Source organism: Melozone crissalis, unplaced genomic scaffold (assembly GCF_028551555.1).
Source record: "Melozone crissalis strain CALT ecotype California unplaced genomic scaffold, PUWL_Pcris_2 ptg000002l_1, whole genome shotgun sequence".
NCBI lineage: Eukaryota > Metazoa > Chordata > Aves > Passeriformes > Passerellidae > Melozone > Melozone crissalis.
Genome location: NW_026535780.1, coordinates 23913805 through 24470603, shown reverse-complemented (window position 1 = coordinate 24470603; position 556799 = coordinate 23913805). Strand labels below are relative to the sequence as shown.

The following is a 556799-nucleotide window of genomic DNA, read 5'->3' as shown; positions in this document are numbered from 1 at the left end:
TCACAGTTACCTTTTATGCTGTTTTTGCAGGAAAGAAATGGGTGGAAAACACAGGAAGCAAAAAAGTCACTAGTTGAGTCACTAGATTTTGAATTTGAATTTTAGAAAGGTTGTAATAAAACAGATAAGACACTCTAAAGGAAAATAATTATATTACATTGCACAAAGGTTTGTTGGTTTTTTTTGAGAAACACAATTGCAGGAGACCTTCCCAAAAATAAGTCATAGTGGGTAGGACATGTCAAATCAGGAGATAAGAGAAAGAAGGAAGGAGTTATGGTTTAGTGTGGACTTCCTTACAAATAATAAAGGTTTGTTATGCAAAATGTGAAGGACAAAGAAATAAACTTGCTTTAAGGAATAAGGACATGACCCCTGAAATAAGCATACATTGTACATATTATCCAAGAGGCAGGTGTCTGAATTCAGAGCAGAAATCTCAATTTCAGCAGAACATGATGACTTATGGTGTTAGAGAGGTTTAGCAGAATTGCATTTGTACCTTTGCAGTGAAACAATCATGCATCTGAAGGTGTGCCAACAGAACTGAAGACATAGATTTATCTGCTTCTCCAGGTTTGTGAAACTGAGGAAAAATTGGTAAAATACATTGGTTTAATCTGTTGTCTTTCCTGTGGTTAGTTAAGAACCACCTTGAACAGTCACAGTTGGAGGAAGAAGTTTTGGTGCACCAAAGGAAAAAGAGGAACAATATACAGGATGGTGAGGAATGTCATAAACTGACAGCATATTTCTGCAGTGGCATGGCAAGGAACAGAGATGTTCAGTTTTGCTTTCTCTCATCTACTCTGTTAGCCAGCAGTTTTAGTTCTGACTGTGTTCCTTCAATAGATGCTGAGTTTGAGAGTTGGAGAAAATACAACTAATATTTTGCAGTGGGTTTTGTTTTTTTTTTTTTTTTTTTTTGACAATGCATGAGTAAATATAACGGTTTCCAAAGATAGCTAATCCCTGTGCTTTTGTGGTTAATGAGACGGAGTGGAGATCTATTTTGAATTAGGTGAAGTGTCTGAAAGAAGTGAGGGGTCTGTAGGGCCAAAGCTGAAGGAAAAGCCGCATTTCAGACCCAGCAAAGAGACAGAGAAAGAAAAACAGAAATTACCACAAGGTAAATCTGCCTCAGACTTAGGAATTTGGAGTCTGGAAAAATCTCACCTGAGAACTTAGTTTCTTTGACTGAGGTTGTGCACCAGGAAGTAACTGACAAGTATGATGAGTTTGTTTTTTTATTCCCATAGTACTGTGAGATTTAGAACTTCAATGCCTGAGTTAAACTGTCTCACACATATTTAGAAAGTGGACATTTCATTGGACCCTTATGAGCCAATGAATAGTGAAAAGAGCAAAGAGCACTTTGAGAGAGAGTATGAGGGTTTCTTAGTTGCTTCTTTGCTGGATTCCTGGTCATTCCTTTTTCTTTTTTGGTTGTACTGTCTGTGGTTCACCATTTGTGTTGATCAAAGAGGAGGAGGCACTTGGCCTTATGAGAATCAGAGAAAGTCATTACTTATTGTTTCTCTAAAAAGCAGAATGGTCTTCAGCACACACACACCTTTGGCTGCCTTCCTTTGTGTCACATGTGTGGGACCCAAGGCTGGGTGCTAATGGGCTTCAACACTGCTGATGTATTTGGGGAAAGACTGGCACTAGGGTCTTGGATGTAGCCTAGTATTTAGGAGAGCATATTTATAGTTTAGGTCATGTGGAACTAGAGGATTGAATTCCTTTCTTAATGTTTGTTAGCCTTGTTTGGTTATAGAAAACCATGGTGAATGCTTGCTAGTTTTGGAAAGCTTTTACAACTGAAGAAGCCTTGGGAGCTTAGGTTTTGAAACCTCACCACTTGTTTGTGTCTGAAAATCCATCTCATGAAAGTAGCCAGCAGACTCTTCTGAAAACTTGTGAGGTTTTGACAAGGGCACCTGACTCGTCTCACAATTACAAAGACTTTACAGGTGCCATTACATTTAGACTGTCTGGTTTTATTGAATAGGTTAAATTCCCACTGCAGAGAAGAGTGTGAAAGTAAATCCCAGGTAAACAGGCATTATGGATTTTTTAAGAGGAGTTGCAAAGAAATGCTTACTGAGTGTTCAGTCCTTCTGATTTGCTGAATATGGCAAAAGATAACAATTCTTTCCTTTCTGCAAAGCCAGAGTGCACCTCAAACTCACCACTTCTCCAAAACCTAGTGCTTTATCCATCATTACTGAAAGCTTTGGTACTGGTTTTGTTAATTTTCTCACATTGCAAATGTTCATGATCCGCTCGTTCTTCCTTGGAGGAAAGTTGTCAAAAATAAGTAATGCTATTAATCGCACATCTTCATTAGCTGAGCTGTCTTTCTGCTGCTCATTATCAGCCTCTAGCTTCCTTCACAAAATGTCTCTGTTTGTTCAAAAGCCTATTTGTCTGCTGCCCCTGCATTTTGAGATACATTTCAGCTTCACCAACTTTAATTTGAAGGTTAATGCCAGTAAGAGTCCTGGAGTTAAGAAAATGCTGAAGACTGTGTGGTGGTAGAAGAGCTTTACAGCACTAGGGTATTGTAAGAAGAATGTGAAAATGGACACAAATGGAAGATAAGAGTAAGGTGTGATAATTAAAGGAGAAGTTAAAAATAAATAGTATTTTATGCAGGCAGGTAGCAATTAAAGGTTCCCGGAGGAAGTGGGTGAAAGTATGTGTCTCAGAGGACTTTAAACTGATGGTTTCTGCATTATAATGACTTTTAGATGTCCTCAAGGTTTGCTGGATGTTCCAAACTTCAGTCCTCTGTTTCTTGCAAACATATCCCTGAATTTGCTAAATTATTTTCATTTGGTAAATCATGGATGTGGATTCTGTTTCCTTCAGAGTTGTTTAAATGGAATCAGTTTATCATTAGGCTACTGAGAAACCTCTTATGATTGTATTTCTGTGATAGTTACACTATACACTCCATTTTTAGATTTCTAGGATTATTTGCTTTACTAGACACAACAAATGCATTAGCATATGGTTCAGCTTCAGATTTGTGAGCTTGGGAAGACATTCTGCAATGGCTCTCAAATTGTTGAGCTACTGTGCAACATTTTAGGATCCGTAAATGTTTCCTAATGGGAAACTTCTCTGCAGGGTTGTGATTTAAGCCCAGCTGGTATTTGATCACTGCATAGCTACTCAATCAGCTTGGAAGGGAGATGGTGTGAAAACTTGTGGGTTTGAGATAACGACAGTTTAATAGGTAAAGCAAAAGCTGCACTTGTGAGCAAAGCAAAACTAATCCATCCCTCACTTTGGAGGGGCAGGCAGATGTTTCTGGAGATGTTCCATCTCCAGAAAAGCAGATCTCCACCATCCACTAAGGGTGACTTGGGAAGGCAAATGCTATATATGCTGAATGTCCCTCCCCTTCCTTCTTCTCTCTCCAGCTTTATATGCTGAGCATGACACCATATGGCTGGGGGTGTTCTTGTGGTCAGCTGGGGTCACCTGTCATGGCTTTGTCCCCTTCCAGCTTCTTGTGCACCCCCAGCCTCTTCACTGGGGGGGCACTGCTTGATGCAGAAAAGCCCTTGACATAGTGCAAGTGCTGCTCTGCAATAATGAGAACTTTCCTTTGTTACCAGCAGTGCGTTCAGCACAGATGCAAAACACAGAGCAATACCAGGTACTATGACAGAGTTGAACTCTTCCAGCCCAAACCACTACAACAGAGCAGAGTCAAACATTGATTATGGGGCAAAGATTTGTTTGAATCTCTGCAAAGAGAAGGATAAAATAGTAAAATGCTTTGTGGGTAAGTAAATACTCCAAAGTCAATTAGGAGCCAGAAGCCCTGTTGGAGCAGCAGTAGATATTCAGTGATTCCTAAAAATGTAAGGCCAGTTGTCTTCTCTGAGTATTTTAAGTATTATTTCTGCTCCACCAGTGGTATTTCAGGCTATTTTTTCAAGGGAGAGCTGAGCTGTGAAATATTTACCAAATATACACTAATGTAACTGATGTGAGATTATCTTTTTGGTCCAAATGGTTTAAATAAAAGAGCTGCTTAGACAGAATCTTGTTATATAACAATATGTTATTTAATGTGTTCAAAACCACCTGTGGGATAAATTCAGTTTTCCTAGGCACAGCATTGCAAGATGTTATGTTCCTGGTTTGTGGGCAGTTCTGCAATTTTGAGCTGGGCATGAAATTACAGATAGGAAGGTTTGGGCATTGAAGACTAGGATCCACAAAGTCTAAATCACCCAGGAGGAAATCAGAGGAGAGGAAACAGAGTTCAAGCCTGTTCTTGTTCAGAAGCAGATGTAAATACTCTTGAGCTGTGCTACTCTTCATGCATTTATGTATGAAAGTTGTATCAGCTCTTTCCTGTGCAACACACACAAAAAGGGAACTGGATATCCCAGTGCACACTACAATCTGCTGTGATGTGGCTGATCTGCCTTCAGATCTCCCTCTGCCCAATTTGGCAGAAGGATTTGAGCAGAAACAGTTTACGACTGCCACTAGCCCAAAAGCATACTCAGAGATGACTCTAGGTCTGTCATGTCAAAACTCCTTTCATAGAAAATACTAAGTAATTATTGGCCAGGGAGAAATTAGAAGACAGTGACTATTTTAGGTTGGCAGTTTAGGCACTGAAGTGATGCTGAAAAGTCTCTTTGCCAATAAATACTGTAAAGTCTGTTGATGCTGTTCTACATCAAATCATTAAATATCCATTGGATAGGCATAGGAACTTAACTGCTGTATACCACATGATCAGATGAACCTCTGACTTTGCTACCCCCTCTCCTCATTTCACAAAGGTCACTTTATTTATGCAAAGTGAAGCTGCTTTTCCAAATTAGTTTTGACATGTTTTGTTGCTGTGTCAGGTCATAAATCCCATTAGGTCTCTGTTCCATTGCAGAAAGGTGAGATGTAAGACAAGATACTTTGGGATGAGCAGATAGAAAACTAAATGTATGGTAATTCTCTCTTACCCATCATAAGGGAAGGAACAAAGGTGACATGCTGATGGGAAGGTGAGATTTTCCATATCTTGTGTCCATTGTCTAAATGGCTTTTTGGTATCCTATGTGTGCACCCTCTCACAGCCCGCAGAGACAATGTTCTCTCTTGGTAAATCATCACCACTAAACTGGAAGGGGTGAGGGGATGAAGATGCAAGTGCTCAGCAGATTTAGGGACACATTTGAGCTGTGCCATGTCACTGCTGAGTTTGCAAATCCAGGGTTATGGGAGAAGTGGGAAAATGCCATAGAAACGAGTGCCTCTGAGATGGTACAGAGTAGGTCTTTAGCTCATTTTTCAGCTGTCTTACCTCCCCACCTCTTTTTACAGGTGTATATTCTGAACCACACAAGCCACCTCCTGCCAAGGTCACACCAGCCTTGTGTGAAACCCTCCACAGAGGATCCTCACTTTCCCCTGGCCCTCAGGAAGGGCTCCCCTGGGGCAGGGATGTTTGAGGGTCAGCACAGCCAGGCTGGCAGTGGTTGTGGGGGCAGCAGTGTGGGGTGTGGCGAGCACAGGCTGAGCCTGCTGGGTGGGCACAGCAGGGCCATGGGGCAGGTGGAGCATCAGGTACTGAAATGGGATTATGGATGTTGACACACACATCCCAGCTTCCCCCTCAGGCTGGAGCGCTGTCTGTGTTGCATCATTGCAGTAGCAGCAGAGAGCCATGTTTGGATCCTGAGGGTGGTGTGTCCCAAATCCTTTGAGAAACAGCCTGGGAGCAGTGTGGACCCCCCCCCCATCTCCACTGAGAAGGATGCAACACCTGGGTCAACACAGCACTGCACTCTGCCTTTCCTCCGCACAGGCTGGACCCATGGGCTCCCCAGACATGGCTGCAGGAAGCTCAGGTCACCCCTGGGTTCTCTGGCTGCTTCTGTGGAGAGCTCAGGTCACCCTTGGTTTTCTCAAATGTGGCTGCAAAGAGCTTAGTTTGTTTTTGGGCATCACAAGATGATAAAATAGCCACATTTTTAAAGCAGCTCAGCTAGCTGCAAACCTGCAGGTGCACAGGGCAGGCTGGAGGGTGTGCTTTGAGAACACCCAAACCCCTTGAAAGCCTGGCTCGCTTTGTGCAGGCAGAGCCCAGAGCAGGAGGGGCCCAAGGGCAGCCCTGCTCCCATCCGTGTCACTGGGCCGCACAGGAGGGGGAGGAGGAGCTTCCGGGGGCAGAGGGGGCAGTTCCATCGGTGTCCGTTTAACGGGCATGGTGTGCGGTGCGTTCAGGCCCGTTTGGAGAGAGCTGCTGCTCTGGGAGGACGGGGCAGTGAACTACTCTGAGGCAAGAGCAAGTTTCTGAGCTGAGGCCTCGCTCTCACCTACTGGCATGCTACCCCAAACCCGGGCTCAGCAGAGACTTTTGATCAAAGGGGGAAAAGTTGTGAATGATGACGTCTCTGTGGTGGCTGACGTGTATGTGGAAGATGGAGTGGTGCGGCAGGTGGGCCCGAACATAAACCCGGAGCCCTCGACTGGACTTGTTGTGCTGGATGCGACCAACAAGCTGGTGATCCCTGGGGGCATCGATACTCACACACACATGGAGTTCCCTTTCATGGGTAGCAGGTCAAAAGATGACTTCCACACTGGAACCAAGGTGGGTGCACATGTGCATGTCTGTGTGTGCATCTGGGCTTTCTCAGAGAGGGCTGCCTGCTGGTCCTCCAGGATTATTTCTGAGAGAGAGAAGAGAATGTGAATCAAGCATGGCCAGTTGATCCTGTCCCTTTGGCTGGGACATTGTCATAAAGTAGGTGGGGTACTCAGAGGTCCACCCCAGCCAGAATGTTATTTGGGCTCCTCCAGAAACTATTGTGATTGCAGGGGTCAAGTGGGGCAGGCATTTACCCTGGCTGTCAGCATGCAGGCTACAACCAGCTTTGGTGCATCAAGCTTCATACTTCTCTGAGCAAAGGTTAACTAAAGCAACAGTTTAATTCCCCTGTGCTGTTTAAGCATTTCTCTGGTAAACTGATCTTTCTCCTCTGTTAGCATGAGGGAATGCAGGCTTTTCTTCTGCCATTCACTTTGGTGCTTACTGTGTGTCTCAATGAAAGTCCACTTCAAATACACTTTATGAAAGTACATTATTTCTCCCAGTCTTACACTTGGAGTGGGTTTTTTTTCAGCTTTTTAGCTGATCTTATTATATACCCTGAATATGAAGAGTGTATCAGTTACTCATAATAGCAGTATTACGTATCATCTCCATACAGTTTCCATAACCAAAACTTTCAAGGCACTTTTCTAAGAGCTTTGTTGTGCAGACTGAAAGCCTTTGTTCACAGAAAGGATCACATTGCCCCGCTTGATTTGTCTGCTAGCCATCACCTTCACAGAGATTGTTATACCCAGCTCCTCTCACAGGAGAACTGGGATTTACTAAAAAGCAGAAAATAAGTTTTTAAGGTTTTCTCAGTAACTCTGAGGTACTTAAAGGGCAGGGAAGCTTCAAGACAGAGGCTGCATACACAAAATGGGATGGCCAGATAGTTGCTTCAGTGCCTGCAAGAAAATTCTAGATCGACCTTAGCAGTCAGATGTCAAAAAGTTAGACATTGTGGCTATCCTTAACCCAGGTCAAAGTGTGGAAAGTGTTCAGACCTATTTACTGGAGGTCATCCTCTGACAAATATTTTGGCAAGAAATTCAATGAGACAGAGTTGTATTCCAGGTATTGCAAAATATGCTACAATGATTAGCTAAGATTTACCCATTCAGTTGAATAAGTAAAGGCATCTCTCTTTACAGACAGAGGGGGAAAAAGATGTAGGGAATAAAAGGAGATTCAAGTGGAGTTGTGGAACCCATGACTTTTTTTTTTTTTTCTTGAAGTCTATAAATTTTATTTAAATCCTGTTTAACAAATAAGTCAATCAATCTTGTTAAAAAATATTTGACAGTTTGAACAACTTTTCTGGGAGAAAATGTTTTGCTCAATTCATTAGGGATTACAAATACTTGTGTCACTTTCCAAATTTCTCTTTTTGCAAAATATACTAACATATTTACAATTATTCTTCTGAATTCTAAATGAGCAGAAGGAAGAAAGAGACGAATTGTCATAGAAAAAGGAAGAGTAATACAGTATGTGGGACCTGGACTGGGTGGATAGATGGGCTGAGTCTGACAATACAAGGTTTAACAAGTCCAAGTGCAGTGTCCTGCACTTTGGCCACAACAACTCCCTGCAGCGTTACAGGCTGGGGACAGGGTGGCTGCACAGTGCCCAGGGGACCTGGGGGTGCTGGCTGACACCAGACTGAACATGAGTCAGTGTGTGCAGGTGGCCAAGAAGGCCAAGGGCATCCTGGCCTGTATCAGCAGCAGTGTGGCCAGCAGGACCAGGGAGGTCATTCTTCCTCTGTACTGGGCACTGGTGAGGCCACACCTTGAGTGCTGTGTCCAGTTCTGGGCCCCTCAATTCAGAGAGAGCTTTGAGTGCTCAAATACCTCCAGAGAAGGGCAGCAAGGCTGGTCTGGAACACAAGCCCTGTGAGGAGCAGCTGAGGGAGCTGGAGCTGGTCAGCCTGGAGGAGGCTCAGGGGAGGCCTCGCCCTGAGAGGAGGGTGCAGCCAGGGGGGCTTGGTGTCCCAGAAAACTGGTGACAGGACAAGAGGACACAATCTGAGCCAGGGGAAGTTTGGGCTGGACATTAGGAATAAATTCTTCACAGGAGGAGTGATTGGGCATTGGAAAGGGCTGCCTGGGGAAGTGGTGGAGTCACCATCCCTGGAGGTGTTCAAAGAAAGACTGGATGTGGCACTTAGTGCCATGGTTTAGTTGATAAGGCGGTGTTAGGCCATAGGTTGGACTTGATCTCAAAGGTCTTTTTGAATATGGCTAATTTTGTGATTCTCTGATCCTGTGAATTTGGGCTGTGCACATTTTGATCTGAATTGATTGTTGCTCTTTTGCAAAGGGACATTGTTCAGAGCAATAGAGAGGATTTCTTTTGCTAATCTGGAAGAAAGCAACAATTTCAACAAAGGAACTTTTGTATTAGATCAATTTCTTTTAGTCAAGAATCTGGCATCTGTGTAACTTTTTTTCCCTTCAAAGGCAAGAAAAGTAATAATTCAGTTTTCCATTAATAAGAATGGAAATTATTGGTTAAAAAGCAATTTTTGATCACCATTCATCTGTTAAGTTGTAGTTTATTTTATTACTTTACAACATTTATGTAGAGAATGTAAATTCCTCATTCTATTTAAAACCCTCTATACAGTTTTACTAAATGATATTCTGTTTCTAATAAAAATACGTTTTTAAACACTGTAAAATATTTTAGTATTAGTCAAGAGTTTGGGGACTTTCATATTGAATTTTCAAACTCAATGGCGTTTTTTTGTTGCTGTGTATTTGCCCCTTAGTACTTGCCTGTCACTGAAGCTTGTTTTTTCCACTACACAGACTCTGAGGCAGCACATCTCAAGATGACTGTGCTCTTCTAGTGCTCTTCTTCCTCAGTGATTCCACACACTTGAGGAAACTCGCTGATGCATAAACACTACAGACACATCTCCACTTCTTTCATAAGTTTTTGTACACGAAGAGAAGCTTCTCCTTCAGTGTGAGAATTTCACTTGGATTCTCCTGAACATGCTTTTGAGAACATTTTTCTCAAAGCAAAGGAAATTAATCTCCAAAATCATTTTTCGAGTCTGGACTTTACTCAGGGGAACTCCTCAGTGGCTTTTGGGTTTTCAGTCCAGATTAATTGATGTAAGGGAGTTGGACAGGGTGGAAGGAAATCTGCATTATTTCTGATTGCTAAATATTAACTTTCTTCTTTTCAGGCAGCTATAGCAGGAGGAACCACTATGATCATCGACTTTGCCATCCCTCAGAAAGGTTGTTCTCTTATTGAAGCCTTTGATACATGGAAAAGCTGGGCAGACCCAAAAGTCTGCTGTGATTATTCATTGCATGTGGCAGTTACATGGTGGAGCAACAAGGTAGACACAAGAGCTTTATTTTAAATTCCATAAATTTGTACTATGCCTGTTTGGAATCAGTCTTCATGTGCTAAATACTGCTTGCTGGTTAGTGATTTTGTGATTAAAAACATTTGAAATAATCCACACCCTTCTGAGAGTATAGGTATTTGAAAGAAGTCTGCAGATAGGCTGTATCTCTGGATAATACTGCACAAAGTTAAAGGAAGGGATTGTGCAAGACAAAGACCAGGCAGGTCAGAGGGGGAAAGAGGTGTTCACAATAATTTTGTCTTTTGTTGCTTGAACACTTGATATTTTATGCTTCTGATGAGTTTTAGCGGTTTTGGTTGGTTTGTTGTTTTTTTTTTTTAAGTGCATACATAAAAAATATGGTACTTGACTTCATTTGTAGGGGAAGATTTATTTTCCTGGGTGGCTGCAGTAAAACCCATGTAAAGTAAAGCAGGACTGTAGCCAATAGTACATTGAATGTGAAATAATCTAAAAAACCTTTTTTGAATTTACATATGGGAGAATCATCTTAGCTGAGTGAATGTTTGCTGATACCCTGAAAGCTTCACTGATAAATTAATTTTTCAGGTGCTTGATATTTATCAGAATGAGACCCATGTTTTACAAGATGACTTTGGATTCTTGGAGAACTATGCATCAGTACACAAATATACTAAGTAAATTCCTATTTTATATATGAGTACTTTTTCTAATTTTTAAATTCTAGAATATATGCACCAAAGCATTCACTCTGCAAACAACACATCTTTGGTATTCTGTGTACTGAGTGCTAAAATAGCCTCACCACAACTTCTAACTTAAGGCAAAGGCATAAAATAAATTCTTCAATGAAATATGAGTAATGTGCATTTGAAACAGGCTCAGCAGACAATCGTGGAATTGTACGGACAAATCCAATAAAAATAGGGAGATGTAAATCAATGAAATGTTCTAGTTTATATTAAGAATGTAGCTGTTTTTAAAGGCCAAGATTAAAAGAAATAGGTTGGGCATTTTGTAGATGCAAAAGGCCTGGGTGAAAAAGACTGATATGCCATACCCATCTGATCAGCTCTCATCTCATCAGAATTTGAACTATTAATTAAAAGCATGCATTCTTTACAATGCCTTCTGTTAGTTGTAGTAAACAGTGAAGAGGATAAATGACATGCCTCTATATTTGTGCCATTTTGTCAGGTACTTATTTGATAACTGCCACTCAAAATGTGCTCCCATCCCTCCTCTGGATAACTAAAATATTTCCTTGAATTTTTTGTATATCTTACCCTTCTTGGGCAGACTCAACCAGATTATTAGAGAGAAGATGAAAAATAATATTTTACTTTTTGAAAGGAATTAATCCTATGGAAATTTTAATAGCATTACAGATGCATATCAATTACTGTAACCATCATTTTACTGGGAGGGGAGAACCAAAGTTATATAATATATGTTTCTAGCTAACCAGTTGTGCAAGAAGTCTTGAGACTAAAATATGTGTCTTACTTTCTTTGTGATGATTGCATTGCATTGTGATGCAATGTTTTGCTGGGCTTCATAGGCTTTAGCAGAAGCAGGGGAATCCTATCAGGAGTGAATAAAAAAAAAAAAAAAAGAAAGGCAGGCCTTCATGTAGCATTTTGGAGCTATTTTGTTTGACAACAAAATGTTTCAAAAGGCTCTGTGTGTTGTTTAGAGTCAGGACAAAGCTCTGTAGGATGAAATCTTTTCTATCACTGTGTTGTTTGCTAGAAGCTGCAGCCCACTGCGGTCCAATTTTGAAAATCGGTTTTGCATAAATGTCCATGTTGTGAGAGTTGGACGCATTGACTGTAATATTAGAATGGGTGTTTCCAACACCAGGAGGTTTATTTGAAATAAAATTCTGCCTCATTACCTTTTGTAAAAAGCATTCCCTCCTGCAATTAGTTTGTGCTTCCAATATTTGCACTGCAGTGCTACCCTTTTATATACTTTAAGAATCAATTTGATACAAGAAGAATAGTCTAAACCAGTCTTTAAGTATGCAACTTGGGCTACTTGTACTGAACATATGTTTGATGAGTGAGTAAAGGATCACCTTCCATACTTACAATTTCTTTATACGAAATTATTAATATGTAAAATACAATTGCTGTATTTTTCAGGTGAAGCAAGAAATGGAAAGTCTTGTTCAAAACAAAGGTGTCAACTCCTTCAAGATGTTTATGGCCTATAAAGATGTATACATGGTCAATGATGAGGAGCTGTATGAAGCCTTTTCCTGCTGTAAGGAAATTGGGGCAGTTGCTCAAGTCCATGCGGAGAATGGGGAGCTAATTGCACAGGTGCACATTTGACATTTTTTCCATCCAGGCACTAGGCCTAGGTCTGTCCAGGATCGTCAGCTCATGCAACAGAAGCAGATCCAGAAGTATGGAGAAAGCTCCACTGGCTGGGCACAGAAGTCTCAACATCCCTCTGTGCATAATTCATAAATGCTTCACTTCATACCTGCTTCTGCCACCCTAGAGCTGAGTGGAGGCACTGAGAGCTCTGGGGCCCTGAGCTGTAACTCCACTGGTAATACTCGACATCAGTGGGAGCTTGAGTGGCTCTATAGAATAGTTTCTATTCCAGTCAACAGCGTTTTGACTCTGCCGCAAGTCCTGTAACAGAAATTAATTAGTTGCTAAATAAACTCAAATCAGCAAATGTTAAATTTAGTCCCAACATAGGGACAAAACCTTTTTGCCTTTTAAAACCTCTTTGCCTCTTGGAGTTTTCAGATGCTCTGGATATATATGCATCTTTGTATTTAGTAAGAATTTTTCCTTTTTTTTCCTCCCCAGTGAAAGTTAGTAGCATCATTGGACATCATTGGCCATGATATTTCAGTGTACATATTGAGAGAGGGGTAAGATTTTCAAGAGCTGTGATTTAATCCTGCAAGCCAGTGAAATGTCTTCTCTGAATTTACTTAAGTATTCTAAGACCTGAATTTATTGAGAGATATGTTAGATTTCAGATAAAACTACAGTAACTTATTTTGGAAAAAAATCACAACTCCTTAGTTGTTTTTTTCCCTTAGCTGCAATGGCTGCTTCAGAATCCATTTGACTGGCAGCATGCTCATGACACCATAGATACACTTTAACTGACTCTTACATGCTTGTGTGGGGTCTGCAGGGTGCAAAGAAGATGCTGGCAATGGGCATAACTGGCCCTGAGGGTCACGAACTGTGTCGTCCTGAAGAAGTGGAAGCTGAAGCTACACAAAGAGCCGTTACCATAGCAAATGCTCTCAACTGCCCCCTTTATGTCGTCCATGTCATGAGTAAATCTGCAGCTAAGGTGATAAGTAATGCACGAAGAGAAGGTAAAAGTTGTAATTCTTTTATGCTTGGACAGTGGCATTGGGGGAAGGGTCATGGAAAACCAAACACAGCATTAGTGTCTTACTTTTCATGGGTGTTATAAGCCTCAGATCATGGGTGAATTTCTTGGAGCAGGATGTCTAAATTGTGTGTGTGTGTTTCTGTCTGTCTGTCTGTCTGTCTGTGTATTGTTGGGCTCAAGGGGAGCAGTGTGTAAGAACAGCACCCACAATTCTCCCCAGAGCAAATTTTTTTCTCTTCATATTGTACCTCCAAGGTCAAAGTGATGGCCAGAACAGCATTATTGCAAAAATGATGTGACCAGTTCAAGACAATACTCTACTGTTCTTATCTCTTGAGTGCAAGGCTTTACCAAATATCTTGATGAGAAATTCTATAACAGAGACCACGCCATATTTTTACAGACAGTGCCATGATGACTCCTATTCGCTGGGCATTTAAAAGTCATGGTGAAGATGACAGTGTCTGAAAGCCTTGATTCTCACCAGTGCAGAGCTGCTCAGGTTTGCACTGCAGTGTTCACAAATAACTCTGGTCAGCCAAGGGGGCCTGGCTTTGCTGACCATCTGTTGGGTAGGCTAGAAGCAGCCTGAAGGCTGTAGGTATTCAGGATGCTTCATCTCCTCATCTCTAAATTCATCCAGAGCAGCATGTGGAACAACAGCACTGTGAGGAGACATTATCAAGGTGGAAGGAGCAGGACAGGAGCCCAAGATTTGGCAGACTTAAAATTATCTGTCCTCATTATCTTTTTGAATAATTTTTACTATGATTTTACATCTTTTGCATTTACAGCTTGTTTTCACCTGACTTGATATGAATTTCATATAGACCTCAGTTTTGCTATTTCTTGTCTTTAGATAATGCCTACGCAGGAGGTATAGATTATTAATATTAAAACATAGAGTATGAGATCATGATAAATCAAAGCAGTGTGATAGAGTATGTTTATGCACAATATGTATGTCCATGACTTCTATAAGATTTAGCAGTAATTCAAGTTTGTGAAAGAATTTACCAGAATATATTTTATTGGCACATTTTCTACTGTGCTATACTGGATTCCTCCACTAGATGCCAGTGCTGCCAGGAATGTGGATTATATCCATGGGTTGGTTGTACATTCACAGGGTGTACATTCACAGGGTGCACATTAACTACAAGTTATGACAACAGTTGAAATACCCAGATTAAAGATGAAAAACATAGAAGAGCTAAGATAGTGTTTTATAATACTGTTCAAGTAAAGAATTTTATGCTGACACTAAATACTGTAAAACATTGATGAGGCGTGTGTTGTAAGAATAGTCTACAGTGCCAGTTTGATTACTGAGGATAGATGTATGCTTTCCCAATATTGCTAAGAAAAAATTGGGACAATTGATGCAGATTGGGGAGCAAATTGTATTTTATGGCCTCCTGGGCTGCTGCAGTCAGATTCACCAATGCTTTCTTTTGTGCACAGCAAGATATAACATATCTTCATAATTCATATCATCTGCGTAGAAGTATACTGTTTGGAAAAAAGAAATCTAAGATTGATTAAGAAATGTCAAAAGATAACTAGGGTACCACAAAGGTAGTTACAGGAATTGCAGTTTTTAATGAGATTGATCTGTATGAATTTTGGTAATTGAAAATTCACTGCTGTTGGTTTCAGTAGAAGTTATTTTTCATTTTTCAGTAAAGAATGGTAATAAAAAGCAAGGAATTCCAGACAAAAAAAAATATTCTCAAAGTATTGTATGAATGACATAAATAAAACTCAAATAGTTTGAAGAAAGACATTCAGTTTGGACAGGTTAAAAACCACTCTAAATGTGAAATTTGTGTAAACTCTTAAATACTGGAAGCCTCTCATACATTTGAAATATTCACTCTAAAACAATTTATGCATCTTTTCAAGATCATTTCTCCATGTCTTGATGCTAGCTTCCTGCTGTTCACAATTGTGAAATTATTAATGTTTCTTTTCAAGCACTTAGCATGAAATACAAAGTGTGTGTACATATTCATCCCTGCCCATGTCAGAGGAAGATTGATATCCCTTCCAATTCCATCACTGACCTCAGAAGGGGAAAAACAGATCTTCAGTGAGTGAAATCTATTTTCTGGTTGACAGTGTGATACCAGAATTGAATTGCAATTGCATTGCTTCTGAAATTCTATGAGACAGTGATTTTCCTAGTCAAAAATGTAACTCAGAGCCCAACTCTTCCTTGTCACTCATTTAGCTGCACAAGGTGAGAGCTAACATTAGAGGCTGAAGGCCTGATAGAGCTTGCTCTAGACACTAAGCATAATTCTGTTGTCTTCAGTGAGCTAAGGCTCAGACCTTGAAGGTTATAATCAGTCATACACTCTGTAGAGGACCAGCAGTTCTTTTTCTAGATTAAGCAAATTTAAGAGAATGAGGTGAGCAAAAGTCTTTCCTTCTCTCTTCCATGCCAGAGTTCACCATCTATGTCTCCTCTGATCTCCAGCAACACCACTCAAGGAAGAACTTCAGATTATAGCAGCATGTTTTTCATGTACATCTGTGATAGCTGCTGAATATTCAGCAGGGAATCCAAAATTCCACACTGTGGCCATGTTGGAGAGGGACAAGCTAACTCATGCCCCTATCCTGTTATTTCTGTGGGGTCCTACCAGCCTGTTTGCCAAAAGCAAGGCTCAGCAGCTCTCCACTGAGAGGATCAAAGACAGCACCTCTGTGAGAACAGCAGTGTGTGACGGGTGTGACAGCACCTCTGTCCTTGCTTGTCTCAGTGGGCTGTTTCTTCATCCCTGTGCAAAATATGGCCTTGAATCTGGACAGAGTCGGTAGAGGAACTGTATTCTTCTACATAAGGGCAGTTTGATACATTTGTGTGCATGACACTCTTATTCCCTTAAGTGGGAAGACAAAAGGGATTCTCTTCCTGCTATTGTGTAAAATCTTCCCTCCAGTGAAAATAAAAGGCTGTAGAGCTCTCATGTCAGGCAGTGCAGCTCCTTCTCCTTATTAGGATTACCTGATGGGACCTTGTCAAGCACTCCTGCCACCAGAAATGCTTGTGGAGAGAGCAAGGCTAATAAAATGGGATTTAGGGGTACATGATTTATACTGTCTCCTCCTAAGAGATGCTTTCAATCTAAGCTAAATCTCAGCTAAAGGTGGAGACTATAGAATCATAGAGTGGTTTGGGTTGGAAGGGACCTTAAGGATCATGCAGTGTGATGATTAAAGGTCAGGTCCCTTTTCTCATTTAATGTGATGCTACAGCCAGTAATGGAACTCTCTAGTGGAAACCTGGAGAGCACAATCTTACTGAAAAAGTAATTTTTAATAAAAATTTCTCCTTTTTAAAAAGGTGCATAGAAAAACATGTCCTTGGCCAGGTTCTAAGACAGTTATTTAGGCTTACAAGATTGCTTCCTACCAACAGTCACGGGTTATGTCTCTTCTTGGTGAGGGGAAAGGCATGTCCATTGCTGAGGGAATACAAACTCTCAAGCTGATTTTGAGCGCAGGAATGCAACTAAAAATGTCAATTTTTAGCTGTTTCATGCGGGACAGCTCAGGCCCACGCTGTGTATAGGCTAATGGATGCAATGCTATCTGTGATTCAGTAAACCCTGCCTTGCAGTTCTGCTCCTTTCAGAGCTCGTGAGTATCTTTGCCCCATATGACCTTATCCTAAGTGCTTCTAAACTTCTACTAGAATAAGAACATATGGACCAGTTTTTCAAATCCGTCAATGTTAGTTGGTGTTTATCAGTATTTCAACTCTTTTTGAGTTCTGGTAGGTGGTACAAAAATAGCAATTGAATGCTCTTCTTTTTGATAAAGCAATCTATTAAAAATAGCCTTGGCTAGCCAGTTAGGGCATGTGATAAAAAGTCACCAAATACACCAGCTGCTCAGAGGTGTCAGGAAGACCAAGCAGCAGAACACTTAGTGGTTCCTTTTTTAATTGAATGCTGGAAAATATAACAGTTTGAAAGACATGATTTATTACTGCATTACTTCACTTCTATGCCTATAGGCAGAAGTCAATCAAGCTAGAAGAACCTTAATGCAGAATTCCCTTGTTGCCAGTTCAGCTGAAAGAGCCTTAGTGCAGAATTTCCTTTTTACTAGGCTTAAAGCAGAATCTTGATATTATTGTATCCTTCAGGCTGGCTTGTCATGGCCCAAGTGAAATGCAGGAAGTTGCACATTCAGCAGAACTGTCCAGAGGTAGTCTGTTGAAACTGCAGTGTTCAGACTCAAAATCACTTGAGGGAATAACTTCTGTTCCTCCCCACTCATGGGAACAAAGGGAGCTGGTCAGTTCAAACTCTGACTGCAGAAATACTGTCATCAGCTATGGTACATGAGCTAGAATCAGTTCAGCATATCCAACTGGGAGCTTGGAAACTTCTTTTCATTTTCATGTTGTGAAACTATGATGAGAAAATTATTTTTCTATTATTCTCTGAAGTATTTATTAAGCAAAAAAATTATTCTTTTCCTGCAATTTTAATTCTAATAATTTGTAGCTATGTCCTAATGATTTATAGCTCAGGTTTACTTTGGATGAAAGCTTCTTTAGCTTGTTTAAATGCAGAAGAAGAGACACAAACCACACGTCCCCTCCCTCCCCTCTCTGGTGGCTTTGAAAATGAAAAATCTGCCAAAAGACTAATAGGTAAATGTGACAGATTGGTTACATATACCAGACCTTCTCTATATACATCTACTTTGGTGGCAGCCTACCCTCAAATACAGTGTTTGGACTTGGCCAGGGAAGACCAAGGGTTCCTGCAAGAGTCAGGGAAGACCTTGAACTAAGGTGAACCAGGTTTCATCCTAATTTCGTCCATTCTCCTGGGTTTATCCATGTCTCTTCTTAGGTTTCCTCATTCAGCTCTGAATTAAGAAAACACTGATCTGCTCACATCTCCTCATCAGTGAGTGATCATATCACTTCCATGCATGGCCTCATAGTCAGTGCTTTTGAGCTCCAAAAATAAGATGTAAAAAAACCAGTAAATATCTGCCTAAGTCATGTTTTCAAGTCTAAAAATGGTAGTCTCCCTCTGAGCCCAATATGTAGGTAAGTGGGACTGAGAACTTAGAATGCTCCAAGCCAAAGCATCAACATGAGACAAGCACATTGAGCATGTCAGAGTGCACTGACACCAAGGTGGTTGTAGCAAATTAGTAATGCTAGCAGGGAGGCTTTAGGCTGTGGACAAAGTTGTACTAGGTTGTACTTGGAATAAATGTACAGTTCAGTTGTACCAAAGCAGACTTTGAACCATGTAGAGATAAAGTTGTTTGAGGCCTTTTAGCAAATCTAGCAGAAAAGATTTCAGGAATGGCACTAGTGCAATGAGAAGTGTATTTTGAAAACAATTGAGCTCCTCAGTATCTACCTATGCCAGTGCAGGAGTTACAATCCAGTAGCTCACACAAGTAGCAGTCTAATGTACAGAGAGAGATCTGCAAAGCTTTGCTTTTTCTTTCCCCACAGTACCATGCCTGCATGACTTACACCCAGAAGTCAGAGAAAGGTCACAGGGTGGTAGCACCAAGCAATCACCAGCTGTGGCCTTGCTGGGGCAATGCAGTGGTGGTTCCAATAGAAACTGTGTCTGGAGTGAAACCTGGCATTCAATGCAAAATATCCACTGTCTGTAGGGTTGAGAGGAGGGGACCCAGCAGAGGCTGCATTTTACCAGCCCCAAGTGGCCTCTGAGTGGGTGTGGGAGGTCCCAGCTCATCCTGGTTCTTTAGTGACCATTGCAAATGCAGGCATTTCCACCTGTCTGCTGCAGAACTGCAGTGTCTGGACCACTCGCTCAGGGAGTGAAACATCTTGTTCTGATGAGTTTCAAATCCATGTTTCCCAGGAGAAAAAAGTAGTTAAAATATGCTAGCTGTGTCCAAAGGCCGACAGCCAGTCTGGGTTGGTGTCCTCTTCTGAGGAAAATAGGATACTGTGCAGCAAAGGATAAAAGATTAAAACTTGGGAGATAATTTTAAAAATTAAGTTATTTATAGTTTTTGATTTGGGAAATCTTTCTGTACTTTCTGGTTTATGTCTCCTGCCATATTGTTCTTCCTGACAATTAAAAGTGCCACCTTGCAAGGTCTGTATGCTGTATATATTAACTGACACTGTTGTGTAGTCAGTAATTTCAGAGCACTAAACAGGTACTACCAAGTATATGAATCTTAAACATAATTAATGCAACTGAGGACTGCTTTCTTTTTGAAATCTCAATCACATTCCTAGTAAACAATGTGTAAAACCCATTATAGTATATATATCAACAATTTAATTAAAAAACTTGCCCAAGCAATGTTCTTAGGAGAAAATATATTGGGAAATCACTAGCAGAAAATTCAGAACAAAGATGTTGTGTTATAGCTTAGTTTATTATGTCCTTCCATATGTAGGTGTTTAATTTGAAGCACTCATTTAAATTTAAATTCATTGCCGCCCAAAAAATCCTTAGCAGAGAAAATACAAGTTATGCATTTCTATGTTGTTTGATAATGATACCTTTGCTTTATATTTTTCAGGAAAGGTGGTTTATGGGGAGCCTATTGCTGCCAGTCTTGGCACTGATGGCACCAACTACTGGAATAAAGACTGGGCTCATGCTGCAGCATATGTGATGGGACCCCCACTGAGGCCAGATCCATCTACTCCTGGTTTCCTCATGAACTTACTGGCCAAGTAAGCAGATGAACAAACAGTGACCACTGATACCCAAATGCACAGCAAATTTTGTCAGGAGTACATAATAGCAGGCTGATGCTCTGGAGATTTTCTAAGCACAGAATGTTACATTATCAGAAAGGAGAAATGGAGGGCGAAACCACAGATTGAAAAAAATTTCTCTTTTCATATTTTATTTCTCTGAACTCTTACAGTTTTCTGTCCACATACAATTTTATTCAATAAACCTTGCCTTGCTCATACCACAGCAAAAATTGTAATATGACCAGGAAGACAGGCTGTAAGTCAGTGGGAAATGTGTAAAAGGTGAGGTCACAGCTAGATTTCTGGGGTTTGTTGTCTGATGTCTTTTTCACTTGAAATTCAAATGCTGCATAAAACTAAGCCTGCTAACTTCTGAGGGTACATACAAGATATTCACTTCATAACATCTACTTAAGAAGGATGTAGAAAAAGAAGTATCTTTAGGATATCTGCACTTAACAAGATGTGTGGTTTGCTGGTATCTCATTACCAGTAAAGGTTAACTGCACAAAAGGGTTGAATTTGACAGAACAGCCTGTAAAGGTATGCCTGAACACAGAATAACTGTTGTGCAGATCCATAGTAATTTCAGAGGTCATATGGAGTGACGCAGACTAAAATTGCCCAAAGTGAGGATGAAACCAAGCTGCTTGTTCTGGGCAAAGTGGACAATTCCTCCATTTGTGGGATGTCTTTGACATATCCAGAGTAAAAGAGTCAGTGTTGGTGCTTGTTTTCTTCTGAGGGGTTTCTGAAGAGGAAACTGCTTCATAGGGTAACTGGCTGTTACTGTGGAGCCAGTCTTGGAGGATGGGACTGAGGGCAGGCTGGCAGGGCATATCAGTTTTTGTCTTGAAGGATGGATATTTTGGTCCACCCAGCCTTACAACAGGTTTTCCTCTGTGGTACTGTCTGGTACATGCACTGATTCATAATGAACTTTGTTTTCTGCAGTGGTGACCTGTCTGTGACAGGGACTGACAATTGCACCTTTGACATATGCCAGAAAGCTCTGGGCAAAGATGACTTCACAAAAATCCCTAATGGAGTGAATGGTGTGGAGGATAGGATGTCAGTCATATGGGAAAAGGGCGTGGTAAGTAAATCAAAATGTCCAAACATAGAGGTAATTGATTTCTCCCACAAAACATGATCTCTCAGCAGGTATTAACTCTTCAGTTTTATCAAGTGTGTTTATCATAGGACAACTCATTCAACTGAAAACTATAATAGTTCTTATTAGCTCTCACTTTATGCTCATGGAAGATGGAAGAAGATTCTTAGTGTCTAAAGTATTTCACTGAAGAATCATTTTGATTGTTTAGCATTAAGGGATTGCTATTGTTTCAGTGGTATTGCAAGTTCATTTCCTTGAAGCATTTTTTTCAGCTTGTGAAATGAAAATAAAAGAGGTACCTACAGCTTCAACTCTATCAGCTGTGTATTTTTTCCTTTTTTGATCTCTCTCCAACTTAGCTGTTGGAGGAGTTTGCACAGTGGTGTGCCTGTCAACTTGTAATTTATGTTTTAATAAATGTTTCTCAAATGTGATAAGATGAAATGAGCAGCTTCAAGTCCCACTGACTTCAGATTCTCTTGCCAACACAAGAATGGTCAGTGCTTCTCAGGCAATGTCTGATGAGGGGGGAGGTAAGGAAATCTCTCAAGGAATCTGCTTCATACTAGGTGTTATGATTGCTCTGGCTAATGCAAAACTGTGACGTTCTGGAAGTTCTAGTTCTATTGAAGTTCTCTTGCAGTAGTGATGTCACCTTGACAAGGCACTGTGAAGCATATTCACTTGTTACGGTATAATTACCTACCTCACACACTTGGTAAGAATGTGGTTCATGATATCTCTTGCTTATCTGTATTTGGGATTCAGCTTCAGTTGATATGTTCAAAACACACACTTGTGCCTATACTTCCCTGTGGCACAGCTCTAGTGAGATTTCTTATGGTGTAAACAGAAGTTTAGCTTGTGGCTCATATGAAACTGAGACATGAATGTGCTCATCAGTGCTACTTTTGAACAGTGCATCCTGTTGGGCAAGTTCATTTTTTAAAAGTTTTTCAATTGATAATATCCTCCCTTTTTTCATTTGTAAAATATTACACAGTTGTGTGAGTTTGTTTGAACAGCTTCTCTCTCCTCCCACACACTATTACTTAGAAAAGCAGTGTTCACCATTTTCATTATACTTTTCTTCTCAGATGACTGCTCACAGACCACCATAAACATGTTTTTATGGTAGTCTGATTCCCAGACTCACCTGTGCACAATATTACTGCCAGGGTAGTTGGCTTTCCAAACAAAAAACAGTCATGGCAGCTGGATTAAATTAGTGACACAGCAGTGGACAGTCTCAAGACATGTATATCCATTGTTATTTGCTATTTTGCTGAAATGTCACGTCAGCAATCTGGTTTTTATACTACTTGATTGCAGCATTTGCTGATCGCTGTATTTGCAAATCAGTTTTCCTGTATTACACATTGTACCTTGCCTTGCCTTATCACCTTCTAGGCTCCCCTTGATACTGTGTCACCTTTTTCAAAACCAAGATACTCCAGAGATGCTACATTTCCTGAGGAAATTGCTGAGTAGAACTACAGATTTAAAACCACCTAAAACATTTAATTTCAGCTGACTTGAGGCTGGATCCACAGAATGTTTCGTTCAAAGTTGTCTTTTTTTTTCTCTTTGCTGTGGGATAAAGTAAGATAAAGTTACTGTATGTAGTGAAACATACAGTATGCATTATGGGCATCTGAGACAAATAGTTTTTACTTCTAAACACTTTTACTTCTAAATTCTTCGGTATGACCTTTAAAAAAATGATGGATGTCACTCATCCTACTTTTTCAACAGAAAAAGTTTTTCAACAGAAAAACAAGAACATTTTTTCATTCCGTATTTAAAAAAGTAACCAGTTTGCTTTTGTGTACTGTTTTGCAGCACAGTGGAAAAATGGATGAAAACAGATTTGTAGCTGTTACCAGCACAAATGCAGCAAAAATCTTTAACCTTTACCCAAAGAAGGGCAGAATTGCTGTGGGCTCTGATGCTGACATTGTAGTTTGGGATCCTGAAGCTACAAGGTATGCATGGGAAGTCGTTCTCCCCCCTCCCCCCCACCCCCAACCCTTCCAGCCTTTCTGCAGGAAAAAAGCAACACAAAAGCCTATGTACAACAAGAAGCCTTTAGTTGAGGTTATGGTAGTTTTAAATAGCACCTCGTGTGAATTAATTAAAGGGGTTTTTCTCCAACAGTAGTGTAGGTAAGGAGAGATCTTTGATCTTTAGATGGATTAAAAGGCATTCTCTCTGATTGCTGACCAAGTACAAAAATTAAAAAGTCTGTACATTATGCAACCAGAGCTTGGTATCCTAAGAGTAAAAATAACTCCTTTGGGATTTTAGAGCAACTCTTTTTAGTGCAGGAGTATGTTTGAATTCCTCTACTGCAAAGGGCAGGGAGAAGAGGTTGCTGCACCATGACCCGTTACAAACTTGTGTTTTGAACTTAGAGCCACTTAAAGTATGATCAAAGGTAGATTGAACTTACTTCTGAAGCTCAATCTTTTCATGCTTACACTTTTATTTAAGGAGTTTTCTGATTATGTGCACAGTAATTCTGCTAGAATAGAGCTTGTGGCACTGGCAGATGCACAAACAGTATCCTGGTGTGTCTTGGTTTGGAAAGACAGGAGTCTAATAAGGAAGGCAGGAGCCTCCCCTGAAATGGAGAATGTAAACCCCCCTTGCCCCTCCGAATTGCTATAAATTTTAAATTAAGGGGCTCTCAGGCAAAAAATATGGGACTAGGAAATAACAGTTCTTTAATAGGGAAGAAAAATAAAAGGATAAAACAAACAATGCAGTACACTAAAACAGCTCTGAGTCAGAACTCAACCTGTCACCCTGTTGGTCAGGTTGTTGGTAACAGTCCAATTGGAAATGTGGCTGCAGTCCTCCCAGAGTGTCAGGGGTGGCTCTGTTGGAGCAAGGGGGTCCTGTAGAGAAGGATGTATTCTTCCTCCAAAGATCCAGCAGAAGAAGAGGCAGCTGCTGTTCCTCTGGGGAATCCAGTGGAGAAGCCATGCCAGTATGTTAGAACTCTGGGTTATATCTGGGTAGCATTGCCTGGCTCCTCCCTCTGGGCGGAGCATCTCACAGTGGAATATAGTTCTTATCAGCCATGCACTGATGTACTGATAACTGATAACATCAGCAGATGTCCCCTCCCGAGGGAGGAGTGATTGTGAGCACTCAGAGAGAGAGATAAAGCAAACTGCCTACTTTACAAAAGACAACTGCCATACAGATGGTAATAGAATATGTCTTGCCTTGCAATCTGGAACATGGTGTCTCACCCTGCAGGACTTGATCCCATGGTATACCATGGAAAGGGCATAAAGTGAGCTCACACAGCATAGTGTGCATTACAGCTGATTCCTGTCCTCAGGTGTATACAATCAGCCAACTCCATAGTCAGGCCTCTGTAAATATTTCGGGAATAATATCTTGAGTCTTGCTCTGGCTCTTGTGCCCGTCCTGGTCTTGTTTGAGCTGCCTGGAAATGGTCTGAGGGCTGTCTGTCAGAGCCAGATCTCCTGGGGAGTTGTATCTCATCTGAGCTGCCTAAATGCTCTGTGAGTGCATCTGCACTGTCCCAGTGCTGTGCAGGGTAACTCAAGTCTGCAGGAACTCTAACAGCCAAGCCCTACCTCTGATCACCCATGCACACAGCAGCAGCAGCAGGTCAGGAAGTGTTCTGGGCTGGTGGTTTTCTTCATGGGCTCAGCTCTAGTGAGCAGTGTGACCACACAACTGTGCTTTCAGCCTTTGATTTTTGAGAAGGAAAAAGTTGAATACTCTTTTCATGGTGTAGGAAAGTTCTGAATTGTAAGTGGACATTGTCTGATTTTGGTAGCCAAAAAGGTAACATGCTGCACACCCTCTGCCCAGTCCTAGATTTACCTTAAACAAGCAAAAGTCTTTGACCAATCTTCTGGGTTTTTGATCTTTGATATGTAATGCTCACTCATTTCAGTATATTAATGAGTAGCAAAAACATGTGTTTTAAGCTACAACATTTGAGCATATGGAGGTTGCTATTCAGAAGTCCCATAAAAAAATTGACAGTACCAGCAAAAGAAGTTTCAAGAGTGTCAACAACCCAAATAAATATAGAGGCTTGCCCAGTGCTGGGTCAGGGAGATTTTCATGTGCATTATGCCTTCTGGCATGTTGAGTAGGCATATTTTGAGATACCAGCACTGAGCTATTTCAGGAGAGTGGAGCTATGAACTCTGATTTAAAAAACCCCTGAAGGATTGTTTTCTGAACTCTCTTCTGCTCTGCCTGGGGACAAATGAATCTAGAGGGATAACAGAGTTCTGACAATGTTCTCAAGGTGCTTTGTCAGCTCCTGTAATTATTTGATTTTTTTTCCTCTCAAACATTTCTTCTGCTCCCCTTCACTCTCTCCTGAGTGCCCTAATTGCCTTTTCACCCTCTTTAGCTGTGAAGGTGCAGTTTTTCTTTAAGCATTTTTTTAAACATTTGAACTGTATTTTCTTATTGAGCAAGCTTATTTAAAGTTCAGCCAATATTTTTCTTTGGGATCTGGTATTGTTTCCATTGTTTATCCATTTGGGTTTGCTGGGAACAGTCTCTCTGCTGGTACAATTTTGTGAACTATATGAGACAGTATAAATAAATCTCACTGGAACTTGTCTATTAATTTCACTACAAATCCTGAAGAGGGCATAAACAGCCCAGCAGAAAAAAGGGATCGAGCTATTGGAATTCAGCCATTTAAGATGTTACACAAGGCACAGCCTCCTGTGCTTTGTTGATTCTGGGGAGTGATTTTTGGTTTCACAATAGGCTTGTTCCTCTTTCTTGCTAAGTTCTTCCTCTTTTGTGCATGATTTTTTTTCTTATTCGCAACCATGAGTCTTGCAATTTTCCCCATTCTGGTTGGAGGTTGTTTTGCTGTAGTCTTAGAATTCTGATTGATACCAGTCTAATGAGTTAGACAATTGCTGAGGTATTGCTGTGAGGAATTGATCTTATCACTGTCTGTCAGAGGAAGTCTATACAGAAGATTCTAGAGTCATTTAGAAAGGTAGTGCAGCTCTTTCATACAAAAACTTGTACCCCACAAAATCAGCGGCATTTCCCCACCCACGTCATTGCCCAATAACGTCGGGTGCTATCTGAGCACTCAGGATTTTCTCTCTCTAGGTTACAGAACCCCAGTGAATTCAACGTGACGGCTCTGCAAACTGGGAGCAATTGCAGTTTAACGTTCTACTTCCAGCACTGCTGCTCTAGCTGAGGCTTTCAAGTGTCAGCTTCATTGACTGGCCTATTTCTGTAGCATTTTCTGGTAATTTCTGCAGAAAATACTATATCAACAATTATATCATTTGCTACTCTGTTTAAAAGCATCTGAATATTGGTTTTAGCAGGTCTGCATGACAGCAAGCATTATTGGGAAGAAACATTTAATGTACAAATTCGTTAGGAACTGGATTACAAAAGATGGGTTGTGAGTCATGCCCCAAAGTAGGTGTTTTTGTTAGCTTCCTTATACTTATTCCATTCATTAAAGGCCACAAAAATACAAAAGGGATCTGTTGGTTTATTGCAAGCCATGTGCTACCAAATATCATATTGCAGACCTCAACACCCTTAGCATCCCAAGTACAGTCTGTACATACAGGATTGTTCTGTGAAGACTCCTTGGGAAAATGCATGTAGGCAGCAAATGTGTACTCACTGTACCATCTTATTTTAATCTGTGCTTTGATAAAGACTATTCACTGACTTCTTTTGTGGCTGCACACAAATAATATAAAAGCCTCAAGTCTGAGACAAAAGCAACTGTAATGACTTTTTTTAGGAGGAGAAAGCAGGGCAGGTAAGGGAAAGGGAATTTCACCTGTCAGCAAGTCAGTGTCCTCTATAGCTAATGCCTTTAGCTATTTGAAAGCAACAGTATAAAATCTCTAGGGTTTGTTTCAGAAATGCTCAGCAAGGAATCTAAACACTGCAGTGCCCAATTCAGGCAGTGAAAAGAGCTGAGCATCCCTTGTAAAATAGGGGCAGAAGGTCCTAAAAATCTTGTAAAGAGACATCCAGCTCCCAGCAGATATTAGGGCTCAATTAATTCACTGTAGCCTGTCAGAGCCTTGCAAGTAAACTCTGGATCAGGTCCCAAAGGCAAGATCAAACACCCATAAGGATAAAAAACCTGTCTCAAATAGAGTTTAACTTTCTAAGTCCAGCCACTTCATTATAACAACATGCAAATTGGGAAGCCACACTCCCCAGGGTTTTTCCCTCATTAAATATAGCTGAGAAGTTAGATACTTCTGATTGCAAAGGCAGAGCTGGCTGTGCAGGTAGCACCATCCTCTTTGGGCTTTGCTGGAGTGGCCCATTTGGCAGGCCCAGGGTGTGCCCCACACGGGCTGGGGGAGCTGGGCTGGAGCCCTGAGCAGGGCAGTGGTGGCTGCAGCCCCAGTGCAGCTGCCAGAGTGGGGCCCTGGCCAGCAGGAGATGTGGGAAGCCTTTAGTGGGGATGGGAGGAGGAAAGGGACACGTCACTCTGTAATCTGCCTGCCTGACATGACAGAGGAAGATGTTTGTTTCTAGTTTGTTTCTAGTATTTTTGCATTTTAAGGGAAACAGTGACTGGATGTGAATCAGCAAAATGTCGGAGTTCCCCTGTCTTCTGGCATGTTCCCTCAATGCCTTTGCTTCCATGCAGATATGTTCATGGCTAAATCTTTTGCATTTGTTAGAGCCAAAATCTGTAGCCTATGTCTGTCTCATTTGTAGTCAAGTCTTCAGCCTCAGAGGCTTAAGTGGGGACTTCACAATGTTTAAGCACTCTGCCAAGTAACTGCCTGTAATTTTTAGTAACATAAGAGAGGAAGAAACCAGGATGTTAGCAGATTAGAATAAATAATGCTGTATCTATCTTACTCTTTTGATGAATGAGCATAATTTTGAATACTGAATATACAGATGACTGCATCTAACCACAATGAGACAGAAGGAAATAATGTGGTGTACAAATATCTATGCATAGGAAAAGTATGTTCTGGCATTTTCAATAGCCCCATGTTCTGCACAAGTGAAAGCAGTGTGCATGCATGAATGTACACTAATTCACCAGAATCCTGCCAAAGACATCTTATCTCAAATTAAGAAAATGGGGAGAAGAAAACAATAGGCACAAATTAAAATATAGGAAATTCCATTTCAACATGATAAATAATATTGCTTTTTTATGATGGTGATCAAACACTGGCACAGGTTGCCCATAGAGATTGTGGATGTCCCTCTTTGGAGGCACTTAAAACCCAATTTAACATGGCCCTGAGAAGCCTACTTTGACTGACCCTAATCAGAACAGAGGGCTTGAAATAGATGATAGCCAGAGATGTTTTCCAGCCTCAGTGACACGGGTTCTGTGGCCTGTAACAAGATGAGCCTCTCTGAGAGTGCTTGATGTTTGTTTCCCTGGTAACTTGCTGTTTCCAAAATGTCACTTGGTATCTTCAGAGAAGCGAATCTCGGAAATGTTACCCAAAAAATTAAATAATTCTTTATTTTCCCTTTACATAATTCTGACTTTTTCCCCTTGTAAACACTTCAAGATCTTCTCTAGTCATTGTATAGACTAATTTGTGCTCTTCTCTTTTTGTATGCTTTTCTGCAAGCTATTTTTTCATTACTGCTTCTCTTCTGCCCACAGTTTTTCACAAACGTTCACTTCCATTCTGTATCAGCTTGGAACAATTGGTAGGACCAGACTGGATAATATTGTTTACAAATGAGCTACTTACCATAATAAAAAAAAAATATTTTGTTGTCATTGTCTAATCCCCTTAAAATGATGAATTTTAGGAGATATGATTGCATGAAATAAATATTCCATTTCTTCACATAAGTCACTTTGATCTGAAGCTCCCAGACATTAACTTTCTCCCTCTTCTTGCATCTCTTTTTATCTACAAATCTTCTCAATTCATATGACTACTCAAAAGTAATGTTTATTGAAGATATTTTTCAAGAGGCTAGGAACTTTACAAATAGTTGCCTGCCTATTTTTGCATATGCAGTTATTGCAATTCCTTAATATAAAGTAGGCCATAAGGTTTTTAATCCACATTATAGGCTTATAGCTAGAATTTTTACACACAGATTTGAATGGTTTCTTATATTTCCTCTATTTTCTTTTTCCTGTTCTTTGCTTTTCTTTTTAATAAAACTCTTAATTCTCATTATAAATGAGTGGTGACTCAGAAAACACAGAAAGGTGAAAGATTTGTTTTTTCTAGATTTTAGTAAAGCAGGTTAAGAATATGTAGAGTTCAAAGGCATCTGAAGGTGAAGAGGCAACTCACAAAGGCTGATAGTGTCCTCAGCAAAGTGGCATTTCTCACCTACCCCCAGCTCTGAAGAGCTCAGAGATACTGCACTATAAGCATTGAGAGAATTTACTTACAGCTCAAATACTCACTCCTGCATAAACTGGTTTTCTTTGGCAGCTGTCAACAAGGCAGCTGTTTTCAATCACAGGCTTTATTATTACATTTTAAATTAGGTAATTAATTGATTATAAAATAGGTGTCCTCCCTTTATTGAAATGTTGAACAGCTATTCTTGCCTGAGGGCTGTCATCTACAACATTCCTTCACATTCCTGTCTCTGAACTTTTTAAAGAAATCTGAGTGAGGTATGTAGCCATTTCTATTGAATATAATTAAATTCTTCATTTGCTTGCTATGTGACCTTGAAAATTCAAAGGACAATCCTTATGACAGTCAAAGTTTAGGTTCTAGAGCTGATGTAGCTTCATGTCCTATGCATTAGGAAAGGTGTAAGATCACTGTAATATCCAATGGTTCTCCTTCATCCATGTCCCCCTCCTGCCCAGCTGTAACTCACTGTTTGCTGTTTCCATCTCTGACTGAAGCATAGGCATATTTGTTGAGATGAAAACTGGTCCCTCTAACTCCTTAACAAAGTTTTAGGTCATAACCTGAGCTGACTGCCTGTATAGTCTTGAATTTCATCCTGTGTGTCGCTGCATTAGTCTCAGCTGCTGCTCTTTTTCAAGTTTCAAGCTGCAGTCTGTATTTAATTAGTTGCAATACTCTAGGAGTGGCTGTAAAGTCCTTTCCCACGTACAGCATGCATAAATACAGTACTGCTTGTCACTGCATCTTCATACAGAGCAAATCTGTCAGTTGTTCTTAGACTAAATTATTCTTTGACTCTAAATTAGTTTGACAGATGTATGATGGTGAAAAAAAGACAATTTCAGAAGCATGTCTTCCTCTTTGGTACTAGGGGAATGGCAGTGTATATGTTAATAAATTCAAATTGCTTTGCAAGCCAGGTGTATCAAAAGCGGCTGAAGTGAACTGCATGGAAACACTGATATAAGTAAGAGCAGTATAGGACCTGATGTCTTTAGAGTATCCTCTTTGTAGAGGAGAATGTTCTTTGAAATGTTGAAGTAATTGTTCTGATTTCAGCCTCCATTTGAGAAAGGGTTGCTTGAAAAAAGAGCCACTGCAATTTATAACCAGAATTAGGTAATTTTACAAGTCTTCTTTTAAAAATACAATACAGAGTTTTGAAAGGAATCTGTTTTCATGCTGAGTGACCCCAGCATCACCTGGGATGCTGGAGACAGCTGTTAAGTTGTACTCTACCGTGGTGGCAGCCTTGGTTTCTTGGATTATTAGTGGGTTACAACTGTTTTTGCCATTAGCTGAGAATAAACATCAGAACTTTGCTAAGCTGCCTGCTGCTGAAATGGGTGATACATCTGTAAACAGTCTGTTGCATCAGGTTGCTGAATTGTAAGCTTCAGACCCACACATACCATCTAGTTCTATTTGGTTGCTTGCTTGCTATCTGAAACTTTTACTGACATTGATAATGTCAGAGGGTTAAATCATAGGCAAATTTTGGTCATTTCCATCAAGGAAAATGCACTTCACCTTCAGAAAGGGCAGCATGATCAACAGCTTGTTTCAACATAAAAGCTGTAAATGAATTCTATTGAGGTTTGTTGCTGAAGCAAGCTCTGGAAATGTGTTTTGTCCTATTGCAAAGTTTAGCTGTACAAATGGATATTACTTTAAAATGTGCCAACTTCCATTCATTTTGTACCTTTAAATGAAGGACGTACTTACCTTTGAGGCATGGTAACCTCTAGTGGTCCTGTTCTAGCACATTTAAACAGCTCACATGTTGATGAAGAATCTTGCTTATTTTTCTGTGTTTCCTCAAATTACCCTCTTCATTTTTATTTTCATGTCCTGGTGCTATTGTGTAAGTAGATAGGATATATACACAGAGAATGCTGAAGATTATTATATTACATTTGTTCTTACTTACTCTTCTAGCAATTGCACCCATAAGGGCAATGCAATAAGCCTGAAGAATATGTTCAGAAACTCCTAATAGGGCTATTATAACAACCATGGATAAATTTGTTTGATAGGACCAGTGAAAACAAGAGAGGTTTGATTTTTCCCAAAGTCAACCTACAAGGTGATGCTGATATTGGTAAGCAGGCATGCATAAGTTTTCTGTTCAAGGTGTGTTGTATAAGGCAAAGTTTTTACTCCTATGGCTAGACTGGTCATAGACAGTATTTACATATGCATACATATAGCCTTTGAAATGTCAGTTACCACCAAGATTTAAATGTAGCCCTTAGCAGAACCAATTACTCTTAGTTCAACAGAATGATATGAAAGAAAACTAAGTGTCCCTCCATGAATACTTTTTTCCACTTTATATGTAATAATTTTGAATATTTAGTATGATTGTTTTTGAAAATGGCTATACTTCAAGTAATATACAGATTTTTGCATTTCTCATTTTGGTAAGGATATTGACAAAAGTTAAAAAAAATTCTTCTCCAAATGGATCAATATTTTAATGTATTAATATTTCATATTCCTTTTGACTTTGATAATTCCTTTGCAGAAAGATGCAGTCTCTGGAACAATATGTATGCACGTATATGCATCATAATATATGCATGATACATTTTTGATTGCATGAGCACCCATCCTGGAAGAAGCCTGATTAGTAGCCAAAGGAGGCATGAAGCCTCCTTCTTTTCAGAAAATATAAATGATGATAAAAATATAAACTCTCTAAATAATATATATAATCTGTAGCTTGGATACAGGAAGCTAATAATATAGTTAACTGAAACTCAGAGTCTGTTGTTGCAGTATATAGTAAGTAGCTTAGTAGGGAAAATGGACAATAAAGGAGGTATAAACAGCCTGGAACTTCCAGACAGTAATGTCATCTCTAGCATTGGCTCTGCCTTTAAAGTAGCCAGCTGGGATTGGAAAAATGGTCTAGAAAAATGGAAATAATATAGAATGAAGTCTGTATATACAAAACCCAATAATACAATCAGTCAAATGAATACTGCTGAAGTCTGAAGTTCTAATTTACTTAATACCCTTGGAGGAAAGATAAATAGAAGTGTGATGTCTTTATTATTTAGCAGCCTTAAGATATTTGGGCTGTCAGTCATTGAATCAATCGAGCTCACACCAAGCATTACCAAAAATCATTACCATCTACTGACTTTCCAATGAAATGGTCTTTGTGCTATTTGTGAGACTCAATCTCTGAAACATTGCAGCCATGCTTTTCAAACTTGAAATTGCAAGTCATTCCAGCTAAAAGGTCAGAGCTTTTTCTGATCGAATTGTGCATAGATATTTGCTTGACAAGGCAAAATAAAATCATGTTATCCAAAGAAAATATTATAACCTGGGTTTTTTCCACTAATCTCTTTTGTAGTGGAAAATTTTGCATTTAAAGGCTGCTGAGTTCTGTCCTTTTGACTCCCTCTTCATTCTTTTGAAATGCAATTACTGTTCAATGAAATGTTATTGTGCTATCCTATTTTTACAGCTGCTCTCTGATGTACTGTACAGGGCTGTAGTTAAATAATGTTGCTAAATTTTCTTCCTATATCAATTTATCAACATTTTATAATGAAGTCAAATGCATGAATCATAGTAATTTTTGTGTGTTGTTTTGCAAACACAGGACAATATCTGCAAAGACACATCACCAGGCAAATGACTGCAATATATTTGAAGGAATGGTCTGCCATGGAGTTCCAGTTGTGACAGTTTCTAGAGGCAAAGTGGTTTATGAAGGTGGAGTTTTCAATGTCACAGCAGGAGAAGGCAAATATGTCTCCCGTCCACCATTCCCTCCATATGTCTACCAACGAGTCAGACAGCGGGAACAGGTTAATTAAACTAATAAATCTCTGAAATGCCTTGTACAACATGAGGATAACTAGCTCTTGAGAAAAGAAGTTTGGGGATTCAATGGTAATTTTCCTTACTAATCAAAATATGCCAAGGTGGGAGGAAAGGAAACAAAGGACCCAAATTTTATTGCTCTTTATGTTACAGAAAAATATTGTAGACTAGTTCCTGCTCTTACAGTAGTCTGTCCAGCTCGTGAACTAAGCCTCAGTACTTTTAATAATAAACATGTCCTACTTGCAATCAAAGTGGACAAAGCTTTGCTTCTGGGTAATCTGCTACATTTCATCACTGATTTCACTGAAAATCAGAGAGCCCAAATTTCATATGGAGGAAGAAATATTGCACCAAGGAAGAAATAAAAAATTTTCTAATTATTTCATGGATCAGATATTTTGATATAAACCCTGCAGACCACTGAACATTTTGCTGTGTTCCAGCAAGAATGTGTTAAAACAGAACATCTGCAAAGGGCACTGCTGGGCCAAGCAAGTAGCTCTGTTTAGGCTTTTGTTTTCTTCTGTTTTTTAAAGAGAAATATTTCAAATACATAAAGATTGGATTTTCAGTGCCTATTTACTGTGCAAGCATCCATGGTGCTTTTGCATCCTTAATGTACTGTGAATAGTAAAGCACACTGAGCAAGTACATTTTAAAATCACCACCTGAATCAGTGGGATTCATTGCAGGATCTAAAAGCTGAGTCCATGTGAAATAAGGCCCAGTGAAATGCCTCCAAAATAATTTTGTATATTTCCTTTTTTCTGTTGTTTTGATGGACTGAGAAGGGCATGTGAACGTGGCTGAAGGATGCTTTCCTCCAAAGAACACAATTTCACAGCATGTAGTGAGCTGCCTGCATGTTCATACATACAATACAATATCAAAAGCAAACTAAACTGAAATTTATAAGAAATTTGATAATTACACAATTCTGAAAGACTTCCATGAATATAGTGGTTACCATTTCCCATCAAAGCTAGAGAGAATTTTCCCTTAACCCAAATATCAATTGCAGCATGTCTTCAGAAGTGATTTTTCAACCAGTTCAGCCTCCTGCAGGCAGCAACTGGAATAGTGAGTGATAGATATCTACACAAGGCAGAATTTGCTTTGTTTCATTGATATTTATTTACCTCTCTTACCTGATATATTAAAAACATCACTGGAAAATGTAAATACTCTAACAAATAGAAGAATCCATAAAATGATGTGGCACATGTTGTTTCTTAAAAATGGATTTAGAATTGGATTGCTGCAGTGTTGAGCAGATTTAGCCATCGTCTCCTGATGAAAGCTGAGAACTGAACAGTTTAATCCCAGTGCAAGAGATCTTTCCCAGAGAGAAGTTAGATGAAAGTATTGGGATGCATTTCATAGAAAGACAGATTATCATAGGACTTCTATTTCAATTTTGTCCGATTAGTAATTGCAAGAGAAGACAAAATAGTGAAAGATTTAAAATATTTTATTGCAGGTATGTCAGCCTGTTCCTGTCAAGAGGGCACCATATACAGGCACGGTCGCAGGAACACCTGTCACACAAAAATAACAGGCTCATTCCTCAGTTTTGGCTGTTACAGGTAACCATCTCTTTTTCTTAGTAAAGACTACTTATTGCTTCTCTGAAACTTCAAGAAAACAAAAGGGTAGCAGTCTGTTTATCTGGTGAAAGGCTTGTCTGAAATAAGCCCTCTCAGAAGCTGAGTTGTCTTGGAATCTGTAAATTCGACAAGAAGGCCTGGCATCCCAGGCATGGAGAACCTCATTTTGATTGGAGCCTTATTTAAAAAGTTCAGCTGAAAGAAACGGATAAGTTTAGCTGCTAGACTGAGACATGGGTATGAAGGCCCATACAAAACCTGGGTTCAGTTAGCAACAAGAGTACAAAATGAAGCATGACTGTTTGACTTGCAAATTTACAAACAGCTTGATGTGAAAAATTAAATTTGTTATTGTCCCTGTGTTGCAGACAATAACCCCCCAACAAATGTGCTGTTTGGGTTAAGCTGACAGATTTGTTTTGCAAAAACAAAAGCTGTCTTCACAGAAAGAGAAGGCTCCAGGGAGACCTTAGAGCAGCCTTTCAGTACCTAAAGAAAGCCTATAAGAGAGATGGAGTGGGATTTTTTTTACAAGGACATGGAGTAGTTGGACAAGGTAGAATGGCATTACACTGAAAGAGAGAGTAGATTTAGATTAGATATTAGGAAGAAATTCTTTACTGTGAAGTTGGTAAGGAACTGGAACTGGTTATCCAGAAAATTTGTGGATGCCCCATCTGTGGAAGTGTTCAAGGCCAAGCTGGATGGGGATCTGAGCAGCCTGATTTAATGGAAGGCATCCCTGCCCATGGCAGAGGGGCTGGAACTAGATGATCTTTAAGCTTCCTTCCAACCTACACCCTTCTATGATTCCACAAATAAAGGTGCTGCAGGCAGTGCCAGCAGTGTTTGAACTAGCATGAGCTCCTCACTGCTAACAGGAGTAACACCCAGCATCTCCCCTTCCCTCCTCTGCAGTGTTCACAGTGTGTAACTTGGTATTGACAGTCCTTGTATATGCCCTGGTGCTTGGCAGACCTTTCTGTGAGCAGAAATCAATTAGCTTTGTTTTCTGGGTTAGTTTTCTGTTGCCTTGGTGAATTGAAGTGTCTCTTAGAAAAGCCAAGCAAAGACCTGTGCAGTGCAGCATATGAGTGGGGTGAGGCACTGGGAACAAGGACTAGTGACAGCACCACACTCTCCAGCTGTTCATCAGGCAGAGGAAATGCTTCAGGAAAAGGTGAAAACCAGGCAAGTCCTTCAGGAGGCACAGTCGGGCCATGCTGCTGCTCTGTGCCAGCTGCGGCTGAAATGGTGCCTGCTACAGCAGGGGAGTGGATTCCTATGGGCAGGGGGAACAGTGAGTGACAGGAAGCATGCCAAAATCCAAGCTGAAGTTTTGGGTGCATATGTGTTTCAGCAATGAGATGAGCTAGTTTGAGAAATGATTTCCCAATAGGTGAACAGAAAGCCCCAGTTTGTACTTCAGATAAAACGAGTCTGTTCTTAGTGCTAATTAATATGGGACAGGAACAGACCTGCTATGGTAGGAGGGTGAAATTAACTTTTCCATATTTCATGATATCATTCTTTAAAGCTACCTTACAGCGAACCCCATCCAGGGCATCAGTAGCAGCAACAGAGTGCAGTATCCTATTTGTTTTTCTCTGTCCTAGGGGAAAAGCTTTTCTAATAGAGAGGACTAAAGGCTAAAGCTTCAGCAGAGTGAGGGAGCAATAATCATTCTTTCTGGCTCCTAGCACTCCTTCTCCATTATTACCTCTGAGTGACAAATTGCAAAGAAGAGATTTTCCTTTGAAAGATGATATTGTATTGTCTTTTACTCCTCTGTAGATAAAAGCAAATGAAAATGACCTTGATGCCCTCACCAGCAGTTCCTTCTGGGTCCAGCAATCCATCCACAATCAACTTCTCAAGAGCCAACATGAAACAATAGTAACCAATAAGCATTATACTTGGTTTCCTTTATAAAATTGTCATTGAAATTTATCTTTGAAAATACTTTTGCTGTAAGAATTGGAAAATTCTTTTTAGAAAACGGAGTAATAATTTTAAAACCTTACAATTATAATGTGGCAACAGTGCTGTGCATTCTTAAAATCTTGTAAGTTTTGGGATGGTATTTCTTAATGTTTATCTTTAGAAGGTATCAGCTACCCAATAAAGTAAAAACAATGAACAGTGGTTTTTAAGAACATTTTTTAAACTCCTGCTCCGTTGGATCCCAGGAGATGAATCCTAATCCATTAATTTTATATGTTAGGAAGATCTCTGTTGTGCTTGGCAATGCAGAGAATTTTTGAGCAAATGATGGATTTTATTTTTTTAATTTTCCCTATCTGGAAGGGGTCAGTACAGAAAAATGCTGATTCAGAACACTCAGTGTTTTGGAGCTGCTGCCCCATCTCTATGTTACTATCTTTAAAGAACTTTATATACTTTGTCCTTGCCAACTGCACAAGCTTTTTTTTGGTGGATTCAGCTATTTCTTTTGTTGAGAAACAAGGGAAAACGCAAACCTATGCCAACCATACTTGTGAACTCACCCACAGTAATAGTTGGTGTTCTGGCTTTATGGAGAGACACACACCCATCACCTGAAGGTTTATGAAGTGAGATCACCAGAGCAAAACCATAATGCATTAACATCAAAAAACCCTATTAACTGAAAATTAGGTTTTTCCCAATGTAACTAATACTTCGCGTTTTTTTGTAGGATAGGTTTCCTAATTTTAAAAAATTTCTTTTGTTCAATTTATCTAATTCCCATTTTCAGAGGTTGTAGTACTTTCAGAAGCACTATTCTGCTACCATGTCTAGACAAACTTTGATTTGGAGAAATTGAATGTTGTTTAAAGTTGCACTTTCTTATGTAATAGCTCTTTTTAAGCAGCTGCCACTGGGAAAAATTTGAGAGTGTCATGGTCTAATCTCAGCTGGCAGCTAAGTACCACACAGACATTTGCTTAATTCCCCCCCTGCCGTGTAGGCGGGGAAGAGAATCAGAAGGGTAAAAGTTAGAAAACTCTTAGGTTGGGATAATGACGGTTTAAATGGTAAGGAAAAAGCCATGCCTACGAGCAAAGCAAAACACGAAATTCACTCTCCATTGTCAGGCAGGAGCTCAGGCATCCCCAGGAAAGCACTCTGAATGTTCCCCCTGCTTCTTCCCTCAGTTTTACCTGCTGAGCATGAGCATATGGCCTGGAGTATTCCTGGGGTCAGCTGAGGTCAGCTCTCCTGGCTGTGTCCCATCCCATCTCCCTGTGCATGCCAACCCATTGCTGATGGAATGGTGAGAAACAGAAAAGGCCTTGATGCTGTGTGAGCATTGCTCATTGATAATGAAAATATCCTTGAATTACCAATTCTGTTTCCAGCACAAATCCAAAACATAACCCCACACTAGCCACTGTGAAGAAAATTAACTCTACCCCAGCCAAAAACACCACAGAGAGAAATGAGGCCAACACAAAATCACCTGCACAGTGAGTTGGCTGTCCTATGTGTATAAACAACGTAACCTGTACTGTGCAACCCACAGGCCAGACAGGCACAGGAAGTGCTGCTTATTTTAAGACACATTAAACACATTAAGTACACATTAAACATATGATAATTAATATTATTTTTGACTGTGGAAAGCAGACTTGCAGTTTCTGCTATATTCATAGGCATACAGTGATGTATGAGCTTTTATAAAAAATAAACTCCTATTAAGGCAGTAGTTCTTGTGTCTCTAAACAGAAAAAGAGGGTTTTCCTTGTAGGATGATTGAGGATAGTCATGGATATGGTTGAGAAATTCCTGTTTCTCAGGTTTATCTTTGGGGTGGCAGAGCAGCAGAACCAACAATCCAGCACTATTATAAGGAAACAGAGTTCACTGCTCAGTACAGACTTCTGTACTGTCACACTCTGCATCTCAGTTTGTTGTCCAGTCTCCCTTTACAATCAACAGAGAAAGAGATACTTCTGCAACTGTTTTTTTGTCTCTGCATCAAGATCTCACATAAGTTAGATAAACCTGTCTGGAGCTGTTCTTTGGGATGAGGGGGGGCAGTTTTCTTGCAATGCTGGTTTGTCTCCATTGATTATCTCCAAAGTCTGTGTAACTATGGTGCAGACTTCTACTCTGCAGCTGCCTTCCACTCAGCCCGTCTTTGCCTCTCAGAACTGGAACTTCCTTGTATGAAAGATCCCTGTCTTTTCTTATGTTTTGGCTCATCAACAGTGCAGGTCAACCACAAACCCCTTCTTCCTAATTAATCTTTTGCTACATTGGAAGAAGAGCAGAAATTTGATAACAGTAATCTCCAAACTATGAACATGTATTTTCTACGGAAAAATGTATAATTCCCTATGTTTGTACTTACTGGTCTGTATCATGGACTATTTTTCCTATAGGGTTATACTATTTTTTGTTGAAGAAATACCTACTTTTTAATTCCAGTGAGTCTTAACTATTGTGCAGATGAAAGAAATTACTTGCATATTGTGAACTGAGATTTACCCCAAATAATCTGCTGTATTTTTGCATCCTTGGGAACAACAAGGTATTGAGGCTGTCAGGTTTGTTATATTTATGAATATATGTTTTGCCATGACATGTGCTGGCCCTAGTACCTGAATCCTGCCCCAAGCCACAAGGTTCCAAGCAATAGCCCTTGAGAAGCTGTGTGACATCAAAAGAATTTCAGCTGTGCTGTTCAGGCACTCCTACTAAAGTTGAAACTGTCAGATTGTAAATCTCTGTCATCCTTGTTCTTTTTCCCCTTACAAGGGCTAAGCTATGATGGTGGGATCTTCATAGGGATGTAATTTTGGGACTGCCCAGGTCTCCATTCTGAAACACCAGCAAGGAGTGATAGCAGAGCCAAAACAGTAGCATGGGATATTTTTAGTGGGCATATAGTTTGGAATTCAATGGAATTACAGTTATGTCAGCACAGGTCCTGAACTGGAGCACTGGAAGAAGCACTGACTGGACTCTCAGTTGTATCTCAGTCTCTAGACCCTGACAAGACTTCTGAATTCATTCTACAATCCATCCTTGAGCTATCACTTCCTCATTACATTCTCAAGTCGCTGCTCTGTCTGTTCTATAATGTCATGCTAAGACAACAGATGCCACACACCAGGTTGGAAAGGTGGTTTAGAGATGACTTCTGCAGCCCACAGTTGTCCTGAACCTTTCATGGGAAAGCAAGACAAAAATTGCTTTCCCAGATGTTTGAATCCTATCTTATTTAGCCATAATCCTCAGGCTTCTCCACCACCTACTGAGAAAAAGGTTTGCTTGCTTTGACTCTTCCTTCAGTCTGTTGGTCACTCTGATTGCTTTGAGAGGGGATACTGCTGCATTAAACGCATTTTTCTCTGGAGCAGTGTCTGTGCAGAGGAGCCAAGGAACTGTTTTGTCAAGGCCAAAACACAGAACATCCTTTTGTTGCTTAGCACTCCTTGGAATGCTACTAGTTTCCATCTCTTTATTGTATGGAAAGGTTTGTCATCACAGGTCCCCAGCCAGGTAATAATTAGCATTGAGTCCATGTTTCCAGAAAGCTGATCAAATATTCTATTCTATTCTATTCTATTCTATTCTATTCTATTCTATTCTATTCTATTCTATTTATTAAGAAACTCATCCCCTTACAAACAGTCCAATACAGCTTTTACCTAATTGGTCAATCAATCCAAACACCATCCAATTAAGAAATCACCCTTTGGTAAACAAATCTTCATAACACATTTCACATGTGCACAACAACAGGTGCAGCAAGTGGAGATAAGAATTGTTTATCATTTTTTTTTCTGACCTTCTCACAGTCTTCCCCAGGAAAATACCTGGGGAAGTCATGCCTGCTACTCTCTATGGAGAGAGCTGCAGCTACAAAGCTAAAGATTCAAACACTTTGTTAAAGTAAGGAAAATATTCTGTTAACCATATTTTCATCTCTCTCCCCACCCAGACAGAAATTTGGGCTCTTTAGTATTCTATTGTCCCCAGTGATATGGATTCCAGAGGCAGGAGCAGAAAAGCAGTTTGGGAGATCAGATCCCTGATTGCACAAAGTGTTTTCATCACCATCATTTGCCAGAGCAAGCCTCATATGGACGGTCAGTGCTTATTGCTGGCACTGAGCTCGCCACCCGTGACACCCACGGCTGCGGTGCAAGCACCCACACCTGCAGCACTTCTCTCTTAGCTGGAGCATCACTGCAGAGCAGCAGTCCCCGGCCCTGTGGCTGCGCTGGGCCACTGGAGGGCAGGGCAGGTACGAGGCATCAGCCGAGAAAGGAGGAGGAAGGCACTGCCATGCACAGCAGCACACATGAAACGTGCTCACGGCTGGAAATCCGTGCCCCTAGAGCCGACAGAAACATCCCTGTTTCCAGGCTTTGTTTTATCAGCAGCAGAGAGTGATCCTTTGATCCTTACTCTCCACTTTTGTGAGGTAAAACAGAATTAGAGGAAAAGCTTTGATTATCCATTTATTTTTTAACTGCATCTCTGGGCTATTTAAACTGGGATGAAAGCAGCGAGTCAATGTGATAATATTGACAGAGCAGAGATCACGGTGACAGCAGTTGTAACCCAGCACCCTCTGCACACCCAGCTGCTCACATGAAATGCTGCAATGAAACCAGCACAGTGGAAAAGAAGCCTTTAGCTTGGCTTGGCTTTACCAGCCAGGTTTGGGGTCTGGGGTGCTGATAAGGATAGGTCCATAAATGCAGCTGCTGAAAGGAAATGTCCTTGTTTGTCAGGAGGGTCAGGAGCACTAGCATGTCTCTCTGAATTACCTTCACAAGACAATCAGGTCAGCCTTTCATTAATTTTACAAACCAGATTTGATCCAATTGGAGGATTTTCTTACAGTAAATCAAACAGCTCCTCCACCAGTGAAGGATGTTTAAAAAGGAAGTTGAGTTCTGCTGTGAGCTGAGAGAAGGACAGGGATGACTGAGTCAAAAGTCAAATCCAGATTTCTCAGACTCTTGTTCTTAGTGCTGAATGTGTTCCTGACAAGTCCTAGAGAATCATTTAGAGACACAACCCAGTAATATGATATTAATAGACATAAAAAATTTATATTACACCAACAAATGAATAAAACCCCTTCCTTTCAACTACACCTATAGTTCCCTTGTGCTCAGCAGAAAGAGAAGCATTGTATGCTCTTATGTATGAGAAAGAATGATCTGTTGGAGGTGAAGAAAACATACTAAAAGAGGAAAGAAGACTATGAAGGCAAGAAGAGGAACAGAAATAATTGTGGGTGGAACACTGTTGTTATATTGTAATTCATCGACTTTGTTTTTTAAGAAATAGGAACAACTGAATCCTGTGGTTGAGGGTTATGGTTAGCAGAGAAGCCAAGGAAATAGCTGAACAACTTGCAGAGGAGACAGCTGAAGATAAACAAACCCTAGACTTCCCCTGCTCATATGACATAAAGAAATGGAAAAAACTAAAAAGAAAATAAGGTCTAGAGAGAAAGAGAAGTGTGTCTCTGTGTAATTTCAGGGGAGTGACAGACCTGCCTTTTCATCTGTACAGCTAAAGAAAGACACTGGGCAACTGAAGGAATAGGTCTAGTACTGTAGGTCAGGGTAAGAACTGTCCTGTTGCTGAGATAAAACTCCATACCTTTGAGGCATAGAAGGTAGATTTGATTTATTAAAAAATTATTTTAAAAAAAGGTGCAGAATGTGCCATTTTCCCTGATAAACCAGGTTTAGGGAGATGGGGGGAGAGCAAACTTATCTCTTTTTTACCTGCCATTTGGGTCATGTTCAGCATACAGGTATGCGTGTGTATGATCACAAACAAAGTGTGCATTAGTCCACTCAAATATGTGACTCTGTTCTGAGTGTAATTGTAACAATATTTGTCAGGTGGCACCCTTGATGCTGGCACAGCATATTCACAAATTAAAACAAGATTTTGCTGTGCATATCTAGTATTTTTCCTGAAACGTGCTGTGTTAAAATCAATGCTCACAACATGGCAGAGTCTGTTGGGCAGCTCTAGAGATATCTGCTCCAGCTTTGCTGCTCTGAGGTGCTCAGAGCTATGTCTAGTGGCTTTTAAGTATCCCCAAGGCTGAGGATTCCATAATCTCTCTGGGCCTCCCATTCCAGTGTTTGACCACCGTCACAGTAAAAAAGTTTTCTTGTGTTTCAGTGTTATACCAGTCAGCTTCCTGGCCTTTATGTTTGGAAGCAGCTACCAGGGGAAAATTTTTTATCACCTTCCCACAGATTGAGATGAGTCTGATAAATCTGTAGTTTCTCAGATTTTCCTTCTTGCCCTGCTTGAAAATGGGAGTGACATGTCCTTCCTTCCAGTTGTCAGTAATGCCTCCTGATCACCAAGATGTTTTACAAAAAATCAAGATACCTTTCAGTGACATCATCCAGCACCCTCAATAGCCATGGATACCTCTCCTCGTGTCTCATAGTGTTTGAGTGCTCCTGTGTGTTTGAGTCCTCTCTAACTACAAGGGGTAAGTCTTCCTTGCTCCTGCCTTTCCTTCAGGTCTGAAAGGTCTATGGCTAAAGACCAGTCTTACCTGCAAAGAGCAAGACAAAGAAATACCTTGGGCTTTCCCATGTCTTCTGTCACTGGTAAGTGAGGTCAAGCATCTAGGTAAAATATTTAACAGAACTGAACATGTTTTACAGAATTACAGTTAGTTGCCCAAGAAGGATTGGTTTTTATCAGTTTGAAGGGCAAACTAAGCAATGTTTAATTGTCCTGACAGGTAGTGGGGTGAGCATCCACATTCAACATTGGCTGAATTTCCTTAAGTAAATGAAAAATGCAGAAATGGCACTGTCCTGAGAGTGTACTATGGAACTCAAAATCCTAACAGATTTAGGCATCTCTCCCAAAGATTCACCAGCATCTGAGTAATTTTGATGAACCATTCCCATGGGCTGCAAAGCTTTTATGTGCTCCTCATAAACAACAGAGTGAAAAGGTATTCTGAGTGGCAGCACCATCAAACAGGACAGGTAAGAAACTCCAAACCAAAGTTTTCCTCCTGATGATAAGTGCATGGTGTTCTGTGATAGTGCTGTCAATCAGATTTGCCCCCATATTGGGGCTTCTCACCAGCTTGTCCTTTGGGATTGAAAGGAGCACATCCAACTCCTGCCTGCAATTGCCTGCAATTGGTCAGAACTCAGCCAAAAATATTTAGCCCTTATTGACCTGCAACTCTTCCCCTTTCATCTGCAACAATAACAAGAGTGTGATCCTCTTATCAATAGTACCTGGATAGCTATTCTGTTTTGGGTCCAAATTTAGAGCAACCTTCTAAATGCTTCTCTCACCAGAATGCTTCTCGCTACTGGTGCTTGACAGTAGCACCTAAAATACAAGCTGACATTCTGCTACTATTCAGGGCTGTCCCACTTTAGCAAAAAGGACATAGTCAGGCCTCTCAGAGACATTCAGCACAACCCTCAACAATGCATGGCTTTAGTCCAGCACTGTTTCCAGAGACAAATTGTTGTTACACCAGCAACCTGAACCACCTGCGTGCATGAGACTTTGGAAGGTGCAAAGAAAAGCAGTCTTTGTGTTTTTCAGTGGCTTAAGTGCAAAATAACTTCTGACACTTGCTACTGGAGAGTTTTAAGTCTTAATTCATTCAGACAACAGAGACATTGATCAATGGCTGTCCTGAAACCATGCATGTATTATAGAGGAAGAGAGCAGAATTTCCTATTAATGAGACTAAAAAAGGAAGTTGGCTGTGGGTGCAAATCAGAAATACACTGCCTGTTGGGTACATTTTTTAGCTCTACATTAAATCTCTAAAGCTACATAAGTCATTCCTACGTCTTTAGGTGTTTTGCATTTGCTTCTGTATCATATGAAGGTCACATCAGCAATGTTGGTTGAATAGGTGAAGCACTTCAGTATTGGCTCCGTTTAATTGCATTGAAGTAATTGGTGCTTATGCAACATGATTAAGCCCATTATTGTCCCTTCTGAAAATTTTCTCAGTCTGCAAGATCTGAAACATTGTTCACCTCTACTTACATGCCTCATCCTTTAATGATACCTTGTTTGCCCCCACAGAACCTGGTTCCTCTCCATCCTAGCTCTTGTGACCATTCTCACTTCTACCTGTGACCATTCTCACTTCTACCTTTGGTGTCATGGTTTAGGTCTGGCACAGAGCCAGTGCCCCCATGAGAATACCCTCTTCCTGGTGTCTGCTGTGAGATGTGACCAGGAATAAGCAAAGCAGGCTCCAGCTTAGAAATAAAGTAAACCTTATTAACTAAACTACAAGAAAAGAAGAAAAAACTATAAGGGAAAAGAAAAAAAAAATGAAAACCTTACAAAAGCACCTTCTTTCCCCCCCACCAAAATTTCCCAATGCAATACATTCCCCCAAATCACCAACTCTCAGTCCGGCACCACCCTTTAGAAGACTCAATCCTCAGTTCATGAAGAGGAGAGGAGTCCTTCTTGCACCATAGGCTTCCCCTGGAAACACGCTGAAACCTCGTGTGCTTCCATGTCACTCGGCACCGCCCGGAAAGTTCTTTTGCCATCGTGACATCTTCCTTCCATGCCCAGTGCTCTCACCACTGTGCATGGACCAGAGCTGCTTTCAGGGTTGTCTTTCAAGGATGCCTTGTCTCACTCCAAAACAGGCACAGTCTCTCCTTCGGGACATCTGTCCCCCCCATTGTTTTCACCCCCTGGGGCCGAGGGGTACCCACAATGAACCCTCCTGGTTCTGAGGCACTGCCTCCCCCTAAATGCAGTCTCTGTGTCACAGGAATAAAAATGGTTCAGTCTGTGGCCACACAAGAAAAGTCCAGCCAAAAGGCCACTCCATCATCTCTCCCCCCCTCAGCCAGTCTTCTCCACTTCCCTCGGGCCAGGTCCTTGTTATCTCATCTCTTATCTCTCTTCTTATCCAGCTCCAGGAGGATCAGCATTTTGCAAGCTCCCAGTCATGTAAGAAAAGGGTTAAAAATTTCAGTCTCTGAAATTTTTAACCAGAGCTCTGTCCCAGAGCTCTGGCACTCCCACACTGCTCTGGCCAGGCACCTTCTTGCCGCACTCCCCCCTTCTCCTCCTTGGCCGGCCGCTATCACATTCCATCGTCGGCTCTCCCTCTCTCTCTCCTGGGGGGGGGGGGGTGGTGGCTGCCCGATATCTCTTGGTGCTCCTCCACCCTTCCATCCTCAAGGGCCTCCTCACCCCCCATCTCTGTCCAGGCCCAGGCCTACCGCAGGGCTGCCCCTCCCCTGCCCAGCAGCAGCAGCTGGACGGGGGAGGGAGATCCCACCTCTTTGCCTCGAAGTCCCAAGAGAGCCTCTGAGGGCTGCAGGTCTGGTTTTTAACCCCTGTGTGTTCTCAGAGGTGTGTCCAAACCCCACTGGCCACATCAGGTGCCAATATCAAAATCTGAGCACCCATTGGTTTGACCACAGCAACCCAGAATTCCCAATTCTTCCTGGTCAAATCAGCACATTTGGTAATCACCTCTCATGATTACCAAAGGCATTAAACAATCTGCACTAATGATACAGTCTGTAGATATGTGGAACTGGGGACTAAGACCAAGTAAGGAATCCTGGGTGGGAGACTAGATAGGAGACTAGAAACTAGGGATGGCAAAGATCCAGGCTGAAGGGCCTGAGGCTTGAGAAATGGATAAAAATGTCTAGAAACATCTAAGTCCCAGTTCTTGGCCATTCCAGAAGGCAATGGATGCAATGGATGCACAGCCTCTGCTGTGTCTTCTATCTTCAGTGTCTGGCAAACCTGGAGAAGACAAACCTGCTGCTGTCACTACATCCTCTGTTAGCTCAGTCCAAAGAGGTTTCTGGTGTAGATCTAAAAGGTCCAAACTATTTTATTGCTTTAGACAGAATTACAGATCATCCATGATTTTCTCAAATACCAGATAATGCAAACCCCAAGCTGAAAAACAACTGTTAATGCAGTCCAGAGCAATCTGTGGTGAACTGCACACTATCCACAATGGCATCTTGTCCAAAATACTGCTACACAGCCTTTGAGTGTGAAATTTTTACATTTTACAATTGACATTCTGTAGGAAAAATTATGCAAAACACAGGTGGAGCTAAAGCATCTCAGCCATATCCAAAGATTCTCTTGGTCTCTTTCACATTATCCTGTCATTCTGCTACACTCCTTTCTTTCTTCCTCACTGCCTCTCTTGCCTTGAGTATTGGAAACCAAAAGTTGACCTGAAAAGACAGAAATATGATCTGTAGGATAGTATTACTGAGTTAAGATCACCCAGACATTGATACCCCGTATATTCAGTATTGAAGGCTGTTAAAAAAATGAACTTAAACAAACTATATGTCTGCAGCTTTCTATCTGGATATGCCATAGGTATATGCATGTGTGCTAGTTATTTCCATTAGTGTGTCTGTGTGTGTGTGCATGTGTATATATATATATATATATATATATATATATATATATATATATATATACACACACACACATACAGGATAAATGTTTTTACAGGCAAAAGTTCTGTTTCCTAATAGTATATGCATTCATACTGTGTTTTGAAATAGAAATATACCACATTCCATATTGCTAAGCAATATCAGAATATCTTTCTCTACATTTAGGGCTACTCTTACTTCCTGGCACTTGCTATCTAGATTCAGGAATACTCTAAGTGCTTTTCATATGTTCATGAAAACAAAGTTTCTTCTCTGGAGGACTCTGAATCTGAGAAGTATTTTCTTGCCAGCACATAGTCATTTGACCATACCAATGTCATGTCTGAGGCATGTGTGCTGAAGTACAGAACAAAACTATTAGATGATCTAATCTTACCATTAGGCAACATGTGTCTGGCTCCTGAGCATTGGGGAAAGTCTATTAGCACATAATTGAAGTTAACAAGTGTTCAAGTATTTCCTGGATCTGACTACCACCCAGTTGGAAGGTTTATTTTTTTTCCCCAGAGCTCATGGCTTACCGTTCTTGCAAACATGTTCTTCTCAGTTTTCTCTTGTAGTTTTTTTCTTTTTTTGAGTAATTTTGCATGTAAATAATGTATCCGTTTCATCTCAGTATCAGGATAAAAGGAAGTTGACACGAGTATTTTAAGTTGGGTCAGGAGGCCAGAGAATAACCCAAAAATTACTAAGAAGAAGATGATGACTCCAAGCTGAATCCATGTTGTGGAGAGAGCAAGCTCGGGATGAGGGATGCAGTTTTGCTTAACCAAAGGGATCTTGAAAGAATCAGTCTTGGCAATATGCTCTTTCATAGAAATGATATAGCTTTTCTCATTCTTCTGCACAAGAAAAGTGGAAAAAAGGTGTTGATTATAAGACAGTTTCCCTCCTTTCTTAATATTTTTTGCACTGTACATTCAGATTTACAAAGGACTCTAAATCATCTAGACCATCCAGTGTCTGTATACAGACAAACAAAACAATATATATAATGTATGCTCATAATATAATATATGCTCAAAACAATATATATATTGGCTATTTATAAATGTTTTGGACTCTATTTTCACAATTTCTCTTGGTGGACAATGTCCAGCACTTTGGACTGTTAAAAATCTTCAGAGCCTTCTCAGTGGCTCTGACAGGGAAATATTTAGCTAATGAGGATATAATAGTTTATTATTTTTCCACTCCTATGACTCTGCTCAGATGCCCTGTTGGAGGGTCCTTTGTTGAGAGTAAAACTGCAGAGCAGAGTGTCTGTCCCTTTGGTTTTGTCTCAGCACATGATCAGCAATGCTTCCACACCATGGTGGCTCCACACCAGCCAGAAATCAAACTCCAAATAAGCCTCTCCCCTTCCAGTGAGAGAGGGACAAAGGCAGAGACTATGGGTGGAGATAGCAAGTTACTGAAAGCAGCAAGCAATGGAATAAGACATGCACAGTAACAGCAGCAATATTATTAATGAAAGTACATAAAAAGAGAAGGTGGTTTACCTACAAAAGGTATTCACCATCTCAACTTATTTCCACCTGGCCCTGGGACAAAGCCAGGATGGTGGCTCTTCCTATGCCCGGCACCACGTGGCTGTCCCCAGACAAAGACAAGGTGGCAGTCACTCACCACAGCACTCTCTCTGTGCCTGAGCCTGAGACAGCAGAAAACAATGACACACAAACCCCTGAAAGTATGAAAGTATGATTGTCCTCGCCACACTGCGCCACCGCCTCGGACACTGGACTCTGTGCAGCAGTTTCCAGTACTGGTGCTACTGACTGCTCCTCCCAGCTCCAGTCAGCTCCTCCCAGTTCCTTTCAGCTCCTCTCAGCTCCTTTCAGCTCCTTTCAGCTCAGCTCAGACTTGGCTGGGCTCAGGCTCACTTCTGCTGCTCTGTTCCCCACAGCAGCCGCCCACACCAGGGCTGCTTTCAGCACCGTGTGCCTGAGTCAAATCTTGGATGAACAGGAGGGCAATGGGCAGCAGAGGGGCAGGGCTGATCCTGACAACCTTCCCAATGGAGAGAGGGAGGCAAAAACATTGCATGATCAGGGATGCTCACCTTTTCTTCCCCCTGAAACCACACCTGCAGTGATGTTGTAGGTGGCCTAGAACAGCAACCCAGCCATGCCCATATGGCACTAAGCTCTGTCCCCTCTCTGCAGCCGCACACTCGCCCAGGCAGTGCTCTGACCAAAGGCTGTCACACAAATGAGGCTGCCTGACCTCCTCTTGCAGCTGCCTCTGCTTATCTGATGTCTTTCACTGCTTGTGGACTGAAATGCTCAATAAGAAGGGTAAATTAGACACGCTGCTGGGACCATACTCTCAGACAACTTTCTGTTCTGTGAATTAGAACACTGTAGAGTCACTAAATAACCCAGCCTCTTTTCTGATCGTGTCAAAGGAATAATAAGGTCTTCTAATCACCCTACAGAGGCCAAGCACTTCTGTTAGATGTTCATTGGACAAATGAAGTTCACAAAGCATATTACCCATCTTCAGCCTGTTAGCCCTTCCTTGACATTTTCCTGTTCCAAACTATCTCAGGCCATTTTATCCCTAAACTGAACTGATTTATAGGCAAGAAAAATCTTCATTAGGACCTCAGTATGAAACAGGAGTACTAGTGCATGAAAAACTTTACTGTTCATGCTAATTAATAAACATCTCAAGTGTCTGAGTCTGTCCTGCTCACCCAACTTCCTGGACTCCCTGGGATCAGCAGCCCTGAGGCATGATATAGCAAATCTGTTGAGATTAAATTTTACATTTTAATGTAATTAGCTTTCCTTGGGGAACTAGAAACAATCTGATGATGGCATTAGTTTTCTGTTCTGAAGGAGTCAAGCAGCTTTCCACATGAGTGAATGATGCACACAGAGAGAGAAAATTCGTAGTGCAGGAGCCATGAATCAGCCAGACATGGTGCTCAGGACTTCTGTCCATGGCTAGTGGGACTAAGATACTTTGCCCTGACTCGGGTCACACCCAAGGCAGGTCATGATAAGAGGCTGCCTTCAAGGTACAAAGGATAGAAACACAGGCAAAACCACACACAACAGTACGCAGCAAATAATGAGTACACAGCAAAGTGCACAACAACAGGTTGATTAAGGTTGTGATCAATTGGCTCCTTATTATCTTCAGGAATGGACATACCACACCCTATCTCAGAAACTTGTTCTATTGTTTGATCAACTGAAGAGTAAACAAAAAAATGTATTTCTTTCACTTAGTCCTAATTTTCTCTTCTCCCTGAACGGTGCACCACTGAAAGGTCACAGAATCATAGAACAATTAATGTTGGAAAAGACCTCCAAGATCATTGAGTCAAATCTTTGACCAAACAACATGATTAAAACTTGGTGCTATTAGTACCATTCTCTAATCAGTTGTCCTTGGTTTGAGCATGAGGTTGGTCTTGATGGCCTCCAGACTTATCTTCCAACCTAGCTAATCCATGGTTCTCTATGCTGCTGCTCCTGCTAGAGGAACCTGGAGATTTTGGCAACAAGTCATTATTTTTGGTGTATGCGCCCATCCATACAAGCAATGATGCATCCTCACAACACTCAGTTAAAGTGTCACAGTGACTTTTGACTATAAAAAGTAGTGCTTCACAAATTTCAGTTCTGTGGGTTTCCAATTGCAAGCCTCTGGTTTTCTTCATATACATAAATGGAGGAATGAAAATCCGTCTTCTTAAATTTACCATTCTCTAGAAATATGACAATGCTCTGGAAAGAACTGTCTGGTTCCATCCAACCAATGTATGTTGAGGCAATGACCCTTTTTGAAATTAATTATATTCCAGGAAAGAATTGATGGCTCATTGCTATATGTTTGCTCTTGCAGCTGCTGAAGATGAAGAGAAATTTTTCAGCAATAAACTAAGAAATATATGGTACTGAAAAGTACTTACATTCTGAGAGAGTCTGAGTTGAATGTCTAGATCCGGTACTTCTTGGAGATATTTGTTCACAGAAATAATTAACAAATAAAACAAAGAGTCTACTGCAGCAAACAGAAGCCAGATGCAAAGATGAATAATTATAGGGAGAAAATAACGCAGCATTTTTTTCCTGTCCTTTCTTGTGAAGAAGAAGGATGGGATCATCACATAATCTTTCCTCTCTTTAGTGTTAAGTGGCAGAAGACCGGGTCTTTGCTGTTGCTTTTGCTGCTCATCAAATGCAATGAACTGTTTTGTGATATAAGCATTCTTAAATTTGGTACTATGAGAACCCACAAATTTTTTGATAAAGAGTCCAGTTCCAAAAGAAACTAGAAAAATCCCAAATACAGGCAATATTTTCTGACCTATATAGGGCAGTATAGTCAACATAAAAGAAATCTGGTTAGCAATTCTCTGGATTTCTTGCTCTGTGCTATTTAGCTCTTGTTTTAATGCATCATCTAAAATTGAATAAGATGGTGTCAATTCATGCTTTAGGATCACTATATGTTTAAGTTCCTCAGCAGGAAGGTTGGCCATCTCATAAATCCATTTTATTGCCTCAATATAATATTTTATCAAGGCAAATTGCTCCTGCTTTAAATGACAGGTTATACTGTCTGCCAGAACCTTTAGATTGTGAAAAATATTTTGAATGTTGCTGGCCACAACAACACCTGTGCCAGCAGCAATAAGAGCATCCCTGCCATTTTTCAGTCCACAAGAAAGGAGGAACAGAACACTGAAACAGCGCAGGTGCTTGAAACAAAAGAGCATGATAGAAAACAAAACCCAGATGAATCCAGAAATCAGTAAGGGCCCCAAGGAATGGTGTGCCAAGGAGAAGTGCATACTAAGGAAGAGCAGAAAGCTGGAGAGGAAGCCAACTGCAGAGCAAACTGCAAAAAGCTGCATCTGATACTTCCATCCAGGCTTCCTTTCAGATATAAAAATTTCCCATGCATTCTGAGCTATTGAGATGAATTTTTGCATTTTCTTCTGATTGTTGCTGACACTGCAATGGCTCAAACTAAAAGGAAAGGAAAAGAGAAACACTGTTATTTACAGGGTCACACTAATGACAATGATGTGCTTTTAACTGACTGTCTGATACTTCTTCACACTGCAAAATCTGCAGGTCTGACTGACATGAGGGTGAACCACTGCACATGAGACCAAAATCTTTGTCTCCAATGTCACAGATATAAATATTGAGGAGGTGACTCTAAAAGGATTTCTATCTTTTACCCTTTTATATTTTGCACACTTTGATTTCTCATTAGCTGTGTAGAGACAATGGTTCACATGCACATGTGTGTGTGGGTGTGAGTGCATGTGTAAGAAAGAGACCAGCCTCCTGTAGCACCCACTGCTCCCCACAGATGCTAGCTTTGCCTTGTAAGCACCAAGAAGGGAAAGAGAGGAGCACAGAAACTTCCTGTTGGTAGTCCCATGAAGGGGGGCATGGCTCAATCTGCGGGGAGCAGCCGGAGCAGCTGCCAGGGAGGAAGGAGATGGCAAAGCAGCATGAGCACGCTGCCCAGGGATGGAGAATGAAGCACAGCTTCTTCTGGTGGAGGTAGGTTAGTACAGAGCAAAGTGTCCCTCAGAGGCACCATTCCTTCTTTGGGTCTCCCCTGGGGTAGCACCCCTGTCCATATCCAGCAAGCTGTCCATGAGCCAGCAGGGTGCCTCATGGCCAAGAAGGCCAATCCTGGGGAGCATTAAGAAGAACATTCACAGCAGGTTGAGGGGGGTGATCCTGCCCCTCTGCTCTGCCCTGGTGAAGCACATCTGGAGTGCTGTGTCCAGTTCTGGGCTCCTCAGTACAAGAGAGACTCGGAGCTCCTGAAACAGGCTCAGTGAAGGGCTTTGAAGATGATGAGGGAACTGGAGCCTCTCTCTTGGCAGGACAGGCTGAGGGAGCTGAGCCTGTTCAGCCTTCAGAAGAGATCACTGAGAGGGTAATCTCATCAATGTATACAAGGAGCTCAAGGGAATGTCTCAAGGCTCTTCTCAGTGATGCCAAGCAACAGGACAAGAGCCAATGGGCAGAAACTGATGCACGGGAAGTTCACCAGAACTTGAGGAAAAACTTCTTTACCTTGTAAGGTCCCCAAAACCCTTGCTCAACATGGCTCTTAGAAGGGCTTACAGTTGTTCATGTAAACTCTGAGTTAGATGCACAGGACAAGTATGGACAAGATATTCTCAAGAGGTCAAAACAACTAAAAAATTTTGCTGGCAACTTTAGAAAATCAGAGAACTTTGGCAAAATATTTAGTGCAACCTTCAATCAATATAGAACACTTCTCAAAGCATTAACTTAGGAAACTCTGTTTGATGTTAAGTTACACAAAAATTCTGAGAAGAATTAGAAACAGAAAGACAGAAAATACATAGATACATAGATACATAGAAGAGGAGCCACAAAACTCCCACTCCTGGATTCCAGTGGCGTGCAGCTGATAGAAATTCCAAGAGGCTGTGGAGTCAAGACATGCTTGCCTCATGTTCCCCTTTAAACACCCCTTGGCCCTTCCCCCAGGGGGACTCCCAGTCATTTGGCCACTCAGGAGGTGGGAAGGGGCTCCAGGGGTGGGGGGTGCAGCTTTGCCTCCGGTGTGCCAGGGACTGGAGCCCCTGCCAGGCTGTGATACAGGCTCTGGGGTGGGGCTGTAGGGCAGGGCACTGCCTCACCAGGGCAAGGCTCCACCTGCCCCTTCCCCCACACACATGCACCCCAAAACATCTGGAGACATCAATTATTCCAGCCTCTCATAACTGTGAGGGTGACCAGGCACTGGGAAAGGCTCCCAGAGAGGTTGTGGGATCTCCATCACTGGAGATACTCAAGAACCAGCAGGATTCAATCCTGTGCCACATGCTCTGGGATGACCCTGCCTGAGCAGAGGGTTGGAGCAGATGACTCACTGTGCTCCCTTCCAGCCTTACCATTTTGTGTTTAACCCTTATTAAGCCTAATAACTTGTGCTTGTCACCATCTGTCCTGCTTACCAGTAAGCCCGTTGTGTAAATTACAGAGTATTTCTGTGATTCAATTCTGTTTGATGGGAGATGTTATAATATAATATTTATAGTGCAATTTGTCCAAAGATGCAAGGTCAATTCATATGCATATTAGAATTTTAACATTCTAGATTAAATGAGATATTAATTAAATGAAATAAACAGTGGTAAATTTATCTTAAATAGGGAACAGTTGTCTTTGTAAAATGCATCCTGAAGATATTACTTTGTCTTTTGCTTAGCTTGAGCACAGCAGGTAGCCAGGAACTAAACTATATTTTTGCACACATACTGTATTTTATTAGCATTAGCCTTTATGAACCCTGCTAACATTCACTGCACCATTTCTCCCTCCTTCTCATTGTAATTAGTTATTAGTTGTGTCATTATCTCCTTTGTGTGCAGCAGGAGCTGAATATTATGGGAGCAAGCATCCATTACCAGCTGGGACCTTCTTGTACTGATGTGCTGCTTTTCCTTGGCCTTACTTGGGCTTGATCCTTTATAGTGCTGAGGACTATTCTGAAAAATGCTGAGTGTTTTTTGTGTTTAACCACTTCAGCACAGGCGAACAGTGGGCAGCAGGCCCTTGGGGGTTTAATTCCTAGCACTATCACAGGGCCTAGGAAGGCTGAGAAAATTGCTCCCCTCCAGGGCCTAAGTGAACTCAGCTGTGAATGAAGTACAAGAACAATTAACAGCTCCTTCACAGAAGCAAAATTAGTCAATGCCCTAGAAGTAAGTAGAAGTCACCACGTTTGGGAAGGTGCTGCAAGTGAAATGGGAGGAGAGTTTGCACACTCCAGCTCTGCCATGAGCAGAGCCACCCTTCTGCTTATGTGGATGGTCTGCTTTGTCCTTTTTCTACTGAAAGATGTTTTTAGGAAACAATCAAAAAGGAGAGGTTTATGGTCCTGAAATCAAGCAGAACCAGACCTAACAGCCAGCAAACCTTGTCAGCAAATCCTGCACCTCTGTGATCAGATCATTACACAGTATGTGCTGCCACAACTTCTTTGTAGATCTAAGAAAAATTGCCTTGCACAGTGAGTACATCTGGCATTCTGTTCTTGATTTAAGAAACCTTAACAAAATAAAAAGCAAGAAGGCTAGCATTTATCTAATACTGTCCAAAACATCTGTATAAGAAAATAACACATTTTCAGTTTTCTTTAGCAGCACCAATTTCACAGCTGTTCTCAGCCACAGTTTTTACATGGTTTTGAACATTTGTATGTATGGGTATGGTGAATTTGGGTTAATGCTTATAAGCTTTCAGTAAACAGCTGCAATATGTGACTGGGATTTTGGCATGACTGCATCCTTAGATTTAATAAAATACTTTAATAAAGTACTTCTGGACTGGGAGGCTGGAGACTTGCAAAATATGGACAGAACTCAAAAAGAATCAAAAAGTCTCCTTTTCTGAACAGATTCAGTCCTGTTACATGAGATTCCTGCAGTATTCAGAACATACATGATAGGTTTGTCCTTAACCTGCGTGAGCCCAGAACTTTAAGGCAGGAAAGTCATTGTAAATACACAGTGAGTTTTGGAGCCTGTGGCATGGATGCTCAGGTGTCTCTCCATGGCCATTGAAGGTCACAAAAGGAGCATCCTCATCCCCTCAAGAGCCCATCTCTAAGCTTAAACCTTTCCAGGGTAAGAGTCAGGCTCACAGTGTGCTTTTCTCTGGCTTGTCTGACACCTCAGTTTTCCCCACATAAGGCATCAGCAACAGGTATAGATATTCAGCACTGAGTACAGGAGAACCACTCAAAGGATGAAAACTCCAAACCTGAAAAAAAATATTTGGAGGCTGAACATTCTTCTATCACTAGGCACTTTTACAGCTGTGAAAGCTTGGGAAAGGAAAATAATACTCTGGCTTAGAGGTAGAAATAAATTCTTGGCATCACTAAAGAGGCTAATTCAGAAGTTCAAGAAATAGTAAACTTTGAGAGCTTTCTGGAATGATTCTTCTTAAAAACATAAATCACAAAATTTTCTGAAGCTGTTTGGTGCAGTTAGGAATTATAACAGGAGGCTGACAAGAACAAAACCTTTGTTTCAATTGCAGTCTGAAGCAAAGTACTTTTTCTCCTGTCCTGTAACATGAAATAAGGTGGGGGCTGCTGCCACTATTTATGTAGCATAAGGAAAGAATGATTCTTGGAAAGCTGTTTCTTGCTCTGAACTGCCAATTTCTTTCCACCATAGTTTCTAGCGATGAAAAACTCCCCCTCCCACAGAGGGGAGCTGGAAATTCTTGTGCTCTAGTTCTGCTCCTGTAACTGAATTTTAGTTGAGTCCAAGGGGAACCTCTCTATGCTTTAGTTTGCCTCTCTAGGAAATATTTACTCAACTCTGAAAGCATGATATTCTTCTACCATATGGCATGCTGGCAGGAGTAATTATAAAAACAAATTCTTCAAAGGACCTTCTCTGGCAAGGAGGTTGGGCCACAGTTCTTAAGACTTGTAATGTACTGAATTTAATGCAACATATTTAAAAGGCATTTTTCTAGTTTCATTTTAAGATAAACAAGAAAAATTTAAAAGCATTTTAAGTTCCTGTTTGGTTTTTTTCAGATATGGCTACAGATTTGAGGAAGCAGAAGATAAGTACAAAGCATCAAGAGTCCCTTGGAAATGTCCTTCCAGTTCAGCCATGCCCCCTGTGCTAGAGCTATGTAATTTTTTAATAGCATGTGTTTGTGTTATGTATGATTTCTTCCCTGCCTTCCGTGGATACTCCTCCATATTCATCCTCCAGGCAGTTGTGGCTGCCTCTGCTACCAGCTTTGTCCTGTCCTATCCCTTGCTCACCCTGCAGCTGATGATGGCCCTGCTACAGATAGAATGGAATAGAACAGGGCACTTGAGTTGGAAGGGGCCAACAACAACTATCTAGTCCAACTGCTATAGATTGAAACTCTAAATATTTTCAGAGAGTGTTTGTGAAATCTTTTCTACATAGGTTGCTTGCTTAGAGATGAGCAGCAGGTCTACATGTCTAGTATGTGAATTAGTCACTCATGCAAACACCTTGCCAATTTTTAATATAAAGGAAGAAGCAGGTATCTCCTAAAAGTATATAGTGAATAAAAGATTGGGATTTACTAAATAATTAGGGGTTTTGACAGAGACACAGCTGACTTGGCAAAGTATGACAAAAGGAGTCAGATCTCTAAGTCTACTTTCTATTTTGATCCAGACCTAAGTCAGGCAAAGCCTGGGGATTACAACTGCCATGGATTTAGGACTGAACAATACCACCCAGTTTTTGTACCTTCACACCAAGTCTGATATAACTTTCTCTGCCCAGCACTGTTGTTTGGGCTGATCTCAGGAGCAGTGTGGAAGTTTGGCAGGCCCTTTGCCCAGAACAGTGTGCAGGATCCGTATACATAAAAACAAAATCTTATTAAGAGAAACATTAGATCCCATTGAAACTCAGCTTCACAGTGATCTTTGCCTTGCTTCAGCTACACAGTGATCTTTGACTCATAAATCCTATTGGGATTTTATACAGGAATTAAAGAATAGAAAGCACACAATAAGATTTTAAAAACAAATATTTCCTTTTTTGGCAGTTTCAGGAGCCTTCGTTTCTATCCTGAATCAGTTACATTGAAATGCAAGAAAATTACTTCCCTTTTTTGGATGCCAACAAAAATCCAGTGCTGAACTATGGCATAGTAAAAGCAAAAATACAGGAGGGAGTCCCACACATTGACTGGTCAATCTAGGGCATTCAACAGAGAAATAACAGCCCAATCAAAAATCCAGTAACCTTATTGCTTCCCCAGGGCTTCATTGACACCCTCAGAATTTCTCAAGTTCATATTATTTGCTTTTAACTGCATGAGGAAAGAAAGTAAATGGAACTAAACACATTAAACAGAAGGGATGACTAAAATATCTAATCATGTATGTGCACATAGGAACTTGAAAGACTAAAAAACACAGCAGCGCAAATATAACAATTTATGCACAAGGAAAAACAAACAAACAAGCAAAAATAGGAACAGAGTGAGGTCTCTTTTTCTTCATGTATTGAAAATAGCTTGGGATAATTCCGAGTACTGCACGAGTGTTCAAGTTCTCTAGGATACCACAAATTGATTAAATGTCATATATATGAGATGTCTATAGCTGGAGGTTGGACTTGATGATCTTCAAAAAGGGTTCTAAGCCAAGTCTTCTGTGATTCTGAGATGCCCACATCTGAGCTGTCTGTATGGCAATGAAGAGAAGAGGGCAGTCACCCAGAACCTTTACTTCAGGTTTTAGAGGTCCACCCTCACAGAAGATGGATTGCATTCTATAAGAACTTTAGCTCAACTGTGAAAAGTGTCTGAGTTACTCAGACAGAGCTATCCAAAGCCTGGCAAGATGAACCTTTCCCTGTGTTCCCTAATTGCCAGCACAGGCTGCATTTCACTGAGCTGGGCACTCAGAGAAGGACACATAAAAGGTGTTTTGGGCACCCACAGAAGATGGACAGCTATGGAAGGGACATAGAACAAGAAATCAAATTTTCTCACAACCCTACGGCCTGTGTTAGGAAGCTGTGATGCAATAAACCCTCAGACATATTCTGCCCTTAAAACACAGGAAGGAATGTAGGCCTAGTTTGGGAAACCCAAATGGCAATTTGCCTATTGCCAAAAACAACTCTACAAAACACAGAAAGTTCTAGTGTGAGGGAAGGAAGGGAACATATGAGATTACACAGTCCCTCTCCTACACAGAATGCTCTACACATACTTTTGGGAGAGTTTGGGAGTAAATAGTTTCACAAACTTTAGGAATAGACTCTCCAATCAGTAAGGTGACAACAGTTAACTTAAAGCAAGTCCTTTTACCTTAGAACAGCTAGCTCAGTCCATGATCACTGTCCAAAGTTCCTTATTAACCTTAAAGTGTTACTTACAGGCGCTGCTGTAAAGCACTTGGAGGTTCTTCCTAGTGCTGTGTGTTCTCTTGACTTTGGTGGGGAACCGAGACAGACAGTAGTAAAAAATCTCACATGAGTAATTTTTTTCCTATACCCTCCCCCAATGAGTCAGACACACTACAATTTTGAAATTGTTCTGGTTTTGACAAAGATTCATGAGGAAGTAACTTATGCACAAGACCAGAATAGCATATAATTTGCAAGTTCCACTTTCTACCTTTATTTTCTGGCAGGGTAATAGATATCAGCAAATGAGTTCAGGGCCCAAATTTCAACGATTTAATATTATGTTGAGTAATGCCTTAGGTCTAGAACATTTTAGCTATTTTGGTACTTCCTTTGAAACTTGCAGAAATTCAGTACCCAAATAAATTTAAAGCTCTAATAATTTTCACCCCAAAAATGTTCCTACTGAGATCTGTGCAAATACTTTTGTAGACAGTCTGTCAGAATATGGTCCTTAGAATAATACAATCTTAAATATACAATGAAGACACAAGTTATATAAAATAAAGATAATTTATATACAGGAGGGTAGAACTGTTATGCAGAGGAACTTCAATTTTTATTTTAAATCTGCTATTGCCTTTTGCAGACGCAGTTTTCATATGCATTTGTGTGTACAGAGGAGAAAGATAATTCTGGACACCCAGACTCCCCACTTGAAATGTGTCACACACATCCTACCAATTATTGGATTGATCTATTGAACCAGTCAGTTGTTTTATTTAGTTGTCATCAGGACCATCTGATAAAGAAGACCACAGATTTAAAGCAAACCAAAGGCTTATACACAGCTTCACAAGGGCAACAGCAATGAAAAGAGTAAGAGGATTGTTACATACCTACGATACCTTTTCAATAACATCCTTCATACACTGCCTTTTCCAGACATTTTCAGAACTAACTTGCAATTATGGTTTTACTGTTTATGTTTAACCTTTCAGATTAATTTTTCTCAAAAATATCGTAGGTGGTTTGGTCCATTGCAGAGATGTTACCTGCTACACGAAAGGAATTCTAAATTGGAAACTGACTCTCGTTTAGACTCTGATTTCAAAGATCCAGAGCTGTACACTAGTCTCAGTTCTGTCCTTGGATTCTTTGCAGAATCCAATCAGTAGCTACTGTAGTGCTGGCATGCATATTATCTATTTGCCCTTGGTTGAAATGTCCCTGCATGTAATTTTCCAGACAGCTGGTTTTGCAGCAGACACTGATAGTACACTGAAGTAGCAGGTTGAGCCCAGGTTTCCCCTCCACAGAGCAGCCATATCCCTGCTCTTCCAAAAGCAGCCATTGAACAAGTTCAGAAAGCTGGCAGACAGAATGGTGAACATAGCACAGTGTTCATAGCATCTTAATTATGCATAATGCGGGGCTATAATTAGATACAGTGGACCATCTATAACTGGAGAAAGTCTCTGATTATTATAGGTTGAATAGATGAAATGATCTTTTAGCAGAACATATTGTTCATACTATGAAATTAGGGAATATTCTGTTAAGGGATGCAGGTAGGTGCATATTAAATCAGACCAAGTCTCCATTGAACCCAGCATCTCAGCCTTAATAGCAGCATATAGCAGATGTTTACAGAACCCCACATGGGCAATATGGACCATTTGGACATGGTCAAGGTGACCCTGCATGGGAGCGGGGAGGGAGGGGTGGAGGTGACCTCCAGAGGTCCCTTCCAACATCAACTATTCTTTGATTCCATGATCACTGACATTCCTCTTCTCGTTTTTCTATCCTCTGAGGCCAATCCAAATGGCAGCACAACCATCTGGGGTATCAGGCACCCCTCTTAGGTTATTGTCATCTGCAAAGCTTCTGAGGGTGCACCCCTTCCAGGTCAGGAATGAAGATGTTATTATTACTGCATTGGCCCCAATATCTACCCATGGCACACACCACTAGTGAACTTTGTGTGACTGAACTATGTATGCCTGGCTCCTGGGCTCATCCAGTTTCCAATCCAACTCACTGTCCATTATCTACCCAATACTTTCTCAGCTTGTCTATGAGAATATTATGGGAGACACCGTGGAAAGCCTTTTGGAGGGCGAGGTAAACAGCATCCACTGCTGCCCCTCTCCCACTTAGTCACCTCGCTGCAGTCTGTCACACTGAGTAAGCATGAATTCCCCTTTGTAAATGCATGCTGAATACTCACTGCAGATGATTCACGAGATTAGTTGCTTTGCATCCTTCCCAGGGATCAAAATGAGGCTGACCAGTTCCTTGGATCATCCTCCTTCCATTCTTGAAGATGGGAGTAACATCTGCTTTCTTCCACTCTCCAGGAATGTCTCCCAAGCCCCATGATGCTTCATAGCCAGTCAAAAGTGGCCTCACAGTGACATCTGCCAGCACCCTCAGCACTCATGTGTGCCTCCCATCAGGTCCTGTGGTTGCACACCTGCTTAAATGTGCCCCAACATGGTTCTCCTACACCAAGGTTAAGTCTTGCTCCATCCTTGCCCTTGTCTCAAAGGCCTGGGGCTCCTAAAGGCTGGTCCTCCTAGTAAAGGCACAGTTGAAGAAAGGCATTTTTGCATTCCCTTGGGCTATATATGAGAAAGAAAGTAGTTTATGGTCACGTGGATGGACTATTTTCACCCCTTGCATTTTCAAGAAAAATGGAGTTGTATGGGCAGGCTTTACCCATACCCACCAATTTGGATCAAGTGCTGGCAATGACTGGCAGCATTTCTAGTGTCTTCTAGAGAATCAAATATTTTGTAAAGTACATACAGACAATGTAGAAATCAACCCCACAGTCGAAAAGCTACCTAAGGCCACAGCTCCCCTCAGAGATACAGCATTTTGATAAAGAGCTTCAGCTGGTCTTTCTCAACACATATGCTGCAACCAGATGTGCTGGTGTCGCTGCATTTTTTTGCCAGGTTTTTTAACAGAGAATATTTTAGTGACCAACTCACAGCACGCCCTCACAAACTCTTGTTAGTACTACAATTTCTGGGATCAAGGTGGATGCCTGCTGGCTGATGGTGGCTGAGGGGGGATAATATTCCCTCTGCTGGGGCAATATTATCTCTAGCAAACATCAGCTGCTGAGGCTGTCTGGTTCCTGGACTTTGTTGACTATTGTTGACTATTGGTCACTGTAAAATGGGAGAAACTAACAGTTCACAAATTTGAACAACAGTACAGTAATGGTGTCGCAGACATCTTTTTATGAAAATCCTTCCCTTAGAATTTTTTTCCTCCTGAGAAGCTGAGAGGCCTCAGGGACAAAATGTAAACAGTGGTTATCTGCTGCTGTCGAATGCATCAGGTATATCTGTGATTGGTCTCATGTGCTTGTTTGTAATTAATGGCCAATCACGGCACAGCTGGCTCTCTCTCTGTCCGAGCCACAAACCTTTGTTATTCATTCTTTTCTATTCTTAGCCTAGCCTTCTGATGAGAACTTTTTCTTCTATTCTTCTAGTATAGTTTTAATGTAATATATATAATAAAATAATAAATCAAGCCTTCTGAAATATGGAGTCAACATTCTCATCTCTTCCCTCATCTGAAAACCCCTGTGAACACCGTCACATAACGGCTCCAGGTTTTTCTTCTGCTCTGTCTGCCAGTGCAGTGTAGATGCTTCTGCACTCAAAAAAAAGTGACAATCATTTCAAAATTGGTGTACTTATGACCATTTCTCCAATTTTCTTCTTAATCACCACAGAATGACTAGCAAAACTTGCTTGCACATAAAAGGTATTAAAAATGTCACTGCTTGAGATCCTACTGTTCTGGCAATTGCTCAATGCATTTCAACAGATAATGATGTGAGTAACACAGTATGTGTATTAATTTCAGCTGTGATTAGCATAGTTTGGATAACACTGTGCTTCAACCATTGTAACATGCAGGCTGGATGAGTGGTTTTAGGGCTTTTCTTTAGGATACTGAGATTGCTTCCTTTTGTGGCAGCTGTGTGTGACAAAAACAAAGCAAGCTCAGAGCTCTGAACACCACATCTCATTGAAAGCACTCCCTATTCTGCTTTGCTTCCTCCTACCTAAGCAAGATTAGCTAGCATCTAATAGTCCTTCCTTGTGGCTGGCTTCCAGAGAGCAAGGAAAGAAACAAACATAAGCATTTGTAAATATTTGCACCCTTGTTTTTGAGTCATGGCTCTAATTATTGTTTCTGTTTTACTGCTACAGCAGGAATACAGATTAAAAAAAGACAATTGCATTTTATTTTCTAAATATCTGAGGAAATGAAATAATGACAGTGGGTTGTTATTCCCAATGAGCTGCACCGGATGAGCAGCGTGTCTGGAGCCAGCAACAAAGCAGCTCTGAGTAAATGGTTCTTGGATTGAATCAGGAGTGTAGAAACAGTTCTGAGGGGCCTCAGTGAAAAACCCAATCCAAATACTGCTGAGCTTGGGTAAAGTTTGTATTTAATGCTGGCAGCTGAATCTAATCTTTGTATGATATACAGGTATTGTTTGAAACTTTGAAAACACTGACTGTTTGTTTGCTATAAAGAATTATTCCTGTAGGCAGAGCTGAGGAAGGTTCCTAAAAGCCTCCAGGAAAGCAGTTAAGCAGGGATTTTTCAGCTGACTAATTGTCATTGATAGCCACATAAATGCTTCTGACTTGGTCCCAGGAAAATGAGATATTGATATTTCTCCATGGAGTCTTGATTGAGTGTCCAAGAGGTATCATGAAGTGACTGCCCAAGGTGCAGATATATCACATCCTTCTTTTCATGAAAGCTGGAAATGTCTCTCTTTGCTTCTATAAGTTACTTTACTTTGTTTATATTTCATAACCTCCTCTATGTAGGACATGCCACTTCCAACAAATTATAGAGCCAGCTACAGCTGCTACCTCCAAATGCAGAGAGAATAGGCATTTCAAATGGAACATAAAATCAAAGATTAAAAAAGCACTTCTAGCAGTTTCACAGTTATAATTAGGAGCCGCACCTGCCGAACTAGCTCTTCCAAAAAACAGGATACAGCATCTGTGAGATCATGGATTAAGGGGTCTGTAACAACAACCTTATTTGGAAATAAATGCTGGTTGGTCCATGGCTGCCTGTGGGTTTCCTGCCTTTGCTCCACAGACTGAACTGTTGAGCAGATTCATGGGCACATACTTTTGGGCTGGAGTTTTGCCTGGTGTAGTCATGTACCTTGTTTTGGACTCATGTGAGTCCCTGGCCTGAGCATCCCCACCCTCCTTAGCACTATGTACCCAGCTGCTCACCCATTCCTGCTTTAACTCATTACAAAATCACACTACTTAGAAAAAATATTTTATTAAAACCCCTTAAAATAAGTGGTATCACTTTAGCACTGTTAGACTGGCTAGAGACTGAACAAGAGATTATTCCAGAAAATTTGAGAGGGGAAGTATTCTCGGCTGAGCCACAATAATGGGAATGGAGTGGGAAGAGCACAGAAAGTTCTCAGCCTGAAGATGCTGTGTGCACTCCTGCTTGATGGGGGTACACCTGGGGGTACTCACAAGACACATTTCCAAGAAGCAGCTTCTAGATTATTTTCAGCTTGAAGTGACCCTCAAACTATTCATACATTGATAACTGACTGTTCATTCCTTTTTTTCTCCTTTGTGTTCTCATCCAAATATTTACTTAATATCATATTAGCTTTTATACCAAAACAAAAATACAACAGACATAAGACCTGAATTCTTTAAAAGACCTAAAGGAAGTGCAAAAAAATAGGACACGCCACAAAAAGTTTTTACCCCAGACAGTAACACTGTAATGAAATACCAAACAATTCCAATCTCATTTTTCTATAATATATGCTATTCCAGATAACTGAAGCCAGCATTGCTCCAGTGAAGAAGCCCAAACAGCAAAGACTGACAAAATGATAAAGGAAAAAGGTTATATAGAAAAAAGAGTAAAATATATTAACAGCATATTGTTGGACCATATCTTACCAGGAAATCTGATACATTACTAATAAATTTCTTACTGTATACTATGAAAAGAGTCAGTGAGATAAGAAAAATATAATATATCCAAGGAACAGCAAATAGATAGCAATCTTAGCTTAGAATAATGTAAGTTGAATTTATAATGGATCTATCAAAGCATCTGGCAATGTTGCTATAAAATAGGTCTGGCATTTCCATTTTTACCCCTCAGTTACTTTGAAGGCATTTATAACTTTGCTAACCTGCTTGAAACTTGCAGTAAAGTATTATTTTCCAGTCTTGCTTGGATGTTTGGGTATTATTGGTGACTAATAAGAGAGTGCCTTCTGACAAAAAAAAAAAAAAAAAAAAAAAAAAGAAGAAGAAATAAGGCAGACTGAGTGCTACAAGGCAATACTTGCACAGTTCTTTCCAAAGCCTTTCCTTGTGTCGCCTGCTTTTGGCCAAAGACTGACATTTCTGCCTTCTCTTCTCTGCCTTTCACGTGGTTGTGCTAAAGAATGGCTTATTTATATTAAAAAGAAATTACAAGGGAGGAAGTGGTTGATGCAATGAAGTTAGTTCTTGTGCACAATGAATATATGATACTAAAATCAGTTTAGAAATAGAGTGTTATGAGAAAGAAGAAGTGGCAAAACAAAGAGGAAGACAGAGAATGAAACCCACAGAGCATTATAAAACAAACCTCAACACATATGAGTTTGCAGAGTTATGGAAATAGTTACATTTCCATGAGGCACTAATTTACAGGATCCCATCTGCCCTGTAACTTTACAGGACGTGCTGTCTCCCAGGACAATTTTTGCTATGGGTTAAAAGGGACCACAAAGACCATTTAGTTCCACCTTCCCTGCCGTGGGCTGGGACACCTCCCCCTGGACCAGGTTGCTGAAAGCCTCATCCAGCCTGGCCCTGAGCACTTCCAAGGAGGAGGCATCCACAGCCCCTCTGGGCAACCTGTGCCTCACCACGCTCACAGTGAGGATTTTCCTCTTCATATCTGATCTAAATCTACTCCCTGTCAGTTTAAAATATATTATTCCTTATGGAAGCAAGCAAAGAGAGATGGCACACAGCCTCCTCACTGGAAGTTGCGGCTCATGACAGTTCTGGTCAGGAGAAGGAAAACTCAAATATGGAGAAGTACATGTCTATTTATAAATAATATTATAACTCTAGTAAAAGTGAGCTCCCAGTGTGAAAAACTGAAAGGTGGGATCCTGCTTCTCTTCTGATATGTACAGAAAGTTTTTGACCCCAATATTTACTAACAAAATCAGAGGATTAGCTGTATGACACCTTAAAATAAATTTGGTGTAGTGAAAAAATAAAAGAAAAGCATTTTCTTATTGGTGATATAAATACTGCTAGTTGTCTGCAAAGAGTGGAAAATGAAAGAAATTTCCTGTGGTTATACACTTTTTTTAAATCTTAAACTGATTCGTTATAAGTTTTGAAGTAAGTCTCATACAGTGATTGCAGCAATTAATTATTTAGGTTGTTACAGGTAAACAGCATACATCAAATGAAGCAAACTATAAAACCCAGCATTAAATGGTAAAGTATATGATTTATAAGAAAAGGGGTTTCAATTCTTGCAGATGTACTTCCTTCTGCATTTTTATGAAAAGCAACATTCAGGCTTCCCATATATCATCCTTTCTTCAGTAATCAAAACTTCAATTAGCATTTGTCAACATTTGTACTTTGTTAGGAAGAAAACAGCTCATGAGCTATTTCCTTTCCTGCAATCAGCAAAGATTGTGTTCAGGGTGGGACAAGCCCATTTGGAACTCCAAAATTTTCTGTAAATATGGGAAAAATTAGGGGGAAACAGGTTGCAGCATGAAAGATTTCTCAGGTAATAGGGCATTTGACAGAAAATAGTAAGGAGGAGTAAGGAGGCTTTTAGGAAAACAACTTTCCAGCTGAATTTAGGCAGTCAGAGCCTGAGCTTTCTACAAGCACTCAAACAACACAGATCATACTCCAACGCTAGGCAAACATGGTTAAAAACTGATTTTAACAAAAAGATTTATAGGGCAGGTAGCTGTTTTGAGAGCACTTTTGTGTTGAACTGTAATGGCTAATGGGATGAATTACACTTTGCTGAAAGAGCTCAAGAATAGCCATGACACTGTTAAGGATTGCTTAGACGCCAGCCAGACTGCCTGGAAGCAGGACAGGGAGTGAGCCTGAGGCTGGTTCCTCCCTCCCCTTTGGGAACCCGAGGCAGTACAGAAGAGAGCTTGCAAAGAGAGTTGCCTGGGATGTGCTCAAAATCTAAAATATAGACTACACTACATTTTAAAAGCTCTATTAATAAAGTCAATAATTCTTGCTGAAAAACTTGCTCCTAGCTTGCAAATGCCCTATTTCGTACTTTTCAGTGTTCCCAAAGAAAATATCAGTGCTATGACATAATTATTTATTTTCTTTGCTTTTGGCAGGCTGCAAATGTTTTACTCAGTTGGATGAGAATAAAGAAGATGCTCAATACACTGTAATTACTTTCCCTATCTCTTGATTTACCAGTTCTCAATGGATCTTCCCTCTTCATCACCATTATACTGAAAGCTCTTTATTTCTATATCTTTTCCATAGAGATTGTTTAAATATGAATGAGATTAAATGACTGTAAAAGGAAGTGCAACCAAGCCTTTTTAGTAACAGTCAGTGAATTTCACCCTTGTTTCACTTAAGTATCATAACAAGATTTATATCTCAGTTACTGGAAAGAAAAAAATCTTTGTCATTTCTTTAGTCAAACTGATTTGCTGCCATTTATTCAGAACACCAGTGCCATGAAGAATTTAATCTTGCTCTAGCATAATCAGTAACTATTGAAGTTTGTTATGTATGAACCCTACATTTCCTGTAGTTTGCTAAATATTCATTAAAATACAATTATCTTGTTTCATTTTTTTAATGGACAAACTTTTTTTTCCTAAGTGCCACTGCTCCAGTGTCCCTAGAAGGGAAAGATCTAATCCACATTAGTGGAATTTATGTAGATGGTAGTCAATTCTTTTGCTTTCTTCTTTGGCAAAAAAAACCCACATTGGACCTTTTTCTACAGCTCTAGTCCTCTATTCAAGCAGAACATCCAGGTTTTGATTTAGACACATGATGTCTCATAGCGACACAAATTATGATAACATTTCTAATACACAAATGATTCTTTTCTTCATGCAACCCAAACAAACCATAATGCAAACAAACTATATAATGTACCTTTCCATGACTCCATGCTTCCCCACTCCTGATTGTTCTTTGGGCTTTTATCTTTCTCCCTGGGAAGCAAACTCTATGTTCCACACAAGCCATTTTCTTCAAATCATGGAGCATCTCATATCCTCTCATATCCTTCTCCCTTTCTAAAGCATCCAAACTTCCTTTCTGTATAGTTTATAATCCATATCAAGATGAAGCCAGGAAAAAACCCTTTTCAGATTGTTGTTACTGACCCCACCAGACCTTTGGCCCCACCAGCCAAGCCAGGTGCCTTCTTGGTCTGTCCATGCCCTTGTCCAGCGATTCAAGCAGAAGTGTTTTGGAGCTTCACAGAATTCTGGCTTTAGTCCTGTGTCACCACTTCCAAAAATTTCAAAGGTGAAGGCAAAAAATTTGCAGATTTGGCTACTTCAGTAATTACATAGCAGTGGCAGTTCATGTCTTCAACTGGAAATATCACCATAAATGGGCTAGAGATCACAAAGTTGCAATGCAGATCTGGTGATTGTATTCTTCAGTCCGCATACATTAGAAACTGGCTGAAAATGGGCTTGTCTCCAGTGCCCATGTGGAATGACCCAGGCCAGACCTGCCATGGTGGACAGATTTGCTGACACCCTGCTGCAGGGTCAGAGCTGTGTCCTGCATCACAGGAGCACCCAGTGCTTCAGCTGGATCGCAGAGGCTGCCAGCCCCCAGCCCAGTCAGTGGCACTCCTGCAGCACTCAGCCCTAGCAGCTCCCTGCAGCTCCTCAGGACCAGCCCAACGCTCTCCTGCGCTCCTCCCACACAGTGGGAGAGGAAAGATCTGTGGGGAAAGGTAGCAGGAGAGAGGAAAAACTAAATTAGATGATTTTAAGAACTTTCTGGGGACAGGGGAGGAAGGAGAAATTTAATCTTGGCTGCTAGTCTTGGTCCACTCTCATATCATAGTCAATCACCTATGATATCACCTATAGTTCCTTCCTTAAACAGGACTGGAGGATCTCCCAAAACCACAGCTGGGCATCAGTTTGTCTGGGGATTTTTTGTGTTGATTTTTTGTTGTTGTTTTTGTTTGGTTGGTCTGGATTTTGTTCTCTTGGTTTTTTTCTTTTTTGCTTTATTTTTTTCCCTGTCCAGGATACATATCTCCTTTTTCATATAATATAAACTCTCAAGCTGCTTGGACTTATCAACAGCTGGGCTTGTGGTGGGAGTGTGGAGCTGGCTTCCCAAGGATCATTTAAAGGATTTTGCCCCACACATGTGTGAAGCTGTGTAACAACTCTATGCATATTTCAAGTTTACTTGACCTTGTGTCAATAAAACACTTGCCCAGTCTTTAGGGCTATTCTTTGATGGCCCTTTCTTATATGTCTTTGCATCTCATAGGTTGCTTTTCTGTTTTAGAGTGGCAGAGTGTGCCTGTGTGAGGGTGTGTGTCAGAAGAAACATAAGACTCTTTTAGAGCCCAACTAAAATGTCTTGTTTTCATTTGTATAAGAGTTGTAAGGAATAAGAAGATCAAAACACAGCTGACCGTACCTGGTGGATGCCAGTGGGATACACAGTGTATGTGTATCCCATTTACATGTACATTTGAGTGGGCAGACAGGGTCTTGCTGGGGCATCCAGTGGCAAAAGAGTCCACGGCACTTCCTATCCAAAATCAGGGTTACTCAGAATGTACCACAGAGCTTGCTGCTGATCCTTCACCCCAATGTGATTGAGAAACACATTCTTGAACTACACTAAACTGATTTAAAACCTCTGTGCAGGCAAAACTCCATGCAGCTGGTCAGGATGTGTTCTCTCCGGAGCCCAGGGTTAAATAACAATTTCAGTATCACTGTGAAGTTGTATTTTTTTGCAGAATATTGTGATTTTTTTTATGACGTGAATGAAATTATGACATAAAATACTTAGATTATATGTTTTTCTCCCTTCTAACTATAAAGCAATACTTGAAAGACCATGTAAATGGCCTGGGGATGTTTTTTCCTCAAAATTAAAGTTCTTTACTTAAAACAGGTTAGGATAAATGGCTTTGGTGGCACAAATGCAGCATATTAAAACCAGTAATTAGCCCATGTGGCAAAGAAGAATGGAACTTGTTTCTGTTTCCCAAACTCAGAATGATTGTGTGTATTTTATTTTGTTTTTGTTTTTAATTAAAACTTCAGTACAGCATCTTTTGTGTTTGTGGTAATTATGCTGAACTTTGTATCCCAAAGGAGAAATGTGTAAATGGTTCACTCTTTTGTGGCTATTTGTTTGTGCCATTAGCTCAGGAAATATATTTTCCAAACACTGCATTAGTTTAGCCAACTGGTGACAAAAGCAGTCATTTGTGTAAACACAAGCAAGCAGAGTTAAACAACAGAACAGACTACATTTTGAAGTAATATAATATGACCATCTGAGGAAGCAGTAATTGTACAGAATGACTTAAGTTTATTCTTTATTGTTCATATGCTAGTTGTCAATGTGGATGGAGAATGGCTCGTAAATCATTTACAGCTGTCTCTGGAAATGTTTATGTTTTGAGAATTTTTCAAGCTGTCCTACTGTCCCTGAAACCAGCATGGATACTACTCTTAACTTGCATTGTAACAGGGAATTTAGGCTTTATCAGTCAGACATAATACTGTCTTGGATTTGAAGGATCCACTAAAGATGCACCTGGACAGGTGGCTGAGGCTCTGAGCCAGCAATGCTGCAGCACACAAGCAGTGATGCTGAGGGCCACTTACCAGCTCCAGAGGGGAAATAACTGAGTGATCCTTCACCAGCACAAATATAACTGGTAGGGCAGCGTGGCACAGGCATCCATGAGCTACCAAACCAAAGATTTTGGAGAAAAGGGGGTCTGGATTCCAAGACAAAAGTATTGAAGTTGGTGCAAGTCCATCAACATACAGCGAGTTCCTATGGAGGTAAATGTTACAGTACAGAGAGTTTGCACTCTTAGGGTCCATGGGGAATACAGGACAGATCTGGATTCCCGTGGTACAATGGAATTCAGGAGTGTGATACCTGCCCACTGGTGGTGAGCCACATCCAGAGCTGCACATGGTGCTGGAGGGCCCCACGGTGCTCCTTGATCCCCACAAACTCACTGGGACACAGAGACCTTACACTGTTTTTACAAACTCCCACAGGGCTCTGGAATTGCAGACACCTGCCAAGCTCACCTGCTGGCCGCCCTCCAGCTCCACACCCTGAAAGTTCCTGCTCCCTTCCTCAGGTCCTTTCCATATCCCAGTTTCTCCTTTGGGGATCCCAGGGCTGTCCCTTCTGCCCCCTCCACTGCCAGCCTTCACTCTTGGCTGATCCTGCTGAAAATCCAGCCTGAGTTTGGGCTGGCAGCACCCACGTCCCTGCAGACAGCCTGCCACCACCCTGAGCTCCCTGAGCTCCCTGCCCCACGCTGTGCCTGCCCACCCTGCCGCAGCCTGTGCCTTATGCCAGGCAGCTGCCTGCTTCTGCAGAAACGCTCTGGAAATACCTTTCCAAAGAGCTTCTCCACTTGATATCAAGACTTGACATGGAATAGTGCCAACAGATTATTTAGACTAAGACTGGCAAGCACTCTCCCTGAAAAACACCACCACTAAACCCCTTCTGTTCTACAGTGTTGCAAATACTCCTGTTTCATGCTAAAACCGGAATGTATTCCTGTAGCAATCTATTCCATGTAATAAATCCTGAAAAACATACTTTTGCAGTAATCCAGTAAGTTTATATTTCACAACAGTTTGCCCTTCAGAACTTGAATCTCAAAAATGGTGCACGTTTTCTCAAACATGTGCCATGTCAAACTGAGGAACCTCCCATCCCAGCCAGCTCCCCCGGGTCACATCACCTGTACAATCATGTCCATATCCCCTCAAGTCTCCTCTCCAACAGGAGGCTGGACTAAAGTCCAGCTGAGGTCCCCTCCAGCCTGAATTACCCTACTGTGATTCTACTATTCCTTCCCAGGTGCAGGACTTTGCATTTGTCTTTGTTGAATTTGTGCTTTTGGCCCAATGGCACAGAGCTCTCGAGCATGTTGTCTGATTCCTGCCCCCCAGTTGGGGGTTGAATACAAACTTGTTGACAGGTCCCAGGACAGACCCTTGAACTCTACTCTGCAGCATCCACAATTCAAAAGATTATTTCCCATTAACCACTGCTCTTTAATCCTGACTGCACAATCAATTTTCTACCCATCTAGCTGTTTACCCGTTTAGATGGTCACATCCTAACTCTGATACTTGATGGATTTCATGTTTGCAAAACAGAGCTCATGCTCTGTCAGCTCTTCTTGAGCTTTCTAAGAACTGCCATGAGGATCTATTGATCCATTTTTCGCGTCAGCTCTACAGTCTTTAAGAACTTCATTTTGTGTCCTTTCCTTGTCTTGGATCTGTCTCAAATGAGTCTGAATCGCTGATTATCCAAACTTTAACTGGAGTTTAAAGTCGGAGTAATCTTATGTGTCAACTAGGTTTAGAAAACCATTACATTGTAAACACCCTAGACAATAGCTGTTTCAATGATTATTTTATGTGAGCTCTAGTTGACAGCTGAGAGCTTTCTCCTGTCTGACTGCTACCACTGACCTGCAATGCTTGTGTTTTCTGTAATGGCTCAAGGACAGGTGAACAAGAGGCTATTCTGTCCCTCACAAAATACCAGTCTTTGTAACACAGTGCTAAGGAAATCCGACATTTGAAAACTAGAGACAAGTAAAGCTTGGCTGGTTGTCTGCTGCTCTGACAATGCAAGTATGGTTTTGCTGGCCAGTGAACTCTGCCTGCTATGGACTGTTCTGAATATTTCCTTAAAAGTTGAAAAAATTTGAATGATTTTGCCATCAGACTCCATAACAGAAAACATTAAAAATAGCAAGGGATGTTGTTCAGTGTTTATTTATAGACTCAATGCTAATTGTTAAAGCCCAAAGACATTTCTAGACAAGAATGGAGATAAAGCTGCTCATCAGCAAGATAGGGGTAACAAAGACACACTCCAGATTACCTGCTCTGAACCCAAACAATTCAAAGTCAAGCCAACAGAACTATGCTGACTACTAGTGACACATCACTGGGACATCCACAAAAGCTTAATGCTTCCCACCACAGCAGTGATAATGTGAAAGCAAGATTTTTTAAAGACAAGTCTTTAAAAAAAATCACAAAATCAAAGAGTACTTGAGGCTGACAGTCATCTCTGAAAACCATCTAGTCAGTCTCTTATTCAGAGCAGGTTTGGCAACAGCAGGTTTTTGGGACCATGTCCAGTCAGGATCCGAGTATCTACAAGGACTGTCAGTCTACCACCTCTCTGGGTAATCTGCTCAATTTGACCAACTGAGCAGTAAGCATATTATTATCCTTATGTGGGAGTGGAATTTCCCATTTCAATATACCCCTACTGCCTCTTGTCCCCACACTGGGCACCACAAAGAAGAGTTGAGCTTTAAGAAGAGGTTGGACTAAGCAGGTTGGACTCAAACGATCTCAGAGGTATTTTTCAACCAAAGTGATTCTTTGATCATGTAATTCCAACTCTGAGTCCTCTTATTTACACCCACTCATCACCAGATATCTACAAACACTGATGAGATCTTTCCGAGCCATTTCTTTTCAGCCTCTCCTTGCATCACAGAGGCTCCTGCTCTTTCAACCTGCACTGGGCTTGTTCCATTATGTCCTTGTCTCTCTTGTGCTGGGAAGCTCAGCAGGGGTACAGCTTTCCAGATGGGCCTCACCAGTGCTGAGCAGAGGGGAAGGATCCCCTGCCTCTACCTGCTGGCAATACTTGACCTAATACAGCCTGGGGTACATTGGCTTCCTCACCACAGTGCTGGCTCATGATTAACCTCTTGTCCACACTCATGAGGTTTTCTCTGCAAAGCTGCTTCCCAGGCAGCAGGCCCTCAGCAGCTGTGAGGGTGCATGAAAATCCTTTCAATCTGTCAAGAAAAAAATAAAGGTAACATTCACCAGATGACCAAAGTCATGTTGGAGGCCTCCTTTTAGGGTGCACTGAGTGTCTCACACGTGCTGACAACACATGGTACAAAAGCACAACCAAAGAGGTGTGATGCTGCCTCTTACTGCTGTGGCTGTAGTGGTCAGGGCACCAGAATGTGTTACTTTTCCTTCACTCTTCACCCCTTGCCCAAGTTGTCCTGTGCTGAAGGCATGTTATGGGGAAGAAAAATTATTTTTAATCACCTTAGGCAGTGCAAGGACCTGACACAAAGCCTCCTTCCACTGAGGCACTGGAGAAAAGATACACACAATGGCTTCTTTCTAGTTCACATTTTAGGGAAAGAAATGTAAGGCAGTCATTCCCATTCAAAGAATATGATGGTGCAAAATCCAGCCCCACAAAAGCACCTCAAGGTTGCAGGTAAGCATTTCTGCCCAAGAAAGAAAGAGAGAAAGAGGGAAAAAAGTCAGTTGCTTCTTCAGAATCATAATTCCTTTTTTCTCCCTCTCTTTGCTTTTCCTCCCTCTCTTGTACTATTGTCATCTCCCTCTCAAGACAAATGGGATGGCTATGGGATTTCATCTTTGCAGAACAGAGCCAAAGATGCTCGGATGTTCTAAGTATATTACAAGTTACTTCATCTCAAGTTACAATCTGGATACCATTTTCCAGGTTGTATAACTTTTAGTTATAACTTTCTGATGCTCTGTGCTTATTTTTCTTTCCTTTTCCTTCAATGCCATCTTAACATATCTGGGAACATCAACAAGAAAACTAATTCCAGTTTTTCTGTTGTTTTGCATCTCACTCTACAAGTTCTTCTATAGATACATGTTCTGTACTACTGCTAGGAACTGCCCAAATTCTGACTATTCTTGTCATAAAGTATTTTTGTTCCTGAAGCTGTACATTCAGGAATGTCTAAGCTTACTGAAGCAAGGACAAAAGGTTGGAGGCTTTTTTGCCTGGAATATGTATGAGCCACTGGGCAGTGCAAAACGTGAGGGCCAGGGTAAGGCTACAACAGTGCTGTACCCCTACAGAAATTAGAAGTTTCCTGCACAGAAGCTGCAATGACTCAGCCGCAGGGTGCACAGTGACTGCAGGTTTTAGGAGCAGCTGATTTAGAGTGATCCAAAAATATCTTCTGAATCACCAAAGGATCCTAAACTGCATTCTCTATGATGCCATGGCAAAGCTTTCTGTTTCTGTTTCAGGTTTTTTCTGAGAGTGGGTGAAATTCATGGTATACCTTTGACATGCTGCCTGAGCATGTAAAGACAGTCTTTTCCTCTCTTCAACTACAAGCAGAGAAAACACTACAGTCAATCAGAACAAATATCACCAAAATCAGTGGATCATGCTGATGGATTTCTAAACTCTGTGTGGATTTCACTGTCACAGCACTTGATTCTGTTACAATCAATGAATTTCATGTAAGGACTAGGTATAGAAAACAATATACAAAAAATATATAATATATTGAATTAATATAATCAAATAATTGGTCAATGTGTTTCCTAAGCAATATATTATATTCATAATATATTATAAAACAATAGATTATTGATGAAATACTAATACTAATACTAATACTAATACTAATACTAATAATAAAAATTATAGAAATGTCACGTCAGATACTATGACTGAATTTTTAACAGAGATTGCTGAAGTCCTTGTCCTTGTGTTTTTTATGTGTGAGGCACAATGTAGTGGTATAAATCAGCCACATACTGGTGAAGTTATTTAATCACATCAGCCACTTCACAGGGACAGAAGCAATGCAAAGATCTCTTCCCAGCTGAACTTGCAGAGATCCATCTGCCAGGAAGATACAATTGCCTGGGACAGAGAATTCCCATCACATTTCTTACGTATCTCAGTGTCCAGAATGGTTCACCTTCAAACCCATAAACCAAGTCCACTCCTTTAGGAGAATGCTGTGCATAAATAAATTCATGCACAGCATCAGTGCAGCAGTTCTCAGTGGGAAATGTCCATGTCCTACATTGACAGCGCTGCTTTTCATCTGTGTTGCTCAGAGCTTTCCTGACAGCCTCCTAACAACCTTGAGATATCCCACTCAAACAGTTCAGCTCCAGAGCACACAACCATACAGCTGGAGACCATCTTCTCTCTGGACTTAATTCTAGGCAGTAGGACCTACAGATGTGTCAGCACAAAGCAGAGAACAAGAAATTGTGTTGGTAGAGAGGATGAAGATGTGAATGGGAACAATTAAGTAAGTGCAGAGGCAGAAGGAATAGTGGAAGGACTGCAGGATGTGTGGAAGGAGTGCCTAAAGCATGGAGCTTAACAGTTGTGTAGCAGTGCCATGGTCTGGTGCTTCTCTCTGGCCAGTGAATATTTGATTCTTATACACCAAAGTGAGGATACTCACACACTTAATAGTATGGGCAGTATAGTCTGAAAATGCTTTTTAGTTTGTGACCCCTGCCAGTGTACACAGAGAATCCAGATAAGACTTGGTAGAAAGCAGTTTTAACTAAATTATCAGATGGCAATGCAGCTTTATTGCTTAAAACCTGCCTGCCCCCTGTTACGAGTGAGGCAGCTGTGTGTGTTACTGTAGGCAGCTGCAGAATGGGGATCCAGTGCTGACAGAGGCAGCCAGCAGAGCCTCAGGGTACATGTGCACCAAGACTCTGCTCAGGAGGTCCAGGCAAGCTGCTCCAGTGTGTTGCCTGAGGCCAGGTCCCAGGATCATCCCCGAAACCCCTGAACAGAGCCACCCTTAGAGTGCAGCTCTTCAGCCAGAGTGCAAGCTGCTTCCAGGGAAGGTGATTCCTCCCTGCCCTTCTCTGTGCCCATGTATTCTCAACACCATCATCTGCCAGCCCCAGATTCACACAACTACATGGTTACTGGATCAGAGAACTAATGAGATCTACTCCTGGGCATAATACAGCTTTTATTGTCAGTATGACAGAGCTCAGCCTAACTTACCTGAAATCCCACTCAGATTTGTATGCTTTGCCTTGAGGAACAAGGGGTTCCATGTCAAACTCAATGCAAAGTGGGCAAAGATGACCTGTTAGCATTCCAAAGGATCACATGATGACTGTGTGAGTAATACCTGAACTCATCTTGTCCCACTACCAAAATAATTACCAAGGAAATTTGCAGATTTCTCATGTGAGTTCTCTCTGACAATCCCTGTCTCAGATTTCTGCTGAGGTTTTTTTAAGGCCTCTTCTGGGCTTATTTTCCTCCCTTCAACTTGTAAGAAAAAACTTAGCTTTAAGTTTAAAGGGAACAGAGTAAGGTCTGTTTGGCAAATTTCCTCAAGTAAACATAAAATTACAAGGGTGTAGGTAAAAAATTGCAGTAAGCCCTTCTAGACACATCAGAACATGATTTTGAGTAGCATTTATCTGCTAATGATCCCTTAATGGTTATGTTTGGCAAATAGGACAATGAGAGGAACTTAAAAAATGTCTCTGCTGCTGGTTATGACTTCTGTGGTGAGAGATCCAGATCTGTCTCGGGTGAGTCAAAGGTAGGCTATGGGAAACATTACAGTGACAAGAACTTGGTTTCAGATGTTTCTCATTGCCTATGGAGAAACACCAGTTATGGAAGTGTTGAATTTCATTTGACCCTGTAGGAAGACAAGCTTTCACAGACTGTGGTGAGGTTTGTGAATCTTTGTCCCTCTGCTTTAAAACACAATAGCTGGCTCAGGCAACCTTTCACATTTTTGGTCTGGCTACAGAACATGTTCAGCTGCACAACATAGCTGTGGTTTTCCTTCCTATTAAAACCAGGATAACATGTATTCAGCTATTACATTCCTTTATTTTTGTTATGTAAAAGCGTAATACCAGGTATTACAAGAGGCTGTCCCCAGCCTACAGCATGAAACTCCATGCTATTCAGAAACCTTCCCAGCACAATGAAGAAGTGTTGATAGCCCTGCCAGTTACCTCCTGTATGCCACTGTCTGTCTGTCACCACTATGGTGCTCTCACAGCTCTGGGGGAGGCTGATAAAAGTAATTCCTTAAGCCAGGTATATTTACATAAAACACATGTGTGCAAGATAAATCATGGCTTTAGGCTGCTCAGAGCTGTATTTTAGAGGAACCTTTTTGTAGTCTTTCTCTAGTTTGTTTTATAGCATTTCTGTTTTCATGGCTAACTTAGCAAAGCAGGAAATCATGATGTATAAACATGGGAGGAAAGACTGGGAGCAAACACATATAAATATAAATAAATAAAATAAAGGTAACAAAATATAAGAAAGAATCTCCTGGATACAATCCTGTGTAATGCATTTTAGGTCAACCCTGACTGAGCAGGGAGGTTGGACCAAAGGACCCCCTGTGGTCCCCTCCAACCCTACCCAGTCTGTGATTCTGTAAATGGAAGATCTGGTGCCTCAGGACTTTGTAGGCTATGGTACTTAAGGTGATTTTCCAAGCTATTTGCTCTAGGTTATAGAGGCATTTACCTACAGACAATTGATAGGCATAATGTGGGTCACATATGTCTTACCAGGAAAAAAAAATCATGGCTGCTTCTGCAGTTGCTTTTGGTTTTGCTCTGTTTTCACTAAAACAGGCAGCACATCCTTAGACCACCACACTTGGACATCAGGAGACAGTGTAAGCACAAAGCCCTGGACTATCCTATTGCTACCCCCAGTAACAGACCATAAGCTTTGGTACAAGTCTGAAAGCCCTCAGGACTGAGCATGGTCATGCTTGCCTTGCCTGAACTCTTCCTCACCTGCCTCCAGCGCTGCTTACTTGGTTAAGTTGAGAGAGCAACTCCTCTGACTGGTCAGATGTCTGTGGCTAATATCTTTTATTTTGTGAGACACAGTCAGAGTAACAAGCAGCTGCTCTGCCCTGGGTGAGATGCACCACTCCAGCAGCAGATGCAGTGCAGAGAAATACAGACCTGGGGCAACAGCAGAGATCTTGGGAAGCAGGGACATGGAATGCAATGTGGAGAAGCACAGGCAAGGCATGATAAGAGATGGGGTGTAGGCTGTCACCAGAGACACTGTGGCTATAAACAGTGCCCTAATGGTCAAAGAAACACAGAGATAAATCTGGAGAAAAGTGGGTTTAGGGGTAACAAAGAGAATAGAAGGTAGTACCTAATCAATGTAAAAGGTAGAATTTACAGTAAATGTGGACACAACATGAAGCTGCAGACTGGTGAAGACAGGACAGAGGTGCAAGAGCATGTTAGTAAAGGATGACCTGGGTGGAACTTGGAGAGAGGAAGAAGAAATTATAAACATGAACATTAAATTCCTTCAGAGAGGCACTCCAGGTGCTGAAATCTCCCCCACCAACAGCCACCAGCCTTAAGATCCATTGGAGCAGTGGAGGGATGAGAAGGAAAAAGGGTAGAAAATAATGTGTGTGTGTGTGTGTGTACAACAATTTTTAATTTGATTCTTGTTTTGGGAATCACCTTCTAAGCAGAAAAGTGAGGTACACAGAAATCCTCTGTGTTCTGAAGTGTGGCATTATTATTATTGTTGCTGTTATTATTTTCTTCTAAATTGGGAACTGAGTTCCACAGGAATGTCTATTGTACTTACATATGGCTTCAATGACTACTTAATGACTTCACAAAATGTCTGTGAAATGCAGACATCTCAGAAAGGTCACTGACTATGGTCCTTCCAGTTGCAGTTCCACATCCATCCTGTTAGATAACTCTGAAACTCCCCATGGTCTATCCATACAGAATTACTTCTCCATTTACAGAAAATTGAACTAATTATTCCTTCCTCTTGACATAGAGTTTCAGTTCCTTCAGTGAATATTTATACCCTCTGACTTGATATTAATATTATTAACACTATAAAATATATTATTGACACTAAGGAAATATGGGGAAAATATTTTTATGGTTAGTGTTTATCATCCAGAAATCTTATGTTTCATGTCTCAACCTTAACAATTAATGAATGCATTCAGTTCCTGAAAGAGTCCAAATAGGCACAAAGAGTCCTATTGATTTCTGGTGCATTTGGGAGGTCTGGAGCCAAGGTTTTAGTGCAAGACTGCTCATGAGATGTTTTCTGGAAACAGCATAAGTGATTTAAAGTCTACCAGAACTTAAAGGCCACATGGGGATATTTCTATTACTGCTTTACCTACTACTTTAGTAGGTAAAAGGAAAACTTCAATGCCCAAGGCTATTGAGCTGGCTCTAAGAATGTCTCCAGCAGCTTTGGTTCAGTGTTGGCCAGAGAAGAATTATTGAAATCAGTTTTAATTATCCAAGGTGATCCACCCAGATGATGCAGGGGTAAAACCCCCTTGCACAGTGACTAGAAATACTCATGTAATTTTCAGTGACGGCAGTTGTGATTTGGCATTTGCCTTCTGAGTAAAGCTTTCAGGCAATTTCAACCAAGTAGGTACTGATATTATAGCCTAGGTTTTAATTATCTGGAGCATGTAGAACATTGAATGCCCATACTGTGACTGCATTTTTTGGAGTTTTGATACACAAACCCTTGGAAATTAAAAAACAGATTTGAAATCCAGTCCAGTACTGCACATGTTTTGTACACAGTCACCCTTGACTCATAGGTGTCAGGGAGATATATCTGAGAAGTGAAACTGATTGCTGCAATTATTAGAGAGCAGTGACTGAAAAACAAGGGCACCATCTTAACATCAGGGGTTTGTAGATCTTAGGATTTAGCTTGCACTGTGTGTGAGATGAATAACTGAGCAAAAAGTAATGCAGCCTGAGGAGGCTGCAAGAGTTTATCTTGTCTTCCTTCCCTCTTTTATCTAATTATTTCATGGCCCTTATTTGTAAGTATTGATTCTTTAGTAAATGTTAATATGGGATTCTCCTCCAAGAAAAAGGTCAGAATATTAAACCATGTATTTTAGTGGTCACATAACAGGGTTAAGTGGGGCAGTGATACATCTTAAATCTACCAAAGGGAAAAAATGTCATCAGAGCCAGAGGATGGGAAAGATGTCAGGACCCCACTGAACAGATTCAGGGGCGTCTTCACTGTCCCTGTGTGTGCATGGCTGGCTTCTGTCTGTCCAATGCAGTACATGCAAAAGATAATGCTGAACAACAGGGAAGAGCAGAATGCAAAAAACCACAGAGAAATACATAAAAGCCCATTGCTAAATAATGCCTTTTTCTAGCTGGGAAAAAAGCAGTGCATGTAGCACAGTTCAGCAGAAAGCATTTCAGAGAAGTGCTGTGGTGGCTGAGCAGCTCATTGCAGCCAGCCTTTCCATGGAGCCTTGCACTTGAAGGGTGAGATAATCTAACCTGAAGTTCGTCTCTGTCCTGCCCACCACGTGCCTGGGAGTGTGACCGCAGAGCCTGGCAGGACAGGCAGCCGAGGGCTGTGTGTGTGCTGGCAGGAGAGGCTGCTGCAGCCCGTGCCTCTGCTCTCGTGTGCCAGCGACGCTCAGCACAAGCATCCAGCGGAGAACTCCTTCCTGCAATTTGAGTATGCTGTGATCTGCCGTGGAATAAATGAATCCTGCAGTTCAAAGATGACAAGGAAAACCTCTTTCTCCACAGGCAGTGCAAAGCTCTCAGAACTAACTTGGAAAGAACAAACTAATGATAGATAACTCTCCACTTTTCCCTTTCTTGGGCTAAGCAAAAATGTTCAGAAATGCAAAAATGCTCAGACCACCGTTAAAACTGAAATTTATTTTAGAGATCAAACCTTTTAATATAGGAAATGAGAGGTTTTAGTGAAAATGAAACATTTTACATTTTGGTTTCCTGTCACTCTTCATTGCACAAGGCAAGCCTGTTATCTCCCAGCAGTTTCCTGGGACTCTGCAGGGCCCCAGGTGACTCAGAGCAGAGGCTGCAAATCTTTCTCCAGTCAGTCACCCTCAAATGATTGCTTCTCTCCGTGGCTCTGTCCTCATCCACGCCGGAAATTGTCTCCGCGACCTGTTTCACACTTTATTTACCTTTGTTACATTCTGGAGAAACATTCAAGAAAGTATCTTTGTGTGTTGCTCATCTTAATAGTCACCATATTAAAGCAACCAACCAACCAAACAACCAACAAACAAACATTGGATACTTTTCTCCACCCAGAGGTTCCAAAGCCCTTCAAAGTCAATAGACAGATGTCCACCAGATACAGTTTTAACCGCAACAGTCAGTAGGAATTTTGTTGATGATGTTGATTAAAGAAGGAACTGAGACAGATATCTCTGTCTCAGTCTAGGCTCCTCAAGTTTAAACAGTAAATTGTTTTAAAACAGAGGATACAATTCCTGCATGGTTTTCTGTATTCCCAGCTTGTACTGACTCGCAAGTTCCATTATCTTCCTTTATTCATCTTTTCTACAAGCTTGGACTCAAAATAAGGCTCCAGGTAAACAGCAGCCAGTTCAACCCAAGGTTAGTAGCAGAGCCATAGAATGGCCAGAGAGAATGGCCTAGGCAGAAATATGGCATTCAGCTTAATTTCATCTGCTTTAGAAATAATATCTAATATTACAAATAAACCTGCACAAATCTGCTCTCCAAGGTAACAGTTATATGTGTTTGCAAACATGCTTGCACAAATCTGGTTTCAAACAGATGATCAATTCCTCATCCTCTGAGTGCAGAGGAAAACAGAGGAATGTGAGAATGGATGAGTACATTTAGGCCACAGAACCCCACTCTGAAGTTCCTGTGTAAAGTCAGGGGTCTTCCCTCATGCTGAAGGTAATTTTTCAGTACAACAGCCAGGCCCTAAAAACTAACAGTGACACTGAAAGCATCATGTCTGCAGGCTAGCAGCATATTAACCAATAATATCCCAGAAGGAGAGGAGAGGAGAGGAGAGGAGAGGAGAGGAGAGGAGAGGAGAGGAGAGGTTACCATTTTTTTATCAGAAAGTGCTGAAAGCCGTACCACTTTGTCTTTGGTCTTTTTTCGCCTTTTCTGTGGGGCTGGAGACCTGTCAATCAGCAGACGTTTTGTTTCTGAATAGAACAGGTTTGAAAATTTGGAAGGAAAGCCCAGGAGTAGCATACAGGGAGAACTTTAAGAAATACAAATAATGCATTTCTCTTCTGCCTTGCTTTCTTCCAGCACCTATTTGGTTGCGTGCCTCTGGAGCAGCCTCAGGAGGCAGCACCCATCCTCTGACTGTGCTCTGAACATGGTGCTGTCACCTCCTTGGGCTGCACTGGTCTGTTGTTGTCCACAAGACTCATAAAGAAATGTTCCTTACATGTCTGTGTTTTTCTCAACCAATGTCATGTGTATATTTTAGGCTAAGCTCTGTCTTACAAAAATGGTCTGCTAAGATCAGGCTTAGCCCACAAGTGTAGTAGTGATTTCTGCATCTCATACACAAACCAGATTCCCTTTAGCACAACACTTCCAGCCTCACAGCCCTGGAAGTGTCAGTCTGGACAATAACAGCACCTTCCCCAGCCACAGGTTATTTCAGCTGCTGTCCTACAGCACTCAGTATGTGTCTCCAGTGGCTCCAGAGGGGATGCCACAGTGGGGCCTCTTCAGTGCTAGGGCAATATAGCAGGCTTCAGTCAAAAGCCCATTTGAGTCAACAGCAAAGCTCGGTTTATGGGTTCCAGTGGACTAGATGTGCATCTGAGCTACTCCCTTCATAGCCAGGGCAAGAATAGGCACAGCTAAGCTTTGACTTATTTTATTCTTAAAGGAGTGTGCTTGTTTGAATGTAAACCAGCAGGAGAAATGAACCCCACACAATTGCCTTGAGATTTCAGGTTGGAGTTACAATGCAATAGAAAGATTACAATAAATGCAATGATGCCCAGGAAACTGGCTTAAACCCACTAAGTCAGAGTGCAGCCTCACACCCTGTTGGTCAGGGTGGTGGTTACAGTCCTGTTGAAGTGATGGTGGTTGCACTCAAAAGTGGTGGTCTTGTAGAGGTTCTGGTCATCCTCTGAATCCATTGAGAGGTGGTAGTGATGCCCCAGGTTCCCAGTTATATATGGTCAGGTTCAGGTGAGAATGCTCAGTACCACTCTCACTCAGGGTGGGATTTTTACAATGGAATGATGTAATCCAGTGAGTCATCTGCCCATTTTGGTGGTGCCATTGAGTCCATGATAGCCCACTAGCAGAACTGACCCCCTCAGGAAGGGTGACTGTGCTGGTGCTTCCCCAGAGGGAGTTATCACAGCTGAGCTGTTTGTAAAGAGAAAAGAAACACAGCCCTGCTTAGAAGGGCTGCCTCTTCTCCTCTGTCTCATTTGACACCCAGCTCGTAGCCTATGTGTACTGGGCAGCTCCTGCAAAAGACCCTTGAATAACAGCTTGTCAGAAATCATACAGAGGGGAGTAGAATACACAGTTTGGGTTACACCCACATTGTGCAAAACTTTTCCTGTAACCAGGACAGGAGATATCTAAAATATGTTTCAAAAGTACCAATTCCACTGCCTATACAGAGAGACCACAAGACACATGCCCACTGAAATGAGGCTGACCACTGAAATTAGGTGAGATGAGTACATACAGAGTTGCCAGACAGAGGAGCAGCCTCAAGCTTCGGTACCTGGGTGCAGGAGGTGTTGATACAGTTAAGGGGCATGCATAACCCAGGCAAGGCACTTGAGAAACCCATGCAGCAGGGAATAGAATCTGATGCCAGGGCAGCCAGAGAGCCCAGTTTGTAACAGGGATCAACCATTCACAAAATCTGTCCAGTGCCATTAGATGAAAAAGCTGGAAGAGACCTTTCTCACAGGGGGACTGACAGAGGGAGGTAATGCACCTCTTTTATGCAGATACCAATGGATAGTTTATTTGCCTGTCATGAGGGGTCCCAGTCTTCCAGGGTAGTGGAGCACTCAGCAGAGGGCACTCCTCAGACCATGCACAGAAAGGGTTTGGTAACACAATAACATCATTCAGTGCTGACTGGAGCAGTGATTAGAGGGCAGGTCTTTCTCAAAGCTACGTGCTGATCAGCATCCAACTCAGCCATGCCCATCATCCCTGAAGACCTCAAGGGATCTGTGTGGTTTCACAACTCCCACAAGTGGTTGCTCTGAGGCTGGCTTGAGCTCTTCTCCCAACAAAGAAAAGTTCCAGAGAAAGCTCAGTGGGAGATGACTGCATCACAGCTTCTTCCAGCTTATTCTTCCCCTGCGGAGTTTTGGGTAATAGATCTTCACTTCCAGGGAAGATGATGTATGTGATTTGGCGTCAATTGACAATGGCCTATTGTGGAGCCTTGCAAGGCAGGCACTTATTCCTTAACTTTCCTTTTCTGCATGAATTGTGTGCTGTTTCCATCCAATTTGCCATGTTCTTCTTGGCCCTTACTCAAGAAACCGCTTTTTTTTTTTTTTTTTTTTTTTTTAAGAATTTGTCTTGAACAATTCAAGCTGTATTAACGGTTATGACCTGGGTACATGTTGCCAATAAATAATAGCATAGTAAAATATAAAACAAAATCACATTTGGATGTAAGGATGATTTAGAAAGAAAGCAGGTGTCAATTGATGACCTACAAACAAGTCATCTCATCTTTGGGTCATCTAATTTCACTGTTATTTGGCATCCTTAAAGACAGACCAGCAGCAAGACTAATGCTGGACTTGAAAAACATGGGAGTCACCACCCTGGATCCCAGTCTCCTGTTTCACTTTGGTTTGTCAAGTATCCTTGCTAAATGCTTCAGAAGAAAGTACACTATATTCTTTGGATAGAAGCAGGGTAATCTGACCTAACAAAAGAATTTATCTTCTCTTGTGCCTAGAAGTCATTTTCAGCCCTGAAACTTGGGTAATTGCATCACTTCCAGAAATTTGTCAGGAGTGGTTGTAATACTGAGATCAGTGATGGCTCTTTATGAGAAAACCCACCAGCATGCTGCTTGGTTTTCACCTGTTGAAACAATAATGGGGTCGTATCACAGGTGCTGAACAAGACAAGACAACACCGTGGTTGTAGCCAAGGGATGGGGAGGAAACAATTGACACCTCAGCAGGTGTTTTAGTTTTTTTGTCTTTTCCTTGGTTTACTTGGTTCATTCATGTTATCCTTTTTTAATTATGATTAATTGACTGACCAAGAGTCTGTTCTCCTTTTGCAAACTTGTACAAGTAGGACTAATTCGAGCAAGGTAAATATTCAGCCAGGACAGCAGACTTCTGGAAAAGTGGAGAATGGATCCTGTAATTTACTTTTCCTGCAGCATCTCCTCAGGAAGCCTGCTGGCTCTTACCTTTCCTGCCAATGGGAAGCAGGGTATGTGCTAAAGTGCTTTTTAGTACCTTCTTCTCCTCCCAGACCTTCCATCTCTCCTGTGTTGGCAGCAGCACACTGTGGTCCTTAAACACCACCCAGATGTTTCACAATCACAGAATTGTTGGAAGGGATCTCTGGAGATCGTTCAGTTCAATACTCTGCCAAGGCAGGGTCACCAACAGCAGGTGACACAGGAAAGTGTCCAGAGCGTTTTTGAGTGTCTCCAGAGAGAGAGACTCCATGACCTTACTGGGCAGCCTGTTCCAGTGCTCTGTCACTCTCAAGGCAAAGTTCTTCCTTATGCTGAGGTGGTACTTCTTGTGTTTTAGTTTGTGGCCATTGCTCCTCATCCTGTCTGTGGGCACCACCAAAACCAGCCTGGCAGTGTCCTCTTAGCACCTGCCTTTGGGATATTTGTATGTATTGGTGAGATCTCCACTCACTCTTCTCCGGACTAAACAGGCCCAGCTCCCAGTTTCTCCTTATAAGAGAGATGCTGCATCCCCTCATCATCTCTGGGGCCTCTGCTGGAGCCTCTGCAGTAGCTCCTTGTCTGCTTCAGACCAAAACTTCCAATTTTGCTCACAGTGCCCAGGAGCCTGGCCATCTTACAATAGCTTTTAATTTAAAAATTCTTGTTGATTTCAGCCTTTCTCCCTTAACAGACTTGCATTTATTTACAGACTTGTTTAAGACCACATGGAGAGAAAGAACAGGCTTCAAATCTGGCAAAAGAAGTGCTGTGTTCCCAGTTTAAAAAGGATTTACCCTTAAAAAGGATTTACCCTTTGCTCATCCACTTGGACTCCCATCTGGCTCTGCCTCCCCACATGCCCAGGTGGCCAGACTGCAGCTGTAGGCAGGGACAGGCCATGTCCTAAAGCCCTGCACATGTGCCTGTGCCACACTCACTGTGCCATCTCTGGCATGGCCCCTGCCATGGTTTTAACCCACAGGAGACAGCACTGTCCCAGGAAATGATTTATGGTGGCATTGGCGAGCCCTTGCTCCCAGAAATCTGGGACAGGAAAACTCATTTGGGGCAGGGGAGGAGCAAGAGGAAAGGAACAGAGAGTTCAGGTGTATGGATGGAAATCACACCATTCTGCTGGGTCTCCAGGCCTGCAAAATGGAGCTGGCATGCTTCAGTGAGCAGCGCAGATGTGACCCAACTGAACAAGGGCCAGAGGCTGGAGGGAGGCAGGGATGCCAGGACAAGGCTGTTGCAGGGCTCCAGCAGCCAGCTGATGCTTTGCTGTCTGCAAATGCAGCTCCAGTTGCTGTTTGAGAGCAGGAGTATGACCAAACCTCATGCTGTGACCTCTCACTGAGGCCAAGGTCAGCCATGGTGCTGGTCTGAAGGGCTGAGGTTTGCATGAGAGGATAGAGAAGCTTCAGTGCGTCCAATTGTTCTCTTCCCCGCATTTTTGCTTTCACAATGTTCAATTTCACTGTAATTTTGTTCTCAGGAAGGAGATTTTCCCAGATGTTTTCTGGGACCAAAAAGTACTGAAGGGAATAAGGACCTGATATTCTTCTATGTCTTATCCATAGTGGCATCCTTATTTTAGGAGCTATTTGCATTACCTACCCTGGAAGCTGAACTGCCTTAGACCCCATGGGCAGCTGATACTGAAAAGTGTTCAAAATGGCTTTCCAGAAGATCCTAAATTAGTTACCATGGAGGTTCTCCTGTCTCTTTTCATTGAGTGCAGTTAAATAGACTATTAATTTTGGCCCTCTGAGTTTCACCTAAATTAGATGTCTGAACACAGCCTGAGTATCCATCTTGGACTGTAACTGTGGCTTGACCCAGCTGTCACAACTAAATTTATAAACCCAACACTGGTTAGGAAAGCAAAGCTGCTGAGGGTGTAAGAAAACTGTGTTCTGAATCTGTGGCCTAAGGCACCTGCTCATATTTTAAGTATCAGATATGCATGAGATGTGGAAAAGTCACAAGGAAGCATCTTGGTTCTGGATCCTTCTTAAAGAAAACAAGGAAATAAAAACTGTGCCTAAACAGGTAAAGAAAACAATATAAAAATACATTCTTTGTTAAACATGTATAACTAAAGAAACCAGTCCTACAGCTGCACAGATACTGTGATTTTTACTGATATCATGCTAATTGAAAACAAAAAATCCTGGGTTAGAAATGACAAGAATTTGCAGCAATCCAAAATGAGGATTCTTATGTTAATTTTCCTTAGTTTTTCATCTTAATGAAACTTTCAGAAACTGAAATTGTGCCAACACTGTTTTGTTTTGTTTAAGATTCTTTAAGGGCTGACAGGAATATGTCACCTCTGTATAATTGGGGATTCAACATTTCTTTGTTTATCACCGGACCCCTGTGTTTAGGGGACAGCTTAGAAATGCAGTTGCATTTTAAGTGATTTAAGTGGCCTTTTTCCCTTCATGTTACCCTAATGCTTCTTGGCTCACTCAGAGATCCACTCTTCTTAGCTCTCACTTTATTTCAATGGCCAAAGCACTTGAGGATATATAAAAAATGTCAATTCTCCAAGTTGTATTTTTGCTAGTGAAGAATAAAGTTGTTGGTGAAGTGCCATCCTACCCCAAGGCTGTTCCTACAGAGCCAGAGCTGCTGGCTTCCAGGCTGTTGAGCCAGAACAGTGTTTGTACAGCCAAAACACAGTGAAGGACAGGACTCACTTGTTTGTGCATGAGGTTGTGTAGCTGTGTGCACTGACACCTCAGGCATGTGGCAGATGGTCACTAAGGTGTCTGGAATGCCAGGTTAGCAAATCTGAGAGTAAGCAGTTCCTGAGAACAAATTCCGAAACACAAAATCATAGCTCAGAATTTGGTAGAGAATCAGAACATAGGCTGAGAAACTGTTAGATAAAGAAAATCTTTGTGTCATTTCTGGTGTGTGGGAGACTGTAAGAAGAAACTTCAAAAGTCCTCAAGCTTCTTAACTGAGTTTCTTCCCAAGCAGCAGAACTCGCAGTACGCTGGTCCCTGAGAGATGGTGCCTGTTTTGCCAGTATTCAGGAATGTTGCAGCAAAAATACTAATAAACAAGAAAAAAAAGGGGGGGTCAGAATACATATCAATAAAGTACCTGCTACTTTGATAATTTCACATTACTATTTAATGCCTCAGTATTACCTAAATCTCTTTTAATTCTCATCAAGGGGATAATAATTTTGGCTGCTATTGGTACTCTGCACTGGCAAAGGTAATACTGGCCCTTTTCTTCATGTGACAGTTGCATTATCAGCATAGCAGGACATAGTGGTTGAGATTTGGCCTAGCAAGTTTTGGTGTTTTGGTTTGTTTTCATTTCAGTGAATGGTGTGACCTTAATATATCATCTTTAACATTCCTTTACCAAAACTGTAGCTAGACAGAAGGACTTTGACTAACAACTCTCACATGAGCCGTAACATCTGTCTAAAGAAATCATGGAATATCTTAAGTTGGAGAGGATCCCTAAGGAGCATCAAGTCCAACTCCCTGCTTCTCACAGGACTACCTAAACCAGGTGACTACGAGCATCCTCCAGACACTCCTTGAACTCAAGTCTGCTTCCCTGGAGAGCCTGTTCCAGTGAATGATCACTCTTTTGTTGAAAAGCCTTTCCCTGATATTCAATCTGAGCTTAGACCAATGCAGCTCCGTTCCATTTCCCCATGTCCTATCACTGCTCCCCAAAGAGGAGATCAGCACCTCCCCCTCTACTCCTTCAGTGGCCCCTGGGAGGAAGCTTTAGACTGTGGTGGAGTCACTCCTTATCCTTCTCCAAGCTGAGAAAGCCAAGGGACTTCAGCCACTGCTCGTGAGTCTTGCGCTTGAAACACTACCAGTGCCAAACCTGCTCCCACCTCAGTAAGATATCCTAAACCTCCATGTCTATAAAATTAATGGCATCCAGCATCACTCACCTATTCCATCTTCATGCCAACATCACTTCCATTATATCTTCATTTTGGATAGCACTTGATAAACTGTTCTTAGTTACAGGAATAGTCACAGCAGACAAGAACTTTTGACAAACTTTTCCTTAGCCCTGTGCCCTGCACCCTCTGCACATCTAGGATGCTGTTTCTTTTCCGTGTGACCTCATGGCATATTTTAGGGCATCAGTGCTCTGTGGTTTAATTAGTATGGCTGCTTCTCTTTCTCCCTGGGGCTGGGCTGAGGAGTGACCTGACATGACAGTGTGTCAGATCTGGGAAATTATTTCACACCCATTTCCTCCTTCATCAGTTATTGGCTGCCTGCTGCCGTCAGTCCTGATAATTATACAGGCAGTTCAGAAAGGTCTTGCTACTGAAGGACTATGTAATCCTCATTCTTATTCCTGGCTATTATGCCTGCATCTGCTTCTCCTAAGCACAGATGCTGTGAAGGTAGAAACACAACACAAGCCAGTCATTACTTTCTGCCTCTGTGGCCAATGGAGAGAGAAGGAGAGAATCTGATGCCTCCAGCATGACTCATCCCATCCTAAACAAGATATCAAAAATAGGCAGGTATTAAGCAAATAATGCCAGAAGTTAATTTATCTTTGGTATTATGAGCAGATAGTTGTAATTTTTTTCTTGCCAGCTAATCTAGGTTCCATAAACCTGTCCTTAGAATGTGAACCATTCTTTGCTGGACATGTGCATCTTCTTTCTTTCATTGCTGTTTGCTCCTGGTGAAGCTTTGCTGTAAATACTTTCCAAGGAAGGGACAGAGAGGATAGTCACAACTGGAAGCTGATTGTGACATCTACAGATGTGGTGTCTGTTCTTTGCTGCTTGGGTATCAGAGAGGTGAGAATCGCACAGAAATGTGCCAAGGCAAGAAGTACAAACTGTTCTAGACTCCCACACAGCATTATCTAACTTTGTGAGGAAGCTATGAAATCTATTGCTTTGTTATCTTTTATGCCATATTAAACCTCTATATAAAAAACTATAACATTTTAGGTATTATACAGTTGTGAACAGATATTTGATAGTAGTGGGAAACTGTGAGAATGCAATGATGTGCTGGTTAGGAGGCACTGGCCCCATGCTCACTCTCAACATGGTGCCCGATATACCACTGCTATGCCACCATGCTACTTAAACCTTCTAAAACTGAAGTAAAGGCATGGAAGTAGGAAGCCCCACAGTTAGGGCACCATGGTGTTTTACTGCATTTTTTACAGGCACAAACTCTTCTCAGCATAACCAGATGAATCAGCCATCTGAGCCAATGTTGAGTAGTCATGAGTAAGGTGGTACTGTTAATATTAAAATGATCTAGTTTTGTTTTGAAATTAAGTGGACATAGACAAGAAGAAATTGGAGAGGGGAAACAGCAAGCACTCTTGAGAAATTGTCTCAGAGAATAGGACCCTTTAGAAAAGTACATGTTGTAGCTTTCTTGGTCTGTACAAAGGGCCTTTTCAAGGATTCGCTGAGTGTAATGGAGTACATTTCTAACAAGTGCCAAAGACAAACAAAGTCTCATGCTCAGCTGTGGGAAGGAGGTGTTTTGCTGCCACCCCACCACAGAGCTGGAAGTGATGTGCTCCAGGGCATGGGACAGCCTCACCTACCCCCAATAGTTCCCATCCAGTTCCCACCCCGAGACTTGCCTGACATGTCACAGCAACGCCAGCATCAGCAGAAGAGGGACCTGCTGGGGTATCAGTGGTTTAACACACCAGAAACCGGGGTCTGTTCCTCCAGCAACCCACTTGCAGATGCAATGCAACAAATGGAGTTTCTGTCTTCACAGTTCCCACACCTGCTCTCAGCCTGAAATACATTTGCTTGCTTTTTTGGAGGTTTTATCTCATGACAGTACTGCAGTGCTTTTCTTTCACCTCATATCTAGAAATAAATACACACACTTTGCTGTGCAAACTGCCAGCCACTCTTCAGTAAATTTCCAAGTCATAAGTGCTTAAGTTTTGCCCAGTCACCACTGCCTGTGCTGATGCTGCCTCCGAAGGGTCAGGTAGAGATCAATCCTCTAATCTCTCATCTCCACCCACCCCACTCATCGCTGCAGAGGTGTTGAACCCCTGCTCCCTTCTGCAGAGGCTGCGTGAGCCCTTGCAGGCACCACTGTCAGGTGGGCATTCTGTCCTCATTTGTACCCTGCTCATGAAGAAAAAAAGGCAGCTAACATTAGGTGGTATCTAGGGATAGGGTGGAAGTCTGACTGGATGGTGCAGCCACTGCACAGCAGTTGAGGGGACCTGCTCATGGTCTCAGCACATTTAGTGCACTGGTTATATCAGAGCTGGGGCCTGTCCTGGCAGGTGGGAGCCAGCTCCATCCCGGGAGCCGTGCACAGAGCCCAGGCCTGGCTGGGGACAGGCACAGCTGCTCCCACTGCTCCTGAGCCTGGCAGTGACAGTGGCACCTTGACACGGCATTTCACCTGCAGCCCCGTGGGAGAGGAAAAGCACAGTGCTCTCCAGCTGCGCTTGCACCAGCTCCACTGAAGGGCGCGGGAGGATGCTGCCGACCACCTTAGAGAAAAGCAACAAAATTCTGCACACAAATTCTGTAAAGAAAATGTTTTATTTAAAGTGTTAAATACCATCACCAGAATGAGTTTGATTTACATTAGTTGGTTTTCATTACAGGCCTAATCTGCCCTTTTTTTTCCCCAACTGTAATTCCTTTTAACTTTTTAAAACGTACTATTTACAAGACAGCAGTGATCACTGGAATAGTACTATTTACATGACTAAACCATAAGTAGAATTGCAGACGTGTGAAAATTAAAAAAAATACATTAATTTTTTTAAAATAAATACTGCATAATGACAATTATGTACAAACCTTCCATGCGTCATGTCCTTGATTTTAAAATTTGAAATAATTTATAGAGGACTATGCATACAAGAATGTGTGAGCACATCTCACAGTGTCAGGAAAATGGTTATGTATTTCTGTTTAATATCCTAGGGGATATTGTAGACTGCATGTTAGTAGCATTTATTTGCTGCTGGTAGACAGGTGTCTAAATTATCTCAATAAATATAATTTTACCAGTCTGTCTATTAACTTAACAATAATCCATTATATAAACTCTGCAGACAAGACACAATCTCATTTTCTATGATATTGCACAAAGTAAAAGGCATTATAAGTGATACTGTTATTACTTTTTCCCTCTTATGAGGCATGTACAATTTGTTAATGGGAAACTTCAACAGATTTTCAAATAAAATCAGAATAATTCTGTGTGGCCATAAAGGTAAATGTAACATACTTCAAAAATTATTGCAAGATTTCAATATTAAACCTTAAGTAGGTATTAAAGGCATACAAAGACCCAGGAAAAAGAAAAAAAGAAAAGGATATTTTGTTTTTAAACATTAGCCAGTTACATTCCCTTTAAATAACGAAACTTAATGAGAAGCTTGAACTTGCAGCACCACCCAATGGTAGTTACTGTCTGCTACAAAACCCAGGGTTCTGAAGATCCATTAACTGCAGCGAGGTTCTGGCAATGGTGTCAAAGAGCTGACAGAGTGGTACTGAGAAGTTTTCTTTAAGGCTATTTTACCAACCAAAGACTGATACTTTCCAGACTGATATTATCTAATTATGTCTTTTGCAATGAAAATGTAATTCATGAAAATTGAACTTTACAGCAGAAGAACTGTATGGATTTGTAACCTTTGTTGCTTCTGTTATTTCAAAAATGTAGCAATCAATTTGGTTTAGTGCAAATAAAAGTGCTTAAATTTGTTTCCTAAAAATCACTCAGGTAATTAATTTTTCCTCTTTCCAAAAACCTTCAAGAAATAATAGTTCAGTCTTTGAATGAAAGATGCTGGTGCTGAACACAAATTTATTGAAGACATCTTACAATGGCCACATGATTCCAGTATTTTGCTGTAGAATTCAATTTGAAGGTGAGAAAAAATGAAAATAAGTTACCATGCACTGTACAATAAATTGCAAAAGTTCAAATATCTTCTTTATCAAATACATGCTGAATTACATTAATGTACTCCCAAGCCATGTTGCAAAATCCTTTTCAACATGCTTGAAAAAAAGTAAGCTCTTAAACAATATTTTTCTCAAATAATTCAGAAATGCAGAACAATCTGCAACCCTGAACCAAATACGGGGCATAAGACAGTAATAAGTCAAAAGGTAGCCATTTTAGAATATGCTGATCATCCTGGGAGGTAGAGGGGGAAAAGAGCAAAAGGAAGAAGGGAGATTGGGAGGAGAGATAGAGAAAGGAGGTAAAAGAAGTGTACAATTTGCACATTATGTTGAACTTTACAAGGCTTGTACCTTTTACATTTAAATAAATTTAATATATTACACTTATTTCTTGTCACATAAACAGAATTTTAAATATTTGCTAGAAATTATTTTTTTTAATTTTTAATGTAAGTCTGCAAAAACACAGACCATGACTGGTTTAAAGAATGATAAACGTGGTATGTCTTTGTATCACCCTGTTGCATTCTCTTCCCTTTAAAACCATGCACTAGTGAAATTTATCTTTAAAAATAATATAAACTGTTGAAAATGGCTGATTTATTCTTTTTTTTTTTTTGCAAGTTGCAGCCCCAAGAAAATAATTTAAGTGTTCAGCTAAATCTGTGTCCATGCAAAAAAGTTTCTTAATTTCATACAGTACAGAATATCCACAGAACTTTATTTTTCAGAGAGTCCATCATGTCTGGGGTTTCACCGTGTGAACAGCTGGAGGTATGAAGCTCACCACTTTAAGTCTTGAACCTTTTCAATATGAAGAGTTTTCAGATCTCAAGCAACTGCTGCAAGTGCCAGTTGACTTTTCCATCATCCTTAGATTCTTCTTTTCTTCCAATGTCTGCTAATCCACTGACTTGTAACGTGGCTCCATGGGAGGGTAACTCCGTTTCTGTGGCATAACCAAACTTTAGGAGGGGAGGGCAGATAAATAAAGAAAAGGGAGCAACAAAACAGATATGCCATTGAAAAGGACTTTTGTTGCATGAAACAGATTGATTTTTTTTTAGTTTAGTCCATGGCTTCAGATTGGACCAAAACTGAGTCCCTGAACTCCAAACCTATCAGTTCTTCATGATTTCAGTCCATCACCTGAGGGCCTTCCGTAGGGCACAATGTGTGCAACTTCCTTGAGAACACAGGATCGCGTTGCAGCCCTAGAAACAGGCTCAGAAGACACAACATTAAGCATGCAGTGTTACCAGGGTTTGCGACCTGTAATTTTATTTTTTTGTAACGCTGGTTGCTATGACAACAGTTTCACAGCTGCTATGAGCGAGCATACGAAGGTCCTGTTGAACTTTCAAGAGATGATTGGGAAGCTCTTCTAGTGAGAGGAGCTAAGGTTGGGTCTACTAGGGAAGAAGGAGGGAAAAGTTTGAACCACCCAATCACCATGTTGGACAGGTCCAGTTCATCTAAAAGTATCTGTGCCACTCCCATAAAGGATTTGTGATCCATACGTCCATAGTCTCCCCAAACAATTATCTGTTAGGTAAAGAAACACAAGAAAATAGAAAAATTTTAGTGAAAATGTCAAAAGCTTTAATCTGATTTGTCAAAAATCTCTGGTTGTTTAATTACAGTAAGGAATGAAATATCCAACTGCTGCCATAGTTTAGTTCTGTGCATCCTAATCACGATGCAGTGACAGAAATGATCTGGGCACAAACAACAGTTACCCACGATAGCAGGGAAAGCCCAGTGAGAGGAGCCCATACACACAGCAGAAGCAAAATAATCTATAACTCACTTTTGCTCCCTTCTACTTGCATACTCAATTTCTACTGGCATAAATAGCTATTACTGTAGTGTTTATCTGCTCAGCAAGTATATAAAATATGAGCATTTACTGCCAAATGAAACCTGAAATAAGTTTGAAACTCATTCAGTGAAAACTGTACAGGTGACATTTTCAGGTTCAGAGGAACATTTATGCAAATTACCTGTAAAACTTTCCCTTGGGGACTTTCTTCAAACGATAGAAGTTGCTGATAAAGTGGTTCCAGCGTTTTTCTTGCTACCTTTGTTTTCTTTTTGGCTATGCAGACTCCATTTTCTAATAGATACACCTTTACATATGGTGCTTAGAAGAATGAAAATAGAAAACAGAAGGTAAAGAAGAAGTCCAGTTTTTTTTGTGTAACACACACACTTTCTATCACCATATAAAAATCTGCTTTTAAAGGATATATAATTTATAAGAAGAAATATCCACAAGCAATATTAACAATTATTCCCATACAAAGCATCCATGCATTTTCTTTACTGTTCTCCTTGGGTGTATTTTTTTCTTGGCTTCTTTTTGTATGTCTCTTGTACCATGGAACAATTCAGATTTTGACCTGAACAAATCAAGTATTCCTATAAATAGCATCCCTATACTGTACAATATGCAAAATAGGCCTATTAAGTAAATGCAAGACTTGCAATGACTTTGGTGAAATCTGGATCAATGCTCCAAATTGTTAATAATTTTAAATTATCTACAAGGTGAAAATCAGTGAAGAAAGGACTCTGACACAATTTCTATTTTGGCAGAAGAGCTTGCTAAAAATATCATTATATTGTCCTTTTTACATAGCGTTACAGGACATCAGATTATAAGAGAAGGAGTAAGTATCAAGTAGTGGTCTACTTTTTGAGTAGATACCTATTCCACATCTCTCAATTCCTTCTTCATTCCTGAGACTTCTATATAAAATCTTCAGTATATACTTTTCTTCCTACCCCATAACTAAGGATGCCTTTGCTATTACCAAAAATACTTTGAGGTCTTCTGGCAGCCTGATTTTTCATTTCCTCCTGAAGTAGGGCTGATTTCTGATTTCAATACAATATGCATTTCAGTACACAACATTATAACCTACTGGGACTTGAACTTGTTAAGAGTTGGCAAAGCTGAACAGAAAAGCCACAGACTTTTTTGGTAGAATGCCATTCTCAGAATCATAGAATATACTGAATTGAAAGGGACCCATTATGATCATCAAGTCCAAGCCCTGGCCCTGTGCTAAGATTGTTACTAAGGTTTTTCTTCCTTACCTGGCAGTGTCTTTGAACCTGGTTTTACAACAAGGCCACGGGCTCGGATTATTTCTACTTCCAGCTGTCCTTTCTTATCCATCATTCCCACCTGAATATCTCCTAGATAGCAAAAAGAAATCCCAGCATTGTAATTCAGAACTACTTTAGTATATGAAATGTTGTAAAAATGTCTAGGATGAGTATGTGGTGACTTTTATCACCTGTTTTCCATCAATAAGTATGATCTGGATTTTAACACTACTATGTAATTTAAGGTTTACATTCTTCACTGCTATTTATGTTAGTAAACAATTTAAAACCTCTGCAATAACACCTTCTCTCCCATCTTCCATGGCCTCTATTACTTCAAAATAATTCCTACTTCCTAAGAGTTTCAAATTAAAAAAAAGGCAGCAAGGGAATTAATACAAAGCAGCTCCATAAAACTGCTTGAAATCTCTTCACCATCGCTCTAGTTAAAGACAAATTATGAAAAGATAACTTGTGAATATACAAGCCTCTAAACACAGTAATAACAAACATTTTGCACCAAAATTACCAATTTTTGTACAATATTGTCCAAGTGATTCAGAGAAAAGTTTGGTCTCATTAGTCCCATTTTAAAGATGGAAAACTGAAGAAGAAGTAAAAGGCTGAACTTTTCAAAGCAACTTTCTACTTTTGCATGTCTTCATAAGCATCCATGATTACATTCAACTTTGGCTGAGGTTACAGCTTTGGTCTTAACTGAGTTGTTCAAAACCACACGAGAAATCCATATTTAAAGGGACTCTAGATAAATTTTATGTTTTAATTACTTGACCAAATAGAAAATATCCTATCTAGAGGGCATAAACACTTACCCATTGATGGCGTTGCCAATGTCTGTCGTCCTACAAGCTGGGCAGGACCAAGTCCATCCAGAAAATCACTGAACTGGCTGTCTGCAGCCAACCTCACACCAGGGAAGATCAAACTAGAAATAATATTGAAAAAGAAACCAAACAAAAATACACTTAAATTTGCCCTTTGTTTGTGTTTTTATTTACTTGTTTGGTTTTTTGTTTTGTTTTGGCTTGGGTTTGTTTTTTGTTTTCTAGATGTTTTGCACTTAATGTTTGTGGGTTTGGTAGTACTGTAAGGAACTTACCAAACAATTACTGTAATTTTTGAAATCCCACAGTGTGCAACAAGCAGCAATTTAGCCTCCAGCATATAAACAAACAGGTAAAGAAAGCACTCCCCTCAATAATTTCCAAATTTGTATTCTTCCATAATGTTCTCCTTTTCTAACGCATTAAAGGCCACTGTTAATTAGCGCTGATATGAGACCAGTTCATTAAGATACTAACACACACCCTTACCATTGATTTAGTTACACGAAGGTTACATTGCTCACACTTCTCAGTTACTGTGAATTCAATGGTTAAATATCAAATGTACACAGTGACATGATGACATTAGACCAAATACTAGTTGCTATTTTCAAAATCGCCATTCATTCAAAAGATTTTGTTGAAAATGTCTTTGAGAATGATGTCTATTCAATAATAGAACTGAAATCCCTTGTGGCAAATGACCAAAGTAACTTAAAATTAAAATGCTTGCCATAAATTATCTGTTACCCATTGCAGAGCAACAAGAACTAATGACATTTGTAATGACCAATCTTTAAGAAATGTCCATTTCAAATGCATATAGTGCACCAACTTGGAAACACAATATATATTGTGCAGCACAGATGGATTGTCCAATGCTGTGAACACTAATAAATCAACCCTCAATAAGACTTCTCTAGGCAATGTCTCAGATACATCACTCAGAAGTTTTAACTTGGGCTTTTATGATGCTATGATAACCATGATATATGACAGACTTGTACTGCTGCCCACATAATTTCTTCAGGTTAAAAGCAGCAGAATCTTTGAAAAACTCTTGAGTCTAGTTTCCTGGAAATGCTCTGGAAATGCTTTGCTCTGCATACTACTGACATACGCCAGGAGTTTTTGGAAGAGAACTTATCCATATCTGTGTTTTACTTGGTGTACTGCACCTGCTTCCCCTCCTGACACACCTCATGATGATGATCTGCCCCCCGATCTGCCCCTCTCATGGCACAGCAGAAACGATCCTCCTCCTCCCTGCACCAACACTGGGAGACTCTTTTCACTCACAGGGGAAGACTTAGGCTTAGTCCATCAATGACACTGGATTGTGAAGGGAATTCTGACTGAATGGGATGTACAGCACTCACTGTTCTCTCTAACAACTAGTTTCATGGAGAAACAGGAAACCACAGTGTAAATTCTGCTTACTTTCCCTCGGAGCTGTAGCTGTTCATGCTCCCATCCGTTGACTCCCGGCTCGCCTGGCGAGTCATCCAGTTCCTCATCTCCACGGCCAGCCCTGTCTCCGTGCTCCTCTGGACGGTGCTGCGCAGCTTCTTGCCCCCTGCTTCTGTTGGAGACAAAAGAGAAGCCCCCATGCCACTGTGCTGCCGCAGCTGGGCAGCCGTGCACACCCCTGCACCACGTGCCACAGACAGTCAGAGCCACAAATTAATGACCTGTAACAAAGCTTCCATTTAAAATGCATCAGTTTTTTAGTAACAGGAAAACAGCAGCATAAATATCCTTACAGGATCTTGGTTCTGTCACCACGTGCTTTCCAAGGTCAGACAACACAAGTCTGCCCACGGAGGTAACAAGATTTAAACAATCCATAGTCTAGCGCATTTAAAATATATTTTCCCTGGATGAATAAATCCCTCTAAGGAATTAAATTAAAATGTTACCATGATGTCAAAACCTGAAGAGAAATGTTCTAATTCAGATGGGTTATTGTTTTAAAAGCATTTGGTCATTATCTCCTAAATCAAGTTACAGATATCCATCAGTGAGGATAGTAAACTAAAAATCAAGAAGCCTTCCTATGCCTTCTTCTCTATTCATTAGCTGATAAATTTTAATTTATATTTAAAATATACAGTATTTATATGCACAATAAGAAACTTTATTACCACCTTCAAGAATAACATTTTTTCTATTTGCATAGTTTAATTTTACTTAGACAAGGGAAAAAATACTCAAACAATATAATAGCATTTTTTAGTGTAGGAATTTTGATCAAGACCTCAACTGGATAAAATGAGTAGGAATGAAGCCTCAGTTTTTCTTTCATGAATAAGACAGATGTTCCATGTAATTTCTGATTTTAAACACTGTTCCCTGCACTGGGACAAGGAATTCTGCATACTTATTTCTTTTAATCTGCTCTATGCACCTCTGAATGCAGCACAGTTACGTGTAATATACTGGTATTATAAAAGAGAAAAAAAGTTTAAAACACTACAATAATAACAATTCTTAAATACTGATACAATGAGGGCAGAGTAATATCCAATATCTTAGGACATCAATGGACTCAACTTCCTTGTGCAGTTATTTGTAGCATCTGTTATCCTTTACACCTTCTCTGCCTTGTCACGTGCTAGAGGTCAGAAAACCTTCTGGACCTGTGAGGATGGTGAAGCATTAGGGATTTGAAAAAGGAAACGAGCAAAAGGAGGAGATTGTCCTGGGATGAGGACTATCACACCCCAGGGGGAATGTGTGAGCACAGGAAGTGGCTTAGAGTAAGAGGATCTGCACCCTTGGCCAGGGAATGGGAGACAGACCTCAATTTCCATGAGTGCACTCACTGGCACTGTCCTACGGGCTGCAGGGCGGATTGAAGTCTCCCAGGCCCCTCAGTCAGGAGGGATATTAGGTCAGTAAAGAACATGGGAAATGTAGTGATGTGGAAACTAGACACCAAAAATACCTTGAAAACCACGGCCTCCTTGTCAAGGAAGATTAATAACTCTGCAATATGTCAGCAGAGAGACATTTCTACAGCAGGATCACGAATGGTTCAAATAATATTGCTTATTAAAAGCCTTCTACATATTCCTTAAGACCATCACTTTGAATCAGTACATACAAATAGTAAAAATAATAGAAGTAAAATTTTTCCTCTAGAATTTCAGCTACATAAATGAATTCAGCACACAGGACAATGAAAATATAAATTTTATTGCATCAAAATTACTTCTAAAAATGCCCATCATCTTACATCATGTTACCTGATGTAAGAAATGCAAATAAAAAAGGCACCAGGCTACTACAACATACAAAAATGAAGGTCAGAAATCAACTATTTCATTTCTTTTGGGTTGTATCATTCCAAATGCCTGCTGGTTTATTATTCATATTCAACTAATGAAAGCTGGCATCTGACTTCCAACAGTGGTCCAGTTGTTCTAAAATACAAGCACTCATTTCAAAGAAATATTCCCACAAACTGTCAGGAAAATATCGTGCTGTAGTTTTGTAGAAAAGGTGCACTGCATCATAGTAACATGTGAAAGGCACACAACTCTTAAGCCCCACAGGATGTTACTCCTCTGTTCTAAAAACTCATTTGATGAGTAAGCATTAATTTTCCTTCAGCCTCATTGAATGATGGTCATTCTCAATTCATTATTGCAAATATGAAGCCCCTCATGCAAATTTAAAAGAACACCTCCATCTTGCATGATTCTTCAGTATCTTCACACACCTTTCAAACATTTGGGAGTTTGAGAGAAATATATGTTTGATTATGTAATATGTGAAGGAGTATATAGTAACTTTTATTAATTTGTAAGGCAGATTTTTTTTCTGAACTAGAAATGTAAGTCTGTATGCCTTCATTGTAGAAGAACAGAATTAAAAAATGAACATAACCATTGCACATCAATTTACTGAGAAATCAAGGCAGAACTCATGCAACTGCCAATCAAGTCTTCATAGAGACACATGTGTTTACAGCATCCCTCTAAACCTTAATTTAAAGCAGTTTTACTTTCCTACATTCATTCTAACTGAAATAAGTGGTCTGGTTCATATGACAACAGGCACACAAAGATACAACTTTGATACAGCATGAAACTTAGATGTGTAGTATATCTAACTTTTGTATAAGTACAAGTGGTAAACAGTAATTATTTTGACCTTAGCATGGAATTTAAGGAGGGCTGAAAGGAGGTTAAGTGAATAACTATTTCCTAATTTTCAACAGAAAAAGGCAGTGCTCTCGAATGGTCTCCAGAGAAAGATCTGACCTTTCATCAATAAATAATCCTACAATTCCTCAAACCATTTAAAAGCAAAGATAGTATTTTTGTCATCCATACTTTATGTTTCATAAATTCAGCATTAAAAAATTAAAAAGGTTTCAAACAGCAGTGAAACCACAAAATAGCTGCTCAGCTTAAAGAAATAGCCTTTGGTGCCAGACTTCCAAGCTGTAGCTGGTAGAGCATCTGATTGAAGATCATATCACTCTACTAAAGCCAAACTGTTTTCCTCATTCCTGCCTGGAAATTGAAAAAAGAAACACTCCTCTTGTGCTAATTCAACTACTCATGTAGCTGCATTCCATACTGGACCCAAATCAAAAGGAACAAAAAAAAAAGATTTAAAGTTGTTCTTTTTCTTTCAAGACAGATAATTTTGGAAAAGATATTTGTCAAGACAAGCATTTGTCAAGACAAGCTGAAATGAACCCAACTACAGCAATACTAACCTCTAGCTACACAAGTAACTTGGGAATTAAACACTCACTCAGAAATAACTATCTAACTGTTGTCACTGTAAAAGTGGGGTTGGTTTTATAATCCTAACCTATATATACACTCATGTTATGCATGCTGTTTTAACAAATGAAAATATACAGAAGTGAGAGCTTAGAAGTGTACTTTGTTTTTATGTTGCTGAGTACCTACAATCAAAATCATTTTACTTATCATTTCCTAAACTCTAAAAAATAACATTGAAAATGTTCTCCAAATTAGTAGAAGCTAATTGCCCTAGCAAAAAGAAATTTCCCTCAAGTCCCCCAACAAAATATGGAATATATTATCTGAAAAACACTAGCTCAGATTCTCGCAGCCATATCATAAGGAGTGGAATAAATTACCAGAAATAATTGCACTGGTATTTATGAAAGCACACTCATTCTTACAGTTAATCACACTGGTAATTTAACTAATATGGTTGCTGCAAATAGACTCCGCAGGCCACATTTTCTAAGTTATGCACAGAATTATTTGTTCCCACAACTTGGAGTGCAAATCACTTACAAATTCGGGATGCAAAACTACTGATACAATCTTCAGCAGCAGATGAGAAGTCAGAAACTGCAGTGAATGCAACAGATTACCTTCCATCATCTGGGAGCCAGATGAAATCCACTGCTGGTGGCGAGAGTGAGAGCTCTCAGCTTGCTCTCGGCAGGAGCTTCCTACAACTGCTCCCCAGCAGGCACAGAGCCACGAGAAGACAAGGCACAGGCACAGGCAGGCTGGCTATGCCAGTCCCCAGCTGGTCTGTGATCTCTTGGTAGGACTTGTAGGGGGTACAGAGCAGCTGTGGCTTCAGAAACACACTGAAGTGCTTGAGGTGGCTCTTCTCTGCTCTCCCCACCTCATCAGAAAAGCTGCATAAAAACTCCTTCAGCATTGTCATCTCAACTCAGGAGTCAGATCCACAAAGAGAACAAGCTGCCTTTAAGTGCCCATTTTTTAAGACTAAAATTATTTACACACCTAGTTACCCACTCCAGATATGTTAACAACTGGCTAGATAAAAGATAGTCTAATAAAATGTGAACCTACAGAAGAAAAGGCGGACAGGGGAGGTCTCAAATCCCCTTGCAGCTGCACAGCTCTGCTTCTGGAGTAGCCCAAGTTTTGTTTGCACTGAAGAAGGCATTTAGGTCTTGTTGAAGCACTAGGAAGCACAGCCAAGTTATTTCTTTCTCTGTGTTACCCACAGACCCCAAGCAGAAGACACAGTTTAGAATCTAATAATTTAAGCAGGATTTGGGCAACACGGATTCCATTGCCACTTGAGTTTGGGCTCATTTCACTGATTCTCTTGGGCCAGTGCTAACAATCAGTTTATGAAATTTTGGATTACAGTCCTTCCAATGGATATTTTCACAGTGCATGCTGTCAGCATTTCTGAAACCCAAAGAGCATTTCAGAACCAGGGGAAACTGTTATCAGGGTCTTTGTCTTACTTGTAAGGAAGAAAGGAAGATCTGCATTCTAGTTCCTGCTTCCATGAGTATCTGAATGTAAAATACTGATAAATTGTGACTGGGACAGGAATGGCCTGCACTGATATGCCCAAAGCAGAGCTGCCTTCAGCAAGAAAGCTCTTCAGTATTGGAGCAGCCAGGTTTGGAAGGTGTGAGAGTCTGGGCTGTGAGTGTCAGTCTGCCCCATGCATTTTTAGATTTCTTGGGAGGCCTCATTAGTTTTTCATATTTGGGCAAGAAACACTTTTTCACTCTTGTCCTACTCTTTTTTTTTTCTTCCTCTGGCCATAATGGAGGCATAGTTAATCAAGATAGCACGTAAGAAAATGTAAAATATAGAACTGAATTAAATAATCAACAATAATTAACTGCAAAACTGTTGCTTGCGCTTCTGGTCAAAGGCTGGTACAGAAGATTTGGCATGCCATTCTTGATGAACTTCCTACAGGACCCAAGAGGCATCATGAATCTCATTTGCTCCTGGCCAGATTGCAGCATCCTTTGCCTGTATTCTGCTTCCCTGCCATGGCAAGTCGTATGTTCAGCCAACTCTGTGCCTTGGTGCGGCCATGTGATGTGAAGTCAGTTTGCCACGTGGCTTCTGAGCAATCCTGTTGTTTAAGACAATCACCTGCTCCTTATTCTCTCCCACATCTTAATTACATCTTCCACTGTAATTTCACTGTTGCTCTGATGCCCATTCTCCAGTTTTAACTGATCCTTCAGCAAATTGTTAAGAGCATCAGAAAAGAGAAACTGGTTTTGTGTGTGGCACCCATCACTTCAGGATCTTCAACTCATGGTTTTATGTTCCCAAAAAGGTTTTTGAAATATTTTTGCAGGACTGAACTGTAAACAAAGAGCTGTTTTCCTGCATGCTTTAAGTACAATAAGTACCTAATGTTCCTAAAACTTTAGTAACCCCAGCATTATTATTCAGAATCACATGCTACATATAAAAAGCATAAATAACTATCTTGAACACCCTATGGTTTGTTTTCAAGTACCAGTGCTAAGTACCACTCCTGGTAATCCCAGAAAAGTATATACAGCATCAGAATCATTGTATATATATATGCAGTATATACAGAACAGAGGTCTGATGCTCGGCCATTCCCTTGACAAAGAATTTACCCCTGATAAGAGAGGCCGTCCCAGGGAATCAAAACTAATCAACCACAGCTGTAAGGAAGAGAACAGTTAGTGCTGATGTAATTCCCACTTTTGGTTATCTGACTCTGATTATACAACAACAAACAGGCTATGCAGGTCTGGCTGGATCCTTTGTTTTCCAGGTGCTGATTACAGATCTTGACAGTGAGATGCAGATCAGGAATAGAACTACACAGAGCCACTCAGGCCCTTCCAGCACCACTGCAGAGGTCTCTGTTACTGATAAGGCCCTCAGTTTTCCAGGTGTGGTCTGAGGATTTACCTGCCAAAAGCCATTTACCTGCGGTAAACCTGAACACAGAGGTACAACAAAAAGCACATGTCTTTGTAGCCCACAGCTGTATCTCCCATGTGACAAGTGACCTGAATGAACAGACCTTCAAGAGCCCTCATTTAGACCAGTTATGATCTCCACACAGATAAATGTTCTTATCATTCAAATGTAACAGGTCTACAATCATTTGTACATATTTTGTGCATGTGTCAAAACAGAATGGTAGCATTTTATATCCACTTTGTACATCCTGTACAACAATCTATATAATTACAAAAAGTGCAGAGCAGTGGAAAATCAGTCTCATCCCCAATCTATTAAAATCCTGAAAAACAGAGAAAGTAATTTTGTGGATTTACATTCTAATTTTGTATACAATTTATATGAGGAATATAGATGTACAACTAGATAGGTGTACATCTTAACCACAGGAACTCTTTACATCCAGTCTCTGATTTTGCCAATGACAAAGGATGATCATCCAAAGCAAATAGAAACCATTTCTGCAGTTTTAAGAGGTAAATGATTTCTATGTTTACATGAACACTCAATTTTCTGGATGTATATACCATTCTTATGTATTTTTTAATAACCATTATTTCATGCATTGTCAAGAGCAGATTAAAAATGCTTAAGCAGCAAAGAGTACATATATTGAGGAGCTTAGAATTGCTTTTTTTTTTCATTATATTAAGTGAATGATACTTTCTAAATTTGGAATAATGGCAGTAACACTATTCTTTATCCCAACCTCTATTATTTTTATTGTAGCAAGGGTCATTGCATACACTATCAGACATATCTGGGCAGCATTTTTGAATGATGTAGCAAATGTGTTGAAACAATTCAACACCCTCTATTAAGGCTTAATGAGGTAGATGGTGCCAAGAACTTGGATGGCTACTGAGATTACACAAATTAGAAACAGCTCTTTCTCCATTTCTTTGTCTAAGATGAATAATGATCCTATGCAAATACCATTATTTAAATAACCACAGTTCACAAAAAACAGAGCAAATTTCACATTGTAATGACCTATTTTCAAACTACTGTTCTTAAACATTTACCTCTCCAAACTGAAACAATGACAACACAGTGCATTGATCTTCTGACTACATTCTTGACCTTGACATTGAAAAATGAAAATTACAGCACATAGGTAGGAGATGGGTTTTTACAACTTTATGTAGGTACCACCAGAGATGCAACCTATCATGCACTGTAGCTCCACTGCTGCTGCTACAGCCACATCCAAATTATCTGTAGCTATTCAGGTACATGCTGCACTGTAACCAGCAGCTCAGAGGAGAAGCACAACTATTAGAGAAATACAGCTTTAAAAATCTACTGGGCATTTCTAACTCCGTTTGAAGTATGTGCTTTGAATGCCAATCTTTCTGCAGCTTCTTCCACTTTTCCCTTAGTTTTCCAGAACACATATGATTTTTTTGTCACGCTCTTTGCTTTGCCTGCAACAGTATAGTTTTTTCTATGCTTATTTTTTTAAAGGTCTTATCAATTTTGGCATCTACAGCCACTTCATTAGTACAGTACCTGAGTATAACTGGTAAAAACACTTGTGACTAGCTTGAAATGCCTGCTATACTGCCTCCACCCTTGAACTCAGCCCATGGAGCTGCAGAAATTCGACAGACCCACCACCAAGATGGAAAGGCTGACCCAAGGCGGCCCCTGAACTGTGCCCGAACAGCAAACAGAAAAATTAATTAACTAGAAAATTAAATGTCATGCAGATTGTTACGGAACAATTATTATTGCATATTCAGAGTGCTTTTTATCCTCCAAGACGAGTGACCCCACTGTTGCATGCAATGTGCAGCAGACGATCTCTGGTGTGTTAGCACCAATCGAGCCAAGATCTTTAATGGTTCATCTCTTACAGGATAACCTGTCACAGGGCATTATACCCTTCTTTCATAACCTTCCTTGGCTCTGCCTATGAACATTCCACATAAACAAGGTCATCTTTACCACCAAGGCTAAAATGTAGGCCAATTCCCCCAAGATGATGTAGTTATTTTCGTTTTCTTCATAGCCTGATACTCCTATATTACTTTATTCTTTTTAAGATGGTAATTTTAAAGGATAACTACTTAATCTTCAGAATTCTCTTCACTTTAGTAATTACTGTGCTAATGAATTTATTGTTACTACTTCCCCCATTTTCTATTTCTGGTCAAATTATTGTCTGCTTGTTATTGTCTACTGGGACCTCCAGAGGGACACTGTGATCTGGCGGTCTAACCACAGGAACAGAATCCAGGAACTGCTGAGTTTTATTCCAGCTGTACCAATGTGCAGTGATTAATCAGTGAACAATGCCACTGAAGCCATTACCAGTGCTCAAATGAGCAGCTCCATGTACCTTTAAATAAAGTCCTGAGTCTTCACTCAGGGGCAGCACTCCCACTGACACCTATGTGGGATCCAACAACCCCTCCAGCAAGTTTCCCAGCTAATTATCAGCCCGGTGACAGGAGAGTGCAATGTGCTTCTACTCCTGCTGAACTCCTGCAGCAACACTCAGATACTTCTTTTGGTAGACATCAATATGCAAAACTGTAACATAACTTCTCCTCAGCTAATGCAACTAAGTTTTGCTATTTTTGGCACGATTGTCTTGGACTGAAGAACATTCTCTGGCTTTTTTTTTTAATTGCCTTTTGTTTTTCTAACATACTGGGAGACCAAGATGCTTTCCAGTTCTTTCTGAATTAATTTATGTCTTAAATTATCATAAATTATCTGTTGAATTCTCTTCAGCACCTGCAAAGCATTTGGCTTTCCCCTTCAACTTCATAGCTTCACTACCACCCAAAAACTTCAGCAAAGGAAGATATTAAATTGAAATATACTCCCTTTTGGTAGGCACAGTTCTGCATGCAGACCTTGCCATAACCAGCAGTTCCACAGCTGCACTCCTGGCAATGTGCTATTTAACTGTTTATTACAACACCTCAGTGTAAATGCAAATCAGAAGTGAAGTATAAAAAGGAAATCATCGTGAAAATTTATTACAGTAAACAATACACAGTGTAATTTGAGGAAGCACCAAGTTACCAGTCCCACTCATAAAAACAGACATAGGCTTTCTAGTGATCACAGCATGTGACCTGAGCCTCTCTTCTTTTCTCTGCATGTTGGGTAACTCTACTTCTTCTCCAGTAAGCTTCTTGTACATAGGAATTCATTTGCTCAGTTGTTCACAGGAAAGTTTAGTGCACTCATGCACTACTTGTAAATATATAAAGTGCATGAGACTTTGCACTATGACTACACAGACATCTAAAAGGATATCACATACATTTATAGTGGAAATTCTCTTATCTTTTGACAGTCAAAAAATTTCTTTAACTTCAACAAAGCCAAGATTTCAGAAAAAATATGAATGCTTCAAGAGCATTTATACAGATACTGATTTGCACGCTGTCCACATACCTCTTCAACAATTTCCATGTAATAAATTACATTTCCATGTAATTCCAAGTCTGTTCTAAGTGGTATTTGACACCAATTCTCACTTCAGTATGCAGGCCATACATTTTATCATTAGTGAATCTAACAAAATAAAATGCAAGACATCTCTTTAAAATCCTTGATACTTTGACAACATAAATTTCTGGTACCGTGTTAGTCCTGTGTGTATTCATGCAGACATGCCAGAAAGAAATGGATGATACAAAGAATTTTTTGCTAACATCTTTTACTAGATGTGGTTAAGAATAATAAACTCCTAAATAATGAATGTGCATAAACTTGAAGGATTCATCCCAACTGATCAGCAGGTAAGAAATGCTATTTTAAATAGCAGCTCCTTGTACAGCAAACCAGGCCTACCATGACAAGTTAAGGCCTAGCCATGACAAACCCCCCTGTACTCTGCACTGGTGAGGCCACACTTTTTGTGCTGTGCTAATTTTCGGGTCCTCCAAGGACACTGAGGTGCTGGAGGGTGTCCAGAGAAAGGCAACAATACTCTAAAACCAGAACTCATGAGAAATAGCTGAGGGAGCTGGGCTTGTTTAGCCTGGAGGAGACTCAGGGGGACCTCATCACTCTCTACAAGCACCTGACAGGAGGCTGTAGTGAGGGGAGCTTCAGTCTCTTCTGCCATGCCTGCAGTGAGAGGACGAGATAAAATGGCTTTACACTGAGACAGGGGAGATTCAGATTAGATATTAGAAACAAAAATTCACCGTTAGGGTGGTCAGGCATTGGAATGGGTTGCCCAGGGAGATGGTGGAGTCACCACCCCTGGAGCTGTTCAAGAGGTGCCTGGATGTGGCTCTGGGTGATGGGGTTTAGGTGCTACAGTGACAGCGATGGGTGGGCAGCTGGACTGGATATTCTTGAAGGTCCCTTCCAACCTTCTGATGATTCTGTGATTCAAATTCATGGCTACCAAAACCAGCAAACAGCAGCCTTTCCACAGCCCACTTCTTCAGTACATCACAGCTTGGATGCCAGGGCTTAAGAGATCTCCTTTAATCAGCCAACACGTAAAGGGATCTTCTTAATCATCATGCTCAAAAATAGCTACAAAAATTATTAATTTGTTGTATTGAGTTACTTGCTAATAAATTACTTCTGACCTTGACAACACTCATATTCTTTCATACCAAAAGATACACCTCTGGACCACTTCAGCAGTTAATAAAAAAAGTCTTCAAGAGAGTATCTCAAATAAATGCCTCAACGGGTCAGATTTTCTAGATTTTCTATTTGTATTAAAAATATAACTGAGTGTGAAATGTAAAAAAAAAAAAAAAGAAGAAAAAGAAAAAAACCAAAAGCACCCTTGTAACAGTTTATCTTTTTTTAAGCTATCCACTACATGCAGAAATAACTACATCACAAGGATAATTAACTAATGAAGTGGGTTTGACACCTTTTTCAGATTAAACTGTAAAAGAACATTTGTATGTGAAGATGGGAGTATTACCACAACCACTTTAATTACATTTCATTAATATAATTGTATAAACATTCATAAGATAACAAATTCCAATTTGAGTGCAGAGGTAACTTGCCATCCAGAGAAGACATCACAGTTTTTTCTTTCTAATTCCACTGAGGACACTTGGAAAATGATCTTTACTTCATGGCTGCCATTCCCTCTGCAACCTGGTATGTCTAAATTGAGGTAGCAGAAACTCAAATCCATAAAACTGCATAGCAGTTCCATTTCTATTTTTTTCATGGGAATTAATGAAATGCATTTTCAAGTGTAGCCTACATCAAAATAGGATCAAATAACATAAATCCACACAATATGTGACATATTTATCATTATACAATCTTTTAACACTTTGAATAATTTGCCAGCACAAAATAAATAAATCATTACAATTATCCTTAAATTTACAGATATTTCTCTGCTGACTTCCATCTACTTTATGTTTATTTGAACCAGTGAACAGTTTTAAGCAAACACAGATTCCACCAAGGAATAAATTAAATGCTTCCTAGAGAAGTAAAGAAAACCAAGTAGAACAAAACAAATCAATACTCTGATTTCACACAGGATTAATGCAATTATTGTATCTAAAAATCAGGAGTGAAAAGAAAAAGTTTCAGGAGTGATAAAGAAAAATAATCTCTAAAGAATACCTACACATTTAGTTTAGGATAATTTATGATATTTTCAGTGTGTGCTTTCAGCCATAGTGTTTATTAGCACATCAATAGTATTAAAAATGCCATCTGAAGCCTACCCTGCAGTCTACTGGCAATATTTTGCAGTTCACTTCATTGTTCAAGGCAGGGAGCAGATGAGAGTACTGAAGGACAGCAGAGTTTGCCCCAGGGGGAAGCCACTTCTCTTCCACTGAAAGGGGCAAGCTGGCCAGCCCCAGAGTAAGAGCAGGGAAAAGGTGAGGGACCATGCCTTGGGATTTAATCAGAATTGAGAGATGCTTTGGAGAAAAAAAATCACAGACCATTGCACATGAGAAGATAAATCAAAACACACAAAGACAGACATTACCCACTGAACTCTCAGCCTGAAATCTGGAAGGTGATAAACGAACATGCAGATATTTTAAATAGATGGTGTACACACACAGCTGATACATGTTTGCATGGCAGCATTGGACATTGGTTTCTCTCTTCTATAGCGTTCAAATCCATTGAAGGTGAAATTTGCTCCATTAATCTTAATGGAATTAAAAATCTTGAATTAGTTCTGATAAAACAAGGGAAATCCCATCGGTTCATTCTATACATAAACATATTTAAACAAAACAGATTACTGTCTTCATGAAACCAGTATACTCAAAACAAACTCATGAAATACAAGTTCCGTCCTGGACACAGCTTGGTGCCACACATAACTATGTATGTACATATGCACATTCCAAATAGCAAGTCTCTTTGGGGGCCATGCCAACACACAAAATCCACTGCATCTCTCCTGTTTGCCTTCCACCTGCACTGCTACTCTAAGGAAAGGATACTTGGGGCCAGTATTTAATTGCTCAACTCTGGTGTTCTACAAAAATTCTGTTGTAATGACAGGCAAGGGATACCTGAACAAGCCCATAGATTGTCAGAAAAGCACCCGCGAGGAAGTGTGGTTTGTTTTTCGTATGAATGGGCAGAAAATGGAAAGAATGGAAAGACCCTCTATCCTTTACATCTCCCCTCAACGTAACTAAAGTTCAGCTAGCAACTTCATTCCCAATGTGACGATAAACATCATCCGTTAAATCCCACCTCACTCTCCAGCTACAAGCACGCTGTTACCAATCTCTCAGCCCATGCCACTCTCCATCACTCGCGTCCCCCATCCAGCTCCTCGCCCAGCCGACCCCCGGCCCTTCCCGGCGGGCGGCCTCCGCCGAGCCCGGCCCGTCCCCGGAGCGCCCGCGGTCCCCGCGCACACCTGCGGCCACCGTGCCCCGGCCCTCACCTCCGTCCTCCTCCTCCAGGGAGTTCATGCAGGGAAAGTAGACGGCCAGCGCCTCGAAGGAGGCGGAGAGGCTGCTCCGGCTCTGCGACCGCTGCATGGCGCGCCCGCCGGCCGCCGTCTGCCGGCCCATCTTGGCCGAGCGGCACCCGCCTTTGGCGCGGTACAAGAAGCGCGGCGTCTTGGCGGCGGGGGCTGAGGGCGGCGGGGAGCGCTGGGCGGGCTGCGCGCCGCGGAGCTGGGCTCTGCCCCGCTGTGCCCGGCTCTGCCCCGCTGCCGCCGCCGCTGCTCTCGGCGGGGCGGGCCGCCGCAGCCGGCACGGAGCCGCCTACCAGCGGGGCGAGCAGTGAGCCGGCGGCGCGGGGCTCTGGGGCGGGCGGAGCGGGACGGCGCCGTCGTGCGAGACTCGCGGGCGGGACGGCCCGGCCGCGGCGGCTGTAAATACCGAGCGCGCCGGAGGCAGGACCGGGGCACGGTGCCGGCCGGTAGCGGCGGGACGTCCCGCAGGCACCGCCCGCAGACTTTGTTCTCCACCCGGTTCCCGCCGGCCTGCGAGCGGCCCCTGCGCGGCAGCAGGCGGGAGGGGCGCGCCGGGGCCGGCCGGGGCTCGCAGGGATGCTGGAGGCGGGGGGAGGCCGCAGAAGGGGCGGCCCCGTGGCTCGGCACGGAGCGGGGAACGCAGCAGCGGCCCCGGCGGGGAGCGGGGCTGGGCAGCGCTGCCCCCACTCCCGGCCGGCAGGACACACCTGCAGCCTACGGGCGAGAGTCCGCTCTCGGGTGGGATCTGTAAAAGGGGGAACGAACCACTGGACCAGAGAAAGACTGAGCTGGGAAGGTGTCCCTGGGTCATGAGGCAGGGTCACTAGGGCCAGCTGCCCTGACTGGGGGCCAGACGGCTTTGAGTCTCTCCAAGGATGGAGACTCAGCCTCCCTGGGAAACCTCTCTCAGCAATACTCACTCACCCTCACAGTGAAAAACTGCTGATGTTCAGCGTGAGGCTTCTGTGAGTGAGCTTGTGCCCATTGCTTCTGTCAGTGGCCCAGCATCTCTTGAGGAGCTGGCCCTGCAAGCCACCGGCAAATCCTTCATCTCTTCTCCACTTTAGGTCAAGCTGTATTTCTCTAAAGCACATCTGCCTCCTTAGCAAACATGAGTGTACCTTTTCTAAATTCAGTCCTTAGAGGATTTGCTTATAGCTACATCACATAATTTTGGGGCTTTTATCTAGTCTTACTTCCATATCTTCCTCAATGCTATTTAATGTTACCTTTTTTTCTTTTATCCAGTATGTTACCTTAATTGAGTATATAGCAATTGGCAAACTTTTCCCTAAAATGCTAAGAAATTAAAGCACTGGGCAGGATTAAAAAGAGGTACCAGCTACTGTACCAATCTTTTGAAGCATCAGTGACTTATTCCACTATAGTTCATGGCAGTGCAAAAGTGCTATCAAACCTTACACATGCTTGTTGCTTCCTTACTTGCCCTTTGAACAGTAATGACAGTAAATGCAGGGCTTGGGGTGCATTTCTTTTTCAAAGAAAACTTTGAAGTTTTCTTTCAAATAAAAAAAGAATTATCTCAAAATAATCAAACCCTATCTCAAAATTTATCAAACCCTAAACATTAAATATAATGTTTAGGGTTTGATCTAACACATTTTGCAGACAGAATGATGGTTTGAAGTGAAACTGAAACTCTTCATGAAGAAAGTATGTAGAGTGAAATACACTTCACACCCCTCATGTGTATTTCCTTGAGCTGATGATTGGAAAGGATAATAATAAGACTTTAAAACCAGCCAACACTATCACTGACATACTTTGCTGAGGAATGAAAACTAGTTGGAACTTTATCATTCAGGGATGGAACCATCATCACTCAATCTACATCAAAGCAGTGAGTTTTTACAGGTATTTTTATGATTTTCCCAATAACTTGATTTCTAGATAACTATAATATAACAAAGCAAGTCTCATGTAACATCATAGGAACTTATTTTAGAAGAACATAAATCCCTTTTTTTCCTCTTTACTGGCTATAAAAGATGCCCAGGGCAGCTCCTCTAGGCTCTGACATCTTTTAGATGTCTCATTCAGGTCATGTTCCAAAATGTGTGTTTAGTTGCTCATCATGTTTCTCTGGCCACATGCCCAATTTTGTCCCCTCCCTGTGATGTTTTTCCGATTAACAAGAAGGTGAGCTGCCAAGACAGACAGACACCTCTCTTGTATGCCACAGGCAGGCCCACAGGCACTCCATGATGGCAGAGACCTGCCAAGGTCTGTGGAGGACATCTGGTCAGCCTGCAGTACCTCTTCCCCTAAAATCCCCCTTTGCATTACATCCCTTTAAAGTATTTTCAAGTGGTCGAGTGAGCTTTTCCTGTTTACACTTTACTTTAAAAAGACATTACTGAAATACTATAAAGCAAACAACTCTAAAAGAAAGTGTAATGGTAGTAATAATAATAAATTGGTGACTACAGAATTTTCTTTCTATAAACATTAAAGCAGACAAAATAACTTCCTTCAACATTTTTATGAATGTAAGATTTGGCAGAAAAGTAAATGTCCATTAAATAATAATTTATGACTGCTTTTGAGAAGTTGGATAATAAAAATGAGTTAATGTTCATTACATTTCAGATTAACTACTGGTTACTTTCACAAAAACAGTTGAATAAAACTGAAAAGACATTGAGAAAGCAGAGAAAGGCAAAACAACAGTTGGGTGACTTGGAGATACAAAAATATAAATAAATTCTAGAATATATATTCAAAAAAGAGCAACTGATTTGGAACATCTGTTTCATCTACTTTCATTCACATTTATAAATATTCTTGTGTTAGTACTCCCCTTAGAAGTATCTCTTGTAGAAGAAATAATACCTGCTTGGAAGCCAAGAGGCTTCTAAGCCATTAATAACAAATTGACATTTTTGCTAATGTTGTCAATATAAAAAACCTGTTGCTGTCATTGATAAAATCAGCCTATACCAAGGAAAGCACTTTAAAACCTCAACCATCTGTAGTCAATTACAAATTACCCCAAAGAGACACTGGGATATTAGGCACCTGTGCAAAAAAATCCATAACAAAACACTGGATCACCATCCTATCCAAGCTTCCTCCATATGCTTCTGTCCTAATTTTCTTTCTTTAAAATAAATGCTTAAATGGAGAATGAAAACAGACACAAAGAACTGAGGTGACAAATCCATAAATTCTCATGGTATTTTGGGAGGCTGTCCTCAGTTTCTAATGATTGCACTATGCAAATAATCTAATTGATGGCAATCTAGACACATCCTGAACTGCAGAAAACAAGTTTACTACCCTGACATTGACAACATCCCCCAGCTGTTTTGCTGATTGTTTAAATTTTAACTGAGACTCATTGATTTGCTTCACCAGGTAGAAGTGAATAAAAATCCTGTTAAAGAACAGCACCCAAATTCCCATCTCAACGCTAAATGTTAAGACAAAGCAAGAGACTCCCAGGCATGCTATTTTGTTAACATTTATATAGTTTGCTGAAAGAAACCATGTTGTAGGAATCGAGGTCAAACAGAACAAGGTCAAACACCTTCTATAAATGTATGTACTGTCCTAAAGAAATGCTATTTGTAGGGTTGGATTTATTATCAAATATTTTGGTGGCTCATCTAAAGAATTGTGGAAGCAATTGCTTACTAGTTGTGTTCCCTGAAAATTGCTAAAAGATGAATTTGTGGCACTGGATATTTGGTGTCAATCTACTCTAAATACAGCCAGCCAATAATAGAATTCTGAATTTAATAAGTGTGCCTTTCTCTTTTTATGTAGGTATGCCATGTGTGGTAATTTAAAAAGTAGCATGGAAGTTAATGTATTCCCCATGCTTTTCCATGTTTCTTCTGTAACTGGGTGCATTTCAGCAAGCTTGCTTCAAGTAAACACTAATTATTAGACTTAAAATGGGGATGCTTCAGAAAAATAATGCTTTGATGATTCCTTCATGAAACCATAACTTTTATCAAGGAGAGAAAAATCAAAAGGAAAAATGAAATTTCTTCACTTCCCATTTCTACTTCTATGTACTGAACCCAGAGGTCATAATTCCCTGGAGTGAAGAATTCAATAATTTTTATGGCAATTATTTTTATATTATTGCCTATATTATGGATTAATTACTAAAGCCTGCTTCAGCTTCTGAACACAAGATAAAAGCACACATTGCCATAAAAGGGTTCTTGAGCCCTTGTGCGCATTTTGGAGAGGATTCTCCAGGGCAGTCACTATGGAAGGGTGATCTAAAGTTTCTCCTTTAACCTGCAATTAAGGAAGGTTTCCTGGGAATGGGAAGAAAGGAGTTTTTGACTTTTCTTTGTCACCTCTTCTGTCAAGCATTGCCCACAGACTTCTTTTGTTGGCTACAGAAGGGATTTATTTTGTTCATGATTGTCTTCAAAAAGAACCAATTCAGCTGCTGAGCTTTATATGCTGGTTAATTACCTCTAACTTGCACCACACCTATCAACTACTAGGCACAGCATATTAAAATTGTAATTCAAACTCTTAATGTATTCCCACTTATAAGAAATCTTTGTGCAACATGCCACTACAAGAAGGGCAAACTGCTTCCTCTTAAAACAGGAGGAGGAGTCCCCCACACCTCCCACACTGTTTTATTTCACTGAGTTTTTGTCTCCTCTCATGCCCTCAGTCTTCTAATCAGAGACAGCCACCATGAAAACAGAAAAAATACTTGACAAGGGCCTCAAAAAGAGTTAACTTTGAATTGTCTCCCACTCCAAAAAATAAGCCAGTTTGAAAACCCAGCATTTATCTGATTCTAGGAAGACACAAAAGGAAAAATAAATACCATTATTGGTTGGAGGAAATGTTATTCTCCAACTGAGTCTCCAATTATTCAAGCAATTTCCAGTAATTTGTCCAGATTAAGTATCACTGGAATATACAACTGCTATTATTACTGAATTGAACCTTTTTTTTTTCCTTTGTGTAAAGCTAAAACAATACACGGAAAAGATCATTAAAACCATGGCCCAGTTAGTGTAAAACAGGGTTTATGTATAACAACTTGTAACATGTAGTAACAAGCTGCCATTGCCTATAATATGCTAAATGTTAGGACTGTGCTGGCTGTCCTCATTCCCTACAGAGATGGCCAAGTGCCAACGCCAGCCCAGCACTTTGAAAGGGCAGATTCCAGAAATCTACAAGGTCCTTCACAAAGTAATGGCTGCTTTTACTGAATCCTATCTTATAAAAATTCACTGTTCTTGACTTAGTATTTTTTTGATCATGATCAAAGAATCATAGAATGGTTTAGATTGAAAGGGACAGTTAAAGGTCATCTAGTCCAATGCTCTTGTGACGAGCGGGGACGCCTTCCACTACACCAGGCTGCTCAGAGCCCCGTCCAGCCTGATCTTGAATGTTTCCAGGGTTGAGACATCTACCTGTTCCAGAGTTTTTCCACACTTGTTATAAAAACCTTTTCCTTATATCTTATCTAAACCTACCCTGTTTTGGTTTAAAACCATTACCCCTTGTCCTATCACAACAGACCATGCTAAATAGTTGTCCCTGACTTGTCACGACCTTTGTCATGAACTCCATCCCAAGGGCCATAGCTCCCATGCAGCACTGACCTTCAGTGGTCTCCTACTCCTCTTAAATTTTCATGATATAACAATAATTCCTACGTTATTTCTACATCTAGCAGTTAGAAATAAGTTTTCTAAATTCTACTTTATTTAAATCTTACATTTTGGGTTTTCTGAGCATCCCCTACTAAGCAGTCCCAGAGAATGCAGGTACACTTTTCTGTCTGCTTACATGGTAACAGTAAATTTTTCCATCCTCCCACTTCTTTTGGCATTTTCTATTGTAAGGTCAACTCCACCCCAAATATCAAGCTAGGTACACAGTACAGATTTATACCAAAATAACTTTGCTGACTGACACAGCTGTTCTGGGAGAATTCCCTAGTTGTTAGTGCAAGTGCAGTTATATCAGCAAAACAGGATTCTCCTAGAACTGCTTGTTTTGCATGCCCACCTTAGGACTCATTTATTGGTACACAATTCCAGCATTCCTGCATGGGAATAGTGGTTCCATTGATCCCATCACCTTAACAGTCTCTGCCAATGGGACTCTACCTTCAAGTAATTCAGCCTATGTGGAGATAATTTCAAAGTCTTGCACATTTTCAAAGGATGCAGGTTTGAAGAGCTGAAAGAAATTACTTTCACTACATCTCTTTCAAACACTCAACAAATTTCAGTTTCTAAAAATAAAATCAGGAAATTTTAACATAAAAATTGTTTTAAAAGGTAGAAATAGAAAAGTCTTTTGGTTTTTTTCTTAGAAACAGGCTGCTTTCAGATGCATAAATACACCAATTTTAGTTTCTTAAACAACATAGTTGGATTGCTTGTCCTGCAGTTGGCATTCTCTTCTGCATTAAGCTCTCTATAATGAACATAAAGGAAATCTATAAAAGTAACACTTTTTCTTTAATGCTAATATTAATCACATGTGAAAGCTGTCTGTTCTTATTTACACAAAATATATTTAATTTCCCCTTCAATATTTATGAGAAAGCCACAAAACCAAAATAAAGTAGTAATTTTTCTGGATAACAAAAGGAGTTTTTAATGGGCTAGCATGAAGCAACACAATGTAGATAGCTCACAAGTAGCTAGGAGGTTGGAGAGAGAAACTCTACACTGCTATTTCTGTTTTGATTAAAATAATTTCACATCTTTATGATCACAAGGTGATCTGCAAATCACAAGGTGTCTTAGAGCTTGGCAAAAACTACTACTTCGTAATGCTTCATCAGGGAGAGAAACCAAGAGCACAGAAATAAAAAGCTACATGGTTTTTTGAGGAAAGAAGTGTTGAGAAAAGAAACCCATAGGAAAAATATCAAGCAGTTTGAAAAGCTAAAGGCAGGTGGTGGGGTGTTGTTTGATTTGGTTTGGGAGTTTTTTTTGTTATAAATACATACGTTCTATCTGCTTCCTTTGTTTTGATCCCAATCCACCTTTTTGCCTCTGAGAATGACCTTCATAATTCATCACACCCATCAGCTTAAAAACAGGCTGTAGTTAATCATTTATATGCTCAAATTATATTATTGCAGCTGCCTGTGTACTCCACTGAAAGTTTTCAGAATGTCTTAGAGGAGGACAGTGTAATTAGTTTCAGACACTCTAATTTCATGAAACATGATTTGTTTCCCTTCTAATTCCATCTTCAGTAGAGATGGGACAAAACCAGTACAGAACTATTGGCACTTGAGTGGCCTGTGGAGCACAGTGTCTTGAACCTCCGTTGGGACTGCAATCTGCTGATGCTACTGAAGAGGATGTACTGCAGAAGAAAACTCTATGATCTTTATGCTTGTATTCTGGGTCTTTATGCTTGTATTCTGCCAGAAAAAAAATACAAAGAGCATCCTGCTGAAATGAAATGTGTTTTGCAAACAACATGTAAAATTATGAACATGTAAACAACAGGGTGAAAAGCGAGGTGTGTACCTGTCACATGTTGTTCTCTGCACTCAAGAACTGCAGTGACTAGAGAGAACATAGTTTGCCAAGAACAGAGCAGGTCTGGTTCAATATGTTTGCCTTTTAAAAGTAATATGTTATCATCAAGTGTCAAAAGCCGTGGGGAGTCCAAATGTCAGCGTTGAAGAGACATTTGTCTTGCAAGTCAGTCAAGTAATTTCAAAATACCCCGTAGAAGGTTAATATATATTAAGGTGGTGTGATTTTGCAAAGTTCTGTGCCCATTAGGTTATCTGTTGTCCTGAGACCACAGACTACATTCACTGAAAACACTGTGTGCCAGAGTCCTGTGCATGACTTCAGTGCAGAACAACAAAACAGGATTTTCTGAGGCTCCTTATGCTCTGCAAAGCACTGCAGAGACTTGCCACATCTATTTGGTAAATCATGCTCTTTCAGACTGCCTGCACTGTGCAGTGCACAGGTAACCAGCTCCATCCATCATCAATGTAACCATCACATGGTTCCATCTATGACCTTATGGTTACCATCCATATGGTTACTGCTAGCTGGTAGAGTGGAATCTCTGAATGCCTCAGACTTCCAGAATGTCAGTGGAAGCTACACAATTTTAATGGTGTCATAAATGTCCCTTCTTATGGGTACAAGTGTATAGGGTGCAAATACTTTAAATCTTAACTAGGATTTTACAAAGGGACCATATTCACTTATGAAACACCTTAATTTTAATGGTCAGCACTGAACTCACTGTCTAGAATCTGAGTCAGCTGGTGGGCACCAGAATCTATCTAGAAATAACAATGAAAATATTTTCCAAGCAAAGTTGAAATATATTTTTATCTGGTGATGTCATGTTTATCTGACAAAATCACGGATTTCAGTTTTATTTTGAAAGTTTTCACATTATTTATAATTCTGGCAGAGGAATGTGTGCTGTTGTCATTAAATGTCTCTCATTTCCATGGTGTTTTAGTCATAGCAGTGTCTCTTCAGACATGCTCACACAATCCATGAATCTCAAAATGCCAATAATGAAAAACAATTTTCTTTTTCTATTTCATTTGTTTATATCTGGTTATCCACAGCTATGTCTACATGAGCAAATACAGTATCAGGACACATTCTGATGCACAGAATGTGTTGAGCTGGAAGGGACCTTAAAAATGATCTAGTTCCAACCTGCCTGCTGTGGGCAAGGACACCTTTCACTATGCCACATTGCTCCAAGCCCCATCCAAACTGGCCTTGAATACTTCCAGAGGTGGGGCACCCTCTCAGCTTCTCTGGGCTGCCTGTTCCAGTGCTTCACCACACTCACAGTAAAGAATTTCTTCCTAATATCTAATCTAAACCTTCCTTCTTTCAATTTTAACCCATTACCTCTTGTCCTATCACTACATGCCCTTGTGAGAAGTCATTCTCCAGCTTTTTTATAGGCCCCCTTTTGGATACTGGAAGGCTTCTATTAGGAACTGCATCATTTTACTGCTACATTTGCAAAAGAGTCTCCAACACAGTATCAGCTTAAAGTTGTAGAGCACCTCCAAAGATATTCTGATTCAGGAGTTCACATGGGCCAAAAATCACATCCAAAGTCTGTTCTGGTGTATCACAATCTGGATTTGTGTAATTGTGCCACCTGAACTCAGTGCCGGGGTTCCACCCTGTGTGATTTAACATTGTAATACAGTAGAACTTTCTCTCAGGTATGACACTGCTACATATTTAAAAATGGCAGGGAGGATTTGAATTGCAGATGTAAAATATGAAGTTTTACAACAACTTATTTGACCCCAGAGTCACTGTGCTACAAAGAACATTTCCTCAGTTAGCTGTCTGAAAGCCAGTTAGCCATACTATCACCATATTAATGAGTTCAAATGGGATTTGAAACACCATATACAAAGGCTTAATGTGTGTGCATAACCTGGAACTCTTTGAAAGCTTTCATTCACATTTCATGCATGTAAGGACACACTGGACATCATTTCACAATCTTGCATTTCAGGACTGAGAGTAACAGATAGAAAGCAGTAAAATTTCATTGACTAAGATTCTACTACTGCTACTGTTGTTACTAGTGCACTAGTAACAACATATTGATAACAGACCAGATGTGCTGATACAAATTTGGCAATGCATTTGGTGTATCCTACAAAATACGGAATAACTTAAGCTTCTTTACATATGCTGACCTTTAAGAAATAAATCTTACTTCTCCAGCCAGTAAGCTGTCCAATCCAAGAGGATCTAAATATATCATACTTTCCAAAGATCCCTCAGATACGAGTCTCATTATCTTCCATGTACAATTTAGGCTGTTACCTAAAGAGTAAATAACTGAAACCAAAAGGTGAGAGGTGTATAATTTATATCAACCTGATATAAATCTTCTCAATTTTGATCAGTTTTGCCAGGATTATACAATGCTTGCTATTTGTATTTCAGAATCTGGCTACTTTTTGCTGCATATTTAGTTAATGATAATGCTACAAGAGCAAGAAAGCTTGGACATGAATATAGAAAACATTATATGAACTCATAATTTGAGTTTTTTTCCTAAAAGAGTTTGCAATCTTGATGCTACAGCAGATAAAAACCTCAGGCTGCAGCATAGGAAGAAATGGCACCAAATTTACACTACCCCAAGTAAATCAGCAGCAAAAACTTCCTGCCATCTGGATAATCTCCATCAGCATAGAATATTTCAAATGTACTAGCAAATAACATCCTACAAATCTTTTCATATGTTTCTATATTAAGAGAGAGTTTGTATCAACTTCCTTTTCACTTGTGTTATTTCAGACTGGTGTATTGAAGTGAGGATTATGATTTCCTCAGTGGAAGGGACACTGAAATGTGTGCCTCTTTCTTTATCTCCTTGTATTAGCTTTTTAAAATAAAAACCAGTGCCAATATAATTCAAAGAATTCTATTCTTTTTCAAGGGTCCTAGCAGTCCTCATTGCTAGTGATAACCTAAGGACTTACCTAAGGACAAAGGTGTTTCTCTGGTTTAGAGAAGAAAAGAGTCTCTTAACGAGAGAGAAAGGGGAAAAAAAAACCCAACTCCCAGTGGTTCATGCTGAGTGACATAATATGTTTACTTAGCACAGTGGACCCAGTACTTTAACCCCAGCTCAGGTACTGGAAACCACATCAGTGCTGGGTCTGGCCAGGCTAAAAAGCTTTGCAGGAAGTCACTTGTTTGCTTGGAGTTAGCTCAGGTATTTGCAACCCTACTGTGCTGTGTGGCCATGATATGCACCAAGAGTCATCTCATTTCACTTCTGCTTACCAAAAGTAGGAGTCTAGTCTAAACCAGCTGCCTAGGCTGCCTCTGCGCACAATGGACAAAACTTTGAAACAACATGACTGCAATGCCAGAGTACCAACTATAGCAAATGAATGAATTTTCAGTCCCAGAGGAGTTAGCAGCCAATGCCAGCTGAAAATAGAAAGCCTATGGACTCCAACAGGAACTACGCACAGCCAAAAAAATATCAGAACCAAACCTAGAAGATGACAGAACCCCAAAAATCTGACTCAGCTGGTGACTGTAAACTGTGTAAAAGGGCTTCTCAAACCTTTTTGGACTAGTAAAGACACATCGTTCCTCCATAAATTTCAGCAAAACAGTACATAGGCTATTTCACACAGGAGCTAAGAAATATTCCCCTTCTTTTGGAGTGATTTTTCAGGAGCTCTGGGTTTTCAGAACCTTAAAAATCAAGCCAATAATTCTTTGCTTATTTCTTTCCTTCTATCCTGCTTCTTCTGTTTCAGAAAAAAAAAACAAAACCAAAACCAAAAAAGATACACATTTTGTTAATTAAAATTCCTTTTTTTTTTCTGTATGAATACTGGCTATTGTTACTTTCTAAAATAATCCTTTGTGGATTTAACAAATGTCAGGATTTTGCACCAGCATTCTTGTTTAGAGAGCTCTTCAAAATTCAATTAGAATAGAAGCAACCCACTAAGTTGAGCAAGTTAGTTATTTGAATACTTTTTTTACATCTGCCTATTATGCACTGCATCAAAAATAGTTAACTCTTTTCTTAATTTTGTAATGCAATTTCTTAGTTAATATTTGAATAAAGTTTAGTTAATAAACTTTAAACTTTCTCTATAGCTATCCTTATTCAGTCTTTCCATGTATAATAATCTTAATATCTTTTTATTTAGTTTGGGGAATATCTTTAGATTCAGGGTCATTTAATACACAGATGACTTCAGTTCTGTATGCATGGAAAGAGAGAAGAATGTTCTCCAAGAATGAATGTGACAAATGAGCATATGAGAACATTTTTTTCCCTGTAAATATTTAGAGAATGTTTTAAATTTTAATTTAAGCCTTATTTTAATCTATGAAATGTCATATATAGCCAAAAGGTACAGACTGCACAGCTAAACTCTACTAAAGACAACTCCTGTCAGCTTGTACCCATGCAAATATGTAGCTACTCCATGAACCTCTCTAGATGATCACTAAATTTGAGGTTTCAGAAAAGTGTGTCAAGTAAGCACAGCAATCAGTTGAGTTATGCACCTATTTGATTTAAAATAATTTATAATTAAGCTAAGATCATAGTTAGAATATTGTTTGTAGGAGAAATATATTATTGAGCAGTAGTAAAGATAAAAAGCTTAATGAAATGTTAAGCTCTTTAACTGGGATGATGAAAACCAGCTTTGATATGAACTACTTAGACTTTTGCCAAAAGCCAACCAAAATTTATAAGAGATGAGGACTTCAGAGTGAGGAAAGAGATGTGACTTTAAAGACCTGAATCTACCATGCTAGATAAGTCACACAAACTTCTGCTTTCCAAAATCCACACAATCTAGCAGTCAGACTGCATTCTTCAAGTCCCAGACCAGAGGCAAATATGAACAAAACATAAGAAAATCAAAATGGCCATAGCAGGAAAAAAACAAAGATCCAATTATTCAGTATCCTTTGTCAGCATGGCTAATACCAAAGCTTAAAAAATATATGTAAGAAAAGAAAAGTATGGGAAAGAACACCTTTATTTTGCTGACTGCTGGTTTAGAGGCTGAGTTAGACCTGTTTGTGTTTAATTGCCATTGCTAGATCAAACCCAACTCACTGGTCTGATCTCTTTTTGGGCCTGTATATACATCAGGTCCATGCAGTATCCTATAGAATGGGTTCCTTAGTCTAAATTAGTACTGTGAATTACTTCCTCTGGTAATTGTCTGCAATGCTCTAGTTCTTGCATTGTGGGAGCAATAAATAAATCATTCTGTAGTCACCTTTTTCACAGTATCTCTGACTTTACAGGCCTCAAATGTCTCCTTCAGTAATTTTTTTTCTGTACTGAAAAAATCCTGTTTCACATTCTTCATCATCCCTGCTGCAATCTCTTCCTACTTTCTTTAGCTCTGTGTCCTTTCTGAAGCTGTGGGGCCGTTAGATGTGCATACATCAGAATAATTATATTTTCTGTGCTGGTTTGTGATATTATTTTCCCAACAATTGTAACTTCATATTTTGGGGGAAAGAAAGCACATAGGAATTTGAGTGTGGAGACAAAACAGAGGGGAAAAACATTAAACCACTTCTTCAATTTGAGATGATTAAATAAGAAGTGAACTCTCTCATTTTTAAAAACTTCTAAGCTGTAAAGAATGATGAAAATATTTCTTTTCTGTTTTGGAAAGCCTTGACACAAAAAAAATCTCTGTTCAGACAGTGAGCAAACTCTGAGTGCTTGAACTAAGGGACCCATGCGTCTTTCAGCACACAGTATTTGTCTCAGATCCTATGCTTACTTCATATTGCATCCAGCATGACTGAAGTGTATCAGATAGATAATCCCATTTCAAGTCCATGTATAATGGGCAGAGAGAAAACTATAAACTCGGACCATTTTACAAAATGAAACTATAGAGAAAAATGGGAAACTTTTTGCCTTCTTAAGTAGGAAAGTCTTTGAGTGTAACTAGAATTTTGTGATGGGATTAAGAAAAATAAGTGGCTAAATTGTTGCCAAACAACTAAAGAGATCTGTGAAAAGCCAGCAATCATGTCTGGAGAGAGAAATGTTAGGTGATGATCATATATAAGTGAATCATAAAACAAAAGCATTTGCTTCCTAGGGTGCACCCCAAGAAATGACAAAAATCCAAATGGAAACTGGAAAACACTGTAAAACACAGGAAAATACCTCGGTCTGTGGTTTGACATAGATTGTGCAATTAATTTCTACATGAGACTAGGAGAAATCACTGATCCTCAGTGTCAAATTTCAGTTGGAAGGGGAAAAAAATTACCATTCATGCAGTTCAGGATAGACCGATAAAAATGAATTAAAAGAATGACTGTAGTCAGCTACCCAGGAAATCTGCGGCCCAAATAACATAAAGGAACCTGTGGACAAAATCCCTAGTGCCTCCAGAGGGATGGTGATCATAGTGAAATCTGCAGGGACATAAGGTCAGAATAGTCATTTACTAGCTCTGCACCTTAGGAAAAGGATTTTTTATATAGGAAAGTACATGAAAAGACCACTTGGAAGACAGATAATTGATTCAGTATTTGGATTCAATATGTCCAAGGATGGGATTTCGTATGGAAGAGAAACAATTTAAAATAGCAAAAATTCACTGTGAAAGGAAACTTCATCAATCATATGAAGATTGGGAGCATGAGGAAGTTTGCAAAAACTGCAGAGGAAAATAGACTGAGGGCACTTCTGAAGGCAGCTTCAGAAGATTGTGCTGGGTGGGTGACCTTGTGAGATTTGAAGTCACTGTAGGGTTCAGAATTTATCCTTTTGGATTGGGTGAAACCAGCAGAGAATTGTGCCTATTTTTTGTTACAGAGAGCACAGAGGCTTTGATTATGTTTTGGACTCCTAACCAAATGTCCAGATAACACACATAACTGACGTTATAGGAAATTTGACTTTGCTTTCAACTGGCTAAAGCACCAAGTAGTGTGGTCATTGCCTTTTCCACTGCCTGAGACCCCAGTCCATGTTCCCTGAGGTGCAAGGAGGCAGGTCCTTCCAGCTGCTACCCTGGCCAGCTCTGCCTGCCAGCTGTGGCAAACTCTTGGGACAGAGATCCAACTACTACACTTTAAATCACAACCTCCAGTCACTTTGAGGCAGTAAAAGAGGGAGTCTTTGCTCAGTGGCTAAGGTTTAGCAGTTCTGACTCCAATCTTTTTCTTTTTTCTGCAGTGCTTTTGCAGGTATCCTGCCCATGGCAGAAGGCTTGGAATGACATAATTTTTAAAGTAAAAAACTATTTCAAACTATTCCCTTATCCTATGATTTTATGATTTTCAGTTAATATTTTCTTTTGTTTGCTTGTGCTTTCTCACTATGGTCCTACATATTGGCATCATATCCAAGGTTACTGCTAGAAGGCTGTTTTACCTACACATGAAGGCTGTTTTACAAGAAGGCATCATATCTTTCATTCACAGTTTAAATTCAAACATACAAATTATCACACCAAAGCTACCTAAACACTTTCAAATTAGGAAAACTTAGGCATTTTGTATCATGGCTACCTCATGAACTGCTTCCTCCTTTTGTAATGACTCCACTAGAGAGTGTCAGCTGTACCTAATCTATCAAACAGAAAAGATGTCAAGAGAAGGTTAGTTTTAGAAAAGGATTCTTCACTTTCTACTGTATTTCTGCTTGAAGATCAGGAATTACTAAATTTTAGGGGAGTCTGTGAACCTTTCCTTCTTCCTTAGGATTTAATTTTTAGAAACAACGCTGTATGAAAAGAATCCTTTAAGAAAATGTAAGAAATTTGTGGAAGATCATAGTACTAAATAATGTTTGGTCTGTGAGATACTGCATTTATAAATCAACTATTTCAATAGAGAGGATCCTTTAACCTCAGCTTATATTGGGTTCATTTTGAATAAAAAGTCTGATCGAGTGCCTTGGGCACTGCAGGGGGTGTCAGTCCGAAACACTTCTGGAAAGGACTTGGGTCATTGGAGCTGCAGGTCCTTTGCTGCAGGACTTTGGAATCCATGAGGTTTGAAAACACAGCATTTACAGGTGGCCACATTGCTATTTTTCAGTCTCTCATCAAGATGCACTAAATGTTTTGTGCCACCTGCCCTGCTTTCCTTGGACTTCCACAGAAGGGCCAAAGGTGCATTAAGCCTCAAGATCTGTTTCTTTGCCACAATCCTGTTTAGGAAGATTAACCAGTTAGAATATGGGAGGAAACAGTCAAATGCAGATTAATTGGGGTAAGAAATAATGATGCTGAGGTAAAATAATATTAGCATCATAAGTGCTGAATATGATGAATCTGGATAAACAGTCATATGAAAATCAGGTTGACAGATTTCTAAAAGAGCTTAGAAGTTCAATAGCAAGGAACACATCTGTTCTTCCCTACAACTTAGGTACTTTTAGTGACCTTTTCTTTAAAAAGCTGCACTCTCAAGAATACACATTTATTATTTAACATTTTATTAAATAGTTCTGCAAAATCAAAAGATAATGTACGTGCTCTGAATGTCTAAATGATGAATTTGAGAGTGGAATGAAGCTGCATTCCTGTTCCTTTTATGGTTCTCTGCACTGACAATTTATTTTCAGAACAAATAAAAGTAACATTGTAATTACCCTTTTATGCTAACAGTTTTGGTATTGTATTAAAAATGTTTTAAAAGGAACACATGGTATTCACTGGCATAAACACTTGTGAAATTGCTCCATTCTGCTTATGCCTACTTCTCCACTGATATAATTTTCCATCAGTCTGTCAATATTATATTTCTATTTCTGCAAGTTATCACTTTTATGAGCAAATAATGTATTGTTTGACAAAAAATAAGGAAATAGAGAAGTCCTGATCTACATTACTGAGATCATATTATGTATTTAATTGCCAATAAACTTGATAATTCTAATTTAATATGACCAGCTGAAGTAAAATACAATAATGTTCAGAAAAGTATCAAAATATTGCATGTTAATAGTTAGGATACAACTCAAAAGGAGTGTGGTTTTCTGGACTTGTAAGACAAAAGAGGGTGCAAAAAGAAGTGCATGAAAAATAAGTTTACTGGCATAATGTTAATGCTCATCAGATTATATGAATGAAGGTTCAACATTCATTCAGGAAGTGGGAAAAGCACCAAGTGTGCAGAACACAACATTTCTGTCAGAACAGCTGGGGAGCCAATGACATAACAGAGCTGCAGGTTTGGCAGAATAATTTTAGGCACTCAGTACAATCTACACATCAACCATGCATAGGACTAATCTTCTAATAAAAGTTAATTCCACCGAGCTCTACCCTGTCTGACAACCTTATATTAATTTCTCCATCACTGAACTAGTATCTTCCTGAAATTTCTTTTTTGAATGTTCACGTTACCTTGTTGAACTATATTGATCTAAATATTTTTTCTATGACACATAGTGGTGTACATGTATCTTTAAACAGAGTGAAAGAGAGAGCAATTGTCTTCTCTTCCCACAATAAACCTTCTTCATCTTCTCTCTTTTTTTAAATGGAGACAAAACACTTTGTTCACATGCTCCATTGTTTTCTAGCCACCGAAAAACCATGTAACACAAACCTGAGGGCCTATAACTGTAAAAGAGAGATTTTTACCTAAAAGAGAGATCATTTACTTCGTTTATAAATATGCAAGGGTGTTTTTTGTAATGGAGCAAAGGAACTTACTCAAAAATTCTGTATAAATAGATATTGATAATATGGCCCTTGCCATGGTCTACCCAACATAATTTTCTAGTTTTCTTCAGTCTAAACTCTATCTGTGCATCTAGCTTAGCTGTGAGAGTGAAAGGAAAAGTAACTTGCTGAGAAGCAAAACTCAGTTAGGACAAGAGGATGAATCATGAGGGATGTTGAAATTCAGGACACTGAGTTTAAATTTATGGACAGAAGAAGCAAGAAAGTCTGTCAGAGCAGTAGGTAGGGGAAATTATTTTAACTACCAAGTACATGAGGGTTTGCTGACAGACAGGAGAAACCAAAGCATGCTGGGCTTCAGGACAGAGCTGCATTTACAGCACAGAACTCTACAGTACAACAATAGAACTTGACTACTCTCGGAAAGGGTGTTACTGTAAAATAGTGATTGCCTTCAAAAATTAATTGTTTGCAATTTTCCCTACAAAAACTAATCTTTTTACACAATATCAAGTCTCATCATTCCTGTGTCTGTCATATTCTATCCTAAGAAAAATAAGTATTCTGTGCTTATGAAGCTAAGCAAGGATCTACAATTAAGTCCTGAAGGAAGTCACAGGAAAAAACAGCTCCAGGAATAATCAATGGTGAAGTCTTTAATTCAATATAATTTAATTCAGTTTAATTTAATTTCAGTCATTCTTTCAATTGATCTTCTTCCTGCTTAGGGCTTAGGCTTTTGCAAACAAAGCTTTGTTGTGTTTTCAATCTGGCAAAGAGTGGGTGGAAGTAATAGTCACCATTAAGAAATCATTTCCATGCCTTCATGTAAATCTCACTCTTCTGTCTTGGAGCACTTCTATGGCCTTCCTCACTCATGACTGAAATGTATTAAATTTTGCATATGAACTGCATATGGAGATTGATCAGTAGATGGTCCCTGAAGCTGTCTCTTGACAAATCAGAAGAAAAAAAATCCCATGCCCTTTTAGTGCCAATTTATTGCAAAATGAACTGAAGAACTACCATGGTGCAGACAAACTTGCATGGATGAGTCAAAAATTAAACTGTTGCTTGGCTTCCAAAGAAAGCATAAGGACAGGTACTGTTACTTTCTCATAATGGCTCAGTTTGGAAGATGGGAGTGGAGTTCGGTTAGAATAATATCTATCACATATATAGAATATATCACTTTTCATCAAGAAAATTACAGAAATTAGAAACAGAGAAATCTCTTAATCCAGCTACCCACTGCCAAGGCCAGAGACATCTTGTATACTCTCAGGAAGCCCATTCAGGAAAGGAGCAAAAATGCTATCAGCATGAAGCTGTTACTGTATGTTGCACCAATTGCATTTTTAAAAATAACTCAGCCTTTCTACAATATACTATTAATTTTTATGTAAGGAAGACATTAATTTATGGGCTTCACTTACATACATTTGGCTTTAAATTTGGCTCAGAAACCAGTTCATGGCATAGTCCCTCAGAAAGACATTGCAAACTCCATGACCAAGCACCCATGACTCCATGAGCCAACTCACACATTCAGCTGGCAACTCTGTGCTCAGCCCAGAAGTGAAAAGTGATGGTGACAGTGAGAAAAGCTCCATTTCAGGACTGAAGTAAGCCACCAATATTGGTTATCCTGTCCTGATGCACCAAGAACCCAGCAGTGCCCAGTGCTGCAGCCAGGGCTGTAATTCCTCAGCAACCCCAGTAAAAGGTTCTCACACAGTTACCTGTCTGCCTATGTGGGCATTCTCCTCTAACTAACTTTTCAACCCAAGTAACATTTTCATTTACATCCATGGTAGATAGAGGTAACTTCCTAGGGTTTTAATGAAAGCAAGGAGCCCGAGCTCAGGCTGGACTGTGCCAGTCACCATTTGCACAGCTCGTGCCCCGCAGGAGGGAGGGCGTGTGGGAGGGAGCTCAGGGACCTCCATGGATGTAGGAGGTTTGAACAAGAACTGTAGGCTGAATAAGAGATGTGATCTTACTCTTCCAATGAGAGATGTAGCCTCCAATGCTTCTAATATTTGTAGAAAAACTGAAGTTAGGAAGAAATAAAAAACTTAAAATAAAATGTGTACACAGAGAATACATATGTATGTATATATGTGTATTTATCAAAAATCCGTGACAGAAGTGTGTTCCACTCAAACACATTTAAATCAGGTAGGTATGCTTTGAGACTGTTGAATCTAAATTTTTTTCCAAGTAATCAAATATTTTCTATTTTTCATTATAAAATTAAAAGAGATACTTAAAAAAAAACCCGCCTCAGAGGCATCTTAAGGTAACACAAAAATCCAGATGAACTTTTAAATCAAAATGAGAAGAGAATTTAACACAGCTGTCTAATTTTTTAATGTGTTGAGTGAGGATGGCTTTGTGAAACTATAATCTCATTTCCTGTCCCCAACAAAGCAGTGATTTTCAATTACTGTTTTTGCTTATTAGAAACAAAACAAAAATTTTTTATTATTAAATTTAATAGTAATTATTTAATAATTAATATTAAAACCAACAGGGGATACATTAACAATATGTAAATATCTTTACTGAGCCCAAACAACAGCAGAAAGCTAATTAAGTCTTACAAGGAATGGGGAAGAAGAAAGCATAACACTGAGGAAAGAAAAGGAACTGCTCTCTGAGTTGCTCTTGTACTCTGCTTTCTCAGGACTGCCCTGGTCACTCCAAACTGTCCTACACAATTCTCCTCCACAAAAGCTTTTGTCTTTTGCTATAATTTTTTCCAGCTGCTAGTCTTCCTCTAACTGCCTTATTCCTGATTCCCACACTCTAATGTGCAGCCAGAGCCATGCTGTCATTCAGTCCCCTCCTGTGTGTGCCTTCTTCTCCCTCTTTCACTGCTATAATTGCTGAATTTCTCCATACTCCACTTCCCTCACCTCTTGACTTTCTCTCACATTAAAGTCTGCATTGCTGCCTCCTGCTGTGGTTCATCCTCATCAATCACTGCTGCTCTCAGACTGTGGCTCATCTTTGCTGAAAATCTTTTCAACAGGCTCCCTGCTACCAGCCACTGACCCTGAGCCCTTCAGCCTGGACCTGTGCACTTCTACTGAGCAGGTCTACCTCACTGCCTTCCTTTGATGCCAGCATTATCCCACAAAATTAGCAACTTCCTTCATACTGATTTAAGGCCCACGTCTTAAAGACCTGTTTTCACAGAACAGAAAAGATTCTTCTTAATATTTTAAACTATTAAGGCTTTTTTTCCTAAAATCTAGAAAATTCCTAGGTGGACGCTTTTTTTAATATCTGATATCATGTCAAGGATACTTACTTTTGGTGCAATCCAAACTGTCTGTGCTGAAAGCAAAAAAAGCAACCAAATATGCTCACATCTTTCGTGTTTAGACACTGGACAGACATGCCGTAACTCAGGATGAGAGACAGAGAAAAAGCAGGAATTGATGGGCTGAAGGTGGAACTGGAAAACACAGTTAACTCTGCTAAAGGGAAAGAGCTTAAATTAGCTGCAAATGGGTAACTAACTGCCTACAAAGTATTTTCATGTGGAAACAGAATTCTTGGTGATATGCCAAAAATTTAAATGGAAAATAAGGTCAAGGATTTTAATGAGTTTTACCTGTGTGATCTCTGACTGATTTTGGCCACTTCTATCCTGTCCACACTTATATATATATATGAGAGTGAGTGTGTGTGTGTGTGTGTGTGTGTGTGTGTGTGTGTGTGTGTGTGTGTGTAAAAGAAAAGAATTAGGAAACACAAAGCTATAAATCAGAATAAAAAATGTGGAAACAGAGACTGCAATAGGATTTATATGTAGGTACTTATCTACCTTATTCTCCTCAAGTTATTTATTTTTGTGGTCTATTTATTCATATGTAGATGAAATTAACCAAGGCATTATAAAATTGTAAGGAGTTATGGACAGTGCATGCAGACAAATAAATCCTCCATCATGTAGGGATGGCTGCACAAAAATAATTTTCTCAGGCGATGTTTAAAATACCAGAGACTGTGGTAATTTTATTTATCCTTACAGACAAAACCTTAAATGATCATAGGATTGAGAGCTTTAGAGGTCTTTCCAGAAGGAGACCTTCAGGTTCCTTTCCCCATATATTGCATATCTTCAAATGCCAGATGAGTATAGGATTGACACTAAGGTCAAATCAAATGACAAAAATTTTCTTTTTTAATCCTGAAGGGGTTAGGATATGCAACTTGAACAAAATTGGCACATGCTAAGATTCATCTCCCCACTGAGAAAAGACAAGCATGGTTGTAAAATCCAGGATCCCGCTTTAACCATCTGAAAAAAATTCATTTCAAAATTGCAAAGAATTCTTTTCCCAGTAGGGTTCTGTTCAACAATTCCTATAATCAGCCAACACGCTGCATGAAAGCATTTGCTTAAATTGAATAGCAAAAGGCATGCAAGTTAATGACTTCTACTGAGCACTGAGCACTTAAGACTTCATAGGAAAGCTGCTGAAATGATTGATCTGTGTACTTCCATACAGCCTGACCTCTGAGGGCTACCAGCTGCTGGCACCTGGCTTTGGCAGTGCAGAAACAGAATGTGAGGAGGCTCAGCATGCACACTGCTGAGAAATGCTGCTTTCAAAGGTAACTCCTATGGCAAAATGGTCTCCAGCCACTGATGGATTGGCACCGTTCTGTCCAGACTTTCATGTGCCTTATTTAACTGCAAGAAAACTGCAAGATACTTGACTGCAATTAATTTTCTAAGCTTCCCTGCATTTCTGTCCTTCTCCTGATGAAGACATGACTTTGGCTATTGATTGGGTGGTGAGGTTAAACTACAAAGCATAGCAATGGCAGCAGTGACAGAGATGAGGAAGATTCAGCTAATTCTTGTCTCTTAGTGGTCTTACCAAAGAAAGAGAGAGAAGAGAAAGGGGGTCGCCTGTATGTGAAAAGTGGATTCATGTCTTCCTCCCCTGTGTGAGGGTCAGATTTCCTCAAATGAACTACTAACTTAAGTAGAGCTACTCATCTGCTTTTTAGTAATCACTGTACATAGCTAATTTCCAACATACATAAATAATATTCAAGCTCTGAAATAATACCAACATCGGAAATAAAATCAGAATGTCTGTAAAGCAGACAAACAATAAAAAGTCTGCCTAAAGGTTCTTCTTCCTTCAAGTTATGCAGATCCATACAAACCAATTTTATTTTCACCCTCTGGATGTGAGCTCAATTTTCAGTCACTACTGCAACTCATGGCTTGCAGAGATTAAAACAGAAATTTTTCAGTTATCTACAAACTCAACCAAGGAAAGAACCAAAAGCTCTGTAGGTAGGTCCAAGAGCAGCAGGGAGATCAGCACTGCTAGTGAAACAAGAGGGCATAGCAACTGGGAGAGAGTGACAGATCAAGGAAATACAGCTGGTAGCAGGGAGAAATTCTTTGTCCTTTTCAAGAAAAAGAATGCTTTGGTGAAGCAGGTAATGCTTCTCACTAGATCTTCAAATTCAATGGTATTTTTATGATGTTCATATATCATAGCATATTTCCATGCTGTATTGAAAAAAAAAGTAGAATATTGCCTTGCTAGAACGTGTAAGCTACAAATTTTAGGACACCTAAAATAGAAAGTTTCTATAGAACTTAGCTTTGTTTTTTTAATATGCTACTATGTTAACTTTTCTACATAAATATTTAAATTGGCTGTGCCTTAACACTGCAGGTTATAAAAAAGATATTGCATTAAATTAAAATTTAAAAAATATTAAACACATCTACCTTATGAAAAAAATCCATAATGCTGATAACTATTAATTAATTTAGTTAATCAGAGGGAAGTAATTTTTCCTTCACAGTACAAATTTGTTCTTGACAGGTCTTACTGCAGCAAATAGTAAAAAGAACAGTACTTATTACTGTGAATATTTTCAATTAAGTCTCAACATGATTTCATAGACTGAGCTAAAAATAATTTTTGCTGGCACCAAATTCTAACCAGACAAGGGCAAACCCAAAATATTAGAGTACTATAGTTACAAAAATGAATAAAATCTGATTGTAACTTTTGGAGCAGAGATTTAATTAGTACAAGAAAACACATATAATTTAACATTTCATTAAATGAAACGATCATGACAGTAAAAAATTTAATGTCATTCACACAAGCACTTGCAAGCATAGGAAAAACTCTTAAAAGTAAATATAAAAGGACAATCCACCATTAAGGAAACTATGTTTTGCTCACTTTACCAAAAATAATGTGAGACTGCTAAAAAAATATCTCCCAAAGGTAGACATAGAACCATGCACAAATTATTTAGGTGATAAGGAAAGAGGTAAATTTTGCATTTTTTAAGAGGCAATTAATCTTTTCCCAGGTAGATTGCATTACAAATGGGTTGCAAACAGCTTAAATGTTTTTGTCCTTCTATGAAATGTTCTCCATGACAATTTTTGGCTCCCTGAGCATGACAAGCAAGTTTAACTGAACCCACATATGCCTAACATATTAGAGAAAATTGTATCACTTTGTTCAAGCAAACTCAAAAGGCAATAACAAAACCTGTACTGACAAATAAAAATAATATATGGAAAAATCTTTCAGTTGTAAACTGCCAGAATATAAAATACTGCATCAAAAATACACAGTTAGCCACTGCACTCCTTGAGCTAGATTCTTATGTTTCCACTTAATTTAGATGCACTTGGGATGTCTTTAATCTATCCATTTCCTAAGTATCCACTGCCAAAGCATTTGGTATTTGTAAAGTGTAAGGATATGTTTTACTTTCTCAAATTTAAAAAAAAATTAAACTTTAACCTGGAATTCTCCAATAGCATAGCTAAGAAGCACAATGTGCAATGCAGAAGGACAGAAAATATAATTTCACAAAATCCTTCTTGTTGTGCTAAAACAGAAAGTAGAGTATTGACGAGTTTTAAGTTTATATTATGGCACTCCATTGACTTCTGCTGGTCTCAAGCAATTTCTCTTTTCTGTTCTTTTCTTATCCTTCCCTGTGTTTATCTCACTTCTCTATACAGACTGCAAAATCACATATGAATGAAAAACAGTTTGGTATTGGATACAAGTTCCTAAAATGCACAGGAATCAGTCATCTCATTCCTAAGTAAAAAACAAAGTTCCTCAGATTCAGTATTTTTATCCCAATTTTCCTTCTAATTTTGATTCTATACTAGCTGAGAAACAACTGACTTGCCACCATGGAGATAGCAGGGCCCTACACATGAGCATTCAGAAAACACAGGTCCTGCACATTCTGCCTCAGGGATAGGTCTGGCAAGCCTTTAAAAATGCAGCTGCAGAACTTGGCTCAAGAAATTTAGTTTTGACTGCTGCTTTATTTTATTATGTCTCTAGAGAAGCAGAGACCAAATGTCTGTCTCGTATTGCAAGTAACCAACATGTATCTGTGATTGCAGATCTGTGTTCAGAGCCCCTCCCTTGCAGAAGGAAAATAAAGTTTCCCAGTTTCTTGGACCATACCTGGCATACACCATCTGGCACATACCTGAGATGCACTACTTTGCAAACTGAAGTTTTTGCTAGCATCCAAAAAAAGAGAAAAAGGATGACCCAATATGACAAATAAAGCATGGATAAGAGACTTGAATGTAAACTAATAGTTAGGGTATCTTGATTGTGAGCAAAAGGTTCAGCTTCCTGATTAAATGGTTGCCTGTGTATTTATCAAAGCTGCACTTAAATAATTTTAAATTACTCTGTTAATTTAATTTCTCCAGTAGAGTTCTCTGTTAAGAGTTTACTGTTAGTTTTGGGTGATAGTATCATCACACTTGTTCCGTGGCTAAAGAGCCTGGAGGTGCACTGTGAGTCATAGCCCAGTTCACTACAGACAAAGTGCCTGCAAGTGTGCATAGCACAACTGTGGGCTCAGCACCTGTGTGATTTCCCACAGGCTGCACATCCCGTGGGATGTTTAAAAGCAGGAGCTCTGTAACTTTTCCCTCCCTGTTTTATCCTACAGAACCTCGGATTGCTGTGCTGTAAGGCAGAGCCAGCAGCAGCTGAAAGGGGCAATGGGAGAATGCAAAGGAACTTCTGTGACACAGCAACGTCCATTAACTTGGATAGCAGTCCAGGCCAGAGAGCTGTTCTGAATTAGTCTGCACAGCATGCCTCTATTACCACCTTTTGTTTTGAGGCTATTTTCATGATTTTTTTACTTCCAGGTAATTATTCTATAAATTCACTTCTATCCTTAGAAAGAGAATTCCATTTATCAATGAGTTATTAATAGCACTGATAGCATGGGTGGTGTTAAAGACATAAATTTAAGATACCAAAAGATTGCCAAAAGACATTTAATACTGCATTCCATTTAAGTACAAAGAAAGAAATCCCGTCTTATTACAAAATGTTAAATTAAAAAAATATGCAGCTGTAATGAATCTGTAAATAAAACTGAAATATTTATTTTTGGTGTGCAAGCCATTTCTCTGATAACTGTTCAACAGCAAAGTACTGCAGCCCTTTTCCTGCTGGCCTTTGGAGATCTGAAGTAAATCTCCCTTCACAGCCCAGTGTTATTTAGTGATGATGGTTTACAGAGCAATGGGTAAATTAATATTTTCCTTCTAGAATAATACAAAGAGTGTTAATTGAGGTGGCTATGTACGAAATTGACAAAACTAGAGATATTATTTAAACTGAGAAAAAAACCCAACTGAATTTTCTTTCTTGAAGTATAAACTACATATATACACAGAACTGTAACTTCAGATAAATATCACAGACATTTCAGGCAAAGTGAAAACTGAATAATTGCCAAGGTATGAGATTGCCCTATAAAGTTCTTTTTTTTGACTCTCAAGTTTCAGTAGACTGAAATCAGTGCCTTCTTTCACAGAATAATGAAAAAGAAATTTCATATATTATATCACATGTTAACTAAGGGATTAAAAAATCCCAAAAGGAGTTTCTAAATGGAAACTTTCTTAAGGAAAGCCTAAATTTTTCCTTATGTAACTACACAAAAAACCCCCAAATCTTGTTTACTGCAAAACCAGAAATAAAACAGCTTTATAGTTTGGGATTTTTATGAGATGTCTATTTTTTTTAGCAGGGATCTTATGAGAATTCTTCCACTCTGAAAAAGAAAAATAGTTAAGCAGTATTCTTACCAGGAAAGATCACCCTACATTTCTGTCTATTTTTGCCTCTAATTATGGAAAGAAAGAAATCTTGTAGAAGGTCAAGCTAAATGTTCTGCTCTCACTTAGAACTTTCTCCTTTTTTCTCCCCTTATTAATGAGTTCAAGTAGTAATATAAGAAACTTTCTTTTTAGTAAAGAAATGCAGAAAATAATTTTTTAAATTATAAGTGAGGATTTTTTATATCATAAATGCCTACAGCTTGGGGGATTAGTTCTACTTCTACCACAGGCAGGAGAAAGTCTTAAGGTGAGTACCTCACTGTGTTGATAACCATATTACAGAAAAGTTTGATGAATTATTTGTGACTGAGGCAGTAAGGCTCAGTTGGTGTACATGATCTGCACCTTTTTTCCTGAAATTAAGTCTTTTATTCTAACTCTAGTTTTACCACAGGGCTTCCTTCTCATTTGCCTGGAGTTTCTCCTCATATATGGTATAAGGTGTCTCCCACACTTTGTGTGTGAGAAATGTCTTTCAGAGGACTTCTATGAGATCACAGCTAGCATTGGCTGGAGTTCAGTTCTGGCATCTCAACTCTGTGTTTGTTTTCACTGCATCCATCTCTCAGAAAAGCTTTGTGAACATGTGACAATTCAAATACACACCTACTTCCTCTACAGAAAATCTGCATAAATTTTTCACTGCCATATCTCCTTTCCTAGTGTTTTCCTACATATAGAGAAAAACAACAGAATTTAATGACATTTTAAAGCCTTTTTCGTTTGCAATTAGAGTCTTTCTATTTATTAGCATACTTTTCAGAGCTTATTTAGTAAAAGCTGATTAATGCTCTTGGTAATGTATTTATTATAATAGCTCTTTCTCTTTGGTAAAGGATTCAGTTCACAATTCTCAACTAATGAGTAAGATAAATATGCCCTAATCTCTTGTCAACTGCTAATCCTATATTTCTATCAATGTATTATGTGTTAATTTTGAAAGTAAATCAGATTAGACATCAAGAATATTGATGCAAGTGTAATACTACACATTAAGCAATCTATTAAATTAGCAGTCTGTCTCTGGGATAGGAGAAGAAACAAACCCCCAAACAAATAGCTTGTTTCAAATTGCCTGTATTATATATATTATTATAAAAAAATTAAAATATATTTCCAAATTAAAAGTAGTGGACGATAATTTCAGTTGCCATTTTGATCCCATAAATTAATTCTAGGAATAGAAAATAACAATTATGTAAACATTGTAAACAATTATGTCTATTATGCAAACAAATACACTTTTATTCAGTAAATTGTATGCTTACCATATACTATCTAATTTTAGATAATGAAAGGCAGTCAGTTTCTCCTTCAGTCACCACAATTCCAAGTGATTAAGCACCCTCTTTTTAATAGGAACATTGACTCTATGTGCAGTAGAAGACTATTTTTATATCAATCAAATTGAGAAATGTGAAGTTCTATACCAATATTACCAATAGATTCCTCTCAACTATTCCATAAGTTGAGAAAATTCTTTTACAGGCTATGTCATTGGTTCCTAACAGACATAAGTGAGACTGTTCTATTTATAAGTACAGCACTTCAGACTGCAGTTTCAACTCTCTTCAAACCATACAGAATCCAAAATTTGTTTTTAAACACAAATAAAATAAAATTTCACTCAAATGTTTTGCTCTGAGACCTGGTTCTCATACATTTCTTCTAAGATGAAGCCATGAGACATCAACATTTCTAAATACTTTAATCTCTTTTCACTTGGGACTTCTCCAGAATTTGTTAAAATGGAAATACCTCATTTTGATAAAAACTATTGAGTTCACACAACATCAATCATCATTTTGTTGGCACAGAATCAACTGCTGTTTGTATTTTTCCCATTGAGAACTATAATTTCAATAATATACGGCAAAGTTTGCCCTCAGCAGAATTATGAAGGATGTCAAAATATCTCCTAACACTGCCTCAAAATTCCAATTTCACAGCCCTATAACTTCATGCCACATTTGGCATCCTAGCAAGGGTTCTTAGGTGACATAGAGCAACATGTTGGCACAAAGCAAGTGCAGTTCATGCAGCATCAGCTGCCCTGAGCACCACCTGCTATGTTTACATGTGCAGGGCCCTCTGGGGCGCGGCGCCTTGGAGCAACACTCTGCAGAGACACGCGAGGGCTCTGATTTCTATGCAAACATAGTTACACCTCTCTGAAGGCATTCCTGCACTGGTCACTCTCAAGTTGTGCTGTTACTTCCTTTTTTCATCTCTTTTAATAGATTCCATCTCTTTGTAATTGCATTCCCGAAGACATGACGGGTCTCAGTCCCTGAGAGTGTGCTGGACCTGTACAGGTCACCCAACATACACACGTGATGTTTTAGTATATGTGATCCATGGAGTGCCCCAGATTCTGAAAACATGCATTAAAGTGCTTTGGCTCCTGGCTATAATCAGCCTACAAACACAATAGGCTTTGGCTAACTAAAGAAAAGACAAAATATTTACCTCGCTGAAAGAGAAATGTCAGCTAAATAAGGGCAGTGAAGGCACACAGGTATCTGCCTGCCAGAGACAGTGCGTGTAAATTGAAAGGCATGCCTAAGGTGGCATGATAAGAGGATGGCAAAGATTTTACTCATTAATGAAATATAACTGAGAATTAGGTCTGCATCTCTATAGAAGTCTGATCAGTTCCCTCAGGGCTGACCAGCAGGAAAACAATTTCATTCCAGATATGAATAGCTAAGCCTGTTAAGTATTGCATTTTGCATTCTGTCTTCCTCAGTAAAGAAAGCAGTCTTTTCCACAAGGAAGAATGCCTGTTACAACATAAAGTCCTTCTAACCCATCAAATTTTAGCTTCTAGAATTGATAGCTTGACTCAAGAATGACGAGTATACCTTTAGCTATTTTTGGAGCCCTGGAAATGTACAGGAACCAGAAATAAAATAAATTCTAATTTACCTTGCTACTCTACTCTTCAGAATATTGTCATTTACTGAAGTCTTAAGTAAAAGCTACCTTATGAAAAATTACTTTTGTGTCATGTTCTTTACCCATGAAACAACTGTTTCTACCTGAAAAGGAATACAGAGCAGAATAAAAAATAAATTTCTGTATCTATTTTGAGTGTCAACTTCTTAACACTATGAAATAACAAGAAACATTATAAATATAATTTGAAAAGGCATTTAAAACTGACCTTATAAGGCATGTATTGTAAGTCTGATACACAGTCCTGAAAGCAGTTATGATGACCTACTTTCAGAAAAACTTCTGGCCTAGATTTAGTTATCAAATATGAATTAAGAAAACCACTGAAGTAAAACTGTACTTTACAAAACACTTGAAAAAAACTTCAGAGATACAGATAGTATCTCTGTATGCTCATATGGAAATAATATCTGTATCCCAGAGATAGTATAAAAAAAAGTTATGTGTGTATATATATATATGTATATATAACTTTTTATGGAAGTAGTGTTATCTTCTGATACTGGTATGCTTTTTCAAGCCTTTTCTGTAAGGAGATACTTAGCCAGTCATATTATAGGATATAATATCTTCAGAAAGTACCTAGGAAATTTATATACTTCAGTTTCTACATGGTACCAGTACCCTGACACCTGAATAACTCCTGCCTCTCCATTCCAGAAAACTGTACTTACAAGACATCTGCAGGAAATTAGTGTTTTGGGTCCAGATTGTACCAATACATGATTCCTTGTGCAGGCACCCACCATCTGAGTAAAGGAATATGATGAGACAAGCCAGAGAAATTTATAAATTCATTGAACACCTTATTTGAAAGTTTTAATTCTCTGGTATCAACGTACAATGCTGGTGTCCAATATTTTCTGTAAGATGTACCAATGGATGGAAACAGAACACTTAGTGTTGGAAGGGACCTTAAACCCCATCTAGCTACACCTCCCTTCAGGGGGGACAGGGACACCCTCCACTTGGGTTGCTCAGGGCCCCATCTAACCTTGCCTTGGACATTTCCAGGGATGGGGCATCCACAAGGCAACCTCTTCTGGTGTCTCACCATTCTCTTTGTGAAGGATCTGAAGACATGCCAGGTATTTCTTCATGGTGTGGCCTCACACTCACCAACCCAACAGGCCATCACGTTGTGTCACTGTAGACACAGCACCATGCACACACCTCGTCCAGGGCCTGACCTGTGGCCACAGGCCTGCTCACCACAACCAGCAATGCTCGTGTGACCCAGCTATTAAAGATGCTTGTGCTGTTCTGTAGCAGCAGCCACACGTGGCCACCAGACAAGGCCCCTTGGAGACACGTGTCCAATAGAGCAGCAGGAGCAGGTGTGCAGTACCAGCTCTACAACACAACCCTCAGCCCTTACCTGCGCCCCTGTTCCCAACCAACACCAGGGGCTTTTCCAGGAGAAGGCAGCAGGAGCTGCTCTGGCTGCTCTGGTCAGGGCCAGGCTCAGGCCAGCCCTGAGCACAGGCCAGTCCTGGGGAGCAGCCAAGGGGCAGGGGCTGCCAGCCAGAGCCGTGCCAGCTCCCCAGCTCCTGCCACTCCTCTAACAGCATCAAATTACAGCTCCTCACTCAAGAGTTTGTCTGAACACCCTACTCACAGTCAGTGGGTCTAAAGACTTTGAGTACTCTTTGAGACAGTTAAATTTCACATTTGTCCCTGACTGGAGCATCTAATCAGTCATTGGGCAACTGATTGGATATATCAGAGAGAAAATTTCACCTTAAAAGTACCAAATAGCAAAGACAGTGTGATATTTAAATCAGATCTAGACCAGACACACAATACAGATTCTCTCAAGTGCTGAGACACACTTGAGCAATGTACAAAGAGCTGATATCCTTCATTTAATAGCTCTTATGGCAAGAGAGACCAGATTAGATAATAAAAAGTAATGTAGTGCATTGTATATGATTTGATATTCAAATGCATCTGTACAGTTACATAGCTCTGTACTATCAGAAGACAAAATTTTAGACTTCCAGGTAAGCAAGAGATCAATTTTTTTTTTTTTTTGCCTAACCAGACACTTCCCAGAATTGTCCAAAGGTGATTTCATCTTTTATCTGTCATTTATTTCAAAGAAAAGAGAAATAGAAAATAGAAATACATGAACCTGTCCTGCAAGTGAACTGGTAAAAGAACAAGGTTGCTGCAAAGTCTTGTCTACTAACGGACTACTAATGGAGTCATCGGTGTCTGCATGGTATTCTGGTTTTCTCTATAGCCATTCTTTTTCCTCTTCTTCATTCCCTCCTGTTCATACTGCATTCAATAAGTCACAAAGACAAGCTTCCCACCCTCTTCCACATTGTTACCTCTCCTTCTTTCCTTTCTTTTTTAGTTCTACTCTTTACAGTAATTGAAATCCCACTCACACCCCTCAAAAGTTTACTTGAAAAATTTACCACATTTTCTGACAGTGCAAATCATTGTTTTGCTCCATTTTGTTGTACATTAAAACTCTTATCACTTTGGTTTGGAAAGAAAATATCTTATCTGTGTTTGAATGGTGGTTGGCACAATGGAGACCTTCAGATGGGACCTCACACAGCAGGGCACTGTAAACTTACATATGAAAGCATTACAACAGTTTTTTCTTAAACATGAGAATACAACATATCTTCTGTATATACCTTGAAATATATATTATATATTTATATATGCATACCTATATAAAGTGATTAAATACTTCTTTTATATTAATATTATTGAAACACAAGTAACTTTTTTCCATGTAAAATACACTTGTCCTATACACTGTCATTATTTGACATTGAGCTTTTCAGAGTGCATTATATGGATTTTCCCCAGAATAGGAAGAAATAGAAAAAAACATATAAGATTTTAAGTGCTTTAGACATCAAAGCAGAAAAACTCTCTATTTTCCTAGGCAGCACATTGAAGTATCCAATTTTAATTGAGAGAAACAGAAATGAGGAAAATTTCTACGGATGACGAGTAGGCTTGTAGGCTGAAAAGAAAGTAATCAAAACACAATAAAACATTTGCACTAAAGTAATAGAACATATCATTTTGTTCAGGAAAATGGCTTTGTTTCAAAATAAGGTTGCATGTTTAAAGGTGAAAAAACCTCATGTTGAAATACACAAACACTATCTGTGACAAAACCAAAGGCATTTTGCAGCATTTCAGCGACCCTTCACAAACTTCAGTAAGGAATCCCCCCAAATGAAAGTACAGCTCATGCTGGTTCCTGAAAAGATGAAAAGTAAGGAATTAGCGTATTAAGCAGGTTCCAGCAAGCAGAAGATAAAAGCTTCAGTCCAACCTGAAAAGGATCTTTGCTGAAAAAAAAAATAGTAAATGTTCAGAGGAAAAAAGATAATTGACCACTTTCTTCATTCCACAGAATATTGTTGATGAGGCAACTTCAACAGGATCTTCAAATGATTGAACTGTAATACATAAGTATTATATTATGCACATTTAACTGACTATTTGAGAGAGAGAAAATAATGTAGTTCCTACCAGTTTGGCTGAGTTGTGACGTGCTGCGGCTCTTTCTGGACAGCCCCACGATGGCGACCATCTTGGCACCAATGCTGGAGCGCCTCTTTTTGCTGCCACCACCAACAGTGCCCACCGCCGTGTCCGACTGGCTGCCATCGTTCTTCTCCAGCGTGTACATCTCCCCGCTGATGCTGGTGCTCTTTGTCATGTTCTTTCCTGAGATGGCCATCTGTCTGCTTTGCATTTTGGATGTAAAGACACTGTCAGCCAGTTGATGGATAAACAGTGCAGACAAAGAGTAAAAAGGGGAAGACAGAAAAGGACAGGTTTCAGATGGAAGGTTTTGGGAGACTAGTGGGTAAAAGCAGCTAATCACACAGATAGGGTTTGGTTTTAAGAGGTAAAAGGAGAAATTTTAATTCTAGGGTCTTTGTTGGTCCGCTGTAAACATACTTGACTCATCAAAATTGTGTTTTAAATAGCAAGCTCTTATTTACTGTTTGACTAAAAACTTATTACCAGCAAAAGCACACCAAAGAATTAATGCATCCATATATCATATAATACTTCTTGCTTGGAAAATATAAGTTCTGGCCTCAGTGCTATGTGCCTCTTCTTCTCACATATATACACACAAATAACCTATATTCCTCTGGGAAAGAGACACTTGATTCTTTACTGAGTGGAAAAGAGCCTCAGTCTGAAGCCCAGTTTTGATTACTAGTCATCCAAATATTTCAAGGATGTTCTCATTAATCTGGTTTATCTCAGTTCATCATACAGTAATGAACACCCACAGGTTTTTCCTCCATCTCTGCATCAACAAATACAAGTACTAGATATGCATTTCACACAACACTTGACTGTTATGTGGACAGATCATCAGTACTGATAAAATGGAATTCAATTCTAATGCATCTTCTGTACTTGTTTAGAGGCTCTGTAAATGTGTTCTATGTGGCTGCATCTGAACTGTCTGGTGCAGCATTTCAGGGGTACCAGGGGAACCTGATCTGTGCAGGCTAAGAGACCTTTCCTTTCCTCAGAAATGGCCATCTACACTGATGGCAACAGCACTTATCCAAATTTTGCCCTGATATCTAATTGGTAGGTATCTGAACAAATATCCAGAACTGGTAGCTCTGGGAGAGATGTGGGGCTGAAAATATATAGAGAATTTTCTATATCAATGAAGATCTTGCACAGAACTTAGACCCTTATTATTCTTTTCAGTACAGTACTTCTCACCAAAAAGTCCCCATGAGATTCCATTTCAAACAACCCACAAAACTGTGGAATATTTCTGAAACCCAGGGGAAATTATTTTTTGTAAAATCACCAATATATATAAACGCTAAAATGAATACTTTTTTCTTCTTAAACAGATTTTCAAATACATGCAAAAGCTGTTGCCAGAGCTTTAGTGCTCAGCAAATGTCTCTAGAACAAATTTTTCTGTGTATAGAAAAATATATATACTCCTTTCCCCTTACCTATAATGGCCTGAAATTGATTTCATAAAAGGAAGGAATTATTGTTTCTTTATGAAGTTTTTTTTGCAATACTCCGTCAGTTTTTTTCAATATTCTGTCAGTAACTTGTCTATGGAATTAATGCAGTGCACTCAAAAGTAGATAAATACTTATAGCTTAGCCACAATCCAAAGGGAAAGCTAAGAGTTGGTTCACAGCAGAAGTAGACCTTTGCCATTGAAAAATGCTGAGTGTACTTCTCAGGGAAGGCACAAGGAAAAATATGAATAAGAGTTTGGGTCAGCAGATGGAGAAGCACAAAACAAAGCTGAGAGAGAGTCATAGTGGCCTTGCCTGGACACACAATCACAAAATACTGAAAAGTGGTAACCTGAAAGCTCTTTTCTTACCCTCTTTTAGCTCTCTGTGTTGTTATGTGTTAGTACACAGTGACTCTCATTTGTACATTTATCACCAAGGGACGAGTGGGATAGGACGTGGGTAAAGAGGAAGGCAGGGAAACAGTAAAGGAGAATTTGTATTTCTGTGTCTTATTAGCACCATATTCACTTACTTGTTAGATGATAGCTTCACATGCTGTATTTTTAATCAAACTAACACCTCTAAGAATTCAGTCAAAGAAAACAGATGACACTGAAACCATTTCTCAGTTTCAACATTATCTTGCATGTAAAAATACTAGAGGTCTAGGAAAAACATGGCTGTGAAGAGCTAGTACCTTCAACTTTATCTTAAGCAAAATTTAACTAAGAATCAGAACATTAGAACCCCTTATCCAATAATGCTGTTTATAATCCAAATTCTCAAAGGAAATATGATTAATGTGTGCTTTCAGTCAGGTCTCTCTCTTTTCAATATTTTTTAAAATCAGATAAAATTTGATAGAGCAGTAGGAAACTGAACTATTTAGTTTCTAAAACTGTTTTGAAAACAGATCCCTGGAGAGAGATCTTATGCATGTCTCTTTGGGGAAAAATGGCAGAAGAAGTCATAGAATCTCTCTTAGTGGAAGCTAATTCACAGATGCAGGCTGGTGGAGGAAGCAAGTTTTTCACTGCTTGCAGAACAACCTATTTCAGTGGTCAATTTTTTCAAAAATAAGACCTGTAAAATCAGTGAGTTCCTATCATATAGCAAACAGTAATCAATGCATTGTTTTGTAAGTGTTATTACCATTCAACAAAAGTCCTATGTCATCAGAGGAAACACAAATATTCTGAATTTTAGTATAAAAGTTACACTGAAAAGAAAGTCACCATTTCCTGGGTTGAATGTGTCTTTGAGGTGCTTTTTTGTGTCCTTTCCAAGATTTATAGTTCTATTTAAGTGGAATGGATTACAGTAGTTGCCCTTATTAAAGAAATCAGTGTCTTTAAAGAGGCTGGTTGCTGTAGTTTCCCTGTGCACTTATCTATGAAATTGTTTTGAATTACTAAAGTTTGCTTCTTGGCTTCTGTACCACAAAACGTTTTGCTGTGTACTGCTGCCAGTAATGATGTAGGCTTCAGTCAGACACTTTCTCTTGGCCAACTTTTTAAGAAAGGTACGAAAGGGAATTCAAATGAGAAGAAAGGAAGGGATTTAGATTTAAGTGGATATACCAAATACTAGTACAAATGGCTGATACTAAAATTCATTCACAAGCCTCTATTTTTTTTTTTCCCAGTCGAAATCTAAAACTCTTTTCTTCAATTAAAGGCTTGGGGGTTTTCCCCTTCTCTAAAAGCGGCAGGGAATACATCTTTGCTACTGTCCTAACCAGCAAACAGCCCTTGGGGAAAACCATCCCATAGCAGGGACTTTGTTTTCTTGCAATTCCTCTCTTAGCAAAAAAACTTTGAGAAATACATACTAGGAGAGTTATGAGTGATTTATAGTGCCTCAAAATAAACCTAAAGTGGTCATGAGCACTTCCTCCAGCAGCACTTTAAATCCTTTCTGGCAATCCAAATCCATTTACTAATTTTTCTTGGCACATACTTGATACCCTCTCCAGGAGAAACCAGCCCACCTTTTGACAGTGCCACAGATGGATCATTCTCAGAAAAGCTGGGTATTGTATGTCAGATTTGGTTCCTTTCTGAACTAATAGAAGTGTTGACCTCAGAGTATAATTTAGAGAGTAAATCATACAGTCTTTTTCCTTAACAGGAAACAGAAATTACTGGAAGTTTTCTTTGTATTACATATACACAAATCTAATCTCACAGACATCCAGCTAAATATATGCAAGAGTATTTTAAAATAGATATTATATAAAAGTAATTTATGAAATTGTATGAGGTAATGAATAGATATGAAGTAAAAATAGGGTTCTCAAGGTGTCTAATAAGATAATAATAATAATTTTAAAAATATCCTCAGCAAAGAAAATATGCAGCTAGATGCTGGGAGGAAGAACAAAATAAAGCGGGAAATAAAGTAGTTATCCTAGTCCAAACAATATGTGCATAATGACATAATAATACTATTATTAGAATGAAAACAAGAACAAAATCAGCACACAACCCCAGCTATGTGGCAGCCCACAGCCTAGAGCAACAGCAGAGTGAAGGTGGCAGCCAGGCCACTGCCTTTGGCTTAACAGGACCAAACAATCAACAAGAGCAGAATGAAGGACAAAGCTCACACAAGAGCATTGTTTTGTGCACTATCCCAAAATCCAGGGGAACTCTTGAGGAAACCAAGAGCTGCAGACAGGTCTTAGTGTAAATATCTTTTCAGACACTTCAGTTTTCCAGTGAAAAAAGCAAAAGGAAAGATGCATACACTTTAGAGGAATATATTCTCAAAGATAAAGAAAAAAGTCCTTTAAAAAATCACAAGAGAAAAAAAAGACATTAGAAAAGAAATTACATTAGGATATCTATATAGATTTGTAATTTAAAGCCAATGGTGGAGTATGAGAGCCGTAGCCACTAAACAGTATTCTTAAAAATATATTATGCTAGCCAGCTGAGGAGAGTCAGACTGACAGAGACCTGTGATGTCAAAGGTATTCGAAAGTTTGCTGATGATACTAGATTAAGAGAAGCTCCTGACTCCCTTGAACACAGAAAGGCTCAGCAGAGAGACTTTGACAAATTAGAGGTCTGGGAAATCACCAACCATATGAAGTTTAACAAAGACAAGTGCTGGATTCTGCACCTGGGATTGGATATACAGACCGGGAAACAAGAGTCAGGAGACTGGCACCACCAAAAGGGACCTGGGGGCCACTGGCAAGCTGACCATGAGCCAGCAGTGCCCTGGCAGCCAGGAGGGCCAAGGGTGTCCTGAGGGGCACCAGGCACAGCATCACCAGCCAGGCAAGGGAGGGATTGCCCTGCTCTGCTCTGCACTGGGGCAGCCTCACCTTGAGTGCTGGGGGTAAATTTGGGCACCACAATATAAAAAAGATATAAAAGCATCAGAGGGCACCCAAATGGCAATGATTAGTGAAGGGCCTTGAGGAGAAGCCATATGAGAAACAGGTCAGGTTACTTGGTGTGTTCACTCCAGAGATGACTGAGGGGAGATCAGTCTTTACAGCAGTATCAGAAATCACAATTTGTACTCTCATTGCTCTGCCATAAACACATGTATCAGAGAATCAGATTTACACAAGTCATTTGGCAGACCTTGCAGGTTTCTTTATTTCTTTATTTCAAAGTCAAAGCAAAATTAATATTATTGCTTTCCAGCTTAGTTCTCTGTTAATGATCCCAAATGAAAATAAGGCATCCATAATAGTGAAAATTCAGGTTGCCAAGTACAGCTGTGGGCTGTGATGTCCTAGGGAAAGGATTTAAACAATTTTTCAGTTGTTGAAAAATATATTTTCTAATATATGTCTCCTGTGAGACTGGAAGATTCACTGAAGACTTTGTTTACTGCTTTTTACAAGCAGGAGATGAATTTTAATGCCATTCATAATAGACCTGCTAACTCAATCAGAGATGCTCTTATTTCATTAGTTTACTGAAGAAATTTAACAAAACCAGCATTATGGGGACAGCTGTGATGTAGGAAATAACATTTCCATGGGAACAGCGCTTCCGGCCAATACTCGTACTCGTCTGCCAATTCACATCCAAGAGAGACACTGCAGGTTCAAAATTGTAACGACTTAGTCTCTGGAGATCCATTTGGTCAAAAATTCTTCTATTAACTTAATATCTTCTATTAACTAATATCTTCTGTTAACTTGGTGGTATAAATCTCTAATAGCTACTGGACTGACTTAATTATTAGGTTCATTTTATTGAAATTATAACAAGAAAGTTGGGAGGAAAAATAGAGCAGTTTTTATAATCTATTTTGTTATGTATATTGCTATTCAAATAAAACTAGTGGCCACATCTCAAAATATAAGTAGCAATATTTTGATATGACATTTCTTTTTTCAAAACTCTCTTTCATTACAAATCAGGAATACCTCACTTGCTACAGTACATAGGTTGACTTGAGCTGTATTTCCCCCTTTCTGGTAGATGTAAATCTGTCCACACTGCTTTATTATTATAAATTAATGGAAGTATTCCATGACATCTCTGGCAATTTTTTTTCAAATAGGAATAAATGGCAGAGGCAGGGGTCAGAGCATAAGATTATTTCTAAATCATAGCCACAGAAAATGAATGATGCAGAAAAAACACTGTAACAGCTAGCTGTTTCCAAATGCTAGCAGCTGAATTATACACAGAGCTTCAGAGATTTTTGATATAGTTTCTCTCCTTCTCTGATAGAATAATTGGATATTTTTAAAAGTAAAAAACACAGTTGATATTTTCTGTTAATTTAAATAGCAATTGTAATGAGGATTATATTAATATTCATCTAGTGTCAATAAATTTTCAATTTTTCCTCTACAAAGTTACAGAAGAGCTTTATTGCCCTGCTAACAGTAATAAATCTTTGATGAAATCCCTTTTTTTGATACAGTGAACTAAACCAGTGATTTACTCTGCAAAAAAAGTCTAGCAAGAAAATTAGTTGAGGTCTAGAAGTCTTGTATTAGTCAGCTGTCATATTCATTAGTAAAAAGTCCATATGAGCTCTGAAGGCTTGGAAATAAAGTACATTGCAGTCAAAGACTGAGTGAACTTTGAATAACATCCAAATTCTTTGAGCTTAGAAAGCATCTTCTTTAACCCAGTGTGGCAAAGAAACAGTTTGTAAAAGCTGAGTACCAACTAGCTTGTTAAATTAAAGCTGATCATGAGCAACCTGATTTAATCGAGACTGTTCTCTTGCAGAAATGTGCCTTGCATGTACTTCATCTGAAATTTAAATGTTGTGTGCCTGTTCCAGCCTGCTATTTAATTATTCTTACAACAGGGAGGGAGGAGAGGGCCCAGTTTTCTGTATTTACACTGCTATGTCACAATCTACACTGCAAACTTGCTTAGTGCTGCTCAGTGTTGTTTCTCGAAGGGCTGAACAGAGCTCTATGAAATGGAAAGCAAGCAGTGAATAGCTAAACCAGACATTAAATCCAGTAAGTGTCCCAGACCTCAAATCACCAGAGAAATAATGTAAATTTAAGTCAGGAATGTGAAAAAAAAAATTCAGATTTGAAGGCTGAAGTGCTCAAAAATATACAGAGGTAAGAGACATAATGTTTTGCCTGAGGGTAAGAAGTGCTATGATTTATCATCTTGCTAAACTTGAATTGCTGTGAGGGAGATTTACTTATTTAGAAAACTCACTGACAGTTAGAAAACTTTGCAAAACTTTGCATAGGGGAACCAGACAGGATGAACTACTGAGATTACATTAAGAGAAAAATCACATAATACATAGGGAAGATCCAAATGTCTTGAAAAGGCTTTATTTAAATAAATTTCTGTCAGCAATATGGATCTCACTATAGCTGTATCTATACTTCACTCATGAAAGAATGTATTTCTTTGATTAGTACTGCACAAAGGGAGTATGCTCAGGCTCATTTTAATGCTTATGTGCATGTATGTGGAAGTGGCTGTCTAAAGAATAAAACAACTCTAACATTTCCTTCATCCTTGTGAATGCAGGTTGCTTGAGGACTCTGAAAAATCAGGGTCAGAATAGGCACTGCTAACATCTCCAAAACGCAAAGCATGTCTCTGAATTGATCTTCTGGGACTGAGAACTAAATGGACACGAGCAAGAAATCTGAAGCCGTAATTACTTCAACCAAAGAGACATTATCTGGGACACCATGATCTTGCCTGTCTGACTTCTGTCACTTTGACAAAATGACTTTGAGTCACTTTTGGTCTCGGGGGGAAATTATAAAAGCATACAGCAAACTTAAGACCATCATAAAAAAAGAAAATGTGAGGAAAGGTGTCTCACATCTTTCTGAACATGAGCCTGAAACCTTTGTTTTTCTGAGCTGTAGAAGGCAGGTCTATGACCAAATGTCCCTGCTGAGGCAGTGTGTACATGGCACACCATGCAAGTTTGAAGCAGCTTTCCTCTTTTTTACCTTGGGCCTCCATAGGAGTCATGTTTATGCCATGGCTGCTGTCTGGGAAGTGCTGGGCTCTCAGTGGTATTTGTAAGGAAGTTTGATTTCCTCCTGGGGGCAACCTGATGACAAATCTCCCAGCTTGTTTAGCTGGCACCTTATGGGCTTTAGGAGAAGTATGAACATGCAGTGAAATTACTGAAAATGTTAATATGTTTGGTCAAAAAACATTAAAAACAGATCTATGGGCAATGCCCAACCCCTGGAGCATTATCTTTCCATAGCTATAAAGCACACAGTAGTAAGAGCAGCACTGGGCCCCTTATCCTTAGTCAAATACAGCACTTGCTAGATGGGCCTGGCAATGTGCTTCAAAGGCAATAGCAATCCCAACAACTGCATTTTAGAAATTCTTCTAAGTAACATGAAGGAGTTTATGTTTGCTTCTTAGAAGGGTAAGTGATAAGCATATTCATATTTTTTTATGAAGTACATTTTTAGCAATATGTATTAATTTTACAGAATCTTATCACTATTCTATTAGAATAATACTCAGGTAAAAAGAGTGAAAACTGCATCACTAATACAGAGCCATATCTGTTCAATCATAATGTCCAAAAAAGAAAAGCCTTATATTCTTCAATATTCAATCCCTTGTTTTTAAATGTTTCTACACCACTTTTTGCAGTTGCTATTCTTGTCACCAGATCTGTTGTGCTCAATCCTGTACAAATAAACATAAAAAAGTCTGTCAATTAAAAACCTTATGATTCAATCTAGTTTTAAATATTTTTAGAAAATTAATCTTTTTATAACACACTTAAAAGTGCAAAAACTAATTTCAAAATTTATATTTGCTTCAAACCCTCGTTTTAATTTTTTTTACTTCATCTCTGCTTCTTTGAGTGTCTACAGGGCTTTCTCCCTTCATTTCTTGTGGTTTTGTTTTGTATAAACTACTGATGCACTGTTTTAAAATAAAATTTAGCAACAGGAGTGCACCATGGATCAGGAGTGCTTTATGGATCACAGGTCTGAGCTGACTCAACAGAGGTAAAATTGCAGGCTTCATTTCATGGAGAGAGAAGCAGTCTCAAAGATATTGCATTGCAGTCAAAGTAAAAATGTCTGAGTTCCCTGCTGGATGCCTTATATCAAAGCTGCAGACTGTTTCAAATAACTTATTTTTACTGTTCACCTGTTAATAATGTGTACTTCCAAATTCATTAATTTATGATATCCCAGCGTATCAAAATGATTTTACTAACTGTAAAGGAGCCTATATATCTTTTGTATTTACTCCAAAGTTGCAGGAAAAAATAAGTCTCCAAGGGTTCTATAGACAGTGACAAATAACTTAGAAATAAGTGACTTTACTAGATTTCTTAAATTATTTTTATTCTTTCCTCAGTACAGATTTCAAAACAAATATAATTGTTCATTTAATTCTGTTTGGAACCATTGATCTTCTGCATATTTTTCCATAGTATTTTTCCAGAAGATATAGATAATTTACTTCTAAATTTCATCTATGAAAATGTAAAAAAACAAATGGCTGAACTATTGTCCATGTGTGTTGTCCATGTGGTCTGCTGTACAGACCGAGCAGCTCTATGAATTTGTAGCTTTTGAATATTTGCCTTTCTGTAGAAAATTAAAGGTAAAAATCTCACATTAAAAAGTAGTGGCCTTGAATGTAAGCTTCAAATGGGCAAGAGTTTTTTCATAAATTCCTAACAGAATCCACCCAGATCAATAATACAAGGAAAATTTTACTGAAAAAAACTTTTTTTTTTTGATTCCTCTGTTTTTAAAGACACACACTGACAATATGCAAGCAGCTCTGCTTATCTGGTCAAAAAAGCACAGAAGAGTTATGTTAGAGAGACAGAAAGGTGCTGCTTCTTGTTCAAGGACCCAGTGCATCACACCTGCCCCCATTGCCTGGATAATTTTGCAGCTGAAAAGAGCTGGTGAACATTGTACAGCAAACTGCCATTCTCATCCCAGGAATGGCAAGACCACACGGCTGTCACGTTAAGAAGTTGAAAAAGACCAGCATCTGTTGAGAGCTGCAGGCAAGCTTTCCCTGAAAACTACATGAACGCTGGCATAACTGGACCCAGGTTCTCTCTCCTTCCATGGCAGAAATGACACTGGGTGAACTTCATCTATCTATCTATCTATCTATCTATCTATCTATCTATCTATCTATCTACCTACCTATCTATCTATCTATCTATCTATCTATCTATCTATCTATCTATCTCTATATCTATCTATCTATCTATCTATCTATCTATCTATCTATCTATCTACCTACCTATCTATCTATCTGTCTATCTATCTATCTCTATATCTATCTATCTATCTATCTATCTATCTATCTATCTATCTATCTCTGTTGGAGGCACAGACTACCTGTACTGCAATTCTGCCAAAAGACTGATCATGCAGTGGGGAGAGTCGCAGGCTACTATTTTCTCTTCCAACCATGTGGCTACAAAGGTTAGACACAATTAACTTCTTTCATTGAATATTCTAGTTGAAGCAATCATTGAAACACTTTTGAAATAGCTTTAAAAACCAAACAGCACATACAATTGAAAATGGATTCTTAGTGTCTGTTATCTTTTGTACAGTTTTTTATATTTTTACCAGAATAAAGACTTTCAAAACCATTACTGGCTTCCATCCCTGTGAAGGAGCTTGCAAAGACTGTGTTGACATGCTTTTTCTTCCAGAAAAAATACTGCATTTAACTGTTAATAGCTGCAGTCACAGTGGAAGGGTCATAAAACCTGAAATACTAAAATTACAATTTAATGATAAACTAAGGAACAAATACTCATCAGGAATCAGTTTTAAAACCTACAAATTAAATTCTCTAAAGTCTTTTATTTACTGAATGAACTAGAACTAGAAAGTAAATTTGAAATAAATCTTTATACCTAACAGTGGAAGGGGCACAAAAAGCATTAAGAACCTTTGGAAAGAAATAAGGGTTCAGCTGAATAAATACATTACTGAAAGCCATGCATTGCACTCTGTTTCTTGAATTTTTAAGTGCTCTGCAAAATTACATCCCAGCTGAATTTTTCCACAACAAATTTTTCTTTCTTGGTTGTGTCATCTTCTTACTTAATCAGCTCTATTCCTTCTACTATCTTTTAGAATTTACTTTCTTTTTTCAAACAGGATATCACTGATTCCTTCCAAATACATAGCAAAACTTTGTGACTTGCACATGCTTTTTATTTCCCATCTCTGCCCTCTCTGTCCACCCACACAGACAATTTCTTTGTCCACTCTCTCATCATTTCAAATGACAGATACTGCCGTGCTTTTCTCCAGCCCTGGCAATTAACCCAGTAACCCTTTCCAGGATACTAGAGAAAAGGTAAGTTTCATAGCCTTTCTATTTGGTTGTCTCATCTTCCTCCACATTTCAGTAAAAAGTTACACTCTCTTTTACACAGTTGTCTATAATTCATCCTTACTTCCTAGTGTCTTGGCACATGTTCCTTATCACATTTACCATCTCTCATTCAAGACTGAAAGATCAACTCCTGATCATCAAGCTTGCCACTCATGCACTTGATGTATTTTTAGCAAGGACCTCATGTTTTGTCCTCATTGTCTTGAATGCTTGAAAATAGCTCTCCAGAAACATTCACAAAGATACCTTATTTTCTCTCCAAATCTCCCCTTAGTATTCATTCTCTGTTGTCAAGATGTCTCCAGCACTGTGTTGTGCCTATGTCCTGTGGAACATCTCTTTGTTCTCCTGTGCTTCCCCCTCTGGATTAATTTGTTATTTCATAATTTAGACTCTGTGTGCTTGGAACAGAAGTTGTATTTTTCTACTGTATTTCAGCAGTGAAATCCTGCTCTGTCACTACATTTGCTCTGTACTCTTATGGTAAAACAAAACTATTGTGACTATCAGAATTAATGCTTGGGATTGACATTTAAAAAAATATAAAGGGATAAAATTTAGGGCAGTCTAAAACAGATTGCCTTTAATGAAAAGTAATAATGATCAAAGATTTTAGATAAGGAGCCTTTATTTTTTCCCTGAGATTATCAAGGAGATGGAGTAAGAAAAAAAGTTAGTGAACTCTACATAATAAATACCCAACAGCAAAGCTGGAGCCACTCTTTGTTTGTTAACATGTACTGCAAAGAACACAATTATGATTTCCCTACATATCAAGCATATGCCAAAGTTTAGTTTTACAAAGTTTAATTAAGGCTAAATCTGATGCTGCAACTACTTCTGGCAAAAAAATTTAACTGATTTAATGTACACCAGTGCTCCAAAAGCTAACGCCTTTTATTGTGCCAAGGTACTCTGTGAAATGGGCATGGGATGAATTAGTGATGAATGTCTGTTTACAGTGATTTCAACCCACCCATGATCTCAGCAGATTGAAGACCTCAGTGGGACTATGACCATTACTGCTGAAGTATATAAACACAGTAACATCAAGAGGTATGAGGTATCCTTAATAGGGTGATTTTTTTGGTGATGGAATGATTGTGAGCAGCCCCAGCATTCCACAGTGCCCAGAGGAAAGGTGGCTGCTGTCCAACTACAGATGCACCTCTGAAGTAAAAAATATCTTGAAAATTCCCATATGCAATATATCTTTCCTTGATGCCCAAGATCTCAAGAACTACATGATAATTTACTATTATTCTATCAAGGGAGAATTGGCCTCCTTTGTTCTGCTGGGCATCTCAAATACCTATTGATATGTTTAATTGATGTGTTTGGTTGCTTTTAATATTTGTGGTGTGTCTGAAAACGTTCTTCTTTGAAAGCTGAAGTCATTACCTTATCTTATAAATTTCCAAGTATCTGTTATTTTAAAAATTGCCAGAGAAATGAGCAGGAGGCACTGAATTTTCAAAAACTGATCCTGCCTTTGGGCTTGTCCACTGAACACACAAGTCATAATATTTCAATATGCTAATGGGACACAGCTACATGTGTATATAAAGGTATATACATATCTATAGCTGCCCATATCCAAGAATCTATCTAGCTTTTCTCTTTCATTCTTACCCTAGAAAAATGCTCAGACAATGCTAAAAAATGAGCACTGACTCTACCATAGTAAAGGAGGTGAATATAAACTTTTCTGTTCATTCCAGCTTGCATATTAAAATGGTCAAAGTGTGCAAAGTGGGGAAATAATATTAGAGACTTATTTCCATGAAGGGAGCCAAACTCTAACACAAACAAAAGTCACTACACAACAGTCACTTAATAACATCTTGTTTCTTTATAGAGATTCCTGACTTGTGTCACTTCTTCCTGAAGGCAGAGAGCAGCTAGCAACCAGAAGAACAAGCTGGCTCAGGAAACAAGAAGCTGTTCCTCAAAAAGGATGTTACTTTCTATGGGGGACAGCATATTGGCTAAAGATATTTCACTCAGCTTGAGTGAAATCTAGACACCTGGATCAGAGTCATGCTGTTGAAAGGCAAGACTTTCAGATCCATTAGACTGGGAAATTAGTGGGAAATGGAAGAAGAAAAGGTCTTCAAATAATCCTTTCACACACTACCATACTACAGGCCCCAGAACACATATGCCAAGGCACTCTTAAAGACAGCTGGTTCTAAACAGCTCTTTTTGCTAAAATCTAAAATGCATGAATATGAGTGAAAGGAATGATGGCACAATACATAAAGGCAGTAGTATGGCTATGTTAGTTCATATCACCCAAGACTATACACTAGGCATCTTGATTCTCTCTTTGAATCCCCTTTGTTTTGAGTATGTTATGTATGTCAGTATCTACAAACATGCACATGTGTAAGTTTGTAGCAAGGAAAGAAAATGGATTTCCATGGATTGCTCTGCGCTTACCCTAATGTGTATGACCACAATATAACAAGCATAAGTTATTTAGAGGTAGTGCAGAATTGTCAGGCTAAAAGAAAATGTATTTTTTTCTGAGATTTTCTGCCATTCTTGTGTGACAGAGAATGGGTTCAAAAATATTCATCAAATTTGAAACTCATTTTTTCTAATGAGGAAAAGAGGAATGTTGTATTTCTCTCAATGGGACATACATGGATTTTGAAATACAAAAAGTCAGACAGTTACATTGTTTTAAGGATTTGTGGCAAAATGTATAATTCTACAGTATTATCTGATAAAGACAGAGCCAGTTGGGCTGCAATGTTTCTGGATACAACACAGCAGCTGAAGTGCATGACCCTTCCACAATACAGCAACCCTTGCCAATTATTCACATGGAACAAAAAAAGAAAAAGGAAGAATCTGCTTTATCCACATAGATTGTCAATCAGTATGCGCCACAAAGAGGACTGAAAAAAAAAATCCAGATTTTCTTCTTTAGTATGGCTGTAAATATAAGTAAAGATAATTTTGATATTGCTGAGTTTTCACTCTACAAAACATTTTTCCATTGAATAATAATTCAAGTAGGAAATCTAATAAAGAAGCTTACAATTTCTACTGTTTATTACAGTCAAACCCAAACTTTAGTCTAAACTAATTTAAAAAATAATATGCTGCAGTTGTATGCATATTAATGAGTCAAGTTGATGCGCTACCTCATTTAGTATGCAGAACAAGTTCATTGAAGCTGAGAATGAAACTTGATTAAATATGAAAGCATGATGACTGAAAGCAAAAACAAACAAAAAAAAAGAGCTGCAGAGAGCATAGGCAATAAGCAAGCAAAGGAAATAAAAAGGGAAGACAAGTAGGGTGCTGGTACAGGAAAAAGAATAGATCTACATAAACAGAAATATATTTTACCTGTCATCCTCTTTCCCTTCCTCAGCTTGGTCTTCTTGAGCTTTTTCATCATGCCCTGATTCTTTGATCTCCTCCTTATCACAGTTCTCTGTCACCTCTTGCCCTTCCCCTTTTTCATTAATTTCTTGCTCTTTTCCTTTTTCCTCCTCCTCCTCTTTTTCTTCCTCCTCAGGAAATACTTCATCTTGTTCATCCCCTTCCAGCCCTCCCTCTTTTTTCCCCTCTATATCCCTTGTTCTTCTGAAGTCAACAAAATTGAAAAAGGCATGCAAAAAGGAAAAAGAAAAGAATAAATTAAAGTCAGGAGAAGAGCATGCATGAAGAAAGGAAATGCAAAAGAAATTAAATAAAAACTAAAGGATAGAAGCAGACATAATGTAAGTCATGCTTGCTAGGAGCCCAACCTACACTGGAGAGCTTTGGAGCATTTTCTTAGTAAGTCCCTATTCAAATAAAACTTGCATGGCAATACCTCACATTTAGAAAGAAATGTGTGACCGAAACAATGTGGACCTAACAATGCTTATATGAGCAGATGCTTAAATTTGCAAATACTTTCTTTTAAGAGGACAATTTTCTGAGAATTACTATAGGTGATGGAGGTGGGTTACACCTAGAAAAATTATCTTTCATTTGTGCACCAAATGAAACCCAAAGCTCCTCTGAGCGCACACAGGGTGCAGGCAAAGAAAATGCTGTGCTTTAGTCACAGATACACAATGTACATCTTGTTGAAGAGCAGCTCAATGATTGTACACCTACAGTTAAGTTGGACTAGTGTAAGTATTAAATAAATTGAATTGCTCTCTCTAAGTATTAAATAATACATCTATAAAAGTTCAGCGTTCTATTTAAAAGAAAAATAAGATGCCTCTGCTGGCACAAAATTTTTGAGTTAAACTGTCTTTTCAGTCATATTAAGTATATTTTACAAAATGGTTTTCAGAAAGCGTGTCTAATGCTTCCTGACAGCATATGTTTGTTATTTCAGTGTATGTTAGATAATCCAAGACAACAAAACTTCGCTAAAAACAAATTCCATGAAGACTTGAAGAAGCATTAGATAAAAAAGACATTTGAGCCAGTATTTTGCAAAATCCCTGCAAATGTCATTCTAGGCGAAATGCTAAAGTGAAACACAATATTGATAAGTGTTCCATTACTAAAGCAGCTATGGCTGCCACTGTAGCTGATGGTGCTCACCTTATTTTCTTGCTGCCCCTGGGGCGCTCTGACTGCACAGACATGTAGCTGGTGCTGCTGAAGCGGGACGCGCTGCTGGTGCGGGACACGGCCGAGACGTCGCTGACATCGCTGTCTGAGGACTTGTTGGAAACGTTGTCCGAGCCTCGGTGAGGATCCCGCCCCGACCGATACTGCAGGAGCAAAGGGACAGAGATATGGTGTTGTTGTGACATGCCACCACAGAGCAGCCGTGGACCTGGTCCCTTCTGCTATCTAAACTGCCTGAACTTTTAAAGGAAGTTCTTCTCTGATACAGAACAGAAGTTATGTCTTGGTATCTACTAATTTTAGTCTGCTTTGCTACCCCAGTCCTCAGTTTCAACTTGTACAAAATTTCCAGCATGTCCAAAAGTTTCACAAAGCTTAGAAAATACATCTAAACCCTCAACGAATATTCTTACCACAACTGCTTCACCAGTGCAGAAAGGAAAGCAGAGAGATTAGTGACTTGCCTATGATTACTGAGCTCATGAAAGATTAAACAGGAGACAGAATGTGCTGCACGCTATCTGTAAAGTACAAGTCTCTTTTGGGGCCTAGCCTGTTTACAAGAACTTCTAACTGAAAAACATAATTTTTTTTCTTTTCCAAGTAAATAGATAGATAAGGTTATCAAATCAAAAGACAAAGTGATGCTGCAGCTGTGCAAACAAACCCACACTTTGCTGAACTGCTGGACTGAGAAGTCTGAAAGGATGGGAGTGTACTAGAGGTGATTTGTAGAGAAAATATACACTTGCCTGAGGAACTAAAAGATTGCAAAGGTATTAGAGCTGGTTAACAGTAATATCAAACATAGAACTGGCAGGTGACTGGTGATCACCAGTCAGCCCATACAACATAAACAGTATCCTGCAGCAGTATTCAGGTTAGATCTGAACAAAATATGATAGACAATTGTTTTTGTTACACATTACACTAAATTAATGTTAAGTCTGTGCCACTCTGCATGGCACTATATATAAATATAGTAAATACCAGAAAGATATTCTTCCTTCTCTTTATATACAGGCATGCCTGTGTATACAGAAATCTGATGGGCTGCTACTGGTAACCTTTTCAGGAAAATAGTACTTCAAGATGAATTGTCAATGATCACCAGGTGATTCTTTGGAAATAAGACAGTACAGAGCAGTATAGATGAAGAGCAGCACAGACAGGACTGAAAGAAAACAATAGGAAAAAATAATCTACCCAACACACCAGTGGCTTGTTAAACTCTTGGGAATAGCAACATTGTACTCAGCCACATGTAGAAAAGAAATCATAATGTAAAATGGCAGACCTGTGTAGTACTGCAGAAGAGAAGGGTGTCCAGGTTTAGCTCTTAAATTGGTCCCTTTTTATAGATTTAGAAGATGTGTCTTTTTTGAACTAGACAGATAATTTGTTTCTCTTCTCTTGCAAGGAATGTTACACGACTGTGCAATATCTAAATAGGATTTCAGATATATCTGAATAGGATTTCAAAATATCATTTCAGTGCCTTTCTCAGAAATTATTTTTACATGTAGAAATAGCAAGTTATTTTGCTCATTTTAAGACAGGGAAATGAACAAGACAAAAATGCTCATGCAAGTTAGACTGTACATCTGCTGCAGAGAGTGACCAATCATAGCCATAACTCCACACTTACAAAAATGGTTGCACATTCTATGCCAATCTTTATCATTTTTCCTGATCTGTACTAATTTACCATACTTGTGTTCATCAACAACCACTCAAGTCCCTCACAGCCTTTAAGTGTAAAAGTGAACTTAGCCACCCATAAACTCAGAGTACCTCTGTGATTATAACGTTCAAAAGTTTTAATATTTACTGACTGCTTCTATTGATGCCATTAATGTTTTTGCTTGATGAAGAAGACAGTGCATATTATTACCTACATATTCTATTGGAAATGTAAAAGCAATGATTAAACAGCTGTCCTGATCATCAGAGATAATGGAACATTATACCAGAATAAAAGGAGTATCCTTTTAAAGGAGCAACTATTTAGCAACTACCTATTATTACTTATATATCTTATTGGAAATGTAAAAGCAATGATTAAACAGCTGTCCTGATCATTGGAGATAATGGAACATCATACCAGAATAAAAGGAGTATCCTTTTAAAGGAGCAACTACTTTAGAGAAATAAAAAATAATTATACCTAGAGAAATGGTCATGTATTGAGTCCTATCTCCCCACCTAACCTTCCCAAGGATGATTCTTCATTTAAGACATAGTTATGAATGTGGTTTCTGCTGATTTAGCCTAAAGCTACCAAGGCTGGGAAGCGCAGCCGGGTGTACTGTGCAACCATCACACGCCATGGAAAAGGCAATGCAGAGCTGCCCTCAGGCCTGCAGCACTGTCTGAGCCCTGGGCAGATGTCGCTGCTGTGCCAAGCCCTGTGCTGCCATGGCCACGCTGCCACTGGCTCCCACCAAGCCAAGGGACAGCAGGACATGGATGCTTGTGTGAGCAGGGCTCCTGCTTTGGTGTGGCTCTGCTTGGGGGAACACAGCACCACGAGTAAGCCATTGATGGAATTGTTAATCCTATTGCAGTTGGGGGACAGACAATTGGGTGTGGTGATTCATAGAATAACAGGACTTGACCTGCAGATCCTACACTGAGCTTGCCCAGCAGTCCATGGAAATGAGCCCTTCTAAATTGAACGTGAAGTCACAAACAGAATCAGCATTGCACAAAGTTGTTCTAGAGCCATTCTGCAGTACACAAAGTGTCAAAAATATGTGGTTTTGACTTTCTGTTTCATTTCTACACCTAGAGAATGTCAGTTTTTAAACTACTACATAGCAATGTGGTGTATATAACAAACCAGACATTTCCATAAATAAAAAAACCCTTATTGTGTTGGTTTGGGGTTTTTTTTAGCATGCAATAGTAATGATCTAGTGATATAGAATGAAGACTGAGAATTGTTTTGGAAAGAAAAGCAACCTAAAAGTAAATAATTTTACAAATATAATGTGGAAAAGGTCATCAAAACATTACTTTGTCTGTTTTTTCTCAGTTGTACATAAAGATATTTCCTATTAAATGTTTTTTGTTGAGATAGATGTCACTGAAATATTATTTGACTGTTACAGTTCCAGGATGTTTTAAGATTAAAACTGGGAAAGTTAATTGTTCCTTTCATTCAATTGGAATGTCTCAATATGCAATATTTTTTAAAGGTTTTGTTTATACCTTGTCTGAGTTACAGTCTCTTGTACCTTGTCTGAGTTACAGCTACCAGTTCTAATATATACAAAAATGCTGCCCACCAAGGAAATGTAAATTAAATGTAAATGAAATTAAATTTTCTTTCTTGCTGGACAAAGTTCAGATACCTCATATTCACTCATTAACTGCTCCTGATTACCCTTTATTCTGCTGCTGAGGTGTACTTTTAACCTTATATCTGACATAATTTTGTTTAGGAAACTGATTACAGTAGGGTATGGCACAGTAGTGTTTCTGTTACTCCAGCACAGAAGACCAAAGGAACCATATTGCTTGTCTGAAAGAAGCTATGCTGCCACTTTAGTTTCGAATTTGTTTCTTAAATTGCAGTTCTATACAAGGCAGCTTTTGAAGTGCTCCTTTGCTGACTGCCTCAAGAGTAAAATTGCACTTTCACTGTGCAAATATTGATTTTTTCAAAAGCATTTGGTCCTCATGTCATATGCTTCAACTGTAAAATGCAATAATTTCTTTCAGTTTTGTGCCACTGCTTTTTCAGCTTTTGTGTGGTTAAAGTTGCCCCAAGGCATCACATCATATATTTCACATCCAAATTTCTTTCTTCCTTCAAATTTCACTTTCCTTTTTTCCTAAATGTCACCCACTGTATGACAAGATCAACTAGTGGACTGAAAAAGTAATTTTTAACCAAGTGCTAGCCCCCCATTAAATCTGAAAAGCAGATACCATTTTCCATCCCTCTCCACTGCTGCTCCTATGTCTTGTGCTGTAGGATTTGCACAATCTGACTGCACATTGACAGGGGACTGCAGTCCCCATGGCTGGATCAGCATGGCCACTGATTCTGATCATCCAGCAACTACCCTGTGTGCTCCAGCATCCCTCAGCAGAAAACATGAGTGCAAGCACACTAATGAGCATCACACCTTCCCTGGGTTGAACAATCAGATTATCAGGGTGTGGTGTGGTGAAATGTACCTGCGCACTATAAATATTAGCTAAAACGTTTCTTTCAGATTCTTTTCTTTTGTTTTTTTTTTAATGCCAGCCATGACAGTAGGAAACATATCTCCTGACTTTCTCCAGGCAGGAAATAGTGTTGGAATATGGTTAAATTTTCATTTCCACCCCAATAAAGAGTCATATAATAAAGGTAATATTCTGGACTTTATGACCCAGTAAGCAGTCAACCCAACCTCTTCAAGCTGCTTCAAAAATGGGAAGTCTGCTGAAAGCAGAGGGATTGATTAAAAGCTGCTTTTGAAATTTTAATAGTGAGATGGTTTTGTCCTATTTTGCAGTGTTGAAGAATGAGAAAAATTTCATTATTACAGATTCTATTAAACAAGTATTCCAAAGTTTCTAAAAGCATTTTTATATGTGTTAGCAGAATAATCAGCTAGGGAGCCTAACAAAAGGACAGTTAGGTGTTAGTACCTATGCCTTTTAACTCCAAGAGGTTACTGTCCTTTAGTGAAAAATTCATTATTTTTAAAGCTGCAAAGCAAATACCTACTCTGCTTCCCAATACAACAACCTCTGCAAACATTTTGACCTCTTTGTGAACTACCAGTAAATGGCTGGCAGGACATATAGAGCTGCAACTTCTCTGTCATTGCTGCTCTTTTTTCTGCAAAGAAACTGGTTTGGAACTTCTAGTTCAAAGGGAGTTTTAAAGTGTTTCATGTTGCTCTACTCTATTGTTGCCAGTCTTCTATCTTGGATTATACAGTCATGCAGTTGTCCAGACAATTGACATTGTCAGTGATTTCTAAATGTCTTTCTATTTTATTATCTTTTCTTTTTTTATAGTCTACTCATCAGGTTTTATTTGCTAGCATTTACATAGGGACATACAAATCTGGTCAATGTTTTCAGTGATCAAAATGTTGGGAAGATGTTTCAGACAATTGTCTATTGTGCTACTACCAGAAGATTAAAGAACCATTCTGGACTATTTCAATAGTTCTTTGGCTCACTAACAAAAGCTCTCAAGCAGCCAGAGCACAGCAATTTGAAACGTTCTATACCTCTTGGTGTGAATTCACCACCTCTAAAGGCTCTGCAAATTTTAGTTATTACCACACATTATTTGAATAAATGTTACTGGATTGTTTGATTCTTTCTAAAACTTTTGTTAATGGCTGCCTAATGAAGTCTGCCATTAAAATTAAAGCCAAATACTTACTAACATTTACAGCAACAACATTAGACTTATATAAAGCAAAAAATTCAGACGTTTTTACAAAATATCACATACAGATGAGTACATATGTTTATCTTTAGCTTGCATACACACAAACTCAAGATGAAGGCTATGATTAATCTGCCCTTTTATGTAATTTATACACAGGCAGCTCAATAATCTGTGTTTACATTTGCCACTTCTGTCAAGATCAATCAAGAAAATTGAGGTGAAGCCAGTCAGGTCTGCCTTTGCCAGTTCTGCTTTAGCTATCACATGGCACACAGCAGTCCCACAGGAGATTAATTCTTGCACTGCTCTTGCATTAGATGTTAGGTATATAATGAGATCCACAGTTGCCTTGGGCTTTTCAATACGGAGCTGCAGTCAGTCCACCTTAGACTCATTCTTGGCTGCTGATCCTGTCTTCTGCTTTGTAGTCCTGGATCCTATCCTGTCTTCCTCTTTTTTATTTCTAAGTCTTGGATCATACTTTTTAACCCTATAATTTTCATCTGATGAGTCATTGGAACACTGGCATTGTTCCAACTTTTCTTCTTTCACCCAGTTCTTGCTTTGTAATCAGCATCCTCTGATCTCCTGAGCCTGTGCACCTCTCCTGGCATTCTTGCCTTGCACTAACATCAAGGAGAGAGCTATGGTGTTGCTACTTCTGAGCAGGACAATGCCTGGACCATAAATCTAAATCTAGCTGGTTGTACAGTGGTTCTCTATACATTCATCCATCACTTCCATTCCTTATGCAATGATTTTTTTCCTCAGTATTCAAAACATTCCAATCCACTTCTACCTTGAATAAAAAGAACTGACTGTGATCAGATTTGCAAACCCACCTTGTAAACCATCAAAATTTCCAATAAATTTAGACCACCAACTAAAACATCAATAAAAAAGAACATTCATATTTCTATTGAACATGTGAAAAAAACTTTTTTCAAAAGTTTTCACATCCTTTCCTTTGTTGTGTAGTGTCATCTATTTATCAATTTCACTAACCAATACTCACATATGCAGCTTTACAGAGTTCCTAAAACCTGACTTTACTATGGAATTAAGCAATGCTGCAAATAGCATGCTACAGCTAAATTAGGGAAGGAAAACAACAATGAAAAAGATCGAGTCAGCAGTGGGCCTTTGCAGGAGAGAAGGGAAGCCTTGGTTTTACTGACTTGAGCACAAATAGAACAAGAGGAGAGATTATTCCCCCCTATTCAGCAGTTGCTAGCCTGCATCTACAATATTGTAAGCACTTTTGAGACCCAAAGTGAAACACTGACATGGATAAATTAGATTAAGTTTATTGGAAGGCCACCAAGCTGGCTGGGGGTGCTGGGCTCGTTCTGACTGAGTAGTGATGGCCATGGGAGTACCTAACAGCAGATTGTCAGGTCATACAGGGAAGAAGACAAAAAGACAGAGCCAATAAATTTACAGCAGCTCTGAGTGGTATAAGGCTCATTTTTACCATAGCCAGAGTGAAGTAATGGATCAAGTTACCCAGAGTTTTGATCCTTGAATATTTTCAAGACCTGACCAGCTAAAGCCCTGAGGAACCTGTATTGATGTGACGCTGACCTTGCCTTGGACTTCTGCTAAAGGTTGGGCTAGACAGCTTTTGAGGTCCTTTCCAACCCAAATTACTCAGGCTGATCCAGGAGTTGAAGTTGAAACTTCAAGGGCAGAAGTAATACAGAAGTCCCCAACGTATCAGCGCCTAGGGACAACTGGAAATCTAGAGGGAAGTAGTCCAGAGGCAAGCCAAATCAAAAGACAAAAAATCATCAGCTTTACATATGTTGGCATATGGTGTAATTTTTTTAAAGAACTTTCAAAGGGCACAATGTTATATAAATACAGGAGAGCACTAGAAAATATTCTGTCATTACTTCAAGAGAACTTACAGACCCTGTAAATATTTGTTAAAGTAGGAGCAGTAAGGCAGCTCTTCACTATTTGTGTCTTTAAGTGAGCTTGAAAATTAGCTTGCCAACAAGTTTGTCTTCCTACAAAAGAATATGTTCCTACAGTAATTTTCAAACACCAAGTAGCTTTTCCTCTCATGGGTTTTTTTCATACAATATGACTTTCGGAATATCAAGGCAACCTCTAATTTCAACTACTCTAATACTTGCTCTGAAATCAAGCTGTTATTGATGCAGAATTAATTCACAAAGATTCTTTCATCTAGTCTAGGGAGCTAAATGTTATTATTTAATCTTACTTTAAGTCAGGACCAAATTTTAAAAATTTTAGAAGGAGAGAGAACTGCAAACTTTCAGCTGGAATATATAAAGTTACCACTTTATTCCAGACTGTTCAAAATCACAAAGGCATTGTTTAAAATCCCATCTCTTCTTTGATAAACACAGTGGGTGAAAAAGTGTTGCTTAAGATAAAGGACAAATCAAGAGAGGAATAATTATAATCATCACCACAAAAAATTCTTAAAAGGCAATCTAAGTTGTGCTACATATTGGAATGAAAATAAAGGGTTTATGATAGCCAAGTTTATGATATTAGGTGTCTCCTAATATCTCATCAAAAGCTACCTTAAAATAATTACACATAGAGAGAGCTTCAACATTAAATCATAAACATAATTGAAGTGTGGGATGTGACACCACAGCAACACCATGGACTCCTTTGGTGGTATGCCTCATCTACTGGATAACCAGACATCATCTTTAAAAGTGAAGGTAACAGCTTTCTATTATTTATCAATGAAATTGACATGTTTAGGAGGAGTTTTGACAGCTGGAATAATAGAGGTGATTCTGACAGATTAATTGAGGCAAAAGAGAGACCCAGGTACAGCACATGGCTAGGGGGAAACAGCTATAATTGACCATATAAGTACAAGGAATAGAAAATCTTATGTGCCCTGTGGATGCACTTCATCTTGTTACAAGAGCTGATGCTTTGTATCAAGTTAAAAGTGAAGCACAGAATGCATTTCTCTAACCATAATATACCCAACATTTCTTGAAAAAAGGCCAAGATCTTGAAGAAATATGAGTCTACCTAATATGAAGGTGAACAAATAAGAGCTTCAAAGGAAGAACCTTGCAATCATACTTAAAGGTAGAAGGATATCCAACAGTCACTCCTCCTTTTCCATGTGAAAGGAATTCAGAAAAGTATACAAAATAGAAAAAAAAACAAAGATCTTCCAATGATTTCTTTGAAACATTTACTATCCAATTTCCCTTTCATATTGCTGATCTCCACCAGAATTTTAATTGCTATTTAAAACAGGGCAAAGTCAGTCACCAAGTTTCACTTTAGAGAAATGGGTCCACAGTCTGGCTATGTGATGGTGGGTAATAAACTCTAAAGAACATCTCACACAGCCCTGAATCTTTTTGACTGCCACATATTAACTATTCTGCCTTACACAGAAGGCAGAATTTTTTTTTTAAATAGACACCGGCAATCCTTTAGCATTCCACAGCACCATGTCAAGACTCCTGAAGATGCATCACCATGGACACAATTTACTGTAAAAAGTCTGGGCTGTTCAAGTCAGGTTAATTGCAAAAGACAGGTATCCACGGACATCCCAATTTACTGTGCAATTACATTTGACAGTATCTCCAGTACTTTAAGTCCTGTTGAACTTCAGAATGTTTGTAGGACAGCCTGGTGAGCCTACACTTGCTCAATGGGTCCAGTTTGAGTGATAACTCTTTTTTTTCTGCTCCTCCTTGGTCTTCTAACACTACTACATCCTACTCACATTGGATAAAATGAATCAAAGCATGCTTCCTGTATTTGTTTTCATTCCTCAAGTGGTTCACATGCCATTTCTGCCACCACTGCACTCAAAATCTTTTGCACTTCATATAGTCCTGGAATGCAGTCAACAGCTTATTTTTTAAAGAGTAACAAGGTAGAATTCCTGTTAAAAAAAAAATAAAACCCACATTTTTCTATGGTTGGTATACCTAATTTGGGCTTCTTTGAGTTGTTACTTTGCAAATGCAAGCTAGGACATCAAATCATATGCAGTTTATGCAATTTTTTTATACATTAACCTGGATTTTAAAATCTATTTCCATAATTTGATTTCAGTCCTTTGGTCTCATGAAAACAAGTACAAATGAAATAAAAAAGATGGCAAGGCAACCATCTTTTCTTATCACAGAATTTCTATTTAATTGCATTTTATTTCAACCCACAAGCCTGTTAACTATTTCAGCATACCTGATGGCTTAAGAACAGAAATAAGAACTTTCCCCTTAATCCCACCTTCATTATGTAACATTTAATATGCCTTTCACCAAATTTGTCCTGGGACAAAGCACCTTCAAAAGAATTCATGCTGAAGAGAACAGCTGGATTGACACATGGCCATCTGGTGAGTGCTTATTCCTGTAAGCAGAAGTGCCTAAGGCCACAATTGTTCAAGAACAGGATATAAATATATCTTTATACATCTATGATTTCACTTTCCAAGTCCTTAAATCCACAGATATCAGAGGATAGCCTGTAAAATCAAGCATGATTTGAGGGGACATGACATAATCTTATTTCTTAATGTTTTGTTTTCACTGATTATTAGGATACATCTTGGACAATCCATGTACAATAAGAAAATGCAAGCTCAGCTGATAACATTCCTGAAAATTTTCTGCTGATTCATGTCAAGCTAAAGGAGGAACCAATCTGCAAGATAGGTACCATAATTTCCTTATCAATCCATAAACAAGATAAACTGCTTAGAAAACATTGTTTTCCCTAAAATATATTTCCTCAGCAGCTTTACTCTTGTTTTGTTGCAACTAGCGAAACAAAGGCTGCAGGGAGATCCTGAGCAAGCAAACTGCTCCTACGGATCAGAAAAACTGAACTCTCTTTTTCTCCCAGTCATTGTCCTTGAGGGAGTAATTAGAAAACATTTACTACTTCTGTCTCCCATATCTCATTTTAAATACTGTGATTTACCTTTGCTTGCTTATAAGGTTAATCTGAGTTCACTTTTACTGAAAACATGCAACATCTATTCATATTGTTTACAATTTCATCTTCACCACAGAGACCACTTAAACAGTAGGGCAATAATACGTAACATTTGCAGAAAAAAACCCAATTTAAAAATACCAGTTGAAACCACATGAAGAATTTATTTCATTTCAAAAGACAGGTACTTAGATTGGAGCTATTCTGAGATCAAAACTTCTGTAAATATTTTTGAAGATTTTTAATGTCTATGAATTCTTAGAACAACTTCAGATCTTGAAGTTATTTTAATTTTATAAATGTTTCCTCAGAATTGCATTAACATAATATTTCCCAAATTTATGTGACTAGAAACTAGCTTAGATTAGGGAAAGGAAACATTTTAAAATGCTTCCTAAACATCACCCAATCTGCTTCTTTACAATTCTTGAAACTCAGAGTCAGCCAGAAATGAATTTAAGGTTTTGTCACTTACTTACAGAACTCTATGTCACAGTGTTTTGATTTTTTTTAAAATAGAAAATCAGATGCTAATTAAAGTTCAGATGCTAATTTGTTAATTAGCTGGTAGTTTCAGGTTAAACTGCAGAACTATGCAAATCACCAGAATTGTTTTTTACATGATGGTATATGTCACTCAAGAGAGAGCAGAAACAGAACTATGTATCCTGGTTCTCTGAAATCAATGCATCTAAGATGCTCTATATGTCGCAACAAACATAACATCCTTCAAGGATTTTACACAGTTTGAAGAAAAAAGATATATTAGAATAATTTTACCGTGAGAGAACAAGCAGAACCTCAGACAAAATTGTGTCATTTCCTGCCATTATTCACTGACTCCAGCCTGTCAATGAAATCTCCAGTAAAACAATGATTTCCATCCACAGGGGAAGGATAATACTCCTCCTGATAAATTACTAAAGAAAATATTCTGTTTCCTAGCACTAAAAAAATACTAGTTCTTGTAAGCAAAGCCTTTAGTTCCCAGAAACAGCAGTAAATACCACAGGTTAGAAAGGACACAGAGGTAATTTCATATCTTGGTAACATTCTCACTGTGAGTGTTGTTGAAGACATTGAGGCTTTACAAGAACCTCCCTATGCTGAGCTGAGACTCCAAGGTCCTGACCCCTCTTTGATTAGCTCCATTGTGCAGAACCAACTTTTCACAATAATGGCTCTGTGGAATACCTCTGTAAATCCTTCACATGAGCTACTTGCAGTACAGGTGCTTGAAGCCGCAGTTATATTAATGAAAAATAACTGTAGGAGTTTAGGTAGTTAAGGTACTTACTAAAATAAGAATCAAAAATCCACAGAGAAATCTGATAGACACACACACATAGCATTCTCTCCCGTGTATCAGCTGGCAAAAATTCCTCAAAACCACAAACCTATTGCTTGGAAAAAAGTTGATAAGCTGGTTAAATTTTCATTTATAATTTTGTGGTTGCTATCAAAGAAAATCAACCTATTTAATAAAGAGGAGCACTCCCAGGTGTGAATAAAACATCCGGACCACTAAAACATTATTATAGCCAGAGTTACAAATGATAACAGTAACCTCTGGGCAAATCCCTCCTCTAAGGTGGCTCAGCTAAACCACAGGAGCAGCTCTCTAGGGGCTGTCCCAGGAGCAGCTCCTGGAGCTGGGCCGGGCAGGAGGGCTGTGAGGTGAGGGGCGGCCTGCAAATCTGACCGTCCCTTCCGAGCCACCCTCTGTGCAGCAGACAAAGGTCCTGCTGCTTCAGCCTGGAGAAGAGAAGGCTCCAGGAAGACCTTACAGAAGCCTTCAGTAAAAAATGACAGCGAAGGAGTTTTCTACAAGACTCTGTAGTGATAGAATGAGGGGTAATGGCTTTAAACTGAAAGAATAGACAAGATATTAGGAAGAAATTCTTTACTGTGATGGTGGTGAGGCACTGGAACAGGTAGCACAGAGAAATTGTGGATGCCCCAGTGACCAAGACACAGCAGGGTGGAGCTTTGAGCAGCCTGGTCTAGTGGGAGGTGGCCCTGCCCAAAGCAGGGGGACAGGAAGCAGATGATCTTTAAGGTCCTTTCCAACTCAGGCCATTCTATGATTCATTCTATGGTTCATTTTGAATCCTACACATTTAAACAGGCTCTGTGCAAGCCCTGCACTGAGATTTCAGGTCTGTCCTTTCTAAGTGTGTGCCACACTTTCCTTGATTTTTCAAGGTCAGCAGTCTAGCAGATTGATCTGGCAAACCTGTTTCCATCATGGAGCCACTGCTCTTTTGTACTTCAAAGGTGAATAATGACTTTTTTGTACACATTTGACATGGCACAGAATTAAGTAGCACAATATGGTGTGATTCATGTTATCACAGATTATTATTCTAATTTCTTAGAGTTCCCTGATTGTTGTAGCAATTCAATTAACTTCATATGTTCTCTATTTTTGAATCCCACACCTTGGCACCCAAATATTTAATATATATTTCCCAGTTAATCTTTTTCTTTTTTTTTTTCTGTAGATTTTCTCATGTATTATCAGCATAACAACAGTTTCATAAAAACTAAAATCATTAATTCAAGCATAGTCACAGTATTTTGCACACTAATTGCCACTTAGTTCAATAGCATCTTGGAACTTTACAGCTTAAATTCAGATAAAAAACTGTACACAGGAATAATTGAGTTTACTATGAAAAGACAGTAGCTCTGAACCAAAAGACTAACAGTTTAACAATTCACTTGTCTATACAAAGCCATTCAGAAAGGAAAACACATTCCATTATAAAAAGGATAAAAGGATTTAAGATAGATTGCAGTGATTGCTCTGGATGGAAGTTGATCAAAACATCTCCCAGATGAGTTTAAAATGTGATTATTAAAGGAATGGTTACAATGATCAAGTGAATTTGGCTTTTACAGAAAGCTTTGATATAAATTTTGCTGTATATGAGGGATCTATGTGCTTACTAAAATATTTTTTTTCTTGAAAATACTTGTTCTTCCCAAAAGAATATTTAAATCATCACTATAAAACACAGGACTGTGTTACAGTTATAATTTGTGCTTTTTTAATGGAAACCCAATTCTCTGTGATTGAAAAGCCCTTTTTTTCCCTAGTAGACACCTATAACTAATGAAAATTCAGAGCCAAAATAGAATGATGGTTTTATTTTTTAATTTTGGGGTCATTTTTTCTCTTTGAGATTCATTGTAAGATTATAACGTACTTCTTCAATAACATTCTATAAAGTATTTAACCTCTTCTTTCTAAACATGATTACCAATATAAGCTTATACAAAATCTAAGAAAATGTGACAACAGAAAACACCTGTTGACAGCTAAAGACAGTCAGCATCAGCCTCCTTTCAGATGTTTAAATTTCAGACACAATCATCATATGTGAATGCAGTACTTTTGGTAATCACAGTACTAAATTTTAAAATACCATAAATTTCAGATAGAGACATGGACACTCAAGATTAAAAAAATTAATTGAAAAATTATCAAGGCCAAAATAAATAAAAAGAGTGCTTAAATTTAAGGAAAAGGGAAATGACAGCAACAGAAATATTTTCTAAGAACTTGCCACAACTTTTACTGAAGAAGAAAATACTAGAAATCACAGCAACCCCTATCTATCTTCAAAGTCGCTATATTAATTCTAACACATCAGCAAAATACAGTTTGATAAAAATAGAAATTAAAGAAGAGATATTTTCTACATTACCATGTATATAGAGTTCAGTTCTAGAATTCTGAATTTATTTCATCTAGATATATTTTTGAGCCTTATAACTGAGCTTTAAATCCTGTACTTATAGGAACCAGAACTTCCATTTCAGCAATTTATTCCCCAAAATTTTTCTATTTAAAATACAAAGAAATACTTGATTGAAAATATAAATGCTACCAGCACTATGGGCCAGAGAGATGCTCTGCCACTGACCAGAAAAATTCATTACAGATCACACACATGAGTGATGGATTAGATGACCTGAGCACCCACAGGCTGTGGGCAGTGACAGGACCTGTCCTTCCAGACCAGCTGGTGCAGCTACCAAGTTTTTGCCCGAAGAACAATACTCATTAGTCCTCAGGAGAGCACAAAAGCCATGGAACAGGCAACAAGGAAAATGTTTCCTCACCTGGGAAGTTCTCAGTTGGTGTAATTGGTGTTTGGTTTATTTTCTGAAGACAGGAGCTTATTGGTGCAGAGGAGGGCAATGGGAAGGAGCAGGGAACTACACAGTGCTCTTCCCTTTGGAAGCCTACCAAATTCTCCTGGCAGGGCCCTCAGCGGAATGGGCATTCTACGGAAATTTATTGCACTGAATATTTGTGGGTGGTCCTATCTGTGTTAGTCTTTGCTTTCTTAACTATTCTCCAGCACAGCTCCTTTAGAATTATTTTGTTTCTCCAAGTTTTATTCAGATACTTAAAATTTTAAAATTTAAACTGGTATACTAAAAAGAAGTATATACAAAACAATTTATGAGTGGTTTTGAGGGCACATAGATATCTAAATAGCCTCCATTTTGTATTTAGTATTTTGAATATTTCTAATTACATCCTTAACAGCATCAGCTGTAAGAAACAATTATAGATGAAAGAGGTATATTCATAATTATCATAAATTGCCAAACTATTACTGGGCATCTCATGCTCCTCCAAGAACTCTAAATCAGTTGTCAATATAAAACCAATATAAACTAAATACAGCTTATATGCAGCCAAATATCAAAGTTCCCAACATCCCTTTTAGTGCAATGTTTGTTTAACTCCCTTTCCCACAAGAGTTTCAAGAAGAAATGTGGCAAGTGCTTCTGCTAGCTCACTTTGCTGCTCTGTGTAAGGCTCTGCTTTGATTTTAAAGGAGGAGACAAAGGGATTCCCAAACCACCATTATACGAAATCTTTCAGTTGACAGCAAAGGTCAAAGGATTCCACATGTAGTGTACCCATGGCAAAACTACTTCCTGCGGGTTTCAGAGGGAAAAGGCAACTCTTGGCAGCACTTTTGCACTTTACAAGACCTTACAATTAAGATCTGCTTCTGAGGCATTCAAATTCAGCCTCTTCCACCTCCAGATCTTACCTTTTCCACATTCTCTCACACAGGAATCCCTTAAGGTTTTACTTGATTCACTGCTGAATCAAAGTGTCTCATTCTGCAGAGCTGCAGCTGCATCTACACTACTCAAAAAGCTAAACACATGCTTGACTCTTCCACAGTTTAATTTGTCTTGATCTTGTTACCAGGCTAGAAGATCACAAACTAGCATGCTAGTATGCCTTACAGTACACCAAACACAGAGAATTAGGCTTGTGCTGATTGATTATCAGGAAATGCAACTTTACATATATCTGATGATGCAGAAAGTTCCGGTATTATAATCAATATGAATAATTAAAGGTGGATTTAGGAAATCCTCTTTGATGTTCTGTATTATTCTGTATTTGATGTAGTCTTTTCTACATTTGGCTAAATAAGCTTGTTCAGCAAAAAAGTCAAGTTTTTATCTGCTCTTTTACCTCTTTTATTCCAACTTTATTCCTTGGTTCTCTAACATACTCTTTTTCTAATTACTACATTACTGACTATTACTAATTGCTATATTATGTAACTGGATTTCTCTGCCTTTTTGTAGGTCATTTTTTTTTCCTAATGAAACAAATAAAATGAGTCTCAAGATACTTAGAGGTTTAAATGTGTGTCAGCTAGTTGTCAGTCTGTTTTACCTTTGTTCCTAAAGAAAGCCATAGTTTGTCACTGCTGTTGCTCCTACATAAATCCAGCTCCCTTTAGTTTGACATCAGTGACCAGACTTTCTGTAGGGGCTAACATTAGCCCAAGTTGTTAGAATTTTCTCTTGATTTCACTCTGATTGCAAACCCTTCTAGGGTTCTTTATACCAGAAGTATCTTCTCTCTTTTTTTCTTAGCAACACCAAAGCTTTTTAACTCTCCTCAGCTGATCCACTGTGCATAATCTAGTCATGGGGCAAGGAGAGAGGAATGACAGGATTTCTCTCATCCTCCATCCTCAATTTGTCAGCAGGAATTCCTGTATCTGAGCACTGGTGGGAATGGCCAGAGGAAGATGCTGCTCACCAAACACAGCACCACCAATTTGTTTGCCAGAATGGTGGGAGTAAAAAGCAGGGAGCAAGGCAGAGAGGTTCAGAGAGATTTGATGAGGGAGTTTGGGAAGTGACTCCAAAAACCAGCTCTACAAAATGGGAGCTGTGTGAGTCCAGCATGTGGCTCGCTCAGCTCCCATCTTGCCCTTCCCTCTTCAGAGTACATCTTGCTTAACAATTTAGAACTGGGAAGCTTAGCTCTTATGTCAAACAACAAACTAGTCACAGAAAGATTCTTTTAATTGAGGGAAATTACACAAATCAGGCTGGGGTTGCAGAGGCACAGTATGGTAAATGGTTAATTTTGCCTCTGGTGGAACACTCTTGTGCTACTGAGCATTTTTTCTTTATTTATATAGTTCAGGTTTTCCATTATGTCAGCATCCAGCAGCACTGAAATTCAGACTTTAGTATATATATCCTATTTAGTACAAGTTTACTAGTACCCAATAAGCAGAAATAAATAGCTGTTCCAATACCAGAAATTAATTTACCTCATCCTTAGTGCCTACAATGTTTTTCTCTCATCTGCTTAGCTGTAAATATTCCTATGAAAGTTAATATATTACTTGCTTTTCTTATGTCTGTCCTGAAACCACACTTCAGCAGCTTCTGAAGGAAGTTATTTAAGGAAATGTCTTTTGCACCCTACTAAACTAATGTATACAAAATATTATGGAAGCAGAATAATTATTGTTCCAAAAATAATGAGGAATGTATAAGAATAATAGAGATACAATCTCTATTATCAACCCTGAGTTAAAAATATAAGGAGAATCAATTTCATATTTCAGCAGCTTCTAAGAACACTGAGATCTGGAATTAAACTTTTCCCACAAACTTAATTTATGACTATGCACCACAGAGGGGTACCTTCCTCTAAAGCCGCTAGTACTGACTTCCAGAGGTAGAACAAAGCTGGAGAGATACAACACTGGGTGCCTATTTTAATATTTCAATATTTATTAGAACTTCTATTTTTATAGCTTTTGCCTTCTCAGCAAGGACTGATATTGGGTATTTTTTCCTAAGTTAAAGTAATCAAGAGGGACATAAAGATGCTGTTGACCTGTTGACTTCTATTTAAAGAAGGAAATAGAAAAGTTAAAAGAAAATTCTATGTGCTGGCTTTTCTGAATGTGGCTTAATGCCTACTTAACGATATTTTTCTCAGGCATGGCACTCATGAGTGCCATGCTTGTGCCAGCTGAGAAGTCTAGAAAAATCAAAGTCACTGTGCACTATACAGAACATTACAGTCACCATTCGACAAACATGTTTCAGTTCATGATTTCTAAAGAATTTCTGTAGAAACCAGGTAGATAAATAAATTTTACTTACTTGTTTTCTGTCTCTAGATAATATAGGAATTTAATTAAGGGGAATTGAAGCCTTGTTAGTAAAAAAGTGAAGACAGAGCTCTCATATGGTTTATGAGATTTATGGTTCTCACATGGCTTTGAAACTACACAATGTTAAAAATGCATATTGAATTACTACATATATGTGATTATTCAGTGTCTAGTTCCACAGGTTCGTTGATAGAATAAAAACTCACTTTCAAGTACTGAAACTACACTTAAGCAGAAGAATAAATTAACTGTTTATTTCTGGAGACATTGTTTGATATGTGCAATAAATAAACCACCATATTCATCAAATAATTCCATTTATAATTTTCCTCTTTAATACATTCCAATAATACTGAAGGCAAAATTTTAATTAAAGAGATAAAAGATGTAGAGTGATGCCCAATAATATGGTGTAGGTGAAATGGAAAACCAAGGGTAATAAATACTTCCTTAGGTAGTCATGTTCTATCTCACTCCTTGACATGAGAACCAATTTAATCTGCACCAGTCCTACTTCTGACTCAAATTTCAGCTAAGCATTGAGGGAGCAGGAAAATGAGCAGATTAATTCTGGTTGTACATACAATACATAAAGTCATATTTTTGTGGTACATACAATCACAACACTTACGATGAGGGCCACTCACAGTGTTACGCTCACCTCTCAAAGGCAACACTTTTCACAGCCAACAATATAGAAATACTTTCCATAGGTGTCACATAAAAAACAGCTAAACACAACAGTACTCAAGTCCCTCTTACATGTTAATAAACATTCCTATGCTTTGTGCAGTTAAAACTACATTTGCAAAACACCCAAATAACCATGCAGCACATCTACGGAATTTTAAAGTATCTTAAGCCATTTTCGTGGTTTTGGTTTTGTCAATTCTATTTTCAGTAGTAGGGCTTTCCATTTCTAAATGGACTTTGCTAAAGTGCTTCTATTTTCCCACACTGAAATGTATATTCTAGAAAGTAATTATATGAAGTGTATTAGTCTAAATTATCTGCAAACAAATAATTAATTATAATAATAGTTATTAATTAATAATTAATAAATTTGATGGTTTATTTGCATTCAAATACTAAATGTTTCACTTTACAGTAGCTTTGCCAGTTCTGGGAGCAAGGAAAAACAACCTGGAAATAAAAGTCTAAACCAGATATCTTTTCCTCAGCCAAATTTTATAGGTCAGAAGTCTCGTGTTTTCCACTTAAAATGCGACCTCAATTAATGAAGCCTTTTAGAGGACACTAAATTATTTTTGCATAATAGAAATTTAAATTGAAAATATCTTGATTATTTTAATTAACATACTGTATATGACATGACCCTGTTCCAGATAGCAGGAAATTTTTGATAGTATATTTAAGGTTATACTACTACGTAGATATTCAGATTCTTGGCAATCTGCCACAGCTGGGCTAAAAGCTTTTGTTGATGTATAAAATACTTTTACAAGTGCTAAAAAGCCATTATTAAGCTAAGTAACACTGCATCTTCCAGTTTTCAGTGGATCAAGATAACTCTCTGTACAACTATATGAGAGCCATGAGCAAGTTTCAATAGCTCTCATGCCATCTGTCACTCAATAAACATCTTTTTTTCCTTCTTTGAATTTTTAAATCATGGCACTATAGTTCATTCTGATAGACAATTACACTGGTTCTTTCATTTGCTTTAAATTATCCTTCTTAAATTTTAATAATCAAGAACACTGTATGTTAAGAGTTTTGCTGCACATTTCCAAAATTTTATTATAGACACATTAGAAACTTTTACTGAAGAAACAACCTGGCATTCATCTATTGCTTTCTAATAGGATGTTGGATATTTCAGTTTAGCATATTTTGTTGCTTTTCAAAATAAAACTCCCTTGCCTTAGAATGATAATCTTGTTCCAGCCTGGAATCTGATCCTGCTACCTGTTTGTACTTGCTCATTTTCATTTGGCGATTCCTTTCTTCTACATCCAGTGCACCTGTTAAGTTAAAAAGAGAAGGAAAAAAAGAAAATAAATACACACGCAGTCATCACTTTCAAGGTTAAAATTATGCTCATGGAAGTCTTAACAGAAAGAGATGAAATTTGATTTACTTAAGTTCTGTGCATGTAATTTTAGTTCCTGAATTATGATTTTGCAGAAAACCAAAAAGTTGTAACAGGAGGAAAATAGCAGATAAGTATTTCAGCAGAATCTTAATGAGTGTCGTATTATCTACACAATTCAAATGAAGCCAGCTTTGTGAAAAAAACCTCAATATAAATGAAACACAGTGTTTCCACGGAATATAATTTTACTATTTTAAGAATATTCAAAAGAAATTGAGTCTTTTATTTAATAAGGAGGAATGCAAAGATAACCTGTTTATTTTGGGAAGAGATTCTGGTTCTGCATTTATCATTGTCTGACATATCAAATTAATAATCAAGTAACAGCCATGGACCAGCAGACCTTCCATTTACTATTTCAGTATACTCTTAGTATGCTCCAAAAATTCAAAGAATGACTAAAGGAATCTTAAAGAGCCACCCAGTGGCATCACTGTATTACATTCTAATGAAACACAGCTTCAAGAACAATTCCAGGATTCACTCATCTTGGACAACATATGTGATTGGCTTTAGTCAGGGATGGGGTCTCACTACATGGTTTAGCCAGTAGCTGCTTTCAACAAACTGGTACTGTACCACAATTTACAATGTAAAATAATAAGGAAGTGCCAAAGCTGAGGTGGAAGATTGAGAAATAGAAAAATGAGAGGAAGACAACAGCTCAGAAAAGATTTTCAAACATAATGTAATTAGCTATCATACACACGTAAGTATGATTCTTTTCCACTTTAACCTGGTGTAAGTCAAGAATAAATCATTATCCATCAAATGCTAAAAACCATTAATTTTGAATGACATTTGTCTTAAAATATCCATAATTTTAATGCAAAAGTTATCTAGGATAAAAATTTCAGGATCCCGCTAATCATAAACAGAAGCTTCTGTAGATTGTAAGTATTGAGCAATATGGATTGCATTTATGGAACTGAGATGGGAATGTTAGGTGCCAGTGTACTACAGAAACCCGGTATAAACTCTAAACCTCAGTTGAAAGTCATGATCTAACAGCAAAATGGGGCTTGGCACAGAACCTGGGCCTCTCAGCTTTGTGTTTTCTTCTGTGAGAACAATAGGGGTGGTAGCACATACTATGAGAGCTGCCAGGTAGGGGTTGTGGCACTTCATAGGAAATCTGGAAGGAGAGGAGGTAAAAGGAAGTGGGAATGCAAAAACACTAAGCTCTTCTGTTCTCTATAAACTCTCTGGCTTCTAGTTTTTGTATTCTGACTCTCTAACTTTACACTCTACAACAACATGAAAGAAAAGACTGCATGAAAAATTCTAAGAGAAATTAAAATGAAGAAAAATTAATGAGAAAGAATAAATGGTGCTTTATAGGAAGAAATAAAATGAAAAAGAGAGCAGCAGATGAAAATTTCTAAAATAAAATACAGTTCATTTTTCCTATCATAATTTTCCTCAACCATTATAGAACCCATAGCACTGTTTGTCAATTTATCATTAAGATTAAGTGAAATTTTTGGGATCTAGTTTTAAAAGTTCTATTTTTTTTCTCTTGAAAACAAAAAGTTACACTGGAAAATATTTTATTTTTCAATGACAGAAGTAACATACATTTTTTGAAGTAAAATACTCCAGCCTCCTCTCAAAGAAAGAAATCATCTTTTGCTGAAAACAAAATCTTGTCATTTTTCAGTAATGTAAGAAAGGAGACATTTTTCTCAAAAAGGGACATTTTTTCAATTTTTCTTATGTTTTATTATGAAACCGTGGCATTTTTTCTCTGTCTCCAGACATTCTGCCAAATTTCAGGAAAGTGCAAGTGAAGAAGTAACAGTTCCTGAGCATAAACTAGAAACTTCACAATAACTTGAGAAAATATTCATTCTTATCTATGATCAGTTGGCAAAGTGAAAGTTAGATTTCCATAAATCCAATTGCCTATGATATGTACCAAATATGCCATCCAAAGGGGAAACAAAAGATATGAGGCCATGGTGTGAGTCCTCTGCAACAAAATAAACAAAATTTGTGGCTTATTTTTTCTCAAGAGAAAAACAAGACAGAAAAATGTTGAAAAAAATTATTCAATTCCCATAAAGTCTTATTAAAGGAAAATCTAACTTCCCCTGTATTTTTGAACCTGTCTTTAACAAGTGAGAGGATTCAGTTATGAGCAAAAAGAGGAAGGGCCAAGGGCAGTGGATAGTTCATGAGGCAGCAGAGAGCTCTGGCTCTGCTGTGCACGGAGCTGACAAGCAGAGAGTGCAGGGTTGCTGCGTGCCCCGGGCTGAGCTCGCTGGCACTGCAGCCAGAAGCAGCTGGGACCTGCACGGCAGCAGGAAAGGCTGCAGAGCGTCCTGGCACTGCCCATTCCCCTGGCCCAGCATGAGAGCCTGTCACACTGAGCGCTGGGAAGGCAGGGCTACCATCACCTCCACTTCTGCTGGCAAACCTCTGCTCAGCTCACACCTATGTGGGAAGGCTTAGCAGGAGAAAAAATACTTCTAGAGGGCTCAGTAACCCTCTGGGTGCATTAAAGCTTCAGCTTTTAACATGAGTTTGGTAACCAAGGCAGAACATTGGTCCTACCCAAGGACTCCACTGCAGGCAGCAGCTGCTCATGGAGCATGAGTCAACAAACCAGAACTAACCTGAATCTAACCATTAGTTATCAACAGCTTTAAATGTAGGAGCATAAGCTTTCACACACCTGAATTACAAGGGCTGACTGAGCCCTTGTGTTATTAGATCCTGAGCTGGAGCCCAGTACAACACATTTTCAGGGCTATAAAGACTGGCACTAGAAAAGTTAAAGCTGCTTCTGATATACTGAAGTGCTGCCACAATATATTGAAGTGTATGCAACCAAATTTTGGCCAGGTAAAGTGAGTTCATTTCTTCATGAACATCCTTCCAGAATTTTGCTTATAAACAGTAGTTGTGCCTCCAACAGAATTATCCAATGAGACACTAAAATTCCAGCCATATGAATGCAAAAAATTAAGACTGAAGGGAAGAACAAAGCCTGGTGCTGCTCACCAGACATAACTGGGGGCATTGCACTGTAGGCAACATTCTGGAGTTTTGGTTATTTTGAACTATCTAGCATTAAATACTCGTGGCCTGAAGGTTAGTTCAGTGGGGTTTCCATGGGCACAAGGCAATTCCTGGCTGACAGAGAGACAACTGCTGATTCATTGCCAGCTACTCCCCATATTTTCAGAAGAGAATGTGCTAAGGGAAAGTAATATAACTACAGAGCAAAGACTCCTGAAATGCCAGAGTAAGCCCAGAAGTACTGTGCAGTGCAGCCCTGTAATCTCTCAGATCCACAAGGACTGCAGTGAGAGGCTGCTGTGCCAGAGCTTAGCTCTGGTGACTGCAGTAAATTAAACCTTGGGCCATGTGAATTTGATGCTTGCTTTTATCTATGGAAATGTAACCACTAGACAATGAACTGTAATTTCAACTTTAGCTATAGGATATTTTGTAAACAAAAGTAGGGATATTTCTCAAGACACAGACAAAAGGGTGCCTGGGGGCTGTGGGAGTAAATCAGAAGAGAAGACCCCAGATGCTGCAAACAGGATTGTGTGAGCAGGAATGCAGTCAGAAAATGAAGCCACCTATAGAGACTATGAAATCCAGTAACAAGCAACAGGCAGGGCCCCAAATAAGAGGCAACCAGCTTGAACTCCAACTACTATTGCCAATTAAACATAGTAGAAAAGGGAACTCTACTTGATTCTTTTATGGAACTGGAAGCTAGGGAGAAGTCCTATTGAGGTAAGATCCACATAATTCCTACCATGGTCTAGGTGGTGGCTGTATAATTCCATTCCTGCAACAGGACTCAGTACAGGCACTCAAATCACTGCTTAAGCTTCAAATAAAAAACATTATTTTCATGTTTTAACTTGAAATAAGCTAAGATGTGACAAGATTCAGCTACTTCACCACTAAAGTGAAAGGCTGCAATCAGTGATTTGGTTAATACCTAATTTTTCTTAACCCCTGAGCTGCTCACTGAGTCATAGCTTTACAAGGAGATAAGCCATCATTGAATTCAGCCTAGAGCTAAAGACTGGTATTTTCTCTTCAGGTCAAATACTGGCTACCCTCCTGGGTAAGATTCTTCAGCTGATAGCCTGTCAGGCATGCCAGAGACAACAGGGACAACAAATGGCGTTATCATCCAGCTAAGGCAAACCTATCTGGTTAAAAATCATAACCAGCTGTGACCTCTGCTCTTTCATTCTTTCATTGTCTTCTCCAGTGGGACTTACTAAACCATTCTAGTTCCTAGAGATGCTGGTGATGGAGATCCTGCTGCAGGATCTGAGTTTGGAAGAGGAGTTTGCTGTACAGTGAGGCATCTGTGGCACAAAGAATTAAAGGGAATCTGGTATGGAAGAAGAGTGAAGTTTCCCTTATAGTATTAGAACAGATTTAGTTTTGAATACATATGGCAAAAGGGATAGAAAATTTGGGAGGCACAGCCATTAAGGCATGGGGAAAAAACTCATGATGAGGGGACTAAAGTCTGATAAAGACTGATATTTTAAACCTCTAATAGAGCAGAAAAATATGTGCAGATGAGCATGCTCTATGTCTGGAGAGGGGAGGACAGAACAGAGGTCTTAAAGTGTATGACATCTGCATTTAGCTGATTCTGGTCTTTTTCTTACCATTTCTCACCCTTATTTGACACCCTTAAAATAGCAAAGGAAATACATTTGGGAAAGTCCTTTCTTAGGTTCCATTTCCTAGTGTCTATTTTGAAATCTATAAAATACATAAAAATTGCACTCCAACTCTTTGCTACCTTTGCTCAACATAACAGATCAAAGAACTTAAGAGAAAAACACAAAAATATTTTTAATAAGTCACCCTACCTGTATCCCCATTCTCTGGATCTGTTTTCTTTTCTTCTAAAACAAATGAAAGCAATATGTAAAGCAAAAAGAAGGGGAGAGAAAAAAAATGCAGAAATAATAATAATAAAAGTAATATAAAATGCATTAAAAAGGAAAACATTAACAAAACTCACCAAATTAATATAACATGAAGAATTTAGTCAACCAACCAAGTATGGTGCTCTGAATCTAGAGGCATATTTACTGTATGTTAGTGCATACATTTGTGTACTGATATTGAACATTTACTGAAGGGAACCCATGGATATTTTGTGCACTTCCAGAATCATTAACACACTCAAGAAAAAGAGAGCAAGGCAGGTGTCAGGTAGAGTTACTTTCCAGTTTCCTTAATCAGGATGACACAAAAATAGAAGTTAAAAAAAATGTGCTTGTGCTGTAGGTTTTATGCAGTGCACACACAAGACACAGTCTAATGGTTCAGGCATAAAAATTGAATGTGTCAGAATGGCTTTTGGCAATTACTTTAAATCTTCTTTGGTTTAATCAATTCTCATAACTTCTACAGATTAAAAGGTTTAATAATGGTATTACTGTAAATTGTCTTAGAGTTAAAAATTATGAAGAACCAAAGACGCTACAATCAATACTCCGAAACCCAGTTCATGCACTGAAACTCAGCTGACTGATGCCAACTCTGAATACATATCAAAGGTTGTAAATGGCTCAGGGCATTCATCTGTCACAAAGAAATGAAAATATATTGGATACCTATCAAATAATTTGGCAGCCCATAAATAATCTGAAATCCAGTTTTGGTAAATAATGTGAAAGAATTTTAAGTCAGATGAAATTTACTTAAATTAGAAATACATTAACTTTGAAATAGGTTCTCTTTCCTTTTCAAAACTATATTAAATTCAATTAAAACAATCCTATGAATATAGAACAACAGCCCCCAGGCTACACACCAAAAATAGTATGCATTAGTAGAACTAAATATTTTTCCAGTTATTGATTATTGAGGACTGCTCAAAAAAATAAGACCTAATTTACAGTACACAGACTGAAGAAGAAAACAAGAGTTGTTGTATTTTAAAGAAATATAATTTTGTAAGTGGGTATCAAAGCAGAGGATGAAGTCAAATTCAGAGAGAAATCATACTCAAGCAAGGTAGAATCATGATAAGGAAAAATGTGTTCCTACAGAGAGCATAAATAATATGCCACACTCCAATAGGATCTGGCTTCCTATCACGTGTGGGTTCAAGATTATTGTTCTGCTGGCAATTTCTAGTGGAACTATTAGGCAAATTAATCGGAAACAGATATGGCAGGTCATAAGCCTACACTTTCAGCAATCAGTGGCTATTGAATCAGTTCTTGGAACTTCTCCCATTCCCTGGCCCTTCCTGCCCCACACTCTACACCATTTTTAAATGAGGCTTTTTGTGTTCTTCTGAGTTGGCCTTTGGGCAGCTTGGCCTTACTTTCTATGTGGGCTGTGGATAGTGCTAGGAAAAAAGCAGAGAATGATAGATTATTTTGCTCTTCAACCTTTTTCTTCAGCCAAAATATTTTTATTTTTCTTTCAGTTTTAAATTGCTGTTACCAATATATAATCTACAAATACAATGTCTATTATTGTTGCATTACTTTCTAAAGCAGAAAGCAATTTGATAGCAATAGCACTGATCCAACATAATGCACAATAGAAGAAAGTGAATTGAGTCATTAAAACACCCATGAGCTTGAGCTCAGAGAGAATGATGACATTTCTAGGTTGGTCCATATGCATAGTGAAAAGAAATATTTACTTTGCCTAAATATTATCTAAATATAGAAATCTTATATAGAGTAATAATTTTTAAGAGGCCTAGAAGTCCATTTACCCTTATGTCTAGATGTCTTTCAAACATGTATCTTTAAATAAATACATTGTCAAAATAAAGAAGTTTGAAACCTGTCAGACTTTCACTCATTCTTGTTCTAGATATACAAAGTATATAGGAAAATATTTTCAAACCAGACCACAGAAATCAATATCATAGCATTTGCAAACGTAGAAGTCTATTTGATTCTTGAATTTTAAAAGTGTGATTGAAGGGCTGTAACAAATCTCTTCAATAGATATAGTCTTTAGATTTTTAGTAGAAGGCTCAACACAGTAGATCCAACTCTTCAAACTGAGGTTTCATATGTATTGTCAAGAGCTGCCTGAAGAAGTTACTAGAAAGGACTGAAGATTGAATTTAGAAAAATCTTATTTGGGTGGAAGCAGCAGAACTGAGCAAAACTGATATCATCCATTCACCAAATAAAGCAATATTAACATCACAGCAGCAAAGATCTTCACTGCAGCTATGGGCCTATACATCACCTCTAAAGGTATTCAGAGCAGGTTCAGGATGTTGATACTAAAGTAATTATTGCTTTTGTTTGTAATGTGTTCAAAACAAAAAAGCTCTAAGGACCCTTAATGTCTTGAAACTGCTGAAAACCCATAAATCACTATAAGATCATTTTAAAATGTCTCAAACTGAAAAATATGAGAAGATAAAGTCACTCCTAAAAATCCAATTTTCTTTCTATATATGACCAGTATCATCACATTAGTCATTATTTTTCTACATTATCTAATTTAACCTTGATTTACAAAGTGAAAAGCATATATTGTGTTCTGTGGTGTAATGTTCTCAATTCAAGAACTAATTTTTTTTCAGAGCAATGTACTTTGAAGGAAATAAATCAATGCTCTCATGAAGGAGATATTTCTGCACCTTACAGAAAAGAGCTGTATGTTTTGCTCTTGATCGGAATACAAATATATTTAAGCATATGGATGAAATATAGAAATGAACTATAGATATAGAGAGATTGAAATGCTAGAATATTCTCTCTCACAACCTTCTTCTACCATCACAGCAGACATTGCTATTATAATGACCACTGACATTTTATTTAATAGTAGACACAGCCATGCTCCCATGGTCTAACTCCTTGTTTTTTCTAACTGGTTCTAATATCTCTGAGAGAGATCTAACAATCTAATATGTATCTGGAAGATAAAATGAATGGAAAAGAATACAAGAGCAGACTTGTCAAGAACTAAAACTGATCTAAAGTGACCTTGATTTTCTTGGAAATGCCTTAATTCAATGAGCTTTACTCTTCTGATGGGTACCTGGGGGTGCCAGGACTCCATCAGACTTCACCCACATCACACCAAGTCTCATGTAGCAGAGACTCCAAGTTCCTTGGAATAGATGAGAGAATAGAATAATAGTTCCACAGAAGAAGCAGGATAGCAGGTTTCTCCCTAGTCATAGATACTGTGGCAGTATTGAACAATTTCTCAAAAATTACTGATGGCAGCATTGAACAACTGCTCAGACTTGCTGGCTTCCTGGTGGAGATAAGGGGCAACCTGATTGTGCAGCCTTCAGGTTACAGCTGGGAGGTGCTGGGCTTCCCAGGGTTTCTCCCTTCTCTCACAGCTGACTGCTCCAAACTTAAGGTTAGATCCTGGCTCTCTCTTGACCTTTCTCTTCTCATTCACCTGGGATCCAGGTGAATGAGATTTGCATAAACTGAACAGCGGTCTAAAATAAATCTTGACCTCCTTGCTTTGAATGGAAAAAAATGCAGCTTCCAATGTTGGAGGATAAGCATGTCACTGCAAGAGACAGATATGAAAGTTCTAATTTGTTTCTGAGTTTAGACACAAGATATGACAATGACATAAAAGATTTTATCCTTCTAGTTTTCATATTTGCAGACACTTAATATCAGCAATATGACTATGAATTCTATTTCTACAGCGGGTAAATTACCTCCTGTACTTATGTGCATTATTAAAAATTGAGTCTGATTTCTCAAGGTAGTCCAAATTATTAAATAACATTTTATTTTTAAAATTAAATATATATGTAGTATCCAAACTTTGGGTAAGTACTTCAAAAAATGCTAGCTGAATTTCTTACTAGAGATTTCTCTTGAAATGTTATTCATGAGAATATGGGAAAATCAATTTTATTCTGGGAAAAAAATCCCTGAAACATCACAAAATCACAGAATATTCTGAGCTCCAAGGGACCCATAAGGATAATTGAGTCCAACTCCTGGCCCTTTACAGGACAGCCCCAAGAGTTTCACCATGTGCCTAGGAGTATTGCCCAAAGATTTCCTGGACTCTGTCAGGTTTGGGGCTGTCACCCCTGGGGAGCCTGTTACAGTGCCCAACCATCTTCTGGCTGAAGAACCTTTTTCCTAGTATCCAACCTAAACCTCCCCTGACACAACTTCAGGCCATTCCCTCAGGTCCTGTGACTGGACACCACAAAGAGAGATCAGTGTCTGCCTCTCCTCTTCCCCTCACAAGGAAGCTGCAGACCTCCCCAAGGCCTTTCCTCGGTCTCCTCCAGGCTGAACAGACAAAGTCACCTCAGTCATTCCTTGTATGGCTTCTATGCAAGCCCCTGCACCATCCTCATAGCCCTGTTATCAAATCAGGCAAAGGAAAGAAGATTGTCTCCTAAAAATAAACAATAAAATGTAGAAGCATTTGCTTTGAACATCAAAACTTGCCACTTAAAGGTCTTGTACTCAAAGGATAACATTTCCTCCTGTTTGCTGTGCTATTAAATTCCAAGTCTACCTTAAGGAGTTAGCTCTAAATTTTTTCATTCTGGCTTTCAACAGTGTGAAAAATTAAGCTGGCTTACTGGTACAGGTCTAGCAAAGTATCAGATGCTGTTATATAAATGGTTACTGAACTTCACTCTGCGCTTTTTTGTCTGATCTGTGGCAAATATAAAAAAAGTATTGCTGCAGCAAACAATTTCTTTCCAAGTCTGTGATCCACATCACAGTCTGAATGAAAAAATAATTAATGGTTGTTGAAGAGTTCTCCAATATATATATATTAACTTATATATTCTTAGTACTTAATATTACTGTTTAAATGTAACTTATTTCCCTTAAAAGAACATGCTCAAAAAAAGACTACTTCAGCCAGCCAGCTTCCTAGCAGGGAACATGGCTTCACATTCCTGTTTGCTATTTGAGAATTGCTTGATGGCTTTTTTCTTTTTTTTTTTTTTCTTGTTGGTTTCAAACTTGACACACCAAAGAAAGGCTAAAACCTGGGGGACATTTCTTGCCACTTAAACAAATTTTTATCACAATGCTAAAAGCATGTTAACAATGTTCCTTTGGATTATTTGCAGAATACATGGCACTGTTTAGTAAAAGAACAGAATAAAATGGTGTGGTAATCTAAACAGGGAAGTTAAAGAATCTCTACAATCCTGGGTTTATAAATTGACAGGGTCAGCTAAGGTCTTCATCATTAGGTACAGATCAGTGCAGATGGTAAAGGGCAAATATATTTTTAAGCAAGTTGGAAAGTTCTATTTTGCATATTTATTAAAGTGATGATTAGGGCTATGGCTAGCCCTTTTTTAATGCTGCCTAGATCCTTTTCTACGATGATTTTTGCAGGGTAGCTGGTGTTGTTTTTCTGTGCCTCATACAAAGGTGTACACACATTTTGGTGGCTTTCATAAAATACTGAGGTCTACATGGAAAAAGCATGGAAGAAAGAAGCAGTAAGCCAAATATTAGCTAAAATATCCCATTTTGCTTCTCCCAAGAATTCTGGCACATCCTCCCTATATAAATGACATGAAATAGGATTTTGAAAGTGTAAAAGAAAAATATCTGAGTGGCCAGTAGGCCCTTATACTCTGTACCCATAAAAATCAATTCAGATCAGCCACATTATAAGCTCTTCATTGTTTTCAGGAAAACCTGAGCAGTCTTATTATAAAGCTTTCCAATATCCTGCTTGCCAAGCATGCTTCTCAGAGCTCCCACCACTGGTACATTCCACAGCTTAACCACAGAGAATTCCACATTCTGATACTGCCACTTCCAATCATAGGCATAAACATTTGGTAATAACTGTGCCTCTGCTCTCAGAAAAGCTAACAGGTATTAATAGAGATTCTTCAGCAATAGAAGAATGCAAAACACCGCAATTAGCATCTCAATAACTAGAAAGATAGTCAAAGGTTTAGCCAAAGAACACAAAATGATCACCTGCATTTAGAACTCAGAATAGTTACAAATTAAACTAACAAACATTTTGCAAAATTATGCTGTCATTTTAAATTACATAGTCTGATGTATTTACTATTTTAGCTTCAGATCAGCAGACTGATCATCAGCATTTATTTTTGTGGTTTAGTACAGATGGCTACTTCAGAAGTCTTTGGCTTCTGGATTTAATTCTAAACAAACTAAAAAATAAGGACAAAGAGCTGCCCAGCCACTCAGTGTGATACATCTATTACTATGCTAAGTACCTGTAGATTGAATTCAGAGTTTACAAAATTAGATTGAATTTGGAGATCACCCTTTGGGTTTTGTTGACCAAATACAGATTTAGATCCTTTAAATGTCTCTTTCACAGTCTAAGGCACCAGATTTTAAATAAGCCTGTCAAACTAAATATCACAGAAGTGTTCAGAGATGCACAAGTAATTTAATCATAGTTGTGCTAAAATGTTACAAATCCTACCCAGAAATGTTTTTTCAACATAAGGAAAATGGAAACAGAACAAGGCATCATCCTGTTCTATAAAGGAAAGTGTGTCACAGAATACTGACTGTAATAATAACTCAGAAGCAGAGGGGTGTTATGTTCTGTTTATAAAGGGTAAGTATATCACAGAAGATTCTCTTTTGGAAGACTTGAAAAACCTCTCATGGTTCTGTAAGATAAGAATGAATTAACAGACCCATGCTCTTTGTCTTCTACTGCAGTTGATTTCTTAAACACTCTGAACTGTGACTTTTTTTGTCCTTGTTTTCTCCTACAGTAAATTTGCCACACCCGTTCACTGTTTGGCCCTTCACTGTCCAGGTTTTTTAGCTCTTCCAATTTGGTCACTCATCCTCAGTAGGGTTGTTAGTTTTTGTAGGCTTCATTTCCATCAATCATGTTATGACAAAGAAACTTCATAATAAAGCACTAAAAAAATGGTATTTCAAAGTCCTTGCCTATTTGAATTTCACTCTTAAAGTCAACAAAAACTCTAATCAAGCCTTTGTGTGTTCTTAACATGACAGTTTTATGCCAGAGGTTGCAAAAAAGGACTTCACTATCTATTTCCATTCCTTCCATGTCCCTTTAGAAATGGAACAGTCCCCACTCTCTTCTAACTTCCATTCATGTTAGAAAGTTTAGGATGGGTATCACTATGCCAACCCTTCTCATCCTAGAATTACTCACTCAGCACTATTTCTGCTGTATGTACCCTGACTGCCTTTGTACTGGCATGGATTTGCCTTTGCAATGCTTGGATGATCATTTTTTGAGTAGTTACTTGAGTCAGCTAGATCAATTGTTGGAATTCTGAAGAATGTATTTTATATTTGAAGAACCCAGTAAGTATTATGTGCAATTGCCAGTAATTTTTGCCACGATGATAACTGGCTGGTCTCACCCATCTTAGAAATGAAAATAAAGATGTATGCTTCTCACTAAGGCTCTTGGGCAGACAAGGGCTCACTTCCACTTCTCCTGAATGGAAATACTCTTAGTGAAAACATTCTCAACAGTTTTGACAAATCTAAACCTATGAAATGTGCTAATTTGAAAAATATGAAAACCCTGCATCTCAAAGCAGGTTTGTGAAAGCCCTGGATTGCAAAGCTCCTCCTCCACCCAAGAAAAACAGGGTTTAATCATTAAGGATGTTATCAAGCTCTACTGCTGTCAGATAACAAAATTGATATTCAAATTCTTTTGCTTCTTATCTTTCTGAACTTGTTTTGTTTTTTGTGCTTGAAATATACAGCAAAGCTTTGCACACACTTTCATAAAACTTTTCAACAAAAAAATCTAAGTTTTTTCAAGGATTTTTTTTTACAACTATAGATTTTAATATACAGAGAGAGAAAATTGCAGCATTTTTCTATCAATGCAATTGTAACATATTCCAATATTTAGCTTTCACATGACTTCTTGGTCTAATAACACCTCAAATCAATAGCTAATCCTCTGAAATACATTAATGTTTGGTAGCATGAAAACTGAACCATGATAAATAAACTATTTGAAAACCATTTCCTATGAAAACCTGTAAATTGATAATCCTAGATTCACACTTCTTAAAGCAAATTCTAAAGCAATGGGAAAACACTTTGCTCTAAAGTAGGCATTTGAAATGAATCCCTTGCTTTTTAGCTGTGCTCAGTGCCTTGTACTGAAATGTGTAACCTAATTTGTTACTAAGGCAAACATGGAAGAGGACCTGTTTCAAATGTGCATCTGAAAATATGCTACCATTCACATAAAAATTTTCTCCTGAGTTTAGGGGTAGTAATAACAATTATTGCAACGGCAGAGCTGATCATGCTTTTGCAAATGTGTGCTAGACAAATTAATCAGTGCCAAATACATTTATTTAACACTTTGAGCTAAGTAGTGTTTTGTAGAATTGCAATGTCAAAAAATTTAATAATAAAGAGTATTAACTACTTATACATGTTCAAGAAACACAGGTGGTGAAAATAAATGGTTTTTTCTGACCATTTTAAGGCCTGATTTCTTGCAGCACTGAGAGAGATATGGACAGATTCCATATTCTGATTTAATATAGGATTCAATAAATAACTCAGAGGAAGGTTTTGGAATAAAAAGGCCTACAGCTTTTATTATGAACAGATAGGAAATGGCTCACCCAATCTTCTAAGTTCATTTTTGTAATAAAAGAGATTCAGAATCACTGCACAGGAACTGGCAGTGAATCATAAGCACAAGGTAAGTAAACTCAGTCTTTCCACAGCAAAATTTATTAATTCCTAATAATAGTGATTTACAAAAGAGCACTTTCACAAAATCCTGCCAGTTATCTTCCCTACCTATCCTCAACTTTTTTTTACCCTGTAATTTTAACAATTTCTATATTGAGATTTGTTTAACATGAAAACCACAGCAAATAACATCTGCAAGATTCTGTAAAAAAATCTATGGTTCTAATTAGGACAAGACCAGTATGAAAGGTAAAACTGAGTTCTGAGGGAGTCAGTCATAGTAAAGACAAAAATGTTTCACTAAATATCACCTAAATTTAATGGACCAGTCAATATACCCCAAAACTTCTCCAGATTTGCTAACCTAAATGGCATCCAAGTGGCTTCTCTAATTTGTTGGGATGATAGCAGATAAACAGGGAATTAATTAAAGCTTTTACACAGTAATTGTAAAATTTGAATTTTATACCTGAATTTAATTTAATTAAATTTGGGGAATTGTGGTATGTTGTCCTACATACCCCAATTGAAGAAGCAGAGTAATGTGAACAAATACTGCATTTTCAAGGCTAGGATGCCTTGATAGATATTAGTTCTCTGCCAGTAATATAAACTACATGGAAAATTCAATTAAATGGCAGCTTAAAATTTGTTATGAAAGAAACCATAAGTAATGTACAATATGTCTCATAAACAATGCAGCTAAGTGAGGACTCCTTCAGTGTTCTGACTTCTTGCTCTCATGCTATCATAACTTTTTGATTTGCACTTTTTGGCATGAGAAGAGAGCTTTTGTTCACTAAAAACTCTACTTCTAATTGAAACACGTTTTATTCAAAATCAAACACTAAGTTTGGAATTCCAGTGCATGAAATTTAACTTACTGAAATTATTCTGTTTTGAAATTATATCCTCCCAGAGTAAAAAAGAACTAGGTATAGAAGAGCTTCTGCAGTTTTTGTACCAGATTTCAAATGTATAGATAAAACAAATTATAGATTGTTTTCATGTGTTAGCTGGAACTGTAAGGGCTAATTTTCAAATTATTTGAGATGGGAAATAAGAACTGATGTGATAGAATTCAAATCAGTTTATAGTCTTAAGGTATAGCCTACTTGTCATCAGCTACCTTTCATGACTTTTATAGAGTGCAGAGTTTATAGGTAATAGAAATTACATAAGTGTCTTAAATTCTTAAACCTTGTCAATATTTTGCCAGTTTATTGAGGGGGAAGAGAGGGAAAAGTATGTGAAGTGAGCTGTGATAAAATCTATAGAAAAGGTAAAATGAAAAAAAATAACACAGAGAAAAGCAGTAGAAGAGACAGACCTGAGTTTGTTCTCCTTGATGATTCCGCTTCTTCTGTGATCACATCGTGTAATGTACAGACATAGACAAAGGAGATGGGCGTGAGAGGATGTATTCAGAAGGTTAAAACTGACACTGAGGGAAAGGGCCAAAAATTGTTTTAGAGAGAAGTCTGCAGAGCAGAGTTAGTAAGTGGAGGAAAAAAAAAAAAGACACTAGAAGAAAAAAGAAAGCTGAGAAAGAAGTGGTTAAACTACTGTTGTTGGAAAAGAACAGGAAAGACAGAGTTAGTATAGAAGCTGAGGAAATAATAAAAGTTATAATTGACAGCAAAGTCAATCCCTGTAATGATGCTAAAGAGAAAGCTGGATAGTAAAAGGTCTGTTAGCTAGCATAAATACTTTTGATCATGACTGTTCATTTTTTTGAATGTTATCTACTTGAATGCAAATATTATTTTTCTCTTTCAAGTATTGAACACTCAGTTTAATGTTCAAGGGACTTCTGTTGTTAGATTTTTCAATTATTAAATTATTGTAATTTATGCTGAACTGAACTTCAGAGACCCAAAACAGATAATAATATTTTTTTTTTTGCAAATGTATGTTCAAGCTCAGACATTTCAGAATCCACATAACACACTCTGGAAAGGACTGCATTTTGTAATGCTCTGCCAAAGGCAAAATTATCAAAACCAAAATACAGAACGTGTGAAAAGAGAATGTATAGCTATTAACTCTCATGGTCAGCTCAGGATACTTTTTCAGAACTAATGTTGGTCTCATCTCACACAAGTCTGTTACTTCAAATGCATGCAAGTCAAATGCCAAAGCAACTATCTCATCACTTTTGTTGTTACTTCACATTTAAAAGCACACTGCCAGTTTAGACATGGAAAACATCTGAGGGATAGTGTCTGCTTTTTACTGAAAATCTATTTGTAGCAAAAGAATGGGAGGAATTTATCTTGAAAAGTAATAACAATTACAAAGAACTGTGAAGCCACTGGTGCTAGCAGAACAAATGCTTTCTCCCCAAAATAGTCAGAAATAGAAAAAAAAAATCTATAAGCTTTTTCTAATTTCAACATGCAGTTTTCTAATAAGTCACAAAACACTGCTCATAAATTATTAATGCTGAAGATACTAGATAAAGAAGTCCAGAAAGTTTTACACACCACAAAAATATCTGTAATTTTATCATCATTTTACAGTGAATATAAAGATACCATTGAATAAATGCAAAATTAGAATAAGCAACATAAATCAGTAAAACAAAATTAAAGACAACACCAAATTTTATCTGATAACCATTGTCTTCTGTACTTCAACAATTTTATATTATAGTGTTAGATTATATTTTAATCTACTATCGAATGCCAAGACACTACCAAAGTTGTTGCAAAACCAAGCAGCTTGAAATGTACATAATTAGAATGCATTTTTAGGCAATTAAATTTGCTTACAGAATGAACGCACATTAGAGCTATATATGAGATATGTAGTGTGAAAGTAAAGCAGCTGTAGTTTTGACAAAGGTTGTTAAGTTTTTGCACATTAAAAAAACAATAATGGAGTATAAATATTTTTTTATCTGGGCAAGTACAAAGAATCTATTGGAAGAAATACAAATAAGCAAATAGAAAGATCTACTTCTCCACATCATGTTACACTCATACTAATATAATGTAGCTATAATTGCTGTAAGTGCTAAATACATAAATAAATCATTTTTAGCACCACCAAAACACAGCTAAAAGTATTCAAAATGTTCTGAAAATATTTGATATTACTTATGTATAGCCCTGAAATGAGCACTCCTACTATAGCAAAAGCAGTTATTAGAAAGTCTCTACGTAGACCCCATGCCTTGGTTTATTTTTTTAATATCCATAAGAATTAGTAGCTTTGGGACATATACTGCAGTAAGATATATCCTTCTCCATAAATTTTCAAAGTATTGAATCATGTTATTTCCAAACTTGGAACATGTCTGGTAAGATAATGCAAGGTATTCCAGTAATGCCAGACAAACACAACTGAATAGCAAGAAAGTCTCTTTGAATATTTTAGGATCAAATTACTAGTATTTGCATGCATATCAGTCACATATACCAATACTTTTTAAAAATAGCCTTTTTAAAAGTCCTCATGAAAAGTATTTGTTATGAAAAAAAATTTACATTTCAAAGTGGCAAACAAAAACCATTCATAATCACAATTTTTCAGTTTTAGGTTTTTACTTATCAAACATATTAGAAGAATATTTCTAATAGAAGCCAGAGGAGAAAAAAGATAATAGTTGTTCTCTCACTGTGGATACCTGATCAACTGCTACCTCATCTGTTGAGATAAATGGATTATAATATTTTTGTATTTATTGTTGGAAATATTAAAGAACTCGTAGAAGTTGTGGCATGGCAATGCACCAACTTCTTCCAAATAATGATGCGAAGAAGAAAGTACTAACAGACTGATTAATTTAAAAACAGTACAACTTACTTATGTGAATCACTTTTTCTCTTGATTAAGACACCATGCCAGAAATCTCAAACAATAGTTTGAAAATTCTCTGGTTTTGTAGCTTTTAATCTACAAAATAATATTTTTGATAGAAATAGGATTAAATGTAATAAAACAATGTCACCAATACTATTAAATTTACGTCATGTATATAGTCAGTCTTCATTTGTAGTTATTGCTTTTTTTTTGTGGAGCCATCATTTATTTTCATCAATTGTTCATCTCAATTTATGAGAGTAGTATGTATAAGGCTATTATATGCAGATTTAGAAACAGATTATAATCTCAATAAATAAACATAAAAAGTTAACAGAAACTTTAAGTCTGAAACCTGCCCAAAATAAGTAACATCTCTTTTACCGTGCTTCGACATAGAACTGTTCATTGTAAGTAATGTCACCCATTGAAGAGAAGCATTTAGGAACTCAATGTTCAAAAAATTGTTACATGGCAAACACACCCAACCAAAATTCCTAAAGCAGCAAAGGACAGAGAGATATAAGTTAATTACTGGCTTTTTTTTTTCCCTCCCTCGAGAGTTTTCTTAATTTCATTTTTATCTTTTCCTAAGAACCAAAGATATTTCACTGCAAACAGAAGCTCAGATTTGTAAAGTCTCATTTCTGGACACTCCTCATAAAATATGATCTGCAATAGTACAATCGAATAAGCATCATCTTAAAACATGGAAGAGACTCTAAGAGAGAAATGCTCCATAGAGTCTGTATGTTCCATAATTATATGTCATTAATCTGGATGAGATTAGGCCTGATGACTGATATAATACATTTAACTCTCTGGTAAGATATCCCCTGACATTATTCTAACTCTGCAATGCTAAGGATGCATATATACAAGAGTAGATAGAAAAGCTAAGAGTAGCAATATTTGTTAGCAGAAGATTTAGATGGAAAGGCCATTTTACTACATTGAGATGTGAAAAAAATCAGTATTACTTAATATTCTCCAAAAGCCACAGCTAGATACAGAGCCTGTCCCACACTTCTGAACTTCTTAATGAGGTAGTTCCCTCTTAGTTAGAGTTCTTTACCTTAAAGCATAAACCTAAACACACAAAATAGCATCTGTATACTGGATGTATGCTGACATTTTAACTCAAAAATACAGCAAGAAAATACAGGAAAGACTAAAGCAATACATTTAATTCTGCAATTACATAATATAGACTATATGTAATATACACTACATAAAAAACACAATAGTTAAAGACAGTAAGTATGAAAAATCTTACTCTTATCCAAAGACAAGGATAGTAGAGACAATAGTAGAAAATAGTAGGAGGAATTGTAAATATTCTCAGTATCGTAAAATCTCTAATTCAAATTAAACAAAGTAGATTGCATAACTTTCATAAATCTCAAAAGATAAACTAAATGAAGAATCCAGAGAGAGCTTTTATTGTTTTGCTTCTCTGAGTAAAGTTCACATGGTAATTTTATAAGGGGGGAAAAAGACAAAATAGTAACACTTCAAAATATTAATGCACTATAGTTACACATTGGATTGGAATTATGTATCCTGAGAAGGCAATTAGTTCTCTCTCTCTCTCTCTCTGCCCTATCCTTACTTTACCTTTTCCAACTCATTTCTAACTCTTTTCCAACTCTATTTTCCAACTCTTTTCTCCCTTTCTATAATTTTCAGTTTCTCATACTGTGAATTCTGACTACAAACTTCTATTGAAATAAACACAATTTTGAATGATTTTGGACTACTGTTTTCACACTACAACTGAATTCATGGTAATGGATAAGCTACAATTAGTTTTCATTACATAACATTAGATTTGTGAAAGTCTTTGTCTATGTAGGTGTCATGGCATAGTCCTACCCAGGAGAGACACTTAAATGTTCCACAGATAAAAATAAGCATGATTCCCTTTAAATGGAAAGCAAATCTACCCATATAAAGACTTATCATTTTTAAGCATACATTAACTTTATATTTTCTAATGTGCTTAACCTACCATTGCTATGATTTCTCTAAGACTTTCTTTTACTTCCATATTACAGAAATATGTCTTTCCCCAAAATAATTACAAGGACACTCAATTTTTACTTAATTCCAGTCCAAGATTTATAAATCCATTTTAACTACCCTGTGTTCTTTTTTTCAATAATGTTAATATATGTTCAGCAATTTCTCACCATTCTGTTCTTCAACTGCTCCTTGGAAATCAAAAGTTTCTGTTGTAAAGGTTGGATATGTGATGACACAGCAATGTGCTCAACAGCCAGTGATAATGAAACCATTACAGGAGTGTTTCACATAATAGCCATAAAATCTACTCTGTAGGAAAAACAGGAGAAAGCCAATATTCTTCTTTGCTATCCTACAAAGGCAGTTTCTGTATTGTCACCTCTGGATGGAGACACAGATTGCTAGGCTGTATTCAGCTTCCAATATTTTGGATCGTGAAATGAAACAGAAATGAGTATCTCTGCCATGGTACCCTAAACTATGTCCTTTTCCCATTTTAATTACTTTGATGTGGTCAAAAGACACTATGGTGATACTGATGAAAAGAATTGCTTTTTAAGAAAAACAGTATCCTGCCTAGTTTTATCTGTATCAGTACAGGACACATTCTCTACACACAATCTTCTTTTTCCAACTTCTTCTCTTCGGGCCTCATATATATAAATGCAAAACCACGTGAAAATGTTTGCCTCCTGTATTTCTTTTTCTTTTCTTTTCACTGAAAAACAAAATCTGATTAGAGGACCAGAGTGTTATTCACTTTCTTTCAAATACCATCTATTATAGCTCAGATGCAGTGGTGAGTGCTGAAGGTACTTAATAATCTCAGGGATGAACAAGTAACTGTTTCTCATGCATTTTGATGTAGTGGTATCTAGAATATAGTATTCTCTGACAGAGTACTGACATCAGTTAAAGGAAGGGGACAGATTCAAAATATAGCTTGAATTTTTATGCTATGCTTACCTATGAATCTGCAGTTTTACCCTTCCAATCCTTCAAAATCTTTACGTAAATAAAACTGAGTCTTTGAAATATACTTAACACTAATTCTGCAAATTTAATCAGAACTTAAAATTTTAAAACACTGTTAAAAAAACCCATCACTTTGGTTTCTGATATTCAGGAAGAGAAATCTTATCATTAACTTCTATTGAAAAGTCTGCAACACAAGAATCATTTTGCTATGTAATTTAATGACCTTCAATTCCACTCCAACAAATTTGCTAATCCCATTTCCAGTCATGCATATTTCTTGAATATTAATGCTTTAAAAGGTACAGTATTACTGTTATTTTTCTGGGATTTGAAATTACTTTTGTTATCTATTCATTCTTTTCTCCACAATTTGCCCGCAGATCTCAGTTCTGCACTCATGGTACTCATGTAATCAATGCCTGTTTGTTCTCCCAGGTTTTCTTAGCTATACTACTGCCATGGCTATTTCCATGGCAATGGTTAGGTTAAATTCTTAACAGACAAACTGCACTTAAAGACAGTATAAGCTTTCATAACCGATCAAACCAGAAAATTCATCAACAGATGAAAAGGCAATCAAAACTATGGAATATGAGGTGTCCCTATTCCTTCTTGCCTCCATTGCACCCTCTGCATTCAGGAACTAAGTTTCATTAGTATCTCTTCACTGTCTTCTGTGCAGACTCAACATTTAGAGCATTCACAGATGAAAGAAAGTGCAGTCCTGTGCAGAGGGTAAATCCTAAATTGTAAGGGTTCAAGGAATTTGAAGCTTCCTTAGGTAGCATCTGTCAGGCTGCATCACACTTAGATCATGGTCATAGATACAATATAGCTCAACATCCAGACGTGAGTACAGTGTTGTGGCACCTTCTTCTAGATGTCCTGGCTGCTATGCCTTGAAAGGTAACTGAAATGATACAGGGATGTCTATAGGGAACAGTGGTGCGCACACATGGCAGATTATGCCAGTCCTGGAAGTTGCATTACTCCACACCTACCACTGAAGTACATAAAGCTCTTTGAAAGATACGGTTTGGAAAAGCATCTGAGGAATGTAGGGATGTGCCATTTGAGGCCCACTGCAGCTTGTTCAGAAGCACCTCAACGTCTCTGCCTCGTGTATCACCATCCCATGCATTACTGATTACAAGACATTACTGATAATGCAAATTAAAACAGAAGTTATGCTCTTATCAGGCATCAGCCCTCACAGAAAGACTTAAGACTGTGAAGTGAAGAACACAAGTTTTACTTAACTTTGTATCTATTCTAGATTTTGATAATGGTGACTGTGGCTTTTCAAACCAATTCTGACTGGAGATCACTGGTTCTCTTCCAGACAGAAAAATAGGTAGAAATCAAATGACTACCATTTTAATATACAGAACACTGTAAGGTGAGAATTTTTTGTTGCCATATTTGATTCTGATTTCTATTCTTCTGCCTGTTTTTGTCTTTCAATTATAAGATTTTACTCATGTTCCAAAATGTAGAATACCCCATCTAAAAATATGGTACCTCTTTCTAAAATATGGAGAAGGTGGCCCTAAAAGTACTGCCAGTAACTATAAATGAATTATATGTCTAGAACACAGTCTTAAGCCCACCTCAGCTGGAAGATGGAGTTAATGCTCCTACCTAGATACAGCATAAGGGAAAAGTCAGGGCAGAGGCCCTATTGTGCTCTACTCCCCCTGGAAAGACAAGAGTGGAGACACTGTATTTTGAATCTATCATGCAACAGTTAAAACAGCTAGAAAAGAAGATATATGATATTCTGATCCTGACTGTTATAAACAGCATTTGTTTTATCCTGCAACTTCTTCTGATGCATCAAAAAGTTGGGGAACAGGAAATGCAAGGGCACATCTGGATTTTTAATACTAGGTTGTCTAATTCCTAGGTTAGAATCAAGACAGATTTCACTGGTTTTCTTCAGTTCTGAGTCTGGTACTTTCAGCTGCACAATAGTTGAACTTCAGCAAAACATTTGGATATTATCAGTAATATATTATAATTTAGGTGAGATTACATTATTAATTTAGGAGGTGACACAGCCAGCCAATCTTGTAAATTTTAATTTGTGCAACTGGGAAAAGGGTTGTTATTAGAGTGAGACAACTAATATGCCCAATAGAGTTATTTGCAATACAAAACTGAACCAAGATATTCTTGCAACTGAAAAATCCCATTCACTTGAGTAGATTAGATCAATCTTTAAATACAGGATGAAACCTGCAATATAAAGATCCCATTTCCCTTTCCTTTCCCTTCCCCTTCCTTCTCTCCTCCCTACCTTCTCTACTCCTAAAGGTGTGCTTGCCCTTTGCAAGTGTATAAATTAATGTGATTAGGACCTTTTATTCTCTGATTGTGAAGACACAACAACACTATTATTATCGTCATCGTTATTATTACTATGTTTACATTTTATTGCTATGCATTTGTAGGAACAAAGATAGCTGAATAATTGAACTTGCCATTTGACGTGAAAAAAGTTTGAGACAGTTTTTAGTTTCAGAAGAAATCCATTTGTGTACAGAATGGAGGAAAGAAGAGATTTTTTAGATTTGAGAATTTCCAAGTATGAAGATATAAACTGCAGCTTGCATAAAAAAATTACACTGGAACATTATTTGTGCCTTGTGTGATGGTGAAAGAAGGTTTCAGATTTAAGCCTGTAGAAGATGATTTTCTCACCATACATACAGTAGATACCTTGGTTTGGTCAACTAAATAAGAATCAGCATAGATTATATTTGGATTCCTGAGGTTTGCACAAACTTATTAAGTCATAACAAAATTCAAAACTAAAAGCAAAATATGTCTAATACTGTGCCAGAACACTTCTTTTCTAATGTATGTGCATTCTAACACAATTTTTTACAAAAGCAGATCTATTTTGGCTATTCTAAAACAAAACTATATCATCTAAATGGTCTCTACATGCTAAATATTTCACACCAAAGTGAAAAAATAAGGTACATAAAGCACACACGCATTACAAAAGCATGAAATGTGGTTTTATAGTCTCATGCTTTCATGTGGTTTTCCAAACCCTGACAAACCTGTCTCAGAATGGTGTTTCTTTTTCGGCAATGGTTTGTCATCAGTTATTGTACCATTCACCTTTTTCTGCTGGTCTTCCCATGTAACTTCTAGTGTAGATCCAAAAAAAAAAATCAGAAATATTATGTAACTTACATTGTAATACACCTAATATCATTTGGGGGCAACTTGATCTAAACAAATGTATTATCATTAACAATAAAATTTAGATTAGTTCTTAGAGGCCTGGGGTGAAGAGAATAATTACACATCTTAAACATTCTGGAACAGAACATCTTATCCAAAAGTTAGTGCCTATGTGACTTTTCAAATATTCTGCTGTCTTTAATAATTAACAACTGACATACAAAACAGGGGCTTGTTTACACAATAATGTGGTCCATTTTTAAAAATTAGTGTTCTACATTCTATAGTGTCTTACTATAGATTATAATACATATATAGCTTATTGTTTATACATAGATTACAGTATATGTATAGCTTATTACTATGGATTCTTATTAACATTGTGTTTCTGTAAGTTATACAGGAAGTTAGAAATATTTTGGTAAAAAAGTCTATGCAAAGATATAATTAACGAAAATAACCCACCAAACAAAACAAATTAACAATCAAACAAAGAAGCAAACAAACAAAAAACCTGAACAAGCAACCATGCATGCCTAATTTAAGTTGAAAAAGTGTTCTTAACAATTAATTCAGATTTATTTTCAAAAAATGGAACTTGATTTAAATTAAGTTTTTAATTTGGGCAGATTAAACTACTCAATAAGAACTTTTGCACCAATTAGTCCTGTATCTGAAACTGGCATTTCTGACATAACTGCTCAGGAAAAGAGCTACAGACAGAATCAAGTACACTGCTCCACAGAACTACATTGTCCAGACTTGAGAGCTGTTAGCATTTGGAGGTTGTCAATTTTTTTTTTACACTTTAATTCTCTTTCTTCTGACAAACTAGGTAGTTAGCATAAATACTATCAATTTTAAACCCTTTGGGATCTCATGGCAAAACCAAATCTACACCAATTAACGGGAGAGATCCAATACTCCAAGCTCTATTTTTGCTTTGGGCTGTTAAGAATCTGCTTACGTTGCTTATTGTGTAAAGTGCAAAGCTCCTCACAACCATTGCCCCCAGATGTTATCACTTCTACAGTCACAGAAATAGACAGTGATGAAGAATAATATGACAGATATGGAAAACATTTTTAATCTTGCCAATTCAAAATAAACTGACACAAAGTATTTTAGATTATGACATTATTATTATTATTGTTATTATTATTATTATTATTATTAGTATTATTAGTATTATTAGTATTATTAGTATTATTAGTATTATTATTAATAATAATAATAATAATAATTTTCCTTTTGCAAGAAAATGGATGGATATCTAACATTCAAAATGTAAACTTGTGAAAGTGTTGTCTGTGTGCATCCTGCAGCCTTTTCTCTGTGGCTGTTGATGGTCCATGACAGGCTGCTGTCCTATAAAAGGCTGCTTGGATTTTTAAAATGGATGGAAATGTAGGTTCAAGTACACTGTCACTGTAATGATTTCATGACACCACAGATCTGCAAGATGAAACAGACTCTATCATCTTTGAAGTACCATGTGTAGTGAGTACTAAATGAAAAATTTCAAACAGAACATTCTGTTACCAAACCATGGAAATAAAATCCTAATATGATTATTCCTAGCGAGAATGTGATTCTTTCTTTTTCTCTATGAATATACACAGTTCACAATAAAATATTCTTTTTTCTCAAATGAGTCCAGAAGTATCTTCTTAATTTGCAAATCAAAAAACTCAATGACCTTACTAAAACTACTTTTTAATTTAAGGAATAGTCACTGCTAGACAAAAATACCATTAACAGTAATTCAGGCCAAATAGTGGAGATTGTACTTAGAATAAGATAAAAAGTAGGCATAAAGTAATCCAAAGGAATTTTTCATAATATGCAACAAATAATCTAAATACTGGAGAACACTGAAGAATATCAGGAAGTCCACTGTTTTCCATGCTATTTTAATGCAAATTTTAGAAGAGACTCTCTCTCTCTGACTTTAGGTGAGTGTCCTTTTCAGACATCCTGGTTTAGTTCTGAACCTAAAAACTGTAGTTGTCTCAGCCACCAAAGCCACTTATTATAAAAAAGTTCCCTATCAAAAGAAAAGCTTTACTAAACCTTGATAATTCTTTGAGAGCTCAGCATCTAGAAAACAGTTAACCCTCTCAGTAACACTCTGTAATAACATTTGAACTGACAAGAGTGAGGAAATAAAAATCAAATAAAAATATCATTCTTTGAATAAATACTTTTGCCTCATGTTAACCTTAAAAAGAAAAAACAACAACATTACAAAAAGCAAGACAGGCTACTGTATGTTTTTGAGGAAAGTCATAGCATGAGCATGCAGACACTTCCAGAAAAGGTTCCAAATGACCTCTTTTCTATAGCTTCAGTTAAATTTATGGCATATCAGCATTAAATTCAAATGGCTGTTTAGTTTTATCAGCAGTTAAGTACAACATTTAGATTGAGTATATGGGGTTTGGCAGTACTCCAGATCAAGTCAAAAACTTCACTAACTTCTAGAATATTGCAAGAGTTTTTCTAACAATGGTTATTGTTTCAACCGAGAAATAAAAATAAATCTACCCATTCGAATTAACCAAACATTTGACCTGTTCTTCAACATTTTCTAATTTCATTTCCATTTCTATGTTTTACAAAGATGGGAAAATATGTTTTAAGGAAAGCTTAAAGGAGAGCTTTCTGTTTGGGAACTAGCACAAGATGCTGATGCTTATTCAAAGTGCCAAAATGTCAGTGTTGCCCTCTAACTCTCTGGTTAGACAAATAAGTTTAGTTAAAAATGTACTTTGCGCAATGTAGTTTCTAAAACCTTTTTTTTTTTTTTCCCAAGGCAAAGCGCCACCATCTATTCCCTTGTTGTTTTAACCAAAGCCAACTTTGGTCAGATAGTAAATATTTTGAAAGAAACCATACATTTTCTAGATCATCAGTCTCCTATTATCACTCTTACTTCCTATAATGTAAACTTTATCGCATCATCTGTTGTGATAATCAGCTTTGACTTATGTATAAAGAGAGATGAAAAAATATCAAATATTTACCCAAAAAGGTCTTACGTAGATTATATAAAATATGGGATTCTTGAGTCACAGTATTTCAACCAGCTGGTGCACCTTTAGGGCTAGAAGCATTTGACAGGTGCCTAATGCAGATTTTTCCCACCAGGACGAAATGGACAATCTTTAGATGCAGTTGTTTCTTTAGATTGAATTGTTGCACCTGCACAGCACAGTGAATAATGCAACTGGGGTGACACTTGGTGTTGTGCCATTCCCTGTGAGAGTGACACTCACCTGTGCTGCCTGGGAGAGGGGGCCTGGTGTGCTCCAGTACACAGTGTCAGGTACAACCTCAGCATTTCTTACACTTTTGTTTAGAATATTTAATATGAAAAAAATTTAAAATGTGGAAATAATATATTAGAAGAATAGTTGCATATTTCAGCTTTTCTGAATTTCTAACCATGACAGCTTAGCACCAGGAATGTTGCAGTTGCATTGGAAATGGTGCAGCAAACTGCAGAAGTACAAGATGATGCAGCAAAATACCAGATACTAATGATGAGGATTTCTCACATGCCAATACTCGCCTCCTCTCTTCTTTTCTCAATACTACAACCAGTAATAGTGTTTCTCACAACTACCCTTCACTTGAAACATATTTTATATCTTCTCTTTTACTGGATTGTCTTTTTTTTTTTTCAATTAAATCCACTTCAGGTTTTATCTTTTTTTTAGCACCTAACATTTCTGGGAACCAATTTTTATCAGTGCATTTCTAGTTTTAGACTTGAAGTATTCTCTTTTTCATTAGGACATACTTAATTTAGTCATCTTTTTCTGCAAATGAAAAGTATTAAAAGTACTCAGAACTTCTTTCTATTTTTAATTTTATATGAAGAATGCTCAGAAAGAAATTATGTTATTAATAATATATGGTGACAACTACTGTAAAAATAAAACAAAAGTGGATTTGGCTAGTGCTTCTTAAACCAGTGCAGCACAATAGGAAGTCATTAAAACTGTGGGATAAACTGTCAAAAGATGAGAAACTGTTTTGAATCACATACTTAAGATCTCAACTCATGCATGTAGGATGCAAGAAGAAGAATTAATTAAGACTAAATTCATGGCATACAAGTCTTACTTTTTGCGAAACAAGGTCCGTAAGAAAATTAGAGAACATCAGTCTCTAGAGCTCACACAGAGAGAAATATTTTCTGTGTGTCAAACATCTACTAGGGGAAAGCAAATGGCTTCAAACTGTGATGTATGAATTGTCCCAGATGTACTGAATTGTATCTGGAATGAATCCAGGCCCACCTTGCAGCACCAGTGTGCTGTTTAATGGCATCAAGGCCAATTCGAAGTGACACAAAGTCAGCAGTCAAGATTTTATGCCAGACTGCTGATGTTCCTACACCAGAGAAACCTTCAGGTGCCTCATTAAAACAGTGTTGATGCTTCCCTACCCTGATGTAACAGGAACAAAACTCATCCAGTACCCAAAAACAACACACGTAGGAGCACAGCAGGAACACACGTAGTCTTTCTCTGACAAATACAGAACAAGACCTCCTGCCTCCCCAGGTAACCCACAGCCAACCTGAGGACATAATCTTTTAGCTTCCTCTTTTGTCACAGTAACAGTTGATCTACATTTTTTTCTCCAGCACTGGAAGAATACTTTACAGAATGTTTTTGAACCTTAGAGATCAAGGCATTTATCTGAGACACGATGATCTGTCCTTCCTCCAAAATCTTAAATGCTTCTTAACACTTTGCCCTGAGTGCTGATGAAGTGTGGACAGTATAAAGGCAGGGAGGCAGGGACACACATACACATTTGTACACACAATCTTCATGTGAAAATAGTTTGCAAATTAGTGCCAAATCAACCAATGAATGCTAAGAAATGTTCTAAAATTTTAAAATAAAGAAATTGTTCAATAATGGCTTATATAATGATTTTTAATGAATAGAGTGTTCCGATACAATTTCTGACATATCTCAATTATTTATTATTTTGATTTAATCTTTCTTACTAAACTACATACACATTCTTCAAAAAAAGTAAAAAACAAACAAAAAAAACCCCCAATACCCAAACCCTGAGCTTCATTTCCCAAGGCTGCAGTTGGAATACATTAAAAGAACTTCAATGTAAATCATCAGGTCAGCAATAAAAAGTACTGCAACATATCTACATTTCATATTATTGTTACTAACATTAAAAACATAATAATGTGCTGTAGATTATTCCTTACTCCAGAAATGTTTTCTTCAAGCTGACTCCAAGGCTACATTCATTATTTGTGACTGCAAATCACTTAAGTCTAGTCCAGTAGCAATCTCTTCTTATAATCTTCTCTACCTGCAAATCCAGTCAATTATATTTTAAATTTATATTTTAAATTTTTTGCTAGTGGATTTCTCTGTATGGGGAATAAATTGATTTTAATCTTCTATTCCTTATTTTTATAAAAAAAATTAGATACACTCAACCAAGGTCTCAGAGAGCCCTTGTTGAAATATCAATCAATAAAGTCATAGCCTATCTTTAGGTAAAAATCAGAGTAACATCTTGCTACTTTCATAAATACAATGGATTTGTAAAACATGAAGAAACGCCAGAAAATAAATTAATCCTCCAGATGGCTGAGAAGAAAACAGTCAGTTAAGGTTACATTAGACATGAGTAAATTAATATTTACTAAAGTATATTTAAATAACACAAAGATATTATTTGTAAGCCACTACCAAGACTTTTTTTTTCCAGTACCATTTGGGGCACGGGGAGGAGTTGTTTGTTTGTTTCACATATTTTTTCACGTTTTTAAAATACGGCAGCTTTGCTCCCTCTTCTGGTTAAATGCCTGCACCACGGCAGGCTGTGCTGGAGGGAGGTCACTCCATTGGCTCCTCTGGGACATCTGAAAGGACAGCTGCCCCAAGTCCCTCGTTTGGATAAGCACTCCGGGGGCATTTTGAAAGGACTCGTTTAAAGAGGAAGAAACAACACAGAGAACCTATGAGGGAGATGAAGACACCCTGCAAAGATACCACTGTTGTTTATGCAGATTCCTGAGGCACAAGGCGTAGGAGACTGGGCAGCCAGGATCCTGGATAAGCTTCACTACACATTTGAACAGAATTCACAGAATTCACAGAATCACTGGGTTGGAAGAGACCTCTGAGACCATCAAGTCCAACTCACGCCCCAACACCTCAACTAAACCATGGCACTGACTGCCGCATCCAGTCTTTTCTTAAACGCATCCAGGGATAGTGACTCCACCACCTCACCAGGCAGACAATTCCAGACATCACTCGTTCCATTAAAAACTTTTTCCTAATATCCAACCTATATTTTCCTTGGCACAGCTTGAGTCTGTGTCCTCTGGTTCTGTCAGTTGCTGCCTGGAGAAAGAGACCAACCCCCACCTGGCCACAGCTCCTTTCAGGGAGTTGTAGAGAGTGATAAGGTCACCTCTGATCTCCTTTTCTCCAGGCTAAAGAAGCCCAGCTCCCTCAGTCATTCCTCATAAGACTTGAAGAGTTCCAGACTCTTCACCAGCCTTGTTGCCTCCTCTGGATGCTCGGAATTGTCTCAAGGTCCTTCCCAAACTGAGGGCCCAGAACTGGACACAGCACTCAAGGTGCAGCCTCACCTGTGCTGAGTACAGGGGAAGAATGACTCCCTGCTCCTGCTGGCCACACTATTCCCATACAGGAATACTTGTCCTGCTTATTTCCCTTTCCCTCAGCATCCACATCTGGTCTACTGAAGACCAGACACTGGGCTACATGGATTTTTAGTGAGGAACTGGTATGGGAATCCTCATACTGCTGCAATAGGTAAACACAATAAAAATCAAAATATCTCCAGAATTTAATGAATAATGAATTTTTAAAAAGAAAGAAAAAGAAAATAACAAGTAATGTCCAAAATAAATATGGAGATAAATATGGAGCAAAGAACAAGCTTCTGCTCTACACCTCTTTTCCATAGTGCCTCCTCAGTTTGCATTTCCATGCCCTGGATGTCAGGGAATACTCTGTGCATACAAGAAAATGTGAACAGCCTACAAATTCATTCCGCAGAATGCAGAAGGTCAGGTTTTGCTTGATATAGAGTTTAGTATTTTCTTTTCATGTTATTTTTATATTTATTGAAAAAGATGCAATCTTATTGTGAATCCTCAAACATTTTCTGAGCAGAAAGATAATTTTCTATTATATGATTATATATCTCTCACAAACACACCACACAAAAAGAAAAGCTCTGCAAGGTGCTAAGATGCAGCTAAGATTGAAGCTTATGGTACCATTCTAAATTGTAAAAAATGTCATTCTGCTCACAAAAGGGGTCTGAAACTAAGCCATTAGATGTAAGCAGTAATACCAACAAATAAAGGAATTACAATAAATGGCTTACACAAAGATGAAAAATACATATTTCTTTCTTCAGAAAGATCTAGGTTTTTCTGAATGTCAATTACTACTACTTAATAACATAAAAGTTTTCTTATTGCTCAAATTTGCATGCAAATTGTACATGCATTTTACATGCAAATACTGTCTGCACCAAAAGGCTCATTTAATTCTTCTGCATTACTTCTGAAACATTAGGTTAGTTACCAGAGAAACTGTGTTTGTCCAGCAGATAAAATGACATCCCATTGTCACCTACCAGTCTCAGAAATGCCATGTGGTATTGCCATGTACTTTTGAAAGATGAAAACTCAAATTTATTATAAGTAAAATTTGAAGGTATTTATGGACAAGTCAGTAGCTAGACTCTTTCTCATCCGTAACATCTCCCTGGCAGTTTTAGAGCTAAATTTGTAAAATAGCCCCCTATATCATAAGGAATTTTAGCAGAATGTAGGTTACTCAGTCTAGAGCATTTTACTGGTACTTCATTTTTCCTGGTTTGTGTTATTGTATTGTGGGGGTATTCTAATTTCACTCCTTTCCCAGCATGCAAATTGAAGTTATGTGCCTGTCCACAACTAGCACAATCTAACCAGGTCTTTACTTTATTTAAATCTTACTTTGCTTGAACTAGAATTTAATTAAAATGCAGTGTTTCTCTAGGTACTCATAACACATGGGAATATGTTAAGTATTCTTAGAGCCCACGTAAAACACATCCAGTATATTTTCTCATGCAAAATTCAGATGCTGTTGTGGTCTTTTAGTGAAGTCTGGAGTCAGTGAGCCAGAGCAAGAGAAAGCACCTAGGAGACTCACAGCAGTCATGTTCAGTAGTTCAGGCAAAGTGTAGGCCCCAGTTCCACAAATCCAAATGGTCTTAGAATGGAAAAAGATGCTCGGATCAGCCATCAAGATGAGAATGCCCTCTGGCCTGACAGGAACCTGCTTGGTTTTCAAAAAAGTGTATTTGAACACTGCTTCTGCAAGTCAGTTAAGCAGGTCCATCTGTCATCATTTCTTTGACTGGAGCCCCTCTACTCTGCCTTGTTTGCCTTTCAGTCACCTAAATTCTTTAGATTGTATCTAAACTGTACAACAGTTTAGAATAATCTGGAATACAGCACAGTTTCAATTCTATTCCTTCAGGCATCCAGACTGCTCACAGAGGAGTGGGACCCCCATGCATGGGGAAACCAGAGTGCACAGAAAGGGCAGGACTGGGACTTGGGTCTTGTCTTGCTATAAACTCAAGACACAAATATGCTCCAGACACTTCTCAGTCTGGGAGATGAGAACTGTAAAGCATTCCTAATTCCCATAATGTAGACAAAGCTGTAATGTAATCCTATAAAATTTTAAGCTTTTCATATTCCCTCACTGAAGACTGAGGGAATATGAAAAGCTTAAAATTTTGCTTTGGTAACTACATCATCTTCTATCCACCCTAAATTAAGACAGCAAAGGCCAGAATTACCTGGATCCTTTTCCCACAAACTCGAATGATTAAAGGAGGTCATACAAAATACATGAAAGGGAAATGCCAAAGACCTCAGGAACATTGGAAAAGGATGACAGTTTGGGTAATAAATATTTGAAAATCAATAGTAGACACTGATCATTCTTTTGGAGAATAAGAGCTCTGCAGAAAAAACTTCTAAAACATAAAATGGATGCCTTAGAGAACTTAATAAAAGTATGAAACAAACTATCTAAATAGAGGTTAGTAGTTAGTTTATTGTGCAATGCATATCTTTCAGGCTCTATAAGTATATAAAATAATGGTTTTGTTGAAGGAGTGGGAGATAAACCAAGAACAAAACCAACTTTAGCCTGATGAAATCACTGTTAATTGTTTTGTCAGCTTTGCCAGGTCAGTGGCAAAAGTCTTCAGTCTTACTATGATTGGAATTTAGATCTTAAAAGTATGATACTGAACTAGTGTAGCACAGATTGCAGTTAAAACAGCAGACTCTCAGATTTGAATTCATTCAGGACTATGCTGGCACAGCCACCAGAGCAAGCAAGGTGACCCCTCAGGCTGGTGACACGGCCCCTTCTCTGCAAAGGCACTCCACTTGGTCGTCTACACTTGATATGAGAGACATTAAAAATGGTGTGGCTGTCCTTCCCAGACAAGAAACTGGCACAGGCAAAACAGAATCCCTGCTCTGCTGGTATCTGTATTCCATCTGCTAATTTGTTCTGGGGAATAGACAGGAATGGTCCATGACAGTGTAACTGGGTCTGTACCCCTTGCAGGCTCCTGTAGAGATGGAACTGTAAGAGTACTCAAATTTTATTAAATCCAAAACACTAACTAGTTCATATTTCATTCACTGGCAGAAGACACCAATGACACAAAATATACATGTAATAGGGTCTTAGAAGTACATGGAAAAGTAATAACATACTTCTTCAAAATTATCAAAGCAGTTTAGAAGCATGAACTCCAATAAAACTTCAAAGTAAGCTATGGTTGTTCATTGTAACTTTCTTGTTCTAATTTTTAGATAAGAAACCTAAATCTCCATGTTAACATTTTAGTGCTTTAAATTAAGCTTATTTCTACAGAATTTGAAAGAGAACATCAAGCAGGACTACAAACTAGACAATAGAAATGACTGTTAATAACATAAGCCTTTCTCTAAAAGTATATGATAATTAAAATGGTCAATTTTTTCTAGTCACATTAAAAAGTGCCAAGTTTGTAAAATATCCAAGCAATGTAAAAGAATATAGACCTGGTAAAAAGTGGAAGATAATGCAGACAATTTTGCAGGTGTCTGCAAACTTTATTTGGCCTCTTAGGGCAAGGCAGCCTAGGAATTCCAAAATAAGAAGAAATAGAAACCTACCCCCTTAGCTCTCCATAGCCAACCTGATCACATATCAGCCTAGTGCAAACTCTATCTTCAGTAATACAGTTAGCTGCAAAAACATAAATATCTGGAGGTTTTGATTCCAATAAATATTTTTAAACCTCAGTTGAAAATAATTATATCCAAGTAAAACAACACACTGGAATTGAACATATGTGAACTTACTAATTTTGAGCTAGTAGAACTATGCAACACACACACATGCAGCAAAAAAAAAAAATTAAATTTCTCAAGCACCCACAATTCATAAGCAACATCATAATCAACTTGCCTTTTCGCCCATTAACAGGTGGGGTTTGATGTTTTTCCTCACAGTCTTTACAACATTAAAAACAGACAATGATGATTAACAGTTGGAACAGGCACTGTGAAGAACAATGTAACTACAAGCACACACAAAACTGTTGCAAGCTATGTGAGCAAAACTCCATGCACTAGGCTAGAGTTACCACAAAACACACAGAGAGAACAGCACACAGCCCACTGAACACCGCAGAGACAGAATGCTAACAAAAGCAATAAAAAAGTAAACTGTACTATAACAAAAAATGGGAAGGCAAAGATCTTAAAGGACAATTTGGATGCCTAAGTGAGAACTACAATTCAAAAAAAGTAAACCTACTTTCCACCACTGAAATTGTGACATTACTCTAGCATCCAGTGTTTTGAACAAGTAATGAATCCCATCACAGTAATTACTCCTGACTTTTCTTCATAGAAAAAAATACTAATCTGCATTTTCTTCTCTTCAATGGGAAGAAGGTTCAGGGCACAGGATTGAGACACACTTTTAAGCAGCATTTAGCATCTTAGGCATGTGAAATGTGTTTCTTGATCCACTCATCTTTTTTTTTGTGCACCAGGCTTCCACCACTTTTGGCAATTATTAACTGTTAATTCGTTATGGACAACAGAATGCAACCTATTAACAAGACATATAAATGCAAATGTATGCATTTATGATTCTTCCTTTGAACAGGAACCTGAAGAACAGAGAAATTATATCTTTAGATCTCTGCATATCTTTGAACCAGTACTGGGTATTTCCTGAAGTTAGAAGTTAAATTTATGTTTTAATCATATCGTATTTGAATGGAAAAAAATATTTGCAACTGTTTGATTTGATCATGAACTGTTGGTTGTCATCACACTACCAACTATCTTCCAAGCAGGATGGAGGACATCATACCAAATGGTTGAAGTATTTCTACCTAATGCAGTTGCCTACTATTTTTGTCCAGCATCAGTCTGCTAACACAAACTAAGGGAAAAAACCTGTCATGATACAAAATAATTTACTTCCCTGCGTGTAAAAATTATTAATGCAAAGTACCCCATCTAAGAGGTACCCATCCAGATCTGCCAAGGCTGTTACTTGAGCATAGAGACAGAGTAACTTCATAAAAAAGAATAAAAAGAGTAAAATAGTTGGGTACTTTTTTTCCACATTTAATTATTTTAAGCATTCGCAACTGGCAAATAAACTCAATTAATTTGTTTGTATTGTTCTTTCATAAAAGAATATAAATGATATAAATATTCTGTGGGGGTTTTTTATGTTCTATATATTTACGAGCTAGCTGGTAAATCTTCCCTATATACTCAGGGGAAAACATATCTAAAGGAGATAGGCACTTGTGGTCAGACAGACCTGCCTCAACCTCTGCCTCCTCAACTCCAGCATCCTTGTTTTCTTCAGCTCCTGCTGCATTAGATAAGCAAGGGATGGGAGAGGGAGAAAAAGCAAGACAAAACACGCATGCTTTGTTACAAGCTGTTAAAATAAAATAAAAACATCAAACAAAAGACATCCACAATAACATACAAACCCTCAGCCTGTGGCAGAAATTATTTCTTTAGTGAAACAAAGATGAAATAAATTGTTGTGCTATTTTTCATTTATATCTTTAGCTAATTCCAATGAGATCTTTCTGCAAGTAATGATGCTCATATGCAGCCCTTAATGTTCTTTGTCACCAATTTCTTACTAAACTTTTAAGCACTGCAAAGCAGAAAATAAGTAGCAAAGCAGAGAAAACAGACAGAGATTGGTAGATGATTAGTTTAAATCTTCTGCTTGGCTTTATTTTAGTTTATCTGGGAAAAAAGTCCAAGCTTCCATTCTCAAACACCATATTTAAAATTGTATATTAATCATAAACTAGTGAACATACTTGGTACCTAAAAAGAGCAGAAGAAACAAAGCAAATGCTTTTTCAGCTTGGGAAAAAATATCCCAAATTTGCCAGATAATATGCTTTTTTTATCTGGATTTCAGAGTAGTTAGAACACAAAAAGAAAGACATTTTCCACTAGTACCTACAGTTGCCTAGAGCATATTTAGATACTGGAGAATACTCTTGGAAACAACAGTGAAAGTGCTATTAATGATAAGAAACACCAATATATTTTTAATGTCATTAATAAAGTACCACATCTTTCTTTAGTGACAAAGCTCATAAGGGTAACAACAGTAATAATATTGAAGAGTGTCAAACTGAATTGCTGATATACCATATGCCTGCTTTAATTTAAATGTCAATTATTTATTAAACAGCTTTGATGTGATGCAATATAGTGTAGTTTTTCAAGGCTCAGATTTTGATTGCTTATTGATTTTTCATGTTCTCTATTTCTAGAATTCTTTCCAGTTCTCTCATTACATGTATACGTTTATGTTCAATTAAATAGTTCATTGAATTATTTGACTTTAGGTTTAATAATTTTAAAATTACTGTTTCTAGGAGGTTATTGTTAATAGAGAAATTCAGGCTATAATCAATGCAGTGCAATGCAAACTACTCTGTGCTTAGATTTCTGCTCTCCAACTCCATGATAAAACCAGGACATTTAAATTCCAATTGAAATCAGGACATTGAAAATTTCAATTAAAATATTCAGCAGGGATGTAATCTATACAGTCAACCTTCTCTCATAAAAACAAATGTATAGAAGATGTGTCTAAGACTTTAAAAAACCATTTTCAGTAGAGTTGAATTAAAATGTTTTTGGCATGTAGGTACCCTGAAAGGTAAATGAACAATGGCTGTCATAAGCACAGTTGTATGACTTCTCAGTCATTTTCCTTCTATGCCCTATGTAGTCTCCGACCTATACAGCAAGATCTTCAAATTTCATAAAGCTGTTTAATTTCTTCTCTCGCCAATCCAAGAGAAATTTATAAGCTATTACTTCCCCTGAAAGATCAGAATTTTTAAGTAAGCACTTTAAACTCTAGGTTATAGGTAATGTTTGTTCAAGTTTTTCCATGGAAATTGTACCAATGCAGTTTAAATATTTTAATACTCTTCAAGTTCTGCTGCCTCTCAGGGCAGTGAACTGAGCATCCACAGTCAAAACCCAAAGGTGTATTTTTGCAAAACCGTAGTTGAAATCAAAACCCAAGAGTAGACTCAGAAAGTATCCTAAGGAAGCCTTACAGATTTTAACTAACCTATTCTGTTTACTTTGCTGTCAAGCACACAAAATGCAAGTTACACTGTGCAAGTATGAAGGCCAGTACCACAGAAGCAGTCACACAAAAAAGGATGGTGCAAAGCTTTTTATTTCCATTTTTTGGGCTGCTGTGTTTGCCTAAGACATCAAGTCTAGATTACTTCACAGCCAAGTTGAAGTAATCTAAGATCATATCCTATATTTTATACATGTGATCAATCACTTTTATAAAACAAAATATCCATATGCCATATATTTTTAAAACCCTGCAAAATCATAGCTGATAGAGTATGACTGAATTATGACCAGTCTTAATTCCGGTTTTCTGCATTAGAACCACCTTTCTCTGTCTCCCATCAAACTAGGGTAGGGCTGTGTAAAACACAATAAGATTCCTTTTCATTTTGCAAAATGAATTCCCATTTAATGGAATTGCATTCTAAATGAGATAAAACCCCTTAAAATAAATGGCACGCACTTCTGTCAGTAGAATCTGTGCCTTCCTAACCATAAGAATGTCTCTGTAGCTTCCACTCCAGACTGCATGTGTTGGAAAGGTGTTTGTCACTATACATCTGTCCCTTTTAGAGATTTCAATCTGTATCTGAGAGATTCAAACCCTAACTAATGGCTTCTAGCTATCCCTGATTAAACTTAATCAAATATTCCTATTAATCCCATATTCCTGCTAATTTTAATATCTAATTTTATTCTGGAAAAAGATTACCCGCACCTGAAGTTAAGAGAGGACAGTTAATCAGCATTAATTTCAGGCCTAACAGGTTCTGAAATAATTTTCCCAAGACACAAGATTATTATGAGATCATATAATTCAAGTCTTTATGATAGAGCATAAATAGAAAGGCAAATCCTTACTGAGCTCTGTGATTTGTTAAATTTCTGAGCACTTCGTTTCCAAATTCTAAGGTTTTATTACATCTGTTTAGCCTAACACGATTTTCTATTTTTTTTAATGTTGGGTGAATACTTGGGGGATGTTTTTGTGAAAAGAAGAAAGAAAGGGCTATGTTTGTTTTTAAAAGGAAAAGTAAAAACCTATATCAGGAAAAAGTGCTCTCTCTCTCTGATTAGTAACTAACAATGAACTGAAAGGGTGAATACTGAATACTTTCACTTTATGGTGTCCCATTTTAATTAGGAGCAAGTGATCAGTGATTTCATCCTTCTGCCAAGGTGAGTAAGGTGAAAGAAATACATTGTAGCCACATATAAATAAAATATAATGCTAACCCGTAAGAACTATAAATAGTGCACTTTTCACTTCTTGTCAACCAGTGCAAAAAATACAGAACACTTGAGAGTACATCAACATGATAGCACTAAAACCAAATTCAATTGAACAACACTTTCTACAAATGTTCATTTCAACAAGATATTTCTATCTCTCGTGTAATTTAAAAATATACAAGCAAAAGTTTAGCTGAAAAAAAAATTCTTCTGGCATTTCAGTAGTGAAAATTTGTTAGGTGGTCCCAGACATCTTTTCAGAATTATTTTCAAGCCACATAACGTGAAAATACACCAAAGTAATAAACTCTAAAGCAAAACCCAGACTGCCTAGATGCTAAGGTATAGTCTGGGTATACAAGACGATGACATGCATTTCAGAAATACCCAGTCATTCTTCTCAACAGGCAAATCTGATACTGCAATAAACACAGTAGTGGCAACCTAAGGAATTAGCAAAAATATCATAACCATAAAAGGCTGTAAATGCAACATAACTAAGGATATTGTATGTTCTACTGAGCATGTGGGACACATTAAAATGTTTGAATCAGTACAACACAGATAGGTGTGGTCCTTCACAGCTACTCCCAGGCAGCTTTCTTGAAAGCAAACAGTTTGGGCTACTTTGAAATAAAGTATTCAAGAGGAACCTTCTTGTCCTGGAGCAAACACTCCCAACCACATAACACAGCTCATGGAATTAAATCTAACCCAAATCAATGTTTTACTTCTGATCCTAATTTGGAAAGCAAATACCCAAAGGATTGGGGTTTTTCCCTGTAGATTCCTTCCCTTCCATTTCTAGTCACAGCCATAAGCACACCATATTCCACATTCTAGTCAATGCTGCCCTGTAACAAAAAACTATCTCCAGCAGCAAATTGCTCCCTTCTTCCTACTTGAGTTCTGGCATTTGTACAACATTTAAAGAAAAGGTATGCATATACAACCTTGCAAGAAACACAAATTATTCAAATGTATGCAAACTAAATGAGCCCACGGTAGGAGTCTGCTACAGATCAGTTTTTCTTCCTTTCTTTTTCTCTTTTACAAAGCTAGGATGACTTCCAATTCATCATTGCCTATAAGGTATCTTTAACTAACTCATTTCATCAGTTTGATTTCAACTTTATCTAGTTGACAATTAAATCCTTGATTTCAAAATACAGAAAGTTTAACCCTCACTGCACGTTCCCTGCAATATAGAAACACCTTTCTCATTTGAGTCTAGTATGTGTTCTGTAAGACAGAAAGGACTACTCTGTGACAACATTTTTAGGTATGGTCATATAGCCTCCCCAAACACATAAAAAAGTTTTGATTATCACCGGGGCTTAATAAAAGGCATTAAAACTTACCCAAATATCTACAAAACTTGCAGGTTTACTTGGTGCTATATTTGCTAAATATTAACATAAGTTCCTTCTGTGATAGTCAGTGTTTCCAATTCTATTAAATTTCAGTTTTTGCAACTAGTACTTCATTTGCCTAAAATAACTTTCTGTAAAATTCAATTCTCCACAGTAAAAAGACTGCTATTAATCTTAATTATTTCTGCCCCTGAACAAAGTTAGGTAATCTGCTGTTCTTGCAGAGCACTATCCTTTTAAAAGAAAATTATTACTCCCTTTAACGAAAATTATTAGAAGATCCTAGAGAAGGACAGGAAAATCCTCAAAGAAAAACTCCATTGGTATTAGAATACGAGCTCTTAATTCATGACAGAAAATTACATAGGATGCTCTATGAAAGCTGTAGCTATGGATTCGGTTTTTAAGAGTGTTTACCATCTTTGTATGTGTAAGTTCAATATGAAATGCATCTTTTTATTGTATCTTGATGATACTTATGATGCTTTGGTTGTATATCAGAACATCAGAATCTGTGGATCTGACAATTTTCCATAACCCAGATTTCCAAAAGACTACTTTTTTCAAAAGAAAAAGTAAAAGGAAAATATTAATCAGTTTTCAAGTAAAAAGGGATTTCCTCAAGACCCAGCAATACTTACCAGAGGAAACAATTCTATAATTCCTATAAAAATTAGTTATTTTACTGTATTTATTACATTTCTCTCTATAGAACTCATGACATAAATAATAAATAAGACTTTTGCCCTCTCTAATCAAACACAGCAAAAGGGCAGCACTTCACAATTGATGCTCTGAGGAGCTCACAGTCTAAATAGATATACTAAGCAAAGAGCAGGGAAGAGTGGTAAAACATAAAAGCATATACACCAATGACAGCAAACATCATGTGATTAGATGTGATTATTTCCTGGAATATCTAGACTATTTTATATAAGCAATTCACAACACATAAGGTGACAAAGAAATTAATACAATAAGAGTGATGATCCGAGAAAACAAGAGTTTTCTTTTCATGAAGTTTTGTTTCCAAAATGGAAATAAATATTTTAAATACTGGAAATATTAAATTAAAAAGTCTGATGAGACAAACACAGTAATACTACATAAAGACCCTCAGTGGTATAACCAAGGACTGCAATTGATATCTTGTGGCTTGCTATTAAGCAAATTAAATTGTTTATTACTGTAAAATACAAGGGGACTTTATTTTAAGCAAAAATATTTAACTTTTTGAAAGACTACATCAATTGAATATTTTTTCTCATAATATTTGCAAATTACCTACTAATTCAGCAAATCTATCACACTATAAAATATTTGGAATAAAAACATTCTGATTAAATGAATGGCTAGCATAAAACATGTCAAATGTCCTCCAATGCTTATATAGAAACATGTGCCTGAATATCTGCTAATCCGGGAAATGTGCATACATAACTGCTGAAATGTTTTTATTTGCCATAGTGTAAATGCTAGGTTTTTAAAAACGGGTACATGTCCAGGTACTTTTCTCAGGACAATCATATTTAGATAGCATTATTTATATTGGGTTTTTTTTCCTACAGAATCCTGTAGAATTTATGAGCCACAGGTCTAAAAATAAAGACTAACTCATTATGACAATAATTCTGACTATGTCTGTGCAATCAAGTAACATCAATTGCAGCTGGGTTTGTTTTTCCCTATACAGCCTCTGAAAAAAGGCTTTCATGTGAAAAACAAGCCCTTCTTTATGTACAGACCTTCATAAGACTCTATCTCCTTGTCTCCATTGTCTACGGAAAGTCACAAAAACAAAACAAACAAAAACAAAACACAAAAAAAAGGAACCAAAGCACAGGGGTTAAAAACAACAGATTTTTTTTAAGATATAATATACATGTTAAGAAGGATCAAAAAAAAGAGTGTATATGTCCATTTAGACTGATTTTGCACAGCACACCTAGTTACTAAAAACCGAAGTGTGAAAATGTATTTGCTGTCAAGAATGCACTTGTATACCTTTGCTTCTAAACATTTCAGAAAATATCTCCATCAAGCAGTGCTTTTAATAGACATTAAAGGTAAGCAAAATTACAGTACCAGTAAAACATGAATCATGAAATATCTGACATTTCTTATTTTAAAGATCATTACCTGTCTTCTTGCTCTTCCTGTTTCAAGATGCAGAGGTTTTATATCAGCATTCTGTAATACACTCCATGTGAGCCCACAAATTATCAGCTAGGTTCCTGACTCCCAAAAGAGCCAGAAATTTGTCACTAGACACATACCCATTTCCTGTGCCTGTTGAAGTCAATGACCAAACACCTACTGACTTCAAAAGGAATAGGATCTTGCTAATAGTGCGCCTTGTTTTGTGTGCATTATACTGCTAATTATTCATGTCAGCCAAGAGTACCGTAGATGTTAAAACATAGTAGAAGAAAACAGTACAAAATGCAATACCATTACCAAATCCCAACTCTGTACACAAAAACTCAAGAGATTTCAACTGTAATCACAAAAGAAAAACAATGAATACAATCAACCTTCATGAGCAATTTGGCAATGTCATTAGAAAACCATCCACTTACTTCTCTCCAACGTCCCCTTTGGTGGGAGCTGCGGTAGCTGCCTGCCCCTTCGCCCTACTACTGGAGTACTTGATGGACTTGTCTGGACAGACCCAGTTCGAGGATGCGACCTATGAGACACATATCAAAACAAAACACAGCCATTAAACGACAAAGTCATTCTTAAATATCCTCAAGAACTGATAACGTAATTAAGTAGATTTTACATCACTTGGGACCCTTGCAGTCCCAGAGGGAAACTATTATCTCTATTCAGAAAAAGATCTGATTAAAAAGAGAAATCTCTCCATTAAAAGAAAGCCAAATTGAGGCTGAGGATGCTTCCATAAGATGCTTTTTCACACAGTCAAGCCAGAAAATACGTTGTGTGCATATTCATGTGCATATGGATATAATAGCCACATACACATAAATTTATTCACAAGTCAAATTAAATTATCTTTACTCAGCTTGTATTTTTTAAAATTATCATTGAGTTGCAGTGAGATTACATTAATTTTTCTAAATAGAGTAATGAACTGAGGAAAGACAATGATATTTGACTTAATTTTCACTGGGGATTTGATGATACTATCTCTAACTTTCAGAAAACAAAAGAATGTATTCTGCTGTTCTAAAATACAGAGAGGCTTTCCTGAACACGATCTAGACCAGAATGTGCTCATCTTTTTATTGTATTATGTTTGTTTAAACTAAGACTAATGTATAGAAATCCTCAAAATATCAATAAGGGGTACTCAAACAGGAACAGTACAGACTATGGCACAGTAAAATGTAGTCAGAGAAAATGGTGGTTAAAATGATAAGTAATAGACAAAGTTAGTACAGTGCATCTGAAGAAACTTTTTTTTTTAAAAAAAAATAGTTTCATTTGATGTTATGATGATTGTTCCATAAGCAATGTCTGATGAACACAAATAATTTCTCATTCTGTAAGAGAAGAATATGATAGTCATGAGGTGCTTTATGTGGAAACCATCCAGGATTCCTGACAAATGAGAAATCATAAACAAACGTAGTTAAATACTGTTAGCAAGCAATTTGCAATGGTAGTCACACCATTATATCCAGAGTAGAATATAAATAGTGTGTTCACACTGAAAGGGTTAGTATCTATCGCTGCTAGTGATCGGCTAAGGATGAGGCGATACCAATCAGCTACTGGGAAAATAAAATGGTGAGCTGGTGGGGCAGAAGGGGTTTAGTCCGATTGATTTGTCTGTTTCACCTCGGTAAGGCAGGTGAAGGAGGGGCAGATCTTCCAGTCATTAATGAAGGCATCGACCTGATGAGGTTTGAGTCAGGACGCTCTGTGGATCGGGAGCGGGAGTTGGTCCGCTCTAGCACAGGACGTTGCTCTGTTGATCTGGATCTTTGATATGGCTGTCTATCTGCTGCTTCACAATTCCTGTAACGTTAGTCAAAAAGCAGCTCAGTTGAACTTTAGCTTTTCTATTAGTTATAAAATATGCTGCATGATACTGGTTTGGAGCAAATCATTTTATTACATACATTTTTAGGGGGAATAAATTTTCTGAGATAACTTCTTGATAACATATAGTTTGTTTACACATATGATTTGACTTGCTCCATACTCTTGATAAATGGGCTGAAATGTTTCCAATGTCTCAGTAATGACTATCCATGCAATAGTCTGTATCCTGACAATTTCTGGATTAAAATATTGTTATTTTGTCTATTAATGTATCAACCTGTGAATAAAAGAGTAGCTGACATAATGTTAAGTCTCAATAAAGCTAAGAACTCATTAATAGTGCAGTTTAATTGTGCATTTCTTTCTCATATGAATAGGTTTTTACATATTTCTTAGAGATTGCATTCTCTCTAGAGGTAGCACTCTTGTTTGTAGCAAAGTCCACAATCTGGATGTTATAATTACTATGTAGCACCGTTAACTATTATTAGATTTGGGGATGTCTGTTATATATAGGCTAGTCAATAAGTGATAGATTCATGTGTGGTGCTGAGACTGTTACCAGGTGAAAATCTATATCATTAGTACTTACAGAGGTTCCAACAACTAGAAAAAAAATTGGTTTGTAATTCGAAAATTCTTTTAACCCTCAGCCTATGGAACTGTACCAAAACAGCAGTGGAAAGAGTTATAGTTAGAGATGTAATGGGAAGAAATTAGACTGAGCTAAAGAGATTTTTTTGATCAAGCAGTGATATCTTCTACTATCTTAGGCTATTAATTAGACCATTAATTTCAGTAATTAATCAAGCCCCACCTTTTTTTCCAATGTAAATGGTCTGTTTTCAAGGAGTGATATTTGTTAGCAATATCCTGAAATCCATTAAATCAAGGCAATTTAAAAAGTAAAATCCATAGCCTAATGGAGCTATTTATTAAAACCACGCACCTCCCAGCTCTCCTTGAGTAACTGAACAGATACAGAATACAAATGGGGAATGTGTACCCTTCAGGACTTTTCCTTGAGCGAAGTCATGCATTTTACAATGAAGTCAGTTAATACAATGAGTGGCTTGATGGTGATTAAGTGTAACAAGAAGTCAAATTTTAATTAGTATCAAAAAGGAGAGAGACATATCACAGCCTTATTATGAAGACTTTTATGTTAGTAACAGCATTTTATTTCTAAAAGCATTGAAAAAGAGTATAGTGGCTGACTTTGCTGAATGTGTTTATAAAATATTCATTAAAAACAGTCTTTTCAGGCCTTCCATGAGGTCATAATTGCACTCCTAGAGCATACAAAGGGCTTGCCACAGACAGATTCAGAATAATACCATACATCATGAACCTACATCTATAAGCTCCTAACAAGCAAACACACCACAGTGACACATAAATGGTAATTATAAGCTTAGGCACTAAAGATTGTAGGAAAAGTACAATGAGCCTGACACAAAATCACAACAAAATTACCTCACTTCTTCTTCTATCAGTTCTGTTTCTGAATAGGAAGCTTCATCAGCAAAAACATCCACTGTCTCGCTTCTTTTACATTGTTGATAGACAGAGAAACACAACCTTAGCTTTGATAGGAATGCTGTTTAGTTTAAGTAACAGTTTAAGTGAGGTTTCAGTGTTATGGAAGGTGAGAGAAATGTCACCCATCTTCATGATGCCAAGAAATGACCATAGAATACATTCTTTGACTATGGGAATAAATTACAAGAAAAAATATTCCTAAATTCAACAAAATTACAAATAATTATATCCAGGTATTGAAAAACCCACCCTTATCATGTTTATCCACATATTTAGGAATATTAATGAGCCTACTGAGACTTTTTTGGGTCTGTCAGCATTGGTCCTTTCAGTGAGTAGAGGACTGCTGGAGCACCCAGCAGCAGGGACTGGGCCTCATTCTCTTTAGCTCTACAGGTATAAAAAGTATTTTTTAGGATATTAGGGGTCTGACCTATTGCCTGACTAGAAGGAAGGAGGCATTCTTACCATTGGGATCAATACTAATGTCTTAGTGGGCAGGTTTTGTGCTCTGCAGAATATCATGGAGCAACTGCAGCTAAACAGATAAGGCCTCAAAAATGTCACACTCAGTAGCTAATATACTGTTGCCACAATCTCCAGTGGGCATTTCCTTCAAGTGCAAACACAACCAGGAGTTCCCCGAAGTGAAGGAGAGGGTGGATTTTGGCAGTAAACCTTTGAAGCTGAGGCAATGCCGTTTTGTAGACTGAAGGATTTGAAGGCTGAGTCCTGAAGCCAAACTGATTGTCACCCTCAGGTTCCAGGCTACACGCTGCAATCCTCCCAATAACCACTACAGCAAACGGAGGGCTGTGTCAAGGGGACAGCCTTCACCTTGAAAGCTTCACTTTGTGGTTTTGCATCATACACATATAAAGAGCAATTCAAAAAATAGTTTTACTCTCTTCTCCTCACTTATTCTTTTATCCTTTTAACAGTAAACACATTTACTACATCATCCCAGTCTTCAGCAACAGTCCCTTTTACAGGAAAACCATCTGATTACCTGCTTGTGCAGGGAAACCCCTTCCTTAGCACTCTAAGTCATTACAGGGAAACCCCTTCCTTACCAATTATGCTTGAATATCAAAACCCAGCCATACTTATGGGAGGAAAATAAATTACAAATGGAAGTTTCTATATTTTCAGATATCATTCTTAAAGATTTAGGCTTACGAATTATCTAGATGAAACTTTCTTCTTTTCTCATTAGAGATCATATCATATGAATTACTGATTTTTAAAGAGGGCAATATGGTAGTCTTAGTTAAACTATTCAACATCCATATAATATTTTAATGTACACTAGCACTGTTTACCTTTGCTAAAAGACTTTCATTATGAAAATACAGTTAATGAAACATCAAATAATGACTTCTTCCATCTAATACTACCTATTGTAGCACTCTTCTATTTTTGCTGGGGAAGACAGGCATGGTAGATGGCTAATTTCCATGCCAAAGTCTGCAAGACTTGTAAGCATAACAGCCCCTTACTCTGAGGAAAAGGTACAGCAGTGTTTGCTCCTAAACAAAGCAAGCCAATCCCTATGAGACTGTTTGAGCTCTCTGTAAGTCACTACACAGAAAGCTCTGTGAGTATTCACAGTTTAACTTCTTGTTCCTAACCCATCAAGTATTAGAAATAGAATCTAATATCATTTAGGTACCACTGTAAACTTTAGCTGCTGTAGTACCTAATCAAAGGTGCTCCCAGATTTTATTTTATATACTGATTTATTTCCATTTATATATATATACATACTTCAAATTTCAAATGTGAACTCTTTTCCCAACGCAGTAAATAACTTTCCGATTTTTGATTTTTCAGATTTGTTACTTTTCTTCACAAATAAAAAAGAATTTTCAGCAAATTACTATAGTCATTTATCTAAATTTATGGATAGAGAAAGCTTTATAAAAGATTAAAATTTTCCAACAGTAAGCAATTGTAACAGCTTACATAACAAATAGAATTTTTTTTCCCCAAAATTACTGAAAATCATTTATTCAAAAGCCCATCTTAAATTTTTTTACTCTCTAAAAGTGATGAGATCATGTCAATCACCATTTCAGCATTAGGTTTTTCTTGTAACAAAAAAACTGAAGAAATAAAAATAGAATTGCTGTAGGATTACAGTACACTACAATTCAGCTCCTAGTATATCTTTTTCAGCTATAAACACTGCACAGAACAAGAAAAATACAACAACACACTTTCTAAGTATCATAATTTCAAACTCCAGCTAATATACAATGGCAATACCTGTCAGTGTCTGTGGATGGCTGCTGGATTTCAATCCTTGGACATGTTATTCTTCTACTATCTATAGGAACTTTGCTGTTTAGTCACAGACACAAGATCCTCTGTTAGCATAACATAGATAAGCACATCTAAAAACAAATGATATTTCTAGTACCAAGAAAACTTAAATTTGAGTCATAAATATTGCAGTGGAAAATGGGAAGGAGCAGTACACTGTCCAATCTCTAGAAACTGGTGACAGGATATCTCAGCAAGTAACTAACTCATCTGTACTCATAAAGGAAAACTCATCTATACTCATAAAGGAACTTAATATAAAATCATGTGCTGCTATAGTTTTTAAAAGACAGGAATGTAAAGCTTTTAGTTACCCTGGTTTAAAAAAAAGGTAAAGAAAGATATTTTGGTTGCTGTAATATTCTGTAATGTTTATATATATATATATATATATATATATACATACATACATACATACATACATACATATATACATGCATCCATAGACTGATATGATCTGGTCACATCCATTATTAACCTGTGGTACATGGGATAACTACCACTATATCTCCATGCCAGTGACAGGCATGATTAAACTGCAGCATGGCAGAGTCTGAACTAATCTGCTAAGTCAGCTAAGCAGACAAAGCAGGGAACTCTGCCATGATCCCAGGCACGTTGTGCTCCACTCTCCTGGGTTCTGCTGCAGCCACAGAATTGCAGTTGCTCCTAGCTTGCTCAGGTATCTGGACGTGACACTGTGGTCACTTCATGACCATGTTAACACATGGCATGGTACAATTATAAAAATGCTAAAGGAAAGCATATATATCTACACCTGTGGAGATTTCCTCTCCAAAATATGTGTCATCATTGATGTTTTTGCTGAGGAATAGCAAAGTCATGCTTCAGAGAGGGAGTTAGAGCAGACAGTGTTTTTTCCAACCCAAACTATTTTATGATTCTTCTGATGCAGTTAGAGCTTTATACTAGCTATTACAATCAAATATATACCACTAAGTAATGTAAATCCTTGGAAGACTGAAATTATATGCATTTCATATCATTTTTATCTGCAAAAAAGTTGTAGTGTGTTTTTACTGTATTGCTTCTGGTACTTGCAATGTATCTTTTGACTTATATAGCCAGCTGCCTTATATAATATCTTGTATTTTGCCAACTACTTCTAACTTTCAACATCCTTAACACAGACCCTCAGCTGACACATGTAAAAGAATCATCCTGCAGAAATAAGCATCTCTATGTTCATGAGATGACTCACTGAAGATCATGATAAAGCTGATTAGGATTCAAAAGCTGGGAATTCAAAATTCTCGAAGATGAGAGCTGAAATCCTCTCCTCTCCTTCACCCCAGCTCAGTTTTATAACTGAATCTACTGCAGTGATTCTCTCTAGATAATAATCTAAACTTCAGTTAAAGTACTGGAAATATTCCAAAATATAACACTTTCAGCTTTATATTATAAATGTATTCCACAGTTTTTCCCATTTCAGAACAAAATATTTCACCCACTCAACTTGAATATTATACTACAATGTATGAGCAAAACCAGGAACATGCCTGGGTTTTAATTAACATGTCTCATGACTGAAATATAGTGGTACATAAGACAATACATAGAGGATCTTGAGAGGGAAGCAATGAAAAAGAATTTCCTAGTAGAGCTTGAGTATTCAAATGTAGTTCAGCAGAGCACCTAGACTATAGAGTAATCCATTGAAGTAGTTGTAGGCTTAAAACTGAGCATGAAACTTAAATATGCCTTTTAAAAGTGCAGTACTAAATGCAAAATATGAGAAGTACTTGGTTCTTGATTGATTTTGTGAGATTTTTTTCCTCAGATCTTAAATATAACTTTATTTCTATATGGCACACATACATGGTTGCCTTTTTTGGCAGTGACACTTTCAAACACCAATAATATGGCAGATGTCTAAATAGCAAATTACCACAACAAGAGTTGTAAGTATGCAGTTACTGTATATATATATGGCAGCTATGTATTTATCTTCTTAACTTTTGGCAACAGATCCCTCTCTGATATCAAGGATCTTGCCCTCTGTGATATCCAGGGTTTTGTCCCTTGATGAGACCAGGATTTCAATCAGATCATTCAAACAGGAGCAGGTATGCAAGACTTTATCATCTTTAGAGTTCTTAAATTATGAATGAACAAAATAGCATTCAGTTTTTGTTAAAGGCATTCTCTAAATCCATTGATCGGTACAGAATCTGATCCATTTCAACAGTCTTTACTCTATTAAAGTATTTTCTATGCCTTATGTTTTATTTAAAAGTCATAATGGTTCACAACAAATTATTTTATCATTTTTGTTTTTCACCAAACATTTTAGGAGCTAAATTTAAATGGAGAAAGACAGTAGTAACTAATAAGTTTCTTTTTCATGTTAAAAAACTATTTTTAGCTATTTACCCCTGATATTTACCTATGTTAGCATCTATTCAGCATAAAATGTAAGAAAAGACAGGACTATTTCATGTGACTATCAAAAGCAAAAGCTTTAGTTACACCAAGCACTTTCCAATCTCCTTTAACTGCTGCTCATTTTCAGTTTGCTTATGTAGTTTCCAGGATGAAGTAATAAGTATGGCCTTTGCTGTGCACTTAAAAACGAAGAGCCAAGGACCAGTGGCACTGTGGTTCAAAAAGCTAGAGAATATACATGGTCTCAAGTCTCTGCAACTGCACTAATGTTTAGCCAAAAGACCTTCGCAAATCTCTCCTCTCTAAAGAGGAGAAAAGTCCACATTAGAATATTGATTAATTAATTCTGGGTTCTATCAGATTTTTTACATTTCAATTTAACAGTTTCTCATGTTCTCTGTTCACATTCACAAAGGAAGGAAGTAAAAAAAAAAAAAAGAAAATTCTTGCAAATGAGGGAGAAGCAGTAAAATCAACAAACTAAAAGCAAGGAAAAATTGTGTGCTTTCTTGATCAGAAGCCAGCACAACTGGGAAGAGCTACAGATTCTAAGGCACACAGCACTTTGCATGGGTTGTGCATCAATCACAAAGATAGGTTAGACAGATAGAACTGGGATTATTTCTAAAAGTAAAAATGTATTAGGTTTCAAAGACACCTTCCCCAACAGTGCAGATGTAGGCAGGTATCACTAAAAAGCTGCTTTTCATTAAAGCAGCCCTGAACAGTGAGAACATGTTTTAAAAATAGTTCAAACATAATTAATGTTCTTTTTCTATTTGTAACTGAATAAAACAGTTTAATCTTGGAAAAAAGACTAGAACATAAGTGCCTTAGTTCTGAGCCAAGAAAGAAAGACATCAAGAAAAAGACATTCATTAGGAATAAATTTGGTACAATTATAAAAGAACTCTTAAAGATCCAAAATACATTTTAGTTTTATCTGTAACACTACACTCTTTACTTACCCATATTTTTCAGCTGAACCATTGACTATATCATCTGCCCATGAACTTGCACCATTGTACCACCTTTACAATGCAGTCAAAATAAAAGAAGCGTTATTAAAAAATTATGTATTACTATTAGCACTCTAATTCATGTGACATGACCACTTCTCAACAAAATAGGAAGATTTCCAGATGTTTTCAAATAATTTTGTACATTTCATATTTTCTTTCAGGTATGAAGAAAACCAACTTTTTCAAAACCTAACATCAAGAAAATTATAGGGCTTTTTTTCCTTATATAAATTTTATATTTTATCTCTAGTCTTTTCAGCAGTTAAGCCATAAACTTCAGTTACATAAAGACTAATTGATCTCTTATCTTTGCTTACATAAATGTCTTCATGTTTTCAATGGCCGTTGAACTTGTGGAATAATAAAAAACTAATAATGGTGACAAAATATTAACAAAAGTAACATAATATACATTAAGAGTTTAAAATATTGTTTTTAACTTCAAATACATGACCTTGCCAGTTGTGATCTTTTTTTTTTCCTTATGATAGCTTAGACAGTTTCTCACAGGTATGTAACAAGCAGAAGAAAATTTGCTTCAGTGATCAAACAATGAAAACTAATTAAATGTTTTAGTGGTATTGTTCTTCCAAGTACTGAATATGGGCTGCCCAAGCATCTGCAGTAGCACTTCAGCACATCAGTTGAAGAAAACATAAAACACATATAGAAGTATTTTATCTTAAGAAAAAAATCGAGAAAAGAAATAATGCGACAAAAAGTTGCTTTAAGAAATCAGGAGATAAACTGCTTATGTGCCACTACTCCAGTATATTAAAAATAAATAGTAGATAAAAATCATCCACCATTTGGTTAAGGAGTTTCAACTAAATCTCCGGAGTTTTATACCTTCAGGATCTCACAAGAGTAAAGCCAGGGAACTCCTATGTATTCAATGATTTCCACATGACAGCGAGTGAGAAGATAGGGATTATCAGAAAATATCAAGACACCACTATATCATCAATTTGCTTGTCTGCCTTTTCTCCAAACTTCTCACGCTGCAGAATCTGAGCATTTGCAGTATGTTTTCAAACTTAATAACCCCACATCTCCTGCATATTATGTTGAGGGAAGACCAAATGGGGTGCAATATATGTGAATGTCAATAAGCTGCCCTTGTTTATTCTGCGTCCAATTGGATGGTATGGGGAGCAGCTTTTTTTTTTTTTTCATGGTTTATAGCCAGATCAATGGCTGGATGAAAGTCATTTCAGTTAAATCTACTTGAGATTAGATTTAGACTTAATGCCATATAAATCAGAATAATGCTGAAGTATGACAGGTACATTTTTATACTCTCCCTGATAATCCATATCCTCAAAAACAAAGCCAGTCTCTCCAGTTAGCCAGTATTTTAAATAAGAGTTTTTGATAAAACTACTTCACTGCAGACACCATAAATACATAAATATGGGTTTAAAATTGCAGTGCACTTTATTTTTTCTTAAATATGACTGTATTTTTTCATAACAATCAAATAAAACCAAAATTTCTCACTATTTGTTAGTAAAAGGTCCCTGCTTTACCTGTTCCCATAACATAGACAAAAATCAGACATTTAAAGAGGGAGAGGAACATTGATTTGCTCTTTTCTTCAGATGTCCTTCTCTTTTGGTCTAGCTCCTTAAACATGAATGGCTGTTATCAAATAACTATTTCCAGAGACACTCCAAAACTTTTCAGATAACTTGTCAGATTTTAGTGATATTATGCTCATTGTGACACATTGTACACATAACAAAATTTAGGAAGAACAACAGTACTTTGGTTCCTAGCATGGTAAACACTCAAAACCAATTTGAAAGCATTTGGGTAGTCCTTTTAGAAGTCAGTGTGGGCAGTACCATGCTAAAAACAGAGTACCATCTTAGGGTACTCAGGTTATTGAAAGAATTAAATTGCCCTAGAATCACTTCTAGCGACAGAAAAGGTTAGCCATTATAATTATGGTGCAGTTAAGCTTAGAAAAAACCTTCAGTTGTACATAAGCTCCTCTGTACTATTCAGTTTTCCTCCCACATCTAACGAATAAAAAATTTTTCAAGCTAAGAGTTATGCTTAAAAAAATCCAAAGTCAAATTAATGGAGGGCTAAAAAGAAAATGAGGTACTTAAAACTATGGAGATTAGTTGTTCTGTATTTAGAGAAATATGGCATAAAGTGCACTGTAAATTTAAATATCATTAGTCTAGGTCAATTAGAATTTTAGACTACGCTTCATAAAAATTTATTACTCAACTCTATCTATTTTTACTATATAAATTAAAATACCTTTCAGGAGTATAGGCTGTGTCATCATAATATGAATTAGGCACTCTTCTCTCCTGCCTAGTCCTCCTGAATGTGGAATAAATAGCACAGATATTTCAGTCATTTTAGAGCGTGCTTTTTTCATTATGTATTCCCTTACTGTATTATTAAGATGTGATGAAGATGGAGCTCATTTATCTTCAATTCAGCTATATACTCTGAACATATATTTTCATATATGTTCAAATTCGATTCAGAAATAATTAACAACTTACTGAGAACAATTGATCAATGCACACACATTTCATGGAAGTAAAAAGTTACATTGACAGAAAACTGGTACTTGAACAACAGAGAATGTTCAACAAAAGTAGGATTTTGATGTTAGAAAATATCTGCCGGGTAAAACAAAAGCCAGGAAAGAAATGGAAGCAAAATCTAATTTCCTTAAGTGAAACAACAGAAATTCTGCCTGAAAGAAACCTCATATCCTGCACAAAGCATACACAAATCAGCTTTTATTGACCTACAAATGCTAAACTCAAAGGCTAAGTGTCAAAAATAAATTGCACAGTGTAGTGTTCTTGCTGATAAAGCTGAGCTCTTAGGTAGGGAAGTTGAGAAAGAATTTCATACAGTGAGGTTTTCAGCATAATTTTATTTGGAATGAACTGCTAATATTTTTTTTAAACACAAGAAAAAGGTCACGAATAAGAACGTGGAGAACATTACTTTGTTTTTGAGATCAATGGTGTGTCAGACAATTTAAAATGTTACTGTCCGATCATGAATTAGCCCATATAACTCTGCAGGATTCTGAACTGGGGGATATAAATAAGTGTGAGTAAAGCTCAGCACGTCCAGCCATGATGCCTTGTGTACCTGCAGTGTGAGTAGCTGCAGCAGGGTGAATTGATCCCTGCTGGTGCTACCGTGCTGACCGGAGCTTTGAACAGTCAAGGGACCCTGGGGTGTGGTACAGAGCAGCAGGATGCTCTTGGGAAGACCCCAGGTCCTAAGGGCTCTGAAGTCACTGAGCATGCACAGGTGCTTACTGCCTTTCTTAGGCACGTGCTGGAGTAATTATCTTGTCTATGCTGCTGCTCCTTTTGGGAGGGAAAGAGTTGGACTTCTTCAAAAGGGGGAGCTATCAGAAAAAAAAATTATAACCTAAGAATGACCTCAGAAATTAAGGTTTTTGCTAATGTAAATGTGTCCTAGAACCAGTGAACTGAAGTCTGTCGTATCAGATAAAGAGTGACTGACACAAACTTCAGCAGAGAAAAGACGAAAGAGAACGAAGTAGTCACTCTGTGGGGAAAAAAAAAAGGAAAAAATGCTAGAAGAGACCACAAGAGTTAATGGAGTGGCTGTGAATGACTCAAGCAATAAAACGAGCAATGAATAAAAAAGGCAATTTTGACTAATATGTTTATATCATTTATTTGCCTGCAGGACACAGACACTGATGGATTCAGAGTGACATGAGATAAAAAATCTCTCTGTCCCAGATGAGAGACTCTTTCCTGAATGCTGAACTGTACAGAGCAATATTTGCTATTTTGGTGAATAGTGGAAACTGGAAAGTTGTTTCATATGCATGATAAAGTGAAAGTAAAAGACAGGAAGAAATGTGGTTGCTTGATATCAGCAAGACATTGATTAAGAAGACGGAACAAAGAAGACAGGAAAAACACCTTGGCCTACAAAATAATGTATTTTAGAGTAACCACTGAACTGGGAAAACTGTAAAGATAAAAGAGGAAATACTGTTTAAAAGTAATTATTCATATAATTACAATGAAATTGTGGAATAGAAAATTACTTAGTGTTTTTCAATGTCTAAGGAGAAACTGGATAATGATTATGCTATAAATTGTTCTTAAATTGCTGTTAGAGTACAGGAAGACAAAAAAGATGAAAAATCCAGCAACTACAATTGTGGCTTTGAGGTATTGAGAGGAGTTCATATCTGGTAGGATGACTCAAGTAACCTGAACACTAATGTTACCCTCAGGCAGCCTGGATTCCAGAGGATCATAGAATCCAGGATCAGTTCCTAGGCCCAAAGAATCTCGAGATACTGTTCTAACAGTGAGCTAGAAATATTCCACTTCATGTTGGATTTTCATTTCTGATCCAGGCAGAATTAGCTTTAATAACTTTCTGTTCCATAAAGCCCTGGAAAAGATTTTCCCACTGCTTAAATCCTAGCTTTTTCATCTTTATGAAGTACTGTAAATTTTGTTCTTTATTTTAATTGATTTTATTTTTGAGAGAATAATTTCAGAATCAAAGATAGAAATTTACAGTCAAGAACCTCAAAGTAAAACAATTTGAGAATAGCTCCAACTTTCACTATTATCTGAACAGTCACAGGCATAACCAGTAATCTGAAACAGGTTCAGAGAAACTAGTGCAAATCAGAGTATATTTCTGAGGCAAAAAAAAAGTGTATAAAAATTCATTCTTGAAATGGCATACAGATGAACACACTTCATCATGCATTTAAAGAAAACAAACAAAAAATCCCTCTCCTTATTGAAGTTTTTTACATGTTGACAGAAATATTATACATTTCCTTTATACTAGGTTTCATGTAAAACAAAGTCATTTCAAAACAAATGCTTGACTGAGTTCTAAATGTTAAAATGTTTAATATACCATGGCTTTGGAGAATTTTAAAAAAGAAATATTTCTTTCAAAGTACTTTTCAAATCCTTTCTTGTTTCTGCATGCAAAAGTAATTTCACATTCACTTAAAAATATGGTGACATATGATCTGAATACAGAGCAAGACTTAATGAACTTCTCAGACTCATATCCAGAGGGCAGCCATGAAGTTAATATATAAAGAGTTCTTTACTTGCTTTGGAAATTTTTTACATGGCCTCTCTTTTAAAGCAACACCTCTATCAACGATTTTATCTGATCTGAAGTCACCACTTCCTTTTTACTGGCTCACAGTTTTCAGTTTGATATTCTTATTTCCATTTACACACAGCTATGTAAACTTTTTTGGTTTGCAACCTTTTTGAAAATATCTTAATTACAGTACTTGAGCAGCATAACTTAAAAGCCACTGTATTTCAAGTGGCAAGTTATTTCACAGAAATTGCTATGGGCTCAAATTCTCTCTCCATATATTTCATGTGTAAATTGGAACTATGATGTTCTGCAATCACACACAGGTATTGTGAGTGTGTACAAGTATTCCTAAATCACAGAATATGCATTATACAAATATAAACAACATAAGCTTACATAAGCATACACTTTTACTTTTCAATCTATTTTTCAGTTAAGCAAAATATAAGACTTCAGCAGACACTCTTTCTGTGTACTTTAAAGTAGATAGGCTTTTCCTTGTTATTTCAAAGAGAATAATAAATACTACAAGTGTTCTGGAAAATTCCAACAAAAATAAGGGTTATAAAAGACACAGATATCTAATATCCATATAATCTATTTAAAGCTGGCTTCTGCAAAGCTGTTTGGTACCTCTTGGGATTTACCCATGGCCCCAAGTAGTCAATTTTAAGATGCATACATACTCATTGAGTACTATAAAAACATATTCCCTGCATGTGTTTATCTCTTAAAACACAGATCACATTCCCAGTTTGTAAATCAAACATGGCAGTGTCAGTGTGGCAGAGCTAATGGCACACTCCACATCAGTTATACCTCTCAAGATCATAGTAAGCACCCTCAGAATAGGTACGGCACATCGTACGGGAGCGGAGCAATCTGATTGCATCTTCACAAAACAGAGGATACATTGTGTGATCCTGGCTGCCAAAACAGAATGGGTGAACACGATGAAAAGCAACAAAAAGATGAAACGAGGACAAAACAACACGAAAAGCAAGCAATGTCAGCAACAGAACAAAACACTGGAACAGAACATGACTGGAACTTTGGTGAACTTTGCAAAACTACTTTTAGAAATTTAAGTATATTGGCTCACAGCTACAAGAGCTACTAGACTGCGAAAGGTACCACTCTCCAGCTTTATCATAACCTTTAGCACAGCCACTCATATATGATTTTATGCATACTAAAATCATGGTATTAGCAGGTATTAGTGTTTGCTGGTTTAAATTATTTTCTTTATGTATTCTCTAAAAGACATCAGAGTGATGTAAATAAAGAATTATAGTTGAAGACAATCAATTATAGCCTATTGGAAGTGATAAAATATTCAAGTGAAGCACAGGAAGAATTACCCAGTGTTTGTGTGCACACTATATTAACAAATCTAAGGATGATACTAACTCAACTTCTAAGTTTTCTACCACTGTACACAGACAAATAAAACCAGAAGGGGACATGTAGGTACACAGAAGTACATGCATTACCCACACATAGTCACACAGAGGAAAACATATACCTGACATCCCTGTAATGGTGATCTGAGGACTGGCTGTACCGGGAACGAGGTAAAGTAACATAATGACTGAGGTGATGGCAGAAAGAAAAATACAGATATGAGACAATAAGGTGGAGAAGGAATGATATACAACACAAAACAGAAAACATTATAATCATAACATTATGGTTTAAGACATAACATTGGACTTATTAACAAAATAATATGATATATGGTTCTAAACATAAAATTATCTAGATGATTCACATATTTATTCTGAGAAGCCAGTTTATGGAGATTATGGATCACGGAGATAGCTAAAATTTGGGACTTTCTACAGTAAAATAAAAGCAACTCAAGAAGTTGGATTGCTTATTTCCTTTTTTGAAGGCAGTCATAACTGTAGTATGAATAATATCTTTGAAAGGGATTTACCTAATCTGTCTGAAAGGCTACCACCATTTTGAAATCTGTCCCCACATAGCTCCAGAGCTTTCACATTTCTAAGTTCTCCTAATACTGATCATATTGTGATAAAAGGTGAACTTAGATCAAAATGTTTCATTATTTAAATAAATAATTAAGAGATGTAACATCAGTACCAGAATATGCCAAAAAAACCCCAAATGCAATTCAAATAATAAAACTAAGCTATTTATATTTTGTTTGTATTATGAAACAGTGTCAAAATTTATATATTTTAAATATATTGGTTACTCTACATATCTCCTACTAGCAAAAATAGAAGAAAGTAATTTTACTTTTACTACAAATATAAGCATGCAGTACAGGGAAAAGGGTTTGGAAAAGAGAGGGGTTTACCATTAACAAGGAGTTAGTGACTATAGTTTCCATGAAGCTGGGATATTTCAAAGGGAAGTCTAATCACAACTGTACACATTGGAAGTGTAAACTGACTTCACAAGAAACATGGAAAACCTCACCCTTCATTTTTATTTCTCATATCTTAATTTTCTTATGATTACTGTTTTCCCAGTAATCAAACACACTGTTACCAGTAGGCATATTACATACACTTATTATATTTGCCTCTTTTGCATGAGGATAAAATGCACCATCATCCACATGAAAATATTCCTTATATTAGGTCAATTATATATAGTATGAGATGTCTTTGTGTTCACTTCTTGCCAAATAAATGCAAAGGAGTTTCCAGTATAAACAACCAACTTTAATCCCTGATTATGCAATTTAAACTTTGCAGCTTGTTACAAGAATGAAGAGCTGTAGACAATTCAACAGGGCCCAATTTAACATGGTATAGTTAAAATTTGAAGAAGAACTAATAATTATTAAAATAGTCACAGAGTTTACACTGCAAGCTGTGAAAAACTATGAATGTTTCTAAAGTAATATAACTACTTAAGTATCAAAAGCAGTCTACCCATAACTGCCTGTCAGTCAGCATGTTGTCAAGAAACATTAAAAAAATTCACCACGATCTTAAAATATTCTTTGGAATATATGCACACCCACAGGAAGAACAATCAAATAAAAATCTAGGAGTCTACCCCCCAGGAGCTAAATGTAGGATGATGGCGAACAACTGCACACCAGGTTCTTCTCTCCACTACATGGATACATTGCCAAGCTATGTCCACATCAATATGGCTTTAAATTATACAGGTGCAACCCTGGAATTAGCATCTCAAAACTCTTGCTCTACTATTAATAAGCAATGAAGTGTTTCCAGCTGGTAGATGACATTTTAATTTTAACAATTCACTTTATCTTTCCAGCCAACTGCTGACAAGTTTTCCTGGTAGTTTTTGAAAAATATATGACATAAATAAATGCAATATATTTAACCATTATTTAAAGAACAAAATCTTAAACAAAACTAGGACTTTAGGCAGAACATGTGCTGCAGAACATGAGTGTGCACAGAAATGCACATGCTATTTGCAAGTAGATTACTTACTGCCCATAAGAAGGAACACCTCAGACTGTTCACTTCACTGATTTGGACATGAATGAGACACCATCAGTTCATGTTCTGCTTAGGATTTCAGTCCTAATAACTTTTTATATCTCCACCAAACTGTGTTGATTGCCCAATTTCTGGTATTGAGTTTTGTTTTAATACTTCTAAAAACTCAGAACTCCAGTGTCCTTACCAAGTTCTGGGAATTTTTCTTGGGAATTTCTGGTAGGAAGTTCAACCTTTTCCCTTTTTATTTTTTTTCATTCTGTTCAGGATTTCAGAATCAGTATGATAGCATTTAGATGGCATTAAGATACAACCACTTATGCAATTTGATATGCAAAAACTTGCAACAAGTTTACAATAAGCTTCTTCATCACCCAGAACTTTGCCTATCTATATATAGGAGTGGGGTTAGCTTGAGCTTATACTTGACCTGATCCTCTGGAATTACTGCCTATTCATACTTTTCCTTTTTTCTCAGAGCCCATGTTAACCATGCTATGTAACTTGACAGAGTCACAGAATCACTACCAAAGATCATCAAACACAACCTTTGACCAAATACAAAAAGCCCACTAAACTATATTGTAAAGTGCCCCTTCTACTCATTTTTTTTACACTTCCAGAAATGGTGACTCAACCATTTCCCTGGAGACTGTGTTCTAATGCATAGACTGTCCTCTCTTTCAGTGAAAAAATATTTCTTAATACCCAACCTGATTCAACATGCAGAGCAAAATGCTTCAATGCCATTTTTCTTCTGAGCATCCAGCCAACACCATACTAGTTGATTTTTACCATTAAATATATTACAATACATTTTTATCACTTAGGTTCAAATAAATTCCTTTTGCTTTTATAAATACATTAGCAACACCAAAAATGCCCATGACTTATTCTCAATGTCCAAAACTGAAACATACACCATATTTATTTGGCTAATCCCCAGTACAAACTGCTTAAAATCATGAAGTAAATGTATTATAATGTAGTAAAAACATTAAGCTTTGCATTTCCTAAGTGCAAAAGAGCTCCAGTAATGTTCCAGATCTCCATCTCAACTAAATATATCATTTGAGCTGTTAATAAAAATCATTACCTTATATGCACATATACATGGGAATGCTCAGAAGACAATGGAGACTATGACATAATAACTCCAGGATACCTTTTATTCTTTTTTTTTTTTTTTTTTTGCAACAATGATTTAGATTTCTAGCCTCTTATTACACATTCTTTACTTCCTACATTATATTAGTTCATGGTACTAATATGTAAAATGATGGCATGGCAAAATGAGCCTAACCCACATCCTAACAGACTTATGAAACATTACCTATTTTGTTACAGATAGAATAGACAGAAAATTTGCAGCAACAATTCATTTTACTTAAAATAATGAAGTTATTCTAATAAGGCAGCATTATAGGTTTTGCAATATGATCATTATTATACACACCCACACAACCACCTCCCCTTCCACACCATATCAGGTGAAAAGTGATTTCCACTGTCCTGACAAGAAGATTCCAGGTACATAGGTAAACAAGGTAGTTTTCTTTTTTTTAAAAGTGAACAGAAAATTACTTAAAAATTTTCTGGTATTTTTCACCTATTTGTCCATTTTCTTACAAAATTCAGTGAACCATTAGGGTAAGAAATCAGTGATTCAGCAACTGATTAGATTGTCAGATTGGAAGTACTTAGTATCCAGGATCAGGCTTAGAAAACCAGAAGAGTCCCAGAAGCATGCCCGAAAACACTCACACACAGAGTACCTCACTTGAGCCTCATGGAATACCTTTCTGTTCTTCCTATGCAGCAAGGGGAGTTTAACCTGCTCTCTATTGCTTGGGATATTGTATTTAATAGTGAAAAAGAGACATTTAGGAGATAATTTATTCCATTCAATTTTCACACTCTGTGACCAGGTTCTAAATTTTGATTGACATTCCAACTTCACCAGTACAGTGGGCAGTAGAGGCCCAAATGTTTTTGTGCAAAGGCTAAAGTGCTGTGCATTATTACACTCTCGTGCTTATTGGAATATCCTTAAAAAATTCTGAATGCAAAACAAGTCTTTGTGTTCCTTTCTGTTAAAGCCTGCATGAATGAAACTCAGTTGATACAAGAAATTTCTCTCATCCTGTCACTGTTTATCTATTCTCATATTCGACTCTTTCCAATGTATTATCTAATTGCAATTAAAGCAATATATTGTATCATTTGCAATAGTATTATCTCCTATTTTCAGTAACACTTCTTTACATTTTTTCAATTGAAATAACAAATTAAATGTAGGGAAATTATAAAATTCTTTAAATTGTTAAAAAATAAATATTATTTTTAACTGGTATGAACTTGTCTTTAACCAAATACTCCCCAATTTCTCAAGTTACAATTTTCTGAAAAAGTAGCAATGTGATAAAATAGCAATTAGCTTAATCAGACTGCAGAGCAAGAAACAGGTGGCTCTTGGGGTCAACCAGTTGGAAATTTAGGGGGGAAAGAGCCCCTGAAAGTGGTAGAAAATAGAAAATTGCTGTATGAAATTTAGGGAAAGTACTATGGTAAGGAAGGAAGTGCTAATTTGTGCTTGGGATCACATTGACTGTGAGGTTGAGCACAAAATTTTTCAAGGGAAAAGGAGCCAGGAATAATAAAGTGATGCAGATTCAGAGAAATGGCACAGCTCTATGAGGAGCTTGCTCATTTCAACAATGGAAAGCAACTACTAAAACTAGTTACTTTTTCCAGGGTTCACTTATACCATTCTAAAAGATTATATTCTCATCTGAATAAAGCAACACTTAATATTCTCTGTGGTAGAACGTTTTCCATGCTGCTTCCCAAACACCTGGCAAATCACATCAACAAACTATGTGAACAAAATGTGAAGTCAAGCTGTTAACTCTTAGAAAATGTCAAATGCCATTCAAGAAGAAAGCACTGGTTATGTAATTTCCCCTGCTACATTTCATTGAATACATTAATAGAATAGTTTTATTTAATAATTGGTTTTTTAAAAGAAAAAAACAGATTTTCTTTACTTATAAACATCAACAATTTTTCCACCAATAATGGTATGGATGCTTTTTGCTACACCGATTCTACAGAAATTTCTGCTAATCTCCTGGAGTAGATGAAATCCTAGAAATGTTCCATCTGAATGTAACTGAAAATTTGAAGAACTTAGTTGTGAAACAATAGCAATTATCAGCAGGAAATTATCAGCTGACACACATTCAATCAAGATGACTTTAAATAAGAAAATCAGTGCTCCCCATACTGCATTTTAAATCATTGCTCCAAAGGTGCAACACTGAAGTCTTTTATCAGAACTGCATTGTTTTTAACACAGGCTTGGATTTGGTTTTTTGGGGTTTTTTTTGGTTTTTTCTTTTTGTTTTGTTTTTTGGGGTTTTGTGTGTGTGTGCATTTTGTGCATTTTATTCTGAGGAATATATCTATGACACTTGGTGGTGGGGTTTTTTTAAAAAATCTGACTCAAAGCTTCTTCTTTACCGCCTTCCTACTCTGCCATCCCTGTTGGAGATAATCATCCTTCAGCAGATTCATGGAGGTACCAGGTGGGTGGTGCAGATAATTGTGCAATTAAACAGTGATTTGAAAGGAGAAAAAGAACTTAAAGACACACTGCAATTATTGAGATTCAAACTGGTGCAAACATTTTATACCATAGCTATAAGCAAATTTTCAGTAATGCATTTCTTTTACTTTACTAGGTATTTGAAGAAGCAAAGCAGTGACATTACACATCCCCATATGGGCATGTTACCCACACAGTGCACACAACCGAAGCCTGACAAAATTGTCCCAAAATTTCCAAACAAAGCATCAGGAACTCTTTATACTTTATAATATCTTTGTATTTTAATTTGCATTTAAATGATTTTGCAGTAAAATTTAACTAAACAATAAATAAAGGGCTACCTAGTTACCTATTATTCAGGTCTGTATTTAATAAAGACTGCGGGCAAAAAAAGATTTCTTTTCAGTGTTTTAATATGGAAAAATGTATCAAAAAAACTTTACCTAGTTTGACCTAATCTGGCATCTATTTAATAACAGTATTAGATTAGGAGTCTGCTACCCATAGATGAAGCAACTGCACAGTTTAAGATGACATTTAGAGATGTAAAATTTATGTTGCTCTTGCACACCTTTAACTTTGTGTCAAATAATAGAAGAAGATCTTTACACTGTGTTTTAGCTAATATTTAACAGGCTCATTGTAGCAAATTATTTTGGTCCTCACTGGTTTGATTATAGCAAATGGAATTGTTTGGCATGTATTTCAACATTCATTTTATGTTAAAAAAATCCAAGTCACATGGCTCCAACAGAATAAAAAAACCAAACAAGTGTGTATTCAAATATGTGAATGAAATCTCCTCTCAGTAACAGGGTGTGATAGTCCTGCTAGTCCCAGCACATCCGGATAACATCTTTAAAGTGATTTTAAAATAATGGACAATATTTCTCTAAATAACCATGCTTATGACCAGCCAATTAGTTTAACAAAACAGGTAGCAACTTTTCTTTTTTCAAATGGTAAGTGTGAAATCGCTTTGATGAACAAATAGTGGTTGGATAATTTCCCTTTTCTCTTGTTTTCTTGGAAGTGCCTCTCAGAAAAGCACTTACTTTAGAAGCTTTCTCATACATTTCTCCTGCAGGACTACTTGAGTTAGGCATTCTCAGAATGCTCTGGCTTAACACACTTATGCTAAATTCCCCATAGAAACATTATTCCTCAGGGAGAAGCCATCTTGGACATCAAATACAGTTAAATCAATACTTGTTAAATAATATCTAAGTTTGTTGAAGTTGTGGGCCTTAGTACAATTTTTCCACACTGTCTTGGTTAACAGTTGTTAACTGCTATTAGCAGTTGTTAACTGTTGGTATATCTTGCAGAAAAGAACACATAGATGTAGTTAGGTGTTTTTGTGGTTGTTTGTTTTTTTCTTTCTGTAACTAGGCTAATATTCTCACATTTTTCCTCTAATTCACCTAATTATATTGATTGTCTAAATATAAAACTCTGAGGTTAAATCCAACTGTTTCCAAAATTTTCTCAATAGTTTCTATAGTTTCAGTTTCTCAAGGGAGGTAAAATCAGTTTTAGAAAATTTATCAAAACATGCCAAACATACATTTACAAGGTTATTCCATTACAGAAAATGTTCTTATGGAAATTGGGTCCATATTAGGTCATAAGCATTCATATTTCTTTACATTACAAACCTTGGCTATTACATAAGAGTGTGAGTACCCACAAAAATCGTCACATTTTGATGACAATTAACTAGTAGATCTATATTAAATATACAGGTAAAAATTTGACATGGTTTCTCAATTTGAGTTAGCAGTATACACAGTGCAATTTCACACTTTTGTTAATATAGCAACAGATACAAATCTAACTGTTAATTTACCGTTACAGTTTACAAAAATGATTATATTATATGGCCATTATTTTACATAATTAAGGGTGTCTGAAATTAAAATTATCTCCAAATGTGTCTTTCAGGGGTTTTAAAAATATTTTTTTTTCTATTCTAACTATGCATTCAGTTTTGAAGGAATGTTTCATTGCCATTAGACTTAAGGTCAATAGACTTTTTATGTAGTTTCAACTAACTCCTCAGTGGAATATACTTTAGAGAACTTAATGCCGAATTATCTAGAAAAGGAAGGAAAGAATTTTCTTACTCATATTCTCAGTCACACTTTTACTTAGCACTGAGCATGTCTACAAGGCTATTTCAAAATCCTCTTTTGCAAGCAGCTTCAAAAGCTGTTTCATGGAAACAAGAAGCCATCAGAGCTGGAAATGCTGGGAAGGAAATATGTGATTTGTTTTCAGAGCCAAGTGCGGATAACATGTAGACAGATTACAAACCTATGCAAAAATGCAGTTTTTCAACTTCCCCCAACTGCTTGCCATTCTAGAAGTTTTCAAGAGCAATGCTATTAAGAGCTACTTTAGGGATACCATTGGGTTTTTATTATATAGCAGAGACAGTATCATAAATACTCGCTTAAGAAATTGAAATATAATAATTTTTCCATGCAAAAAATCACTGTCAAATTAACAATTACTATAAAAAAATATAAATATTTTGAAGTAGTCTTTTCCTGTTCAGAGATTGCATGTTGCAATAGAGGCATAGCTAGTCAATAATTTGCTTGCACAGGCGACCACTCACCATGTGAGAAGAGGGGACGTTACAGACAATATATACAGTACACAGACAAGGTATAAAACTGTGTTCAGAGACTCAGAGCACCCCTCTCAAGCAAACACCTATTAATCTAGAACAGTCATGAGAACTCAATAATCTCATCCCCAACAACCTTCTGACATTGTTTTTCTGACGTGTTCTAAAAAAACCCAGTTATTTTTCTCTAAATCAAGTCAGTCCAGGAGGGATTATTTGACTGAAGGGATTGGAAAAACATTGTGGTACTGAAATTCAAGCAACCTTTCACAGCTACGTGTTTATCTGGGAGGCAGCAAATGAACTTGCACAGTGAGCAAAGGCAGAGCCTTCCATAAGGCATACACAGGCTGTAGGGATGAGTTTAGATTCTGTTTCAAGGATGACTGGTCTAAAAATCAACATAACATTGCATCCCAAAAGGATTCTGTAATCATCTTTTAAAGAAACAGCACAGAATCTTCAAGTTATTGCCTTCTATATGAAAATCATATTCTAATGAATTAAGTGAATAGATTTTTTTCCATAATTTAAACAGAAATATTAATTATTTTAATGCAAAAAAGAGGTTGACTTATGATCTACCCTACTTGTGGTGAATACACTTCCTATTCTAGATGATAAACATTTCACTGTTTTTTCACTAGCTTTATTTTTGCCCATTTGACTTTTTTATTCACCAAAATAAATTACAAATCACTTTGAATAGATTTCAGTTTTAATTCCTTTTGATACTTTTTGGTAACATATCTTTGGAAAAAATTAATTAATATTTTAATCTTATGAAATCAAGATACTATAGTATTTTGAAAAGTATTGTCTTGCATTCCATACTATCATTGATGATCACATTACTTAGGAAATATGGTTTCTTAAGAAATATTTATCTTTTCTGTTCAATATTGCTAACAAAAAGCCACTGATTTCTCAAATTCTTTGTATCATTGTTAGAAACCCCAAAGATGTGTTTTGATGTCACTTGAAGAATAACCTGTGATTGCTATCTGTAAAAGCATTAACTTCAAATCCTAGTCCTATATTCTTCAAGGTTACAAAACATATCTGTATTACTCCTTGGTATATGCAATTATAGAATTAGACAAAAGCTAGCATTATGCCTTTCATTATAAAGTGCAGGATTTCAACTTGGTGCACAGCAGCTGAAATATTTTAAAAATTAAAAATAATAAATGCTTCCTGTTTTGATTTTCTACCTGAAGACAATGAGGCAGAAAAGACCAATAATTTTTTTAATGTAACAAAGTCATTGCCACAATTAATTCAGCTAAATTAACTACATTGTTCAATTATTGCTGCAATTCTTTTTTAGATCATTAAAATTCATAGAGGTTGCTAAAGCTCTACTTACTGTTTGGGAAGTTCCATTAGGCAAAACATCATTCATAGTCAGATGTGCTTCTAAACACAAAGACTCTGATTTCATACATGCTGTCCTAATAATTTTTTCCTTTTGTTTTTTACCAAGTGTCTCAGAAGGTTGAGCAAAGACAAAAACAGAACACAATACTAGACTATACTTTTATTACATATGTTACATATGAACTGCACTGTATCCAAAAGGAGCATTACATTTATACTGAGCTGAAATTATCTACTTTTATGCCTCTTTTTGCAGCAGCAAAAACAATCAAGTCTACCAAATTTTTTTAAAAAATATTTGGTACTTAAAGAATTCCCTGTATAACACACAAAACAAAAATATTTTATATGGAAAAGGACAACTAAACTATTCAAATTTTATATTACACATTTTCTCATAGATTTTTTTAATTCCCTCCTGGCAAACATACACTCACTGGACAGTTTTGTCAGCCTTATGTGCACTGATATTTTGCAATGTATGTCATGCGACCAGTGGATAAAGGAGAAATGCTAATCTCTGGGATTAGGTGTGTAATTTATTTTAGCAAGCTACCATAGTGAAGTTACTCACATTGATGCCTGTAGGCTGCAGCTGCTCCTAATTGCAGTCAGGTACTTACCTCTCTCTGTCTGGGGAGTAGTGGTCGTCCACGGCTCGGTGTCTGTCCATGCGGTTCAAGGTGTTGTAGTGCGCAGGGGTGGATCGAGTCCCTCGCAGTCCCTGATCCACATTCCGACTGAGGATAAAAGACATCAGATCCTGAGTTTTTAGTGTGCCTGCATGAAATCCTCTCACTGCTTTGTACAAACAATTATCAGCAATCATGCTGGTAACAAGATCTGTTAGCTGCCCAGACTTTTCTATACATTTAAAATAAAATCATTTTAAATCTTAAAGTAAAATTAAGTCTCATTTAGAAAATGGTGCCAAGTCCATGACAGGGATAGAGTTCTCTTTTGTGTTCCAATGTGTTTCTTCTAGAAATATAAGGAAAGCTTTTTCATTTCCTTCACTAAAAATATTAATCTTGCACAACATTTCATTAGTCTTTCCAGACTTCAAGCAAAAATTCATTTCTGATGGAAACATACACTGTAAATAATTTTTCATGAGTTCTTGATTTTGGCTTTACTATAAAGACGTAAACTGTAGTAGGACACAATGGGGACTTGTGGCTTTTACAGTAGAGGGCAGCCTGATGAAAACATGGTCATCTGAATTTAAAAATAAAGGGCTACCTAGTACCCACGTAGAGGCTTAGTGCAGGCTTGGGTAAAGATCACCCGTGCTAATTGAGACCAAAGCTTTGCCAATCGATTGCTTTGCTCAGTTTATCTATCAATACCTACTCACACACTTTACTTTTTGTGCTCTGTAAAACAAATCCACAAGAATAGGAAAATAGGAGACAATGGTTAACTGTAATAATTATTGGATAATAAAAACATAATTGTTTTGTATCGAATTCAAAATAACAAATTGGATGCTTCCCTCCACACAAGTTCAAGACCAATAAATTCTTCTGTCTCCCATCCTTTATTACAATCTGCTCCAGTGTGAGCCTCAATTTCCTTTATTGTTTTGGTTTTGTGTGGCTCAGTTCCCTTTTCCTTTCTTGTCACTTTATCTGCCCTTTTGGTACCTGTCATATTTACCCTTTGTCATTTATCACTTTCTGACTAATGTTAACTTGTACATGTATCCTTCACTGCTGCTGCCATGACATTATTTATTTCTGCATATAAGTGCTATACAGATGTTGCATTACACATAAATTTTTGCCTTCAGCTCTGCCTCATTTGTCATAAAGCATTTTCCACTCTGGCATTCATGAATCCAAATACTGGGTTTACTCAGGCTAGTAAAGAGTAAAACAGCAGTAACAAGATCTTGTCGGCTACGATGTAGTGGGCCCTTGGAGGAGTTTATTAAAAAACTAAATAGAATTGAGGACTGCAAAATGGTTTCTAAGAAATAACAGCAACTTCCTGGGCCCAAAACCTCCTGTAGAGGTGTCAGCAATAGGAAATCTCTGGGCATACAGAATGCTCACTGCAGTTAGGACGTCTACAGAGTAGCACATGTATAACAAATTCACCTGAGCAGGGTGCAAAATGTGATAATTCTTATAGATTTCCTGAGTAGAGCTGCATTTTCAGTAGAGCTAAAAAAGATATTTCTGTAACTCATAGCTTATACTTCTCTTCTGCAAATCCTCAAACTCTCATAACACAATTTTCTGAGCTCAACAAGTCCTCAAAGAATTTGTTTGGTATGTGGGCAGGGAAATATTACTCAAATAATGCATTTGATTCTGACATTGTAGGAAACAGCTGCAATAATATCAAAACCATATTTAAAAATTTAGCTTTAGGAAAGTTAAAAAGCAAGAGATTTTCAACATGTAAAGAAATCCAAGACTACAAGAAAATGAAAAGTGGATTTTTCAATGGTGTTAAACAAGTGTTAATCACCAGCTTGGGTAGAAATTCTGCCAAAAATGCAGACAGCATGCATGCAGGCAGAAAAACATAAAAACACGAACACACACACAAAGAGATTTTGCTCATATTTATGTCTATATCGAAGACAAATAGTGTAGGCAATTACTTAAGCTGAAATCAGTAGATTAAAAATCAGAATAGGCCCCTTTGTGTGTACCACTTATGTCTCATTTCAAGTCAGGCTGACTTGGTTTTAGATGGGTTTAGACCTCAAGTAGAAACACACAGTTTCTGCCTCTTAGCTGTATGAGATGATGGGGGATAATTTGAAAACCTAGTATCTCACTAATGCAAAAGGCTATCATATAGGCTACATCCGTTAGAGGAAATGGTAAGTAAAAACATAAATATTATGAAGTCAAGAGAATTTTAACTTAAAAAAAGAACAAAGATAACAGAAGGGAAAGCAGAACAAAAGAGAATTAGGATTTCTGAAAGAAAGGGAGATGAACATGGACCTGCCAGAAAGTATTGGATAACAGATCTTCAGTATCAAAGGGGAATTGTGAACATTATGGGCAAAACAGAAAACTTCCACTTTCATTTCAACTGAATTACATCATCTGGAAACCTACCCATACACAGCAACAAAAGGGCTGGAAAATAGGTTTCATTCCCATTTACATCCATCTCTCTGCTTCCTTTCTCTTAAGAAAGCTTATCCTGCAGAGTACTAAATGAATTATTACATGTTATCCAAAAATACCAGGTTGTTGGAAGAAATTTCCTGGTCTAATTTTCTCAAGATAAATACTTATCAGAGATCTCCCAAGATCAGGAGTTGATACCTTTCACTTTAAAATTGTATGTCTGTCAGTTTATTCTTGGTGATTAGAAGTAGAAAGGAAGGTACTCTGGGCAGCAAGGGAGGCTCCCCAGAATCCTAATTCTACAGAAACAAAAGGGTTGAAAACATCCACTGTTATATGAATGCTAAGGTAATGTCGAACTATCACATACTATAAAATATGGCACCTGTAAATAGCTCTAGGAAATGAAAATGGGGAGAGATATTTTTATTTCCTTAGATTGGACTGTACTGAATTTTGATGAAAAATGAGATATAAATAGGCAGAAGTAAGATACAATTGTGAAATCATATAAGAATATTAAATAATATAGTAATAATAAACCATAAGTAACATAGAATTATATATAAATTAGGCACATCACTATAATGTAAAAAAAAAACCTTAACTGGCATTACATAATTTTGTAAGATCTAACCAATTCATTTTCGAAAGTCTGGAGATTATTTCCAGTATTGGTACAAGCTGAATACCAGTTTAATTCATTTAACTGCATAGTTGAACAAGAGTTTACCTTTGTGGGGGAGGGACACTGGGAGACCACGATCTAGTCCGTCCTATACTATCTCCACGGTGAGGGGACCCTGATCGAGAACAATGATTAGATGACATTACTTGCTCAGGCACTGACAGTGTTGAACTTTGAAGATCTCTCCCGTTATGTCGGTAATCTAAAAAGAAATGTAAATATTCAGTGAATCTGAAGTTGCACTTTCCCACTTCCTGCCGTACCTGTAGTAATGAGTTTCTCAGTAAAAGATGGAATTTGATCAAGAATGTTATCGTGTGTTCTTGGGTTTTATAATAAAACATACATATGTAAGTTGACTCCTGTTGTTATGCTTTTTTTAAGTACAATTACAGTTCCTATAGTTATACTGCAAAAGTATGGAAATTAATACCATGCACCAAACTGGAGACTTACCATTTATGGTTAATACAATGTATTAATAATAAAACAAATTAAACTGATTTTTCCTTAGAATAAAAAAACATAATTGTCGCATTTTTAATTAAAATTATATTTCAAATGTTTTGTAAAATGTTTTTGAAATAGAAATGTCCATAATTAAAAATTAATCCAAAATTTAGTTTAAAAATTTGGGATAGGAAGCCACTACGGAGTTAAATAGTGAGATTGAGTTCAAGAAAGATTTGTATTTCAGAAATATTTAAGGTAACAATGACTCAATGACATCAGATTTCACTCACAATTCTGAATTAAAAACCACATTTTCTTCACAAATAGCAAGCATCCTGGACTAATCTTGAATAAGCCTAACAGAAGACATAAATGGTCTAAGCAAAAGCTTCCAAGTTACACAGTCCTAAAAGGCTACCACATGGACATTTAACACAAGCTTTTAATGAAAATCTTTTTTAAAAGCTGTATGTGTTAAAAACGATGGTCTTCATGTAATTGAAAAAGTTGAATTCACTGTCCCATGGTGCAATACTCTCTGTGGAAAAAAAAAAATACTACATATACAGCAATTTCAAGTAAGTTTCCCCAAATTTTGTGATGATGAAATTAAAACATAATGATAAGAAATTGAAGATTTTCAATTGTTAACCTGATTATAACATTTAACAAGAATAGGTCTTCAGAGAGTTCCTGGTGGCTGTGACAACTGATAGAACTGATTTCTTTGTTCCAAAGACAGTAACCAAAAAAAGAATACTTAGAGAGATCCACCCGGCACTGGAAAAATTCTGGCTCATGCAACTGTTATACTTTTCCCATGAGAATCTTCCAAGAGTAGAATAATCTTCTGCTCATGATTTTCTTATTTTTCTTCCTGGAAAATGTTCATTAGAACCTAAACAAAACCTTATTAATTCATTCCACTTTATGGTTCCAAGTATGTTCAATACTTTCAACTGAGTACTCATATTTACTATATGGCCTTACAATCAAGGATATATATAAACAATTCTAATTCGTAAACAACTTCTTCCTTCTATGTTTAGTATAAATGGATTTGTGTGTATCTGGCATGTGTACTAAAGGGGAAAAAAAAAGCACATCACCCTTACATTCCACTAATATAATGATGCTGAGGATGACATAGTCTCTCCTCACTACACCACAGTCAAATCATGTTATGTGTACCTTCAGCTAAGAGTCAGTACTGCAATACCAACTTTTATCTTACATACAAAGTAAATTTATTATTATAAGCACTGAAAAAATATATAGGGGCCAGTGGAACTAATTCTGAGATCATCAAAGGCAAGATGGGAAATTTTATGTGTGTTTGAAACGCTGTTATTCACTCACTAGTAAAATGCAGGAGATAATTTAATTTTTTGCAAGTCAGTCTGGAAATCAACACACTCTGCAATTCTGCAATTCTTTAAGTAAAAGAGCTAAAGTAACAGTAGTGAAGAGCCCACCCTGCAGCAGACTCCTGGCAGGACCTGTGGAGAGAGAAGCCCCCGCTGGAGCAGGTTTGCTGCAGGACTTGTGACCCAGCCTGGAGCAGTGTGAGGGGCTGCGCCCGATGGGAGGGATCATGCTGGAGCAGCTTGTGAAGAACTGCAGCCCATGGGATGAACTGACACTGGGGGGGTTCATGAGGGGCTGTCTCCCATGAGAGGAACCTCCCTCTGGAGCAGAGGGATAGAGTGAAGGGAGGAAGGAGCAGCAGAGACAACGCGTGATGAAGGAGCTGCATCCCCCATTCCCATCTCCCTGTGCAGCTGAGAGGGAGGAGGTCGGGAACCAGGGGTGAAGCTGAGACCAGAGAGAAGGAAGGGATGGGGGAAAGGCTTTGAAGTTTCAGGGGCTTATTTTCTCATTCTGCTACTCTGATTGTATTTGCCATAAAATAATATCTCTGAGTTGTCTGTTTTGCCCACAACCAGAACAAGGAGTGATCTCTTCCTGTCCTTATCTCCACCCACAAGTCTTGTTTTCTATTTCCTCTCCCGTTTCCAGCTCGTGAGGGCAGTGATGGAGCAGTTTTGGCAGCCACTTGGAACCTAGCCAGAGTCAATCGACCACACATAAATGAGCAGCAAGTTATTATTAACTTCTAGATATTGAAATAAAAAAAAACATTTACAGTACAAGAACAGAAAGAAATATTGTCTTATTATCCTTATAATGCATATCTATTGACAGAAAAGACAGACATAGTATATCCAGATAGACTATATCTTTTCTGTCAATAGATCTCCTTGCATACACAAGTAGAATTTGTTGAATTTGGAGATGAAAAGCAATGTAGAGTAGTAACATGAAGAAATAGGTAAATCCTTTGAAAAAATCAGTAGTTTATATAGTATTTGGTATGTACAGACATCAAAGTATGAGGGGAATGAGCAATACTGTAAGATTTTCTAGGTGAATAAACATAATGAAGGGGAAGGTAATCCATTAACAAAACACAAACAAAAACCGCCTTTAAAATTCTAAAAAATGCTTAAAAAGTCTAAAAAATTCCTAGAAGTGAGAACAAGTAAATCAAAATTATTCAACTTATTACATATGCACACAGAAACAAATTAATTACTTTGGAACAAAAAGCCTCTTCCAGCTCTAATTTGTTATTGTAGTTGACCAAATTAGCAGTATTGTTGCAATAAATCAAAATATATAACTTTGTAATTAATTGTCAAGTCTAATCCTGATCAAATATGTGCTTTACATTAATTTTGAGGTAGTCATGCAGTGCTTTCTGGTAACTAACACTGGTACTGCTTCCTTATATAAGTAACAAAGGCAGAAACTAACAGCATTCCTAGCAATTTTGCTAAATCTTGATAAACTTTTGCTACATTTTTTGAAGAAAACTAGAGGTGTTTAGCTGTGATCAAAAAAATAGATTAATGTTGTCTAATAATATTGTTACCAAAAAATTTTGACATTTATAATCCATTTACCTAAAACAAAAATAATTATATTTACAAACTCCTCTTTTTCCAACAGGCCACACATTGAAAAGCAACTGTTTAAGTAAGACAACCCACTAACATGGGTTAATGAGGTAATTTCAAAGTTATCCTTCAGTTTTGTAGAGTTAATGTCGCTCTGATTTAACTGCCTGTACTGTAGGTAATTTACCTTCCAATTTCAAAAACTATTGCACATCCTGAAAATAAGGTTAGAGAAGTTAAGTAAAAAACATTTTCTTGTGAAAAGAAATTATAGACAGAAAAGACAGGTCATAAGGACAGCCTGACCAATGAGTTGCTATTGAGCAAAGCAGATATTTATAGCAGTAGTAAAAATAGGATAAACATTATCCTGCTTGCAGCTATAAATATTGAGTCATTACCATAGAATCAAAGGCTCTGTAACTATGGCAAGCCTCTTAAATCAACATAGAGAGTACACAGAACCTGATAATCAGTGTAGACATAATCAGTGGTAAACAACTGTGAGCTGCAGACACCTAAAAGACAGACACATGACAAGGATAACTGCAATGCCATCACCTTCTTCTGTAATGGGAAGGTTTCTTTAAAAACTGATACATATGAAAAGAGGGATTTTACAAAGCACACTAAACACAGCTTCTTCAGACCTGAAGTTTTAGTTTTATCTGATTTAAGAGAGACTATTAATATCTTTGACTTAAAATATTAATCCACGCAGTATGTACTGTGCTAATATTATGCTATGCAGGTTACATATTCAGTAAATACTGACGACTGAATTGTTATTAAATTATGAATCTTTCAGGTCCAAAATTGCAAAAAAACCACAAAATTCCAAATATTAGGTTCATATCAGCAGCCCTAAAATAGGCCTAAAAAGAATTAACTGAAGTGTACTAATGAAGATTTTAATTTAAATGCCTTGCTGCTTGATTTACTTGAAAGAAACTCTTAGTATGAAAATTGCTCTAGAAAGGCAGTACTAGAATGGCTGCTCATCATAGGCGATGTAATTGACTTGCTTCTGACACTGATGTTAAGTGGTATTTTCTCCACTTTAACATCTGTATTTGATTGAAGCGTCAAGCTTTCAGATATTTAACTTTTTAATACTCACAGTGGTTGGGCTTTGAACAAGCACTAATTAAAAACAATTATGTAATCAAATTGCCAGAAATGCTTAACATACCAACTTTTCACATATGGGCACTTTAGAGAGTTCAGTTCTTTCATACAAATGTGCTCAGCTTCTGGGCTGACTTGCACATCTAAATGAAGATTTTAGATGTTCTCAAAAAAAGTTGCTGACAGTCACTGATCAAATAAATTGAATTATTGATATCTGAGTGCTTTATAAGTTGAAGATACATTATGGATTGCTTTGGGGAATTTTTCTGTATTAAATATTATTCTGCAAACATAGGAAGGATGAATGTACAGTGAAAGGAATCAGTAAACATTACAGTAGGAATAACTGGTTACTTGCTGCATAGCAACTCAGTTCCTCACAGGTATATTTAGCTCTACGGCGCTAATTGTATTTATGGGCCCATTACACTCAAGACAATTCTTTTCTTATGGAAAAAGCATTCCCACACAGTCACTAGAGCTAGCTGAGTTTTCAGTGCTGTTCCTATACCCAGCATGACATGAAAGCTTGCGAGGGGGAAATACCTAAACCACCACAGGCACTAAAAAGATGTTTCTCCCTAGTTGAGCATTCATCCACGTATATTTGCATCTGTCCAGTAAGTCCCTCAAATTAGCCTCCTCTTCACACTGTTGATTGGAATTTATCAGTCTTTCTTGCTATATTTCCTTTTTAGAAGTGCTCCTCCAAATTGCCACAATTGTAACTCATCCCAACCAGTGATCCCCTTATGTGAGAAGTATCCACAAAAAGCATGTCTAATAGGAATGCAATTTCATTGCAATTTTCATTGCCTTTTAATCCCTTTGTTACTTCACAGATATAGGACTATGGTAAAATATAAACTAACACACCAAGTTCATATTTCCTTAACTGTCCTCAAAGAGAGTACTATTGATAATTAGTAATTATCTGAAAATAAAACTTGAATCAAGTTACGTACTTACTTACAAACTGAAGTGATATAGCTTATATTTAAAAATAGTTTTGACTAGTTTTTACTAGTTTAAAGAAAAGCATTGAGAGAATTTGGATGTTTGAGGAGAAAGATGATTTTTCAGCTGAGGAAATTATACTGAAGAATTTCTTTATTTTTTAAATAATAGAAAATTATTCAAAATTTTCTGAATTCAAAAAATTCAAAACTACATTCAAAATTTAAATAAGATAATAAACATGAAAAATGGAAAGTATATATTAGGAAAGAAAACTAAAATGAAAGAAAAGCTTAAAGAGTTATAATAATGTGTAAAGAACTTTAGGCAAAAAGTTATAAATAATATATAAATTATTTGTTTGGAAAAAGGAAAATGGTTAAAGATCCATTGGTCAAGGCAGTCAGCATAAGGACTATTTAGCATGGCTTGAATTTCAGTTCAGAAGGGGGATTTTTGTGACACACAGACTAACATTTTTAAATCAGGGGAGAGCCTAGGAAGAACAGATTTTAGAGCAGGCCATTTGGTATCAACATACAATAAAATAAAACTCTTGTCAGTGTTTAGGTCTGAAGTTACTGGGCTTTTGGGTCACAACAGGTTCCCATTTAGGGCTAGCTGGTAATCTGGTAATACAATGAAATCTGTATTTTAGTAGGGATAAAAGTAATCCACTCTATGTGCTAATGCTGTAAGAAATCTTTCTATAAGCAGTGGTAAATTCTAGTCGATTTTAATCTGTAACCAAAGTGTGTTTTCTGCATCTGCTTTGAGAAGCAATAATCCACAGGATTCAGGAATAAAAATTCAGCCCACGTTATCAACAAATAGAGAAAAAGACATTTCCTCTGCAGCAAAGGCTGCAACATGACAGTGAAAATATTCTTTTGAACAAAGAATTCCTCAGGTGTTTTGAGTGGTGAAACAAAAATTGATAATTTCTTTTCATTCTTCTTCAAACACAGAAATATTTTTGAAGGTTCAGTAATAACTGCTGTACTGATGGTATTCTGTACTATTTTTTCATAATTTACATGGACCCAACTATCTGAATAAATATCTTCTTTGCATTCTTATTTCCTCCTGAAACATAGAGCTATCTTCTGCATAATGACAAAAAATTATCGCTATAAATGTTTTTCTTCTCAAAGCCAGAGACTGCACTCTTTTGCTCAGAAAAGCTCTTCTCTACAGAGGCTTGTAATGCAGTCTGTGCAGAATTCACTGCCTTACATTCTCCCATGATTCATTTGTCGCTTCTGTTGAAACATATCTCAGATTGCAAGTGTTTCATAATACATAATCTGTTGTAATGCAGATGAGATATGGGTGTAGAACTGAATTTTAAACATTATTATCTTACTTAATATTTTAGTGTTACAAAAGCAATAGGTGAGAATTTTACGATTAAATGGTCTTGACAATACATGTCTCTGTTCATAAAGTCAGACTCAGTAGGCTGCTTGTATTCCCTAGGTTCAACATACACTAGAAAATATCTGGGAAGAAAACTATTCAGAAATTATAGTCCATATTCCTTGAATTTGTTAACTGAAATGCATGCTTAACTTTGGACACTAGAAAGAAAAAAAAAATCACCCAAAAAGCCAATCTACCTTTCACTGAGTTGTATTTATTGTTGTAATATAAATGATGTTTTGTAAGCCTTTCTGGCATTAAAAAAAAATCAATATAAAAATGCTGTATAGCTTTTATCAAAAAGGACACAAGAGCATTCCAAAGGGCAGGAGTAGATGTTGATGTAATCTCACATAGAACTGCTGGTGACAACTTTGAGGGCCCAGGTTTATTGTTCAGGACAGGAAAATAGATGCTTCAAACTGTTTGAGAGCTATGTATAACCAATCTAATGACATAACTAGAACTGCTAGTGCTGCTTATTCCACTTTCCTATGGTAAGATTAATGCTAGCAAAGATGAAATATTAATAGAGATTCTATTCTAGTGCTTTCCAAGATGAATGTACATAATATTTGAAGAGAGATATTTTAGAATCTAGTAAAAATTTGCTTTTTAAATATGTAATATGCTATAACTCTTTGTGACAATTGGTGTTGGAGAAAATGTGTAGCCAGAAAAAAATACATTGAAGTTTTTCAATCTGTTTCTCACTATCTTTTTAAAGGTCTTTCCTGTTGACAGAAACAACAGACTGAAGTTTATTACATTTGTATAAGAAGGCTAAGATCCAATCCACAAGAAGTGATAGATTCAGTAAATAATTTTTCCAAAAGATCATAAAATGACAGAATTGTTTGAATTGGAAGAGAACTTTAAAGGACATCTAGTCAACCATTATGAATAAAAGTAAATTGAAGAGGAGCAAAGAGTTAATTTTTCTTCCTCTTAAAGGCTTCTGGAGTTTAGTTCACAGGTGTGATACTAGGAATTAATTTTATGGAGAGGATCGCTGAGAGTACTTGAAAGATGTTGGCAAGCTTACTTCATGTAATGCACTATTTATATAGCAGACAGAAGAAGAGCAGTGTCATGTTAAATAAAACCTGAAAATACAAAATGAAAGAACTGGGGTAAGTAAGAAAGAAAGAAAACTAAGAGAGACAAATGGTGCATAACAGTGCATATATTCAAACCAAGATTGTGATGAGTCTACAAATGAAGAGAGGAACTTTAAACGATTGAGGGAATGATAAGGAGAGTGGATGGTAAGACAAGACAAGACTAAACAAGAAGACTTACAAACATAGTGGCAGCAGCACAAAAAAAGTAAGGCACTAAATATTTCAAAACCTAAAGCCCATCAAATTTCCTACCCACACAGCCCAGCTGAATTAAAATGCAAATAAGTTGCAGAATTGTTCAGCAAAAATTCAATAGCTTAAAGATCCTAAAAAACTAAAGGTATGTCAGAAACTCAGGTAAGGAAAGTAGGCTCATTCATAGAACTGTAAAGATCATAATTTTAAAAGTTGTCAAAAGATAAGTTTATTGAATCAAAGTTGTAAATCTAGATGCTCCATAAGAATCCTGCTGATGTTCAAGCACCTGGTAAAAAAAATCTGCAAAACTTGGTACCTTTTTCCAGGACACGAAAAACATTTCACTTTCAAAATGATGATATACTGGGCACTCTAGAAATATATCCATTAAATCCAGTTATTTCCAACCTTTGTTTTTAAGCTCCTAAGTTAGATTGATACATTTTAATTTAACTGACCCACAGCAATATGAAAGCTCTTATTTTTGGAAGGACAGGCAATTTGAATGTCTTAGTGACTACTAATTACAGACAGCAAGCTCATCAAAGACTGAAAGTACAGTAAAGAGGAACAAAGGGCTTCTGAGGATGGTTGCCTCTTTTGTTCCAGTACTTCACACCACACTGGCTATCTATCCTTCCTGTGTTTTGACTGCAATAAAGCAAACAGGGGAGTGGGAATATAAAAATGCTGTAAATTTTCCTTAGTAGTTTTCTAATTAAAGTAAAAATCTGAAAAAATAGCCTGTTACTGTTTGAAGATAAATGTTTTAAGGAACATAGAAACTTTAGTGGTTTTGCAGGCCTAATGTTTCTTTTTTTAATCTGGTAAAACTACTGGAATCTTAGCACAAATATGACTTGCCCTGTTTATATCACAAAGTCTGTAAAATTTTACCAGTTATTGAAAATAACTGATTTTTAAATAAAATTTACATGCTGTTTCTCATAAAAAAATTAAAAATTTATCTCCTTATCCCAGCAAGTGCAAGACCCATAGCATGGAATAGTAACATACCAGGGTCAAAAATGAAGCACAGCCTATGAGCTAACCATGAAATAGCTGGAAATAAAAGCATGACTATGTAGACAAAACAGAAATGCATCTGAGTTCAGACAGGTAACAGATTTTAAAGCAGGACCAGGCCAACTCATATAATTAGATAGTTGACTATATGTCTGGATTGATCAATACTTGGCTTCACACATCTCACAATATTCAGGATTGCCTACCTCACCTCATTTATTCCCTCTTAGTTCTGAGGTGAGCTGTACTCCCCTCACTCCCCTCTCCTGTGTCCCCTCCCTCAGCCTGAGCAGAAGGCCCTGCAGCCCATGAGCTGATGGGTGGCTTGGGCTGAGCTGAGCGGATCACGCTCCCACAGCTGCTGTGTGGAGCAGACAGATTAAACTGCTCAGTCTTTCCCAAACCCCACTGTCTCTCACTGGAGCTGGACCTCACCCAAGAGAACCAGAAGCTGTCTAGCACAGAAAACCCTGTGTGTTAAAAATCTCAGAACAGCAGCAGGGCAGCAGAACATACACTGGGAGGAGTACTCTGTGCTGACAGCAGCACTCAGTACTGGGTAGAGTTAGCACAGCTGCCTCCTTTGGACTGGATACTGGGAAAAATCTTCCTGAAAGAGTTGTCCAGCAATGGAACAGGCTGCCCAGGGAAGGGGTGGAGTGACCACTCCTGCAGGTATTTAAAAGACGTGCGGCTGTGGGACTCATGGGCAAGGTTTAGTAGTGGATTTTGCAGTTCTAGCAGTTGGACTTGATCCAACCTAAAAATGTCCATGATTCTTAAATATATTATCTGTTGTATTCATCAAAAGTATATGGTTAGGATTTTATTGTTTTCAGCAATGATTATTTTTTATTTGGTTTTATCTTTTCTCTTAGAAGGGGAGACATACTCTTTGACATGATAACTTTTTTCTCCAATGGGCCCCATTCCAATACTCAGTGACAGAGATTATCTGCTATCTCCTGTCCTGCCTTAAAATGCTCATGTTTCAGACCTTTGGCAGTGTTATTAGTCCATCATGAAATTTTACAGGATATATCAACATATGTCTGTCAAAAAAAGAGAAATGAACATTTCTGGACATTTATTAAAAAAAACTACCTTTATGCTATTTTTATCATTATATAAAAGCACTAAGGACATTCACACACTGACTTTTTCCCCCCATTAGTAATTTTTGAGATTAGACATGCATTATGCATAATATTTATTCTGTGTCTCTTAGAAAAATATATAGTTAAGTTTCACTTATATTTCATCAGAAAAATATTGCAAAATTCATAACAAATTATAAATAAGAAATATTTCTACTGAACTTGGAGAAATAAATTTAAATATTAGTACCTGAAACAACACCAATTCCATCATCACAGTCATAATCAGAGACTTCACTGTCACTGATTCTTTTGGATCCTGGAAAAAGAAAAGACATGTGTCATCTTCCTTCCTGTAAGTTAAAACTATCATCTGTCAATAATACCTAAAATAGTGTATGGATTTCATACTATACCATGAAGCATTAACATCAGCATACAAAGGTAATTATTCATGTTATAATTGTTGAACATATATGACTGCATCAATTATTTCAGCCAAATCTTAAAAGCAATATAAAATGAAATTCTGAAATACATCTCTACAACATTGCTTTTATGAGATACTTTTATATAGTTTATATTAATTCCATATACACTGATATTTGTATTCATTCTGTACTGAAACTAGCATCACACTGTTCATCTTCCAAGTTTTCATATACAAGGCACCATCCCTCCCCAAAGTCTCTAAATAACAGAAAGATTATTAATAGCGATAATATTAAATGCATGTAGTACTTTCTTCAAGTTCTTAATAAGGATTATCAGGAGAAAGGGCAGCTTCACACATATAGCGTGTCATGGAACATAAACTATTAAATGTATACCTGCCAAAATATCTAGAGCTGAGTTGGCTAAAGCAGATTCCACTTCCACAATTAGAACCCAAATGTAGGTCACACAGGAAAAGTAAATATGTCAGGTTTTGTTCAGCCTAAATTTACTTCAGTCTTCTGTGGCATATTTAAACAGTATTTTATTGTTGATATCAGGGTTAAACACTGGCATGTGACTGATAATTATTCATTCACTTATTTTAAAAGTGAAAAAATCCCTGCTCTTCAGCAAGATGGTGTGTTTATTTTAAGTTTTTGACCATCCAAAAATGGGTAATTGGAAGGGAGAAACTTTAATTGTCACCACACCTCCAATCACATGCAAGAATTTTTTTTCCTGCCTCAGGACAATTTTTCTGAAAAATGTAGACACAAAAATATCAGTAAAAAACGTTGAGTAAACCTGAAGAAGTCCAGGACAAAGCAGCCTTAATGCTCTGAGTGACTGGCACAGAAGGATGTCTACACTCCTTTCCCAGCAAAAAACTGGGAGAACATGTACTTAAAGTGGTTTTGACAAAAAAATGAAGAGTTTTCAATTTAAAGAAACTTTAGAAATTATTTGAATTATAAGAAATGCTGTCATTTTAGACTGTTGAACATCTGTTTACCTACCCGCTAGAGGATAGTGGAAGGTTTTCTTTAGCAGAAAGAGTGTGCTTACAAGATCTGAGACTTCTCCTAAACCATCCTGTATACAGTAATTAATCATCTTATTCTCTACAAATTCATGTAATTTCATTTTTAGTCACAGTATTCTCTTGGCCTCTGCAATATTCTATGTGAGTAAATTCTGCAGTTGGTGTATGCATTGTGTGAAATCAACTTCCCTATATTTTATATCCATTATCTCAGACAATGCCCTCCAAGCTTTTGTATTCTGAGAAACATGAATCAGCATTCTGTGTTCTGCTATAGTTATCTCTTTGGTCTGCACTTTTTTTGAGCTGCAATATCATTCTTTGGTTCCTCTACACATGCCAACCTTTCCAAATTTCTGATTGTTCCTGCTGTATTTGTTTGTACATTTTCTATTTCTTCTCTGCCTTTTATGAGAAGTCAGAAGTCACTGCAGCAATTGAGATGTGGGTGTATGAATTTGTAATCTGGACTGCAGACTATTTCTTTGGGGATTTTTATTCTTTGAGGATAAAAATTTCTCAGTTTAAAACTTATTCAACTAAAACAAGATGTGTGATATGTGCTAATTATTAGAAAACAATTTAGCCTGCCAATACATTATGTAATTTCAGTAAAGAAATTTTAATTGTCTCTATTTAATTGCACTAAAGGCTGATGTTTTCCTCACAAATAGGAAATTAAAGCTCAGGGAAAATCATGCAATTCTTATATGGTAGCTCAATTTATTATAAAATTTTAGAAATAACCATACTACAATGGGTAGGGGAGAAATATTTTTGAATTCAAGAAATAACAAGTCTTTCTCTAAAACAAATAAATTACAAGCAAGTGATGACAATTAGCACTCAGGAAAACTTAGATGATGAGAGCAGAAATTAAGGAAAAGGTTTCAACCTCCTCTGATTATTTTCTTAATTATAGTATTAAAAGGCCCACTCTCTCTTTTTCCCCAAAGAAAGGATCCATTCCACCTGTGATGCTGTCCCTGTTGCCATTTTCAGGAGAAGCTTTTAATGGTGTAGTGACACATGTGCCAGTGAGCAAGAAGGATTAGTCTCCATTCTCCTCAGCCGCTGATTCAAATCCAGGTCCATTAAAAGAGGACAATATTTGTGACCAAACACTAAGCAAGAGAGCCCTACTAGCTGGCTGGGCTTTGGCTGGGACCTGGAAAGCAAAAGGCCCAAAAGGAGTGCAGAGCAGTGGGATTCTGTCCTTTGGTAGCCCTGACACTGATGTTGCAGCGGGTCTGTGGCTGCTGTGCAGAAATGCCAATAAAGTCACCCAGGCCCTGCCAGAGAGGGGATTGTGTCATGGGAAGATGAGGGCAATTGAGTTTGCTGATGCTCATCACATGGCTGCTTGGAAAGGTTTCATCATGAAAGATGTAAAAAGGCTGAATCAACTATGATTTGAATAGATGTCATTTACTCATCAACAAATTCATTCTTATGAATGAATCTAATTAATTACAACTGAGGTTGCTTTTTATTTATGTTTATATTTACAGCTAAGTACATCTGCTTTAACATATTTTTAGAATATTATATTCTGTATTCAGGAGGAGATATTTGCATCTTTGAGGATGAAAATAGTCAGCTGTTGTCACAGTGGGCTCTACACTTCCCAGCTGTGTAGCTAAAATTATATATTGTTGTAGTCACACGATACATCTGGCACAAAAGAGAGATTAGGAAGCTTCAACAGAGCACAGGTATAAAAGACAGGGTTCTCTCTCTCTCTCTGTCCTCTCAAGCCACATCCACCTGTTCCAGAATCTCCTAATACTTCAGCTCCACATCATCTTCCAGGATCTAGAGATCTGAGCCTCAGGAAAGAGCCAGTGCAAGAGAAAGTGAACAGGCCAGGATTGAGACCTGCCCAAAGGACAGGAGTAGAAAAAGAATAAAGTAAGGGAAGAATCAGATTTCAGTGATTTCTCAAACTGTCCTTGCCACTGAAGAGGAGAGTCTCTTGTAACACCTGACATCCTTAAAATATGAAACTTGATCTGTAAGATGAGATATGAAGCTTGTTCAGCTCAGATCATCCACTCTATCTCCTCAAGCTGCTACAAGCCAGCTCTAACTACTAACAGAATTAAACCAATTGAAAAAATAATCACCTTTAAGGAATATTTTTCATTTCCTTACAAATGTAAATTTAAATGATAGTAAAGAAGTCAGAAGAAATTTAAAGCAGAATTAATGACTTGGTTTTATCTTTGGCAATCAATTTTTTCAGGAAGGGGGAAGGAAAGGAATGCTATGTCAATTAAATGTGTAATATCTAGAACTACTGCCTGGAATACATAATTTCTGCAAAGGAATCAGATTATACCTATTTAAAACATTTTCCATTAACTTCAGAAATGGAACAAACTAGAAAGTGCACAGGTCAAAACCTTTTATTGAAGTAAGTATTTGAAATGTCAGTATAATTACTAGCAGAATTGTTTAATAGTTCTTGGAATTTTTGCAAGAGTGATTTCATCTACTTTATATTAATTTTAGATGGTACTTTCCTTTTTAACCTATTGTCAATGTAAATGTGAAGATTTAGGCATGTGTCCCACCTTAGCCATGTCTTTTCAAAGTACTACTTCACTAAGTAATTTGAACCACTGATTACAAAAGAGAGAAAAAAAAATTCATATCTTATCCGTGAAATGGGACATTGAAGCCTCTCACAAATTATTGCAAATTAATATTGTGAATGAAACTGTTATTTAGTTAATATCTTAAACTCTTTGACATATACATTATAAAATCAAGAGCAAAGGGTTTAAGTCCATTCTTACATAAATTCAGAATTCAGTAAAAATCTTATATTCCAGGATACTGCCTACATTAAATGAATGTATTGGTGCCAATGGTTTGCCTGTAGTTAACTTTCTCTTTGATGCCATTCCACTAGTATGTAGTTCATTTATAAAATTTTATTGGAGGTATTATTCACCTTTTGTCTGATAACTGGGCAGTAATAGATGGTGAAGACAAACTTTCAAATCCCTTCCACCCAGATTAACAATTATTACAGTTATGGATTGAAGGCAAAATAGATCCCAAGCTACTGTAACCCTCAAATGCCTTAATTCAGCATAGCCCCAGGGAAATAAAAACGTATTTTTTTATTCCATTTAGCAAGTTTGTGTTTAACAGCCTTAAACTATCAATAAAACTTTTCAGGGGAGCGTTTATATTGGGGACAATGGAAAACCTCCCCAACCAGAACTTGCCAAGGTTCAGCATCCTCCTGCCCTTCCACCCTCCCCTAGTCCTACCCTGCAGTGCTGCTCAGGCTACCACCTCACCCAGCACGAGAGCTCTCTGAGAACTTGTGCACAGCAGGACTGGAAGTTCACAGCACTTGCAGGGTTGGGAAAAACCCCCGTCACCTAAAAACCATCAGAACCATTATTTTTAATTTCAATTTAGCAAGTACTTTCTATTTAGTTTTTTACTATTTGCATTTTTACTTTCTCTTACACAGAAAAGGAACTTAAAATACTGCAGTTTCTTAGTATAAAAACATTTCCATTTTTCATCCTCGGGGATGAAGTAATAGGAAGTAAAGAAGTAATAAGAAGTAAAGAACAAAATTGTTCATTCAATTTCATTAAGGAAACAGTTATTTATTTTTTGTAAACTTTTAATGGGATGCAGTGTTGATGGCCATGGAAAGCTTTAACAGCTTCTAAATAAAAAAGAATATGGGGAAAATTGAAAAAAAATGTTTACAGAATATTCTTTGGTTTTCCCAAAGCTGTCCATGTTTAAAAAGCATTCGGACCATGTATTTAATAACTTGCTTTAGATTTTGGTCAGGACTGAATGGTTGGGCTCTTGGACTAGATGATTGTGGTAGGTCCCTGCCAACTGGAATATTCTATTCTATTTCACCAGAATCACATTTCCCTTCATAACAACATTCTAAATAATTGGAACTCTCCCATATGAATGAAACAATATGCAAAAAAAATTATTTTCTTACAAAGCAACCAAAATCTGTGGAGGGTTCCAAAAAACCTTCTGCCTTCCACATGACAACTGCAGTTGGCACACAGCTTTTCTTCTCTCTCTTTTTAATATACAGAGGAAATAATACAAAATACCTTCTGCACTTATAAATTCCCCACAGACATTTCTGATACACCTCAAGAGAAGATTAACACAGGAGGTTCAAAGCTCTACTCAAGTGCATTTGACCAACCAACATAGTTACCAAAATGAACTAGGACAGGGGGTAGAATGAGAAACAAAATTAGTGTTCATCAGCCTAAATACAGAAGAAAGTGCCAAACTTATGGCTCAGTAATTCTGTGCTTTTCTTGTGGAGAAAGGAAAAAAAAAGGAAAAAGAAAGCAGACCAGGCTCCCAATCCTGTCCCTTACAATGCAGGAAGCTTTTACAAGGTTTTGTGGACTCCCTGGGGCAACCAAGGGTAGTGAAGCATGCTTGCAGTTCCCTCCCCGGAGCTCACAGAAGGCCTTCACAACCACTTAAAGTCACTTAGCATAGCCTATATTTCTTCTATGTTCAGAGCTGACACATAAGTACCCCCAAAAGAGTCTCATAACAACTGTTTTAAGAATTTGCTCTCTGATATTCATCCAGCCTGCGCCCGAGGGTCCTTAGTGTGAGCTAATTTCTCATGCAGTCCTGCTGTCTCCATGTCAGTCTGTCACTTCATCTTCCTGCACATAATAGTGGGGTTTAGAGGCTTTAGACCAGTTTCATCTATACTGACAGAGGAGTTTAAATATAAAATTCTATTAAGTTCCTACAGGTCTTTGAAAATCGTTAGAATAGGATAGATGAGAAAGATAAAAGAGAGAGATACAACTTCTAGATAGAAGAGAGAGATACAAATTGGAAGTCTTTAATCAAAAAGAAACTTTATCCATATAAAATTTGAATCTAATCTACATGTTTGCAAGCCCACAGATGCCACACCAAACTTGGTCTCTCCCCATGTGAAGATATTGTAAAACATGAGAAGAATTTGGGATTATTTCAGGAGAGAAAGGAGTAGAAGAAATATGGGAGATTGACATTAGATGTAATCAAAAAAGGATTTTACTAGTTCTACTCTCAAGAAAATTCTGCCCTAAGGGGCTTTTGTTTCTCTCCATCATGGTATGGATCTATTTTCATAACAATGTGAGTTTCATTTTTTAAACATAACTAAAAGATAATTAGTTGAACCAATTCTCAAAGAGATTCCAATAATTAAAACTGCAAAAACTGCAAAAAGTCCCAAATGAAATGCACTACAAAATTTAAGTTGATAAAAACTGTATGTTATTAATTTACTTATATTTAATTAAGGCAAGTTCCTCAGATGGAGCTGGATTTGTAATGGGGATTTCTATCAACAAGAAACTGTAAAAATATATACCAGTGTAAATACTGATTTTGCCAGTACTTCACTTACCCCATGTCTGTATTCTAAATATACTTACACTAGTTCTCAAACAGCTGTAATATAATAGCATTCCTTTTAATCCAGTTAAAGCTAGATAGCATTTTCCTAGTAGAGTTAATAAAGCTCACTACAGCTTTCCTACCATATCTCTACCGAAAATAAAGGCAAGCAAAGCAAGTGTGGTGCTACAGTATTGCTCCAATATCAATACTGAGACATTAACAATAGAGAAAGAAAGCCAACAAAAGACCTAATACTCAAAAGCAGACAAGAAAAGCCAAAGAACTTTTATGCAATTTAGTATCTGCACAATAGGTAGCAAAAGCACACCAATAAAATATCAAATTAAATTTTGCACATATATGGAAGCAATAAGCATTTATGGCATGCTGAAAATTTACCTGAATTATATGAATATAAGCCTTTATCTGGAAAAAAAATATTGAAATGAAGTAGTGTCAGGGAAAAAATATATGAATCAACACATGTAACAGGGATGATTAGAACCTTAAACTTTTCTATAATTGTTGCCAGAGATGGAAGAATTTGACAGTGTAGCCATACTACTTCAAAATTATAAAACTCAAGCAGCTAAGAGAAATTAAACCACAAAAATGCCAATCACTTCTGGATCAACAGTTATATACAATAGCCACAGAGATCTAGTAGAGCAATTTCAGTCATTTCCAATTTTGAAATACAGTTGCACATTTTTATTACAAGTGTTTAACTTTTTAAGGGAAAAATGTATATTCAGCTGGGCATACAATATGAGCTGCTACCCTTCAAAATATTGCATGCTTCTCTTGGCCCTGCAGCACTAGCAGAACTTTCCCAAGGTGTAGTTTTGAATGCTCCTTTAAAACTAACAGACTCTGAAGTGATGTGCCAGTCAATCTTCTCCCTCCTGCTAGGTCTTGACCTGGTAAATATGTACATACATGAGAACCTTAATTATATACTGTTGTTACCACTGAATTTTAGAACCCTGATATGAGCTGAATGATTAAATGCTTGCAATACCTGATTTATTGCTTGCATTACTTAAGTCTGACTGGTTTATGTATTTTAGCTTTCCAAGCAATCATACCAAGTTTTCTAAACTGAGCCAAGGAATAGGATGCGGATATCTGGACAATTCCGGAAACATGAAATGCTAATTGGATTTGTAGATTTTGAAATATGACTTCCATATTAAGATGTCATAATACAAAGAAGGCAAGAAGCCAGAATAACATTAACAATATCTTGTCATTAGCAAGATTTTGTAAATATTTTTATTCCTTGTAGTTGAAAAGCTCACAGACAACTTACTAAACAGAAGAGTGCCAGTCTGTAAGTAAATGATGCACCTCAGATTATATGATATGACAGTGTTAGAGAAAATTTCAATTTCTTGCCAAATGGTGCTGTTAATGGACTCACTGGATGACTAAGTGCCTTCTGGCAAGTCACACTTTTTCTGACATCCAGGTACTAACTATTTTAATATGTGGATCACATTACTAAATCACCTACTACTTACAATTTCTAACTCTCTATATTTTCAACGTTGGTTTCTTGATAAATGTAATACCTTTTTATGTCTCAGATTTCCGTTAGTCAATGAAATTTCAAAGTAAATTACAGGGGTTTTTTCAGCATCACTTACAACCTTTTAGATGGGATTTATTGTGTAAATTCTCTAATATTTGTATTCCTTAATGCTAATCTCTTCTGGTTATGGACTTCATTAAAAATGATACTTTTTTGGCTACAAAATTATGAAAAATGCAGTTTAGAGACTTTGTCTAGCTTACCCTGACAACAGCAGGTGTTACCTGAACACTAAAGGTGGAAGCGTGCCATGTGCCCACAAAATAAATCTATTAACACAGTGTAGAAATTATTAATCTAGTTAAAAATTAGGGATTTTCTGAATTTAACTGCTGGATAGATCTTCGAAAACATACAGTTTCTTGAAGAGAACAAGAACATAAAATTAGTGAGATTATAATGGGATTGAGGACTAGGAAAGCAATGTTTGTTTCTATATGGTCATAACACAGAAAGGAAGAAGTCAGAATAGTATTAAAACCATCTGAAAACTTCATTGCACAACAGTAGTTTAATAACATGATTTTATCATGTATCAGAGAAATAAAGTAATTCTCTTAAACTGCTTCAAAAAAGCTTTTTAAGTATTTTTGTAGTTTAATTACAATTTAGTAAATTAATATTCTAAATTAGTTTCTTTTACTAGAAAAAGAAAAATATTTTGATAGTTTAAGGCATCCCTGTATCATGTTAAATACCTTTTAATTAAAGTATTTAAGAAATCATAGATGTACAATAAAATATAATAAATAAATAATAGATGTACAGTAAATACAATACTGGTATATATATCCATATTCTGTGAACAAAATATCAATGCATGCAAACCAAGATAACATGCCCAAGGCCTATGCTTCATTTAAAGAAAGAGAAAAACTAAGGAAGAAGCATGAAGGACAAAATTAATTGTCATTTTGGCTCTCTAGGATAAAATGCATATAATAAATTAATCATGGCCTGTGCCACTGACCATAAAATGCTCCATATTATAATTTGGATAAAAGTCTCTGACGCGTGTGTCCATTATGTACAATTCACTTACCTACTAGTGAAACAGCATTATTGTCATTTCCTCAAGTCAGGTTCAGTGACATTCATTGAAAGTTATGGTGCTGACTTCCCAAACTCACAATAAACTAAAGGAACTTGCTGAGACAGCAAGATCCTGATTCTGCAGTGAAATGAGCCCCTGCAGGGCTCCAAGGAAGGGAATAATTTTCAGTGGAAGAAGATTGGCCATCATTTCACAGGTGCTCATATTTCACAGATTAAAGTTTCAGATACATTTGTAATTAATTGTTGTTAAACTTTAATGATTTTGGTACTACGAAATGTATATCTTGATGTTCTACAATATAGACTTGATAGCTTTACCATTTAAATAATGGAAGAGAGGGATAAAATTAACAGTTATGACATTCCTCCTTGATCAGATGGTAGAGCCACAGAACATTCAAAAACTAAAAGCTGTCAGCACTCAGCATTGATGAGTCCCTCTAAAAATGTTTTTCAAAAATTAATAAGCAATGGGATTATTAATTTTTAATTCAGTCTATCAGTTTGATTTTTTTCTAGTCGGATTTAATAATTTTTATCATGTTAAGGTCTCAGCATTGCTGCAGAAAATACAGTCTGATGGGAAAATGTACAAAGTAAAAAATTGAAAACATGAAAAAATTTTTCATGTTACTCAAAATACTTTGTTTACACATCATAGCTTTTCTTTATTCCCACTTCAAAGAATGAATAAAATTTAAAGAAAAATAATTATATATAGCTTTTTGCACACTATACACAGATTATTTTTTAGAACATAACTGCAGTCAGATTTTGTCCCGACAGTTTAAACTCTCATTACTGTAATTTGTTTCCTTCCAGATTTTTTATGGACCAGGTGAATCATGAAATTCAGTGAATGGAGTCATTGAGGAATTTCATTCTAAAGGTAATGAAATTCCTTTTACAAGAAAACTACACCAAAGTATGTTTATTTACATTTACTTTAATTTCGATTGATTTTTTCTGGTCTTCAGATCTTGGGGAAAAAAAAATTGACTCCTACATGTTGATTTTCAAACACTGTAATTTCTAAAATCTTTGAGATCTTGTTCTCAGCAGAGTTTATCTCCTGTAGATTTATTACTTTTCCCTTACTGAGGATGTTCAAAATATAATTTTTTATTTTTCAAACCATATTGTGAATTCTCATGGTATTCAAAAACTGTAGAGACCTGCTGCTGTACAGACCTATGCTGCAGCAAGAGACCTGAAAATGTCTGGGTTTATTGCTATATTCACATTTCTTCTCATTTGCACACTTAGCTGTTTCCTACACTGCACATTGCACTCTCTGGAGACTGCAGATCAATAATTCAGACAGTTTCACTTTAAAGCTGTAGAATCTGACTTAGAAAACAAGTGTCAGTCCTTTCAATCCTAAGTATTTGGGAAAGTCTTAAAACACTTGGAGTAAAACAAAATCTGCTTCTGAAACAAATTCAGCATTAATATAAAACTAAAATACTGTTGTTCTTCAAAACATAAAAAAACCCCATATTCTTTCTCAATTCACAATACCAGCTCACACTTCAAAAATGCTCACATTACATAGATAAAACTGTAAAAGATGGAATAAGAATGCATCATATGCAATTTGATTTCTATCTCTATATTCTGGGCTCATGGAGAGGAACTAATTTTAGATACATGATCCCATGGTATAAACCTTGTTTTATTTCTGTATCGTTTCTCAACAAACAGAAATAATAACAATAACTTGCACATCCTAATTACCATGGACCCAGCACCCAAAGCACATTCAATTTTGTATGTATTCTCCAATAAGATTCTTAGCTAATGTGAGATGGAAAAACAGCCTACCAAAAATGGGAATTCCTAAATATTCTCTAAAATTATTTTTAATTTTCTGGTTGCAATCTTTTTCAGAGGCAATATAAAAAGAACTTCAGTTTGACTGTAATTCTAATTAATGCTGGAATTCTGGGTATATGGCTGATTTTATGGTAAATATTAGAGAAAATGAATTCTAAAAACTCACTTTTAAAGCTGAGTACAATAAGTAAAAGAGACCTACTCATTACCCCACATTTCTCACAAGAAAAAGTTTAAAATATACTCATTGGATCAGGTTATGAAAATCTCAAATATAATTAGCTGAAAGAGCTAGTAAGTCATAATCCTATGTTCTATATTAGTTCCAGTTTCTAAGTAGATGTCTGTCAAAAAACACAAAGGAGAAAGTATGGGAATGATTCTTTATCACTAGGAAATTAATGGAATGGATGGATCAGAGGGCTAGGAAAGAGAAGGTGGACAGCTGACTTAGATCAGTCTGTACCACAACACACTGCCCACTCAAAGATATTGAGAGATAAATATATGTAGAAATGAAGCTACTGGCTCTGAAAGCTGGCTCCTAAAAAACCAGCATATGGGGCTCCGTGGGAAGCTTGCACTTTGCTACTGGCAATCTGTAAATACAACTTCACTCTTCAGGGCTGACAGTCTGCTCTTCTTCAGGAACACTGCAATCCAGGGATATTAAAAAGAGAACAGAAGTGCTAAGCGTAGGTGGTTCTTTTAAACTACCTTTAGAGCGTAACACTTAAGTATTGTCTTCAAATAAATATGTTTATCCCTACTCGACAATCATAAAGATAAAAAAGCTTAGATGTGTAATGTGTATTTATACAAACAAAAAAGAACCTTGTAATTCAAAATATCTCTCCTGTCGTTTCCCACACTAGCAATTTTTGAGGGTATACAATAAATTCTTTCATCACTAATTCTACACATGGAGAGAATGCAGAACAAACAAAAGGTAGGAGGACTGAACTGCTGAGATTTTGCATCCCCAAAAAATTGAAATCAGCCTGCTTAATAGCAGCCCAGTACATGTTCTAAGAAGTGCTTTGAAAAGCATTGACAAACATGCTAGACATGCCTTGTTCTAAGAGATTTTCTTCACGTTGTCATAATGTGCTGCTGGATAGCATCTTCTGTTTCATCATATACAAGAATGTTATTGAGAGATACAAAAATATCTTCAGACACAAGAAACTGATCTATTGACTTCATACTCCTTTGACATCTCAAAAAAAGGTAAAAATCCTAGACTTCTATGTGCTATTAATATAGTATAAATATTTTACTTAGTGAAGGCAAACAGTCTTCAGAGGTGCTGTCTGCCCTTCACCAGTCCCTGGTGATGACATTTAGATTGGGAAGAGCATTTTTGGAGCCCATCTGGTGCAATGCCTGTCTCAGGCCTGGCCAACTTACACTGCATTGTTTACAGTCTTGTTCAGTTGGGTAATGGACCTCTCAGTAGGATATTGCATGACCTCTTTGGACACCAAGAAGTACTTTTATTTTCATTTCAGAGGTGTGACAGCAATAAAAGAAAAATTTTATTTTCCCACTGCTAAATGGATTCTGCTGCCATAGCTGAGCTCTGATCAGATGCTAAATTTCCAATTGTATACTCTTTCAGACCCCAGAAAGCAAGGATTTTAATTCCAGGATAACTTGTTCTGTACATTTAAAACTATCTGTTTAAACTGAAAATTATTTATGACACACAAGGATTCAAGACATTAATATATTCCTAGACCACTAGAGAAAATCCTTCTTTATCAGGTTCCTATATCTGTACAAAAGGAAATAGGATTATTTAGTGTAGGAACATCTGAATTCTCCAGCAATAATAGTGAACATTTGAAATTGCTTATTTGATTGGAGTTTTTAAAACCAGAGGCTGAAAAACTTGTGCTCTGGGAACAGCCTAGCTAAACCATCTTCACTGAAAAGCAGGACTTTTATACCAAATCTTAGTATTTCACCAAAAAAGGAGATTTGCTAAGTCCTTTCCTCTATATTTACAGACAAGCTTGTACAATTGTTCAGTTGAGCACATTACGAGTATTAGTATTTATTAGGTTTTTTTTATTATTTATTAGTACATAGTAAGATTGCTATGTAAAAAAAACCTGAATGTCTTTCAAATTTTGAGCCAATATCATCCAACAGAACTTTACTCAAATATCACTAAAATTTGTTAAAAAACAAATCATAAATTCATTCTTAATGTCAGTTATTTATTGCACAGACAGAAATTCTGACAGACAAATAGTGTTTGTTTGCAGGATTGGATATTTCCTGAAAACCAGAATTTCACTAACTTCACACACAAAGAGTCCAATTGGTCTGTAAAAATAGTCGTAGATGGAAACTTCTTAAAATGTATTAAAAATGGCATAGACCGTATAAGAAGTACAATTTAAAAACTTTAGTTAAATAACAGTTGTGTCATGTAAGACAGAAGAGGATTGAATCGCAATAGAACTCCTTATCTTTTAACTATCACTTCTTTCAGCTCTTTGGGGACAAGTATAATCTTAAAATAGCAAGGCTATGCAATGTGAGTCTCTGACAGTGTGTCTATCCCAGAATATTATGATATGGAGCATTTTAATCCTTCTCACCATCAAGTGCACAGAAGCAAAACAGATCAACTGCTTGAAATACTTGTAGACAATGGGTTATGTAATAAAAACTCTACATAGCACATATGAACTATCCAAGCTTGTTTTCACGACTACACACAGAAGTTTCTGTGAGTTTGTGTGAAACATGCACACACACTCACATACAATGACTCAAAGAAACTCCAAGTAAATCTTAAAAATTACATTTGGGCTGTTGTTGTGTTGTTAGGAGTTTTTCTGTTTGTTTTGGAGTTTTGGTTTTGTTTTGTTGGGTTTTTGGGGTGGTGGTGGGTCTTTGGGTTTTGGGAGTTTTATTAATTTGATTGGTTCATTTGGTTTGTTGGGTTTTTTAAATAACTGCCAACTAGTATTTATAAAATTTATTCAGTGATGAAGAGCTTTAAATCACTGACAGTATTGAACAGTTAAACTGGAGAAACCACGAAGTATTGAAGAAGCAGATTTTTCCCCTTTACTGTCTTATTCTCATGTATTTATTTTTATTACCATACTTTATATATACTAGTTTCAAAATATATACTGATAACTACTGCGGACCAAGTATAAAAAACTCTACAAAGTAGAATTTTTAAAGAAATTCCATTTGTGAATCTAAGCACATAATATAATATCAAAGCAAGACAACAGGCCATGGTATTAATTTATCTACATATGATGTTAAATACAGGTTACTTTAAGAAATACGAGCTAAAGAGAGAGGTCCTGCAAATCTACTTTTGCTTAAACAATGAAATTATGAACAAAATACAAAAGAAAGAGCTTCATGAAAAATAAAGCCCATTGCAAAAAACAAGATAATTTACTCCAACTGAGAATCTGAACTGAGTTATAAGAAAAAAATGGTGCAATGCACAGTGGTTGATACCATTTGTAGCATGTCACTCTCATCAGTAACCACAATGATCTAATTCATAACAGCTACAAATTAACATAAAAATTCTGTCAGCTTTCCATTTGCAGGAATTTCATAGATTTTATTATGCATTCATTCAAATGAACTATACACAGAGTGAAAAACTAATAATAACCTACTTTGTAACCTCCGTGTGGGACTCTCGCCATGGAGCTGTCTGCGTGGCAAATATGGTGAGGGATGGGGAAGTGGCAATGAAGAGACATCATGTGTTTGAAGTTTGTACCAGTGGGGTTCATCATCTAGTAATGCTGTCTCTAACTCAATAAGAATCTAAAAAAGAAAAAATGGTTAGAAGTAGGAAAGCATTGCGCAACAGAATATTTTAAAATAGATATACCCATGAAATTTATTCTATTATTCTCTTACTGCTAAGGACTTTGTCTGAAGTTATATAAAAACCTTGCTTTAATATGCAAGAATCTTCTGTGCCTTTTAGAACACTAAATATACCCAAAAAATCATTCACAAAACCCTTATTACCTTATGAGAGCCTTTACAGCTTTCAAATTGGTAAATAAGCAATGTTTCAAAGTTTTAGTAAAATATGACTATGAATAATATAGATTTGAATGAGCAATTAGAAATTAAGAAACCACATTCATGCTGTTACTAAAACAGAAAAAATGCAGAAAGAATCTCATATCAGGATTATGTAATTTGTGCGAGATCACTGTTTGTTTACTACTAAGTGAAAGAAAAAGTAAAACAATAAAACCAGCTTTGCTTTGCGCAGTTAGAAATTTTTTGAAAATAAGTATCTATACATAAGTATGAGAGAGCAACTGTATTTCTATAGCAACTACCAATACTTGTATACCTCTCCTAAAAATTCACTTTCTTCCTCTCGAACTCGTGCTTGGTCCCAAAGAGTGATTTCTAACATTCGTTCTCTAAACTCTCTCCGATGAACTGGAGAATAAATAAATGTCTGATTCCACTTAGGTTCCAATGTTTTCTTTACTGTTTTTGTTCTTCTTTTATTTTTATCACTGAAAAAAACAGTTAAATATTAAATATGTTCAAAACACCATTAAACTGCATTAAGTATATAATGGAAAATAGGAAATCTTAAATCAGCAGTTCAGTTTGTAGGATCAAGGGTACTATAATCTACATCACGTTATAATGGTCAGTGCATATATTGAGGATAATTCATAAGCTCACATTAAAAATTCAGGTTAGGTGATTTCAAGTTTACGTGCCAATTCCAATTTTAAGATGTTTCCCAAAACCCAAAAATGTTTTAATATGATTTTGCATGTATTCTCTTTTATTTTGGAAACAGCATTTTATAAAATAAAATGTACTTCCATAAATGGGATTTCCACAACGCACAGCCTGACAGTAGAACATCTCTACAGACAACATTGAGCATTGAGCTGCATTTCAAAAAAAATGAGCCAGCTGGTTCACTCAAGTTCCAGTCCTACAGCGGCTCCCTCCAACTGCAGAGCAGGAAGGAGCAGCTGGCCCACATGAAGGATGGGCAGGGAGCTGAGGGCAGTGCAGGGTTTTCCTGGCTAAGGGCTCCTTATCCACCTGGGAAACCAGAAGCCCTGAAAACGAGTTACATGTTCTTTTCCAGCAATACTGGAACAAACAGCCTTCTCAAAACAGCTTCCCAAATCCTTTGGTCACTCCAGTGAATCACCAGGCCGAAGGTGGACCTCCACTGTGAGGTGAAGTCTCCAGGCAAGGCTACCCTGGCAGCCTTGGCTCTGGCTCCAGGGTGCTGTTGAAAGCAATGTTTTTGCAGAATATTTCTGCTAGAAAGAATTAATATTTTCTGATTGAAACAATTTTTGCTGGAAAACACCCACACTGCTCCTACTGAGAATACTGGCAAGAGTCCTCATAACATAACAATGCTTATTCTAAACCTGCTGATTGCTGCATAATGCAGCTGCCAGACTAATTTATAAGGATTTTTTAATAGGCGATGCAGATGCAGTCCATTAGTTAATACTTGCAATTTTAATAAAGTCATTGTATTTCTGAACTGTTACTTGGAAGTTGGATCAAAAAATTACCTAAGTAATAATACTTTTAGGCACACTGTTAAAAAAGACCATAAATTATTTCTAGCATACTAAAGGTTTGTTTACTCTTGTGAACTAAGTTACATTGTACAATATTTTTCAATTAAATTTCTTAATTCAAAGAGAATTCAGCATCTTCATCTAATTAAATGGTTGACTTACTTAAGTGTATTTTACCTCCAGCATGTTTCCTTCTACTACACTAGAAATATACTGTTGCTTACTTAGCTTTTAAATCTAAGGAAACAAAAATGAATTTCCACATCAGAAAAAAAACCAAAATTCTGTAAGACAAATTGCTGATCATAAACACCTAAAACAACTAAAGAAAAGTTCTGAATGTTTCTCATAAATGGGAAAAAATATAGATTAATAAAATTTAATGTCAATATATTTTAGTTATCACAATTTACATTGTAAAACATTGTGAACACACTTTTGTTAGCTTATTAATTATTCATTATTATGGAAAAAGCAGGTAAGATAATTGGAGCAGACCTGATTCTCAGTTTAGCACAGCTTCAGCAGCTGCAAACACACTACAGCATTTTGAATAAAGTAGGGATCTTCACCAACTGTTCAAATATTGGTGACTCTGAGAAAATCTATCCTTTTAATCATCAATGACACAGCAAATTAGGTAGTCACATAAAATTTGCTTGTCAACATATGGTATACAATAAAAGTGGAAAAACAACTTGGAAAAGTCTTCCAAAATACTAAATAGCTTTAATTCCTACTGAACTCAAATGGTAATGGAGATAGCTAGCATCTTCCCAGTTTAGCTATTTGGAAAAGCAAAGGAAGTAAAAATACAAGTTACATTCTGTTCTACAGATTCAGTAATCCAATGATCTATTATTTTGAGTGGCAGTAAAACTTTGAATTATTTGGTTAGTACATTATAAAATAAAGGTAAACGTGTCCCCCTACTGACACAATCTGAGGAAACATCAATTAAAAAAATAAACTGGAAAACACACTATCTCTTCTGCTGGTCTTCCCAACACCTAAATTGAAACACAGAAAATCATGGACTAAGAAGTGAAAGTGCTTTTCAGGAAAAGGAGTCCTACTACAGTTTAACTTTTCCTAATGCATCTATGATACCATCCAGATTTACACGAGTCCTGTGCTCTAGGGAAAGTTTTCAAAGTGCAAACGTGAACTCTCAGTTGAGTCCCCTTCAGCCTTACCTCAATTATACTGTGAACAAGGATCTGTGTGTTTCAGATGCCAAACCTGTTACTGCCTTAGTGTATAAAGGTGGGGCAAACCAAACTGCTGGACTCATCAGTCCAGAAATTTATGAACCCAACCGTGCAGCATCTTCTTTGCTCTAGAGAAGAATAACTGGCATAGGAAATACAGGCACTATAATACACTAATAACATTCTTTGCAAATAACAGATCCCCATGTTTACCTTTCTTTCCTTTTCTATTCATTATTTTATAACATAACCAGGAAAAGCAAGTTTGTGCTTAGTGTTCAAAGACACCTTGCTGTTACGTACCATGTTCAACACAAGAGTTCAGCACTGTAAGCCATTATTCATGTAAGCATGGCTGACAAACTCAGCTGTGCATGTCACCTGAGTATCAGACTAATTCAAATATTCCTTGTTTTTGTGTTCACCCTACCTTCTGTCTGGAAGAAAGTAAATTTTAACATAAGGATTCCTTGGCCTCCCATCTTCCCTTGAAGGAAGATCCTTTGCTCCCAGTATGGTCACTATTAACTGATGACCAACCTTGTCATACCACAGTTTTATCTGTAGGAAGAAAATATTAATTAGTGAACTCATTTCTACAATGAAGTTGTATAGTAATCCTTAAAAATAATTTTGCTCATGAGTTTCTATTTATATTGGTTACTTAAACAGAAAATATTATATTCTACTTTTAATTTATAACAAAGAATAAAAATAAGCTAATACTGTAATAGCTTCAGTATATACCAGGAGTTACTCTTTTTTTAAAACCCTGTACTATAAGTACCTTGCTTCACACTAACTGTTTTTCACATGGTGCTCTGGTCAGGATTATTCTCCCTTGTATTGTATTACTTGCATTATTAATGTATAGTATTCATATATATACATCTCTGAGGAGTTTATGCACAATGAATTAATAATTTTTCATCTGCTGTTGTGCTAAAGACACTATGGGATAAACCCATAAGTATTTCATATCACTTAATATTTTCCAACATATATACACTTATTCTGAAATAATACAAGTCCTCCATAAATATTGAGAGGAAGGCTCAGCAATCCAACCCTCTTCATAGTCCAACTCAGTAACAAGATAAAAACCATTATTATTCATTTGTAGAAATTGTTATTAACCAGTCTAAGGCTTGATTTGCTATCCTTTTTTACTACAGTCATTACAAGCTGCTATTTAGCAATTTCACTTTGAATTCTATGACTGCAAGTACATCAGCCAAGAAAGGGATAGTCACTGCAGAAGGGGGAAATGGTGCAGTTAGGGCAAAACAAAGCCTTCCAAATAGCTGGGGGGCCACTGCACGCTGGTAGCACTGCAGTGTCTCTAGCTGCAGCTTACTGAGGAGCCTCTCCTCATGAGGACTTTGCCCGAGACAGGACAAACCAGGACATTTAAAGAAAACAGTGACCCTGCCTGAACTTAAGGGAATCAGAGAGGATAATGCCCAGCTGCACACCTACCCAGGCAATACACCTTTAGGCATGAATATACCCCAGCTAAGGTAGATTTAAAGAGGAGAAGGTGCATTTTCTGTGGAAACAATCTCACTTAATTTCAGCGACAGGGTTTTCTTCTGCTATCATAGCTCCTCATCTTCAACATTTCAGTCTCCTAAAGAAAGGTCTTGATGTAATTCTCAAGACTTTTAACCCATAAAGAAGAGGCTAATTTAGCTCTCTGCCATTCCTAATACCTCACTAAGTGAGATTACACTAAGACACACCAACTCAGTTATTGGTGGCAATGTACTTCTTCCTTCACTGCTTCAGATCTCGCAATTCCTGTAGCCACTAACTATTTGAATGGATATTAAAAATGTGATATTTGTCCTCCATTACCCTGTCATTAGCCCTGCTAGAGACTTTAAAGGTTTCTGGTACTAATAGTTAAAGAGCCCTGTGGCTAATCATCTCAGTGTGAATTTTAGATATTATTATTCCTACATTCTTACAAGCCAAGGGCTTTGAGAGTATTTTTTATACACTGAGAATTATCTGGACTTCTAGCTATCTACATCCAGCTACAGATGAAAAGCAGAAAGCTTGTACCAACAGTATATCTTTAATGACCTCTGAAGTACAAGTCAACTTAAATGTTCTTTGACACTAAACCCACAGGTTTCCTTGGGAGTCCTGAAGCAAAAGACAGACTTGGCTAGTCCCACATCTCAAGGGGAATAGCACTGAAGACAATCTTCTTCATTTGTTTTTTGTGGAAAATTATGCTTGCTTAAGGAGAATGAAATATATTTGTGATACAGATACTATCAAAAACTGTGACTGATGAATGTGAAATAATCTAGATATAGGCACCAAGAATACAACCAGAATTATGTGTTCATATGCAAGCTAAATATATTTGTTTCAGACTGATTTTTTACAGGAAAACTTCAGTCAAACTATTTAGAGAATTACTTAAGCAGAAACTGAAATAATCTGACACCACTTCACTGAGATGCTTTAACAACTGCAGTTTGGATCAGGAGCTCAAGATTTGCATTGACTTGTACCTTCTACTTTTCCCTTGATGTTCTGAAATAAAAAATTGGAAAAACTTGAACTTAATGGGCATATTTTCCCTGTAATGCTCTTTAATTTGCCTTGTTACAGGAAAAGCCAGGAGTCAGAATTAAGACCAGAAAGCTCTCTCTCCCCTGCATTCACACTGCTAGCACTCCAATACACAGCACAGGTACTTGGAACCCAAGCAGTTGTTTGACTAGGATGCAAGGAGAAGAAGGGAAAAAACTGTGAGAGAATGGTCAAAGAAGCCCATAGAGGGGAGAATGGGATTGCATTCTTATGGGATTAGAAGAAGGAAGAAGGGACAAATAAAAAGCTGCTTTATAATTACAGTGAAAGTAAAATAGATAGGATACTTCTTGGTGAAACACAGGAAGAATGAACCACTAATGTCAGGGACCAGAGATTAAAAGAAGGGGAAAAATAGAATGAATGAGAGAAATGCTATGAGGTGACAAAATAACTAGCCATGCTAACTGGCACAAAATATGTTGAAAGACAGACTGGGATGAACAAGAATCTAGCAAGATTTTTTACAAACACACACACTTGTACAATTTTAGAACATCTAAGAAACTTCAACAAAGCAATCCTGATCTAAATGAAGGAAAGGGAAAGCTAAACTAACAACACATAAAATATGCTATATAAAAAATCATGCTCGCTGATGCTAATGTTGATACTAACACCTGAACAAAACCTTCTTGAATGGGATTTTGTCTGTCTAGGTTACTTATGATGTAGGCACCTAAGATTTGCTTGGAAGTGGTGCAACCTGAATACTTTCCCAATTTGCACTGAAGTCCTGGAGAAAAATGAGCCATACACATGCTCATATACTTTCTTTCCCTGGGCTCCTTCAGCAGCCAGACATGCACCTAATGCTTTATTAAGCTTTTGCTGTGACCTACATTCAGGCAAACAGGCATCTAAATTCAGAGCATCCTGATACTGAGATGCACTGAGATGGTCTGTTATTCACAGAGGGGTGCATCTGCTGCAGACAGGCTGCCAGGTAGGAATAACTGCCACAGAGTGCAGGAAGCAGGAACTCTTCTGCACTCAGAGGATTGAAGGAAACAGAGATGTGGGTCTGACCCCAGCTTCATTCTTTCTGGTTTTTAACCACTAGTGTTCTAATACAAGAGCAATACAGGTCTGGAACCTGCCATGCTAAACTGAAGCATGCTTTGGTAACACCACACACTCCTATTCCCAACTAAAATGTGTCTCAGCTTCAGATGAGACTTGGTACTCCAGAGAAGAATGGGATGTGGCATAGCTTGACAATAAAGGCACTATTTTGATACACAGAGTCAACCTCTTCAGTCTAAACAGTATTTAAACAGCAGTATATGTCCTGCTTCTGGAATAAGCTTCCTACACAAACAGTATATAAAAGCTGCTGCTGCATTCTGAGAAGTGAGGATGCAGGTGTCTAGTACATCTAGCTAGCATTCCTGGTTCACAGAGTCACAGAATAATGGGTAAGATTGGTCCTCTGTAGCCTCAGTAGAAGGTGCCTCCCCTGGAGAATCAACTCACCCTCTTGAGCAGCCTTAGTTTCAAATAGACTTAATGGGCTTAGGTATCTTTTATTTGGGTTAATCACCCACTGCAGGTATTGAGGTACTTAGATCTTTCCTTCAAATGTACAAGTGAAAGATCTTCCTCAAGGCTCCTGTCCTGGGTTGACTATATGATGCTTTTATCCCCAGTCGTCTCATTCTGTTAATGTTGAATAAGTTTTGCACCTTTATTTGAAGTTAGTATAAGTTATATAAATTAAGGATATAAATTCAGTTTACTAGATTTCATCTTTTTCTATTAGATCTCATCTTCGCTAAAATTTTAGAGCACTGACTGAGGTCAGAGTTTAGAAAAGAAGTACTCATGTATAAGAACCCCCTACTCTTATTCCCCCTGATGAGGGAATCAGTTAAGAAATTCTAGAAAATATTATTGTTGCACTTCCTATACTCCTATCTCATGAATGTTTGACTGTTTCCTCAACTATGCAATTCTAATGTAGTTTTATACACAGGACATACGGGCAAAACATATCTTCAGCCATAATTTCGATTTAGAAACAGAGAATATTTGAAGTTTTAAATCCTATGCTACAGTTATGTCTTTGTTATATAAGGGTTACTTCATGAATCTCATGAAAAGAGATAAAACTTGTGCCACTGGGAGAGACCATCTGCCCTACAGCTGATTTTTACCACACAACCTACTCAAACATCTCTGGCTTTTAGAGACAGCTGGCCAGGCATCTTTTTTCCTTCTGTTGCTCATTATAATTTTTCACGTAATCTACACAGATGTTTATTATGTTTATTACCGTTTTAAAATTATATACTACTTTTCTTTCTCACATTATTCTAAAACTAAAGATATACCAGTGGGATCTGTTGTTTAAAAAAAAAATCTCAGTTTATTTTAAAAAATACTTGCAATAATCTTTTTTTGGACTTAAGCTTATGTAGATGCTGAACCTGCCCTGAGGTGGTGATGTCCATGGCATAGCTGAGGCCAGTTTTGAATGTTGTTAAACACACCTCTAAAAAATCCTGAGCACTGAGGGTTGCTAAATCAAACTACTATTGCTTTCTGCTTCAGCTGCTGTCTAATATGCTTGAACAATTACAAGAAAAGGCTGTCAAATGGAAAAGCATGTAGGATATAAAGGCCAGGAAATTATAGAAGTATTTATGCTGCCCTAATCAATGTTTCTTTTTTAAATCTCTTTTTTAGTGGTTTCACCTTTTACATATTTTTATACATGATCAAATATATTGATGTTCTGTATTAAAGCCAAAAGGATGGCTGAAATTTTTGAAGTTAGAAAAACCCAGAGGCAACTCTAGCTCAAAAGAATGCTTTGCCAAGTAAACAAGAGATACTGCATAGAAAACACAATTTTAAGAACAGATTTTTCCCTACAGAGATTCATAAAGCATCACTCTGCAAGTTTGAAAATTACTGGTATGGCAAACTGAATCTAAAAGTTCAGGAAATAAAGATGCACTTTTACAAGTAGTGTAAAATTAGTAAAAGCTCAGTGGGCATTTGATAGGAAAGAAACTGAATGTCTTTCTTCCCAATGAAATAATGATGATTCTATGAAATCACCCAGTGAGCTAGAAGATGAATGGAATGTCATGGAGGGAAGTGTGGAAGAGGAGCTTTTGCCAGAAAGGATCAGTTTCAGAATAACAAGCAAAGAAGATGCTAGCAAGAATAAAGATACACATTTCCTGTTTAGAGTGATGAAACAAATAAGTATAAACAGAATGTTTGGAGATTTTCATTCTTGTAAGGAGTTCTACAGGCACAGCTATACCTCAGCCCACAATGAAATGTATACTTCCTGACAACCGTAAACAGCAGCTCAGAGCTCTGATTTAGTGAATTTGTCATGCCAAAAAAGTAACCAGAGTTCTGCACTGCTGCTGGACTGCTCCTGATACCCTTGTTTGAAGACCACTGGAGAATTCCTGTTCTTTCAGCAACTTGCATGGTAACTATATCTAACATTAATCTTTTTATGCTATCTACTATCACCACTAGAAGTGGGCAGATGGATCACTTTTTGTTTCAGAGTAGGTGCAATGATTTTGCCAAGGTCATAATTTTGAGTTCTTCAAGAACTCTTGTCAAAACCCTTATGTTTAGCATGGACTGTTACTGGGCTCTGCAAAAAAAAACTGTTAGACATATCCACACGGACTCCACAGGCACTGATTGTTTAGACAAAACTGGGGGTAAGGACAATTCTTACCTACAATATAAAAAATAATGCATCCAAAGGGTGAGCAAGTAAGCCTTAAACATTTTCACCTCTTGTGAGATACTTTCTAGCAAATGACCTTTTTTTCTTTTCTCAACTACCATAATCATTTGAGCAAAGTATTTTTTTTGTTTCACGAGAGGATATTAGTCTAAGTGGAACAGACAACTTTTATGTCTATGTCTTTATTTTGTATAATGGAATTAAAATATGGAACTACTACATGTTATTTCTACATTACAGTGTTTCATGAAACATGCAAATTTCAGGCAGAGATTTCCTTTTTAACTTGAACAATAAACTGTCATATAATTTATAATTTATTTAGCACATATATAAAAAGAAATAAATATAAAAAAACTACTTATATAATATTTACCTCTATGAACTACTTAACAACTTGTAATTGTACCTCTCTAAATTCATTATCATAAGCAGAATACAGCTTTCTTAATCGTGCTAAAGGAGGTTTTAAATTTTTCATACAAAGCCAGCTTATGTCAATAGCACATAATAAATTAGCTTTAAATCATACAATCAAGGCATTATTTTATAATCTCTTTTTCTTTAGAAGTTCTTAATTTTTGAATTTATATTTAAGCAGTTGTAAGGAATACTCTTGAGAATACTGCATTGTGGAAAAAAGTGTACTTAATCAAATATGAGTCATATCTGATGTCTTAATTACAGTCTTATTTAGAATTCCTTTATAAAAAATAATGATCTCTTTTCCATTTCATAATGAAATTCAGTCATCTCTTTCTGATCACTTAGATCATCCTTTACATTTTGGTCAATTAATCAAAGAAAAACATTTATAAAAGTGCCACACAAAAGATTAACATCTCCATAAAGATATTTCATAAGAAAATCAGATAATATACTGGTTAAAAAAAAAAAAAAAGAAAAACATGCAGCAAAGCAAGAAAAGCATTGTGAAATATTAGTAAAACCTATTTTTGCATATATCTATCGTACCTTAGAAGCTTCCTAATGAAAAAAAGGCAAACAACTTGTACCTAAACAGAATATCAAAGCTGAATAAATTCAGTAAGACAATGGGAGAATTTATTTTTTATTCAAGTAAAGTTTTGGCTATATTGGTGTACTTAAAAATGCAAGAACCAAGTTCCATAAACAACAAATTGGTTTGTTTAAACAAGGTACAAATTTTTTGCCCATCTTCTACTCAAGGAGCTACTATTATGAGGAAAATGCAAAAAAAAAATGTGTTAAGTAATGATAATGAATTATTTAAAGAGACATTCATCTTTACATAATAAACTCAAGCACAAAATTACTTATTGCCTAAACAATGCACAAATTTTTTATGTGGAATGCATAATCATCATCACTATTGAAACCTGTTTAATATTGGGCAACTAGAAAAAACTAGATGTCTCTTTAAATTTAAATTTAATATTTTAATCCCCATGCAGAATTTTACAAGCTGATCACAAGATGACATGAAAGTTGTTAATATGGTTTAAAGCAACACACTCAAAATATGGGAAAATGGACTATAATGTAACGTTTTCCTACTATGCATTTTCCATAACAAACAAAAGAAAAACCCACAACTTTAGTTTCTGTCAGGCAGACGAAGTCTTTACCTGAACCCTAGGAACAAAAGGCGTTGTTCTTCTACTAAGGCTTTGGCTCTGGTAAGCAAAATTAAAGAAAAAGCAATAAAACAAAACCAAAAACGACAACACGCTGGAAACTAAAAGACCAAAAGTAAAAACAAAGACACATAACTATTACTTTAAACACAGCTTTACACCAACAACATATTTATCTAACAAAAAGTATTTTAATGCAATGCATAAATTAAATCTGCAAATCTGTTACCAAATCATATCAAAACTCTTTGGTGGAAATTCTTGCCGTAGGGAAGTCAGCAGGAATTTTGCCACTGATTCCCCACGAGCAAGGATTTCTCTTTGCAAGTCTATAGACAACATTTACAATAGATTTAGAAATAACATGTAACAGAAACAAAAGGTAGGCAAAGTGTGATTTAAAAGTGGGGTTGGAAACATAAGGTTGATCATCTCTTTCAGGGAGATTGTACATGCATATTCAGAGAGAAACAAGTACAATTCACATACTGACAGCTTTGGTTACTTAGGAAAGTGAGTAAATAAAAGGTTTCCTCTTTTTTGCAACTTTAGGACTCATGTCTTTGATAAGTCCTCCTAAATACTTAGAAAACAATTAAAGAAAGTTCGTGCTCTCTGATATTAACTTTACATGAGGGAAGGTACAATGTATTTCAATTCTCTAGCAATCACGACAGAAATGACATATGGTATACACACAAAATCCTTGCATGAAATGAGATCTAGAAAATTTAACAAACTGCATATATAGATGCATTTACAACATATTTTTGTGCTGTAACACTTCAGACCCCATACAGCCTTGTGGCCTCCAGTAGGTTCATCAAGACTACATTGAGTACAGGCAACACAAGTTCCTGGACTAGCTGCAAATTCCAAGCAACCACTCCCCACCTTCAGCTTAGGGCAACAGCTAATGGAGTGGCACAGAATTAGTACAGAGTATAGGGCATGGACAGGAAAAGGAGCATCTGTTGATACCTCAGAGGGCTGGTGAGGGGGAGAACAGGAGCATGGAGTAGGTCACAATAATCACAGCCATCTGACAGGTTGGAATCTCCTTTACTTATGCTCAGTTTTCCTGATATTATTGTTCTAATTCAAAATGATAGAAAGAAGCTACTACTCAATATTCACTTCCATTAGAAATGTAGTCAAAGCATGGAAATAGGCACTGTGCTGATGCTTCTGCCACCCTCCTTGCTTATTTGGCATGCACAGATGATCAAGAAGTCTGTTCTATAAAATGTGTGAAATAATCTGTTCTTATACCAAAGAAAGAGGATACATAAGAAAATTTGGCAGTCTGGATCACGGGTTTTGTCTGATGTGCGCCCTGCGTTCTGCAGGGTGCAGCAGCTGCACTGTACCTGCCACTCTGCACAGGCAGGACTGCAGAGCCCAGAGTTAAGGGTGTCAGAATGTGACCTAGTCACAATAAAAGTAGACCTTCAGCTTGTTTCAGTTCAATTTCACAAGGGAAAAAAAAATTATCACAGGATATTGCAATCCCAAGAGGGACAGAATCTCTCCCACCATGCACCAAGGGCTCTCACCTGTCATATTCTGCCTTGGAAATGGAGGAAAATCAACACATTGTGTGCACTACCTAGAAATTTCCGGGTTTTGGTGTTAGAGCAACAGCAATTTAATTTATAGAGGTACAAAGGGAAGAAAGAAAAGGAAAAAGAACACATGAAAGGGGAGGGGTAGCATGTGTTGTACTTGATCTCATCCCCTCAATGTGCTGACATATAGGCCCTTCTTAATGTACCATAAAGGCTTTCAATTATGTTGTATATATTACAACTATAATTACTATAACTTTATTTTTTATTGCTTTATAAACTGAATACGTATGGAAAATCTATTGAAGTGGTTCTATGGTTCAAGTGTACAGGGATATAGATTAATTTTATGAATGACACTCTTTTTCTGCTAGAACTTCCACCAGCACAAAAATTTAGTACTGTGATTTTATACTGGTATTCATTTACATGATCTTATGTTGTTATTCCCCAAACCTAACTATTGGAAAAGAATTTCAAGTTATACTTTTCATACAGTATCAAAAATGTAGATAAAACTCAGTAGTTAAGCTAAGGGCACCAACATACAAAGAATACTTTTGACTTTTTCAAAATTATATTAAAGGAAAAACAACTCAGTGAAAAAATACAGAAACAGAAATGAGACAAAGCAAATAATAGAAAAACTAAAATTGCAATAACAATCAGATACTCCCCTGAAAAACAACATGAATAAAAAGTGCTATAAAATAAAACACAGATAATATGGATAAATTATATGAGCAAGGTATAACACACAATAGTTTACTGTAGTTGCACATAATTTGTTCAATTACATATGTACTTGGGCAGAATAATTATTAATGTAAAGAGGATTCTCTATCTATGTGCAATGGTTTGCTTTGCGGTCAATCCTATTAGTCAGCTCTAGACTGACACTGTGACCTCCACAAAGAAAACATTTACACAGACCAGTGCCAATACAGAGGAAAACACAGAAGACTGAACAGACAGAGAAAGACATCCCTGAATGCTACAGTGGCATTGCTGCAGCTGAACCAGCCAAAACCATACTGAACATAAAGAAATAGATTCCAAATACCAACTTATATATAAAAATGCTTTAAGGATCTATAGTACTGTTTGAATAAGCCTATACTCCAGTATTCATTCAAATACTTCAGACTTGCATCCAAACTGTTATTTCCATTTCTGCCTACAACTTTTGTATTTCACTGCCTATGCCAGTAACCATAGCTGCACTAACAGCAATCCCTCAGGATACATGCTACTGTTCAAAGGCACAGAAAATACAGAAAACACTTCCAAAATCTTGCCTTTCATCTGTTCCCTCAGATCCATCACACCTGCTTGAATTCAGCCACCATCAACCAGAATATCACTGACCCACCACTTCCACAAAAAACAACATCCTCATTTACTAATTTACAGCTCGTTTGTTGCCAGGGTTCTGTAGTTATTCTCCTGTCTAGGCACTCCCCACAAAGAGCACATTCACAATTACATTCAGAATTTAGTATTTCCTTTCATTTCTACCTTACTTAGCTATTTTGAATGAATATATGATCCATCAACTGTTCTGTTAGAAAAGAGACGATTAAGACATGGAAAACAAAAATACTGAAGCACATCCATTTTGAAGCATTCAAAATAAAATATTTTTTTGTAACTTCAAAATTCAGTTTTACCTTACTACTTCACTTTTGTTAAAGATCCAAAATTAGAAAATCTCATAGTTTATTCTAATTTTTCAAAACATCTCTAACTTTACAAACAGGATTTTTTCACTATCTTTTCTAAAGTTTCAAAACTTCCAAAAATGGTAGAATGATAAACCCAAATATTAAAAAGTGGAAGAAAAACTATTCATCATATTACTTTCAAGAACATAAACACCCAAATCTGATGTCACAACATTTTTAATTTTTCAAAACTATCTTAAAGGATCAGACCAAAAAGAAACTACATTGATTGTTTTGAAAATACTCTTCCTGTAGAATACTTCAATTCTCCTGAAGTCCTCTATTTCTAAAAATGCATATTAGCCTATACATTGCAATTTGCATATATATACATAGCCTAGACCCCATGTTGCCACCTATGCAGAGCATCCTCAGACACTATGACAGCCATCTTTGCTAGCAAAGCAAAAAGTTTAGTACTTCTCTCCCAAAGTCTTGACCCAACAGCAGCAGGAGCTGGTTTGTGCCCTTAACATGATTAACATGAAATACAGCTATTTCCATTGTTTCATTAGCTGGGCAGACAAGGCCAGCTTCCAGACTTTCAAACTGCCTATTAATTTTAGATGTCTAAATTGCAACTTTAGAGAGTTACAGAGGATTTCTGACTTCAGTTTCATCCAGCTGGGGCTTTGTGTTCTCAGATAGATATCAGCTGCTCTCTGAGGGAAAGAGATAATATGAAGTGGGGAGTATTGAACATAATTGCAAACAGTAGATAAGGAAGTACCAAAAAAAAAGGCAAAGATTTTCTAATGCCTTGTAATGTTATTGGGTTTCCTTAGATGGAAAAAACATTTTAGAATAGGCATTTATATATTGAAACATTAAAAAAATAAATAAAAATAGGAATTATGTCTTCTTGAGTTAAACACTGAATTTTTTATGCCATTCTGAGAAATAAAACCTTTGGATTTCTGTTATTCTAAATAAAATAGAATATACCTCAAAATTTCCCAATATTATGATTATATACCTTGAACTTCAGAATCCTATGAAGCTCCTAAATCAAAAGACTTACTGACTTTACAAAAAAAATCCTAATCTTAAACTCATGATTTTGATCTGAAACTGAGAAAGTAAGAAAGTAAGTTCTATGTGGTTTCTATTTGGATAATTATTCCATCGTGTGCGTGCACTGGTCAACTGAGCAGCTAACTCTGGCTCTTGAATTTCCTGCTGGGAGCTAGACACCACAACTTCTTGATAGCCTAATCTTTTATGAAGTTTAGAAAAAAGGAATTTCTTCCTTGTCTCCCCTATCAACAATTTTTACTGTCTTGTAAAGATAAGGTTTTTAGAAACTTTGTTCAGTGTATTCTGACAGTTCATGTTCCCTTGTCATTGTACTTTTGCAAAGCACTTTGAATTCTGCAATCAAGATTTTTAGTGTTCCATTTATCCAAATGATTGAATCTTTCAAAGTAGTTAAGCACAACAACTACAGAAAATTATGTATTGTAAATGTTTTTTCTGATGAGCAAACAAGTAATGTCTCATGCACTGCAAGATGGAGCCAACAAGGCCACTGAAGAGACAAAAATATTCTCTGTCTCCTCTATCCATACCATAAACCATTTCTGTGAGACCTAGAAACAGTCTGCTTGGATTTTATGCATATTTTTATGGTACACTCAACATATACAACTTGGAAGTAACATGAATGTGACATTTCCAAACTTCTTAAACACCAGTTTTGCACTGCTTCCCTTCCATTTGCCTTTCCTTTTCAATATGTCGGGCTTCACCTGAGCACTTTTAAAAAATCACACTTTGGAATTTTAAATAACATGGAAAGATGCACAAAACCCAACTTTTTCAGTTTATTACAAAAAAAGTATCCTTTAAAAGAAAATATTCACTTAATGAACTTTCTTCTCAGTGAGAGTGAAGAACAAAACTGAGTAACATCAGTACAAAGAATACAACATGAGTAAAATATCAGAGGGATATCTGGGGAAGTTATATATGAAAGTTAGTGCATAAGAAATAACGAGTTGTAACATCCAGGCACACAGGTAATAAAGTCTACCACCTCTACACACAAGTATGACAGTTGAAAAAATGTTTACTCTCAACAGCACAAACATAACTGGAGATAAGACCTTTAGAAAAATTTGACTCTACATGTCTAGCTTACCAGATACATATACATGTATATATCAAATTTTCAAAAGCTAATAAAAGGAATATGATAATGAAATTCTGTTCCTGCCTAGACTGAGATGGATAGCATTAAACAAAAAATGTAGCTAGTTTAACAAGAAATTTCTGTAGCTAGCACTACAGTAAAAGTTGTATATGCTGCAAAAAGTACAACACTAAAATCAATGAAATGTTTACATACTGAAAGTTGTCCAGACAAGAACTGTGGAACATCCCTTAACATGCCAGGACTCATAGGAGAAGTCACTGAAATAGAAGGTCGGTCCATTTTTTGAGATTCAAATGAACTAGAACCTGTAATTATAAACAAAAATATTTTATACATAGTAGAAGTTATGCATATATTTCAACATTCTTTAAACAGAAATGGTAGAAATATAACCAAACATGCAGTAACATTGTGAAAAATATCAGTTTTTAAAATCTATTTAAAATTACCAAATGATGATACTCAATCTTTTGGTGATCAGATGCAATCAGGAGCTTTTATTTATAGAATGGAATTATTATATTATATTATATTATATTATATTATATTATATAGATTATTCAGATATTTGTTACTGTAATTATGTCAGTAAGTTGAAGGTCCAAAAATAAACACTTCACTGTGGTCAAATGAATTCAGTCTTCTGAGTTATTATCTCATACAATCAACTAATTTTTAATTAGATTTTTACAAAAATATCAAGACGTACGCAATGGTTTTTTACATTTTGTTTCAAATCTACAAGGTCTGAAAATGGTCAGAGGACAAATTTTGACAAAGCATAGAGGAAAAGTGAAGTATTTTTGTAAATACAAAAGACAATCCACATCTCACAAAACATAAAATTAATTTTAAGAACTGGGCAATGAGTAAAAAGTCATTGAAGGAGTTTTTCATATTATTATAATCAAGCTTATGCCATTTCATTTATTCATGGCTTCTATTATAATAGCGTTCTGAAACAATGATAAAAAATAACTCCAGGCTGAAATCCATCTTATCAGATCCAAGCCAAAGAACAAGTTATTCTCCCCTACATGAAATATGGGTTTAGTCAATTTAAGTACCAGTGATTGGCTCTAATAAAGTAAGGGTATTCTGAGTTCAAAGTAGCTATCACTCAGGCTGTAAACAAAAAGCATTTCTTTCCCATTTTTAGTTTATAAGATACTATTGAAATGCAAAGCAAGAGAAGAGGAATTAAAAATTGCTATTAATGTTTTTTTATATTATTTAGAATTATGTTTTCTTCAATCAAAACTCAGCTTAAAACCAATGTTGAACCTAAATCACAATATTCTGTTTTGATAGCTTATTATTAAACAAAGGTAGATAGATAATACAGTAAGATGACATATGGAGACAAATATAGACAAAAAGACAAGACCTATACTGACTGCAGAGGACATTTTTCATTCTATTTGTGCTTACATAAAAGAGAGAGAAGATTTTCCTACCCCACAACTGAAACTTACTGGACTCCAGCTGTGCATGTGTGCTGTCGGGTATTCTGGGAATGTCCCTGAAATCAGGAAAATTAAGACAGGCTGATCCTTCATCTAATAACATATTTAAATTTCAGTTACAGTATAACACTTCCCAATCCATCATGGAATGCCTCAGGAATGGTGCATGATCTGCTGGCTGTCTTCAGCTACTGGGATGATTATCTGTTATCCAGTATAAATAATTTCAGTGTCAACTTAAATCCTACAGAAAAGATTTGGTGGAAGTAGGAAACAGGCTGCACAGTCATAAATAAAATAATTCAGTAAATAAAAGAACAGTCTCAGAATTAATCATAGACTAAAACTGTGAGTAGTAGCTTGACAATGACATTATACATTAATTAAATTACTGGACCCTCACCAAAAGATACTCAGCTGCCAATCATGGCTATCCCAGCACATTCTTTACTGAACTTGAACCACAAATTCAATCTATCTTACCTTTTCCATAACCAAATAAAATGTATAAATTCATCTGGCAAAATTGCATTCGTTCATATACAAGACATGTTGCAGCACATGTACTAAATTGTGTGCAGAGCCACATCATTTTAAATCACTCAATCACATCCCCCCCAAGCAAAGGAACATGTTATTCCTCTGGGGGGGCAAACATTACTGTATGCTAATAAAAACTATCAATATGCTAATAAACAGTTTCAGAGCTATTTGAGCAAAACCGAGCAAGATGAAGAGCTTCAGTTCCGAGTCACAGCAAAACCAATATTTACAATCCTGTTGTGTGTTTCAGTGCAGTTGGTTTCTCCAAGGCCGCAGCCAGTCCTGAGGGGTGGCCATGGTGAGGAGAGGCTGTGGCTGCACCATGCTGGGCCCAGCTGGCTCCTTGGGTGCCTCTGTGATAACATATTTAATAAAGGACAAAACAGCTGTGCAGCAGCTGTGAGAGAAAACAATGAGGAAAAAAAGGCCATGAGAGAAAAGTCATTGCAGACACCAAGGTCAGGGAAAAAGTGGAGGGGGAGGACTGACAGCAACTCCCTTTCCCCATGCCATGGACTGCTTCGTGGAGAAGGAGGCAGAAAAACCAGGGGGAAATTAGTGAATTTGAGCCTGGGAAAAAGAGAGGTTGGGGTAAGGGGGCTCCAGTTTTGGTTTTATTTCTCACTATTATTTTATTTTATTAATTCCTAAAAAATTAATCTTCCTCAAGTTTGTTTTGCCCACAATGGTAACTACTTTTTCATCTTATTTCCTCCCCGAGTCTTGCTGAGGAGGGAAATGGAGAGAGCAAGTCTTTGGTGCTCAGTCAAGGTCAACCCACCACAAAGGTAAATGAAAAGGAAGGGGAAATGAAAAAAGTTCCAGTGATATCTACTGTTTCATACAATGAAAGAGTCAGTATGATACATAAATAACTTATCTATTTTCTTTAATATCTATTTGCTTCAGAAAAACTTTTCCAGAATACCTTCAGTATATCTTTTCCAAATATTTTTCAAGACTCACTAGAAAGACAGCTTTACTAAGTAGATGAGGAATCTTTCCAAGTGAGTTGATGCACAGTATCCAATAATTGAAATAAACCAGAAGGCATGAAACTGCTCTAAGTGCCCAGTACAGACAAGAAAAAGAAAATCTCTGTTGTTAGTACCCAAAATTTGTGAGAAACTCACAAGCACTGTTGAAGAAGCAGATATTTAAGTTTGTATATAAGGAGAATTTATAACAGGATCCAATACTTGCCTAGCAATTGACTCAGAGTTACACTCTCGAGCTTAACTCATAAATACAAAAAAACTTCTACCATATGAGTCTGACAAGAAAACCTTGGGAAAAAAAGATACATATATATTACATAAATCATTCTGAACAGAATGAATAGGAGTTTTCTATAGATAGTTGAAAAAATAAACTTGAGAGCTTTGAACATTATCATTTACACTCCTAAAGCATACAGATCCCCATATTTCATGGTCGTGTGAATGGTTTTTCTTATAAGGAACTCTCATAGAGATAAAAAGATGGAGGAGAAGTAAAATTAGTTTCATAGACTCTTTGCATAGTAAGTCATGTTCCACTGCAAGCAGTTGTATAGAGTAATTATTAAAACACAGTTCATTATTTCTTCCAAATCCAAAGCTGAAGAAACCATGAAAATAACATGTTCCCGTGCATAAGGGACAGCCAGCTCACACTGATTAGCAATTTGGCCATCAATTTTATTCTAAGATTTAAAAAGTGATAAATTGCATGATAAACTGGCATGTTTTGTTTTGTTGGGATTTTCTCAGAATGGCTTTCAATTTTATCTGCCTTGTCAGTTTAGCTTGTCATCTTCAGTTTTCATAAAACTCAGCCCGTAATAAAGAGAAAAAAAATAACTGTCTTTACTTGAATTGGGTTTTGTTCTCAGAATATCAGGATGTGAACAGGTTCTCAGCTAAGTTAATTTCTGGTAACTGAAGATTTCTTGCACTATTTAAAGTGTTGCCATGAAACCATCAAGAAATTCTCCTTATAAATAATAGGATTTATCTCAATCCAAAAGCAAAACCCTTCAACTGGTCATTGATAATTCTAATAAAATAAATATCACTTCTGATATCTAGGAAATAAGAACTTTTAAATATTGTGCATACACTGAAACTTTCCTTCCCAGAGCAGAAGACAATCTTATGAAGTTATGGTTCCTTGGACAAACATAACTTATTAATTTTTGTTGTGCATTTGATTCTGAACATAAATCTTCTAAACTGAAAAGAGTTTTATGAAAAACATTTCTGACATTATGCTGTTAATATCAAACTCCTAAGAGTTACACACACCTAACCAAAATCTAAAACCTAGCAATTTGTAGGAAGTATTCATCACTGAGACTCTTTTACATATACTGCAAACTGACACTGGGAATCAAATACACTGATCTTTTATCACTGATCTAGCTCAGTTCTTCAGACTATGAGGTAAGTGGTTATGCAGAAAAAGGCATCTTGAGAGCCAACAACACTTGGTTTAAGGAATTATAGATGAGCTGCTCAAGTGACAGCAACATAATGGAGGGCATGATGACAAGGAAGCTGAAAAAGAGGCAGCAAATGTAAAAGCACAAGAAATAATACAGGAGATTTTACACAATGAAAAGAATGCAGAAGGATTTTTAAAAATAGGCTTTTTCAAGATGTGAGTTGTTCTGAGAAACTTTTGCTCTAAACTCCTATTAGAGAGATACTATGGAAGATTTGTGCATGAAATTAATTTGAGACCTCCTTTTCTGAGACAAGTAATGTAGTCTGTCCCTTAGCATTACTATTATACCCACACCTCCCAAGTTGTGCAAAGACATGACAGATGATACAGTCATTACCCTAAAGGGGTTGCAATTCCATATGCATGCAGCACATAACCTCTCATCTCAGTGACAACATAAAGCTAGTTTTTGTTATTATCAAGTTTGTTTAAAATTGTCATACCAAATTAAATTCCTACACCTTAAGTTCCTGATGTGTCCAACCCAATAAGTTCCTATTATAGCTGAAACTCTAACAGTGTCATCCTCACTGAAATGCCATTCTCAGATTATATAGTTCTAGATTTTTTTAGTACTTCTTAATTTTAGTCATGTTTTCTTATATTAAGTTAATGTGCGTCTTATACAAAATAAAGGGATACATATATTTATTTAAATGTGATTATAAAATCCTAAAACAGGCCAGGTTGGAAGTGATCTTGAAAGATCACCTGGTCCAACCTAAAATGGAAAAGGGAATCTAGATGATATTACCTATCACCCTGTCCAGTTCTGTGTCCCATATATGACAAAAAATTCTGGGGGAAGAAAAGAAAATTCTTAATAACTGTAAATATCTTCAAAATCAGTGATAATCATTCCCCTCTTCACAACCCTGATGTGATCACATACAGAACTTCCAATGGAGAATTAAAAACGTGATACATATGCCTTTAGGGTCTAGGAATTTGGAAGAAAAAAAACAGTTGAAGAAGAGGAAGTACAGTCCAATACAACAAAGCAGCTACTGCTATGCAAGAAAAAAAAGTTTAGACATTGAGAGGTAGGTCTGAAGCTTAATAAGAATGGGCAATGTACAGCACTAAAGAAAAAGTCCTATACAATTCTAACTATTCATTAAAGTATGTTCTGTATTGCATATCAAGCGATAATTTAATAGTTCGATAGATGAAGGTGATGTAAATGTGGATTAAGACTTTCCAAAGCATATTGATCTTTTCATTAGCATATTATATTTCACACAAAATTCTACAGTGCAGATTGTCAATAAATGGAGTTCATCATCAGTTCATAGACTAATTATGATCTCATAATTTTACGTATGTATTATAAAAAATGGGGATAGAGAAATAAAAATCAACAGTCAAGAATCACAACAACCAGTATAACCACAGTTTCAGAGCCAATATAGGCTGGCTCACCAACTGAAAAGCCAGAGAAGGAAACATATTTTTTAACCATAACAGCAGATGATGCCCGAGACTCTGAGAACACAGGATTTCACACCAGCTCTTTTTACTCACTGGCATGATCTGTCATTCTAGCTACATTTTTGGTTTACAGAATTTTGCATAAGATTTTTCTTTTTACAATGTCAATGAATGTTTGATATACTCCATCCTAAAAGTGAACAATTTTATAGTATTTAGTATAAAACACATGAAATTACTTACCCTATTGGTCTTGAAACTACAAGCTCTACTTGTGGCTCAGGTTTGGATTCTAAAATGATATTATACACCTCCTCAAAGGTGGCTCCTTGTAGTATCCTTCCATTCCATTCTAATACTTCATCACCTGTAAGTAATAACACCTTGCTTAGGAAGTTTGCTGTGGACAGCACTTACAACTACTATTTAACCCATTCTACTCTCAGTTTATTGGATTGTGAAACCTGTATTATAGAAGAAGTCTGGAGGCCTTCATGAAGGAAAAACCTGAGTATTAAAGGTTTTCTGCAGCTCAGCCTCAAACATGTAAAGTTCTGTGAAACAATAATATAATCAGTAGGACCCCTACTGACTCAGATGGTGCTCTTACTTGCTTTGGCAGCTGTGGCTTACAGAAATCCCAACATGCTCTTTAGAAAATTCATAACTAAAACGTCATATCTCATCAATTTGCTTCAGATAGTTCATATGCCAATATTTCTTGAACATCCAGTGTAGCAATCTATGGTTTGTATGTTGGAACAGAGGCAGCTTCCTAGGTAAGGTGGTTCTGCTCATATCTTTGTCATAGCTTGGTTTGCTCTAAACAAAATATACACCACAAAATGACTGGGGAGGGCATCAACAGAATATTACTTTGAGTATAAAACTGAGCAAAAATATTAAAAAGTTTTTTTAATAGCATGAGAATTTATATTTTATAAAAGCAACCATCTAGTAACAGTGTCAGGTCAAATTCTGCAGTATTTCATCACATCTATTCAATATAATTTCACATGTAATTAAACTTCCTCACTTGTTATCACCTTCAGAAAAGAAAAAAGAAACTCAGCAGTATAGATCTGTAGTAGATACATACCTGGTCTAAGATGCCCCACTGTATCGGCTAAGCTTCCTTTTTTAACTTTGGTGATAAATGCGCAGAGTCGACCTGATTCAGTCATCTTTCCTCCTACTACCTGTTTCAAATAGGAAGTATTTTCACAGTATGAAAATTACTTTAGATTATTTAAATGTTCTGGCAATAGAAAGAATTCAGCTTTTTCCTTGGGTTTTACATAGTCCAGGTAATACATATACACTTGGAAAAAACACCACACAAGTTTGGCTATGGCAGGTTATTTTTGTAACTATTCTGGCAATTTGTACAATTGAAAAACAATGCAAACAGAGAATCCTAAAGCTTTTAAATTTTAGCAAATACATGTATAGAATCTCATTGTATTGTAAATAACCACCCAAAACAAAGTTATTGGTCATTTAATTGCTCACTTCGCTATTTTTTTAACTGGGAAAAGATCTATTAATGTAACTCAACTGAGGATGTTCACAGTAAGGAATGAAATTCCCTTTGGCTTGGCAAGTCAGATGAAAACACTTGTCACACTGCAAGTCCAGACAGGACGTGGCTTTCTCTACAGGGAGCTTCAACAGGTTTGACCTTAATATTTATCTTACAATCAGACTTACATGTCAGAATCAGTAATAACTAAATAAACTTCAAATTCTTGAAGTTTCTTAATGGCCTTCATACTGGGATTTAAAATTTGTAATACTAAATCCAGTTTAGTTTACTTTCAATATGTGAATACTTGAAAATTCAGGTCAGGGACAACTGTTGGAAATCACTCTTTCCAGATGTCTATTGAGATTAAAAAGTAGTTACTCTTGAATCTGAACTATTAATAAATCTCACTGAAGAGTTCATCTTCAAAATATGAGATTTGAGAAATTTTAACATAGATGTTTAAACAAAAAGTGCTTCCTAATGGCACTGTTAATCTTTTCTCTTGCATTTTCTGACAAGACAGAAATAAACATTTAAAACTTGATGTTCAACTGGCTTCTCCATTGACTTCAAATAAAATTATTTATTAATTAAATAAAAAATTTAAATATTTCCAAAATACGTTAGCATATGTAATACATAACCACACTGATTCAATCCTTACTCACTAGGTGTGACAATAGCATAATCTGTATACCTGACATGAAGTAGGAGTCATGCTAAAGGAGAAGAGAAAATTTAAACTCCTTTATAATTTCTCACAGCAGTGATATGGAATCAAAATAAATACATGTTTGTTTCTTTCAATGTTTACAGTTTGTTCTCATTCTTGTACTAGCATTTCTGGGACTGCAAATAATAATATCACAAAAAATTGAGATTAATATATGAGATAGAAATAATTAATAATGTATTTAAAGAGCACTGCATCATGAAAAAGATGTTAACACATTAAAAAGAGTACATTTTGTGATAAAAACCAAAAATATTAAACAATTTTCCATTTTTCCTTTTTAAACTGTGGCAAATCCAACAATCATTGGAGAGAAAAATTCAAAGAGGAAGTTCAATTGGCATACTCTGATCTGGACTGAAATGTCATTAACTCACAGATGGCCCCCAGGTCTTCAAGAGGGAAATTTTTTTTCACTTTTCTTCTCTTTCTTGCGAAATAGAAGTAATACCATGGTGCAATGCTCCCTACTGAAGAAGACAGACAGGACTTGGCTTTCCTAGCAAGGGTGCAATTTGCACTTTGCTGAGAAGACGTCCTCAGTAAACATCTAAAAACATGTCTAGCCTTTCAGAAAGACACAATTTTTTAGTTCTGCCAAGGACCCTACAAAATTACTCTAGGTAAATTAGTATGTTATGTCTATATTGTAATTTTGAGAATGATAAGGCATTATCAATATTGGTATGCATGCACTATATAGTATGAGAATACTTTAATTATGAAAGTAGTTCGTTTAACTGAGTTGTTAGTTTCAATATTGTTCATCACCAACCTTCAATCCAAGCATTGCTCCTGAATCTCTAGGCACACTTCCATCTTTCAGTCGCTTATTTAACAAAATCCGACCAATGAGACGATCTCCATCTTTGGATGGCTGCCAAGTTACTGGATGCTATCATATGGTGTTAATGGAAAATACAGTGAATAGCATTTTAATGAAAAATATTTCAGTAATACTTTTCATTTGCTGATATATTTTAAAAATGCTATGAAAGTATTATGATTACACTAAACTTTAATATAAAAATGACAGAAAACTGTGCTGGAAAATATTTATTTGGACATATCATTCATCAAAATGGATGTCTAATATTTAATACCATTATCTATTTTACTAAATCAAATTTGTAAACATCTAGAATGATCTTTCAATCTTGATTTGACAGATATAAACAAATACCCATAGTTATCTAGACACAATGAGATTTACACCTGAGTACTGAGAAAAATTTTACTAAAAGTCTAGTATAAGAATAATACTGGAAAAGAAGTTTAACTCAAACTGAAAATTTGATATCAGAAATATTTTATTTTTCCACTACTTCAAACATTTCAATTTTTATCCAAGACCAACAAATATTTTTAGTGTTTTACTTTCTCTGAGTAGTAGCAGATTCAAATTTACAAATACTGGTAAAGGCTATATTTATTGATTAATTTTAATACTCTGTTTCTTTCTTGGAATAATTAATTCACACATGAAGCACAGTTACAGCGAGCATTATTATTCCATTACTATACATGGTCACAGTTATACTTGTCTACTGGCCTAATTAATGAATTGTTCAGATTTTCTTTTGTGTAATCATAGTACTTTCTCACAGAAAAATATTATTTCATGCTCTATTTCATGCAAAATTAGCAGGCACAGATAAATTTCCTCCCATTACAACTAATAACTCTAAAAAGATTTATCATAATCTCCACCAAACAGAAAGCAAAAATAAAAAATACAAAAGCAGATGGCAAAGCCTTTAATTCTGCACAGTACTGCACAAAAATTACATGGCAACAAAACAAATGAACAACTATGACAGTGAAAGGGAAAAAAGAAAAACAACTTTTCTGTGCAGAGAGACCCAATTTTCTCCCTTTTTCACCTGGGGTTTAAACTATTAATTTAATTTCAGCCCCAGGAGTTTGGAAATAGTAAATCAAATAAGCCAATTGGTAGAATCCTTATTGTTAATTACTTTGTTCTTGAAGGTAATATCAAGATATGCTAATTTGCAACCATAAGAACAATATTCCTTTATGCCTCTCAATTTTTTTTCTTAGTCTGCCAAACAGTAAAAGCTGCAAGCATGCAAAGACTTTTCATTTGTTTTTCTTTTCTGCACCTTAAGAAATGCTATATTGCCTCTAGAAACACCCTATCTTTTATTTTATGCACTATTTTAATGAGTGACAGAGAGCAAACAAAGACCAAATGAGCAGGTTAAAATGCAGGCTCCATAATCTCAGTACCTTCTCACTATGGCTATGTTCCTCGTTTAGAGTGGTGCTACTACACGTATCTACCCCAGAGTCTTTTATCTGAGGCTCAGACCATTCCAAGTCCTCTTCCAAGGAGTGGCCACCAAAGCACACCATTTTCTTTTGCCTCTCGGATAAGGCGTTAGAATCCGACAAAACTGCCTGCTCACTAGTTTTTCTTTTTCCCCTTTGACTGTCCCCTATAGGTGTGGGATAAAAAAGGATACAAAAAAAGAAAACATGCAAAGGTGTAAATAAAACCAAGGAAATGTAAAATGATAAAGGCAACTAAATGGTAAGGCTCCACATGTCTCACCAAAGACATTGGGGATGCCTCACTGCTATGCCAAGACGTATGGTCCAACCAGTTGTAATCCATGTCTCCTGCGAGAATCAGACAGACAAGATAGTGCAGTAAAGGAAAGGTGAAAGAAAGGACAAACAAAGATACAGTAAAATTGTAAAGACTTCTGATCATCCTATCTGATTCATAACCTCTGCCAGGAGGACTTGCAAAGGGCTTCCAAGAAAAAGTTGAGGCTTCAACAACAGAGTACATGGAATATGAAAAACAGTGAGGAAGGAGATATATTTGTGTGTGTTGATGTGTGCAAAAACTTATGTAGAGAGCAAAGCATTCTTGTGCCAGATTTATTAACTGCCTTGATAAAATTATAAAATTGAAAGGCAAATTGTATTTCTAATAGAATATCCAGAAGGGGAAGCATTTGAATACAGAATATCTTAAGGAACTTATTTCTTTGCTTTTCTAACACAAATTAGTATTTATTCTAATCACATCAATAAAATACTTAAAACAATGGCACACTGCATTCCTTTTGCAGTAGATGATGTTAAGAAAGGTTAAATGAAAATAAAAATCTAGAAACTATATTGAGAATAAAAAGCATATTAACTTTGCTTTGTCTACTGGTCAAATATTAGGATGAATTCTAGTAAGTGCAGGTACCCCACAAAAGAGAGTGTTTAGGGTTTTGACAAAACAAATATTTCATAGAGTCAGAATTTAACCACCATGGCAGACACACAGTAGAAAGAAAAGTTTGAAAAACAGTTTAAGAAGAGAGCTAAATTAATGCTGCTGTCCAAAGAATTAGGGAATGACTCATGTATTTTAATAAAACATTCTCTTTTATGTAGGTATTTTAAACTGTAAATTATGCCCACATATTCTGCACTATTACGTTTATCTCCTTTTTTTCCCCTCACCATTGTTACTACACGTAATATGAAAAATATTTTGTTACTGAATGTTGCATAATATTTTTATATTACTAAGTGCAGGAAAAAAATGTTTCATTTTCTATCAAATTTGACCAAACTAAAGCAAAGTAGTTCAGGGTTCCTTAATACAGACCTCAAAAAACATTTTTCTATTTCTGTTACTTCAGATCCTGCTTCAACATTGCTCAGCCTATTCCTCTGTAACTACATCAGTAGGGTGGTGAAATGTAACTAACAAGTCTTAGCACTGTCTTAACACTTGTCTAGAAAACTTTACAGAAAGGATGTGAAGATACAGCCCCATAAAACTACAAAAAACAAAAGAGGATTTAGTAAAGTAAAACATTCTCCTTGGAGAGGTATCACAGAATTAACTGGGTTGGAAAAGCCCTTTGAGCTCATCAAGTCCAACTTAGTATATTGTACGTGTACAATAAGAAATACAATTTTTCAATTGTTTCCTCCGAAAATAGAGACTTGCATATACTGTATGGAAATAAAAAAATCAAGTCTCATTTTCATTTTAAAGGAAATATTCAAAATACAAAGGCCTTGTTTTCAAAAGGATACTTTGAACTTAGTCCCTTACACATTGCAGAAATCTTGTAGCATATTAAATAACGTTTTCTTTCATAAAAACAATGATAAAGTAACTTCATAGAATTATTTTAAGGCATCAAATAATTAATATTTTCTAAATAATAAATAGGCTGTAAATCTTTTACTATGTTTCTTGACTTTTGAAAGGAAGATAACATTTAAAAATGAGAAAGTCTTACCAAAACTGCTTTGCCATGAATGTTAATATCTTGCCTGTATTACAGATAAAAGTGTGGCTATCCTGCCAAAGGGGAAAGAAATACTCTTTTGAAAGCTAGTAACATTTTGCTAAAGCTACTTCTGCAAAGCAATTTCCAGGTCTCCTTTTGCCTCCAGACACTGCTTTGAGGGGTACTGAGTGAAATCATCAGTGAGCTCATGAAGATCTAGCCCTTACTCACAAATATACATTTAGAGATGCTGGAAATCATCAGAGGATAGCAAGAGTTCCAGCCTACATATTGCCTGTTTTACAAATTCCCTGGGGCCCTTAAGCATTGGTCCCAGGCTCGTCGGCTGGTATAGCTGGTTTCTGCTTATTCCAAATCCTGTTACCCATTTATTACTGTATGGTGCATCCACAAACAGTATGTGTCCAAGATTAGATTCAGTCATTTTGCAAAAATAGTTACTCTTCATCAAATGGTAAACCCTGGAACTAAATCTGCACAGAGGAACACTTGCAAAATTGAGCCTGTTACCTGATAAAAGCACTCCCTCTTCTTGCTCCACCATTTTCCCTTCCCCTTTTCAAACAAGACGTAGAAGGCTTTTTTTCTTGTAGTTGTGTCTCACAGTAAATACTAAATAACTGGCATTTATAGAATAAAAAATTAAAATAAGCAACAACTCCATCCAAATACTGTTTTGGTTTTATCTGTGTAAAATATGTAGTTACATGTTTCCAAAAATTATCATATAAATTAGAAGTTGTAAAGCTACTGTAGATCTTATAGATTTTGCCCTTAATACTGTATTAATTGATCTAAATGACAGGCATAAATACTATGCAAGTTAATAAAAGGATGACTGTCTGGAAGCCCTGTAGTGTATTACATTTCTATGACAGATATGTGTGGCTTAGCATACCTACAACTTTTTGAAGTAAAACAAATAGCTTGATAAAGTCACTGGACATCAGTTTTTCAATGGAAGTTCTAGAAATATTAAAATCTTAACAAGGTAAATGATTTTTGAAATCTTGTAAAATTTAAAGTAATATATGTAAAGCACATAGGTCTTTGCATACAAGAAAAAAACTATAAGTAAATAAACAAAATAAAAGTAAAGAAATAAAATAAAAGTTAAAACATGATCTTTTGTAATATAGACACCATAGTTGTAACTCTGAGTACCAGAAAATACACTTGCTGCTCTCTTAGAAATCAATCATCCACAATAGAAAATACTTTATTATTGAGAATATATACATTTAGGGTATGCAGCAGAAATTACACAGGAAAAAATGTGACTTCATTGATAAATTAAAAAGGATATAATATCAAAATCATGATTAATGGAAGAGGAACCTAATATATTACTAAGGAAGATACAGTCCTAGTTTGTGCCATTATAAAAATATTCAGATGCTTTTTGAGTTCACGAATACAGCTGGATATAGGAAAGGACATATGTGAGGTCTGCTCTTATTAATGTCAATGAGTTCTATGTGTATATGGAAAGCTTCCATGGACTAATCAGGTTGGGAGAATCACAACATCAGTAACCTTGCCCTTCTGCAGAAACAGGGTTAAGTTGAAGCCTTTATAACCTTACTGGTATTCAGTGTGCTTTTCTTATTTTCTCTTTACAAAGCCAAACAGGCAGGGGAAAATATTTTTTTCTTCTACATTCATTCAGGACCCCCCAGCAATGGGACCTTCCTGTAGCAATGGGAACTTAGAATTTTAGACTATATTTTAAAAGAAATTTGCTCAGTTTCTGCTTTTTGTTTACTATAATGACTTTCCCACACAGAAATACTCATAATTGAGTATTTTTTTATAAAGCATTAAGGAATTTGTATCTAACGTACAAGGTGTATGTGTACTATTTTTTGAATACTGTTTAAGTTCATGGTCAAGTCCAGAACCATTTATCTTCCAAACAGGCTAGACATAGAGCACTCCATGTAATTGGCTGTTCTACTCATACAGAGTTATTTGGATGCTCCAAAGTGCCCAAAATCTTCACATAGGATATAAGCATAACCCAGGCCCTTTCCACCTAAAGCAAGACCTCTCTAAACTGTCAACTGTTTCCCTTAGTAAACTAAAAACATAATCTTGTTTTGAACCAAAAACTTGTCCTCAAATTCAAATCTCATTGCCAAAAAGGACAGGTCACATAACTTTAAATTCTTCAGGCTGAGGAGACTACTGACTACATGGTGTATACTGAACACATACTTCTGACTACTTGAGCCACTAATGGTACATATATGTCATTACTCAAAACTGCAAATCATTTAACCTTGCAATTGAGTATTTTCCTCCTCAAAGCTTATTTTCAGCATAAGGTACAGAGAGCTGAACACATCCCATGTGTCTATATCCTTCTCCTAACTGCACAGCTCCCAGTGCAGCCTTGTACCAGAAGGTCTCTGGAGTGAAGTAAAAAGTGAACTACAGCTATTAAGAGCTTCCAGGTTTTTTTTTAAAGCAGGTTACTTTCTGTGTTTGCAGTACTATCCATCCAGACTGCCACACAGTGGGTGACTCCAAAGAGGAGCTACACAGCTAGAACTGCCTGGAGGTGATTGTATGAGTGCTTAAACAATTGCTTTGTCAGCTCTGGACATTTCAGGGACATTCTAGCTTTTGGTGCAGGAGCAAACATAAAGCTGCCTGTCACACAGCTGACTGTAAAGCACAGAAATATTATCCAACACAGTCACTGATGAAGTCTGAGTGCTGATTAAAAAAGAAGGACCTTCCTGCAGGGCTTGCAGCAGGCTTTGAAAATTCCTACCATGCATTTCAACATTTCTTCTTGGCAAACTATTATTTCTCTGGATTTGTCAATTTTCAACATGGAACAGCCTAGGAAAATGTCTGAAGCATCTGATCCTAGCAAAGAAAAAAAAAGAGAAGCTGTTCTTTATGTAACAGATATGAAGTATATTTTGACTTCTAATAAGTGAAACACAGAGAAATATAGCAATTAAGAGGAAAATGTATAAATCTCCATTAGTGAATAGCAGAGTGCTGCATTCCATGAGGCAGGTGAGAGAAAAGACTGAGGGAGGTGGGAGCAGGTAACAGTGCATACTCCTGTGGCAAGAATGATGACATTGACATGGTACAACTATTGAATAGAGATGCTGCACCAAAGAAATGTCTCTGGACCTCATGGGCTAGTCATTGCTAGTCATTGAAAACTTAATTTCTTTTTTTTTTTTTTTGTTTTAAGCGATACTATTCAGGGGAAGATCTTACTGAGAGATTTTATTTGAAGAACCTGGTTTACCCCAAAAAACTATGTAGCCCTGCTTTCAACTACTACAAGAACTGCTTAGCAGAAAAGTTATTACTCTTGATGTGAAGATCACCTAATGGAAAGGTGAAAGGGTTTCAGCATGTCTATTTCATTCTGCTTCTCTTTCTGAAACTGAGACTTAGGATCACTATTAATAGAACATTTACTGGAATTTTTTTTCAATTATGTTTTGCTAGAATGATTTAAATTGCTTTCTTCAAAATTACATATTCTAAAACAAAATTATGCTCAGTCTGTTCATCAAACATATTTTGATAGATGTTTTTCCTTGGAATAAATTGAAAGAAAGCATATCAGCATGGCAAATACACTTGGTCACAGCTCAATACACAAGCTGGATGACCTTATACACTTACAATTATGTCTCTCATATGACACCTGAAGTGTGACACTGTATGCCACACCATGACCTCTGTCATATGATTCAGTACAAAAACTTAATCAACAAGAAAATGGACAGGTACAGTTTAGTAATGGGAGACAGCCAGACATTTTATACTGTGGTTGCAGTCCACTACGGCCAGTTTGTTTCCTAATTAGGATTCAAATTTTTCAGGTTTGCACACCTTTGTTATATATTCCCTGCTACTCTAATAAGATCAGGGAAAACTAAAAGTAATTAAGTATAATATCCTATGGGTTTCTCTCTTGCTTGATTATCTTTAAAATTTTATCTTAGGAAGATACTTATTTCAAATTATGCTTTTGACCCTACTTGTAGCATTTTCATTTTTTCCCTTCTTCCTTCTGCTGTTAGGAAATTTAGAGCCTGTACCCAAAAAAAAGGAAGCTCTTTTGGCAGAATGCAAAGGAAAACACACATTGAAAAGTTTCAATAAGACTATTTTTGGATCCTGCCCAGTGGTAAGTAATCAAATGCAATTTATTACTCTTTCATTATTATTTTTAAAATACTTCTTTCTCCCTATTTCTTTCCTATTCACATCCACAAAGACCACATATGTATTCCTGGGCTGACCTCACACATCTTCCCTGATTGTGTGTTATAACCATGCATCCTTTCACCTTAGATTTGCATCTGACAGCTTGATCACAAGTTCTTCACCATCTGAGGCCTGCAATCAGTATCAGCAATACCAGCTTGCCTACATCTGAATGAGGGACTCATATGAAGAGGAAACAATGCAGGGGAGAATAATCCTATTAAAGAATCTCATATCTGGCCCTTGTTTCAGCATCTTAGAGTTGTATAATACTGTGAAAATGTTCTCATCATCTAAAACCAGATAGCCTATTCAGGTGTTCCCAATGAGCCCAACCTTTTTCACAGACTAGTCTGCTGAAAGTCAACAAGTTCTTGGATATAAAGCACAGAGGAATTGTTTGGTGTCCAGAAGGTGAGGAAAACCCCTGTATTTCCTGAATCACTGAAATCCTGATTCAGAAAAATGAGCCATCTTGACAAGTGCTAAGGAAGCACAGAATCCAACGTTTCTGTGATGTATTGGAGCTGCTGCACAACTGGGAACCAAATGGCACATGAACAAGAAATTCTGTCCTCAGACTTTGAAACCAGTCTAGGCAAATTCAACTGTTTTGCTGCCAACAGGAAGGTTATAGTAAAACCTGACAAGCCAGTTGGAAACAAGCCTTATAGCCCCCTGGAAGTGAAGACAGTTCATAATTGGAGCACATTGAAAATTTATGAGAAACAGCTGCAAAGTTTAGGAAACAGGTTTGGGGTTCTGTGTGCTCTCAGTACCTATTTCCATTAGACTTTTCATTACCATTTTATATATACTCACTGAAGAAGGCTTGGTTAAACTGAAGAAATAAGTAGCTTGATGAAAACTCTATTTAGCATTAGTAGACATATTTGCTTATGCAATTCACTTCGTGTTGGCTTACCCTATACCCAGCTTTCTGCAGATATACACTCTTTCTACATCCTGAAGTTGTGACTGTGCCAAAATTACTGTCAGAGTAGCTCCAAAAAGGCTGCCTGGCATCTCCAAGTCTCAAGGTCATAGGATTTAATTCACATGAACTGAATCCTAAATGTGACCCTATTTCTATTTGGACAGAAATAAGCTCTCTACCTTTGAGAGGCAGTGTATAACCAGGTGCATTTTCATTCCTTTTAGTAATGGACATATGTTGACAGGGAGCCTAGAATAATGTTTTCTATATGCATAGTTCCTTCTAATAGTTATTAACAAAAGAAAAAAGAAACCAACAAAAAAAAACCCAAAAAACCCTGTCCTCTATATTGTGTACTTATTTACTTTCAATCTTTACTGCTTTGATGCCAACACTAATTACTACAGAAAATAACCCCAAGCTACTTTGAATCAGTATATCTTAATTAATAAGTAAGCTTCAAATTTGCAAAATTAAGACAACAGGAGACCAAGAAAAACAGCAAAGGAATAGATTCTTCATGAGGCACAATATCAAATTCACAAATAAGGACATGGACTTAACATGCCAGCTGTACTCACGGCAGAGCTGCACTGTCATAAGTACAACTGGCATGTTAAGAGTTCATCAAGAGAACTGTCAACCATAAGTAAAGCTGAAATAGTGAACATGTCAAGAAGAAAAGTCTCCTTAGCTCAGGTTTAAAGAAACATAAATATATTTATCCATAACAGTTTCCTATCTTTTATCCCATGTAGAGCTAATCCTAATGAAAGGAGACATTACTAAAGTAGAGATGGCTCCTCTCATAGGCACATCATTATCTAGAATCAATTTCCATCACCAGCCCAGCAGCCACCCATATATCATGACTGAGGACCACCCAGTTGTTCCACTGATCACATCTTTTTCCTTTCTCTCCACTACTTCCAGTCAAGATCACTGACATCTTGCTATAAAAAGTGATATTAAGAGTAACTTATTTTGTGATTTTTTTGGTAAGAGATAAACAATATAAAAATAACCTATATAATTATTTTTATCTAATAGCAAAATTCATCATCAACAAAAATAATAATAAATTAAAAATATAAAGACTTTTATATTTTTGAGGTGAAACAGTTTTCTAAAATAATCAAACCAATATCTAAGTTCCAGATACTTGCTGCCTTTTTCTGTTCAGTTCTTAGATTTTGTTTGGGATGAAAATATATTCTTACTTTTACCCTTAGACATGGTTGTTATCCTATAAGGACAGCTGAAGGGAAGGAGTAATGCAAAAAAGGTCCAGTTCATGTTTTTAAGCATAGCATTACCAATATTTTTTTTACAAACTCTCTGTGGGTACAGAACACTCTAAATATCTTGATAACTGTTGAGAAAATGCACATTTCAAAATAGAAATAAAAATAACAATACCCTTTAAAACAATCCTCTGTATTACATACTTGAACAACTAGTATTTCAATAGTAAATCATCATTCAGAAGTTAAACTGATTAATTTTCTTGTCTGTAACTCTCAGTTTACATTATGCAGAAAGACAAGGGCAAATTTCAAAATTCTACCTAAAAAGCAAGTGGAAAGTAAAACTGCTGTGGCAAATGTCACCTTTTACACTGTGCATAACATAAAGAAATGCAGCATTTCTTTACAAGTCATAGCAGTTTTTTGGGTTTTCTGTTCTTTAAACCTGACCTAATATTTCTCATGAGGAGTACAGATAACTTTCTGGTTGTCTAAACTAGTATAATTTTTATCCTTCTAGCTTCTCAAAACTAAACTGCAGGAGACACAACATACATTCACTTTACTTTTAAAATTGTTTGCTTTAAGACACAAGAGCTGAATGGCAGGTGTAAGTCCAAAGCATCATCCATCCCTGGCAGCACACATGCCATAAATGATCTAGAAATGTGCAGTACATCTGCTGATTCAGTTAGCTGTAGTGGAAGCAAAAATAAAAACAGTGCAGGAGGCTCTTTCATCACCTTGACACTGCAATAAAAGCCTTTGTAAACTAGTAATTGGATCATTAATTATTGATCTCCCCTTTAGCAGTCATGATGAAGAAAGTAATTTGGTATATGTAAAAACACCTTTTGTTTTGAGCTTGCTTACATGTTATTTTTGTCAAACCATCTTCTTTGAAGGAAATTAATTACCTCTTTAAAGAGGAACAGAAATCTGAAAATGAAACTCCAGTGGATCCCAGAAGTAAAAATCATATCCAACTGTCTTATTACTTTCATACCTTCTGTGTATAGGCTTGACAGTGTGAAACTGTATAATCAAATTAGTTTAGAGCAATGATCTGTTACACCTGGGTTACAGCTTAAAGAACAGATGTGCAAAAATAAAATACCAATGATGGTGGTTGTTTTTTAAGACACTTAAGCACAATGAAGGTTATTTTGCTCGTGTACACACATTTATACATACGTGCAGGAAAATTCCCATACACATTACATTAAGAGGTAGGGCAGGTAGAAAAATTAAATATTCAGAAGGTAAGGGTGGTACAAGACTTAGCTTGCCATGGAGCATTTATTTAGTCCCTATACAAATGTCTGTACGTATAATATTTCATAATACTATGGTAAAGTCCCCGATCCTCTCAATGGATCTTTTGTGCACAGAGGGAAAGGTGTAACCTAAATGAGGAACTAGTTCATACCATTGTTTCTTCAGTTAATGACCCCTTTCATTAGTTACTGAACATAATCTAAATGCAAAATTATTTGTCTCCTGAGAGCTCTGGTGCTGTGAGAATATTCTCCAGGAGTCAGGGTTAAATTCAAGGAATTGTTCTTTGTGGACTGTCTGCATAATGAAATGAGCAAGATGCTACAATTAACCTCTTAAAATGAGTTGCTGACATGCAGATGTACCATCAAACACTTTGAAATGTTCCAAACAACTTTCAGTGCCAAATATGAGAAATACAGGGCATGTTTGGGGGTTTTTTTCCCTCGGATTTTAGTTCTGCCTTTTCCCTGCTCTATCATACCTATTCTTAGAAAATGGCAAGAATTTACACAAATCTACTCACAAAATTAGCAGCAAATTTTGTTATATGATTAAAACTAACCAAAAAAAATCATATTCCCAACATTTATCCAAGGCTGCTCATGTCTATGTATACAAGCTGGATGGAAACCTCCTTAAAACAGAAATTCCCTAAGAATGTATTTCAAAGAAAACCAAAATGGTTTAAAAATGTTGTGGAGATTTAAGGGTAAGATTGTTAAAGAAATAAATAGAGAGATACAGATGCAATTTGCATTTTAAATTAATTTAGAATCCTAATGTAAAAAGGTATATTTTTTTCATTGTAATTTGCACTGACTTCATTATTTCAGAAGAATATAGAACAATGGAAGAAGTGTCCACAGAAGAATAGGGGATGTTAGCTCTGCAATTATTTCATTTCTCAGAATACATAAAGAAGCACATTGCTCAGGGACCTTTCCACAGTCAACAAGAACTACACTCATAATTATAGCCTTCATGGTAGCTGAAGCTGTAATAAAAGTTACATAAGGGATTTAATCTCAGTCTCTTGTTTTTCTATTACCACAATTACCCAAAAATATATCTCCTGAGGCTAAATATTTCCAGAACGAGTTTAAGTAAAAGGTCAGTGTTTTCCACTACTTTTCAAGGAAAATTCCCTCACATCCTCTACTTGTTCATGTTCAAATTTCTGGAAATTTGTGATAAGAGAAGAAAACAATCAGGGTTTTCAGATGTATCATCAGATGCAAAACCATCAGGGAATTCTGCCTCATAAATTGGACCAGGCCCTACACTATGGAGGCTCTGACTGCTCAAAGCAGTTCTTCAGACAATGTAATTTGTGTGGGTCACACAGAGGTTTTCAGAAGGAATCACATTGTGTAGCAAAGGGTGGACCAGCCTTCTCTTCTCCAGGCAGAAGAGCTACATCACAAAATAGAAGGTGCATAATTGTGATGTAAACACAGAGGCTACTGCTTAAAGGGAGGTCAGTAACTTAATCTAGTTACAAATGTATTTAAGACAACAAAGCAATATACTCAAAAGGCTTCAGTTGACTTCAGACAGAGTAAGATACTTGTAGGTACAGCCAGTTTGAAGCCATCCTCTCCTTTGCTTCATTTGCTCATTTCCTTGGGTGTGCACCTTACTTGGCAATATAATTTATCCAGATTAACACAACTCTTCAAACCAAAGTTTTACATTTCCCTGGTGACTGTCCAGTTCAATTTCATTTTCAGATAAACTGCTAGCAAACTAACCTGTTACTGCCTAAAGAAGACTAACAGAAAAGGCATCATGTTATCTCCATATGTCCAAAGACTTATGCACTTCACTCATGAACTACTTATTCACCTCTATGCAGTATGAAGCTGAAAGTCCTTAATGAAGAAACATAGCAAGGAATATGAAAATTACATGTAAACATTTTTGATTGATTGGAGGATTTTGGTATTTTTTTTAAATTTTAAATTAAAGAGGCTGCCTCTTTTCATTATGCATTCTTAATCTGAATGAATATAACACTCAGATGTGAAAAAAAAACAGGTGTGGGATACAGCTGGCACAGGTGTCTACACATTGACCTAACCAGATATGGCCATCTCACTGTTAAACAACAAAAGGATCATTCCCCTGGTTTAAATCTGGCAGTGAACACTTGGAAATGCCTCCATTAGACCCTTGGAAGACTGCTCAGTAAATTTTTCTTGGAGTTCCCAAAACATTCTTCTGCCTCTGTCTGCTCAGCGCAGACAAAATTGCATAGAGCATCTTCACTGTACTGTAAGTACTGCTGACTTGTCAGAGTGAAGGTTTTATAAAAATGCAGAGCATGAATAAGCTATAATAAATTTATTATGATTAGACTATGTTATTACCTAAATCTGCCATTTTTTAAAATTCTGTGATAATATTTTACTTATTTTATAGTGATTAGAAATAATCTTAGCTGTTAGTATTTTTCTGTTGCTGCTTATTATCATGCAAGTAAATTTTGACTATTCATATCTATCAAAAGAAAATAAAATTGTATTCAAATGAAATTTTGATTGGTAATACTGAAAATGTACAAATAGTGACACCATTAACATTTATTATTTTACATTTTACAATGGACTATGATTTGTAATTCCCTTTCTCGAATTTGTTGAAGTAAGGATATACCACAGGTTTTTGCAAATGTAGAGATTAATGTGTTGAAATAAAGAGACACCACAGGATTTTGCAAATGTAGAATTGGCTATGCTCACATCTATAGACTGTATACAACACCAGTAAATGACTTTTTAGGGTGACATTGCTGTTCTGCTTTTCTTTTTTTTTTTAGATCATATTCTGTCAAATCTGATAAAGAACTGGAAAGTATGATATGCTTTGGGAATAACAACTTTGGCAAACTACTCATCTCAATGTGAACAGTTACAGATTTTGACTGCTTCTCTGCCACAACTCAGCATCCTTTTTATTGTTGATTTCAAATGAGATCTTATGCCATAAAAAAACGTTTCTACATTTCATAGAATCATAGAATTATTTGGATGGGAAGATTCTCTAGTTCCAACATTCAACTTCATGAATGACTGTGTTATTAAGATGTTTCTTGGAACTTTCTTCTTTGCTTGTTTTGCAACATCCTTTCTTTTATAAGGAAAGTATAATAAGGAATTTGTTATTTCTTCAAATAAAGTAAGAAGCAACAAAATTTTACAATAAAAAAAATCCTATTTCCCAACTTCATATATTTCCAAGTATTAAAGTATTCCAATAGGGGGAAACTAAAACTTCACGGCACTTTGTCTTTAATTTCAGCTACTGCAAACCCCAAGAACTTAGTAGGAGATTGCCTGTTCCTAGGGAGCGCAGAAGTTCAACAGGATCCTTCAAAGGGACATTTAAGTGTCCCTTGCAACCACAAAATCTTTTCTACTTATTTTCAAAATCTTTTCTACTTATTTCCATATGCAATCAACATTGTGTGATCAGACATGGGAGTTAAATAAATAGGTGAGTGCAATCCTAGAGCAAGACAATTTTGGATACAATTTCACTCAGCTACTTGTCTCAACCTACATCAAACCAGTACAATGCCATAGTCTTCTCACTGGCAGCTGCTGCTTTCATACTTCATTCCTTGTGTCCCTGAACATGACAAGGAAGCATTCCAGGTGACATCTTAGAGTAAGCCATAGCTTACGAGTTACCAATCCACAGTGTAACAGAGGCCTACATGACCATTGACCTCATCCTGACAGCTTGGGTACGCTGAGGAATGGGAGCTCTGTCGTCTAAGACAGGCATGATAAAATAGTTGACTCTGCAAGGTTCATGCACTTTTTAGCTTCTGTGGAAGCTGTCTACTCCAGCAACAAACACTGCAGAGCTGTTGTGTAACCAGCAAATGGGATATGGTGGATGTCAGGGCTGCAGTTCTTTCCCTGGTTTAAAGGAACCCGTCAGGAGAATGAGCGGGCAGACGGCACAAGGAGGCACCCGTGTGGGTTGTCCTTCCTCAAACGCTGTGTAACAAAGGCAGACATTCCCCACTGGAGACTTCAGGCCCTGTTCCCAGCCCTGGCCTTGTACAATGCCCTAGTTACTTAATCTGCTAGAAGAGATTAATCATAAAAAGAGCAAATTTGGGAGAGCTTTGAATGCAGAAAAAGGGTTATGAAGTTGATGCACAGGAATGAACAAATGCTAATAGAAGAGAGCGAAATGCATATCACAGTTTAAGAATTTAGAGATTTTGATTTTTGCAAATTTTACAAGACCCAGAAGAAGGAAGAGTGTCATGCAGAAAGGGGAAGGAGCAAGCCTGGCAGCTAGAGAGAAGTGAACTGAATGAAGGAAAAAATTGATCTTTTGCTTTGTTTAAATGCTTTGTGCCCGAACAGAACCCAGATTTTAGCAAGCAACCCCAACTGAAATCTAATAATTATAAAAATAGTTAGCTGAAATGTGGATCTTCAGTTCTTCACAAAAGAGTAATGAGAAAAGGACTCAAAATACAAGGGATTTGAATGCTAAGCTGAGTTCTGACAGTGATCCATTGATTTCCAGTCCATAAAACCAAGATAATAAAGCTTTCTTTCACTTATGGAGATAAAGGAATAAATGCAAGTCATTCAAACACTACTGTGTGAGTGTTCTGCAAAGGACCATTAAAAGATTGGACCGTTAAAACAATCCCGGCTCTCTTAATAAGAATTAAAAGAATAAGTATGTCTCATTTCTCCAGATACCACCCATTTCCTACAGTGAAAAAGGCAGATGCTGGAAAAGGACCGTGGGGTAATAAGCAAAAAGAGATTGGTACAAATGAAATATTTCAGGAAGCAAAATATAGCTGACCATGCAATCTACTTACTTACATTTTTTAATTCATATGTGATTCTGAAAGACAACAATGTTGTTCAAGGGAAGTAATGAGAGATGGGCTCTGATTCTGTGCACAAAGGAGCAAATACCTTCTCAAAGGTGAATACCCAGAGTTTAGATTCATCTGGCTGATATGTAGAATCTTTTTTTGGCACACTGTGAATTTAGTTTTCAAGAGTAACCTTAATTTTTTGTACCAGTAACGTTTTTTAAAAGCTCTTCTTTACAGTTCTTGTTTGCTTTTGAGTTAAGTCACATTCTAGAATGATAACTTGGAAAAGAGAAAGAAATTACATTAAAAATTCACCAAGTTCAGCTATTTCACACAAAGCTAATGTAAATTAAATTAGTCTATGTATAAATAAAGTAAAAGAATAAATAAATAAATGTGATCACAGCTATGATGCTTGGGAGTATATACACACACTTTTTTACTCAATTCAGATATTGTTAACTTCAATATTATAATAGCATTAATTATACCTCAGCAAGTATTATGCTGTATTTACTAACATCAAAATACTGTTCTCAGTCCATATTTGACATCACCCAGAATGTTGTCAGATTGCATTCCAAATACAGATGTGAAAATAATTTGGTCAGCATTTCTCGCATTGTATTTATGGAGTAGTTTATTTCTTCTGGCTTAAGAAAATACTTGGCTTTGTTTTATATAGATATAGCCCTTTTAAGTAAGTATTGATGGGGATTTTTTATTTTGCTTTCTGCTAACATTACAGAAATGAGGATCATTGAAAAAGAAGTATGCCCATCATTAAACCACATTAAATAAACTGTATTCATGGGCACATTTTTTTTAGAATTGAGGGGGAAAATGTGTTTCTTCATATACAAAATTCTCATTTTTGAATTTATAAAATACAGTAAGAATTAAATACATCACTTTCATCTGTCAAGAGTAATTACTTTTGTAGCTTGAAATAATTTGCCTTTGGTGACTAGGGTCACATGAGGTATATTATGCCAGAATGTGCATTGTTACAAAAGCCTTGTGTGAAAAGTTGCAAACTTTTGGTCTTTCTGTAAGCAGCTAATGCTGTATTTAATGGAATTTTTCCAGGACCTCACAATGAAAAAGATCTGATTGCAGTAAAACAATACTCATTTTTCAGATGTTGAATACTGCTTTGTTAGTCAGTTCTACATCAATTGTTTTCAGTATTTAGCCCCTCTGCACACAATGAACATAAATCCCCAGCCTCTTTCTCATTAGAACTTCCTCCAAAATCTGCACTACACTGTGCACACTATGGAGAACACAATGAACTTGATAAAGAAAAATTATAGTATTATGTCTGCTTCAACATTACTATAAACAGTCAACATTTTAAAATATTACCACAATGCTCCAATACTTATTCCTGTTTTTTCATATAACCATATTATTTCACATTGTTTCTGCTGGGACAACCGAGTAAGTTGCAGATACAAACAAGCTCACTAGATTTCTAGCTTTGACTATGCATGAACATTATACTTAGTAGAAAAACCAACCATAATCCGTATAAATGCCTCCAAAGGAAATAGCAAAATTCTCAGCTGACTTATGAATTCATGACTTGCATGTTTTGCCCTTTGCTCTGCCTTGTTCATTATTCATGATTCAGGTTAACAGATACCAGGACACATTAACAATTAAAATTGAAAAGAAAATTCCATTTTTGTACCCTTTCCTACCAGTAGAAATACTTCTCAACTACAGGCAAAAAGTATCTTTCAGTGCATATTAAAATCTTTCCCTAAAGCGAGTTCCATACTTTAATGAAGAGCTTTCAGTCTGCCAGCATTAAGTATCACATGCACTTGCCATGCTGCATTTCCACTACCAATTGCTGGTACTTTTCTGCCATTTTCTTTGCAGGGTTCTAAAGGCCTGATGCTGGGTAAAAGACATGTAATTTCTTAGAAGCTGGCATCAGTGGAAATTCATATAACTTAATTTTCAAAACAAGAACTTCAGAAAGTCGCCTTCGCTCAGACAAAACACAAAAGTTGCCAATGAACATCACAAATAGAACTAAGAACAAATTGAACTAAGATTTCCAGTCATTGTTCAGCGAAAAGGAACTATAAAATGTGGAGTTCCATACTGAAGTCTGGTGATTTCTGGATGAAATCTAAGCCCCTACTGCAAGCTTAAAAGGCACTGTTTGCACAGGAAAATCTGCCTGTACCTCAAGACCCTCTTCAAGCTTGTACAACTCCAACTGGAACTTGCTTTGCAACCAGAACTTTTCTGATTTCTGGAATTGAGAAATAAACCATCTTTTCCTCCCACATCTCTGAGGTGTTTACAAGGACACAGCAAAAGAACATTAGTGAAGAGATTTGACAGGGACGGCAGCTCTTTTCACTAAGACACCAATTTTAAAGTCATCTTACAGAGGAAATGAAACACTTTCAGCTGTGGCTAAAGAAGGAATAATACAGCTGTTATTAAAAAAATACATTGTGCCTAGAATACAATCTCATAAGATTAATGAACACTCTGCTTTTCTGACTTTCTTCATTGAATGAGAAAGTAACTGCAGAGTTTATTTGTTCCCCATGTTTTAATTTATTTATAAATTTGCATATAAATCAAATAATAATAGGACTCACCACTAAGAGTAACATAATGAAATACATGAAAACATTTTTTGGTATAAATAATGACAGCCACAAAACAAATTAATAAGAAATGGCAAACGCTTTGGCAGTGTCAAGTTCTCTGCTTTGTCTCTAATTTCTATTTCTTTAGTTGTGAGTTCTGTGTAACAATGCAGAGATGTAAGCAAAACAGGTGAAATGTATAGCAAGCTTAGATTATTGCATAGTATCCAATCTGCATTTTTTTCAATTGAATTGACTGTTTAGGAAACATTTCTAAAACCATGGATTTTTCTGGATGTTCATGAATTTACTGATGCTAGTAAACTTTTTCTTTTGAAATAATACAAAAATATTCATATTGCAATACATAAGGCAATGAAGGCCCTAACAGATAAATCTCTCTGTATAATGGACTCATTTCATGTATTTTAAAAATTGTTTTAAAATGCTGGTAGCATGCAACATGGATTTACAGCATCACCAGGGCCACTGTCATATATTTGTCTATATTCTTCACCAAATACCAGTATAACAAATTTCACCCTTAAATCTCAGAATACTTTAGATATATAAATCTGTAGATTCATAGAATAGTTTGGATAGTAAGGGATCTCTAAAAGTCCTAGTCTAACTCCACTCCCCATTCCCACCTATCACACCTCTGGGCATCCTAGTGCTAGTGTTTTACCATTCTCTTTTTAAAAACCGTCCTACATCAAGTCTAAAACTCTCCTCTTCTACTTGAAAACAATTTCCCCTTATTCTATCACTGCATGCCCTTGTAAAAAAATCCATCTCTATCTTTCCTGTAGGTGCCTTTTAGGTACTGGAAGGTGCTCTAAGGTCTCTTCAGAGCCTTCTCTTCCCCAGGCTGAACAGCTCCAATTCTAACAGCCTCTCTCCACAGGAGAAGTGCTTCAGCTCTCTGATTATCTTGGTGGCCTCCTCTGGACTTTTTCCAACAGGTCCACACCCTTATTTTGGGACTCCCAGAGCTGGGTGCAGTGTTACAGGTGGGGTCTCATTAGAGCAGAGCAGAGGGGCAGAATCCCCTCCCTCCCCTGCTGCCCACAGGATCTGGATGCAGCCCAGGACAGGTTTGGCTTTCTGGGCTGTGAGTGACCATTGCTGGGTCATGTCCAGCCTCTCATCCACCAGCACCCCAAGTCCTTCTGGGCAGGGCTGCTCTTGATCTGTGCATCCCCAGCCTGGATCAATACTGGGATTGCCCTGACCTGAGTGTAGCACAAGCACTTGGCTTTGTTGAACCTCATGATGTTCCCATGGATCTCTTCTTGAGCTTGTCCAGGTCCCTCTGGGCAGCATCTCATCCTTCAAGTGTTTCAACAGCACCACTCAGCTTGCTGCTGTCTGCAGACTTGTGAGAGTGCACCGGATCCCACTTCCCATTCACAAAATATTTCAAATTAGAAAGATTAGGTAAGGAAGAGCAAAACAGTGGAAATTTCTATAGACTTACTTAAGACTATAGAATCTAACAGCATTGAAGGGAAATAAACTCCAAATTTTGCTTCCTTAATTCTCTCAAAATTTATCATTCAAAAGTTGAAAAGAAAGAAGGAAGTATGCCTTTAATTTCTTTGTATGCAGAACTGCTTATTTGTAACTCTCTTTTAATTGCTGATCTGTCAGTGGGATTATTTTGATCTGATACACACAAGCAAAAGAATAAATGTTCAGAGTAGAAAATATGCCTCATTCCCACTGCAATTCACTTTCTCTTCAAAAACATGTCATTCCATCCTGTTTGTTGACCAAACCAGCACTGAGCTTCAGGAAAACAGAACAGCTGTTTCAAGAATCTGAAATTGCAATAAAAGACACGAAGTTCCAGAAACAGATCATTTGAATTGTGTTTCACAAGGGCCGTGCAGTGAGCAGCCATGAGAGAACTTGGAAGATTTGCATTAGAAATGCTTTTAGCTGTTTTATCAGTCTGACTCATGTCAATGACAGGCATTATCTTCATGACTGCTCTGTTTGCTGCACTGCAATTCAGCGCTCTTACGTGTGAATCCAGGGTGTTAGCCTGGATTTACTGCCCTCCTGTCCTACTGCAGAGACCTACATCAGCCCCGTGTCCCAGTTCTCTGTGCTGCAAATGCCTCTTGCCAGGTCCACACTGTTCCATTCTCCTCCCTTTTCCTTCCTACCACTATTATTTTGTTCTTCTCTCTGCTCTCTGTTCTTTCTTTACTAGGGTGCCAGAAAATGCAAAGACAGATCCTGCTTTGTGATTCTGATTCTCCAGGCTGGCAGATACTTTCTGACTACTTCATTATCCATATTTTTTCATATAATTAAACCACCACTGTTAGGAAATGACTTGCCAAGTGTTTTACCACCAAAGTACCACGGGAATTAATCCATTGTGAACAAATCACAAGCAAATGAACATAATTTTTATCCATAATATAAAAGTTCTAAGTTGTTTGTTTCCTAATTAAACTTCTTATGTGAATATGATTACTTTGTTTGATCCAATCTTATCCTCTGTCAAACTGATGTTTTTTGAAAATTAAGTCACAAAATGCCGCCTTCTTCCCCTCAAACACCAAAAGCCCTAATTTCTCTGTTTGCTAAGAAGTAAAAATATTAATATAAGAAAAAAATATTAATACAAGAAAATGGTGGTGCTTACATCTTCCAGGACAGTTATTACATTAAAAGTCTCTCTTAAGGGCAATGCTTTCACCAAGACTAGCAAGGCCAGAACATGAAAAAGACTAAAGACTAGACACAGAAATATGGTTGGATAAAAGGTGGTTAATCCCAAAGACTTGAATTAGAGGATTATGGGGCTTCTTTAGGGCAGATGGTTGTTTATTCATGTCACAGGACATAAAAAGTAAACAGAGGGGGGAAAATGAATAATCTTTCACTGACTAAAGACTTCAGCATCCTAGATACACCTAGTAGTACAGGCATTCTTCAAAACCACTCAACAAACTCTGGTCTGCCTACAGACTGCAAAGGCACTAAGGAGTTTTGTTTGTCAGTTTTCAGTTATATCCCCCATCTCTTTTCAGCAGTTTATAACTGGCACACTGCAAGTGTCCTGTGCGGCAAATATTCACAAGATGCATTCATAGGGAAAATCGTTAACCCTCAGAGAAATTATAGCATAGAAAGAAGGTCACAACAAACCAGTCTGCCCTTTGAAGTTCACCTCAGTGAATGAACACTACATTATAATGATTGCATTCTCTCATCCTTTCTATTCTTAACAAATAATGTGCTGCATTGTTCTCCTCACTGGCTTAGGAGAGCATTCCATCTCAAATGAACTTGTTCTGCAAATGTGAGTAATGTCAAACAAAAGATAAGAATGTGTAGGTTGTTGACTAATAAGTTGAATCAAGAAGCTAATTATGAAAAATTAAACTCTCTGTAGATATAAATATCTACAACTGCAAAAATAAAATCTGGGGCAGAAAACTTTGAGGTTAATTTGGATTAAACACTATATTTTATTGTCACTTTACCTGAGCATAGTATTAAAAATTTAAATTCTGAAATTGCATTATCTTAGCCTTATAGTACATAGGAATTTGTAGTGCTGAAACACTTTTTTATTATTTTCTAGCTGAAGCACCTGGCTAAAAGCAACATATGACTTAGATTTTTTTCTCATCTATCATTTATGCAGACTGTGGGCCTTTTATTTTGTGAGGAATGCACATCATGGAAGCAAAATATGCCATATGCACAATTTCAACTGCATTAAAATCCCACATTGTATCATGAGATAAATCAAGTTTTACAGCACAACCTAGTTTAGAAAAAAGAATGTAGATGACATGCTTTTTACTGCTTAGTCATATGTGTGATGCTATAAAAAGATATAATCCTTACAACCTTCTTATCAGAGAGATATTTTAACCCTGGACTTCAAAAGTCCATATGCTATTCATCACCATTCAGAATTCCCCTGGTTTGAATCTTACTCTTCCACCAAGACAATTCCCTTTTGTATTGCTGAAACTATATTCATGATGATACTTTTTTCTATATTTGCTCATGAGAAGAAACTTTCATAAAATCATAAAGATAACTCACCAGCCTTCATATTGAAGTATTTGTATAGATGCAATTCAAACACCTCCTCAAAAAACATCAATGTATTTGGAAAAAAGACTAAAAATTTCAATCAATGATGAGGCAGAGCTTTGCAAAAACATTGCAGTCTTGGCACAGATGCAATTAATAATTACGTGCAGATGATTTTCACAGCAGATGTATAAGTGCTTTACTTAGTCACATCTGCACAAACATATGAGAGCAGACCTTATCTGGTGTGCCAATACATTATCATAGCAAAGGTTTACCATACTAATAATTAAACAAAGTTTTGGTTTCCTCTTAAAGAAATTAATTCAGACTTTCTTAAAGGCAAAAAAATATTTAATGCAAAATTATGGCTCCCAGGCAAAACAGGTTTGACTTTCAAGACTTTTCCCAAATAAAAATTAGGAAAATATAAATACTGTCATTGAAAGTGCACAAGCAAGCAAAATACCTTCTTCTTTATTTCTTTTTTAAAGTTCTGCAGTATATAGCAAGCAGAAGTTGTTCCAGGTATTTTACAGGTCCTCCACATAAATGTGGATGTGTTTCCAGGTCAGTTATTTAAGTATTTATAACTTAACAATGTTTTTTATTCATGCTTGTGCCTGATATTAAAATTTTCTACCACTTTCAATTTTTATGTTGTTTTACTTGAGAAGACTTCTTAAGAATTTTGAGTCAAATTAGTCAAATGAGTCAAATGACAACTTAAAACTTACACAAGCTGTCATGTTCAGCTTCTATTGACTTCTAGCAGAAAAATCTAGTCTGCAAACATTAGTCTTTGAAAGAAAATGGCTGAGCATTAATTAGCATTTGTTAAAATAGGTTATCTTGAAAGTGCTTAAGTTAACTGAATTCATTTTTGTAACTAAAACACAAATCCTCACTCTAATTGATGCATTTCAGAAACTTCCTACTAAATTCAGGGGAGTCAAAAATATTCTGACCAGGTTGATTCAACAGAAAAGAATCTCATTGTCTAGGTCTTTGTGCAAACTCTTCCAACACACATTTAAAATATAAATTGATGTTAAATGTAATAAAACCATCAATGTCCCCCTCAACAAATAAACTTGGTTACGTCTAAAAAAGGAACAAAAACTCCCACTGACTGCAGAGCCTAGATTTCTCTACTGCAGAGCACCGTGGAGAAGCCACTGGCCATCAGGGATCTGCAGCTCCCACCTTGTCATCCTGGAGACCAAACCTTTGCTTTCAGGCTGCTTTACTCATCATTCCTGACGGCACTGCTCTTCCTGCTGATTACCTATGTGGGTCACACCAGAAACCTGTGAGGGGACTGACTGGCTGAAACAGCCTTCAGCAATACACTCACAATCACTATTACATTTTCTCCTTCACCATATTCAATTTCCTTCTCTGACATTTTGTTGACTTCTATATAACCAGTTCCAAAACTACCCAGTTTCTGAATTGACTTCATGCTATCACCACCACCATAACTAGTATGAGAAACCCAGATGTAATTAGCAATATTGTCCAGACTGATAGCAAAAGTAAAGGAGGAGAAAAGCAAAGCAGTTAGTATAACCCCAAACTAAAGTCTGGAGATTAAAAGCCTGCCTATTCTCAAATATTATGTTTTCATATTCCTGTACCTATTGCACAAAAAAAAAAAAAAAAAAAAAAAAAAAAAAAACCAAAAAAAACCAAACAAACAAACAAATAAAACCCCAAAAAACTAATGGGAAAGAAGCTTCCTTATTTTTTTATGAGTAATAAGGTCCTAAACTGAAGAAACAAAGTTAGCCAATACAAATGAGCCCAAAATCCTCATTTTATTACCTCTCCTCTTCCCCAGTAGTAACAATTTGCACTTGTGAGAGTCCCTTTAACAGGTAGGATTTTTTCCTTCTGAGGATGTTAGAGAATATGAAAGAAAAAGGGTCATTCATTATTTCACTTTAATATTTCAGTCATCAATTCATCTTCTGGTTTTGACTGTAGATATTATAGATGTCAGTAGCAATAACTTTAAAAAAATTCTTCCTGTGGAAGAAAAAACTATTTTTAAGGGCCCATCAAACATAAAGAGCTGTTCTGTTGCTGCAACAGTACTTTTGCACATATTACTCCCATCTTTATAATAGGTATCATCTATAGAGACAAAGGGAGTGTGGGCAATGTGCTGGGTTACATTATGATCTGAAAAAATTAATTAGAAAGACATCTACTCATCCTTTGATCCCCTCTGTTCTGCAGGAGACCAGAAATGTTAGCAGACACATACAGAGCCAAAGAAAAGTTTCTCAATTTTGTAGAGAGAAGTGAAATTTTCTGCACTGAGGGCTAGTGGTGTCCTGTATTTTGGGAGAAGGAGGCAGAGGACATGGAGGTAAGGGTTAAGGATTCAGGATCAGGTTTGTTGTTCCTGCTTCCTTCAGGCCACCGCTGTCACTGCAGCCTGAGGCAACCACACAGCTCATCCTCTCCCTGTTTTCAGCAGCAGCCACTGCACCAAACACAAACCTCTCTACAGCAGCAACAGCAAGCTCAGCATGCAAAACAATCAACTGGGCAATTTCACCAACCCTAATTATTCTGGGCTGCTGCCTACTTAGATTAGTCCTGAAACTCATCCAAGACATTATCTCCACAATCAGCTGCAAAGTCCGACCTGCTTTCTTCTTCTACCACTTCTGCCAAAGATGCACAAACAAACCCCCAGTTGGAAAGGGCATAATTGTATTTATGCAAACTGTGATCATGCTGCTAACCCCAGCCACTCTATTGAGTTTATTACCAGTCACACACAAACGTGTAGAAATGTCTGATGGCAAATGCTGCTCTAGTTCAGAGCACACAGGGGGATGGCACTTACCTCTGAGGGTACATTCAATTGCTAATTTTACTCATTTGCATCTTGTTAGAAATTCAAGCCAATCCAAGTAACACAATACATCAGTTTTAGAGACACAGAAAATTCAGTTCTTTTCAGTAAACATGAAATATTTCATTTGTTTTAATAGTCTCAATATGTCACTTCTACATAAAAAGGCCTCATAGGGCACATGATGCCAGGTTTATTGAGTATCCACAGTTTACATAAATATTTTTGCTTTAATTCATTGCAAGTACTTTAAGGTAGAAGTACCTTCACCAAGCATTTCAACCTACTCCTTCGGGCAGATGTCACCTGCTCACACTGTCAGGAAGGAACAGTTTGGTACAAACCCTCCCTGGCATCAGCCTGCTGCAGGATCCCCCATGCCACCAGGAGCTCAGTGTTTGCCCCATAAGAGCTGGCAAGGGACAGTTTTCCCACTTCTCAGCCCATCCCACCAGCAAAGAGGCTGAGGGTGCATGAGAAGCTGGGAGGGCACACGGCTGGGACAGCTGGCCCCAGTTTGACCAAAGGGGTGCCCCACACCACACAATGTGTTGGTCAGCAATAAAAACTGTAGGGGAAGATAATAAAATCTGAAAGAACAAAAGTTCTACAGTCTACAGGAAAAATACTTCATGTCTGTTCTCGCTCTTTGACAACTACATTAATCAGGAAATAGATGATGAAATTGACCTATTTTTCTTTCTTTCTTCAATATTTGACTTTCAGTTGCCATAAAAACCATTTTTTATCTTTTAAATATGATCTGTTTCATCAAATTAATACAGCTTCTAGATTTGATGTAGTAAAATATTGTATTAAACTTCAATAGTCATGAATTCAACAATTCCAAGTAAATTTCCAGTTTCCAAGTACACAAAACATGAATCATTTGAACCCAACTTATGAATCTCTACTTTGTCCTCACATAATTTTAGAACTGCCTCCTCTCACTGGTTTTAAATTCACTAAGCATATTTTTCTAATAAAATAAATAGTTAAATAATTACATCATATATCTTATTCTCTCTTATTACTGGAATGGTAATGATAGAAATAACCATTTTCTTGGATATTCATTTTAAAGAGCAAGAAAGCACTTACTCTAAATGCATTTGTTTTTGAAATTTTCTTCCAAAGGAACCTATTGTTCTCTGCAGGTCTTTTCCTATATAAACTTTTATACAATTTTGATATTCTTCCTTAAATAATATTAATCTATTTACAGGTTTTTAGCTCAAAACATCTAGACTATCTTGAACACCTAAAACAAATCAGTCAGTTCATATGATGCACACAGCAATGTATATTCTCAAACACAATTATCATTCTATAATTAAAATACCATTTAATCTGTTCTGCTTATTTCTTCACATCTTTTAAATTCAAAACTTCTCATATTAAAAGATAGAAAAGACATCTAGCTGAACTCCAGAGCACAGCAGCTAGGAGATCTGTTTAGGCATTGATCTAAGGTTATTTCGTCTTTTTTAGATAGGCTCAGTCCTCATAATTATTAATGAAGATATATTCAAGTTTAATGAGATGAAGTTTTACCATTTGCAACAATCCTAGGAGCCCAAATTACATGTAGTTATGAGTGTTGCTCTCTATTTCTGTTTACACACAGTCTTGGGCAAATGCAGAAACTTACATTTTAAGATTAATTCCACTGACTTTACCAGGATGCATTAGAATGCATAAAATTAAGACTGCATCTTTCAAGATGAAGGTTTAAAATACATGCAAGGCTAGATTAATGTTTTAAATGTAAATTCTTACCTTAAATGGCAACAGAAATCATCTATTTAAATGAACTTTTAAGAGACATCATAGATTCTCATCTCTCCTTCACACAAATGCTGGATGCCTTTCAAGAAATGCCCTTTGATCAAGCACGAGATGTTCTTCAGTAATACAAGTTATTGAGCTCAATAACAAATTAACAGCGTGTCACTGAATGGACTGTGATAAATAGCAGGCTGCATTAGATGTTGTAATGGTAATTATTCATTCTAAATTCTGTGAAGCTACAGAAACAGTTTAGAAAAAAGCAGCAGAAACACTCCACAAGTCCTAAAGCAGAGCTCTCCTGCTCAATAAAGCATTGCCAGTTCACCAAGTTAGATTCTGAACAGCACTATATTGGTTCTATTGCAATAGTAGCTAAAAGCAGCAGTCGAGGATTAGGACTCTCTTGACTATTCCTCAGCCTGTAATTTGGAAATGCAGCTACAATTTTATGCTTATGTTTTTATCATAAATAGTTTGCAAGTACATGATCCGATGGTGCTGTCTAGTTCAGCAAAATCTGCTTTATTTTTACAGGGAATATAACAGCCAAAGCATTTGGTGGATTATGCTATGTAATACCAAATTTAAACCTCTGATAGGCAGGCCAGATCCCTGGCCTTGAAAAGGACCTACTGTGCACTCCTAAGCCATCCAAGCAGGCTTAGCCAGGCTTCTGATGAGCCAGAGGGGCTGAAAAAGTTTTGGGGTAGGTAGCATGGAAATGAAAATGCCAGCTGCTTGGCATATACTTGTGCAACCAAAATATTTCTGCACCCCAGCAAGGCTCAGAATATAGGCTCAGCAAATAAAGAATAAATTGGACAGGCAAAAGTATGTATCTACATTTCTAGAGGACACTAGGACATCACAAGCTGATGTGATACAGTCCAGTCACAGCTGTGCAACACTTGAACTGCAGCTGTATCCTCCAGGAGTCACACAGACACCCAACCCACTCTGTCCTCCAAGAACAGTAAAGCTTTTGGGAGCTGTTGTATATGTAACTTCAGTGACAGATAAAATAAACAAACCTCATGAAGTAGGATCAACAAATGAATACAGATCCAAAGCCTAAAATGCAAGGGAAAACTCAAATCCATCAATCTTCTACAACAGAGTTGAATTCCCTTTTGTCACTTGCTATTAGGCAATCCATTTGAACATTATTTACAACCCCTCTTGACAAATATTATTAGAAAAGATTTGGCAACTGTACTAGCTGCAATCATACAAAGATAAATCTTTAATAACTTCTACCCTCACAGCATCAGAGTTTTCAAAACAAAATTGGAGAAAAAACATTCAGCTAGAAAGATCTAAAGAATAGAAAATACTGAGAAGAATATAGACCAGCTAAAAGAATGATGAAATATATTAAAAACTAAAAATTTATTGAAATTTGTTTCAAAAATTGCAATTCCTGAAGTTTTCTTTTTTGAGCTTGCTTATCCCGTTGCAATTAACTGGCAAGAACCATGTAATAGAGAACAGTAGAAACAGTTTCCATGGCTTGTTATTGCCAAAGAAATCACTTAATAATGTATTTTAGTGCATCTCCCGGAGGTCTAGACTGCAGGAATTTACTTAAGGAACAATATTATTATAAGTACAAATAATTTATAAAAATGATTTTAATTAAATTGCAGAGACTACTATCTGAACAATATTTAACATAATTCTCACCAACCAACATAAGGAGTCCCGGGGTCAGCAGGATGTAGAAGACATATCAAGAATACAAAATACATAGTCTTTAATTTGTAATCCTGTACTGCCTTGGTTCAGAGCACTTACAGGGAAAATGCTCTTGTGGCTATGAGTATGCAAGATAAAACTTAATTCCTTAGGAAAGGTCCCTATGTATTGCAGTTATACACAGCAGCCTCAAGAAGTTCAGCAGAGCCATAGATATGAGTAACCAAATACTAACAATTCTCTCCTAAGCCTCTGTGAATTATGATTTTTGTTCAGAGGTTTACAACAAACTCTGCCAGTTTTCCTCAGTGACATAAAATGCACACCCTCAGAAGGAAGATTATGCCCCACTTCAAATTAGTGTCTTAAGTGTTTCAACATGGACAAAACAAGACATTTTCCTGAAGACTCATTCTTCATTCTTCGAAATGGCTGAATTACATTTTCTGAATTGTTATGGGGATTAAAAAAAAAAAAAAAAAAAATCAGTCCACAGCACAAATCCAGCACATACAGCCAAGTCTCACTGATATAGAACCTAAAGACAAAGCAGGAAGTCACAGACAGTGCTACAATCTGGGGGTTTTTTCAAACAGGTGACCTGCAACTGTTATCTATAATTAGGAACAAAATTACATAAATACAATGTACTTTCATAGTACTTCTTACAGCACAATTTACTGTCAATAAAAAGGGAGCTTGAGCTTCACACAGCTCTGTCAAATGCTCAGCGAGCTGAATCTGCGCAGTCGCTGAAGGTCAGCGCCTTCAAATGGTGATGGGATTTCACACTCACAACACAAATGTAAACCACTCAAAGAGACAGGGCACTGTGTACAAGTCTCTTTCCAGATATTTAAAAAGAACAAAGGTGTTGACTAAAGCATTCTGTGCTTTCATTGAATTTCATAGACACACTGAGGCTTTACCACTTCTGAAAAATAAAGCTTTTATCTTCCCCTGCAATGCATGTTGTCTAATCATCTGACCTACTGTGGAGTGAACACAAGGAAGGTGTTAGTGTTAATGCTAGCAAATCAGAATATTAATTTTTTACACCCGCTTTTTAGTTACTTTGTACAGATAAAAAGAGAAGGGAACAACACTAATTCAGGCTCAGAAAATATTGAATGAGAATCATGTCAAGATTCCTTAATATGTATCTATTTAAGATTCCTTAATATGTATCTATTTTTGGTGCATTTTTCCTTTCTTACAAAAAACTATTAGTAAAAAAGGCAACAACATTAAGTAGATAATACATTTTTCTGGTACAAAGTTTGCCACAACCATATATTTTGTGAACATATCCTACAGTAATAACACACAGTACTGGCATTTTCCTAGATGCTCGTTCTCATCTTACACAGGTGCCATAAAGGACTCTTATTTGCACAAGCTTACTGCTTAGAGTAGTCATCCTTTTCCAAGAGGCCAGGGTTGAAAAGCTGCTTATCTCACAGGGTATCTGTACACCAGCAGAGCCTCTGTAGTAACAAGGACATGGACACAGCAGCTCAGCATACATTCATCACGTGAATATTTACCCAGGGTCTCAGCAGTCAGCACTCTGCAGCTCCATGTATCAGCACTGTAACTGCTGCCCTCAAAACTGGTTTGCATCTGCCAAGATGAGCTGCAGTCATGCTTTGCGCTGCAGTGCAGACCTATCTTTAGATAAGATATGTGGTTTCAATTTTAGGAAAATAGGAATACCAAGAGGTTCTCACCTACTCTGTCACTTCTCAACTGTCACTTACATCACCCTTTATAATTTGCAATTTTGCCTGTGATGTTGCCAGTGTTGCTTGAAAGTCATACTATTATTTACTGCCCAGTGGAAATGTGGTCCATTAGGCAGCTGAGTTATCTAAGAGCTCTTTGTCCCTGGGCATGGCTCTCGCTCTTCTCCATGCTGCTCCCAGCAGCGTGACTGTGCTCTTCTGTGCCAGTGCTGGTAAAGGTGATATGCCATAGGAATTCTTCAGCTTGTTAAGGTGAAAGGAATGTGTTCATTTGTTGCAGCAGCTTAGTTTCATACCAGTGTAGTCACCTAAAATGGCTCACTAAAAGTCAGGTAAATGATGGATTTAGTCCAGATAAGCAATCATGAGGTAGGATGAGGATGATTTCCTTCCAGATGACAATGAGCTTCTGGCTCACCACAGCTCACCTTTTTGAGCCACACTTCAAGACAAAACCTTGTGTTCTCAATCTCTTGAAGTGGGACCCTAGCACTTGGTGACTTCACTTTTTATGGAGTCTTTAAATTGGTTCACCCACTCAACTGGCCTGAGTTTCCATGACAATTTTATACATTTACAATGAAATTCATGGTTTTGAAGAGATTAATTTTTTCTTGCACTACTACAAACACAAAGCAAAGAGCAGAAAATCTTCTCCAACTACCTCTGGTTATACTGAATTACATCTATGAAGATTTCAACTACTGACCAGCTTTGGGTTTTGTAAAGGTTCATAATGATTGACTTGAGGCAATGGACTACATATGTCAGAAAAGAATTTTCAGCCTCATAAATATACTTTGTACACTAAAAAAAAATTTTAAAAAGCAGCCCTTTAAATTGTGCTGGGATATTAGTCTGAAGTTCAAACCTAATTCTGATGACCTCTCTCAGTCAGAAGCTTTCGAGAATAAATTCAATTTCTTCAACACATCAATATCCTAGCTTTTAAAAATGGTGACTTTGTAATATTCTTTTTTAAAATGTATTTAAATTGTGTGATTAAAACAGAACATGAAGACTTCTCAAAGGAACTCATCTTTTAGAAGCTTTCAGTATGAACAGATTTTCAGAGTTAATATTAGAAAAAAAATTAAAACAAAATTATACTATGCAGAAATGGCAAATTTATTAGAAATTATAAAATCTAATGAAACATACTGCATACATTCACTTCCTAGGACTAGAAAGAACTGTGGTATCTAAACATCTTCCATAGTGCATCACAAGTTCAGCCTTTCCTTGTTATAGATGTATATAGAAAATGGCCTATAAATAGGGAAAACAGTAAATAGTCGTGGAGGTTTGTGATGAAAACTTTTATTTTATTCTATTTAGATTATATAACTAATGCCCATATATTTACATTTTCCAAGTAAACAGATTATATAACTGGGAAGCTAAAAGATATTCATAAACTAAATGTTCACAAAGGCAGAAAGTATGAACACAGGAACTATCTCTTACAGAATATTTCTCTAGAATAACACTGATCTGAGTACATTTTCATAAGAATTGGTGCCTTCAATCTGGTGTAAACCTCAGTGTGTGACACAGGTGTTTTTTATGCACATATTCATTCAGTTCATCTGCCTTTACACATTTCAAAAGAACATCTTAACATAAAATATAGTGTTGCATGAATACAGGCTACTAGGTTCACTTTTCTATAGCAACAGATGAGACAAAAACCAGGAGCTTCAATACCACACACTTCTTCACAATCTACTTCTCCATGCTCATAAATGCTACTCAAATGTTCCTTAGAAACAACTTAATCAGTGAGGTGAAATGGAGAAATCAGATGTACCTGACTTCTACAGCACTTTTGATAATTTAGCAAGTTAAATATTAACTGAAATAAACTTTCCAAAGTATCTTCAAATCTGAAAGCCTGTTAAGTGCTGCAGCATGATCAAACAAATCCTTGCCTAAAGTACATGGCTTCAAAAAAGAGGGAAGGGTGAAAAAACTATAGAAGAGAAAAATTGAATATTCAGTAAAGGGGAGAAAAACCACTGAGTAAGGTAAAACCTTTGATGGGTTATACAAAGGGAGACCAGGCTGCAGTGTGAGTAATGGGGGAACTCAGTGAAATTTCTGAGAGGTATTTCTCCATTTTCCCCCTTCCTTTTTATTATGTAATGGTTCTGTAAACATGTGACAATGACCAAGTACATTCAGTACTAGTTAGGACTAAAAGCCTGCAGACTTGCTTTGTCCTCAGTACAGCTGAATATTATAAGATGCCACTATTTTAGTGGAAAAGCGTGGTATATTTTGTGTGAAATATTTTCCAAAGTAAATTAGAAATTAATTTTTTTTAATCCTTTCACATTTCAATGCCACGTACTTTATGGCAATAAAAGTTATGATTTACACCCAAGAAAAAGCAATGGGGGCTAAACATTCTTATTTTCTTTGTGCAATAGTCTTTACCCTTTCCATGAATTATAAGACTACTTCAGTAGAAGAGGTAAAAATATTATTATATATGTTAGCATAAAACTTCACTATTAAGAGAGAGGCAGATACCTTGTACTTCAAAGCAAAACAAGTTGCTCAACAAAACTTTATAAAAAAAAACAATTAGCACTAATTTGATAGACTGCAATGACCCAATCCTCTTCAAAGAGTTTCATTTAATATTTTCTTAATTATCATAAATTTCATTATCATTACATCTTTTTTTCTATCTTCCCCCTAAAATAAGGATTTCATCATCAGTGGACCATCAGAGTAGAAATGCGTTAATAATTTTTTGATGTTACTGACAAACACCAAAAACTTTAAAACACACGTATAGCATTTTAAATATACTTTTGACAGAATATTACTATTGGAAAAAGCTAGCTAGAATTTTCAACTTAGCCAGAAATAGGGTGAAATTGCATTGCCAAATCAATAATCAGATTCCTAGGCAGATGGCCTGATTATTGAGGCTCTCATCACTCGGCACCTGCTGAGGCTCTGGCTGGGAAGGGTTTCTGTGGGACTGTCCTTGGGACTGCCCCAAGGGTCTGTCTCACCCTCGTGCCAGGGCCTTCCCCCAGGAGCAGCTTCACTGCTGCACAGAGCTCCTGAACAGCTGAAACTACAGCCAGGCAGAGGAGGACGCAGAAATTGGCGCCACTTTGCCCAGACTATTTATATAAAAAATATTTCTTCCTGGTGCCCAGATTGTGAATTGCAATGGATGAGACTTGGATGGAGTGAGAACTGCGAGAAGATGGAAAGAACATGCTTTCCTCTGACAAGCATATGCTTCCAGGTCTCACCCTTGACAATATTTAGTTTAATCTCAAGCAGTTTCTGTGAACAACTCCAGGTCCTGAATGGTTCATTTTGGGGAGCTTGGGACAACAGGGCCAAAGGATAGAGCATCTTAGGAACAGTTCTCACTTGAATGACATATGCCAGTTCTGCTCATTTCCCCTTCACTTTGGTTTCTCTATTTCTCCCATACTGATTATCTTATCCCTAATGAAATACATATGAAAATAAAAACAGAACAAGAGAGACATGTTTTTACATAAAATAAAAAAAAAACCAGTCCAAACCACACAAATTATAAAATACAACCAACTAAATAATCATTTTTTTCATTAATTAAATTTATTTGACAGTGACCCATTTAGTTTCTGACAGTTAACAGAAGTAACAAAATTACCTGCAAAATCAATTTAAATATGCCATAGGAAAGCACTAACATAATCTAAAATGACACAGAGTATAATCCGTGACAGATAGATTTGTTTTGTTTCATTAGAAGAACAATGATTTCATCAAAGTATGAAGAAAATTATAATTTGAAAAATACACTTCATGTATTCTGGAGATAGTACATGTGGGTTTTTTTTTCTTTTTGTGTTGTCATTATTTCTGTTTGTTGGGACTCTGTAAAAAAGACTAAAAAATCACAGTATTTACATAAATATTCAGAAAACTTCAAAAGAAAAACTCCATTATGTTTTTTTTTCTAGCATGGCATTTTAAAGAACAGAAATGTTTCACATAGAATCCAGTAGGTCTTCATTTTGTCTTATATGTGCCAAATCTATATTAATTATTGGCACTTAGCCCTGATGCAAGATTTGATTATCAAGTTAAACTTTCTAACTTAGCTAAAGTGTAATTGCAGTTTGAAATAAGTGGAGCCGGTTGAATAAGATAAGAATTCCCTACATTGGAAGCCTTGCATTTCATAGGATGACTCCCTTTCCAGCCATGTTTGTACAAAAATTTCTTTCATCACTATTAAAAAGTTTATGGATATTTATTGATTTTATTCAGCATATATTCCACCTGCCACAATGGTAAAGGATAGTGAAAAAAGTATCTTGGAATGATACTTCAAGTTTCTTTTGTTTTCTATTTAAATTTCAAAAAGATAAAAAAGGGTTACAGAGAAAGAAAAAATTGTTTATGATACTTTTAATATTGGTCATTCATATGATTCAGTGGTCTACAGTTTCAACTGAAAAACAACAATCTTTACCTTAAGAATAGCATATTTTCATAAATTCCAGGGGAAACTACATCTTGCAGTTAGTGTTAAAAGGTAAACTACAGCTAGGTTCCAATGATCCATAAGTTAAAAATATTAAAAACCATTTTGTTTTGTTATAAAAAACTTAATCTCACCTTAAACCATAGATAACTACAACAAATACACTAAAATACTTTAGTAGACTTCAGGAAATCCCTGTCTATCCTCAGATTCTGAGAATGCATAAGTTACACACCATCTTTTCAGCATGTATTCTACAATCGTAGAGGACAAGCATCATTTTATAAGGAAGCTTCTAATGTTAATATTTACCATCTTTTCACCTAGTTAGAGTTACCCCCAAAGGTTTCCTGGCTTGATGCAGTGTGCACCTGCCAGAATGCTTCTGCCAGCAGGAGTGATAATAAGGATGTGAATATGCAGCCAAGAATAAGGAAAAGGCAGGGCTTTTTTCAGTGAGGGATGTTATTGTTTACACCAATATTTCAAATTACTGCAAATTTAAAATATGTTACAGTAGAGTCCTCTAAATGGCGCAAAAGATCACACCCTTTTCATATATTCTAAGTACCATGGAAGTGTGTAAGTAGGAGAAGGTTTAGCAATACTTTATTTAAAAATTCTCTACAATTAGAAATTTATGTAGCTTGAAACATTCTAGTTCTATTCTCATCTATACATCTGTGAAAGATATTTTTCTATAAAAAATATCATAGGCAATACTAACATTTTAAAGTAGTTAGGTACTTCTTAGTCAATGTTATAAGAAGTACTTTCAAAGCGACTTTTTATTGCTTAAAAATAGACAGACAAAAGTGTAATATTTCTTATCTCTCAATATTTCTTATATTTGCACTTAAAATAGAGGTAGTTCATAGGAGTAAGATTAAAAAATGGAAAAATAGCATTCTGAATTTCCAGTCAAACTCTTCATATATTTAAGTTATATTTATTTTACATAAGAGGTAGAGGTGTCTATAAAAATAAAAGTTATTTAATCACAAAAACAAAACACAATCTCCTAAACTGCAATATTAAATGAAATAATAAAAGCAAATTTTGTGACTCTCTGAAATCTGTTTTAATAAAACATGTCAAACATTTCATCATTTTAAATAACCATTTTTCTTTGATAATTTAAAATTTGTACTTTGAATTTTAAGATATTTCTATACTGAAACTATGTGAAAATTCAAAGTCTTTTCGTTCAACTGCTGCAGCTCAATCCTGAAATTTTGCCTTCTAGTATAATTTGTTCCAGAGAAGTTAGACTTTCAGGAACTCTCTAACCTGAATGAAACAAATTTTAGAAACAATGACCTCGTTCTGATCTAATTTAGCTCAGTGTAACTTTGAAGCCAAAGTTGTTGAAGATGTATGAAACTGGCACAAGCAAGACTGAAATCAGGTCCCTTATCTCTCTGAATTTAAAAGTGAGAGCTCTCTGATGGAATCCCACTTCCTTGGCATTTCTGCTCATGTAAGACACGCACTGTTCTTGCAGTAGCACTCAGGAAATGTGCTTTCTGCTTCTCACACCATGAGCTACCACAGTTTTTCTAACTTGTGACAAGCATATTGTTTTCAAATAGACCTAATTCTCCATCAAAAACTAAACTGCATGTCTACCAGATTGGTTTCAAATCTGCAATAAACAAGTAGGCCCTGGAGGCTATTCCAGACATGAGGATATTTTAACTTCTATCACCAAAAAGGGCAGTTCTTCACAAGTTTGTAAATGACCACAACACAGCCAGTGCAAGGTTATGTATTTATGTTTTAATGTGCTTAGTGACAAAGTGTATTTTCACCTGGTCCTGCAAGCACACATTTCTGCTCAGACAGCCTGCACTCTGCAGATTTCAATCAACAACACATGGATGTTTAATGTTTTAAGATTGCTCGAGTCTATCCACAAGTTTTGTTAGGGGGTTGGTGAACAGCTGGCTGAATATGAGCTGGCAGCATGCCTGGATGACTAAGAAGGTCAGTCACATCCTGGCTGGTATCAGCAAAAGGGTGGCCAGCAGGACCAGGGCAGTGATCAGCCTCTGGTACTCAGCACTGGTGAGGCTGCACTTTAAACACTGGGTTTGGTTTGGGGCCCCTCACTACAAGACAGACATGGAAGTGCTGGAGCGAGTCCAGAGAAGGGTAACAAAGCTGGTGAAGGGTCTGGAGCACAAGTCCTGTGAGGAGTGGCTGAGACAGATGGGGGTGTTTAGCCTGGAGAAAAGGAGGCTCGGAGGTACCTTATCACCCTCTACAACTACCTGAGAGGAGTTGTAGCCACGTCGGCGTGGGACTCTTCTCCAAAGTAACAAGCAACAGAAAGGAGAGAAGTGGCCTCATGATGTGGCAGGGGAAATTTAGACTGGATATAAGGAAAAAAATTCTTCACTGAAAGGGTTATCAAACACTAGAACAGGAACAGGCTGCCCAGGGGACTAGCTGATTCACTAGTCCCCTGGCAGCCCTGGAAGTATTTAAAAGGCATGGATGTGACACTGTTTTAGTGGTGACATTGTCATTCTTAAGTTAACAGTAGGACTTTATCCCAAAGATCTCTTCCAACCTAAAGATTTCTATCTTTCTATGCATATGAGTTTCTTTGACAATAAAAACTAACTAGCTATGATGTTTTAATAAAATAAGAGTGAAAGCAAACACTAAATTTAAGAACTGACGAAACGCAAACACATTTCACTTTCCCACCACAGATTCCACCCACATTAGATGTCAGCCACCATTTGTGCAAACAGATACCTTTCACAGGGTGCTCTGAAAAGTGCTGGGAGCATGGTTTGCATGTATGCCTGAACTGTTTACCATCATTGGAGAGTCTACTATGTCCTACTTTCTATTTAGAACAAATTAGGGCAATATTTAGAACTATCACACACCTAGATTTCCTTGAATGAATTCTCTTCTTCCATGTGGAGATTGTCTCTTGCTGAATCCCTAGAGCTTGAGAGATTTGTAAAGACTTGTTTTTAAACCCTCAAGTGTTTGGGGAAGGTGCGGACAGAACCCCAGCTTCAGCGCAGGTCGCCTCTCTCATGCCTTTCCTCTGAGTGGGGGTAAAACAACCCCAGGGATCACAAGATTTCCTGAGTCTCTTCAGATTGGTCCTTTGGCAGACTGCAGGTGTGACAGTATTGCCATAAGGAACATATGGGCAGTGGTACTGTTTGATTTTCTAAATTTACCTGTAAAGCCTGTGGACACACAGAATTAGCCACTCTGCTTAACATCTGCTTCATGATAGCTAACAAATTATGGGGGCCCTTTCAAACCTCCCCTTAAGGCCTCGTCCTTAGAATTGCACTGGAAAACATCTAACTGAACATGAAGGTAAAAAAGTACTCTAATTGTCCCTCACAATAGAAGACAGTTAAATTGGACAATCAATGTAGAAAGGTTGGCCTGACTTGCACACCACAAAATTCAGCTTTATTTGGACCTCTGTAGGTGAAACAGCACCTACAGAGGTCCAGCATAGTTGACTCTGCTACAATACCATCACAACTGTTCTATTTTTATAACTCACATTTCTCAGAGCCTTCAAACTACACCATGTAAACTGAGATGGTTTTGGGAAAGAATTGGTGATTTGAACAGTCTAGAACATTTATAATGTCATTATAATACCTGGGTTTAGTGATGGAAGAGGTATTTTACAGCCATTTAAAATTCACAATTTCATAAAAACATTGACATTTCAATAATTGTTTTTCTCTAACATTTTAAGCAATTTTGATCTTTCATTATTAGGGAAAATAGCAATATACCTAATATTTTGGTCCAAAATATATAGGCAACTTCTTTTTTTCCTCCAAAGTGTATTTCCTAAGACAGCCAGGAGGTCCTGTCATGGAGATACAGCTTTGAACTGTCTGCTACACTGATCTCAGGACTGGCAATAAGTGTTGTAAATTGAGACATCTTTGCAGTTACAGAAGCCTGGTATTCACAGCAAGAGTGAAGAAGGGTCTCTTACATAATGCAGAGAAAATATTATTAGTTTCAGAAAAATTTTAATGACACAATAGGAAAGAATTGTTCATCCTATTCACAGAAAAAGGCAGAGGCTATCTATTAAATTGGTGCTCGATTATGTCACTAAAGAGAGTTTCAATGTCTATGAAGATCTGCACAAAATTCACTCTGAAAAATATGTCTAATTCTGGCACAACCTAAGTTTCAGGTAAACTCATTTGTAATCTCAGCTATGTCCATTTAACACTGTTCTCATGTGTTGTTTCCTGAGCTTCTAAAGAATGAACTCACCTGTCAGTGTCAGCTCCTGACCATGGTCTTAGCACATCTCATCCCACCAAACACCATCCCAGCCCTTCATGTCAATGCTGCCAGGTCCACATTTCTTGCACAGGAATCCCAGTCCCTCTTTGCAAAAAATGCCACTCCAGTGGTTAAAGAGCAGGGAAGAAGTAGGAGGGTCTGAGGATATTATTTGATTATGTGACATGGGCTGCTGAGCCTGGCACAGCTGGCTCTGGTTCCAGTACAGGAGTTACTCCTGGAATGACTTCCTGTGCTATGCATGGTCTCTTCCCCCAGCCCAGGATCCCCAGCACAGGCTGGGAGCAGGCACAGTCAAAGCAGTCACATCCTTCCCCAGTTCAAGCAGTTGCTCTTCTCCTTTATGAAAAACCAAGATTTTGTCCACATTGGTTCCAGCTGCAGGCCACCACTAGGCCACTTTGACACAGTTATACTCTGTATGTCATTAAAAAGTGCTTACACTAATTCAATCAAGATGAACAAAGCATAGTAAGGAATGTTTTTTCCCTGCAAAATCTTTGCAAGTTTTTTTAATTAATTTGTATAACAAATATCTAGCTTCATTCATTCCCTCAGAAATCAGGACAGACACGACATTGTCATTATTATTTACTATTGTTATCAGTAAGAATGTTTTCTTTGACACCTAAAATGAAAAATTATTTAAGTGAAAGCTGTAAGTTTCATAAGATGACAAAGAACCTAGAATTTATTACAGAGAACCTAGAATTGTTAGAATTGTAGAGGATGTTCTAAACTCTCATTTGAAAGGAGCAGAAGGTCCAATATGTAGACCAGACCCACTTCTTGTCAAAGTCCAGTGAATCCCTGAGACCCAGACATGAAGAGAAATGTTCCTATCCAGGCAAGGCCTTCAGCAGTTATGGATTTTTCAGGTGGGCAGAAAAGTGGCAATAAGAAATCCAAGGGCAATCAAAGAGAGACATCAGTGCTTTAGGATGACAGGTAAAGGAACCAGGAGTACAAGTGGGCTTCTCCTCTATTCTCCCAGCTGCAGGAAATGAGGAGAGAAGAGAGGGAGATCCAGCAGACCAATATTTGACTCTGAGCCAGCAGAATTTTGTGGGGTTTTGATCATGTTTACAGTTTACATGACACCACGCCTGCTGATGACAAATGGGGACCACCTGTCTCAAAAGAGGAAAAGGATTTTTCTCAGGCATTAGCAGGGTTCATGGACAGAGCTTTAAACTAGGTCTGAAGGGGAAAGGCATGAAACCAGACTTGTTACAGATAAATTAGGCAGCACCCTTCCAGTGTCTGAGAGACATTGTGCCAGTGGGGTCCTTCATTCCGCTGTCTCCATGGAGGTAGGGGATAGAGAGCCGTGCAGCAGCAGACACAAGGGTTATTGATGTGTTAGAAGCCATGGAAGTGCTAAATTAGTGGAAATCAATAATCTTGTAGATCTTTTCCAACCTAAATGATTCTACGCTTTTATAATCCTCAATGTATATGCTTTGTTATGTGTACAAAAAATATATTGTCTATATTACCTTGTATAATACATTTCCTGCACTGAATTGCATTAAATAAACATTTTGTTACTACTTCCCCTGTATTGATTGGTCCTATCTTTCTCAAGGTTGCTTCTAAGAGCAAAATCATGAACACCATAAAGTCGGTATAAGTTTTTTCTACTCATCGGGAACACTAGGGGTGTCAAAGTTTCAGCACAGTTGTTTCACATAAGTACATGCAACTGTCTACTTTGACATGGTGCAAATTCCTTCCATTCTACACAATCTTGCTCCTTACTTATCAGAGCATGGTTGTGGATATTGACATATGAAAATTCAGAGTTATTACACTTACTCAAGTTAATTACTTGCTTCAGAACCAACTTGATAGCGATATTAATAATAATAAAATAAATAGTAGTAAATTTTCTATTCACAATCCACAACAGCAGATAACCATTTAGAGGAAGTAACAAAGGTTCACTGGTATAAGAATAATAACTCAAAAAAAAGCTTAAAACAACATACATGAAGGTAAGTGAACTCATAATATTAATTTCATTGAGTTTAAATTCATGGTCCCCAATACTTTCATATTTAATTAGAAATTATCCTTTTATAGGCTGGGAAGTAATTTCAATCAATCTTAGTTTTCTTTCTGAAAGTAATTCCAAAACTACTTCTAAAAAGCACTAAAATCAAAATTCATCATGGCACCACAAGGAAAAGAAACCTCTATTGGTGTAAACAGCATCAGTCATTTTAAATTTATCTCAAAACTTCAGCGGGTTAACCTTACATACACAGATTTTTTTGCAGATCAGACATTCTTTAACCTGCAGCAGACAGCATGAAACTGGCATAAGGGCTGTATCATGTGCTCCAGTTAATTCAACAAAAACGCGGCCATGCGCCCACACTTGATCCAGATCAAATATGCACTCATTGTGATCCAGGAGCACGCAAATCTGGTATTAAATAACATGAAACCGTGGCCTTATATGACAGCCCAGCTTTAGATATTTTGCAGATTTCATTGATAGGTTTTTCAGTAGGCATGTTTTTTCCTTTAACTAATCCAAATACTTATAGGAGCTGTGATGATCTTTTCCACATAAATCATCACATTTATGTAAATGAAACACAAAATCAGAAAAAAAATCCCGATTCCCATCACAACAAAGTTGAGTCATCTGTGAAGGGCTGTAGATGTGTGGTTGCAACCATTTTAAATAGCTAAATGTCCAAAGCAGTAGAAACCAAATAAAATCTATATAGTGAACCAATAAAAAAATTAGAAATCTTACCTTTTTCACTAACACTTTCACTTTCAATCTCTACATCATCACAACTTGTATATTCTGGAGTGGATGCCAATTCTTCTTCTGAGCTACTTAATGAAACCTGGCGCATTTTACCTCCTTTTTTCGTTTTATGGGGCTTTGGTGGAGGAGGTCTGACGGATTCAGACTGGTCCGAGCTGAGCGAATCATTCCGTAACATGGTCTCCATCTTTTCACGCTTCGTTTTCCGAACAGCAGAACTGGGATCCAAATGGTGCTGTTTCCTTAAAGAATCAGAGCGCCTCATGTCTGGTCTTTCCAGAGGAATTGGACTCCTCCTAGGTGTAGGAGGGCTATGATTTGTGGTCCTCTGACGATTGGGACTTGGTCCCTGAGCCTCTCGAGTTCTTTCCATAGAGTATGAACGTTGGTTTTCCATGGCGGCCCTGCGCTCAGACACTGATCTTTGTCTTGATGGCCGTTCCATCCTGAGCATGGACATCCGAGAATCTTCCAGCTCTGTATTTGCCAGCGAGACGTCGCTATGCCTCCGTTCGTGACGTGCGCGGGACACTTCAGCGTGGATACGCATTTGTTCCTCATATGGCTGCGGCTTGACTGGATAACGAGCCAAATTAGGATCACTCCGGTATCGTGCCTGGTATTCCTCTTCCCTCCTTTGCCTCTCATATTCTTCCCTGATTTGGGCATCTTCTTCTTCTACCGGATACTCCTTGGAACGCCTGCGGCTCCTCCTGTTGGAATCTCTATAATCACCCAGTTCAGGCTCTTCGTACAACTGGGGCCCACGCTGTGACCGCCTATCTGAATAATCTGATGGTGACCTGGGCATCGCACTGTCTGATGTAGCATACTGTGAGTATTCGTCTCTCTCGTCCCTTTGGTCGTATCTTCTGCTCTGTTCTCTTGATATTGAAGGGCTTCTTTTCCTAAATAATCATGGTAAGAAAGCAGAAAGAGAATCCTGTCAATATTTTATGTAGCACAGATATACAGTTAATGCTAGTTAAAAGATAAAATGACCAGCTGATGGAAAAAAAAAACCGTTCATTGCATTTTTTGTGAATATGCTCCCACATTTTCTGTACCAAATTAAAGAAAGGATGTCATGCTATAAATCTGCTTACAGTGCGCAGTTTGAATAAAAAACAGCTTTGAAGGAAAAATGCTGATGTGACTTTAAAAAATATAGAAGACAAATACTTAGGCTACTTTGTAGTCATGGCTCGTTTACAAGTACCAAAATTTTATAATCCTTTTAATCATTTTACAGCAATATAACTTGACCATATACTTCTCTTCAATGGAGTTTTTTAATCACCATGAAAATTAGGGCTAGAAGGATCATTCGGTTAGTTTACTCTTTTAGCAGCTGTTATTGCTCAAAAACACACATTTCAGTTCCCACAAAACTATAATTTGTGCCAAGGGCAGAAAACAGGCAAAGATTCAATGGCAGCACTTTTCTAAATCAGATGAACTCAGAAGTCCTGAACTCAGAAAACAAACCACATTTTTTGCTGTGAAGGGAAAGAGTTTCGAAGTGCTGCCTCTGTCCATCTGATAGGAGAGAAAACATTATTTTCACAGCCAGGAAGGAAATGCAGTCTCTGCTCAACAAGGAAAAACAGCAACTGTCAGTGCAGAGTGTGCATGGCCTGTGGGGTGTCTGGCAAACTGGCATCCTGTACTGTTTTAGGTACCATACAGAATTATTAAACTGTGCTTGAAAGATTTGGACCCAGTACTGCCTTGTAAATAGTAAAGTACTTTAGCTTTGCAATGGCATGTAAAAATGAGGAAACTAATTAAATCTTGCAAAAATGAAACTCTTTGTGTGAAGCATGACAAGTTCTGTAAGCATCATGCAAATGCCTATTTGCTTACAGTGGAGCTAAGACATCCCATCTGTGTTGTTACAGAGGTGTGTTAGTTCCAGCAGAAATTATAACCTCTGTACATTTTACAAAATCTCTACAGACTCTGCTACTGGGGGCTCAACTTGAATCATTCTAATGGAACATGAACAGAGTTTCAGAAGGCTAAAAGCAGAATGGCCAACAGGAAGGGACAATTAGAGCAACACAACTACCCAAATGCAGTTTGCAAAGACATAGAAGCTTCATTAGGACAGCTGCAATTAGATGCAGAAGTGCTTTAAGGAAGATAAATATTTTTCACTTAAGTACTTGAGATGATGAAAAATTATGCCACATCCCAAAATTAGTTGTTCCAATAGAAAATTACCCAATTCCTGAAAATTTCTGTCATGGCTATAGCAAAAGTGTGCATAACTTCCTCTCCCCAGTTGTGTCCCTCATATAGGAAAAATCTGCATTCATCAGATACAGGCATTAATCCATGTGAATCTCATTGCAAAATCAAGACAAATACATGTACACATGAAATGGACACATACTCTACTGCCAATACTCACACTGTCTGTACTCAGTCTATACAACCTTCATGTGACTTCAGAGCCACATTGTTTACATCAATTTGATCCTCCAAAGCATTCAAACTCTCTAGAACATATGGTTTGTAGGATCAACTCCATGATGAACAGTGCAACACACAAAGCCATACAGATTCTAGTTTGACAAATCTCATGTGTGTCTTGCAGCACCCTGAGTGTACACATGCTTCAGTATTAAACTTCTACACATTTGTATCCACAGCAATACAAACAACACAGCAGTAAGAATTGGTTTAGCTACAAATAGAAGATTATATAAACATACAAAAAACATGCACGTGTATATATACATAAAATAAATAAATATATCACTCCATGTCACAGCAACCTCATATGGATACAATCCTCTTCTGATGACATTACAGCTATAATGTCACGGGGGGAAGGCTGAGGGGGATAAAAGACATGGATTTGTGTACAAATGAAAATATTGTTGTAGACTTGCTGCTGAGGAAAATGTATTTCTATTAAGGAAACACATCATCAGATGAACTGCCACAAGACTTACTAAAAAGTACACCTTTTTTTTCTATGTTAATGAGAGGAGAATGTGCCGATTTAGCATTTTATTTTTATGCATTTATACAAACATTCTCTAACCTCATGTGCTACATTTACTACAAACAGTAATTTTCCTTCCTCCATTTAAGATATAAAAATAGGAAACCATCTATGGCTGACAATAATGTGAAGAGCAGCTGGGTCCTCAATCTACTCTAACCTTTAATGAAGGAAAAAGCTTTGCATGGCTGGCCTGGGTGTGGCAACTACTAGGGCACATGCAAGAAAAAGGACTTAGCTGCAAATATAGTGCTTTTCTTCAGAGAAAGCAGCCTAACAGAAAAAAAGTAGCTAATTGAATTCCTGGCCTAAGTTGACTGACATCATCAGGCCCTCTTTCTAATTAATTTCATTCCTGTTGAAGTCAGCTTACTTCACTACTGAAGTTACTGAACTAGCCAGAAGCTGTAGTACTGTCCATCAGAAATAAATTAACCGTACTGTACACCTGATCAGCCAGAAATCTTCTGCAGGAGAGGGCTCATCCTGCCCCACAGTCCCCAGACCCTTAGTAGTAAAGTCTGTCATTCTCTACTGAACATCACAGCACAATTTCCCTCCCTTTAATATTCAACAATTTTTAAATTTTAAAAATACCTGCTATATACAGATTTGTACAATGAATCCTATACATTTCAAATCAGAGTTATGAAATCACAGTAAGAGGCAACTAGTACTGATGAAAACTTAGGGGTTGTCCGTACTATTAAAAATCTGCTGCTATTTTCAGATCACTAGCTAATTCTCACTCACCTTCATCTGTCTAAGCCATTTCTCACCATTAATTGCCCTAAGGATACCTTAATAAAACTCTTCCATCAAGTACCCCCAGCTGGATACACTATGAAAAATGACTACTCCTGTCTTCCCAGGACTTCCCTGGAACCTTAAAAGCTAAGTGAACTTTAAGGGTGTGATATGCACCCTCCAGCTGCCAGCTGAACTAAGCACTATATATCTCTTGTCAGAAGGATTACCACCTTTTCTGAAAAATCCCTCAGGCCATTGTGATTGCTACTTGTTTGAAACAACCATAAAATAAAATGTCTATTATGGTTTAAAAACTGCAAAAATCTCTTTGCCAGGCACATTCTATAAATGGGGGTTTTTTTTGCAGATACAGAATATGAAACTTATTTTTTCCTACTTATTACTGTGTATTTATTTTTATTGTAATTTATCAATACATGACATTTGGTCTTTTAATACACAACCCATAACGCTACACTGATGGAAACTTTATTTGCAGTGCACTACAGATATTACTAATATTATGGAAAAGCAAATAGCTTGACTGTAATCTGTACTCCTGCTCATAAAGTTAAATTATTCAACTCCCCCACATCACAATAGAACTCAAGTACTTAAAATATAGCATAGAAGAATATAAGACAGCTATTCAACTTTGATGGCTGTGATTTCCATAATGGAACTAAATATCTTTAAACTCTTTGACATTCACTTGGATTCTGCCTTAAAGAGAAAAACTCTTCTGCTTTGATTTAGGTTTTTAGAAAATTGACCCAAATGTATTGTAGAAAAGAATATTTTAAAAATTAAGTCTCCATCACATTTCAGAAGTCAGAGACATTAAAAAACATTGTAATATGTAAAGTATTTATATCACTGTCAAAACTAGATATCAGACCCTCCTGCTAATAATCTTTTCCTCAGACTAACAAAATATACATTTGAACTGGAGAAAACCTTCATGAAGATATAATTCTAAAGTTGTATTTGACCACCTGAAGCAACCCGCAGTTACTTGAAGAGTATGATTTATCAGAAGCTTTGGGTCAATTAAAAAATGATAATTTGGGTCAATTAAATAATGCTCTCAGTGGGCCTGAGCCATCAGCTACTTGGAAATGAATACTGGCCATCTACTTGTAAGACCTAATTATAATTTACTAGAAAATACTTTCAAATTTTGTTCTCTCTTTCCTATAAACTATCAAGGAATAAAGTTGAATGGAAAATTAAAACTGAAAATATCTCTCCTGCATATATTGTCATTTTGCTTAGCTCAAAATGTGATCCCTTCAATACGTGGAAGAATAATTCAGAGAAGGTAAAAAATTGACATTTGCCACCAGAACTTTTTCACAAAAGCTATTCAAGATACAGAGCTTCTTGTTAGAGACCTCATCAAATACCCTGAACACAGTTTCACTTCTCCTTTACTGTACGGCTTCTGTCAGTGAAAGTGCATTTGTTGGCCCCTGAGCAATCGTTTAAGAATAGTTCTTCTACTATTTGAAATTTTGTATTTCTATTTGTTGAATTCAACAGTCAGGACACTTGTTTAAAACAACAGTGACGGGGAGCAGATGAAGCCCTTGTCCCACAGTTCCCAGGCTGCCAGGAGCTGAGCTGGGCACTCTCTGGACCTTGCACCCAAAGCCCCATGAGCGCAATGAGCCCAGAAAACTTGCTGTGCAGCTTTAGAGTCTGCCTGCCTTTCACAGGGAGGGTTCTACTCTCTCGTTTAGGAAACCATCTCCACAGACCTCCTTTGCCAGACTGAAATACCTCCAATTTTTTTGGCAGTGGTTTTAAGAGGCTATCTGGTAATGATTTAACTTCATTCTCCTCATAACTTCTGCCTCTGCTGAGTCATACTGTGCAGGACAATTCATTTTGAACATTCTACGAAGCAGCTATGGCTCCCTTATTGAAAAAAGATGTATTTTTTTGACTTCAAAGCAGTTCCAGTTTTCACCAAGATCTCTCTTTGCAGTTACTCTATGCTGTCTAGTTTTATACTAGATTAAAATTATGATTTATTAGTTCCCTTTTCTTAGTTTCTCACCCCTCAAAAAATGAAGAATGTAAGCAACCAGTGCACAATTCACAAGTTAACTAATTTAAACAGCCTACTTTGATAAATAGAAAAGGTGTTTATTGCATTTGACCAATATGGCTTTCAAAATTTGTTCTGAAGTACAACTAACACTCACATATCTAAGGAATCCACTAGGTAAAGCTCATGTGAGACAATATTTCATTCCTCATTTCAGCCATGCCTTGCAATTTTACCTTATAGAAACCATACTTAAAAACATTACAATACATTCCAGCTAAATATCTCCAAAGAATATGAATTAAGCTTACAATGAATATGAATTAAGTTTACAATTCAATAAATTTCCTGAAGCATGAGATTGGTAGAGCAGATGTTGATCTCTATTAGATTTTATCTGAAAATAAGAATTCACTGACTACAGGCTTGTATCAACAGAATGAAAGGAAATCTGTAGTAACAAAATGTTAATATAATTAAAGTCACCACTGATAACAATTTTGCTTTGAACTTGACATGATTGCACAGACACATGAAACAATACATTTTTATTCTATACAAGAAATTCAGCAAAAATTCAGCATTGCAGCAGGGCTACTTTCAATTTGTATGAGGAAAAGAGTTACAACATGGAAAAAACTGCTGAACAAAAGAGGTGATTTAAGTATCAATTGCTAATTTACAAATTTTTAGGTAATACATTTGTTTCACTTTTTTTTTTCTTTAAATAAAAAACAACACAGATAGGAAAACTGGACTAACATTAGAAATTATTTTGTCCTCCTTTATTTTGCCTGAGTATTCAGCAGCTTTTAAATCATAAAATATGATTTTAGAGAACTGCAAACTGAGAACAACAATATTTTACTGATTGTTCTTTCAGATATATTGAAGAATGCTTAACTCTTAAAAATAGGTTAAACATGCCAAGATTTTTCATTATTTCTACTTCTGAACATTTTCAAAATTAATATTTTGCTAATTATTTCCACTTAATAGATAAACAAGCAATATTGTACCTTTTCGTTCAGTAAAAATTTTGTCTCAAAAAAGATAATAATAAAAACTATACTAAAGAGCAAATTGATTGGGTTTTCACGAATCGGTAGGAATGGGCATTCTTGTTATCTGCATCAGTGCTAACACTATAGAAACCATTTGCAGAAGGGTGGAATCAATTAACTTCTGTCTAACAGCAGGATTTAAATTACTTTAAAACACAGGGTGTTAAAAGAATAGTAGGTCACAAAAACACTAACATAAGAATGAGTAAATATAATACTGAGCCGTTACTAAAAAGTACAAATAATATAAAATAAAACAACATTTCAAAATTCTATATATACTATTTTTATTAAAATAAATATAATGTTTCAAGAATTATTTTTATCACAGAAAATAGAATACAATTTAAGAAACTAAATTATAGAGTAGCAAAAGATTTTTTAAAGATAATATTTGCATATACTTGAAGCACAAGAAAAAGTTTTTCAGTATTTCCACTGAGCTTTTTTACTAAAAGTAAAAAAAATCTCCCTAATCATCCCCCCAGAAGAACAAGAAATGCTGAGCAGAGACATTGTTTTCACACAACACATTCTGCATCTTTCTTCCCTGCTTTACCTTTTGATCAGCCACTGCACATCTGGGTAGTTGGAAGCCTCGGGTTCATGGGAATACATCAATTTCTGCTCTCGCTAGCGCTTTCATTTAATCCTCTAGGTTCAGTGAAATCACACAAACAGTCTCTTCATTTCGAGACACAATTTTTTAGGCATGTATTTTGCAAACCCTTCCCTGCCCCCAAAATGCACTTATAAAATATAAGGCATCCAGGAAAAAAATAAAGTTCAGTGTCTGCAACAACAGCAATTCAAGTCAGAGAGCTGACCCAATGGGAAGCTATTGAGAGCATGAGGGGAGTGTTATAGTTTAATGCTGTTACCATGTGCTGTATATAGCTGGAGGTCAAGTAAGAATTTACCCTATAAGGAGGATTATGGTACTTAGCTGATTAGTGCCTTGCTACAGTACTATTGCCTACAAATGTACATGCTGGTTAGGACATTTCATTTAAACTATTTTTAAAATTCGGCAGGTCCAGTATTTCATATTTTGTGATATTAGTTTCAGCATTTTCTTTATGTTCTAGGTCTTCAATAAAGTTATGTATTATCATACTTTTAGTTTGAAGTTTTAGTTTTAGTAAGAACTCAAATTTTGGCATAATTTTCAACTATTAGGCTAAAATAGTTGTGGTATGTATTCCAGTCTGATGTGTTGCCCATACTGTAAAACTGAAAACGTTTTTTCTTACACAGTTAAAAAAAGTGAAAATCAATGAAAAACAGTAATCAAAACTCACATTAAAAATATGTTGAAAATGTGAAAATTATAGAAAGCAAATGTATATCTTCATTTGCCTTAAATAGATTATAAATACATTTTTGTACAGTTTTCCACAGCATTTTCTACCTATGCAAACTAGCTTATGAATACATTATGTTTAATATAAAGCACCAACCAAATCTGACTTCAATATATTTAAGTCATTATAAAGTTGCATGACATGGAAAAACTAAAGACTTTGCAGAAATCTAGATTTCTTTCACCTCAATAAGAGTTCAGATTCCAAGGAAAGCATTCTGCCATCAAAGTTTATTTGTTCAGCCATCACAGAGAATATATTATAATAGACTTAATCTATACATAATTTCATCTAATTTTGAGTCTAATCTAAGTGTTTCAGTTTCTTACCACAAGGATTGTTCAGCAGGTGCTTTTACCAGCAGCTGGAAGTATCCTGGTTCTTCAAAGGAAATCTTTAAGTTTGATGACAGGGAGAATTTTCTTTCAAATAAACACTCCATTATTGTGTGGGCATTATAACCATTACATTAAAATTAAAGTTATTTCAATAATGACCAAACTAAGAAAATATCAGTGACATGAACTGTCACTTGAGAATTATTTTTCCTAATAACATCTGGAGGCTATTTTGGACTGTTGAACTTTTAAAACTCTAACTTTACTAATGAACTTGAGTCAGTACATACTCTGTTTTTTCTCTCTATCTTCATTGTGTCCACAATTACAATATAAATGTGATATCATACAATGAACATAAGTCTTAAAATATCTCTGTGATTCATATTTCGGTCTGGAAGAGATTAAATAGATCATACTGAGCTGTTTTGATGCCTCCATAAAAGAGCAAGCATAAAATAACCGCTGTGAAAATGTCCAGTTGCCTCAGTAATGGGAGGTAAAGACCCGTTATTAAATCTTGTGAATTAGATCAGTGGTGGCTCATCAGTGAATGATGGGCTGTCTGCACCAGCTTCTCCAAGACCAAGATGTCAGGGTAAATGTGCTCCTGCTAGGGAACATCAGCTGGACCACTATGGAATGAGACAAGGGCATTAAATAACTCTTGGAAATTACCTTGGTAGATAAAACTTTAAATTTCTGGTTCAACTGTAATTCTCAACATGCTGCTGAGACGAGATTAAATGTCTGTATTTTAAAGTAGCACCTAAGTCTATCATAGAAGCAGACCACAAGTTTAGATGAAATTAAGTTGTATTTCTGTAAAAACTATAGTACCTGTGTTATGTGTTGTTAGGACATGATTTTACAATGTTTTTTAAGCATAAGAACTTTCTCCACAGTAGTTTAAGCAGTGGGCTCACAATCCACAGCTGTTATTCACCAAAATGTTCAGGATCAAATGGTTATGGCTGCCTAGACAGAGCTCCTTCAGTTCAGAGCCCCTCAGGCAGGAGGTTAGGATGGAAATCATGTCTGTGCTGCTGGGTTTTCAGAGACACTATTTGAAAAATTTCCCACCACACTACCATGTAGTAACAACCTCACAGGGGATAATAACAGCCTGGTTTTTGAAACATCAACAGGTCAAAGAGCCATCCTTAGATACTCGGATCAGATCTCTGATGTAGGTATTTCTACCAGCATTACTTTGTTTTTCTGCAGTGCTGAGACCAGCTCAGGATATTCCTCCCTTTTATTCTCTTATCATCTGTTAGAGATGTCTGCACTAGAGCAAGCCTTCCCTAAAGAGGCTCAATACAAAGCCTTCTGAAAAGAAAATATATTCATGGATGCTTGCAAAAATCCATATGGAGAATCACTAAGTACTCTAGAAAGTGTGTGGAAGTGAACACTTGGAAATTAAAAGGGTAACATGGCATCTTAGCAACTTCTATACAAAAAGGTGGCACTCAGTTAACACGACAACAGTACAGACCACATAGAGGAAAATAGCAACCACTTCTAGCAGGAAGCAAAACAATACTGAATCAATACTGAATAGTCTTTATAGAACTACTAGCAACAAAATAGCACTGAATAAAATTCACTGAAATGTTGACTATGTTTCTTCCAAGAAACAAAGAAACATGTGTGGAAATCTAAAGCAATTTAAAATGAAACAACTAAAATAAACTTCATCTTGTAACATAAACAAGTCCACGGATGTATTCTACATTCTACTGCAATGAAGGTAGACTTAGTTACTTCTAAAATAAGATGACAGCTTTCTATATTCCACAGGAGAAATGAATACACATTTTGTAACTTCATGTGTATATAAACAGTCCAACTCATTCATGTTTTACAGTTCCTGTCACCAACATTATCTGCTTTACCCAATAAACTTGTTTCCAGCAGGATCCTACAAAGTCGAATGATGAAATTCTGACTGAAGTTCAGACTGTGCTATTAGCAGATTTTTGACATAACAGTGGCCACTTTTTCCATCAATTACAGAATTACTGTTATTGTCGGATTTTAGGGACCAGAAGTATGTTTTAGGTTAAACTTTACTTTCATTGTTGACCCGAGCACGAAAGGTTAAATGTTTGCTCACTGAAGCACTTTTCAGGAATGAGATCAACTGGATAACAGGCTGGGGAGCCAGGCTATAAAAATTATTCAAGATGCTTGAGTTGACAGAGCAGAAAATCACAATCAAGTTTCAGTAATTTAGTTACTGTAATTTAAACAGTAGAAATGGATAGTTGGACAGATCTGACTTTTGCAATTAGCACAGAATATTTCATGGTATATAGTAATTTTGAAATGCTTATTGAGGTGAACTAACACAAAATAGTTACAATATTAATAGATTCATATATAAAAAAGAGAGAAGAGAAACCATGATCAAGTAGTTTGATTTCCTTCTTCCTGGATATTTTTACAGAAATGAGATTAATTCCAGATATAAATGAAACTTTGCTGACAAGGAATAAAAAAATCAAATTAAAATCCTTATATTTGGCCTTACAGTGGCACCAAGCTCCTTTACCGTTATCACTAGAGAGATATCTCCCAAAACAATGGATTCGAGTATTTTGGATGATTACATGGATGATATGCTATTAAAAGCACAACCTGAAGAACTATTACATTTCCACTAGCTGGCCATTTCCCTACTGCTGTGAGTCTTGTAGCAAGGTGAGAAAAACCAATACTACTCTGTTGGAATTGAGTTTGATTCATAAATACATAGAAATTTGGAGTAGAGGGTGGAGGGAGAGGCAGAGGAGAAAAGGAAGTGAATAGTTATAGCCATGTTAGAATGTTCTTGCAGCATATAAAAAACACTTAAAATACGGGGAAATTCTTAAAAGAATTATCATCATCAATTCCTCATAGAAAAGAAGAGGTTTTCTAAGGTCAAGTTTTTGTGAAAAGTGGACTGAAATATATCACTGGGGTAGTGGCTGTGGACATCACTTCTTTGGCCCCCTTTTGCCTTTTTTGACTAGTTTCAATATCCTCAATAACACATTAGAAACTGTCTGTGAGTGAAGATCTCAGGTGCAGCTGCTGATCAATAGAGTGAAGGGTAAGAGCTGACATTATTGATACAGAAGCATTTTCTATTCAATGTTAGAAAAATACAATATTAAAACACAAATTTTGTTTCAAAAATAGAGAAATATTACGACGTATTTTCTCTTCCTCATTCCTTTAAGCTAAGAGGAAGAACTTAATTTATGTTTTATGATGTAAGAGTGCCCTGCCTTGCTGATTGTTTATTCTGCACTTGCTCTTGTGCCTTGTGATGTCTGTTCCACAACAAAGTTACACTGCACCAGCATTAGTTGGGAGAGGATAGTTCCTCCCAGTGCAACATACCCAGAGACCTTCAGAGACAAGTGCCAAGGCAGATTCACCTTCTCTGCTCCAACATTAAGATAATGTCAAGTGGAAATTTTTTACACTGAAATACGAAAAAAAGTCAAACTTCTAAAGCCATTAGGAATAATGCACATTTCTGCAAGACAGAAACTTAACATGAAAAACTCTTTCATAGACAAGAGATTCAACATTTTAGCAGACACTATGAACAACGTTTGTCAAGAATCATCAAAGATTGAGACCCACAGGCTAGTACAGCAAAATACCTGAGGACTTTGCAAGACTGGCAAAAGTGGGCAATTATGTAATTCATCCTAATTCAACTTAATGCAAAATTCTGTTTTCTCTCTTTCTCAACATTTTCAGGTCAGGTCAACCTAACATTAGAAGGGCCATGTTGTTTCACTGACTGCAAATGGTAATGTTTTCTTCAAAAACTCTGGATTTGAAAAAGAACCTTTAACTTGTACAAGAACCTGGAAGATTTTGTTTGGGATTATCAAAAAATAAAATCATGAAAGATTTTAATAAAGACAATTATATGATTGGCATTTTATGCAAATTATGTATAAACAGAGGGACTGCCACAGGGGCCTGTAGATCCTGCAAGAACCTGGACTGGGAACTGCTATTATCTTAAAAATACAGGGAAGCTACAAACAAACATAAGCATAAGCATTTCAGTGAAGTAGAAAAAAATGCTTATATTAATTATTTTATATGGAAGGTGTATGTATTGTAATCAGTATTGATCACCAGTTGGTACAATAGGCAAAGGATCTCATTAAGGTAAATTCTTAATCTAAGGAAGTTGTACTCAAAAAGGTTATGAAATTGTCATTAATAGTGATTTGGAAAAAAAAAAAAACCAAGAACAGTAAATTGAGACTACAGCTTTTCAAATACTGCCTACAGAAATCAAAAAATAAAAAACAGTGCCTTGAAAGACAGACACAAAATAAAATACAAACCAGGATATTTCTAATCTGATAAGTTTCTGTCATTTCATCCTCTGTAATAATAACACCAGCTAGAAACAAGAAGGAGTGTTGTACATTCTACAGGAGCTATACTTGCTCAGTGTAAGTACAGGCTAAATACCTGTGCAGGAACAAATCATGATACTCTTTTTTATTTAGTTACCTAAAGACATGCTCAGAAATATTCCTGCTTTCAAATGTTTCTTATCATTCCCACTGCCAAGTTTTCAAATATAATTTTGTTAGGCTTTATATGATTAGGAATGATTTGTCCCTTATTCTTCCTAGTTGGAATGGATATTGCCCCAAAGAATCTTCTGGTCTGGAATGGGACAGCATTTCTTCCCAATGGCACCTTCTTGTCTATCAACTCAAAGGAAAGTAGGGAGTTAACTGAGAAACTTATGTCCTAATCAGCCTTAAACTAGCATCAAGATGATAATAATTTACTCCTCACCTTAAAAGAAAAAGGGCAAACAAAGCACACGCACACAAAAAAACCAGCCCTTTGTCCCTTAAAAAATATGGGGGTGGCCAAGATTAAGAATTCAAGATTCCAGAGGTCCTTATGATATATACTCATAAGCTCTAATTTTCAGTAAATCTCCATGATAGAGTTTAGCAAGAAGGAGTACAAGTCTCCGTATTTCATTGCTTATGGCAAGTTTGCAGGTGCCTGAAAATGTCTCTGTGGCAATTGTCTTATAAAAAATAGGAACACCTGCATGACTAAAGTTAGGATAAATATACCAGCACTAGGAACCCCAACAGAAATACTCACAAGAACAGCCTTCAGAAGTGAACAACAACAGGTAATTTTAATGAGGACATGTGAAAAAGCAGTGGTATAGCATGATTCCATGACCAAGCTCAAGCCCCAGCTTAAGAGGGGGTTTTTAATATATACTACACCCAAAGATCAAGTGACAATTAATCCCCTGAACTTCTTTCTTAAGCTCGTTGACTATTAAAGGGAGCTTCAAGTCAGACTTGATTTCCTTTCCTGATCCCCTCTGCTGTCAAGCTACCTGCTGTCTAACAATAATTATGCTAATTTCATATACCACACCAAGACATAAATACTCCCAAAATTCTAACACAGAAGTTCATTTTTTTTGGTGCCCAAGACCCATATATAGGTCTCTTCCAGCAACACAACCTGAACACATATTGTATTGCAAAACTTGTTTTCTGCTCATGCATTTTTTAAACTTTCCAATTCTTTTTATGTCCAGTAGTTCACTGGCATACTGAGGCACACAATGCCAGGTGGCAAAAGAGATAATTAAAAGAAATCCACTTCATATGGACACACTTTTCATATTTTAGTTAGCCTTCCTGAATCCACATGTATTCTTGTTCTTTGCCATCAAAAATATCTTGTGACCTTGGTTAAACCATAACATTACCAACACATGAGATCCAGGACCTCTATGATCTTACACCATTTTTTACAAAGGGGTAAAAAATGAGGTTTCAGATGCAGTGCAGTGAATCAATTCTCTTCCATCAGAGAATCTACTTGCAAATCAGGCCTTTCAACAAAATATATTTTTAAGCATTTCTCTTCAGACAATTTTTCTGACAAATCCTACTGTCTTTCTGAGTCACCTTTTATGACACCCCTTTCTGAGGTAGGCAACAAAAAAACAGGCATTGGACTGAATGGTATCCCCTCATATGAACTCATAGGAATATGCAGGCTTTTTTGAAGCAATGATTCAAGATCATCATGGGGGATAAAACTGAAATACATTCATATAAGAAGTGGATAATAAGCAAATAGAAAGATTAAAATCAGCAATTTAAATTAGAAAACTCCCAGAATTCTTGGTTTGAGGCAACCTGTGTGATTATACTACAGTAACTAGTACACTGAGGAATAATTGTACAGTTACTCTCCAATTTCTAGCAATTACTCTTACAGCTAAAATTATTTAACACGCTATCTTCACTATTCCTATTCAATATTGTGCAGAGTGGTGCCTAGCCATGAACACAATTTAGGTGAAATCACAACACTTAAGCAAAGCCTCCAATGCTGCAACTGTATGAGGAAGTTTCAATGTTCATTGCCCATATTCTCTTGTATGGAAACCAAGATGCATAGAACATCAACACACACATACTCTGATTGGAAGTCACACTTCATTCTTCTGAATTTGTTACTTTAGTAATGGACCAAAAAGTAGTAAGTCCGTGGCAAATATAAAACCTTTATTTGGAATTTAGATGGAAAATGTAAAGTATAAGAATATATGACTCAATCTTCACAAGCTACTGTGCTGTCAGAACAAGACCACAGAGTACTCCTCAACGCCTTCAGCACAAGAAGAAATGGAGAGAAAGAACAAAGAGGGAAGAATACATCTGCACAACTTCAAAGAGGAGGCTGTAGAAAAATAAATAGGAAGAGAAGCCAAAGAGCATCTGCACCATAATCTGCACCTACTGTAAATGGCATTCTCTTCATTACTTTTGGAGGCCTATTTAGTGGTTCTGATATCAACAAATTTAATACAGCAAGTAGCCTGAGATTCTCAAAAATGCCTAATATCTCAGTCCATATTTCTTTTCCCAAAACCATTACATTAAGACAGATAATCTTCACCAGAAAAACTATTTTCCTCTTATTACTTTTATCTCAGTAGAAATGCTGTAGGGGATTTAAAACCTCTTTATAGCTGGTCCATAACACAGCCAAATGGCACTGTGAACATCAGAAATCTAAGCAAAAAACTGTTTAAAGACATGTTCTTTAAAATAATAAGTCCTGACTATTGACCAGACCATTTTTTTCTCTCAAAAAAACTTTAATATAGAAAAACATTAATAACTCTAAACATTCTTTGTGAATATTCAGTATAAAAAATTTATCTTAATTGTGACTGGTTGAAACAAAAATTTTCTTCTATCCAGACTACTGCTTTAAAAAATATTTTTTAAGACTTTATTATACTAAAGAGTAAAAACTACTCTAGGATCACTAGCAATTTTCTGTGACTGCAGAACATGCATTGTCTCATCTTTGAAGAATTAGTCACCTACTCCTTGAAAGCTGATATTCCTGTCACACATATTGTAGTGGTGGTTAATAACACAAAATTTATTCAGTCAGGACAACTATCAGCAGCCAGTAAGTTTCAAAGCCTATTTAAAATGTAAGTTATGAAATCAAATCCACTTAGTCAGTCATATCCAGAGAATTCAAGATATTTCAACAATATTTAAAACAGAACTTTTAAAAAAGGAAGACTGGCAACAGGAAATAATTATTCCATCTGTCATTGGATGGTTTATTGTACTTGACTTTACTAAAACTTTTCATTTTCTCCTTCTTTTTGTTGTGATAAAAATAAGACAAAAATAAAAGTATTGGTTGAAATTCAAAACGATGCATCTTAACAAAGCTTAATCTGACATTTGTCGAGTGTGATCATCTCCTGCTGATATCACTATTAACAAAAACGTGGCATCCTCTAGAGTCCAAACCCTCTACATCTGGAAAAATAATCCATTTTAAAAAATCTCATACTAGGTTAGATTTTCTGATGGAAAGCACAAGATCAGGGGGAAAAAATTTCTATATGGATAACCTCAGCCTTTATTGTAAGTGGCTAAAAGTAAGTATTGGTGGGAAGCCTGATTTTGGAAAGACAGAGATGTCCAAGTAGACATAACTTGAATTGCAATTCCAGGCACAACAGATATTGTCAATTTTTAAAAGACGTCCAGAGCTCTGTCAGGATGATGAAAGCTGGCTGAGACAATAGGCAATCATGCCATAAGTTTAATAAAGTTTCAAATCTTTTAACCAGCAGAGTGTTGACAATTCCATCAGACAGTTTGGTTTCACTGTAAACCAGTTTTCAGGGCTTAAACAGCTAACATCAAAACATTGAATAAGTGCATGTTTATGAACTCTCTGGACCACTTTATATAGATTAAGATTTATACTTTTATATAAATCATAATATTGCTATTTTACCGCACCCTGATCAGATAAAACAGAGTAAAAGAAATATTTCTGTTATGTTTTCATAATGAACACAAAACCAAATGCAGCAAGTAAATGTCTTTATAATTCAAATCTTTTTTCCTAAATCCCAGATCACATTACTTCTGAAATACAAAACAATTTACCAGTGCTTCTAAAACATTTTGAAACAAAGGACAGTAAAATTAAACACGTTATGCTGTTGTAGTTAAAACTGCAGCTGTTTTTCTTCTCAGGATCTAAGGGGGACATTATACAAGATATAAAATGACTGCTGGATCAAAAATGTGAGAAGGAGAGATGCCTCTTTATCTACTTTGGAGTATTGCACCTACATTTGTCACTTTTCCAAAGACATTTGTATGGAAATTTCTCAATTATCAAGGTTCAAGATTCCCCTGATGTATGCTCCTCAGAGTAAGAAAGCCCTGGAAATTTTTACATGTATTTTCTCTCTTGAAAATCATACTTCAGTGAATTCATTAACTTGAGGTTTCTACACATCACATCTTTTTAAATCCATAGCATCCCTTGCTTCCAAGACAATGAGGTTGGACCATTTTTATTATCAGCTTAGAATAGAAAATACATTAAAATACAAGTAAATTATATTTTTCTAGTATTCAGAATCAAAATTATTTTTTACAATAAATGCATTAATACATTATTAAAATTTCCATCCCTCTGGCATTAAGTATTTAACTACTTTTACCTATCTTTCCGCAGTATTAATTATACAATGAGATAATGATATAAAGCAACTGGCATAGTGTCAAGGTGATTTTCTGTTCTGCTAATGCATGTATTTTTTGAACCTTTAAAGGGTTAGGATTTTTTCCAGACAGAGACAGTTTCTAAAAATCACCATAGTATTTAGTATCTAAATATTCTCTAAAACTCCATGCTTTTCCTACTGGAGAGTACATGCTGGGGCGGTATTGTACTTTCCAGTTGAAAGAACAGCAAAAGGAGAGAACTGCACATTTATTCTGATATTCACTAGAAAAAACCTTTAATCCCTGCAAAACAAAAACCATGTTCACTCTGAGAGGCACAATAAAAATGCGAATAAAAAATCCTTTCAGCAAATAATGACTCATGCATTTAGTCTTTGTTCATTCTCTCTTATGGCTCATACGAAATGCTACAAAATATTGGGTCACTGAATATATAAAATGTAACTGCAGACTAGTATCACAAAGACATGTTCCTTTACAGACTCCTTTAATAACAGGACATATCTAACAAATTCAAAATATGCAATGCAGTCTGCTGAATAAACCATAAAAGTGATGTGTCTCAGTTTACATTTGTGGCTGTGCTTAAGAAATGTGATTACATGATGAAGAAACAGAAGAATCTAATCAGAGATGGCTTTCTGAGAGAATTCAGTGCCCTGTACAAACAGAAATTTTCAGAAGAATTCTTAGAGAAAGTCAGTGAAAACAAAATCATCAGAGGAAAATATACAGTAATACATAAGCAGTCTGATTTTGGTTTATTTTCCAAAGAGCAGATACCAAAAGAGAAGAAATATCTACAATAATTAAGGTTCTGAGTCACTTATTTAGAAGCATTATATTACAAAAAATGTAAGATGACCATAGAATTTAAAATCTCAAAAGGAGACTGAAATCTTTTAAAAACTGTTATCTTTACTCTTCTGTGAGTCACCAGATATTATGCAACAGCTCTGGATATTTGAAAGCATACTCAGTTCTTCCACCTGTGTATGCAATAAAAATTTCGTTTATCTACTCATCATTTAGTCACTGCAGATAAGGGAGAACCATAAAATTTCACGGGAAGAGGCAGACTTTTTGGTAGTTTATTTTTAAAACTAAAGGCTAAAAGAAACCAATTCAAAATTAGTTTTACAGAGAGCTTTTGCAGCCATCATTTTTTCAGATAAGCCCTTTAAAGCACACATAGAGACTTAATCAGTTTGCCTGTTTGTAGGAATAACCATGGGAAGAGAGAAAAAAAGAAGAACAAAAGCAAGAATAATTCCTTACCTTACAGTAATTGGAGCTCTGCGAGATGAATGGCTTTGGTGCACAGACACCTCAGGCACTCACCATGGAATCCCAAGGCCATCAATATTTGTGGGGGTGCACCTGAGTGATCACACCCTGCTCCCTACGAGCACTGAGAGGGTGAGGTGTGGTCCTGCAGCTCGGGCCGCTGCAGGATCCAGCTGGGAGATCCCCAGTGGGAGCAGGGAGGAAGCACCATGCCTCCACGGGCACAGGATGCCTCTGGGAACCACAGGTATTGACATCTGCTCTCTTTGGCAAATGACAGGTCATCAGCAACTCATTTTTGCTGACTCACCAACAGTAACCTGATATGCAGAGTCTAGATGCTCCAAGTCCATCTAAAAATGACTCATGCAATTCTGCCAAAATGAGCAGCATACCTATAAGCCTTTATAGAGGAATACTATCCCACAAATGTCCATATTAATGCCAGAGAGAAGTGTTTTAAGAAAACCTGCAATCCAGTTCAGAAAGTAAAGACTCAAGTTCCAGCATGTTCATGTTCCTTAAAAATAATTCACTAAAATAGTAAAAAACAAACAAATAAACAAAACCAGAAAACCGCCAAGCAAACAAAAAAATCCCTGCCCCCAAAATATCAAATCACCCAGTGATTCACTGTGTTGTATTCTAGACAGAGTGCCTTCCCAGAACAAAAGACTTAAGAAGGGGGGAAATGCTGAATTTCCTTCTGTAAGCTTGTTTAAAATTAACTACAGGGACGCATCACCGAAAGCTTATAACTCAGGGTTTCATAAACCTGTACCATAAAAGTGATGAAAGGGTTAGTCACAAGCAAAATCTTTCTAGTCAAATTCACTACAATTTTAAACTTGAACATAAAACTGATGCTGTCAAAGGTACATTAAATTTCAGTATTGCTAACAAAGAAGGAGTGATTTTCTGGACCATTTTGCACATTGAGCCTTATGTTGCATTCACCCTGTTATCCCTACCAGTTTAAAATAATTTAATTTCTATTTTACTACCAAATGACATCAGAAATACACAGGAATTATATTTTTTTCTTTTACTTTGAGGCACCTATATAATGGTATTTTAGTAAATCATGTTTATCTATTAAAAATGAATAAATACTATGGCTAACATTATTAAGACTATATAAAGATCACATCAGATAGAAGTCATTAAATTCAATATATTTTTGCTGCATTCAACAGCAATAAAATTTGATCTGTCAGATAACGAGTGTGTGTATGTATATTTGAAAGCCCCTATCTGGAATTCAGAGTATACAGAAAAAAATCAGAACTAGAAAACTAAACAACACATGCACCCAAACCCCTATCATTCTCTATCTTAAAATAAAAATGAAGTCTAGTATATTTCACCCTGGAATTAACAGATTTTACTCCATCTGACATGCTACTGTGTGATACTGCATTTAAGGATGCAAAGAAAATAGCCTGTGGTTCACTCCCTCTATAAAATATGGGACAAGAACCTTAATTCCCAGCATACCCCTCAAAGGATGTACAATGCCTGTAATGCTCCCAGAGCACTGGAGCCCCCTCCCTGTGCGCTTACCTGGGGATATTCAGACAGAGTCACACCTGAGAATCTGCTCTCCCAGCTCCCCACTACAGTCAGGGCAGAGGGAGGCAGAAGTTTCCAATGGGCAATTCAGAACAGAAAACTAAGTTCAGTTTAGGTTCTCTGAATGATCCACTCAAAACCCTTTCCCTTGACTATAAAGAGAGCCAAGGGAGACAACCTTCAAGCTAGAGTTAACTTTTATGAACCTGTTGCATTTTACCACATTGTGTAGGGTCTGAATGAACCACCACAGGTGTCATGGCTAAGAGCTGATATCTACATCTCTTTTGGATGATGTTTGGTGAAGAGAAAAAAAAAAAAAAAGAAGAATCATTCATTTACATGGGCAGTTTCCAAAACTTCAAAATGAAATTGAAAGTTTTGCCTGATATTGATCTTTACATGTTAAGATGTCCAAAGTAGAAATCATCATCATCATTAAGACTCAATTGAAAATCCAGAAGGAAAGCAACCTAAAAACATTATCAATGTTGTTTTCAATAGAACTAGTGATCATTTTACATTAAAAAGAATGAAAAATTTCATAAAACAAAAGGAAAAAAAGAAACTCCAGACCCAAGGGACCAGGTGATTTTACCTTGTTGGAAAGAACCAGTAGTTTAGGCACTTCAGAGCAAGCTCCTTAAGTCATCTGTCAGTTCCTCAAACTAACTAGAAAGAAATGGCACTTAGAGAATCTAAATTTCATCTCTTTCATAGGAAGAGATGATTTTTTTCCCTAGACCTCCTTATTTATCTCCTTCTAAAGGAAGACCAGACAAGATAGAGACTTCTACACTGTAGACTTATAATGTCAAAAGAGAAGAATCTAAACTGAAGCCAAAAGCATTAAACTATCCCAACCAAAAAAATATCCTAAACAAATAAAAGCAAATCAATAATGTAAGAAAACAAGAAAAATAGAAATAGAAAAGCCATGTTCTAAGATATAAAATAAGTTTATAAGAAAAGTAAGTTTTACTAGGATCAGAGTACAAGGGAAAAAAATCCTGTCCTTAACTTTCAGACTGTGTAGGTGAGGTATGTGTGATGCAGCTTCTGCATCATGAATTGAGATGAATGGCATATTGATCTAAAACTAAACAAGTCTGACATGTAGTCATACCTGATCTGGATGTTGTTTAAGAGTCTACTTTTAATACTCTGCCAATGATTATATAACTTTTCATTACATGAAATTAAAAAATATTAAAATAATTTGTTTAATAGAACCCCTGTGCATCTTGGTCTCCTTTTGCTCGTGTTTTCACTGAGAAATAAAAATTATATAAGCAGGTTATTTACTGCTAGAACAGGGAGCATTCCACAGCAACACTGAAATTTTTGGGTAAGTTCCAACCCCCCTGCCATGAGCAGGCTCACCTTCCACCAGACCAGGCTGCTCAGAGCCACATCCAGCTTGGCCTGGAACACTTCCAGAGATGGGGCATCCACAACATCTCTGGGCAACCTGTTCCAGTGACTAACCACCTCCTTTTTTTTTTTAACCCTTTCGTGCAAACTACCCTATTTAGGTTTAAAACCATTGTCTCTTGTCTTGACACTGCAGGCCCTAAAAAATGTCTTTCTCTGTCTGGCATGTAAGTCCATTTATATATTGAAGGCCACGATCAGGTCTCCCCGGAACCTGCTCTTTTTTATTCTTTGATATTTCTCTAAAATCTTTCAAGCAGAATTAGAGTCCTTGAAAGCAGCAAAATCTCTTGTAGAACAAGCATTAAAGTTGGGGAAAACACAGTGTATTTTTGCATCACTATTATCCTAGTGTTGCCCCTTTATATGTTGTAAAGCCCAGAATCAACATGTATGTGGCTTTTCAAGACACAAAGGATACCTGCCCTGCATTGGCCTCTATTCCATTGTTCTACAAGACAAAAGATTTAAAGTAAATTTTTGACATCTATATTTCTTGCCACCGTTCTTGTATCTCTTCTTGCTGCCCAACTCACATGCTGTCTATCACCATGACATACCTGATAAAAGGATGAGACCATCTGGCATGAGTGTTCTTTTCTCTCTCTGAATAACTGGCAGCCAGGATGACAACATTGCCCTCCAAATGTCCAATGCGAATTTTGAAACAAAAAGAGAATTGACTGAGACCTCATCAGGTTTAAAGCAGGATCTGAAAGCAAGGTCTTTTTCATTGATAGTGCCTCACTTGGTTTGTTGGTTTTGGCTTATTTTCCAAAACAGTATCAAATAACTTTTCAAAACAACCTGGAGAGCTTTAAATTCATTTTAATAAGTGGCTTCATGGAATAATTTAAATGTCAGGAAACAACAAAGGACTAATAAACAGTTGTTATAGGATTTATGTACCTTGAGCAAAATTTTTAAAATTTAAAATATGTCTTTTTAGTTGATATTAAAAAGAGTTCATGATTTTTGAACAGGAAAATATTCTTTTATATATTTTAATCACAATATCATTAAAATTTACAGGAAAAAGGCCCTAAGTCTAAAGACGTTTTGTAAACTGAGAAAAATTGGAGTATTGATTAGTTAATCAATAGTGTTCCTGAAGGTTTCTGATTTTTGAGTTGATATTAAATAAAACTATTTCACATTATTCAGTCAATTTTTCAGATGCTAACCCTGCATTATGAGTATCTCCAGGCTCTGCCTACAAACATAAGAACAATGCTATTTTATTTAGTAAAAAATTAGTATTCTATATAGGTTACAGAGCTTTAAATAACACAGAAACTGAATTTTAGGGTCATAGATATCTTCCACAAGACCAGGCTCCTCAGAATCCTATTCATCCTGGCCACATCCAGGGATGGAGCACCCACAACTTCCAAGGACAACCTGTGCTAGTGCCTCAGCACCCTCCTCATAATTTTTCTTTCCCTTTTGTTTTATCTTAATCTACCCTCTTTCAGTTTGAAACCATTGTCTCTCATTATTACTGCACTTCTGATAAAGAGTCCCTCTCCATCTTTCTTGTAATTTCCCTTTAAGTACTGGAAAGTGCTATAAATTCTCCTGAAGCCTTCTCTTTTTTTTAGTTTTCTTTTTTTTTTTTTTAATGCAAACTCTGCAGAGCACTGATTTTTTATCTTTCTGGCTGTCCTCTGGAACAGGTTTATGGGTTTCTGTTGCTGAGTACCCCAGAGCTGGACACAGTACTGCAGGTGGGGTCTGTGAGAGCAGAGTAGAAGAGCAGGAACATTTCCCTTGATCACACTTCTCTTGAGGCAGGACAGAACAGGACTGGCTGAGCTGCGAGCCCACATTGTCTTGACTAGAAAAATACATATTCCTGAGCTGTATCAATGCCTCGTGAATCAATCCGTATTGCTGCGACAATTTATTGATAGCAGTTTAGATAAAATTAAGTGACTCTTATTGCATCAAATTTTACAGGAAATTCTAAATTTTTGTTAAATAGAGAAGACATTGCTGCAGTCTGTTGTGCTAGACTGACCTGCCAAAAAAACCCCAAAGAAATAAACTTTAATAGTCAATGGTTTTAGATAATGTGCAATTTTCCTGCCAGCATGTGTTTTTAAATAGTTTGTTGAAGCACTATATTATTATCCCAAATATAATAGCCAATCCAACAGAACAGTTCTAGCCAAAGCTCTTTCTAAATGCTGGTGAGTATAAAAATTTTCTTAACAAAATGCTAGTGAAGTATATATTCATTATTCTTCTGAGAGACATTCAGGCATTGTTCAGTATTATCTGACTTGAGTAGGGAACTTTTGCAGTCAGTCTTGAAAACCCCATTCCCTAACAGGGTCTGAGCTTGGATGCCTTCATTAAGATATTTTACTGAGTTTAAGCATTAATGTGAGCTGACAGAGCAACTGGCTCATGCTCGCAAGGTCAAAATGCAGGGCGATGTAAAATACACACAGTTAAACAGTGCAGGGGAGAAGAGGTTCTTGTGGGAGTTAATTCCATTTCAGTAGAGCTTGTGTTGTTTTGCTTTGAGATCTGAGCTCCTACATTTCCTGACTAAGAGATTTTCAGCTGGTGAGACAAGAAATGTCCCCTAAACAAACAATGTTTAAGTGTACACTTGAAAGTCACACATGGTTATTAAGGAACCATTTTTGTATTGCTATCTATAACTGTTATTTGCTGAGATTATGGCAAATAACGCTCACAGCTCTACCAAAAATCTAATTTTCTGTATCTCCTCCTTAATAAGCATTCTCAATCACCTTTTTTTTTTTTCTCTTTATTCAAGTTATTTAGTAACAGGAAATACCTTTAAATTTTACTAAGGAAAAAAAATGCAAATCACTTGCAAACTTTTTGTGTATGATACAATGCAAAAACCAATTTTGTATCATCTAATGTACATCAAGTCAAATCACTTTGATAACGGTTTTTAAATTGTTAAACTTCTACTTACTTTTCGCCTTTCAATCAGAGTGCACCGCCTTCTTTCTCAGTTTCGACACACTCTCACACTGGGAAATTATGGTACTACTCAAAAGGACTACATGGAAGCTTGTGTTCTTACAAAGACCTTTGAATCCAAATTTAAATATTTTCTCAGATTTTGAAAGATAAAATGGGAAGTTATGTAAGCAGCTAATGTTACACCCAGCAGGTATAAGGATTAGAAGTGCAAATATTCAGAAAGCTGTGAAACAGCTTAGATAAACATTCCTTTCCTCATCCTAGTCGAAATATACCCCAATATTATTTGCCTGTAGACCTTCACAGTAAGAAAAAAAATATATTATCTCAAAGGTAATTCACATTTTTATGGGAATCTAAAGCCAAAATGAAAATTAAATCTCCATACTAGTTCATTTTTTAATGCTAAGATCAAAATACAGAACTGTAATTTTTAACCTTCATCATAAAAAGCTGTGGAAGCTACAATAATATATATTTAGAGCCCATTAAAAAAGAAAGTAAATGGACTTTGTGTCAAAATTAAATAAAACTGCTGGAAACTAAAGGCTTTTATAATAACACTAAAAAAGGAATAAGAATATTTTAAGAGCAAATTATTTCTTAAAGACAAATGAAGGCTCAATTTCTAGTAGCACTTGCAGCATCTACAGTGGTTCTTATGTCATTTACTGGGAACAGGTACATGATTCTATTGTAAATTTCAAATACACTACATGAATGTTCTGGTAATACAATTCAACTTTGTTCAGAGACAAAAGGATGTTTCAGTAATGCACAGCCTAATTTCAATACAGTATATCCAGATTAGCTGGGCAAATAATGCAGGCACTCCAAATAAAGAAAAACTTGTAGTTACGGTATAATGAAATCTGAAATATTTTGCATTCTGATCATTCTTGGCATTCTCAATTGTGCTTTCACAGTTCACTGCAACCTTAGTCAGCTATTCATCTCAAAATAAAATCAGCTTCAGCTAAAATTTTAGCATTTACATTTTGTTCATTCAAGTTACTGTAATAATTCACTTTAAAGCAATTGACAGAAGGAAAAAAACCCCAACACTAAAAACTTGATTAAAATTCCTTTTTTCAGGTCATTACAGAATAACCTCCACCTTTTTGGTAATGGAATATTATACTGTATGCAATATTATGATTTGCAACAATCTATATTCTGTTACATGAATATTAGCATGCTTGTGCCCCACATAGAAAGCCTATTCAACCATTCAGTATTCAAAAATAATGTGTGGAAAGTAAAATGTCTCCATAAAATATGCTTTATATCTTTGGTCCTTTATACTGCAACTTGCCAAGTAAAAAAACAAAAAATTACTCTGCAACCAAAAAGTAAAAGAATAAAAAGATCTAATTATACTTTTCTTCTAAAGCTTCTTTTCCTATGTAGGAATAGCCCATTTAAGCCAGAGGCTACAAGAATACCTTACCAAGCAGAACACATGACTAACTAATTAATTTACAATATGATCTCATTAAAAAAATTTCTTCCCAAAAATAATACTTCAGCAAGTAAGGATCATTTTTGACACATTTACTTAAGAGGTATAACTATGAGGAGCTTGTTATTAGTCAAAGAAAAAAAAAAGACAAGTAAGAAGAGAAGGCAAGAGATGCCCATTTTAGCTGTGTAAGCATTATATGTATAGCAATTCTTAACTCAGCCAGAAAAATTAAATTAAAAAAAAAATACAATAGTTCACATGGGATTTTTCTCCTAAATGAAGCTTCAAACAAAAGCTCAAGTTGCCTATGGGAGCTAATTACACAGCCTTCAAAGATAGCTGGTATAGGTGTTTAAGGGCATTGAGAGTAAAAATAGAAGTCTGAACAACTAGTAAAGTATCTCTAATCCAAACATTTTTCAAAGGGGAAAAAAAGTCATTGTATAATGTACAGCTGCATAACTAACAAATTATCCCTAAGCACTACTATGGAGTTACAATGTATGAGAAAGAGCAACGTAAAACAAATTTAGTTTATGGGGTAATTGCATGAAAATAAATAGAAGTCCAGTAATGTATAAGCAGACTAACACATTATCTCTGAATTTTATTTACAGATATTCTCTTTACCATGATCAATATCAATACTCAGTACCAATAACAAATAATGGAATAGAAAGCCATGGTACTGCAGGACTCCAGTGAGAGCACAGAAAGTACAGGGTCCCCCATATCTATGCTTTCCTTCTGACTCAACTACTGGTTTTTATTTATTAAGTATCTATAATTCCATAGGAAGTGGTCCAGCATGCTGCTCAGGGATGCACCACCTAAACTGAAGGAGCAATGAATGAGCACTTGCAGCACATCTGTCCAAAGGGATGGCAAATTGTGCCTCTAGAGCTGGGAATGTGTGAGATGGGATGTGGGACTGATGAGAACAGACCAAAAACTCTTCAGCTATCAAAGACAATGTGTCATCTAAACTGTATTCTGAGCAGACTAATTGATGACTCACATATTCAAACTTAGGCAAAACACTTTCTTATGTTCCTGCACAAGATAGTCACTTGCATTTTTAAAGCTGTATTTCATCATATTCGTTTCATTATAAATGGTATTTTACTAGGAGTCATCCTATTTCACCCCTTTTTTCCAACTCAGGTGTTAGCAATTTCTCTCATTTAGCATTATCAGCATATTTAATTCACATAATATCAATCTCAACATACTTTAATAAAAATATAGCACAAGATCAGATTACACATTGCTATACAATGACCCTGCAATAATGTTTGGATAATAAGCTGGTTTATAATGGTAAATGCCAAAAAGCATAAAAGGGCAAAAATAACAGTAAGCAGATTTAGCTTCTAGAAAACCATAAATAAGCTATTATCTCAAAAGCCTGAGACATTGTGGTCATTTTTCTGAAATATCATCTTAGTGGTCAATAGTGGTCAAATGCTTTGAAATGTTGAAAAGAAACTGTAGGCTGATGGAAGAAGCTTTCAGTTTATAAAGCCATGTATAAGAAGGAAAAGATAAACAGAAAACATATCATCTCACAAAACTGAAAATACCAGATGAAACTGTCAAATTATAGATTTCAAAACTAGCAAAAAGGAAATAATTTTATTCCACAAAGGCTATAACTCACATGTTGTAGTATTAGTCTGTGGGTGCTAAAACACTACATGGAATAAGAAATTTGTTTAAAAATGTGAGAACAGATCTACCAGACTACCATCTATGTACAACAATGCCTCAAAAAGTCCCCGAATTTTTTGTCAGTGAAATTGTTCTCCACTTTCACTGCTGTTCATATTCCTCCCTAAACATCTGCTGCTCGTCCCTGTCAGAGACAAGACATTGTTTGGAAATCTCTGACCCATATGGCCTCATTTACATCATGAAAATGCCAAAGGATGGGAAAAGAAAAAAAGAAGATCGTTCTTTAACAGGCACAAAGAACCAGACTTTTTATACAGCATGGTCCTATGGCATTAGAATAGGAGCACAGTTATAAGGGGAATTATACAGCCAAGATAGTTTTTCTATTTTCTCCAAATATGTTTGCTTTCCAACATATCTAATAAATTTTTTATGACTGAAGTATCAGAAGGTGATTTCTGTGTAGTAGACCATGTTTTACCCTCTATTAAGTGATGGAATCATTGCTGCTTAAAAAATTCATGTAAGTTGAATATTACTTAGATGATTTATTTAGCAGGGGGGGAAAAAAAGAAAAAATAAGGAATCTCAGCTCTCTTATTTAAAATACAAATGCATAATTTTTAAAATAAGCTTAAATAGTTCTTACAGTGGACCCTGAATCCTAAAAATATCAAAATGAAGATTTATGACATTCACTCTTGGGATCAGAAGAAAAAAATCCAAACCTTTGATTTTACAACCAACCTGAACTGAGTCCTTAAACTTTAGTTTTGCTTTTCTTAGTCATAAAACTTGGTTGTGCAAGTGTTGTTTTATAAAGTTATATAGTGTCTGGCAACAACTAAACACAGAAAAGTGCAGTTCAGAATGATTCATGTTTACCAGCCAAAACTGAGAGTTTCCAGATATGAAAGACAATCATGGTTCTAGGAGTAATCAGAAAGTTACTTCTGGCAACAGAATGAAGTTTGGTAACATTGTATGATGCATTGTAAGACATACTTTAGAGTACCTTATATTCTTTGATTCACCTTTAAAAAAAAGTAAGTCATGAAACCTACTGGAATGACTTAGAAAATTAAGGATTTCACTAAAAATTATTTTAAAAATAGCTTGGCTTATCTAGTATGCAATATGAAACTCAAGAGAGACTATTATGACTCCAATTAGAGATACATATTGACAGAAAGGAATAACTTTAGCAGGATAATGCTCTAGCAAGATGAAATACATACACATCAGTCATGAATAAACTAAGACTAAGAACCGAAATGTAACCTAATCATATAAGAATTATTTTTCTGTGACTGTGTTCCAAATAGGGTAATAGAGGCATAAAATTTGCATTGTTTTACAACAGAAAAAGTACTTTTAACTTAGGTATCATCTGACCAAGATATATGAATATGAGCCTGAAGTTTAGGCACATAGAAGTCAGTTTAACATTCATAAGGAAATGTTGAAAAGCAAGGCTTGGATCCTGCTTGTTCCACCATCTTAATTAACTAGTCCTGCACTTCATGGCTTTCAGTGATCTAATTCTTGTTTCCAAGAAGCATAATTTGATTTTAGTTTTGCTAGACTTTATTTTTCACCAATGTGTGAGAATCTGGCTCTATCTAGCAACAGATTTTTGAGAGGAGGACAAGCATGCTCCAGATGGTATGAAAAAAAAAATCTCAGCTGTCTTATTGTTGCATCTTCTTTACCCTTTCATGGATAGCCTAATGGATGCAATTGGGGTCAAGAATGAATTTTAGGTATGTCAGTTTACCAGGGACTTATTTATTCTTTCTCTAAAGTATTGTCTACTTAAAGGGTTGTCATTTGGTATTCTTATCTATGAGTGCTTTCAAAAATATCTGATACTGGTAAAGCTCTTGGTCATTCCTTCCCTTTCCTTGAAATCTCACACAACATGTCTCATTTTTTTAAGTGTAAAAAGAAAAGACAAGACAAAGAAATAGAAAAAAGCAAGCCACAGTGCTTTGTAGCATGCAGTATCTTGTAAACCTTCCAGAAGTATCAGTTTGCATCCTAAACAGCAATGAAAGTGATTGGACTCAACTACAATACCCTGTGTTGTATTTGAAGATCTATGATCTCCTTTGAGAACCTTTATGCAATTCTGAAGGTAAGACACTAATTAGCAGCACAACCCAGCTGAGGAGGGCCAAAGGGTTCTCATGCAAACAAAGATGTACCACTGAGTCAAAGTGTATTTATTAAATGGGTGAATTTGGCTACAAAGAATTGTTTCATAGGCTGCAATATTGAATGGGTCTCGAATGAATGTGGCCATAGCCCTGCTTGGCTGAGCTCTTTATACAGAAGAATGTTCTTGTAAGTTTCATTACCTGATCTCATTGATTTGGAAAACTTTAAATGCAATCACCTTTGCACTTTTTCCCATAGGGTACATACATTCCATTTTAGTTTTTAAAGGTCTTCTCTCTCTCTCCCCCCTCTCTCAAAAAGGATTCTTTTTCACATTAGGGGCATGCAAAGGTTGGTAGATCGTTGCTTTGTTGGCTTTTTTCCTGAGTAGACAGGAGCCTACAGGAAAGGGACAGAAAGGAAAATAGGCCGTTTGACTTGAAAGTGTGGAAATAATAGGGAAGTAGGAAAGTGACCTAAGGGACATTTTGTTTATATGTCCTGTGGCAAGTAGTAAAACACTACAAACCTCAGTCTTGCAAAATATCTGCCAGATACTACTATGGCTATCAGAAGGCAGCTTTAAGTAATAATTGTGCAAAGGAACAGTGTTTTGGAGAAAAAAGTGCTGCTTGCCTTTGCATTTTAATCCACTGAATTTCATTTCAGATAAAGGAGTGCTTTTCTCACTAGTAGAAAAGCATAGGTAAGGTATTTGGAAAGCTTCTAAAATTTTTCAAGATGTCAGTGAAGTGCTGAAGAAGGAAACCATATTTTGTTCACATACTTGTTTTAAGGTCTATCCAGCCCAAAGAGCAAGCCAAACAAAGATGTCCAACGAGAGAGAGGAGCAGGAAATATTCAAGAGATAGATATGGTCACTGATGATCTCTGCTGATAGAATATAATGAAAACTTTTTTTTAAAATCAGTCAGAAATGAATACACTACTGGATGCTATACTGCCTTCTAAAGTCAACTTACAAGTTAAAATTATTGCCTGATGGGCTTCTGCCACTAGTAATGATATATATTAGAATTAATGATACTGCCAACACAACCCCTTCATAGGTTAGAAGAGTGCAGAACACTAAGAACTAATGACTAATTTTGAAGACATTCTTGATCACATTTTGGAATTGAACATTTGTCTAGATGTGGATTTAAAGAATAAATGCATCATCTCATAAAAGACTCATTTCTTCATACAATTCATGTCAATGAATGGGGGTCAGATAATTCAAATAATTCACTTTTCTAAATTACTTTCCTTTAATTCCTTTACCTGTTTTACATTCTCTGAATAACTTTCAGTAAAATTATGTCAAATGTTTTAGCATATAAAACAAGAGACAGAGTACAAGCTTGCTATAATTTCCCAGTCATGCATGAGCATCATCATGCACATACTTTGTGAAAGGGCATCAATCAGTTGTTCCACTTTCATGTAGCTTCAGCCTATCTACAAAGCATCCAGTCATACTAGCCAAGTAAATGACAAATTCATTAGGACTATAGACTATAACCTACAGAGCAACAAAATAAAACCTTTTCAATAATGGGGAAACATTAGAATAAGCAAATATGCCACATACTGGACATCTCAGGCTATCAATGCCAAAATGTATCTAGAACTTTTTAGAACGCTGTCAATACAGAGAAAAAAAAATACTTCATCAACAGAAGACAGATGTCATCCTGAGAGGATGATGAAGAACAGGAACTAAGTCTGAGTAACATCCAAGGTACAACTGATCACAATTACTTTGTATGTGTTATAAGATTGGCAGTCAAATCCTAGTCTTAAATACAATGGGTCTTAAAGTCATTTGCACTCCAAAGCTCAAAACAATTTCAAATCAGGAACCAAATCTAATGATGGAAAAAAATATTAACTGAAAAGCTGAAATTCTGATCTATTACCTTAACAACATTTTAGCACCTGTCCTTTACTTGAATGGTTAGTGAAAGCATTTACACAAATATAACACACAGAAAAGAGGAAAAGACGAGTAATTGACATAAACCTAGAAGTTATCAAGAACCTAGTAATTGAGCCAAAAATATATAAGGAAAGTCCCTTGTCAGATGAGATTAGAAAGGCATGAAGTATTTCTGCAAGTACATTAAGAGCACAGGAATTCTAACAATTACATGAGCCTTGTTATGAAATAGAAATTTTTTCAGCTGGCAGAGAGAAACACCCAGCTAGTATTGCTCTCCTGTAGTTTGGAAGGAAGTCACATGATTTATAGATATTAGGTACTATTAGGTTGCATGATCACAGTATTTCCCATTCCATCACTACCAACATTACTCTAAGGTTTGCAATGATTGGCTTATACTTTTTAATGATACAGAGTTTATAAGTTTGTATACAGTAGCTTCAAATGGGGTACACAATGAGCAAGGTGATGTGTTAGCTGTGATTTCCTAGACCCTGAAGCACTGGGGGTGTTGTGCCAATAGTTACTTACACATTGACATTTATGTATCTCCCAAAAAGGCATGTACTTGTCAGGATGACACTAAGTGAATGACTAAAGGGAGGAATAACTTCAAAAATCATGTTGCAGAAGAGCTAAAAATGCAACTCTTAGCAGCAAGATAAAACAGGCAAGTCACAATATTAGAATGGAAGACTCCAAACTGGGAAGTGGTCACTTCAATTTTCAAGAAAGAGCAGAGGGACTGATACAACCCTTGAATTTATAACTAAGAACTGAGGAAATTTAATTGATTACAGAAGTTGTATTATCATATTAAATTTTTATTGCAACTGCCTTTGAAAATCAGGTCTGCATCTAATGATTGAACTCCAGGAAGCACAGATAGGCACAGTCCTACCCCGGGAATATGTCACTTAAGAAAGACTCCATCAATGCAGTGTATTTTGTTTATCAAAAGAGAAACAAATTTCCTAGGTTTCCCTTGTTTTAAGAGAAATAGTAACATGATCTAATGCATGGAAATAGAAACCAAATGATGAGTTGTGTTTCTTTAACAATAACCCCGTTAGAATTGGAATGATTTGGAAAGACTACAATGGATTGTAATGAAAGCTGTTGCTTGCAATATGAATATTTTCTGAACAATATAAAAGCATGAGTCCATTGAGCTTCAGTATTTATGAGATTAATAAGGACAAATAAATTTATGAGTATCATCATAAATACTTTGATGGGGGCTACAGGAAACAGCAATACACACCCCCTTGGAAAAGCTTCTTAAAATGCACAGAAACCTACTACTAAATCTACTACTTAATTTATACATAAGGCATGTAATAAATACAATTAAAAATATACATATATTTAAGTAATAAAAAAAATATAAAATTATATTTTCAAGTAAGATAGCGATGCCTTAAGGCTTATTTTAAAACAAAATTAATGATAAAATTAATACTATTTGAAATGTCTGCTATGGAAAATTTTATTGAATTAAAATATATGTTCTTGACTGCTGGCAGCTACAAAACACATTAGTAAGGATGTCAAAAGAAGAGCAAAATTTTCTGAAATTCAATAGTCTTTCACTGGAAAAAAATGGATGTCAAACAAAGCAAATGTCTAAGGAGAAAAAATTAAATTACATCATTGTGTATAATATTTTATTATCAAGATGAATTCTTGAATTCAAAATAATTTCTTAAATTCAAAAATTTTGCTTCAAAAGTGAAATCATACTCACCAGTTTGTGCTCAATTAATATTGCTGGCTTTTTCATGTTATTGTTGATACTGTTCTTATATATAGACAAAGTAACAAAATAGAAGGAATATTACGTTCACAAAAAATAAACTTAGTGACCATTTCTCACAGGAATATCTTGGGGAAAAAGATCTATAAGATGACCATGCTGACTGATATATTTCCAGCTGTGGAGTACCATGTGTCCATAAGCAGACTGCATTACTGCTATGCCCATTTACACTCTGCTCCTATACTAGCACGGTTTTATCTCCACCCACACTTACTCCCTTATATTTACTACAGACTTCCTTATCTTTCTTTGTCTCAAATCTCTGAGGATATAGATTTTTGTAGGTTTATAGCCTCCACTTGGTCTTTAGTTACCATATAAATTACATTGTAAGGAAATTATTCTTATCAACATCTGAGCTCTCACAGATAACAAAGACTAGAAGATTTCTTACACCGTGACCATAAATTGCATTCCAATTGAAAAAAAAATTCTGAAAAATATTCAGTTGTTATTTAGAGTATTTTGATGTCAAATCTCTGAATCCAAGAACAAAACTTCCACCTTATTCTAGTCTGAGATATTACTTTCCTTGCAGATAATGGATTTTGTTGCACCTAAGAAAACTTTTCAGGGAGCAGACACTTATCAACCATTGCAAAGTGAATATTTCACCTTCTTTAAATATGCTGCATCTTTAGCCTCTTAAACTTTAAGGTAGGTTTTCCAGACTTTGAACTCAAATGTAGAGCTTTCTTAAGCTCTTCCCAGGAGGGAAAATCCCTATGGAAGAACTGAATCTAAAACTGGCTGCAGGCAATGATCTTACTCACATTTTTCACACTTATCTCCTACATGGGTGAATCTGGTCATACTTGATTTATAGTCACTCCTCTCAGAAAAACAGAATTTTATCTAAATGAATAACTAAGTCATGAAACACAAGCCAAAAGTCACCACCAAAAGAAAGGTACTGACTCATCAAGCCATTACCCCATTGTCAAACTCATCCATTTGAAACTCTAATTGTTCCTTTATTAGTATTCTACCCAACTAATTTTCTTTGAATTTTACCCCGATCATGAGTGAACTTCGGAATTGCAACATTCCTATGAGCAGTTCCTGAAATGTTAGAAATTCATTAAATTTTTCTGATACTCATGTTCTTGCTCCGAACTGTACCTCATCTCCAATCCTGATTGAGCATCCTCAGTTCTTTCTCTTTTCTCACATGTAAAATTTAATTACAGCAACCGTAATAACTTTGCACAATAACCATAATGATGGTAATAATAAGTCACATACTGCTGAGAAGATGACAGATTTTTTGCACTTCACTTATGATATCCACAGAGAGGCTTCTTCCTATGCCAAAACCATGGGAAAGAGCCTTGTGACTCTGAGTCCTGCCTCTTTCACTCCCCTTCATTAAACCCATCACATTGACTATCTTGACTGCACTGTTTGGAGGCCAGCTGGATATCATTTAACCACTTCCACAATATACTGTATTGGAAGATAGTCTGCTTTATTACTCTTCTCCACAACTTGTAAGTGATTATTTCTGTTAGGGTTTGAGCATCTTAGAGTTGCAGAATTGTACAAGACTACAGTGAATGCAGTAGTGGGTCAGCAAATCTATACAACAATAATCTATCAATTTATTAAGTAATTGATTATCTGTTTATGGATGACAAAAATAGTAAAATATTTTTATGCTGGACCATTATTATTATTATTGTGTTGTTAGTACAATACTTTTATTTAAAATAGAGAGCTTCATGGACATTTTTCACTCAACTTATGGGTACAATTAAATGTTCACAGAGCAGTTTAGACCAAACATCAGTATCTGGAATCTTTCTAACCTAGAAATTAATCTTCTAACAGCAAAAATAGAGAACAGAGTTTCTTTTAAATAAAAGGATATATTTGTACAATACAGCTTTGTAGTTGCCAAAGCTTAACTTATCATCTGTAACCTATGGACAAATGGTTAATACATAACTGATAATAATAACAGCACATACTCCTTTTCTGCTCCTTAGGAAAATCTCAAATGCTACTGAGATATCAAAACCCAAAAATATAGAATTGTTTGGATTGGAAGTGACATTAAACACCATCTAGGTCCAATGCCCCTGCCATAAGCAGGGACACCTTTCATTACATCAGGTTTTTCAGAGCTCTATCCAACCTGGCCTTGGAAACTTCCAGGTATGGGGCACCTCTCAGGGCAATATATTCCAGGGCCTCACCATCCTCACATTAAATTACTTTTTTTCTAATGTCTAATCTAAACCTACTCTCCTTCAGTTTGAAGCCATTCCCCCTTTCCCTGTCACTACATGGCCTCATAAAAGGTCTCTGTCCATCCGTCTTGTAGATGTCCTTCAGCTGCTGGATCGCCTCAATTAGATCATCCTGAAGCCTTCTCTTTTCCAGACTGAACAATCCCAATTCTCTTAACCTAACCTCCTAGGAGAAGTGTTCCATCCCTCTAATCAACTTGGTGTCCCTCCTCTGGACTGGCTCCAACAGGTCCATGTCCATCCTGTGCTGGGGACCCCAGAGCTGGGTGCAGTGTTACAGGTGGGCTCTCATTAGAGCAGAGCAGAGGGGCAGAATCCCCTCCCTCCCCTGCTGCCCACAGGATCTGGATGCAGCCCAGGACAGGTTTGGCTTTCTGGGCTGTGAGTGACCATTGCTGGGTCACGTCCAGCCTCTCACCCATCAGCATCCCCAGGTCCTTCTGGGCAGGGCTGCTCTCAATCTGTTCATCCCCCAGCCTGGATTGATACCAAGGGGGGCCTTGATCAAGCACCAGCTTGATCTTGTTAAACCTCATGACATTTCCACAGGCCCATTTCTTGAGCTTGTGCAGGTCCCTCTGGCTGGATCCTGTTCTTCATGTGTGTCAGTCAGTGTCAGCTTGATGTCAGCAGCAAACTCCCTGAGGGTGAACTCAATCCCTTCTATGTTATTAATACATTTTATTACAGTCTGAGAACACATTCTAGATAAACAACTTCATTTAAATGAAAGTACTTGAATCATCAAATATAGTGAATCCTGTCACTCTCATACTGCTTCTGACAACATACCTGTTCATCAAGTTATCAAGATCAATCTCATACAAAAAATTTTTACAATTATTCCTTCACCCATCCCACCATTCCCCTGCAGTAAATAACCCAGTAAACAGGAGAAAACGGAAGGTAACTTTTCAGTATCTCTAGGTAGAGCCTGAACTACACACACACTACCATCTAGAGCTAAAAATTAGGAAAAAAGCTGCTGATTACACAGAAATTACTAATGTTGTAGATTAAACTCTAGCAGGTATCTTTAAACTTCCCTGATAACATCTTTAACTATGAGAATTCATATAAGGAGATTCCACTGGTAGTTTAGGATTCCTTTGAGCTCTTTTGGGTAGAAAAGAGGGAGAAAGAATGATTAGAAAGGAGGGAGAAATAATGATTAAATCACTCACAATTTATCTATGTGACCTGCTGATATTCTTACGATACAACACTTCGCCCATTTGCTCAAAAAGCTGGACAATACTTATCTTGGTATGATAATTTTTTATCCCATATCTTCTTTGAAACTGCCCGTCAGTAGAGACCTGGCATATTATGTATTATTGCATCTTCCCACAAAAACTTATCTACAACGTATTGCTTAATGTTCTTAGCAAGTAAATTTTATGCAGTCCATATCAACAGTTGTTTGATTACAGTTACCAAAATCTCAGTTACAGTAACCAAACTATTTTATGTAAGAGGGAGTATATAAAACAGTGTATCAAAGTAAAACAAAAAAAACCCCAACAAATTACTCATTAATCACTTGCTATTAGCTGATACAGATTCCTTTATTTTCTCCAATTTCATGGGGTCTATCTTCATCAACAGCCTGCTTTCAATATAAATTTTTTTGCTTGAAATTTTATAAGCTTTATATTCACAGGAAATGAACTGAAACAGAAACATTTACTTGTTCTTACTCTACGAGATAATGATATATTTTTACATGTGCTGCTGTCAGATTTTATTGCATATGTGCATAAATATCCATTACACATAGGAGATAAAAATACATGCAACTGTTTGTCCCACCTTCTAATAAATCATATCTTAAAATCATAAAATAGGGTCTGACTACGCTAAGGTTGCAGAGTCAAAAAGGAGAAAACAAGACAATCTTCCATCCTTGCAAGAACTTCGGTATGAGAACAATAACAACTTCTTCCTAGGTAGTTTATGAAGTGGAAGTAAAATGCAAAGTTAATCATTAACCACTCTTATATTGCAAATTAGAAGATTAAGGAATCTGAGAATTTGGCTCTTTGACCAGATTCCTGGCCCTAATGAAGCAGGTCATATCACCAGCAGAGAAAATTCTTTGTAGGTTTTGGCATTTTTGGTATATGCTTTCATTCTCTCATCTCCTGCTTCCCTTGCCTTGAGCATCCTCCACCTCCCTGGTGCTTCCAGGACTAGTGATCACTGCCTGCAGAGCTTTGCTTCGTGTCTCTCAACTCTGAGCCTTTGACTGTGGTCACCTTCTAGGATGTCCTTATTCTTTCACTAACAGGGGGACAGAAGATGCCAGCCTGCAGCTGTGCACTTCTCACTGAGCTGTTATGAGGGTTCTGTGAGAGTTTCTGTCAAGGTCAGAGTGCCTTGTGCTGCCTTCAGGTCTGGGAGTGTCCTCTGCCTCTGAGCACTCCTACTGCCCCAGAGTGCTGCACTTGATGCCTTGTCAAGGCTGACCTAGAACAGAGGCTAAATGGAGTTAAAGAATGAAGCAGGTATTTATTAGAAGGCCTCAATGGATACACCTTGGGCAGCACAAGAGCCCAGCCACGGCTACACCCAAGATGAACCCAAAATGGTCACAAAATGACAACAAGTCACGAGGTCTCACACTTTTATAAGTTCTGGTCCATTAGCATATTGGAGTTAATTGTCCAATTATAGCTTCAGGTTATGAAGTCTCATCCTTCTTGTTTTTCTCCCTTCAGTCCACTGCTGTTTATTCTCTCGGGCCTGAAATTTGGATCATTTATCCTTGGTCCCCAGCTAAAGAAGGAATTGTTTTGTCCACCTATTCTGTGAAAAGAGCTTACCATCCCCTAAGATGAAGCTCAGCACTGCACACTAAAACAGTAAAGAATCTGAAAAATATAAAAGCTAAAACCTGAGGCATCACACTCAGGAACCTCATACAGTACTACCTGCTTGTTAGGTGACAAGCCATTGCAGAACTGGCAGGAATTTCTCGGAACTATTTCAGAATTATGCAAATTGATTCATAAAAATGTAAAAATGTAGGTGTCCGTGATCTATCAACTACCTACGTACTTATCCACAGATCTCTATGACCTGCTTGATTTACAAAATGCACACATATTTATTTTTCAAAATGTATTCCAAATATTTTTAAAAAAGTAATTCTTCTTTAAGATAGTCACAAATTTTTGTTAATTATTATATCTATTTTAAAAAATGTGTACTAGTGTATGCATACATATTCTGAAAAATATCCTTGATGGATTTTTACAATAATTTACAGTCTAACATTGCATCTCTAAATGACTGAAGGGAAAACTTATGTGGAAGCAGACAGTCTGGCAGTGCAGTTGGATATGTGTTCTGAAGCATTTGGTGAAGTATGCTTTTTGTTTGAGTGAATTAATTGCATAGTGTTTCAGAGCTATTAAATTAAATTTAATGCTGCCTCTACTTTATAGAAAAAGCAAAAAAGGAGAAACTTCTGGAAACTATAGCACAGGAGATAAAATGAAGTTAAAACAGAAATAAACAGAAAATGATAGGTTTAATTTTAAGCACTTACTACATTTTTCTCCTGTGGCTATTCTTTAAACACGATCAGAATCAAGGCAAACATCTTAGAGAAATAACTATTTGACAAGCATTGCTTATTATTTTTAATTAATTAGTAATATTATTTTTCTTTTGGTGCACAGAGCCTAAATTAATATTCTGTAAAAAGTTACTATATTTTATGCTGATTCTTTTTCATCTCAGTCTTTGCACCAGCTGCTGTTGACAGCCATAAGGAAAGCAAAGGTAGGCAGCACTGTAGTTATCTTTAGGTTAACATGGATGTAGAACATATTTAAAAGAAATTTAAACAAGCTGAAATAGACTAATTTAAAATGTATCTCATCGGGAGTATGATGATTTTTTATGAGTCTGAAATATTTTCTGAGAATTTTTTGTGCAAGATTATATTTGAAGTTTTCAGTTTAGAAATCAATCTCTGTAAAGTGCCAGAAGTTGAATGGTGTTAAAACAGTGAAGGTGTTTAAAAAAATAACTCTGAGAGTTACTACTCTGATATGTAGTTTAGTTGAAAATAATCTGCTTCTATGGCAAGTATTACAGTATAGAGCTCACTGTTGGAAAACCACATTAAATTGTGGTTGCAGTGATAGATTTGATAAATTTACCTTCTGTAAAGTTCCAGTGCTCTCAAAGCATACAAGGATAAACAAAAGTTGCTGCCGGCTTGGATCCCTCATAAAAAGAACATTCAAAGATTATTTTTGGATTTTAATAGATATATTTGAGTAGCCTCAGTCAGCATTTTAGTTTTCACCGACTCAGGCTGTGGTAATACGAATTTCATTATTCTTATATTATGTATTTCATTTAACTGTTACATAATAAAATTTTAATGTTTATTCTCTTAGCAGCATCATTGCTCTTATCAACAATCATAGCAGCTAGAGAAAAGAATATGAGGGTTTTTAATAGACACTACATATCAACTACTAAGGAAAAAGATAGCATTTCTCTATCACACTATTTGAGACATGATTTCTTTTCTCTGTATGAATCCTACAATCTAAGTAGAGGAAATTGCTTTACTTAAGCAAAAATACAGAAACTATTAATGTTATAAACAAATATTCATTAGCAACTTCAGTTTTCTTCAGATTTTACATTATCATTTAATATTTCCATGCATTACAATGCCAAAGTAACCTCTCAAATCCCTATAAGAAGGATACCCTGACCTCATTTAGATGACTGATTCAAAATCTGGGTGCATCTAATGGTCATATTCATATGAGATAATTAATATTTGCGTCACAGTCCTTTTCTCAGATTACTCTGAGTTTCATTATAATTGCCATTAACTGGTTAATTATCTCCAGCGTGTGAAATGCTAGATGGCAACGTGAGCCAGGAGCATGAAGTGGGGATCTAGGCATCAAGGAAATTTTCAAGGAGCAGTAATTGCATCCCTTGCACCCACATCCCTCTGTAAATGAGCTCCCCAAAACAATGAAGCTTCTACTGCCTCCCCTCTTCAGGTCAGCCAAACACTTCAATCAATGCATCTGCCTAAAATACAGCACGTGGCTCTGCCCTGAAACACTGATGTGTCTCCACCAATTTCACTGGAGGCCTGTGGTGCTTCCAAGCAGCATGGGAAGTCAGGTGAGACAAAAGCCTCATTTCCTCCTGGGTACCTGATACCAGCCCCTCAAACACTGTGTTAGCTTTTGAAATATTCCTTCTAGATTTTGAACTTTTAATATAAGCTCCATTTCATGTGTTGGTAAATACACTGTCTGACTCATAAAGTTTATATAACTGAAAATTATTTTAGCAATGCAAAGGGTAAAACCTTTCTACTGAAAATTTAGAAACTGCAGATAAGTGTAGCAAGCACTAAGAATGGCTTCATAATCTCTACATTCTGTCCCTGGATTTTTTTTACTACTTCTTTATATAGATATTTTATTTCAGAATTAAGTTGTGTGAAGATAGACTAAATATACAATTAGAATTTAAGCAAACACAACTGCTGATGATGTCTCAACTACTGGTAAGACCAGGTGAAAGTTGCCTTTTTGGAAGAAAGTGTGTTAGATTGGTGCTAGGTCAAATTAATTTTTAACCTCATGGGAAGAAACACATATTTCATCTGCAATATTATTCTTTAGAGAATCCTCCAAGCAAATAATTTACGTTATAAAATCTTGTGTAATGGGTAACATACAAACATGATAAACACATTCTTCTGAAAACTAGGTCTTTCTTGTCAAAGGGATAATTTAGATAAAGGACAAATAAAAATAATTAATTTTCATTTCAGGTCTTTGGCTTGCCTTGCATTGGACTGAGAGACAGCACAATTAGACAAATATAATAGAAGTGATGCTCACATGATGCAGAAAAAACCAGGAATAATAGCAGCGATATTTGACCTATTATTAATGAGATTTAGTTTATGTATTTTAATTAGGCATTTATGCTTTGGAAACAATAATTCCTAGTTTATCTTAGTGAAATATAAACTTCCTGAGATAGCGCTTAAATCTCAGCTGTTGTATACTATCCTGTAATACTTGACAGTGAAAATAATCAAAAATACCTCCATTTTCTAAATTCACCTGAAAGTGAATGGCAGAAATAGAACACAGCTAGAGATGGAAAACATTTATTAGATCATCTAGTTTGTTTCCATGACAATGAAAGCTCTTTCCCCACAGTACATTTTCTAGAATTTGCTCAATCTAATTTAAGGCTTATACCATTTCCTATGGGATGAATTCTATACTGTGGTAGGTTAAGAAATTTGCATGGGCATTCAGTGTAAGCCTTCCACTCTTTACACCACATTCCATGTTCGGTTTTTTTTTTATATCGCCTAAATAAATCCTTTCTTCTTGTGGTTCAAGTAATTGCATACATATAGCTGCTGCTACTCTGTCTCTTTTAAATGCTGGCTAAACTAACCTGGATGTATTTCCACCTCTCTTTACAATTCTCTCCTGAAATTTTTTACCTTATGCTTTTTCTGAAGCCCAGATTTGCTAAAAATGCATGTCCAGAATTATGCACAGTGATCCAAATATCTGGGTCTCAGAGACATGTTGGACAGCATATTACCCCTTCTAGCTAACAATTAGAAATACTATGTAAAACCAAAGACAGTCTTCAAATCTTTTTATTTAGTTGATAACCTACCAGTCATGGTCAGCCCCAGCAGGCATCTGTGGACTTTTTGTGGAAAATATTAAATTGCCATGCTACAAATTATGTTTATCTAAAGTTCACTGTTGTTTCTAAAATATTTTCCATATTTCTCACGCTTAGTTTCTAAGTGATATACAAAAAACATATGTTCATCTTTAAGAGTTCAGATACAAAGTTACTTTTTCCAACTAGTTCTGTAGAAGCCAAAATTTTAATCAACATATAGAAAGACAGTTTACAGAAAAATATAAGGCTACTTGGGAGAGGTACTGATTTTATGGCAAAATGTACACCACTGTTGAATTATATTTCCTGAGGACAACAATACTTAGGTACACTGAGGAACCTGATCAAGTAGAAGGTGTCGCTGCCTATGGCAGGAGAGTTGGAACTGGATGATCTTTAAGGTCCCTTCCAATCCAAGCCATTCTAACATTCTGTAACAATAAATATTGAATCCTCTTTTATCAAATAAATTATTTCTGAATATAAAAATTAAAATAAAACTAACCTCCAGAGTGAAAAAAAAAATCTTAATTGACTAATCAAGGTCCATAATGATTCAGGGAAAGCAGCCTTAGCCAGCGACATTTTTTCAGGTAGCAGATCGTATATTTAGAAAGAAATTGGGAAAATTTATCCTAATACCTTACTCCTTTTACTGTTTGTACAGAGTTTAAAATACAAAGAGACCCAGTTTATATATATCTGTAATATTATTTTACAGGATTAAAGATGAGATTTCAAAATACTCAGATAAATTTAACTTTCCTGAGAGAATGTTAGGAATACCTGAGAATGTTTTCCTTCATATAAGTAACAAAGTTAAATATTCTCCTTCGAAGGAAAAAAAAAATTACATTACCTATGGAACCATAATTAATTCATGATAATTTATGGATACCTGCATTAATGTAGTGTCATTACTGGCTAAATATTCAAACAGCCTTATTTATTATACATGATTATATAGCACAAATAAAATGCAGCAGCCCTGCAGCAGAAAGTAGAGCTAATCAGCACACAGTGCATCACAGATAGAAAATATAATCATGTGAAATGAAGACTATGCTTTCACTGCAGAGTTAATAAAGACTTCTGCTGTGATACTGCCATTATTCTCCATCACAGCAGCTCTCAGAATCGCCTTTTTTCCATTTAGTAATGCTTCTAAATTGGACTTCACAATAAGTTTAAAGTACAGCAAAGTCTAGGTCTATATGCTAAGGTCCTTACTATGTCTCTTTTTTTTCTGTAGATGTATATAGGTATATAAACATAAAATCAGATTCATGCTGGCATTAGTCAATTTGCAATCAGTATAAAGTGCATTCAAATTGATGATTGTAGCATTTCTTTATTTAGTAGATCTAGTTCAGTCTTTGCTAAAGCATGCTCCAAAATAACACCGTATGAAGTAATTAAGTATAAAACATATCCAAATAATAGAAAATAAAATTTTCTTCCTAAATCTGCTCAGTATATAGACTAATCCAGTACAGCACTGAAAAAAAAAATTGAAATTAATTTATTAGGCTGAGAACATGTTACCTTCTCTTGGTTTTGGTTATATAACTTAAATTAGTACATTCTCTTCTGGTAAGTTAAAAGATCTACCAATGGCCACTAGTGCAAAATCATTTCAAAATTTTAAAGAAAGGTAAGTTATTAGGTCATGAGCAAAGAAAGACACTGGATTTTTAGTTCAGTGCTTTTATGTAATAAATTCAGATTCAACCCCATATAAAGTAATAAGGAGAGAAATTAGTTTCTGTAATATCTTATTTAGGTACATGGAGATAACGAAATATTCCACTCTATTGCCATAGTTTAAGTTCTGCATTGCACAAGGGATACATGACATAGGATTTAATGAGATATTCTATTATTTTGAACCTTTTTGTCACCAAAGCAGGAGAAGAAAATAATACAGAGAGGCAAGAGACAGAAATAACTGCAACTCAGTGAATAGGTCTATACAATAAATTCTCTTTCCTATCTTACCTCTGCCCTGTTGCACTCCTTACATTGCAGTCTACGTTTTCTACACATTTTCATTTGAGTTAACATCACGTTCTAGAGACAAAACCATATGACAAAAATACCACATCACTCCATATTTGGAATTGTTATAATGAAACTCCCAGAATTCAAGTAAAGCTGATGTCCTGCCAAAGATGTATGAAAAGAAATGTAATTCTTCCCTTTAGTTAGCTCATCTCACTTCAGCTGAAAGAGCAGTAGATTTGAGATTAGTTCTCAACCTGATCTGAGCTCTGGTTTCAATATCCACTTGTTCCAATCAAGGTGAATATATGCATCAGACTTCTTTCTGTATGCCAAAAGTGCAGGTCAGATATCACCCGTATGCGATCAAAACTAAATACAACTAATGGATTTTGCATCATTTCCGTGAAAAAAAGTGATTTTTGAGACAGCATTTAGACACCAGTGATTATTCTAAAACCTTCCCAAGTAAAGGTAAGTAGGAAATGGGTTTATTTCTATATTCAGCCACGAACTCCAAGATACAGACTTACTCATAGTGGATTACATCAGAAGACCAAAATCCAATAAAAATCCCTTTGCATTAGTTACATGGAAGTAATAATAAAATCCACAAAAATGTAGATTTGCAGTTTTTCAGTTTTTTGACCAGTATACTGTCAAGAGGCTGCACAAAATTCTGTGCAGAATTAATAACAAATAAATAATTATTAATTAATAATTAAAAATAAGTTTTTGTCTGTGCTTAGCAGGAGAACAGGGTCTTTTTGTACACTACTGCAGAGACTACACTCTTGTGAACATAGTCACTGAGTATCTTGTATGGTTACACAATTTTTTAGTGCCTCCATTACACTCTATATTTTATATTACAATGTTTATAACATTAATATGTGTTTCATATATTACATGTGATATAATAAACTTTACATCATGTTATTATTATCTTTCAGGGACATGATTTAGTGGTGGACTTGGCAGTCCTGGGTTAACAGTTGCAATTGATGACCTTAAAGGTCTTTTCCAACCTAAAGAATTCTATGACTCCACAATTTTAACATGCTTACTGTACATCCTCACAATTGCTACAAATTTCTTTGTGAATTGCTTTACTTGTATATGAATAATGTTCAATATTTGAATTTAAAAGTTCTGAAAGACCTATCTCAAGGAAAAAATCTCACTGTATTGAGGATACATCAGCCATGTAGCTGGCAGTACCAAAGGAAACAACCTGGTTAGTAATGTGAAATAATGTGCAGGTGCTAAGACTAAGGGTGCAAATGAAGGGCAAGGCACAAAATCCAGTATCTCTAAGGTACTAAAGTTACTCTGCCATGTGTTCTAATGCCTAGAGACGTACCTAAATTCCAAAACAAAAGGAAAATTTTAATTTGTACTTTCATTTGTGTATATTCACGAATTCATGATCCTAAGACCTCTACAAATATTTATAAATTAAAATTCATAGATGCACACGAGGCATTAAATAAGACATATATTCCTGAGGCATTAAATAAGACATATATTCCTGGGAACTCCAGCTGTGAAGTTCACATGATTTTCCTGGCACTACAAAGGAGATGTTGACAGTGGCAAGGGTAGAAATTAGACCTCTGTACTTGCCAGGTTCTTTGACTGAACAACACTATACTTTCTACTCATGCTTTATTAAAAAAAAGATTTGGATTATGATTTCAGGTAGTCCTTATACATTCTGATTATGCTGTGTCTTACAAATTAGCAACTTCAAGATGAAATATATCTCTTAAGCACAAGCAAGCTTTTGTGGACATAAATAATTTGAATTATTCCGTTTTTTTATTGTAAGCCTTCCTGCATTTTAAAATATGTTCTGTCCTCCCTGACACTTTTCAAAAACTTGCAAAGTATGACAGGTAGATGAAGCATGTCTTACTGGAAGAGTTTTTACAAACAGGGCACTTAGAAGATTTTACTGTAGGTTATTTGAATAATGCTTGAACTGTATTAGAGTCACTGTGATACAGAAGAGCAATAAAAAATGAGTTTTCTCTAAAACACTCATTGTTCTGGTAATTTTGTAGCAGAACAATGCCACCATTAGCAGGGAAAAAATGAAGGTCCTTAAGTGAATGAAAGACTGACTGCCCCCAGGGTCCTCAACTCCACACAAAATGCACTTGTTCTGAGTGCAATCTGAAAATACAGGAGCAACAACCTAAAACATAATATTAGGAAAATCAAGAAACATGAAGAGAAACATCATTGTATAAAAGAGGAGAGGGTAAGAGGGGAGGAGAGATTTTAAACATCCTGTTTCAGGCAAAGATTTTAATGTTATTTTAATTTAGTTTGTATATCTATACTTGAAAAAATATTTTGTAAGGCAAGAAATAGTCAATATTCCTGAAATTTTGAAGTTCCATCTTTTACTAATGTTTTATTCATCATCTCCTTTGGTCACTTTAAAACTATTTTTAATGTATTATATAGAGAAAAAAATACTAAAATTTGCAAAAAAATATTATTATTTCATTATTCTACCATTTATTTATTACTGAAACGATGTGTTATCTATGACATGTAATACATGCCAAAAGGTCTTATATTTGGTGCACAGTAGTCAAACCATAGACTAAACTTTTTGATTTAGAGCATTTCTCTTTGACTATATGTTCTGTTTTAAAGGTTAATAATGAAAACTATCTTAAAGGAATTATAATTGCATTACTTGCTTGTCAGCTTAGTTTTGTATACCTTTAGCAATCAAAGTTTATTATTCCTATTATGATATATGTGACTACTACTTTCTAAGGCACAAGGGTTTAAAACTTATTTATTCAAAATGTTGATGAAGTTTCATGACAAAAAATTGAATTGAATATCAGAAGATGTGAATTTGGAAGTATACCTTAATCATAAAGGTGACTCAAATATTGCAGCAAGGATAAAGTGTATTAATCAAGACATATTTTCATTCTTATAAATACAGACACCATGCAAATTCCCTCTGACTTGCAATGTATTCAGCTCAATTCTTATTATAAAACAAAGTTAAGGTTTCAGCATTTCAATCTCTAATCTCTTTCAAATTTAGGCAACTTTGGAACAAATTTCTCCAATACATAACATTTTTATTTCATTTCTCAATCTCATCTTTTTCCTTCCCAGGTTCAGAACCCAAAAAGCAGCTTTCAGAAGGCTGACTTTCCCTCCCTATCACTAAGCACATGCTGAAGAGAAGCCAAGGACTTGAAATACCTCCAGCTTATGCTTCAAACCTTTTATCTCAGGGTAAAGTTAAAATTATGCCATTACCTCCAAACTTATCTCAGATTTCACAATTTTTCAGGTGTCAATATCATATTCATTGATTCCTTTCTCAGAACCCTGTAAATCATTTGGTGCTCAATACCAATCTGTCTTGAACCACTTTGAAACACAGTGTTTCACACAGTTCTATGAGTAAACCTTCATTCTGCCTTTATAGTGGAAAATTCAGAGTATATTCCTGAGAAATATAAAGGGATGATGGGTCCATAAATAGTGACTGACAGTCCCATCACACCTGACAGGAAAGGAGCTGAGTAACTGCAGCTTCCAACTCCTCCCTTCCATTCTCCCCAGCTTAGCCAGACCTACACAGCCAAACATCCCAATGTTATTTGTGCCATTCTGTCCATCTGTGCTTTCTATCCAGAAGGAAATAATGAAGAAATGTCCAAACTCACACCAGCAGAAGTGGTCCTCTTTCCACTGCTTCAGTAAATAAGTAACTGTGGTAGGAACAGCAGCAAAACTTCTCAATCAAGGAACAAAGTGAAGACATAGCTTTTTGTTCTGGTAAGGAAAGTTTTGCTTTTCAAAGCCCCATATTTCTAACATGCAGTATAATTTCTGCTCCTGACCTGCTAAAGGGATAGTGCCATTAGTAGGCACATCTTACCATAAATGTGCATGTGATTACTAACCCAAAATGGAAAAAGCAAAAAGGATAAAGGAGTGTAAAGAAGGTGAGGGCTACACAAGTGCTATTAACCATTATTTTGTGCAGTTTTGGACCCAAGAATATAAGAAAGATTAAGTTCTTAGCATCCAAAGGAGGGAAACAAAGACAGTGAAGGGCCTTGAGGGGAAGCCATAGATATGAGGAGTGGCTGATGTCACTTGGTCTGTTCAAGAAGAGACTGAGGGGAGACCTCATTGCAGTTAAACTTCCTCATGAGAGGAAGAGGAAGGGCAGGCACTGATCCCTGCTCTGTGATCCCAGGGACAGGATCTGAGGGAATGGACTGGAGTTGTGTCAGAGGAGGTTTAGGTTGGATATCACAAAAAGGTTTTCCCCAGGGGGTGGTGGGGCACTGGAACAGCTTCCCAGAGAAGTGGTCACAGCATCAGCCAACTTTCAAGGAGTGTTTGGACAATGCTCTCAGACACATGGTGTGGGTGTGACTCCTGGGGATGGAGCTGTGAATTGGAATTTTATGATCCTTGTGGGTCCCTTCCAACTCAGAATATTCTATGATTTTTTAACATACTTGGTAACATGCAAAGAAGGATTGGTGAAGATCTCACTAGAAGCTTTTAACCATATAGTTGGGGAAAATGAAATATTTATGCATATGACTCTGACCAGTTACAGGAAACAGTCTGGAACATTGACTTTGCTGCACACCAATACAAAAAACTAACTCCCAGCTGAGGCAGGATTTACTTAGCACTCATGCCAGTTTTATCAGAGTGACAGCACCCTGAAGAAGAGTAAAATGGATACATAGGGCTACTTATTGTTGTAGCCACCACAGCTCTGCCCTGCTCTGCCCTAGTCTTGACTCTTGAGTGGATAATAGGATGCACCTATTATGCACTCAAGGGTCAAGACTAGCAACCTTGATTACTGGATGTTGGAACATGCAGTTCCCATAAAATACTAGGCTCTTGTCATTGAACAAATCTCTTAAATGCTTCAACTATAAAATATCATAGTCATTTTTAATATCGTGCTCTCTGCCTTTTCTTTTTCCAAAAAAAGAAGATAATACCCACATCTTACTGGGCTGTTCTGAGAAATGACAGGAATCATCTGAGTTATTCAAGAATAGAAAGAGATTTTTTTTTTACATGTTCTCTTCAAAAAGTTGTACTTGGTAACTCAGCTATTCCTTAGATTTCTGTTGCTCTCACCCAGGTGAGGAAAAAAAATCAAGTTTTAGAGCATATTTAATCATTTCTAAATTTAGGATTATTTAAATTTCTGAATTTAACATACTAGCTGAATTGAGACAAATTATCCACCTCTGATCCATCCTCTTTTTTCTTCCTGGTGGGAGGTTAGGATCATATGCCAGCTAGGATTTTATTGCCATCATCAGATAACAGCAGTTGATGCACAATGAGAATAGAGAGAAACCTGTTATGGCTGCAAATATCCACAGCTCTGTGAGATGCATGGAGGAAGCATATGTCACCTTATTAAATCTGTAGCAACTGAGGTGGAAGTAACAGAAGGTATCTCTCCCCAGAGCTGGAAGAGATGGGAAAAGAAATGGCTCTGTAAGGAAATCTCGTACTTTTCTGTCTCTGAAAATATCTGTAACAGAATGTTACTGGGATGGTTTTTCCTAGAAATAGGGACTTAAAAACAAACCCAAAACCCAACAGCCACCTAGATGGGATGGAATACACAACTTCCTGTGAGAAAGAAATAGCTCTGCGGCAAGCTAGTACGTTCAGCTGCTTCCTCCAAAGAAAACAGAAACATGAGAAGATGAGAAAAATCATACTACTTGTCCCACTTTGTCCCAAAGAAGCTAATCAAGGGCCAAAGGACTGATGAAGTTAGATACACTTATTCGCAGCACAAAGAGGACATAAGAGTTCTTGGTGAGGAATGTTTGGCAAAGGTGCAGAAAAGACCAAATACACAGCTGTATGAGTTTCTCTCTGCCTTTTATACACAACTTGCTGTCCCAGCTGCCAGTCTTCCCTTTGTGTTTAGAGAAGTTCACATATATATAGATGTATATGCACATAGGGATTCACTTGAATATGGCTTATTTCTCTAATTTTAGGAAGAAAATAAGATAGAGGACTATTTGACATGGACAAGTTTCCTACAGTAATACAGAGATCTGTAACTGGAATCAGCTTAGTTTTGGAATTCTGTTTGTGTCTGAGGCAAGACACAGACAGTCAAGAACAAGAGGAGGAAATAGCTTTGCTATGTCTTTAATATGGAAAAATTACATGGTAGGAATACAAATAAATGTATTTACGAACACTGTGTATGTTTTACTTGAGAAAGCACATCAACTACAAATTTGAGGAATATGCTTAAAGCACGATTCTATTAACCTAGTATGGAGGTAAAAAGGAGCAGATGTGAAAATCCCAGCAAACTAAAATTTTAAAGGTAGCTATAGACAAGCCAGTTTTGAAAAGGGAGGAGAGGCAGTTTCAATCACAGTATTGCACCACAGAATATGGACAATATACTGTCAGTTCTAGCACCATTATCGTGGTTTTCTTCTTGGCTCTTAGAATAGTAATATTTGAAAATGCAACATTCTCCCAGAGTATTAGAAAACCTCTTGCTATGCTGAACCAATATAGTCAGGGGGAAAAAAACCTCAAATCTATTCTACAGAAATAGCCTGACAATTTTTTTTCCCAATAGGAAAGGGAAAATTGTCTTTTTCCTTCAATGTCAAAGTAATAATTGTCAACACCAGAAAAAATAACAATTGCCTGTGACAGTAATTCCGACATCATTTGATGGCTTCATTATAAAATGGACCTTTGGTAAATAGCTACTATATATATTGGTTAGATATATTGGAGGAAACAAAACAGAAATTTAAATAATGAAAAGAAATCACATGTTTCTGCTAAAATGATACTTTCAGTGGAAATGTCTAGTTTTGCCAAGTAACTAATTTATTTTGTCATTTTATTCATCTTTTAAAAATCAATATATATATGTAAAAGATGCTTACCAAGGCATTTCAAAAGTGAAAACTCTTAAGAGTCTTCAAAAACACCGGGGTTTAATTTAATGAAAGAAAATACAATTTGTTTTTTTAAGCTAGGTGTTTCTAATTTCAAAATGAGACAATACCTAAGTCTCTATTGTACACAGAAGTTGATGAACAATCTTTGTACTGGTTCTAGGCTCAATATATTAGTTATCTTATGCCCCTGTGTGGCCAAGCTAGACAGTAAACTGACTTTCACAGAACTGTAAAAAAATCCTAATATATCATCTGAGAAACCAAGTTTAGGTAAATTGACCACTTTCCATTTGATGAGAAAAGCTTCTAATAGAAACTGCAATTGCAAAATTGGATTGATAGTCCTCTGTACATTTTGTACCAAGTTGAGTCACAAAAGATGCTTGCCATTATGCAGTAATGTGTTAATCTCAATACTGCCCAAAGCAATTGTGACTTCTCAAAGCATGTTGCTACAAATAGAGCATCCAACAGCACAGTATTTGTACACTAAACACAAAATGAAGAATGGAAATCTGAAAATCCAGCTTACTAATTTACTAAAGGCTTAAAATATATTTTAAAACTTTACTTCATTGTTTTTTGTCACTGAAAGTAATCAGAAAAATTTTAGACTGCACAAAAAACAAACCTCCTTTAGATGCTGCTGTAAAATTTGCATGTAATGCAAGTACATACTGTGTTTTCATAAAAGGTCTCTTGATTTCTTTTCTGGACATGTGATGAATTTATTCCATAAACTAGTTATTTGCCAAATGCTCAAAATACAGAACAATTCTTATGGTTTCCCAACATAAGTCTATTCTAATAATTTTTCCATAAAAAATAACTTACTACCCAAGAAATAGCACCCCAACCCCCCACACAATTTTGAGGTGAAATGATAGCTGTTGCTGCTTCATCTGGCTGGAGTTGGTAATGTCAGACAGAGCTGTGCAGGAGCAAGAGGGAGGCCCAGCAAACCAGCTTTCTCTTTTACACTCACAATAGCATCTTACAGCAAAGTGCTGCCCTGCAGCTGGCAGAGGAGAACTCAGCAGCAATATTCCTCCATTAGAGGCTGCTGGGAGGGGATAACTAAACCCATTTAAGTACTAAAATCAATCTAACTCACAAGGACCTTAATATCATTTGGGCCCTCTCACATCAGCTACTGCAAAGCCAGAACTATGCAAATAAAAACCCAACTCAAAGTTTTTATGGGAAATTATAAAAAACAGTTTAATGTATGTTCCTGTCCATGGTTAGCATAGTTAGAGAAAGCAAAGTCTAAGATCCCTATCTTTCCCTCAAGAAAATCTCAGTATATCTAAACTTTCTGAACAGAAGAACAAGAACTCCAAGAAAAAATGATGTGAAACTTAAGAGGAATGTCTACTCAATTAAAATTATCCATATACTACCTCCTCTCCTATGACTTTGTTTTACACTCCATTATCTACTGTACAATTTGTATGCATGAAGCTGTTTTCTTGACATTACTACTTTGTTGCAGTAGCAGTTAATCACTGTGTGTAATGTCAGCCGTTATCTTTCTGGACTCTGACTTGTACTTTTCAGATGTAAAAACAGAAAAAAACTTTTTCAAAAGAGAAAGGATCATCAAAGGACAAAATATATAACTTTGAAGACTAAAGAGATAGAGCACACTATACCTCATCAAAGCAGACTCTGACATGCTGGAGGTACACCACAGTTCTGAAGCATTAACTCTTAATGCATGAACAATTAGTTTTTAGCAAGTGCCTTACATTTATTGTGCAAAGCTTTAAATGAAAAATCTGTCTAAATTATATACTACATTCATTTAATTAAAAAATATAAAATAGATTTTTTTTAAATCAGTAAGACAATCAAAGGACTACCCTCTGTAATAAATGCCAGTGAGATATTTTAGTGACTAATAGATGACTTCTTCAAAAACCTTTTATCAAGATCAGATTTAAAATACAAATAGTTCTTTGGAAGAGGGAATCTTTTTACTCAAAACCTTAAAATACTTTCACATAACTTTATTATCAGAAAACAGAGAAACATGGATTAGTCTCTCACAATTACTGCTGCATATTGTTTAAAAATTGCACAATGTTTTCTTGAGGCCAAAAGCATTGATACCTAGAAAAACACAACATTGCTCCTTATAAATACAGGAATATTCTCATCCTAAGCAAAACAGCCCATACTAGGTCGGAGGCTCAGTTTCCTAAGAATCCTTTCTTGTTTGCCAGTCTTCTAGAAGAAATATACTCCTAATCTAAGGCACAGCAAATGAATAAAATAACTCTGTCTTTTTATCTGATACTGTATGCAGCTTTTGGCCAGGTCTCACAAGCAAAATAAACAGCAAAAACCACCATCTACATGTATCTTTAAAAAAAAAAATTCAAAAAGCATGCACCTTTATCTACAAAAAGCATGTACTCTGATCTGCAAAAGCAGATCCAGGGAATCAGGACTGGGATGGTGGCTGATAAAAACAGTTGCTAAGGGCTTTGCTGGTTGCTGCAGGCCTGAAACTATGCACTTGGAAATATGCAGTTTTACAATCCCAGCTGATAATACGTAAATTATTGCTCCATTTTGTAGAGCTTCAAATATTTCACAGCGTACCAAAGGGATATAGGAAAAATCTCATTGAATACAGATTTCATATATATCTAAAAATACCTTAATTCATAACTGTGATTATGATTGCTAAAACTACCTACATAATTTTACATACCTAATTAGAAATTCATAACCAAGATAACAAAACTTGAGAACAGTAACATTAAATAAATATCAACAGATTTTAAAAGGAAATATCAGCAGTAAGGGAGAGAACCCTTACAAAAAAATTATGGGAAATAAAATTATAACCATATTCTCAAGTATCAAGTGCAAATATCCCTGTAGTTAAGAAATTATATCCCATTTAAAAGAGATTTCTCCCACAGAGGCAGAGAAGAAGATTAAAATGCTGGATATAGTCTCTGCCTATTACTTCCACCCTTTTTCCAGAATGTTTCCATCAGTGCACTATCTTTATAAAAAACTACAGGATTCTTTTGCTTCCTGACCTGCACTTCCACTCTCTTAGATATAATTATTAATATTTTTATGTTTAATATTTAAAAGCAGTATGAAAAAGTTCTAAACATCAGCACTATGTTTACTGAATAATGACACGGAAATGTGGCATTATTAATTCATTTTACCCCCCCAAAAGTCCTAAGAAACCTATTCAAAAATTCTCACACCAATAAATAACAACTTCACCCTATCATTTCTAATTCCCACAAAACAACAGCTATTCACAAAAGGATACCCTATAGGGCTGACTGACCTGCTGCAAAGCATCCACTAATCAGCTATAATTTGACCAGTTAAAAACATTATTGAAAAGCATTACACACAGGATCTAAATCTTTTAAAAATAAAGAACTGCTTTCTATTTTGCAAAAGGTATGCAGGACTACTAATTTGCATCTTCCAATAAATTATGCATGGTTTAACAGACACATCTCTGAGCATCTAATCTTTTCACTGCCATATCCACATAGAAATCATTTTCTCTGACAAATTTGTTTATGAATATTTAATATGCTTTAAGGATTACAGCTAATAATGCTAGCTTCTAATGGCAGCTAATGTACTTGAAAGATACATAACCATCTTAAATATTTTATTCTATCTTTGCTAGCTTTATTTCTGCAGATTGAGTTCTCATGTAAATCCTTACATAAAACATAAAAACACTAACAGACTCACTGCTACCATGAAAATATTAATATCTAGGAGTGTAGTTATAAAAGTACCCCACTGAAAAGCATGCAGATAGATTGCCATCAGCATAAAAGGAGAAATGATAAAGCAAAAATATTTCATTTCTACTTACCTAGTGTTGTTCAACGTTTGTCCAAAAAGATCATTTTGTAAAATATTTGGAGGGGATGAGAAAACCCCATGAAAATGAGATAAAACAGAATTGCAGACCTGGCGCAGTGTTTCAAATTGCATTTTCTCCCTTTCTTTCCCTTCTATTTTTCTTCACCACCTGTCTTAAAAGTCATCTATTTTGTACACACCATCAAATACAAATATGCCAATCAAGTTCCATATTTCTCCTGATCTCTGTAAAAACTGTGCCTAAATGAGCAGGGGCTGATAGTTAATTGTACAGTCATTATTCTTCTAATTCAGTCGTAGAAGATTTAGTACCCGAGCAGCTTTCTCCTGACTGTAGCAAGAATTCTAAACAGCAGTAAGCTTTTTGGGCATTCCCAGCTGAAGTGTGAAGCTGAGCTGCTTTCATGTACTCTACTCATATTTCTCTAAGCCTATTAAAAACACGCAGTGAATAGATGCTGTCGTCAGGAGTTTCAGCACATCTGGCTGCCAGCAATAAAATCTCAGAAGTAAAAAAAAGGAGGACAAGGCATCCTCACACTGTTACTACTATCTAAAAGGAGGAGGATTTCTGCATCTTCCCCTCCTCCTTCCCTCCCCTGTAAAAATGACTAATATCCGTGACCATGTATGTAGAATTCCTAATTTTTCATAATGTAATGGCAATTCTAAAGGACCGAAAGACCACTTTAAAAAAAATCTGCACATAATAAACAACATGTAGCACTGAGACTGTAACAATAGATCTTTTGTCTCATATCTGAAAAGCTATACTGTATCTGAGATAACAGGATTTTAGTGCAAACATTTAAATGTAGTATCAATTCACAACTGAAGCAAACAGTATACATTCTATACCTAACCACTCTGTCAGGGATTGTACATTCAGCATCGAGGCAATGATTTGCCATGCAAACTTGAACAATTACTAAAAGGAATGGCTGCATTATATATAAGCACTGCATTACAAAATGAAATGTCTTCAGTATCTTTTAAAAGTTTATTGCACTGAATCAGCCATGACAGAGCCGAGAAAAATCAATCACTTCTTAGGGTGCTCCAAACCCATCTGCTTCCAGGAAAACCCACTATTTTAGGAGCCTGTGTACTGGTACACAGAAGTATCAGATATCAAAGAGCAAGAAGCAGAATCAGTCATCTAACAGAACAGAGTGAGCTTTTGCAACACAGTATGCACTGTGAATACCATGAAACGTACAGAAAATAAGTATCCCTGACTAAAAACCATTTTTTCTTTTCCTTCAATGCTTGTGCCAGAGGATGATGTTACATAACAATACAGAAAATAGTTTATCATTGTCAAATCAAAATATAACAATTAAAAATATTTTCTTTATAATACCTCATTTTTTATCCACAGCTTTTAACATCTTCGCACTAATTACAAAATCTCCAAGTAAACAAACATAAAATGAGGTCTATTATTAAACCTCTTCCACTGAAAGCAATTTGAATCTCAGATGATATGGGAAAAAGCATCTTTCCAGCTAATTCAAGTGTCTTGATGTGCTCAGGAGGAAGAAGCCATCCAGGCTTCTTTGGCCAGAATGATGGCAGCTAAAACACAGATTTTATAAGAAAAAAAAAGAAATGGGAACAAATTCATCTCCTGGCTCCTGTAAAAGGGATATACTTGTGACTCCCACCTTCCACCCAGGTTAAATATTTTTTTACAAATCATGAAAATATCTGCTAATAAATCTGTTTGCAAAACTCATGTGAAACCCTACAAAGTACTACCTGAAATAGTTTTAATACCTATTTTTCTGTCCATAGCATACTGTGCATTATGAAAGCATTCGTATTTGAGCAATGTATTACAATTTAAGATAAAAGTAATAGGCTCTATGTCTGCCAAAGCTGGTAACTTTTGAGATCCTAAAGTAGGAACCAATGGATATTTGTGGCTATCTTACTATAATAAAATGAAAAAGTAATATTTGCTAACCACCTTACTTATATTACAGAGAATTCATGTTTGTAATGCAAGAAAATTTGCCTTTACATTCATTCCACCAAAAAACCCAAATTTTCTAATCTCCTCCAAGAAACAGTCGTCTTGTCACAAAAGTTCAAGTCATTCCAATCAGTATAATATGCACCACTTCACAGTTCAGAGGCAATGTTGGCCACAGACTAGGTACGAGACCAGTATTTTATCATATATTTCAAGCACATTATCCTTTTGCTGCATGCCTTATAAATGGGCATCACAGTCAAAATGCTCTTGTTGTTGCAACAAAATGCTGAACATTTGACATCCATCTTTTTACATCTTTATTCTCAGATATTTAAAATGGAAGTTAGGGCATACACTCTTTTTTTTTTTTTTTTCTCTCTCTTTCTTATTTTTTTTAAGATTTGTCCTAAAACTACAGAGAAAAGAAACATATTTAAAACTTCAAGTTTTCAAGTTTTATTTTGGAGTAAGGAATAAAGAGTACCTTGCAGATGCTCATGCATGTAAAATGTTTCATAGAGAAGTAAAGAATACTTTTAAAGGCAAATACTAGCAATACAGCAAATAGTTGCTGCTAGCAGAAAATTCAGCTATAAAGAAATGGCATTTGTGCAAATGCATATGTTTTTGGTCATCTAGAATGTTCATCAAAATTCACTGTACTACTGATTTAAAATACTATTTTTTATTTCAAAAAAAAGAATGGAACAGAATAAAATAGAATCGCCTTTCTCTCCTGACCATTCTAATGCACTCCAAGAGACCCTTTAGCAAATAAGCAATTGTTTCCTGTATTTATTATGTGGCCTAGAGTAGTATAGTGACCCTACTATGTGGACTTCTACTAACATCTCTTTTAGGTACTTCCACCTTTTCCAAAATGTCATCATTCATCTGGGAAGAATCAAGAAAGTAAGGAGACCTAACAAGAAGAGGCTGGAGGGAATGGAATGAAGGAGCAGGAGCAAAGTAGGCTCTGCCCACTGAAGTACCTGACCTTTGAGGACCAGAATGAAATTGACAATCAAAAGAAGTCAGTAGAACCACACATAAAATTTATTCTCTGTACATTGATATTGTTTGTGAACAAAATGGAACAAGTACTATTTACCATATTTCAATGCTTTTACAGATCTTCAAATGTGTCACTGTTTCTTACACTAAAAAATTCCTGTTGGGAAGGGCAGTGATTCAGCGTAATTTCTAAGGCTCAGGAAATTACACCCTCAGCGTTCCCAAATTAAAAGCTTCAGATAATAATGTTGAAAAAGACAGGGATTACTTTTCTGCCTATTTGATATTTAACTTGAGATCTCTTTTTCTGTTCTTCAGGGCTCTCAGTCTATACTCTCCAATATCCACACTAGAAGAAAAAGACGTCTGATATGCACAGGCTTCTTTCTTTTGGAACACCCCTACTTGTGTATTTAATGAGCACCAGGTAAGCCAAGCACTGCTTAAACACTTCTGTTTCTAGCATTTCCTATCCTTTGAGGGCCTCATTAAAATAATTTTGACAGTGATCTTTATCATGGTATTTGGTGTATTTATACTTGCAAAAAGATATTTGTACATGCTCTTGCTATTTATGGTTTCATAATAATATATTTCATTTTCACACAAATTTTATCAAGGATTTTATGGAAATGAAGACCAAGTACTTTAAAGATACTGCAGAGAAAAAGCAAAATGAATACTAGATAGTCTGAACAACTACCTGACATGGTTGACAGCCTATTTCAAAATGAAAAGACAAGCCTGAGAAAGCATCAGTGGATCCATTAAGCCAAGCTACATTGAGGTCCATACAGATACCTGCCTCTGTAGCCAAACTGAATCTTAATAAAGGTCCATCAGATACAAGCTTTTAAGACAAAAAGTTATCTAGAAATCTCCCAAATATGAGGTTTTCAAATTTATATAAAATATTTCTATTTCAAACATAAGATTAAACTTCCTTAAATTGATTCTAGATTTCAGAAATGTACATCTATTATACAAGAAAGTTGACAATATGTATAAATATGTTATCTCAAACATTACTTACATGCATCACTTATTATAGGCATACAAAAAAGATTTCACAGGACATTGTAGTTTAAACAAAGTAGAGTCATACAGACTTATTAAAGCTATACATTACAGCTTACAGGACAAAGACTTTTCTGGGATAAAAGATACTATCAAGAACAATTTTGGATTCAATTCCACTCTAATCTACTGGATAGTATGTAAGTATAGTTTGATGGAAATGCAGAAGAAAATTCTAGAGCTGAGTCAATTGGAGTTTGGGGATAATATTGGGATTTTTGAAATGTATAAAAAGTCTAATGTCTACTGTTTTTTCCATCTAGATAAAAACTTTGTAATTAATAGCAAATACGTACATGTATTACACCACCATCGCTCTCCAATATGCCCTTATTAAAGCACTTAGTTAAATACTCATGATCAAAAGTTTTTGACTGACATCCATTATGAAAAGAATAAACCTCTGAACAAATTCTTTTCAAAGAGGTAAGTTAACAACAGTGGCCTTGGACATTAGATAGTGTTGTATTATTACTGTTTATAAAACCACTCCTTTTGGTTCAGCAAACTGATGCTCTGAGATGGGACATGATTTTAAGGACTATTGGAAATTCCATTCAAGGATGGGCATTTCCCTTCACTACTGCAAGTGAAATGCAAGCAGACTTTCTTTTGGAATAAAGCACACACCCATTTGTATTTCATCACATCAATGTTCAAAGGTTCAGTTTCACAAGAAAACTTTATCTAATGCAAAATCCATAACAAGAAATTTAAACACATAACAACAGGACTCATAAAAGCCAGTATTCTGAATACTTACTATAGAAAATAATAAAGAAAGGGCCCCTGATAACCCTCAAACCCAAAAGGATAAAAGTACCTAAATCCAGGCTACAGGGGAGCATCAGTCTCTGTCCAAGACCTGTAAAAATGAATCTTCTTGTTCTGCTGGCGCCTGAGCAGTCATTCAAAATGCACCATTCTTCTTATTATAGGTAGCTGGGCCGTTAGAACAGTGTGAGGAAGCATGGAAAACTGAGTCCCAGGTTTCTCCACTGGCTTCCTAAAATATGCCTGCAAAGTTCTTATCAACATGCCCCTGGTTACTCCTAAGGGAATTTGTCTTTGCTGTTGACACTGTTCTCTTTCCCTAAAATAATTAAATATTGAAAGAACTATTTAATTCACTGAGTTAAACATTAATCAAGAATGGAAAAGTGATACTGATTTTAATCCTTGGTAGTCAGGTCACAGATCTACAACGGAAGATACTGAAATTCCAGCTAAGAGAGCAAAGCTCGTTACAGAAAATATCCACTATTAAAGTATAGTAATGTAAAAAAAAGTAAATTCATCCTCATCTCACACCCTAACATATTGGGTTTTCTTCTTGTGTTTTATTCTCAGCATCTTCGCATTTCTTTATTTCCTTTTTGAGGCGCTCCATTTAATTCTTCTCAGTATCCCTCTTCATAATTCTCCCATGTAGCCATTTAAATTAATCATACTTTTCCTTTAGTGTAATTTACACTGTTTGGGCCAATTTGAGACTCAAATCTGGACAGTCTGTTTATCCCTTTTTTCCTCGATACTACCATCTATCATCATGACTAAAATGCTTGAGGAGACTGGGTAATTTCAAAGGGCATAAGTATTTATATAGTTAAATTCCAGCAATCTCAATGAAAATTTGTGTCATCACAGGAGGACAAAGACCCAAGTCAGTGTGCATGGAGGAAGAGTGGGTAGAACTGAGAGCCATTACTCATTGACTTTTACAGCAGAAAGACAGTCAGAGCATGGTCAGCAAATAGCCACAACACTGCCATCTGAACTTTGGCAGAATTATCAAAAGTGATAGGAAAAGTTGCTTAAGTTATTGTGGTCCTCCACCACATCACAGAAGAATTAGGATGAAAAAACATGCTATGCCACTATAGGCTATACTGATTCTGAAGCTCATGGAACTGCCTCCCAGGTGTATTTAACTCCCCCTTCTTCATTTTTTATCAGATTTTCTATTAGAGGCATCCCATGCAGAAAGAACTCACAAAAGTTGATCTCCTATTCCACCAACATTAATATTGAACAATGAAATAATAATAATTTATTCTTAGAATAAGTTTCAAAATAGAGTTAACTATTACAAAGCTTGTAAGCACATTCTCCATTAAATGCTCTAGGATATGAAGCTTAAGTGATGTGATTAAGGTAAGAGTAATGTCAGTAATCCACACAGGAAGTGTGGACCTCAAGCCCTCGCCTAACTTGCTGTGTAGGATACTAGAACTTTGCCATTCCAAAGTCTGTTGAAATACATTCCTTGTAGCATCAAGTGTTAAGTAGCCTGATTCCAGTGAAATCAGGGATAACACTGCATGCCAGCAGCCTTTGGATTAAGGCCCAAAAGCGCAGTTCAACACTGTGCCTCTAGCACGTTCCCAGATACTGGAACTGCTCTGCTGCCAGCGGAAGCAGCCTGTGCTCTGCTCCTCAGTCAGGAACTCGCCCAGCAAGTACAACAACAGCCAAAATGGTGAGGAGGATGCTCTCATTAACCTACTTACATTGAGGATAAAGTAAGCTGTCAGTTTACCTTTAGCACCTTTACAGGTATCTGGATATTCCCATCTCTGAAAATTCTCAGTACTTATGTCTTCAACACACAGAGAAAAAAGGTAAACAACTGTCTATTTTTTAATAAAAGACAAAACTAACCTTGAAATCTATAGATTCTCAAGGAAGTCAAGTACACCAGCCCAAAAAGCGAAGTCTTGACAGTAAATTTCAGGGCAGCTTAGGACTCCCTAAGTAGAGAAGTGCCAGCTGTCCTTTATTAGATGTGCTGAGTTCTGTGAGGACACAACTCATTTCCCTGCATCTCTTCATGGTCTAAGTAAATGAAAGAAATAATCATGATCCACTAATCAGGACGCCTTTAAAACTTCCTAGAAGTCGCCAACATGTTAAACATCATCTTTTGCCGGCATACTTACTACTTAGGAAAGAATATATTCTACAAATAAAATACTTGGAAGCTGATATTTTGTATTTTTAATCAGTTTTTTAAATAAAATTTTAAATCTGTGAAATGAAAAAATAAAGACTTGTGAAAGTTAAATGTCAGGTGACTTACAATAAATACTTTTACTGATAAAATAACTCTACATTTTTTAAAACTCAGATAACACAAGGGTAGGTCTAACTTTGTTCCTTACACAGATACTAGGAAATGGGCCATATGTTCACTTGGGAAATCCTACTGTTAGGGCTGGTATGGACACATACAAAAGCTGGCACTGACCACACACAAATTGCGCATTTGAGGATGAGTAAGATGGGAAACAAAACCAAACAAATTAGACAAAGGATATAGGAAAATTATAATTTGAAAACCTATTGTTATTTATTATGATAGACCATACCACAGCAGTACTAATTCTTGAAATGAATAAGTAAATATGCCTCACAACTGAGTATACCTCCCAGTATAATTATTTTTAAGACATCTCTAACATGAATAACTTTGACTTATTGTTTAATTTCCTTAGCCCAGTATAGATTATGGCTTCTCAAACCTCTCTGTGGAATTCTCTTTAATACATTAGCTGAAAGGCAACATGGGAAGTATTATTTAAATATGACAAGGCATAGAATACTTGCAAATAATTACATAAAATGTATAATTTTAATTATTCCTCATATCTTTTTTCTTCTGAATATTACACAATATATACAGCTTGCTTGGTCTGCAATAAAGTTCCAGTGCTGCCTTCTACCTCATTTGCCAATTCTGGGCTTTTCTAAGTATTCCTTGCTTAGGCAAGTCTATACTTAAAAATGAAGATGTTACTGATTTTAGGCAAATTCAGAGGTTGAATTTAGATTGTTAAAAACAAAGACACCCAGATTCATCCCACCTAAATGTAGATGACTAAGGAGTGCAATTTGGAAAGCTAGCCACCTTTTCCTTCCTGTATGATTAATAGAAAGAAAGAGGAACATGTAGGGGGGAAAAATCATGTGACCCAAAATTGCATGAGCACCCAAAACCAGATTAATGAAGTGTTCTTCTGCTTGTCTAATTACTTTATTTTTGGTTTTATTTCTATTGCTAGATCTGAGAACACTTCCCAGTTCCTGCCTTAGCTGTGTTCTAACACCAAAAAAATACACGTGTGTGCATCCTCTCCCTTTTTCCAACTCATGCATTTTCCCCACATATAACACAGGTGTTTTAGGGATCTTCACGGTTTCTAGCAAAACTCCTATTGATGGCAGATGTCATATATAAAAAAGAAGCCTTCAAATCTAGGGAAATGGAGATTTTCAAACTATCTGACCTAAGACATAATTTATATAAAGAGCTACTGAAGCAAAGATTGCATTTGACAAACAAGAAAACTAACCTCTTTTTCTAATAAATGTACAAATCACTTCTTCAATCTGCAAGAGCATGATTCTACTTTGTACTAAAATAACTCATAAATGTTACTAATTTTTTTTTTCATTTCTGCAGGGCTGATCAGCTTCCTACAGGAGAAATACATCTCCACAAAATTAATTTCTTGAAACTCTGGATCAAATTATGGTTCCATAATCAGTTCTCTGCTTTCCCAGAGTTCTGATAGTTTACTGAAATGGCTAAGCATCCTAACTTTTTAGTGTGAACGTATACATTTGTCCATGTCCATACATGTAGTATACAATATATAAATAATATTTCTAAAAGTATTGAAGGGGTACTATTAAGGTGAAAGAATCAGAGTTAGAAAAGATCTAAGTGAGACCTCATTCCCCTCACTAAAGCAATAGCTCCTTTTCCAACAGGGACATCAAATTTTCTATACACTGGTTGAAGAAGTAGAGAAGTCTGTGCAATACTCAAGGATGGAAAAGCTCGATATTCAGTAGATGCTACACCTTGTAGAACATGTGGTTTAGAATAGTATATTTCAACCAGTTTTACCTTCAGCTGACTTACAATCAATTGATATTTTCTTGCACCTCATTATAGTACATGAATCCTGCTTTATGCCTCATTTGCAGTTCTGGATGGTTCACCAATAAGATGTGTCTCACTAGACAAGAACTGCTGGCCTAGAACAGAGATTTGATTGATTTTTGAAACAGTGCACTGAAAACTTTATCTGCTACAGAAGAGATTTCTGTTCCTCACTTTTATAAAAATTGATCATTTTTCACGTTTCATAAACACAAAAGTTGATTTAAACACTACTAAAAAAGTATTATGCATGATTAATAATGTAAAATACTAAAAACAGGATCTGAAAATACACACTCACTAACAGTTTGCAGACACCTGTCTTTCCTCTCCATTTCAGGATGAAGTATTTAAGGTGCAAGTTAATTTCTTCAGTGCTCACAGGCAGATTGTACTTATATCCGTTATTCTCCAAGTTATAGAAATTTAAGCAGTCAGCAAAAAATAAATCCTACGACAATCCAACAATGATTATCAGCCATGTAAATGCCCCCAACAGAAATGATTCCAATATATACACTCAGATGAAGAGATAATGTTTTCTTCCTGAAAGACACAGTTACCACAGTTACAACATCCTTTACACCAGCGCTTTTTTGGTGAGCAAGCTGATTATAAAGTTCCTTGTTATGTAAAGAAAATAACAATTGCATTGATCCTGAAATCCATGGTAGTTACACATTGCAGAAATGATTTCTCACTCAAAATGAATTTGGGAGTTGAATAAATTTTAGAAATTACTTATTTTCACTCGGAAAATATCTTGAGATTTATCACCATATCTATTTTCAGATGACTGATTTGGTCCTTAAAGGTCCAAACTTGTGTTGGGTGTCAATGTGTCCAGGTGATCTGTGATGGAAACAAAGACTAATATATGTGCAAACTGAAAGATAAATCATTGTCCAAATGACAATAAGATTAAAATCAGTCTTTTTACTTAGTATAACAGAGGCTATGACAACACATCTATGCACTGGATTGTGTATTAATTTTTGCTGCTCCGTCCACTGGTTAAAAATTCGAGCCTTCCATATCTTGGGGATGAGTTCAAAGAGACTAATTTATCTTCCTTTCATGTTATTATGAGATTTATGGTCTCCTGGGTTCCTCCTATATTCAGCTGATTGGAAAACCAGAAGAATATTTTCCTGATGATCACACACTTCTGGAATTCAATTCCTTTGACAGTGCCATGGAGCCTGGATTTTATAAGCATTAAGACTGTATAAACATTTTACTTTGGAAAGATTTCCATTTAGTACAGAAGTTCTATTTTAGTGGAATAAAGGCATCATTGGTCACTTGGGAAGGGAGTAGGGGTTAATTTCATAATTGATTGTTGTAACTGTAAGGTTTCATGATACTTGGTGACATACCACAGAATACATTCCTAAATAAATCTCATTTTCAGACAGAAAAAAAAAAAGTGCTTCTGAAAGAAATATCTGTATGCCACATAGAGAGTGAAATTTCAAATCCTTGTCTTGAACAAAATCTCCTGGTTTGGTTGGCTTTGCCAAGCTTAACACTAAAAACAACTGACAATTTTTGGGAATATCTACCAAAAGGACACTAACATTCTTATATATGCTCTTAATCACCTGAAGGAGAAGTAAAGTAGGTGAAAATTATCCAGATCTATGTTAGTGCATCAATTATTACTGCAATGCAGTTTATCACCATCCAAAACAATTTTTTTGAAAAGTTGAGACACTATAAATACTGTATTTAATATCCAAAGCTCAAGAGTTTGGGTTCCATCTACTAAATATTCCTATCTTTTCCATTATTTAAGTGACATATCTTCCTCTTTTCCTTCTTACTCTGGTTCTCAGGGTCTTTAGAAGTGACATTCTAATTATGGAAAGAATATCTGCATTAAAAAAAATCTGCTGAGTAGAAATTAATTTATACTTTACTTCAATTTTACTTTATTCAGAAGATCAAATTTCTTGCTTCAGATATTGATATATATTTTTTAATGAAAGTCAGTTCTTCAGTCTTCATTGCATGCACTTGAGACACAAGAAGCACCCAAATTATGCATTGTTTTATAAGAAATGCATATCCAAGATAAATTTGGTTTTTTCAAGAATACAGTTTTGTTCTAGACCCTGTTAATAAATGGTACAGGAAGATTAATCACTACATGTCCATTTTAGGAATAAAATACAATTATCTCATCCTAGTGAGGAGGTGGATTTACTGAACTAATCTTTGAGTTCTCAAATTTCTTATATTCAAGGGTTGACATTGTTGAACTAATTTTGACTCCTCTTCCAGCTTAAATATTTTTCACAGTTCTAACTGCAGCACAAAGATGCAACTCAAGCAGGTCATTTTTTGTCAGCCCAGCACCTCATGCCAGATTCAAAAAGATTCAATTAAAATTAATCTACCTCTTCAAAAAAATCGGGTTTGTGCACTGATTTGGAACTTTAGAAGGCAATGTCCTTCTGAAGCTTAGCAATTTATTTGGCATTATAAAGCAAATCAGATGTTTTTTGCTTTAATCTCCTTGGCCTTGCTAGGTATTTTTAAAATTTTTTTTAAGTGATCATCAGGAACTTATTTAAAGTCCAGTATTTTCACAAAGTCATTGCAAATGTAACTTCTTGCAGCTAAAATGCATTGCTTTCTATCACAACCTTACCATAAGAACTCTTCTTCTTGCCATTTTCTTTTTACAAAGAAGATGGGGTTTCTGCAGCAAAGTTCATGGTTCGTCCTATTGCATGCTGCATAATGGAAACTTGCTTAGGCAGATAAATTACATCTGGGGGCCAATTCAAGCAGATAATACCAGCTGACAAAACAGCGGAGCAGAAATCCGGAAAGCTGCGTTTGGAGCAACTTAACCTCTTGATATTCTATGAAGATGATAGACTTTCTGAGGTCCCTAATGGCATTTTCAGGAAGCTCAGCGCTGCAGAACCGGGCATTTGCTGAAGTCATTTTCTAAAAACATCAGGGCATGGTTACAGGGAACAGAGCTGCATAGTGCAGGAAGTCAGAACAAGTTGCCCATATACACAACCCACTGCATATTATACACAGATATTACACTGGATTTTAGAACACCACTTTAAGAGTCACTGACTTCAGGTCACCTACATTTCCTACTTAACTGGAAATGACATTGTACTGCACTACTTTGCTGCAACTATTCCCTTAAAATGTCTGTGGCTGTCTTATTCTTGTTAGTAAAGAATGGAGACCTCTGTTTTTTCTGAAAAGCACAAAATTATGATTTCTCAAAGCTTGGGAGAGAAGTATCCAATTAGTTCACCACGAAACTGAAAGGACACTCAGGAATGGTTTTAGAATTATTGGTTGTGAAGTGAGGAAAAGAAGTGAACTACATCATAGGGAAAGTAAAAGAAGCGGCATAGAGAAGAAAAGAATGTCTGTCTTTAGGGTGAAAAAAGATCATGGCTATATCTTTGAAACCACTTTCAATGTCTAGCCAGAGTTTGGTTTTGTTTCTCACACTGGTGGAAAACAGATAGTGATACACAAAAAAATAAGTTAATAAAATAACTAACTAAATAAATAATTCTATAAGGACATTCCAGAGTAGGAAAAGGGATGAAAGGATATCTCTTGAAGAAGGGCAGAAAAAGAAATGGAATAATCATGCTAAAGAAAAGATACTAAGAAAATCGTATGGCTTAATAATGTAACTTTGAATTATGAAAAAATGGTCACCCTGGTCCTATTACATTCATTATTGTTACATTTTTTCCTCAAATCTGACTTAATAAAATAGATTGACAGGTACTAAAATTTTTAATCTTACCATCTAAAAGATAAGTGACAACTAAATTGCACTACAGAAGTGATTTCTTTATCATTTGTGACTTCTAGAGACACAAAGGAAAAGCCAAAGAAATTGCACCAGTCCATTTGAACCAGACCATTTGCATGCCATCTCACAGTTCTAGAATTTTCCTTTTCTCTTTCTCTCTTTTACAAACAGATTACCTTTCTCAAAAATAAAAGGATCCAAAATTGTAGCTGACATTGGTTGGAAGCCCAATGTTACTCAGTATAGGTTCTACAGCTAGATTAAGGTTCTGCTTAAAATAATCATAAAAGGGATATTTTAATAAATCATAATCAGTAACAGGGGAGGAAGGGAAGCAAGGCACAGCTCAGACAAACCCCACAGAAGTCACAGGGTGGCTGCACGTCCTGAACGTTGTGTCAGAGATGACACTGCCCATGCGAGCAGGAGATCCACAGAACCAATATTAGGAGACAAAGAACTGTACAAGGAGTTTCATTTCTCAAAAAACAGACAGTTCTGCAAAGGTAATGGAGAGAAAAAGCTACACCTCTTTTTCAGAAGTTAGAACAGAATGAATATGCTACAACTTGCTGCAACCTAATAATCACAGGTACAAACAAAGTGTACCCACGATGGGTAGTCTGAACTGTTAATGGACAATGTAAATATCCTTCAGGAACTCCTTACAGAGACCTTGCCTTACAAAAAAAAATCAAAATCCTTACTCATCTTCATGAGTGGGTGTAGCTTAATCCTTGTCGTAAGTGTCTAATTATTTAATTAAAATTTCTGCACTAAAGGATTTCTGACTTTCTTAGACCCAAGGTACTTCTTCTCAATAATTAAATACTGTACTTTCTCTGGCTCTCTTCCCACAGATTTCAATTGCTTCCTCTGGCCATAGTTATTATTAAATTATTTTTTAATGTCATGTGAGATTGAGACTGCAGATCAACTTAACTTCAGTTTATACCTAAAAACTGGAACAGCCATGAAATGCTGATCCACACCTATAATCCTTTGTGTAGATGAATTAAATAATTAGAAGAGCAGTTCTGTGAAGAAAAACCTAAATTATTATTTGTTCTAAACTATAATCTCAAGAATCATAGAAAGTCTACAGCGAAATGAAAGCACAAGAAACACAAGAAACAAAAGCAAAACTACTGAGAGTAGTTTTCAGATTGACATTTTACTTTACAGCTCTAAGGACTACTAAAGTGGTAAAAAATGCTGGATTGGGAGTAGGAAAATGAAAATAAAACCTTATTCAGATGCAGTTCCAATTCTGTAAAACTTAAATATTTAGTCAATATGTTAAAAATACTGTAGAGTACCTCTAAAGACCTTTGCATCCCATTCTAGCACCAGGGAAAGTCATTGTGAGGCCTTTGCAGTCATGCATGGAAAAGAATACTGATTCAATTTTAAACTCAACCTGCAAATTTCTTGTATTGAGTATTAGACTAATTCATTAAGTGAAAGAATATAATTATGCTTATCAACAATTGTGGGGTTTTGCTCCTGTGGTAGCTAAAATGTCTAAAAAAAACAAATCAATTTTTTTATGCCTTACATGAAGAATTCTAAAAGGTTTAGAGACACTGTTGTCTGAGCATGAACAAATCCGCACACAGCTTTATCAGTCTGACTCTTAAATGCCAACACAATTTAAATACTTTCTCTACATAATTTTTTAAATATTTCTCGCTGTATTTAAATATGCCAGAAGCTAAAAGAAATAGGTTAAAAATTTAAAATACCTCTATTTTATTTGAAAATCAGGTATAATACTTTGCTTTCAAATATGCTTAGTCTCCACGGGTCCAAGTAAAGGGGTTTTGACACATCTGGCCTAGAAATCTATCAACTCAGGTACTCAGAAATAGAAACAATCAAAACCAGAGGTTGCACTACAGTGACATGTCATAAGTCTTGAAGCAGAAAAATAGTGATAATCTCGAGAAATGGGCAGTTTTCAGCTTTTCAAAAATAAGTATATAATTGACTGACTTTAATGTTACACTGTCATATTTTAAGTTGCAATAAACTACCATCAGTGCTATTCTCAGTGTCAGTTGTTCATGATCCAGCAATTAAAGAAGAATCATTTTAAAAAGATATAAACATGAAACAGATGGACACACATTTTCATTTTCAAATTCATGCTGCTCTTTCATGTTTCTTGTCTCACTTATGCCTGCTTTTTTCCTCTCTCCTTCTTTTTCTCTCTTGTTTTGGTCTCTTTTTTCCTCTCTATTCACACCCTGACATCCCCAACTGCAGTCCCCAAAGACAGATCCTACGCTGCCAGCTCATACTGGCATTCCTCCCAAGAATGGAAGGAAAGGGACACAGGAAACCACTTTCAATGCTGCTGCTATTTGGTGACCCAACAGAATAAAGCCTTTATATGTGGGAAGCACATGTATACATTTCATAAAGAATACATGCACAAATCCTTCAGACCCTAGTAGCCTCTTGTTTGCATTTCTCACTCAGAATAAAATACATCCTCCAAGCCTCCTATATGGTGTGTGGAAACCACCCTAAAAATCCTCCTTTTTTTCTGAAGTAAGAGGGTTGATAGAATATAATAAACCCCCAAATACATATGTATCACTGAAAGGAGAAAACAAGGGAGAGGGAAGTAGGATATATCTTTACTGTGTCTGCTGGCCTGGAAAATAAATACCGCTGTTGTGCAACTCTGCAGCTGCTCACTCTCTCAATTTGTTGTTTTCGTTCTGGTTTTTATGATTTAATCTCATATCCTTACAGTTAATCTGAAAAGGGTTCAGGCAGCTTTATTTATTAGTCTTCCTTCAGATCATGAGCTTACAGATCATGATCTTTTCCTATACCAAGAACCAATTCTTTCTTTGTGACAAGGCTCAACCTCTGATAGATGTAGCAGAAATAAATTGGCTCATAACACATTAAAATGAACATTCTCACAATATTTTCATTTTCTTTTTTTCATTGAATTTCATGAAAAATATCCTTGAGGAAGTTTTTCTTCCATTTATATAATGCCTGAAAAATATATATTGTAAAATTAAAGTCATCATTTTCAAATTTTGAAGAACATTTTGGATTCTTAAAATACAGACTGGGGAAAATAATAATAATTTCAGAAAACCCTCAAAAATCCACATCTACCTGAGCTACATAACACCGCTTCAGATATATATTAATAGCTGTGTCATTGTAACCTTGCTTTGGGAAGATGCATGAGTCGTTTACTGCTTTTAGAGAGCTATGTATATGTACAGAATAAAGGTTTGTGAAGCAATACTTCTGGAATGTCACAAAATATTTACAGTTTAAAACACTGAGTACATATGTGGAAAATTACTGAAATGGCTTTTCAATGGATCCTACTGAGAGGGAAAAAATAATTATTTTAAAAGCTAAGTATGGCAACACCACATAAAGATCTAACAATTCAGGCAAAGAGAATGACAAATAAAAAAAGCTTCATAGGTTCCTTGTTTCCCAGATTTTAATTTTAGGGTGTTGTACACATTTTAATAGGGCATTATAAACATGGGCTTGGAATGAAGAAAACGACCATTTCACAAGCTGATTGCCTCCTGCAGAATGACTGAAAAAAAGAGATTATGTCTGTTCAAATTATTTTTCTGCTAGAAATAAAACACATATTGTATGATGAGTAGTGTAGATCTTGGAAACCATAGACTACATGAAAGATCTTAATGAAAATAAAATAAAATCAGACCCCTTTGCCTAATCCAGAATTAACGTGAATCTGCAAATCAAAGAACTGCAGCTACAAATCTACCATCTGTGCTCAGCAGACCTCAGAATAGACCTTATGAATCTATGGATTACTTAAAATAATATTTCACATTTCTTGGATTCACGTCATTTTGCAGTTTTCAGGGAATCTGGTGTTACACTGTATCAGCATTCATACAACCTGTGCACAAGGTTAAGTCTGTGAAAACCACTACATATGATCACAGTTCAACTGTCCTTAGCACAAAAGATCCATGTGGGACAAATTCCCTTAGTCTCACCCCAAACAATGTCAAATACCCCATGGCCATTTAGTGAATCATACACGTGCGCCTGCTGGCCCTGCCCTACCCACAGGTTTACTACATAAAAAGCAGTAAAACCACCATGGGCCAGATTGTAAACACTGTGGTAAAGAATTTAAACTGAGAGAGGGTAGATATAGGCTAGACATAAGGAAGAAAAGATTTACTGTGAGGTTAGTGCCACACAGGAACTCGTTATCCAGAAAAACTGTGGATGGCCCCATCTCTGGAATGCTCAAGGCCAGGCTGGGTGGGCTTTGAGCAGTGGTCCAGTGGAAGCTGTCCTTACCCATGGCAGGTGGGGGGGGTCTAGATGATTTTAAAGTTGCAGTCTAAGTCATGCTATGATTCTATTATATGAACTAGAAAAAATACAAATGTAATGGAAAACTGTTCTGCTCTTGTTAAGTGCAACTTACTTCTGAACATTTATTTTTTTTTTACATTTTGCTTTTTTCTGTTATGGATCCAATATAAGAAACATGGTCCTGGAGAATGTGTAATCCAAAATCAGTCATTCCAGTCTTCTTCAGGCAAAAAAATATAGATCAGTCAGAGAAGATCTATAAACAAGTACCTATCTGTCTAAACAGGCTGGGATCTATCAATTGCAAATGGGACTGTTGCTTACATCAAGGAAACAGAATAGTAGTCTAATGGTTGAAACAATAAAATTTTAATGAAGAACAATACTAGTAAAGAGAACAGGAAAAAAAAATATGGTGAGTACTATTCAAGGATGGAAAAACAAAAAAGCACAACCAGAAAAGACACAGTAAGGAGTGAGACAGAAAGGACATTGATGACCTTGAGATTAAAGGAGTGCATGTTGCCCTTTACTCTGTGACCAACATGTTTCCAGATGACCAAGATAAGATATATGACACTTGATTTAAACAACTTCTAAGCAACGATTGCTGCAACACCCATGGAAGCTACAAAAAGAGGTAAAAAAAATTTGACTAAAAGAATATATTTTACCTTTATAGTCAAATCATAACCCAAATGTATAAAGTCTTAGCAATACCTTTCTTTTCACAAGTGGTTATTGATTTTAACATTTTAAAATTATTTTTTCTGTCAAAACTAACGTCCTTCTGATGAAAAATAAGATAGAAAATACAGTTCTCACTTTCTACTTTTGTTTCTATTTACATACTTCCATTATTGCGATAATGCAAGGCAAGCAACAGCCACTTCTAAATACTTGAGATATTTTGTTTATTTCCTTATTATTTTGGACATTTTGAATGGCCAAGTTTTTCTCAAAGAATTCCTTCATGTAGACAAATAGTCTAACATACTAGTTAGTGGCTCAATTTCTGCAGATACCTAGTTGAATTCTGGGATAGTCTTTCTCAGAACTGTCAATATTCTCCTCTAAAAGCCCATTTGACCAGTAAGACTTTGAATGGGCATCACAGAGGAATTTTTTAGACCTTCCATTAGAACCAGAAAAAACGTATATGTGAGGAGCATTAGGGAATAAAATTATTCAGAAGACTCTCTATCCTTCAGTAGCATATAATATGTATCATATTCTAAGCATATTTGTATATGTAAATTAGGGAACATCAGTATTATTATCCAAATAAAATATGAAGAGGCAAATGACTGAAAAAACTATCTGAACTTAAATAATATATCAAGTAGAAGTAATCACAATCAGCAAAATAGTTCTGATTTCAGGCACAAAGCCTACATTCATCCTGTTGGAAAGTATCACTTTATATTATCCATGTTTATCATTTAAGTATGTTTAGGGTAAATACATATTTCATATCTCAATTATACATTTATTCATATATTACTCTCTACCTCCATATTTCTGTGTGCATATAATATAAAAACACTTTCAGAGTTAAATTGCTGCTGCTAACAAGGGTTTGGGATTTTTTTTATTATCATGTTATCTATGATACCAATTTCCTGGCAAAATTAATGGGAAAAAATGAGCCACAAGAGAATCAGCCTGTCTCTCCTGCTCTCTAATGGTGCCAGTTGTGTTTTTCAGACACTATACATGTAACTGAGGAGTACTCAGGACAACTAAGTACTGAACCCAACAGCCGAAATCAGAGCAAACAGCCATAAGCACAAGACATTAAACAAAAAAGATTAGTTTCATTACATTCAATTTGCTCTCATCTAAAACCAAAAATAAGAAATAAAATATGGGGGAATACAAGATGTAAAGAAAAACGGAAACTATTTTCCTTATACTGAATGTAAAAGATACTATATATGTCTAACTTGTTTCAAGCTCACAGAATAAATGCCGTAATGAGGTCATTTCTGGGCAGCAGAGAAAAGCTGCCAGATTATACTGCTCTGGCTGCCAAATTCCAAGGCAGTTGGACGTCTCTCACACACGCGTGAGGATATCATTTCCATGGAAACACCTGAGCAACCACACTTTCCCTTCCCACCATATTTAAAGTTCTATAGCAGTGTGGCTTATGAAACAATTAAATCAGTTCAATGAAACCATTTTTACTTTTGTGTTCCCATAAAACGTGGCCAATGAGATTGAGAGTTTTCTGGTGCCTCTTGGAATAATCGCATAAAGAAAAAGAGAGGGAAGTTCTTGTTCCAGTCTCTGGCTAAACCAGCTCTTACTGCATTAGCCCTCAGAGTTACAGTTTCAAACAACACAAGCAACACCAATTTAAATCAGGGAAGAAAAAAATATTTATCCTAATGACAGTAGCTAACAGCAAGAAACTGAGAAACCATTAAAAGACTCAGTTCATTACACAGGGATTTCACTATCCTCAATACCATGTACTGCAGGTACAATCAGATGTCTTAATTCAGTAGTCTGAACAGATGCTGTCTTCCATTAACCTGCCTTTTTGAGTCCTATTTTGGGTTTGCTATAGTGACCACAAAAGAAATATGGTGACATTCTGCACAGCACAATTACTGTAATTTGACCAAGTTGCAAGCACATGACCAAACTGTCACACTGCAACTGTCATGCCCCACATTTTTTGAGTAAGAAGGAATGAAGAGCACACACTGGCTATGACCATCTGAAACCAACAAAATGTTTCTCAGTCCTGCTTCAAAATGCCAGTATGTATTTTACAGGCTACAGACTAAAAGCAAGACAAAATTATAAAAGATAAAATCAATTTTGTAGCATAAATTCATCAGATCTTATCAGGATAATCATTAAATATTTTCTTACCTGTCTGATGTGTCACTTGTTACTGGATGCTTTACTGTTGAACCATTCTTAATTGAGTCTTGTCTTGTGAGCCCTTGAGATCTGTTTTTGTCCAAAGCTTGTGTGGATATGTCACCTGGTGGTCCCTGGTACTGCGGATGCTCCTGCAGTTTTGCTTTTTTCTCCTGAGGTGCTTCCTCGTTCCTCAGAGCTCTCCCTCCCTCCTGGTCTGGCGGCTGCGGCGCGTGCGAGCCGCTGTTGTAGAACCAGGCTCCTGATTTCGTGAGGATTTCCTGTTGCTTTCGGCACAAGTTACAGACCCACATTACCTGTGCAGACACATTTAAATGCAAAATCCGTTAGCTCCTCAACACTGTATGCAACGTTTCCAGCAAGCACACGTCAACTGACTGTTACCATTTCCCAAAGCAGAAAGACTACAGCTTTATTTCTATTAAAATTACAATATCTTAGCTACAATATAATAAAATATGTCTGTACAACCTGGTTTTCAAAAAAAATACAGAAATACTTTTAGTCTTTTTTTTTCATTATTGGTAATGCAAGGAAAAGCAACAGGTAGTAGCAACAAAAATGAAAACGTTCTAATACTGAGGTTCTAATTGTAATAAACATAAGCTTTGAGAACTAACACTATAACTTGAAGATGACAGAAAAAATGAATTAAAAATTATTGAAATTTTAATCCATTTTAATTCTCTCACTAAGGAAGGAACTTTATAAAAAGTCATCTGCTGTTGCAAACAAGTCATTTTATAATTCTCCAAAATGCTCTGCTAATTTTTTTCCATGGTGCTCTATAGCCAATGCTTACTTGAAGATGCTGATTTCAGGATGCAACTTCAATTCCATAGCAATTTTAACTTAAAGCTGTTTTACAACTAAAATAACACAATGTGTAAGGCGGTGTTTTTCTCCACTTCCCACCCACAATTTAGCTTGCACTATATGCTTACTAAATTATAAAAGTATTACAGCTTCCCAGTTGTGTGATCCTGCATATAGTAATGAGATTTTTTTAATATTCTAAAATGTACTTCTTTGCAAAGCTTTTGACTCTGATCACCCTAGTCACATGGCAGTTCAGGAAATCAACACCAACTATCTGTAAGCTAATTTCATAATAACATACAGTTATTATGCTATATGAGAATAAATCAGAATGCAGTGAATCAAAAACAACACACCAGCTGTGAACACATTCAAACTGATTACTGTTACTCTAAAATTTGGATTGTAGACAGTATTAATTCACTGCAAGTTTCCTCCTTCGCTCTTTAATCTTCATTTTTCTTAATCCTTAGTTTTCTTTTCTTTTTCTTTCTCTTGCCTTTATATATTTTTGTTTAAGTTCATAGACAGAATTGTACTGGTTTTACTATATATTCCTTGAATGTCTATGCTCAGCCTTCAATCTAGTTATGCCTCCAATTTAAATTCTACAGCAAACTGCCTTTTTTCCAGTAGTTTAGAGTTTAGGACATGCAAAGGCTTACATCAACATTCATCACTCTTTTAAATGCAGCCAGCTCCATGGAATCACATGGAAGATGCAGTTTCTACCTCCACCATAAATCTAGCTCAGTCCTCCAGAAAAGATTACAGAAGTTGCAATCTGTATCTTGCTTTCATTCTCCAGGCTGTTATCTAATAGATAATTTGGGCCATGCTCTCTAACCAAGTCTCACAAAATACCTTTCAATGACAGCTTCATGTAGAGGGTTATTTGCGTGCAAGGGTCACACTCAACCTGAAGTCACCAACTGCCTCATTCTCAAACTGTCGGGCTAGGGCAGGAAAAGGAGGCATCGCTTGCCTATTTAATGGTGGTGGTATATGCCCCATCCTAGTAAACTTCCTTCGTATCTTTTTAGAGAGCTGTTATAATTTATGAGAACTCATGTCTGCTTACATCAACAATATAGAACAAATCACCAAAGCACTGAGGGCAAAAAAGAGAGACTCCTCAAGAAGCAGCTTGCTCTCTGAGGTACATTTGATGTCCTTAGGGGACATTCAAAGGACAAAAATGCATTTGCTTCAGGCCTGAACATCATTCAAATACACATTTAAGAACAGGTCTGTATTAGCTTTGCTAATTAAGCTAGAAAGTACATGAGAAAGCAGCAAAGTGAAATTTCAGATTCCAAGACAGAAGTACTTTTGCCCTCTTTAATCAATAGCAATTAAAAGGCTTTAATATTTCTGCTAGGTCTGAAACAGTTCTAAAAACTGTTTAGAACTGATAACAGTTCTAACAGTTCTAAACTTTCCATGTATGTGTCAGAGCAATGAAAGGACCAGACATGATACAATTACGTAAGTATACAAATATATAACAACTTGAGTAACAATGAGATAAAATCCCCTGAAGTCCTCACTTCTTTTAGTAGGTGTTAAAATATCAGAAAAGCTAGATACTACAGTCAAATCACTTGGGCAACTTTTTCCTTGGCTGACAGTCATAACTTTGTCCCCAGACAATGGACTCCAGGATGATCAGTTTTATTCTCCTTTACCAAACAGAATAAAAGTTCCCTCTGAATTTATATGATTTCCTATCCCCTCCTCTAAAAGCAGAAACAGGAAGACTACTCCTGATCTAACCTGATTTCTGAAAAGTTTACTTAGGGTATTTCAGATTGGAAAAAAAATCAAACACGTGGCATTTAAAACACAAATATGTATGAATTTTGCAGATTTTTTTTTCTGCTTTTCTAGGAGCGTTTAATAAATCCAAGTTACACTTCTGATGAAGCCTTATTTCCAACATAACTTCAACATGCAGGATTTCATAGTGTTGACCCTAACATAATTTTAGCTTCAAATATCACACACAGTGGGAAGAATGGGAACCGTCACAAAGACAGAAATGTTTGTGCTTTCAGTGAGCACAAAAATTACAAGCCCACAAATAGCTCTGGACAAAATTGCCTTCCCCATCTTATCGCAGCATGTAGAAGTATTCTCACCATTTAAAAAGTACTGGTAATTTATGGTGCAGACCTCTCAATTAAATCCAGACACACTTGTAAGAGGGTGTCAGAAGAGCACAGAGGGCACAGTGGCATGTTCCCAGACAGGATTTCTCTGCCTGGGACACAGTGCTCAGCAGCTCCCACACAGGCAGAGCAGCTCTGTCCCTGCCCAGTCCCTGCCAGGCCAGAGCAGCCACTGAGACTGTGACAGCAGCACTGCAGAGAGGCAAAGGCCACACAAGTGGACTGCATGCTCAATACAGGCATTTTGGCAAACCTGGGAGGAGAAAACATAGAATTTCCCCTTCTAAAACTGAAATAAAAAAGGACTAACTCCTTACATCAGAAATCTGCACTCCAGGGTAGGTACGTTATCTATTACACACATTTGCAACTCTGCTAACCACCCTCCTAAAAACTGTCATAAGCACATTTTGTACACAAAAATCAGTGTTGCAATTTGCGGGTATCAATCGTCCACACGAGAACAGTGCCAATTTGAGAAGGACAATATGGGGGAAAATCTCCTCTCCAACGCTAAGTACTAGTTCAAAACTAGAACCTCAGGTGCTAGCGGCACTGGATCGGGATGTTCTTCTCCATAGGAAAGGCTGAAACTCCACCTAGTGCATACATGAGGCATTGCTCAGGTTCAGGTAAACTCTGCTGAAAAGAATGCACTAAACATACCTGACATTTTCACATTACCTCTTATATCCATTTTTTCAAAGAATAATTTATTTTTTCATATACAACACTGAAATAAGTATTCCAAATATGGATTAGACAGATTTACCTTAAACCTTCCATCTGCTTTCCATTCTCAAAGGTTAGTTCTATACAGTGAACTAATAAATTCTAATTCATTTTTGATTTCTTCACTATTTTTGGTAAAATTATTCATAATATATTCCCACTTCTAACACTGCCCAGTAGCTTTCATCACATATTATTAGCCCTTTTTATTATATCGGCCCATAAAACAAATTCAGCAAAACCTACAGTAGTCAGCCATTTCCATCTACATAACAGAAATAAATAATGCACAAAATATCACTTCTTTGTATTGTCCTAAAAAATATACTAAAATTTTTTGTTCTTCGATAAAATTCTTCAAAACAGGTTTGAGATACCACTAACTTCTATAAATGTGAAATATATTTACCAGGAAATTACATCCACAGATACTTCAAGAGAAAACAAAACACAATTTAGTAAAAGGATATAGTTTGGCACTCAGTATTTTCAGATGGATCATCTTAAAAAACACTATTCACTATCCCTGTAAGTACAGTTATTGATGGTCTAACACCAAATCCTGAGAAGAAAATGGAAAACTTATTTTATTGAAGATGAGATTAAAAGGCTCAGTATATTTGAATATGCATAAGCTTGAGTTTGATAGCTTTAACACTACAACCTAAGAAATAATTACACCAAATCCTCATCAGTATTTTGAACATTGGTTCGAATTACAGGTGTGCTGAGGTGAAAAATCGTAGTGCAATATTTGCACAGTATTTCACCAAATCTATTAGTCACCTGCTTAGCAGAAGCATCTAATATATATTAGCATTATATTAACTGTTGCACTTGCTGCTAGTAAGCAAATTTCATACGTTTTTGTTGGTTTTTTGGCTGTCATGTTTCGCATAGGATACAATTCTTTAAAAATCATACAAGGTAACAAGACTGCAGCACTGAAAGCAAGAAGGGCACAAAAGGAGGAGTAAAAAAACTGCTTGGGTCATCAAGGTAATTAATCATGATTACAAACACATTACTGCTTGTCCTTTTTTTTTTAACTAATTTGTCACCAGTACAAAACTTCATTACATCATGGAGCAGTGCAATGTTTGAAGCCACCCTGTACTAAGGAAGTTTCTTTAGGGATGTAGTACATCTCTCCATTAGGCACTATGTTGATGACAGGTGCACAGAATTGTTAGGGTTGGAAGGGACCTCTGGAGATGATCCAGTCCAGCCCCTCTGCCAAGGCAGGGTCATCTGGAGCAGGTGACACAGGAACGGGGCCAGGTGGCTTTGGAATGTCTCCAGAGAGGGAGCGACATCCCTGGGCAGCCCCATTCCACTGCTCTGCCCCCCTCAATGTTAATAAGCTCTTCCTTGTGCTGAGGTGGAACTTCTTGTACTTTACTTTGTGGCTGTGGCTCCTTATCCTGTCCCTGGGCACCACCCAAAAGAGTCCACATGCCAGTGTGGAATGGACACTGCCAAACCAGCACTGCCACAAAGTAACCTGAGTCACCCTCCTCTGTGCAGTCAGGGAAACTACAATTTACTGTAGCAAATCTGTCCATCTTCAGGGAATACAGACCCAGTATCAGTAGGGGTCAATGGTATCTTCTTTACCTCCAGCCCCCATTTCTGCTAATCTTTCTTCATTTTGCCTTTTTGAAAGGCAAAACTGCTTCCAAGGAACTGTAGTAAGTGAGTGTCCTGGGTTTAGGACTGTGAGGATCCCTTTGAACATCATCTCCCCAGAAAATGAGATGGAACTGCTTTTCAGGTTATTGGGTTTTTTTTCAGAATACATTAAGATCTCCCAAAATTTTTCAGTAAAATAACAGCATTATTAGTTGTCCCTGTCAGAAGTAAAACTTTCTAGTACCCTAGTTATTACTTAGAATTCAATCTATCTCAAATCAGACTAGAAAACTTCTAGAAGTTAGCTAAAACTTAAAATCTTATCTACTTGGTTCTATATACCATGAAAACATGTTTCATGTTTGCATTAAAAACACACTTTTGCTCTCTGAAGTCTTTGTTCTCTCTTACAGCCAGAAGTACTGATTTCCACAACTGCTGGGGGAAAATTTGCTGTTTTCTATAAGAAATTCTTTAAAAATTTCTGGGTTGACATTCCTTTTTAATGAAAGTGTCTATGACCGTGGAAGATTTATATATAGCATGTGCAATCCATAGCCAACATTTATATTTTTGGAAAACACAGAGCCTTTTGCAATGTCTGTACAATCTCTCTATAGAGATATAATTCTAGAGGTTTGGGTCCAGAATACAGATGCATCTTTTGCAGCTGCTAAGATCTATTTTAAAGAAGCAAAACCATTATTTTGAAGTTATTGGAAAAAATCTTTATGCTCATATACTCTAAGCAGCAGAGTCTGGTTGTAACTTCAATGAAAAAGAAAATCTTCTATTTCATTTTACTGTTCTGACTATACAGACAAGTCCCCTTTACATTTTCTTCTGTTACATTAACACATTTAGTCAGTGAAGTACATTACATAAGCAAAGTTAATCTCTGAATTTGTGACTTTTATAAAAGTTGATAAAGATTACCTGTTTTTTCAATATTTTTCTATGCCACTAGTCTGTGCTATGGTACTGACTTTCATGTTATAATCGGTTTGCCTGAATATCAAAACTGCTAGAATAATTATTTGTCTTATATCTGTATGTAATGACAAACAGATATCTATCCCTCAAATTTGTATTAAATATCACAAGAATTCCAATACCAGCTAAGAAAAGTGAGAATGTTTATAACACTGTTATGAGACAAACACCTTTACATATATTTTAAGAGATACATGTATTTGCACTAGAAAAATTCTTTGTACTGGGGGAGTGATTACATTTGTTCTTGACTTTGTAGTGAATGGATACATCATGTATGAAAAGTTATAATGGCTGTAAACAACCAAGTCAGAGGGAAATAAGCATATCATATCTTGTGCATGCATGTGATACAGTATATATTTACCTGACACTACCCTTCTAGCAGAAAATTATGACTAAAATTTTTAAAAGGTACACTCTTTGGTACAAATGGTGACCTTATTCTAATGGACAGTGTATCTCTTTTGTATCACTCTTTTACTATCCTTAAAACATATGCTAGTAATTTTGTTCATACCTTTTTCAACACCTCTACATGCACAGTAGGACTAGAAACTGTTAGAACACTAATCTAGCTGGGTTAATAAAAGTCAAAGCACATCCTTGCTAAAAAATATTGTATAAAATGAAGTTCATGTATAAAATATTTGATATGCTTCAAGGCCTGTAAAGGCAGCAATTTGGGTTTTTTCATTATGGCACAGGCACAACTCAAAACTGTCCAGTCCATGCCAATGAAGACAGTGCAAAATTCCTACACAGTGCCATATTTACCATACTTAGCTCCTTCATGAGCTTTCATTATTTCATTAAGAGCTAGAATGCTATGAAGACTTCCAGTGAGAAAATGGCTGTTGTGACATGGGGTGTGCTTTGGACATACCACAAACTGGTCAGTATTATGTCTCAACAAATGCTGCTGCACTCCTTCCAAAATGGAATTCATTAACCTACACAGTAGTTCAGAGGGCCATGAGGGTTTATTAAATTAGTGCACTGGGTTTGGCATGAAATAAACCTGCTCTAAGTGAACAGAGTTTACAGCATAGTTCACAAAGAATGTCTTGAACTTTGGAAATTTAAATAATTACTTAATATACTGAGAATGTACAATTGACCAAGCTACATGTTTACCAAACTTTCAGATTTGTAACAGTCTCAGAAAAGCAAAAGAACTGAGTACACATTTCCTGCACTTTTCTTAGTAGACTTGAGCTCATTAAGTGTACTGAATAGGAAGAAACCTCATGGATTGCTTCCAGTTACCTGCTGTTTCAAAGAATTTTTTTAAAAACTTCATAATGTAATAAATTTTCTTAAAATTAACTATAAATAATGAGCCCAAAATCTGTCAAAACACTTTTCCAAGTCCTACAGCTACAATGAAAAGAATGCCTTTCAACTTCCAGTGCTCACATGTTCCAAACTAGTTTATTGCTATTTATTCTTGTACCAGTATTGGCACTGGCATTTCTCTCCTGTTTGCTGCCTGATGTTTTTACAGTTAACACTCACATACCCTCTCTGCTTTCATTTTTCAAGACCAAATAGATTTTGCTCTTTAAGACTACACCTATACTAGGAAGACATAACCCTGTCACAGGGCCAGGTGCTGGCCCAGGATTCCTGCTAATTCTTGTGCTTCCTGGCACAGTCAGGCCTTTGCTAACCAGCATCCCCCAGACAATGCCAGCACACAGTGTAGGAGAACAGCATGGAGCAAAAACTGCTCCTAACAAGCAGCTTGGACTCAGTTACCCTGCTACGGAAAGCAGAATTCAGGACTGTTGGTCAAGACTGAGCCACACAGGAGTCCCTGGCCTGTAGTTCAGAGAAGAAAACCTTTTTAGTCCTTAAATTCCTGATTTTACACTTAGTGGTGTTTTATTGCATTCGTTTTCACTATGGGAGTTCAGAAGGTCATCTGGTTCTCTAATGTGCAGTATCCCACTGCTCTCCTGTGCTGATAAGTATCCAACTTTTTGTAATGTATTTAATTACAGCTTTCTCGTTCTCTATGCCAAAGCCACTAGTGACAACATTAAAGGTCTTTCCCAGTACTAAGGCTTGAAGAACTCATGTAGGAGGTTGATTACAACATTCCCCTCTTTTTCTTTATTCAATTAATTCTCATAGTTTCAGTTTAACCAGTAATTACTGTTTGTCTTCCATAATTTAAGCTTCTGCAAAGAAGTTAGTTTTTTTACACTAACCCTTAGCCATCCTTGCACAAAAGTTATTTAACTCCTCAGTCCAATTGTTTTTGCCTATTTGTTCCCTTAATGCCTCAAAAAAATAATTATCTCTGTAAAGACTGTTTTCAGAGCAACTTTGCCCATTAGAAATTAGGATTAGAAATTTGTGATGGAGAAAAGGCAAATTTTTTTGGTAAAAAATACAAATAGGCAATTATGATTGCAATAAGGAAATACAAATAGGCATTAGAATTACTATTTTTCAACATTTTTCTAGCAAAGTGGATGCTACTAACAGCTTTTACACAAATATTGAATGTCTGAAAATATTAAGGGTTTTTTTTAATAAAATATTATTATTATTTTATTACATTTTCAATAAAATTTAATTATTATGAGCTATTATTATACTAAATACTTGTTTTCCACCAAATTTGGCACATAGGAAACAATCCAAATGACATCTCCAAGTTGTTTTATTTTACGAAGACTTTTGCTCTCAAAGGCAATGTTAAATAATATTCAAGTATCATAAAATGATTTAATTCTGAGACTTTTGTTTCCTACAATTCTCAATTAATGTTATTTATGCATCTTCATGTTCAAAAATTCTGTAATAATGTCACAGCTTCATTAAGGGATCAGCTAATAAAAATAAATTATCTACAGCCCAGAGGTGCTGAGCATATTCGTTAATTAACACATGTAAGCTGTCTGAAGATGAATGCATTAAGTGTTCACAAGCTATTTATAAATAGAAGACACAATATCAACATCAACAAGGGACCAAAAAGGAGGAAATGTGACAGGACCACAATAAGCCTGGGGTCTGTATGCAGATGGCACTAAATTGAAATGAACAGAATTACACCATTTGCATCATCTGTGTCATCATTCATTACTGAAATTGTCTGAGAAAAATGAAAGATCCAACTCTAATGAAGTGTAACATAATGGCAATAGAAAAACTGAGATGCTTATCATGTAGTTACTGCTGTATTGAATCCCACATAAACATTCTTCAACTTCACATGAACTTGCTGCCTGAGCTCTAACGATGTAGTCACAGCAGCATAGCTCTCAGACAAAATGTAAAACATTTAAAATCATAGAATATGCTGAGTTGGAAGGGATCCATAAAGAGCATAGACTCCAACTCCCTGCTCCTCAAAGGACTGCATACAACCGACGTATATGACTGTGGGCATTATCCAGATGCTCCTGGAACAGGCTTGGTGCCATGTCCAGTTCTCTGGGGGACTGTTCCACTGAACACCCTTGCTCTGGTTGGAGAGCCTTTTCCTAATGTCCCATCTGAAGCCCCCCAGCCCACCTCCCTGTGCCTGTGAGGAAGCCACTGCAATGAGCTCACCCCTCTGCCTTCTCTTCTCCAACCAGGACAAGCCAAGTGACCTCAGCCACTACCCTTAAGGATTGTCACCACTTTACTCTCCTTCCCCTGGACTCACTCTAACAGTCTGATGTCCTTTGCACAGTGTGGTACCCCAATCTGCACCCAGCACTCAGTGAGGCCACACCAGCTCATGGTATGTGGGACAATCACCTCCCTGCACCATTCTCAGTGCTGTTCTATCCAGCCTGGAAACCCACACCAAGCTGCACGCTACAACAGCTGCACATCAACATGCCTGCAATAGATCCAGCCATAGCTAATCCTGACAGAACAGCAAGAAAATCTAACATTTAAAAAAATTATATGTATGTCAGTATGTTTGTTTCATGAATTTCAAAATAGAATAGACTACGGGTAAAAAAGCAACAGACTTAGTGAGACCTTAGGTATACCTGCCTATCAGTATGCTGGAGAGAACAATTGTATTTAACAAAAGGAAAAAAAGAACAATGAAATAAAGCTCTTTTTTTTCTTTTTTTTAATCCAATGTCAAATAGTCCCCTTTGTTAGGAAGAAAATATGGTTAACTGCCTATACTTCTATTTCATTTCAATATACTCTACTATACTTCTATTTCAGTTGTGCACTTCCATAATTACTTCTTCCTTTAAAATAGCTACAAATTCCACATATGCAAATCCTTCTGCTACTTCAGCAGTGGCAGATTGGTGAATGCTTCCCCTTCTCTGCAAGTATAAATTAGCAGGCTTTGAAAGCATTATTAGTGAGAATTATCACCTTCCCTAAATTTAGTTCTATTTTAACTTCTCTCAGATAATTGTATCTACATTTTAATGACCACTTCCTGCTTTATAATTCTTTTATATCATTCCCTCTGGCAGGAAAAGTTAAATATATCATGATAGAACTCTTCATGCACATATTCTGTGTATGTGAACTGACAGTCCAAAGGAGTCATACTTTAATAAGTCCTTCATGTTCTTCCAAAATCTTAGTATGAGAATCCAGATGAAGCAAGAACAGCAAAAAAGCCATGGACAAAGTGTCTTGAAGAATATCAATCACTGAATTTCTCTTCAAAAAACAACCCACACTTCAATTGCAATTTGCAGCTAAGTAGTAGACTTTCCAAAGAACATTACAGAAAGAATTTTGTCCTGAAAAACTTTGCATCAGTGTTTGAAGCTCTCACAAGAATAAAAGGCTTTCTAGAAGTATATCCTGGAAACTATGTCTGTGCCTTAGAAAGGACACAGAATTTGCCTAAAAAAACCCCCATGTAATTTGTTGGGAATTCTTTCTAAATAGGCTGTGTAGTTTTACATTCCAACTCACAGCTGGAAGCTCCTATCAATTTACCCTGTTAAACCACTGAATCTTACTATTGATCCATCTCCATGTGGCTTCTGCTTCTCCCTTCATTTTTTCACTGTTCACTACAGACAATGTCATAGGAAGCAAGTCAGCCCTGCGAAGACACCACATGCAGTCTATATAATTGGGCTAGACTAAATGTTTGAGTCTTTAGAAAGAAAAGTGGTTAAACAGCCACTCTTCTTGAGATTAAATCCTGATACAATGGTTTCTTTATGCAAGAATTTTTAATCTCAGAAAGTTAAATTATATATGGCTGAATTCTCAATTCTATTCAATTCAATTCTGGACCAGACCTAACCCACATTTAAGTCCATGGAAAGTGAAGATGGTGGTCTGCTTCTTCTCTGTTCCTTCCCTAACTGCTAAGTGCAAGTTGTAACTGGTGGCAGGCTCTCCTCTGAGTAAGGGTTTACACAGCAGGCAGCCTTTTGGTGGACTTGGGGCATGGACAAACCCTTACCTAAGATGGTATCAGAATCCCATTCATAATATTAAATATATCTACCGCATTTTTTTAAGCTTATGACACAAGAAAATTACAGAAGTCATTCTAGGATCATAGCTATTCTATTTCAAAGTCTTTTATAAATAGCCAGTTAAAATCAATACATGAATAAGATATAAAACAGAAACGACCATATTAATCTAGAAGGAATCCGGAAACACAAATTATGGCCAAAAAAAATCTTTTGCAATGTGGTCAATATTAATAAAGCACTTTCTCTTGAACAAAATATAGCTTTTTTGACATTTTTAAATGAGTACTTGAGATTGGTATCTGAATCTATACACTACATTTTTAACTAATTTTCACTTTTTGCTATACAACAATGTTAAGAACAATCTAAAGAATTATGCTCCTCCCAAGTTACTGAGGCCAGACATTCACTACATGGAAAGTTTTCTTTGGCCGCCCACAATGAAGTCAATAAAAAATAGAAGTCAAACAAGGATTAGTTAAAACTAAAAAATAATTTAAAGCAAAGTAGGAGGAATTTGCTTCACATCTACAGAGCAAAACCAATTTGTTAAAAAAATATAATCATCGTGGTGTTATAATCTAAAAATTAACTAATATTGAATGCAAGGACACTAGGAAATTGCACACATTGGGAGAAATAGGCATTTGAATCCTATCTTAAATGTAGAGGTTAAACTATTCCAATCCCTTAAAAAGATCCCATACTTTGTCTACCTAAAACGGTAAGAAATTCAAGTCCTCAACAGTAATAAATATCATATTTCATAATCACACGATCAAGCATCTGAGAACAAGAACACCTTAATTAAACAGGTCATGACTCTGAAGTTATGTAGCAATTACACTGAAACTGAAAGACGAACAGGTTAAATAAACACTAGTGATTAACACTGACCAACTTTAAACATCTAAAGATAAATGGGAGGTGTATATATACATAGGAAAAAAAATTACTCCGATTCCCACTTAATAAAGATACATCTGGATTCTATCAGTAATAAAACATTGTAGGGATTTATTTTGTGAAAGTATATTATCACCCATATCAAACAGAAATCCTGTTAATATGTATTTGGTTTACAAAACTTAGGTATTTTATTTCTTGCAGATCTAAAATGCTAAAAAGGGCTTGTGAACTACATGAAACTAATTCTCAAAAAGCCACAAACATTAATACATATAAATGTACTGAAATTGAATTAGCTACCTGAAATGCAGGCTTTTCTGTAGATCTTGATGCTGAATGATGGCATCTTTATAATAATTCAAACCAAGGAAGTTTTAATTTTCGAATACCCTGTTTATAGTTCATAGGTGACATCTTGTTTTAGCACAGAATTTTTCACATTTATTTAATGTTTTTTTTGAATGCACTGAAGTTCAACATCTACTAAAACTGTCTACATAAGTGCACTCACACCAAGCTGAATAACTGTCTTGTCTGTGCATACAGTATTTCACATATCAACAGATACTGGCCATGCAAATTCCATTTTTCACACAGGAGATCTACAGAGCAAACAGATATTAACCCAGATGCAAGGCCTTTTTCATTTAATTCCTAAACCTACCACTAATCTGTTCCTTGAAGGCACTAGCTAAATAAAGCTCTAAATAAACACTTTGGGAGGTTTGCTGCTTTACTCTATTACTAGCAATGTCTTCATTATTTATATATATAGGCACTGGTTTCCAGCCACTGAAGCTGAATCTAGATAATTAAACATTTATACCATCCCCTGCTGTGCCATAAAGTCTAACTGTGTCCAAAGAGTCCTAGGTGTGCTGTTACACACCTGGGACTGAAATGAGGAATTTGCTGAGCTACCTTTGATAAAGGTCTACACCTGGAACTTAATAGCACATGGTAATGTTTCTGAATATTACAACAGGTGGCAAATAAAACTTACTGCTCAAGAACTGTTTCATCCTCTGGTTCCAAAATTGCTATTTGTAACCGCTCTTGCTCTATTAATTTGAACAAAAGTGAAAATTTATTGATGTGCTATAGTTTTTATTGTTATAGCAATGTTTCCATACATGTTTTAAGACAAGATTATTTTAGGATAGCTTGAAGAAGAATTTCAATGGAAAATTAATCTATTTTGAATAATTTGAAGTTAAAAGATAAAATTCTATTGCTACCAGGATGGGAAAAATAGCTAGCAAAACAAAAACAGGTCACTCTAATTTCACCAGACTCTCTCTAAATCACCCCTAGGGCTTTTCATAAATTCAGTACACCTAAAACCAAACCAGCTACTTCTAATTTCTGTACTGTAAAATTATACCACCATAGTATATATGTAAAGGACAAGGTTTATAGGAAGGACTAGCATCTTTTACACATAGTATTGTGGGTTAAAAAAAATTATTCAAATTTTTGGACATTTAAACCCTTGCTCATCTAGTACAGAAGTACAAATATGACTGTAAAAAGAATTTTAGACTCGCTGTCATTTTTTTTCTGTATTTGCCTCTGTTCTTAAGCAAGAAACATATCTGAGTGTGTTCTTTAAGCACGGAGCATAGATAATGAAAGAAAAGTCTCCTTACATGGATCTAAAACCCCATGTAGCTATTGGATTGACATAGCTAAGATCATTTGTTAAGCTACATCACTTGAAGGAGTTGTCTTATTTTTATTCTCCAACTGAATTTCAAGCAGAAGCTGTAAAAGGAGATTGGCAGTTCCTAGGAAGACATTCCCCTTTCCTTGAACCCTTCCTTGAAGCCAATGATCTGTGCATGAGAAAATAGGGCAATGAGCATTGCAGAAAAGGCAAAAAAGAAAAAAAAAAGGAAAAAATAAAAAATTAAATCCTCCAACATCTTCAACTCAAGGAAGTTAATATTAAGTTGGACTATGGACTACAATGTAGTGTAATCTCCCTGTACTTTGACTGTGATGGCCAGCTGACAGTGTGTTTTGGTATGGCCCTAAAAGTTAGCAATACATGAGATCTAATTCAGAGAAAACATTTGTATGCCAATTTCACCATTAGTAGGAGGTATTTACTATGTAATGTCTTCACCAGGATTTCAGACAAGTTTAAGTCTGCTACTTGAAGATTTAAAAATCTATGTATACTGACTACATTCTATCATGTCACATCACGGTAGTCCTGAAAACACTGAAAATAAAGCTGTATAACGTATTTTGAGCAGAAGACATGTCTTGATTGCAGGATAATTTTGATAGGCAAAAGGAGAACCTAGTATTGAAATATGTTTGGCAATCCAAGTCCAATTTCAACCGAGAAGTTTGTTCACCTTCTGCTACTGGAGGTGCTTTCTGTTAGTGATCAAGGAAACAAGAGTGCAGTCTGAATGCAATAAGATAAAGGAGAGCAACGCAGACAAATGGATATATAAGAAACAGGATCAGAGAACAGGCTGGGACAAGTGGCCCAAGTGGATTCAGGAAGATCTAAGTTGCCAACTCTCTGAATGACTTTTAGAGATCCCAATCTGAAAGACAATACTCACGAGCTGAGGAAAATCATTAAGCTCCCCACAGCAAAGAGGTATCTCAGAAAACAATCCTATGTAATAGCTGGTACAAGAGACTTTTCTCAGAGATATTCTAAGTATAGGAAATATTCTATATTTTATAGTGAGTCTCTTTCTAAAAAATTGATTTTTTCCAAATTTCAGTGATCTGTAAATTAACATATTTCTTTGTTAAAAAAAGATACACAGAGCATACACAGGCCATGAAAATCTTGATGAGACTCTGAGTCTGTTTCTTCATAAGACAGAAAATCAGCTTGAGTCAAGTGTCGAGAACAGGGCAAGAGTTTCCCCAAGCAGATATTTTCCAGAAGCAAGAAGGCAGAGGTAGGAGAAGCAACCTATGGCTTCTGCAAATATTTCTTGCATTTTTTCAATTCCAGATGAGAAAGTTTTCAGGTGCTGTGGAGGTACAGAATTACAACACTGATGGTTTAGAAATAATACAGAGCTTGGTAGGGCCCAAAATCTCTTCAGAATGCCAGAAGTAAAAGGAGAAAAACCTTCTTTTTTAGCAGTGAAATTTTCACAAAAGTGACTGAAAATACCTAGGTCAACACCTAGGTCTCTCCTGACTGGAATGACAATGTTGATTACTTTGGAACATGACAAAGTAAAACTGGGGAATAGGAAGTTTTAACTGCAGTAAGATAAAGGGATAAAGAATAATACCCTATGATAATTGCTTTTTTATCCTTTCCACGGTAATTTTATATAGAACTGTTTTAGGAAAAAAACAGTTTTTAGGACTGGTGGAGGTTTCAGAATAGATTTTTAAATACAAGCTATTTGTCTGTGTCTTAAGCATTTCAAAATTAATAACATTAGAAAGATAGAAGACTTACTTCAAAGAAAGTGCCAAATATTTCACTTCCTTGCACAGAAAATACAGACAGAACAAAAAACAAGTTCCCTTGCATTCTTCCTCAGGTTTATCCTGTACAAAATTATAAACAGTCTTGGTGAAGGCTTTGATCTGTAGCAGTTTAAAACAGATTCTCTGAAAACAAGATCCTGAATCCACTGGAAAAGAGGAATGGACCAAAAAAGTATCAGAAGCTCTGACAGCCATGCCACTACTGATTTCATGTCACTACAAAACTTCTGACTTGAAAACAAACATTTAAAAATATGAATCAATCAATCTAAACCTCATATGTCCATAACAAAGCACTCCACTGGAATTTTATCAGCTTTAAAAAGCCAGATAATAACAAGCAAAGTGAAGGAACCCCATTTTCTCCTGTCAGCTCTTTCCAAAAATGCATTAGGTTGCTTACTTATTTGTTGTCTTCAGAGTATCAGTGGTTACTTTAAAGTCATGGTCTCCAATGAAAGGTAATAAGTCTATAACTTCATTTAAACTTGGGATAAAATTCAGTAAAAATTTAGAAATTCTACTACTTTTGCATTTCCTACTATTTAAAGACATTTTTGCCCAAACTGCATTGCACTTCCTAGTTCCTCATCAGTTTAATCACACTTTCCATGATTTTCAGTGATATCATCACAAAATTTCACTATTTTAGTGAATGTGCTGCTCATTTCAATAAAGTTATTCGATTAGGAATATAATTGTCAAAGTATAAGTAAAAAGGAGATGATGCTGTATACCTTTCTTTTTTAAATCAACTTCATTTTTAACAGTCTTAATTTACTCTAGTTTCTCAAAGAAATCTCTACCTCATAGTCACATTTTGACTGACAATTAGTGATTGAAATGCAGGAAACCTTTTTAAATGTACCTTTTTTTCTTAAAGAAAAAACATCCAAAATTTGGAAAAAATTCACACTATTTTTCAATTTTAAAACATTACCTGTTTCCTTCTCAGACACTATCTAACTCTTTTAATCTTAAATTATTCCTGTCTAGCACACTGGGGTCTCAATTTTGTAAAAGTACTTCTTTATATACCTGACTAAGGAAGGACTGTGACATCCATGAGTCACTCCCATGTTCTGTGTGGCAAGAGGCACAGTGAGCTGCAAACTCTGAAGTGATATTTAATCTCATAGAACCAAAGAATGGTTTGGGATGGAATGGGCCTTTAAAGCTCATCTAGTCCTGACATGGGCAGGACCAGCTTCAACTTGATCAGGTTGCTCAGAGCACCACTCCACCACCTCTCTTGCCAACCTGTTCCAGCATTTTACTTTCCACACACTAAAAACCTTCTCCTGTACCTAAGTAAACCAACCCTAAGTAAACCAATCCTCCTTCAGTTCAAAACCATATTCCCTTCGTCCTATAGCAGCAGGCCCTGCTAAAACTTTTGTCCTTATCTTCCTTGTAGGATCCTTTCAGGTGCTGGAAGGCTGCTATAAGGTCTTCCCAGAGTCTTCTCTTGGGATGTTCAGCCTGGAGAATCATCTCAGCCTTTCCCCATAGGAGAGGTGCTCTGATTCCTCTGATCATCTTGGTGGCCTCCTCTGGACTCACTCCAAGGCCCATGTCCTTCCTGTGCTGAGGACCCCAGAGCTGGATGCAGCACTCCAGGCAGGGTCCCACAAGTGGAATAGAAGGACATCTAGTCTAAGTTCCCTTCTGTGTGTGTTTAAGGGTACAACACTAAAACACAACCAGGATCCATGTCTAACTCCATTCCCCATCACCATTAATAGCACCAGTAAACTGCTTTATGGTTGTCCCAATTATTCAACTCCATGTGCAGTCCCAGCTTTACCCTGCAATATTATTCAAAAGATGTAACAATTACTTCTACACTAAAATATATTTCTTACTCTTTACAGACCTGGTGCTTTGAATACATCCCATTTTCCAAAGCTATTTTTTAAATTGGGTCAACAAGCCATCAACAGTCACAAAGTATCTATAGCTTTATTTAGGAGCATTTTCTATTGAACTTGCCATTCTATTGTTACAAAATACAGAATAGGCCTCCTAAGAAATACTGGAATTCAGACCTTCTACACTAACACTGGAAAATGAAGGATAAAAAATAATATTAAGGTTTCACTGGGTGTGTTAATCTCCTGGTAAGTGCTGTAGCATACAAAAAACCACAGTTTATATTGAAGGTACCTATTTTGATACACTGCATTCACTACACCAGGGCTTTTAACCTTACAGTTAGTACTAAAATATAAACCAAAATATCCCTGATGTTCTTACTTTACAATGTTTATAGTTGAGAAAAAGTTGACTTAATGCATTTGTTGTTTTTTCTGCCTTCTAAAACATCTATTTCAAAATCAGCAGAATCAGACATTACATAATGCAACTTAAGCCCCTGTCCTTTTTCATGGAAAAATCTAACTAGTTGATTAGCTAGAGAAATTCCTGTCCCTTTCCTCCTTAACACATGCACATGGTAAAGTTAGATAATAGTATAACCTTCACATGTTTTTTTTAATTTTATTTTCCAGGTGAATTTAGTATTTGACATGGCTCCAGCATGGATGATATCACAGGCATCAGTTTTTGGACTGACTGGGAATAAGCACTGTTAGCATGCATCAGTTACTTGCAAGGTTATACAGAAAGGGTACATTCTTCAAGGAGAAAATTATTCCTTTTCTTCATCTGCTTTTTCTATTCAGCAGCTACCTCTGTGTTCTACAAAATGCTGTTACTTCACAGATTTTGAACTTTCTCAGCCTTTTAACTGTGAGAAACACTGATGAAAAAGGCCAAAAGAAAGCTGTGTACCCTCCAATAGGCTGGGCCACCAGGAGATGGCCCACCTCAAATGTCACTTGCCTGCTACTAAAGATATGTCGCCAATGGTATCAACAGCACATGGCTTACAACTTCTGTGTGAAGCCAAGTATTTCTGAATCATATGAGCAAGTCAAATGTGAGCCTTGACACTTCTATCAGGAAGAAAAATTTACATTTTATTATAGAAAAAGCCATTCTCTGTATACCTTAACTAAAAGTATACTAACTTTAAAGAATTTCTTTACTCCATTTCAATCCAGAACTTATTTTTCAAGCATTACAGGGCAAATTGCTTTTGTAATTTAAAGTTATTTAGAATGCAGCAGAGAGTTTGATGGACAAATAGATTTACACCAGCTCATGTAGTTTTCTCAATTCTCTTATTTAGAAACCATTACACTAATTTGGTGAAAATATTGAAACCTACCCAGGCTCATTCCCAAATTCAGATTTATACTACCATTTAAACCTGGCTAAACTAAAAGATTAAGGTAAAATATTTTTTCTATGTGCATTATTATCAAGACAAACAATGTCAGTGATATGCATAACATTTAACATTATTTTGACATTATGCTGAATACACTATGTGCACTATATTTTAGGAAAGCCTACAAACCAGTTTGGAAAATAATTTATATTAGTGGATAACTCTATGACATTGCTGGCATATTCCTAAATGTTTAAGATAGATATTTTTTCTTAATATTTACTGGTATTGTTTTAATATATTAATATTTAATTGTATTGTCATTGACAATCAGAACTGAACTACCATGCCAAAAAAATTACAACCTAAAATGTGGAGAGCATACATATCAGTGATACAGAGTGTAAAAATCATTTTGATCACTTTATGCCACTTCTACAGGAACACAAATGAATTTTATCAAAGAAACACCTGTGACACAAATGACATTTAACTATTTTAAGCTGTGCACATATATTGCAAAAGCAAAGGAAAGGCAGGGGCATGCTCACAAAAGCTGCAAACAGAGAGGAATATCATGCATACTGTTCACAACAACTCACAGGTTATTAGAAAGCCATTTGAAAAACAGTTAAGCCTTTTATGCCAAGCATTGCTTTCATTTTAATGACAGTAATTCCCCTTGCCTTCAGTGGGAATTACACCTGTGTAAATGAGAGCAAATGTAGGGCAGGAAATAATTTGACCATAAAAGAAAAGAACTTTAAACAGAAAAAAGGCTCTAACCACTTTGTCCTCCTGGAGTTCATATCCACGAAAGCAAGAAAGAAAGGACAGGGGGGGAAAAAAAAAACACAAATAAGGAAAGAGTCACATCCATTTTAAAAGTAAGTACTAGAATTTTTTAGTAAGATAAACAAATAAATATCAAAGGAAGTAATATATATATTTCTTATTTTCCCTAGTGGTAAAGGAGATATAGTGAAAATAAGTAATTTCAATAATTTTCATGATCTTTTCATGAGTGAAATTGAGACTATCTTATAATAAAAAATTGTTGAAAAAATGCTCAAAGGAAGTAATTTTCATAAAAATAATTTGTGAGTCATTCCTGGATTATCTTCACAAAAGAATGGGTCATCTCATCAAAAGGATGCAGCATTTAGCTCATACCTTGGACCCCAATGCTGCAAATGATTAGCATTCATCAATCCTTTGCACTTGCAAAGAGTTCAGTGAAATTAAGAATGTTTGTTTACTACAGACAACTTGAGGGTATTCAAATGGCAAAACTGCATGTCAGTCACTCAAGATACCTGTAAAATCCTGGAGTTATAAATCACAAGGAGACAGACTTTGTCACGAGTGTTTGCTGCATGTCATGCCAGGTCTATAACACATATACTTTCCTTTTCATACCCATCAATATTATATAAAAACATTCCTATTGGCTATTTTCCTCAAAGAAATTGTCTTCTTAGCTATCTAAATTGTAAATGGAACAATACTTTAGAAAAATAACTTTTAATATTTTTAGTCAAAAATATTGCCTCTTTTACTGAATGAAGAATGGTGATTTTTATCTGGTATTTTAATTTCACATGCCAATACAGAGACTAAATGAAGGCACTTGGTTAAGCATTGACTGTGCTGGGAATACAACTGCTTACCAAAAAAGGGTGACAATTAATTTGTTTTTCCAATACCTGTATGAAATGCAACTTTGTAACACCTAACTCTCAGAGAAGGCTTAGGTTCCCTCCAATCCTAAAGTTACAAACAAACAGGAGAGAATACAACAGAGGCCAAACAAGACAGTCAGGCAATAAAACACGCAATATACAAGGAGAAGCTGAGGGAGATAGGATTGTTTAGCCTAAAGAAGGCTGGGATAGGGAAGGATGTGGGAAGACAGGAACTACTTGCATCCCTCAACTATTTGAATTTTAGCTGTAGGAAACACAAAGACAGAGTTTTCTTGAAGATGCACAGGAAATAAACAAAATGTAACAATTAAGGTATTGTATGGCATGTAAGAAAAACAGAAAATCGCAAGAGTTGTTAATCACTGAAAGAGGTTGTCTCACGGAGTTTGGGATTTGCTCTCTTAGGAGGTTTTTACAATTGAGTCAAACGAGGTCCTAAAAAACTCATCTGACTTGGAAGTTAATCCTGCATGGAACAGGAGAATGGTCCAGAAAAACCTCCATGGGTCCCGTCTGACCCAATTTATTCTATGATCCTATGTTCAGTGGCAAAAGATTAAAGCATTTTAAAGATGCTATGGGTTTTAGTGGTATTCTCAGTTATACGAATTGTAAATAGCATAGGAAGCCATCTAAATCACAGGACATCCATGCATTATGACTCTGTGGGCAGAGAAATATTTTTCTGCTCAGTACCAGGTGGTCTCATACTTTCCTAGCAAGGTTTCCTGTCCCATTGCAGTAAGAAAGAAAACAGTGTTCAGAGACATTTTGTATGAAAACATCTACAGCCTCAATTTCTCATACTCACCTCTGAAGAAGTACACTCTACTATCTAAGACAATTATAATCCATAAGCATAATTCAAAATACTGTCATTCATACTTTGATCATAACAGTAACCAAGACTTAATTCACACAATCAACCTGTGTTGAATAATGTCCAGGATAAAGAATCTCTTTTCAGAAACAAGCTACAAAATATAAAGATATGAGAAGAAGTTCAAGGCATGCCATCACACTTTACCAAACACCTATGACTTCCTCCAGCCTCTCAGCTTCCTCCACACACACTGTCAAACTTTTTTGAGTTCATAGCAGTACACTGCAAGCAATTACGTTATTGAGCATCTGAAAGACAGCCTAGTCAGGCATTTCAATAGCAAGGACATTAGAGAAATCATTCAATTCAGTTTTCAAAGAACAGGGGTATTTGTCCTGTTCCACATGAAAATGCAGGTATATTTTAACAGTGGTTTTAAGGAGAAAGGTCTTATCTCCATGAGTATTCAGTCACACAGAAATGTTAGCAAAATAAGTAGAATTCCATCCTATACTCAAAAAAAAAAAAAGGTAGAATGAGTCAGTATTTATCCCTTATCCTTTTTTTAAAAGATCTATTACAAGGTCAATCTGGCATCTGACTGCATGAGCCAAAGCTACTCTTCAAGACTGTATGTTTCTCACTTTAATTGCCTAAAATTATAAGTCTGGGTAAAACTTTGTGTTCTTCACTGTATCAGGATCATAACAACCTCTAAGGTTTATGAAAGCTTTATAGTAAAGAGTTCAAACATGAAGCTTCTGTTGAAATTGAGACCATCATTTGCTGTTTATTGAGATCAAAATAGCTATCCAATGTAAAGAAATAAATAAAACTAATAACAGAAATAGTTTGCGCAGCTGCCATTTGAAGGACTGATAATATCAACAAAGCTTGTATTAAAATCACAGGGGTTTTTAACAATCAAGAGAATCCAAAGAATCAGAACAGAAATACAGACTCTGAATATTAGTTCTGCTAGGTATTAGCTTGCAAGCAAAGTAGTTTTTAAGTAAAGTTTACAGACTGGAAAGGAGCAATATCTCTTGGTTCAAAATGGTAGTTTACTAACTGTTTAGAGGAATTCTTTCCTCATGTCTGCAGCGTTATGTGTCTTTTGTAGAGAAATGCAAACTCAAACCATATTTCCTAAAGACCAACTTACTCGTATGCAATAACAAATCGTGGAGTTTATTCCAAATCCTAGTGACTTAGAAAACCTGATTGTGACAGACTAATTCTTCAGTGCTTGCTAATTCTCAACAGAATGGAAATGATTATGCATTACCACAAGTATGCTACAGTCTCGTGTTGCAACTCCATACAGATCACATTGCAAGTCCAGAGTTAGAATCATTCAGTAAAGGGAGCTTGTTTTTTTCAAAATCAAACAACCCCAAGGAAATTATCAGAATGCAAAGCTTGCACTGAAGCAGCGGAACTGAGAGAAGTTCCCTACCTACACCTTGCATGTTTCCCATGTTGTTTTTGGGTCCTACAAAATGACTGAAAATCTCTTACTATTGCTCTTCAAAGACAAAGAAATAAGGGTGTTTCAGTGGCTCCAAGTGCTAGTAAGTTGCCAAATACTCTGAAAGAAGGTATGCAGCATGCATTAGGTTAACTTTCTAGACAAACATTGTTTCCTTCCTGTGCAAGTAAAAGGTTGGTTTAGTGAACTGCCATTCTGAGGTGCTAAAATTCATATTTGCTGCACAAAATGTTGTATCAAATCTGGAAGCTGTATTTTAGCATTTAGATTTCTCACCTGCATAAACCTCATTCTGCTGTCTACTGACTCATTCAATGTGCATTTCCCTATACAAATTAGTATATAATAAAAAAAAAGAACAAGAGTATATTTAATATTTCAGTGGTACTCTTATTACTAAGAATTATTACTGCTTGCTCTCACATGATTTATTATTTAAATTTTAATCAATCTGAAAGCATTCATAAACATAAAAGATGACTATTCAAGGTTTTTTTACTCCCTTGAAATTTAATCCCCATTTAGCTAAATACACCATTCACCAAGATGATAAATTGTACAGAAGAAGTGCTACCATTATCATTTTTATTTGTTTGAGCTAGAAGGAACTCCCACATAATGATAATTTTGTACAGCTTGAACTGAATGCTAATGCTCACATATTTAAGGCACTTTAACAAAACTGAAAAAGGAATACATCATCCAAACATTTTGAGAATCCTAATCTAATGCTCTGACAACTGTCAAAACATTTCCACTCCCTGCTCCTACTCATGGCCATGAACCATGTAAGCAGTAGTCAGCCTTGAGACCTTTGAAAGAGGAGCATTCTTTGCAATTCTCCATCATCTGAGGTGCATGCTGCTAATACTGGTCTGTACTAAACAATTTAGGAGGAGAATCTGGAGTAAAAGGCAAGAGTTTTGCTTGAAACTTGATATTATGAAGATCTCAAACAGATCCACCAAATAACATTTCAGACAGCATAAGTATCACCTTTTATAAGGTCCAAGGCAGACATTAAAGATATATATAATGTCTACAGAGACCAAAAAAAGCAAATTTAAAATATGAAGTTAATAGAAGTCATCTTTTCAGAAACTGAAATTGTGTTCAGAAGAGAGATAAGGATGAATTCTGGTAGACCAAAATAGTTTTAATAGAATAATCCGTGTAGGCATAAAGCAAGGAGACTGTCACACTCTTTCTGAATTAGATCTTTTTTGTTCATATTCACAGTGATTAGGAAGGTATTTACTCTAGAATATTATTTTATGCAGAATAAACTGGAGGACATACCTTGAACTAATATTTCAGAAAGAGAAGCTATAAAGTGAGTCAACAAAAACCATTTTTTAATTAAATTATAGTTAGTGTAAAGAATCTCCAGTCTAAAATAATTAGTAACTGTAATACAGTCTTTCACTGATAAGAAGTATAAAAGTTGGCAAAAATCCCAAAATGTTTTTAAGGAATTTCAACATTATATCAATTGAAGAATAGACAATTGAGTCTGAGGTCCACATTGGACAGAGTTTTAGAAACTCAAATACACAATAAAATTACCAGCATGTGAATAAATTATGATAAAACATGGAGAAGTCAGAATGGATTTAGTAGAGGGAATTCACATCTGTTACATGTATTAGAATTCTTTCCAGTAGTCACAGAGAAAGTAAGAAAATGGGATTTAGTCCTACTGCTCAGCTGGAATTACATGCTTTTAAAGAATCTCAGCTGCCATGGAATAGGAATAAATTCATCCACGAGAAAATTTAATTAATGAAAGGACAAGAAAAAAAAAAACAGCAATAAATGATCAGTTCTTTTTTAAGCAAAAATTTCACCAGCAAAGCCTCACAGGAGATCAGTCCAGAGATACTCTGTTCACCTGATTCACAAATTATCTAGAACAAAAATGAATGAGGTGCAGGGAAGCCTCACACTACATTAGCAAAAAGAAGAAATAGAAGAAAATGCCAGCTGAGAAGTGTTGCAGAACAGCCTCAGACTGAATGGAGAAGTTGACTTACTGAAAGACAGATTTGGGTTAGACAGTAAGAAAAGCTATCTGTGATGAGCATGATGAGTAGGAATTACCTAAGACTCTGTGGAAGAATCTCATTGGAAATCTGCCAAGAGAAGTCAGACGTATATCTGTCTGTCAAGTTCAAATGATCCCTCTCAAGGAGAATCTAAATGCTGTATCAGAATGTGTCATTAGGAAATGAAGCATTTTTCCTAGCGCTATGTTTCTAAGGATGTAGGCATAATGACATGCCTACATCAAATATCTGTCCTAATTGGCTTTTGTAATCAGTTGAAATGAATACAGAAATTATCTCTCTTATTACTAGCAACATGACTTAGTTATTTAAAAAAAAAACATAAAATATGTAAACATACTGAAGGCAGCATTTTTAAGTTACCTTAATTAAAACCAAGGCGATTTCACACATTTAGACATAATGTCAGTTACTTTAATTATCAGGAACTATTATTAAATTTTTATAATTTTTTATTTTTTTATACTTTGTTAATCAAAAACTTCAATCTATTATTTAAACCTACTTTTCAATCTTAGGCCAAGAAACACATAACATGCATCCTATTGTCTCCTACCTTACAAAAGATAATATTTACCAATTGCATGGTACTTGTAATGAGCATATTACTGAAAAAATTGACTTACGTAACTAAATTATATAAAAATATCACATGAATAAACATTAAAATAATAAAATTGTATTGTTTACAAAATACATATTTTCAAAAAATACTAGCATAATACTTCCTGAATATTGCCATAAGTCTTCTACAACTATCTGTCAGAATCTGAGAAAGATTCTGTGTATCAGATATGAACATTTTATCTAAAATGTTGATTAAAATGATCTCAGAGGAGTTTTCTGTGATTACATCAGTTGTGCTGAATTTTATACTCTATTCTTCAGCTTTTTTAACAATTCAGATGGCTGTTTACCACTTGTTATACTATAAACTCCAGCATATACAGAACAATATATCTTAGTGCATATAATTATTTCCCAGAAATAGGTTAACATTTGCATATGTATGCACATATAAATATGCATAATATGTGTGGATATGTACAATAGCTAATAAATATTTTAAAGCACAATATTAAATTATATAAAATTTTCTAACACTAATTCTACAATAATCTTGTACAGAAGAGGCTTAGCAAGCAGGAAAGAAACAAATCCTTGCTCTACTTTGTAATAATCAATATCTCAATATTAGCATCACTAGATCACTAGATATACTTCTGTTTCTCAAATAGAGATTCATTCTCCAATCAAAGAAGTTTACTTGCTTGTTAGTCAAAAAAGGATATGTATTAGCATAAAAGCCATAATCACAACTTCATATGCAATTGGAAATTACATTAAATGAGGCCAGGTATCTTAAAAGGCCCTGGAGTAGATTTCTCCTTAGAGGAAATCCATTTCAGTAGTTATGTGATTTGGATTCATAAGCAATGAGTTTAGGAGGAGCCTGCTGCCCAGCTCCCACAGCTCCGTACCTTGTTGGACCGCAGGGACACTCTTCCTCCGCAGCGCGCGCAGAATTTCGTTTGGCAATAGGAACAGTTATGGCCACAGCCATCAGCAAACTTGGTTTTGTGGCAGATGCCACAGGTTGGGGCATCACCCTTCTGCTCCTGGTGCTGCTGTGATTCTTCACCCATCTTCTTCACTTGCTCCTTATACATCTCAAACTGCTGATGTAATTTTCTGCAGAAGAGAAGAGATCATTAGTTGCTGTTTACTTTTTCCCACAAATACTTCACAGTCACTAAATTATAATCATTTTTACAAATCAGAGAGAAATACTGCAGTAAAGAAAATATATTTAATTTATGGTGTTCCAGAAGTGCTACATTCAAGAATTACTTCTTTTTCATTATAACTTAACTCTAGGAGGAAGCTCAACAATGATAACACTGAGCTCACAGTCCAGCTATTACAAAGAAATGAAACTTTGCTTTAGGTGGGACCAGATGTTTGCTATAAATACAACAGCTGGAAACACAGGATAAGTGATTCAAGAGCTCAAGTGTTAAATAATAAACTAGCTTAGAGGAGGGAAAAAAAATCTAATTAATTCTTTAAAGTATACCTTTATCTAATCCCACCAGATAGATGCAAATATCTTCTCTTGATCTAGCTCATCTTCATTTATCTAACAACACTGCATAGAATAATGATTCCAAAATTATTTTCAATGACTTTCCAATCACCAGGTTTAAGCTCATAATAAGTTACCTCATATTAACAAAATTATAAATCATTTAAGCCATTCATACAATTGGATAGGAACTCTCATCTCAAGTAAAATGTAAAGTAGAAGACAGCCTTAGACGTAAAATCCAGGAAAAATTGCTTAAGATACACACATACATTTACCATCTATTTCCAGAACTAGAAACAAATGCAGTCAGTGGCCATGAGTGTCCAGAGCTGCAATGTTAATTTGTCATGTTAATCCATCCATATTTCTGACTCCACAATCATCTAATCTCAATACATGATAATAGGAAGTGTCTCATGCTGACCAAACCTACAGACACATCTAATGCTCTATAATGGTAGTTTTTCTCAAAAGCTCTATTTCTAAAGGTAAATTATGTCATGGGAAATTTAATTTTCATTGCAAATAGCCATAATATTTTAGCTTTTGCAGATTCTGAAAAAGATGGGAAGGGTGGCATTGCATATCACGAGAGTTTCAAACCCATTGAGAAAAAAAAAAGAACTTTTACTTCGCTTTTTTTTATCACTGTGATTTAAAGGTGTCTGAACAGTGATGTTTAAATTCTTAGCATGGAATTCAACTTGCCTAATTTTGCAATCAAGACTTTAAAGTTTAGTAAATTAGACATTACTTATCTAATTTAGGCAGATTTTTTAGTTCCCTGAGTAAGTTCACACAAAACCCAAAAAATTAAACACTTTTAATGAAACATTAAAAATGTAAATTAAGACCAAAAAAAAATTGCAGAAGGCATTTATTTTTCCTTAGAATTATTCTTCTTGAAAATATTGAGATTAAGTTAATAAAAAATACACATGAATCATAAGATAGAACAAAAAATGACCTCTTAGAAAACAACTAAATCCAGGAGACCAACTTTCTTAAGCATAAATATGCCATTTATATAGATCACATATAAATTAATGATGCAAAACTACTTCATCAGAATTTTCAGAGGTGCCTACCAAAACAAATATTACCCAAGTCAGTTAAAAATTAACTCAAGCAGTTATTTACCATGGATATTCACACATATGGCAAGAATTGTTGGGATTCACTTGGTTTTTCAGGCAAACGCTCCTAAGAATGTACTTTACATTAGACAACAGAGGAATTGTAGGAACAGGCAGGCAGCTCCCTCTCTCCAGCAGGAAGGACAGGAGGCTGGAGTCGTGCCTCTCCTCCATACTAACCTGCAGCCTGAGCTCCCAGCTGCTGCCAGCCCTTTCCCAGGAAGGGGAAAAGAGGGTTACTTCACTTGCTGATGTGTCATTTTTCTGTGTACCTGCTCTTGTCACTTCAAGATCAGTCGGACTCCCAGCAGCAGTGGCTCCCTTTTCCCTGGCCTTCAGCCCTTTCCCACCCACACCAGCAGGGAGAGAGGCTCGTCCGGGACCTCTGCAGGAGGGATGGCAGGGTTGGCATTGCCCTAAAAGCCATTTGGGCAGTCGGGAGTGAGGAGCTTCCTCTGCCTTCTCCCTGCTTCCAAAGAGCTCACTATTGAGTGCTCTTTGTTGAATGGGGCAAGACGCAAGTTACTAATAAGCAAGAGCTGAATGAAGTTGAAAAAACTGGAAGTCTGGAAATGTGGCACATTTCAGTTTTTACACTGACAACACTATATAATTGGTAGTTGGTAGTCTGGCCTGTTTCCATCAATAACACATGTAATCTCTGAGACCTTGCCTGCCTTTTAATTTTGCTTAACACTGCATTCTTCATTTAAAGCATATTATCTATGCTGAACTCCAAGTTTATTTTTAGGCTGCATTCAGTTTTGTGGCTTCCTTATAATCTACAGCCTTTGTTTGTATGATTACTTGCTTACCAGTCTCACTGATGCATAAAAAGCACAAGGCTTTTGCCAAATCTTAAGCCTCATGTACTGAAATAATTTCACTTGTATTTCCTCTTGGGCACAAGAACCTATGTAAAGGACATAACTTTTCCTTTAAAGTATAAACTTTCCAAGGTTATACAGGGTAGTTTTCCAAAATCCTTGTTCTAGTAGGAGACACAATCTGCCAAAATTGTTTCTTATTACATATTTTTCTGTTTTGAGAAAAATATTACATGCATTGATAGTTGTCAGAAAAAATTAAAACAGAGAAGACCAGAATCTATGAAATATTCAGTTAGACACAATACGTGTTCTATTTACTAAGCAGAACCACCTAAAATGAATATGTACTCAAAACAAAACACAGAGTATATATTTTAGGAATTTCATTTTTTAAATATTCATCTGTTTTGTAGTTAAAATTTTTTTTTATCATCTAGCCTGTACAGGTTTAAGCCAAAATTTAAGCTGAAAACACATAGCAATAATTAGGTGCTTAGAATAGCACAGTATCTGAAACACATTTAGCAAAATGGGTTTTTTTCAGAAAACATAATACAAAATAAAATTCCATTTTGTTCAAGCTGTCTGCAGTCATTGCTGCCTGAGGGGCTTGGAAGTTCACTTACTAGGGAAATGAAAGTAACCAGTACCAAGGCAAACTTCAGAGACTGAAACCAAACTCAAGTATCCCAGGACTACAACTTCCAGTCCCGATATCCAGTGAGTTACTCTGTTAATGCAAGAGGTCAAGATGGCAAGAGCCATCCATGATAGCTTAGGTTGGAAGAGACTTCTAAGATCATTGAGTCCAACTGTTCACCCAGCACTGCCAAGGTCACTGCTGATCTGTGTCCCCAAACGCCACATCCACACATCTTTTAAATACCTCCAGAGATGGTGATTCAAACATTTCCCTGAACAGCCTGTTCTGATGCTTGAAAACCCTTTCCATGCCGAATTTTTTTTCTTAATATCCAATCTACACCTTCCCTGGTGCAACTAGAGGCCATTTCCTCTCATCCAACCACTGGTCACCTGAGAGAAGAGCCTGACCCACACATGGCTGCACCCTCCTTTCAGGCAGAGAGCAACAAGGTCACCCCTGAGCTTCTTTTTCTCCAGGCTAAACAACCCCTGCACCCTCAGCTGCTCCTCATGGGACTCCAGACCCTTCACCAAATTCATTGCCCTTCTCTGAACACACTTCACCACCTCAATGTCTTTCTAGTAGTGAAAAAATGGGTTCTGACCAAGAGTTGTATTACAGGCCAAACTTTTGTTCCACAATGAAAAGCCTTATTTTTAGAAATGACAGAGACTTTCTTTGTTAGCAAATCCTTATAGTTATATTAAATCATAATTAACTGCACATTTTAGTAGAAAACTCAGAAATGCATATCCATGACCCTTATATAAGTGTAATTTGGCAATGGCCCCTGTAGCACATGCCATCTAGCTATACTGATGCAAAGCCTCACTCCATTACTACATTTGTTTCAAAAATACAAGTATGTACTTTAACAGCTGCTATAGATTTTAGAGGAAAAGCAGAAGTTGGCATGAGTTTACACATGCACCTAATGATACTGAAAATTTAGTCTGGGACACTGGTAATTAAGTTCTGTTCTTGTGAGAATTACTTCCCTGAACCACACTTGTAATTGGCTGGGAGTTACAGTGGTGAAGTACATGAGGCTTATATGACTAGAAAAGTTTGTTTTCTTTAAAATAACATATCCAAGATAACTTCATAAGAAGACATCTCGGTGTGAAAAGCAACTGTTTGTAAGAATTTGGATTGCTCTGCCAGCATCAAGATATAGTTTGTATTGGAATACTTGCTTTGTTCTGGAATGGAGGTAATTTAATTCTGCTTTTCCCGATTACCCACACCTCTCCAGAAATGAAAAATTCAATATCAGTCAAAAATTCAATATCAGTGAGTCTCACCTGATCCATGCCAAAGGCCAGTAAGAAATCCAAGTTTATTATTGACATTTTATTGCTGTCCTGAAATTGTAATTTTCTCCTCCCTTCCAGAAATATTTCTAAAACTTTCAGCATTTTACCAAAACTAAAAAAAAATTTACTGACAAGAAGTTCTGAAACCATACCTACCTCCCAAAAGTTCACATAAATGTTTCTGAAACTTCTAAATCTGCTAAAAATCTGCCACTAAAAGGGCAACTGCTAAGAAAGAATCCAGGATGTTTAGGCCAGATGTGAGCGTAGAAGCCACTTCTCATTTCCTCATTTCTCTCTCAAAGTTTTATTACAGATGTAGCACTTGCCTCATTTCGTATTCCCAGGCACAGAGCACGGATGTGGCTTTAATCCAGCTTCAAAAAGGGTTTGTTCACTTTCAGTTCTGCCAAGTCCATTCATTTAACAATTTTTCTGCTGGTGGCAATGACTGGTAGCATACGACATTCTTCCTGTACTGTACTCTTGAAGTTCTTGTTTTTACAACTGTGCCAGCTAACCTGTCACTGCCTACACCCACTTCTTAATGGATATTACTCTTATATATAGAACCCCATATGCTGGTAGAGGTTGGGAAACAGCAGGCTGAACAGCAGTTCTGCTGATAAGAACCCCTGGAATGGGCTGGAAATGGGCAATGGGTGGAAACCAGGCAAGGAGCCAGTGGTGTGTGTGCTTGCATTACAAATTGGACAAATTACATATGGTCCATATTAGCAAGAGTAGGAGCAGCAGATTAAGGGAAGTTATTTGTTCCCTTTGACTGGCAGTGGAAAGGCTGCACCTGGACTATTGTGCCCAGGTTGGTGTCTGCCTGCTACTGATGGATGTGGAAAAATTGGACACATTTGACAGGTCCAGTTTGTCAACAAAAAAGAAAATTATCACATCTTAGCTCAATCCAGTGAAGAGGAATAGACTAAGGAGTGATTTAACACCTGTCTGAAACTAGCTATCTAATATAAACATTACCTGAAAAGAAAAATTACAGAGCCAAATTCTTCCTAGTAGTCAAAAATCCAAGTCGAGCAGCAAAAGGCACTAACACGTCACTTAGTGAGGAGGTTCAGGCTGGGCATTAGAAGAAGCATGTACATTTGGAAGGCAATGCAGCACCGAAAAAGTTGTCCCGAGACACTGTGGGATCACTATGCTTGGAACTTTTCAAAACTTGCCCAGATAGAGCGCCAGTTGCCTTAACTGAGTTTTGGCAATAACCATGCTCTGAGCAGGAGGTCAGTTCAGAGACTCTCTTCAGAGAGCATTCCTGTTGTTACATCATTGGCAAGAGCTTTATGGAATCAGACAAGAGATATGAAGTATAAACCCAAGCAGAATCATAAGGAAAACTATTCAACAAGAACTATTTGGCTTAGCAGTGTTGAAAAGAAAAAAGTAACCACTTTTACTCACAGAATAACCCCAGATCTTTATGTTTCTCATAAACTACTGTGAGAATAGCTCTCTCAAAGTCTGACCAATGAACCCACATTTGCTTTAAACTCTATCAAGTGCAAAGGGCAGAAAAACCTGGTTTTGCTTTATGCTTTGATATGGATATGCATAGGCGGTAAAATAGAAATGAAAACCAAAAAGCCCAACAATGTCCAGCAATGCAAAATAGGACATGTATTAATTGAAAAATTATCATTTTGCCAGTATTCAACTGAAATGAGAAAGGGCACCACACAAAACTCCTCCTCAGAAGACTGTGATTCTGCTCTAATTCTACCAGATAAAGAAAAATTATTAAGCAACCAAAGACTCAAATCTAACTTCAAACAAAAACCTTACATCTAATTCTACTTGAAATTAATGGGTTATCACACCCAGGCAGATAACACAACTAGAGTATTGAAGCCATTCACAATTTAGAGTTTTCAGCTTTCATATCAGTGAAAATGAAATATTGACAGAAAGTAGATATCAGCAGAGATCTCTGCAAACATTGACTCAATTCACAGCACTTTAACTTTCTTGCTGGCAAGATCTCAACAATCTCATTGGAATTGACGTAGGATTTCTAACTGTCTGACTTCCTCAAATAAAAATTAACTATTTTCTACTGTCAGTTGGTTTAACTTCAGGAGCACCTAAGTGAAATATCTGAGCTTGGACCTTAGATTAAAAAATATATTTCAAATTAAAAGGGCTTAAAAAACACAACTGTCAAGTAAAAATGCTGCTTTTTAATCTATGCACTGGGATTTACAATAAGTAGGAGAAAATCTAAGATATTGAAAAGAGCTAGACAAGCGCTTACTTTGATTTCTGATCAAAGTACCAGTTTTAGCTAAACTTTCACAAACTTTTTCTTTTAAAAGAGAAAGATACCATAAAATCCAATTCATTTGAATCTCTACCTGCCCTGAGTCCAAGAAATCTATTCAGAAACAACAACTCCCAAGCTTATCTCAGAAGTGCGCATAGTTTCTCCTGTGAGTTGTACTTGGCATAAATATTCTGATTTTCATCTATTTAAGCAAAGAATATAGCAGAAAACAAACGCTACTATCTTTTTCAGGCAGGAAATGCATTTTCCCTACTTTAAAAGTTAACAGGCAGATTTTTTTCCTAGCATTTTCAGTATTTTGTTTAGAAAAAGAAGGTTAAAAGCCATATAATGACAATATTTACTGCTATTCAGCAGTCTCAAACAGTGAGATATTTCATTTTGACATTTTTTCTTAATAGATTAAATCCTCCTGAAAATTCCAGCAGAAACAAATCTGAAATTTTTAGCTTTTTCACCTATTATGTTTTGAGTTGGTTTATGGGTGGAGCTACCTAGGAAAAGACCCATGATTTTCATGTCTTCTAATCTCTAACCTATTAAGGAGTTATTCTTTACTTTAATTATTCTGTGATATTCATTAACATGAAAGAGACACAGAGGAACAGTGATGTAATTTTAAGTGCAGAACATCTTTAAAGAGCCTACAGATTTGACCACTCAGAGAAAAAGGTGGCCCTAAGCATAGTAAAATATTACTTACAAAAAATTAAATTTGTTCACAGCAAGAAAAATACTACCTGCCTCTCAATCAATGAGGTATTTATTTTTCAATATCATATTCTTAACAAATTCACAAAAAAACCTTTAAGAAACCAAAAAAAACCTCAAAAAAAAAAACCCTCTCAATATGGCCAACATCTGGACCCCAGGTAAAAGGGACACAGAATTAAAATAAGTTCACACATATGGAACTTGATGTCTTTGGATAGTTTCCCTAAAAAAATACTGTAAAATTCATATACTTTTAGTCTAATGCATAAATATATTCTAAATCTAAGTGAATTACACTGACTGTGCCAGAAATGCTGAAGAGTAGAAAAAGAGCTAAGAGAAGGGAAAGGAAGGAGTGGCTGCTAAATGATCTTGCCCTTGGTTCATACCAGTGCTGCTGCTCACTTACAATTCAAGTGGGAAAAGCCAACTATATCAGAGCTAACGAGCATCCAAAACTACCAGATCTCTCTTTCAGTGTCTCTTTTCCATGCAAGGGAGCAGATGTAAAGATATAAAGATGTAAAGAATGTAAAGATGTTCTGTTATGACCTAACATCATTTGCTTCATGCTGAAGAATGAACCCAAATATTCTCTGTTGGTGGGAACCTCATAACAGGCTGTTCTTAGAGGTAAAATACGCTGCCAATATGATGTCTTCAAGTTGGCCTGGCTCCATTCTCTCTTTTCCCCACTTACTAGGGCTTCCTGCAAAGGCTTACAGGTCACACTGCATCACATTTTGTTCAGTTTATTTGACCTCCCTAACAAAACAGAAAAGATTCTCCCATTGCATTCTTCCTGACATCAGAATGAATTACCTACTTTGGTATGACCCTAAATAAATTTTTGGCTACAGATAAAGTCACGTCACTGACTCTAGTTTAACTTAAAGCAGTCAGAAAGTCATTAAAAAAAAAAGACATGCAAGAATGTGGAAAAAAAGACCCTGCATTTTAATAAATGAGGATATGACTGTAAATGAATCAACAGAAAACACACCAGCTAGACAAACAGCCTACCTGGAACAGACAGGATTACTTTACCTATTTTTTTTTCCTCTTTATAATACTCAGTATTGAATAAAACTGCAGCCTTTGTTTATTAACTTTGCTTATTAGCAGAAGTGAAACTGCTCTTTGTTAACAGGGGAGCAAGGAACAATAGCCAAGTACAATAGTCCTGTGAACACAAGAAGAAGTGAACATGAAGATTAACATATGGACTAAAAAGGACTGACATAATTAATGCTATCATATTTCTGTGTGGGTTTAATGATATTGAGATTAGTCAGACAAAATGCATAAAAAGGAAAAAGGAAGTGGGTTGCTCCTGGCTGTACCTGTTACTCCCAGTTTTCCTCAGAACAACAGATACTTGCTCCTAGCTTTTCCTCAGCAGTTCAAAGATTAAGTTGCAAGATTGTTTCTTGTGTCTTTCTAATTGTTTCTTGTTTATTAAAATTCATCTTCTACTGAACTGTTTATTCTACTTTTACAATCTATAACAGACATAAAGCTAGAAAGTTGCAACTAAGTTTTAAACAGACATAATAGAGTAAAACATCCAATTTATCAAGATCTTTTCCAACACTTCTTTGGTGATAAGAAATATGGGCATTTAAACTTAAAGACAATACCACATTGCTCCAAAAGTTTAATGGCCAAATCATTCAGTCAAAGCTCCCTAATTTCTCCATAGCTGACAGTTATGAGAGTAACCACCTGTAAATAAGTAAGGTTCCTTCATAAGTCCATATGGAAACTACTTTACACCTTTGAATATTTTCACACCACTCTGTTTTATTTCAATGTAACCAAGAAGGTTATAATTATTCTTTTCTGGATCTTATTTAAAATTCTATGTTAAAACAGAAGTTTCCACAACTTTCATGCAAATATTAGGGTGATTACACTGTGATATTTTTCCTCATGCTCAATAGCTGCTTATGCTGCTCATAGTTAAAAAGAAAATCAAAAAAATCTTTTCTTAAACCATTGTACGTCTATTCCTACCATGTTTTTCTTATTTGACTCTAAAATAAACATTCTTAGTTGCATTTTTGATTCTTTCTCCATAAACAAAGTCTTAATTTTTCCTCTAATGGGTTTTTTCATCTAATTCTTTACCCTCTCCAGCTGTACTGGAAGTATCAGTGTGACTCTGGTTTTAATGCCTAAGAATCAAGAGGGTAAGCTAAATCCATACTGTTACACATAACAGTGGTAGTTTTCCTTCTGCTTTTTACCCTTGCAACAAGGCCAACACTTCCCAGGTAATTTTAGGTCTCATTTAAAGTAAGATTAACCATGCCAGTTGTAATTGAAAAAGTGCCTGACTCTCCAAGGAAACTCTCCAAGTTCATTCCACAACTGCATTCATGCAGTTAAAAATATTTTATCTCCAGTTTCATGGCCTCGTCCCTGTGTTTGTAATCCACACTATCCCAAAGGAGCTGCTTTGATAAAGTGCTGAAGCTGTAAGAACTGAACCTCAGCTGACAATGAAGATCAGGGGCAAGCAGTTGAACTTACAGCAAAAGTAGGCTTCCAGGAACTGCAAAAATTACAGATAATTATGGTCAATTTTTTAACTAACCCATTACAAAAAAAATATGTAAAAAGTCAGTCTGTACGCTTTACGTATCCAGATACCTTCAACTTCACGTAAATAAGTTTTGCCAATTCTGATACAAAAAAAACAATTGTCTCAAATACAGTTGTGTTCCAAGTTTGGAAAAATAGTCCTAGTGACAGAAGGAACCTTTTAGAACTCTCTCATTTAACAGTAACAATGCAACATGAGCTCAAGCTTTACTGAATATTAAAAAGGGCTCCATCAGAGACACCTTACAATAGGTGATACTCTTTGAATCTTCAGTTCTACTGATGCCATGGTATTATCATGTACCACTGCTGCTAAGCACTTTGGACAACTGAAAGTGGAGTTTTCAGAAATTGTGCATAGGAAAAGTGAACATTTCTTTCTGCATTCAGTCTGATGACAACCAGCAGCTGTCCTTAATTTCTATAAGAAAAGGCACAATGGACAGGGAAGATCTTTAGCCTTATATTGCAGTAAAAGAAGCACATCAAGCATAGCATTATTCACATCCAGAATCATGACACTCTCAACTACCACCACTTGCAGTTGTCTATCTATTAGAAAATCCCAACCAGAAACCAAAATGTCTCTAGACCTACAAGTCAATCAACCACAAAAGATTCCCAGGTAAAAAAAAAAAAAAAAGCAGAAAGGGTCAGAGCTCCTTGCTGAACAGAAAGGAAATAACATCTTGTGATATTATTTTTTTAAACAAAAAGACAAAAAAGTGTTTTATTTTCTAGAATTATGCTTCTTTTGCAGCTATTGCAGCACCCTTAAAACATTATGAGCTGTATGCAAAACTCGAGACTCCTACTTGGATATTTTCCACACACAGTTGAGATAGGATGTATACAAACTTTCATATCCTATACAAAAATCCTCACCTGAAATCTAAACTCCTAGAAATACACTTGGCTCCCATAAAAGTTTCCTTTTACAGTCTATTTTTATACTACCATTCTACTTTTTGTATCTATGCTGATAAAAACATGCTGATTTTTATAGTTAGAAGTTTCTTCCTGATTTCTTTGAAGCAGAAATATTACACTAATATAAAAGCATTAGAAATCCAGTTGTCCCTTAATTATCTCTACATTTTTGCAGATACTGCTTATTTTAGGAATTGTATTAATTTTAAAGGAACCTGAGGCACATTTATAAATATTTTAATTACTAGAAGTTATTTTTATACAGCCTTATAATTTAAAGTATACAAATTACTGTTCTAGCTAAATTATTCACTTAGAAGAAGTTTCACAGTTTATCTTATGTTTTACTTGTTTGCACAAATGACACTTTTATTAAGTTCATTCTAAATTTCCTTCTAAAGGGATACAGTATTTACCAAATGTGACAGAAAAAGAGGTTAATTCATATGTTGGCAATTAAGCACATTGCAACATTATTACATTTATAAAGGGCATCTCCAGCAGAGATAGTATTTCTCATAGTAACTCGAGTTACTTTTTTTGGATCATCTGTTGACTTACAGTAGGAAGTCATTCACTTCACAACTGTAGTTTTAGAAATGTCCAAAACAAGTAACGTACTGTGATCAATGTTTTTATCCTTACTATAAATAGAAAAATTAGTTTTTCATTGGACAATTACACACATAGCCAAAATAAACACATGCTAAATAATAGGTCAGACTGTCTCGGCTTCGAAATGTAACACCTCCTGACATTGCAGTATCATGATTAGAATGAGTTCATTCCACATTGTTTACAACATTCATGAGCATTTTCAATTATTAAGTAGCCCCTATCTTTTTACTTCTGTGACAGGAGTGTTCCTATCTTGATGATTTTCCTTTTCTAACAAACAGGAAATAAATGTGACCAATGCTGGGAAAGCCAGTGTAAGCAAGTCTTGGTTGTGCTCAACACATGGTTGTCTCAACTTCACCCAAGCAAACTACATCAACATGTTTGATGCGGAATAATCACCACCAGAAGTGGAATTTGTAATTATTCCTGATGCATCTCAGTTTTGACTGTGTCAGAATTCTTACTGTAAAAGTAGCACCAATGAAGCCACATTGCCAACAGCACTCTAGGGGGAGAGCCTCTTGAAAGCTTGCCAATTCTCAGAACACTTATTTTCCATACTGCTCATATTTTTAAAGTAACAGGAAGTAAGGCCAAAACACAAATTAATTTCATCATGCTAATAGATATATATTTTTTTTTAATGAGGAAGGAGCTCAGTGAGACTGCTCACCTGCAGAAAGGTCTTCTTGTAAGTGTGTGAACAAGGTGTGTAATGATTTTCGCCACACTAATTATATCTAAATCCATGCCTCCATACCTCCCCTTTACTGTAAAAGTGCACCGAACTCAAACTTTGCTTCTCAGAAGTAAAATATGTCAGTTTAGGTTGCAGCAGTATTTCTTCACTTAAGATTAAAAGTATTTGATAAAAAGTATTTGGTAAAAGATAAGAAATTTTGGCATCAAAAACTGTATAAATAGTAGTAAATCTAATACTATTTCTGACAGATAATGCTTGAGTTTTCCAAATAAGTGTAGTTGTACAAAACCACCCCAACTAATCAGTGTCAGAGAGAAGATCAGAATTTAATCCTATATTGAAATCCTTTAACCTCTTAATTAAAGCCTATTAATTAACCATTAAGAGCTCAGAGTTACTGGGTACACATGAGGGTTGTAAGAGCATGAAGCCAGGCCGCCAGCTGGCCTGCTGCCCATAACCCCACAGAGTGAAGGAAGCAGCAGCAGCAGGCCCTGGGACCTACCAGAGGGAGCAGGGACACTGACAATTCTGTGAATATCTGCTTTCCTACAAAGCTTGAGTACTGCTGCAAATACAAATAAATTTTACTCACATTTGTATAAGCACAACTGCACTTAAGCAAGAAGAGTAAGTCTTAGCCTCTTTTTTTTTTTTTTTTTTTTTGTATTTTTATTGCTCAGGGCACATAAATTACTATCTTGTTATGCCATCATGTAAATTGCTGAGAAGCCTTTTTTTTCCCTTTTTTTTTTCTTTTTTTTAATAATAACATCTGCAGGCCTAATCCCTGAGTGGGTTCAACGCAAATCAAACTTTGTAGACTCTGGCAGAAGGAAAGTCTTACTTTATTAGGTGATTTTCCTTTTGCTCTTTCTCAAAGAGATACCCTCAATGCCATGACTTTGTAAAAAATCTACTACCCTAATTGTAGACATTGTGGAATAAAATTTGGGGGGGAAACAATATTTATTATCCTCCCTACTGCAGAACGTGGTCAATTCCATCCTGCTCAAAAATCAATTGCCACTCTTATTTTGTATGTCTTTTGTATGCAGGACTGACCAGGCATTACTATTCAAAGATGAAACAATATCAATACTGATACACTTCCAATTTTTTCTGCTATTATAACTAAGCTTCTACAACAGGATCTTTGTAACAGTCTGTTTCCAAACTTGGGAGAAAGAGCCTTCTTTAAATACGGACACCCAAAGAAGAAGTTTATTATACCTGCACCTTACTTTCATCTTTCCCTGGCCCCTAAAGGTAGAGTCAAAAGAGAGGCAAAGGCACAGCTGGGCTATCACAGCCAATACCTGAACAAATCACCAGAGAAGATAAAGTTGTGATACTAGGACAATCACAACTTACCAATGTCGCACGTCTAAGCAAAGAAAGAATATTCATTTAGTGTACATAGGTAACTAGTATTGCAACCACTAGGAAATGGGAAATGTACACAATGGAGTCCCAAATCCAATAGTTAATCTTTCAAAGAATAGTTTCCAACAGATCCCACAGCCTAATATTTTCTTAATAAAATTCAATATAGATACTGTAAAGAGAAGACGGCAGCAACATCACTAGACATGATTAAATACGACTACAATATATTTGCTAATTTAAATTCACATTTAATCCTGAAACAGACAACATGCTGCTGTTTCTGAAGTTACCCGTTCATCAGATTTTTGTCATAAAAATATTAGTGGTTTTCACCCTGTTGGTGAACACTGCAATAGAAACAATAAAACATGTTTAGCTCTTAGGTACATAACTGTGAGAAGGGGCATCCACAACTGTTCCAAAACTGTTTTCTGACATGGTCTGTATACATGGATAAAGTACACCTGAGATTAGAGGCCTGACTATTCCAGCTGACAAAAATCTAAGTTCTCGCTGCTTCATAGCCTCACACAGAAACAAGAAAATCCATTTCCTACAACAAACCTATTCTTACTAATCAGCAGTTGAAACAGAATATACACACGGATGCAAAACTTCCTAAAGGATGAGAAAAAGGTGACATGTGAAAGAGTAACTTGAGTTACTGATCACCTTTCAAATTTTGGAGCAATTGAATCATGTCAGTGACAAATCCAAATTCCAAATATTCCTCAGTAAAAACTGGATTTTTGTTTCTGTGACAGTGCCTTGTTTTGCTCTGTGAGAATCTTCACCGTCTGTTAATGTTATTCATAGATGAGACTTTGTACCCAGTAGTATTCCTCCTCACCCCAGGCTTCTGATCAACTCACTCTGGTACCATCTGTCTGTGTTTGTTCTGAGTCCAAGATACTCCAGGAGCCACATCACTATGAATTTACTTTCTCTCTCTACAGAACAATCGAAAAAACATTTTTGGAAGAGATAGGTAAATTTCCTACTTTGTAAAAATCTATATTAATTCTTCTATCATCACAGAAAGCACTCATGAGTGCACAAGTAAAAGCAAATGGGAATGATGATGTTGAAAAAGTAAAAAGTACACTCATCTGGAAATAGAAGGGCTGATGGAGGGTTTCATGATACAAATATTCTGTGGACTGGCCTCCTTTTGGAGCACACCTGAATGTTCTATCTGTTCAATTGTCCTTAAATCTCTAAAACCACAACTAGAGTGAAGACTACCATCACATAACAAAAATCTTCTCCTGGTGATAAAAGACAATTGTCTCATCTAGTATGTCTTCTGTAAGTAGTCAGCCTTTCTAAATCAGTCCAATCCTTTCCTGCCTTAAATAAGGGAGAATAGACACTTTTTTCCTCTAGCCTTACTGCCCCTCAACAACACTTCAGTTAATTATAAAAAATATAATTAAATGTTCATTCTTTAATTGAGAAAATACAACTATTCCTTATCAAAATAATAAAACAAGACAGTGATAACACTTTACTCATCTTCACTCTGAAAATTATATGACTAAAATATTATTTTATTTTAATAATATTATATGCAAATATACGAAAATTATATTATATGCAAATACACCAAAATAAAATACACAACAGAGACTAAACCCTCCCAAAGACAAACACAGCATTAACTCATAGGTTTCAATTTAACAGAAGTGTTGTTGAAAGAAGTTGGGAATTTAAAAGCATGTAACCAACATTACTGAACTTTCACTTCAAAAGCTCTGCAGCTGGGAAGCCTAATTGTATTTTCAGCAAGCCTAATTGTGTTCCCTGACTCCAGGGGACAGGAATTCCCCAGATACTCTTGACTGACAGGTCTGGTTCTGCTTTCAACCTGCAAGTAAGCAAAAATACCCACTGCTGGTCAAACTAAGTATGAAAAGCATCGCTGTTTCCACTGGTATCATTAGCAGCTGGAAGCGCCCATATTAGCACTCAGTACTGCCCACAGCTGGGTCATTTGTAGAAGTCATTCCAGAGATACAAACCAGTCTCAGCACCAGAATACAGTAGTAAATCTTAATATATATGGCTTAGGCCACACAGGAAGACTCTGTGAAGTACCAAACATTTTTCATATGAAGAAACTCCATACAGTTAAAAGGTATCCACCAGGTCCACGTCTAGAGTTACTGACATTGTTTCAGAACTTGCTTCCTGGTTCTGATATTTGGTATTGTTTCATGAACCTAGTTGCTGATTTTCCAGGAATCCAATCCAACATCTTGAGGGTATTTATGCAGTTATGGTGTTATAATTGATTCAACCATGGTCACTGAATCTCTCCTCTTTCCTGAATATTTATTCAGCATTTTTCATTATGTTTTTATCATGATCTCACTACCTGTGGTGCAAAATAGAAATATTTAGAATATTTTTAACATCAAATTACTGTCCATTACAACTACCCATTGAAAGTCTTTTTTATTGCACGAATCACTACTGATTTAAGAAGCCTGATGTATTTGATACAAATAGTTAAAAGTAATTAGTAAAAATAGATTGTTTCAGGAAATGTATAAGAGTTTCTTTAGTGGTAAAAATAACATCTCTGACTTCAGATATGTCATCAGAATTGTTTTCAATTCATCTTATTGGATGAATTGTCTTCCCAATTCATCCAATAATTAAAAAACTTCCAGTTATTTCCAGACATTTTTCAATCACTCAGTAGTATGCACAGCAGAAGAAATGAAGGTATCTTCTGTTCATGTTTTCTTACTAACAGTTTATATGGAAAAAAAACCCCCACACCAAACCAAAACTGGAATTACTCTGAATAAAGATACTGCTCTCCAAAAATTATACAAGTTAACACCTTTACATTATTCATACCCTTACTCATGTGTGATTCCTCAATAACCTCAATATCCTGGAAGGTTATTCCTCTTTGGTAAAAGCCATGCTGAGATTTTCCAGGTAAAATGTTAAAGGATGAAACAGAAAGGAGATAAGTAGAAATATATTGCGGAGAGGAACCAAAGGACTGTTTTGATCTACAGCCTCATGCAAAAAGTCTAGAGAATCATCCCTGGAGAAAGTAGCTCTTAACCTATAATACCAGGTGAGCTTAATTACAAGTATTGAACACTAAAAGACACTGCTGTCTTGTGTGAGTGCATCCTGAACATACTCTATACATTTACAGTACTACGAGGGTGGCTGCGTGACTCACAGAAGCATGGCTTCAGGGAAGAGAGAGATCAGTTCCATTAAAGTCTAACTAGTTCCAACATCCTTTGATTTTACGATTCTGACTGCTAAGCTTATTATTTTCTCTTGGAAAATTCAACCAAAAAGAAGAATACTAACCTATAAGCAACAAGCAACTATTTTGACATATTTTCAAACTAGATAATACAGAAAACACTATAATGTGTTGTTCTATTCTCCAAATCCAATAATATTAAATTAAATTTAAAATGTTTAGAATACAGAAAATACTGACAAAATAACAAATACCCATGGTGAGGAAAACTTTACCAGAATGGAGCAGCACAGAGAACCAAAATAAAATACATGGGAAACTTGCCAAAGAGAGCTAAGAAAATCTTTAAACTAGGAAAACAGTAGTCTTGAGTTTGAAGAAGACAGTCTATGAAAACAATTTTTGTACTATTAAAAGGAATTGTCTTAACTAACTGGCACCCAGAAATCATATACACGAAGCACAGCCTGGCTGGACACTCTGGTTCTCTGTTAGGTTTCAAACTAGGATTCTGTCTGTGCACAAAGGCCAGAGAATTGCTGAACTCTCAAGCTTCCCTTCAGCTTCAAGCACTCTAACTGCTGTTCTACAGCAGAAAGTTTTTGTTCTGGGCATATATTTCTAGTGGGAATATTAATTCAAAATGAAAAATTACCAGAGGGCAAATACTGGCATAAAACATGCCATGCAAAGTGATTCAGATAATATAAAGCCCATGGAAGTTCAGATTTTGGTATTGGCTATGTTCACAACGACAATCTTAGACCTGACCACAATTCATCAGCATACTATCACACATGTATTTTTTATTTTCCCTGAAGACAATTGTTCTCTGCTTGAAGAGAAAGGCAAACATTCAAAAAGCTGATGAAATTTTCTACCAAACTAACAAAACATAAGAAATAGAAGATATTCTCTTTTTCTTTCCGTTTGCTTAGTCTCTGCCAAGTCATCTCCATGAATGTGACTAAGAGGTTATTTTATCAAAATAGAAACTCCATAAGAAAGCTAAGAATGTCACTTATCGCAATATTTCCTTTGTTAAAAGAAAAAACAGTTATTAAAAAGTTACTTCCACAAATTTGAATTTCCCTCAAATTGATATAAATAAAAATTGATGTACCATGAATGGCTGAAAATTTATAGATAGTCCATTAAAAAACCTCTGTACATCATAGCAGCTGTTTGTGAACTGAATAGTCACTTCTCATTAAAGAAAAAAAAAGATTTCCTTTAGCAAGTCAAAACCATCTTATGCCACTTCTTGGAATAATCTTATTTGGGACTAGTAATATTCCATGTAAAATAGGGTTCACATCACTTCCACTCACAGAATACAATATTTCCAGTCATTTTAAGGAGAATGACATTAAATTATCATGAATAATGTAGAGCCAGTAGAGTACAGCAGCTGGGGTCTGATTTTCTCTAGAAGTTTTGACCTTCCTGATATCAAGACTTGGTAAATCATATAAATTGATGCATGATTTTTAGCATCAATTCTTCACAAAATGAAATGTGTGATTTTTCTTTGGAAAATAAAAATTAAAGCATTCATTAGGGTTACAGTTAATGCCAAAATGAGTGTATAGAGCCTCTATGTCTTGCAAGAACACCTTTTGCCTCTGTCCTAAATGCTGCATTTGAAACTGAGTTCACTGATTCAGCGGCAGGCTTAACACTGCTTCCTCTTATGATAAGAGTATCACTTCTGTCTTGTTTAAGTTAAGCTTAAGCCAGCATTTTCTAAATCTATTTGCTTATCTCATTCAGACAACCTGTCATCCCTCTAGGGGTACTGTCTATTTATTTTTGAAAGCAGTTCAAATCAGGATGTTGTCAGCATATTAGTAGTGCCACAGCCTGTGACATTCACAAACCCTGAGAAATTGCAAAAATAAGAGTGAAAATATTTCCCACAAAGCTTTTAGGAGCAGTTCTATGTTAATATATTGTCTAGAAATCATCACCTTACACCTTTATGCATATACATATGGAAACGGTCCCTTCTTCAATCATATTATATGTTTTACTACTTCTGTTATATAACACAAAATATCTAGAGATTTAATACACAAAATAGGTCAGATATAGCTCCAATTCAGCCCTACCTTATAAAAAAGTTGATTTTTTCCCTTTTTATTCTTTTATCCAGTTTATTATTTGAGTAAGGTATACAAACACAGATTATGTCATTTTGGGGGACTTCTTTCACCTTTTCCTTGCCCCTAATGCCAACTGCTGGCCAGGTAAGTACTTCTGATTGTATTCTTTCTATATGCAAGTCTGTTTTTATAAACCCAGATCCTCAAGGAATTCTTCATTATATCATGCTACCTTGTTTTTGGTTTAAGTTTAGCTCTTTCACAAACAGACAATAGGTTTCTTACATTTTCCCTGATCTTTTTAAAATTCCTTATTAATTAAGTTTATAAATAAACTTCATTAATTTTTTTAATGCAGCATCTATTCCTTTTTAATTAACCATATTCTGTGGTTCTACTGAATTACAAAACCATGTATGCTTCAGGATTTAAATAGATCAGTTGGGTTACAATAAGAAATATATTTCTTATGATTACTACATTTACCTGTACCAAGCATTTATTATTTATATAATGTTTTATACCTGTTTGTCAGCATGTCTGCTGATGAAACTTAGTTCTACTATATTCATAGAGTTGTTAAGATTGGAAAAAGACCTCAAATATTGAGTCCAACCTCTGACTGAACACCACCATGCCAAGTGCATCCAGTCATCACTTCCAGGGATGGTGAGTCCATCTCTTCCCTAGGCAGTTTCTTCCAATGCTTAACAAGCCATTGCTTCACTGAAAGGGTATCCTAACCTCATAAACATTGAGAACAATCCAAACAACATAGACAAGTTTTTATTGTATTAAATATTTTGAGAAAAAGGTCCAGGGCAACCACACAGTCAGGAAACTACCATGTCATGTTGCAAATGGTAAATTTAATAGTCTCAGCAAGAGATGTAACAAGCCATCAAAATGACCTCAGAATGACCAAAGCAACAGAAGTTCTTTTGGTACCTCATATTTACTACATTAAGGAGACAAAACCAGTGTCATAGTTAAGAGGTATTTTGTGGATTTCTATTTTCATTTACAGTAGCTACAATCTGCCTTTATTTTTTTTAATATACTGCAAATTATAATTTTAACTCATTTACTCTGTTTTCTTTCCATCTTTCTATCTTACTGCCCAAGAAAACACAGCAGAATGTTAGACTTCTCATGACTCCAATGTCACGAGTATTGGCTGCAGAGACCTATTTTTCTCTTTCCTGAAATTATTTTTTCAAGTAGAGTGTTTTTAACAGGTTCTATAAAAAAGCAGCCTGAACAGGAACTGCACTGACTGCAAATAAACCCACTGAGTATATATATAGTGTAAATTGCATTAAATAATGGTTGATGTGGGCTTGCTACCACATGCCCATTAGATAATTTGAAGACATTCAAAACTACCTTGTGGTTGGCAGACATTCTTTATGCAGTAAATTTAGAATTCAAAATTAATGATCCATTGATTTCTGTTAAGTATGTGAGAAAAGTTAATCTAGTTTAACTAGAATTAATTAGAAATTCTCACAATTGAAAATTTTACTGTTTTGCTGATGGAGTCTACCACGATAGAAAAATTTAATTTACAGAAAAATATGCACAAAAAGGTTTTAGTAGGTGTCATCTTACAGTAATTTTCAATCTTCATTTCCTTAAGTGATAACATGACTTCCAGAAAAAACAAATATCTATTTATTTACAAGCCAGTTTTAGTAAAAAAAAAATCCCTGTTGTGCTAAGCAATGTACATTTTTCAATCTCTCCTAGAATTAGTCTAGTAAAAGTACAAAAAGGCAATAAAATAATGTATTTATTTTGAAATTATTTAGCTACAAAAAGCACTATGTTTAATAACTTTTGATGCTGACTGTATTTTGTCTACTGTTCATTACTAATGTGCTCATAACTACCAAAAACTGAAGAGAGGCTCAATTTCTGCTGTCAAATTCAATGATGAACCTCTTACAGTTCTTAGCAATTAACCAAACTTTCAGCCTGAAAATAAAGAAAAATGTTTATGGGAAAAGAGATAAAACCCGCCATCTTTTCAATATTTGGATATCTTTAAGCAGCAAACATTAGAAACTTTCCTAAATCACTACTTAAAAACACAGAGCTCTCATATCTTGAATGCTGTGACACTGATCACTGTTAACTAAAAAGACCTATTTGGGCTTTTAAAAGGAGATAAGACAACAACAATGACCATAAGCAGTTCCTATCATAGAAGGAAAAACTCTGACTCTGCAGCTTAAAGGGATAACTATGAAATATAATAGACTGTGTGGAGCACAATAGAAAGGTGGAAAGGTTGTCCATTTTATAGATAAATTATATAACACTAGCACTTCCCATTGAAAATATCAGAAAGCAGTTTTAAAACAAAAAGTTGATAATTTCTCCATACTGATAATTAAGTTGAAGAATTCAGTTTCACCAAGTTCTGAAACCAAGAATACAAGTAGGTGTAAAACAGGACTGCAAATAACTGTGGCAAACAGATTCCTTATTGCGAGGGAATAAATCCAGCAGTGTGCATGCAGCCACTGCCTCAGGAAGTCACCAAAATATCTGTATCAGAACCATTCTATGCACACCCTTCTCCTTATGTGTGTTCTCAGGTATTCATTGCTGAATACTGCCAATACACAATATTACAATAGTGAAATCTTCAGTGCCTTCGAGCACTGGAACTCCTTTATTGTGATTGGAGATTAACAACATTACATAACATTCCAAGATTCACTCTGAAGAAAGATATAAATCCAAGTCAAACAAGACCACCACATCCTAATGAGAAACAACCCGAATACACCTTTTACAAAATATATACCCTATAAATCTGAAGAAATAAAAATTGGTAGACTGATTGTTAAGCATCAAAACAGTTGCTTCAGAGGGCAACTAAGAATTTCTACTCTTTAAGGATTAAAATAGGGAAATATCTCCAACACTGTTGATAAAACTCATGATGAAGTACACATGTGCTGGAGATAGAAGTATTCTTCATCAAGCCAAGATATGCAAGACCACTCTCAGTATCAGAACTATCACAAAAATTGGGAGAGGTGCCAAACATCTGTGGAAAGGAAAATGTCACTTCCATCTTGAAGAAGCATAAGGATCTACAGAGCCACAGACTGGTCAGACTCATCTCGATTCCTGGGAAAGTGATGGTACAACTAATCCTGGGAACTATTTCTAGGAACATGAACTACAAAGCAGCGATCAGGAGTCAGTAGGCATCAACCAAGGGAAGTCATACTTGACCAATGTAATGACCCTCTACAATGAAATTACTGCAATGAGGGGAGAGCAGTGCATATTGTCCATCGTGTCTCAAATAAAGCTTGTCCCATTGGCTTCCATAACATCCTCATAGAGAAGCTGATGAAGTACAGACTGGATGAGCAGACTTTGAAGTAGAACTGGGCCCTGGCTGAATGGCTGGGCCCAGAGCAGGGAGATCAGTGGCACAAAGTCTAGTTGGAGGCCAGTTCCTAGAGGGGTCATTATTGAGTCCAGTCCTGTTCAATAACTTACTTACCCAGACATTTTCTAGAGTCTGCATCCCTAGATATAATCAAAATCCAGATACATGTAGTTTTAAACAGTGTCCCTAGGTGACAGCATGAAAAGAAAGGTTGGGCAAGATAACCTCCAGAAGTCTCTTCCAACCTCAACCATTTTGTGGTACAAAACTCATGTCCAAGAGCATCAGACTAATCCTACCTCTGCCCATAGGCATACATGGTCAATGGGTCTACAAAAATACCTTTTCCAGAACAAAAGTGAAATCTATAACATGATACCTCGTTTTCAGACACTACTTACTCCTATTCTGCTATTACTCACCACATTTTGTCCACCCCAGATTCACTGTAAATAAGCTTTTTCATCAGCAAATGTGGACAATCAGTATATCTCAAAATTAGACTCAGATTCTGACAGCAATTTCAAGTGGAAAATACCCTAATATGTATGAATAGTAGTCAAAGTTTCTACAGACATTTATTCTCCTCCCCAGTGTCCCACAGTGCTCCCCAGTACACTTTTTTGCAAGCCATTAATATCAGAAAAAAAAATAAAATTTAAAAGCTGCACCATTAGTATTCCTGTTCAATTTTCTCCCTGAATGTTCACAATAATCACAAAACCAAATCCTGATAATTAACACATTAATTAAATTATCACAAACACTGCTGGAAGACACTTTTAAAAGTCATTTAGTCCATTCTCTTGGTCCAGCACATGACCAGCTACACTTGTGTCTCTTCTAACAGGTATTTGCCAAACCTGCTCCTTAGGATTTTCACAGCTTCCAAACAAGGCCTAAACAAAGTATGCAAGCATTTTAAGTTTTCTTTCCACTAAAAAATTCTCCCTACCAAGTTCAGTCCTCCCTAATGCAACTTAAGTTTACTCCTTTCAGCTTCACCATGAGATCAACATGGAAAAGCGATAATTTCCTTTCACTTGTCCATCTCCTTCATTCCCTGGGATTTTCTTTTAGGAGGCTAAATTAACTCATGTGTTTGATTATTTCCTAACACATACCATGGTTTTTAGACACCTAGTTATTCATTCCCATTACTCTCCACTGAATTACAACTGCTCCACATAATTTTTGAAGGGTATGCTATTCCAGATGAGACCATACCAAAGCCTAGCAGTGGGAACACTTCTTCACAGTGCTTCCTCGCCAGTGTCTGTACATTCCTGTATGACATTAATCTCTTTCAGGATACTGGCTACAGCTCAACTTACATACTATTAGGGCTCCCTGATTCTCTGCCAAAGATCATTTCCCTACACAATTTTTCTTTGTCCTATGTCAACCACATAAACTACCCCTACAGAACATCCCTTTGCATTTTTCCTTTTGAATAGCATCATAACCATTGTTTGGGGTTTTCAGGATAATTTTTAATATAATCATGCCATAAGTTGTTAACACAAGAATGGGAGAAGTGTATCTAAAAATTCAGTGAGCATACCAATTCATTAATTTCTTAGTAATATAATAAAAACACTGAACAAAACTGGTTCCCAAAGAGGTCATCATTCAAAAAGATCCTTCCATTCTAACAGTAATAATTTTTAATATTTTTTGTTAACTATAACTCATCTGTTTACACTGCCCATATAGTATTTTAAGTTTCTTGAAAGCCATATGCTTCATATTCACAACACTAGTGAGCAGAAAAACTTTTACTGTTAAGGAAACAGGGAATACCAAGTATTGTATAAAAAATGTAATATTGCCAGTATCTAATAGTAACCAAAAAAACAACTATTAATATGTACACAATTTTATAAGTAGTTAAGTGAGAATATCAGAAAGAGAGCTCAGAATAATACATTGCTTTACAGAACATCAATTTTATGTCCTATTTTTCCATTTTAATTTGTGAAATGTTTTCACCATGTATTCTCAAAAAACATCACAGCTTTCATGACCCACAGGTATAAAGATCCATTTAAATACGTATATTAAAAAATAAACAAAAATTTATTCTGCCTGGAAAGTAGTTAGCAAGTTATATGCACACTTTAAACCAGTTATGCATGAGTTCAAAAGTAAACATTTCTTTTATCACATGAACTCCCAATGTATAAACCTCTAGAAGAAAGAAGAGAGCAACTTAACTGTTTAAGGCTCAAATAACATCCAAAACACATTTTATCAATTTGAAAATTTATAATAATATTTTTAGTTTTTCTTTATGAAAGGAATATTTTCGTCTCCATGCTTTAAGTTCTACTCTAAGACTCAATGCCCTAGCTTTGCCAGGTTCAGTTAAAACTTAAAATTTTCAGACAGCAAAAAAATCATATAAAAGGTTCACAGATGAAATACTGGCTCCATCAAAGTCAAAATTTCTTCTGCTTTGATTGACCCAAGATTTCACCCTACATCTGTTGAAATTCTGAAACATTACAGATATTCTAAAAGCATAAAAAATGTGACATGATATGTTCCTGGTACTTAGAAAGCTCTTCTGACATATTATGTAGATTCATATAGCATTCTATGCATGACTCAGACCACACATATGCATAGACATGCTATAATTAATGCTACATGTCTTAGCATTCCCGGTTCTCATGCACAGAAAACATAACACTTGACCAGAAGTTTCATTATAAGGAACATTTGCCAAGAGACAGACAAAAAAAAAAAAAAAAAAAAAAATAACCACAGTAGCAGTAACTCCTTAAATTGTACTCTAATGCAATCACTTAAGTTACTGATAAGGAGAGTAAGACCTGATTTTCAGTTTTCCCTTTGCAAATGAAAGGTTGGAAAGCAAATGGTGCTCAGCTTGTAGAATGCCCTCACCTGCATGTTTTAAAGGGGAAATTATTTTAAACATACCCTCCATCATGTTCTAATGCTATACAGATGTTACTTAATCTACAGAGAGCAGCTTACTTACGTCTGGGGCTCCTTTTCATTTTGCTGTTTTTGCTGTGGTTGAAGAACGTTATTTACCAGCTCAGTGATCCCACTAAAGGGAAACCACCTGTTTAAACAAGCAAATAATGTGACTGAATAACCAACAAAACCACACTAGTTGAAATGCTTTCTTATCCAACATTAGTAGAAACAGACAGGCGGAAAAGCCAGAGCCAATGGGAATGTGAGCTGCAGAACTACAGAACTAAGTCAGCCACTAAGGGTGTAAGGGAAGTAAAGTTCTACAAGTCACCAGTTCACAAGCAGGCAGCAAGAACCTACATCCAGCTAACATGTGGATGGAGTAAGAAGCTACAGGCAGCTCTCTTACAAGCCAGTCAGGAAGCAAATGACAAACTACCTGCAGCCTATCAGGTATCAGTGAAAGCTAATACCATCAAAGGTGCAGAGAGCAGAACATGGCAAAGGTAGAAAAGTCAAGCCTAGTGCATCTTGAAGAGACTTTACTTACTGTGTCGGCTGTGGTTTTTGCTCTTCTTTCACCCTAAAAAGATAAGTTTGCACAGCTGAGTGCAACATGCTGAAAACAACTACCCTGAAGTACTAACATCTATATCAAATGGGAAGGGAAAAGTTCCTATTTTGAATTAAAAGGATTTGCTTTAGTATTTGTTGCATGTTTATATTAAGTTGTACTATGGGTTTGTTTTTATTTCCATTTATTTTTAAAAATGGGGAGTGCCAAGAATAGAAAACTTTAATATGCAACTAAAATTAAATCAGTCATGTTACCTGACTTGCAATCTTTTTGCACATAATACCATATTAAAACATTTCCAGCAACACTTTCAGCAACAAATACAAAGGAAGGTGCTTTGATTATGTGAACTACAATCTATTTCTTTTTTATTTCCAACCAAACTGCCTGTCATAGTTCAAGGCAAATTTATAACATCTAATATGCTATTTAAAATACAATAGATTAAAGGAAAATCTGCATTATATTTATTAAACTACAGTGATGTCAGAACCTGAAGACAACATAACTAAAAACTAAGGAAGGAAAGCAAGAAATTTTACTCATCAGTGAACTTTACTAGGACTTGCTTAAAGAAATAACTGGATAATACATACAGTAGGTCTGTTTTGTACTGATTAGTAGTTGCCCACTGTCTTAAGCAAAATATTCCAACTAAAATACATGCTTTAACTTAAATGAGCATGCTGATATTCTATACCAAACCTGTGCTGGTTTCAGCTGAGGTAGAGTTAATTTTCTTCCTAGTGGCTGTATGGGGCTGTAGTTTGACTTTGTGCTGAACACAGGGTTGATAACGTAGAGATGTTTTTGCCATTGCTGAGCAGGGCTTACACAGAGTCAAGGCCTTTCCTGCTTCTCCTACTGCCACTCTGGGGAGGAAGTTTGGGGTGCATGGGAGGTTGGGAGGAGACAGAGCCAGGACAGGGGACCCAAACTGGCCAAAAGGATATTCCAGATCACGTGGCATCAAGCTCAGTAAGTAAAGTTGGGAGAAGGAGGAAGAGGGGATGTGTGGAGTGATGGAGTTCACCTTCCCAGGTAACTGTTATACCTGATGGGGCCCTGCTCTCCTGGAGATGGCTGAACACCACCCTGCCCATGGGAGACACTGAATTAATTCCTTGTTTAGCTTTGCTTGTGTGACTAGCTTCTACTTTCCCTATTAAACTGTCTTTTTTTCAACCCACAAGTTTCCTATCCTTTCCCCTTCTAATTCTCTCCCTGATCCTACTGCTGAGGGAATGAGTGAGCAGCTGCCTGGGCCTTGTTTACTGACTGGGGTTAAACCATGACAAAATTCAAGAAGAGAGACATTTACCCACAGGAATATTTACATCCTCTAATTGCAGGTATTCGTCTTAAATATCAAGTTAGGATCTACTTTCCCTGTATGTTCAAAAACACAAAAAGGTTCCTCTATAGATATTTTGAATTTCTCTCTGTAGAGAATACTCTCATCTAACTAAAACAGGAAGCATAGGCTCATAACTTTAAGCAGATGCTTGGTGTTGCACAGAAACATAAAGCTCACCAAAATACCTCCATATCTTGTCCACCACATGATATCACAGGAAATAACTTCATAAACAGGATTCAGTGACTAAATAAGATTTAAATAAGTGGATAATAAGAAACACTAATATCTTTCCAAAACTGAGTACCAAAAGGGAAAACTGAATATGCAAAACACGGTAAAATGTCTTCTAACATGCTTTTGCCCCTTCAGCACTTTAGAAATGTATATTAAAAGTAACATTCCAGTACAAAAACCAAAAAAAATAAATAAATAAACAAGGCCCACAAACTCAAGCAGGTATATTAAACAAAAAAGAAAAAATAAAAACAAAAATGTCACATGCCATTGCAATTCCACTCTACCATGCATCTTAATCATATTATTATCTATAATCAAGATAATCCAGACTTGTTTTTCAATGTAGAAAATTCAAAGCAGGAGAAATGGGAGGGATAGGAAATCAAAGCATGCCCATACTTTTCTCACTAGGTAGCTCAGGACATTTAATTTAGATCCCCAACATTATGAGTCTTGAGGCTCTGCAGTCAGTTGTGAGGAGAAAACTCCTAGATAATGATTCAGAATACCTCAGTTGCCTACACACAACTAGACACTGAAATGTGACCTGCCTGACAACTGGACATTGAAAACTGAATATATCACTAATCTAGACATCCCTTTCCATACATGATTTCCAAACCTTTGTACTCGACTCTTTTATTACTTCATTGTGAATTGTTCTATAGATCTAAACAAAGGAAGTCCAAGCCCTTCACATAATCAGATTACAACCAACATCCTCTTTTTGGATAGTGACCATGGTCAATCATTTTTTACATGTGGAACTGAGATCAAATTAGTGTAAGATCCTAAGTGTGTAGTTTGAAATCTTTAGTACACTTTTTTTCAACAAGATCTAGCATATTTACATTATAGTATATATATGATGGCTTCAATTGCAGCTGGAAACCTTTGGTATTTTTGAAAATCTTACAATCAATTTTTAGTTTTCCACCATCAAATAAAACACATTGTCCATTATCAGACATGTTGAAAACCTACATTTAAAATTAATTTTTCAGCATTTTATAGAAACAATGCGCTCTAAGTCAGGATATGATATGACCCTAGAATTCAAAATATCTTCCTTACAAATTAATCTTTTTGCCTCCTAGAATTTTGTCTCCTTCACTATCCACTTTCCAACACTGCAGTTATGTGAGGACAAGAGCTTCCATTATTATATAACAGTGACGCATTCCTCGAGCACTCTCCATACATCCTTCAGTCCCTGGATTAGGAAATTATCTTCCTTGACTTTATAACAAGCATAGAAGACAAACTACAATTTGAAAAGAAATTATTAAGAAATCTATTGAATTAATAGATTCTACCATATGATTTTAAATTAATATTAACCTTGTGGATCAACAGGCCTGAAGCCTTCAGGTGTGCAGCCAGGTATTTACCTTTCAAGGTCAGAGAACAGATACAGATTCTGGATCTAAATACAAAAACCACTGACTAATTTCTGCTGCTTTTTTTTTCAGAAGACTTCATTCAGATGAAATTACAAGTTGTAGCAACTGATAGAAATAATTATATATTAGATGAAATGCACTGAATGTATTTTTAGCATTGCTGTGGTTTAAATATCTTTTTCTAGACAGAAAAGGACAAAAGAGACTCCAGATAACTTGAACCCTGCCTACATGTACACATACAGTTGTATTTCCTTTGGTTACAAGAGCTGGTTTGTGTTTCACTGGATTGTGTACTCCCATATTTATTCATTGTTTCTTCCCTCCTTTCAAGAATCAGCTACAAACAATTGCTTAAAAGAAGTGCCTTGCCAGGTCAGCAAACCCCCAGACTTCCATTTTCTCAACAGACCAACTGAAATACCCCAAGCAGTATAATTCTGCATTCTGTGGTTTCAAAAATCTACATCCTGCTCCTTCCAGGCTACCTGTCTTCATTTAACCTTCCTATGTCTTTCCAGCTCTATCCACTCAAAACTCTACCAAGAACATTGCCAGTTCTCATTATTCACTAGAAACAAATTCTGCTCTAAAAACACCAAGGGGCTGCAGATAATGTGTCTGATCGACAGCAACTGAGACAATGTATTCCAACAGTGCAGAATACTAAGTATTTTACCACCTACTCTAAAACATAAGAGGAGTTTGAACATTTTGTCACTACTTATTTTTTTGAAAGACCACAACTCCATTCACTACTCCACTTGAAAACAAGCCAGGATTTTTCTACTTGCCAACAAAGAATTTTTACACCTAGCACTTTGTTATGGGGAACGTCTGCCCTTTGAAACACACACAGCACCATTACTCTTGTGTTCCTCTGCAAGCCTACACAGTCCAAGTGCCAGACCCCTTTGATCTTTTCCAGTAGCTGGAATCATTAAGCTAAATCTCAAGTTACTGTGAACAGTTTTTGATGTTAGATCCTCTCTGTGTACTAAAAATTTCCTCAAAGATTAAGGCTATTCCCACTGGCACAGGGAATGAATATGAGAACAGAACAGAAAGAAGAGGGAAGAGAACAAGAAAAATGGAAGCAGGAAACTAAGTAATGAAAACATCAATATAAAAATTATTATCCCTTTAAATTCCTAATACTTTTCTATTTTTCAATCTACTGCCACCAGTAAAAGCTTCTCTCTAAAATCTGCTATGGCAAAACCATAAAATATTTTTTCCACAAGGTGCTTTGGAGACAGGTAAACTAAAAAGCACTCTGTTACCAGAGCTCATCTCTATTTTCACATACTTCACATGAATAGCCACAAAAACATAGGGGAAAAACTCAAGTGCCTCAGTCTATGAAAATAACACTTAAAACAGACTCTACACCTCCTAGATATTTCTATTAGTTCTTCTCAAGTGATGTTTGGGGAATCTGTATTTTAGAATCAGCCATCCTTGGCAGGGATAAACATAATATTTACCTCTAACCCAGTAATACTCACAAGATTCACAACTTGCCATCCACAGACCTACAAGCACAAGGAGATCAAATGTTCAGGAGTAAACTGGGTGTACCTAACGTGTCCTAGAAACACTTAGTTGAGTGTATAGCATATAACGCTCTATATCACTGTCATTTAAAAATACACAGGTCAGTAATTTCAATCTTTTGCTCAATAATAGCCTATGTTTTCCATATTTCCTAACCAACTCCATGGATTAGGATGGACCAGGATAGAAGTTTTTTCTAGCCCTTTTGTTGAAATTGAGAAGATTGGAAAAGTGAGTAATTTTTTTTCTTGGAACTCATCCATGAAAAAAGTTCTATTTTATGATTACTGTTAATGCTGTAATGTTGTGAGTATCAATTTAATGAAGCTGTTGATGCTTCTAGAGTAGTTATTTTTATTAAATATATCGCCTAGGAAATCCAGAGAGTTGGACACTTGTATGAAATGTTTAAGTTCAGAGAATGTACATCCTAATGACAAAGCAGGATATATGTGCAGTAGTCTCAATGAGCAATGCATGTTACACTAAACTTGATTAAGAATCAACATGAGATTAAATATTAATGCACCAAACTATCTGGTTTTCCTAAAGCAAATCATACAGGAAGGATGAGGGACACTCTCAGCTCTATATAAAGAATTGTCACGTTTTGCTTCCTCTGCAGATACCATGCTGACATTGACCTCCAGCTTTGTTCACAATAAAGAAATAGAAATAGTTGAGAGAAGACAGCAGCAAATAATTTCATCTCAAACCCAGATTTATATTATACACAATAAAAATGTGCGAAGCTGCTATTTTTCAAATACAAACAGCAGCATGAATGCTAACTAGTTCACAACTAACTGTATTATAAGGTGAATTAAACTGAATACTATTCTCAGGATTAGTATTTTCATTTATTTGCATTCTGGACTACACTAACCCAGAGGAGAGCACAGAGATGCAGCTTTCTCAAGAGTCAAGGCACCAACATCTTTGAAGTGTTCTCTCTCTCTTCAATAACTGTCCACAATTTTAAGCAGAATTTGAACTATTCCAGAATCACTTCATAGTTAGCAAATGTCTTTTCAATGCAGAACTAGTAAAAAGATTTTAAGGAAGGGACAAAACTAGCTTTACCTGGAATTTATGTATTCCCATTGTCATAGCATATGAACATAATCTGTGAAAGTATTTACCATTGGCAATATTTCTTAATTTAGAACAACTTCCTCCCCTGGAACTTATACCCTTGAAAATGGCACTAAAAATAATATAGATTTAAAGAAACAATGATAAAATTCTAACCTCCCTTCTCTCTTCCTTCCCTATGCCTTCCATTATTTCTGTCAAAAAAATTGCATTCCATGCATAACTATATCCAAACCACTCTGAAGATACCCATTCCCTCATTTTAATTTTGCTGAATGGGAGAGATCATCAGCTCCAGCAACATTTAGAGGTTTCCACACCCTGTCTTAGAATGCAAGGTCCATTAATCCATTTTCCTAGATTGCCTGCTGTGGACTCTTTCCTTTTTTTATTTTTCCCAAATCTTCATAACAGTATTTCAATTATATGCCCTGCACCAAATGAACAACAAAAAAGGGTTACTTGCAGTGACTACTCTCACACATTGGAAGTCAAGACACAACACAAGCACAGTATATAACTGTGCCTGCATCCACCCTTGACAGAACAGGGGAGTTAACACAGACATATATTCAAATACAACCAGCTATTTTCTTGAGAAGGCATCTCTACAGATTAATTATGTTAAATTACATAAGTATGTTTAACTCCCAGAAAGGAGGTCAAACATAAATCCATGCCAATTACATAACTTTAAAATACTATATATTACTGAATTGATTCTTTGCATTGATTATGATCATATTTAAGAACACACACATAATAACATGCAGTTTAACTATTTTGATCAAACAAAGTCTTTAATTTATATTACTGTTCCAAGTGTTTTATTAATTTAGAGAGTATCAACAGTTGAATTGAGGAGGATCATATTTTGGACAACAAAGTAATGTCTTAAGGAATATTTTCCTGAATATATACACAGGTGATTTTACTGTAATTTTGTTCTGTTTGTAACAAACATAGCAGTAGTTTCCAAAAAACCACTTCCACAATCAGTAGATAAGTGGTTATTGGATATTTGATATAAGTGAACAAGCAGGTGGAGAAGCTGGGTACTTGGGCTAGAAACAATATTTTTTCTGGTACACAGAAAAAATATAAAACCTAACTAAATCCAAGGTTAAAAGGTTAAACATTGCTTGAAGTCCGAACTAAGTTTACTTTGAAGATATATGACAAACAACAAGAAGGCGCCATACATCCTTTACAGATAAGCACAAACATATACATGCTCCTGTATAACAGTCTAAGCTGAATGAGGTCCCTGAATGAGCCTTAGATGAACATCATCCATAAACATAAGTTCTGTGAGATAGAGCTTACTCTGACATTTAGATGTTAATTAGAAATGGGATGGTTTAATCCAAGGTTCCAGGCAAGGTGCAAAGTTAATATTTTGACGCTAATATTTTTATAAAATATCTACTAAAATGTGGTTCACTGTGACCAAAACCAGCGCTCAACAGCCCTGTACTTTTAACTCTAAAACTGAAGAACTTACAGCATGTTTTGATTATTTCAGAATCAGCAAAACAAATCAGATTCTGCTTATCTTAGGATAAGAACTCCTCGGGGCAGAAATGTTTCCTACCATTCATTTCTGGGATGGGAAAAGGAGACGCTGTGTTCGACAAAAGAAAGTTCCCTTGCTTCTCACACATCCTAACTCAGCCAGACTTCTTCCCTGCTATTTGTTATGGTGTTCAGAGTGAAATGATAAAAATCAATGTCAAACTCACCAATCAGCACATGAGAAAGTTATTATAGAAATATTAAATAAAAACTGTACTATTGAATAAGTAGTGCAATGAACAGTAGCCATTATGTTATATACAGTTATACATACACTGTATGTATAGTATATACACATACCATATATAGCTATACATATGTTATATACAGTCCCAATAATTCATTCATCAATCAATGCTCTTTTGAAGGTTATACAAAATTGCAAGCAGGAGGCTTATACCAGGGAGGTGATTTTAAAGGTCTATGGGTTTGTCCAAACCCACCACAGTTTAAAGTGAACTACTGCAGCTTTTCCCTATATTTAGTAAGGAAAAAAATATTTTAGTTATCACATATTAAGTGGGAATTTCTAAGACAGATTTTTAAAGTCCTCAGCATTATAATTTGTTGCCCAGTTGCAGCAGGCCAGCTGCTTCCCACATTGGCATTGTGTCTGCTGAGGGAACGACGCATGTAAAACATGTTTCCAAACATTTTGGAAAAACAAAATTATAAAGTAAGAAATAACAGAAAGTCATGGATCACACAAAGTTGTCAAAGAGGGGCAACAACCAGAAAACAATATAAACAATCCTAACAAAAGAATTATATTGGGTGAAATCATATTTTTCAATCCTAAAACTTGAGAAGTTTTTTTCAGATAGTCGCATTACTAATATTTTTGAACTAGTAGTCCTACAGATTTGCTTTTATCTGGGTAAAGCAACCAATATCTGTCAGCTGTTCATCTCTAGCATCATAAATAATAGCTGCAAGATTGGACCAGCTAACTTGCAACACAAAGCAAAAAAAATCTGCCTGTTTTAGAAATGCAGTAAGAACAAAACAAAGATCAAATTCATGCATAAGAAGGATGTCAAGAGCAGCAGACAAAAAAACACACACAAATTTAAGGAATCCTTGAACCATAGTAGATACTTCTTTAAAAGTAGTTTACCTGTTCAGTTTTTATCAGCTCATTTAAAGAGCAGCTAATGTTGCATCATTCTTCACTATAACGAATTTCCAAATGCATTTCAAGGACACGAGATACAAGTAAATACCTCCTTGAATGCAATCAGTTAGCAAACCCCTTTTCAGACAATAAAAAAAAGGGCAATGTTCCTACAAATAACTTTCCATTTCTGTCAAAAGTTCAAATTTGAGACAACAGTCACTGTCCTGCTGTATATTTGGTCACGCTAACATCTCCCTCACACAATCGGAAAAGCTCTGACTTCTCTCTGATCTCAGGTCTCATATTTGAAACAGGCAGAAACACCTCACATGGGAGCCTGACGCTTGCTCACAGCCTCTCGCTAAGCAGCAACTGCCTTCATGCAGGATGTTTGAGCTGACTGAACTTTAGGCACAAGCATATTTCAATTCATTGGAGGAAAATAGTTTTATTTGGATTTAATTTTCTTCTCCAATTTAGTAAATGTTACTCTCCTAAGTCCTGTAGATATGTGGATATTTCAGGCAGACAACTTACAGAGAATGAAAGAAATCACTGAGACAGCAGGCATCAAATCTGAAAAAAATGTTGGACTTTCCTCTAATTTTCCAAGAAGGAATAGAGACAAAGTTGTCCAATTATCACGTAGCATTTGTTATTAGATGCAATTTTCTGTAATTATGAGGACCTCACAGCAAGCCTTGGGTGAGATTTGCATTGAAAAAATGAAGATACAGATATCCCTACAAACTAAATTCTAGCAAAGATTAATTTTTGACAGCTAGCATTCATTTGACTGTATCTATTTTCAAAAAGTCAGGTTTCTCCAAGGAAGTGCTGGAATAGTACTTAGGTCTGCCACATATTTTGTGTAAAGGGGAAAAAAAATTATGTGTATTTTTTTTTTTTTACACATTTTGTGAAAAGAGTAAAAAAAATTCTTTACATTCTTGCCCACAGGATGTGTGAAATGTACCACAAGAGCTGCATTACAGTGAGCCATGTTTTACTTCTGGAAATAAGAATGACTGTAACAAGGTAAATTTTACAGTCTTTTTCATGACCCAAATGTAAACATTTCCCACTATTATAGTAATAACACATGCATAAATATATCCAAATTTAGCATATACATGTACAAGACTAATCAAACTTTAGTAAATTATTATCTCCAAACACAGTTTTACCAGAGTGAACTTCAGTAATGGATAATCAAATACCAAATAAAGTTTTTTCCTACAACAGTTTTTCTTAGAAAACACTCAAAAAAGGCTTAAATATTTTAAATTAGAATTTTAATCATAAGGATTTCTAAGGGAGATTTATTTCAGTGTCTGGACCACAACTTCCTTTACTTAATGCAATTTTTGTTCTTCCTGTATTGGAAAGATGAGACTTTATTTTTTACTTATGCTTCAAAATGTTTTGCAATTAACCGAAATTCTCAAGGAATTCATAAAATGAAACAGAATCCTAAATTTAAAATTGATACAAAAGCTACAACATTGAAATCAAACACATCAGGACCTTTTTAGAACATGAGTTGAATTCTAATGTAATAAAGTGCCCATTAATATAGAAATTTCTCCTAAGGGCTTTGAGTTGCTTTTGGATTGGATTTTTACTTTTTCAACAGTAGATGGCATTCCAAGCATCTCCTGCAGAAAGTGCTTTTATAGGTTCTTGTTCTGTCACCAGCTGCTACTGAAATATGCAACCCTGGGCTCAGATGCTAGCAGGTGAATTAAAAACAATTAATTTTAACTCTGTAATTAATTTTAAATGCTCTGGTAATTACTTTGGACTTGATATGTCATTTTGCCTGTTAAATAGCTATTTTATAATATTATTATCTCTGAGATATCCACCAGCTGAATATCTTATACACTAGAGCTTAAAAACTACACAGTACCCAATAAGCTAGTATTTCTCAGACTGTGACATTTAATTGTGTGAAATATATTCCAATTTCTTCCAGAGATCAGGCAATCCTAGAGAAGGGTTATTGCAAAGGATGAAACAGGAATAGAAATAAAACAAAATCATTAATTTGTTCCTGCTCTCTTCCAAACCGGCTTTAACAAAGAGCCCCTTTTTGGAGCAGACTTGTGTCCTGCAGCCCCTCTGCACGTGAAGCTCTGGATCACTACTGCAGAACAAACAGGGTGTTGGCAGGACAAGTGCTTCAGCTGTAAGGCTGGGTTACTAAATGGCTTGAAAAATTCAAGTTCCCTACCAAAAAAGAAACACAATATAACTCTTACTACAAAAAAAAGATTACATTCCAAGATTTAAACAAGAATTGAAAAACCAGGAAAAGAAAAATGAGTGAGAAACACAACAGTAATGCATACAAATTCAATGACAATACTTTCCAATAGTCTATTTATCAAGAAATCATCCATTTTTTCTGATTTGGTGGTGTTGTTCACATAAATCTTGAGAGTTAAAAAGACTTTTACCAAATATATTTTATTTAATATTTTATGAGGCAATCATGCCTATGTTATTACCTTGTTCTATTATATATTCTATATAATATAGAAGCTATTATACATTATTATGCTGATGGTGGTATTATGATGATAATATCATTATAGTATGATGCTATTATAGTATTAATACCTCTTTTGTGAGACTAAAACATAAAATACTGGAGTTTTTCCTGAGAATATATTTAGTTGCATAAAAATATAAATGGGAATACTTGCAGATAGCATTGAATTATCTATTCACATATTCTATAGTTTATATTTCTTATTTGGAGGCCACAGGAAATTACTGTAATATAATCTTATCTGTGATGTAATGTCTCTGACCACATGACATACTAGAAGTAAATACAATGCCCAGTTTACATGCTACTGAGAGAAATCATGAGTGGTTTTCTTTAAAACCAGATGTTGTCTGGTGATTCATTTGATGACTAGAAAATTTAGAATCATAAATAGAATTTTATTATAAACTGTCTGCATGACTAGTTATAGCAACACAGTTACAATAGTGGAAATGTTCTTTTCCATTGGTTTTATATGCCTGAAACAATGTTCCACTAAGAAAAACAATTCTGGAATATTGTCTACTATTTCTGTCTACATGTCTACCCCAGTATTCTGCTGGGGTTTGCTTGCTATTTGCACCTTTATTTTAAAGTGACCCAAAGTTCGATGATACTTGGAAGACCATTTTCCTAATTTTTTTTCTGATGCTTTATTTTTTATGCCCTTGTCTTCTATTTTTTGCATGAGTAAGGCTCCCCTAGTTTGAAGAGTTTATTTTGATCATTTTTGTGCATATTTTTCTTTCCCATATTGTACAGACATATTTACAATGAGCAAGCAAATTGATTCTAGAGCTGCATCGTGGATGCCAACTAAACTGGGGCTTGTGTTTGTTTTAGTGAGCAGACTTTGGGCTCCAGAGATGAACATTAACCAAACCCATGAGCACAAACAGTTTTGAAACTACTGACAATTTTGCATACATTTCACTCTCTCTGCACTTAAAACATCCAACTCTTAAGGTTTTAAAAGACAGATGGTATTCTCTGAATATGGGTTTTAAAAACGGAACTACTTTAGCAAATGCCTTCTAAAGAGAAAACAACTAATCAATAAAGGAAATAACACATACAAAAAAAAAAAAACTCATACAGAACACATTGGCAAAATTAATCTTTAACAATTTTGATTTTTTTTACCAGAATTAAAATTCTTTCAAATCATTTCTATGTCACAAATAACACTGTAAGCAGAAGCTTAAAAGCATTTAAATGACCTGCTATTAAAATTAATTAAAATATTTTCTTTCAATCTAAGCTGTAAGGGCTTCTGATCAAATTATCTTGTCTTAGCTGAAAACACCAAGTTTTAGTTTTAAAAGCTAAAACTATATTAACAATCAAACTATATTAATAGTTTTCATTAATTTGCATTAGGGCCTGCCACATATGATCCTCTGTAGTGGCCAGTGGCTGAATCAGAGACATTTCCAGGTTGAAGAAGTTGTGGATTTACTCAGCCTATGAAAATCTTGTGGTTTTGGGTCCACTGGGTTTGACATTCCAGAGTAGAATGCAGGTTGATGTATCAAGCTGTTCTAAATTTCAAAGCTGCAGTGACATTATAAATTTATTTTTGCTTTGGGTGTTAATTTCCTTCAGTGTCTTTTTACAGTTTATTCAGAAAATTGCTTTAATAAACAATGAAAAAAAGCCTTAAACTGCACTTCTGCCTGCATCGTAGAATTAAGAATGAAGTGAGAATCTGATCTGTGCAACTTCTCATTTCTCAGTGAAAACAAAATATCTATTCTCTAAACAGGCTCCAGGAGAGAACTCTGGATTCAAAAAAGGCAAGATCACAATCAAATAAAAATGGTACTACTATTTAGTAAATTCCATGGTTTTTTAAACTTCTGTAACTGGCTTTCATAGGGCAACTACTCAGAAATTGCTGTAACTATTCCTCTGAGCAAACTATCTAACCTCTGAGGTCATACATAAATTACAGTTTAAATCAATACAAGTTGTTGGGACATCTCCTACTTATTCTGATTCAAAAAGTATATCCCATTGGTTCCTGGAAGTAGTACATTCATTTCTATAAATTTCAAAATTCTCCCCCAGAATAAAGAAAAAGATTGATTGTGTGATTACTTTTAACATAGATTCTGAAATCGAATGCAGTATCCCTGAATTTGTTACAATCTTACCATCTTCTGTCTGACTTTTTTCTATATTTTTACTAAGATTAACTTTCCTAGTCAGGCTGCAAAAAAAAACTTCAAACAATCTTCAAGACACAAACTCAAGTGCTGGTAACCTCTAAACCTTTTCACCAAAACTAATGGAAATTTAAGTGTACAATTAAACTTCATACACTACTTAAGAGTACAGTATTCTCTCAAAGTTCAGCATTTTGATGTTGAGTCAAAGCCTAAATTTCCTGAAAGGATACAATGTCATTTGTATGACATTAAAAAGTAGAATCTGAAGTTTTCCCCCTTTGTTTTCTATTTCCTGGGAATAAATTTACTAACAAATTAAGAACTCTGAACGCTCTCCCTGACACACATCTCACCTGAAATGCTCATTAGTCCTTTCTAAGAGTGATTGGTCTGGAATTCCAGAAACTTGGGGCTGGCTATAATAGGTTAAAGGCATTTGTACCGGGGGGAGGCAGGGATAGAAAAATAAACTTCAGATCTCAAATTCCTCCTTCAGGAAAACTACACCTGTTCTAGAGGCATTAACAGAATGCTACCTGTAGAAATAGTAATTTTGTGAGCATCATTATTCCTAAACACATGTTATTCAAACTCTTATCTCAACAGAAGTTCTAAATGTTTAATAAGGGAATCCTGCATAGCAGCTTTGAATGATCTTTTAACTCCTAAATCCTTATTGCAATGCAGACACTCATTGTTCTCATTCCTAGTGAATTGCAAACATTCATTCATGTCTGTTTGCAATTAGAATACATCTAAAATTAATAGAACTGCCATTCATGAAGACAGTAAATATAAATGAAAATTAGTAAACAAAGTGACATCAAAACTAGCTGAGATAATAGTCCCATGATTTAAAATGGAGCACAGGCTAAACATCATTGAAGAACTCACAAGTTAACAAATTCTGCAGAGCTACAATACCAGCATCAATCTCCAGCTGGGACTACAAAACTAAATTTCGTAGATTCAGTATTTTTTTATACCTATACTAGTAAGTATAAATGAGAAGTAAAGGCAATCTACAGAAAACAAGTTTAAAAGCCATTCTCAAGTTCACAAATTGGTAAATTTCTATGTTGCTGTTTTGTTATAAAAATACTCAACCCTTTCTTCTGAGTAAAGATGCGCACGCATTTTTGTTTAAAGAAAATGTATTTCTTAGATTAAAAACCTATCCAAAACAAAAGGAGTAAATTTCTCAAAACTGCAGAAATTAATGATGGAATGATGAGAAATGGTTATTTTCATTAGTCATTGTCTACCCCAATCATAAGTTCAATGCACTAAGTTGTGTGAGAGGCAAATGAGAAAACAGTACATTAAATAGGTGAATATCTAATAAAACTTAGATCTTCTATTTTCTATCTTGTCTGAATCTCCCAAACTGCAAGTTAAGCTCAATACTTCTTGTCCCACAATCAACTCAGGGCATGAAAAACAGCAGCCTTTCATTTCTTTGAAATTTTGAAGTTCCCCTAAGTCTTCTGTCCTAAAGCTTATCTAAAGAGTTTAGCCTTTTCTCATGGCCTGTTTTCTAGAGATCTCACCTGGACTTACTGTCAACTTACCCACTGCTATTTTCAGCTGCAATTTTGAAAACTAAACTCATTCTAGCGGGGCATTTAGTGATGTTCATTATTGCCTGACAGTTTTGTAGGACATTGTAATGTTTATGCAACTTATGATAGCAAGTATCCTTTCCATAACCACATGTGCAATTAAAGCTCATTTTCAGCATAAGAGGCAGTTTGGAGCCTAGATACTGAACTTGGAAATAGATCCAGAGTCAGTAGCTAACTTCAATTTCAATGTATGATTACATGTAAGCATAGTCCTTACTGAATAATGTCCCTGTTGAATATCATTCAGTAATTTTAGACCATATCTCTATTTTCTAAAAATAATTTATAATTTTTCTTACATGCTTGTAAGTGCACTCTATTCCATCATTCTTAACATTAATGGATGTGCTTGACAACGTCAGCAAAGTTTCATTTGGTAAATCTTTGTTTAGACAGAAAATCATCCATATATAGGAAGTAAAACTTTCTGGTTCATTACTCATGGGTAAATATTACTATTCTACAGTATTTTTCTCTGTAGCACCTGCCCTGGATTACTTAGGAATGTGTTTTTCAAGAAAATATGAAAGCCTTCCTGAAGATACTCTATTACCACATCTCCGCCTACAGAAGCTGATATATGTTGCAGAATTAAATTAGATTTTTCTGGCATGATTTGTTCTTGATAAATCCACATTGACTACTATTCATTTATTTCTTATCTTCTAGATACTTACAAAAACTTAGCTTATTTTTTTCCTCTGGCTTTCTTGGAATTTCAGTAGACTGATTCACTGCTGAACCTTGGCTCTTCTTCCACTCACACCACCCCAGTTTTCTAAAGGGGGATTCTGTTCTTGTTGTTTTCTCATCTTATATAAGCGCATACCCAGAAAACTGATTCCATCACTTGTTCTGAACTCATAAAATAGCTTACAATAAAATCCACAGGACCACAATAATCAGTAATTTTATCTTTGTGACTTACAAATAAATTTAAAGTCACAATTTTAGAGACAATCTTAGCATCTCAATTAAAATACTACTTCAGTCTATTTTCCAAAGCCCTGTCTTGTTGTCATTATATTGCAAGAGTTCTATTGTCATTACATTGCAAGGGTTCCATATTGCTAGAGTTTCACACCTCCTTGATGTTTCTTGTAGGCAGCTCCTCCAGGCACTGCCTCCTCCTTATCCTCACAGCAGCAACTGACTCCAGTTCCCCTCAGCCACCCAATCCACTCTTTTATAACACTCTTCTGATTGGCTACAGGTGTGGCCTGTTAACACCAGGCCTGCTCCTAATCCTTGATAATTGGCCCAGCTGCAACTCTTTAGGGGATAAGATTACTTGCTATCTTCATTTACTTATATTGCATCCCCCTACACTGTCTATTCAGATAGATATCTTGATCTGAATAAAAACATTAATAGGAAGCATGATCTTGACCTTCTAGAATAAGACAAAGTATAGAATATCTGCAACCACTTCTGAAATTTTTCTCATTCCCATTGCAGAAAAAAAATTGCAATGGTCCTGTGTAGGTACAATGTGCTCTCTCTGAAAACAATCATTAACCAATGAAAAAAATTTAAAACTGATTAATACTTTTGGGCAGCACTGTCTCGGAAAGCACAATGGTTTCATATTTTTACATATGATCCCTACTCACCAAAGACAGAGCAGGCACATGTATCGTAACCCTGTGAGGCCTGTGGCACTGCTTGCCTGTACAAACATTCTAGATTTCCTTTAACTTATCTGGTCTATTCCCTCAAGATCTCAGTATTCTTAGTCAAAGTTGAACTCTTACTTGAAAAGCCAGCCCTGATTGAGAATAGAAAATGCAGATTTATGGATGTGCTTGTCACAGGTGCAGAAATAACACATTTTGAAACTGATAGCCTCAGTTTTTTCATTTGGTTAATAATGTACTTCTTTTTCCCTTTAAAAGAGATCTTAACTCTAAGAAAGACAAAGGCATCTAAGCTGAATCCCAAAATTCATGAACAGTGTACACAATTCAAAAATTTACTTAAACCTTTTTTTCCAAACCATGTACAGCAAAACAGGAGTGAAAACTGACAAATAACATTAAAGAGTTCAGAAAAGACGGGCAAGAGTGACATGGGATTTGGGAAAATGTGAGACCTGAGTTCAGAATTTTTTAACCTTATTGGAAAATTGATAAAAGTATGGTTTTGATTTCCATCTTGTCAATTTTTATGTTCACAGGAGACACAGGCACTTTACCAGGCGTTTTGACTGTTGGTTCATTTTCTCTTTGGCACTGTAGCCCCCTGACCATTCAAAGCGTGCACATAGCAGTTTGTAGCCAGCCCCATTACGACTGAACCAAGCTGCTGCCTTGACTCAGGAAAAGCAGCTATGGAGAGAAGATAATGCAGGTTGGTCTGCATGATGAATACAAGTCCTAGCTGGGTTGGATGCCTGGGTTTGTATCCTAACATATAGAACAGAATAGGATTGATATAAACTGAAATATCTGTTTGTGAGGAAGAGACATTTTGAGGAAAGAGGGAGGAAATTAGAACTAAAATGCAAATTTTGAAAGTTTAAGTTTTGTAAATATTGAAACATTTTACTCATTAATAATAGTGAAACTTAAGTCAATATTGGTTGTATTTCAAAATATGTTCTATTTCAATCTCATGTTCCTGAGCTTGATGCAATTGCTCAAAGAGATTGATCACATTTGTGATGCAATCAGATCTTAATGGTCCCTCAACTGACTTTAAAACCTACTCAACCACTCTTTCCTCCTCTTACTATGAACTCAGAAAACTTCCTCTGTGGGATTTCAATTATGCAGCCTTTTTCAATTCATCATGCCCTCTCATATAAGTCATGTATGTCACCATCTATGTCCTAATGATAAATTAACAGCCATTTAACTGAAAAGTGAGATATATTTGAAATTAACTGTATGTGAGTTCTTTTCACACCTACTTAAATATTTAGAGGGTAAAAAAAATGCACTGAAAACAAAATAAAGATTGCATTCTACACGAGGCATATGTTATGTTAATACAATACCACCACCACAAAATTTAAATCTATTTCAAATGCATACTATATAGATATTTTAAAATTATAATTCATTAATAATATTATGTAAAGTTATATGGGGGTTTATGTGCCCATTTTTCTCATGAACTATCCAAACAAATCTCTGTAGTTTGCATAGCTAAAACTATGAGAGTCCTTTTTTTAGTTTGCTTAAAATTGTTTCAACATTTTACTGATAATAGTAATAATTTTATTACTATCAGCATAGTAATATGCTGATAATTTTCAGCATATTACTGATAATAGCTGTAATACAAATGATGTAATACAATTTAATACAAACAATGCCCTTCCCAAATAAATGAAATATTATCTCACTGCCTGAATTGATTAAAAACAGTAGCACTACACAAAAGGAAGGGCTACATTTAATAAGACTATAAAACTACAAAACTACTGAACTTCAGAAGGAGAAATTAGCAAATTCTTCCAAGTTATGAGAAAAGAGATCTTTTTACTTTCTGGAGAACTTGCATACAGTGGCTCCTATTGCAGCTCAAAGAAGAAACCACACCTGGTTAGCATATTACTTTAGATAACGGACCTGACTTCTGCAAAGAATATATGATCTATAAAAAGCACAAAAAATTACTACCTAATTAATTATACATAATGTATCACACTGCTAATACAATAACACTGCAGAATAACACTGATTTGCAAAATATTCTTAGAACAGAAAGCAGTGCTAGAAGTACTCTGCTATCTTCCACAGTTCTCAGAAGGAAATAGCAAGCTCTTTTGATTTCAATAAAAAGACATTCTATAAATAAAATGTATTTATATCTTTGCAAATAAGCAGAAGAGTTGCACTGATCATGGCTTTAGAAATCTTGCCTAATTTTTTAAGATGCTTCAAAGCTCAGCTTAGCATCTGGATGTGCTGATTTTTATCGCTTTTATAGTGATAACAGGGTTTCATTACTTAAACAAGATCACCTCAGGAATGAAGAACAGCTGGTGCAAGCTGAACAAAAAGTAAATGGGCACAAGAGACCACTTTCTGTATCTCTATTTTGTTGGACATCTATATTATTAAACTGTTAAATTAATCAATTTAGTCAATCAGAATTCAGAATTCTCTTGGAATTCCTCCTGACAATGGCTTACCATACACACCTCCAGCAGTTTTCTCCTTTCCTCATTTGCTAGGAAAGTTTGCTATTCATCTTTAATTGTGCCAGTATTTATCAGCTGCCATTATCATTACCTACCTCACAGTAATCCAAAATTCATCAGCAAGAAGCCATCAGCCATTATCACATTCCCTTTAACATTTTTCCACCATAAGCACTGTGGCCTACTTTTCTACTCTCTGCACTGATTTTTAAGAGCATCAAGTGGGACATTTCAATTCTTATGTTCAAAATGCTCAGCACCTTGTGTCCAACATGTCCAAGATAAAGATCATGGTCAGCAATTTCCCTCCTCAGGCATAATAATGGTTTTAGTCTATATACATGGAGACAGAACTTTCCTACAACAATCCCCCACTCCTAAACCATTCTGTCTTTTGTTGTAGGTGCAAAGTGCACTGATCTCACCTCCTCTAATATGAACACAAAGAAATAGACATATTTTTTAAAACCCCCTCCATGTTATAACAATCCCCACTAACTGCCCATGAAATTCCTCCCCCAGGGAGAGAATGTGAGAGAACAAACCAAATGTAACAGATGTTAGTCATATCATTTAATGCATGACTGAAAGACTAAAGATATATGTTGATGAGGACAGCATAAGAACCTCTGCAGAACAGAATGGCATCAGCATCTATTCAGTATCTACTGTTAAAATAAGGGAACAGTATAAAATAGAAAACAAATCCAAACCTCTTTTTCACATTTAATTAAATTGAGAACTACAGAATGAGCAACAAAGGCACATCAGAACTTCTAATTTGCTATAAAGCCTGTCAAAACCCCAGAAGCCTATAATTCAAAATGAACATTAAATCTGCCACAGATGACCACACCACAACACTGTGGTCAAACTTACTGACACTAATAATACCCTTTGTCTTTTGTTGTTCCTGTGTATAGTTTCAGGATGTAAATGGGTAGACTTCATCATAAGCATTATCTTAATTAGTTACTGAAACAACAAGTGAATGTCAAAATTCCTATAATTATATTATCATTAATTACAGATATTATTACAGCAGGTCAAAAAAAGGAAATTTGTTCTGTACAGCAGTAACAGTAGCTTTGAAAAAGCTATAATTAAATAAAAAACATTAAAAGCTATGTCTAAAAAACCTGTATAATAATTATATTTATTGGCAGTTACCTAAAAACCTCAGAACTCAACATGAACACCCATGAAGAGAGTACATAAATTTTAAATGTCTTTAAATATCTTTAAGAATATTTTTAAATGCTAGCCATTTTCCAAATATTAGTTGAAGTTAAGAGAATTATTAAAGCAGGTGGTCAACTAGCAATTAAAAAAATATGTATTAGGTCAAACATCCCTGTGGAATAGCCACAGTAGCCTTTCCTATTATCAAACTTCCAATAGGCAGGAAATGTAAGCTATTTTCTATAAAATGGGCCAGAATAGTAGCATCTGTGATGACACTGTTGTAATTAATGTATTTTATCTAAACATGCCACCTTCATGATAACTCTACAAAAATATATTCTGGTTGGAATGTCAATGACCACTTAAAATTTTTATAGCTCTTTAAATATGAATCAATTTTGGATACTGCAAGTCCTTCTAAAACAAACAAAACACAAATTATCATTCATTCCCCAGGAAAGAAGGGCAAATTCCCTGTAATCATTCCTGGAAGGAATTCTACCCCAGGATTACTAGTCTTGTATACAATTGATAGGTTAGACCTTTTAAGCACTCAGAGACAAAAAATCATACTGCAAGTGCCTTACACTTTTCAGGTTTCTCATTTAAAAATAACAGCATTATTTTATACATGTCTGGTATTTTTTACTCCATCAGGGGCATACCCATATGCTGTGGCCATAATACAGATATAGCTATCAGGCAAGCAAATACAAAAGTCTTACACAAGGCAAGGCTAAATCAACCCTCAAGAAACAGAGCCAGAGTTCCAACAAAAAATATTATTTCTCTGCATTATGATACAACATGGAGGCCACAGGCAACTCCTTTCCTACACTTATATGTTAAAGCCCATAGATACAGCAAAAAATTGCAAATATTTAGGAGCATCCCTAACTTCACACAAGTGCCTTAACAGACAAGGACTAATAGCAAGATTTAGCACCTACTGTGCTGCACTCTTATGGGGCCTAAAGAGTACCCAAGAAAACTAAATTATGCACTAAGTATAATAAAGGAAGTATCCTCAAAACATAATGCAGACACCCAAAATTCAACAAATAAGCTTTATAGATCTGGCCAGCAGAAAGATAAGGACACTACTCTTCTGAATTTCAGTCTGAATTTCCATGAATTTGGATACCTGACTGAAGCCTCTCTACATGTATGAACTTTTAAATTATGTGCAATAGTACCACAGATTATCTTTTCACAGAATATTCTTGTAGAAGTCAATATTTAACTGAAGAAATTAATTTGTTTTATAAATATGGTATTGATCCTTTGGCTAATAGCTTCTCTGGCCAGAAATAAAAGTAATGGGACAGAAATCTGGATTGTTTTGCCCTCTCAGATGAAGTCTGTACTTGTAGGACTACAGAGCTTGCTTTCCTGTCAGCCTCTGCATTTTCTGCATAATATCATAGGTTCAACACCTGGGAGAATGAAGGTGCTATCAGACACTCACGGAAGGTTTTGGGAAATATCCTGGTGGATGCCGTTTCCAAGCACAGAGGAGTGCAAACGTGTTTGAATTATCTGACTGCCACCTCTGGCTGTGTGAGGGGACTGCAAAGCCTCGTGACCTGGTCTCCCATGGCATCCTCCCAGACAAACTGGGGACACATGGGTTGGACAAGCAGATGAAAAACTGGTTGGACTGCCAGGCTCAGGGGCAGTGCACAAAGATTGGAGTCCAACTGGTAGCCCAGAACTAGTGATGTTCCCCCAGGACCTTTTGTTGTCTGAGCTTGTATTCTGGTCACCTTCTTTCATTTCCTTATCAAAATACCTTTTATGACAGACTCAAAACCATAGGTTTTCATAGGGTGAGCCTGCTGTATGTCTGATGATGCTCAGACAGAGTTTAGGAAATTTTCTGGCTGTTTTTTGATTGTGGCAAGCTGAATCTACTTTTTCTTCCTGTTAAGACACATCTGTGCACATGCTAAGACACGCAAGGAGCTCTAGAGCAAACACAAAACTTAGACATGCAAGGAGCTCTAGAGCAAACACCAGGTTGCATGGTGATGGGTAGGCATAGGTCAGAAGATAAATTTCTTTGACATCCTGATCTTGCAAATATTCCTAAGACTGTGAGTAACCTTAGAAATTTTGGAGATTATTCACTTTTCTCAAGTTGATCATGGCTGTTCAAAGCAAAGTAGCACATTCATTGTTCCCTGCTAGTATAAGCATTGCTTTCATTCTATTTCAACAGAAATGGCTCATTCCACAAACAAGTATCAGCTCCACTTTTTAAATTAAATTTTTTTCTGTCATCATTCATTACACTATCTATCCATTTCCAAATATTATTGCAGTCTATAAAACCAAATATTTGAAGGAGGATTCAAAGAAACTTCTAGAAAAATAAGATTGGCCATTTTTCTAAATTACAGATAAGTAGTAGTGTAAAAAAAAGTTATTGTGCTTTGCATTTAAGTACATACTGTCCAAAAGAAAGAGTTGAAGTATCACCTTTGCTTTGTCATCTGAAAAGCTGAAACAGCAAAATCTATGCAAGTTCAATTTTTTTGATTGTTGGAACTTATTACAAAAATGTACTAGCTGTAAAAAAAATTAAATAGGGTAATGAATATTTGTGCTGAAATGTGCAAACACAGTTCCTGTAACTGTTCTTACCTAAAGCAAAACGCATCTAACAAATAACTATATCCAGGAACATGCCAGGTGGGTTCTAACAAATGCCGCTGATCCTTTTTTGTTTAATACAGAGCAAATTATCACTATGTGACAAAGTGAACATAACATTCTTAGAATCATTTCGGTTGGAAACAGCCTTTAAAATCATCTGGTACAACCATTAACCTAACACTGTCAAGTCCACCACTAAACCAAATTCCTAACATTTGCTTTGCAAAAGATTCACCATAACTTAAAGCAAGTAGACTGGCTACTTCCATTTTTAAATTATTTTTATTTTCAAAATCTGCTGTACAAAAGGGATAAATTCATCATCTTGATGTTATGGATATTAAACAGGCATTTCATCTTTGACTGTTCACAGAAGTTCACACAAGTTATCTAAGGTGTTTCAATTAGTTGATATATAAAAGACATCTTCCTTTCTAATCGAAAACAAGAGATTTAGAGCTCCAACAGTTGTCCCACTATGAAAAGTTGCTCAAACCTAAGGATTAAAATAAGCAGGCAAATGAAATATGCTCAGGAGATCTGGACAAATTTTTAAAGACTATGTTTCATGATTTTTTCAATTGACCAAAGATGTTTAAAATATGGGCTTACACTAATACCCATTTGGAAGACAAGAGATCCTGTGATGTGTATTCATAAAAGTATGATTACTGGCCTTTATCAGTATTTCTTTTTAGTTTTACAATGAAAGGATACCATTCTGCTAGCAATCAAAGCACAAAGTTCAATATCCAAAAAAAGGTGAAGATATAGAAGACTAGCTATATAATTTTTAACTAGCTCTCATAGCCAAAGTTTTTACCACAGACTACTACAAAAATCTGCAATATGTTATAGAGAAGTTAGACCATATGGTCATAATGACACCTCTTTAGGAGGATCCTCTCATAGCTGTAAAATCGATGACCAAACACTTTAACTACGAAATGTTAGGATGCATGATGAATGAAGTTTACAGCAGCTTGACATTTTTTGAGTAGAGCTGACTAGCAATAGCAATTTTGTATTTCTTTCTGAAGAGGAAGCCTAAAGTGTCACATGAAAAAAAAACTTAACTATGTCCAACAATAACTATTATTTCAATAGTGATTTTTTTTTAATAAAGCACAAAAAATTCAATTCTCTCCTAAAATAGAAGTCATTCTTAATTTTCATTATGATTTAGTTATGACACAAAAGGATACTGATCTTTCATTATGAATTTATTATAGAACTGAATTTTGAAGTAATAACAGTGATAAGCAGAATATTTAGAAGTTATACTAAATAAATCAGTACAACTATTTGCCTCTAAATTTTGTTTGAATTAACTGATTTCTATCAAATGTTTTTATTTCCACTAAAATATATTTCTTTTTGTTTGTAATTTTTCATTAAAAACAATGGAAATCAGCAAAAAAATTGAGTCCCACCTTGATTAAGTAATAATTACACTATGTATAATTAATGTATGCATTATTTTGTTCTTCTTTTATGTTGACTGGTACAAGAATAAAAAGAAGGGACTCTGAAGGACGAAAAAGGTCTGCTTACACCACTGCAAGCATGCAGTTTTCTCTGTCTTGAGTAGAAGGTTTATGTGACAACTGATACAACAACAACTTGAGAGTAAAAAAATTCAAAAAAAAAAATCTATGTGTAAGAGTAGTGTAAATATGAATCTGACAAGATTTGAAGACCTAAATTTCAATTTAAAGTAACCAGTTAGGTTATTGTATTGGAACAGTGCTTCTTGAAGCCTCAGCTGTTCTGTCACTGTGCTTCATTCCTAATCAACTCAGGACATGAAGATACTGTAAAAGAAGGAATCCTACATTTGCAATAAATCATAAGTCTTCCATGTTGAATTACTCTTAAAATTTCAACTGTCTTAGAACAATTGATATTGACAGGAAAAGATACAGTAGACAGAAAAAGCAAGTTAGCAACTGAAAAGAACTTTTATTTCAAAATATACTTCTATCACCAAAGGACAATGTGTTAATAATGTATGGTAAACTAAACAGAAGATCAGAAACTAGCCTTAAATGATGGGAAAATACCAGCTGAAGAATGGGCTATGTTGGATTATGTCTTTAGTCATCATTTGCCAGAGGACTATTTGCATCCCTTCAACTCCTCCGACCCACTGACCAAAGCATCGGTAACAAGCATTAATTGAACTGATCCTAAGAAATATCCCAGCCAGTCCAAAATTGTCATAAAAGGCATCTCAAACAGGTGTTCATAAATCACAGAAAAAACATTGAGGAAAGACATATAACCTGTCCATCTCCTCTTTGCCTTTTACTTCCTCTTTCATTTCAGCTCCCATTGGCAGCAGGTCAGAAACCTCCTGCGGAGCCCCAGAGTCATGACTGGAGCACCCCCATGAGCCAGCACCAAGTACAACAGCGAGTGCCACGTACTCCAGGCCAAGACATTGTGCTCTGCTCTGCTGTTAAATTATTTGCTAAACGCATTTATCCCCTCAAAACTGACTGCATATCACTCCTCTATGGCAGCTCAGCTAGTCTGTTATTATTAACCTCTGCTCTGGCAGCTTCCTGAGTATTGAATGTTGTATGAAGTATAAGACAGCATGACCCCTCCCACACCAAATCACAATTTTCAATCACTAAACAGAAAAAAAAGACAGGAGAAAGTAATACAATATTCAGTAATTTAGTAATACCATATGAAAACAGGGTGGGTAACCACCGCCAGATCAGAAACAAAACTTGCTAACTGAAGAACAAGCAGCAAACTGATTGGTTTCATAATTCCATTTGAGAAAATCGACACAATTTAGTGAACAAAAAAGTGAAATTGAATTTATTCTTCCTAGCAATTACATTGTGATGTAAAATTTATTGGTTTTCTGTGAAGACAGAAAGGCCCATGAACTAAAGTTATTTAAGGCTTCCATTTTATCAACAACTACAATATGAATAAAGTATTCAAATTATCTATTTTTACACTGATATAAGACAGTGTAAATCCAAAATACATAGTATTATTTAATTTTTATATAAATACTACATATACTTCAGAAGGCTAAGTCCTTTAAATAAAAGTTTCCATCTCAAAAAAAAAAAAATATACCTTTACACACTGCAAAAACTTTTCAATAAAATTTCAGGATTATTTAGAATCTTAGAAAGAAAATCTGGAAATACATTTAGCTGGACATACTGGTTCTTTGTGTGCTTTAAAGGCCATGTGCATCACAGCTGAGATACAGCACTTCCCCTCTAACCAGGAGCCATCCATGGGAAGTGACCATTCCTGGTCCACATTCCATAGTGCACGTGAGCACATGCCAGGTAAAACAGAACCTCTGTAAGCACAGGCTGCTGTGAGAGTGACACTGATATGTGTCCTAAAAGTAAGAGTCAGAAAATCAATTCTTTTATTCCATGTTTACATCAGTGAAGCTAGGTGCTCTTTTAACTTCAAATCTGATTATACCTGCCTCTCTTGGCATTCTTTAAAAATCTGGCACACTTTCTTGCTTTGTTCTCCTTAACAAAACAAGAAAATTTTATATAAACATAAAGAATTAATGAATGTAATGCAGACATTTAAGTGTACTATCTTACCTACTCTCCATAAAAACGTATTTCGTTATGCAAAAGGTTTTCTTCAATGCACAATTGAAAACAAATTGTAATTCTCTTTTTGCAAATGTACATTTCATTTCTGTAGTATGTGAGGCATACCATGTTTGTAGTATAAGTGTACATTCACAGACAACAACCTCCCACAAACACATTTAGAGTGGGAAAAAACTTCCTTTACAGTTGTGAGTTGTTCTAGATTTCTCCCAGTGTTGTCAGAGACCATGAAAATGGCAAATTTTTGTTAATAATATATAATTTTTTAAGTTAAAATTAGTCTTAATATGTTTTCCCTCTGTTTTAAGTCACTTTCCTACATTAATAAGTATGTTTTCATGAATTTTTTACCTCCACTAATTTACCCAGCATTGTTCTGACAATGAAATAAATTCTATTTCAATTTACAGCCTAATTTTTCACTGTGCTATATTTTATAACCTATATATTTTATAACCATGCTATATTTTATATATTTTAATCTCTATTCATTTTTAGGAAAATTATTTACTGACATTCCCTTTCCCGATACAGGAATTTTCATATGATAAAGAACATAAGTGAAAAAAGCCATGAGTTTAATTTAAACTTCCCAGGATTTAAAGTCTAGCAGCTATAAAGCACTAAGATTTTGTTTCAAAGGTTTTGTTTTGTCCTTTTTCTGTTTCCTTAAAGGCGACAGACTCCACCACACGTACGTGGAACTCCATACTGTCATTTCCACTTAGCCATTTTTCAAACATAACCACATGATCAGTTGCCTTTAGCTTCTCCTGTTCTCATTCACTCTACAAAAGAGATACTATTTCATACAGAGAACATCAGCCCCTACATCCTACCAAATGTAAAATTAATCTTATTGAGTGTTCAGAGTAGATCATGGACTCTTTTTTTTAGCAACATCTTTGCCCTGCCCCTAAATTATTTTTCTGTGGTAAGAAATCAAAACTAATACACTATCATTTTAAAGGGAAAAAAATATATATATATACATACATATGAATTCAGGTATGTTTAGTTTAGCCAATTAGTTTAACAAATATTCTTCATTATTAATAGACAGGATTGATAATGAAGATTGATTGAACAGAATTTTATAACACTTCCTGTTATAAAATACTGTTTTCAATTGCATAAAACTTTGTCACTTTTCAACCATTCAACCTGACATTCTACATCACAGGTTTTAATTCACTCTTTCTTTAAATACCTCTATAATGGCCTGCATTTACATAAATAAAGCTGCAAGAGAACCAACTGCTATTTTTTTTTAATTATTTTTTTTAATATTATATAATATTGAGCAAAAATCTCCTGTAGAAGGCCTTAATATTTAACAAAGGATGTGCCATTGGACATCATACAGAAACCGGGGGGGGAAAAAAGGTTACTCTGAGAGTAACTTCAGATCACACACACTAAAGAGAATTCTTATATTTTAGAGGACAAATCCTCCAGACATTTTGTCTGCAAGGAGAGTCTTCTAACCTGGGCTGAACACAACCATATCCATAATGATAGGTCTGAGCTTCTGTGAGTCATATCAGGTTTTGATCCAGACAGTTGAAATAAGAACAGAAAGACTTTTTCCTGAGCTTCCTGCTGGGTTCAGGCATCTTACAGGAGATGCATTATAATCCTCTATAAATCCTAGTATGTGTTACACTTATTTCCCAACTCAGCTAAACCCAGAACCCACAACCCAGAGCATTCCTCTGCTAATACTATTGAGAGTCACTGGCCAGATATCCCATCATATGATTTCTGTGCATTCAGGAGAAATCAAAAACAGTCAATGCTAATTCTTCATTAGCTCCTGTAATAGAGATCAGAGCTGTCATTCTAAAGGTTCCATCCTTATGAGGACCAGTGTAAGGCAACCTAATGTAGCATCTTTGTACACCTTCACTTTTCTTTATAAAAGGAGGACCTGAAGAGTTAGAAAATATATTATAAAATCAGTGTTTTTTCTGTGTTCTTAGTGCTTTCATACTAGTCAAGAATTATGTGCTTTACTGTGACGGTCTTTGCCTCCAGTTCAGAGACAGAAGGGCAAAATAGTTTTGTTTAATATATATAAAATGTAAATTATTCCATACAACCCATATGGAAAGTGACATCCAAGATGTGGAGCCATGTTCCAGTTTGGGAACAATATACAATTTTCAATTATCTTAATTAAACAAACACTTTAGAACTTATCTTGGATCCTTTTCTAAATGAAATCTCATTGAGAAAAACCTATAGGGACAATCTTCTATAAGACTTTCTACATTTCAGACCAAAATTGCAGCCAAAAAGCAGCACTGGTCCAGAGATGAAAGAATTACTGTATTGCCAGAGAATAAAACACAGTGAGGCACCAAATGAACCCACCATCACTGATACGATTTATCAATGTCTAAATGGAAGAGAAAGGTCACCTCAGGGTATAGTAAGGAAAAAAGAACTGTTGGGGAACTGGAAGTAGAACAAAGGAATGTTTCTTCAATCTCCAAACCACCTGAATAGCTGTGTGTCACACATAAAAGGCACAACTTTGTTCTACAGAGCACTAGGGGATTCTAAGTAACCCCCTATTCTCCTGTTCCTTTTGTGGAGTTTTTTTTAGATAGGATCTCTGCAGGTGTACTGAATTTGGCTGGGATGGAGCAAATTTTCTTCACAGCAGCCTGTATGGTCCTGACATTTTTTGCATTTGTGACTAACACTGTTGATAACACACCAGAATTCTGGTTATTGCTGAATGGGGCTTGCACAGTGCTAAGGCTTTTTCCCAGTCTATCACTCCAGTAGTAGGCTGGTTTGGCAAGAAGCTGGAAGAACACACAGCTGGAAGAGCTGATCCTATTGATCAAAAGGATTTTCTTTACCATACAATATTTTTCTGAGCCATGAAATCCCAAAAAAGAGGCATGGAAGCAGGGAAAGTCATGGTTACACCCTGAGGCCAAACTTACCGGAAATCGGTTAAATATCTGGCTGCTAGTGGAAAGCAGTGAATAAATTCCTTTATTTTGCTTGCAAATATAGCTTTTGCTTCACCTACTAAACTGCCTTTATCTTGATTCACAAATGTTAATGCCTTTCTTTTATTTTTCCCCCCATTCCACAGGAGAAGGAAGGAGTGAGCAGCTGTTTAGCTGCTGACCAGGGTCAAACCCCAAAGCAGAAGAGGAAGAGTATCTACTAATGGCTATGTGCAGTGGGAAAGAACGTGGTAGCAGGGTCAAAATTATGCTCTAAAGACTATTTCTGTGCATGAAACACACTAGGTATTAAACTAATCTTGAAAACTCCTCACTTATTCAAGCAAAAGTCCAGAGAGAAGCCCATATTCCAATTAATAAATTCATTTCCATTCTGACCTAAGCTGCCAGAGTGGAAAATATCTGCTGAAACTCTCAGACAAGAAGTTTTGAGATTTTTTTGCAGTTCTTTCCTATTTCTGAGCTCAAACATTTGGCAATCACTGAATTCTTCCAAACATGTCTGCTCCCAGACACACATCCAAGAAGGTAAGAATGGCTGTCTGACAGAAAGTTGCTGTACTGCATGCCAAGCAAGGCCAGAAGCCAGAGCACTTTTTTAAGAAGCAGATTTGTGAAGAAAGTAAACTAAAGTCCAGGGAAAAGTTGTAAGAAATGAACTTTCCAGGGAAAAGTTATAAGAAATTAACTTTCCCACTGTTTATGAACAGATAGGAAAGGAAAAAAGAGTAAATAAAACATAAGTAAATAAAGCAAATACAGGGGGGAAAAAGTAATGAAAAAAAAGAAAGAAAAAAAATTATCAAAATTAAGATAAATTTTCCAGCTTAAAGACATGACATCCAGGATGTGCCTCATTTATTTGGATTTCTGAGGAAAGTATATAAGTCTGAAGAGGAGTATGCTGCACATAAGTCACTAAGGATAACAAAGTTCTTGAGACCAATATCAAAATTACTCATGGCCAGGGACGCCTTCCATTAGACCAGGCTGCTCAAAACCCCAACCAGCCTGGCATTCAAGTCTTCCAGGTGTGGGGCATTTACAGCTTTTGTGAGCAACCAATTCCAGTGTCTAACTGCCCACACACTAAAGAATTTCTTATTAATATACAATCTAAACCTTCCCTTTTTCAGTTTAGAGCCATTCCCCCTTGTCCTGTCCCTACATGTCCTCATAAAAACTCCTTCTCCCTCTTTTTTGTGAGCCTCGTTCAGATACTGGAAGGTTCTATAAGGTCACACTGTCTTCCAGCTCCAGAGGTGCTCCAGCCCGCTGAGCGTCTCTGTGGCCGTTCTCGGGACTTGGCCCAGCATGTCCATGTCCATCATATGCTGGGGACTCCAGAACTGGTTGCAGTTCTCCAAGTGGGGCCTCACAAGACAGGAGTAGATCTATTGACCTGCTGGCCACACTTCTTTAGTCACAGCCCAGGATACAGCTGGCTTTCTGCTCTGCAAGAACACATTGCCAGGTTGTGTCCAGCTTTCCATTCAGCAACGCCTCAAAGTCTCCTCACAGTTTCTCTCTCTACAAGAGACTACTTGTAGACTTCTTGCCCAGTCTACATCTTTGCATGGGGTTTTCCTGACCCAGGAGCAGGATCTTTCACCTGGACTTGTTGAATTTCATGGGTTTAGGAACTATAGAATCACAAACTAAAAGGAAATAACTGTTTCCTCAATCATCAGTATTATTCTGATGTGGAGCTGCTGGAGCAAGTCCAGAGCAGGGCCACAAAGATGATTAGAGGGATGGAGAACTTCTCCTATGAAGAGAGGCTGAGAGAGTTTAGATTGTTCAGCCAGAAGAAGAGAAGGGTCCAGGGAGACCCCATTGCAGCCTTTCAGTATTGAGGGAGGTTTTTAAAGCAAGGAGAGCAATTTTTTGCACAGTAAGACAAGGGGAAACAGTTTTAAAGTAAAAGATGAAATATTTAGATGTTAGGAAGTTCGTTAGTGTATGAGTGGTGAGACACAGCGAAAGGTGAATTATAGAATTATAGAGAAATTATAGATGCCCCTCTCAGAATTGTTCAAGGTGAGGTTTCATGGGGCCCTGGGCAACCTCATGTGGTGGGTGGCACTCCAGCTCTTGGCAAGGGGGTTGGAGCAATATACCAATGATTTTGAAGGTCCCTTCCAACCCAAACCATTCATGACTATAATCTCTGCTCACAGGGGACCATGTAAGGAACTGTAGTGCTGACCCCCAGCTTTGCTCCTAGGCCTTGCCCTCTACCTGGTGGAGCAGGGAGGTCACGTAATTCATTAACATCAAATATACCTGTGATCAAGTGTGCTGCTTGTATACAAGATCATTTAGTCTCCATGCTCCTAGTTCCTTCTCAAAGTGCTACAGCCACTTGTATCCAGTACAAGATCAAGTATTTGGAAGCCAATGTACAAAAGTCATTCATACCAGAGAGCAAGCAGGAATGGCAAATAATTTGCAGAATAAAAGAGGAGAGCAACTGGAGAAAGAGAACTAATCCAGCCACTTATGGTAAAGAAAGAAACTAATCCACCAACACAGTGGTCCTGTAAAAACTTTGCCTTGAACACCACATACAGTCCTGTTTATCTATCTTCAAGAAAAATGAACTTAACACCTGGAGAGTTAGCAGGATGATTAGGGGATACAGAACATGATTTAAGAAGTAGGAGACATCTGAATTGTAGCAAAATAAGAAATAAAAAGTTGGAGTAAAGGTACAGCCAAGTATCAGAGAAAGAAGAAAAACAATAAAGAACAGGCATAAATTGTCTGGGACTGGTTTAAGCAGGAATTTAAAAGACAGCTTCTAGCTGTAAAGAGAATGGTATTCAAGTAAGAATAGTGAGAGCAGAAGACAGCTAAACTAATCAAGCTCTACCTATAAAATTGTTATGAAAGAGGCTATTAAGAGTGCTTGACTGAGAGCAAGGGTTTGGACCTTGTGACCTAAGAATCATCCATTCTGTCTAGGGATTCATCTTCCATTCATTCCATACATACTAAAAGAACAGAAATAGAGCATAATTATCATGTTTCCTCTTAAAATAAAAAAAAAAAAAAAAGAAATTTTTATTTGGTAGCAAATGTGTGTATACCAGTAGAAACTTGGCATTTCTCCCTTTTTCCTCAAACACTTCCAGATATTTTTAAGTACACATGCCCTCACCCACCCGTCCCAAAAAATCTACATTTTCAAGAGTCAGCAATAACGGTGGCTTGGATATTTAAACATACTGGTGAGACTTAGGGAATAGTCTTCAATAGGTATTTCTGTGTTATGTGGAATCCTCTGGTTGTAGGAACCTTGTACATTTTTCAAGCACGGCTCTCACAGAATGCAGTGTAAATGCAATACAGCAAGTACATTATAATCTTCCCAAAACTATCAGAAAGCAGTGTAATGCCAAATTTTCTAAATGTTACCAAAACAAACCAACCAACCAACCAATTAAAAAAAAATCCTTGAAAACCCAGAGATGAAAATGGATATTAAATAAATAAATTTTAAAACCTTAACCTGAAAAGAACAGCACTCCATCTGTTCTGTTATCTAAATTATAGTCATATATATCATTTTAACAGGAATTCCAGCTAAGTAAATAAATCTTGTACTATGACCATATACACATATGTCTATATTCTCTAAATTGTTCCACTTAGTGGAGCTTTTCTCTTTTTAAGGCAAACCAAATACTTGGCAAAAATTCTAAACAAAAAAGGGGTGAGTTTTACTGCATAAAGTCATATTTATGTTTAGACCATTTTTTCAGAATTTTCCTTACATTTGTATATATAACTATTAAATTCTAACATTAATAATAAAATGATGTCTTGTAGTTCTGAGGTACAAAAATATTTATGTTCAGTAACTGGATCATTAGAAGGCAAGTGAGTAATATTTGTATTCAAATCTACTTCAGGTCGTATCAATTTAATAAAATTATTAAACTACAGGAATTTCTCATCCAGACTGTACCTAGGACAAGAAAAATCTGAGAAAACCTTCATTGGGAGCATTACAAAGTTTTAAATTAAATATATGTGTTCAATTCCATATCTAGTGCATTCTTATTTCAAGAGGGCAGTTCTCAAAGCATGAATATTGTCATCCAAACACAAGGCAAATATGAAAATACAAGTTTTGGTGAATGAATTCCCCAATGGTACAGACTTGCTGTAATTTTGTAACTAAATGCTACATAACAGTCGGTGTGGGTACATAAAAAAGCAATGCATGTGACAAAAATAACCCTAGCAACAGATGTGAAGCTCTCTGATAAATTACCTATTATATTTCAGGAAAAAAAAATCAGTTTCTAGTAGTAATCAAGAAAAGCAAAAGCAATAACGGAGCTTATTATGAAAAACAATATACTACTATATTACTTGATAAATATGTGGTATTCTCATATCTTTAACCTTTCAGATCTAGTTACCACCCCTTTCTAGTTACCCCAGGGAAAAAAATGTATTTAAAAAAACTTACAAGGACAGTAAGGGTGATCAATGGCAGAAAACTATTTCCACACTGGAAAAATCTATGTGTGGTACTTTTAAGAACCCAAGATCAAACTGAGATAAACTGAAAATATCTAAACTGTAAAATCAAACAATTCAGGGGACATGTAGAAAATTCTATTTAAACACAATGAATTTGGTCAAGGCAAATTTGTTTGCATATACAGCAAAAAAAGGCTATAAGACTGCCTGGTGAGATATTCTTTCTTACGTATTTATGCCCGGCCCCTGTCAAAGATATCAGCCTGTATATGGGTGCAGGGGACCAGTTTGGTCATTTGGACATCTTAATCATTCAGTCTGTCATTGTACATATTAATCTTTTAGTCTCTCATTCACAAATAAAATTATTTTGTCTGTCTCCTTCATTACTGAGAAGGTGAGGCAAAACAAAGCATTTATTACAAAAATTCAATGAGGTTTACAATCCACAGGGCAATCCAGATCATTCTCCACTCTGTAATTGACTGTAACACCAGTGTAGATCAGCCTCATTTATAGTCAAGATGGACTAAATGATATTTCATTTCAACTCTTACAGAAAAACTAGAAAAACATTGAAAAAAATATTTTTATTCCTGTTCTGTGGAGAGGAAGGAACAGACAGATCACCTCTAGTATTTAAAGATTTGTTCCTGAATTCCACTGTAGGTTCTTACTACATCAGAGAAATCAGGGAAATTGGGGTTTCTCTTACTATTTCAACTCCTCATGTCTCTGACCTTTGCAAAATGTACATCAGAAAACTGAGAAAGGCACAGTGCACCATTTCTTTCCCAGCATATTTATTAATGAATGATCAATAATTACTTAGCACAGGACTTCAGATATTTATCTACATAGCAAATCACATCTGTATTAACCTCATTTTCCTATTGCCCATCCATTATTCTCTCAAGAGAATGGCTAAGTTAGCACCTCATATTCCTGCAGAAGTTCTATTTCTATTCTACTTCTATTCTATTTCTACTTCAAATTCTACTTATTTCTTCACCACTATTTGAGGTGAAAATATTAAAAGTCTAAGGATGCACTCACATGACATCCCTCATGTTGAAGGTTGTTTATCTTGGTGCACATGACTGTATCATTTACTGAATTACTGAAAGCCTCCTTTGGCCCCAAGCCAAAACAAAGTCATATCTGATTCCTCTGCAAAACTTCACTTTTTTCCCCAATACATCTGTTATGTTCTATAACATTTCTCTTGAATAAAATATTCCATAGCAAATAGCATCCCACTATTAATACAATATGTGTTTCAAAAATCATAAACAGATATCTATATTCCCAGCTTCAATCAAGAGGTTTCACAATTTTTTTAATTCTATTTCTCACCAACCAGGGAACAACAGGGCTTACTGTTACAGGCCTGTTACCAAATGATATTACAAACAACATGACTCGTGCCCAGAAAAGAGATGTGTTGATAGGCATTACCAAACATAATTGGGTTAGAAACCCCTTCAGTTGTAGTGCCAAATTGTGAAGCACTGTAGGAAGTGAAAAGAGCAGTCTGGAATAAGCAAACTTTTTCTCAGCATGCATTTACACATCTGTGACTATTTTGCCCCATAAATTAGTGTTTTGAATCTCATCCATGTTAGCTTCTTCTATCCCCTTTACCATAGCATATCCTACAAAGTTTGAGAGATGTCATAACATTTCTTTGGTGTCATGTTCCTCAAAACAATGGCCTATAGCTTTCCCCTTAGATTCTTCAATCTCTGATTTTACTATATCCCTTCTCACATATATTCTCTAACACAGTCCTGGCAATATTAAACCAAGTTCCTAGCTGTCACAGCTGTCTTGGGAATGCATACTAGCAAATGTGACTGCTTTATCTATCATCTTATAACCTTAGCTTGGAAAATAATTACTTATAAAAATTAGAAACTGAAATTCCTGATGTTCCTGAGACACAGGAGCCTCATTCATTTACAATTTTAAATTTATAACTATTTTAGCAACTGAGGAAAAATTAATAGCTTCGTTTTTCACAGGTATTACAAGCCTATGAAAGCAATCCCAACTCCTACATTGTGCATTTGGCAAACAGAAAGGATTTTCTGGTACTGTATTCAGACAGAGGTAAAACAACACATCCAATCTGTCAAGGCTAGAACTTACAAGTGAAGCTATGTCCATAGGGACCCCAGAAGTGGCAAAATAGCATTTAAGAAAGACCCACAGAGTCATTCAAATATGACTGGCAATAATATGCCATTTGAGCTTTGGATCAATAAAGTAACATAAATCAAACAGGTGAAAATGGGCTAAATATAGGCATAGCTATAGCAAATAATAAAAAAAAATTATAAAACATGGTGGTGATTTTACATGGCCATATTACAACAGACTTTCTGATCTATGCCACTTCGAAACACAACAAAACAAAACAATCCAAAACCAACAATCTCTCTAAAAATCTATCATCTTCTGAGAAGTTCTTTAAAATATTTGTGCATAACATAGCATGAAATATTCCTTGTAGCTGGTTATGACCATAACCTTTTGGGTTGCCTCTTTTCTAAATGTTCTGTAGATGAAAAAGAAGACACCAGATGAACATAAAATTAAATAGAAATCCTGGTTTCAATAGATGTTCTCAAAAAGTAAGCCTATAAAATTTTATTATGCTAACACTTCATAATGATTGGATATCCTCAATTTCTTCATTCTCTTCCTGGAAATGGGCAGTGACTAGACTCTGCAAAGGTTTTTGGTGAAAAGCCTGAGATTTCCCACTGTACTTCTGTTACCTTCTAACTTGTACCTGGAGGAAAACCACCTCCTTTCCAAAACAGTGGAACCACAGAATCATTAAAATTGCAAAAGATCATCAAGATCATCAAGTTCAACCTTAGACTGAATACATTAGACTGAATACCTTAGACTGAATATGAATACCACCAGACCCACAAAACCACATCATGATAACATCCAAACTGAACCTCCCCTGATGTAAAAAAGGACACAAGGAAGTTTCAAATATTTTACTTATTCAGAGTTCTCCAAATGTCTCTTTGTTTAGCCTAATCTTCTGACATTTACCCCTTCAAAATTTTTGGTTGGCATGCCATATTATAATAGAAACTAAAGAAAAAGGAGGAATTTAAATAACTAAAAACTGTGAAGGACAGAAAGAACATTATTTCAGTTCCATTGCTACATTGTTGTCTAGAGAGAAGTCCTGGAAATCTTCTTGACAGACTTTCCATCACAGAAGACACCATCAGGACACATAGCCCTTCCCAGAAAATCCAACTCTTATTTAGAATGAGCAAGGAATTCCAGATGTGAATTAAGTGTCAGATTGAAAGGTGAAAAGTCTGGTTTGATCCAAAATTTCTTTGTATGTTTTCAGTCTGCTATGGATATCAGGGAAAGAGATTAATGACAAAAACTTTCAGAACTTCCAGACTGATCACCACTTCCCAGATTAATTCCAAGATAATAAAAAATTCCTCCAGTTTCAAGGATTTCAGACTAAAACCCGCTTTTCTTTCCAAGAAAATTGCTTCTATATGTATGAAACAGTCTGTGAACAGCACCACAGCACCCCAACATTTAATGCAGATTTTCATGTGTAGCCTGCAACAAGGAATAAACACAGTTCAGGAAAAACATGCCATGTTAGCCATGTTATGTCAGGCTTAAAGCAAGAATGGTGAAAAACAGAGGGAATTGGTTATATTCTTCCAAGTATAGATGAAGCACTTCACCCACAAGTCAAGCTTCAAGATTTCTCACTTGGAATGTTAAATAAACTCAGAGGAAAAAAAAATGAAAATAAAAATTAAAATCTTCCAGTTTTTTAGGATGTTGTGATAATTTCCTCAATGGAAAGAGTCAGTAGACTGCAATTTATTTTTATCTTATAGATGTAAGACCACACCCTCAGCATCTTTCAAAGCATTTTTCTGACTAGAACACTTGCTCTTCATCATTTAGAAAAAATTCCAAAGATAGTTCAGAAGAATTTTCATTTTTCTCCAAACTGTTTATCTGTGAATACCTCAGAGATCTTCCTCCTATTCTCTTGCTCTTTTACCTCTTCTTGTGCAGCTATCTATTCTTTTTTCAGAGATTGACCCCTGACTAAAAGGGCAGCTGTCTGAGTGTGTGGAACTGCTCCAGTAAAGTAGTCCTGGGAGAATAACCCAACATGAAATTCAGATGGTAGAGGAATTTATAAACCAGGAAACAGAAGGGTGTTATTCTCTGACCCCAACCTTTTTTAGTGAACAAACAAAAGTAAAACCCCTAAACTAAAAAAAAAAAAAAAGAAAAAATAAACAGAAACCACCCCAAAAAACAGGTGAAAGTGTGAAACTACATACTTTTTATCCTAATGTCTTTGAATATCTGATGATAAATGGAAAAAGAAAAAAAATCCACCATGTGTCTGACTTAGCAATTTGCCTCAATCATATTTTTAAAAACGTTAACATTTGAATAAATTTAAAGTTGAAATTTGTGTTAATTTTGTTTACTTTTGTCCTATTACATTTATAAATTTTTATTCTTATCTCTTTGTATGCTTTCAGAGATCTTTTCCAGATTGCCCAAAAATTAATGAAAGCAGAAGCTTATTTAAGATTAGATCCTTTGGGGAATGCCAATCACAGTTATGTTTAAAAAATAAAACCTTAAAGGCAAATGGTTACCACAAATTTAGCATAACCCAGAGTAGCCATGAACATCTAAAATAATAAAAACTCCTGAGAGCTGCCCCCAAATGCTAACAATATAAATTAGACAAGGAAAATAAGGAAAGGCAGGCAATTAAATTTTTTTCTCCACTATCCTTTAAGGATGGTACTAATTTAGTTTTCTGAGGGGTTAAAGAAGTTTCTAGTTCTAAATTAGACAACAGAAGGCTACTTGTTCAGTGATAACAATAATTAGAAGTACGTTTTTGTTGTCTGTGTTGAATACACAGAAAAGTATATTTAAATACTATATGGTATAGGAAATATCAAATTTCACAGCAACGGTTTAGCCCACTATGCTGCCAGATTAATATAAGAATGAACCATTGGTTCATTTTAATCAAATATTGGAACAAAATCAATTTAACATTTTATGCCTATTCAGGATGAAAACTTAGCTGATTTATGCAGTTTCAGTGGTTATTTCAGAGACTTCAATTCCCAGTAAAGAGAGAAGCAGTCAAACTTAATAAGAATCTCTCACTGTATAGACTAACTGGGCTGAAATTCTCATCTTATCTGAAAAACAGGTCAGATCATACATTCCTATATTTTCAATATTTCATTTGTGAAAGTACTCTTTAACCGTACACATTGTTCTGTCACCAACAGAAGAGGGAAAGGTAAATGAGAGAAAGGCATTACATTCATTTGAGATACCAAAAAAATCCAGAGAGGAGAGCATTCAAAATTCACATAAGGAAAGGAATATACAAGCTGCAAGTCTAGCAGTGATTCTGTTTTATGGAAGAATGAAGACCACATATTTAGAATTTTTTCACAAACTGGCATCACTTTTTTTTGCCCCACTTTAATTGGGAGTTCGGGTTCTGCAAAGCTGCCTGACATGCTGCCCAGAATTCAGGGTCCTGGAAGCTCCAGCTGTCTCTGCTGCTGAAGAACCAGGGACTGAACAAGTCAAAGGATGCAGAATATGGCTTCCCACCAGCCTGCCAGTGAGGCTGCCAAAGAGCTGGGGAAAGGACCTGGCAGAAATTCAGGTTTCCTCCATCAGAATCCAGATATCAAAACCTGTCTGGCTCTTAGCATCACATGAAAAGTTCTGTCAAAAAAAAAAAATCCTGGCAAAAATTGAAAATAATCTTTCATTACTTCAACGAACATGCAAATTCCCAAAAAAGTTAAGAAGTAGTAATGAAGCTTTGAGTACATCAAGACTTTACTGAGGATCTGAAAAGATCCCAATGAGCTTAGAACATGCACAATACACTGCAGTAGAAAAATCTGTTCTTAGAATCTGAAGATAAATAAAACCCTGAAAACTCTACACAAAAGAAAGGTGTTTTCTCCTCTCAAAAATTTCGTAATATCACTTTTTACCTGGAGCTGCCTTTCAGTGGTTGCAGTGAACAAAACCCAAACACTTCTCCTCCTGCCTTCCTTCCTGACATCTCCCAAATGCCATATCTGATACTGAATTCCTTGTCATTGTAGGAGTGGAGTAACACCTGCACTAGACAAAACCTACCTGTATCATGAACAGCTCTTACAAGGAATAAGCACAACAGGGGGAAGAAAAAAATCAATATGAGAAAGAAAACAAGTGCTAACAAATTCTTTTGAAGTCAAAATAGACATACCCATCTACTCAATCCCTAAATATTACAAATCAAATAAAATCTTGTGTTTATCCTATTTTAAAAGTATACAAGGAATTTTTGTTCCTATTTTAACTAGACAGACTTAGAAAAATAATATATATTGAAATTGAGTGTTAGCCCATAAAAGAAATTGACAAATACATGGAAGCTTCCAAGGCTCACTGATGAGATCAGGAAGGAGTAATACTTTGTCACAGATCGCTTCTTTAGTCACTTCAAATGAAACCTGAGGAATTGATAGCAGCTGAGATTTCTCCTTTCCTTGCCCTTTTTTTCTTTATTTTTTTCTGTTTTATTTCCTCCAATGTTATATCACCTTTATTTCTGAACCAAGGAAATTTATGACAGCAAGGTTAATTCATCTATCATAAATGTTCTTGCAACAAATTTCCTGACATATTGTTATTTTTTTTCCTGGAATGTAAAAGGCCTGAAAGAACAGATCAAATAAACCCCACCTAATAGTATTCAACAGCAAAACTGTTGAAACAAGAATAAATGTCATTATTTGCTCTTAGATTACAGCTAGGGGCAGAGCAAGCTGATTGCTTCATTACAATGGACAGATTAGATTATTAAGAGTGAAATGATTATCAAGTGCACTATCATACAGTTATACTGGATTCCTCCTGGTGGCACAGTTGTACTGATGGCAAAATAGTGTTTTTAAAACCAGAAGTATCCAGGAGGCTGAACTTTCTGTTTTCAAATGAGAACAATGTCACCTTTTTTCATGCTTTAATCATTTCCTATGTAGAGTATTTCAACTTTTGCTAAAAAATATGAGAAAACATAACTTGTATAAAATTCAGCAACCTTCATGTCCAACAAGAAACAAGAACAACCTGAGAGAACCACATCACCACACACTACAGTTAAAAACATGACTGCAGGGCAAGCTACAGGTTTTGCTGCAATGGATACTGCTAGATTACATGGGTAGGAGATGCTACAATGCCATGCACCCTGCAGGTAATAGAATTTAGGAGGGGACCGAAGGTAAACCTAAACAAATCCTTTGTGATGCATCAGGACTCAGATATCCTCACCTCTGTGATCAGCTATTTTTAATAGTATAATATAACTGCCACAGAGAGGCTTCCTTTTTGTGGAAACCAAGACACAGGAAGCCTGGAGAGACTTGAAAGACACTTTAATTTTGTGCTATTATGGAGTAATACCTCAAAGTTGAGTTGCATATCTGAATCCAGAGAACATGGAAGATGTACCATGCTGCAGGTACTGGGAAATGTGTTCTGAGAAGCTCTTGGACTCTCAGTACTCAGTAGAGAATAATATTCTACTTGAAACACAAGTTTCTCAACTTTATTTTCAACCACTAGACTTCCCAGTGAAAACTTTTGCAATAATAACATCCTTCCTCAAGGACGGAAAATAAAAGAAACAGAAAGAGAGAGACAAAGATGAGCACACTAAGATATGAGTCTCGTGGATGATGTGCTTTTGCTCTATTTTTACCAAAAGCCCAGAGAAAGGAACAAAACCTACTTGTGCTGCTTCAGGGGCAACATTTGTTCAAGGCAGTAAAAATGTCTTTTGGGAGTGCAAAAGGATAATCTAAGTCAGATTTGTTCTTGTTTCTAATCACCTCCTTCTTTGTGAGAGTGTAGACAATTACAAAACTTGCTAACAAATGTTAAGGTCAATTCCCTCTCCACTTTTGTCCAGGAAACACCCACATAACAACTGGAGATGGAAAGTACCAGTTCTCAAAAAAATTTCGCATTCCTCTTCAGTACGGGCAGAAACAGGATTAGGTGATTTCACTGTACCTTCAGCATTTTGGTGTCATTCTTACAAGCACCTTGACTCAATCTATCCACCCTTCAAAGAACGTAGATCAATCTGCACTAACCAAAACCGGATAAAACAGATTGTTAAAATAAAGAAACATGGGGAAACAAAACTAGGGTAGAAATGTAGAATACGACTTCCTTTAAGTGGATCTGACAGATTGAGAAAGCACAAGTAGGTTGTAGCAAAGCAAGGAAGTGAATAAGCAAATGAACAGAAACTGATAGGAACCAGGCTCGCGCATTTTGACTGGCACGGCTGTCTGTCAGAAGCAAATTAAAAACAGTACTTCAGTTGGAAATGGTGCAGCTGACAGCACAAAAAAAGCTTCAACTATCAGATGCCAGCTCTCAGAAATAACATTAAATAAATAGGCCCTTTTAGGATATTGTTACTTTGATGCTTACTTGACAAAACTGGATAAATTTATCAGGACAGCAGTTAATTTTGTTAGCACCCATTTCTTTGGTAAGAGAAATATAGGGATTTTCCACCAAAAAGAGCTAATAGAAAGCTGTAGGTACAAAGATCATTCTAGGCAATTCAACAGCTATATTCACATATTGTCTACTACAGATAAAATAGTGTTAAGACATTTTAAAAGGCAAAGTAAAAAACTTTGGATCAGAAAGATTTTCTTAATGAGACCCCAAAGGATACTGAGTAGCTATTGTTTATTTTTCAAAAATAGCTGTAGTTTTTTATTAAAATTATGTGTTCAAACATACAGAGGATATTTCAGACTTTTAGTAATAGTCAAATGCATTCATAACTTCTACTTTGCACTTTATTATTGAAATAACATTCTTTTAGCTTTAAATCAGAAATGTTCTTGAAATATTTTTTTATTTCCAGAAACATTTGTATAAAAATTGATTCATGTAACTCAAATAGTGTGTGTGCTCTTAAAGGTGAGCTAACTGTAGAGAGACAAGAACCACCGAAAGCCCTACGGTCCTTCCTTTATCTACTGCAAACAAACAAAAACCTAAAGCTGTATCTACATAAAAGCTGATGTCATAAGTGAAAATATCAATTTGCAATTTCCTTCAGCTCCTTCACTTTCTATTACTGTAAGGAGAATGTTTGCTACACATGTGATTATTCTTGAACTTTAACCTAAAGCTTTATCATGTTTGTGAAACACACACTAATTTCAGTTTATTAAATTCTGAACCTTCATACTGTGTGTATTGCACAAATTAATGCTACACAAAAATATCCAGAGGTAGCAGAGTAGTCAAAGATGTATGAGGTTAATCAAGTAATTAAGTTTAAAAAAAATAAAGGAGCATGCTCTAGAACCAACAGTGAAAACCACTGAGTGCTGATAGTACAAGGCTTGCTAACGTCTTCACCTTTTACAGGTACAGTGGATAGCTGGATGAATTTCAACAGTTATAACGGATAACTGTAATTTTACTCTTGCTAGGTTATTTCTGAACAAGGTGGCTCAATTTTCATTTTATCTATTTTATATTTATCATACAAATATTTACATATAAATTTATATAATAAAATTGTATTATCATATAAATATTCACATATTTTATCTATTTATCTACATTCGGCAGAACACTAGATATTATGATGTTTATCCACTTCTTAGAACGGGAAATAATATCAATCTTAACAGAAGTTACCAGAAAACACCTTACTGTGTAAGAAAAATAAAGACATCTGCAAAATATTAGGAGTCCGTCTACAATCCATGCTTTCACTACATGCACCTCCTGCTCCAGCAATGGTAACAATAAATGTTGATTTACTGCTAACAGGAAACTTCGAAGCCTGTAGGTGAATATGAAAAAAAAATAAGTATCCTTTTTATCAAGTAAGAAGGCAAAAAATCTTACAAAACTAAAGAATACAATTCCAGTGTGACAGACTGCGTTTTCATTTGTTTCAAGATTTCACCAGGATGGGCACTACACCTCACTTCAGATTGCTGTTCTCTTCACTCTTCCTCAGGCAGCAAAGACAGTTCAGGAAGTACAAATTCATGGCTTAAATTCTACAGGGCTGGAGCAAGGTGGTCTGCAGTCTCTCACTCCCGCCTGGCCCTTATAGGTTTTGACATAAATGATGAGAAATGATGGGTGTAATTTCTTTTCTTTCACAATAAGATTAAATCAGAAGTGATCTAATGACATTAGTAGACTTCTAACAGAATAAAAGAATTCAAGTTAAACCAAAATTCACCTCTATTGTTTCATTATGGAAACAAAATTTTCAGGAAAGCAAAACAAGAAAGCCATTAAGTGTTTTACTTGCCAGTGAGAGGGTCTAAACCAAATATTTTCTTACAAGCTTCACTATATAAAATAAGTTGGAGGAAGTGAACAACTTTAAATAAGTGTATTAAAATACAAAGAACTGACAGACTTAAATGGTCATCTCCCAGAATTCTTCTACATACAAAATGGATTTTAAATGAAAAAAATTTGGAAACCCTATCTTGTATAACTTAAATGGAAGTCAAATAAAAATATTAAACTAGAATTTACTTTATTTAAAACTTATTTGGAGCATTGGAAGAAATATATAACTTCTTCTGTAGAAAAAATTCTTGTTAAACATGTACATGCCTTTCACAATATCTTTCATTTTTCAGAATAATCCCATTATCATCACAGCTAGATCTCTATAGATGTTCTATTCTCATTTTTTAGAGAGAGAAACATCCAATATAAGTGCTCCTTCTTTACATATAGCATTAGGAGGAAAGACCTGTTGGTATTTCACTTTGCACTAACACACACATTCTAGGCACCAGTACTACAAACCAGTAATGGAGTCACCGTACAGTCAGACTCTGGAAATTTTTAACCAGCCACTGGAACAGTCCAAATATTAACCTGTGAGAAGGTAAAAGCTCACTATATCCTCCGGAAATGTGTATCTGACATTCATAGGAATAAGTTCTAAACAAAGTTGTAGTAAAATTACTGGCTTCTGAATGAATATGACCTTTTTTAAATGTATAATTTATTCAGATGTGGGGGCAGCAAATCTGTCCAGGAGAGTGGGCTTTGATTATGAAAGGAGGACCATCACAGTCATTTGGGGATATTACACATGTTAACATGTTAAAATATTGCTTTTGTAGTAATTTTTACCAGGACTCTGGAGGGGAAACATAATAAAGGGGACAGCTGTTTTATTTTTTAATACAATGCAGATCAAAGATGAAAGTTCCAGCAATCCAAGAGAAAAAAATTCTAACCAATAGTAGAATGTAGGTCCTTATGAATACTGGGCTAATATTAGCAACCAAGTAGTACCAAATATGTGAATATTTAATATTCCTACATAATAGTCCTAGTCCTGATAGATTCATTTCTCTTCAGAAAGAATGAAATGTCCTTCTAAATATAGCATTGCATAAAAATAAGAATGCTAGGTAGGCATTCAGAAAATTGCTACTAGCATGGCAATATTTTTAATTGCTACATTTCTCAGACATTTTTTTAAATTCAATTAAGCCAATGAGGCTACATCTCAAATGCGCAAGTAAGTCTGCAAGCCTGCAACTTAGGAGAATCAATTACTTTTATTGTGATTATAAAAAAAATTAAATGCTTTGATGCAAGGTCTATCTTTTTCTTATGTATCAGCATAGACAGCAATGATAAGTTCACACCTTGTATTTCTCTAAGTAATCTTAAAAACATTCAGTAGTTAATGAATTCATGACCCTAGCATATTGAAAGTCAATCATAATTTTTGTAATCTACAAGATCTCTATTTAAAATTATGTTTCAGTAACAGATTAAATTAGAACAAAAACTATTTGTGTCCTCTTTTTAAAAATATTGATGCAACCTATATTTCAAGTAAATTGCAAACTTAGAGCCAAAGCCATCACACAGTTTAAATGATCAGAAGATCTTCCCACATATAATCTGAAATACTAGGGGTGAAGCAGCTCTCCCATTTTACACAACAAAAAGACTGTCCAGTCACCTGTGAAAATACAAGTGTGCATGTGTGCAGCAATTACAACTATGGCCTTTGCTACATATCTTTCATTATTTATGTCCCAGATTGTATTGGAAAATGCAACAGCTCATTCACTTAACCTGAGTCATCTGAAGTATTTGATCTCGCCTTTGTTTCTTTTTCCTAAGTGCTGAACTAACTTATGCCTGAAAATCATAGATTTAAAAGTGTTAAAGAAGAAAACCTGCTGTTTAATATGAAGATACAAAACCTAGTTCTATCTAAAGTAACAACCTAATGACTTTCCAACTCCAGTTATTCAGCAGAAAAATTTTATGAACATTTTGTTTTCTTCACCAAAAACTTTTTCAACAATAATTTTGGTGGCATTGATTCACAGACCTTAAACAGCAACTTCAAAATCAAAACTTAGTTTGTACATGTTTATCCACTGGTTTTCTCAATGACAGCCACATAACCAGTCTTTGCAGACTGTGGAAATAGTGGTGGAATAATTCCATTGCTCTCAGAGACTCCAAAAGTACTGGAGCTAATCTCTCTCAGCCCCTCATCTGTGCTATCTCAGCATTTTGTAGGACTGTACAGTAAATCAGATGAGTTCCTTTCTGTAGCTTAAAAAGATGCTCTGCCAAAGTGATGAAAGGGGAAAATATTTTTTCATTAGTTTAACCTCCCTGAAATAGTTTCACTAGGCAGCTCAACAGATACTTGCACCAGGGCCATGATGGTGCCATGGAGGCAGGAAAGAGCAGCTGGGCTGGCAATGGAGCCGCGGGTGCTGCACTGACAGCACGGAATTGCCTGGGGCTCTGGAGCTCAATTTAGCCTCTCAGATCTGCCTTCTAGAGAAGCCTCTCTTTTTCATACTGTATTGATTCCACAGGGACCCAGGAAGAGTAGTATCATCTATGCTCAAGTTAGACTTTGCAAATAAAATTGCTAAATAAATATTGTGGTGGATTAACCTTGGATGGCTGCCAGACACCCAACAAGCTATTCTTTCATTCCCTTTCCTCAGCAGGACAGGGCAGAAAATATAATGGAAAAGCTCATAGGTCAAGATAAAGACAGAGAGACCACTCACCAGTTACCAGACTCCAATTTTGGAAGATTAATTCAAGTTATTGTCACTTAATAACAGGGTAGGACAGTGAAAATAAAAAATCTAATAACAGCTTCCCCCCCTGCCTCTTCCTTCTTTTCAGGCTCAGCTTCACTTATGAATCTTCTACCTCCACGTGGAGCAGTGCAGGTGGAGGGGGCACGGACATTGTGGTCAGTTGAGAGTTCTTCATCTCTGTGAATCCTTTTTCCTCATTCTTGTCCCCTGCTCCAACATGGGGTCCTTCCCATGGGATACAGTCCTTGCTGTACTGCTCCAACATGGTCCTTCTCACAGCCTACAGTTCTTCAACTGCTCCAGGTCTCTTCCACAGGGCACAGTCCTTCAGGAACATCTGCTCCAGCATGGGGCCCCTCGAGAATCAGAAGTCTTGCCCAAAAACCTACTTCAGTGTGGGTGCCTCTCTCCACAGGCTGCAGTACCTGCCAGGAGCCTGCTCCAGAGTGGGCTCCCCACGAGGTCCCAGCCTCATACGAGGTGCATCCACCTGCCCTGGCACGAGGTCCCCCACAGGCTACAAGGGCACAGCTGCCTCACTGTGATCTTGACCTTGGGCTGCAGGGCAATCTCTGCTCTGGTGCCTGGAGGCACCTCCTGCCTCTCCTTCCTCACTGACTTTGGCACCTTCAGGGCTGTTTCTCCCATATTTTTCTCACTCTCTCACAGCTGTTGCACAGGATTCTTTATCTTCTCTTACACATTATCCACAGAGTTAATGTATGACTGTTCAGCAGTGTCACTAATGGACAATATAGCCAGTGACAGATCCATTTTGGAGCTGGCAGAAACTAATTTTTTCTGACATGAGGGCAGGTCTTGGTGTCTTTTGCAACCCCTGCAGCTCCACCCCAACACCTGGACATGTCAATGCAGCACAAATGCTTCCTTCACACCAGAAGAAGTGATACCATTTTTAGTTATGAATCTAGTGAATTATATGCTTCCATATAAGTTTTTATATAAGTTTCCATTTATTATAGCAATATAAACTTAATTATGAATTAAAAGGCAAAGAGTAGTTGGGTTGGTGAGCATTAGTTCAATAACTCCTTTCCTTCCTTTGTTTCACATACTGAGAAAATTTTTGAAGAAAATCTTTATATTAAACTGAAACTAAGGGTAGAATACGTTTCGGTGATGTAATTACAAAAACTATTATGCAGATGTTCAAAGAGTCCCTAAAAAGATATTAACAATGTCCAAACATACCAAGTAGTAGAAAGGCACTGTAGAATTTAAACTTCCTTCCACATCCTAATACCATTCAGGAACTAAATAAAATATACTTATGTCCAAGATAGAAGATTTTTAATGGCAATTTCCCTCTTTTAGCACAAACCAACATCTTTCTTTTGGGCAGCTTTACTGAAAATCCAGCAGTTTCAATGGCAGGCAAGAGCTGTTTTAAAATAGGTCATCATGTTTAGTCTTATTCATGTTAGGACCAGCAGTCCCTTTGAAATACAAATTTTTTGTGGATTACTATAATAAAACGCTCCTAAGCCCTTATCAAAGAAAAACCTTGTGGCTATGAAGAGTGACAAAATATGTTACCAATTCTAAATTGCTCTTTCTTATTTAACCTAAAAATAAAATTAGGAGCATATCATTAATTATTTTAATAATAACAAGAAAAAACACACATCAGTGCTTTTACTTATTATAATGACCACATGATCAATATCTATTGAATTATGACTTAGTTTCCATAGTGAAACTCCAGGTGCAGTGAATGATTTTCGATTATTGAAGTTTTATTAGGAAAAATTATAAATCTAAACAAAGGCACTATTTTAACCCATATTCCTTTTAATAAACAAACTTCTTACTTGTAACTAACTGGTCTTACTTAATTAAGCAATAGTTATTTATATCTGAGACACTAAGTTAGGACACAGTGTTATCATTGACTAATTCTATCCTTTTTATCACTCTTCTTTGTGCAGAACAAATATGACCATTCATACTAAAAGTTAAAAATGTAACTAAATGTTTATTCTGTCTTTCTCCAAACAAAACCTTCTTCTATACATGAGAATATCTGTGTGATAGAAAGCTTGGGAATATATAACTCAGACCAAATTTTAGACAAGAACACTCTGCAAATTCTGCAGAAGACAAGCTCATGTAAACTCTACACAGTAGCTAAAAACACTTATCTTCCGCCTTGTCTAAATAAATTCAAAATACATAAATGTACATTAGTGCTCAACTATAGCACATGAAATTTCATTCAGCTTTGGCCACCTGCATTTTCAGATATCAAGCAGACAGAATTCAAGGCTTTCAAATAACAAGTACTTTCTCTGTACTCTACCCTGAAAGCTCCTTTTCTTGGCCCAGTGCCTTCAGAGGATCCTCTACACCAATTTTTCAGATGAACCATAAACAGGACAGGAAAAAAATAGATCTGGATTTTTTATACATATTTTTAAACTTGGAAGCTACAGTTTTTAAAGAGAAATATGGATACTAGGTAAAAATACAGTTTTCTTTCAATCATATTGGGATTTTGCTAAACTTTAAAATCTGGTGGAATCTTTGGTAAAGTTTCACAAAGAAATTAGAATTACTGCTTCACTTGAAATGTCTTCTGATGTAGTATGTATTAGCATGGAAGTAATATCAACACTTCAGAAATATTTACCATTCACTTAAACTTAGCCCATCAGATTTACTACTTATATGTAAATCAGACTGTCATCAAAATATCAACAGGAATAACTTTACTACCAATCCAAAAAGCTAATACATTAATAAAAACCAGAACAAGCTGCTTCATTCTATCCATAGAATAAAATTAAATACTTAATTTTAAATTCATAGTGTTTGCTATGCTATTTCACCATTTCATTACTGCAATGTTACAAGTAGTTTGAAAAAATATTATATTTTCCTGAAGCATTTTAACTTTAGTAAAAAATATATGTTTGATAAAAGCATAATCCTCAGCCTTCTAGAAGTGCCAGTGATGTTATTTTTCTAGCTGTTGGATAATACATAGTTCAGCTGTCACTTACTGTGCAGCAGTCGGTTACACAGAATGAAATGAATCATAATCACAATGACTAGCCAAATTAATGAAAGCATGCTGAATCAAAACTCATGCTCCCAAACTGTCTTAGGGCCTGATTCAGCAAAAATATGTTTGATTTAAACACCATACAACATATTCCATAGATATCTGCTTATCAAGATTTCCAAAGCAAGTAAATGCTGAATTCAGAATGTATAGCAGGACAACAGTATGTTTTTAACACCCTACCATCAAAAGAGACCTATCAGCTTGTAAATACACAGTAGCTAAACAAATCCCATTAAAACAACACATAGCAAAAGAGAGATGGTGTATGACTTAAGGAAAGAAACTGTCAAACTGAGTTTATAGAGCTTTCTTTGGGACTTAATGTTACATTGTTTTAATCCTACAAGTAGTAGACAAATCCGGTTTGTGACTTCCTGTCTAGCAATCTGACTAGCTTAATCTATGAGATTCTACCTCAAAATATCTGTTAGTCATTCTTATTGGGGAATGGCATTGGAAGGTTTTCTTTGCAATGTTCTTTGGATGATGGGCATGCTTAATCCCACATGCTGGAAAGATTTTATATTCCAAGGTCTTCTTTTAGATCTCATTCTTTAAAGGCTTTCTGAATTCAGTATAAAAATTTACCAAATCCTAAGAATAACCAGGGACTAGAAGGGAAGCATACTCAGGTTCCCAGCAGTGAGTCTCAAATAGTAAAGTTATAGATAAATGAGCATATCCTAATTAATAATTGATAGAAATATAAGCAAAATATGCAGATTCACAAACAGCTTGTAGGGAACCATAAACATCAGTGTCAGCTGGCAAAGTGTCCATGGCATTCTTACAAGACCAAATATATGATGAAGAGTTACTCTCAAAGGCAGAACTCTGCAAGGCAGACTTAACTGACCTAGCTCCAGAAGTCTGTGAGATAGACCTCTACATCCGACATATTCACTCTATCTTATTTTTAAGTCCACAGCCAGAAATAGGCTTTGCAATTCATCTGGCCCATTTGAAATGTCTAATTTAAGATGAGATGGATCACATCCTAAAGGCACCTCTTTATTTCCATTTGCTTCAAATTGAACCTAAGTGATTTCAGAAATGGATGTCTCCCTCTGTAGGTATTCAGATCTGGTCAGAAGAATCCCAAAGAATTTCTGGACTCAAAGAGTGTAATCCAAGCTTTAAACGATGTATTGTGGAAATTAAAAAGATACCAAAACTGAGGCAATGATGTTCATTAGCTGAACAGTTCTATGCATGCTGAAGTCAAAGAAGTCTGATTTTGTGGGGACTCACACCTCATGATAGATTTATTTTGATGCCCGTGGTGGTTCTCCCCTGTAAGAACTCCTCGGTATGTAGAATGGTGTGAGTAGATTTTTTCAATCAGGAGTATGGACAATCACTTCCATTATCCATCTTATTATCTTCATTAAACCCCTAATAATTATGTATTTTTGGGACCTCAAATTTTTGTCAAATTTTTTGTAAGTCAACCAACATCTTGCACCTACTGAATAAATATGGCAGCAGATGCAACTGTTTCCCTCAAAATAGCATAGCATTTGTGTATTTCCAAGTTGGTGAAAGACCTCCTTTATCAGGAATAGAGTTGAACACAGCTCTCGCTTCCCAGATGAACCAGTTATGGGTTCTGGAAAAGTTTATTCTGCATCTTAACAGTGAAGGCATACAAACATGCAGTCAGGAGTGAGAATGGACAGCCAAGAGGAAGTCAAACATCTGTGTGAGTAGGATACTCTCTCTCCAGAGGCAAGTCCTCATTCCTGCTCCAAGGGCTGTTGTGCATTTTATTTAAGCAAATGGAATGCAAAATTCATAAGAGGCATCTGATATAGACAGAATACAACTCAATGGCACTAAAGACAAACAGTGCATAGCTGAGGTAATCAAATTCAAAATACAAAATGAGGAATGACTGATTCAACAAGAGCTCTGCAAAAAAGCATGGTGAAAGGATAGTAGATCACAAGCTGACCATGAATCCATAAGTGCTGTACCACAACAAAAAGCCCAAACACATGTGACATTGTCTATACAAGGAAAGAGTTCCATGCAAGACAGTTTTATCATCATGCTCTCCCCATACTTTTGGAATATGCATCTGGGTTTGGACACTGTATTTTAAAAAAAAATCAGTCAAAAAGTATATATAAAGACTAGCAGCAAGAATGGGCAGCAGTCTAGAAAATATGACTTGTTGAATCTACAGAAAGGAGTGATGAAAATACACAGGAGGAGATATTATCACATTTATGAAATACATAAAGGGTTGCTGCAAACAGAAAAATAACAGACTGCATTACACTCCCATTGTGGACAGAGCAAGCAGCAAATGAGAGGAAAGAGATTTAAGTTTAACAGTAGGGGGGAAATTCTAGTGGTAAGGATAAGGACTTTGAGTAACTGAGACAAATTATCTAGGGAATTCAAGAAACCTCCATCCCTGGTTGAGTAGGTAGTGTAGTCATTCTTCTCACACCTTTCAGTACTAATCTATCATTTGAAAAATGTAAAATTTTCATACTGTATAGAAGAGCTTTACCCTAAGATCTGCTTGGCCCACTCTTCACTTTCTGCTACATAGGCAACACAGCACTTGCAGAGATGCTTAGCTTGAATTCAGTGCATTGTCTGCTATGTGCCCTTGCCTAGGCCAGGAAAGCCATTTATTTCACTGGTTAGGTGGGGTCTCACAATTGCAAATCACTACTTTATATAAATAAGTGTCAGAAACTTCTGTCTTGAGAGCCGGTCATGCCTTGGGGCAAAGGATGAACTGGATGATCTGTTGAGGTCACAACCAGCTATGTTTTCTATTATTCCATGTGTTCTCTGGGCTTTAAACAGCTTTAAAATCACTTCTTCTCACTCCTCCTTTCTGTAATCAGAAAAATGTATAAATGCACCAAGAGTTAGATAAACACTCTATGGAAAAGGATTTCTTGATAATACACTGGAGTACACATTTCTGAAAAGTTATACAAAAGATGGTTGTAAATCATTTTCCAAAACAGGTTAACTTCTTCTAACTCACAATTTTATTTAAAGGTGAAAAAATTTTATGTCCTTTGTATGCTTAAGATAGTACACATTCTAAAGTAAGTCTGCCCTCAAAAATATACAGAACCAAAATGCCACGTTATATTGAACACCTAGTGATGTTACGACCTGTTAAATATTCTGAGTAAAAATACAATATTATATTTGCTATAAGAAATGATTCGCCTTAAAAATATTAATGTCAAATAAAGAATAGGTCATCAGGTAGTATTTAAGCAACCTCATATGAGATTTAAGAAGAAAGAACCAACCCCATAGAGACAGTAAACAAAGAAAATAATAGGCTTTATGTGTTGTTTAAAGATTTTCTTATGAATTTTCAAAATAGAAGCACTCAGACTTGTTTGAAACATGAGTTCAACTCTTGCTAACTGCTGCTAGAACAAACTCACTCTATTTTTAATAAAAAGGATATCTCACAATATTTTTAATAAAAAGTTTAAAGTTTAAATCAAAGATATTATTTATGGCCTCACATCAAAACTTAAAAACTCCTAAAGATATAGACACATAAAGTCAACTATTATGACTATTACTTTTCCTCTATCAAAATGCATGAGTTTGATTTCTTTATCAAAATGCAACTGAGATCACTCTGCAAGCATGTACTGTGATGACAGCTGATACTTAAACTTAAGAGTATAAAAACACTGTCTGCCACTTTCAATGACAGAAACCAGCAGAAATTGCTTTGAACTCTTACTATCCAAAAATTACATGCATTTACTTCTTATATGCTCTGCTATTCCCCTACACAATCTCTTACTGTTTGTCACATTAACTCTTACAGTGTCAGTCCTTACTGACATCTTCACAGCTTCAAGACCATAGCTTGGAAAAACTACATGAGGACACAGCCACCACATGATATCATGCAGAGGCAGCTGTTGAGCACAGCAATGATTTTGCAATTGAATTCAGTGCATTGTCTGCTATGTGCCCTTGCCTCGGCCAGAAAAGCTATTTATTTCACTGGTTAGGTGGGGTCTTACAATTGCAAATCACTGCTTTATACAAATAAGTGTCAGAAACTTCTGCCTTGAGAGCTGGTCATGCCAGCTTCTGAATCACCAGAAGTACAAATAGCTCCTGAGATGAAGTTGTTGGAGTTTACTGAGTTTACAAATGCACTACCAGATTTGGTGCAAACTGTTTTTATTAATAAATTATAACAAACCCTCAACTGAGTTACTTCAAGGGTGTAGCAGCTCCTCCTGTTACACCATGTAGTCCTGCAAAAGAGATCTAAACTCAGTAAGCATTGAAAACAACATAGGTCAATACGAACTTCAGATTTATAATATGAATAACTTTGCCTGAACAACAACTGCTTTTGAATGCCATTTGTAGACAACTAGTATTTCAAGAGATTCTTCCTGCTTATGAGTTTAAATTAAAACAAAGACTTGGCCACTCCTAGAGAGATGAGGTTGTCTAAGGTACATTGTAGCCAATAACTTTGATATAGTAAAACATATTATTAAAACAGCCCTTGTGCTCTAAACTTAACTTAAAAAATCATCCTCACCGTAAAGCTCATTGTTAATGTATAATGCCTGTTGCAGTAAAACAGGAATAGATGAGATCATAATGTGTTCACTTAATGTGTTCTTGGGATTTTATCTCCCCCAGTTTCTGTCAAAATGCATCATCAGTGAAGACATTGGGGGAAAAGGAAAGATCATACCAAAATAATCCTTCTTGGGAAAAGATGGTCTAATGGTCTTAGAAACTGCCCTAGCATTCTGACTGACTGTAAATATGACAACAAAACCTGAAGGAAGCCACTAAAGCAAAAGGGTGAGGGGTGGCATTAAGCTGAAGAAAATCCCATTCCACTGGATTAAAATTGCAAGTTCAAACTATCAGTTTACTTTTTCCTCCTTATTATGGAACTTTGAATATGTTGCAAGTATTTTAAAACTTCACTGGCAGAGTAAAACCACATTTTACACCAGTTCTGAAGTAACCAATATTTCTGTGTATTTCGACACTTACAATATATACACTAATTAGCCATTGTTTCAATGGAAAAATCAATTATTTGACATTCTCAGTTATTTAAATGTTACCCAGCTCAGAGATGCTGAGATGCAGAGATGTGGACAAAATCCAGAATGGACCACTCAGTCTCCTAACCTCACCTCCAGAGACCACTGCATTTCACCCAGTCACTGCTTTCTAGGATACAGTCCTAGCACCTTAAAATTATGATCTTCACTCCTCTCTTTCAGATGTAAAATTAAATGGTTTTTTCTCTTTTTTTTTTTTTCCAAAGAAGTGCAGAAAGATATTAGTTTGACAAGACTGCAGAAAGCACATACTATCTGGCATTGAATGTCAATTTTGGGGTTCTTTTTTAACTAAATCCTGTATCTGTTAGACTATTTCTCAGCCCCATATGATGTCAAGCCTTTCTACATCCAACTGATCCTCCTTGTACTTCCTGAATGTGGGAATTTCAGCACTATTTCAGTCTTCTAAAACCTTACTCAACATAAAAATTATCAAGCCAAATAATTAGTGTAACTGGCACTCTGTATAATCTCCAAATAAATTCTGCTTAGTCACTAAGAGGAAGTACTACTTTAATCACTTGTAGACAGTGTCTAAAAGTGAGTTAGGTTCTTTAGAGAACAATTGTAAACACTGAGTCTTCTTGAAGAGCAAATGGTACAAGTCATAACAAGCTGACAAATATTATCTACAGTATAAAATCCGTCATCAGTCTAAGCACGTGGTAAGAGTGAAGAGCAAGGAACAATGACAACTTTGAGAGAGGCCCAAAAAGCAGCACAAATTATTAAAACAGAAGAAAGGGGAGACTATAAAGAATATTACAAGAGAGCAGAATAAGGTGGTTGGAAGGGAAGAGGACCTGGCAGGGCAGGAAAGAGGGCAAGTGTCCTCCTCAACTATATATATATATTTGTGTAACTTCCACTATCACTTATTTTATACTGCATAAAGTTATAACTTTTAATGTCATTTGGACCATATTTGATTTTATAATACACAGAAACAAGAGCAAAATTATGAGCAGTGTAGCAATGAAGTGTTCTAATCAGCACTCCCAATTCAGACAAAATGTGGTGCAAAATTATGGGAGCATAACATAACTAACATTGCCTGAAGTCCTAGTTTACTTTTTAGTCAAAAGCAAATCTTTTTGCCTTTTACTCTAGAAACTTTAGGAATTTCTATACATATCTCCATTTTCCAAAAGCAAAATCAATAATCACCACATATATCTTCTTTCCAGCCCTAAAATCCAAATCCAAAACATACAATGCTTTTAAGACAGTGTAAATCAGAGCTGATTATTTATAAAGTAGGATAATTATTTATAAAATAGTACAATAGCTTTGTGAGTCTAATATTTACACTTCTGTGAGTCATGGCCATCAACTTATTGCTTCTTCTTCCCCAGGTGAGCATCCTGCCCTACACCTCACTCACTCAGTGTCATACAGAGCTCACAAAGCCCAGCTTCCTTGGTTTTGTTTGTCAGAGGTTTTGTTTCATTCAGTGTAGCTACCCCATTTTTATCACATCTCTGCAATCCCTGCCACAGTCAGTTGTGAGCCTGCAGTCAGTTGTGCCTTCCTAAAGTTCACTCTGGGCTTGACAGTGGTGGCTCACAGAGAGCCACCATCCTCTAGCTAGCCCACTATGTTTCCACCTTTCTTAGGTAAATCAGCTGACAAAGCCACACACTTTTAAAAGAAATCTTTTACCAGGACCTCATAGTAAACCTGTAATGCTTTGCAACTATATGAAAAGTTGGATGATTTCATTAAAAATTTTTTTCTTGGGAAAATGTGTCTACTACTGAGCCAGACTCTTGTGAAAAGTTAAAATACATGTCTTTTCAGAGCTATGAGTTTGACTTTATGAGGAGAGCATTTTATCTTTAGAATTGCTCAGTAAAGAAGATGGAAACTTGTGATATTTCAAGTAGGAAAGTGTAGATGCACATCACACAGGCTGAAACAGAAGTCTTAATAAATAATGGCAGCACCCTAACATCTATTTTTATTCCTGTGTGCATTCTCTCAACACAGTTCTTCAATACAGAAATAAAGTACAAATTAAAAGTAAAAAAGCACAAGACTGATCCCATAAGTCAGTCTGTATGGAGGAAATGTGCTGTCTAAAATCTGTTAAAAAGCTTACACACACAAAACCAGATTTTATAAGAGGAAGGATGTGCATAATTTAAAGGAAAAGTGATCATCAAAAATTCTATCCTCCATCCAAGACAGTAAAATATCCACAAAGAAAAAAGTTGAAAGTATGCAAATACTCTTTAAACAGCAAAGACTTACACCCAGAGCACAAACATAAATTCACTCTGTCACACATTATGCATATTAAATATTATGCAAAATATATATTCAATAACCTTGTCAAAAAGACAACTTCTTAGCCCATAACACTCAAAATTCATTCCAAGGGTCCCAAAAATTCCAGAAGAGAGACAGTCAAAGCAGCAGAGTTTACCACCCATCCTTTTTAAAGCAGAAGCTCCACCTCAGGAACACAGTGCACAACTGTGGCTCAGCGTATTTCACAGACCAAACCAGGCCAAAGGACAGAGAAAATCTGGAAAGCTTCTGCTTTCCATGCCATCATGTTCCATCAAATCCTGGCAAGAATTCATGCTGACCCGATCACTATTAGTTGCTACAGATTACAACTCAATACCATCTGTATTTCCCTTCCCCAAAAAGAGTAAAACAAGCATAAGGAGAAATTATGTATCTATTTTAAATCCACACATCTTTACCCCAGGGAGTGAAAGGAAAAGAATAAATAGTCCACATTACAGATGTGAGTCACACTACTTAATGTTCTTTTGGAAAATGCTCAAATACCACAGTGATGGGAACAGCATAAGAATTTGAAAAACACAAGATAGAAACAGAATGGAGAAAGGAAGTAGAGCCCAGGGAGTAGCCATTCATACTGACAGTCAATCACCATAAATGATTTAAAAATAAATAGAGGGGATACATGCTTGCTGCTTTCTTCAACATCTGAACAGTTCTTGTGTTAATATCTCTAAATGTCAACTCTTGTTTTCAGCATTTTTTTAATCCTGCTATATGTCTCCATGGAATGAAATGACACAATTTTATTGCTGAGGCAAAAATACCTTCCACTTCAAAAGAAGCTTGCCTTCGAGGAGAATTACACTTGAACAAAGACTGCAGGATTTAGCTCTATATTTATCTCTATGCAATAACAGTAGTTCATTCATATAAACATGGGAGAGATTTTTTATTCTTTCTCAGAAGGAAAATATCTCTAAAGAGAATTAAATTCAGTAATATCTACATAAATATGCTGGTATGACTTTGGTGGAGGGTTGTGCTTGATAAATCTGTAGATATTTTTAGATTAAACATGTACCTGATGGCTCAAGGAGACACTTCATTTTAAGAAAAATGAAACTGATGAGTTATTCATCTGACACCAGCTCATTTCTCACTACCCTCTAAAATATTGTGGGCCATCTATTCAAATTCCATTGACAACAGCATTTTCCTAATAGCACTGCTTTAGGCTATCCTTTATGTATAAACTTTACACTTTACCATCTCCCTCGTAGCTTACACAGAACTCAAGAGGACACTTTTAGTGAGACATAGTGGGAAACTAAACCCTACATAAATTTTATCCTAAGATATGATAAAGACTTTTTATTTGCCCATTGTCTGCTTCCAAGATTCTCACTATTACAAATGAAAACAATTCTTCTTCATTTCTTAAGTTAGTTTTACCTTACCATTACTTGAGAACAGTTTATTCTTCATTTGCAAGTTTAACCATTCAAGCTGATCCTAGTATTGTACTCATGTTTTACTTCATATTTGATCATAAATATTACTCTCCACAGCAAAAGTTGGCAGGAGCCTTCTTTAAAACTTTAATGCTATTATTATATATTTAATAAAAATAAATGAAACCTTAATTCCTTGAATTCCTGCAGCTTCCAATTTGAACTTCTATTTTTATTAATAATTTTTGAGAGTGCAGAAATTTTAGACAAAAATTTGCATTTGCTTTGGTATATCATGTAACTTAATAAAATAGCCTAAATTGTTTCAAAATAAAGTATCCCAATAGCAAACAAACTGTAGAGCAAGAGACTAAGATGTGGTGACAAAAGAAGGTATGGTACTTTATTTCCAGTGCTCACATTACACTGTCGTGCTTCAGAATGCTCATCCAACAAAAAACCTTTTTAAACAGACTTTGAAATGTTTTTAGGAGATCTCCTCAACATTTAGGAGCTGTCACACAAAATATATTCGAAGGTTTTGGTATGATGCAGTGAATCTTGGAAGCAGACTTCCAAGGTCAGCAACTAAAGCCCAGAAGACAGCTTCCAGGTGCTGAGTGTGAAAGACCAGCTGCAATTAACATGTCCAAGATACAACGCTAATTTTGGTACCAAAAAAAAACCGCTTAGAACTTAGAGCTTCAGCTTCACCACACTCATCAAAGTCACATCCACGACAGCGGTAGCTTTGCTTATTTTTAAACCACTAGAAGTCAGCGTGGTTACTCCATCACTAAGGGAGAACAGTTTTCTCGACTTTACTCAGTGTCTGCCAGCCGACTGAGAAGGGCGTGACCCACGCCGTGCACGGCAGCGGGACCCCCGGGCCTGCAAGGAGACCGGTGTCACCCCGGGAACGGGGCACGGCGCAGGGGAAAGCTCGGGTTTCCCGGGCCCCGCGCTCCTGCCCGGACACTCCCGGGGCAGAACGGGGTGGCTGTGGACAGCTCCCGGGGCTGAGCTGGGCCGGGTGGCTGTGGACAGCTCCCGGTGCTGAGCTGGGCCGGGTGGCCGCGGACAGCTCCCGGGGCTGAGCTGGGCCGGGTGGCTGTGGACAGCTCCCGGGGTGGATCTGGGCCGGGGAACTGTGGACAGCTCCCGGGCCTGAGCCGGGCCGGGGAACTGTGGACAGCTCCCGGGGCTGAGCTGGGCCAGGTGGCCGCGGACAGCTCCCGGTGCTGAGCTGGGCCGGGGGACTGTGGACAGCTAGCTCCAAATGCCGAGCCGGGTCGCTCCGGACAGCTCCCGGTGCCGGTGCCGGTGCTGGGGCAGGGGCAGCTCTCACGCCCGCTCCGGGCAGGCGGAAGGCGTCCTGCTTTCCCCGGCACCGGGGCTCACGCTTGGAAAGAGCAGCGGGGCGGGGGCGGGCGGCAGACACGTTGTCGGGGGAAGATGGCGGCTGTGGCAAACCCACCCAGCCGGGCGGCCGGAGCCCAGGCCCCGGTGGTGCCGCTCCACCCGGCAGGGCCGCCGCCGCCAGCGCGGAGCCCGCCGCGCCCCCGGCACCGGGCCCGATGCTGCCGGTCCGCCCCCTCCGGCGGCGCCGACCGCCGCCCCGACCCACCCGCGTCCTCCCGATGGAACACGCCGGGTGAGGACGGCACCTGTGCGGCCATGTTGGGCGCCCGGTTCCCGCCGGCGCCGGGGCGTGCGGAGCCGGAGCCGCCCCGCCGAGCGCGACTAAGGCGGGCGCCGAGCGCTGCCGCGTCCCTGGCCGCTCCCGCGGGTCCCTCCCGCCGTGCCCCACACTCGCCCGGCGCCGAGCACCCCTGCCCGACCCCAGCAGCCCGACTCCTCTCTCCCGCCCTGGCGGTGCTGCCCCCGAGGCCAGAGGAGAGACTTTCGCGGCCCCGGGCCCGGGAGGACGAGAAAGGGATGCGCCCGCTCTTACTTGAGCACGGATTGCTCCTTCTCCTCTTCCTTCTTCTGGCGGTCCATGACGGCCAGGATGATCTTCCGCTCTTCCTCCGTGAGGTGGCTGAGGTCCGGCATCTCGGGCTGCGGGGCCGGAGGAGGCTGAGGAGCGGCGGGGCCGCTCCGGGGCCCGGCGGGAGCCGACATGTTTAGTAGGAGCTGCCGCCGCCGCTACGAGAAGCGCTGCCCGAACTCCAGCAGCACCAGCGGGAGCGGCCGGCGCCGGGAGAAGCACATACAAATCAATACCCTGTAATCAACCGGCAGCCTAATGACGGCCCCGCCGGGGAGGGGCGGGGTGCCCGGCAGCCCCGACCTCGCACCCACCCGCCGGGCCGCCGGCGGCAGCGGGAGGACGGGGACGGAGGGGCCCCGGGGGGCGAGCAGGGGGAGCGGGGAGGGGAGAGGGCAGCAGAGGAAGGGCCGGGGGCGGGGTGGGGAGGGAGAGGGGAGAGGGCAGGATTAGCCGCGGGAGCGCTGTGGTTTGGGTGCGAGCGAGATTATCCCAACCCCGAGCGCCAGGCAGCGAGAGGGGGGACGGAGCGAGCGTCGGGGAGTCAGGAGACGCGGGCAGCGACTGCCGCCGTACGAGAGCGGAGCCCCGGCGCCCCGAGGCGCGCAGCGGGGAAAGCCCCAGCGGGCGAGCGCCAGTCTCGGCCGCCGGCCGCGGCTCATAATTCCTCGCCGCCGTCCATGGAAGGGGCCGCGGGGCGCCGCGCTCGCCTCCCGCTGCCGCCGCCTCCCGCCGCTCCTCTGCCGGACCGCGCCGCTTCCTGCCGCCGCCTCGCTTGGCTGGTGCCCTCTCGGCTGCGGGACGGAGTCCGCCTAACCCATGGCATGGCGGAGAGCCGGAGTCACGGGAGGGGGCTCCGCATCGCCCCGCTGCCTCCCTCTCCTGAGCCGAGCGGCGCGGGGCGATGCGGGGCCCGGCTGCCGCCCCTAGCGGCGCCGCACGGACTGGCGGCGGGGGGCGGCGGGCGGCAGTTGCCCTTATTTATTTATTTATCCCCGCACAAAAAATGGACGCGATAAAAATCACGCGAGGAAGGACAAGGAGGAGCCAACGCGCCGGCGACGCGCTGGGAGGACCGAGCCCGGCGGCCGCGGGGGGGCAAGGGGGAGGGCGGGGAGACGCTGCGTGGCTGCCGCTCCCGCATCTCCCGCCGCTCCCGCTGCCCCTGCCGCCCGCAGGGAGGCCGGAGAGGGGCACCCGCTCGGCCGGGCCGGTCCCCGAACGCAGGCCTAGGGAGGAGGATCTGGCGGGGGGGGGAGCGCCGGCTCCGGGAGGAGGAAACGGAGGCAGAGGGAAAGGCGAGGGCGAGCCGCCCGGGAGGCCAGCAGAGCACCCATATCCCCGTTCCCTCGTAGCCCCACGGCACGGCCCGCAGATCGGGCAGAGAATCGCAGAGCAACATCAAGGGAGTCGCGGGGTGTGCGCCGGGCCGGCCTCCGGTTCCCCCGAGCCGGGAATCGCATCGCTGTTCAGCCGTGCGGATCCAGCCCAACAGACCTGCTGCTCCACCATCGCCCACATAAGGTCCTGCTGGAGTGTCCTTCACCCCATGCTGGTGTGAAATCTACCCCAGCCTCTGTCTGGATAGATTCCTCTAACCCAGAAGAGCAAGAATGTGACACCCATTAGAGAAGATTGGAGAAGAAAGTCCTCCTCCCACATGGGCACCAGGTAGTGGTGAAATAAACCTCTCAAAACTCTTTTGCTACCCATAAATCCCCCACCTGAGCAGTCATTTTGTGGCAAGAAATAATTTCTGGAAAAAGCATCCTACACTACCCAAAATGCCATTCAGACCAAATAAATGGGAAATACCCCATCCAAGAACGCCAAAGAAACAATTCAATCCAAATCTGTATGTTTTTACTCTGTTAGAGACAATAGATTTCTGCTTGCTATTCTCTCACTTTATGAGACATAATATCAGTGCTGGATAACATGGAAGTGTATACAGCAATAATAAAGTGATTTTAAAAGGTTTCATTTTAGCCATTTGAAATGTCATCCCAGATCATATAGTCCTGGAGCTGGTGTTGTTATCTGCCATGACATCAATTTATAACCAAGTATAAAGACATGGGAGGAAAGGTAATCTTTCAGAACCTATTGTGGTCCTCATTACCTGTATTTCCACAGAGAATAAATTCTAGGATGTAGGTCCACAAACTAAAGAGTTCTGCCTGCGTGTGAAAACACCATTCCTTTGTGGAAACAAATTCTGGAGGAACAGATTGTTGGAAGGACATGAGACGTTTGCTGTGGTAAAGCAGGTCTTAAAAATAATCTCTACCTATTATCAGGCACATATATTAATTGAATTTTAATTTTTTCTAAGAAATGTCACTGGCATCCTTAGCTAAAGGAGACTGTTCCATTTCTTGATGTAAACTTGTTTATAATAGACCCTATGGTAAAAACCATAAACCATTGTGTAAGACACTGAACGTATTATATTTAAGCAGATATCCTTGTAAAATAAACTGTATAATTTTTCATTCAGTCCTGAAAGCATTCTGCTCCTCCAGTTCACATCACCTTCACCTTTCAGACTGGATTCCAGCCAGCTGGCTCTCACCGAATTCCTGGTTTCTTCCAGGCACTAGATAAATCTGGCATCAAAATCAAAAAGAGGAGGAAATTTAGAACCATGTGTCATCAGATTCCCAAAGATAGTACATTCTTTATCAATCTATGAATGTTGAATGGAAGAATTAACTGTAGAGAAGCCTTTGAAAAATACATTTTATCCCAGGGAAGTGAAGAACATGAGAAATCAGTCAATCACTTCTAAGAATGATTACAAAGAACCAGACCAATTGAAAGTAGTCACTCCAGTCAGGTTACACAGTTGGTTCAAAAATATTTAATGCCATGCCTCAACCATAAACACAAGCAGTATTCAGGCTGTAGTCTTGTTGCAAGACATCACTACAGTTTTTTGTGCATTGCCTCATTCAGCTGAGATTCTTTCCAATGGATATTTACCTTTGAACTCTCTGGATTTACAGTGCCTGCTTCATTTCAATGTGCCTGTGATGTTTCATCCACAAATGACAAATACTTGCTCTCAGCATTACTGTAGAATTTCAGAGCTTTCTTTTCTCCTTGGTATTTGCCTTGTTTCCACTAAATCCCCTGCCATTACTGGGTAAGTGTAAGCAAACAAATACAGGGACAGGAACTGTAATCCCCATATGTTATCTAGCTATTTGTTTTGAAAAGAGAGAGCAGATTCAGAGTAGAAGACATCCTGTCTTGATGACAATAAAAAAATGGTTCAGCTTGACCTTTCTAAGCTTCTACCTTCCTTTCTTACAATCAGTTCCACCTATGATTCCTCACATTTTTCTGCAATTGAAAACAAACATTTTTTGTTCACATTCCTGTCAGCCCGCACAGAATTGTCTCATGTTGTTACTGTTATTTACATTACTCAGGTGATATATTAATGAAAATATACAGCACAGACTTCCCTACCCACTCCAGTGTAATGGGGTCAACAGCAGTTTATAATAAACCAACAAATGATCATACTATAATGTAGTATGATCATTTACAAAAATTATTTATAAGGAGCATTCAGTTTTAATTCTGACCTTCCCATTCATGTTTCTCCAGTTTCCCTGCCCTTCCTGTTATTTTCATTTCTCATTCGGAACTGACTAACATCCTCCAAAAAAACAGATTCCCATTCCTGGTTTACAATCCTCTGCTGAAATTGTTCTTCTCTGCAAAATCTTTAAATGAAAATTCACTCTAATTGTATATCAAAGTCATGTGATACTTTCTTTTAGTGGCTTCTGTAAGTCATCTAAATGTACTGACACCAGCAGTGTTATTAATATAATTTTTCTGATACCCTTTTTTTTATCTGTTCCTTTTCAGTTCTGCTAGACATGAGGGGTTCCCAAGGAAACAGTGATATTGTAACCTAGTTTTATATATCATCACAAAATGTCTTTCTCTAAGGGTCTCATTATACTTACTCCCATTTCCTTCCTCATAGCAACTACAAGAGTAAATGAGTTGGTAGATTCATTGTTTAATCATGTCAAGTATAAGTCTTCTCTGAAAACGAAGTGCTAACATCTGCTTTATAATGTTTTGTATAAGGGGAAAAATCCAGTGTAACTAATTATTTATTATTTCTGTCCCAATTTGAAGCTCAGAAAACATTTTTATGTAGCTGACATGAAGAGAACTTTAAAATATTCTATTATGGATCAGTGAATGGAGGAAATTAAAGACATATTCTTGGTTGAAAATGACCAATACTCAGACTCTCAGTGGATTAAGTCAGATTTATAACCAGCAAGAAATGTTTCCTGCAGGACATTTCATGGAAGCAATCTGCAGGGAACTCCTCAAAGTCCCATACAGGAAGGAAAAACTACAATGCAACAAATTGTGTTTTCCAGGTCCTGTACTAAATGCTATCCAACCATCATGGACTGGTTTTCTGGTGCAGTCTTGGATCATTCCCAGCTTTTTCCTGTCTAAATTGAGGAAACATATTTTATAATGTCATCAAATTGTCATTTGATTGCTTTCAGGAGGATTTTGCTACTCTCTATGCAATTTTTTTTTATGCTCCAACCAAATTTCTATTAGTTGGAAACTTCCCTACAAGTGATTTGAACAATACTAGATATTTATGGGTAGAAGTTAGAATTTTTTTTGTTGATCTCATTCCCTATAAAAGAGTGTAATCCATAGTATACACAGTACTGGCCATAACCAACTATATTAGTGAAATAGTTCCTCCCAATTTAACTGGTGTTAAAGATCTATCTGCAGCAGATGGAAAGGTATTGGTCTTTTATCTACAGAACACATTTTTTCCTCTAGACTATGAATATGATCAGTATCTTCATTGAGTCAGAATGGTAAATTTCTTTAAGTTGCTCTGAAATGTGTAACTTAATTTTTACCCTCTACCAAACCCTTTCCCTGCTCAAGGAGAACCGTTAACAAAACCCTTTTGGATTGGAGGACTGGGGGCTCTCCATGGGCATCATGGGAAGTGCTTGGGTTATGGAGGATATCCAACCTTATTCCTAAATTAGCTTTGCTTGGAAGATATTGATTTCCCTTCTCTCAGTGGACTGAGGAGCTGGGATCCAGGTTGTACTTTGAAATGCAATATAGTAGAGGCCTTAGCATGTAGGTTTTCTGTAAGCACTGCTGGTTGAAAACTGAAGAGATGTTCAGATCAATTAGATAGTTTTCTGGTTTAAGGTTGGGAGAGTTAGGGCAGCTCACCCTGGAGAAGATAAGGCTCTGGTAACCTTAATGTGGCCTGTAAATACCTTAAGAGGGTCTGTAAGTTAGATGGAGAAATATGTTTTAGCCTGTTGTAGACTAAAGTAGATATATAGAAGGAAGAAATTTTTCTATCATAGGGGTAGTAAAACTAGAATGTGTTGCTCAGAGAGGTGGTGGATTAGATGACCTTTAAAGGTTCCTTCTCACCTAAACTATTCTATGAATGGGATACTTGCTAAACATGATTTCTGCAGCTTGGATGTTTTGTCCAGAAAAGTTATACACAAACACAGGGTACATAAGTTTGTAAATATGATCAATGCTATAAACTTTATTATGTCTCATTCCTGCAGTTCTGTTTCCATGCTCAGTTTGAAATATTCTGTCATATTTGTGATATAAAACATGCTGAATTAAAGGTGCAGGCTAAAATCTTTACAGGATCTTAATCTCAGTATTTTCTGTCTGAATTTGACAGTTCAATTTTGATTGTTCTGTTAGTTGATTGAAAGACATAGGAGGAAGTTTTGAAAGAACCTAAAAGCTCCCGTGTAATGACAGTTCTGTGGTTATATATCTCTATTTGATTCTCTACATGAACCAGCAATGTTTCTAAGTAACTGGGCAGAAGGTTTATTCTTATAATCTAACAATCCTGATTGTAATAAAGCAACAGTGTTGCAATTGTCCAGCTAAAAGAATTGTAGAATCAAGAATCCTAACAAAACCATACAAGTCTATTTCTTTTGGTCCCTTACAGATCATTCCTTGATATTTAATACCTTTATTGGTATTAAAAATTGTCCCCAGCTTGAGCACTCTGGTTTCTTTTCAATTGTTCCGAGTTGTCAGATACTACACTGGTTTCTAAATTATGAATATATAGGCATTATTCAACACATAAAGCACAGGTTAACATTAGCACAGCTGGTGCTTAGAACATTATCATATGTTCCTGTAAGTTATGGATGCAGCATTGTCTTCCCTCTTTGCTGCCTTCTAATCCCTCTTCCCTGACCCCGCCTGCATTTATGAAACTCAAGCTGTTTCAGAAGAAACACCAGTATTCTTAAGTCCCATGTGATTTTTTTTTAATTCAGTCATAAGATTGTCCTCCAGAGTTGGTACAGAATATCCTGTTCCAGATCCCAGGAATATATTCATTTCTATTGTAGTGACATCTTGAAAGTCCCAAATCTCCTGGTTTTATACAAGATAGAAATGATTGCCCTTTTTCTTTTCTTCTTTTTTCTTTTTTTTCTTTTTTTACCTTTTTTTTCTTTTGTGGACTGCACTATGTGATTCTGTCTCTCAATTTATTATTCATTATTAAAAGTATTAATGGTATCCTGAAGAATTATTACTACTACTACTACTACTACTACTACTACTACTACTACTACTACTACTATTATTATTATTATTATTATTATTATTATTATTGTCATGCTTAGAAAGCCTAGTCATGTATGAATGGTCTAGTGCCCTAGAAATCAATAGAAAAAATAGCACAGGCAACAGCCTATTGCAATAGAAAACTCAGAGAGCCACAGACAAAACAGAGTACATGGGTAACTCAGACAAATGCAATTGAAATGAGAAGACAGCATAAGATAAAGGTAGCAACACTAGAGAAATGGAAGATGACTGTTTTTGCATGGACATTATTACAAGATGGTGTTAAACTGATCTTTGAAGAAAAATGAGACACAATTTGGGAGACAGAGCATCTTTGTTGGAGTAGAACTGTTTAGAGTTTTCCCAAAGTAGCATTTGAGAGGAAAGTTCTCACGGTAACATCCATTAATGTAAAACCAGTCCATTACTGAGGTTCCTTTTTTACTGCATCCAGTTTAAGTTCTGACCTCTCTATTGGGAAGAGATAGAAAATACTTGTTTGACTTTTTGTTTTCCTCAAAATCCAAAGGCAGCAGGTCCTTAGCTGTTTAGATTTTCAACTACAGTATATTCTCACAGACGCGGACTATAGCAGTTTTGATAATGAAAACATGCCTGAAAGGGATGATAATTAGAGTTTAGCATCTGGTATTTTGTATCTAGAAATCCACCTTTCTAGGTTGCATATCTGTCAAATGACCAAAAATTATCAGGAAGTTCAATTAATTCAAATAATAGATAAAGGCAGAAGGGGTAGCCTTGTGAAACTGTTCCTAAAAGCACAATGGTACAGGCAACTTAATTTTTTTTAATTCAAGTAAGCATACATTACAACTTTAGCTCTAGTACATGAAGAAAGGAGCCAGTATCTTGCGAAAGTTCATTTTACACTCCAGAGACAGAAGGTACTAGAATGGCAAAAGCTAAAGTCTAATTGGAAAACAATTTCTTTCTTGTACATTGAAATTATTAGCACTTATTTGACACTTTCTAGCACTGTTTCCCTGAAAAGGCTCCCCATGAGATCCTAGTTGACATGCCTCAGATAAAATCAAACTGTGCAGCATGAAAAGTTTATGAACAGTCTTAATCAACGTTAATCAACTTTGGCATTTTACTAGGCTAAGGGGAAAATTGCATTAGGCCAAATGAGAGTCAGCAAACGCGTAGTAACATGATGATGGCTGCTTTGTGTTCTGCTCTCCAGACCAGGATTCTGCCATACTTAGAAGTACAAGTATGATTAAAACAAGATTCATTCACTAGCTACATTAGTATAATTACATTCATGATGATTTTCTAATAAGTAGAAAATCAAAAACATTCTGAGAAGGGATTCACATGTACAAAAGCTTGGCTATTTTTACTAGCAATATTAGTCTCAGAAAATACACAACCTTTGAGTACAATTATTACCTTTCTCATGCTACAGCATCTTACAAATTGATACAAAACCTGTATGTTAGGATTGCTGTGAGACAAAGGTATTTAAAATATAAATGGATTACAAGTTACAATTTTATTTCCAGCTTTCCTGATCATAGTGAAGTATAAGCAGCCGCACTTGAACAAAGTCTGTTTTTATAGTGGACAGGAAAAAATTCTCTATAAAGAAAGGTCTTACAAAGGAAGGATGGAAGGGAAGGAATAAAATATGAGATCATTTTTGACATTTCCTCTTGCATTTCAAAGAGGTATATCAAAAAAAGAAGGTGTAAGGAATCTCCTACTTTGAATGCAAAATGAGTTATTCCACTGCCAGTGTGCAGAGAATCTTTTAGAGAGACAATATTTTAGACTTATCAGCTGCTAAAGTCTGCCTTGTCTTTTATAAAAGGGACTACATCCACTATAAAATTAGTGGATGACACTTTCAAAAACAGGGGATTTATGAGTTGGAAAAGAAAAGAACAAGACCGGTAACTATCCTAATAGCCACAAAGTATGAAACACTGACTTAACACAGCTGCTTAGCCTAAATGTAATTAACCACTGTACTACAGTTCAGGTTAGTGCTACAGAATTTATATAGCACAAAGCCAAAGAGGATACACTTGTGCAGAAAGACTTCCCAGCCTCGTCTCTACTTTTCCATATGAAATATTTTCACAGCAATTGTTCATGCTCTCCCATAGAGCAAACTGAGCTGGTCTGATGAGTAGCCACGTTCTGTGTGCAGTCTCCCCTGTGCCAGCTATTTCAAAAGCTACCAAGCAAAAAAAAACATCAATAACAGCTGATGGCATTTTGTTAGTGATACTGTGGATTTCATAGGTATTCATCCATCATTCACAGTTGTTTTCAAAAGTATTCATGGCTGTCAAGAGTTCAAACCCTATAAAAAGAGTCTGTAACACATTCAAAACTCAGCCATAAAAATACAGAAAACTAAGTTATACACTAAAATAAAGCATTGCCTCTTATGTGCAAATCACTGCAGTCCGCGAGGTGTGTAGGACAAATCAACATTTGACAATTTTGGATGCCGAAGGAAACAGTGACATAGGATGAGGACAAGGCTGAGGTACTTAATGGCTCCTTTGCTTCAGTCTTTGACAGCAAGACCAATTGTTTTCTGTATATCCAGTCTTCTGAGCCAGAAGACAAAGACTGGGAGCAGAATGAAGCTCCCATAATCCAGGAGGAAATAGCCAGCAACCTGTTATGTGATTTAGACACCCACAAGTCTACGGGGCTAGATGGGATCCACCTAAGTGTACTGATGGATCTGGCAGAAGAGCTTGCCATGCTACTTTCAGTCATCACCAGTAGTTCTGGGTAACTGGAGAGGCCCCAGTTGACTGGAAATTAGCAAATGTGTACAAGAAAGGCTGGAACGAGGTTTCAACAAGGTTTCAGCCTGACCTCAGTGCCAGAGAAGTCACGGAGCAGATCATCTTGAGTGCCAACATGGGGCATGTACAGGACAACCAGGAAATCAGGCCTGGCAAGGTTGGTTTTGTGAAAGGCAGGTCCTGCTTGACCAACCTGATGTCCTTCTGTGATGGTGTGACCTGTTTTGTGGATGAGGGAAAGGCTGTGGACATTGTCTGCCTGGGCTTCAGTAAAGCCTTTTAGCCTAGCCCCTAACCTGCAGCAGCAGATGTCTGCAAACAACTCCAACACTGCTGACTCACATCCTGAGAGCAAAGAGGACTTGTTGGACACATGGCTGCTTGCTTCTCTCACAAGGAATTACTTCTCAGAAAGTTGCTTCCTGTGACTTTGTCCACCTGATGTAACATCTTCACCTTTCATAGAGTTACCTGCTATTGTCCTACACTGTTACTGTCCATAATTCCACATCCAGCAAGCATTTAATTCCATTGTTTTATGTCATGTTTCTTTCTATCAGTTCATAGGATGAGAAGGACATGCAAAGATGTCTCAGCTTTGCTTTACTCTCTCACAGAATATCTTAAAAAGAGGAAAGGAAAACCTGTTCACTAGCTGAGGAGAAGTACTTTGTCTCCCTAGTGGATGATGTCTACGTGTCCTTCAAAAAGACATTTTGTTGTGCTCAGACCTTCGAAGCAGGAAAAAGGTAACATGAAGAAAGCAGCACAAATTATTCTGTTCGTGTATACTTTTTTTCATATTTGGTTCTACATCATGTATATACTGACTGCCTCTTGTACTTCTCCAATTGTGGTACAACGAATTCTACACTATTTTTGAAAAAGAAGAAAAATTAGCACAGTATCTTTTCCCCAAAATGGTGAAGTTAGATGAAGTAAAAAAATATATGACAACAGTGTAGGGTGAAACAACTAATCACTCAAGAAAGCAGTATCTGGGGTGATAGGAGACAACATTTGCATGACTCAAGAAGGTACAGAAATTTCTACAGGACATGAATTCACGAGTCAGAATCACATATTAAAAATAAGCAATGGACAAAGTAAATACTTTTGATTTATAGAGGTATTATTCCATTGAGAGTTTCTGCTAAGGGGACCATAAATTATCTGAACTTTACTCCTGTGTTTTATTACACCACTGAAATCTCCTGGTATAGTCCATTATGTGTCTTTATTTTCCCTTATATTCTCACACACACAAATGTAGCAGTCTGCATAACCCGAAAGATTACTTAAATACTGAAAGAATTTCTCAGATTTCTAATCACATGCCATTTAGAAATATTTTACATCATGTGAAGAAAAAAAATTCAAAAAAGAAACCAATCATATAATAGTCCACCAGACAACATATAACAGTTGTAGTAGGTTCTATGAAATTAGCTGATGGCTGAGAATAGGATTTTCCAAATCCTCTAAGCACCAGATATGAACAAATAGAGGAAAAGCTAAATTAACCTGCTTAATTCTAAGTACAGTAGAATACAAATTGCCAGAATTATGCAAAGTACACACACGCACGCACATGCACCCCTCACAGACGCAAACCCACATTTCCCCCCATTTCTGAACCTGGTACCTTGCTCTGTTGGGCTGCTTAGGAGACTCTGATCCAAAGTTACGTCAAGCAGGATTGTGGAAGCTCCCAACACATCTACGAAGGCTGGGTAAATCAAAGATAGAGGCCAGACAGAAATTTCTCTCTTGATTCTTCAAGCATGGGAGCTGGATGCAAGGCTGACCACCTTCCTCTTCAGAAATATTACTGGCTAAGCCTTCACTTTGTCTCCATGACAATATCCATCTCGGTTCCTTGATGAGTGGATAGCCCCAAGTGAATCTGTACAACAAGCATCAGTCCAATCCCATCTCAGCAAGAAGCCCAAACCTTGAAGTATCTGCTTCTCCATGTTATGTACAAGATCCTGGCATGTACATCCAATGCTGCAAGCTGGAGAAATCAGCTCAAGATATGAGAGAGATGGAAAATTACAGTATTGATATTCTCAGCATGAGTGGGTACAGATGGTCAGGAACAGATTGTATCAAATTGAAGAACAATAATAAAATCATGAACTACTGAGGTTCCCCTTCTGGAGGAAAACAGATAAGTTGCACTGATTGTGAGTGACACCACATAAAGAGCCCTGTGAGACTGACGAGGAACCAATTAGCAGCAAAGCAGCAGGTACACAGTTCCAGTAAGTGAGGACGAAAACCCTCCAAATGGTACCATGATACAAAAACACTTCTTAAAACATCTTACAGAACCTTTCTAACAGTAGCACACCCTCATCAACATGGCTGGGCATAAATGGGAAAGTAGAGAGAACTAATTATGGACAGAACATGACTGGGTATCTGGAATCTGTTAACAGAGCAGCACTAATAAAGACATTATTCAACTTTAGTAACTAAATTATCTCTTGATGGCAAGAGCATGTTCTTCTGCCCACAAAATCACATCAGACTGGTGATAATAAAATATGGGCACAACATGGTTTTAACCTGTATTAATTTTTATTTGTTCCTCTGAATGTTTGGGCATGTAAGTTTTAGATGCCAACAGTGATGTGACATATATGCTGCCATTGTGGAAAATAAATAAGATACTTGCAGAAGTAAATAAAAAATAGCCACTCAAATGTATGGTGTTTAAATGTCAATTCTTTAAAAAGCAATTTTTCCACTGAAAGGCATAATTTTCAGGTTTCACAAAAACTAAACTTGAGTATCCTCAGCAAAATATGTTAGTAGAACTAAGACTTTTCTGGTATTTTTCAATAAAAATAGGGCTGGGTCACTGCAATGCTGTGGAGTAGCAGTGCCAGAAAGAGACCAGCAAAGCAGTACTTCCAAAATGGTCAGGACAAAGCCCCATTAAAATGGAAAAAGTGAATAAATGTTTATGAAGAAAAGACATCACATTGGCAGATAGCAAAAAGGGGGCTCCCGATTTTAATATCTTAAAAGTGAAGAACTGGAAGGCACAACACAGTGTAGGGTAAAACAGATCAGATCTGCTCAAAAGCAGCAAAAAGAATTGCAAAATTATGCTCTAAACCTTGAACTGAGAACAAGAGAATGGATCCACTTTAAAAGAAAGTAGAAGAAAAACATACAAAACTACCTGAAAGACAATTTTCATGACTGTAAAGCTGACATAGCATCACAGTCCTCTCCAGAAAATTATCCTACATAGTTACACTGAATTGGATTTGCAACACCACTGCATCATCAGGTACCTTAAGAACAGCAGATTACTTCTGGCAGCTGCTCTTGTGCTGACCGTATGTTCACTGTCAGTGAACAACCAGTGCACAGTGGGACACAGGGCACATTCCAAACATACCTAGACTGTGGTCTTTGGTACTGACTTTCAGGAAGCTTTCAAGAGGATCTCTGAAATTTTTTAGTGAATCTGTACAATACCCAAAAAATGTTATGGTTTTCTTAAAGACACCAGACAGATGGACCAAGATCTCTAACCAGCTAGCTTGAAGTTAATAGTGAATTTACTGTATTTTGGAGGTAACACATCTTCAAGACAGTGAAATTCTGTGGTCAGGTCACGCACATGTAGGTCTGGACATTGCTGATGGTATCTGCTTCCTGGAGACATTGATAAAAAACACACTGCCTGGGAACTGTCAGAACTGAATAAAATGTCCTGAAGTCAGAAAGTCGATAAACAAAGGTGATAAAAACCAGTGTGACCTCAGAGAATTGTATTGCTCCATAAGAGGGAAGTCTGAAGTATCATTACCCCACTAAAACAGCAACTTCTGCACGATTTCAACTGTGAGCAAATGACTCAAGTGGAAAGCTTTGCTTTGCCATGGCTGGCCTCCAGCAGGGAAATCTAACGCCCTCCATGACAAGCTAAGAGTCTTTTGTAGCTATGCATTAAACATATATCTGCAGGTCAGGAAGGAACAGATGGAAAACTGCTGTCAGCATTGGTATTCCCCTTGGCTACTCAGAAACAGTTGCACAGAATAAAGCAGGCCCTGATCTTGGACTGGACATTGTGGCCCAAAACACCTGACCTCTGGCATCCCCAAAGACAAGAAAACCAGAGACATTTTCAGTATTCACTAAAGCAGCAGTTTTGCAAGAGAATTTGGGAAACTGTGATGGCGTTGGCTTCTGATAGTACTTCCTCAAGGCAGCTGAATTCTTATGCTTCTGGTGATATGAAAAGTAGGTTGAATTAAGACAGATAAAATGAGAACCTGACAGATTTGCAGTTTCTTCCTTCAGGTATTTCTCACTGAAATATGTAACTGGTTAGTTTAGCAATCCACTGCATACAATTTTAGCTTTTCCTATCTTATGAATAAAATCTTAGGTTACTAAATATTTTAACGAAACTCATTTTAATAGGTTTTTTAAGAATTTAGTTCTGATCTGTTCTGCCACATTTTTTCCGTGTCGGCTACTGTGACTCCATCCTTTAGTGTGACCATCCGTTTGAATTTTGGCTCTGCCCAAAATTCACTATGACATTTCTTCAACATAGAGAGCTCTGTCAAAATCTCTGTCTAGGGCTGTTCACACAAAAGATTCTCTACAGAGTAAGGCACAAGACACAAAGGTATTTGTCTTTTGAAGCAAATTACTACACATTGTCCATAATATAAGGAATTGTCACTAAGCCAGATTTCTGGTTTTATTCCTTTATTCCTGGAGGGGAAAAAACCCTCTTCTGACTAAACCTTAGTTTCAAATCACATTTGGACCCAATTACTGAATTAAGTTTATTCCACAGCTTGACATCAGTATCATAATCCAGTTACCTATCCCATGATGCTTTAACTTGTGATAGTGAACATTTTCTGTTCAAGATATTGTACCGCAGCTACTGGACAGCCATAACTGATAGGATTATGTAAAAACAGCAGCTTATCATGAATGTCCTAACATTTTCTGATGTTAAATACTCACTTGAGAATGATGCAACTGCAAATATTGCCAGTGGTTTTGTTTGCCAAGGTTATATTTTGCCTTAAGTGATGCAAAAGAACACAGGCTCTTTTCCTGAAATAGCTGGTCTATAAATATGATACCTTTAGATACCCAGCTGAGCCAATGATTCTTTTGCCTTCAGACTTAAATGCTGGATTATCCCATTTGTGAGGAAAAAAAACCAGGTGTTTTTGGTATTTCACCTTACATTCTTATAGCATAAGAGGGATTGAATTTTCCCTTTTGTCTTCACTCAAACTGAGCGAGAAAACTGCTGACATGTTCCTTTCTTTTTGATCTGTGCCTTATAGCTCCCCCATCTCCTGCCATGCCAAACTGCACCTCTTGGGCCAGTTTGCAATTATATTCTGGTAATAATCTTTCCCCTTTGGCCCTCCTGGCTTCTCACCCTCCATGAATTTTTGAGTCCAGGTTTCCTTTCCCTGAATGCATACCAAATACTGCACACACCATAGTGTAGATTCACAGGCATCTGCAAATGATTAAAGCAACCATAGGTCTTTAAAAGCAAAACTATCCTCATTTTTGGAGGGATTAGGAGTAATATTGCCCCAGATATAATACAGTAGAAATTGCCTCAAAAAAGTATTTCTATTTTCTGATTAGCAAAACCTAAGTCGTTCAGCCAAGTCAATGATAACCACAGAGAAAGCAAGAATTTCTGAGGTGCTATTTTGGGAAGCAGGGATGTGAAGAGAACAAAAACAGAAAAGAAAGGAAACCATAATGCTGGAAAATCTGGAATCCTCAGATCAAAAGAGTTTTACAAATAGGAAGAAGTGATTTCATCCTCAGGTACTGTTCGATCTCAACCCTAGATCTCAAAGTGCAGAAAAACAGCAAACAGCTGTTCTCACAGGACAGAGTGAAAGGGAAATGAGTAATGACGAATGCTGCTGCTTAGCTACCCAGGGATGTTTGCCCCAGATAGCAAAAGCAGGAGTGCCCAGACTGGGACTCTGCAGCTGTTGATAAGGCTTGGCTCTGTCATGAACTAGTGGAGTTGTTTTAGGCAGTTGTTTGATGCAATGGCCTCTCTTAGCAGGTGTAACAGATCCCCTATCCCTTGCTACACCCCACAGCCCACTTGTATTTTACACCACTACAGCTTTCATATACTGTTTTGCAAGTAATTGGGATTTTCAGGTTGCTGAAAAAAATTGTCATATTCTACAATAAGGCTCTTAGATAAAATCCCACATCTTCAAATAATTCCACTCTGACTGAATACAAGTTAGAGGTTTGGATGTCAGTATTGTAATAAATATATGAACACAATATGTCTACTGAATCTATATTAAATCTGTGGGTTTCTATCGTATTATGGTTTTTAATCACATTTTTACAATGACAGTCAAAATACCATCTCCATCCATTTATCTTCTTAATAATCAGCAATGCTCTTTTGTCTGCTGAAGGATCTTTGGTTTTGCCCACACAAGCCATAAAAGTAGACAACATGATGCAACATGCTATAAGCTCACACTTTTTGTACCTGCTGAAACTGCTCCAGTCCTGGACAAAATGAAATCATTAAATATACTAATATTCATTAATATTTAAAAAAACTAAATTCAAGATATTCCACTTTATATTCCAAAAACTTCAGAGATAACAGATCAAACTTTGAAGGCACCAGAAAACAGCAGCTCTGCCTTAAGTTAGTCAAACAGTAATTACTCATTACCTTTAAAAATAAGTCCTTAAGGTTGTTTCAAACTGTTTATAAAGCACACAATCTTCAACTGAGAGAAGTGTATATTTTTTTCATTTATTATAGTAAGCAATGACACTTTCAGCAGTTTTTAGTTGGTGGTATTTGAACTGTGATCTTTGATTTTATGCTAGAATTCTTCGCATACCTTCTAAGGCCCCAGAAGTCTTGAGTGAGCACATCACAGTCTTTTCCTTCTAATTAAAGTCCCTCTTCTTCAAACACCTTTCTATCTTTCTCTCGTTTAACACTGAGCTTGTTTCCCACAAACCATTATCCACAGAAATTTGTCTTCAGTTACAAAATCTCATTCATCTCTCTTCAAACATTTTTAGACTTTTAGGTACAGAATTGCACAAGGTACACAAGGTGTTCGTTTGTCACTGGTTCTGCTCATCTTAAACCTCATTGCCTCTGTGTGCAATTGTGTCCAAACCTAGACAGATACTCATAAGTTAGTCATATTTCACATCATAATTTTAAGTATAAAAATCAAGTTTTAACTAAAATACAAATGCCTGAAGCATGAGACAAACACTTCTTGAAATAAGCATTTACCCCCATCGAGTACAGATCAGGTATGCAAAGCTGTGCACTAGGCCTGCACTGCAGACATCTAAGGTTAGGCAAGATGAAATCTACTGCCTCCACCACATTCTTGGTCCAGTCACTGGGAAAGTACTGCAGAGATACTTCCATATAACAGAGCATGTTACCTGACTAAAGGTTACCAATTAAACACAAAGCCATGGCAAGGATCTGAACAATTAGAAAAACTAAGTGCAGAGACTCACCAATCCAAAAAATATGGAAGGGGAACAATACAGATGACTGCTCCTAGTGCAAAACCCACTAAACAAGTGTAGGAAACTCCCTAGAAAACTCTGCAAACTGAGGGATTATCTAAAGATTGTAAAACTTCAGAGGAGTATGAATTTAGGGAGTGTGTAAAATTTATTGGAGGATTATTTTTTTTTTAGTGGATTGCATTGTGCCAAACTTCCTCTGAGATGTTTAAGGTAACCACGAAAAGTGTGTAAAGGGAGTGACTGAAGTAGACTGGAGAGAAAGAGGCATGGGAAAACCAAGGACAAAGAGGATAAAGGGGACCAGTCCCATGTAGACATCTTACCAATTACACTGCAGTGCTGCAGTCCATCCCATATTAGTATTGCACCCTATTTCCAACTAGACTTGTGTGCATGTACCTGTCAAGGCTAGCAAACCTCAAGTGAGACTAGCCCACCAGCAGGACAACAGGAGCATGATCCACTGGAGCAGGACCACATGGCCAAGGCACTTGAAGGTCCAGGGGCCTGCAAAGGGGAACCATGGCAGTCACTCCTGGAGTGTCCCCAGAGCAGCCACCAGAGCCCCACTGCAGCTGCATGCAGACCCAGAGGTGAGGCTCAGCCTGGCCAGCTGGAGGAGGAAGAGGGAGGAGCAGCAACACCCAGCCCAGACTGTGTTTACACAGGTGCCAATACAGGCACTGCACTCTGCCCCTGGGATTTGTGGCTTGCAGTGTTTATTGTTTGTATTGTGGGTAGGTGTGCACACAGGTATTGTTTTATATTGTTACAAGCTTGCTGATACAGGAATCACAACAGCCTGGGGTCCTCTGGCTTGGGAGGGGAAACTAAAAAAAGCCCTCATCCCAAAAGCCAGGGTATGGCTAAGGTATTGCTATCATGAGCAAAGTCAAGAAGAGTCATGCAGACACAGGCAAAAAACTCTCCTGTTGAAATTTTCAGTTGGTCTAAAGGTTTATATATTTCCACATACCTGAGTGGTCATTTAGTTTGTTTTAGGTATCTGTAACATATGGAGAGTAAAAGAAATTACTTTATTCAAGTATCTGTTTCATTACGTAATTTGGCTATGATGAAACAGAAATAAAACATTGATGACTCCATAGCTGTTTTACCATGAAACACCAAGGCTATCACCAATGCTATGAATACTGTTCTAAGTATTTATGCAATAAAGAAAATATTTTTCTTTCAAACCGCTTCTTAGGTATCTTCCCAAAGAAAGAACATACACAGAAGTCTGGGGGCTTTTTCAATTAGCAGGTCTGTAGGCATTGGTTTAGAAAATAATGTCATTTTCCTTTTTTTCTTTTATCAACAACACCAAAATTTTGAAGGGAAACATTACCAGTTTCCTTTGATTTTCAGTATTTTATGTGGTACTAATGATTTTATTCCACATACACTTGGGTACACATACATGCAGATGCATGTATCCATAGTCTTTCTACATACAGTCATTTTGATAAATCTAGGCAGCACCATTAAGGTGATTAAGATGAGGTCTGATTACACCCCTCAAATCACTGAAGGGAAAAAATAATAAAAACCCCTGCCAAATAAAAACTTATTAAGGGCTCCTGCTCCTTTATTTTAATTTCTAAACCATTTCAGCAATGGCCTGTAACAGACTTACATGAGCACTTCTTGCAAGCACAGCTACCACCTGGCAACTACTACATTCACATAAATGTTTTTGAGTGTTGTTGCATTATGTACTTCAGGTGGATGACCACAAAAAGCACCAGATACAAACTGTAAGTTTCCAAAAGGGATAAATCAACAGCAGATGGCCCAACAGCATACAAATCCATTGCCATGGATCCTCTGAACTGAAAGAAGATCCGTGCAAAACCTCAATTAATTGATTTCCAAGCAGAAAGTCCCAGCTCAGACCTACACTGATTTTGCACCTAGAATGTTTCTAGAAGTCACAGCAAGACTTGACTCTGGAAAATAGACTTTTTCCTGGAATGATAAGAGGGTGCCCCACTTGATGCCAAGACAAATCTCTGTGTAAAACTACATCCACAGATTTTGGAGAAGGAATTCATAACCGAACACAGAGACTCTGTGTACTCTCCTAACATTAAAATTCCTTTTTTTCAGCATAGTTACAATCTTTCTAGTAATTTTTAGCCAACCCTGATCATTTCAGTTGCACCACTCGGATTCTCTCTGAAAGCAGCAGTTCACAAAGGTGTTAGAACATGAGGAGATCCTTTGGACACGGCTCACACCCACTGCTCCACACCAATGCCACATCACAACCTAACCAACTCCACAACTGAAAGCTCTCAGTACATTCAGAGTTCTGCAGCAAAGCTAATAAATTCCAAGCAGCAGGGCTTGTTCACACCAGGGGTTACCATGACTCAACAAATCAATAATCAACGGCTTCAACTCACGCAGAACTGACAAGGCTGAAAATTTTTAATCACATTTCAGGAGATTAGTCTGGTTTTGCAAATCGTGCAAGACTTGACTACAGCTGTGTCACAAGCCATATTTTGGACTGCATATTCTCCCTCAATTTTTTCAGTATTTCAGGAAGAAAATAAACTGTATTTGGCACAGAGTGCACTGTATTAGTACAACAGGCACACAGCCAGCATCAGCCTATTTCCTGATCTGTTCCACTTCTTCTCATCATCCTACTTATAGCTCTTCAGATCTGCTTCTCTTCCTGCATCACCCCATAAAGGTAAGTGATCCAGAGAGTCAAAGACACATTATGGCCTCTTATCACCAAAGAGCCATAATTTTGCCATGATGATTCGGGAATCTTGCCCAAACAGTACTGC

General features: G+C 36.8%; 3 protein-coding genes across 52 annotated transcripts; 1 reads left to right on the top strand and 2 right to left on the bottom strand.

Moving 5' to 3' along the window:
- Positions 1–6361: 6361 nt before the first annotated feature.
- DPYS (dihydropyrimidinase) lies at positions 6362–35014 on the top strand. Its single transcript, XM_054283775.1, has 9 exons — positions 6362–6631; positions 9834–9992; positions 12134–12313; positions 13155–13344; positions 19920–20076; positions 21058–21199; positions 23063–23205; positions 33233–33440; positions 34940–35014. Exons 1-9 carry the CDS (start codon positions 6362–6364, stop codon positions 35012–35014), a joined length of 1524 nt encoding a protein of 507 aa, XP_054139750.1.
- A 12195-nt stretch (positions 35015–47209) lies between these two features.
- DCSTAMP (dendrocyte expressed seven transmembrane protein) lies at positions 47210–52469 on the bottom strand. Its single transcript, XM_054270059.1, has 3 exons — positions 51444–52469; positions 48037–48357; positions 47210–47281 (listed from the first exon to the last, which is right to left on the bottom strand). Exons 1-3 carry the CDS (start codon positions 52467–52469, stop codon positions 47210–47212), a joined length of 1419 nt encoding a protein of 472 aa, XP_054126034.1.
- A 40913-nt stretch (positions 52470–93382) lies between these two features.
- On the bottom strand, positions 93383–537193 carry RIMS2 (regulating synaptic membrane exocytosis 2). 50 transcript variants are annotated; one of them, XM_054269479.1, is made up of 34 exons: positions 536921–537193; positions 475978–476010; positions 475486–475572; positions 449904–450114; positions 422921–423228; positions 346953–347878; positions 305933–306141; positions 304458–304577; positions 302521–302620; positions 301665–301788; positions 296970–297016; positions 295687–295799; positions 290039–290086; positions 282522–282652; positions 279659–279830; positions 278958–279111; positions 271203–271229; positions 264144–264212; positions 253571–253727; positions 250363–250479; positions 226034–226213; positions 224806–224915; positions 223972–224004; positions 205720–205809; positions 197169–197201; positions 187034–187069; positions 181940–182040; positions 162173–162345; positions 146260–146501; positions 100187–100328; positions 98735–98847; positions 97890–97991; positions 96791–96930; positions 93383–96332 (listed from the first exon to the last, which is right to left on the bottom strand). In XM_054269479.1, the coding sequence occupies exons 1-34, from the start codon at positions 537088–537090 to the stop codon at positions 96114–96116; spliced, it is 5037 nt and encodes a 1678-aa protein (XP_054125454.1). In that variant the 5' UTR covers positions 537091–537193; the 3' UTR covers positions 93383–96113. The 50 variants fall into 50 exon arrangements, with proteins under 50 accessions (XP_054125454.1, XP_054152368.1, XP_054152201.1 ...); XM_054296393.1 differs by lacking the exons at positions 205720–205809; positions 223972–224004; positions 305933–306141 and adding an exon at positions 306258–306325; XM_054296226.1 differs by lacking the exons at positions 197169–197201; positions 205720–205809.
- Between the last annotated feature and the right edge of the window lie 19606 nt (positions 537194–556799).

Coding starts and splice junctions, on each gene's coding strand:
- RIMS2 (XM_054269479.1), bottom strand. CDS start 537,090: ATGTCGGCTCCCGCCGGGCCCCGGAGCGGCCCCGCCGCTCCTCAGCCT. Junction 226,214..250,362: donor TACTCCCCAGACAGAGAGAG/GTAAGTACCTGA, acceptor CTAACGTTACAG/GAATTGTGAAGCAGCAGATA. Junction 97,992..98,734: donor ATTGGCAACGCCATCAATGG/GTAAGTGTTTAT, acceptor TTTGCTATCTAG/GAGATATTCAGGTGGGAATG.
- DCSTAMP (XM_054270059.1), bottom strand. CDS start 52,469: ATGCAAAAATTCATCTCAATAGCTCAGAATGCATGGGAAATTTTTATA. Junction 48,358..51,443: donor AACTCAGACTCTCTCAGAAT/GTAAGTACTTTT, acceptor TTTCTTGTGCAG/AAGAATGAGAAAAGCTATAT. Junction 47,282..48,036: donor AGAACATGTTTGCAAGAACG/GTAAGCCATGAG, acceptor CTGTCTTTTCAG/GTCAACTTTTGGTTTCCAAT.
- DPYS (XM_054283775.1), top strand. CDS start 6,362: ATGCTACCCCAAACCCGGGCTCAGCAGAGACTTTTGATCAAAGGGGGA. Junction 9,993..12,133: donor TTACATGGTGGAGCAACAAG/GTAGACACAAGA, acceptor TGTATTTTTCAG/GTGAAGCAAGAAATGGAAAG. Junction 21,200..23,062: donor TCATATGGGAAAAGGGCGTG/GTAAGTAAATCA, acceptor ACTGTTTTGCAG/CACAGTGGAAAAATGGATGA.